A 500279-nucleotide genomic window follows, 5' to 3' on the forward strand; every position below is an offset into this window, starting at 1 on the left:
GGGATCATTTTTGTGGTCCTCCTCTGGATGCACTCCAACAGCTCCATGTCTGTCCTGTACTGAGGACTCCACATCTGGATGCAGTACTCCAGGTAATGTGTCACAGCGCAGAGCAGAAGGGCAGGATCACCTCCCTCACCCTGCTGGCCACGCTGCTCTGGATGCAGCCCAGGATACGGTCAGCTTTGGAAATGCTTCTTCTCATTACACTCCAATACACTCATTACACACAAAAGGAGTGAGGAGAATCCTAAGTGCTGGTGAATGCATCAGGCATGGTCACTGGTGATCTTGAACTTCAGGGGAGGCTCAGAAGCTAGGTGCAGACCTACTCAGGATATCTCACGTGTGCTAGGACACACCATTCTAGCTTATACAGCCACGCGAAGTGCCAGGGCAGAAAGGTGCTTCTCATTGACATTTCTGGATGTCTTTTAGCATGGGTTACATCACTTATATCCTATTGCTCATTGTGTTTGTGTGCTGTGAGCTGCTCAATGCCATTGCTTAAAGCAGTCCCAGGGGACTTGTCAGCAAGATACAGCTTTGGCAGTGCATCAGGCCCTCACACAGGAGGCTGGTGGTGGGAAGCACTGCTGCTAAGCAGTAATTAACTCATGCTTCTATTGCTCTTCTTCCTTCTTGCCTTCTGAGCAAACAGCACAGAGTGAGCTGGCCCTTCCTTAGGACAGGCTTTTATGAATAATGGATCTCAAAACGTTCTTCAAAGCCAAATGTTTGGTCATTGAACACAGAAAAAGAAACAGGAGGGCACAAAAGATATTTTCAGAGAAGCTTTGAAAAATGGATGAAGGAGCAGCAAAGCAAAAAAATGTGTGGGTATCTTCCAAGTGACAAGAGCACAAAAAAGTCCTTTCAAAGCCACTATAAATATATTTTTTTCATGCTACGGTTAGCAAGGCACTGATTTTGCCTTGAAGTCCAGAGCAACAGGCTGGAGGACTGGAAGACACTTTAGGTGGGTGTGGGGAACTCTGAAGTTCTGGAAAAGGCATGGTGATAAGATGTGAAATGATCGATGCTTAGTCCAGCTGGGCTGTGTCATCTTAACTGCCCTCAGGCTTCCCGTCAGACATTATGTCTGAAGTGGACTTTCTGCCATAGAGTAAAGAACAATATAGGAAAATTTTGTTGTTGTTGTTATTGTTACTGCTTTGAAAGTTCTTGATATATTTCCCTGTACTTGCTCCAAGGCAGCAAATGGTGCACTAAGCAAGCAGCTTCATTATTCCCCTGCATTACTGCCAACAGAGTTGCTGTATCGCTCATCAGTATGTTTAGGAGTTGCTGTCTGCTTGTTTCACCATGTCTTTTCCTCCTTAACATGGTTTGCAGCTGTACCACAGCCTGGGGAACTTGGGCTGAAGAAGCTGATGCAATCCCAACCTTCTTTGGGCTTCTACAGTGCAAGACTCTGAACTTTTCCTATTGTCATGAAATTGATCAACACAGAAATGTTTTATCCAAATTTCTCCTTTTATCTTCCTGGTTAGGAATGATACCTGGTTCTTTTTGTCTTCACCAAGGCACTGTAATGTATACACTGAAGCACTTGGTTGGATGCTGCTCACTAAACTGCACATCATAGTCATTAGGATTAGGCTTTCTGGAGTGTTTAAACTCAGCTGTCAATGGAAAGAGGTAAATGACAATGAAATCCTCCAGAGGGAGTTGTTATACATGGAAGTCTATGTAGTTAGTCTATGTAATTAACATGAGTTAGGTGCATGTGACCTTTTCTGATAGCCTTAAATCCATTCATTTTTCTCAGTTTGAATGTCTGGGAAATCTAGGGACTAGCACAGAAAGGGATACCTCATTGCACTCAGACACAGGCATACAGCAGTTTAAATGAACTAAATCCTCCCCTGAAAAATCAGATCCTTGGCTGTCCAGCTGAGATATACACTGCAAACATTTACATATAGAGAACTCAGGTCTGCTAAGAGCCAAGATAAAAATAAAACTCTATGCAATTTGGACAGATAGTTCTTTCCTAGTAAACACCATCACCTCCAGTAAGTAGCTACTCCTTCCCAAACATGACTGTGTTCTCCAGCACCTGAATTTGCCCTCAACTTGTAGCACTGTGTTCAGCATATATTTTTGTCTCGAGTTTTTTTTTTTGTGAACACAGAGGCTGAAAGCTAATGAGTTTGCAGGGGAACATTGTAGGATACTGAACAGGCTTCTGTGCAACAATTTGCATAAACATTGCAGTTTAATAATGGCCAACACTGCAAGTAGGAAAAGTCTTTAAAGACCTACTGAGCCAATATTTGACTCCTAATTCCTCCATCAAAAAGAAGCTACTGATTAACGCAGGGGCAAGCTAGTATCCTAAATGATTCTTAAAGCTCAATTGACTCTATCATTAGATGTTTTTAAAATACTTTCAGGCCACTATTAGATGTAGAATACTCCCAACACCTATAGTCTTTTTAATTACCTGCAGTCGCCACTAAAAGTAGTCACCACACAGCTCATCCATTCCCTCTGTGCTTCCTACTGATCCACTTAGGAACTCTGCCATCAGGCAGTCAAAGGAAGGGTTATCTTTAATGAGAGTCCTGCAGAATAATGGGCAGCTCTTTTCCCTAAATGTCATTTGTATAATATAAATCAATTGAAATGCTAATAAAAGGACAAGAACCTCACATACTGTGGGATGAAGCTCTGGCACAGAACAGGTCTTTTAATAGTTAACATTTAGCATGGAATCTCTTCAATGTTTCTCAGTCAGCTCTTTGTGTAGGACAAGTCTGCATTGAGGTGTGTTGAGTACATGGATAATGTCCAAGGTCAGCCAGTGCTGTCTTCTGGTGTCCAGCTTCTGGGAACTGGGTGCAGAAGCTACCAACAAAGCCAGGTGGGGAAGTTGCAATGAACTCCGTACAAACTGTATGATAAGTGGTGTGTGTGATTTCTGTTTTATGTAAGGATTGGCAAAATCAGATTTAACCCATTAATTGTGGCATCATGGGTCTAACTCAGCTGCCCACAGAGAGGCATCCGTGATGTTTTAGGTGTCAGAGGCGTTCTAGAGTGATAGTAGATAAGACAATTTGCACATTTCTCAGCTGGGAGACAAGAGGGATGCAGAGGGACATCTCCAATGGCATTGGCATACAATTGGGCTGAGCATATGTGCTCCATTGTCTGCAGTGGGATCTTGGGCACTCAGCTCACACAAGATACCTGTAAATATGTGCACTCAAATAGGTATTCTGAGGGCAAGCCAAATCCCACCTTTTTTTTCTTGACGACAGAGCACTGAAATGGGTGGAGTTCTGGGTCCGCATTGATCTCTGCATAGGAACAGAAGAGCTATGAGTGCCAAACCAAGATTTCCAAATTCCAGCCTTATTCTGTACCTTTAGCCTCCCTGCAAACCCCAGCTTCTTCCAGATGTACTCCATTGCATGGGTCAGCACAGCCCCTATTTTCAGTGCGGCGTGAGTCTGTGGGGTCCCTTTGCCCCTTGTCAGGGAGTTAGGCCAAACTGAGCTGAACCATGGCTGTACTCAAATGAAGTTATGCACTTATACGTACCTATGGTCCTTACTGATACAGGCAATTGGTTGTTGTGTTTGATTATATGCATGTACCTTTTTCCATATACAGCTGAAAGTCGGTTCCAAACATTCCAGCACAGTTTCGGCTGCACAGTGCGTTTCCTCAGTTTCATGACTGTATTCACAAAAATAATGAGCCAACACTATTCTCTGTTATAGTTTCTGATACATTTCCAGCTCAGAGCTTCTCTCCTTACAATGTCCTTCTAGACACAGTTCTGTATTAGCTCTTTCCACAGACTCACTTGGCTGTTACCTACATCCATGGATGAATGCTGTATATACCCTGGACAGAGATACTCTGTAATCTTTACCTCTGATGTCTTCATGTTGATGCCATTTTCAAAGATAGCAATGTAGCTGTTAGCTAATCAGGACTCAGTAAGTCTGATCCGCATGTGCTCTACAGCCAATTTATATCACTCTGCCAGAGCAGAAGTACTTTAGAGTGAGTACAAATGTGGTCTGAGCTGATTTTAATGCCCCATTACATCACCAGAGCATTCCAAAGTGGCCAAAACATAAATGAAATTCAGGACCTCTATCACAGAGGGAAATGATCCAGTAAAAAGATGAATCTTTTGTGCACAAAATAGTAAAAGCAGTGATCGCGGAGACAAATCTCATTGGGGCCTCCTGTCTGAAACCTACAGAGCTGGCTGAGGAGCAGACTGTGGAAGGGAAATAAAACCAAAGCACAAGACACGCCTCATGTGGCGATGCCTTTTACCCAGAGAATGAAGCACAGCTATGGTGTCCCATCTCCTCATGCGTGTCAGATGAAGTGTTCCCAAAGGGGTCTGGATCTCTTTAGAAGATGCTTCTTTATTCCCTCTCTTATTTTTATTTTTTTAATTTTTAAAACAGTAATAGATTTGAAGCAGAGGAAAATGTAAAGCAATCTAAGGGAAGAGGGTCGATATCATTCAAAGTAAGAGATTTTTTTGTAATTTTATATCTCAAAGGTCAGTGGCTGCTGTTTCTTTTTATCCCCAAAGGGTAACATTGCTGTATCCAGCGGTGCCCTGGCTTTGTCAAAATCAGAGGAGATCTGTGAACTGTGTGATGACCGTAGCTAATTATTCAGAGAGTGGTAACATAAAATGCTGTGGCATTGGCACTGAAGTAGAATAATTCTAATAATGTAACCGATCCTTGAGCATGCACCCAAACAAGGCAGCCTGTATGCTGAGGAAATTAGCTTTTCATCTCAACCCTATAATGAAATTCAGTTTCTGTCACCAAGAGTGAAGAAATAACAGCTGTTCCTTCCTCTTTTTGTTGTCCAAAATTCAACATGTTGAGGTAAATAAAAAGTGCATTTCCTATCAGTTCGAAATCTGATAATACCAAAGGTAAAGAACCTGAGGTTAACTTGGACCTTTCTTCCCAAAGGCTTGCCAATGGCAAGCATAGTTTTCAGAGCTTTAATTTATTTTTTTTTTTAGAGACAATGTTTAAATAAATTCTGAGAAAGACTGAAAATGCACTTCATAAAAGAGGAGGAGATTCTTTTGGCATCCCTTGACTGTACCTGCTTTTTCACAGATTTATTGTTCCACTGTTTCTTTATGATGCACCATTCATGGTTGCTGCCTTTAAATGTGCATAGATGCATTGTAAGATTCTGGTTTTCTTGGTCCGTAATTCTAACTATCAGTGTAAACTAAATTTGTTTGCCTGCTTATAATCACATGAGCTGTGGAGGTCTTGACATTTGGAAGGAAGAGAACATTAGCGAATGCTATTTAGCCAACCTTTCAAGTTTTAGACATGTTGGAGTGTTATGGATGCAAAATGCTCAGCAAATAATATCACGGATGAAGGAAAGGTCTGATTTAGTATTTTTATTTTATCCTTAAACTGAAGTAACTGCTTTTAAACTGTATAAATTGGAAAATGGTAACAAATGAGTTATTATCATGTATCACTACTGAATTCTCACAAAAGGAGTTGAATATATGAGTATGATTTTTTTTTCTTATTTTTTTATTTTTCAATGAATAGGAAAGCATGGGAAAGTAGTTCTCAAAATTTAGGAGCTGCCAACAGGAGGCATTCACTGGAGCCTTCCCCCCAGGGCCACTTACTCACACTTTGCTCAGCTCAATGAAGACCAAAGTATTCAGTTTTACCACTTTCTGGTTATTTGCTGGTCCATCTGAAAGAAAACTGATTTTCTCACTTCATCAGCCACGCTGTGAGATGGATTAACACAGTGCTTTTCATGTGAAATCAAAGGTAACAGTATTAAATGCACTTGATAGCTCTAAACTCTTTCAGTGTACTTTTGGAATGCCTCTAACCGACGTGCTTGATTGACTGCTCTGACATGTTTGTATGAATGTCAGACACAGCTTCACAAAAACATGTATCAAAATCAAAGTTATCACTTGAATTAAAGCACAGACATCACACTTTTCCTCACAGATAAATAATATTAAACTTTTGTTGCTATTTTCTCTCATGAAAGTTGTGATATTATAGCTTCTGGCTTCCTATTCATTGAAGTGTACAGTGTTACTAGCTGATACCAGAATAATATTTTTTTAGTTTTTCCTCAGTTTACTTCAGTAATGTATGATGATATACATAGGAAATAGCAATTCTGTGGTGAGTGGGAGGACAGAGGTCTAAATCTAGAGTAAATAATAAAAAATACAGGATGTATTTACAAAACTTTAACCATGCTAGTTATATTGACATTTCAAACCAATTCTAACATTGTCCTATGTCAACACCTTTATTTTCCTCTGTTTCTTACCCTGAGCTGTAGGTGTATGTATTTCCTCTTACCCTGGTGGATGGAACTACTGCTCAGCAAGCACTTGGTATTGCCTGAGGTGAGTGAGCTTTGGATTCTTGAGCCAGGCAAGGCAGATTCCTGTCTACCTTTCCCCCAACAAACCATAACATCTTCATCACCTGGATTTTTTTCCTCTGAAGAGCCACTTAATTGTGATCTCAAGTGAATGCTCAAGTTAATGCTGTGCAGGAAGTGCAAGAATTCGCTTTGCACTTCTCTGTCTGAACCACATCAAGTCCAGATCTTGGATTTTGAGCACCTTGTTCAGTAGGACTTGCTTATCTGCACTGTCTGTAGACAGTGTATATCTGGGGGGAAAGGGAAGAGGCCAGGACATCCATCCCCAGCTATTTTGCTTCTCTTCCAGGTGGCCCTGTGGCTCACCACAGTGCTATAGCCACTAGACCCCTAAGGCAGCTCCTGTAGCAGTCTCCTGCTTCTTACAGTGATGTTCTTTCTTCTGAACTAACCTGTCTTGCTTTAATTGTCCCCTTTCAGGTACTTGCCAGCCACAGCACAGCTTTTGAAGCTGAACAAGCAACTTTGCCAGCTCAGATAGCAATCCTGGTCACACATCAGCAGAGTTGATTCCAAGGGCATGGGAAGGGGATCAAGGCTTTAAACCTCACTGCATGCTGTTGTGAGCTTGTTTTTTTCACATGAGAACACAGAGGGGTGCTGACCATGACTATCCTTCCCTCTCCCACTCAACAGAATGTAGTCTGACAGCTGTGGGAATCAAGAATGAAAAACAGATCATTTTTCCTAAACTCTAATGTTGCAAAAGATGGCCTAGTCTATGTTTTACACCGGGAAAGGAAGTATTGAATGACAGCCATTAAAGTTCCTGGACCTTAATTCTGCAAAAAGAGGACAAATATAGAATCATAGAATCATAGAATCACCAAGGTTGGAAAAGACCTAAAAGATCATCCAGTCCAACTGTTCACCTATTCCCAACAGCTCCCACTAAACCATGTCCCTCAACACAACATCCAGTCTTTCCTTGAACACCCCCAGGGTCGGTGACTCCACCACCTCCCTGGGCAGTCCATTCCAGTGCCTGACCACCCTTTCTGAAAAGTAATACTTCCTAATGTCCAGCCTGAATCTCCCCTGGCGTAGCTTGAAACCATTCCCCCTGGTCCTATCACTAATGACACAAGAGAAGAGGCCGACCCCCAGCTCACTACAACCTCCCTTCAGGAAGTTATAGAGAGCAATGAGGTCTCCCCTGAGCCTCCTCTTCTCCAGGCTGAACATTCCCAGCTCCTTCAGCCTCTCCTCATATGGCCTGTGTTCCAGACCCCTCACCAGCTTTGTTGCCCTCCTTTGAACACGTTCCAGGGCCTCAATATCTTTCTTGCAGTGAGGGGCCCAAAACTGGACACAGTACTCGAGGTGCAGCCTCACTAGTGCTGAATATAGGGGAACAATCACCTCTCTGCTCCTGCTTGCAACGCTGTTTCTGATGCCAGCCAGGATGCCATTGGCCTTCTTGGCCACCTGGGCACACTGTCGGCTCATGTTCAGCCGAGCATCAATCAATACCCCCAGGTCCATTTCCTCTACGCAGTCCTCCAGCCACACCGCCCCAAGCCTGTAGTGCTGCCAGGCGTTGTTGTGGCCAAAGTTCAGGACCCGGCATTTGGCCTTGTTGAAACTCATCCCATTGGCTTCAGCCCAGCTCTCCAGCCTGTCCAGATCCCTCTGTAGGGCCTCGCTACCCCCAGGCAGATCCACACTTCCAGCCAATTTGGTGTCATCTGCGAATTTACTGAAGGTGCATATATGCAAATATGTTTTCACCATTAACCATGCCAGGATATTTGAGGTTCTGTTGCATATCTCTGCTCTTAGCTTGGGAAATAATTGAAAACTGCTATCTGTAGCTATGATCATTGCCAACCTGGAGGCCAAATGTGTTTGATTCTATACAGAGTCTACAGTGATATACGGATGTGCTTTTTCTCCTCATTTATCCCTCCCAGCTGTGCTATTTTATATGTTCAAAATCTTCTTTCATGAATTTAATCTTATTCTGGGAGACACCAAATCATTTCCAAGAGGGCACTTAATTTCATTAGCTTTACTGAAAACCTAAGCACAGCTTGAGCACCTAAGTAGAAAAATTAAATTACCAGATGTAAGTCACAGGAGGGAAATGCCCTGATACCCGCTCTACAGGCTGCATACTCTTAAAACTCATCACTCTGGCAACTGAAGCTATAGCCCCACTGTCACGGACCAAAACTTTGTACATAAAGGAGCTTGACGTGGTGACTGACTGCTGTAGTAGTTTATGTGTGTTAGGAGAACTGGGTATTACTGAAAGGAAAAGGGCTATCAAAGCGTACTCATATGGCCCTGTTTTATTGAGCAGTTTTGCTCAATAAACAAATTTATTGAACATTTGAACATTTTTCCTATCTGGAGTATATTTTGTCACATTTCGTCTAGAAGGTGCTCCAAAAGCTGTGGCCTTTGCATGTGTTCGTTTTCTTTGTGAGATGCTGACAATCCTGATGTTGAAATATTTGCTTCTGGATATAACTGAAACAACTGGGTGCTATTTGTCCTCTGAATAACATTAACAGTCAGCTATATACATGCAAGTTTCAAGAAATTTTATATGAATTACATGCATTTCAATTTTATAAATATTTAAATGATGCATCATTTTGCTTTGCACTAGCTGGTAGAAATTCATCCCCAAGTTCTTGTAATTCAAAGAAAATAAGTTCTTTCTGAATCTACGAAGCAGTAGTGGTTGACATCCACAACACCTCAGCTGAAAACAAATGAAACAGTCTGACATTGCATCAGTTACAAAATTAAAAACCTTACTCAATAAACCTTACATGAAAAAATAATAAAATCTTCTCACAGATGCTTCTCTGCTTTCAACATTATTGCTTAATTTTCACCCACAAATTGCTGACATTCATCAGTTACTCAAGTAAAATGTGTTTACACAAGCGGAATAGATTCTTGGATGGGTAATATAAGATTTGCATATAAATAGAGGATATAACATGGAAAGTGTTGTGTGGCTACTGAAGGAGATGGGAGTAAACTAACCTGGTAGAAAGGAAGGTAAGATATAGAAAAATAGTAAACATCATGTTGTTTCTAGTATTTTGTCAGTATTTTAAGCAGTATAAGGAGGTCTAATTGTGGGACCATTCAGTGTAATCTTATGCTAGGCAGGATGGTAACTAGTTATAAAATTACCATTCATGTGACGAACCGTGCACTCAGCCATGAATTTAAAGGGAGTTGAAAGGATAAGTCCCCATCCGTCCAAAGGGAATCAAAGGAAACGTGTCTGATTCTTCTCCAGTGGGCTGATTTCTGTATTTCAGTGAAAAATTTCACAAAAAAAATATGTTGGATTTTTGTCCTTTGGGTCTTCTGGGTTGGTTTGTCACATTTAATGATCAAAACTCTTAATAAAAGGAGAATCATCAGAAATGACAACAGGATGGCAGTAGTTAAACGCAGGCTTAATCTTTTAAAATATGAAGTCTAATTAGTAGTAATATATTCTTGAAGATAAATTGCACCAAGCATTTTGCATACCAAAGTACGGGAAAATATCAATCTACCCATTAAAGGTTTCCATAGATGATAACTCCGTGTAGTAGCAGGCCACATTACAGGAGCAGCCCCTCAGGATAGATCCGGCCATTCTGGGGCTCCTGTCCTGATGTCCCACACCACAACCACAAATGCATGTGGTCAGCAAAGAGGGGTGGTGGTAGCCGAGAGCTGAGGATGCAGAGGTGAACCCTGGATACCTTTATGGATCTGTGTGTCGTAAAGAGCAGAGATATCTGAGTGCAGCCGCCTCACATGAATTATTTCTACCTTTGACTGAAAGAAGTGAACCAAACAGACTGCTTCAGGTTCAGAAACAGTTTGCTCAGAGTATGAAATAAAGGATGCGCTGTGATAGTCTTCATATTATATCTATTCTGTATGCATTCTAGATGTCAGAAAAAATAATCTTGTCTGTTGTAATGCATTTAACATAAACCAGACAATGCTATATAACACTTTTAAAAGGCATAAGTGCAAGAGCTAAGGATTATTACTGTAATGAATGTCTTATTTTTTTCACAAAAGACATATAGCACACAGTTATAAAACAATATCCTGAAAGGCAAACAGCAATCATTAATTTGATGGCAACAAATAAATAATGAATGGCCACTTTGGAAGCTTTCAAAGCCTTTTTTCTTTGAGAAGTGTTACTTGTTCCTTGATTTATTACTTCTTTATCCCAAGACACACGAGTCTCTTTGCAGATCTGAGTAGGGTGATTAGCAGCAGAGGGTGATGGAGAGGAAGTGGAAGAGGAGGCTGAAATGCAACAGCTCTACTTGAAGAAGTAAAGCGTGTTCATTGTCAGGATTTTCCCAGTGCTGTCGGGTCCCTGCACTTGGGAAGGAAGCACAGTGCCATAGCAGCCCTGATGGTGAATTCCCCATCTGTGAGGTGTCTTTTTGAGCACTTGGAAAAGGGTGGACGGGCAGAATTTCCCTACAGGTGGTGGCACCCATCTCGATAGGTGGGGCGATGGGGCATGCAGGATGTACTTCATTTGCCACCTGGAAAAAGGGAAGTGACATCTGTCACTGGTGAGATCAGGAGTAATTGCCAGCCTGGCTTGTAATTGTGAATATTTTGTTCTCTCTTTCATCTGATTCCCATAAATTTCAGTCCATGATGTTGATTCCCTGGCCACTTCCATATATCCTTCAAGGATGCCTTGGCAGAAACTGGGCTATAGACACGAGGAACATGATTAAGGAGTCTGAGATTCTTATATAAAATAAAAGGGAACCAGAGTGGAAAACACCCTTTTTGTTCTGCGTAGTTCTTTATGTCCTTTTACGAAGGATCAAACTCTCCCCCCATTAGATCATCAAGACTCTTTAAACACATCTTTCTTTTCAGTTCCTTTTTTAGTGAAGACCCAGCACAAGGCTGCAAAGAGAACTAAATTTTAGGAGTGTGGGACTGCTCACCATAGAGCACTGAGTTGCCACAGGGTATTGGGTGATGCTGACAGCACACGGTGCCACGTTGGATCCAGTGCCCAGCAATAGCATCCCACCTGATCCATGCCATTCAGGGAAAGTGGCCCTACGTGACATTGTCTAGGAGATGGTGTGGGCTTAATGTCAACTGGAGTTATTGATGGGTACTTGTGCCTCAGAGCGCTGATTTAGCATTATGGTTAACATTTAAGAGTCGAACAGAATTAGTGGTAACTCAGATAGCAGGCAGGAAAAGTCAAGTTCAGATTCACAAAAAACATTTCTGTCAGTTGTTTGGGACCTAATATGGAGGATGAACTCCAGGATGTGCTCCCCAGCTAAGTGGGCCTTTCCCTTTCTTCCCAATGATGTTCTTATTCTGTGGTGACACTCAAAGAATTTTCATTTGAGGGTACATGGGGACCTTTAGAGTGACTCGATTGATTCAGATATTCTCATTTTTTTCTCAGGTCTTCCTATCCTTAAAACTGATATATTAATAATTATCTGATACGAGAAAATCTGTTAAATAATCCTCAGGCACAAGTTTACAATGCTTTTAAATTCAAAGAGAAACTAGCCCCATCATTTCCCAGAGCTTGTAATCTATGTTCCACTAATTTACACAGTGTTTGAATTATACATTAGCTCCTGTTCCTCCTGCTGCAGAGCACATGGTGCATTAGCTTTTCCCTTTCAGCCGCTGGCCCCTGGAAGTCAGGGTGAGGTTCTTATATGGGACTCCCATGGGCTGGCTGGAGTGGTGACCTCTCTGTTCCTGCTGCTTTCAGCTCCACTCAGACAACTGGAACCAAAGCAGTATTTCTGTACAAAGAGTTTTCTTTTTTCCTTTATTTTTTTTTCCCCTTAGGCTGGTTTGTGCTGTTCTCACATAGTAAGCTAAGTAAGCAAAGAGGAAGAGGCGTGTCTGTGCCCATCTCATCCAACAGGGACTGCTTCATATAATCACAGAATGGCCTGGGTTGAAAAGGACCTCAAAGATCATCAAGTTTCAATCCTCCATCCTCTCCTCCCCCCCCTGCTGTGGTCCTGGGTAAGTCTCCCACTTTTGTCAGTGCAAAACAACCAGCACCTTAGCAAGGCAAGGTGCCCCATCCCAAAAGAGGTGCCTCAAAAGATGGGTACCCACTGCTGGGCACTGGGTACTGGTACTGGTGCTGCTTCCAGAGGTTTAAAGGCCTATTACCTTTCTGCAGGCACTACATTCTCCCCACCTCTTGCAGGTAACTCTGCTTGCCCTCAGCAGCGCCTGCAGAAATACAGCCATGGGAACAGCAGGTTGTGTGCAAAAAGAAGTGGGAAATCACAGCCTAACAGAGAGATGTCATAAATCCTGACAGACACTAAGCAGGGCTTCAGGCAAGCTTAAAGGGCCTTTTTTGGTCTTCTGTGGATTGATGGTGTGACTTGTATTTGGACCATTGGTATGGTTCCCCTTAAAAAAATAAATTAGTGTTAGTTAATGTCTGATCTGTAAGTACTTGCACTTTTATGTATATTTCTGGGTCCAAGTGTATATATATCGTATATACGCTCACAACTTTGCACATTTGTTGTGCTGGAAAAGCTCTGAATATATGAATATGAACATATATACATGTATGAATATATCATTGCAGATCTTATTAAGGTATTTTGGTTCTTATTTTTTTTAATCCAGAAAATGTTTAATTTTAACCAGAAAAAAGAGGTTCCACACTGAGACATTTTCCTATGGCTGTGTTTGTATACATACGCATTCTCTTGGCAGAAGTATTAGTCTTAATTTTATATTATTTGAAACAGTCATGTTTTATTTTATTCATTTGTAATAATTTGTGTTCATATTTTCTGCTGACTATGGAGGTTTTTTAATTTCTTTTTTTTATTGCTAAAAATCAAGCCTCTTCTAGTGTTTTCAATCAACTGAATGTGGGAAAGAGACATTAACTTTGCTCAAAAGCAAAATATTTCTATAATGCATCCTGTATATCTTCTTAACTGGTGACAGAGAAAATCGTGCCAACAACTTCAACTGGTGTAAGAACTTCTTCAGACCTTCAGTAACTTTTGTTCTCTGAGATCCTGACCAATGCTCAGCTTGCTGCTCTTCTCAGCTGCAGTTCTCCTCTGAGAAGGAGAATTTTGTAATGTTCACTTCTTTTGATTATTTTCAGGTTATTTTTCTCTTCAGACAGTTTCTGTTCTCTCTTCTGATTCTTATCAACAGATTTCATTAGCACACCTTGCATTCTTTACTTTCACAGAAGAGTATTAGTGATATTAAAATGATAGGTGAAGTAGAGAAGTGCAAAATATCGGCCTGTCTTCGTGTTACGAAGGTGCAGGTAAGAACTTTGTGACAGTAGTTATTTGCACTTCTGGGGTCTAATGTGTCCATAGTTTTGTGTCACAAGAAAATAGATGCTTGCTGAAGCAGTGACTGTCTCTTCAAGCTCTAGTTGCATCTATAGCAGAAAACCAAACCAGTCACCTTCATTTATATGGCTTCTTTCCCTGTGTGTTCTTCAATATCTGGTAATGTGACTGAGCTCATCCTATAGCTTTTCCATTAACTGATTGGAATTTACTCCCTCCATCACCTTGGCAGCTTGCATGAAATTAATGGGATTTAATAACTTTGAGATTTTTCACGTCTTGGTAAAATTTGAGTGGAAATAGCTAATGTTGAAAAGATATAGAGGCAGAAAGTTGTACATGGGTGAGACAGTCAAGACTTTAGCAAGACACTATCAGCTCCACTTCCATAGTGAGTCAGGAACGTTTATCTGTAAAACTCACTTTCTTGTACCTTTGTTGCTATCAATTCTAGTAGGAAGAAAGCAATTCCCATTTCATCCTACTTGCCTCTGCTCATTAGGGAATTAATAGAATCTATTAATAGATTAATAGAGACTGAAGAAGTAGAATTCTGCAGGATTGAGATTTTGAAATTAAAATTATATAGGGTATATTTCTTCACTTCCCTTAGGAAAGAGATTTATCTTGATCATAGCAATAACACAGGGCCCTGCTCCGCAGTCACTGTGAAAATGAGGGTCCCCTGCTCTTGTGAATACTGTGTCACAGCTGGGCTTTATTTTTTCTTATGTCCTTGCAGAGCTGTTCCATACCTCAAAATATCAAACCTATTTCTGGCCCAGTCACATATTTCTTCCCAAACACTGTTAGGAAGAAAATTGCTTCTGACCACAAATTTGTTATGTGAAGAGATGATGGGATGGGCTGTTGTGACAGAAGCATCACACCACATGGAAATACACATGAAAATATCTGAATTCACCTAAACCTCTAATTGTATAAAACACAATTACTGGTATGCAACTGGATCTTTGTGATGAAAACAACAACTTTAAGAGGTCATAGGGATTAAGTAACATTTTTGTCTAGACTGGGGATATTGTGATGACTTCTTCTAGGATTCTTAGTTACCTGAATGAGTAAAAATTGTCTGATGCCAAAAACTTTCAGTTCCATCAACAAAAGGGGATTGAGTAACAAAAGTAATATGTCAGATAACCATTGTAAGCCAGTGACATCTAATAGCTTTCAACAGCAGCAAAATAGTCCAATACCCATTGCCAGTAGGATGGGTGAATTAGAGTTGTTTTGCACTCATCCAGTTCTCCAACTATCATTTTTATTTGTTTTAGTTGAATAAGATGTTTCTTCATTGTCTCATAGATCTCACCTGCCTTTTTTGTCATCTAGATTTGTTCCTAATGGTTCAGATTTTGGCAAGCCTTCAAAGGCCCTTGCATTAATTGTACCTACCATGGTGTTACTGCAGAGGAAAACTCTTATGTCTGCACCAGAGGAAAATTCCTCTTATGTCTGCTGGGTCTGTTTGTGCAATGAACTGAGAATCCAACAACAATCTGAAGGTGTAGATCAGGCTTTCAACTTGCTGCGATAACTGAGGACAGAAAGGGATGCTGAGCTTGTTCTACTTCATGTATCAACTGGCAGTTTCCCTGTAAAATGTTTTCCCTGGTCCAATTTCATAGAATCATAGAATCATAGAATCACTAAGGTTGGAAAAGACCTAAAAGATCACCCAGTCCAACCGTTCACCTATTCCCAATAGCTCCTACTAAACCATGTCCCTCAACGCAACATCCAGTCTTTCCTTGAACACCCCCAGGCTCGGTGATTCCACCACCTCCCTGGGCAGTCCATTCCAGTGCCTGACCACCCTTTCTGAAAAGTAATACTTCCTCATGTCCAGCCTGAATTTCCCCTGGCGTAGCTTGAAACCATTCCCCCTGGTCCTATCCCTAATGACACGAGAGAAGAGGCTGACCCCCAGCTCACTACAACCTCCCTTCAGGAAGTTATAGAGAGCAATAAGGTCTCCCCTGAGCCTCCTCTTCTCCAGGCTGAACATTCCCAGCTCCTTCAGCCTCTCCTCATATGGCCTGTGTTCCAGACCCCTCACCAGCTTCGTTGCCCTTCTTTGAACACGTTCCAGGGCCTCAATATCTTTCTTGCAGTGAGGGGCCCAAAACTGGACACAGTACTCGAGGTGCGGCCTCACGAGTGCTGAATATAGGGGAACAATCACCTCTCTGCTCCTGCTTGCAACACTGTTTCTGATGCAAGCCAGGATGCCATTGGCCTTCTTGGCCACCTGGGCACACTGTCGGCTCATGTTCAGCCGAGCATCAATCAATACCCCCAGGTCCATTTCCTCTACGCAGTCCTCCAGCCACACCGCCCCAAGCCTGTAGCGTCGCCTGGGGTTGTTGTGGCCGAAGTGCAGGACCCGGCATTTGGCCTTGTTGAAACTCATTCCATTGGCTCCAGCCCAGCTCTCCAGCCTGTCCAGATCCCTCTGTAGGGCCTCGCTACCCCCAGGCAGATCCACACTTCCAGCCAATTTAGTGTCATCTGCGAATTTACTGAGGGTGCACTCGATGCCCTCATCGAGGTCATCAATAAAGATATTGAAGAGGACAGGCCCCAGCACCGACCCCTGCGGAACACCACTCACAACCGGTCGCCAGCTGGATTTGACTCCATTCACCACCACTCTCTGTGCCCGGCCCTCCAGCCAGCTCCTTACCCAGCCAAGAGTGTACCCATCCAAGCCCCGGGCTGCCAGCTTCTGCAGGAGAATGCTGTGGGAGACAGTGTCAAAGGCTTTGCTGAAGTCTAGGTAGACCACATCAATTTCTCTTTGACAAATTGACTTCTGTGGACCCGTTTTACAAATATACCAATCACAAGTAGTAATTCCAATTCATACTGAGACAGCTTCGTTTTGGATGGAAGTTCGTTGCAATTTGTTTTGAATGAGTTCATTGCAATCAATACTTTCAGTATGAACTCACAGGGAAAATTCAGTCTACATGCAGTAGGCAAGGCTTTTTGTGTCCAGACTTTTCTCACACTTCAAGAAGGGAAATATCTATGGCATATTTTTTGCTTATCAGTTAAAGGTTATTTCTGTCAGTTGTAATGGTTAATCATGAAGTTCAGGTGACTCCTACAGAGTTACTGGAAATTATGCTAAAAACTAGTATGTGGAATTACAGATGTTTTGAATTTCTGGATAATCACATAATTTAAAAATACTTTTAATTTATTGTAATAGTTCTTAGTGTCCTTTCTGTTGCATGGAATTCTTTAACCAGAACTAAGTGTGCTTGCAAATAGTGTGAGCCTATTAAAGCAACTGGCAGAGCAAACTGCCCTCTATTATTTCTATAAAGTGCAAAACAGAACATTCTCTTTCCTGCTTGTAGGATTAATAATCACATTACATTATTTTCACAATATTTTTTCTAATCCATATGTGATGAACAACTCTCTATTTCCAAGGTCTATTGCCATTTTCATCTTTGATTAGCCAGAGAGAGAATAAAGTCTCTGTGCTCAGTTTTATCTACATCTGGACATAACTCAGGTACTTCTTGTTTGCCTAATAAACCTTTTTAAGTTATCTGTCTGATTTTTGCTGTTTAAATTTTCACTTTTGGTCATATATAACCCGAGAAAAGTACTGTCTCTTTTCTTCTTTCATTTTCTAAAATGCATGCAAAAATTTATGTTGACTGAAGCTACACTTTCTGATCAAAGCTGTTATTCATTTGTTGATTATTCCCTTTATTTAAACTTCCATGGAACTTCCTTTTTCATATGGCACAGAATTCTTGCTGTAGGAAGCATTAACTGATGCATGAATTAGACAACTTGGGGATTGCTATGTGATACATAGCTAAGAAGATTGTGGGAGGCACTGTTGGATTTCCAGTTTGATGACTATCCTGTGTACAAGCTCCAATGCAATAACTTTTTACACCTAATGGTTTCAAGGCATGAGCCTCTGCTTCAGCCTGAAAGCTCCAATCTATTTCCTGCAGGTGGGCAGAGCATCATTAGGAACATTCAGATGCTGAAGCTTTGCCAACCCTTTTTCTGAATATTAAGGGTGGGGTTGGTCCAGCAAAACGCAGGCATCTGCAGTGCAGACTGCCAATCAGACTCTTAGTCAAGGAGCAGGCACTTGGAGATGGTGATCCGTCTCATCAGAAAATGGGCATCCAGACTATCTTAGGGAACTATGCTGTGTTAAGGTCACTCCTTAGAGAGATCCTCTGCTTATTGATAGAAGTACCCAAAGCCCCAGAACTGGTAGTCCTCTGCCTTCATTTTATTCTCTGCAGTACTCCCTTCAGCAATTTGACCGTGTGAGTACAGCACCACCATACCCTAACAAATATTTCCTACATTTCCAAATATTCCAAGCCTCACATTAAAAAAAAAATAAAAAAATAAAAAAAATTAGTGTGCTAATCAAGAAGTAACTGCTTTCTCCAGGTTTCACAGTTTAAAATCACTGCTACTTTGCAGATGCTGTAAATTTTTATCTGCTGGGTCACAGCCTTTTTATGTTAATTGTACTGGAAAAAGTAATTGTCCACTAAAAGTTATTCTCCAGATAGCGTTTATTTATTTCACCTACCATCTAATTATCATTAAAAATTCTCCCTTTTTCCCCAAGGCAAGGTTTCCAGCCAAGAGAGCATACTCAAGCAACTTTCCACTTTTATGAGTAACATAAAATGATCAAATACCATCCAGTATAATCTTTTGTGCAGGCAGTTAGATTTTTTTTTTTTTTTAATGGTTTTAAAGGCAGACTATGAGAGACCAGATACTCTGGCAAAAACAGGTGTTATTCTCAAAGAATATTCACAGTCCTTGATTTATCTTTAACATTTTTTGTGAGTCAATTTAAATAAATGAAAAATAGTGTTCTATACCTTTCCAGCTGACAAGCAAGGTAGGAGCTAATTTTCTTCACAGAATAGTTATTGGAGTCTGGAGTGATTAATTAGTGAATGAATATTCACCATAAATTCACTGAAAGTCATACTTTACGCAGACACAGCTCACTGGCAGGTAGTAGCCAAATTATGATGAGTTATGAGAAAAAATAGCCAAAGTGGATTTTGAGCCATATCCTGAACTGTGATTCAGATGTTGGAGTTTAGCCAGATAACACTTTTTGCATCTCGACAGAGAGAAAAGCCAGTTGGACCATGGTGAAGACAACAGTCATTCTCTGTTACATTGCTAGAGTGTGTATATGCATCCAGACCTTTGTCTGTCATTGGCATGTGAGGTTAAGAGGCAGACTTTAGGCTGATTCAGTTCAACTCTGCCTTTTATATGGAATATATATAAAAGATAGTTGGGGAAATTTCTTGGAAGATATCACCATGTTATCAGTTTGTCTGTTGGGCAAAAAGTATATCTGAAGTTTGTTCAGCTTTAAATATCCATAGCTTGTGTTAAATCTGTCCTTTAGCAAAGAAAGTCATAGGACTCTGATTCTCAGATATTTCCAGAGACCTGGGAGCCAACAATTGCCAGTGAAGAGCAAAAAAGGAATTAGCACTGTGCAGACATAACATCCATCCTGGGCCTATGAACTTGTTGGTAGCTGTAGAAGCGTGAGAGGAAAGCATCTGGATCCCTGATATTGGGTGGCTGAGGAATACACTATGGGTGTATTCCTTCCTTTAACAGAGAGTAATTCAGCTCTGTTTCTTGCTTGTCTTTGCTAATCAGGTGAGAAAGTGATGAAATCACAACTGCTGGGTTAGGATGTGCTTAACGTGAGTGATGTGGTCTGATGAGCCACTTGGGGACTTGGCTGGTGCTTTATGTACTCATGAGTTCACTGGGCCCCTGATGATTTTTTTTACTGCAGAATGCTGTAATATAAATAAATGTATGCTTAACCAGTGGAGTGAGGTATTCCAAATGCCCTGTGAAACATATGACCACAGAGAAATAAATATTAAAATGATATAATCTGTGCTGTAAAATGACAGATCAATGGACTGATTCTTTGGTACTCTCCCAGATATCTCCAAGGTCTGTTAGATATATTGTCCTGATAGGTCAAGAAAGGGGCAAATTGGAAGGGGATGGCAAGCTGTTACCTATTAAAGCTCTGTCTCAAAGGTCAGTAGTCAAGAGTACTGCTTTTATCTCCTGACTTTTTGTGGTATATCATAGCTAATGGCCAGAACCTAAGGCCTCACAAAACAAAAGTATGAAAATCACTTGAAAGACAATGCAGTCATCAGTCATAGCCAACACGGTTTCATGAGGGAAAAGTCCTAGTTGACCAAGGGAAACCAACTGGCGTAATCATTTTGGATTTCATATTTCAATACTGTTTCTCATAGTATCCTTCTGAACAAAATAGCCAGAATACAGCTGAACAAAAACAGAATGTGATGGGTGAACAACTGGCTGATAAGCTGGGCTCAGAGAGTTATATAGTAAATGGGGTTACATCAGGCTGGCAGCTAGTCACTAGTGGGGTTCCACAGAGCTCAGTTTTGGGTCCAGTTCTCTTTAATGTTTTCACGAATTACTTAGGTCTGGAACTTGAAGGTATACTAAGTTTGCGGGCTATACTAAATTAGAAGAAGCTGCTGACTCCCTCAAGGGTAGAGAGGCCTTTCAGAGAGATGTTGACAGGTTATTATGCTGGGCAATCACCAACCACATGGAATTTAACAAGAGCAAGTACTGGATTCTGCACCTGGGAAGCTATGTCTATATACTTGGAGATGCTGATATGGCCCCACCTCAAGCATAGCTTGTGCAATACAATATAGTAAGGACATAAAACTTCTGTGAGTATGTGAAAAGTGGTAATGGGCTTCCATAGTCTCAGTCTAGACTAAGGGAGAACAGTAAGGCAATCTGGCACTTAAAAAAAACAATTATAAAACCACAGATTTTTGATAAATTACCTATAGATTTCCCAGAGTATGAATTACAGTTTTATCACATGGTTTTTAAACTCTAGCACAAGACAAAGGATATTGTGCAGAGAGCAGAGTACAACAAATGCATCGAATCAGTTGCCAATTATCTAATTAGAAAACATAATTGTGGATGGAAATTTGGAGAATCAAGGTATAGTTGGCATTTACATATGGGACAGTTGGCACATCCCTATGAGTATTTATTTCAGATGGGAATCATGTTGGACATGTTTCTTGGCATGATAGGTGTCCTTGTGTACTTTCAGATAAAATGGTTCTGGTCAGACAAGTACAAAGTAAAGGTGGCCAGCATGAAACAGATGTGTTAACATGAATGAGGCTTTCCTTTACTTCTATCCACTTGAGACTGGAGAGAGACAATACTTGTTGAAACTTCAGGTTCTCCTACCTGCAGCCCAACTGGATAAACCAGATAAACCAGCCTTAAGTGATATTTGAGTCTCTCTTCTGACTTGAGAAAGCCCAGACAACTATTTTTGACCAGAAACAATCTTTTAGAAAGCTCAGTTAAAAGGCAAAAGGCCCACTCATATATCTTTTCCACAAGTAAAGATTGCTGAAGGAAATAGTGTCTATAGCTTTTTTTGTTTACAGTACATGGCTGTATAATTATTTCTTACCTTTCCGATCCATAACTTGACAACCTACATCCAAAATTTACTGAAAACTAGAACTGTGCACCTATGCATAGGTTGCCAAAGAGCCATTCAACAGTACTGAGTCAATAATAAGCCCTCTGGCAGCTGCCCTGGGTCAACTGTATTAGTCCAGCTGAAAATCCTTAAAGCTCCTTCATAGTATGGGTGAATTTCAGTGTTCTGACCATAACTGGGATTTAAAAGCAAGCAAACAAATCAAATCAAAACAATAGAAAACAACTTTAAATCTTACAAATACAAATATCTATATTCTTTCTTACATTGAAAGGTCTCAGTGAAATAAACAAAGTTGATAGCAATTTCAACGCATTTTAGAAGGACTGTGGAAATTATCCTAAAAGCCTAGAGAAGTCAAGTGATACTAATGTAGATAATTACAACATAAAGTAGATATTTAATATCCTTGAGTTGATGTTTTTAAGCCATGTGTGTAGAAGATTTCAGTTCTTTCCTGAATATTCAGTTCACACTCCAGCAGAGCACAAAGGCTCTAAACAGGACAGTGCTCATTGTGAGGGTATTTATGAGCTCTTTAAAAGGCATAGGAAGACTGTAATTTTCTAATATGTATGCTAAGATATTTTTCTGTTTTTTTTTTCTCTCCTAACAGTACTTTGTTCTCTTTAGCACACTGGTGAATTTATCTAGTTCAGTTTTTAAAGCCCATAAAACCCTTTAAAACTTTCTTCTTTTGTCCTGCTCTCCTGCTTTCCAGAAAGTGAACAACAGCTGCCTATTGCATAAAGTCACAATTTGTAGAGAGCTTCAGACCAAATTCTACTGATCACAGATAAACACAAACGGTACTTCATGTATTTAAACGTTAGAAATGACTAATACCATCAGGCTGTTGATTTTTTTTCCTAAGTCAATGAATCTTATTTACTGGGTGAGGGCTTTGGAGTTCCACAATTTGGAACTTCTCAGAGATTGCCTCTAGCTCTGCAAGGTAAAGTGATAGAAATATAGAAGCAATGTCAAAGCTTTGGATTTCATTTTTTATCTGGGTTTTCACATTTGCATAGAGAGTAGCTTTCTGTGCTTCATATTTCATTATTTGCTTCTGGGGTTACTCAAAGATGTGAGGTTTTTTCTGATTCAGCAATAGGGTGCTCAGTGCTTCCCAAGATTTGCTGTATGGGAAGGTATGACTTCTTTGTGAACAGGCTCAGCAGTGCTTGGAACTCCACTGCAAAGGAACTGCTACAAGGGAAGCAAGCAGGATATTTCATGGACATCAGGTACTACCAAAAAGAGGATTATTTCCTGGGTTTCATCCCCCATGCAGCACCTCTATATTACTGGCTCCAAACATCAGTTGGCTGAGGAGGGAATGTACTAAAACCTTTGCCTTCCTAATTCTGATTCAAATCAAAAGTCCACACCTCGGAGCTTTGCAAGCATAAAAAACCTGAGAAACATGGAAGAAGGAAGGAAAATACTATCATCTCTTCTTCCAGCTCCCCAGGACAGGTTTTTGTTGCCATTTTGGCTGATCTGACAAGGTGGCTGTGGTTTCTCCAGCCTCGAAGGACCACATCTCCACTGCTGGGAGATGACAGGCTCGTCCTGCTGAAATACATCCTCATCAGAAGGCTGCTTTGTCACTAGCTCTTAAGCTTTATGCAGAACATATTTCTTTGGACAAGGTTTCCTAACATAACCTTGACAGCTGGCTGACCATCTCTTGTGCTTTCAGAAAGTCTTATGCAACAAAGATACCATCCCTTGCAAAGTAACAGCTTTTTTGCCTTTGGTCATAAAATATTAAAACAGTGTCCAGATGTGATGGTGATAAAAACCTTTAACAAACAAACAAAAAACAATACGTTCTCCCTGATGATTTTTGGTGGTGGATTTTCTTTTATTTATATTGTTCTAATCTCTATCTGAACCTTACTGTCTGACTTATTCTGAACTATTTCATCAGAAATAAGCATAAAATAATTATGATGAATGTTACGATTAACAGCTATAGGAAAAATATTGCCTTTTAAGAGAAGATGAATGTTCTGCAGACCAAGATATGTGACATTCAACCGCTTGTCCTTTGAACAAATCTAAAGATGCCACAAATAATATCTTAATACCACTATAAGTAAAAAGGCAATGATTTTGTATGAGAAAGTAAATTTCTAAAGGGTAAGCTCCAAACAAGAAAAGCCACATGTCATGTTGAGGTCAAATGAGAAGTAAAGATACACAGTCTAGAGCACAAGTCTTATGAGGGGTGGCTGAGCGAATGGGGATTCTTTAGTCTGGGGAAGACTCAGTAGAGACCTTGTTGCTCCCTACAATTACCTGAAAGGAGGTTGTAGCAGGTGGGGGTTGGCCTTCCAGGTAACAGAAGATGAGAGGTAATGGCCACAAGCTGCACCAGGAGAGGTTTAGATTGGATATTAGGAAAAATTTATTATCCAGAGGAGTGATTGGACACCAGAACAGGCTGCCCAGGGAGGCACTGTAATCCCCATCCCTGCAAGTGTTTAAGAAATGTGTAAATGTGATGCTTAGGGACATGATTTAGTGGGCAATATTGGTGGTAGATGGACTGTTGGACTAGATGATCTTAGAGGTCTTTTCCAACCTCGTTGATTCTATTATTCTACAATAAAGAAGAAAGGATTGGTTACAGGGGGCTGAATCAATTGTGAAACTGATTTCCTGTCTGTGTATAGGAAGTGAAACTCTCAACTTTCAGGATGTACATTGCAATTGCATCTGCTGCTGACCAGTCTGTGTGTCCACGGGGTTATTCTCTGAAAGTTACTGTCGCTTTTCCTTGTCTGTTATTTAAAAAAGAAAACGTGTATGCAGATGTGTTTCCATTTCCCATAGGTGACACAGAAAGGATGAAGAAACAGAAGGCATGGTTTTCTAGCCATTTTTGTAGTCATTTTTTATCTCAGGAGCAGCCCTGCTCCCTAAAACTACCCGGATCCCTTCTGCACCCTGGAGGCAGCTCCCACTAGAGCTGTGTGCCAGTGCTGGCTGTCCTCACGGTTCTTTTCCCCCAGCATCCTCCCACTGCTGATGCCCACAGGGAGGAACCTCAGCGCACAGAGCTGTAGGAACACACCTGACAAAAACATGCTCTGGAGCAACTCAACTGGAATCAACTAAAGAGAGCCAGAGGCCAGAAATAGGAAAAAAACGTGAATCCATTTTTTAAACCTTGCAAAAGATGGGTAAGACACACAGAAACCCATCTTTATACTACTCAAGCTCGCAGTTGCTCTCCATTTCCCATTCTTCCTTACTCTTCCTGAATTTTTTATATCTGGGGGCTAGATTTGCTTTCCTCTATCTTGCTTTGAGTTTCGCCTTCGTCTTTGTGAATTAAAACCTACATACAAGGTTGGAGACAGGCAGAAAGGTATTATCTTTTCAGTCCTTTCTACAAGCTATTTTCTCTCCTGTTTTTCAGTGCTTGGGGCATTTTCTCCCCACTGCGTTCGTCCTCATGTTGGTGTTCTGCTGAATGTGGTCCCTAACGTTCAGCATCCTGCAGGAGTGCTCACCAACGCTTGCATTTCTTTCAGGAAGCTCAGCCTTGATTTTTTTCTTCCTCTAATTAATGTCAGAAATATTGTATTGTCATGCACCCTTTATCCCAGCATTTCTCTAATTAGCTCACCACGTTATTCAGTGTGCGCTTGAGACTGCTCAGTGCTAATGAGCCTGTCAGTCACAATCTTCAAAGACTGTATCTTCAGAGAAGCAGGAGATGGAAAGGACCTATTAGAGACAGTTAGTTCCTGCCTCAGAAAGCAAGAGTCCTTCGGGGCTGGTTTTACAGCTTGTCGAACTGGCAATGCTGCTTTTGGGCTTTGAGGGTGGCATATGCGCTTTTTTCAGCACAGCACTTTGGTCAAGGCAAACCTTGCATAGCAAAATGTAAAGTTACCACCATGTGTCAAAGGCTGTGTGGAAGGATTATGCCTAGTTTGCAAATACTCTGCATGCTGGTCTTATTTTCACTGTGGAACTATGCTGAAACCGCATTTTATGTAAATCAAATCCTTTCTGAGTTGGCTGAGGTAGGGGCATCCCCTTAGATGGCAGTCCAATAACCAGTGAATACTGCACCTCACACAAGATGTTTGTAAACCATCCACATTGAAGTTAGGATGTTACAACAGGCCTGCTTCCACCACCTGGGCCACTTCTTTGGTTCAGATCTACCTCATGCACATCTCCTGGGTCAGATCCATCACATAATAGCTGGTTCTAACCCTCACTGAGCCACAGCTCCATAGAGCCATCTTTTGCTTCCCCAACAAATCTTTCTGTCTTATCTTAATGTTTTGGAAACTCCAGCACTTGGAAGGGTGGCTGGGTGGCTTCTGCACCTTCCTCACCCCATCACTGCACTATCCATGCTCAGAGCCCTTTGTCTGGGCTGCTGATCTCACTGCTTGCTATATGTGTGGTTGCACTGATGTGTGTGGATACGTGTGGCTAAGCCGAGTTGGCAAGGCGGAACTACAATAATTAGAGCTAAAATTTAGCAGCAGCATTTCATGACAAGGGCCTATTTCCATGCATCAGGTGATTTGACTGCATAGATATTTCACACAAACTACAAGTGCTTCTTGCTTTTTTCATCCCCTTCTGTCCTTGTAGTACGTTCATGATAGATGAGAAAAGCAAGGTCTTTACAGAAACTTGTTCCAGTGGGATTGTTTAGGGGAGCTGCTTGGATTCACTCCTGTGCTTGAGGCAAAAGCTTCAGTGCACCGGAGAGTGCAGGGAAATCTCTACCCCACCTCACATGTGGAAGAGCTTCAGGGGTGGGTTCCTTGGCCTGCCTTGGAGGGGTAACTACTGAAGTTGCATTGCCTGAGTTACATCAACACCCACCAAATCTTCCAACGGCATTCTAAAACACCTGTGTGACTCCTCTTCCACTTCTCACAGCAGTCATTAAACAGAACTCACTCTCCTTCTATCAGGCAGTGATGCTCTTCAAACATTTTTTTCTTCTCCAGTCCATGAGACACACCCATTCTGTGTGTCCACTAGGTCCTTCAGCCCTTAGTTCTCATGGAGACTTGGAGAACACAGCTGCAGAGCATCTTAGAGACAGGAGCCTCCCATTGTGAATAGATCCTGACAGATCCCAATACCCCAGCAAGACCACAGCAACCTCCCCACACATCTTATTCTCTCCTGTGGGCAGTCATCTGTGCTCTGTCTTATGCCTACACACCAGCTTTCCCTCTGCAGACTAAACAATCCCTACTCATTTAGAATTACAGTCATAGAATTGTTAAAGTTGAAAAGACCAGTGAGATCAAGTCCAAAATCATCAGCCCATGCCTGTGACCCCACCACTGCCCTGGACAGCCTGTTCCAATACCTCACCCCTCTTTATGAAAATAGATGTTTCCTAATACCCAATCTGAACCTCCTCTGGTGCAAATTAAGGCCGTTACTTCCCATCCTATCGCTATTTACTCAGAAGAGGCCAACACCCACCATGCCACAGCCTCCTATCAGGCAGTTCTAGAGAGCAAGAATGTCTCCCCCAAGCCTCTTCTTCTCTAGAAGATTTGTCCTTATTGGCCATATCTCCCCTGACTTTCCCTGGCCACTTTATTTGCTTTCTTCAGCACCAAACATTGGTCACAATTCCAGAGCCAACATTTCATAGGTGAGAGCAGCAGACAATTCCCTGCCTCATTCGCAGGCTATTTGCTTTCTTTTCTTTTAAAAATCATGCCATTTCAGTCCCATATTCAACTACAAACTGTAACACCACCAGTCTTCTGCCAAATGCTCTTTGCAGTGGGACATGTCTTTCTAAGGAATCTCAGCAAACCTGTAAGAGTCAAATTCACCTGGCTTTCTTCTAAGTACTCCCACAGTAATTGCTTGTTACAAAATCTTTCTGCAGGAATTCTTCAGGAATTGCCTGTCACTCTGCTGCCCTCTCACCCAGGCTCAGCATTGTCCATCTCTGCCTTTTGCAGTCTCCAATGAGCTACTTCTCACTCAGCTCCCCTTGGCCCTGTGCATGCAGCAACTGCCATGTCCTAAGGTACATCTTGCCCTCTGTCACAGCTATGAAATGATTAGTCAATTGATTGCAGTTAACCTTTTTACTAAGGGAAGCAAAAAAAGCCATTTAGCACTGATGCAGGCAAAAAGCATTAAGTATAATCAGTTAATAGCTTTCCTTCTCTACCGATAATGGATTACACATTTCCTGTTTATCTGCTTATTACTGCTGTTCCTACCAAAGCTAACATGAAATTATGCTATGACCGGAGATAGAAAGTACCACACTTCATGCCTATTTTTTCCTGATTCCCCTTTTCATATTTAGGCTTTCACTCAGCAATCATTTCTCATTTCTTTCTGTGTGCCCCCTTGACTCTGAATCAATGAGAAGCTTGGTAATTAGCCAACCTCACCTCTTACTAAGCTTCTTATTTCTCCTCCCCTCTGGGACAGTTGGCAGGTATGCACTTTAGAGTATCTCTGTAAAGAAACAGACGTATTCCATTCTCAGTCTGATTACCACCCATGAGACCTTACTGCTCAGCTGCCCCAGTCTACTGAAATTTGCTTCCTCAAAATCCACTTTATCTTGTTCCCTCTCCTGATGTGAGTCAATTCCTTTGTGGTGTGACCTCTAGCATCCTGTCCCCTCAACTGGCTTGAAACAAAGGAGAGCCTCTGTAACTACCTTCTGTATTAAAAGTAGGTCCTGTGGATTTCACAACTTGCATGTCTGTGCTTCACTGTATCTCTTTGGGATTTTCTACATTCTGTCTCTTTTCAGCTTAAAATTTTGCTTTTTATCCTTGCCAACCAATTTCTCATTCATCTCAAGCCTTGCTGCTGAACCTTTAGTTAATTCACATACTCAAGTTGCCCATGATTAGATGTAATTAGTCCTGAAAAATTCATGCTCAAGCAACGAATCGAATTGGAAGCAGTACAGTGACTGTGATTGAAGTGGTTGTTAAATGTTTCGTGAGCAAGGTCACAGTCAGTCGCTGCTTGTCCTCATCAATAGATACAGACAGGACCTCTCCTTTGTGGTTTATGTGATAGGGTTATTCAATTCCCAGAGCTGGCTCACAGCTTGGAAGAACATAACAGAAGGGCATGCTCAAATCTTTCTGTAGCTTTCAGTAACTCAGAGAGGAGTGTGCTTGTGTAGCTATTTACCCTTTTGTGTAATGTGTAGCTGTTGGTGAAGAAGAGGAAAACAAGGTCCTGTTTTCATGAACCATGAAAGTTTCCAGGCACTACAGTAGTGCCTGCAGTCCATCTGACCACACCTGAAGAACGAGTTGCTTCAAAGGGAAACCCAGACCTTAGGTTGCCTTTAACCTGGCATCAACTAGGCTGTCCCTTTAGCAGCAGAATTGCTCAGCTTGGTAGATCCCAGACACCAGAAGCACGCTTCTGGCTTCAGGCTTCCTCCACAGAGTCTCAGTAGGCGTTGGTTGATTGGAAGTAATCAAATTCTGCTCAGTGCCTTGTAGGAGGGCTCTCCCAATGGACTGCTGTCCACAGCCAACAGATAAAGAAGGCCCTCCCTGAAACATTTCTGTTTTTACTAAATGTCCAGCAAGTATAGCAGTCATCTGGACTATTACATTTTTCATGTGATTTTATGCAGGGCCAGCAGGACACAGATCTATGCCAATCAGCAGCAACCACATACAGCAACAGGAACAGAAGCAGAAAGTAATATTAGAAAAAGCAAAGAAAAGTACAATAACCTCAGCTTGCTCCTTCTGAGCTCAGACTCACAGTTTGAGAGTCACTGGTTGTAACACAGTTTTTTATTTGTATTTATATATATATATACTTGAGGATGAGGCAGAGAGAGAGAGAGATAAGAAGGTGCAACGTAATGGCATTTCATAAAGTAAATATGCTGCATGACCTTGACAGTTATCTCTTACCAAAAGACCTTAGTAGAGCCTACTTGAAGATTACAGAAGCTCTGATTTCTGGCATACCATGTAGCCCTCCTTATTAAATGCCCAGCACCAAGGACATTAAAAGCTAAATTTCAAACGTGGACTGCAAAAGAGAAAATCACTGAGTGCTTTCCACACTTTTCAGAAAAAAACATCGGGCGTGTTGGGATGAGCTCTGGTTTTGCATCCCCATAAGTGTAATCTGAATGCACTGCCAAAGCTGGGTTTTGTCTTCAGCTTTAGCTGGAGCAGCAGTGTTTCAGCTCACTGCATGCCTACTCCCACAGGAATATTGAAGAATAAACAACTCAAGCCATTAGGAAGCAATAAACTTACTTCCAGTAACTCTACATGCTGTGGTAAGCTGACCCACCTTCCCACCAGTGCATTAGTCCTGAATGCAGAGGGGGCTGCGAGGCTGAGGGAGAGAGCAGGGGGCTGGGGGGGAAATGAGCTGCAATGTAACCCCAGTGCTGCTCACTTCCCACCCCACCGCAGAAAGGCTGCCTGTGCCATCACTGACAGGCTGCTTAAGCTCTTTGCACTTTGGTTCTCTGCTGGAAATACAGCTAATGTGATTTCCCTGAATTGCAGGAGGGAGTTTTGCTGCTAATTAAATGGAAGCGTATGAGGCTCACAGGTATTGCAATACCAAGGCCACTATTAGTACTTTCAGAGAATGACAGACACAGCAAACATGGTGAGAAATATGTCTGAAAGCCACAAAATAGATTTTTTTGCAATTAGGAGCTGTCCACCAATACAGTGCATTTTTTTTTCCCTCTGTGCTTCTGTCTTCTCTGAAGTTTCCTAGCTGAAGTCTTTTTCCCATACAGCATGTGAGCAGATAATATTATTATTCCCAAGTGGAAGAAACCTTATGAATTTGAAAGCATAAAAATCCATGGAGAGTGTTTCCTTCAAAGCCTTATTCACCACTTCAATCCTTCCTTTGAGCTCAGACTGAACCAACAATATCTAAACTATAAATTCATAGAAAACCACTTATCTGGCCTATGGCATAACATAGCTACAGAGTTTGTGAAGCATTCATTAAACAATTAATAGTACTCTTAAATAATAATAATAAAGAATTAAAAATATAAATTTATTTTGAATTCTGCTCTACCATTATACATCCTTTCATATCCCAGACTCACAAAGTTACGTTGCACTGCTGTTGTATTCAGTTGGAATTTGATGAATTCCTATACTCTGCTGGGTATTTGTGATATAAGTGGAAGAAAAGGGAATGAAATTGATGCTTTTGGTGATGCAGATTCTAGAAAATCAGAGCATTACCTATAGTTTATGCTACCACTGTTTTTGGTTTTTCTTTACATTTCCATTTGTTCTTCTATAGCCAAGTAAAATCTTTCTAATTCCTCTCCAGCTACTGACTGGCCATCCAATGTCCCATTTCTTCAGAAGTGAGCATTTTTCTAAGCCTATTTTTCTTTCCTTAGCTGACAGTGAAACTCCAAAACCCATTCATGTCCCTTCTGCCACTCATTGGCCTTCTTGTTGGCAGCCGTTCACGTGCACGTTAACAGAAGGCCCAAAGCACAGCTCAATAAAAAGGTGTGCTTCTCCCTGCAAGATCCCTCTGATAGTGGCCTGCAGTATCTACACAGGGATAGAAGATCTTTGTTTTCATCTGCTGACCTTTAATCACTTATAGCCTTCCAATAGAACTGCTTCCTCCCTAATGCCCAGCAAGGCAATGAATAAAGGAACTGCTTAATTGAAAGAGATAAAGAAAGCTTCCTCTGGTGGCTTCTTTTGCACATCCATCTTCTAAACAGGAAATGCTGTGGAGTGGGAACCATGTTGCCGTTGGATTTTTTATGAGCAATCATAAGGATCTGTCCAACAATTGGAATCATGTCTCATCATATTGATCATAAATGCTTCCCAAATCATCAGTGTTTTTCCTTTTTTTTTCCTAATTAAAAATTCAACCATCTTTTTTTAATGACTGATTCATAACTGTCAGTTTCAGGAACTACATTTTTTGGTTTTCTCCGCCAAACCGCTATCATTTATCCTTCCAGCTCTCAACACCTCCCGCGTTTGTCCAGCCCGTTACTGTTGGCCAATTCCCACCATCTGCAGCAACCACAACAAACAGACTTGTTTGCACTTTCCCTTCTGCTTGAAAATTACATGACCTACAAATACCGCGGACAAAGAACTATTCCTGTCTCAGCCATGGAAATCCATGCCAGCTCACTGAAAACCAAGGAACACTTTTTTTCAGCAGTGCAATAAAGCTCTCCAGGATAATAATTTGTCCTTCCTTCCTTTTTGTATGTTACGCAAGAGGAACACAAAATGCAGTCTGTAGGTGTGCAGTTTTTATACATTGTGTGCAGCAGAAGGATGTAGCTAATGATCACAGTGAGGTAAAAAATGGAAATTAAAGATTCAGTTACATTTGTTCAGCAGTATTAAAAAAATTAGAAGGTGGACAAAAGTCTATTTAATAGTATTACTCCATAAATGTTTAAACCAAAGACTTTTTTTTTTTTTTTTTTTTTTTTTTTGCTAAATCAGGCTGCTTAAGGTCACAAAACATTTCTGTGGTAATGTTCCTGTAATAAAACGAGCAGACCTTTGAAAAATAAAGTCTCATGCTGACAGCTTCAAATATGGAAACATGGGGCTTCCAAGTATCTGAATATTTGAAATTAGTTGTAGAGGACGCAGAAATTATGGGTCAGATCAAGATTCTGGACTGCCACCTGTGTGCCAGTGCCCTACCCTTATCTTGCAAACCCCATTTTACATGGATCAATACCTGGCTTCAGCAGCCATCTCTTTCCTTGAGCAGCATGGCTCTGTATTTCTGATTTGGTCCATCAGAGCCAGATGCAAAACTAGGATTAGGGTTTGGATTCAGATCTGTCTCCCACAGTTTGCACAACTGTTTTTTTTTCAGTTTGGATACAAATAACAGCTACATTTCTGCTCTCCTTTTAGGTAAACTCCCCTTCGTACCAGGATTAACTTCCAACAGATAGTGTTAGAGACATGGCCTTGGGCAGCAGTTTGCATTTCTCAGAGAAATCCTGAGGAGCTAAATTTTCACTGAAAGTCTGAAGAATTTTCCAAGGCAAAGCAGCTTATTTTCTTCCCTATAACCAGAATGTTCATTCTTTGAAAATATATTCATCAGGTTCTCAATATATAGTAAACTATGCAGCTCTCCTGAAGGAGCTAGTCAATTATAGAGACTCAAGTGTCCCCTGAAATACAAATACAACTTCAGTAATAGCATCATATTCTATCAAGCTCTTGCAGTCCATTCTAGTTACTAGTTACTAGTTAAAGACTTTAAATTTGTTAAGACAGACCACCTCCTGGGGCTTTGCAAAGCATTGATTACATAAAGCAAAAATTTGAAAATGCATCCCAAATGTTCTATTCCTGATCAGGGAGTATGAATTGCAAGTGTCTGAGCATCTATTGCTTCTCTTGCCTTCAGGAGCACACAGCACTTTTCAGATTTGAATTATTCACAGATATTTGAGTTTAGAAATGTTGGTTGTCTTTCAATTGATACTCAACAAATGACTACCAGTAAAACTAAGTTTACAAATAGAGATTTTCAGATTGCACCAATTTAGACTGTCAGCGATAAGATAGCAAGACATTACATTAACCAAAGCAGAATTGCATCCATTATGTTAAAAATGCATGTAGGGTACAGAGTTCATCCTTATTCCAATGGCATCTCAGCTGGTTTGTATCCCAGCTGAGAACTGATGGAATAATTGAGTCTTTCTTTTCCTAGCCTATTCTCGAAGAGCTGACTGGGTCACACCTTTTGCTAGTGGAATTTTACCTGTAAGATGTAGACTTGGCATGATGCTGTCTATTGCTTTTGTTTGACATGAGACTTTGACAAGAAAAATCTTGCTACAAAAGCAATGCAGTGTGCTACCAATAACTGAATTTCTAAAGCTCAAATTTAAAGTTAAATTTTGATACTTGTTCATCCCAACAAAGCTATTCACTCACACTCTTTATTTCCCTCATTTTATTAAATTATTTTACAATTTTTTTAGCATACTCATCAGTGATCATTTAAAAAGCTACATTCTCTTCAGAATTCTGCTCCCCTTTAAATCTGCATTGTTTGGAAATGTTTGCCTTTTCTTTAAATTCCTATTCAGAGGAAGGAGCCCAAAATCAATACCTGTACTGCAAGCACAATATCCCTGCAGTCTCCAACTTCCCTGTTTTCATTTCTACTGCTGGGCTGCAATAACCCTTCCTGCAATTGACTGAATGCTAAATATCCCAGCATTTCTGTGGGTTAAAACTGAGACTCTCATCTCACAGTTTTGGCCCTTAAAATGTTCTTTCTTTCCCTTGAGAAAAGCTAAGCAAAAAAGTTATTTTAAAAGTACCAGCCATAGCAACTACCTGAAACTTCTGCTGGTAACCAAAAAGAAGGTGGATGCTGATGTAAAAATAGAGCACAAAGAACAAAAGCTTTGTCAGAAAACTGTGGCAAGAGTTGTGCTAAATAAACTAGATCTGTTCTTCCTAGCTTGTGCCTGAAGCAGGTTGTATGATTAAAATGCCTCCAAATTTCATCTCCATTCTGCTATCTTTACTCATAATGCCAGCACCTATTGTCAGGCTGCAAACTCAAAGCACAAGCAGAGCTGAAATTTTGGCTGCATGTCCTACTTATCTTCCCCTCACTGTATCTCACTTTAAAGAATCATGACAGTTAAAGGAGTAAATAAGCTTAAGTTCATTAATTAGGCTAAGGTGCGAAAAGAAATGTAACTGTCAGAGCCTTCTGGATTTGCAGTGCTTACTGGAAGAAGGGGCTGCCGTGGTGAAGGTTTGACATCTTAGGGCATCTCTAAATTGAGCAAATTGCATTTATAGAGGTTGCTGTGGATTTAAGCACCTGAGAAGTTGTCCTAGAGATGTCCTGAAGGCCTTCCTATGCAAATAAGTTATTACTATATTTTAATATTATATATTATTATTATTATAGCCATTAGCAACGGCAGTATTTCTCAAGCACCATGCACTTCTTACCAGGATTCTGAATCAGAACAAAAATACATCTGTATTATTAAATGTTACTGCAAAACAAAAGGTGGGAAGAAACCTGACATTTGCAGCTTGGTTCTCTGTACGTTGCAAGCTGAGGGCAGGGTTTAGTTACTGTGTTAGAAATGGCCTTATTTTCAGGACTGATGGCGAGGTACAGCTTCTTGTGATTCCCATACCCAGAATACCTGCAAACACAGCACCTTTTATTTTAGTGTCTCTGAATGGGTTTAACAACCCACTTTATTCAGCTGTGTCTGAAGGTTTTGGCTCTCCTAATGGCAAAGCAGAGCAGAGCTATAACAAATCCTCTTTCTCTTTCTTTATCAAGCACAGAGAGGCATTTTGATCCCTCCTATGAAGGGCTGTGCTGAAGGATTGTTACTGGAGCTGGAGGCAGCTCTTCTGCTGTAAGACATCATGTATCACATCACTGGGCAACTAAACCTCTTAAATACAGAGAGGAAAAGGCACATAGGAGCCAGAGCATTCCTGGTCACTGAGTCATGCAGCTCCTGCCATAAAGAGAGCAGAAGAAAACGTCCTGCTGTGGTTCCCTCTGTCATAGCAGCTGCCTCCCTGCAGAATGAGTGACAGATACCTTTATAAATTCTGCACATCATCAGGAGTTCTCAGAAGACATGAAAATCTAGAGAGTGTAATTATATTCACATTGCTAACGAGAACAAACCAGGAACCAGGCTTGAGCAGGCCTGACTGACCACACTGCTTAATTATTAGTTCATTCCCTACTGGCTTTTGGGCCACTTTACTCAGTTCTATACTAGGTAAAATTAGGACTAAACAAGCTCCTCAAAGACATGGATGTGGCTGTACCAAGTTTGTCTCCATATATCCCTAACAGTCCTCTAATGCTATCCCTCCTTCCTATGCACACTCAAGCACTCTCATATGCTCTTCTGCCCCATGCCAAGCTATGCAAAGCACATCTGCATTTGCAAGCTGTAGAGACAATATTTTTGTGACCTGCAACAACAGTGCAATGTAGTCTGAAATGGAAAAAAAAATGTATAAGGGAATATAATCATGTATTAAAGTCATAGGGCATTGCACAGGTCCTAGAAAACCTTAATGCTGAAGTTCAATACACAGTGACTGTATCCAGCTCTTCTCTGCTTTGTGGTGAGCCCCTATGACATGGACATGGGCCAGTTGATTCCCTTTGGCCTTGGAACCACTGCTCTATTTCCTGTCTCTCTTCCACTTTGCAGTGTAGACCTAAATCATGAGACTCTGGGAAAGCCTCCAAAGGAAATGACCTGCCAGGTTCAACCACTGCCCATGGTTTTCACAAGACTCTGCACTTTAAAAAATTGGAAATTGTTACACTTTTCAGTTACATGGAATGAGTAAGAGCATTCCACATATAAATTCTCAAGTTGGAAGACTAACAAATAAATAACACCAGACCCTTCCCTCTCGTGAAGCCAAGGAGACCATGAGCAGGAGTCCAGTCTTACAGTTTCTTTCCTATGACACCAAAATGGCTTTTTCTAGAAAATATAAGTACAGCAAGCAAACCTAGAGACATTTCTGTTTTTACAAGAACTCTGTAGATATTCAAAATGGACTTAAAATACATAAAATACACCAGCAAGCCCTGAGAAGACCCCATTCCTGCGCTCAGCATCTTGTTGATGCTCAACAGTTTCAGTCTTTTGAGTTTCAGACTGCAGTGGGCATCACAAGACACTGTAAGTAGTGCAGTGCAGACACATCATATGAGAGAGGACTGATGACAAAGGCTCTGCAATGAGAATGCCAACACAACCTACATTGGCTGCTAAGGCAAACAGAAACAATTTCCTGTGAGTAGTAACCTGGACAGGGATTTAACCTGTATTATGATAAGTCCCATATCTTCTCAGCAAGTTCCTGAATAATTCAGTGCTCTGCTTCTTTCTGGCATTTCACTTAAGATATTCAGCTTTTGTGGGTTACGGATATCAGAAACTCAGATTTCATTTCAAAGATGTTACATTCTTTTCTGAAATGAAAATGAATGAGAAACCAAACAAGTATATCTGAAGGATCTTTTCTGAGTGCGTGTTAATGCTGTATTTATAGGACTCCCACGGGCAGCTGCATGTGACTCAGAGAGATGCACAGATGTTCACTTTGAGAGCAAAGTAAAGAATAAAGGTACTGAGTAGCAGATTTCCTTTGTATGCACAAGGTCTTTTACTTTTTGTTAGCAAGCATTCATTTTTTTTCACGTTTAGACCTGTTGATTGATGCTGGTGTCCCACAGATGCCAAAGGAAAAAGTGAAATAGCTTCCAGTCAGTGTCTGTTTCTCTGTGGATTGATTAGAGATGTGTATTGGGATGCACATACAATTATTAATACAGAAAATCATAAAGCAGATTTCCAAGGGAAGAGAAGAGCAGCACTTCAGCTCAGCTGGTGAGCCAACAAAACAGACAGCAGGCACCCACCCAGCAGGTCAGCTTTCCTCATCAAAGCATTCAGGAGCAGCAGCAACCTGTTTTTCAGAAGCAATTAAGCAGTATCCAAAATGTGTCTCAATCAGAAAAACACCTTTTGATTTCAGAGCAGTGAGAATCACCTGGCTGTTCTCAGCCTTTCTTTTGTTGCTTGCTTTCTTCTGCTGAATGACAGCTCAGCTGGTTTCAAAGACCAAAGAGAAGCAGAGAGGGAAGGTGCGGTGTCAGCAATTAGAGAGCAAGGATTTTGAGTTTATAACTCCCAAGAGGCGGGGAACAAGAGATAAAGAAACACTTCAGAGCGCAGTGAGAAATCCATCAGACACAGATTTTGCTTCAAGTCCTGCACTGAGTTGGCAAGTATTCTCAAACACACTAGCTGTAGGCCACAGCTATTCTGTATGCTGTTTGATGGAAACCACTACAGGAGAGCATGGAAGTGGATGGTACCCATATTTCTACAGGATAACAGAAGGCAAAACTCAGAAACATATATATGTGCATAAATATGCACATATATACATAGAAATAACACAGCTCTGATTTTAAAAGCTTTTCTCCAGGAGCAGAAAGACTCAGTGGAAGAGTTAAAACCTTACAGATTCATTGGGCATGAAAACCTGTCCTTATCTCATTGATTCTGAGATTATTTCTGATTCCAAGTAAAATGAAAAAAAAAAAAATCATTCAATTTCAACACATAGTCAGAAAATACAAGTTTCAATCTGTGTCTTCACAATGGAGAAGGGGAGAAGGAAGCAAATGACAAAAACAGCAGGCTGTGATGCTTTCTGGAGATGGAAAGTTGAAATCTGTCCCCAGTAGACATACATCAAATTTCTCCTACCAGACATCATCCATGTGATAGCCTGTACAAAATGGCAGTATCCTGCAAGTGGGTGCAGGTGGGATTCTCAGGGTGTCTAGGATCCTCAAAGAGGACATTTGCTTTGGCTTGAGGATCCCTTCATACTTGGTGCTGAGAAAATCCCAAATCTTCACAGCACAGCAATACAGGTGCACACAGTGTGATGTGAGCAAGAGTCCTGTAAATCTTTCTCAAAACCCTTTCCTGACCTCTTTATAAGACATCAAGGTGAATTTTATTAGAACAGGCTGCCCAGGGAGGTGGTGGAGTCGCCGTTCCTGGAAGCATTCGAGGAACATGTAGATGTGGCACTGAGGAGCATGGTCAGTCGACGTGGTGGGGATGGGCTGATGACTGGCTTAGGGGATCTTAGTGGTCTTTTCCAACCTTAATAATTCTATGATTCTATGATTTCAAGGCTTCTTCCCCCAGCAGTCTGTAATCAGCCACACGTACATAATGGCAAATTTTCAGATTTACTGAAACAGTTGTTGAGCTCAGGGAAATCCCAAGTGGAGACATGCCTCTGCCAGAGCAATCTATCAGAGTAATGAATCCCAAGACCTCGTTCTTACACTGTTTTCTCCAGCTATCTGAGCTCTGATGTAAATTTGCCTTGCAACAGTCATAGGCTGATGAAGATGAATTTATTTTGAAATACAGAATTCTAGTTTAGTAAACAATAAGTAAGTATTTTTTTCCCCAACATCACATTTGTTTGGTTCATTTCTGCTTTTCCTGGAAGTGTTCCTTGAATGACAACACGAAAGGCCATATTCAGCCTTCAGTCAAAGCTGTGACTGTTGGAAGTGCAAACTGACATCTACAGAGCAGATTTGTTCGGTTTATCTGACACTGTTGAGCCCAGTCCTTTTCATGCCTCTTGATAAGCAAACTCCAGCTAGGGCTGCAGCCAGCTCTGCTCTTTGAACAGAAAAATGCTACTTAGTAAGAAGACAACTGCTACATCAGCTCTTCTCTGCTCATGGGCCTTACTATCATTGTATCTTCAGTTTTAAATGATTACCTAAATTCTTCTTCTGTGCTCATCCCTCCCACAAATATCCAATGGGCAAAGTTTTATATATTATTGACAGAGCAAAAAATAAAAATCAAAGAACCAGAACAAGAAAATAATTACTAATTGCAACCTTAAATGCTGTCAGCTCTGCCCTGTGAGTGATGGACAGCCCTGCTCACAGCAGCAGTCAGGCGGCTGCTGAGTGACAAAGTCACATTTAGCTCATTTGCTGTAAGTGTGAGTCAGTTTTGAAAGATTTATTGAAAAAATTATATCAGCTGAGACGTGGAAGTAAAACAAGGATATGACTGCCAGTTTCACTGCTGATTACTGCCTTCAGCATCTCAGTAATGGATCTGTGGGGTCATACTTAGGGCCGACTGCTGAGGATGTAAAGAAGCAGAAGAGCAGCAGCAGTGGAAACCCCATAAGCTGGCAGCAACAGTCACAGCCACTCCCCAGCATCTGAGGTGCATGAGCAGCCTCAGGACATGGTTGTGGAAGAGGCTTTGCCCCATCACCCTGCCCATGGGGTTCACTAGCTCTGGAGGCTCACAGAGGTCCAAATTCCAGGTAGACACAGGGATGGAAGTGCTAGTGGATGGAATAAGTGTCTAGCACTGGCTACTGGAGGGATCTGTACTGGGTGTGAGTATACACGTGTTTGTATTCCACAGAGAACTTCTGTGGTGTCCTCCATGCCTTTCAGGGCAGATGCTCCAGAAAGGCAGCTCCTACAGTTTCACTGAGCTCTGAGCCTCTGACAAGACCATTTAATGTTCTGTTTATGCAGCTGCAGGTGCATGGTCATCTCAAGGCAGCATGCTTAAACATGCACACAAACATACATACATACACAGAGAAGGACTTCTTCCATCTGTCCAGCTTACAGTGTGTCAGCAGACTTTGTGGTTTACTCCTGATTTTTCTTTATAATACACCGTTACATATTCTTGTGCTAAGTAGTACATTTTTACTTAGTAACTAGAAACAGCAGATCAAAACAACACTTCCAAATATTCCTTTGATTTTCGAAACAAATGGATTTTAACTTCCCTCACTGATTTGCCTTCTAGCAATCTTTTGATGACAAGTTTATATGCAGGATGATTAACAACACAATTTGTTTTGGACCACTTACAGAATTCAAGAGTTTAGTCATCAAAAGTTTCGAGCTGAACTGAAAAAGTCTGATTGAAAGAGTTGCAGTCAAGTCACTTCCATCGTGGAAAGGTACTAAATCACACATGCAAAGCCATCCCAATTCGGAAAGGCACTTACGCTGAATGAAAAGTTTGATACAATCGCTTCTTCTGTCAATGGTAGAAACATACAGGACAATTAAGCTTCCAACCACCATAACTCAGAATTCAAATGGCTTCTTCAATGAACCTTCTTAAGAATGAATTATTCCTGAACATTATTTGCATAAATTATTGAGTGAATAATTATGAATGGCAATTACACCTGGAAGAGTTAAGCTTTGTTGGCGGAGAAATCCTGAGCAAAAACCCTACTCAAGAATAAACAGTGAAATTAAATTATTAAAAAATTACTGATCTTAAATATAATTAGCAAATTAGCAACAACAGAAGCAAATTGTGCACATATATATCATGTACATATAAAACAGATGGGATGAGAGCACATAAGTATCCATTTTGTTTTGCCTTAGTGAGCAAACGTAATTTGAACAGTTCTATTTAGAAAGCCAAAAGAATAAATACAAACATTTTATTTATAGGGATCAGTTCCTCATCTGGCCAAAATAATAGTATTTTAAAGGCAGGCCTTGAAGATATTATACTTTCTTAATTTGCTTACTCTTTAGAAAATTTGTCTTTCACCATCGTAATATTTGTGACATTTATCCTGAAGATTTATTACTTTTCAGTTGCCTGTGTGAGGATTTGAAAGATCTCTGTATCACAGAAATTACCAGCTGCAGAAGTTATTTTATTGGATTTTTTTCACTGAATCAAGGCCAGTAGAGTCTTCTTGGAGAATAAAACATTTCTTCAGGGCAATAAAGCTTTTATTTTTTGACGCAGCAAAACTCTGGCTGCCTCTGATCATCTCACAAACATGTGGAACACAAAACCTTTACAACAAAGGCACAAGAGATGGAGTAAATGGAAATTATTTGTTCGTTACAGACCATGTGGTTTCATTAAATAATAGGCTTGGCAGGGAGCTGGACCTCACAAATACCTTTTTCATCTCTCCATCTCTATTGCTTCCAAGCTAATCCGTCCCACATGTCAGTATAAACTCATGGGACCGGTGATCTAGGTAAAAAATAAGAACTCCCCTTCGAGTTTCAATCTTAATGATGAGTTAAATGTTTATAAATAGTTTTGCTTTGCAGAGTCCATTTAGAGAGTAAATTGGCAGATACTTGAAGCCCCAAGGAGTAGAAGGGTGGGACAACCGGGTCCTCGGGTAGCTACAAGCACACAGACTTGGTGGATGATATCTGTTCATGGACAGCAGTTGCTCAAGGGACTCATTCTGCTTTGGGCTTATGGGCGTGCTTCAGAAAAGATCAGCAATTTCTCAGAAAAACAAAATGGCTATGGAAGAATTCCCCGAGAGGTCTGAGTCAGACAGAAACTAAAGAGCAGATTGAAGTGGAAAATCCTCCAAGATTATTATTATACTGCCCATGTGAATAGAAGACACAAATGATTTGATTACTGACCCTCTCATATTCCCTCATTAAGAAATGACAGATGGACTTAGACACCCCTGGAAGATCACCAATATTGCTATTCCACAGAGAGAAGACCAAATAAAACACATTCTCTGACACTTTGGAAGGCTAGTTAGAAGATTTATGACCTCCATTAAGTATAAAGTTTGCATGGCTTTAAAATGAGTGGTTGCTTCATTAGTATGCAGAACAATTTTATAAAGTATATTTTCATCGTGGCACCAGCAATGAAGAAAATCTCCACTGGGAGCAGCCCTTCTTCCTAAGATAAATGCAATATGTGGCTGAAGTGTTGCAGTTTGGTTAAGACTTGGCCTGTCTGAAGAAGACTGTTCTAATTTTGGTCTGAGAACTAAGCTCTCAGAACTTAGTTGATGAGACACTTGATGCTAATAGGAGACATTCAGCAACATCTCTGCTACAACTCAAAGCCCAACAGCCCCTCCTGCATCTTCAAGACACTTTTCCATCAGTGTGTGGTCCACGAAGGACTGTTTCAGTGCTGTGTCCGTATCTGGTGGGATGACTTTATAGAGAATTCCTCCCTATAGAGGAGAGCTGAGATCTGACAAAATCTTGGTTAAATATCTGTCTGTCTGTGTGGTTTGATAGAGACTTTTTTTTTTTAATGCTAGCATTTCTATATTGAAAGGAATGAGAAAGTTCTGTGACAGTTTTTGGTTCTCATTATACATTTGTTCTTGATTATTTTATTTATGTGCTGATGACAGTATGGGAGAGGAGTGGTGAGGAGCTTGCCATAAACAGGCAACTGCCGTTACAAACATGAAACTCTAAAGATAGATGAGCCACTGGAAACTTCTCAAAAAAAAAAGAAAAAATTAAAAAAAGGAAAGAAAACATACATAATTCACCAACTTTGGGAGATGCAGTGCCATACAGCTTCAGGATACATCTTACAGTCCTACAAGCTGACAGCTTGTTCCATGCATGCTCCAGTTCTTGATATTGGCAGAAATCTACAGGAGGCTGATACATTTGAATGAAGCACTTATGGATCACCAAAACACCACTGCAGGTTTAGAGTGAAATATGAGAGCTGCTCCAAAAGTAATGCCTCCCATTTTATTATGTTGGCCTGTGTTATCAGAGACAGATGTTAGTCGTATGGCTGTAGAGGTAGAACCTTCCCACCAGTATCCCATCACATTTTGTTGCTGTGTGGCAGATGGCAACAGAGGGTCAGTCTGACAGAATGGCATCTGACATGGGAGTGCACATTAAGAAAAGGTGCCACTAAATTGCTCCGTGCAGCAAAAATGGTACCCATTGACATTCATTGATACTTTCTGGATGTTTGTGGAGCCCAAACAGTGGATGTGAGCACAGTGAGACGTTGGGTGGTCTGTTTCAGCAGTGATGATAGCAACATGAAACTCAAGCCACATTCCAGACAGCCATCACAGCTGTCACCTCCAGTGGTGCAGATTTTTATACAAGAGCAGCATACAGGCTCTTGTACATCATCTGCAAACATGCATAGTTAATGATGATGACTATTGTTGAAAAACAGTGTTTTGTAGCTGAGAATGACACTATCAAATAGTGTTATTGTGCTCTTTAGATCTCTTGCAGTTTCCATGGAAATAAGTAAGAGACATTACTTTCAGAGCAACCTATGTAGATTAAGTTCATCACTTAGCCAAGAAAGAAAGGTAGCAGTGACTCAGGCAGAGAAAAAATTTTTAGGAGAAGTTTGAGAAACCTAACTGGTACAGCAGCATGTATCTTTGGGCAGAAAAACAGCCCAGAAGTGTTTCTAAGGACAGAGAAGCAGTGAAATGCTGGATATAAAGAAACATAAACATAAAATCTTGCAGCAAAGATGGACATCAGGATGGGCGTTGCCGTTGTCAGAAGAAAGATTCTGAGTGAAGAAGCTCGTTTTCATTTTCTTACTGTTATATTTTCAGAAATGAAAAGTACAGCAATAACAGAGTAAAATTGTACAAGGTGAACAAGTCAGATACTGCATACTTTTCAGTTAGGCAGTGCTACATACCGGGGCTTGTTTGAGTTCTATAGAAGTAATCTCTTTGCAAAGACTGGTAATAAGGAATGACTTGGCTATTTGGACCAGCTGCATTTCTGAAGCCACATGGGAGCCAGTAAATTAAAAGATTCAGTGAATAAGTGCATGCACCATAAAGTTGTGGTTGAATTTGGACAAGTACTACACATCATCCGCAATGACAAAGCGACATATAACATCTAACTAACAAGAAGACAGCTTGTTAATGGATAAGCTTGCCATAAGTAATACAGTGCTAATGACAGCACTGAGAGCAACTAGATCAAAAGCAACAGATGGTGGAAGAGATTGTGAGTAGAGCAGCTTTACCAGTGAGAGATGACATCAAAGTACTAGGTGTGGATGAGTCATGGCTTCCTCTCTCCACAACCTGTATCAAAGGTCAGTGTAGCAGCTTCTGTTGCATGAAGATTTTCTCACAACGTTAGTAAATGAAAAAGAAGACTTTACACAGATTGTGTCTTGCCTTAAGAAATTCCTCAGTTGTTCCACTCTGGTTGATAAGATTAAGTCTTTTTTTCTAAGACACTGGGTAGTCATGTACAGAAAAAAAAGTCTCAAGGCAAGGTTAACTAGAATTTGATATGAAATCATTAATGATTAATGTGGATCTTATTTAAATGCTAAGTAGATTAAGATATTTTCTTATTAACTAACAGAAGGGACTGGTAGGCCTTTACATCAATAAACTGTGACCAAAAACCAAGGTGTTATGCTATCAGTAGCATCTGTCACTATATTGAATCCTATATTCTAACTATTTTAGATATTAATTTTGTATGATCAGAACTGCATCGTGGAAGTGTTTAGACTCCATATAAATGTAACTGTGTAAGAAATACGTACAGTTAGTTCAGATGTAAATGTTTTCCTTAGCCGTTTGAATTTGATTTGAGGCAGGTATGGTATCAGCTGAGGAGACAAAATCAGATTAGAAATATATTACTGCATAATGGGATAATTGTGTAATCTTTTCCATTTCCTAGAGTCATGAAAAGCAAGCAAGTAAAACAATTTATATCAAGTTATTGGCTCTGTCAAGACTGCCATGTCAGGGAACGCATTAGACTTCCCACACCAGCAGTTCAGCAAGATGACAATATAAGAATAACATACAGAGCAAATAGTCTTGCCTGAATGCTTACCTGCTTAGAGCTAACATTTTCAATTACATTACAGCAGTACTTCTAGGCCAAGTTGTGCTAAATAGTCTGATCCTCATGATGTCCTTTTAAACGGCATCAACATAGGTTAATTTTAAATTATTATCTCTGCTGAAACAAAACATAGTTGCCATTATTAACATGTTGCATCAGGCACTGAATGCCACGTGAACACTGGTCCTACCAAACAGTGCTGAAGCATACAACCAAGATCTGTATTGCAAAAGCAAAACCAAAGCAAACCAAAACAAAACAAAATCACACATTGGAATACATTGTGTTCAAAACATTATTTAATTGTTGCAAAATGTTTCTGTGATGGAGATTGGTGAGAAATACTAAGTCACTGCAAAAGTAATGCCTTTTTGCTATTACACAAAAAGCTGAAAATGTCTTTGTGACATGAATCCACTGGGATTAATTCAAAGAGTCTGGGCTGACAACAAATGCAGAAGGGAATTTGTCACTGGGAAAGTGACTCATTCCCCACGACCCAAAACTTTTCTGTAGCTCAGAAAAGCAACCATGTCTTTCCCTGACATCACTGAATGCACCTACTAGGGCACAGGCGTCTACAAGCAAGAGATCTTTACAAGCTAGAACTGATGTGATGTAGAGGAAGATTGTGTTGTTTGAATTTGATTTGAGTGAAGATTTAGAGGAAGAGGGAAGGAATTTTGTAGTTAATGTCATGCATGTTGTGGAAAAGAAAGTGAGAAGGGCAAGATCTGAATACAAGAAAATGAGTATTTCTGGATTTATTTGTCATCTGGATACTTCCAGAGGGTGATTCATTTTGTCCTAAAAGAGTTATCTAAAACAGACCTCATGAAATGTGCCCCATAAATTTCTCTTTCCCTGATGCTGCATGGGAAGCTGAAGACATCAAGCTCGGCTGTAGATAACTATACTGTAGCCATCTAATGAGAGAACATTCTCATTCCTGCCTTAAAATATTTTGCATCATCATCAAAGGAAAACATTGCATTATTTGTTTGTGATACTTTGTGAGAAGACATTCTCTTACTGATATTAAGATTTGACTTTGACTGAGAAGTATTTAAAGTTTTGGTATTGCTATAATTTTCATTAGTTGTCAAAAGGGAGTTTTCCATCATTTAGAGCATAATTACTACAAGCTACAGTTTGTGGTCCCTGAAAAGGCTTCTGTTCTAAATGTTTGCCAAGTTAGGTAATGCCAATTCTGGAAATTAAAAAAAAAAATGTGCTTTTGCACTGAAAGACCTTCTAATAGTGTGCAAGAATCTCTGGACCTCCTCCAGCAGCTCTGCATCTTTCCTGGGAGGCCACAGGCTTGGACACAGTACTCCATGTGGGGCCTCAGAAGCACAAAGAGGTAACTTGCACTAAATGTACGAGTTTTGTAAGGTATTTGAGGACCAGAGAAAATGTTTTACAGTGAGAAACCTGGAAAGATCAGACCATTTAATGTGTCACAGATAGAGTAACTGATGATTTTCTCTCTTTGTCTGGGCACATTCACAGGGAGAAAAGTCTGGGTACTCAGGGGTTTTAAAATCTAGTGAAGAAAAGCATGGTCAGAAGAGTTAATAGACGTACTGGAAGCTGATGCTATACACATATTGGTGAGAAATTACAGACTTATGTTTAAAAGTAAGGACTATTCCTCACTGCAATGGATAGCCAAGAAAGGAGTAAGATCCTCCACTTCTTGCTGTTTTCAAATTCAGTGTAGATAACTATTCTGACAGACATACTTCAGTCAGGTCTTTTCATACATGGATGGCTCATGAAATGCAATAGCTTATGAGATAGGCTAGGTCCAATGACGCAGAACTCTTTCTTGTCCTTGTATGTTATGAGTGTAGGAAGTTACTCATTTGTGCAAAGCTGCAGCATATTATTTCTACAAGGCAAGATTAACCTACCCCTCATATAGCCTTCTAGAACCCCATTCAGATAGGGTAAGTTAGAGAGAAATTTTCCAATTTTCTCTCAAGAATATTGTATTTATCTAAGATCAAGCCATAACTTCAAATTTTCTGCCTCCTTGCTGCTTATTATTTATTGAAAAATGCTTCATAGAACTTTTTATTAGGATATTATCTCCTAGCCCTAAAAGATAGCCAGGTATCATTGCCTCACTTTATGGTTCAATAAATGCAGAGAGATGAGCTGTCACTTACATTAGGGCTGGGAATGAGCTGGGAATCTCTAATATGGATGACTCAAGTCCTGTTTACCAACTCAGCTGTGCTACAGCAGTATAACAGCAGACCCATACTGCCAGCCTTCCTTTCTGTGATTGTCTGTGTTCTTCCAGAAAATATTGGACTTCTCATCCTCAGCATCTTTCTGCTGCCTACTAACAACAGTAGATGTCAAGTATCCCTTTAGCATAAGGCACAGGTTAGTAAATACAATCAATTTTGCATTTCACCAGGTAGAGACTCGTGCTGCTGGTGGTTCTCGTGGTGCCCCTTCGAAATTGTCATTGTTTCTACTCATCACAATTTCTTTTTTTTCAGGCTTTTCCTTTTAAATATTTTATATAATTCCTATAGAAAGAAAGAAGTTTTAGTGTAACTTGTGTAAGATATGATGGAATATGGTTGTTCCAAGCATCATTTACAGAGACAGTAACTGCTTGTATTTCAAGCATCTAGGCATGACGGGGAATATGCACTGTTGTACGGGTCCTTGAGCTGATGCATGCTGGCCAAGAGCCATCTCTGACAGCACCATCCCCTGTACTGATCAGCTCTTGGTGCAGATGAGCCCAGAGCCCAGTGTGCGGGCTTGTGCTCTGTGCATGGTGCATGTCCCTGGCTTTAGCATTCACAGCAGCCTGCTTCCATTCAGCTGATCTGCAGACTCAAATTACCTCAGTGGAAAAAATGATGTAAATCTTAACTCCTAAGCCTGAGAGATGTGGGTGTGCAACCAGGCTGATGTGTAAGCAGGTGTGTCACCATGCACACAGAGGTCACACAGCGGTCCAAAACACCTCCCGGAGCAGATCCAAAGAAGATGCACAAATATTTCCAGTTCTGAGATAGAAAAATGTCTTCAGTGAGCTGAAATAATTAAATTGGAATCATGTTCTGTCCTCAGATTTGGAAGAATCAGCAAAAAAAGTTGTAAAAAGCTATGACCAGTGGAGTTCCTATACCTTCTTTGGGGTAGTCCACCCCTTTACTGCAGCATTTTTTATCAGTCTCAGGCTAGAGATAGAATTCCAAAAAGCAAATGAACAAGGAGAGATAAGAATAAATGTGCCCTCCACAAGAAGTACAAAACAGAACTGGGAAAAAACCAAAAAGCCTCTTTGTCTGAAGCAGCCACCTGCATTTTTCCATGCTGATAATCCACCCCAGCAGGAAACACTTCGATATGAATCACAACTGTCAGTCTTTTGGTTGATGCTTCTGTGTCTGTTCCCCTCCAAGGGCTAAGGAGGGATTTAGAGATTTGCAAGCTGCAGAAAATGACCTGCTCAGCATGAATGATGCCAACAGACAGTCCTGTAAGTGCTCAATTTCCTCATCTCCTGTCGGGTTTGGTAAGAGCTAGGACTTTTCCCTGTGGCATCTAATTTGGCCAAAGCACATCCAAGTAAAGAACACTGTGAAACCACCAGTGTTCAGATGACTACTGCTAGTCCTGCTCCTCCTTTCATCCCAGTTGACAGCAACTTGGCACTGAGTTCACTTTTGTCAGGGAGGATCACAATGCAAATGATCATTATCTTTAGCAACATTCATAAAGAATAAAAGAATATCAATATTCATTTGATATACCAGTATCATCCAATGTAAGAAAGGTTTCTAGCAACAGGTCATCGCAGAAGCTGTCTCCAAGTGCATACTAAAGGAGCAAAAGTGAGATGTGATCCAGTATGCTGATGGTCCTTGGCACTGTTGAGAGAGCACCAGCACAGATGGGTAGGTGAACGGCTACAGATGGGACCATGGTGGTCTCAATTCCAGAGCAGGGACTGCAGAATGGGAAAACTACAGCTACAAAAGAAAGCTCTGAAGACACAAATGTGGAGTGCTCCAGGGGAATTCTGCCATGGGGCATGGATGCATTCAGTGGCCTGAGCCAGCTCTGTGGGCTGTGCTACCACATCCACCAACAGGTGGCTGGCAGATGAAGGCTGTGTGGGAATGTGTGTAGGCAGTCACATCTCCTCCATCCAGCGTGAGCAAAGCCCAGGAGGTGGCCTGAAAATGTACCCAAGAACTTGATTCTGTGAGGAAAAAAAGCAATTCCTGTGAACTTCAGGCGCTTCACATTTGGCAGCTGTAACTATGTAGTGACATTACCAAATGTTTGCCTTATAAAAATGTGAGAGCATCCTCAAGGGTTCCAGAGGAAGCAGACATTGAGATTTGTACTAGGAATTTTTAATGATTAGTTTCTATTCATTTCTATATAGGTCATGCCCCCAAATGTCAATACTGTGATATTTTTATTGTTTCTTTCAGCCACCTAAGCACTGTTTGGTGCTTGGTTTACTCTCTTTGTTTTCTCTCTGAAGGTCACTGGTACTGCCCAAATCAAAGCAAAGCACCTCACTTTATCATAGAGTGAGTTCAGCAGCAGTGCTGCTGCCCAGCAACAGTGTGACATAATTACATACAATATTACACAACAATGAGCTTATCAGTTAGCAGGGCCTTGAGCATCTCAGGCATAAACTACTTACTGTGGCCCACACCTGGCATGGAACTCAGGAACTCAGACCTACTAGGATATGTTCCAGCTAATAGAACAAGTTTGGTGGGCATGTTATATTGCTAACTACTGTGGTCACAGCCTTCTCTTTTAACTGTCATTTTCAAGTCTTTCCAAACAAATTCAAAGAGCAAACCAAACTCCAAATTGCAAATTGACCCTCAGCTTCTTTGCTGGTGGAGACACAGAGGGCAGCATTATTAGGTGGGGGTCAACCAGAAGATCTGCCCTAATGTGCACTGCTGATATCAGACCCAGCTGTCTGATTAGCTTTAACTAATAGGTTTACACTGAACCTAGAAATAGCATTGTGCAATTTCCCCTGGAAAAAAAAAATGAAGGAAAACACTCAAGTACTGACAATGGATGACTCAATATGATTAGTGATTCATAAATATTTTAAATATCAGTCATCCTCGATGAGGCAAAACTGCCTCTGGGTCTGCTTTTGTATGACTTGGTGAGTTACTCTGAGACAAAGGGAAAGGCTTTCTCCCCTGTATAAGCAGCAACTGCAGGAGATGCTTCTGAAGTACTTATTTATGGGGATTGAAAGGATCAGTGATGAGCTGGTTCTGCAAAAATCCCAGGGGCTGCTACGCTGTATAATGGGAGAAGGAAGAAATTGCAAGTGAGATCAGTCTTGGAGTCATCTTATGCTGTGCAGAGAAGAGAAGTACTGTGGTTTCTGTGAAACGAGTGGCTAACTCTGAGCACTATAAATTTATCACTACTACTAATTATCAGGAATCAAGATAGAAAAAAAGGCCTCTGCCTAATACAATTGTTACTGGCATCATCCAGAATGAAAAGCTGAGCCGCTATCTTTGCCATGTACTTCAAAATTTGAACTAGCTTTTCATATCACAGATGAAATTTTCATATTCAGTATGTGAATCTTTCTTTTCTGCTGGTCAATTCACTTATTTTCTTCTCTCATTTTCATTTGCAAATTCCTTGGATTTAAACAGACTTTTTAGATCATGTTAATAGTCTATCTTAGAAGTCAGCTCTTTACTTCAGACCTCCGGGCACTTCACAGGATCCTTGATCCATTTTGCAGAAACACACTGAGCACGGGCAGTATTTGTGGTTGTACAAGACAGGACCAGGAGATGGACAAGACTGGAGGATGAATTGAGCAAACTCCTACTCATGCATGCTCAAAATGCGACTTGTTAGATCTATCATTGGTTTAATATTTCAGGGTAACAAGCATGGAAATTGCTCCCATCTTGTTTTAGTTGGATACTCAATTTAGTGGAGGCAATCCATAGGCACTGGAGAGAAATAGGAAGCTGTAGCAGGTGATAAAATGAATTTCTCTCTGTAGCTATCTTGTGAGACTCATTCAGGAGATTAGGCCAGATGCAACATCTTTTAACAGCACAGCTTGGATGAGGTGAATCCTATCTTTTTAATTTCCTAAAACATCTTCTGTTCTAAGGTCCCCAGGTTTCTCACTCTAAGATCTTAAGATCTTGGAATTTACATCTCTTAAGATGTAAACCGAAGATGTTGCTTCTGGTGCTTCCAGTACCATCATCTTCAGATAGGAAGCAGATTCCTGTCAGATGTGTAGAAAGCCTATGCAAATATATTCATGGTAATAATGTAGAAAAATTCTGACTTCTCCTTATGCCTTCTGCTGCACACGGAGACTAAGCCACATATCATGTCTTGGAAATTCTTAGCTGTGATGCATGGATATCAGCAGCAGATTTGTCATTTCCTAAAATGGAAGAAAGAATAAGTTTTTACGGAGTGGAGGTATTCAACTCTTTTACATATCCCATTAATTTCAGAAAGTTCTTGCATGACAGGTGAAGGAATATAGTAAATTAAATAACTGAATAACATATATTGAGCGACATTCTTATTTCTTTCCCTCCTTATGCACTGTGAAGAATCTTGTCTATTTCTGTGTTAACTAATTTGAAGCGGTGAGTGGGAGTATATTGGTGTCCTGTACTCAGTCTTGCATGTGGTAGTCCTTAAATTGAAAACAGTGTCTAAAAAGCATTTTAGATTTGTATATTCAATTCACTCCTTCCTGTAACATGAGAAGTTTAGTAAAAGCTTGAGCAATGTGCTCTGGTTTTCCATAAGATGACTGGAACAAGCAAACAGGTGCGTAGGTAACTGAGTAGATGAGTGTTTCACCAAGATCTAAAATGTGCTTATTTGTACAGTCTTGCAAAGATAAGGCTATACAATGTCTTGATTTGTCTTTTTAAAGCCACTAGAAAGATTTTAATATTTACATATGGGGTTAGGTCAGAGGCTTTACAAGACCATTTGGTATCATAAGCTTTGGTGTTGTAAAACCTTAAAAAATGCTAGCTGGGAACAAAAGCACATCATGAGTAGAAAAAATTTGGCATTGTCTACAGTAATTTGGCTTACCTACAGTAATTCTATAGCAGTGTAGAAAGTGTTCAAAAACTTGCAGCTGTCAATCTGAAGGTAAAAGAGTTGCTTGTGAATCCCTTCTGAAAATGATGGCTAAACTCTTTCTGTAAATATTATCCCTCCTCATCCAAACATAGTTTAAAGACCTGCCAATGAGCCCTGCTTGCTCTTCCCCAAGGACCCTCTTCCCTCTTTGAGACAGGACAAACTCATGTGATACCTGCAAGCTTGGTGCTTTGTGGTCCACTCCTTTGTAAAAACACAAATTTTTGGTCATGGCACCAGCCTCAAAGCCAAGTGTTTATAGACAGGATCCTTCTCTTTCTCTCACAGTCTTTATTCACTATAGACAGTTGAGAAAAGAAGATAATAAAAGGAGTCTGGGCCTTGGGCAGAAAGAGTAAGTGTCAGTGCTGTGTGCTGTCACAAAACATTTCCTCAATACAAGAACCATAATACTGTTCTTTATTAGTTCAGAAGTGAGATCATCACCTTTATCATTTGACTGCTTCATTATTCAGCTAGAATCTCCCCTTGACACCATAAAATATCACCAGTCAAGAAAAAAATTGCACATCTTCTGCAGTTCGTATTGTTCAGAGAGGTCTCATTTCTTGCTCTGAAAAAATGACCAGAAATGGCCATTTTAGCCTCTCATTTTTCTTGGTACTGTCAGGTACAACAGAACTTTAGCAAAGTGAATGCCCAGTTCATATACAGAGTCTAAGAGCCATGGATTATCCAGTCTGTACTAACGGCAGAATTTGGCAGCATGTGGCCACATGGCCCACCAACAGTTGAAAAGACTGACATGGGAGCGAGGATAGCACATGTCTGAGTTGTAGCAGTTTGACACAAGTGGAGAACCTATAATTTCTAGCAGAAAGCAGTGATCCTGATTCTCCTTTGGTTTGCACTGTCTCACACTGTTCTGCGATGGAAAGATTGAACAGTGTTCAAAGGGAGAGTTTAACCCTGTTCATTTATGGTTTGGTAATATCAGCCCTTAGAACCCAGACTGATCTGGGAAGTCTTGGAAAGAACGTCTAATCCCTGTCACTGTCCATGATCAAGTCATCTGTCTCAATCTCACTCTTTCACTTTCTGTCTTCTCAGACTAATAGGGAACTAACACATCTTATGTACAGTGACTTTCCCCATTCTGTCCTCCTTTCTTTGGGCTTATGTTTCCTCCCTCCCTTGTTTCTCTTTCAAGTTTTGTATTTTCTAATTGGTGCAAAGCTTGGAAAGAAAGTTGTGATTTTTCCATTAGAACTAAATTAGGTGAAAAAACTAATGATTTTTTAGGCACACAAGTAGTTCCCCAGATCTGCAGCAGAAACAGTACACTTAAATTGGAGCTGGGGAGCAATAGTACAGCTTGTAACTATTATGTTTGTTCTGGATACAGACACTTCAAGCAAATAGGCTGCCTACACCTGTTGAGCAGAGCAAAATGTTAGCAAGGGGAGAGATGATAAAATCATTAACATTTGTGAGACAGCAGAAGAGACAAGTATTTTCCTTCAGTAGTATAATCATGATTTAACATGAGAAGGGGTGTGGGAAAACTACTGTGCTGCAAAACTGCTAGTTCTTCTGAGTCCGTGTCCCTCCTCTGTTAGAATTACCCCCTTTGATTCCAGCCTCAAAGAATCCTAGAATCATAGAATCCTAGAAAGGTCTGGGTTGAAAAGAACCACAAAGATCATCCAGTTTCAACCCCCCTGCTATGTGCAGGGTCACCAACCACCAGACCAGGCTGCCCAGAGCCACATCCAGCCTGGCCTTGAATGCCTCCAGGGATGGGGCATCCACAGCCTCCTTGGGCAACCTGTTCCAGTGCCTCACCACCCTCTGCGTGAAAAACTTCCTCCTGATATCTAACCTAAACCTCCCCTGTCTCAGTTTAAAACCATTCCCCCTTGTCCTATCGCTGTCCATCCCCACGCCTTGAAAGTTTGTAGATCTCTCCTAAAACTTGAACATAACAGTAAGAGAGGGATAGATTATTCTGCAATAAATCATTGTAGCTTTTGTGGTGATTCTTGTGCTCATATGCCCACATTCATTAACTTATAGTATCATGAGGATTATCTTTTGTATTTACATCATAATAAATTCATACTTTCAGTTCTTTTCAGAATATATTAGTTATTGTACCATGTCACACCACCTCATCATGGAAGAATGTTAAGAACACATAATATACTCTATAAAAGTCCACAGCTTTCAATCTTTGTTGACATAGGTTCTTCCTCAAGTGGAGAAAGTTTCTATATCTTTAAAAGCTCTCAGTGGATGTCTCTACCTCGAATTCTTCATATTTCCTTTTGAATTCTTTAAACTTGTTACTTTCATGTAATCTTTTTATAATCTTGTTCCACAGTCTCACTGCACATTTGGTGAGAAATCCTCCCTTTTTGTCAGTTCTCTAGGTTCAAAATCCAACACATTAATGATAGACTTGACAGCTACTGGACTTTCTCCTGATTACCTCCCACCTCCATTCATGTCAGCTGTGGGGCTTTGGCTGTGACAACATCCATCAGCTTGCTATAAGAGATCTGTGCTGTAAATCCGGTGGACGCTTCCCAACAAGGACACCACACCAACAAGCTGTGTGAATGCTCAGATTAACTTAAAAATGCTGCCACACCAAAATGAGGAGAAGGCCTTTCAGTTTGCTGCAACCAGGTTGCTGAAGTTAGAAATGAAGGAATTATTGCATTGCAATCTCTCTTCATTGACTTCAGAGTATCAGTGCCTCCTGCAGACAGCGACTTGGAATCCCTGGGTGTCATTATGACACAGTAGTTAATGATTCATTTCCCTCATTATTTTTCTTACCCATGTTGTGCTTTTTCCTTCCTTCCATCATGACTTTTCATTCCCTTTTACTCTTCCATTTGTCTCTCAGAGCCACTGCTTCTCATTATCCTTTTGTAATTCCATTGTACAGTCTAACCACCATCTCTATTTCTCTTAACCCTAAACTGAAAAATGAGCCTGGCAGACGTTACAACATGTTCAAAGACTAGCAGCAATGATGAAAGGTGTTTAGAGTGATGAGTAAGTAAAGAAGCACAGATTATTAACCTAAAGGAGGAACATAAGAAGCAGGTTTGGTGCATGAAAGAATATGCAATATAAAGAAGAAAATTAGATTCTCCTATTGCCTTCTCTCCAGGGACCATCCATGAAACTCAAAGGGAGAAGTAATTTTTAAACATACAATTAGCCCTGGGAAGTATTGCCTCAGATATAACCGAGGAAAGAACTTTGCAGTATCTTACAAAGAAATTGGACAATTGAAAGAGATACAGGTAGTGGGAAATCCACAATCCTCAACAATCCAGAAACACTTATGTGAGTTGGTGGAGGTGAAGGAGTGGGTAGAAATTATACGAAAAGGTAAGTATCCAATTATCTAGCACTGTGGTTTGGCCTCTTAGATCAAAGCCTGACTACTATGAAGGAAAATCTAGTGGGCCAGCAAGGTGTCTGCCCCAATTTAATGTAGCTGTTCCAACACATTATGTGAATTTTTGAATGCCTTTTTATCACACACATTGGACCCATAGAATCCCCTATTTATTCTGAACCAATGGATGTGGAAAGGGAAAGATAGGCTGTAAGAGAACAAACCAAAAGCAGGATTTTGTGTAAAAATTTATGGTTGGCTTCTGTCTCTACCTCTGATGACAGCCTGCATTCAGGGTGACTGTACAGTGCAAACAGGTTATTAGGTAATTGCAAAGGCAGGTGCTTATATCTGAATTGCAGGCAGAACCACTCTCTTGGGTGACTTAACACAGAGGTCTTCACACCACAAGATCTCCTACTTAGTTAAAGTGAAAATGTCAATTTCACTAATAATTCATTTTCAAAACAGTTAATTAAGCAGTAGCACATTCTGAGGCATTTATTAATGTTTAATAAAGCATGGCACAAAGCTGAAGAATTTTGGTTCTTATGTGCTCTTGGTTACCTTTCTAATTCTCCAGCTTATCCTGGATCTGCTTTTTTTTTTTTGCTGCAGACTTCAGTGCAACATTTAAATTATTTAAACCCAAGACCACGATTGAGTTGTAAAGCTTTGAGCATACACATATATTTTATGAAAAGTACACACTTGTGCTTCAGCTGCAAAAACCTGAGACCAGTTGGTTTCTTTGCCCCAGAATGAATCCTAGCCCAGCAAGCTTTAATTGGATCTCTGTGGGAGGCAGTTTGTTGAACTTCTCACTCTTCCTGATTTATTTACACGGTGTATATATGAACTGGAAAAGAGAGTTTCTGATTCCAACTCATGAATGAAAGTCTTCTAAAACCATAAAAAGGAAATTAAAAATTAAGTGGTTTTGTTCTGATTACCCACATATAAACTTCTGAAGCTCGGGAGGGAATTGGTGTTGCTAGTTGTAACATGTGAGGTGATTCAAAATTTCAAGTCAGTAGGCACAGAAGAAGAGTGTATCATCTGGAGGATGGCTTTTATTTTTCAGACTGAATTGGATGGCAGGTAACACCTCTGGTAATACAGTTTCCTATAGAAAACTTTCAGCAGGTCATGTTTCTGCCCAGGGAGGTTGTGGATGCCCTGTCCTTGGACGTGTTTAAGGCCAGGTTGGACAGGGTCCTGGGCAACCTGATCTGAATGTGGATGTTTGGTGGCCCTGCTAGGCAGGGGGGTTGGAACTACATGATCCTTGGGGTCCCTTCCAACCCGGGTGATTCTGTGATTCTGTGTGTGATTCTGTTTCCCATTTGTCTCTCTCTTTGCAGAATTCAAGTTATTAGGTGATCATTTCTCATCTCTAGGAGACCTGAAAGCTGCAGATCAATATTGCAAGTGAGTGATTAGTAGATATTAAGCATTGGGGTTTGCAATTATCTAATCCAAAGGTGAGAGAAAGCAATTGGAAGCAAATGGCTGCAAAAATAGTTAGATCAGATAATTCTTATAATGTGAAGTATACATAATTGCCAAGAAATGTTAAATGGCAGAAAGTATTAAGCACGCATTTCAGACATTGCAGACGATCAGATTCATAAAATCAGATGCTACTCTGATTGAAACTACTGACAAAAGATAGAGGTGAAAAGCAATGGATTCATAAACCTGCAAGTTAAATATTTCTATTCTGTCACCATGATTAGCATCCAAATATATGTGCCCCAGTAGGCTAAATCCTTGTACCAGTTTTCATACCATTCTTCACTTATGGGTAACTCTGTTACCTGGATGGTTTTGGCATGGATGACTTCACGGTTTTGTTTGTTGCATTGGTGCTGATAGCAGGTAAAATATGGAGAGAAAGCAAGGATCATATTTAAGTTCTCTGCTAACTTCCAACGGAGGAAAAAGAGCGTTTTGGAGACTGAATAGTCTTCTGCATTGCATGTAAACTTGCAGGTTTCCTGCCACAGGAAGACTATGTGAAAGACAGGAACTAAATGCCAGTGTCAAATAAGGCAGTTACCCAAGCACCTGAAATTACTCCAAAAGAAGTATCCTATTTTGGAGGTGAAAAAGCAGTTCTCTAATTAATGTTATTGATTCCCCATATGAACAGAACACTGAGCCAAATTTTTAATTGCATTCTGTTAATTTAAACCAGAAAATATTGACTGACAGACGAGCTCCTTTTGCTGAGGCACGGCACAGGGCAGGGCTGTGAGCTCTCCTCTAGAAGGGAAACAAATCACCACCATTCTCCATGCCATAGTTCTTTAGCAGACCACTGCTCACTTCAGTCTGCAGGAGCAGAGTGTGTCACTAGGGCTAAGAGTCAGCAAAATTCCTGCTTAAACACATTTCTGGAGACTGGTCCAGCTAAATTCTGAGCTCATCGCTTACTTCTAGTAGTATCTACTGGTTACAAGATATGTAACCACAAGATCTTGGTGGAATTGAAAGGAAAATAAATGATGGGGATTTGAGTCATGAAAGAAATACAGAAGTCGCCAACATGAAGAGAAAGGGAACATTATTTTAAGAGGCATACAGTAATGAACAGTACATAGTCTTCAAAAAAATGATTAACAAACACTTTAGGTCTGGACACCAGGATCATTATATCATACGTGTGCAAACTCATAGGAACAATAACATTGTCTAGTAGAGTAATGGTATAGGAGAACTGTAGGAAATGAAATGTAATGCAATGAAATGAAATAAAATGAAATGAAATGAATCTGAATCCAGAAAAATCAACTGAAGATTTTTTCCAAAACATCATCATACATCCAATCTTTTGATGTTTTCAGCTAGAAATATTTTAATTTAGATACCAAGTTTTACTTTTCAGAGCCTACTTACAGATGTCCTGCTATTCAGTCTCAGACCTTTCAGCACAAGGGCAGCCAACATTAAAGATAAACCACGCTTATACTAACACGCAGCTAAAATCTTGTTAAACATCATAAAAGAAAAAAGGACCAGGAAATACACTTCTGTGCCCTGTGGGTTTAAACTGCTCTGTCAATATCCATACACACTGTGATAGCTGTTGGGAGTTGTAGCAGCTCATGTCAGAATTTGCTATTCAGATCAAAGATTTGCATTTCCATTTCCAGATCCTGCCAGCTTGCATGAACTGCAGCTGGCTGTAGCTTCTCAGGCCTGTTGGACCCCAGGTGCTCTTCTGCCCCAGAATCATAGAATCACAGAATCAATTAGGTTTGAAAAGACCATTAAGGTGATCATGTCCAACCATCCACCTAACATTACAGTTGAGGGGGAATTTTTATTTCTGCTTCTAAAGTAATACTTTAAGTAATAATGGAAAATCTTTCTGCTACAACTAGCCACAGCTTTATAGCTCTAAAGTTACATTTAATGACACTGGAATGCCACCAGTGAGAGAACTAAAAAACCAAAATGGTCTCCATAAATCTGCATGGGATGAAAGGACATAAATTCTACTAGTAGCTAAGAATTTTAAAATTCACAGTAGAACAGTTTGTGTGCACAGCTTTGCTGTAATCATTCAGCATTCCTCTCCTCTTGCCATGTTTGAACCTTGCTGCCCCACAGCCCATGAGCTGTGCGTGCACAAAAAAAATTATCTGTGGATCAGATCAACCTCAGCAGAGACAGAGAAGGCATCCTGTTCATAGTGTCTTGGGATGGTCTTCCACTGCGTAGGGTTTTATTAACTGGGTATAACTTCTGTATAGGTTTAAATTTGCTATCCTGCTCATCCTTCCTCCATATTTCTCATCTTGATATACATCCCTTTTATTCACTAGAGGGGCTATAATGAGAATTAAGGAATTAAAGGATTTGTGATACATAAAAACAAACTGCAGTGAATCCGCAAATTGTGCTGCCATTCTTAACATGCCCCTAAGGTGAAAAAAAAGCTGAAGCTTTTATGCTTGTATATCTTCCTTGTGATTTGCTGATGACACCAAGATGAGCAGTGCAGTTGATACAGCAGAAGGAAGAGATGCCATCCAGAGGCACCTTGACAAACTCAAAACCTTTGTGAGGTTGAACAAAGCAAAGTGCAAGGTTTTGAATTTGGGTCTAGGTAATCTCAGATATGTATTCAAACTTGGGGAAGAACTTTTTGAGAATAGCTTTGCTGAGAAGGACTTAGGCGTTCTGGTTGACTAAAAGCTTAACATGAGCCAGCAGTGTGTGCTTGCAGCTCAGAAGGCCAATGATATCTTGGATTCCATCAGAAGGGAGGTGGCCAGCAGGGAGAGAGAGGTGATGGTCCCCTTCTATTCTGCCCAAGTGAGGCCCCATCTGGAGTACTGTGTTCAGTTCTGGGAACACCAATGCAGGAAAGATGTGGAGCTTTTGGAGAGGGTCCAGAGGAGGGCCATGAAGACAATGCAAGGGATGGAGCACCTCTCCTGTGAAGACAGGCTGAAGGAACTGAGCTTGTTCAGCCTGGAAAAAAGAAGGTGGGGGTAGACCTCAATGTGGCCTTTCAATATTTAAGGGGAGATTATCAACATGAGGGAAATAAAATTCTTACACAGGAAGATAGTGATAGGAAAGGGAGAATGGTTTTAAACTAAAGGGAGATTTGGATTAGATGTTAATGGAAGGCTTTTACTGAAAGGATGCTGGGATAGATTGCCCAGAGAGATTATAAATGCCCTATCCCTGGAGGTGTTTAAGGCCAGGTTGGATGGGGCTCTGGGCAATCTGATCTACTACTTGATGAAGAGACTGAGGGGTGACCTCATTAATGTTTATAAATATGTAAAAGCTGATTGTTAGGAGCATGGATGTAGGCTCTCAGTGACATCCGGTGATATGACAAGTAGCAATGGGTGCAAAATGGAACATGGGAGGTTGCACATAAAATACTTCTTCATGGTGAGGGTGACAGAACACTGGAACAAGCTGCCCAGAAAGGTTGTGGGATCTCCTTCTCTGGGGACATTCAAAACCTGCCTGGATGTGTTTCTGTGTGACCTAATCTAGGTGTTCTTGCTCTGGAAGGAAGGGGGGGGGTGTTGGAATTTGGTGATCCTTGAGGTCCATTCCAATTCAAGGCATTCTATAATTCTACAATATCAGAATACAACAGACCTGCTGCAACAGTGATGCTGCTTCTTGGTATAAGAAACCCAAACTATTGGTGGATGATCTTTACTAGGTTTTGGGCAGTAAAATATACCTTTATTCAGCTTATATCAGCTTATATATAAATAACTTTGACAAATACTTTCCGGGTTCCTGGTGAGCTACTACTATAAAATGAAATTAAAAACAATAGTATCAATTGAACTACTTTTGAGTGGAGTATGAATTCAAACTGTCTCTAATGTGCTTTGTGGAGTTACCTTGGATATAGAATCCAGCCCACTGTCTCTGGTGGAAAGTAACATCTTAATTGGAATTTTTCAGTGGGTATAATTACTTCAGGATCTTCAGTGACATTTCATATGACACTTCAGTTATGTAGTAGTATTTAGTAGTATAATTCCTAGTTAGTTCCCTGTGCCACCCTCTGTGAAACTACAAGCTAAAGAAATACTCTAGCAGAAGCACATTTCAGTGAGAAAATATCTTGTCAGCAAGACTCATTTTGAACCTCATTCCCAGCAGTAGGAGATGTGTGGGCTTTGTCTACTCACGGAGAGGAGTTGACAACAGCTCAAACAAGCAACAAAAACAAACACGCAAGCAGAAATCTGAAAATGCTGGTGAATTATTTTTGTGTTACATTCACTCATAGCTGCTTATTGGAATCTGGGACTTTCTTCATCTTTCTGGAAACAAAAGGCTGATTTGAAGCTGAAATGCTGTTCTCCAGCAGCCCTGGCACTGTGGCACACACCAATCCCAGTGGCACACGCTTAGGTCTGAGCTGCCCTATGACACAGGTAATACAGAACTGCTCCCTGTACGGCCACCAACAGCTTCAGACCTGACAGTGCAAGCAGGGCTGGATCTGGTAATTTACAGCAGCAGCCTTTATGTCTGTAGGTCTGTCTCATCTAACTAGCCCAGGCACCGGCATCAGAGCTGAAGCTCTGCAGATTTGGCACTGACTTGGTGCTAACCTTTCCATGCAGGTGGGTTTCCATCCCTGCTGGTGTCCCTGCCTGTGCAGGAAGAAAGCTAAGAGTTTGCTATGAAGGCAGAAGGCGCTGCATGGGGCATGGCCTCACAGCCAGAAGCTGAGCTCCCCCAAGCAGCGGTCTGCTATCAAGTCTGTTTACTGGCTCTAATAGATTCCAGCTATGCCTTTTAATTTTCATGCTGAATTAATTACCTGCCCATCCACACAGATGGCTTCAGAATAAAAATTTAGCACATGTCCTCGTCTTTCATTTAAAGTTCCTTTCATACCAACTCAGTGGCTGGCAAGATCCCATATAACAATCCTTGACAGTTAAGACTCTGGTTAGAGAAGCTGAATTGGAAAAATTGATCCTGAAGCTGTCCTCCAAACACAGCATCTCAAGGTTACAGCCAACCTGTGCATATGGAGCAGCACGGAGGGCATGAAGCCCAGCTCCCCAGGTAGTGCTCCTCTGTCACGCTCATGTGCAGCCAGGAAGATGGATGAAAAACACATGCTGCATAATATTTGGAAAACCTTTCTTCTTTGAAATATTTCACTCCATCCTTCATTTCATCCTTCTAGTTTCATGATAGAAAGCGGTTCACTTTTTTTTTTGTTAAAGCATCTGTGATATTTCATTAAAAAATTGGCAATGTGAGGTCCTGACTTTCTTACAAAAATAAATCCATTTTATATAGTCTAGAAAGTGTACTGGCTTTGCTGCTTTAGCTCTCACTGCTAACCTTAAGTACATGAAGGCTGTAAAGTGCTTCAAGTGTGCAGCAGGCATTCTCTGGCTTCAGAGAGGGACTGCCTTTCTGTGCAGAAATCACATGAGATCCATTCAGACAGGTTCCCGTTCAATATTAATGGCACCCTCTCTCTTTGTATGTTATAAAAAAATCAATTTGGTCACTTGAGGGATGGGAAATCATTTTTATTCATTCAAGCTATTTATGGACCTAAGTCCCTCATGCTCTAATGGAAAAATATTCCTACCATTATTAGAGTTACAGAGACACAGGTACTGAAAGAGTACTGTATACTTTGTTCACATCTTCTTTGCAATGAAGGAACATGAGTGAACCCTTGATTTGAGCCTTTATACCTACAAAGGCAGTGCTCTCCTGCAAGTGGAAAATGGACTTCTCTTTAATCTCGCAAATGACAACTTTACATATTTTTTTAATGAGAAGAAATGTCATCTTTGCTTTTCATCCAATAACTGATGTTTTCAATTCACGTCAAGACAGACAAAGCTCCAGGAGTGATGACTTTGGCAGTAGTTAATTCTTCATAGGTTTCTGATAATACTGTCTTCACTGACTGAGAAAGGGTATTTCTTCTAAAAGAAATTCTCTTCTGAAATATGCAACAAATAGTTGGAAGCATTTCTGCTGGTCTAATATCTTGTACATATATTTAAAAATTTGTCTCTTTTAATACATTCTAAGAAGACACAAAAGTTTGTTCAGGTTTAACATCTTGAGATTTGAGAATATACTGAGGAGGACAAAGGACCAAGAGAAGACTCAGGGTTCAGGCCTCGAATATAAAGTTTTAAAATGGCTGAAGTACTGAAAGGCACACTGTCATCCATGAAGAGGGAGATGAACCAAGAGAAAGAGATGGGAGAAGGCATTTGTTTTTATATGAGAAAAGAAATGATGAGTCAGAGGTGAAGAGTCACAAGAAGTCTACTCCAGCTGGCAGAAACTCCAAAGAAGGCAGGTTTTCTCTTCACAGTAATGAGCTTGTTTGATGGGAATGAGAAGAAAACAGTGCAAAGTCAATAATCAACCCAGAAAGAAGAGGGAGAAGAAAAAAGATGATATAACTTCATGAGGGAACACCAAAAAATACAAGGTTTCTTTGACTGTATGGCATTCTGTACGTGTACTGAAGACAGTCGTAAGGGAAAGACTTGTAAAGACCTTGCAAGGGAACTTGCAATAGGAGGTGGCAGAAAGAGCAATGGCTCAGCACAGAAAAAGTTTAGACAGTATGTAGAAAAGAAAATGGCTTCGCTCACAGTAGGAGAATTTGTCACAGAGAGCGATGTTTCACTTGTGTTGCACACCCACGGAGAAGCTGTAGACGTAGAGTACCTGGGTCAACTTCCAATTGGAGATGAGAGTGCTGACTTGATTCCTGGATTGCTTCACATGTACCTAACTTGGAGCAGGACTGACAAATTCAGCCCAAGGAAAGAATCATAGAATCATAGAACCATAGGATTGCTCAGGTTGGAAAAGATCTGAAAGATCATCAAACCTACCCATACTATCCTAACTCTAACAACACTCCACTAACTCATACCCCTGAGCACCACATCCAAACAGTTTTTAAACTCATCCAAGGATGGTGATTCAATTGTCTCCCTGGGGAGCCTATTCCAGTGCTTAACAACCCTTTCAGCTAAGAAGTGCTCAGACCTTGAAGCACTGTGCCTCTGCAACAAGCCCAGCTCAAGAAATCATGTTGCTTAGAAGAATTTTCCTCCTTCTTTGTAAAGAAAAAGAGCTCTGGCTGCTAACCACACTCAGCTCCCCAAAAGGAATCCACATCAGAAAACAACACAAGCCATAGGGGTTTTTCCCAGACTAAATACTCAAATGACAAATGTCTAGACTGCACAGAACAGTTCTATATCTGCTGCCTCTCATCACAGAACTTGCCTCTTAATTCCTTCTATCTCCCTTGTGGTTTGAGTTCAAAGCTTTCCTGAGCTTTGCAAAAGCAAAGACAGAAAGAGCAAACCAGAGTGCATACCTCATCAGTACAGACTATTCTCTCTGAGATCACACATTCACACAGCAAAGTGAAAATTAGTTTCAGAATCAATGTTTGATTAACTCTACCAAGCAGACTAGCTCAGCATCAAATAAGAAATTCAGCGTAATAGATTTTTTTTTGTCCCAGAAATGACCAACTGTAACAGCTCATTTTCCAGAGTGCTACAGAAGAAAATGTACTTCCATGTTTCAATTCATTTCACCCTTACCTCAAAATGCAATGAATTTAAAATTATGTGAATGCAATCTCATTTTAGTTGTACATCAGAAAGGGCATAAGATGAAAACTACTTTTGTCCTTCACACAACTGGAATTTTTTAAATTGTTTCTGAGGGAAAACCATCCCTAACAGCGAGGACCAAAGAACCTGCTATACAATGCATCTGCCTCATATGTATTAGCTGTTTGTATCCTAACTGAACGGACCTCTGAATGGGTTTGTGCTGTATACTCATTTAATCAAGATAGAGCTAGAATTTTTGTGCTTCATCTAATTGGCACTGTCAGATGTAGAGCCTCAAATGTGTGCTTTACTGATATTCATTATTAAAGAAATGCATTTGTTTTACTTGCCCTTGAATCTGTTATTTCTGAAGATCAAGAGACCATGCTTTGCACATTTGAAGACAGAAGATGGTTAATAGCATTTAACATGTCTAAATGGTATGATTCACCAAGCAAAGTTCCTGTAACTAGCTCAGAGTGTGACTTGTGTATTATAAAGTGATATAACCAGCAGTGTCTCCAGTTCATCAGTGAAGCAATTATACTAGAGAGCTGATAAGCTGCAGAACTAATGCAGGTTATTTTCTCCAGGATTTCTGTGTTTGGGTTGATTAATGCTGATGACTGAAAAGGTGTCAGCAGTTGCATACAAACCTCATCAAGAATGGCAGCAAGCACTCCCCTCTCTCTCACACGCACTCTCTCCATCTCTGTACATATTATTTAGATGAACACTGCAGCTTTTCTCACGGACAGGGTACCTAGTTTTCCTCTCAACCTAGTCATCTATTTTAATAAAACCTATGGGAGATCACCACAGAATTGAGATGGTTTCCTTCAGGTATATTAGTTGAGCTTGGCCAACCACAAGAGCTGCCAGCATCCACATAAACTGCATGAAACATCATTTCTGCGGGAAATCACAAATGATATTGAGGAGCTCACAGGGTTTTGAGCCAGGAAGACCTTGCAAGGAAACCCAAGGACAGGCCATTTGCTGGCTGGTAGATAAAGGCAAGAGGGAATGACATTCACCTGTCAACAGCACAGGCTGTGGTCAAGAATAATGTTGTGGCCATTCTCTTCCTAAAGTTCCACTCTCTGTGGCGATTAAATGTTACACTTTTCTCAACTCTATGATTAAATGCTCTAGCTGAGAAATTAAAATACAAAAAAAAAAAAAAAAAACCCTCAAACTTAATAAAACTCACTCCTTGGGGGGATATGTAATTATGCAGAAATGAAGAGAACATAACTTAAACACTTTGCATTTTCGCTTGGACCCAAGGCCAGATTTTCATTGTCATTTCAGCATCAGAACACTTTCAAGAATCTTGTAAAAAAAATCATGATTTTTTTTTTCCTAAATAACATCAAAAAGTTTTAGTTAAGCCACTTTCAATAGAACTATATAATGCTCCTTAAGAGATTAAGAAAACGTAGTTCTGCATGGAATATTTTTCTCTCATTGCAAATCAATTACTCCAGCAGTACACTCCAGGGGCCATGCTCACGTGAGATAACACTCTTGGGTCACTGGCACTCGCTTCATCAACTAACTTTTATATTTGAGTTATCTCAGCATAACGTGCAATTTCTAGAATATTTATGGCTCAGTTCTCACTCACATTTTACATCCAGATCCTCCTCTCGGACATCAAGGTTTGAATCTGAAAGCCTTACATCGTGTACAAATACAAGAGCACAGCCTAGGCAACTCCAAGGCCAACACCCAGCTTTAGGTAGCCCAAGCACTAGCACAAAGCCAGCCTAACCAAGTTGGTGTTGTCTTCCTCCAAAGCATCCCGACTCAGTTAACTGCACAGCACAGCTTAGACGTAACATAAAATGTTTATTATTATATTTGGTAGTTTATATAGATCAAATCTGCTGCTGGAAATCTACTGATTTTCTGGAAGTTACACAGATTTACACTAGTGATGACTAAGGAAAACAGTATATATATTTGAAGTACAGCTTAATTAACAATTTTGTTTTTAAGGACACTGTCATTTATGGTTCTGAAGCTGTAGAAAAAGTGCCTTAATAAACTGTATTAATTGCAACATGATATGTGCCAGTATTATAGAAACACAAACATGAAAGTCGAAGGATCACATTTCTACCTATTAGTGGTATTTTCAGTGATTGCATACCTACTTATCCAGGCAGAACAGTCACATGCTAACTATTTTTGTAACCTAATCACTTACATTGTTTTTGAGGTTTTAGGGTGTGGTGGGAACAATGGCCAAGATGGTAGCGTCATAGACTGTTTGCGCACAACGTAGCAGCAATTCAGGATTTATTAAGATTTTGGTGGAAGATCACAGGGCTAGAGTATTTGATTCTTAGTAGTATTTAATCAGCGTTTAATCACTTGCTGTTTTAGCACAACGATTCAATGGAATTTACTACAACCAAATACAGTGACATAAAGACTCTAGAACGACAAGGTTCACCTCAATTCATATGCAGGGCATTCTGAGAGTTCTCTAAACTCAATCACATGCACAAAGACCTTCCCTGCTTTGCGAATTACTCACCCCTCTATTTGTCTAATGGTGAGGCATCCCTTTAAAAATACAGACACTTGTGCAGAGTTCTTTACTCCCTCTCCCAACACCAAAAAACTGGAAAAACATATATGTTTATATAAATTTTAAACTGAAATTCAAGGATATCAGACCACAAATCTATTTTCTTCCTAGCAGCTTTTCAGTAGAAAATACCATCATTCAATACACACTTTGACTACGTGATATCAAACTGAGAAGAGTTTTTGGATTTTTGATGAATGGATGATGTCTCCACAGTACAAGTTTCTTCACTCATGAAAGCCTCAAAAAATCCATTCCTTCACCTGAGAGGAGTACCCATAATATATGTAGTACCCACACAGGTAGGTGTGTGTGAGAAGAATCGGAGATCTGGGAGATATAATGGATTGGAGCCCTTTCTTTAGGTCAGTATCCATATCATCTATCTGCTAGTGATATCGCAAACACATGACTTCCTATTCTATTCCTACAATAGGTTTCACCACATAATTCAGCAAGAACTAACTTCTGACCTCATGCCCTATGGACATTAAAGAGAAAGGATTTCAGGCTTTTCTGATACTCTTTTTTTCTACTTTTTGTATTGATTGGAGAAGACATTTTTACTCTAGCATTACATATTTTGAGCTGTGCTCTGGCATAGGAGGTAAGTTCTTGTAGAACTCTGCTGAGCTAAGGAAAATCCTGTTTAATCTGACACTGGCACAGGAACTGCCAGCAGCTGAGGAAGGAAGTAATTCTGAGTCCAGCAATACTGAATTCACAGCATAACGGAAAACAGAAGTAGCACTGCATAGGTGATGCCTCACAGAGCTGTTGGAACGCTCAAGAGATTCACTTGCTTTCTGGGGGAATAATTATGTTAGCTTCTCAAGAAGCATAAGCAAGGATCTGAGCTATGAGTGTAAAGAGAAATGGGTCATTGTTAACCAGTTGCAGACGGCTGCTAAGATTCTCAGGAGGCAGAGTTATAAAAATAAGAGAAAGTTCAGAGGCAGAAACTGAAGAATCCCATACAGGTTTTGGAAGTGATAGCAAAGAGTGGAAGGATAGTAAAGCTGTGGAAGGATAAGGGGTATCCAAGTTACCCAATAGAAAAGACTCAGCAGTGCAGAGCTTTTTAATCTTAGGTCCAAAATACAAGATATGATAGACACAAAAACAGGTGACATAAGCACAGCTGAAAGACAGAAGGTACCTTTAAATAATAACTGAGTGGTAGCGTTTATTCAGTGTCCTGTCAGCTTGGTCAGTGGAAAAAAAATGTATATATTTATGGGACCACTGTTATTTGTATTTTTTGTTTCTTTTTATTTTGTTTATTGTCTATTTCATAGTCTTCTTGCATGTCTGTCTTTCTTTTCCCTTTTCTCTCATCTGTCTATTTTTCCTGCAGCTATTATGTCATCATTACTACCTGCAAAACCAACGAAATGATGAATGGAAATGTTTCTGAGTTTAGCAGACATGTTAAAGACTAGGTGTGAAAGTTGAACTTCCTGATCATGGAGCCTGGCTGAAGAAAACACAACGTTTTGCTTTACTCCTGGGAAACCAGCTTGTCACGTTCTTGCTGAAAGCATTACTTACATGCACAAGATTACTCCAGAGGCATGAATCGGCTTATCGTACAATACTGCTGGAATTCATTTCCTCTCAAAGGACCTTGCTATTCTACAGATTATCTGTTTTTACCATGTTACCAAAAGCTGCAATTTACTGCTGCTTACCATGAGGACAGGACAGAGCCTGCATGCTTGTGGTTAACATACTGCCAATGAGCCCCTGGGCTTTGAAACCTGGTCTCCATAAGGGATGCCTGCTTCTGTTAACAAAAATTGTAATAATACTGGGCTAAGAAAAATCAGATGAGTTGATAGCCATGCGGTTTTTGCATTAGCTGATAATAAACACAAAATTTAAACTTGGTTCATTTGCCTGGAAGCTTCAAGTCACTTGATAAAAATCCAATTAAAGGATGAGTAGTGAGTTTAAATGTAATGAAAAGGCAAAGGAGGGGCTTTGCTACTTCACTCCTCCTGGGAATACAGATAAGAATATGCTCCTTGCCTGTTCAAATCAGATTAAAATCCAAGGAGATGCTTCCTGTAAAATCCCAAAGCCAATGAATTAATCACTGGCCAGTATGTATTAGGTCAGTTATGCAGACGAATGGACAGACTTCAAAGTGTCCCAAAGTCACTACACAGTAGTTCACATTTTCGATTATCAAACAAGAGAACACATTTGTCTTTTTCATCTGTGATGACACACAGCAGTAAATGCAAAATAATTCTGAAGGATTCTGTTATGAAAGTGGACGGTACAGTGCCTCAGTCTGACTGATGGAAGAGCCTTAGTATATAAAATGTGGGCATGGCTTTTGTTTTATTTTTGCTTGAAAACTCTAACCTCTTTACAGCTTCAAAATAAATGAAAGTAGAATTCAGATTTGAATACACAAATTTAAAATTAATTTACCTACTGCAGCAAATTCTACTTAGACAGGATGATAATCTTTAATCATCAGATAAGGAAAATGCCCTTGTGTAAAACAGATTAGGAAGAGGGAAAGAATAAAGGACTTTTGAAGTAAATTAAACTGTAGACTTTTGGGTTATAAAAACATACAAAAGAAACCAGGATTGTATATTAGGAAATGTATAGCATGCAATCTTTTAGTTAAAATTAAGCCACCTTAAATTAAGAAAATCAGATCATTCCGTTGTTGCTTCATTCCCAAAGGAGTTATAACAAACTGGCTTCTCTTCTTGAGTGACCGATGAAAAGCAATATAGATAGAGCATATATGTAGCAAAATGTTTCATTAATGATATTTTCCCACTAATAAACTAGTGATTTTCTGATTTTACCTAGCATTAATCAATCATTAATCGAACTATTTCAGTTGACTGATGGCTATAAATTTTATTTAAAGAAAAGGGAATGGGAGAAGCCTCTATTTCTGAAGAAAAAAAAAAAAGGAAAGGCTTCTTAAAATGAGTAAATACAGAATACTGATTTTTGAACACTAGCATGCTAAAAAAAAAAAAAAAGAAAGCAAAATATCATAATGTATTATAGAAGAAGCTTCGCATGAGCCTTTCAAAAAATGAGCTGTATCTCTTACAAAATTAAATAAATCTCAGTGCTTCTCAGCTGCTCAGAAAGGAAATTCAGCAGCACATCTTTCTCAGCTGCACGTGCTGAGATAAAAACAATTCAGAAAGGCTGCTACACAATGATGGAAGAACTCCCAATCTTTGCTGCATTATGGTCAGAAAACTTTGAAAATCCAAATCTGAGGCCATACTGTGTGTTACATTCTGATCTCTGCTCCAGCCCGTGGAAGAGATGGCCTCACACTGGTAACTGCCAAGCCATCCTGCCAAATGCAGAGGGTAATGGAACCCCTTCCCTGTGTGAAGCACATACATTGCTCTCTGGTTAATGTAACTGGGGAAATCTGCAAGGATATCCTAATGTCTGATCAGTGTCTCTGGGCTGTACCACAGGACCGTGAATATGATTCACCATGGACTATGGCTTACTGCCATCTGCTAGCACTAAAGACAATGGAAAATGGAAAAAGGAAAAGGAAGAGGAAAATCAAGAGTTTTCAGATGCCTTCCCATCGTTCCTTCTCTAGCAATTCTCATTTACTATCTGTAAGCTGGCTACTTGCCCTCCAACTCCATCTCTGCCACAAGGAAATCTGGCAGTACATCACACTTAAAAAGACTGCATATGTAAGGGAAGGAAAACTATTGCTCTGTGTGAGCAATAAGGGTAAAATAGAGGTATAATTTCATGAAATTGAATAAAATATGAAATGTCTTTGCAAAATACCCTTCCTGTCATTGGGCTGGTTGATCTACGAATAGGAACATCTCATAAATATAGGACTTTTTCTACTCTCAATTGTATGAGAGGACAATTATTGCAAGAGCACCCATTAACTGAAACTGCTTGATAGATAGTTTCAGGAACATGTCATAGTGAAGAGCTGATCTGGAAACCGATTAGAGCAGCCATTCAGTCACACAGATGTCACACACAGCTCACTCTTTGGGCTAAACTGAGCAGTCAGGTGCCCTAGGGCTCTTCAGACTGTCCTGCTCTGATGAACAACTCACCACTAGCTGTTATTTTCAGAGACTGGAAAATCAATGGCAAGTCTCTTCTCCAAGAACACTCTGCAAAGCCTCTTCCTCACCATGATGCTTGTTCCTACCCAGGCAGGGCAGAGTGACAACACAGGACTGAAGCCAGGTTTTTATGGTCTGGGTGTGAATATCACTGGCTTCTCAAAGACCTCTTGAAAACCTCCACCCTTAGAAAGGGACGTTACATGATTTGAAGAAGCCTTCCAGGATCTAGTGATGTCTAAGTGAGATTGCATTTGACTGCTTTCTACTCCAGTTAGTATCTGAGTGTCCACACTGCCTACTCCCTAAATATTGGTTTGCACATGTGCTTGACTCTGATATGCATGTATTTATTCTCCTACCAGGGAAAGTAAAGAAAAAAGCTACATCACATACTGAAAAGAAATATGGACTCTGGTTGGCTGGCTCCTAAATATTTCCCACTTGACCCTAGGGCCTTGTACAGACTTTCTTGGCCTCTCACGAATCCTTGCACTGTCCAGGAACTAGTGATAGTACAGCTAGATATATTAATTTTATACCACTGAGATGCATCCTCCTACAGGAGATCACAAAGTAAGGTAGTGATAAATGGTGTTGGCAAACATGGGTGTGTTCTCCAGCCCTGCAGCAAAGTGGACATACTCTTTCAGCATATTTTCTTTATATACTCCCTCTCCATCATCCAGGAGGAGTAAAGCTCCATTTCGGCCCACTACTCTTGCAGGAAGGCTGTTCCAGAATTTCACTTCCACAATGGCTAGAATTCTTCTAATTTCACTCTTCTTAGCTTCAAGAGCTTTTTCCCCCCTAATGGTCATATAATAATAAATATTGTATCTATATACATTTTAAGCATTCCATGGGATAAATTAGCAAGGCACTTTTACTTCCCTTCCACAATTTAGATTCATCAGAAAGGACCACATCCTAAAAGCTTTTTCTTATTCTGTAAAAGAATTGCATATAGATGAGACAAATGTAGCACTAAACATATGGAAAGTACCTATCCTATATCTTTTAAGATCAAATTTACCTTTTCCATTTCAAAATACTTGTCATACATAACAAGAATGGAGATGGAAATAAGCAGGTTTTTCAAACAGTAGTCATCATACTTCCTGATCACTAGCAATGCCCAGTGCCAGCCTGTGTTCATTTTCAGTCGATCATTCAACATTTTCCTGGCTTGGTTAAACAAAAATCCTCATATTGAAAGACAAGGGCTCTTTGGGGTACCATGAAACTAGTGATAACATCACTAACACTGCCTAGCAGGCAAGAACTGGGCAGCGCCATCTGAGAGAGCCTGGGGAACTAGAGAACAGAGAAACATCAGAGGACAGCTACATACCAGAAAGTAAGATCCTCTGAACAGCAAAGATTGTACACCTCTTTCAGTAATTTTATTTCATGTACTTACTAGTGCACTCTCTTTTCAGTGACCACAAAAAGAATCAGCATTTCTAAAGCTTTTTATGATCACAGCAACTATTCCTCTCTTAAAAGTTGTATTAGATAATTACAAATGCTGCTCCACTTTCATGTGCTTTGAATTCACCTCTGTTACAGGCATTCATTTTGTTCAATATTGAATTCACTGTCCTTCCCACATGTCAGCCCTAAAGCAGGCTGTCAGAGGTTTAAGTGAATGACTTCAGAGAATTAATTATAGTGTTTAGACCCAATGCCACTGAACAGGAAACCATTCAAAAAGCTGTTGCAGAAATGTCAAAGAAATGTATGTAAGAAAAAAAAACAAAACAAAAAAACATTACCTGTGAACCCTTCTCTAAATTACTAATGCTGCTCTGAACTCGCTGTTCCTCCTTGTCTTGCTCACAGATCAGGGTCATAAGGTTCCTCTAAAGCAGAAGAACGGCTCTTCCACTGTATGGGACATCCAGTCTGGGTTAGAGAGAAGTGAGTTCAAATGATGCTCTGTTTCTGACTACTTGCATCAATCTGAGCCAATTTCCCAGAGTGGGATTCAGTTATAGAGTCAAGCCCTAACTTTCATCTCTGCAGTGCAAGTAGCTGTGTGAGAGCCAGTGCAATTCCAGACAGTGGAGATCTGCTTGGTATCCATCATGGACTCCAGAGAACGAGATTGCTGAGCATGTTGAGATGTCTGTAGCAGGGTGAGACAAATGGCCTCCACGCTCTGTTAGCTGTTTCCACTTCACTCCTACTGAACATCATAGGAGTGTGGATAGTCACTTCACATGAAGGCAGTCACAATGCAGAAACCTAAATTTAGGTGTCTAAATCTGGAGCCAAGTTAGACCTTACTGCCAGGTCAACAAGGCATCAACATGGTTTAATAAATTCACTCAGCTGAGATTGGTTTTGTAAATGTAAAAACTGAAGTAATGACAGTTTCCTGGCACCTGAGGACATTAGTGACCATAAAACTGGAAAAAAAATCATTTCAGTAATGGAAATAGGAAAGAAAATGGGTTGCACAGTATCTGTGAGGTGGTCATCAAGAGAATAGAACCTAGCTAGTCATAGGGGTGCACAATGGGAGAATGAAATCAGTTGAAACAACAAAGGCTTAAAGTGGATTTATGGAGAAACTTTGCCACCAAGGGGACAATCAAGCAGTGGAACAGGTTATCCAGGCAGACTGTGCCGTCTCTGTCCTCAGAGATTTTCAAAACCAGGTGGAACAAAGATCTGGGCATCCAGCTACGCTCTCATGAGAAACCCAGCTTTGAGCTGATTGCGTAAGAGACCTCTTGAGCTACCTTTCCACCTAAATAATCTTAGAGTATGATAAACTCTTCCCAGTTTGATACAGGGAAAATTGCTTTATCTACTTTCTCCTTTCCTGCAGTTTCCTCTTTTCCAAAACATGTAAAGAGAAAATGTAACCAACTTAGAAAAACAGAGATGGAAAAAAATTAAATAATGGGCTCCATTGATATTTCCTAGAAAGCACATCCAAGAGTTCTTTGGACTATCATTTACAGAAAAACATTTCACTTGACAAAACCTGGATGATGTAATTTATCACTACTGCCAGCACAGAAAAGTGAGGAGCCAGGTGCTACATATTTAGGTTTATTGAAAGGCAGCTTTCATTCTTCATCCACACAGTGCACAGAAACAAACCACCTCCTTTTTCACTACGATTTCATGTTAACATTTCTTTCCATTTTATGCTCCTGATCTCTAGGATGATTAAGGAGAAGCCTCTGTCAGATGTGCTTGCTTAGCCACCATAATTTCATTATTAATATTATTTCATTTGGATTATTTGGTGTACAAGTACAACAGGGTCAAGTCCCTATGGCTAATGTTCATTTCAGCTATATAGCTGTTCTGTTGCTTGGGGCTATTTGCAAATGTATCAAAGACAGCATGAACACGCAGAACAGTGCTGAGCCACATAACCATGGGAGCATGAACTGGCTTTCATTCTGTGGTCTAGTATCAGTGGCATTTCCAAGCTATATTTTAACAGGTGCCAGCATGAACAGAAATATTCAACTGGTCAGTTAGCAAGCCCTCAATCTAGATCATGATGTGGTACAAGCAGTAGTTAGAAAAATATATATTTACTCATATACTGGGACAACGTAAGGAGAAAATAATGTCATACGTGAGTTCTACTCTACTAGTTCTACAGCTCTTTCACAAAAAGCGTATTATGGTTTGGGAAGGTTGATAATTGGATTTTATTTTTTTCCCTTTTGTGAAACAGATTTGTTTTTTATTTTTATTGTGGGTTATGGAGTTATCTTGCCTTTTCCACTCCTGAGACAGCTGTACCTCAACCTGTGTTGCTCTTGATTGATATTTACCTGCCTGACTTGCTCTTAAAATCCTCCATAAACAATCCCACCAGTATGATCTACTGCTCCATGCACAGCAGTCCAGCTAAACAGTTCTTTTCTTGAGACGGAACTGAGAATTGTGCTGCTGTAATGCAAGCCTATTATTCCAAATTGCCCCTGTAATTTTTCCTGTCTTATTACTATCCAAAGGCCAGAAATATACATTCCTCTGCATCTGCTGTGCTTTCCCCAGACCCTTTCAGATCCTCTTTTACCACCCTAGGTAACACATAGGGACTGAATTCATACCTCCCAGCCTGTCACTGCCGGCCCTTGTCTGAAATTCATCTCTTCCCCAGCAGACATTCTGTATTACCCAGCTTCACTGCCCCTGCCTGGGTGCAAAAAGCGTGTGCCCTAAACAAAGCATGTCCTCCGCTCAGACCACTTCTTCAGCTTGGCAGGACCATTGGAACAATGAGGCAATGTCCTAGACAATCTGCTCCCTTCTCACCTACACTTTCATAAGTGCGCTCTCTACTTCATCTCACTCATTAGTAAAAGTGATTTTCCATTAACGACTATGCATTTGGATGACTGCCTGAGGTAACCACCCTCTGAGTACAATTTCACATGACCCCATTCAGCAGTTTCATTATACCCAGGTTTTCCTCACTAATGTGCGTGTCATCACAGACAAAAGCTCTACCAAAATCAACAGAAAATGACAACTTTACTTTTTCTTTACACACAACACCCATCTAGGAGGACATCAGGCAGATGTGATATGTTTATGTGCTACCTGACAATGGTAGTTGTCATTTACCTTAGTGATAGTCTATCTGATTAGAAATTATTTGATTTTGAATGTTATTGCTTCCTCTGCTGTGTTTCTGGGACAAAAACAGCACTTCCTTTCTTTCTTCCGTTTTCCTCTCAAGGAGCCCTACATTTGTCTTTTAGAGTTTTCTGAAACTTTACCTGCCCTCCACTTCTCTGAGGGGATTGCTATTGCTTCTCTTTCAGCATTACATCTAATCTATCAGAGCCAGACTTCCCAAATTTTCATCGCCGACAACAGCTAACAATACAGGCACTCTTTCAGTGAAGGCTAAAACAGAAAAAGCATTTAACACTTTCACCTTCCCAACATCACTAATGAGCAGATAGCTTTTCCATTCCATTGGGTGCCCTCAGAGATGTTATCACGTTCATACGCTTACTACTAATGCATTTGTTTTCATATATTGTAGACAATGTTGTACCTGCTAATTACTCTGAAAAAAGAATCCAAATGTCTTAAGATTACCTTCATAGGTGATAAAAATTGATAGAGAAGAGCAGAAGGCAGACATTTTAAGTTTCAAGACTTCAATTTATCGACCACCCACACAGAAAACCTAATTTCAGAGGAAAAGTGCTGAGCCTTTGGGCTCCCATTTGTCATAATTACTGTGAAAAACTGAAGAGGCTAAACCTACCCTAGAAGGGATGGACTGAATTCAGGAGCTTGGAGCATGTAAACCAGCAACAGCTGGTTCCTCTGCCCCACAGCTTTAATTCAGAGATGCTCCAGGGCAAGGCATCCCAGTACCGCAGGTTGGAAACAGCCTCTTTTCATCCTACTCTTTTCCTCAACAATTACTTGCAGAAATCAGATAACGTTGGCATCCAGCCCAAACAAGTTGAAGGGTTTAACTTCATATATCTTCCACCTCCTTATTCGTCTGATTGTGTAAGCAGTTTTGAAAGCTCTGCCACACATGAGTAAGGGTTTCTGTAAAGCAGAAGGGTAGATTACAGAGCTTATTTAACGAGATTCCATCCTCTCCACACTCATCCCTTTGAGCACTTCAAATCCTACAAAGAATTTCATTCTCTGCAAGATCCAAGCGACAACTTCTCCTCTTTGCACCTCGTCCTTCACATGTTGGTAGCTGCCTCCGTTCTTAACCACAACCCTTTTCCAACCAGGTGTCACCAGTTCCAAATGCCTTCACAGTTACACTAAGCCCTGTCTCACTTTGGGAAAGATGGGATAGCAAAATCAGATTATTTTAACACCAAACCAGAAATAAATCTGAATTACCACTACAAGCTGGGGGATGAAAGGATTGAGTGCAACCCTGCCAAAAAAAGACCTGGGGGTACTGGTGGATGGAAAGCAGCCCATAAAGACAACCATATCCTGGACTGCATCCAAAGCAGCGTGGCCAGCAGGGTGAGGGAGTGATCCTGCCCCTCTGCTCTGTGCTGGTGAGACCTCACATGCAGTACTGAGTCCTGATGTAGAGTCCTCAATACAGGACAGACATGGAGCTGTTGGAGAGCATCCAGAGGAGGATCACAAAAATGATCCAAGGGATGGAACACCTCTTCTATGAGGACAGGCTGAGAGAGCTGGGACTGTTCAGCCTGGAGAAGATGAGGCTGCAATATAACATGATAGCCACCTGTCAGTATCTAAGGGGGAACTACAGAAAAGGAGACAGACTCTTTAGTGGGGTCTGTGGTGACAGAACCAGGGGAAATAGTTTCAGGCTTAAAAAGGATATATTTAGGTTAAATATAAGAAAGAAGTCTTTTACAGTGAGGGTGCTGAAACTCTGGAACAGCTTGCCCACAGATACTGTGGATGCCCTGTCCCTGGAGACCTTCAGGGAGAGGCTGGATCAGGTACTGAGCAACCTGATCTAACTATGGATGTCCTTGTTCATTGCAGGGGAATCGGACTAGGTCACTTTCAAGGTCACTCCCAACTCTAAGGATTCTACAATCCTATGATTCTACTAGCACACAAGTTTTCCTTCTGAATGAAAAATTTTTCTTGTTCTTACCAGACATTAACTGACATGGCAGTCGCGAACTATCACTGCTTTCATGATTGCAGACAGAGAAACTGCAAGGAATACAGACTAAACCAGCTGCAGAAATCTGCACATCCTTCCTGAGAGCAAGCCTAGGAGTTCTGACATTCCCATCCACTTCAACAGGAATAAAGAGGAGGTCAACACTGAGTGTCCTTGATAAATCTGATCCTAGTCTGCTGCCTCAAAGAAGTATAAACCTAACACACTACTCTAAGTCAGTAAATATTACATTTGTTTCTACGAAGATATAAACATAACATTTTAAAAAACAGTTGTGCCAAATTTCAGGAAAAATAAAGAAACTAAACAAAAATTCCTGAAATGTAAGTCATACCAACATGGACTTGAAGCTGTTTCCTATTAAACACATGGTAAAACAAAGATTATAAACACTGCTGCTGCTAATGTGATCAACACATCTGGTGCAATATTCAGTCTTTTCCAGAAATGGAAATCAAACTAGAATTATTAATGATGTAGAGGCAATATGTAAAAGTGCAGAATCCTGGGGTGAACAGAACAGCCATTTCTTGTTAGGTTACTGCTGAGACATTTCTACAGCTCCGTTTTCTGTGGAATTTTGAGTACATGTGTTTATATTGTCATTTCAAAATGAAAATGATTTTTAAAAGTATTTCAAATTGCTTCCATAACTAAGGTCAATCTTCACAGCATCTGGTAAAACAGTAGCTGACCAAAAACATACAGTATGAGTCCACCTTAGAAGGTGCTAGCAATTGATTTCAGCACATTTGCTTTCCTGCAAACCTTCACTGAGTTTTCACAACACCATGTTACTGCTTACAGCACCTAACAACACTTTCTGCCACACTAATAAGATTTTCCTAAATAGCACAAAAGAAACATTGCCATAATTTACAACAGCGTATCACCACAGTAGCAGCTGCAATCAGCTAAAATAAATTAGGGGTGGGTGAATCAATCGGCTTTGGAGCACAGTTCAAAACAAAAACAATATGTGTAGCGAGCTCTGGTGAAATGTAAACACCAAACCTGACACTGTTCTAAATCCCAAGCCCTCAGTGCAGAGCTGACAGCTGGCAGACCACAACTCAGCTCAGAATTTCAGGTAAGAAAAAGTACTTGCAGGCAATCCCTAAATATTTCCCTCAGAGCTCATCCTGTGCGTGTGAATTTTCAGAATACCTAAATAATTCAGGTGTGTAAGTCTCTCAAAGTCAAGAAGACATAGGCTTCTGGGTAATCAGACACTTCTGAAAACCTGCACCTTGGTCTGGGTCATTCCACTGGAGCCACTCACATCTAATGAGAAAGCTCAGTCTTAGCACATTTTATTTTTAACGATTATGAATACCTCTGAGGAAGTTAGTTTTATTTTTTTCTGGGTTACTAAAGTCAAAACTAAGAAATGACTGTCCATCATAGTAGTGGATTACACAATGGATGGAAAGGATATGAAAAGTTATGACCACAGGCTGGCAGCCCGTGGCTTGGACAGGTACGCTCTTGGCTGGAAAGGGAACTGGCTGGAAGTCCGGGCCCAGAGAGTGGTGGTGAATGGAGCTAAACCCAGCTGGCAACCTGTCGTGAATGGTGAACATCCCAGGGGCGGTGCTGGGGCCTGTCCTCTTCAATATCTTTATTGATGACCTGGATGAGGGCATTGAGTGCACGCTCAGTAAATTCGCAGATGACACCAAATTGGCTGGAAGTGTCGGTCTGCCTGGGGGTAGCGAGGCCCTACAGAGGCATCTGGACAGGCTGGAGAGCTGGGCTGGAGCCAATGGGATGAGGTTCAACAAGGCCAAATGCCGGGTCCTGAACTTTGGCCACAACAACCCCAGGCGACGCTACAGGCTTGGGGCGGTGTGGCTGGAAGACTGCATAGAGGAAATGGACCTGGGGGTATTGATTGATGCTCGGCTGAACATGAGCCAGGTGGCCAAGAAGGCCAATGGCATCCTGGCTTGCATCAGAAACTGTGTTGCCAGCAGGAAAAGGGAAGTGATTGTCCCCCTGTTCTCAGCTCTAGTGAGGCTGCACCTCAAGTACTGTGTTCAGATTTGGGCCCCTCACTGCAAGAAAGACATTGAGGCCCTGGAGTGGGTTCAGAGAAGGGCAACAAAGCTGGTGAGGGGTCTGGAGCACAGGGCTTATGAGGAGCGGCTGAAGGAGCTGGGAATGTTCAGTCTGGAGAAGAGGAGGCTCAGGGGAGACCTCATTGCTCTCTATAACTGCCTGAAGGGAGGTTGTAGTGAGCTGGGGGTCGGCCTCTTCTCTCGTGTCATTAGGGATAGGACCAGAGGGAATGGCTTCAAGCTGCACCAGGGGAGATTTAGGCTGGACATTAGGAAATACTGCTTTTCTGAAAGAGTGGTCAGGCAGTGGAATGGGCTGCCCAGGGAGGTGGTGGAGACACCAACGCTGGGGGTGTTCAAGGAATGTTTGGATTTTGTGTTCAGAGACATGGTTTAGTGAGTACTATTGGTGGGTGGTTGGACTGGATGATCTTGAAAGTCTTTTCCAACCTTGGTGATTCGGTGATTCTGTGAATATTTCTGTTATCAGTTATGATGGAGATGGCTGTAACAGAGCTGAAAGCCACAGTTGGCAGAAGATCTCACATTGAAGCACTGTGCAGCAGCTCAAAATTAACAGAGGGTACTAGCTGCTAGCACACAGATAACCAAGAACTCTCAAACCAACAGGAGAGTGTTTGTGTGCACAGGTGTATACAAGCTCCACAAACATCACAACAGTGGAGAATTTTTACCATTAAAATAGTGTTTCTATCCATTCCCCACTTCACATTTCCAAGGATCAGGCTACTAGATTGCAGAAGGCACGTGTCAACTAGATTTGATTAGGAGAAGCCTGCTTTCCCAGTCTTTTTTTTTTTTTTTTTTTGGCATTCTTATCCTTTTGATTAGCACTTATGGAAGAGAAATACTACTGACATATTAAATGATATGCAATTATTTAAGGCTATATACTTCTGGAACGTATGGTAGCAAAGCAGCATATCTGCGATTCAAAGCCAAGCAACAACTGTTAGACCTCTGGCCTGATCCGGGCTCTCCTGAACGTATTCCAAGCAGTGCTACACATCCCATATATTCAATTCTGTGAAGACTGCTTACTGTTCAAGCTTAACTCTTATTTGGACTGTATCTCTCTTCCACCAGATCTCAGAAACAGGCATTACCATTTGCTCAGCCTTGGATGTTCTGACCATGGGCAGCCTGAGTGCAGTTTTTCACCATTTTTCCTCAGTGTGCACAAGCATCTCCAATATAATGTATATATACTTAAAAAACAAACAAACAAAAGAACAACCAAACAACCAAACAAAAAACTAAAAACCCCCCACACAGCATAGAAACATACTAAAAGGCAGAAGCTCTGTTTGAATACCAGTAGTTCAGGAGATCAGGAAACCACTCCATCTCTTTACATAATGTTGCTCTTGTTGTTGACTACTATTCCAATTGATGTTTAGGTATAAAATCATAGGCCAAAACAGGCTACTCTTAAATTAAATTTTCTTATTTCATTTGCACATCCTGTGAGATAACAAGAGGACTGAGGTGGGACTGTCCTGGAGGCCACCAGCCTTGAGTGAGGCTTCAATTAGATGATTCCCAACTCTGTCATCACCAGCTATGAGTCCTTTCCCCTCAGAGCCCTCAGAGACACAAGAGGCCTCAGCAAAATCTGAACAGGAAAGATGTCCCTGCATACCTGAAGCTTTGCTATTTCCTTCACCTGCCCAATTTGGACTGCTACCTACACAAGCTGCCTGTTCCACTTTACCTTAACTCCTCAAAATTTACAACAAAAAAGAAGAGTTAAGAAGGCCCAACCATGTTTGAACATCCAAGCACCACTGAGGTAGGTGTTCCTAGAAGCAAAATAGGGCCTGAAATCCACACCACCAACTCTGAAATGTAAAGGAATATCTTGAAGAGGTTAAAATCCTTTAGTGACATTGACCTTAGATGGAAACAGATGGTGATATTTAATACTGGCATAATCAATGCAATTAGTATATATTAGCAGCACTTCTCAGCGTAGAAGACATCTGGACAACTCCTGCCTAAATGATGGCTTTGGTAACTTGCCAGGAGGCAGATCGGCTGCCTTTGGTTTGTATACACTGGGAAAAAAAAAAATGGTGAATCAGCTTCCATTACAAGTAGGCTTCAGGAGGAATCATATCTTCAGTAGTGCTTTAGCTGCCAGCAATTAAAATATTAATTTAGAAATCACTCTCCTCAGTCTTACAGTGCAATAACTTAGAACACATACAGCATACAGGAGATATGACAAGGGTTGCATCCTATCCTCTGATGCCTTTGCTTAAGAGGATATTCAGAAACTGGAGGGGAATGCTATAAACACACAACCTAGAAATATTTTTTTTCCTACGGAAAGCATAGAAACTTCAGTTAATTTTGTTTAGAAGGAAATAAAAAAGCGATAATTTAATCGTTGTGGTTACATCCTCACATGGGAAGAAAATGCAGTTAGTGAAGAGCTTTTTAACCAAGCTGGAAAAGGGAAAAACCAAAGGATGCAAAATTGAAGTCAGCTACAAATAAGTTATAAACAGAAAGTTTATAATTGCAAGGGTGACTTAGCAACCATCAAACATAGTTAAAGACACAAAAATTCATCAGAAAATCTGGTAATCTCTCTTGGCTTAAAAATCTTTGCATCTGTGCAGAGAAGTGTCAAATAAAGCCTCTATATTCTCTTTAAGATATAGGCATATATATTGAGGAAGGCCTCTGATATTGTACTAAGCTTTTATTGCCAAAGCTCTGCACTGCAATTGGCTATCTCATTAATTGTTGCCTGCAACTTCCTTAACACAGTGCTCATCTCAAATGATACACATTTTTTTTATGGAGGAAGTATAACATGAGACTGTTCACACAGAGTAACTTAAGACTACAGAGAACAGAACTACTCCTCAAGCAAATAAAAAACTGTCTGCTAAGGAGGACTATACAAAGTGTTTCATAATCAAAGAGAGAATTAATACAAATTAAGCAAAAAAGTGATCATATTAGGGGTCCACTGAATAAAAGGTAAAACAGGATTTAATCTCCTCCACAATGGAATCAGCCAAATGGAAATCAACTACTTATTTTTGTCCAAGAATTTGCTAACAAGTACTGGAGCTTTAATAAGCTTGTTCACTTGGCTTTCTGCATTGAAGAGTAGAACTTTTCTTTAGCATAGAGACATTAAAGGAATTGTGCCTTTTACCAACTAACGAAGTGTTCTGGATCAGCATCCATTTTATTAATGGTCTTTGAGAAATCACAGAATAGTTTGGGGGTGGAAGGGACACTTAAAGGTCACCAAGTCCAACTCCCTGCAATGAACAGGGACACCTACAGCTCAGTCAGGGTGCTCAGAGCCCTGTCCAGCCTGACCTCCAGTATAACCAAGGACGGGGCATCCACCACATCTCTGGGCAACCTGCGCCACTGCCTCACCACCCTTACTGTAAAAAATTTCCTTATGTCCAATCGAAGTCTCCCCTTTTAGGTTGAAACCATCTATCCTTCTCCTATCACAACCCTGCTAAAGAGTCTGTCCCCTTCTTATAGCCCACTTTCTATATTGAAAGGCCACTCTCAGGTCTCCTGGGAGCCTTCTCTTCTCCAGGCCGAACAGTCCCAGATCTCTCACCGTGTCCTTGTAGAAGAGGTGTTCCATCCCTTGGATCATTTTCATGCCCCTCCTCTGAACATACTCTACCAGGTCCATGTCTCTCCTGTACTGAGGACTGCACATCTGGACACAGTACTCCAGATGAGGTCTCATAGCACAGAGAGGCAGGATCACCTCCCTCAACCTACTGGCCACACTGCTTTTGATGCTGCCAGGATACAGCTGGCTTTCTGGGCTGCAAAGGCACATTGCTGGCTTATGTCTAGCTTCCAATCTACCTGTAGTTCCAGGTCCTTTCTGGCAGGGCTGCGCTTCATCCTTAGATTCCCCAGATTGCACTGATAGTGGGGATTGCCCCGACTCAGTTTAAGGCCTTGCACTTGGTGTAGTGCTCTGTTCAGCACTAGTGCATCAGTCCTGCATGAGGGAATTATTTCTTTGCTTGGGTCTGGGCCAGAAACCCTGCACAGCATTACCCTCATAGCAAAAGAGCCTCTGCAGAGCTACGTCCTTGTATCACATCATTTGAAAGTTGTGAACAGTCACTGGCTGAAGATAAAAACACAGAGGAAGGAGTACAATGTTCAGCTAGAAGATGCACAGCCATACATGTAAAACAGTTTGTTCATGGGTTCTCAAGTACTTGCTGAAGATACACATGCAAATGAACTTTTTCTCCTTTCCTTCACATGTCTACTGAAGAAAGTTGCTACTATTACAGCCAGAACAGAACATTTCATCTAGCCAGTGCCCATGTTAGCCCTTCATGCATCTATGCACATGAAAACTGGCTCAGCAACCATCTTAAAATACACCTGTGCAGATATCTACAAAAGCTCAAAAAGAACAAGGAAGCTGGGCTCAGTCACAGCCTATAAGTGTAACTGACCAAGGAGGAAACAATTCCATGTGACTCAGAACTTAACACTGATAAATTCTGTATTTAACAATACCAATAATTCAACGCTCATTGATGACTCGTCTGGATGCAAGCTTTTCATTGACTGCCAGTGCACCTCCTGCCCTCTTATTTAGAGGCTGAAGCTGAGAATGAATACGTTTTAGAAATAGCTGCAGACAAAGTATGAAGTATAGATTTGGGTGGGTGAGCAGAATGTGAAAGTAAAACCCTACTGAAGAACAGAAGAATGAAAATATGACTAAGATCAGGGGAAAAATAGACACCACAGACTGGTCAATAACTACATTACTGTCCAAAATACCAATTCTCCATCTGGCTAGATTACCTTGAAAGAAAAATTGACACTGAAGTTTTCAATGAGAAAGAGGAGCTTATTCTAACTTAAAGATTGTCATTAATTTTCTCTTTCCTTTTGCTAAATGAGAGGAATCTCACAAGAATTCCCTTTTTTTTTTTTCTTTTTTTCTTCTCCTTCATAAACCACACAAGTTCTGTCATATTACAAGTGATTCATCTGCCCAGCTTGCAATATAATGAGATACTCCTCTATCAGGAGGAGTATCAACAGATACTCCTGCTTCAACAGAACACATACCTGCCATGATCACAAACAGTTTCCATCATATTTTCCCCCTCTCTGCAGTAGGTTTGATATTGAAGTTTACATCAACTATCCTGGTTTGTATAGCCAGGAAAAACAGATCTAGCTCAAAGTGTTGGATAAAGTAGTGGGGGGGGGGGGGGGGGGGGGAAAGTCAAACTCCAGAGTACACAATTCTGAAAAAAAAATATATATATATAATATAATATATATTTTTCCCCTCCAGGCATCCCTGAAGCACTACATGAGAGTTAGACAACCTGGCTGAGTCTACACTGCAGCTTCAATAAATTCTTGTTCCGTTTAATGGAAAATAATGACGCTGTTGTTACAGTGGTTTTGCATGCTGCTACTCTGTCCCCAAAAATACACACAAACGAGTCCGAGATCGAAGTGCCCTCTCGAGCTCTGAGCCAGCATCCTTTTGGGAAGCATTTAAGGGTGAGGGCCCCTCATACCACGGAACAAGGACGTTGGTGCCCTCTCCTGGCTGCATTCATTGGACACCATCAGCACGCAGCATCGGTGGCCTTTTTTACTCTAAATGAATTTACTGCTTGCTTCTGCACAATGCAAAGAGGTCAGATTCTCTTTCTACCTGGCTAACCCCGAGAATGCCTTTATGTGGCTCTTCAGTAATAAAGGAGAAAAGATATGCTAGGGCATTGGGGCAGGTATACTGTTCTTAAGTACGGGTAATGTGGGAGAACTAGTTCTGCCACCTCAATGTCTCACTGTATCAGAGAGAACAGCATCTCTGCTATGGCTGCTCTTCTGCAGTGCCACCCATTTTGCTAAATTTCTAACCTCCTTACGAGGGGCGAAGAATGAAATGGAAGATGATTTGGGTTTGAGAGGCATGACAGTCCAGTTTCTGCCTAATACTGTTAGGGCTTACAGTGTTTTATAGTAAGCAGCTCACTGATTAGAACCAAATGCCTAATCTGTTGATGCCTAATGAATAATACTGTGGGCTCTCTTTCCCATTTTTTTTTTCCAAGTTGTTATGCATCAACACAAAAACAATAATAAACAAACAGAAAAAGCATCTTGGCTGCAGATGGTGGAGAGAGAAGAGTTATTTCTTGCCAAAACTCACTGCTGTGTAAGCCTGTTCTTCCTGCACTTCTCTCCAGTAATGCTCCTCTGCGTTGAAATAGAGCCTGAACATCTGAAGAGCTGAAAACGTGCTTACAGTTTATCTATGTATTTACTGGTATTAGCAATAGGGACACTTGGTCATCCTGGGCATGTTGCTAAGACAAAAGACATGCAGACAGCAAGCACAAGCACTCAACACAACCACCTACACAGCCTGTTGGCTCATACTGGCTATTCTGTACTACTCCAAACCTGCTAGCTGTAAGCACCATGGAAACAAGCCAAATGGAGATAGACATTTGGCCAGGAAACAGTCCTTGATCAGACCACCATTATTTCCCAGTACCAGCACAGCACAGAACCCCAGGAAACAGAGCCATGATTTTGGATTTCTTCACAGAGATTAAGGCCATCTTGACCAAATGGTCTTTCTTGTTGTGGCTTTGTTTGGACACAAGTTAATTCAATAAGAATTAGGCATGTACTTCAGGACTAATTCAATCATATGCACTGTATTTTTCTATGGGCTGTCCTGGAAGTTTTTCCTGTGCTAATTCTCTTAAATGTTTGCACTGTTGCCATATAAACTAACAAATCTCAAGCAGAGCACTGAATAGGTATAACTGGCTATATTAGGAACTCATCACACAGACTTTTCACAGAGCTTTGTATATTTTTGTATTAAGTGGATCCACTCTGAACAAGCACCCAAGAGAAAGTCCAAACCATACAAGAATCATAAATAAAACAAGAGCTAAAAAAAAATTAAAAAATTAAAAAAAAAAAAAAAAAGGAAGGATACTGTTGATTGTCTGATGCAGTGGAAAAATACACTTATGCACTATAATCAGCACAACACCTAATAAAGTCTTTAAAACATTGCACTTCCTAGGGCTCTAGGATAAGAGGCAGTGGCTTTAAGTTAAACCAGGGGAGATTCAGGTTGGATATTAAGAAATGTATCTTCTTGGAAAGAGGGGTGAGGCATTGGACGAGGCTGCCCAGGGAGGTGGTGGAGTTCCTGGATGTGTTCAAGAACCACAGAGATGTAGCACTGGGGGACGTGGTCAGTGGACATGGTGGTGATGGTGGTGGGCTGGTGGTTGGACTAGATGAACTTAGAGGTCTCGTCCAACCTTAATGATTCTATTATTCAAATTCTGAGTGATACAGGATGGGTTTTTGTTTCCTCTGGCTCATATCTACCTAGTAGAGTCTGCACAGCACTTCAGAATAAGATGATCTCCATATGGGGAAGCTTAGGAAAACTGCAAGAAAAAAAAAAACCTTAATTCCAGGAAACAATCAGTGATGCTGCTGGCTCCTTTCTCATCCTTAAAACCAGACACAGAACCTGTTTCAAGATCAATGGCAAACTAAGCACCAACCACAGTTATCAGAGCTAATTCTAGTCATTCGTGGAGCTGACAAGTAGGTATGCACACAGAGCAATCACACAGCCAGATTTCCCAGCAATGCAGACATCTTTCAGTCATGAATTAACAGATTAACTGTCCTGACCACAGTTAAATCATTCTCCTAATTACCCAATTACCCCTCAGACGTCCTTAACTCACTTCAAAGAAAAAGAAAATAGGACAGACTCTAGTTGTTAAAACTGTACCTTCCCACAGAGCATGATTTGAACTCAGTTTGTTCATATTAATCTTAAGAGAACAGCGGGTTCAGTAACGATACCAGCTACAAAGAACAGCTTTCAGTGGCAACTCATGGATACCAAACTCGGCTGCAACATTTAATTTTCTGACCTACAGCTCATAACTACAAGGAAGAATCTGGACCAAGGAGCCATGGTGTATAAGGGTCCTTTGAAAGGGACAGCACTGTAGCATGGAAACGGCTAGAACTGACTAGGGAGCTTCTTGTTAGAAAGTTAATAAAGAGCTCTTCTACTAATCATCAGGAGCCAAAAGTAAAGTCTTTAACATTTCAATTTTAGCCCACCTCACTTTGGATGACTGAGTGATCATTCAAAGCTCCTTGAATGTGCTCAGATTGCTGCCATTTTTACTCCCAGCCCAATACATTTTAAATTGGGTGGGGGGGGGGGGAAGAGACTGTGGCCTGCGTGGAAGTCAGTGTTCATCTCTGCAGTACTTATGCTGAGACTCCAGGAGGACTGAGCTCCTTTGCAGTGAAGTTAGTTGAGCAAGATCAAGCCTGACAATTCTGAAGCTGCAACAGCTTAAGCATTTCCTGAGCAAAGAAAATGAGATCTTATTTGTGACTGCTATTAGCCAACAAATAGGATAGTCAAAAACTGTCTTCTTCTGTTTAATGTTGATTCCCCATTATTTCTTTAAAGGATACTGCTGTAACTGAAGCGAAGAAGTCTGGCTCTGTTTGTTTCAAACCTAACACACAGCTGTGATCTTCACAGGTCTGTTTTTTGCATCACAGAAGTATTGCATCAACACAGACTTTCTTTTTGGGTTACTTTTATCTCCCTCCTTATGAGTACAGATTTCTGTACACTTGTTCATGATATGTTTTAAGCATTATTAAATGTTTTGCATTTGTATTTAAGTATTATTATTATATATATATTATTATACACATATATTTAATTATTACTAAAGCAGCATTATGCCACCTTCATCACCATGGGATGCCCAGCAGAAACAGCTATTATGCTTTTCTTAAACACAAGCTTCAGAGGAGAGGCAGGACAGGGTTAAATGCTATGACATACATGAATGAAAGGAGACAGCATCCAGCTTTCACCTTAGAAGGCTCACTTGTACAAGAATAAGAACTGTACCTGCTCTGAGCCAGGTAAATTCAAAGCTAAAAAAACTGAAAATAGAACAAGAACCTTCAAAATGACACTGTTAGCCTCACATCACAGGTGATAATGGAGATCAGTTTCTTCTGTCCCACAAATTCCCCATACCTCATACACACACTACGTAATTATGGGATTCTTCACCTCAACTACCTTTTGCTGTTTGTTTTTAATAATTTGCCTCCTTTAGCCTTTCAATAAAAACAAAAATAAATTAAAAATGGAAGCATTTCAGCTACTAACGCAGCTGCAAAAGCATCACAAAAAAAATATCAAAAAAGCCAATGAGGTACAGCACAGTGTGTTTCAGAGATCACAGTATGTTTTATCTTGTTTTAATCAGATAATTAAATATTCAGGGAAATCAAATGCAATTATGGTACCTTTCCTGTAACTACATAAAATCTGAAAAGAAAAACCAAAGGAAAGCGTGGCCTCTAGGAAGGCACCACATGGTAAAACATTCAGATAAATCACATGGGAAATTCAGCTCTGTTGCACTAGATGCACCAAATCTGTTGGGCCACGAAGACATGAATGTGGTAACAGAATTCATAAGATCAAAACTCACCTCTTCCTCATTGTTATGCTGATACGACTGTATGAATACCTGCAAACTGCTAGAGCACTAGGAAAACAATTTCACACTTGAGGCATTCATTAGTGCTTCCAAAATACTCAGCACTATAGCATTTGCAATTCAGTAAGCCCCAGTACCTCACAAGGGGAGTAAGGCTTATTAACACGGGGTTCCAGGATAGTTCATATTCAGCCTGAAACACCATTAAAAAGCCAGTTCTCATAGCTGGTAGACTTTAAAAGACTATTCAGTACACTTATTTTTCCATTATGAAACAATGAATCAAAGAACTTTCCACTCCATGCTGTAGCTAGACATCACTGCCTCTGGTCATTGTTCTCAGCCACCTACTTTGAAGGATTTGCCTGAATGCATAGGTGTAGTTCATAGCCCACCTTTAAGACATTCATTCACCCATAAGTTGTGAAATTTACTGCAGTAAAACAGTTGATAGTCTTAACTCCCATCATAAAGCACGTACCAGAGACATAAGTAAGGGATACCTGGTCACATCTGCCATTCAATGAGATGCATGCACTTGACTGGAAAGCATTTGCAGTGAACCTAAAAACTGCATAGGGCAGGCTGAAAACTGAATGCTCCCCTGCCTTGCAGGTTATTTTGAGTAAATTAGTTATTACCCTGTTTTGGAGACATACAATGGTCTGCAGCCCTAGCAGGATTCATGAGCCTACACATGGAGGAGGCAGGAGAAAATTTTTGTGTTCCTACCAAAGGAAGGGAAGCACTTCAAGCTAAAAGCTTCATGACACAGACACTGGTATGATCAGGTTTTATAAAGCAATAGGCTTGTTACCTAGTAATTAAACTAAGTGCAGGACTTCTGTTGAACTGCATGTTAATGACAAGCATTAAACATATTCTTGCTATGACACATAATGCCCTGTTCAGATTATGTTTTCATAGAAGGAATAAGCCTTGAGTACTATTACAGTATTTTGTTAGTTTGTTTTTCTTTTAAAACATTAAGAGAATTCTCCAGCCAAGCTGCTCTTTTAACTAGCCTTATCAATTACTTGCTTTTCTACTACTTGGAAGAGAAGTTATGCTTTAAAAGTATGCAAGATAAGTGCCTTCTTTGGTGCTCTTGCTTTTAGGGTGGGGCGTTCATTACATACTCCTGTGTGAAGAGCTGAGGGGTACAACACAGTGCAGGAGCTCAGGATGAGATAGTTAAGAACTTGGAAGGAAAGCTTCCCACCCACTGCCTCCCCCTTCTGCTAAAGTCACAGCTTCCCTTTCATTCATTGCCCCAGAGGAAATGCTGCTTTACTGCACTGTAATGGGAATTGAATTTTCACTTGAGCATTGACAGTCATCAATATTCACAGACTTGTTTTTGCATCCACACACAAGTTGCAGAAAGTAGGTTCTGTTCATGGGCACATCAGCTTGTCTTAGATGAAAGAGTCAACAGTATGGGATTGGAGGATTATCACTTGATCCATTGCAGCTCAATTAAAGGCCCATCCCAGTGATTTTGTAAGAAAACCTTCCCATGCACCATTACTGCATATATTAACTGGAATCAGAAGACTCAGAGAAAGTGTAATAAGACATTTATTAAAAGTGCTGTCAATTATATTAAGAGCTATAGTCAAATATCCTTTTTTTAAAAAGGCATCTAATTAAAAAAAAATACTAGCTAAAAACTGTTCTCATCACCGTGGTTACAGGCACATGACCTGCAGTGCTCTATGAGATGTTAGACCATAGCTTTGTTCATCGAGACAAAATAAACCTAAGTCCAGGATCCACCTTCTCTAGTGTAGAGGAAGAACTGCTGGGGGCTCCAAAAGAGATACCTGCAGGTACCTGGAATAGAAATGCAACCAATGAAACTACTAGCCTAGCTGACAAATGTAAATATACTTTAAGGGTCCGTCTGATGAAGCACAGTAGGAAAGAAGCTATCATGCAGTACTGCAATAGAACTGGGATCCACTATATTTGTATATCTATGAGTTAACTACTTTCCTGTACAGAAGTGTTTTTCCCCTCAAGATGCTGAGGAAGGCTCCAATGTCAGCAACAAAAGCTGTCCAGTATAAGAAATTAATGAACTATAAGAATTACAACCAAAGTTGCTCAACCAGAATCATCCTGTGCCTACAACCTTCAAGTAAGGAAATGCTAGCTTCTTGGTTACTTACTTAGACTGTTTATACTTCTCCTTAATTGCTTGCAGTTGGCAATGTGGAGCATCAAGGCATGTCTTATGCAGGTCAGTCAGGCAAGGCACAATCTCACTTAATGAATATCCAGTGAATGCAGCAAGTGTTTCTGGCTGGTAAGAGAGGAAAAAAAAAAGTTTTTCTACTTTAGGTAAGATGCATTTTCTATATAAGCAGGAACTATTTTCATTATGTCAGTTCTCACTCCAGATTTCTGAAAAGGATTCAAGTGCATCCTGCCATCAGTTTTACTATGAGTCTTGCTTGATGTCAGGTCTGAGAAGAATCTCCTTCTGCTCTAAATATACTGCACTCATTATGTTTCTTCTGGATTCTGCTTCCTGCTAAAGCACAGATACCTGACAGGCCTATCAAGATTTGTATTACAGCTGCCACTCAGTGTAGTCACATTCAGTTCTCCCTTCCCCTCCCAAAAAGCCCCTGAATTCTATCTAGGGAAGAAGCTTGAGACTACCTACTGACAAGGCCTGCGGTGCACACTTGACACAAGTGAAGACAAAGAGGTCCTTCCTATTGCAGGGAGATGGCAAGATAATTCAGATTAATTTAACATTTGTTAATTACGTAGACTCATTAGCTTGGGAAGAGCTGCTCATCGTTGCATTTCAGCCTTTACAATAACATGATTTGAAGCCACTCCTACCTCTCAGCAGTTCTCCAGTTATAAAGAGCTGGAGCTAAACATCAGAATGCAGTTATTCTTACCCAGAATGACCTGTTCACTGTATAGTTTGCTAGACAGTAGGCTGCTGCAGCAGTTTGTGAAGGAAGGTACTTCAGAAAAGGATCCGCTTCAAGGAGACTCAGCTCTGCAAGATACTTAAAAAAACAAAGCACAAGTCTTTCAAACAGAGTGGCTCTATCAGGTAGAACCATGCCAATATACTGAGCAGTTCAATTGGTCGGTGGTCCTCAGTTCTACGTAAGAAACATGAGTTACACATCTGGTGGGTAGTATTCCAGTTCTGTTGATCTTACAGAACTTCCAACATTGTCCAGCAGGATTTTGCTCATGTAGATGAACCTCACTTAGAGACCTGAGCTAAATGAGCACCTAAGAAACAAATCTGGGCTGTTTGAATAAGCACTGTACAAATCTTACACTCTTTGATCTAAGCAGCAAGTCAGAGCTTTTGTTATAAGCTTGACTGACACCATTTTGAAGTACTGTTTCCCCAGGCAGTCCTGTGGGAATATGCTGTGTCACTGTGCAGCAACATGACGAATCATCATGTCCAGGTCAGGCTTCCTATACACACACAGCTGAAGAATGGACTCCTACCACCTTGCTGCCAAGATAGTCTGGTTGACCAGACAGACAGTCTAAGCTCAGTATTCCCAGACATCTATCCAGAAATAATGAAGCACAAAAGCCTGCATTCTGATGGTAGTAGCCTACAAAGCAGCTACTTTAAGAGAATGGTAATTCATACCCTTGCAAAATTCTCTGTCCTGAAACAGACTCCATGCCTGTGAATGTACTGAAGTAGGAACTGGTTGATGGTTGGCACTGTGAGGTCAAAAGCCAAGACCTTGAGAAGCAGGTGTTCCATTCTTAGCAACTGCCTCTTTGTGTATGTATCGTCTGTTATATACACAAACTCATCTGCTTCTGGTGGGTAGATTTCTTCATATTTCCTGGAAAAAAAAAAAAGAAAAAAAAAAAGAAAAAAATAGAAAAAATGTCAGCTTAAAAGCTAGAGTAACAGAACTTTCTGCTGGGCCCATCTCCAGGTGAGCATGTGACATTTGTAAGACTGGCTTAGAGGTCTTATTCTAATATTTCTCCAGTATAGGAGAGACTTGAAGATCAAATTGGTGGGAAGGCAAAGATACTTCTAAGTCATCAGCCTAGACAGGCATACACACATATTAGCATGCTTGACTAATAGGAAAACTCCTGAGGAGAAAGTTTCAGTAACATCACGCACTCCAGACAAAAACCCATGCACTCCTAGGCTTTGCTTGATACCCTGTCTATTTAAAGCAGTTTAAGCTTAATTGCAGATTGCAACTTTTAATCTACTGTGAGCTAGTGGCTTAACACAGCATTGTTTTTGCTTCTGGTGTTACAAAGTTCTCCCTCTACAGTTCCCTCAATAAAGAATATTAAATGCCTAATTTTGCAAGTGCTAAGGAGCACTTGTCAAGAAGCTAATCACAGAATCATAGACTCCTCAGAGTTAGAAGGGACCTTTAAAGATCATCTAGTTCAATTTCCTTGCAATAAGCAGGGACACGCACAGCTAGATCAGGTTGCCCAGGGCCTGATCCAGCCTTACCTTGAAAGCCTGCAGGGATGAGGCACCATCTTAGGACAGCATGAAAAGCTACCTACCACTGCAAGCTTAAAGTCCTTCAAATTAAGTTAAAAGAAAGTCCAAAATTAAGTTTTGCTCACTAAGATTTCATGAGATAAACACTCACGCAGCCAGAAGAATTGCCGCTGTTCCTACAAGCTGCAGCTTCCCTCTGAGAACAGACATACAAGAGAGGAACCTGTCCAGGTAGTTCACCGCCAAGTACAGTGTCTCTGTTCGAAGTTTATACTCTTCCCCTACTTCCACCAGCCAGTCTACTAAGATGGCACGCATTTCTGTTGTGATATCTGGTTGCTTCCTCATGTAGTAGGGCTTGGGCCTGTATTTCACCTGTTTGGAAAGAGAACTTAAAGATCAGAATGCTTACCCCAAAGACAACCACTGATGGCTGAACTGACTGACTTTTTTTTAATATTTGTGCCTGAAGAAGCATGAGTAGCTTCACTATCAGTAGCTAGTTTGGGAGTAACTCTAATTAGAGTTCACCAGTATCTCTAGAAAGACTGAAGAGACATGCTACTACCGTGTTAGTAGCATAAGAGCAAAGGATGTTCCCTGAACTGGGAAGTCCAGCGTTTGCTATTAAACATATTCAGAGGGACCTGAGAATGACTTTAAATACATCAGATTTCTCCTACCCTCTTACTGGAAGACTGCACTTCACTGCTTTGATATTTAAAAAAATAAATAAATTAAAAATCTACTACAGCAGAACAGCCAGCGAGGTCCAATTCAACTGCATTAGTATTTTGCAATAATCTTCTCACATCCCATTTCCAGGATGTGGAGCGATGCCTGAAATAACTTATCACTGTCTAGAAGATTCCTAAGAACTGATCTCCAGTGATGGCTTTAACTCTATTCAGTGACAGCCCAGAGTTACTGTGTGGCACCCTATCAGACTCTGCAGTATTGCAGCCTATCAGGAAGATCCCACACATCTTTGCATTTGTTAGAAGACACTCACTTCAGCTTCTCGGAGGTACTGATGAATGTCTTCTGCATACTCTCCCACAGTCATTAGAGTTATAGGATCTCCCATCTGATCCTCAGGCTGGCACCGGAAGGATGTGTCCACTAGCATGGGAGATCCTAACATGAAAGAGAAGCCAGAAAGACATTTAGTCTCTTCACCATCTCTGGCCATTTCTAGCATAGAAGTGTTGTGCATCACACTGATTCAATTAAAGTTATCATGAAGTAGTAATTATTTTAAGATAAACTACTCACTAGCTCACTGCCAGCATGATTCATAACCACATTACAAGCACCTGTGATACTATATGAACATTAACAGGAGTTACCTGTACTCAGATCCAACAGTAGGTGAATACTGGATGTCATTGCACTAGTATCCAGTTCACACAGGCTTGATTCCAGTTCTTCATCCTCTTGGCAGCTGTGGTTTTCTTTCTCTTCTGGTTCATCAATGTAGATAGTAAAGTCCTGTTTTGATGTAGTACTGACCACACAGTTGGATACTTCATCTTTTCCAGCTGGAGGGAAGGTATTCTCAGAGCCAGATAAGCGTCTGGTAATAGCAGTATTCTGAAACAGAACACATCGTAATCTTGAGGCAAGACAACTCAAAAGGAAAACAACAGTATCATTTGTTTTAGTATCATTGTTTTAGAAAAGCATATCACTTTCTTTAGTTAATGGCAAATAAATACAAGTTTGCTGGGAAAGTCAGCAGCTACAGCTGGTGCTTAGGAAGTACTGCTTGCTGCTGCAACAGAGACCTTACAGGAGGTGACAGGCAGTAGAAATCAGTAACCAAGAGAGCAGACTCACTCCCACAGAAAATAAGGTAAGGACACTGCCTGGCTCCATCCGGCTGGCATGGAGCAGGTGCTACAGCAAGTCATGACGATGAAAGGAAGCATTCAGGTGCTGCCACAGACTTAAAAGCAAAAAAGCATTTTGAGTTACAAAGCAACTTTGAACTTCTGAACTTAAGCACCACAATCCATGAGACTTCAACTTACGATACAATCCTCCCCATCATCTACTGCTGACTGAGCTACGGGCTTCACATCGCCAAAACCAAGCAGTCCGCAGGCACACACAGCCGAGCAACGTCCTGTAAGCCAGTACAGAGCTGCTTTCTCTCAGCCAGCCCCAGGACGAGTCCAGAAGGTAAAAGCTTGGGGAAAACCTCGCAAAGTCTCCCTTTCCTTCCAGGGGAACACGGCCGGCACGGCATTCCTCGATTCTACGGCTCAGAGAGGCTCTCCGAGGCTTACCTGGGCGCCGGGCCGCTGCTGCCCGTTCTCCACCAGTACTCCCAGCACAGTCCGCCCGCCGCAGGGCGCAGCGGGGAGAGACTCCCGCCGCCCCGCCTGGCTCGTCTCCCCCCTGCGGCGCATCGCCACCAGTTCGGCACCTTCCGGAGGAAGAAAATAAAAAAAAAACACTTTTTTTTTAAAAAATTGCAAATTAAAAACTGAACATAAAGTACCCACTTACGGAGCCCCGCACCTGCCTCAGAGGTCGCGACAGAGCCTGCCGCCCTGCTCCTCCCAGCGCCCAGCCGCTCACCGCAGCCACCCGCCGCTCCCTATATAGGCGGCGGCCTATGGGCGCGGCGGCGGCTGTTGGCCGTGGCCAGTTGGAGGCCGGGGCCGCAAGCACTCGTGCCGCCGCCGCCGCCGCCGCCGCCGCCGCCGCCGCCGCCGCCGCCGCCGCCGCCGCCGCCGCCGCCGCCGCCGCCGCCCTGGTAACCCAAGCGGCCTCGAGTCGCTGTGGAGACCCCGCCGGGGCCGGGCAGGCCGAGCAGGGGCCGACGCGGGCCGAGCCGGGCGCGGGGCGGGGCGGGGAACTGCAAGCCCGCCCCGCGCCCTGTCCGCTGGGGCCGGTGGCGGTCTGAGCCGCCTCAGCCCCGCGGCGGGTGGCGGCCAGCGGCGGTTTCTCGGTTTTTGAACCCCGAAGGACCCGTTAGATAGGGCAAAAGCAGAGTGGTTTTAAGGCAGAAATACGAATAACGGGATGAGTTTGTCCCAGAGATAAGTTGTTTGTAGTGAGAGGGGAAGCTAGAGGGATTGGCAAAAGCAAGAGGGATGTGTGGGAAGTGGGAGCGGGCAGAAGGAGCGAAGACCAAACAAGATACAGGCAATGCTGAGAATAATAACAAGAGATCCGCGATTACAAGGCAAACAGAAAGGCCAGGGAAGGGCTAGCGTGTTTCAAACAGCACTGAGCCCACAGAAGCGTTCTGTGTCTTCTGGCTTTGGTTTCCATTGAAGAGGTCAGCAGTGGTGAGGATGCTACCCCTAGAAAGACCATATAAAGGTCTCTAAATAATGAGCAACCCAGTGTGAAGGAAGCAGGTCGTTTTTGCCTGGTGCTGTTAGAGGACTTGGGCAGATCTGCTCCATCTCTTTGTGAGCTCTGGCAGGTTACCAAGTTATAAGAGGAATGTCACGAGGTGCCCGTCTCAAAAGGAGACAGCAGAGTGAGTCAGGAATCAAGAGAGGCTACCATGAGTTCGCATTAGAGTTCTGTGAACGAATAATTAATCACTAAGAACTAAACATTTAGAATGTATGACAGTGACAACAGCTTTACAGATGAGGTCCAAAGAATTTGACTCTCCATCTTTGATAAAAGAAAATGAGGGAGGGAAAAAAAAGGTTTTATTTGCCTGATCTAGTGGTTGTCAATCCTGCCCATGGCAGAGGGGGTTGAAACTAGTTGATCTTTGAGGTCCTTTTCAACCCAGGCCATTCTATGATTATTTGGATTTGACTCTCATGACACTGTATCTGATGAAGTCTAAGAGGACTACTGCAAAACTGGTGTGAAGCTGTAGATGGGAGCAGCTCTCAGCTGTACAGAATGGACACTCAGAGCTGTGTGAGAGAAATTAAGCTGCAGTGTATCCAGGATCATCGAGGATTTTCATCAGTGATACAGATAATAACACAGAGCACTTATAATGAAGTTGTGGATTACAGCACTGATGGTGCTGAGAAGGGCTGTGGATATGATAGGGAACAAGACTTGGTTTCAGAAAGAAACTTAACAAACTGGAAGAATGTCCTACTAGAAAAGTGGGATGCTCCTGAGGAAAGATGACTGCAAGGCTATAGAGAGTGTCTGCTGCAGTGTGCAGGATGGGGACCCACTGGATAGGCAGTAGCTCAAAGAAGCAGCACAGAGTTTTAAGCGAACCTCCAGTGGATAATGAGTCACCATGTTGATGGCTGTCTAGTGTAAACAAGCAGGAATATGTCTTGAGTGGCACATGAGCCCTCTGAAAGTCCGTAGAGAGTACAAAAGGAATTAACCTTTTCATTTCCAATGGCAAGAGCAAGCAGCAGAAGGGCTTTACACCATGAAGTTTAGGTTAGGCATCATAACTGTGATGCCCCAGAAGAGATAGAATGGGAAGTCTGTGGGATTTCCCCTTTTGCAGATCTGTGAGATCAAGTCAGAGGTTGTCGTCAGGAGCATCTCTGCTTTGAGAGATGTTCTCCAAGATAATTAAAATGAAGGAGCTCAGATAAAAATTTTGCATCCATCAAGCAAAGCCTTATGCCAAATCTGTTTTTCACAGTTCTTGTCATCCAAGCTGTATTAAGGTCTATGTTTTTTTCTTCCCTCATTTCTGATGTTTTTTAAATTGACTTCCCTTTCCCTTTTCTTTCCTTTCCATTGACTCCCCTCCCCTCCCCTCTCGTCTCTCTTCCCCAAATGAATTTACTGTATGAATTAAATGATACATCTCAAGATGAAAAACGTCACTTGTGTTTGTAATGTTGACAGTGAAACATTACTTTCTCTTTTTGACAGAAGGAGCTCCGTGTCTTTGCAGTGGCAGGGTTACAAGCAGGTATCATGATAGAGCTGTCACTGCTACGGGCATGGGCAAGTAAAGGTCAGATATGGTACGTCTGTCTCCTCGTTCCTTCATGTCATCTTCTTGTGTAAACCCCAGGTCTTCACTCTGGGACACTTATTTAAGCAGTTCCATGCAAAGTATTAATTTCTGGAAAAATAAAAAACAGCCTAGCTGCTGGCCTTAGAAATTAAGTATTCTGCTTAAGCACAACTTTAAATACTCTTTATCTCATTTGTTTAGATGAGATTGCTAAAAATATATATTAAAATCTATGCTAGAAAATGTGTAGGACTTTATTGTAGTCTAAGAAAGTGGATGTTAATTAAAAACCATTTTTGAATGTGTAAATATTCCACATGTTAATTAAAATTTTCAGTTTTTATAACATTTTTAAACAAAGGGCTTCTGAAATGTGTGCATTTTATGGCTGGAGGGGAAAAAAGTGCAGTCGTGCCTTTTGGCAATAAAGGAAGACAAAAGAGGATTTTTTCCATCAAAGCAAAACTTTTTGCTCACTTTACAGTTTAGCAATGCTATTCTAATTCAGAAGAATCAGAGCTCTGATTTCAGTCTCTAATTGTATTCAAAGTAGCTGATGCTATTCTTCTGACCTTAAATCAATACTGGCTGGTGGTTGCAAAATCCTCTTTGTGAAGAATGAAAATTATATGCACCAAAGTAAAATATTAAAATTTAAACATTAAGGGAATGATGTAGGAGACTCATTCCATCCAGCATCAGGGAGGTAGCAATGCAGGTACCACCTCTTTCAGCACAAAGTCCGTATTTGCGCTGATCTGGGTGGCTGCACATACAGCTTGTCCTCTGGTAACGTGCTCTGCAGGTCCAGTGAACAGGCGATGGTAGCACACCTTGTGAGCAGGTCCCACTTGGTGCTGGCGACAGCACCAACTGCATGGCCTTGCCTTTATCTGGGAGAGCAGCAACAAGTTGTCACATGTTGTTCAACTGTAGAAATGATGAATACAGGTTTTTGTCTTCTAAGAAAATTCTGTAAAATAAATCTAAACCAAAATGTCAGCAAAACTTTCTACAGATGGGTTCTACAGCACATGAGCTGTCACACTGAGCAGAGAGGTCTGGCTGGTGCTTCCTGCACCACTCAGGGTTCCCAGCATCCAGAAGGACATAAGATTACTTTTTCTTTCTAGCATTATCTCCACTAAACAGTAAATGAAGCAATAGCTCCTGAAATTTAAATGCCTTTCCTACTGGAATCACAATTACCCTAGCCCCAGTGTCTTGTACTCCAGGGGCATCAGCAGAATGATCTGAAGCTGACCCCAAAAATGCACCTGAATCAGATAGCACAGACAGGTGACAAATGCAGCCTCAAACATTGTGAGCTTTGGGGCTGCCTCACAGCAGACAGGGGCTGCTGCCCATAGCTTTGTGGCAGCGTAGGTTGCCCAGCAGCATTGCAGTTACTGTTCTCCCCAGAAGGACACAACAGTGAGGACTTTTGATATCAAAACAATCATAAAATTAAACTTCTGTTAAACTATACCTCCTCTTAGTGCTCCATGTGTAGGGAAAATACTGAACTTAAAATCAAACATTCTTTCTGTCCTTACTGTATCCTCTACAAGCTTTGCTGTACCTAGAAACAGCAAACAGCATACTTCAGTGCTGTGCATGTTTTAAATGAATGTCCTTCACACAGCATTAATATCTCAAACCTGCTTTTCATTTCAGAACAACACAGAAGAACACTCATAACTTTGGCAGAACCTTGAAATGGCTCTGCATAATTTGGGAACAAACTCTTTGGGATTGTTCAAGACTCTCTGCTCAGTAACTACCTGACTGCAATCCATAGGCTTTTCCACCTGAGCTTACTGAAGTGCATGCTAAAATGCCTTGCTGTATGCTAGGTGCTTTCTTTATCAGACCCCTAACTTATGGTTCCCGTATTCACAGCATCTGTTACTCAGCTGCTTCTGACAGCTGCTGTTAATCTCTGCTCAGACACTGACCATTGAAAACTTTCAGAGGAGTTGATGTTTTGACTCGATGATCCTATGGAAGCTGCCTTTTTAGCTCCGTTTCTCAGGGTGCAGACAAGTTGCAGCACCTGGACATTAAAAGATTAAAATTCATTATTTGATGCTATTGCTTTTACTTGCTCTTGTTAGTAAATCAAACAGAGATTGCAGGCGTTTAAACAGATGAGTTTTGTACACATGATTGGTGATACTTAGATGAGAATCAACTACCTGGAACAAAAACAGAGGGAAAAATACAGCAGCAGTAATTATAGAACGTAGTATCTTTGTTGTTCTGAAAGTTAGGTGCAGTGGTCAACATGATCAACAGAGTGCTGCGAAGACAAGAGCTGAGCCCACAGCTTTGTGTTGGATGTTGATAAGGTAGTGACTTTTCTATGACTATTCATATGCTAAGATGTATGCTGCATAACTTTGTTGCAGCTAAACTAAAGGATGAGAACAGAAATGGTCACAGGATTTGAAAACTTTTTTGTAGTTTTACAAAATAATGATATGGCATTATGACTTATAATACGAAGAAACAAACACCAAATCTTTTTGTTCTTAAATGTTAGCAATTTTACTTTTTGCTGTTACAGGCAGGAATCATTTTCTGTTGAAGGCAGGAATAATCTCTGAACAAAAGCAATGCATGTTTTTTTTTGCAGGAACAACCAGAATGACAACTCTTTATCTGAATTAGTCATGAAAAACAAGTTGTTTTCCAGCTAGCTCTGCAGAACAAATTTCTGCTTTGCTTGAGGCTGGCAATGGTTTTACCTGAACTGGCTTGTCCTCTGAACGCTATGCCTCACATACTCAGTATATTATACTTCACACTACCCTGCAAGTGGTGGAGAGAGGCACGGGTGCTCAGAGAGTGGATTATCAGAGCCATTGCCTGGTGGTTTTGTGTCCCTGATGCCTGTTTCCCCTAGAAGTCTGTGATAAGATTCTCCAGGAGTGTTGAATGAACTCCTTAGATATCAGCGTTGAGTTGAATAACCTGTGAAGCAAACTGGCTGTATGTATGGAACAGAGCTGGAGCATTGCAGCCTTGCTTTTTTCGGACTAAACAACAATACAACTATATGCCTGCTTGCAACAACACCTAGTTCATCACAAGCTGTGGGTCAGGATTGTTAGCCCTTTGGCCAGGAGAGTGTGAGAGGAAACAGAAGCAGCCAAACTCCTTCATTACTTGGAGAGTTCCCCAGCCTTTTTCTCCAGCTTATGAATTTTAATTAGAATGTTGTATGGTTTCTCCACAGTGTAAGATAAGTTGGCCCTTGATTATCCAAGTAAGTTAGTTAATGATGCTTGCTCATTGCAATTAAACTTTCCCATTGCAATTATCTGGATTCTGCTTTGTCTATAATTAATTTCTGCTCATAAATGCAGCACGTTGCTAACAAATGTCTGTAGAAGATGTATGGTTCAGCAGTGCTCTGGTAGGTACACAGCAGCTACTGTGTAGTGTAGTTGAGTTCACACATTCTTAATGCTTACTGCATGCTTTGTTGTGTTAAATGACAGCCATTTTTCTTCCCTGCAGTCAAGAACAGAGATTAAAACTCTAGATACCAATCTGATCTCACAGGTCACAGCTTGTCTGTGTAACCTATTTTATGTTATAACTAATGGCAGTAAGAGGTCTTTTATCAGCCTTGTTTATTTATGCCCATGGCTCACAATGATGATTTACAGAGCACCTGTAACTGCAAGTATATACCTCTCATGAAAATGCAGTATGTAGCTGGAAAAAATGACCTTGTGGGAGGGAGAGATATTCAATGCCTAAGATGAATAAAAGTAATACTAAGAATGGGAAAATCCAATACTAAATAGAAAGCAAATCCTTTTATTTTCCTGTTCTAATTACCCCCTCTAATGCTTATAAAGGAGGGGAAAATCCAGCATATCTAATTCGCTTTGTTTAAAATCTGAGCAGAACTGTTCAAATTGTCATCTGTGCTCTTTGCCTTGCTGACATGAATTCTAACTGCATCTTAGGAAGCCAAAGAGCCTTGAAACCATAGAGTTGGAATTTCCAAATTGAATTTATGGTGAACAAGAGCTTGTGAGATATATAATTTATAAAACACGGTTGATGACTTCAGTAGATAAAACCAGTGTCAGGAAAAAAGAGATAATATAGCAGAAATGATTCAAAAAATAAAAGTGCCGTTTGTTTTTGTTTTTTAAAAAGCCTTACAAGAAGAGATTTAAGTATCTCAACATCTGATTAAGAAGAATACTGAAAGGTGGCAGGATTGGAACAGTACTCCAAGGAAAGAAGATGCCAAACCTGAAAGACACACTTACTCTAGCAGACACTGTGATAAATAGATCCAATGTCAGGTACCTCAGAACAGCCAGATTCCACTTAGACACACAAGTGTTTGTAACAATGACATTGATTAGCCCTTCCAGCAATCCCCTGGGGAACAGGATATCTTTGGACATGTCCAGCATATCTCTACTTAAGACATACATTGTCTGAAAGATATATCTATTACCTGACTGTATACTGGAGCAATGGGGAAAAGCCTGTGATACACAAATCAATAGAAAGCTCAGTGAGATGACTTGACAGGCCCTGTGGCCTATGAGATCAGTGCTACTCTTGTCTGACAGTCATTTCCTGTAGAGCTGTATTTGGGCTATAGCAACTCTGACAAGATACCCCCAGAAGCTTTCTCCTATGTGTTTTTGCTTGCCCAGCTCCCTGTGTGGGAAGCAGGGCTTTTCCCCCCAGAAAATACAGTAAAAGAACTACAAACCTTTTCATCACTTCTTGTCTAGAGTCAAGTGCTTGCTGCCACGTTCCTCTGTCCTCTGGCTGCTGGCTTCTCCATGCTGTCATTGTTCCCTACTTTCCACTCGGAATCCAACCATGTCTTGATCTCTGATAGTGATAAGCATCTGCAGGGTGCCTCGAACACAATCTTTGCTTCTCATCCCCTCTTGAGAAGAGACATCTGAGAGGTGAAGGAAATGTAGCCATTTTAGAAGTTTTTATCTGTAAAACAGCCCAAGCCTGGAAATATGCGTGTGTCAACTAGGATAAAAAGTAGTTTCTACTCATCTCCATCTTACAGGAAGGATAGCACTGTGGTACTGATAAGATAGAAACAAATACCCTTTCTCAAGCTAGTATATACTGTCAGATAGTACTTACAGAACTGCTTAACTTACTGAATTCAGATTTCCTGTCAGTGCCTAGCATTTGGTTTTTTGCCTAGTCTCAAGAGAGTAGAGAGCTCTTACCCTTTCACTAGCTTTTCAGGGTTTCAGATCTCAGTTTTGGGCGACAGTACGTAAAAACACTTTAAGGCCACTAAAAATTTTCCTGGTGATCCTTTTCCCTTGTATATTTGGGCACTGGTGACAGTTCTATGTCATTGACTAGAGACAATCTAGATCCAGTCCGGATCACTGCTGAGCATCATTAATATGTGTAAACATTTCAGGAGGACTGAGGCTTCTCAGCACCGGGCTGGAAATGCCCAGAAAGGTTTCTCCTTCCTGTACTGATATTTTGAGAGGCTGATTAGTATTTAGTTACTCTACTGGTTATCTCCGTACCTGATTCTCTTCTCATGTCTATTTACATGACACAAGAAACTCTCTTTTGGCTGTGGGAGACTTTCAGCTCGTTTATATAAGCATAACATCCCAAGGAAGGAGATCCTCTTTTCACTAAATGCTTTTTCTTGATTGCTTCATCAGAAGTGGATTAACAAAACACTCCTAATCTGGAGAAAGTGAGAGAATTGAAACAGAATTCTGAGCTTGCTGGAATTATAATTTATATGAGCTTATAACTTTCTGAAGCATCATCTTAGTCTGAGACACAGTTTCTTGCATGTAAAAAATAATAAGCAAAACTTCATTTCAGAACTTGTAAAAATAATTTCAAATATTGGTGGTAGGTGGATGGTTGGAATCCATAGAATCCAACCTTGGTGATTCTATGATTCTGTGATAAATACGTTTTTCGTTCAGTGGCTTCAATTGGATGACCTTCTTTTGGAAAAACAGTTGAGGATTTAAAATACAAGGCTGTTAAAAGAAGTTGAAAATAAGCAATATTTATCATATCTGAGTAGCTATAAGGATGACATTCCCAGAAGACCTGTGGTTTCTCTAGTTGCATAGCCTACCTCAGGCATGGAGCATCACTTTATTTTTCAGAAAAATACAAAACTCCTTTTATGTGCAGATTGTGTGAGCACAGAAAGTGCTACATCCTCATTATATTCCACATTTCTGGCCTTGGTAGATGTCAGTAGCACATACATCAGAGGCAATTTTCTTGCAGTCTAGGTATGGAGAATAACATTTGTTTTGCTTGAAAATGTATCTTCTCTTGAAGGTAAATTAGAAATTGATATTCTCTTGCAAGAGAAGGACATAGCTCGTTTCAAACTGGGATCTTACACTGAGGATCCGCATCAACGTCAGGAGGCACTTTTCTCCCTCCATTGGCTCCTTGCGGTCTCAGCAAGTTATGCAAAATGAACGCAATCTTTTATGGGTATTTTATAACTAGAAGCATATTATGACCTACTTTTTTTCAAAGTCTAAACTCTCAGTCTACAGTATCTGATGGCAATAAGTAGTGTATACACTGTAATTAGCAATAATACTATTATCAGTTTCCTATGTGTGGACAATGTTTTGATTTAATTTCTGCTTATGTTATCTCATTTTTCTTTGGTTCCTGCTGGAGTCAGTTCAAGGTTTTCATACTCTTTATACATTTTTACGTATCAAACATTATTGCTGCTTTCTTCTGTAATGTAGAAGGACACGAATGGCTCACCCTGTTTGCCCAAAGCAGCCAGTGTCATCACAGAATCACAGAATCACAGAATCACAAGGTTGGAAATGACCTGCAAGATCATCTAGTCCAATCTGCCTACCATTCCTATTAGTACCACAAGCTACTAAACCATCTCTCGTAGCTCCTCATCCAGGCGCCTCTTGAACACTGCCAGGGACGGCGACTCCACCACCTCCCTGGGCAGCCATTCCAATGCCTGACCACTCTCTGAGAGAAAAAGTTTCTCCTAATGTCCAACCTAAACCTCCTCTGGTACAACTTCTGGCCATTTCCTCGGGTCCTACTATTTGCCTGGGAGAAGAGGCCAGACCCTTTTGCACCACAACCTCCTTTCAGGAAGTTGTAGAGAGTAATGAGGTCTCCCCTGAGCCTCCTCTTCTCCAGACTGAACAATCCCAGCTCCCTCAGCTGCTCCTCATAAGACTTGTGCTCCAGACCCCTCACCAGTTTCGTTGCCCTTCTCTGGACACGTTCCGGGGCTTCAATGTCTTTATTGTAGTGAGGGGCCCAAAACTGAACACAGTACTCGAGGTGCGGCCTCACCAGTGCTGAGTAGAGAGTAGAGAGTCATTTAGCACTGGATTTTAGCACTGCCAAAGATAGCAATATATTTTTTTCTTCTAATGCTTGATTGGTGGAGTCACCGTCCCTGGCAGTGTTCAAGAGGCGCCTGGATGAGGAGCTATGAGATGTGGTTTAGTGCTTGTGGTACTAATAGGAATGGGAGGGTGGTTGGACTGGATGATCTTGCAGGTCGTTTCCAACCTTGTGATTCTGTGATTCTGTGGTTAATGAAGTCAGGTTGTTACAAATAGAATAAAGAAATATATTTTTTTCACATATACAGTGCCACCCAAGGCTATTGCATCATCCTGAGAAATGCCAGTCGTGCAGGGAGCACAATTAAATATTCCCCATTTTTGTTTATTGTCATTAAAAGCTATACTCAAGATGTGCTCAGCCACAAGAAAATAAAATGCCTCCCAAAGCATTAATTACAGATTTTACTGAAAGCATACAGAAGGATCGAGGTGTAACAAAGCAAACAAGCCCTGTTCCCTCACCCCAGGAGAAGGAAGGAGAAGTGAATGCCAGTGACAGGGAGCCTGGTTGCTTTTGATGAGAAGGGAAATGCAGATCTCCCAATTAACAGTGCAGTTAAAGAAGGGTAAGCAGCTTGTTGCCAAACATAACCACAGGGAAAATTGTAGCTACTTTAATCAAGAATTATTTACCCAGTCAATAAAACCAGACTGAAAAAAATTGACATAAGGGAAATATGCCCTGAATAACAGTGTTTTGAGAAGAGGGGGTTACCAAGGAACATTACCACTGACAAGTGGCTTATGGTTGGTTCAAATGCTTTCTCAGTCCCCAAGTGCATGGGATGATGCAGGTGATGCTGGGCTAAAGGTGTCTTGAGTTGTGTGTGTCTGATGGTTAGATCTCCTATCTGGGAAATAAGAGGAAGACAAAAGATAATGTCTGTAGACTGTGATGATCCAAAGGAAACTGCCAGCCCAGAAACTCCCTGCTTATTGATCAGACAGCTTTCAGGGTGTTGCATTTTGTGATGAATTCCAGAAGATTTGGGTCTTCTTCACCTAGCCATAACCAGAGACAAAAGGAGTTTTCTTATTTTCTCCAGCATTTACTGGGTTTACTTTATTAAAGAAGTAATAAGCCTTTGTCACAGCCTTGATGGCATTTTCCAGAGACCACCCAAAAGAAAGAAAATCACCTCTAGAAATCTCAATTCAAAAGTGATTTGGCATGCATCAGTAAGCAAAATGACACTATATATGCCTTGGCTGACATTTTCAATACCAGAAAATGTCCCATAGCTACCTGGCTTGCCCTAATCTTTTCAGAGCTGAGCAGTTTACAAGTCAGTGCCAAGTCCAGTTCTGTGTACACTTATAAACTATTGATAATGGTCATGTTTAAAATGGGTTTGATTTTTTTTTTCCCCCTGTCCTCGTTAGATTACCCAGGATGTCTGCCACAGCCTTGCATAGCATTCTCAGCATCGCATAATGGCAGAGGTGGGAAGGGACATGTGGGTCCATCTCGATGTTCTCATGTCTTGGTAGCACACAGGTGACAAAATGTGATCAGAACAAAGAAATGGGTACATATTTAATTAATACTGCATATTGTTGTTCCGGGTATCACCTAAAATCTTCATGCATATAAATGACTCTTTCAGTAATGCAAATGTATTGAATCTTAGAGCTGTACTGAGCCAGCTACAGGCAATACATGATCAGATTTTCTCACTCTTTGGCACTCCTTGAGATGAGCAGGGCTCTGATAAGGAGGAAGCAGTTGTGTGAGTCAGGCTACCAGGCTGAATAAGAATTTTCAAGACTTGGACTGACATAGCATAGCTTTAAGCTCTAAAAGTGCCTTTTTGTTTAGCTTTGATGTAATCTTCTCAAGCTCTGCTAATAACAAGAAAGCCTGCCAATGTTTTCTTCCATGATTGCAGCCAAAAATAACACATAGCATAGAAGTGCATCTGCAACTGAAACAGTTTTCAGCTTTAGGAACTCTAAGTGCCTGTGTCCACGCCGAAGTCACTTGTGTAGTTACTCAGTCTGTTTTTCCTTTGTGGACACAAAGGGTCCGTTTCCAAGTGCATTCCCACTGAGGAAGACACTTAGGATGCAGCTTGTGCACACCCACAAGGTGTGAGTCACTGTGCTGACAGATCCTCATTTCTCTCTTTTTTTCACAGGCTCGGCAACTAAATTAAGTTACACAAATGCAAATAAGCAGTGAATCCAGCAAGATCTGACTGACCTCATTTTCTCATCTGCATGACCATGAAGTGAAAGCAACTTACAGAAATTACTAGATTCATGGTTGGGAAAAAAACCCCAGTGAAGGTAAACAACAGGTGTGACCCAGCTGGAAAACCCACCTTTAAGTTCCTACATATATCCTTGATGATTTTCACAATAGAACTGGATGGTGAGTGTCCCAGGCACTGAGGCAGTGACAGAGCAATTAAAATGTGTTTGCCCTAAGGCTGTCCACAGAAGGGCTGGCTGCCAAAAGTGTCTGCTTAACAGGGTGAGGGAATACAGAGCAACCTTATCCTATTAAACATTTGGCTACGGACCCTTACCATGCTGTGCTGCATTCCTTCAGCACGGGAGAAGCTTTGACCTCCAGGAGAAATGGGAGGAACCTGGGATCTGCATAAAACCATAGGAATGGCTGGCAGAAAAACAGGTGTTCTGTTACTGCTAGGTAAGCTTTTCATGGAGCAAACACTGTATGAGAGGGCTTTAACCTTGTACAACTCACACAGCCTTTAGTTGGAGCACAGTGGGAAAGACACCTGCCTGCAGCAGCTATTTGTCTTGTCGGTAAGCACCTCCCTCAAATCAGAACAGTTTCAGTTGTCTCCTAGAAGTGTATCATTTTGTTGAGTGATAAATGGAACTATGAAATATTGCCTGTAATCAACACCCTTTATTGCAAAGCTCATTAAATTCCTGACAAGTCTAGAGTTGACAGCACTTTAATTTTGCTTTATTGCCTCATTTTATCTCACCAATTTCTTTCTCTGATTTACTGTTAATAATGAAAGACAGCAGAAATGCACTGTCTTTTAGAATCTGAAAAATAAGTATTCTTCCTTTAAAAAAATCCCTGATTTAGGCCATAGGAACAGTGAGTATTAGACAATGCAAGCATTGAGAAGGTGATTAAACTTTAATAAAACTGTCAACTGAAATAAACCAATCTCCTTACAAAACATTCTGCTTGCCAGGTGCTGGATTTTTGCTGTTAAAGAATTCTCTTTCAACCGTCTGTTTCAGTGTGCAGCAGACTAATGTTGTGACTGCCAAGTCACAATTTGGTTTTGTGCATGATCTGTTGAGTCTTGGTAACAAAAAAGACTGCTAAAATAACACATTTGGAACGCACCACAGCAACTACAATATAGAATGAATGCACTAACATGTAATGAATGGCAGCAAAGTTATTCCTATCTCTGACTGCCCCAGGAAGCCTTTGGAGCCTGGTCTCTGCTCAGTGCCTTCACAGACGGGTCTGATTCTCCAGCCATGTGGTCTCTGCCCAAAATGTTTGCTACCAGTCTGATTTGGCAGATTCTTCCATCTTTTTTTTTTTTTTTTGGCATTTGCATGTGATTATCCAAACTCCAGGGCAGTGAGAAATCAAACACATATATCCACACATAAAATCGATAGCCCCTATAAACACCTGCAACAACCTTTTACTGAAGTTCAGCACAGATCTGTCCAGTAAGCACTAAAAATCACTCTTTATTAGTGCATTCATAATTTCTAGCTGATTTGCTCTGCAGTGCCTGTGGCAGCTATACTGCAGAGCTGCAGGTGAACTAACACACAGCCATTTGCAAAGGACCCTTTCCAGCAATGCTGCCTCATGTAGAATCAGAATATGACTGAGGTAGGAATAGACCACTAAGATCATATACTCCAATCACCAGCCCATCCCCACCATGCCCACTAACCACGTCCTTCAGCGCCACATCTTGAACACCTCCAGGGACGGTGATTCCACTCCTGGGCAGCCTGTTCCAGTAAGTGCCATCTGTGTGATCACATGCCGAACTTCCCTGGATGTTCTCCAGTGTCCTCTTGAAAGGAAATCAGACTAAGTTGAGCGTCTTGAAAGCTGGGATGCTCCCAGGAGACTCTTGTTTCTGTTAATGAGAACATCATCTCACAAGGTTTTGCTTTGCAGAGTGCCTTGGCTGCACAACCACCATTTCATTGGTGAAAGAGAAGAGGGGGACCTCATACAATCAGGAAACCACCACACCCAGGTATCCTGGAGTTAAACAAGGCAGCTGGCTTTTGGAAAGACTTCTTGTCTTCTAACCTCTTTCTTGCCTCTTGGTTGTTCCTACTGCTTGCAACTTGCTTTAAATGGCATTGCAAGGCTCTTGGGTGGAGGCTGAATGTTTCTGTGTGTTTGTATTAGGCCAGAGCCTTGTTCAAATTTGTATTTCAGGTCCCTGTACTGCTTGGACTAGCAATATGTATGTGTATATGTGCATAAGACAGCTCTTTTGATAGGGCAGCATTAATTTCCCCTGTAAAATTCTCGTTCAAAACAAATATCACTAAAATATGCAGAAGTAACAGGTCACATGGCTGTCAGCAGTGCTTGCATTTTCCATTTTCCCATACGTTCTCAGTGCTTGTGACACAATGTGTGAATTTACACAAAGCTTTAATTAGTACTGAGTGGCGAGAGCTGGGAAGCTTTATTAAAAACACCCCTTTACAGTTTTATGTGGAGCCTCCTAAAGATAATGAGATGAAGTTTGCATTTTTCTTCCTCTGCTCTTGACTTTGCAGCAATTCTGCCAACGTATATGGCAGAATATGTACCTTGTACAGCCTTTTCTGTAGAAGCACTGCAAAGATCATAATAAGAAAAATAAGCTGCACTATACTTAAGGAAAAAGAATTTTGTTTTTTCTACTTTTGGCAATGGCTTTGAGAAGAGTGTAGTTTGAAATAAAGCGAGGTGGCTTGTTGGCAATTGAAAGTAATAACTGAATGAGACACAGATCAGTGGAAGTATTAAGATGTTAAGAAAAATCAGCCCACTTAGACAGCTAAAGATGAAGGACTGCCGTAACTGTGTGATAACTAAATGGCACATTCAAACCTGGATAATGGATGGTGCTTATAAACTTCTTTTCTTATTATTTATACTCAAACAGTGCTAAAAGCACCTACAGATCTGAAATAATTGGTCCTAATTTTCCCTGATGCAACTTGATTATAATTGGTCTGTCATTTCTGACGTTACTTAATTTAATCCATGATAAAGAAATCGCAGCAGGGATCCAGCCTCCTACTGATACATGTGGAAGAAAAGAGTGCTCACAGATTATGAATAAGGAGAAATCATGACATTTTCAGGGAACAAAAAATCACTGCCTTGCCACTGTAGCAAGAGCCATATTAACTGCCTTGCCTTGGCTTCAGCTGAATGTACTGCCAAAGAGTCTCACCAAGGGGTTATCAGTGAGCTCCATTACCCCACCCTTACAGTGATAAAACCCCAAGGTTTTTTATCTGCTTCATGGTGGTGCAGGTTAGGATTGGGCCAATACTGGGCCAGATTTCTCACAAAAAGGGCAGCTGGGGTGAGGGAAAGGGTCTGCACCAGAGGGCGGTAGGCATGGAACAGCCTGCCCAGGGCTGTGGGCACGGCCCTGAGCTGCCAGAGTTCAGGGAGTGTTTGGAGAACGCTTTCAAACCTAGAGTTTGGATTTTGGGTGGTGCTGTGTGAAGCCAGGAGTTGGACTCAATGATCCTTCTGGGTCCCTCCCAGCTTTTCTGATACTGTGATTCTATCTTTTCAGGCCAAAATAATAATAAAAAGGAAAACCAACCAGCCAAATAACAACAACAACAAAAGAGCACCAAAACCAACCAGGAAAGCAAGAGGAGATACTGATACTGAAACATGCATTTTCAAAGGTTTGCACTTATTTTATCTTTCACCTAATTAATTATTTTGCTTGAGGACTTATTTTAGGACCATTGTAAAGCTTGGTTAATGACAGCCTCCTTCACAAATTTGTCACTGCTGGTGTTGATATTGCTTAATCAATGAGTGTTCCAAAGATGGAAGGAAACTTCATGTATTTTCCCTGAGTAAGATGATGGAAATCTTACCTGGCCTCTGTGCCCTCATCATTACATCTCCAGAGCACTAGTCAGGGCAGACCTTTGTGAGAATATCTTCTAGTAGAAAAATTAAAGAGTAAATGGACCACAACATTGGCAAACATAATCATATCAGTTTTTGAGCAGAGTGAAAAATACCTTTATAGAAAACATACTTTAGGCTTCTGATCAGAATTAACATACACCTTAATTTCTGTACATAGTCACAGCATGGTGGGGGTTGGACCTCTGGAGGTCACCTGGGCCAACCCCTGCTAAAGCAGGGACACTCAGAGCAGATAGACCAGGAGCACATCCAAATGGAGATTCTGGTGTGCAGCTCACAGGAGTCAGGCTTTTTTTGTCCACCATTTGACACTGTTTATCTTCCCACAGAGTGATGTATGTTTTTCATAGAAATATATGTGAGTCACTGGAAAAAGTAATTTTTTTTCTGCAAATCCTTACTGCTAGCTTGCAGAAGGAGGAAGCAAACTGTCCTGGCATCACATTCCCATCCTGCTCTGGCTCATAACCCAGAGCCTGATGCACAAAGCGTTCTCTCAAACTGACTTTTGCTGGTTTGAAGGAAGATGCAGGATGTCATCTGTCCCTTGCGTGTTTTTATCACTGTTGGAACAAAGATTTTTATTCCTTTTATCTCCCTTTGATGAGCAACAGAAGACAAACCAGAGGAAGTGAAGGTTCAAAGCAAGACTGAATCACATAGCCAAAGAACCAAAGTATCTTTTCAAGGCATTGTTCATATACCTGTTGGTCAGTATAAATTTTGGCCTTGCTGCTTTAAGATCCAAAGCATTAATCTGGTCCTCCAGCCACAGACTCTTTTGCAATAGATGATTTGTGATGGAGCAGCACAGTGGCAACTGCCGCACGTTGCTGGGTCACAAAGCTGATGCAGCACTGCTGCTGTGATGTGCAGCCACACCAACCGGGGCTGGTGCACGCATCGACTTGTACAAACTCATAGATAGCAAAAGCAAACACACAGGAGGCCACTCTCTTCCACTGGTAACAGTTTGTGTAAGCAGACTAATAAAAGACTGTTTATCAAGAGATGTCTTCTCCATACATCTATTGACATTTGTTTATTGAACAGCGCAGAATATTTATGTGCAGCTTCCAACTGATACTGGCCTCAGAAGGGAAGAACAGATGAGTGATGTGTGCTGCTTCCTTACTGGCTGCTTCCAAAGCAGAAACCATGTGTTTGTCCAGCTTTAATTAGAAATCAGAAAAGTGACAGGGTTTGTTTTCAGTTCCAAGAGCACGAGACACTATTTCTTTGAATGAATTTAATTTATTAACACTTGAATTGTTTGTAAAAAGATCTATATCAGGAGTAGTGAGGTATTATTAATGATTTTCTGGCTTAGAATTTGCTTGAAGGGCAGACAAGCAAATTCAAGGTGATTGCAATGTGCAATTTAAGCTGTAATGCAGTCTCCTAATAAGAGCTTATATCTGCTTAGTGCAATGATGACTGCTGAGAAAGATAATACACATTCAGAAACTAAAGCAATGGAAAAAGATGGTATCGTGTCACATTATTCAGTATTATTTTGCCTTTCAGTAGTATTATGCCTTTTTTCTAAAGGAACCAAAATAGGAAAAACAAAACGCAAATAAGCAGGGTTTCAAAATCACTTTTGACAACGATAATAAAATATTTCTACAGAACATTTCATTCAGTAGAGCTTCTCACCCAGAGGTTTTTAGTTCATTGCAGGCACTAGACAAAGGAATTGCAGAAACTCTTCCATTTCTGAGGCAGAACCCCTAGCAACCCTAAAGGAAAAAATCAAGGACACAGACCTTCCCGTCCATGCCTGTAGTCTCTTCAAGCCCTGCTCACTGCTCCCATGCCAGCTGTACCCAGGGGAGCCAGGGAAAAGAGAGGCAGGCTGCAGACAGCTCCTGAGGTGCGGTCCCAGAACAGCAGCAGACAAACCTATGGACAGCTCTTCCATTCTAAGTTCTTGGCCATGAGGACACCAGATAGTTTTGGAAATGTTGTTGGCAGCAAAATACCTGCTCTGAAAGACCACTGTGCCAGGTCCACCTCACTGCTAGCATAAGCACACTGAAAGCAACAGAGCCAAAGCCACAACTGGTTCCTTGGGCAATATTTATTCTACAGAGACAGGGTAGATGAAGGATTTGACAGAGGACAGATTCTCCCTTAAAACTGAAGAAATTTGTGCATGTTTATTTTTTTTTAATACAATACATGCTAGTGCACTTTGCAACCATCTTACAAGTGTGTCACATTGGAGACATTCTCCTGCGGCAGTTCCAGCTCTAAAGGAGTTAGAAAGAAGGATCAGCACATCTACAACAAAGTAAACAAATTGAAAAAAAACTTAACTAGTTGTGAGACGTGTCTAAAGCTTCTGCAAGACTGAGGACATCCTCACTCTTCAGGTTCCTGAAAGCCTGGGGATCCTCATTCTATTTCCTTTTGTGTCCCTCACTCAAGACCTGCTTTGGAGGAATTAATGTGAGGCTACAGCCTGGTGGCTTTGCACACCTTTAATCTGGAGGTTGCAGTCACTTTGGTTTTGCAGTGCTCCATTCTTTTCACTTCACAAACATCTGGCAACTGATGTAAGAGCAACAAAAGAATTGGGAAAGTGGTGTGGGAATATCTTACTGATTCTATGAAATGTATTCAGTAATATTACTAAAATATTTTATTCACTATGACACTGTATTTTGTAAGCAAAATGCTACAAGCATATTTGCACAAAATGAAACCATTGCTTATGAGTTAATGTTTAAACAGGATATATCATAATTAGCTAGATTTTTCTGAAATAATGACAAAATTAGTCTGAGAAACTTCAGAATCATCTTTGCTTTGATGCACATATTTCCAGCATAATTGACCAAAATGATTTAATTATACTAATTAACACAAAGTGCTAACTTTAGATTGGCTAAGATGGACATAAATGCTTTTCGCCCTAGCCTTATTAATTTTATGATCCTTCCATTATTACACTGAGCTTGGAAAGTTACCATCCTTTACAGCTGGAAAGAGCATGTAGGCACTAGACTGAAAAGGGCTTTTCTCCCCTCCAGAGGCATTACATTAGCACAGAATTGCTGTTGCCTTGCCCAAATACTGCAACATTCTGGCTATCAGTGAACTATTAGAAGATTTTAGTTTAGCATACCTGTATTACAGAATCACAGAATCACAGAATCACAGAATCACCCGGGTTGGAAGGGACCCCAAGGATCATGTAGTTCCAACCCCCCTGCCTAGCAGGGCCACCAAACATACACATTCAGATCAGGTTGCCCAGGACCCCGTCCAACCTGGCCTTGAACACGTCCAAGGACGGGGCATCCACAACCTCCCTGGGCAGCCCGTTCCAGGGCCTAACCACTCTCCTAGTAAAGAACTTCCCCCTAACATCCAACCTAAATCTTCCCTCCTTCAACTTGGATCCATTTCCCCTAGTCCTGCTGTTGTCAGCCCTTTTGAAGAGTTTACTCCCCTCCTGGGTGTAGGTTCCCTTCAGGTATTGATAGGCTGCAATGAGGTCACCCCGCAGCCTTCTCTTCTCCAGGCTGAACAAGCCCAACTCCCTCAGCCTGTCCTCATAGGGGAGGTGCTCCAGCCCCCTGATCATCTTAGTCGCCCTCCTCTGGACCCTTTCCAAAATCTCTATGTCTTTCTTGTACTGAGGGCTCCACACCTGGACACAGTACTCCAGGTGGGGCCTCACAAGAGCCGAGTAGAGAGGGACAATCACCTTCCTGTCCCTGCTGACCACCCCTCTCCTGATGGAGCCCAGGATCCCATTTGCCTTTCGAGCTGCCAGAGCGCACTGCTGGCTCATATTCAGTCTCTCGTCCATCAGGACCCCCAGGTCCTTCTCTGCCGAGCTGCTCTCAAGGACCACTCCTCCCAGCCTGTACAGGTGCCTGGGGTTCTTCCGGCCCAAATGCAAAACCCTGCACTTTGCCGTGTTGAACCTCATCAGGTTCACCCGAGCCCAGCCCTCCAGCCTGTCGAGGTCCCTCTGAATGGCATCCCTTCCTTCCACCGTATCAACCGCACCACTCAGCTTGGTGTCGTCAGCAAACTTGCTGAGGGTGCACTCAATTCCCTCATCGATGTCATTAATAAAGATGTTAAAGAGCACCGGTCCCAAGACAGACCCTTGGGGGACACCACTTGTTACCGGCCTCCACCTGGACATAGAGCCATTGACCACCACCCTCTGTCTGTGGCCTTTCAACCAATTGCTTATCCATCGGGTCGTCCACCCATCAAATCCACTTCCCTCCAATTTGGAGATGAGGATGTGGTGGGGGACCATGTCAAAGGCCTTGCTCAGGTCCAGGTAAATGACATTGGTCGCCTTCCCTTCGTCCACCAATGCCGTCACTCCATCATAGAAGGCCACAAGATTAGTTAGGCACGACCTTCCTTTGGTGAAGCCAAAGGAAGCCATTGTACCACTCCAGCCATGTATTTTCTGATAGTTCCTTTCTAAGTGTGGAATCAGCCTGCCAACTCATTTGTATTACCTTCTTCCTTTTGGCTGTCAGCCTCTGAAGGTTTGGTTCAGGTCTCTTTATTTTTGTCACAGTGAAGTCATGCCTTAATACACCACTATTTCATAGAATCATAAGATTAACCAACTCCTCCAAGATTATCCAATCCAACCATCCACCTACCATCACTATTTCCCCACTAAACCATGTCCCTCAGCACAACATCTAAACATGTCTTGAACACCTCCAGGGGCAGTGACTCAGTCACCTCCCCAGGCAGCCCATTCCAGTGCCTGACCACTCTTTTGGACAAGAAATTTTTCCTGATGTCCAACATGAATCTCCCCTGATGCAACTTGAGGCCATTCTCTCTAGTCCAGTTGCTGGTTATGTGGGAGAAGAAGATGACTCCCAACTCTCCACAGCCACCCTTCAGGTAATTGTAGAGAGCAATGAGGTCTCCCCTGAGCCTCCACTTCTCCAGACTGAACAATCCCAGTTCCCTCAGCTGTTCCTCATAAGACTTGTGCTCCAGAATCCTCACCAGCTTCACTGCCCTTCTCTGGACACGCTCCAGGTCCTCGATGACTTTCTTGTATTGAGGGGCCCAAAACTGAACATGGTTTTCATGGAGCAGCCTCACCAGTGCTGAGTAGAGAGGGATGATCACTTCCCTGCTCCTGCTGCCAACACTAATTCTGATACCAGCCAGGATGCCCTTGGCTGTCTTGGCCACCTAGGCATATTAACTCTATTTAATATAGAATATAGAATGAAGTCTATTCTATATAGAATAAAGTCTAGGATCATCAGTGTGTCTTGGCATCAGTTGCAGTTATACAGGTCAGGGTAATCAGTGCTGGCTAATAAGTGAGCAGAATCTGGAAGGTTACAGGTGGCATGAACGGTCTGAGAAAGGCACATTCTGCCTGTTTGCATAGAGAAATACACTACTTGCCTTACCTGCCACTTAATAGGAGTTTATCTGTATTGAATGTCCTTGAAGCAGCTACATTGTGCATAGCCCCAGAGGCACTGTTGCTAAATTTTGTGGTTCTTAATCAGAATAAAAGTATCTGATTTAGTTAAGGTAACTTCTGTAAAATGTCCTCTCTCAGTGCAGATGGAAAACACTGACAATGAAGTGCAAAATAATTCATTCACTTGGCCATATGTCCAAACTTCTTGAGAAGCATTTTAGATAAAGAGTTTTGTGCTTTTTTTTTTTTTTTTTACATATAAGGATAGGATTAGAAAAGTGAATGACCACATGGAATTGTATTTGGTGAGGAACATGCAAGGCAACAAGAGGGGCTTCTGCAGATATATCAGCATCACAGAGAAGATGAGGGACTTTGATAGGCTGAAGCAATGGGACAACAAGAATCTCCTTTACCTCAGCAAAAGGAAATCCAAAGTCCTGCACTTGGGTAAGGATAAACCTATGCATCAATGCAGCCACAAATGGAATACAAGAAATTCTTTTTAAGCACGAAAATAAAGCTTTTTTTGTTGTTGCTAGGGTAATTAAACACTGGAGCAGGACACGCAATTGGGTTGTGCAGTCTCCATCCTTGGAGATATTCATAACCACACTGAACGTGGCGCTGAGCAACAGCTCTAGCTGGCCCTGCTCTTAGCAGGGGGCTTGCATTAGACATTCTCCAGAGGTCCCTTCCAATCTCAGCAATACTGTGAATCTGTGATAATTTCCAACATAAGGTAACTGTAGACTTCTAGTACAGAACTTCCTGATAGTATGAGTTCTTATTTGACTGTTATCTGGAGACATATCAAGTATTCCTTGCTATTCATTTACCTACAATCAAGTGTCCTATACACTAGTTTAAAGCAAATGATTAATCACTCAGGGTCAGAAGCTACTTATTCAAAAGCTTGTCAACTCAAGCAGAGAGGTGGCAGACTTACTTCAGCCAGAAAAATGTAAGCTGTGGAGAAACTGGATCTGTGAACTTGAATGAGACAGACAAAAATCATCAGTCAGCAGATGGACATCACCACTTTCTTATTCTGTTGATGTTTACTTATTATTTTGACAAGAGTATCATTTGTTATTACTGATAAAAAAGCAATTGGCCCTTATTTAATGCAAGAATAGTTTTTTAACTGCTTCCAAGTAATACTGCAGGAGCAGAGCTTTGACACCCCATCCCGAAATGAAGATTGTCACTACCTGAGTTACACAGCTGTTTACAGAAGGATGGTTCAGTTTGAATTAAATGGTACTTATGTGAATCAGAGGAAAAATCTGAAGATCCATGGTGACTTTGGAGACAAGATGGGACTGGAGGATTTGGTGAATCAGGCCTAAAACAACATGGAAGAGGGGAAGGTCATATACGAATATTAACTCCTTCCAAATGATTTTGACAGTTCTATCCAGAAGGGAATATTAAAGATAGGGCAAATGTTGACAATACTGAAGAATTCTTTTCTTCCAAAAGAAAAAAAGCTGAGGTTGAAGGTTCTGATACAAGAAATCAAGAGAGATGGTGGGAGGTGATGTAAGTTCACTTATCCTATGTGTTTCACATTAGACTAAGCAAAGAACTAGAGGTTGTCTCACCTTGGATATACATAATCCAGTTAATACAGAATTCAGTTCAATAGAACTTAACTCAAATTTAGGTTTAATTTGGAATGTTAATTTCAGTCCAAAATCGTTTTTTACACTCACTGTTCTCACACCTGTCAGTTAAAATTGTCCCTGCATGGACAATTTCATTTTAAAATGCTTCAGATAAAACAAGAAAACTGCATAAACCACTTACTTACCCATCCTTGAAACCTAGAGAACGACACTCTGCTCTTGAACATCTGTATTTTACTCTGTTGGCTTTTGAAAATGTTGATAAAATGTATGCAGTAGACACAAACAAGTTCCACTTGAGTAAATATGTATTGAATATGTAGTGAACTAAAAATGTTTTACATGTAAAAACAAGTTGGAGAGAATTAATGTCTTCAAATATATGTTTTATTTAAATTATAACTAAGTAATCATTTGAACACTCCAAGATGGAACACGGCATATTGTGAGGAAAGCTAATTCAGCTTTCACTGCTACAGCTGACCTTGTGTGGAGATGTCATTTTCCTGGATGATGTAAACCACCATTTTACAAGTGCTTGTCTTTCATTTTGCACAGAAGCATACCTTTCTCACTACACCTTAGTTTTGCAGACCCGCTAGTCTCAGTAAAGAATGTTGTCCCAGCCACATTGCCTGTGTAAGCTTACAAAGAAAGGAATCTACTACACACAACAGAAATAGCTTAGAGAGTGCATATGAGATTGTTAGCATGTTGGCCAGCAAGTTGTTTTAAGAAATTCCTGCACTCCCCACCCCTCTCATTCCCTCTTCAGTGCTGCAGCTGATGAGCCCATGAGATGTACAGATGTGACTGTGATGGTAACCTAGCATACAGTGCTTAAGTAGTGCTAACAACCTATCAGATCAAAGGAATGGCTCTTCACTGGTTGCTCTGTTGGTAGATTTTAAAACAAGGATGGTTTGTCTATTAGGTTACAGCCACTCTGTATTCCACTGGTATGCAGACAGCACAACTCCCTGAGCTTTCAAAGAGTGAAATAAGTATTAGTTCATGTGACTTCCAAGAAAGTGGAAGGGTATTTTTGTCCTACAAGTACAGATTTCAAACAAGATTAATTCCCTAATAGCACATGTTAAGAACTATTGAGAACTATGCACATAAAAATCTATGTTGACTCATCAACAGGCTCCCCCTGATCAAGTGGCCTGTAGTAGACAACTACAGAAAAGTTACATCTTAGAGAAATAAAGAAAATTCAGAAAGCTCTTAGTCTATTGATTAGCAAGCAATGCAGTCAGAATTGGGCTGTAAGAGTACAATTATTGAAAATAAATTTAATGGTGCCTTTGTGTTAGTAAAATTCTTCTTTAGAACTCAACATTATCATTTTAAATAGATATGTCCATAGTATCACAGAATCATAGAATCCAGAATGGCTTGGATTGGAATGGACCCCAAGGATAATCAAGGTCCAAACCTCTTGCAACAGACAGGGCCACCAACTTCCTGATCTGTTACTACACCAAGTTGCCCAGGGTCCCATCCAACCTGATCTTTAACATCTCCTCTTGTATACCTCCAATATAAACTTCATTGTTATGCAGAAATACTAAAAATATGTTTAAAGAAGACATAAAGCATACCAGCAGCACAGAGCTCCACTTGGGTAACTTACTGTTTTAAGAAGCAAACTGAACTAGGTCTGGTACCCAAAAAAGCCTGAATATAAGTGTAAATATCTCTACATGCTATTGTATGCAGTGTAGACAACCCTGAGCATCACCTGATTTTCAGTGCAGTATTATTTGATTTCAAGCTGGCTTCTCTGCATACCACATAGCCTGCTTTGCTTTCTGCAGTTTAGTCTACACGCTAAAGATAAGAAAGTACAAAGAGCAGCAGAAAAGGTTTTATCAATGGTCCCTCCAAGGACATTTCAGTTTCAAACTGAAATTCATAAATAATTGAACTATGATAGCAGTGCTAAACTCAGTCCTGCTTCAATGCTGATGCCACAGCAACAGCTTAGCAGAAAAGGCAACGTATCTACAGGTTTGAGTGTGGCTCTGAACAGTTCTGTAGTTTTCTAGAACTACCCATCTGTATTCCCTGCTGCCTTTAGTCTCCACACAGAAGGCAAGTCTTTCCACTGAGTGAGCTTTTCCTTTGTTCTCTCTGTCTACACAACCCTTAGCACACAAAGGTCACAGGCAGGGTGATTTTAGGAAATACCATCTCACTAGTAAATGAATATATAATTTTACATACACACAGAGAGAACTTCTAAGCAGTTAGCAGTGAAATCAGTCAAAATGTTAATGTGAGCAACCGCCTACAGGGCTAAGTAAAGAATCAGTAAATCTGTCCATGCACCAGTCAACACTCTCAAGATTAAATAACTCAAGAATGCATTTAATCTAGCTCCTAGAGAATCTTCTGAGGGATTAGAAAAGTACTCAGAGTACTCCAGAGTACTCAGCTTCCAAGATGTTCCCTCAAATGACTTAAATGACCTAGAGATGTCACTGGTCATTTAGACAACATCTTACATCCAACAGTAAATATCCCATAAAGCCACATAGCACAGATGACTGTTCCTCTCATGACAGAGAGGCATTAGTCCAGCACAACTCCATGTGCATAAACTCAGCAACATAAACAGCACATCTCCTTCATATGAGCTACTTAGTTCCTGCCATAGCTCATCATACATACAACCAAAGCCATTACCTTTCTCCACCCCACATAAATCCCACAACCACTCCACCAAAAAAAAAACCCCAAAAGTCCACTTTTTCCAAAGTGATGGTCTCAATATGGAAAGATCCCATATAATATCTGCAACCAGTGCCTGATTCACACCGTAGAATCATAGAATCATAGAATCGCAAGGTTGGAAATGACCTGCAAGAACATCTAGTCCAACCTGCCTACCATTACCATTGTTACCACAAACCAAACCATATCTCGTAGCTCCTCATCCAGACACCTCTTGAACACTGCCAGGAACAGCAACTCCACCACCTCCCTGGGCAACCACTCCAGTGCCTGACCACCCTCTGAGAGAAAAAGTTCTTCCTTATGCCTAACCTAAACCTCCTCTGGTACAACTTGTGGCCATTTTCTCGGGTCCTGTTCATTGCCAGGGAGAAGAGGCCAAACCCCTCCTCACCACAACCTCCCTTCAGGAGGTTGTAGAGTGCAATGAGGTCTCCCCTGAGCCTCCTCTTCTCCAGACTGAACAATCCCAGCTCCTTCAGCCGCTCCTCATAAGACTTGTGCTCCAGACCCCTCACCAGTTTCGTTGCCCTTCTCTGGACACGCTCCAGGACCTCAGTATCTTCTTTGTAGTGAGGGGCCCAAAACTGAACACAGTACTCGAGGTGCGGCCTCTCCAGAGCTGAGTACAGGGGGATGATCACCTCCCTGCTCCTGCTGGCCACACTACTTCTAATGCAGGCACACTATTTCTAATGCAGGCCAGGATGCCGTTGGCCCTCTTGGCCACCTGGGCACACTGCCGGCTCATGTTCAGCTGAGCATCAACCAACACCCCCAGGCCCCTTTCCTCTTCACACTCATCCAGCCACTCATCCCCAAGCCTATAACGCTGCATGAGATTATTGTGGCCAAAGTGCAGGACCCAGCACTTGGCCTTATTGAACCTCATCCCATTCACCTCAGCCCAGTGATCCAGCTTATCTAGATCCCTCTGCAAGGCCTCCCTACCCTCAGGCAGATCGACACCACCTCCCAACTTGGTGTCATCTGCAAACATACTGATGATACACTCAATCCCCTCATCTAGGTCATCAATGAAGATATTAAACAAGATGGGCCCCAGTATCGGCCCCTGGGGGACACCACTTGAAACGGGTCTCCAGCTGGAATAGGAAGTCAGTAGGGGAAGGTCAACTGGAGAAAGCAGCACAGCTGTTGACCTGCCCTTCCTTACCCCATTTAGATGAATACACAGCCCTGCATCACCTTTTACACCATCTTTTGTACAACGGGTATATATATATATATATAAATTAAATGTAAAAAAAATTAAAAATCTGACTGAGGTGGGATTTACTAATATACAAAACATTTACCATGCTGCATAAAATTCACAGCCCAAATATGCTTTGTATCCTTCTTACTCATACCCATACCTCCTCATCTCACTTCTCCATGCTTTTTTGCCTCACAGCTTCTTGCAATTCTGATCTTCAGCTGAGTCCATGCAAACCCTTTCACTTACAAAACATTAGGCAACCAAAGCTGCACATAACTGCAATTAATAGTAGGCTTATTTGTAAACGAGCCTTTGGGATACTGGAAATGCCACAAAAAGCTGACAGGACCACATGGAGCTAGCCTACAGCAAAAAGCTTGCACTGCAAGCCTCAGTGAGCCAGAGGGAAGAACTTCCCTGCTCCATACCTTCCCAAGCTCACCTGCACATGGGCTGACATTAGCACAGGAAAGCTTGGGTTACAGGCTCAGTCGCCTGGACTGGACAAATAAACATCTGCACAGGAGGGAGAAAAATGGGATAATGTCCTGAAAGGTGTCCTTGTGAAGGACTTTGTGGCTGTCCATAAATATGTTGTTGAAGAAATCCTTTTTATGTTTCTGAAAGGAATAAAATGTCTGTATCACCAAAACAAGCACCTTGTTGCATTTCATGATACCGCCATTAATGTACATTTCCCTCTAGCACAGTCTGAAGAAATTCCTTGTGATTTGAAACTGAATCTCTTTCCCTATTCACTATGTTTACAAATCAGCCTATCATCATAGAGAAGTTCAATAGCATGTGCATTTTATATTCAATTACATTTGTACATTTACATTCAATTGCCTTTTTAATCAGATGAATGAGGTTTGGAAGGTTTTCTACTGAAAAGAAAAGTATACAAGACAATAATTCAACATAAGAGCCAAGGCCTGATGAATCAACAGCAAAGATTTTTTTAAATATTTTTTTCATAAACATAACCTCAAATTTAAAGGAAATTAAATATATATATATATATAAGGATGCTTTTACTTTATTTTGATTTATTGAAATATTTACAGAATTCTCAGATTAGAAGAACCATATAATATCAACCTGTCTTGAAAAATGTACACATAAGATAAAAAAAAGAGTGAAGCAATACATTTCATACTCATTATCACTACAGCCAAATTAAGTACCATTGATTTGGACACTTAAACCTGGTGGTCAGACTTTCATATCTATCAGGTGGTCAGGTATTCTTATGCAGCACGTCTCAAAACAGGAGCACGTCATTTATTTGTTACAGAGCAGATAGGTTTTTCTGAGCATCTGCGAAAGAAGATTGCTTTTCTCAAAGCAATGTGAATACTGCCATCTAGCGATTCAATAACAGTATATCCTTAGTCCGGCCCTGTTAATCGTAGTTCTTGAGTTTTGGTTTGGAACGGTTTGGAATAGGGATAAAAAATTCCAGTTGCAGTTCTGTTAACTGAAAAAGGTACAGGCACCATTCATTGTTAGAGTAAAAATACAAAATTATAAAATTCTATTTTGACAGCAAACTGAAAAGAAGAACAAGGGGGAATGGTCTTGAACTGAGACAGGAGGTTTAGGTTAGATATTAGGAGGAAGTTTTTCACACAGAGGGTGGTGATGCACTGGAACAGGTTGCCCAAGGAGGCTGTGGATGCCCCATCCCTGGAGGCATTCAAGGCCAGGCTGGATGTGGCTCTGGGCAGCCTGGTCTGCTGGTTGGTGACCCTGCACATAGCAGGGGGGTTGAAATGAGATGATCCTTGTGGTCCTTTTCAACCCAGGCCATTCTATGATTCTATGATTCCACAAACAAGCCAAAGCTTCAAATTGCTGCACCAGAAAGTGAACAAGCTATTCATAGAATTGTAGAATCACAGAATGGTTTGGGTTGGAAGGGATCTTTAAGATCATGTAGTTCCAAACCCCTGCTATAGGCAGGGACACCTCCCTCTAGACCAGGTTGCTCACAGTCCCATCCAGCCTGGCCTTACATGCTTCCAGGGAGGGGGCATCCATAACCTCTCTGGGCAACCTGTGCCAGTGTCTCACCACCCTCACAGTAAAGAATTTCTGCCTAATATCTAGTCGAAATCTATCCCTCATGAATGACTTATTTTACAAATGTGAGATATTATTTTGCAAAGGCATATACATGAGTTTAGTTGAATGAGGCAACTAATAAATATAATTTAAAACCTACACATTAGTAAATTGGATTTCAGATTCTCTTTCCAGCCTGAGATTAATCTACAAAGGATCAGGATTTCTACAGAACACTTTATCCAACAAATATTTTTATTATTATTCCATGGAATGTTTGGACACTGTTTATACAGAGTATCAATTGAGCACTCATCTTTCAAACTTCCCTGTTTGAGTTATGCCTTTGACCAAATGGAAAATGACACTTTTGGATGCATATCCCTGCATACTCAAGATTTTAACCCAGCAAGCTCAATACCTCTTTGGGTAATTGAAAGTTGGAGACACGTGCTCAGGGCCTGCCCAGAGAGAGAGTGGGCCACGGATGGCTGAGCACAAAGACTTGAAACTTCTAGAGTTGATTTGCACAGCACATTTCTACATGCCATATAGACCAGAATACACAAAGTAGTGCAACACCAGATTGTTGTTTGAGATTACTCAACGGATATCTAGATTCTTTCTGGCTAAGCTCCTGCACATCGATTTGAGGTGTTTGTTTGTATTTCAAAGCTTGTGATTCCTTCGACCTTCCTCCGTAGGGTGAGGAAAGCTGGTTTCATAACATGGCATATGTTACCTAGTTAAACTATCAATCTCACTTCTTAGTATGAAGGTAAGTTTGAGCAAAGCTATCCACTTCCCTCCTGAGGGAGAAAAAGCCCACATACACTAGCATGCACACAGTGGGACTCCAACTAGAGGCTAAATCTACCCAAAGACAGACAAATCTTAAATATAAAAGCCAGGAAATCTACATAAACAGGTAGAGTTACATAAACATAGCTGGAGTTTCCTACATCCTTACCAAACTTTAAACACAAAATGACATATACCCCTGCACAGGACTACTTCATAGATTTGTCTGGTCCAAAAACTGATCAACACTAGATTCATCAAAGGAAAATGCAAAAACATACATGTTGCAACTTATGGAATAACAGCCCTCAGATCCTTAATTCAAGCAACAGAAGATTTGCCTCGTTTTCAATCTGTGAAGGGTTAAGACAACATGAGGCACAGACAGAACTGCCACGTGCAGGGCTCCAGACTGCTTCACTGAAATCATTAGGAAAGCAGATGTTCCCCCATGTCTTCTGTACCAAAATCCTGGTGACAGTTGTTCCGACATGTGGTATATCACAAGGCCCTAATTCTGCCAATATTTTTGGAAAAGTGTACTTTGAAGTGTAGTGCTTTTGTACACATACAGACACACACACAGAGCTGACTGAAAGTTCCAGCTTCCTGTTAAAAGATGAAGAGACTACATACCCTAAAATGACTAAGTCGATTTATCACAGATGCTGAACCACTCAGCCATTAAGATGCAATAGCAAAAGCAATGCTTCCTATCACTAGAGCTATATTTATTTTTCAGTTTTACACATCACTGCTTGATGGTGGTGTGAGCTACAAAAATCTTGAAGACAAACAAGGAGTTATCTTTCACTTTGCCAGAAAAATTAATTTATGGCGATGTGAAAACAGCATGTGGACATCTGTTTTTCCTAAATATCAAGAGCAATAAGAAAATGTTTTATTATGGGTACAATGTGAGAAATGCTGCTTCCTAATTCTGCATTTTTAGTTTTATGTGTGGCCGCTCACTCTAAAATCAAACAATCAAACAACTGAATACATTGCATAATTCATAATTAAATACTTAAGTAAAATTTCACTCCCAGACTTGTGAAGCGTAAATTTCTTTCTTATTTTATTTTATTTTATTCCATATCAGCAGCATATTTTGCACCTTTGGTGTGGGAAAGAAAAAAGGAAATACATTTTAGCTACTTTCTGCAGTCTGACATATGTCACATCATTCTTCCAATTCTGGAAAACATAGAGCTGCTATCTCACAAAGCTATTCCAAGTGCTACACAGGGGCATGACAGAATAATACATTAGAATTTTAATTTATTTTTCCTTTGAACAAGCAGCATATCAATATTGTCAGCAACGTGTGAGTAACCAGAGTACCATGCTGTAATCTGCCACAGCAGGCTCAAGGTTAGCTATATGCTACTCAAGAGAAAAGCTTTGTTTCTGCTAGTCTTTAGAGAGCCAGACATTTTCCTGGTAAGCTTTTCTGACCATTGTTGCCAACTTACTTTTGTACTGCTGAATTAACAAACTGAATTATCAGTCAAACTGAAGCTAGTCTGTCCTCTGTCTGCCTAGTTCTAATATACGAGGGTCTTCATTGCAGCAGACTGCAGCAGCACAGCCTCCAAGGGTGCTCTCACAGCTCAGGCTTGACTTAGGGACAATGCTTGCAGCATCTCTGATGGCATGAACATGAACTAAGTTTTCTGTGCTTACTCTGTGAGTATCCTCATTCAAGAATACTGCAGATTTAGGCAGATAACATTTCATGGTTGCACACTTGCTCACAGGGAAGGGCAATGAAAATTCACACTCGAGATGGCTGGCAAATGGTTAAATGCATTTTGCAGCTGATATCTGGATCTTTATGTTGTTGGTTTTTTTTTTCCAAAAGGGTTGGGCCTCCTCCCTTCCTGGGCCATACTGATAACAGCCAGGTTAATCCAGTGCCCTCTGGGCCATGTGGAGTTTCAGATGAGCTCTCCTTCGTAGCCAGCTGCCCTTTCCAGATGTTTATGCTCATCTACTCTCTGGGTTGCAATGTGTATTACCTCCACTTGTAGTTCAAGCCTATCAACACTGTACATTCACGCTGAGGATGGTTCTTGCACCTTAACAAATTCTGTTTCAATCTGAGGTCAGTAGCTGTATCATTTTAAAGGCTGTAACATTTCCTTTGTCTGAAAGCTGTTATTGCCTTTGCTTTGCTTTGCTGGAGGACAAACTGTCTACTAATGACTTTGGGTTTGAAGGCAGGAAAAAAGCTGATTAACATAGATAAGATTTTCTATTTTTCTACCACTTTTTTTTTTACTATTATAAATCATACAGTGATTATACAGCTTCAGTGTGCTTTCATCAGTGTTTTGGGGGCTGCTGACTATAAGCACTCTGCACAGCGTGGTTACCATCCGATGTTTAACCATGTCTCTGTCATACTGGCACTTGGTGTAAGGCAGTGGAGTTGGTTTGTAAACCAGCAAGTGGTTTTGGAGAATCCTTGCATATTCTATTCACAGCCTCACAACCCCCACATTTGCTAACTTTCACAGGTTGTTTTGGCATCCCACAATGACTTTACTGTTGGAATGAGGTTTTAAATAACTTGGACATAATTACACGCTCATATGCATAGACACATAAGCATACATGTTGCCTAGCTCACATGAAACATTTATGTATTATTAAAACAGAAAAAAGTGAGATTTGGGAAACTGATTTTTGTGGAAGTGTATAAGCAAGCACACTGTGGCTGTTTTGTTTAAAATCACTGAAGATACAGCTTGCCACAAATCAGCTTACCATTTGCAAATGAGGATGAAGACTGTCACCAGAATAAACACACCATCAAATTTTTGCAGATTCACGTCAGGCAGGAGCAGCTTATTTCTACAGCAACAGGTGAGGTTCAGCCCTGTATCTATGCAAATCCTGACTTAAAAGCAGAAGTGCAGGTGCTCGCATCTGCTTCCTGCAGATATAATTTGCTTTGTGATAAGTGTCTGATACGGCAGAGCAGCATCTGCACAGATGGAGACTTTGCCACAATGGATGTGCCTGCATGTTTCTGATAACTGAGAACGTGCATCCAGGTGGCCTCCATGTGCATCTGCTCTGCTGTATCTGGGGAGGGGCAGGTGTGGGTTAGGAAAAGGTTCTGCACCAGAGGGTGGTGGGCATGGAACAGGCTGCCCAGCACAGTGGGTATGGCCCTGAGCTGCCAACTTTCAAGAAGCATTTGGACACTGTTCTCAGATATAGGGCTTCAATTTTGAGTGGTATGTGGAGCCAGGTGTTGAACACAATAATCCTTGTGGATCTCTTCCATCTTGAGATGTTCTATGATTCTGTGATTCTATAAAAGAGACTATTTATGCCTGTTTCTAGAAAATGCTGAACTAGTGAAAATGCTAAGTTCTCTCTACTGACTGAGACAAATGCTAAATAATATTTTTTCTCTTTAGGAGGAATCCTTTCAAGAGATCTATATAAACTGCTTGCAGCTTATGCTCTTACAGGTATAAAAAAAACAAGCTCATTACTTACACCTTATTGAGACTGACCTGTGTTTCAGCTGTCTTTCAACTGATTTATTTATTTCTATTTTCTGAGTAAACCATGTATTAAAGAAATAACCAAACGGAAGTAGGAGAATTTTGAGATGAAGAATTATACACTGTTCTTACACTTCCCTAGAAGCCCACTTGCGTCCACTACTTTGATAGTTTTTTTCTATCTGGAGGCGAGACCAGTTTTCACTTCACTGAATCACAGAAAAAAAGATCAGGCTTGAAGGGATCTCTGAAGGTCGTCTAATCCGGCACTCTGCTCAAAGCACAGCCAGCACACCAGGCTGCTCAGAGTCTTGTCCATCTGAGCTGCTAAGATCACAGCCTGCATGGGCAAACTGCCAATGTCTGAACACTTGCAAGGTTAAAAAAAAAGAAAGCCTATACTGACTTGTAGCATTGCTTGAATAAAAAATCTCAGTGTCACCTGGAATCATAGAATAGAATCATGGAATCATTAAGGTTTGAAAAGACCTCTAAGATCATCAAGTCCAACCACTGACCCATTACTACCATGCACACTAAGCCATGTCCCTCAGTGCCACATCTACCCTTTTCACAGAATTCCTGGATCATTTTTGCACTGGAAACTGCAATGTGTGACACATTTCTAGAGACAACCCAGACCTAAATGAGGCTGAGAAGTAAATTCCTCATCCAGGACTGGGGTCATGGTCACCAGCTAGATGGGGCTGCACCTGCTAAACTCATATGTTTTGTGGTCCTGAGCATGCCAAAGATTGACTCACACTCAGCATAGCCAATTATAAGTAGGCACAGCCTTCTGACAGCAATTTACAGTCTCAAAGTACCTCTGGAAGCGCCAGCATAGGGAGAACCTTGCACTAGTGCACACATGGAATCACAGAATTGTAGGGATGAAAGGGATCTCGAGTCCAACTCCCTGCTAAAGCAGGTTCCCTTACAATAGGTTGAGCAGGAAAGCATCTAGAAGGGTCTTGAATATCTCCAGAGAAGGAGACTCCAAAGCCTCTCTGGGCAGTTTGTTCCAGTGCTCTGTCACACTAAAGGTAAAAAAGTTCTTTGTCATGTTCAGATATAACTTCTCGTGTTCCAATTTCTGCCCACTGTCCTTTGTCCTGTTGCTGCATGCCACTGAAAAGAGCCCAGCCCCACGCACATGGCTCCTGCACTTTAGATATTTATAAACAGTGATGAGATCCCCTCTAAGCTTTCTCTTCTCCAGGCTCAACAGACTCAAAATACTCATCCTTCCTCATACAGGAGATGCTCCAGGCTCTTCATCTTTGTGGCCCTCTGCTGGCTTGTCTCTAGGATATCCCAGTCTTTCATGAACTGAGGAGCCCAGAACGGGACACAGCACTCCAGATGTGGCTTTACAAAGGCAGAGCAGAGCGGAGGATCGCCTCCCTCGACCTGTAGGCCGCGCTGTTTGTGTCGCACCTGAGGGTTGCATTGGCCACAAGGGCACACTGCTGGCCATTACCGATCCGCTGCCCACCAGAAGGGCACCCCTGCTAGACTCAACTAGGCCTGAGATCTTCCGTGCGTAAGTCCAGCTGCGCAGGACTTTTAACACGATGGTCAGTGACGCACAAATAACGAGCTGCCGGCTTATATTCAGAAACAACAGCCGCAGTTTCACTGAGATTTGTGGTGTCGTGGAGATGCAGCAAGCACGCACTGCGCCCCACCCCGCAGACAAGAGCGGCTCCCCGCCGGTGACAGTCAGCCCAGGCGGGGCGCGGGACGCGGGGCACAGCCCGGGCGAGGCCCCGCCCCGAGCCGAGGGAGGAGCGGCCGCTGCCGCCTGACCCTGCAGGCCGCGGCGGGGGCTCGCCGGGTGAAGTCGGCTGGGTTACGCGCGGCCGAGAGGTTGGATCCTTTCGGAGAGGCTCGGCGGGTTGTGGTGAGGAGGCTCGTTCGGCTGGGAGCGGCGGGAGGGCGGCGGTGGAGGTCGCGGTGGTCACGGTGGTGCCGCACGGCGCTGCGGGCTGAGCCGGGCTGGGAGCCGGTGCCGCTCGGAGGGAGCGAGGCCGGTTCGTTCCGGGTTAAAGTGTCGCCGAGAAGCAGTTATCCTGTCAGCGGCTCGGTACGGAAGTGAGGGATCCTTTAAGAAAATTCCCTGCTCCGCGGGTTCTGCCTGCTTTGAGAGGGTCGGGTCGGGCTTGGGTCGTTTCTATCTGCTGGGGAGAAATCTGTCGGTGATGACGGGGAGCTGGTAGGCCTGCTCGTAATTAAAAGTGCTAAATAGCAGTCTTGCGTAACTGCAGGTCTGGTTGGAATCGTTTCCCTTTCCCGGAGAACACGAGGTAGTTTCGGTGCCTTTGTACGCGGTCCGCTGTGTGACACCACTGCCAGCTGTCCCGCCGTGCGTTCGCTTTCCGTTCCAGAGGCGTGCCGGGTTGGCACTTGCGAGCTGGCAGCTCTGCCCTGACACCCTGCGATGGAAGCTCGGGCCGCGCACGGCGTCGAGGAGAAAGTTGGTTTATGAGGAGAAAAGAGGGCTTGAGACAGTCGTGCTGAGGCGTGCGGGATGCTGGGGGTGGGTGCTGCCAGCGTGAGACGTGTGCTGGAATATCCGACGGTGGGAGTTCTCTGAAGTCCTCAGTAATTATAAGAGAGTAGGAGTTACCATGTCTGGCTTTCCTATTATCCAGCCCTAAGTGCTTAAATATCAGCTGTAGGCCACTGCTTAATGAAAAATTTAAGCACTACTCCAAAGGAGACTAATTTAAATATGCTAGAAGGAAAAAAAAAAAAGAAGGTGAAGTCAAGCAGCTGGTACCTACTGTATGAACTTGAATCCTTTATAACATCTGTGTTAGATCAGTATGGTCTCAAAAGTTAGTAAAGCCTTAATTGCTTTTTATAGATTAAGGTTTAAATAATTCTGTTGCATTGTAGTTCTCCTTCACCATCTTCATCTTTGAAATCAGTGGCTGACATATCAGAAGAACTCTGGATTAAGGGGTAGGTTTTGTTCTCCCATAGCCCCACCTACAAGTTTTGAATACAGGGAGCTGGAAAGCGTGTTCTACCTCTGTCAGTCAGGATATTTAATCCCCTTAATAAGCATTAGGAGTCATGTTTACCTTTTCACAGTTGAAACCACAACCAAACTGCGGGTTTCTAAACTTTTTTTTTTTTTAATGAAGAGGAGCTTGGTTCATTAGAGGAAGGATGGTCTGCCAGATAGCAGAGGTGTTAGCTTACAATATCAAATGGAACCCACATTGCCCCACTGCCCTTTAGCCTCCCTCAGCCAAGTCTCTTGGCACCAAAGAGTGTATCTGTAATGATGTGTGGAAAAGGGCTGAGGAATGAGTCAAGTGCTGGTTTGATCTGTGATTATCTACAGTGCCCGTTAGCTCTTTTCTTAGCTCCTTTTTTGGATCAGCTTTCTCAAAGACAAGTTCCTGAGAGTCTTACTGAGCACTAGGAGGACATCTGGGCCAATTTGTACATCCAGTCACTGGGCCAAAGCTTCAATTGCATCTTGCATCAGTGCTCTTGCATTTAGCAATATGCACTTGGCCATTTGTTCTAGCTTTAAAACGTAGGAAATAACGATGTACAGAAATAGTTTACAATATAATGGGCACTTAGGTACTGTATTAAGATCGTGCACTGAAAAAGATAATGAAGACTGATATTCCTTGCATATGATTGAGAAACTACTTAAATGTTTGATTTCAGGGAAAGTTTCCTCTTGTGTTCTAAGGGAGCCACCCAGCTAGCTTATTTACTTCAGTATACCCACCACTATTTTGTATCAATTTCAGTTCATTCTTATTTATTAAATTCATTCCTTTGGGCTGACTTTTAGTTATCCTCTAACTGTGGATTTAAAACCAACTTATTTTGGTTTTAAAATCAACTGTGAATTGCTTCCTCTGTTTCTAAGCGCATTGCCACGCCAATGAATAGTTTGGCACTGACTGCTCTACACGCAGCACAAATTTGGGATGTTTCAGACAATCAGAGATGAGTTAACAATGCTCCCACTCTTCTGAGTTGCTAAGCCTGTTTTTGTGTCTCTGTCACACATGGCCATGCAGTGCTGCCTTGTGTGCACTGGTTCTGCTGACATCTCAGTTTCCTGACGCATCTTTTATTTGGGGTTAATAAAGATTGAGCTTTAGCAAGAACAGTGCTGTTGACAGTGCAGTGAGCATATGGAGTGGTACTTACTGTTGCTCACTGTTAAGCAGAAATGCAGCTGTTAGTTTTGGATTTTATTTGATATCTCTTCTTGTTTTACACTAACAATTGTTAGGAAAATTATTTACAATCTGGATAGTATCTTTGCCTTAGCTGCCCCCAACAAAACCAAAGCGAAACACATGAGGCAAAGCAGGTGATGGTGCTGTGGTGAGTAGTTACTGCCCTAAGCAGGGACTTCATACAGGATTAAATTCAGAGACACTAGAAATGTCAAAATACTAAATATTGCTCATAAAGAAGTAAACTGTGATGTTGGCTTAAACTTTGGCCTTCTTTCTTGCTCTTTTAAGTCTTTTCTGTTTCAGAAGTTTCAAATAATTTTTGGATCAGAGTTCTTCACTGTTAAGCTGCTTTTCACCTTTATACCCTCCTTAAAAGAAAAATGGATTTTCAGTAAATGCAAGATGATGTTGTCTAGGAGTCCCTAGGTTTTTTTTGCTAGCAGATTACTTGACATGTGTATCTTTAATTACTCCATATACTTGGTTAATGTCCATAATTCTTTATTATGAGGAAACTTAGTGCACTTTCTATGAGTGCCGTAGGGACAAAAGAATGGTTCTCCTATACCATAAAATCTTGACCATAGTGTATAGTCTTTCAAATAAGAATAAAGCTGTGTCTGCCACGATGTTCGCTCTTTCTGGTTACTTCCTAGTTGTTTGCTGTTGTGTTGGTCAGGAGCATGCTCTGAGCTTCTAATCTTAGTGGTTATTAACTGCGTAATTTTTCTTATGCCAGCATTGTTCTTCAGCCTAAATCAAGGATACCAAACATATTGGCAGCAGGTCAGTCAGCCAAAGAATGTCCTTCAGCCATAAGTTCATTTTTCTGCTGTGGGATGTGAAATGGGCAGCAGGGCTGGTGACTGGAGTGGCTTTGTGATCTGTTCCACCAGGGCTGCCTTCTCCAGCCATCCCTTCTGGTCCTAACCACATGCCTGCTGCTGCTGGCCTGGAATGCTCATAGCTCGTGTTCTGCATGCAGTAGGATTGTGTCGCATCATGCAGGAACAGGTGCAGTATGGGCTACGTGACGCTTCTGTCATCTGACTGCAGATGCATCACTCACACAAATGCCATCTGCTTTTTGATAATAAAGGATGTGGGAGTAGAGTACAGCATTCAGTCTTTGCTTCTAAAATGTTCTTCACTTCTGAAGTTAGTCTGCTTTTACTGGAGAAGCAGAAAGATATTTATTTCCTGTGCTTTACTGCAGTGGCATAAACAAAGAAGAGCTGGTGTTCCAGGGTCTCAATGAAAGCCTGAATTTCCATAGTTCTTTTCTTCCTTCCTGACTTACTTTATTTCATCCAGTATATTTATAGAGGCTAATCCAATCTCTTAGCCTTTGTTTTATTGGCTTGATGAGCCAAACTTATTTCCCAGGAGAGAGGGAATTGGTGCACCAGAAATTTCAGTAACCTTCCTTCCTCTTTTTGCTCTGGTGCAGCTTTATTAAATGTGGGTCAGCACTGTGTGGGGAGTCTCACCTGTGCTTACTTGTACAGTGGTATTAATGATACAGTGTGTAATAGAAATGTTCTTATTTTTGCCCTACTGATTTTTTACTTGCCTTTTTCATGGCCATGCTTTTTGTAGCTTGCTGTCATTGTGGCTGACAAGCATCTCTAGATTTTTCTCCATTCTTCTACCCAGCTTATAGCAGACAACTGTTTTGTTTGTTTGTTTTCTCCCTGAAGATATCCTCTCTTAAAATGATAAGAAAAAGTTAGCAAGTATTGAATATTAAAAAAAAAAAGTGTAGACTGTTGATAAGTAATATCCTTTTTTTGTTGCTGCCCTCTATTTTAGTATCATAACCCACACTGAATGTCAGCGGCTTTCAGTGCCATCAGCAAAAACTTTCAATGGAGTTTTTTTACATTGTGTGCTGAAAATGCTATCTTAGTCCAAGAACAACTTGTATTTGCTGCGTTTAGCCAAGTTCAATTAAAACAATGGATTTACACATTTTGAAGTTCAAATGAACCCACTGGATTATTTCCTGCTCTCTAATTGTTCATGTATTCCTCAAACAGCCTAATGTGTGCATTCCAAAATGAAAATAGAACCCACAGCCTTTTGTACATTCAGGGTTTTGTCACCTGGGGAGAAAGGAAGGGAAACGTTGGCCTTCCTTCTCTCATTGTAAACACTGTGAAGAAAAATAAATAATTCTCTGTTTTCGTACTGTAAAGCAAAGCTTTAACTTTAACTTCCCAGTTCCATTGGAGTGTTGATGTTAGTTGGAAAAGATTTAACATAATTTGTTTAAATCTGAGTGCTTTCCCTTTAGTCATTTAAGTAAAAATGTACTGAGTTTGCAAGTTCAGCCTTTGTTTAAATAGACAAACTGTTAACATTTTTTTTAATGTCATAGGGATTTTTGGGGGGGAAACTTTGAGAGGAAGGGCAGATTTATTTATTTTACTCCACTGTTTGGTACTGATCTTAATATTTTTTTTAAGATAGTATGCTTAATGTCAGGAATGGCTGTGTTCTTGTGTTGCTTCTTAAGAAATAAATGTTTGGTGTAATTACAGGTGATGGTTACTGAGTTAAATTCTTTGCTGACTGGGAGTCATACATTCTAAAGGTTAATAGGAGATAACTGAAACATCAGAATTTGTACCAAGCAACTTGATAGCTTTCTGGTAATACAGTATGATCACCTTTAGAGAGGTTGCTTCATTATAATGTAAACTTTGTTTGGCTTAATCTGTGAATACTCTTACTAACTTGTATTCCAGTGTGCAGCAATGGAACAACTGCGGGATCCAGTTATGCAAGAAGATGCAAATATTAAAGCTATTAATGAGGAGTACACAAAAGCCTTTATTTTTATCAATAAAGGACTACATGCAGATGAACTGGGTCAGAAGGAAGAGGCAAGAAGTTACTACAGGCAAGGACTTGACCACTTGCTCCGAGGAGTTAGTATTCCATCACAGGATCCTGCATGTGTGGGACCCCAGTGGGAGTCTGCCAGGCAAATGCAGCAGAAGATGAAGGAGACCCTCCAGAATGTGCGCACTCGACTTGATATTCTAGAACAAAACACTCCACCTGTAGGAGGAAGCCCTGCTGCAATGGATGCCCTTGCTGGAGTGCCCAAGTTGTATCCACACATTCCTTCCACAGAAAAGCCAGAAAGGCCCCCCCCACCTAATGCTCTGTTTGTACCAAGTCAGCCACCTGCAGCAGATGAAAGTGTTGCAGCTGCAAGCCAGGGGCAGCTTCCATCTATGAGCCCATCATCTGCAAAACCTCTGTGTCTGCCAAACGAAGCACCTCCTGCCTATACTCCTCAAGCTACCGATGGCCATTTTACTGTGTCGTATGGCACAGACTCAGGGGAGTTTTCTTCTGTCAGTGAGGACTACTACAGAAAGTGTGCTCAGCCACCTCCCCTTCAAAACCTGGGAGTGGATGCAGATGAGCTGATCTTGATTCCCCAAGGTGTGCAGATATTCTTTGTGACTCCTGATGGGCAGGTCAGTGCTCCTTCGTATCCTGGATATCTGCGCATTGTGAAGTTCTTGGATACAGATAGTGAGATGGCCCAGAATCGTCCACCTGCGTTTCTTCAGGTAACAGGAAAATCATTTTCTTTAATTACATGTATATGTCCAAGTTTTAAACAACAATCTTCTTATGTTCTTGCTTTTCTAAGTCTTTGTGATGATATGAGGGATTTAATCGCCATTGGAAAAGATTATTTTCTGCTTTTCTGAGAACACGTCCTTAGTGTCTTCCCAAGTTTCTTGAGTGCTTACTGCTCTGATGAATTCTGTTTTCTAAAGGAATTGCAGAATCATAGGGGTTGGAAGGGACCTCCAGAGATCATCGAGTCCAACTCCCCTGCCAAAGCAGGTTCCCTACACCATGTTGCACAAGTAGGTGTCCAGCTGGGTCTTGAACACCTCTAGAGAAGGTGACTCTACAACCTCCCTGGGCAGCCTGTTCCAGCGCTCCATCACCTCACCGTAAAGAAGTTCTTGTGCACGTTTGTGCAGAACTTCCTATGCTTCTGAATTGGTTGATGTTTCTTTTTCATTTCATAAAACCAAATTCCCCTTCCTCACATTGAGAAGAAATGTTGATTCCTATGTTGTAACATTTAAACTTTCAGTATAAAACAGATTCATGTAGTACCCAATTAGTTGCAACTAGTGATAAGGTATTGTGGTCAAATTAGAGAATCTGAATGAAGGACTTCAGAACCTGTGTTAGTCTGTGAACCACAAATGAAAAAGATGCATTATTTGGATATACTTTTTTTTTTGCTGCTCACTTCTTGTGGGCACGTTCTGTAATGTACATTGTATTTCTGATCCACTTTCCAACTTGGGGTCTCCCTGATGGAGAGGGACCTCTTTGATGGAACTGTCTCAACAATGAAGGAGAAACTTTGGTAAACAAAAAAAAAACTATTCCTGTTTCTGGTTCTACTGGTTAGGAATCTTTAGCAGGCCAGTGATAGTCATATATTCTCTTTATCAATCATGTAGACCTGTTCTGAGATCAATAGAAAGTAAGAGGCACTGAGTCCTGATTTATTTGGCCGTGCACTTCATCTCCTTCTGCAACTAGGCCTTAAGACTAGGCTTCAGTTAAGAAGCTGCCAGCCTGAATTATGATCTTGTGGAAATCAATATTTTCTCTGTCAGAACTAACCAAGACTGTCATCTCTACAGTCATGATAGACTTGGTTTTGTATTTTTTTCCCCTAGATATCTAAGGCTCTTTTTCTTACTAAACTGTATGGAAAATCAACTTTCTAGTGCTAATCAGAGCATTCTCCCTATCTTCTCTTTTTAAAAAGGTCCTTTAATTCCTTCACGTGTATATCTTTTCCAGGTTTGTGACTGGTTGTATCCTCTAATGTGCAACCAGTCTCCTGTTCTGTGCTGCAATACGGGAGTCTACATGTTCCCTGACATGATGTCCCAGATACCAGGATCCTATGTGGGAGTAGTGTTGTCTTCAGAACTTCCAGCAGCTGACAGAGAGCTTTTTGAGGATCTGTTAAAGCAGATGTCTGACCTTCGACTCCAGGTAAATTCCCCAGCTGCCTTTCCTTAACCAACAATGAAAGGTGGAAATGGTAATATGTCTGCCAGTTTACACTTAGTTTGTGTCTTATTGGCAAGCTCACCAGTGAGAAATAAAGTAGCCAAGATTTAAGGGTACCTAGTAATGAAACTGTAGGCTCTGTGAGATAAGGTATCGAAATTTTTAAAGTAATGCATCATAAGCACAGAGAAGAATTGGAAATCACTCTGGATACTTTCACTATTTTTCCTAAAGAAAAACATAGGCCCCAGAAGAAAATTTTCAGGAGAAAGTGTTTTTTTTTTTTTTCCTGTGGATGTACATGCACACAGTCTAAGTGTAGTTTGGACCAGACAGCATTCAGGGAATATTGTTCACAAATGCAATTAATGTTCAAAAACATTAAGCAGCTTCAAAGACAACCTGTGAAAATACTGAGTACCTCAAAAATCTGCCTTCAAATGGAATCGCAAAATAGGTTTGTCTGATACCTCATTGCAGTAAGATTTTAACAGACACAATAGAAAAAAACCCACATAGTCTATCAAAGATGCAGTAAGATACAGTGACTGGAAACAAAGTGAGTTAAGAGTTACTGTAAGAGTGCTGGAACACCATATTAGGAAGAATGGTAATCAATAATCACTCAGTAGTTCACAGCAAGATAATAACCTGTTTGTGGAAGATACCATCTTACTGAGTCACCAAGACTTGAATGCAGTGATGATGAAGAACCATACTGCAGCATGTCATGTGGGTGCAATTCTGTTAGAAATCCTGTTGAGTTCAGCAGGGAATTGTACTAGCACAGAAGGCCACTGCTTTTTACTTGAAAGGAAAAAGTACTATAGAACTGTGTGATGTTTCACTGCTGGACTTAGTGGCTAAATTTGTAGTCTTTCCTGCATAGAAGTAGTTCCAATTGGATTTCAGTCTAGTCCCTTTATTGTCTTAATTGTTAATATTCCCTGATATGATATCACAGGTGCCAGGATCCCATGAGAGAGTAGGGTTACCATCAGAGCTCCCAGCAACAGAGAGAGCGCATTTTGAAGATAAATTAAAACAGATGTCTGGCCACAAAGTCCAGGTAAATGCCAGGACAGTGATTCTAAAATTTCATAGCAACAAAAGGAAAGTTATCACTTAAGAACACCTTAAAACTGCTGAGATTCCAGGCCTGTTTGACCACAGCAATGTGTCCTCCCATGGTGTGTCCTGTGGGTTTGTTTGTTTGTTTGTATGTTACTTCTTAAGAGTAGGTTCAATTACTGCAGACTGTCCTGCTTTGCAAATCAGTTGCAGATTTCTGGATTTTTTAATAACTTTGATATAGCACTTGGATATAACTTCCTTTTGGCAAATTATTTTGAAGCCTAATCTGCTGGCTATTTTATGTATGTTTTGCATAGTGGTCACAAGGATCTAACTAGCAACTTATGCTTAATGTGACTGTAGCATAGAATCTTAGACAAACCGTTTCTACACTTTAGCAAAGCCTGTAGAAGAGTCTTTTAGCTTTTTTTCCTCATGGTGACCCAGACTGTGGCAAAGAAATTATACCTGGAGCATACCTTGGTTTTGGTTTGTTTCTTTCAATAGGCTTAAGGGTTTTCTTTAATTGTAGATATGTATTAAGGTTATTTTTCTTGCCCCGCACTCATTGTGTTTTGGTCATCTGGTAAGGGCATTTCTTGAAAATGAGGATTTCAGACTGTGATCAAGCAGTAATTGATGAAATTCTGCAAGTCAGTTATACTTTGTTAATCTTTTGGGACTTAATCCAGTCGTTCTTGTTGGTTCTTTACTGTAACAGTCTTTGTGCTCAGTGTTACATCTTCCTAACACTTCCGATGAATGTAAGAATTCCATGCAATATCGAATACTATTCCATATTGTGTGTTCTATTCTGTTCATAGGTTTCATCTGTGAATATTTTCATGTAGGCTCTTTCAGACAGAACAAAATTATTTTCTATCCCTCACTAATAAGCATTATTTTCAATCTCTGAAATATTTGCTGTTCTTTTATTTTTACTTTTTTACCCTTTTCTAAAAACAGATTCCGAACCAAAACCCAAATCCATTACATTGTTTTTCTGCCTTCTCTAGTTAAAGTTCAGTTATACATTGTGAACTGTGCAATGTTACACTTTTTAGAAGCACTAAGCAGACTGTGGTGGTGATTGCTACCTTTGAATGATTAATGTCTACTCAAGAAACTCTAGAGCTTGACATGAAATTGCACAGAACCTATCTGCACAACTTTAAGTGTGGAGCAGTTATCATGCACAGCTTGACATGTTCCTTGGCTGTGCCAGTCTGCAAAAAGCATCAACAGCACAGGGAATGAATAATGTCCTTTATTTTTGGATATGAGGGGAAAGGATGGGGTGCAAATGACAACAGCTGCATTCTTTTAGTGCAGCTGGATTCTCTGAGCAAAGACTGCAGTTCCCATACTGGATAACAGGAGAGTTGACTTCTCTTTGAGGAGATAAGAATGATAAACGGATCAGTGCTTTATCGCTGGTTAACTTGTGCTGTAGGTTATGCTACTTAGTTGACCACATGGCCTTATTAGCAAGCTAATCTTCTTTTAACTGTATAAAGAAAGTGTACAGTGAGCAAAAAGCAATTGAATTTGGAGGAATACACAGAACTGGCTTTTTTTGATAATGGATATCTTGGGAGTGGTTTCTAAGATACTTATTTTTGCTTGTTAGCCTCCTGAAGCCTCCAGTGATGTGGTTAATTTGCCTCAGACTGTACATATCCAACCGCATCCTGAAGGGGAAAGTCAGAAAGAATTGCCAGAATGGAGTGAGAAAGTTGCCCGTGGAATCTTGTCAGGTACTACTGTAATAGGAGGGTTACATTAAATACAAACCTCTGCAAGTCAAACAATATTTTATCTAACTGTGTGCTAGAAGCTGAGTAGTCAGAAATGATTGTTCACTAGCTCCATTTCTAATAACATGAAGGATACGTTGGTGTGCCTTATGAAAACAGAGAGTTTGAATCCCCTGTCAACATTCTTGCTCATTGGACATGGGTTGGACTCCTAATTTGACTATATAAATTAGCTGTAGTCACATGTGACTCAAACCACTGTGATACCACAATTCTACTCTTGTTTAAGCAGTTATATTAAAGGAGATATCTGTTGTGGCTTCTGCTCATAAACAGTTTTTTTTTCCTCTGAGAAGCTTTGGAATACACAAGTGAGAAAAGATTGGAGTGAATATGAATCTGTTAGAAGGGCAGGGAGGTTAGGTTGTACGTTTTCAGAATGTTAACAGCATTGAGATGATCACTTCTATCACTTTTGACCCTGCCGGGACCTGGATATTCAAGAAAAAAAAAAAAGCCAACTGAAAAAAAAAACCCACCACAAACAATTGAGTTTCTGTATTATGCTGACATTTGGGCAAAGAATGGCTGTACTAGACTTAAATAAAATGAACTGCTAAAGTGTAGGTGGTGTAGGAGCAGAGTTCATTGCAGGAATTCATGCTGGCACAGTCAGGAAAGAATATAATTGCAGAATGTAATTGGGAATGTTTCTAAGATTGGTGTTGGAGAAGCAGAGGAGGGAAAGCTGTAGGAATTCTAGTCTCTAAAACTCCACGTGTTTTAAGAAAAACAATTTTTGCCCTGAAGGTGCATCTTGGGTAAGCTGGGGCCTCGTAAAAGGAGCAGAATTTACTGGGAAAGCTATTCACAAAGGAGCTTCTAAACTGCGAGAACACATTCAGCCAGAAGAAAAACCTCTGGAAGTCAACCCAACTGTAGCAAAGGGGCTTCATGTAGCGAAACAGGCTACTGGAGGAGCTGTGAAAGTCAGCCAGTTCTTAGGTAAGATGCTCTGTCTCATAGCGTATTGTATTTTTGCCTTAGAGTAAGTATTTTGTGAAATGAGAGCTGGTTTGTTTAGCCAGGGAGTTTGAGGAAGGACAGATCTGATAAAATTTGGAGATTGGTTGTTTGTACCTGGTTATCTTCTATGTCAGGGATGTGCTTTAGGAATTTTTTATATTGTATGGCCTTGGTGCATCTTTTTCTTGACTAAAGTAATAATCCAGATAGCAGAGCATTTCTCTGATTTGAAGTTTCATGTGTTTATATACATATTTAAAGTTCTAAACAGTTCAGAAAGTTCTCTCTTTTTTCCTGCATTAATCACCACATATTTTAAAAGCTATATTGTCACTGACTATTAACTTATATTTTATCAGTACAGAATGTGTATGCACATTTGTCGATACATGCAGTTGCAAAACTTGTCTGTTAGACTATGTGTAGACTTCCAAATAGTAATCACTTGGTGTTCAGAGGAGCTTGGGAATCATAGGAGCTCTCAGTAACTTCATTGTTATTTCATTCTGTTATGTATTAGTGTTGATGTGTAGTGTATAGCGATTCATCTGAGTTTGAAAGTAAACTGTGCTGGATGATACCTGATTACTTCGAAGAGTTGGAATGATTCTAAGTATTCTCCAGAAGATGAGAAAGGAAAGAAAGACATTTTGTTCTCCATTTACGAGTTGGGGATAACTAAGCAATGGAAGCACTTTTTTGAAATTAGAGTGTGTGACAAATACCTATTTATTTTCTAGTGCTGCTACATCAGTCCTACTTGATTGTTAGGAAATTGAGCTGAGCAGAATCTGAAAACAAGTTTTGCTTCTATATCAGTTCAGTTACTTAAGCATGGATTTAAGTTTCTCTTCAGAATAAGCATATTTAAATAGAAGTGACGTTCAGAACTTCAGTGAAGCATACTTTTGATTTAGGAGTAAAGACTCTTAAATATATTCTGTGTTCTAACTAAGTAATCTCCATACAATTCTTCTATATCAGTTGAGGGAGTGTGTTCAATAGCAAGCTGTGTTGGAAAGGAGCTGGCTCCTCATGTCAAGAAACATGGCAGCAAATTAGTTCCAGAATCCCTTAAGAAAGACAAAGATGGCAAATCTGCTCTTGATGGTGCTCTGGTGGTAGCAGCAAGTGGAGTTCAAGGTAACAAAAATTCCTTCTGCTTTTTTAAATTGCATTCTTTTCAGTGCTGTGAACTCAATTAAGCTCTTCATTTTTACAGGGTTTGCAACAGTGTGGCAAGGTTTAGAAAGTGCAGCTAAATGCATTGCTAAAAGTGTTTCAACTGAGACTGTAAAAACTGTGAAACACAAGTAAGTTACATTTTTTGATGGCTTTCATCTTCTACAGCATGTTGTCATCGTGAATGAACACTAGCAAAAAAAAAGTTGATGAAAGTGAAGGAAAGCTACAAAATACTCTAATTATACAGCTTATGATAAGCTGCTAAGTGCACAGTAATGAGCATCTCCTGTGAGTAAAAATATGAAATGAATGAGTGCTTCTGGTTAAATATGTATTCTCTTCTAGAACTATTACAGATTCTGGCAGCGTTAAGAAATAATGTTCAGATTTATATTGTTCTACAGTGTGTCTTTATGGAAGACAAAAAGCAGCCATTTTAAACGTCTCAAATGTGATCTTGAGTTTCTATAACATCTGGACCTCAAAGAATGAAAGAACTTCAACCAAAAGCAGGTTATATTAAAGCAATGAAGTACAAAAGGAAAAGTATGTAAGGAAGTCTAAGGCATAAATGGCAATAATAAAATGAAACCAAGTAGGCTGGACTTGGAAAATATATGTGTTCAAAAAGGGTGGTGTGATTTGTGTTACTAAGATGATGCAAAGAACTAAGCTGATAAGTGTTAGTACTGAATGATGCTTTGGAGCATAAGGGAAGACAGTGAAATACCTGCAACATGTATAAAATGCACTCCCTCCAAAAAGATGTGCAGTAGGTGTCGTTGTATATGGAGAGTAAGCAGAAGCATGTAGGTTGAGTGGTGACAGTGATAAGGAGAGCAAATGAGATGCTGAAAAAGATTGCTGGAAGTGCATCCAGGCTGCTAGCAGAGAGTAAACAGCAGGAGACAGTGCTGGGTTGGTTGGCAATTGGGGTTCTGTCCTGATGCATTTCAAATGGGTTAGATGGCAAGCTAACAGTGGTGCTTTCTCCCTAATATTTGTTTTCAGTAGAGCTGTCAGGAGGTATTTTATTGGTGCTTTTTCACATAAATTCACACTGTTTTCTTTTGATATAAAAATAGGAAATACGGAGATCAGCAGACAACAACCACTAACTGAAAGACAAAAAGTAATTACAGGTTATTACAGTACGACTCAAAATACTTGATAATTGAGGATTTCCTCTATGTTTAGACTATCCCATTAAATAATTGCATTACAATTCTACATATCTCTTGTGCACTGGTTTTTGTATCAATGAGAGAAAGGCATAATTCCATTCTGAGTACTTTGATGAACTAACTAAATTCCCCTTAATGGAAATGGAAAGCTAAAGGAGCACTATTGTAGTCTCTCTTAAGTCAACAAAAAACTCAGCTAAAATTTAGTTGCATTGCCTTTGCTGATGGAAGAGATGTTTATAATATGAGCATGATAACCAGAAGTGGGGGAAAATGTAGTTTCAGAAGTAACAGCTCTGCAAAAGTACCTGGCTACTGATCTGATGGGTTTTTGCAGTAGTGTGAACATCTTCAGTGTATGTATCTCCCCAGCTTTTTTCTTTTGTACAAGCAATGCAATTCAAACAGGCAAAGGTAAAAATCAATTATCAAATATTTAAGAAATGATTTGTGTTGGATAACCTATAGTCTTAACAAAGTAAAACCCCCTACTTTAGTGATATTACAGAAAAAAATGGTTTATGATATTCCTGAAGTGAAAATAACTAATTAAAAAAAAAAAAAAAAAAAAAAAAAGCAAACTGACAAATAGTGCTCCTTTGCTGTGACATTAATTCTGGGATCTGCAAATCAGACAGTGATGATTCAAGGAATAATCAGAGAATTAAAAACAGGAACAAAACAAAACTGCTGATTCTTGTAATTGTTTTGTTGTTGGCTCCACCATTATACCACGGCTGCTGTTCTGATAACATGACAGATTTTTTTTTTTGGCTCCTCTGATACTCTGTGCTTCACTTTGGCCTTGTTTTGAGGTCCTCTGAGAATCCCTGGTCATAAAAAGCAGAGGGAAAAGTAACTCCACTAACTGCTGAGATTCTAATGTTGCAAGAAATACTTCCCTTTGGCCTGGATTATCTGCTTACAGTGCTGACTCGAGAAATGTCTGGCTACTAGGAAAAGCTGGAGCTTTTTAGTTAGAAGGACGGAAGCATAGTGGTGTCTTCAAAGAAAAATCTACATGCTGGAAGAGCAGCCTTTGCTGAAATGATTTAGTAATTTGTCATTTCAATCCTTACACATTTGCCTGTCTGCTTATTCTTCGTATGTATTTAATTCTTGTTAATTTTGTATTCTTTGTATGTGTTTAATTCTTGCTTTCAGAAGAATAATGGTGAAGAGAAAAATACTAAGTATGCATTTACAAATCTGTTGTCTTTCTTAAAAGGTATGGAGATGATGCTGGCAGCGCTACTGACAACGCTATGAGCTCTGCAATCAATGTTGGTGTTACAGCATTTAACATTGACCATATTGGTATCAAATCTATTGTGAAGAAAACTGCAAAGGAAACTGGCCATGCTGTATTAGATGAATATAAAGTACTGGATAAGGAGAAAAAGGATAAAAAATGAAAACAACAAAGTATTTCTCAAAGCCTTATATGAAATTTCGTCTTTAGAAGTAACCACACTGCTAATCTGTGTTTTAATGCAAATCATACTGTGCTCTTCAAGCAACTGTTACTTAATTTGCCATGGGAAAATACAGAGTGGGCATTCTTAGAAGGAGAAATGAAAGTATCCTTAATTTCTCGTTCTTTATTGATGCAGGATATGAGTTTTCAGTGAATCAACTTGCCTCTGTAAGCACTTTCTCAAAACATAATACTGCATAAGGGATTAATACAGAAATGTTATTATAAATGTTTTTGTAATACACTATATTTGTAAAGAAGGTGGTGATACTGAACAAATAGGATTTCTAATTCTGATAGAAATAAGGTTACTAGTTTGTTGTTTTTTTTTTTTTAATATTCTTAAGTTAATTTCACTACAGCAAACTTTGGTATTTAATATGGACCTAAATAAGTGTTGTGTCTCATTCTTTCCTTTGTAGAGAATTCCTCTTCTCAGCTACTAAGCAGCTAGTCTTATCCAAATTTCATTTTTAGAAGAAATAAAAGATGAGCCTCAGGTAACTAGATAGTCATTTCTTTTAAAACTTTCTTTTTTCCCTCAGCATATGAGCAAACCAAAGATTTTAAGTATTTATTCTAATAGCTCTAGCATTTACAGCTCTAGAAAAATGTATTTTCCAGGAGAGTCCATAAGGAATATTTAAAGATTCTATGAAATTGAGATTTTTATATAGAGACAATGTCTGTTTTTGCATAAATGAGCATATTTTTCTTTAAAAAAATTCTACTGAGATCACTGGAAACTTCTATGCATTCTGTACTTTTCACCAGTCCAGAAAGATTCAGAGTACCTGATGGAAGGCATTAGGTATTTGTTTCAGCAGGTAGTTCTAACTCTCAGCATCTTTATTCTACTGAATTCCTGGTTGCACAAGGGACATCTCCAAAGCATTTCTACTTAGGAGATGTGTGTGGAATAGAATAGATACTTTCATATAGCTTTTTCATTTGGTTCCTCGTGTAACTTACTCCTGTTTGAAATGTAGAACTCTTGAGCTGCTTTTCTACTGCTACTTATTTAAAGGTTCATTATTGAGTTTTAAAGCTGCTATACGTTCTAATCATGGCTGGACCTGCAGCAAACAGAATGCCATGAATTTACAACTTGTCTCCATTTAAATAGTTGGAAAAAATAACTATAAATGGTTGTCAGCAAATTATCACAGTTATAAAAAGAACATCTGTTAGAATTGTAATAAGTGCCCATTTTGTGATGGGTACTGTAGGTGTGCACTTGGGATGGGAAAAAAAGTGAAGCAAAGGAACTAACCACTTGAAGTGTAACTTTGATTTATGGAAATAAAAATAAAATTGGTCAAATGGTGCTGGGCCTTATGATGTGAAGTTACTGTGAGGTGACTGGGGGGAAAAAAAGGACTTCTGAAGTAGTTAAAAAAAAAAACAACAAAACAAAACAAAAAAACAAAAACAAAACAAAAAAAAAAAAAAAACAGTCTAGGAGTATGCCTACAATAGAAATATGCTCACCAATTAGAGTTTAAAATATTTCAAACTAAAAAAGGCCCATCAGAAGCACATCATAACAATTTCTGTTACTATGGTCTATCACTTGCCAGCAAATGTAACTATTTTAAGGCAAATACAGATTTTGTACTAGCCAAAAGGATCTTTGTTGTCGTCAATCAGTTTTGCAACAGAGATGTTTGCATCTTCCTTCTCTCTGTCATTTGGGTTTCATATAGTACTTGCCCTTTAGTTCCATTGATGGAACCAATTATTAAAACCAACTCACTGTATTAAAACTAGCAGTTAAAAGTGAACTGTTACTGTCTTCAGGAGACCGACTTGTAGCACACATTACTACAAAGTTTTGTTACTCTCATTACTCAGTTTGTTGTGCTGTTGAACTTATCCAGCTTCAGCTGTCTCTACTTAGGCCCTGACAAGGTTTTTACTTTGGCCATCTTTTGATATATGGCAATCCTTGTAGTACTCTCCCTCATGCTGTTTACTGAGTGCACTGCAACTGGATTTTCTGATGCACTGTTGTTTCCAAATTCATTTATTCAAAACTTTTCTGCTACAGTATTGCTCTCAAATCCTGTATTGAGAAGATGACTCTTGGTGAGTATCTCTGTTATTCCAAGTTACTGCAGCCTCTGGCATCTTCACCATTCTGTAGGTATAAACTACTGTTAAGCCCTCAGCTAAATCTGTAATCTTTCAAAAAGAGTTGGCAAACCTATCTTTCAGTAAAACATGCTGATGAGGCTTAGTTATTCAGATCACCATAGAGTGGTGTAGGTTGGAAGGGACCTCCAGTGGTCTGTACTCCAACCTCCTGCTGGTTCAGTTGAGCAGATCACATCAGCTCACATTTTGCATATCTTCAAGGCTGAAATTCACAAACTCTACATAACCTTTTACTACACTTGATCATGCTAAAAGTAAATATTTCTCCCTTGGATTGAATCAAAACTTTCTCATGTGCACTTATGCTGCTATTCATGCTTACATTTCAGAAGAGTCTGGATGCTCACTCTTCTCTAAACTTCTTTAAGGAAGCTGTTGACAGCACCAGGATCTACTCATACCTCCTCTTCTTCAGGCTGAAAATAGATCATGGCTGCCACCCCTTAACAGCCTCTAGGATTTGTTTGGGAACCCAAAGCTAAGCACTCCACATGCAGTCCTGTGAAAGCTGAAAAGAACAGAATGGCCTCACCTAGTTTGCTGGCTACGTTCTTGATGGTGCAGCCCAGGTAGCAGTTGGCTGCCCTTTGCTGGAAGAATTATCAGTTGCTTGTTAGCAGCTTGTTTGCCATGAACTGTTGTGTCTTTTCCTGTGAATCTGCATTTTGGTCAATGCCGCTAAATTGCACTTTGTAGGACTCTGAATTTGGTTCTTGGTGGATTTCACTTGGTTTCTTACAGCAGTTTGTCTCTTCAGCCCTCTCTGAATAGAAGCCTCCTTCACAGTGACTGCTCTCTTCAATTTGTTAATCATCAGCAAACTTGCTGTGAGTGTGCTCTGGCCTGTATTCCAGGTTGTAATAAAGAGTTAAGTGGTACTGGCCGATGGTGGAGCTAGCTTTCTACCAACATTATTTCCCAGTTACCCAATCCATCCAATCTCATCAATTTGTCCATAAGGGTTTTAGGGGAGATTATGTCAAAGGCCTTTGTAAAGTCAAAATATACCACAGTCTCCCTTGTTTCCCCTTTTCTACACAGCCAGTCACATCATCATACCTTAATATATTGGTGCTATTGAAATAACTAAATTTAATTCTCTGTCAAAATTAATTTTTTGTAATCCAAATGTTTACCTTCACCAATTGGTCTACCTTGTTTTTAAGCAACCCTTGCCATCTATTGCCTTCACATAATCTGAAGATATGTCTTTAATTATTTTTTTTAACCACATCATGTTGTGACCAAATTTTATAACTTTTCTTATAGTCTCTGAAAATTTTAGACTGAAAAGTCTGAAAACAAGTAAAATACATTTGTAGCTATCTGTATATATCTTTATCTGGAATAAAAAAAATGGAGGAAAGTCCCATGTGCTGCATAGTCACTACTGTTCTTGAAGTAACTGGTAATAATCTTGATGGTTTGAAGTTTCGACCTACTGGCACATGATCTTGGTCCACAAGATATTTTTGATGTGATCTCACTCCAGCTCCCAAACCATCTGGTGAAGCACATATTTAGACTTGCTGTCCTTTGCCAACCCAGCCAAGCAACGAGGTCTGGGCTCATCCTCACATGCACTCCATGACCCAGTTTCTGAGATCTCACCTAGTTAGGGCACATGTTAATCCCTGAGCGGAGGGTGGGACTGAAAGCTTCCTAGAGAGGAGGCCAAAGAAGTGTCTCCTGGGGCAGATGGTACGTGGTGGCCAGGTTACATCTTCAGAGACTTTCTTGTGATTCTGTGGCTCTTTCTGAGCTGTCCACATACAGCCTCTAGTTTGACAACTATTCTGTAAGCTGGTTACATTCTTGAAGATGTTCTTGAAATAGCTCATAGCAGGCAATTTTGCATTCAATTCATAAATCAAATGATAATTCACTGATTAGATAATAGTACCAGTTCTAAGTACAAACTGTCAAAAATCACATGTCCTAATATATACCAGACACATTTAAATGACTTTTTTTGTCTTTATGATAAGGTTTCATACTCTCTATCCTATTGTCGTACCCTCATGCATTAGATCATAGTGGATCGCTAATCCAGCAGCAATCAGCCTGCCTCTTGGCTCTTCGCCTCCTGGTTTTCTGCTGAGTTAATTAGCAAATGGAATTGGCTCAAAGAGAAGATTGACAGCTTCCAGAACTGGCATAAGGTAAACAGCAGACATGTGCAGCTAAACATGAGGATCAGGACCCTGCCATTTCTGTATCAGCAAGAAAACAGACTGGCCCATCCCAATGTCACCAGTCTTAGAGCCAAAATTCACATAATTGCAGAGCTGACTTTTGGATGCCAATGCTGGTTTTGGCTACATTAAAGTAACCATAAAACGTAACTCTTTTGAAACTTGGGAAGCAGTGTGTCTTTCCTAGCAAGCTGGAGGGCTGTTACATAAGGCTTGCTGCTCGCACGACAGAAGCAAATGACAAACTAGAGCTTTTCTTGATTTCATAGTGTGCCAGTAAGGCAAAATTACAGCCCATCTTCCTGAATAAGGGCAGAGATCATCTCTCCAGTCAGCACTGGCCCCGTTTCACACTGTCTCTTGCTTTTCTGAGCAGACGGTGGACCATTTCAGGTCACTAACCACCTGAAATTTCGGGGCTTTATGAATTCTATGGGCTTGTTAAGTAGTCACTTGAATGTAAGAGCTGCCACTGAAGCAGCCAGAGAAAGCGACAGGGAGACAGAGGCGCCGCCATGCAGCACTAAGCTGTGCCATTAACGCAGTCGGCCTCGTGAAGCTTCGCCTTTACAAAACGGAGAAGAGAGCTTGGACCGCGGCCGCCGCGCAGCCAGGGCAGGGCGCGCCTCGCCGCTCCCTCAGGCGGCCGCCAGACACACAGCGGCCGTTCTGCGGTCCCCGGCGGGCCGGTGGCGCCATGGGGGAGCGCGGCGATTCCGAAGGGCTGGAGATGGAGCTGGGGCGGGAGAGGAGGAGGCAGTGAGTGACGGGAGTGGGGCCGAAGGAGTGGTCCCGGGGGGGGAGGCGGGAAAATGGCGGGTGGTGCTGCCTCAGGGGCACCTGGCGGGAGGTCCCGCAGTGCGCTCTGCACTTGTGGGGATCGAAGAGCGCTTTGGGGACTGGGAGAGTGTGGTGGAAATCTGGGATTGCGGGGGGAAGTGGCGAGCTGTAGCAGGTCAGGGGACTGGCGAGAGCAGCCTGAGGAGGTGGGTGAATAATTTCAGCCAGAATGAAGCTGGCAGTGAACGGGCAGGGGAATGGGGATGGGAGAGGAGCTGGTGTGGGATAAGGACGGGTTTGTGGTACAGAAAAAGGCTTGGAGGAGTGATGCCTTGTTGGTGGGGAGAAGGGAATGAGTGATGAGATTATGGCAATACACGTTTCTTCCCAGTGGAATAAAGCTGGAAAGCCAGATTTGACTGTCAGTAACCATTCACGAGACATCTTCCTAGCGTAGTTCTGCAGAGATGGCAGTGTGTGACTGTTTTAAGAGGCAAATGTTTCAGGGATCCAACTAAATAGCTTGGTATTAACAGTGTTGATGTAAATGTTCCATTGTGTGGAATTTTAGGGATTTTTTTTTTTTTTTTTTAACATTTCTGCCTTTTGAGTGCTAATAAACCAAAAGTTAAAATACCAGAAGCTCCTTGAGGTGCTGCCTTAATTCAGACCCTTTCTGTACGGTTTTCAAACATTCAGTTCCATGTCTATTTTTCCCCAGGACAGTGTTTATTTCAGTCTCCAAGCTGACGGTTCTCTGCAATTGTACTTTATGAAATGTTTATCTGCTAGCAGGAAGAGGAAGCTAAGGTTTATCATAGAGTCAGTATGGTTGGGCATCTGTGCTCAGAACAGCACACAAAGGAGCTCGGTCACGCTTGTACCTGTGTGTGAGCAAAGGTCCTTTTAATGAATCTCCAGAGTGGTGAGTAGTGCATCAGTGTAAGACAGAAGTTATCCAAAGCAAACACCGACTCTTATTTACCAGGCTCACCATTTTGTTATTGGTGCTCAAATAAAAAGCTGGCTGGTATTGACTTTGTTTCACTGCTGTGATTTATTATTGTTTTAACTAATGAAAATCTGGGTATTTTATGCACCTGAAGTTCTTGCTGATATCCCTGAGAACATTCTGCAACCATGGCCTGAAGCCCAGGTCACACAAAGATGTGTCTTCTGTGCTGATCGAACAAAAAATAAACGTATTTAACAAAAGTCTCCGTTTCTATAGCATGACAGAAACACAGTGGAAAGCCTGCTGCTCCTGGTGGATTCTGCAGCTATGTCCCATGTTTATCTTGTGCATACAAGCAGGCAGTACCATTATTGTATTGTTATTTATTCAACTGTTGGCAACCAGGATTGTTAGAAGTCAACATCTGAAACAGGCGCCTGTGTTGTCAGTGAATACAGAAGGCTTTAAGGTGTGATTCATCTGACCTACTTTGGTTGGCTGCTTTAGGAGGAGATGACTCACACCCTGAGAAGTTTTCTCTCCAATGGGTGTAAAGAAAGCTGAGGATGACTGCTTGCAGATAGATGTTGCCATTCCTAAGTGCAGTCTCACCCATGTCATCCTTTTGCTGGCTTATTTGGTTATTGTTCCACTCAGACAGTTTGGTAACAGCCCTCCTACCACTCTCATTTAAGAAGGGATTTTTACTTCAAGGAGTAAATTGAATCATCTGTGTCAGTGAGGGGTCTTTACCTAAGAACCTGCTGATTCTCAGTGATTGTGGATATAATACTGTGAAAGGCTTTAATGAAAGTCAGTAGCTTAACCTGACACTGACTTACTGTAATCGAGATTAGCACAGGTTCTTTTTGGGAACTGCCATGACAAATGTTCGTAAGCTAGAGAGAAAACAGAGTACTGCATTATACTTCTTAATAGACAGAGGTCTTTAGGCTCTGTGTGCATGCATGTCAGCTCACTCTGTCAATTTACTGATGTCAGTGGAGTTGCATGTGAAAATTCCACTTTGAGATTTCAGCTTTTGTGGCTTTCCAGACAACGAGAGTTGCAGGATTTGCCCAGCACACTGCTGAGTGACAGTGCCTGGAGCTTTTAGTGCTATATATACTCTTGCCTGTGGTGTCTTTTGTAATGTATAGTACCATTTGCTTTGTTCAGAGATTCTGAAGGCACCTGTGTATTTTGTCTTCTACAGGAATCAGTAAAGGCCTGCCTCGTAGCAGGGCTGGAGCTCTAGAACTAATGATTTGCCTTAAGCTTCACCTGTAATGTAGCACTAGTCTCTCTCCAGTAAACAAAATGGCTTCAGGCAGTCTTTTGCCTATTATGTGCTCTAGATGCTGAGATCTGGATAGCAAAAGGTGCAGGAAAATGGTTTTCATCCTAAGTGGCTGTCACTGTCAAGCAAAACAACACCTGCAAACTGTCTTAACAGGAACATCAGCAAATTTTTGTCTGTATTTTCAATCACAGTCTTCTTATCTGTACTGCAACTTTTTTCTCCTTCACAAGAAGCTTCCTGATCTTGTTTAGTGAATGTGGATGTCATTAAGTCTGATTGTTGATTAACTTTGGGGCTTTGAGGGTTTATGGGATTTCTTCTGTGACGACTATCATTTGTCCAATGATACGGGAAAAGATCATGCCTGGTTTTTAATAACTGTGAGGCTATTGGTAAAATCACACCAGCGTCAGTGTCCCTTTAAGTACAGCCCAGGGCTGTGGGCAAGCAGCTGCACAGAGCTGTTTTACATTCACAGTAACAGACCAGTGGTTTGGCCTGTTGTTTCCTGTCACAATTAGAAATAGCTCCATAAATGCCAAGTATTCTCAATACAGTAGTAAGCTGAAGTATTTACCAACTTGGTCAAGCTGATTTATTTCTACACTCCTCTGTCAATACGGAGAGTGTAGTTTACTACATATACACCGAATAAGCACCCTGCCTACTTTCTAGTTGCTATTGGAATACTAAATATTTACTATTAATTATTTTTTTTTATGAGAATGGTTTTCATTTCCAAATGAAAAAAAAGATTTTTCTCAGCAATTACAGCCTGATACCTCACGATGTGTCATTTCAGTATACATTTTAGTCAGGAAGGGATATAAATTGGAAGTTGGTTAGCAGCTTTGCTAGTGATGCACAAAGAAGAATAAAATCTAACGTGCTGTAAGAGATGTTATGTGTAGTCTTGAAAAGCTGAAAATACCGTGTTTGAAGGACTCATTCTAACCATGCTATTCATCAGCACACAATATTTTCTTTAAGAGGAATATTAATTTAATTTGGAAATAGCTCATCTCTATTTATATCTCTGCCGGTGTCCAATTTCAGCTGTTATTTCCTTCCCAAAATGCCATTTTAACACTTGCCTTCATCACAATTTCCTCTTTTACAAGCACTGAGAGGCTGATAGAAATCTGCTGTAAGTAAATATTATCTACTTGTGTTGAAAATATGCCAGTGATATAATAAGATTTTGTCTTCCTTCTTAGCTACCTGCCTCTGCCATTTGGAGTGGGAACAAATTAGCAGCAATGATCAGATTTCCTCCAGTTTTCCTGGATCTAAACTTTTTGACTCATGTGCTTCAACTGTATCTTTGGTGAGACTTTCACCACAACCTTTTTTGTCCCCACTATGCTACCTATATTTTCATTATTTCTTTGACTCTGTCTCCCCTCCCTAATTTAAAGTTGGTACGGAAGAACAGCATTAGATCAAAGAGAGACTGGAAGACCCAGTTGTCTCTGGTCATGGAAGATTTCTGTCTAATTGTGACTCTGCATGTTTCTTGCACTTACCTGAATGACCTTTTATTACTCTTCTGCTTATTTTATTTTCTTTGAACTTCTGTACCGTTTCAGTTTTTCTTTCCCTCTCTCTCCCCATTGCAGGCATCTCCAATCATGATTGGTCTGCTTCTGTTTCTGTAACTTTAGGTTGAAACTGATGTTCCAAGCTATGGAAAATAAAATTCTGCTGAGTGTGATCATGGGATGAGCAACAGGTGATACTATTCTGATGACAGAGCTGATGTCTGAAACTTTATTTCTAATAGAGCTAACTATTTCTTGAAGAACACTTCTCATGAATGTATTCAGAATAGGAAGATGTACATTGATGTGAAAGCTTCCCTTAAAAAACACACCAATAAATAGGACAAACAAGGGTTTTATGAACCAATTATGTTGTAATGAACCATACTAAGATTTAAAATACATCTCTCTTATTTCAAAAATGACTTACATATTTGTATTGTAGACCATATTCCAATTTACAGAGTTGTGTTCTCAGTTCTTTTGAAAGATCTCAAGTTGGTCTTTGAAAAATGGATGCGTTCAAGAGCCTTGGTTGGTTTAGGAAATCTTCCAAAAAAACTGATATGAAATAATCACAAACTGCTTTTGTAATGTGTTTTGCTACATTTTGTTTGGAGCTGAGTTGAAAATATATTTGATTTAGTGTTTTTTTGTGTGTTTTTTTGTTTTTTTTTGTTTTGTTTTGTTTTTAATAATTAGATTAATGCAAAGCCTTTTCATTGACTTTTCTAAATACCACAGGCAAATGCTTGAAAATTCAATATCTGAATTGAGAAGAACAGTAACGGAACTGGAGAAAAAGCTTAGTGGTGTTGAAGATGAAGGTAAGTGAATTGCAACAGTCTTACTAATTGAATAGGAAACACAGCAAATTATTTTTTCTTTTGGTAGGACTTACAGTTTTCATTTTGGAATATTAGTTTTCCCTTTCCAAAAATGACTGTTATAGATGTGAAATGTGAAAAATTAAGGACCTTCAATATGAAATGAAAGATGTGAAATTATGGACTACTAAATGCTGCATGTTAGCTTTTTTTTCTGTTAGCTATTAAAGATATAACGGATGACATGAGTTCATAGAGATAGTCAGTTAATATTCTGGCCACAGTAAGCCTTGTGGTAAAAAGAATCCCTTGATCTATATTTTCAAGCTCTTTTGTAATTCAAATGAATACTTCCTTAGTATGAGGAATACTAACTGGAGACCTTCTCAGTCTTCTGAAAAAAAAAAAAAGTAAGAACTGCTTGAAAAAAACAGAAGTTGACTTCTACTTGAAATAGCATGGAATAATCTGGGAAACAGAATAACCCTGTACTTGTTTTTAAGGTAATGAGTGGAAAACCAGATATGAGATGCAAGTAGAATTGAACAGACAGCTGCAAAGGCAAATTAATATTCTTAAAGACAAGGTGGAGCTTATTCATGGAAATCCAACAGGTAGAAATGGGCATTCATAATTGTTTTTCAATAAAATTAGTGATTCTATGTTGAATGAAGTCAATGAGTTGCACCTTCTGCTTATTTGTAGATAAACTGGCCATTGTTCGCATCTTTGATCAAATGCCTGTGGTGAGTACAGTGGAATTTAGTTGCTTCAGCTTCAAAACCACAGAAGAAATTACATTAAATTAAATTGATTGTACAATTTTTTTTTATGTTATTGTTCCTTAACAAACAGTATCTGTGGTCCTGTCGAGAAACCAAAGCAAACAGTCCCACTTAGTTTTCCAATTGTTTCAGTTAGGCAATTGGTTATGAATTTATAAGGCATAGAACATAATAATGAAGTGGGAATAAAAGACCTAAATGTTGGGAATAATCATGGAGTAGATTTTTTGACAGAGTAAAGATTCTACATCACCCTCAGTGAGGTGTATGAGATGGAGTAGCTAGACTGGTGCTGTCAATAACTGAAAAAATGTAAAAGCTTGATCACAAAATGATGGAATCTCTTAGGCTGGAAGGGACTGCTTTGTGATTTTTTAGTCCAGCACCCCTGCTCAAGGCAGGTCAGCTGCAACAGGTTGCTTGGCATCATGGCCAGTGAGATTTTGAGTGTCTCCATAGACAGAACCTTCTCAATTTCTCTGGGCAACGTGTTTCTGTGTTTGAACAATAAAAAAGTGTTCTCTTGGCTTAGATGGAATTTCACGTGTTTTAGATTGTTCCCATTACCTCTTGTCCTGTCACTGAGTACCTCTAAAAGTAGCCTGGCTCCCTTTCCTTCCTCCCATCCCATCAGGTATTTATACACATGGGTAAGACCCCCCGAGCCTTCTTTTCTCCACACTGAACAACCCCATCTCTCTCAGCCTCCCCTGCACATACCAGAGCATGGAGTTTTCCTCACCAGCAGGAAGACTTTACATTTTTGCTTAATTGAACTCCACGAGGTTCTCTTCAGTGCAGTTCTTCAGTGTATCCAGCACTACTCACAGTTTTGTAGCATAAGTGACAATAAATATGAACAATTGCTGTTACTTTTTGTGTAATACAGTCCCAGGAAAATTCCTCATTGTATAGTAAGTACTCAATTTTTGCAGCACAGGACAAATTGGATTTTAATGTTTTTTTTAAGGTTGTATTACTTAATATGCTTTTATTTCACCAGCTGCGTTTCAACAAAGCATGAAACAACTTCTTATGCATTTACACAAGTAGAAGTGCCTCCATCTGACTCCCATGCTTCAGATTCTGAAGATTAATGGGAGTTCACTGAGCCTGGAGGAGTCTGCATGCTGTGTTAGTGGGAATTATTACCCATTTTAAGCAGAGTGTGAATAATTGATTGCTTATTCTGATTTAATTCATGGCTTTCAGACAGTAAATATTCTTCTTAGGTTTAGTACTGCCCTAGACTCCATGATGTTCTTCAGATGGCTGGATATATATATATTTTTTTCAAACAGCCAATTAAAGCAATGAAGAAAATCCTTCCCATCCCATTTGCCTGTTTCAAGGACTTGGTTTAAAAATACAAGTGGAATGATTTTTGAAAAGGAGTCTTGAGCACAGGACATGGGGCTAGAAAATTTACAGCAGTCTGCTTCAGACAAGGTTATTCCCATCAGCCTGTAAAGCATGCACTGGCATGCACAATGGCAATATTAAAAGTGTTTATTTCCATCACATTTCCAATGTTCTCTTCACCAATCCAACTACACCTTTGCCAGGCACCTGGAGAGCCATTACCAGTTAGATAATCTGTGAGCTTTATCAGCAGCTGTGCTGCACCAATCCAGTACATTTCTAATCCTTACTAAATTCTGCTTTGCCTCCTCACCTATGGGCTGTCATTCTGTGAGATTTGATTACTGCTCCTGTAAATGAAAGAATGGCAGTGGAACAGTGAGATTCATTCTGCCAAAAGGAGCCTAGGAAACAATTTGGAGTGTCCTACACTTACTCAGTGACACCTAGGGAGGTCTGGAGCCCATGTGCCATGCCATAGATTTTTATGCTGCTGTTTTTCATCCTTCCAGTTTAGTGTGAATACATTTGTCTGTTATCCAAGAGTGGAAAAAAATGCTTTGAAATTTAGAAAAAGCTTCATTTTGGCTTGTTTTGATTGGCAGGAGATGGAAGGAAAAAGAAAATGGATGTGTTTTGGGGACTTTGCTGTCCTTTTTTCACTGAAACTATCAGGAAAGTCCATGTGTTTTTACAGTTACCCTTGTAGAAATGCAGAGCTCCATTTTCTTTTCAATTTTGGCAGATAAAACATCTGTAAAAAATACACAGATCAGTTTGTGGTGTGTAAGCATAAAGATTTATCCAAATCATTTTTATGTTTTTGGGAATTGTTCAGAGGAGCATTGGGGAATATTTAGCTTCCCTGCAGATGAGAATAAAGAACAGATGTGGTGAGTGGGTGTAGAAAAGCAGAGATCAGTCGATCATCAATCTACATTCACTCAGAGTAAAAATGCTGAGAGTGTATATATAAAAATCATGTGTGTACATTAAATAAGAAGTACACTATGATATTTAGTCCTCAGCTTGCTGTTGCATATGAAGTGAAAGGATAGCAAGGTGATTCTTCTAGCAAGACGATACCATTTCAAGAGTATAGCAACAACAGACACTAAGCAATGTGCTTTGAAAATGAAATAGCATTTGCAAGTCCTTTTAACCTATGTTCCCAAAGAAGTTAGTTACACAGTTTGAGTTATTAGAGGCACCTCTAATAATTCTTAATTTCATTACCAGTTTCAGCCATGTTTAACAGAGGAGCTATCTCAAAGGCATTAAGGATATTAATGTCATTTAGGGTCTTACGTAGTCAATAGAAGGAGAAAAGCATATCCGTAGAGTGATTTGTCTCATTTAGAGATAGGTAGGATAAAACATTTTCTTGATTTCAAGCACAACAGGGAAAATAAAGATTAGTCATCAGGGACTCTGGCAGTGAGCGAGCTATAAAAAACTGAAAGAGAAGAATACAAATGCAAATTCTGGGGCGATGAAGAAGGAAGCACAAGGATTTTCAGTGTGCATAAATTGCAATAATTGTTGCAGATGGCTTGCACTGTTTTCACTTCAGAATTAGAATGTTACTGATGAATGATTCCTTGCTGTTAAAAACACCCCTAAATCATTTAAAAATACAGTTATTGTTCTTGCTGTATTCCTTTTATTTTATTTCAAAAATATCATGAAGTACACATGTCACAGGACAGTAAATGTGGATCCATTACCTTCAACACACAAATTAGAATAGCCAGGATTTAGAAAACCATTTTTGTGTACTGAGAGTTGATTAAAAATAATCTAAATGGTGACAAGCACAGGGGAGTTGCAACACTGAAAACTGGTTTAGTCAGTAATTTCCTTTATATCCCAATGAATAATACAAATGTCATACACCACTTCAGGAATAATTGCAGAAAGAATGCCTTCTCTCCAAAGCTTAACACGGTGTGAATTTTGTTTACCCCTCTTAAACATATTAAGCATTCATTTGTTCACATTTTGTCATTAAGTGTGTTTTGGTGAAACGCGCGTTGTCTGCTGGATTCCTCCATAAGTAGGAGGAAAGTGATTTTATTCTCTCTCACCGTTTCTGCTAGAGAGGATCCCTGGATAGCAGCTTTAGTATGCTAATACCGAAAGCATACTACAGAATCAGTTCAGAAGAGCACACTCCTGATAGCATTGCCTTAGCAACGCTCTAGTTAAAATTAGCCAAGGAACGAAGGTTTCTGTGATAAATCACTGTTTTCAGGACTGCCCAGCACCATAGCTGAGAAAATTCTCACCATTGCAGCCAGATACTTCCTTTAAAGCACTGCCTTTCTGAGACCAGAGTGACTGCGTGCAGCAATCCTAGCAGATCAACCTCAGGGTTTTTCCTATATAAAAACCATAAGCAGAATGTGTGACAGTGTCACACTGGAGAGGGTGTTGGCAACCTAACAGGAGAGGCATCCAGTGTTTATGAAAACACAAAGAAGCTGTACCACAGTAGGTGTTGTTAACTGCCTATGGGGAACATCATCACTTCCTAATGGCACAGGAAACAATTGACAATTGTTGACAATTCTTTCAACAAGTCAGTGTTAAATGAATCTTGTTGCTCTTGCTGGATTACATCACCCATAGCTCTGTGACAAACAGGTCTGATATCTGGTCTTTATTGTCAAGATTGGAAGTATTTCGGAGAAAGTCTTGCATTCTGTCTCATAGCGCTGAGCTGCGTCCTGCCTCCTGCCAGACTCCTTTCATCTGACTTAGGCCAAGTGTTTTGGATGTCTCCAAGAGACCTTTTTGACTCACAGTCCTTTCCTTTCTTTTTCACGTTGGCTTTAGTTGTTCCTCCTGGCAGCCTTGCACAAACCAGCAGACTGTTTCTCACAAATCACTTTGTGGGTTCCCAGAGGCAGAATGCACTTTGTATTTCAAAGAAAACAATCAGGGAAAAACTTGCAGTGGACTGACATTATTAGCTGGCCATTCTCCAGACTGCTGCCTGTTCAGGAATTTCAGGAATTGCTTAGCACTTGTCTGGGACCCTTGGATTTCTCCCAAGAAAGATTTGTAATGAATTTCAAGGCCTTTCCCAAGCCTCACAGGAGAGATAAGTAGTAAAACATTTTGGATTCAACATCATCTTTTGTTTTAAATGTGAAGTACAGCGATGGAGGTCTGGGTTTTAACTTCCTCCTCCCACTTTGGCAGATGATAAAACAATGTTGTGGGCATCGATAGAAGGATTTGGGTAGCACTGCCCTACACCTCTTTAGCTGAAGGAACTGGATTTTTCCAACAGATCTCTGGACAAATTTCCTTAACCTGGTTCATGACAATATGTGATGCAAACAGGACTCTCTATTCTCAAATGTTATCTGTGATTCTGTGATTCATGCATTTCAACTGTTTCGAATACAAAGAGCATGCTAACCACAAGGGGGCACTTGGCATTTAAACAAATGCAGTGATTTTTTCTTCACCGGCACTGAAGCCTTTACAGCATCTATTGCATGCACATCGATTGCATATTTTACATAGGGATGTGCTGTGCTAGGTAATTTTTAATGTATCTTTTTCAGTAACTGCTACGAAATATGGTTGAGTATAATGATATTAACTTAAAAATCAATTTCAGTTACAGTAAAGCTAAAGATGTGACGTTGCTTTTTGCTCTTGGTGAGCTTAAAATTTATTTAAAGATTCAGCTAAATCACCTGCTGATCCTCAACTGCTAGTGTTGGAAGGAGGGGAGTTCATTCACTGTGCAAAAATTAATTTGATTTAAAATGTTAAATACAGTGAATTGCAGTCATCTTCTGTGCTTTTGTTGGTGGTGCTTTTCCTGCAAAACTGACAGATGTATTCCTTCTGTTCTAATTTATGGAGAAAAATTAGAGGATTAAAGCTGAAGCAAATTGCCATATAGATCAATAGTCTGCATGAGCTCTGATGAAAGCAAATTTCAGCCTCTTGATGATGTCACGTATTTGTCACCTTGTCTGTTGTAGAGTGATTGATAGAAACTGTCACCTCTGTTGCCACTGGTAGCAGGGCAAGGAAAAATCCAGAATGAGAATAACTCATGTGGGTGGCTTTAAAATTCAGCTGCAATTCCCTTCTCTATAAATTCATTTTCTGGCAAGTGCTGAGCAAAATATGTAACTTCAGACGAATGAAAAGAAAATTATGTGAAAAAAAGAACTGTAGAATTGATGTTCTCTTTGTAAAACTCTGGGCTCTTGCCACTGCTGGACACAAAACTTAATGTATCATTGCCCTGAGAGTGAATCTTGCTAAGCCTTGCAACATTCCATTACATAAAGAAAGTATTCAGTTAAAATCTCAGTGTGTCTTTTGGCTTACCAGCTTGCTGAGACTGGCTTGACATGGGCAACTTAATGAAAACTAAGAATCTTAAATTCAGGTTAAATCCCTTAGTCAGCTTATGTCTCCTTTTTTAGGAGTACCTTGTCCAGCTATTGAAGGCTTAGTAGAAGAACCTGCTATAAATCTGACCTAGACAATATTTCAGTATCCAGCTAAACTGATACTATTAACAAATTCAATTGGCCTCTAAAAATCGTTTTCAGAATTTATCTAACTGGCTCATCTTGAAGTCTTGTTGACAGTTTCTCCTGCGAAATTGCTGCATTGCTTGAAGGACTCCTGTTTCTCTCAAGCTCTCACTGGTTCTTGCTTTGTGTAAAGGCTTTTTGAGCTCCTACAAGTCAGGGTTACTATATGTTTTAAGCCATTTACTTGTGTTATTTTCTTCTTTTAAGCACCAAGCTGATTGTGTAACTATGAACATCAATAATTGAATCTCTTTCAGTGAATTTTTTCTCTGCTTGCTTCCCACAGCATTCAGTAAAGGCAAACTTAGTCCTTAATGGTTTTGGCTAAGCTCATATGCTGGTGTTTCCCACTTCTGGATTTGTATTGCTGTTCAGCAAGACTTCAGTTATAGAAGGTCTCAGCTAGTTCTTCAGTTATTGCTTTGACAGTAGGGTGAGAGGTAACTTATAACCAGTCTTTACTAACAGGGGTCTCTGGGACCTCTCTGAAGTTTTACCACTGAGAATTTTCTCATTCTGTTTTTGAAATTGCCTTCTGTAATCTATGGGAAGTTGGAGAATTTTGTTAGTTGAGTAGGAACATCTGTCTGGCAAGAATTCCTATTCTGAGCTCTGCAGCATCTGTTAGGTGCCTGGACCCAGAAGCAGAAATCAGAAACTGAGTTTGCTGCATGAATTTCCTAGGTATTCCTAGATTGGAATTCACAACAGAATGTATAATAGAGATGGAAAACCATTGGGAAATTGGTGAGAAAGGTACAAAGAATTGTCTGAAATCCAGAAGTATCCTTTCCAGAAGTATACATGATCTGGCATCAATTGTGACTTCTTCTTTCTCCATCCCTTTAAATTTTGTTTTCTTGACTGATGAGCAGCCTGACCTCAAGAATTATTTCAGCATTAGTAAGTAAGGGCAATCTCAAGATACATTATTCTATGAATTGAAGCTCTTACAGTGTCAGAGGACTGAAATGTAAGTCTGAAATAAAATTTGTTAGTTAATTTTTAGTTTGTTTGGCAGAAGAAATTGTATTTCTAGTATAATATGGGTAGAATATGCATATCAGGTTGTGCTTCATCAGGGCACAACCAGAGCCACCGTGACTGCTGGAAAACTTCGCTTTGAGGCTCTGTAAGGGCTTTCAGCAGAAAATTAAGCAGGTTGATTAAGCATGTTCTTGTGGAAAACCAAAGAAGCAAAAGTTCAGATGCCTACCTAAGTTTTACAACAAAAACAAGTGTGAAGAATGTAAGATTCTGCATAATTCACTGTAGGATGTTAAATTTTGCTTGAAGTGTAATTTAGACACTAGTCTCTTTCTGATTTTTTAAAATTAATTAATTAATTTATTCATTTAATTTTGATTTTTGGATTTTTTCCCAATCTATAAATTGGGAGTGATTTCAATTTCTTGTTTCTCTGGAGGCACACAGATGATAATTTATTATCATATTATCAACTTATTTCTGTCTGCTTGCTCATCAAAAGTGGTGATGTACTATGCAGTTCATTTGCTTACAGCTGGATATCATCCTTGATCCAGAGCTGAGTGCCCAGACATCTGCACAAGACCAGCTGCACTGGCAGCAAAATACAGACAATACTTCTGAAAAGGTTAAAGGGAAATAATAACAATAATTTATAAAAAGATCTAAAAGTGGTCTGCTGAAGAGGTGAAAGAACTTAAAGAAATTAGACCAATACCATCACTGGGGATATAACTGATTGCTCTGTTGTGACTAACAGCTGCAACACCAAGACTTGCTGTATTTAGTAACTTACGGACAGTCTTGAGGGTAAATAAGTAGTGCAGTGTAGAATTACATAGAAGAAATCTTGAGAACAGCATGAATTTTTGTTTTTGCTGTTTTTCAGCTTACTATGGTGGCACAAAATATGTTGTGCAAAAATATGTTGTCATATGATTGTGGTCTTTAATGTAGTCAGGTCAGAAGGCAAAAAAATTAGAAACCTTTTTATCTGACTTTTTTAATACTGTACAGACACTGGTGTAGTGAAAGAACACATGATCCTGGTGGAATTTGGCTAAATCCTTAATCTGTGGTTTACTCGTTTACTTTCTGTCCTTGAATTGGAGAATATTAACTGTATTGAATATAGGAGCCTTCTGTATTAGGACAAAGGTTTCATCTGCATCCAAGATACTTCAGCTTTAATTAGGAAAAAAAACAAAAACTCAATTCTTTTCATGTCTCCAGTGTGTCTGTTATAACAGATTAAAGATAGTAACAGTACAGTCATGTGTGAAACATTCTTGAAAGATATAGCTTTTCTTTCTCTCTTCCCTCCCTCCCTCCCTCCCTCCCTCCCTCCCTCCCTCCCTCCCTCCCTCCCTCCCTCCCTCCCTCCCTCCCTCCCTTCCTTCCTTCCTTCCTTCCTTCCTTCCTTCCTTCCTTCCTTCCTTCCTTCCTTCCTTCCTTCCTTCCTTCCTTCCTTCCTTCCTTCCTTCCTTCCTTCCTTCCTTCCTCCCTCCCTCCCTCCCTCCCTCCCTCCCTCCCTCCCTGCCTCCCTCCCTTCCCTCCCTTCCCTCTATAGCCCTAGGCTATACACAAGTACTGGTTTTCTGGATCTGATATTTATAAGATGTTTGCAACTCTGGCCATTGAGGGGGGTTGGAATTAGGTGATCTTTGAGGTCCCTTCCCAACCATTCTATCATCAGTAAGGAAAAATTACAGGGGGAGTAGCTAATATTTGGAGAGATTCATATTATCTTTCTTTCAATGTTTAATGCATAGGAATCTGGTTAATAGAGTTATAAAATCAGTTACTTTGGAAAAGACCTCTATGGCACTGCCAAGTCAATCACTAACCTTGTACCTAAGCTTTACACCTACATGTCTTTTAAAGACCTCCAGGAATGGTGACTCAACTGCTTCCCTCGGTAGCCAGCTCTAATGCCTCTCAACCCTGTCATGAAGAGTATTTTTTATCTGATATTCAACCTAAGTTTCCCCTGCTGCAACTTGAGACCGTTTCTTCCTGTCCTCTTACACGTTGCTTGGAAGAAGTGGCTCATATTCAGCCAACTATTGGCCAGTACCTCAGGTTCTTTCCCACTGGGCAGATTTCCAGCTATTCTATTCCAAGTTTGTAGCTTTGCCTGGGCTTACAGTCACTGAGAAAAATTAACTGATATTGCTAAGACAGTGGTCAGATGGTACTGAAAGGATTCAGTTATTCTAGCTAAGAAGATGCTTAATTTAAAAATCAAAACTAAAATCCTGAAACAGATACTTCTTTTATTCAGAGGGCCTAAGCAGACAAATGGAAAAAGCCTCACTAGACTGAAGTGGTGGGATAACAAATATTAAAGATACAAACTTTGCAGAAGTGATCAAAACAGATAGATGTTGTGCGTAGCAGATAGAAGGGACTTACATGCTTTAAAGTTCTTTCTTTATCATCTGCTTGGATGAAATCACCTTGAGGAAGGATAAAAAAAAAAGTTAACACAATAATATTGGGTATTTTTTCTTGTTTGTATGTACTGTTTACCCCTTAGCTAGATCTTTGTTTCCTACTACAGGCAGTGGAAACCTTGTCAATACTGTGTGCTGAGTGTATAGATTCATATCTAAATTCATCTCAGTAGGCATCGTTGGTAGAACACTTATGTAAACGGAGACTTGCAGACATTTCAGTGCAGAATAGCCTACTGCTGCTCCAGAAGTATGTGTGTCCTGTACCCCATGTGAGGTGTCTGTCATGTACAGATGTCTTAGACACCCTGGAGCATTTCAGATGGCAGCTGAATTGAACCCTCTGTATCTGTTCAGCTGAATGACTGTATGCATCATTGATGGCATTGAGTGTGACTCTTAGTAGGGGCTTAGTTCACACGTGGACACTCAAATGGAGATATTCTCACCTCAGAGTGAATCCCATCCATACTGTCAAATATTTGAATGATTGTAATGTTTGAATGGATATGAATTTGAATGTAACATTATTAGATGATTACTGCTAATATTTCTGAAATATTAATTTATTAAAAGTCATTCATGATAGGCAAACCTGTTGACTTTCTGTGATGAGGTAATAGTTTTTGTTGTCAGGATAAGTACAGTAATTCTGTATATAACTTCTGATAAAGATACCGTGTCACAAGGGAAACAGCTGATAGTTTGTAGAGAATGAAAGCTAGTGGATTTGTTGAAGTGGGAAATAGCTGGCAAATGAAATGTAAGAATAGGAGATTGCTGGGAAAGTACAAGCAGAGTTCTTCCAGGACCAAGTTTAGAACTAATCTTAATGTGATACGCGTAACCTTTATACACAGCGTAGAAATAGATGATGGCATTTTCTCCTTACACTGATTACATAATAAAATAGAGATGTGGATGTTGTCTACAAAAGAATTACACTGAAGACGAGATTATTAAAAATGGCATGAAAATATAATAGTATAGTCCAAAGTATTGAGGAAGAAGTAAATGAATTTTGTTATGAATTGAGAGCTGATCACCTGGAATCTGGATATTCTGTTTGATCCCATGTTGACTGTGAGCCATCACCATGCAGCTGTGAAAGAGCTTTACTGACACTGGTCAAGGCAATGTGATAGCTTCTGGAGTACTTCATGCTCCAGTATGGTTCTGCTCTCCAGCTGTGAGAATGGGCTCCAGGTGGGTTATAAACGGGCTACCATGACAGTTAGATGAAAGGACAGCCTACTGTGTGAGAGACCATTGCTAAAAGCTCAGTTTGTTTATCCTAGTAAAATAAATGTTGAAATAAGACATTCCTGGCTTCTGTATGTAACACAAGGGAGGAAGAAGGGCACAAGGGAACACAAGGGAAGAATTATATCTTAAATATAATCACAATAACAAACAGGTCAAAACTGACCTTGAATAACTGAGGCAGGGAATTAGAACAAATTGTTGTTAGAGTCTCCAAATAAGAATGTATCTATTGGGCAGAGAGGATCAATTTCTGAAAGAGATTATGAGAAGCAGTTTCCTCTAGTACGTGGGTGTGTGTTCTGATTGCACCGCGGAGAACTGGCCAGTGCTGGTAACCAAAAATGGACTCTGCCATGGTTACTCTATCTCAGCTCACTTATGCACAAAGTAAATGGCTTCACATATAAGACAGATTGCCCCCAAATACTGCATTTTAGCCAAAATCTTAGGCGTTGCCAGTGACACCCAACATGCCTCATTAGAAGTCCAGCAGCTCCCTTTCCAAGTGGTTTGAAAATGGATGTGCAGGTGGGATCTGAAATCTTCTTCCTACAAAAAAAAAGCAGCAGTAAGAGTGAATTTTGTTTAGAAGTAAGGAGCAGGTCTGTCTGGTCACAACAAAGTGACTTTGCTTATCTAACAAGGCACACAAGTATGGAAGACTGTATTTATCTTATTAACACAGTGGAAATGTGTAGTTCACAACTGATACTTCTAGCATATGGTTAACTGCTTTTGTCTCTGTGGTGTGCCAGCCTGAACCTTGTAAACAAAAAGTGCACGAGAAGCAAACAGAGTGACAAACACAGCAGTGCCTGAAGAGTAAGTAATGTGGTAGTGATGTCTTTGTTCAGAATGGAAATATTTCTTTTATTTACTGTAACCACAGGGCTCCTTAAAGGAGGTTCTTGAACAACTAAAAGAAGAGAAGAAAAGACTCCAGAATCAGCTAAAAGATTATGAACTTAGACTGGAACAAGAGGCAAAGGTTTGTAAATCACTGTATGCATCTGGTCTATAAAAGCTGTTACGCTGTCTGACAGACAGACAAGGTGTGTAGGACACACAATGTAATAGTTTGCTTAATGGTATTCTGTGCTATTTATTTTAACATAGGCTTACCACAAAGCTAATGATGAGCGGCGCATGTACCTTTCAGAGATTTTGCAGGTAAGAAAAAAACCTGTGTGACTTGATAGGAGCTGGAGCAACTGGCCTGCATTAGAAATAGTGTGCCTGTATTAGAAATAGTGTGCCTGCATTAAAAATAGTGTGGCCAGCAGGAGCAGGGAGGTAATAGTCCCCCTGTACTCAGCTCTGGTGAGGCCGCACCTTGAGTATTGTGTTCAGTTTTGGGCCCCTCACTGCAAGAAAGACATTGAGGCCCTGGAACGTGTCCAGAGAAGGGCAACGAAACTGGTGAGGGGTCTGGAGCACAAGTCTTATGTGGAGTGGCTGAGGGAGCTGGGATTGTTTAGTCTGGAGAAGAGGAGGCTCAAGGGAGACCTCACTGCACTTTACAACTTCTTGAAGGGAGGTTGTGGTGCAAAAGGGTCTGGCCTCTTCTCCCAGGCTAATAGTAGGACCTGAGGAAATGGCCAGAAGTTGTACCAGAGGAGGTTTAGGTTGGACATTAGGAGAAACTTTTTCTCTCAGAGGGTGGTCAGGCACTGGAATGGCTGCCCAGGGAGGTGGTGGAGTCGCCGTCCCTGGCAGTGTTCAAGAGGCGCCTGGATGAGGAGCTACGAGATTTGGTTTAGTAGCTTGTGGTACTAATAGGAATGGGAGGGTGGCTGGACTAGATGATCTTGCAAGTTGTTTCCAACCTTGTGATTCTATGATTCTATGATTCTATCTCTCTTGTGAGGAACACAGAGAGACCTAGCACTGCTTAGCCTGGGGAAGCAAAGACTGGAAGAGGATCTTGTCAGTGCTTACAAATATCTGAAGGATGAGAGTCAAGTGGATGGGTTCTTCTCAGGCTCTTCTCAGCAGTGTGCAGTGACAGAAAAAGAGCAGTGGCCAAAAACTGGAACATAGGAAGTTCCATGCAACGTGAGGAAAAAATTCTTTACTTTGATAGTGACAAAGAACTAGAACAGGCTGGTTTTGTATCGATTGGAATTTCATTGCTCACAAAGATAGTACCCTAAACTGAGAAAGCTGAAGCAGTTTTGTGATACTTGCTTGCCCATCTGGTAGTGGCAAGACTACTGTGCTGCAGTTCAATGTTTCAGCTGAAAAGAGCAGAACCGAATTATTAGTGACATTGACACCTTAAGAAAATTCCTCCTTTTCATGTTTCCCCCTTCTTATCTTTTAAAGACAAGGTAGCCAGCCAGCTCAGATTGACAATACAATTAAATTTACAAGATAAGGGAGAAGGTACTTTGTTTTTATGAACTCAGAGGCTAAATGTTATTACTGCAAATTATGTAACACATAAAAGTTGATAGTATAAACTGCGGGGAACCTGTAAAGATTTCTAGTACTTCCTGTTGTGAAAGAACTCTTGATTCGTGAATAATGAAAAAGTAATAGCTTAGTGTGATACTCAAGAATGATTGTCACGTACTCGATGTCATATGTAAGTGGAGTGAAAGGCTGTAATTAGCAGTGTTTCCATGTGTTTGCTCAGTGGGCAAGTGATGTCGATCATTTCTGCTTTGGGAAATCTGAAGGAATTTCTCAAGCTAGCTTCCCAGCATTAAAGCCATAAATAACCCAGAAAATGTGAATAATAACTGTTAGTATCTTTATACTAAACACTGAACCTGGGAACTGTTGGAGGAAGAAGATAGGAGATTAAAAAATGATTTCATTACTATACATGGTAGCAGGAGGAATAGCTATGTTTGGTTGCCTAGAAAAGCTCTTAAACCTGCATGAAACATTGTTTGAAGTGAGGTGTATGCACTGGCACATTGTTTAAGCAGGACACTGAGAACTGGTGTATATTATGTTTTCAGTAATCAGTTGCATTATTTCAGAATAATTTGGGGGCAAAATAATCATTTTTTGATTAATCTGCCAATCTCCAATTTTGTGACTGCCAATTGTCTGAAGTAATTGAAGAGGGATCCTCTGTAATCTACGGAGGTAGAAGGATGTTTAAGGTGCAGACCATCACACTTGTTTTAGATGAAGTGGATTGCCTAGGCACTTTCCTGTCTGTATAACTGAGTTATAGGGAGAGCCTTGTGAGCGGTTTAGATTGGACATCTGTCTTTTACATTGGTCATCTGAACAGGTTAGTCATTCTCATCATGGATGCAAAATAATTATTGGCTCATCTGGTTCTTTCTGACCCCTCACTGCCATGACCTTGATTTCGTTGTGGCTCTTACATTATTTTCAAATCAACATAGCTTTGCACTCCTTGTTAACAATTCATTTTGTCATCAGAGACAAAAGCAAATACACATTCAGCCTAGCTTTTTTTCAGTTGTGTGCAAATCTCACCGTTTGAGTCTGCTGTAATGCTGGCAGCAGTACAGTTAGAAGGATAACAGTGTACCACAAGACGTTGTTATCTTGTGACTGCATTATATTCCAGTAACTCACACTTGATTACAGAAAATGGACATAATGTCTTGTTAGGCCTTCTTTCCTCATTATTTTAAATGTTTTTCTTTAGCTCACAGCAAAAATAAACAAAAAAAAAAACAGAAATACAATGGAAGTTTTACTGGTATGTGCTAAAAATTTGCAGATGCTGAAAGCTTTTGCTTTCTTTCTGCTGTGTTTTTCCTGCAGCCTTCAGCAGAAACAAGAGAGAAGTGCTTCTGAGCACCGGTTTCTTTTATTTATCTTTTTATTATCATTGGTTTTTCTACTGTTTTTGTTGTTGTTTTTTTTTAAGTACATGTGTTATCTGAGTGCTTTTCTTGTTTGAGTTGGCTGAATCCATAAGCATATAGTCCAGTTAAACTTATATATTTTTTAAAAGTTGAATACTTCACAAATCGTAGAGTTCAGGCTAGAGGCAGTGCTGTTCTGCGGTGTGTTCTGGTTTGCTTTTTTTATGCTTTATTCCAGTCTGAAAAAACATTGGTTTGTGATTTGGATTCCACAAATACCAAAGCACTTTCTGGTAGTATTCAGAAATTTGTTAGAGGAGTTGGCAAGGATGAACAATTGCACATCTTCACAAAAACCATTCTCTCAGGCCAGACTTTTACCACAAACTTTTAGTAACGTAGAACAGGCTGATTTGTGACTGGGGTCTCTTTGCAGAAAAAGATCACTATAATAGACAGGACCAGCTGAAAAGCTGCTTGTGCAGCTCGGGCTCAGTTCAGTTAGGATGAGCCTGAAGTAAACTGTGCCAGCAGTAACAGTGCTATGGACAGTAATCTTATATACTGACAGTCTATATTCATATAAATAAAAAGCAACTCTGAAGGCAGTCAAGACTTGGTTGTTATCTCTGGAACAGGTTGCCCAAGGAGGTTGTGGATGCCCCCATCCCTGCAGGCATTCAAGGCCAGGCTGGATGTGGCTCTGGGCAGCCTGGTCTGGTGGTTGGTGACCCTGCACATAGCAGGGGGTTGAAACTCGGTGATCTTTGTGGTCCTTTTCAACCCAGGCCATTCTGTGATTCTATGATTCTGTGATCTTGTCACAGGAGCACTGCTCAGAAAGGTGATAAATGATACTAGCCACTATCTTCACTGGAGTTCCTTGAGTAAAAAAAACAATCTTCTCTTCAAGAAATTAAACCTGTGCACATCCCATTCTTATTTATGCAAAGCACTCTAGAAAAACTACTTCAGTTATAGCTGGGTTTACTATGACCGGGTAAGGAATACTTGGCTAACACATTGTACAGCTAGAAGCACAGTAGAAATCATTGTCTTATAAGCAAGACATTTCTTTTTGGAGCTGGATCTTCTTTTTCTCACAAGGGCAGGATGTTTTCAAGTGTTTTGCAAAATGTAAAGTTTAATTTAGCCAGACTTTAAGTCTTCTGTAGGTTACTCCAATGCCTACTTCTAGGTCTTTGCTGTCCTGGTGAATGTGCTGTATTGCATGTCATGATTATCCTGTAATTATTGCATGTTTCTGATGGATCTCTTTAAAGACGTTGAGAAAAGTCCATTTTCTTACATTAGACACCCAAGTGTGACACATCAGCCAGACAAGCCCTACACCTGCTGCATTTTCTGTTTTTCAGTCCATGGCATAGCTGACCCTTTGAAAAGTAGTGCTAGTAAAGGCATCTGGATAAGCAAACGTGCTGGGTGAGGAGGGAGCACTGCAAACTAAGGAACAGCAGAAGCAACTGGTTTGATCCTGCCCAAATTCTGCTAAATGCAATTCCAAGGGTAATAGCTATTACCCTTGGAATAGCTATTTTTTATGTCCAGAATTCTAGTCATGATCTCCAAAGCATGCAGAGATTTCCATGCCATGAAACTTTAAAAAGTAGTTCTTGTTCTTAATTAACACTTTAATCATTCAAAAGTACAGCTAAGTTACTATTATTTTGTTTTTGTATGCCAGTCAGAAAAGTGTGTTTCAAACATGGTGGTTCTTCATTGGGAATACACAGTGCGACCTGCTAATTTTAAGTGATATAGTCTCTGATTATCCAACATAATAAGTAGTGATATTTGGTCTGTCAAGGAATGTTGGCATGTGCTCAGTTCCCAAAATCAATAAGACATTGGCATAATAGGTGCTTGAAGTTCTTTGTGGCAGTAAAACCATAATTGGTCAAAATCAGTTTGGAGGAAGCTTACTTCATTAACTGTGATCATATAAGGATTTAATTTTATTTTTATTTATTATTTATTTATTTATTGTAAAATCTCTGCTGCTGCAGACCTCAGCTATGCTTAAAACTGTTGAAAAGCAAAGAACAGATGCTCTGACAAGCAAGGGAGAAAAGCACACACTGAGGTATGTTTTTGTTTATATTTCTTCTTTTTCTGCTTTACTTTTTAACTAAATATGGTTTTTTGAATAGTACAACTCTCTGTTCATGTTAAATATAACTAAACACAATCCTATGATAACATACTATTCTTAACATCATTTTTGATACTGCTTTTCAATCAGTTTTGCTTAACGCTAAGCATGTGGCATGATTGGAAATACACGTGCTTTAAGCAGCCTTTTTGAAATCTACCATCTCTCTTCTCCCATCTCAACCTGTGTTGTTAAAAAGGATCTTCTTTTCTTCTGTTTTACTGTGGAGTTGGAGCCCCTTTGGTCCATTAAGAGTAATTCATTTAAATAATTGCTTAGCTTGATACTTTTTAGCGAGTAGAGATTGTAAGGATTGTAAGAATGATAATGTGAGTGACTTTAGATCACAGAGTCACTGAATATCCCGAGTTGGAAGGGACCCATTGAGTCCAACTCCTAGCTGGCAACACAGAAACTCTTCATTGTTCAACATAGTTCTGTTTAATTACATGGGTTAGAAATTTAAATGTGACAAGAGCCCACCTGTTCTGAACTACAGAGAAATAAAATTAATTTGTGATTGTAGTGCTTGTGAGATTGCTTGAAATTGGAGATGTATTTTTTAACTGAAACAAAAACATAAGTAATATAATGTAGAAAGAATACAGGGAGTCACACAAAATTTGGGTTGAACCCAATATCCTGCCTCCAGTTGCAATAAGTAGATGCCTACAAAAGGGCAGGCAGATAAAATGTTTGCTTTTGGAACTCTCCCAAGTATTTGGAGACTTCCTGAGCTGATATAGTTTCTGTGTGCTCAGTATCTCACAATAAATACTCTTCCATGAATCCACTTACCTATATTATTAATGTTAGCATCCATAATATGTACTAGGAACATCTACAAACATAATGAGTAATTTATAAACAGGAAATGTGTACACATATTTGCTTACCTGCTTTATCCTTACACTCCATGTAAGCATCAAATAACAGGATTTCAAAAACTGGAATGCTCCAGAGGAGGATTTTAATAGGGTATGAATTAATGTCTCTAACTGAAGTTTCCCAATACAGAAAAAGTGCATCGTATTTTCTCCCCATGTTCCATTATGGAGAGGGTATGAGGGAGTAGTATGGTGGTGTGTAGCTGCACTTACACCACTTGTCTCACAGAATAGGTATTGTAACAAAATACCCCTTTCTACCAACTTCACCTCAAAGGAATTTTTCTTTTAGTTGTCCTTAGTAGCAAAGGACCTGATTCTCAAAGCATTGGCTTTGATAACCAGCATCTTACAATTTTCACCTCAGATTTTGGTCTTGGTAGACAACATAGAGCTAAGAATGAAACTCGGGTATCGTTTGTATTTTAAATACTAAGTACAGGCAGATGTCCCTCAATCATGACGAACTTATCACAGCCACTGTTTTGTTACGTCCTTTGAATTATGTTTTGATTTACTACCTGAAAGTTGTTCATTCCAGCTGACATTAATGAAAACAATTTCACTGAAGTTAAGAGAATACCTGTGCAATGAAAATCAATTGTTGTTGAGAATGATTTGATTTTTTTTCTGTCCAGGATTGTTCTGTTAGCCTTTCAAAAACCACCTGCAGTAACTGGATTTGAAACCATACTATAAAACAATGCTTAACGTTTGTTTTAACCTTAGGTACAGATACAGGAAGATTACCCATCTATTAAAAAAACGCTGTAACATTTTTGTGTCATAATTACGAACAGTAACTTTTGTTGCATTCCTGTTCCTGGTTATCTAAACACAGAGGACAAGTTCAGTAGAGATCCTTTTCTGTGTTATTTCACAGGGCACCAAAAAAATAGGCTAGCTGACAGCTGGGGAAAAAAAAAAGAAGCACGGATGTCTTGATGACTCGTGTCTCTGATGTAGTCTGAGGAGCCAATTTAATGTCATTCTGAGCCGTCACTGCTGTACTGAGACACATAGCAGGGCTTATTAGCAGTTTCAGCACTGCACTGGCTGCAACTACCTAGTTATTAGTTTGCATCTGGCGTAGGTCCAGCTGTGTGCAGAATTCCACACAGACATACGCTGTCTGCTTGGTCCAATTCTGCAGTGGTTCTTTGATTGTAAGTAATCTGAATTCGAATGACCAGTTGGTTACTTCACAAACTGAGGCCTATGGTTCTGATCATCCAAGTTCTGGATGGATGCAGCTCCATTTTCCTGTGGGACCAGCTCTCCCTTCATGTGGATCTCAAGAAGACTAAGGAGTCTTAGGGAGAGCTTTGCTGGCTGTTTGCCCAGAGATTTGAAGCTTGTGCAGATCATGTCATCACAACTCCTACCACATAACAGAACATTTCTCTGGCTGTCATGAATGTAAAGATGACTTTGTGACATATTTTCCTTCAGAATGCTTATTATTTGAGAGAGACGCTGAAACCCTTCAGGCAATTAGGGCAACATACAGTGCTGTCTGCCTGGTGCATTGATGAACAGGGAGAGAAACAAAGATACTTTGTTAAGTGTAGAGATGCTGCTTGATGGTAAGAATGAGCTTTCCAGTTTGTGGAATCACCATTTCCCCCCTGGAGATTTGTTTACATTCTCACTGACTTCTCTTAGATCAGATGAGAACAGCTCCAGTAGGCTTCATGTAGGTGGTGTGTGCATCCATGATGAGTACCACTTCAGTAGTCTGCTAACAGCATTTCATATGTAAGATCTCCAGAGAATGATCAACAGACTGACACACCTGCTGAGAGCTGAAACTGTGCCTCCATGGAATGGTTTTCCATTCCTTGTCCAGGATTATGTAACTGAGGAAGATGTCTCATTAGCTTTCTCTGTGTGCAAATGTTTAGTATTCTGTTCTTTGAATGCCATCAATTAGATAATAGGAAGTAGTCAGGAATCATAAGATGAGGATTGTTTTAGAATGCAGAATAATTAAATGCTCTTCTAGCCCTCCAAACTGGAAATATACTTCTTTTTCCTCTCAGGGTTATTAATTCACCATAATAATCAGTTATGTTAATATAAAAAGCATGCAAATTTTTAGCTTACAGGAAATGTGACATTTGATGACTAACTTCATCCATTTTATTTCAGAGGGAGATGCAGCGTTCCGCAGCGTCTGAAGATTGTTAATCCCCAAAAAGGAACAATTAAAAAGACTGCAGGAGTGATGCAGCTTCCAAAACTAAAATCCTGATTTAATATACCTTTTTTCTTTAACTGAAAATTTCTGAATTGAAAATGAATGTGTATATGCTTTATTACACCAAACACAGACCAGCACATCTTCTTGGCAGCAGTAGTGTAAGTTCCTCTTTGCCTGATGGAATTGTTCTTGTAGTTGCCATTTTTTGTTCTGGTGATCTCTGACTCTTTTCGTGCTAGTTCTTATCAGTGATTCTAGTATCTGGGAGCTGGGATCTTTGGAGAACACTTAGTCAATCTGGTGGAACAGGTAGTACTGTTGAGTCAGTATGATTTTTGACATCTCAGTCAAGGAAAAACGAATGCAGAGTGATATAACCTGAAATGTAATCTCTCTACCCAAAAAGTAAATCTCTGCAGTAATTCCGTCCAAGAGCATCTGGTATAGCAGCTAAGAAAATATCCAAGTAGTCTGATGTTGGTACAGCTAACTGTGCCTTTCATTTGACCAGCACATAGTCAGTGCCTTACAATAGAGTTCCTTTCCAACATAAAGTTATTCTTTTTTCCATTACTCCAGCAGAGGGACAAAACACCTCCAGCTTTTTAAAAAGTTGGCTTGCTGTAAAACCTTTTGTTTGCATATTTTAGAAGCATTCTGTCATGTGTAGCTATTACAGGCACTAGTTACAGAAAGAAATGAAAGAAAAAGTCAGCGTTTTTAATCAAGATGCTTTAGAACATGTCTTGTGAGGGGGGATTGTTGCTTTTAAGCATTACATACACATTACATTTCCTGATATTGGTATGTTGCTATTTGCAGTTTGAATTCTCCCGTGGATGTTTTTATGGGTTCCATAAAATTCTTTATGTATTGTTCAGTGGTGCTGATCCATATATATTTATGGCCCAAAATAGTACCAGTCTTTAAAATAATCTCTTCAGTGAACAGTAGGACTACTTTGTCTTTTCATTCTTAAGAGTGCAATTGTTGTAGTTTCATTACCTACAGCATTTTAGTCATTAAACTTTCACAGAATTCTTTTAAGTAGCAACAGAAAAAATGTTTTGGTAATGAAGCTTCAAGCTTCTGGGTTACATCATAAAAGCTCTTGGCAAAGCAAATATGATTGATTGACTGCCCTTTATTATTTTTAAGAGCATCCCTAGCTCTTTGCAGAATCTGGTAAAGCTTTTTTGCCTCTTTAAGAGCAGTACAAATAGTTCCTTATTACTGGCAGCATTAAAGCGAGGCTGTAATTAAACTCTTACAAAAAGATCAATGATGCCATTATAAGATCCAGGGAAAGAAGACCTGCAGTATTGTACAGCATACTCTGTATGCAGAACTTGTTTTTCTCTTACATAGTATGAGATTTATTACAGTTATTTCTAATGTTACTCTGATGCACGTGGTATAATTCTGTCCTAAGCAGGCTGGTCTGCACAGCACAGCTGATGAGGGTTCCTGTTCCTGTTTTTACATGGAAAGTTTCCAGATTTTATTTGTCACTGGGGAGAGAGAGAAAAAATCACCATAATGGTTCTGTTGGCACAAAAGACAAGGACATCTGCAGTAGCAAAGAATATCCAGTTCTTGGATTCATGCAGCAGACATTACTGCTGCCTCTAAATCAAATGTTAGTCAATGCAGTTGACTGTAGTCCTTGTAACACTTCACAGGAATTGGAAACTTTGCACCAGGATGACACAACAGCAATTGTTCACAGCTGGGGTGTTAATTGCTTACCTCATGGGTAGTTCTTGCTGAGATAACAATTCTGATGCTTAAAAAGAGGCATTTGTTGATATCATTGGTGCAATAATGACCTGAGGAGAGGAGCAGACTGTGTCTTCTTAGTCCCTATTTCAGCATGCCAGGAGCAAGATCAGGATTTGAAACTCAGCAGTATGGTAATTAAGCCCTGAAACATGTGTTTCACCGTTCTAATTATGTGTCCAGCTGTAGCATTTGCTTTGCAAAGTGGTTATAGTTCTCTTTACTGTAGAAATTACTTGGCACTTCATTTCCCTCCTGTCTTTCTGAAAATAAGGGCAGGCTGATGACTTTGATGAGTAGAGTTTCTTTGCAACAGCAGGAAGTGTTGTGTTGTATCTTTGGACCTGAATAAAATGGACCTGAATAAAATGTTTACACTGTTGTTTGTTTGTTTGTTTTCTAAGAGCTTTTGGAAACTATGTAGGAGCTTTTAGGTAGTTGTTTTGGATTTTGGAGGTGGGCTTTTGTTTTGAAATACCTGGATTTATCCTTCATGGACTTTTCTCATTATTATGCTGTACTGTGAAATGGTTCATGTTTGCACTTGTAACAATAAACAGTTCTGTATCTTTACGCAGTATCTTCTATGTGAAAGATTTCAGCATGTTTTGGAGTCATTAATCCTTCAATGCACAGTATGTACCATTATTCTCATTTTAGGCCTAGGAAATTGAATCTGGAGTAAACAAGAGTCTAGAGAAGTCTATTTTTTTTCCCGTTTTCCTGACAGGGTCACCTTTGTCAGTTTTGCTAAGCCACTGTAAGGTTAGTTTTATCTCTGTGCAATGCGTTCTAAACAATGGATGAATCTGAATACAGAAATGGAAAATTGAATTGCTGATAGCTGTGGTCAGTGAGTGAATGGAGCTGAATGTCAGAGGAAGATAATCCTCCGACATTAGAGGTGAAGGCTTTAATCTGGCCAAACTTTTTGCTGCAGTACAGATTGTAATTGGAATTTGGACCTCATGGTTGTAGTGTGTCTATAATCGATGGACCAAGAAATTTGATCTCCTAACTCTAGGGACTTGAGAGCACACTTCCCTTACGTGGTTGCTCCTTATGTGTAACTCCACTGATTTCAGCAAGCTGTGACTTTGAAGTAACTGTGGCATTTGAAGTGTTGAAGCCTACTGTTGCTGGAAAATATGAATTAAAAAAACAAATGCTGGTATGCAAACATTATTTCCCAAACAGCCATTCAAATTTAATTCTCATGATGTACATGGTAGTAAACCATGATTTTTGTTTGCAGTAAATCAGTATAGCAGCCTGGTCTTCTTTTATGGCAGAATCAAAGTGTTTACTGGATAGACATTGAACATGTGGCTAAGTATTAAGTAATTAGGCAGCATAACCACAGACTCCAGAGAACTTGGGTGATGAGTTTCCTCATACTCAGGGTATCATTAACAGTAAAAGAGTGTTTTATTGCTTAAATACTTTGTTTAAGGAGTTCCTCATATAGATAACTGAGTAGATGGTGCAGTTCACAGCTTCCCTGATTCCTATGATACTTCATTTCCTCTGGTAATATCTACTGGTAATTTCTACTGGTACAGACGAGATGCATTACTTCTTAATGCATTTCCAGTAGTGGAAGATGCCACACAGATGTTATTAGGAATGTGAGATGGACGCAACAACTAACCAATAAATAAATAATGAAATGAACCCCGATGCTTTTAAACTTCTGCTCTTACCGCCAGACCGGTGTCAAACATAAACAGTGATTTGAAATAACTGGTTGGAAGCAAAGTAAACGACACGAATGAAAATCACGTCTAATTGCAACAGTTTTATCTCTTCACAAGCAAGTGTCATACGAATGGCAGACATCTCTGGATTAGATAATGAGGCTTTTCAAAGGTGGCAGTATGTTATAGTTTAATCCTTTCATCCAAGGATACAAACATCTTATGTGGTTCCTTACACGTTACAGCCTGGAACCCAGTTCTTCTGGACTACATTTGTCTGTCCTGTAAACAACTAAGAACCAAACAGCTCAAACGAGTATCTCCTCTCTACAGGAGCAGCATGCAGATGGAAACAGGCTTTCTACATGCTTCTTTGTGCGCATTGATGCATCACTCCTCAGAAGAGGCTCGCTCAGGCCACCCTGTCCTTTCAGGACTGAGAGAGAACGCAGTACTGACTCGATGCAGACGCTATATGCACCTAGGTAGGGGATGCTAATCAGCTGCTTGTGCTTTTGGGGTATCTGGGCAGTTTGTAGTAGAGATAGAGCTGGGCTCCCAGGTGCAGGTGCGGTTTCTTCTCCTTTTGTATCCACAATTGCTCTGGTGCCATGGTCTTGTCTGCATTTGAGAATCTCCACTACCCCATCAGGATTTGGGGAAGCATAACCTCTCTTATTGTAAGCAAAGAGTAAGTTCAAATCCACTTGGTGAGACTGAATGTGTACAAGACAATGGGGCTGGACAGCATGCATCCCAGTGTTCTGAAGTTGCTGGCTGATATAGTAGTCAAGCCACCCTCCATCATATTCAAAAAGTCAGAGCTGTCAGGTGAAGTCCTTGGTGACTGGAAAAAGGGAAACATCATGTCTATGTTTAAGAAAAGGAGAAAGGAAAATCTAGGAAACTACAGACCAGTGAGGCTCACATCTGAGCTTGATAAGATCATAGAGAAGATACTCTTGGGAACTATGCAATATGAGGTGATCAGTGACAGGCAGCACAGCTTCACCAAGGGTAGATCATGCCTGACCAATGTGGTGGCCTTCTACAGTAGAGTGATGGCATCAGTAGACAAAGGAAGAGCAACTGATGTCATCTACCTGGACTTGTCCAAGGCCTTTGATGTGGTCCCACATCTCAATCTTTTCTCTGAATTGGAAAGATACCAGTTTCAAGCGTGAACTGTTAATTGGATAAGGAATTGGGTGAATGGTCACAGCCAGAGGCTTGCGGTCAATGACTCTCTACCTAAGTGAAGGCCAGTGATAAGTCATGTCCCCGAGCATCTGTCTAGGGGCTGGTGCTCCTCAACATCTTTATCAGTGACATAGATGATGGGATGACTGACTTAGTAATGGATTGGTTTTTATATGGTCTAGTAGTGATAGGACAAGGCCAAATGGCTTTAAACTAAAATGGGAGATTCAGATTGGCTATTAGGAGGGAAGTCTTTATTCAGAGGATGGTGAGGCACTGGCACAGGCTACCCAGAGAAGCTGTGGATGCCCCATCCCTGGAGGCAGTGGATGGGGCCCAGGGCAGTATGATTTGGTGGGTGGCAACCATCCCACAGTAGGGAGTTGGAAGTGGGTGGGCTTTAAGGTTCTAACCTAAGCCTTTCTGTGTTTTCCAACCCAAGCTTTTCTTTTTTGTGAGTTAATATCAGTGGGTTCCTTAGTGCAGTCTTTATCTTGCAGATGAAAATGAACTTAATTTCCAGGCTGGTAGAGTTCCTACACACTGGGTCCCACGTAATTTTTTCATCCCTTTTATTTTTGTCTGGTTCTAGACAACCTTGCTTCAGCATCCCAACTCTGCAGTGAGCAGGGTAGTATGTTTCTGGTGCTGAGAAGTGATGTGAAGATAAATATACCAGTGGTGAAAGCAAGCTCAGTGGTAAAAATGCAGTGAGCCTAGACAAGCCTAACCTAACTCAAATGGGTGTTTTCTTTTATCTTACAATGAAGAAGGATGATATGTCAGCCATGTTGGTGCAGACTCTCAACAGCTGTAGCTGCCACGTCTGATTGAAAATAATTACTGGTGAATATCCATGTCATTATTCTCCAGGGAGCACAACCCAGCAGTGCCACTCCAGTTTTTGAGGGAAAAACTCAACGATGGAAAGAGGACTCTCCTGTCAGGTGTGGCTGGGCGCACTCTTTGTTTCCCACTGCCCTGCACCACAGCACCAGCTGCCTCCTGCAGCGATCCAAGCCCTCTCACAGACACATATCTCTTGGAGAATCTGCTCAGGAATGATGTGGTTTGACTGAGCGCTGTAGGCTGGGGAGCAGAGAAGTCATGCACAGCTGAAGAGTTATTCTGGGGAGATGGATGAAGCAACAAGGGAGTGCCCCTTGACTCATTGCATGCTGGTTAGGAATGGAATACTGATATGTTCTGAAAAAAAGAGAAGAAGGAAATACAAACTTGGGAATTGTGTGACCCAGCCCAGTGCTTAGAAGTCAAACATCTGCGTCTGAGCTAATCCCTGTATGCTCCATGTGTAGACAATGGAAAGAAATAGAAATCTTGAGAGAGAAGTTTCTCATGTTCTAACAGTGGAGATTAAGATGGATCAGAGGGCCCATGAATTTCTCTCCACATACTAGAAAGAAAATCTAGAATAGCAAATTCACAATAAGCTGCATGATGTAGGTTGAATCCTGTTGAAAACATTTTTCTTGGTCTGGCTGGGGATAGTGACAGTAGAGTATTTGAGCTAAAAAGAAATACTGAGCTGCGATGTGACTCTCCTTAGGGTTGATCTTTTCAGCTCACAACAGGTCCTGTTCTTCAAACCCTGTATTTACAGTGTGAGGTGATCTATTCTCAAGTTACATTGGCACTTACAAGGACAAATTACCTCATTTTTTTCTTTCTTTTGAAGAGATTTGGCAAGCTCTGTGTTCTTTGGAAATGAAAACAACAAACATGCGCATTATTCTAAAAAGCCCCTGTAAAGTGTATGGAACCCCAGGACACAGGTAGGGAAGTACAGCCCATAGATCAATGAGCTACAGACCTCAGAAGAAATGTGATGCAATCATTTGGTAGGAATCGATAACGTAGAGATCAATATTTTTTTGTGTGTTCCTGTCTCTTAAAAAGCTGAGCTAGGAATTTACTAATGACGAGTGAGATTATTGGCTGGGCAAAGTTGTTCTTGAAGGATTAAAATAGTTTGCAAGTCCTGCCAGGCCTGCAATGGCTGGCAGCATAACTTCATTAGTATAATATACTTCTGGGCCAAGGAAAATTTGTCCAAATACACTTAAAGTGTTTGGATGAAATCATCTGCCATCAGAAGTCATTTATTTCTTCCTTAGGCTGAGCCTTTCGTCTCTCATTGGCACACGAGCAGAAGAGACAAATGCCACTCCTGTGCTGTCAGATACAAAATCACAGAATGGTTGAAGTTGGCAGGGACTTCTGGAGGCCACCTGTCCCAACCCTACCACAGCAGGGTACTCAAGGCCACAGCCAGGCAGCTCTGGGAGATCCCCAAGGAGGAGCCTCTGGGCAGCCTGTGCTGGTGCTCCATCTTCCATACAGTGTGGAAGTGTTCCCAGTGTTGAGAGAGAATCTCCTGTGCTCCACTTTGTGCCCAGCATCTCTGGTCCTGGCCCTGGAGAGAGCCCCACAGCACTGGGGACCCAGCGACCAGCACTGCCTCAGTAGAGGAGGACTCCAGCTGCTACCTGTCCTGTCAGATTTGCTCTTGTTGATAACAATGGCACAAATAACAGCTCCCTAAAATGCAGGAGTGATTTACTTTAAGCACTTCAGCACCTGCTGTTACTCATTAAGGGATTACCATGCCCCAGATTATTACTGGCTGCCCAACGCCGATGATTTCAGCACACAGCACATTCCTACCATTTCCCTTCTAATGGATGCTTGCCCCTGTGTTCTGTGCTATCTGCAGCATGTGATTTCCGACCATAACATTTCACAGTACCACAAACTGATTCCTTCATCCTGTCACATTAAAGCTGGTCACCTGCAAGCCTGAGTCACAGGAGAGCTCAGCTGTTCTGTGCTGCTCTGGTGGCTTCCTGGCACCATCTGTTGCCTGATGCCAGCGCTGGTCACTGCCGTGCCCTGCTGAAACTGCTTTCCTCCCCTGGCCTAACCAGCAAAGCATTTACCAGAAATGCCTTGAATTGTACTGTTTAATACAGCTGTGTGGACTGTGGTCTGGTCAAGGAATGAACATCAAGGAACAGCAGTAAGTGCCCACAGCATTTACCAAGGATGAAACAAGGAGACGTCTGTGCCTGAAAACCTGAGCATTGGGAAAAGAACACACGGATGCTTCAGAGGACAGACAGCATCCTGCTTGCTTCCCAGCCAAAGCTCTGGTGATGTGCAAAATAACATCAGGAAAAAAAAAGGGGAAAAAAAAAAAAGAAGGAAAAAAACCAACAGCAGAAGTAGAGGAGAGAAGCAATGTAAATAAAATTAAAAGTGACTGCAATTGAAAAACTGCCTTTCACATCTTCTGGGCTGGTTTGTGTAACTGCACCCTGTATTAGTATTGTGAAAAGCTATCTAAACAATAGATTTATGCCATGGAAGAAGAAACAGATCCATAAAAGCTTCAGCATGAGTTATTTTAAGGGAAAATGGGGCATTTTTATAAAAACATTGTGGTATTAAACTCAATGTAAAGTTCAGTTTAAAACAAGCACAAGTGACAAAGCAGGGGAGAGAGGGGGAAACTTACCCTATAAAACCCTTTGAAAGGTTTACTTAAGAAATACCTTTGAGGAACTATTTTAAACCTGGAAGAGTGCTCAGAGGCAAGGAAGATCCTTCTGCTATGGAAGAAAAGAGGCTCTCTGAGGGCATTGTGTATTTTCTCAGAAAGACCAAGCCAGCAAGATTAATGGACTGGTTGAATTTTTACTTAAAGAAAGTAGAGAGTGCCAGTGTCCTCCAGTAAATCTGTAAGATTTTGGTGTTCCTTTTGAGAGGCAGTGTAAGCACGGTCTGATATACTTGCCCAATGTGTCTGTGCAAGGAATGTCCAGCAGCTTCCTGTGGGTTACCAGAGAGGTATCCAGAGGCAGTAGTACATAATATGCTGGTAAGTTTTGCAGTGAGCCAGATTTTCAAAGGACTTCATGGATTAGTCTCAAAGAGGACCTAAATCATACAGGGATTGAAAGTTAAATACCAGAATGGGACTTTGTGGTGCTGAATCTGCTTCTCGTGTCCTCTGTACAGTGATTTGGAAAAGTCAGAAATGAGAGGATGAGATTTGCAGCACTTGAACGCTGACTGGGGAAAAGCTGAAAGCAGCCAGGCAGTAGTCCAGTTATTGGGATTGTGTCCAGGAATGGTGGAGAACTCCCTTCAAATCTGCTTAATCTTCCAAATCAAGCGGGCAAGTTATTTGTGGGGAGAGCTCCACTTTCAGTTACTGACCACTTTGTTATGAGATGCAGCTTAACCAGCAATTCTTCGCTGTACTCCTTTTCCAATCCCACAAAAGCCTACAAACATTTCAGTATTTGGCTGATTTCTTGTTAACGGAGTTATCTGCAATGCAGAAATAAATCCATGCTGATGTCATCACCTGTACCATTGCCACGTACATGCTTTCTGCAGCTATCTAGAATTCCGTGGGGTTTTACACAGGATGCACTGCTAGAATGTTTCAACAGAATAGGAAGGGAGGTTAAATAGTACCTTATGTTATGAGATATATCTGTACAGAAGAAATATGAGAGTAATCATAGTCTAGTGGAATGAAAAGGTCTCCTTAATAAGGAACGTCACAGAGGATTTGTTGTAACCTTTTCACCCTCTCTGTGGCCAATCAGTGTTTCTAACATGTATGCCCTGGGAGTGATGCTCTATCCACAATCATTCTCTCTCTTTGTTGCAATGCAGCATTTGTTTAAATGGAACAGGTCGGTCTCCCTGTTCTGCTTTTTCACCAACCTTAAACACGACTTAAAGAGTCTGAAGTTGCAATTTTGATGATTTTATTAAGTGATAGCAAAATTATTCTGTCTGTGAGCCAATCAGGTGTGACTCTGTTCTGCCTCTGTGAGGCTCCACCTGGAGTACTGCATCCAGGCCTGGGGAGCCCAGTACAGGAGGGATGAGGAGCTGTTAGAGTGTGTTCAAAGGAGGGCCACAAAGATGATCAGAGGGCTGGAGCACCTCTCAAATGAAGAAAGGCTGAGAGAGTTGGGCTTGTTTAGCTTGGAGGATGCTCCAGGGAGACCTCCTTGCTGCCTTCCAGTACTTGAAGGGGGCTAATAAGCGGGTGGGAGTGATTTTTTACCTGGTCTAATAGTGATAAGACAATGGGAAATTACTTTAAAATAAGGAAGGGAGATTTAGGTTAGACGCTAGGAATAACTTCTTTACTCAGACGGCAGTGAGGCACTGGCACAGGCTGCTCAGAGAAGCTGTGGGTGCCCCGTTTCTGGAGGTTTTTGGATGGGGCCCTGTGCAGCCTGAGCTGGTGACTGGCAACTCTGCCCACAGAAGGCGGTTGGAACTCAGTGATCTTTAATGTACCTTCCAACCTAAGCCATTCTATGATCCTATGATTCTGTGATTTTTAAACTAAGACTATGATGACATTGAAGGTGCCAGTATTAAAGTTGAATGCTGAAGTTACTTTCATGCAACTGTCTCTTCACAGGTTATTCACAAAGCTATAAAATGCAGGTGGATTCTGAGAAAAGCAACTTGATATTTCTCTTAGAAAAGATTGGAAATCAAAGTCAGCCTGAAAAGCATGTGTCATGTCTAGGACTGCAACTTTCCTATAGTAAGAAGAATATTATCTATTGAAAAGCAAAGGAAGCACGGTACTAAATGTTGGTGTTCACTGTTGTAAAATATGTATTTTGCTTTTTTAAAAAATATATGAAAAAAAAAAGCTATGGAAAATACTTTATGCCAAAGATTATTAATGGCTTTTTATTATTTGTATTCTACTTACGAGTCTTGGTTTTGTCTGAATTTTCAGGGGAAAGGCACCATTTCAGGTGCTGAAAGCAATGTTTTCAGTACTAGGAATACTGGTTTTGTTTCCTACAGCTATTGCCACCAGTGGTAACAACATTCCCAGTGGGAGTGCACATTCAGGATGCTGACCCACATGAAGGAGACTTGCACAGCATGGGAAAACTTGAGGCTAGCATATGACAAAACCACAAAGATCTGCAATACTTGTAATGTCATTCTTGTGTGGTTGCTATCTAACCAAAAGAGGATTCTTGGGTTAATAATATGAGGATTTTCTCCTATTACAATGATGAGTGGTCAGTGGAAGCTGCAGAAAAGCTGCACAGCACCGAGCAACATCCCATTCATCTGGCCTGAGCTCTGGGGAAAGCATTTTTGAAAGGAGAAATTGCTCAGCTAAAAATAGATGATTACTTTTAAATTTGCCTTTTAAACACCATGAAGTAATCAAATTAGCTCCTTTGATTGGGAAAAAGGCTCATAAACCTACACAGCAAGGTGTGCTGATGAATGAGCAGGAGAGAGTTGGGCAGAAAGTTAGGTAGAGACCAAGCCTGGTTTCCTTAGATAAGGCACTGGGTGAACACTGAGCATCCCTTGCCATATCCTCTGAAGTCATCCTGTAAGTTTTGGCCTGGCCTAGGTGCCCGTAATTCATATGTGAAACAGCCAGTTATAGCAGCAATGCTTGGCAGCTCCACTGAGGCTCTTAACCTTGAAGGCTTCATTTTACTTCAATATTCTGAATTGGGAATGCTATTATAATTAGAACACTAGACTGTGGGAGATAACGATGGTGTGGTGACTCAATTTCTCACTTGTCTGTGGGATAACAACTGTTTCCTGTGGGTGTTGCAGGAACTGTAGCTCTGTCATGTCTTAGAGGTGTCTCCATCTCCAAGTGACAGGCATCACTGGTGAATGCCTGCAGATGAGTCAGTGCCTTCCAACTCAGGCAGATGAAACAAGAAAATTGAATGAGCGGTGGAAACTGTGTGTGCCTACAGACTTTGTACACCAAAGAAGTGAGGCTATTGGACTTTATTGTCTGGTCACCCTGCAGGATGCAAACCCCAAGTTCTTTACAATGAATTCCTGTGGGATGTTAGGCTATGGGCTGTTTCTGCAGCACGGCAGAGCCCTGATCTCGTTGTCAAAGGAATTTCTATTAGTATAGGCCAAATGGGTTTCACAGAGTGAGAGAAACAGTGGTAAGTTGATCAGTATTCTTCATTCTCCCTTCCTGAAGATTAGATCTCTTTTGTGTAGGCAGAAATGAGAAGAACAGGCCAATCCACCTTTGCAGTCAGAAAGAAGGGCAGTGACGTGTGGAAATACTTGCAATCTTCTTCAGCGCACTATGGGCATGATTTTGTATAAATGGCATTGGAATCTGTTGTGTTCAGACATCCAACTGTCAGAAGAAAGGGATCCTCTATCTTCCTTTTTTACTGACATCAGAACTGAACAAAATATGCTGTTCTGTCTTAGCTGAAATGGATATGGAACATCCAATAAGACTGAATTACTGCCAAAACAGTTTTGAATGAGAGAGATGAGCCTGGATGAAACTGTTGGCTGCACTGGGATTATTCTCAGTTCCTCTTATTGACCTGCTCACCTCTTTGGAAGGAAGAAGATGAGATGTTCTGTACAGACTTCAGATTTCACCCAGACAGATGCAGTGACAGAAGCCTGTTCTTGTTGCAATGTGAGGCAAACATTAAACATTAAAAGAAAGAATATTTCTATGTTAAAAGTGATGGCAAGCAAATGGAAAGCGATAATAATAACTTGTAAAGTGACTTCACTTTTTAAGTGGCTCTCCATTTGAACCTTTAAAAGAAGAGTTTATGCCTTATAGCTGAACTATAGCTTATTTCAGTTTAAATTCTGCAGGCTTCTCAGTCTAAGCAAGAGGTCCACCCACAAGAAACAGCTTGCAGGCTCAGACCTTTCTCTGGAAGAGTTAGCTGACTTCTGTCAGTCAGCTTGCCTGTGTATTTTTCCCCTTCTCTCTTCTTTATATAGCAATAGCTAGTTGAAAATTTATTTCCATGGGAGTGGGGAGGTGGTAGGGATAATGAAATGAATTCATAAACCGAGTTGTGCACGATGAAATGCATCTCTTGATTCTTACGTGGATCAGCCATTCACATGAGGTGTATGGTGGCAGAGTTCACAGTTAATGACAGTAAAATGGATTTTGACATTTAAAGGTCAAGCAGCACCAACATGCATTGAGAGAGCGTGACCAAAACAAAAATGAGGCACAGAAGTGCCTCAGAAAGAGAATTTAGGAAAACGAAGCTTGCTGTTTTCCTTCTCAAGTGGTTTTGAAACTCAGTAAGGAAAGTTTCACTTGACATGTACTATGAAATGAAGTTCTAAAAGGGACTTATATGCACAAGTTACCTGCTGAAATATGGCTAAAGCTCCTGTCTGTTAGAAGTCAAATAGCCACAGCAAAGCAAATGCAACAAGAAAGAGTTCTATGGCACAGCTGTGCTATTGCTGCCTTCTGCATCCTTCTTTAAAGACATGGGAACTCACCTTACCTGTGGTACAAAGCTTCCTCCATCTCCTTCCTTCTCTCTGGTCCTTTGAAATTTTTGGTTTTTTTTTTTGTTGTTGTTTGTTTGTTTGTTTTTCATCTGATGTAAGCTTGTAGTTTTAGAACAACACAGTTATTAAACAAGGAGAACCCAATGAGCTGTAAGGGGCTGTTATTCAGCTTATCACTCACTGAATTGTGCTGGTAGAGGATTGGTATGCACGTAATGCTGTCATTTGCACATCAGAGAAATGAAACATTTTCTTCTGAGCTCTTGTTGATACAGGGCTTTCATAATAGCCCCAGTCAGAGCAAAGCCTTTCGGAAGAAATGTAAACATTTTTCTAAATTTGCTCTGTTACATAACAACTGAAAGGTGAAACCAGCTTTCCCCTCATTCCAGAACAAAAATAGACCAAAAGTACAAATGGGAGATTAAACTTCTCTTGAAATCCATTTGTGGTTAACACAGGAGGTTTTCAAACTTCCTGCTGTCTGCATGAATGTGCCTGTAAGGTACTGCTTAACAATTATAAGAAAGGAGGAGACAGAAAGAAGGAGCTGCAGGAAAGAAGGGGACAGAATCTTTAGCAGGGTCTGTTGAGACAGGATGAGGGGAAATGGATTCAAACTAAAAGAAGAGATTAGATTGGTTATAAAGCAGAAGTTTTTCCCAATAAGGGTGGTGAGTCACTGGCACAGGTTGCCCAGAGAGATGGTAGATGCCCCATCCCTGCAGACACCCGAAGTCAGGCTGTATGGGGCTCTGAGCACCTGATGGAGCTGTAGGTGTCCCTGTTTGTTGCAGGAGTTGGACCAGATGGCCTTTAAAGGTCCCTTTCAACTCAAACAGTTCTATGGTTCTATGTCAATATCTGCTTTCCCACAGCCCCCTGCTCACCTGAGAGTCTGCCTTTGACAAAGACTGTTCATGTGGGTCTTTATGCTGGATTATAAAAGGTTGACATTTATCTGGATGCAAACAAAATTGGCATAACCTTAATGATTACACACTCTTTCTCTCCCTACTTCTGGAAGGACAGAAAGCAAGGCTTGTCTTCTTTCAAGACATTTACATATTTCCAGCAAAGAGTTAGGAAGAATTATATCCCTGTGAGCAAAATACCATTACTATCCACTGCCTTGTAACCCACCATTGTTGGTTTGAAACTTGACCATGGCAGGGAAAGAGGCAATGCACCTTGAATAACTTCCAGTGTGTAAGACTTGTAGAAAAGAATTATCACAGGGAAAGATCTCTGAGTGATCAATTAGAATTTGTCTCTGCGTTATGGAGCATGGAAAATGAGAGATAAAGTATTTTCAGTTTTCAAATCTGTTTTCAAAATCTTTATAAGTTAATTTGACTTGAAAAATGAGATCAAGCTGGGGACTAGGAGAAGTAATAGAAAATGTATGGAAATGAAGTAAAATTTTCCCTACGTACTCCTCTGCTATGGTACAGAGCCATTGCACACGAACTGACACAGGACTGTGTTCCTTGGAAAGACCTTGCACTGCTTTTCTCCTAATGTGAGCAGCCAAGATGGTGAGTGCTGGTGTTAATGCATTAAGCAACCACTCCCGTACAGCTTCCTTTCAAGGGGAGCATACATTCTCCTAATTATTTTAATTGGAGAACAAATTAAGTTATTAGCATAAGCAGTTGTTTGATCTGCAGCAAATAGAAGGGGAAATTATGTTATAGTCACTCTTCAGACTTATTCTATGAGATGTATTCAAGATTGGATTTCTAGGGTACTCTGAGCTCCCTCTAGGATGCTTACAATACTGTACACCCTGCCTAAAAAAAGTACTTCCCTGTGATAAAATGATTTCTTCTGTCATATTTACACTGCATAAACCTTTGAAAGCAACAGAAAGTCTTATAAGAGGCACCTACGTCTGAGCATGTGTCAGCACCAGCCCCTGTCACAGCAGAGTGTTCCCTTCAGGACCAGCATCTCAGTCATTCGTCTTCGCTGATGAGCGTGAATACACTGTGTGCACACAGCCTGCGCAAGAAGATGATCTTGGCTGATGTGCAACTTGTTCCTTGTCAGGAGAAGTTGTTTCTAAGTCTTATAACACATTGGTCCTGGTCTTCTGCCTGCCGTTTGTGCAACTACAGATGCCATTCCATTATGAAAGCACCAGGTACAGGTGGATCCCTCTCAGATGATTTCTGAGTCTAAGCTCCTTGGCATCTTGCTATGAGTAACCTGGAGGCTGTTCCATGAGTAGCTCTGACAGTCATGAATTTACGTGTGCGTGGAGCTTTCTCTCCAGGAAGCCAGGCCAGACTTCTGCCTCAGGGTCATATACCATTCTGTACTTAAATGGAGCTTATAATCAAGAGAGAGACAGAATTATACGGTCTGATAGTGATAGGACAAAGAGGAATGGTTTAAACTAAAAGAGGAGAGATTTAGATTATGTGTTAGGGGGAACATTTTCACTCAGAGGGCGGTGAGGCACAAGCACTGCTGCCCGGAGAAGCTGTGGGTGCCCCATCCCTGGAGGTGCTTGGGTTGGATGGGGCCCTGGCAGCTTGAGCTGGTAGAGGCAGCCCTGCCCATGGCTAGGCTTTGAACTTGATGTTTATCCCTCATTCCAGCTGCCAAAGGAGCTATTTGCCAACACAAGAGGCAGTATGAGGTAGCGTCAATGTCCTAGACAAGGAAATGCAGGTAGTTTGCAGCGTTACTTCATGAGACTTAAACCTGATCTGACTTAGGTGACCTTTAGCGTTTCATTCATGAACAAGCAGGTATAATCAAATGTAAAGATGCTTTGAGCGCTGGTCTATGCTGTCAGTTGTCCTGAGGATCTTTCTGAGGCCCTTGGCAGAGCTGTTTTAGAGGCAGCGGATGGCTGTCGTGCTTTCTTTACTTGAGTGTCGATCATCCCTTCCTTGTCAGCTCAGGCAGCCTGCAGCCAACTCCCTGCGAACAAAGAGGAGTTGCAGTTAAAAAGACCACGAGTTGCTCTTTCACAGAATCACAGATCACAGAATCACAGAATCACCCGGGTTGGAAGGGACCTCAAGGATCATGTAGTTCCAACCCCCCTGCCTGGCAGGGCCACCAAACATACACATTTAGATCAGGTTGCCCAGGACCCCGTCCAACCTGGCCTTGAACACGTCCAAGGATGGGGCATCCACAACCTCCCTGGGCAGCCCGTTCCAGGGCCTAACCACTCTCCTAGTAAAGAACTTCCCCCTAACATCCAACCTAAATCTTCCCTCCTTCAACTTGGATCCATTTCCCCTAGTCCTGCTGTTGTCAGCCCTTTTGAAGAGTTTACTCCCCTCCTGGGTGTAGGTTCCCTTCAGGTATTGATAGGCTGCAATGAGGTCACCCCGCAGCCTTCTCTTCTCCAGGCTGAACAAGCCCAACTCCCTCAGCCTGTCCTCATAGGGGAGGTGCTCCAGCCCCCTGATCATCTTAGTCGCCCTCCTCTGGACCCTTTCCAAAATCTCTATGTCTTTCTTGTACTGAGGGCTCCACACCTGGACACAGTACTCCAGGTGGAGCCTCACAAGAGCCGAGTAGAGAGGGACAATCACCTCCCTGTCCCTGCTGACCACCCCTCTCCTGATGGAGCCCAGGATCCCATTTGCCTTTTGAGCTGCCAGAGCGCACTGCTGGCTCATATTCAGTCTCTCGTCCATCAGGACCCCCAGGTCCTTCTCTGCCGAGCTGCTCTCAAGGACCACTCCTCCCAGCCTGTACAGGTGCCTGGGGTTCTTCCGGCCCAAATGCAAAACCTTGCACTTTGCCGTGTTGAACCTCATCAGGTTCACCCGAGCCCAGCCCTCCAGCCTGTCGAGGTCCCTCTGAATGGCATCCCTTCCTTCCACCGTATCAACCGCACCACTCAGCTTGGTGTCGTCAGCAAACTTGCTGAGGGTGCACTCAATTCCCTCATCGAGGTCATTAATAAAGATGTTAAAGAGCACCGGTCCCAAGACAGACCCTTGGGGGACACCACTTGTTACCGGCCTCCACCTGGACATAGAGCCATTGACCACCACCCTCTGTCTGCGGCCTTTCAACCAATTGCTTATCCATCGGGTCGTCCACCCATCAAATCCACTTCCCTCCAATTTGGAGATGAGGATGTGGTGGGGGACCATGTCAAAGGCCTTGCTCAGGTCCAGGTAAATGACATCGGTCGCCTTCCCTTCGTCCACCAATGCCGTCACTCCATCATAGAAGGCCACAAGATTAGTTAGGCATGACCTTCCTTTGGTGAAGCCGTGCTGGCTGTCTCGGATCACATGCTCGTTCTTTATGTGACCGAGCATGTTGTCCAGGAGGATCTGTTCCATGATCTTCCCAGGCACGGAGGTGAGACTCACCGGCCTGTAGTTCCCCGGGTCCTCCCTGCTCCCCTTCTTGTATATGGGAGTGACGTGACCCTTCCTCCAGTCGTCCGGGACCTCACCTGACAGCCACGACTTCTCAAATATGATGGAGAGCGGCTCGGCAACCACCTCAGCCAGCTCCTTCAGGACCCTGGGATGCACACCATCCGGCCCCATAGACTTGTATTCATTCAGTCTAAGGAGGCACTCTCGGACTTGCTCTGCCCTTACAGTGGGGAGGGATTTACCTCCTTGGTCCCCACATCGAGGTTTGGGGATGCAGGGCTCAGGGACGTGAAAAAGACTAGAATCCTGGCCACCAGTGAAGACCGAGGTGAAGAACTCATTCAGCACCTCAGCTTTCTCTTCATCTGTTGAAGCCAGTTCTCCTTTTAAATTTACCAAAGTAGGTACGCCCGTTTTGGCCTGTCTCTTCTGGGCAATGTACCTGTAGAAGGTTTTCTTATTGTTTTTCACGTCCCTTGCCAAGTTCAGTTCTGCCTGCGCCTTGGCTTCCCTGATCCCACGTCTGCAAGTCCGGACGGCATTCCTGTACTCTTCCCAGGTGACACAGCCTTGTTTCCAGAGCTTGTACACCCCTTTCTTCGCCCTCAGTTCTCTCAGCAGGTCCTTGCTGAGCCATGCCGGTTTCCTACCTCGCCTGCCCACTTTCTTATTCAGCGGAATGGAGACCTCTTGTGCTTCCAGGAGGGCATCTTTGAAGAGCTGCCAGCTCTCCTCAACATCCATGTCTTTGAGGGCAGCGCGCCAGGGGATCTTGGCCAGCAATCCATTGAGTAGCTTGAAGTCTGCTCTTCTGAAGTTCAGTGTCCTGGTCCTGCTCTTTGCCAGGCTCACATCGCTTGAGATCACAAACTCAACCAGGGCGTGGTCGCTGGAGCCCAGGCAGCCTCCAACCTTGACGCCTTTGATGATCTCCTCGGCGTTGGTGAGCAGCAGGTCCAGCAACGCTTCACCTCTGGTCAGTCTGTCCAATACCTGAACCAGAAAGCTATCATCAATGGATTCCAAGAGTCTTCTGGAGCTCTTGCAGCTCGCCGTGTGGTTTTCCCAGCAGATGTCCGGATGGTTGAAGTCCCCCACCAGGACAAGAGCCCGTGAGCCAGACATCTCACGCATCTGGAGCAAGAAAGCCTCATCAACAGCCTCTTTCCTTTGGTGGTGGGCAAGTGCATGTTGCTGTGATCTTGTTCTTTATGTCACAATTTCACTCTCCTCAATGAGCATCTGAACTTCAGCCCTCACTCCTGCTTGTCAGGTTTCAATCTCAGGATGCAGAAGTACTAAGCAGAATCTTATTTCTCCATATTTGTAAGTTGAGCCTTACTAAGACAAGATTTCATGACTGAAAGAACTGCATGATCACAAGATGACACAATCATCAAGAAAATGCCAACATCTGAATGCTCAGGGTTTGTTTCTTCTTTGTTGAGTCTGTAAGCAGATATGCATCATAAGCATCATTGGGGTTGGATGTGGAGTCAGTGTTTGTTTCAGAATATGGAGGGAATGCTACTTCCCACTGCCACAAAGCCTGCTTGCACTCAAAGGTGGCTGTTTTCCTGGTCTGAATCTGGCTTCCAACTCTTGCTAGGTTTCTGCTGCAATGTGAGTCAGAAAGGAGAAAGACTGCTTGAGATACGCATCTTGAAAGAGTGGAATAATAAAAATATGGAAGAAAAAACTGTTTGAGCGTGTACAAGAAGAGGAGAAATGTTCTGGATCAATGGCATTAATGGGCTGTGAAATTTCCAGCTGTCAGGCTTTAATGACCAACACTACAGACACCAAACAAGGAAGATATCTGTTCAGCATTTTGCCATCTGGTAAACTTTTGTGACTAAATCCTGTTATGTTAACATTCATAAAATGTTACTTTGGGAAGCTCCGAGAGGCTTAGAAAGACTTAGAATTTTATTTATTTAGCTTTCCCATATTCAGTAAATAATCCAATTTGTCAGCAAATATAGGATGTGATCAGTCCTCAGATTGGGAGAATAGTCTTAAAATTCCCTCTCAAGACCAGAAAGATAGCAAGTTCGTTCCTAGGATTTGATTCAATATTGAGGCAAGTGCATTTTGTACTGATGAAATTTTCCTGTCACCTTTGACTGCGGAGGAAACTCAGTGGTGTGCCTAAAGTTAATGTTCGTATGTCTGTGTAAGGATATGTGGAATGAAGAGGACTGTGGAAGATAAAAGATATTGGGGTGGTATAGGCTGTGTAGATAGCTGGCAAGTAAGGACATCTTTTCTGTGGAGATATCTGATTAATGGCTACTCAGCATGAAAGACGAGGGTAAGAGAGATGAGAAGAAGTAAACCACACCTAGATACACAAACCCTAAGGAGCAGGAGATAACAGAAGTGGTTCCACAGACTGGAGAGCTGAGATCATTGGCTGAGGAGCCACTGGAAGAGCAATGGAAAGCCCAGAGGAGGAACAATCGGGGCTTTGTAACTGATAGGCAGTGGTGAGGAACAAGCTTACTATGGGTCTCGTGGGAAAGAATAGACTTATTTGGGGGTATCTGCTTCTCTTTTTGCTGCCAGCAGTTCGTGTCATTTGGAAATGCCTCACTGGTGTCTCTCAGGGACCTTCATTCTCCCTTTGCTCTCCTCAGAGAATATTTCCTCTCACTGAGCTTTAAAGGGTTTTATATCTTTCCCCACTTAACATTTTGAAGCACCGTACCACACACGGTTTGAACCATATTCATATGCATATACTGATAATTTATCAGGGCAAAGCAAATACTACAATTTGCTGAAGTAAATCTTCAGATTTTCATAAAAATATATCACCTTAAATGTGTAGCTAATCTGGGTGGGGTAAAATACTACCTACTTTATTTTAGTCAGCTTACACATGGCATTTCCAACCTAAAGAAATGTAGACCAAGAGACAGATGAAAAATCATATTGATTTTTTCTCAAAGCAACGGCAACCAGGTGCCTGAATTTCTGAAGTGTAAATTACCATTCATACAACTGGTTTTTAGTGGAGGTTGTTTTACATTAAGGAGCTCAGATCCTGTCTTTCTGTGCTTTTTAATGTACTGAGAGAGAATGAAGTGTGTGGGTTTCCATCACCTCGATTACCCTTGCTGTCAGCAGGAGAAACTGCTGAAGGTAATAATAGTGATAATAAGATTATTTCCTCTTTTTTTTTTTCTCTTTTTTTTTTTTCTTTTTTTTTCTCAGGCAGAGCTTTGCCGATTTGCAGAGGAATGAAATTTATGCTGATAAGAAGATTAAAGACTTTTTAGAGTGCCATCACTTGTGGCCCACGAAGAACTCACTCACAGGCAATATATTCTACTGGCAATAACTGCAAAATGTGAATTAAAATACTGGTAACATCTTGTCTTCCTGGAGTAATTTTAGCTACCCGTGCCTACAAAACATAAGTAAAACTCTAAGTATCAGAAGGTAAAACAGACATCAGGCTTATAAATAAGAATGTCTTCGTCCAGTATGAAAATGCCAGATCTGAGAAGCTTGAAGTTTCAAAAAAGAATTGAGAAGGTTTGGTCAGTCCTGCGTTTCCCTATAAAATAAAATAACTTCACATTACTGCCATGCCAGAGCAACATGTAGTGCCTGAAGATAAACTAAAGAAATGCATCGGAGCTGCAGAACTTTTAATAGTTGAGGATACTTCTCACATGGAGAGCACCATGAGTTATTTTCTGTTCTTCTATTTACTGGATTCACCAGTACATTACATCATGGGAGTAGAACAGCCCTGAAAGTTTGCAATACTTTCAAGAACCATCTGAATGAAAAGTTGCTTTCATTGCTTTTATTTTCATTTTTATTTGAATCTATGAAATCTTCAGTTCATTCGGGGTTTAATGTAAATGAACTCAGGGATTTAGAAGAACCTCAGGAATCTCATGATGTTCAACAAAAGCCAGTACAAACTCCAGCCTCTGGAACACAAAATTCCATGCACCAACTCAGACTCTGGACAGCATCTGCGAAGCAGATTTGCAGAGAACAATACTGAGGTCCTGGTGGAGATCAGGTTGCACCCTTAGATCAATGAAAACCAACAGCTTTCCTAGGCAGCATCAGCCAACCTGTCCAGGGAAGCAATTCTTCCACTGAACGTGGGTGGCACTTGTGAGACCAAATCTAGAGTACTGTTGGAGTTTTGGGCTCCTCAGTACAAGAAGGATGTGGACGTGCCAAACCCAGAGAAAATTCCTGTAAAGGAATTCATTGCACTTTCTGTATCCTGAACGTCAGTGTGGAATTCAGATGTCCATAACACCTTGTACAAGCATACCTGGTTCTCATTCAGAAGGGTTTTCTAGCTGTTGGGTTTGGACTTTTTGGAAAACCCAGTGGTCTACCCAGTTTCATTTATCTTGAAGTAACCCTACTACAAAGCTCACACAATCACCACATGCCATCCCAGACCAAATTCAGAATTGCTTTCCAGTGTCAATTTGTGGTACAGCGGTAATCTTGTTACTGTTCTCCAGTACTCCTTCAGTTCTAACAGCTACTGTCCTGTTTCTGCTCTGGGCTTCTAACCTAGACTTTGATTTCTCTAAATCAGGATACCTTTTGATTGCAAAAGATATTTGATTATAATGAAGCAGACCACCTAGGCTTTTATTTCCCCTCTTCCTCTAACTGCTGAAGACTTTCACACTCCAGTTATGCATGTAAAGACTGACATCTCCACGAGCTAATCAGAATATGCATAAAGAGACAGAGACGATTTTCTTCCCTTTACAAATGTTTGAGTGACACAGTCACACTGGGGAATTTTACTGTAGGAAACAGAGAAGAGTACCTGGAGAAGTAGTTCCTTTCTCAAACTGAAATATTATAATAATTATATTCTTTTAAAAAATAATCAAAAGAAATTCCTGCTGCTGTTGAGTGAAGTCAGCTATTAATTACTTACATTTTCTCCTTTATCCAGCTATGCTTTCTACATTATTAAAAATTCCTTCCCATCCAACAAGGAGGCTGTATTCCAGTTGAGTTTGGGTCTCCTAGAGTGAAAGGATTTTTTGTTATTGCTTGTTCTTAGTCATCTCCTGCTGAGACCCTGTCGTCTGGTCAAAAGAGAACGAATTTGCAAGAGGTCTCCAGCAGCAGAAAAGCCTCTGAAGCTTTGCTTTAAAATAATGCATATAACATAGTGGAAAACAGCAGACTTCACAGTGCCAGAACCCAATAAATGGTTCAACACACTGAGCCCAGTATTGATTTGAAACAACTTCATACCGTCCTTGTGCATGGCCAAAGAGGCTAACACAATTAACTGATGAAAGTGTATGGAATGTTGCAAATCACACTAAGTTAATGACTGACGATTATTTGGTTAGACTTCAGCTTGCTGTAGCAAAATCTCACGTGTTTCGTCCGAGAACACTGTGAAATGCCTAAGAGCAATCAGGTAGAGAAAATGACTTAGTAATCAAGTGAAGAATTTTGGGGAAAACACATTTCCTAACTAGTTTGACTTTGCAAAAAGTCAAAAGACTTTTGCAAAACTAAAGACTTTGCAAAAACTAGCTCGTGGGCTGTCAGTCTGATGTGAGAAATTTGCAGCTTCATGCATAGGCTGATGTCGATTCACTAAAATGGAATATGAAAGTAGTCTACAAATATATACAGCACTGCCACAATCGAATTCTGTGGAAATCAGCATGTAAGCTGGAAAAGCACAGAAGGCAATCTGGTTGGAACACAGGATGGAAAGCTCCAAACATTACGTGCATTTCAAAATCAGTTCAATTAAAGTCATGAACACAGTTGGATGGACACAGATTCCATGCCTTTATTTATTTATAAGGTATATAACCAATGCAATATATGACAACAGCAGTCAAAGAAGCAACGTGGGAGTCTCACATACACAGCATGCATATGCATCTATCATGTTCCAAAGTGTATGGTTTAGGTATAGATTTAGTAAATCTATGCCTTATGACATTTTGTTGTTTTTTTTTATTTTTTATTTTTATCTTTTCTTGCTGCAATATTATAGTCAAAGATATCAAGGTTTAGTTTGATGTCTCCTACAGGGAGTCCCTATCAGAAAACAATATTAGGAGGATGATCTAAAAAGCCACTTGCGAATCAGCTGCCAACCTGAGATAACAGAAAGGACGTGTTCTCTATTACCTCACATATTACTGAGTGAGCAGTTTTATTCAAACGAAAATGTTTTTTGTCCCATTCATTTTGTATTAGCTTCTTGAACGCCGCTGAGAACTTGTCCTCCTTCACAAGGCCTTTTCCATACTTTCCATTCTCTTTCACACAATTTCGTACCATCCTTGTGCATGGCTGAAGTGGGAAGTATGGTTTATGTGGAGGAAATGCTATAAACAATTACCGTTATGCTGCAAGATTTACTAAAATATCAAAATTTTGGCAACTAACCTGTTACATGAAATATTATTTTTTTAATTGGTCTGTACAGCAAAAGCATTTGGAATGCCCAAATGTTTTCCAAATGTTAATTAGTTGTCACATTATTTTTCTGTCCCTGTTAGATCATAAGCTCCATGGTGTGTGTTACAGAGCCAGACACGTTCAGGGTACTCAACGAAAGCAGCAGGGCAAATTCAGACTGATGAAGCTCAGCTGGGCTGTTGTATGTGGCTCAGTACATTTTACTGTCCAAAGCTTAAAGTATCTCATTTAAAAATGCTACTCTTCATTTTTTTAAGAGACCTTGCTTTTCAAAGGTGAAAATTTTCTTCCTGTGGGGATCTCATGAACATAGATCTGAGTTATTGGGAAACAACGCCAAGCTTTTGAAAGGAAAGCTACAGTGGAGTTTGCACCATTGCTGTTTTATTGCAGTTCTGAAACAGTCTGAAATATGGCTCTTTTGCTGGTGTCACATCTAGTTACAAGGTTAGACATACAATGTAAATGTTATTACTCAATTTTCTTCCTAAACTTCCTGATTTTGAGACTACAGCAGCCCCTGAAAGTATTCAATAACCCAATAGAGAAACCTTCATGTTATTGTCTGGTCAAATTATATTCAAATAGCATCAATATTCAACTTTTCAGGTTGTTTATCAAATTCAGTGAAAGCACAGCCTCACTTATTGTAGGTTTAATCTTCAGAAACCACAGTATTCAAACAGTTGATAATAGCATGGCAGTTCACAGGGTGCTACTTGATGTGTAATCATTTGTACCTTAAAACTGGAAATTCTGTAAATATTGTTCACTACAAATATTGCTCAATTAAGTTGAATTTTTTTTTAGATTTCTACTAGAACAAATCAATTAACTCCTGAAATTTTCCCCAATATGTAGCATACTATATCCATCAATTTTAGTTGCTAACATAAATAGTTTTAGTCCTCTCACAGCTGCTGAAGATTTCTGGTGTAGCTGGAGCAGAGCTGTGCTTTATGAAAAAAATGTTTTTTATTCTCTGAGGGACCTTGTTCTGCTAAGGTAATCAACTGGACAACAAGAGCTTATAATAGGAAAGAAATTCTCTGCATCTTTGAAATATGTCAACTATGCTTGTTCTGTATGGACTTGATTCAGAAAACTTTCACCTAGTTATAATCCTTATTATACAAGGAGGCCCAGCTTTAATAAGATCAGTTATATTATGCCAGAAAACATTAATGTATATGTGTTTCTGAGCCTGAGGGATAATTAATTTGGGGAAAGCCATTGAATGAAATGATATTAAAAGTCAGCCATAGCCCTTGATAACAAGAGATGGAAAAAATAATTTTAAATACATTTATTTTAAATACTAGAGACACTGTAAAACCTTTGGAATCTGTATGGCAGGAGTTGAATGTCTGAGGAAATAAGTAATGAGCAATGAGATTCATGTTGTCGTTTTTAACAACTGACTAGTTTATATTTTTACAGAGTTATTAGACTAAAATTAATAGCTGGAGAATAATGTATTTATAATCTACTCTCAAAAAGCACTTCAGAACTATCAGATATCTTGGCCTCCCAGCTGTCTTCTGGGTCTTGGCTCCTCTATCAATACTTTCCATGGTAGTTCAGACAGAAGAATTTACACTGAAATATTTGGATCCCAACAAAATCGAGGTGCCATTCTGGGGATCATTCAGTCCAGGAAAAGTTTTCCAAAGATGAGTGTGCTCCATTTTTAACTCCTGCATTACATTCCTGCAGCCCACTCTCAGAAGGCTTTACAGCCTAAAGGAACATACATGTTTCCCTGGCCAGGTACTACATGCTTCCTGATTCACACTGTGAAAATATTTATCTTGAGAGAGTGAAACATGAGGAGTGAAGTTCCTTGTATTTTTCAGGGATGTTCAACTTGAAAACATGCAACATACTACAAATTAATGATGTTTCCAAACAACAGGACACCATACAGGACCTTGAGGAAATCCAGGGCTAGGCAGCAGCATGGATGCAGCCAACCTGTTTGGAAGGAGAAAGCCCCAGACACTGAGAACATGAGCTGTTCTGCATCATGTGGCACAAGGCAAGGAGGGCCCCTGGAGTGAATACATTTAGCAGTGAAGGTACAGCCAAAGATACAAAGATTTACCACTTACTCAAGCTGACCAATGGCCAAACTCACAGCTGTGTTAGCAGCAGCAAACTAAACCATCAGAACTTTCACTCAGGCTCCTGGCTCCAGCATGTACACATGCATGCATTGTTCCTATCCTTATTTCATGCAATATATATATATATATTTTAATCTGAGGCATCCAAACACATCAGTGTATATCATTCCACATTAACATTCAGAGAAGTCTATATAGCTAACTTTGGCTCCTGCTTCAGTGAATGCGCTGAGTCCCAAATTGTATCCAGAGTTTAAGTGAGCAAAACCACTTTGTACAGACCTTCTGTGCTGTGCCTTCTGAAGAAAAGTGTCTGCAGTCCAATGACCTGGAAGACCAAAAGTAAGCTCTTGGAGTACATCAGATCTCTTCATAATAAAATGGATGCCTTGTTGACCTGGGGAAAAAGTGTCCAGCCATAAACCATGTTCTGTTAAATCCATCCTCAGCTTTCATTCACATGCCAAAGTTCTACTGCTCCTGCAACCTTTGAAATGATAAAGGTTTTTGCCTCTGTTAACAATGTACTGAATTAGGTTGAGATTCTTTAGCCCAAATGTGTAAACCTAAGATGAACAGTTAAACACAGGTTTTCAAACTTGGCTGTGCTTTAGTGAAGCTGAGTTCATAGAATCATAGAAGAATCACAGAATCATAAAATGGAGTTCATTCACGAGAGCTGTTCTCACAGCTTTGAGGAGATGTAATCTTTCCTATATAATTACATTTGAATTCATTCCCTAGCCTTTTCCTTTAAAATATTAGACATGCACAGTATTATGTGTTATTTCTAAAATAAAATTCCATGAATACTGAAGGAAGAGATTTCACAGAGTATTTAAGTTTATTGATTGCTTTCAGATTATGTGCAGATGTTAGTTAGCACATGCATAATCTTGGTTTGCTTCGTAAGAGTTGCATTACCTGACCCATATCACTCAGCCTAGGTCACCCACACTCATCTCTCTTTAGTATCATCCCTTACGTGGGAATTGGACTCAATGATCTCTTGAGGCCCTTTCCAAACCCTTCAATTCTGTGATTCTGTGATATCATCCCTTTGGTATTTTTCCTCTATTTGTCTTTTAGAGATTTAGAAATTGCTTCTTCATTTTTTTAAGAGAACAACAACAACAAAAAAACCAACCTATTCACAGAATCACAGAACCATGGAGTGGCTTGGGTTGGAAGGGACCTCAAGGATCATGAATCTCCAACCCCCTGCCACATGCAGGGCCACCAACCTCCCCATTTAATACCAGACCAGGCTGCCCAGGGCCCCATCCAACCTGGCCTTGAACACCTCCAGGGACGGGGCATCCACAACCTCTCTGGGCAGCCTGTTCCAGCACCTCACCACTCTCTCTGTAATGAACTATTCATGATGCATAAGTCTCACCTGAGTACTCACAAGCTTGAAACTTCAACATCCGTATTTACTGATGAAGATGCTTCTAAAAAGAATTGAGTTGAATGTTTTTATAAGCATAATTTTATGATCAGCATATCATATCAGTGGCAAAATTAATTTGCAGGTGCTCTCAGCTCTTTTTGCTGCTGCAGTCAAGATAAAATATGAAGTATCAAAACATATCTTCTCACCTCTCTTTCAAAATCAGCCTAAGAAAGAAAACAACCAGAAAATTCAAAGAGACAGAAGAATCCTGCACTGACGTGTTGCACCTGGTTGGCAGAAGTAAGAGATCAGATTAGATAGTGCCTAAGGACCTAGAGGTGCAGTAGGGTGATGGACAAACTGGAGGATTAAGGCTTTCTGAGGGTATAGGATAGAACCTAAGCTGAGCACGTGCTGCCCACTACTGCTAAAAATGCACCTGGTATCACAGTTCTGCATGGAGCCCTGTAGGAGCTGCATTACCAGAAAGGAAATGGATTTGCCTTCCACTGAATGCAGCTATGCTAAAAACTTAGCATCTTGTCTCCACAGCATTCCCCAAGCATTTGCTAAGGAGAGGCAGATTTGCAGATATACCCTTTTTTCCCCATTACTATACAGTACAAATTTCCACAGGCTACTGGTCTAATTAACAACTAATGACAGTTTCTAATTGTTTGTACAGCAGAATAGTTAAATTTCTAAATGTGTTCATACTCTATACGTAATCTAATAATTGCAAGATTAAACTCTTGATTATAATCTAAATTGGTGCTAACTAAAAAAAGGGGCATCTTACACCCAGTGGCTCAATATTTTCTCCATCAACATTGAAGGGTTATTTGTGCACCACCTGTGTTACAGCCACCTGTAAAAGGCCACCACCTGACCTTCTCTCTATGCACTGTGCTGATTCATGAAACAAATGGCAGACTTTTCTTTAACAGCACTAAGATAGGCAGGACATGTGTGCCAGCGCTGCACAGATCACACCATGACAAGTGTTTTCAAATGAAAGGCCTAGAAACCAATGAGCTGCACCTCTCAAAGAGCAGGTGTGTGGTAGGCATTAAAGGTCTAAGCCTGGATTTCTGAGAACTAGGTTTATGAGTGTTTGGGATAGGATAAGTTCCCTTTAAGAGCACTGACATACATTTCTGATTTTCTAAAAACAAGGCAATTAGATTTCCTGCAGATTAGCTCATTCCTATATGCCAGGAAAAAAAATATAGATATAGATATAGATAGTTATAAAAGATTTAGGTAAAAAAGGACAGAGAAGGCAGGATACATAATACAAGAGGGCCTATGCAGTCTAAAAATTTACCCTCATCTAATTCTGCCATCTGTCTCACGTGGGTATATGAGTATGTACATATCCTTTTCCTGTTTGTCTCTGATTACCACTGATTCTCCTCAAAGAATATCATCTTATATCTGGCTTGTAGGCATGCCTTGTCCTTCCTCTTAGTTACACAACCAATCTCCCCCTCAGCTTTCCTCCCAGAAGCCTGTTTCTCAGATTCTTCCTCTCAGTTCCCACGTGGCAATCATCCCCCTCTGCCATATTAATGTGCAGTCCTTCAATTCTCTGAATATACACTCACCCAGCTTTTCTTAAACTCAGGAACATATCCCGTCTGCTTTTGTTCTGCTGGGTGAGAATATGCTGGAAATCCAACTAAAGAAAGCTGTACATTCTTACTACAAAGAAAAATTAATAAATCAGCCGCATTGTTTTTAGAGGGTGTCCCCACAAATGCTTGCTTTGCTTACAGCTTGGAAGATGTACCACACTTCACTGTTTTCCATCAGCACACTGGAATACAAGTGAAGCTGACCAAACACGGGCAGCAATTAGAGCCCTTTAAAACCTTTAATAATAACTGTTATTTTATCTTGCACATTAACTGTAAGAACATTTGATAGATGACCTATATGGGAGTATTCCCACTAATAACACCAGTGACTTTGTACGTGCACATTGTCATTAGACAGCCATAATACTATATAATATGCAGCACCTTTTTTGAAGGTCTGTATTTGCCTTCCTTCTTTTTTTTACCCAGCTTGGTGCTTGCTTTATCCTTTCTCATCCAGAAATTTTGTGTCTCCTGCCTATTCTCAGAATGAAAAATATGAACACAAACTCAGCAGGGAGCTCAGGAAAATCTCTGTTACATCTTCTTTCCTGCAGGTTTTTTTTGTGGTTTCTCACACAGAACAGAAAAGCTGATGAATCTAGGGCAAATCTTCTGGCTTTGCACTATATAGTATGTGTCAGTGGGGAAACAGAAGGACTTCAGCTGGGCTGACAGTACCCCCAGAAACAATGAGGCAGTATCTATTTAATGACAAAGGAGGAAGAGGCATTTTTTACCCCAGGTGCTCAAGTATCTCTTGCTATGGAGTTCTGACTTAGCTTGCTCTGGCACACTTCAGCTCTCTCAGAAATACAACTACCAACTTCTATCACTGTTATTTTTTCCTGTAACTCTGCTAAAAGCAGATATTTCTCTCTGAGTATGTTTTTCAATACTATTCACGCACCTGAAAAGTAATTATTCTCAAGTATTATTCTTCAATTATTATTATTATTATTGTTATTATTATCATTGTTATTGTTATTATTATTGCTTTCTTTCTAATCTACCTGCTTTTGTTATGCAATACAGCGTAACCTAAGAAGACAAGCTTTCCTGCTGAGACTACAGATGTCTGGGGAATATGCTGGGCTGCAGAAGAAAGAAGGAGCAAACCACGTCTATCAGCTTCCTCCTCGACATCTTCACTCTCCGTAGCTCAGACTGGACACAAGAAAAGAGAGCTCAAATACTGAACTCAAGTTTTGAATTTGCTCTCTATAACTGCCTGAAGAGAGGTTGTAGTGAGCTGGGGGTCGGCTTCTTCTCTCATGTAACTGGTGATAGGAGGAGAGGGAATGGCTTCAAGCTGTGCCAGGGAAGATTTAGGCTGGACGTTAGGAAATACTGCTTTTCTGAGAGAGTGGTCAGGCAGTGGAATGGGCTGCCCAGGGAGGTGGTGGAGTCACCGAGCCTGGGGGTGTTCAAAGAACATTTGAACGTTGTGTTGAGGGACATGGTTTAGTGAGAGCGATTGGTGATGGGTGGATGGTTGGACTGGATGATCTTGAAGGTCTTTTCCAACTTTGGTGATTTTGTGATTCTGTGAATTCTTTAAAATGCCAAGAAATTCAGCAGCGAAGAGGAGAGAAATTAGTGGAGCTGGGGTGTTTTCAACCAGGTTGGGGACAGAGTTGAGCAGCTCGTTCACCATCAGACTTTAAAGGATCAGGTGCTACTGACTGAACTCTGTGCATTCTGCTGCTCTGAGAACAGTGTTTGCAGCATGCAAACTGCATGGGAACTTTCTGCACCTTATGATACATTGGTTTTAATCACTTTTAAATTATTAGTGACTTTCAGCTAGCTAAGTAATTATCATGCTATCATGCAATTAATTTATCATTTTTCCCTTTACAGATCTAGGAGAGTTTTACTCAAAAATGAAAGAAAAATAAAGCATCTAAGACCTTTACTAGGAATGCAAATTTAAGTCAATGTTTGCTGATACTTTTATTTTGCCTCTGAGACTTATTTTTTTTTCCATGCGCCTTTTTTGTTCTTGGAAATATATTTAAATGGGAATACTGTCAGCTCAACTGAAATGACAAGTGGTAAAAAGGTAATTCCTCAATAGCTGCTATCCACCTGATTCTGTTGAGTATCAACCTATGTAATCCTCAAAAACATGATGCTGAACCTGGAATTAATACTCCTTGTAACATTTTAAATGGTAATCTAATAATTCAGAAGTCCATAGTATGTAAGTACTTAAAAATAAAGAAAACTTTGTTTTTGAGAGATCATCTAACAAACTTTACATTGCTTCAGTTTTCAATAAAAGCCTTTAGACTTCTGCCAGACAGCAGTGGAAATCTATGGTGACTTCAAGAGGGTTGCTAGAGCAGAGGAAATATTTACATACTAGCTTTAAAAGGATAGCATCTGAAACTAATACATAACACAGGATACTGAGGTTGCATGTTTCTCACTGCTATGTGTAAGAAATAATGATTTATATTAAATTACTTGCCATCTTAAAGTGATTGAGCCTCATGTTTCCTGCAGGATGTAGTACTTTTAAAGTGGGACAAACAATTATCTCTTATATAATAAACCATCTGCATGGATGTACTTTGTCACTCGGTTTCATTTGATATTACCCAGAAAAGAAAGAATGTGGTTAAGCAAGATTTATCAAGCAAAGATGCCATAATCAGCTAAAAATCCATCTATAACATCCTGGTTAGTTGCTAAGCCTTTGAAGGGGGCTTGAATAGAACTGAAATGTGATGCTGCATAACTCGGGTTGACATGGCAACGCTTGTAGCACAGAAATGCTCAGCTTTATTAGCAACTTCATTTTAATTCCTTCCCCTTTTCATGCACTCCCCCCAGTTGCTGAGGTAAATTTATCTTAAGAGTCTCTGATTGCAACTCATAAATATTTGGCACAACGAAGATGGCGCGCTAGTCTTTTATTTTGCAGGCAGCAGAATAGTAACAGGTCTATGAGATGAATCCCTAACAGCATTTTTTAATGACCGTGTTAAATTTAGTGCTGTTCTGAGAGAGATTATGTGCATGGGATGCCTGCTATATTAGGACTGATCTGGCAGTACTTTGCCAGAGGAAACAGGCAGTAAAGAAGAAATGTGCTCAGTTTAGCGACTCTAACAAACATATATGCTGCTAAGGGTCAACAAGCAGAGCCATAGGCTCCGAAGGCTCCTGCTGAGCAGGCAACACCAAAAGGGCCTGTGAATAGACTGAGAGAATGATAGCAGGGCAAAAAAGGAGCTTATGAGACAGAGGGAGCAAGAACAAAACTGAGGCATGAGGAGAACTTCTGGGATATTTCAGTAAAACTGCTGCTTCGTGGATGGCCATGACAAAACTGTAGGGCTTTAGGTAATACAAACACATTTTAGATCATTTTAAAGTAATTCTCCCTAAAAGCTTTGTTCCTTCTGCAAAGTAAGCCATACTTTGCTTTTAAGAAGCATTCAAATCTTCATACTTTCCTTAATTATCTTTTTCTTCTGTGCGTGAGAGAGCACTGCAGACTGGTCTATGGTGTGGGATGTGTCTGGCACCTCATGGCATGTGCTTGAGAGGAGGAGGAAGGGAGGGATTGCAGAGGTAGGGCAGCATCTCAGGAACATGAGGAAAGCAATGTGCTGTGCTGCATGAATGCATGAGCTATGGGCAGAGCTAAAGAGGAGAGGAGGATTCGTTTCAGTACATGACACTTGACAGGTCTACTGCATACAGAATCCCAAAGACAAACCAATTCAACCAGTCTCTTGGGTAAATTTTGGATGATGAAAGTCTCAATTCTGAGACTGCTTGAGGGATAGGAGAACTGCAAGGCTCCAAAGAAGATAAATAAAGGCAGACTTGAACGAAACTAATAATAATAATAAAAAAAATCTGCTGAAGATTTCTATGTAACCATATCAGTCGCTCTTCAAACTCCAAAATAACTTACCACTTGAAAAAACAAGGTGCTAACATCACTGCAGCAGTGTTAAGGAGTGAGAAATGAGTGTTTAAGTTTGTCACCTTGCCTTACAGGGGAACCTCGATTTACTGTGGAAATCCTGACATCAGTGTGAAAGATCTCTGAAAAAGGAGTTCTATTCAAGGACTAGACTTGAAAAGAAACTTGACATATGAAAGAACAGAGAAGATCTTTCTCTTCTCTGATACCTGTGCAACTAACAAGATTGAAAATGGTTGAAACTGCCTTAGACAAGTCCTTCCGAGCCCATGCTAGCTCTGCATCTGTTTAACCTCTGAGTCCTTCCACAGTGGCAATTCAGAGAACAAAAAATCCCAGGCATTTGTGCCATTTGACAATTGGGTTTTCTGATGTTCAGATCATTCTAAATATAATAACCCTGGAAAAAATTAAACAGAGGAAACAAGACATGAATACAGTTTGGAGGCAGTCTCCTCTAGGCTTTTATCAACCAAAAGGGAAGAATGAGAAGGGAGATCTTAATGTCACTATCTAGAGCCATACCATCAATTCATTCTTACCTTTAAACAATGCCGTTTATCCACATGGATAAGCATTACCAAAGCTTCACAAGCTCAGCCATTCATACTTAAGGTTACTTTCCTTAAAGATATAAAGAGATGTAACTCCATAAGGTCTATATAAAACCATGTGAAACAGCTGCTCATAAATTTTGAAGGGATTTGTTACACTAAACTTTCCTATGCTAAACCGAAATTAATGAGTTCTTCAAAACACAAGACTCTGAATTCCACTTTCATGGCAAATTAAGTTTTGCTTTGTTACATCTAAGAGCGTGTGGATTAACTTTCTTAATACGACTTTCCTCCCTATCAACAATGGTTTGAATGTAATCTTAAGATTTACATTTGAGTTCTTTCTGGATATTAACAGTAACAGGTTCTTATTATAAAAACTCATGTTTGAATCTCTATAGAAATGTATTTCATCTGACTGCACTTATGCTTTGAAAATGTAACCACATGGACAGGCGGAAAAACAGCTATTTAGTGATACAAAACTGCGACCTTGTTCTCTTGGCACCATTAGTTCTCCCACAGAATCATTGCTACTGCATGGACAGGAAAGGCCCTATTTCTCACCAGGTGATTGAGCTCTCAATCCCCAAAGTTTTAAAATTACAAAAGACTTCTGTCTGCCGCAGCCCAGAGCTCTTGCCTCGATTTTTCTAAAGAGTAATGCTAAGCAGCAGATCTTGAAGATATTCAGTTCTGAATCGTCCAAGATCACTGTCATTTAAAAGCTTTTAAAGACAACTGGAGAGCTTTCGAGATCAAGATTTTAATGTACTTTGGTGTAATCCCAGCTTGGTGTGGTAGAGCTGCAGGTATCCAGAACTATCTAGAAGTGAAGCGTGTTGGGCAGATTTCAAGTTGTACTTCGACATCTAAAGCCTGAGTACAGTTTTAGGCATTTATGTTCTTTCTTTGGAAGAAGGGGAGAAGGCTGTCAATCATGATTACTTACCTTCTCTGTTTATTCAAAGATGAATCTTTAGTTAAACATCCTGGAATCAGCTCTACTGGGTGTTGTGCTTAGCAGGCAGTGGCTGAGTGGAAGGACCACCCATAAAGGCGCCTCTTCCGACCGTATAATGACCAGGATCCCTCCATAGCTGCACGAGGAAAGAAATGGCAGCTCAGCTGAAGCAACACCCCTAATCTATTAGTGAAAAACAGGGGAGAGAATGGCATTCAAAACCTCACCCAGCCAGGAAATATTTTGTTTTATAAAAACGGTATTTGTAAAAAATGCCTCCTAATCCTAACCTGTCTGATTTATTGTTCAAATGCTAGGCTTCCACATATGTTGTTCTTTGGTCATTCCAAAAGATCTATGTACATTTTGTGCATTTATACTCATAAAACATCCCAGGTTTCACTCCTAATGAAGAAGTTCCTGTATTCTCAGAGCACATGAATACTACTGAGACTGGGGTTTACTGTGAATGTACATATCCTAAATTATTAAAAATGCTTCTGCCAAATGTGAGCAGTCAGCAAAGAATATCAATTTGCTTTAATTAGATTGAACTAAAGCCCAGCAAAAATTCAAATCCTGCACATCAGAACTATTCCAATTCAGCTTCTTGGCAACGCAGATAGGAGATTATAGTACGATTATAGTAGCAGTTTACTTAGATAATTATCTTGCTTTACTACATGACGATGCAGCATGTTGTGGAGATGTATGGAGCTGTTTCACAGGTAGGACTTGGTCTGCCACCTGAATAGTCAGTTTCTACTGGTAATCCCAGATGACAAGGTTTTAGGTTCAACCTGTTAACCAATACAGGCAAGCAAATAAAATCAGATAGGCAGCTTTTTAAACATGCTCTTTATAACATCTGAAATATCTTAATAATGTCTGAAAGAAAAAAGATAGGAGACAAAATTGTGACAAACCGTACTGCAGGACTTCTGTTGACATAATTAAATATCCATATATTATCAAAAAACCAAAATTTTCTATGACAAAAGGAAATAATGTCACATCCAAGACAGATTCGCTTTGGAGTGGAATCCATTTCCAATGGACATACAGGTATAAATAACTTTAAGAATGTCTTACACAATTACCAGCATGTAATTCCATCTGTTGTATGCTAACCAAGTTTAGACCTGATCTGTAATCTGCTTTAAAAGGATGAATTTCTTGATAAAATTAGTTACTGGCAGAATAAACAAGATAAAAGGTCTTTAACTGTGAATGATTTTACTAGAAACAAAAAATTGAATTGTGTAGTGAGAGAGGATATCATCTTTTGTTCTAAATGTCCTTACTGAAGAGGAAATCCAGAAGGACAGAAAATATAGTATAAGCCTTTTATTGACTCATTCAACAAACACGATAAATCAGCAATGAGGAACTTTACAGTCAGACATACTAATGAGGGGAATTAAAAATACACACTATTGTGAATGAAATAAATACTAGCAATGTCACAGGTTTGGTATTAGAACCAGTTGAAATTGCCAAAACCAGTGCAGAACAAACAGAAGTATTCAGTGGACATTTCTGCATAACATAATCACATTCTTGTTATGAACGTGGCAGTCTTTGTAATATGCACCTGCTTTATAACACGTAAATAACTCCTAATGCATTTCTACTTTAAGTCTGAAAACAATTTATTAGTGGAGTGCCTGAGCAATTAATGTTGTGTTAAAGAAAATAAAGAATATTAAGGAAGTATTAAAAATGCGCTCAGAGCTAAGGTTGTGCTAGCATTTAAATTACATGAAAAATAGTTTGCAGAATAAAATTCCATCTATCCCGGAATCAGTAGCAGGTAAGATAACTGAAGTCCTGATATGCGATGTAATCAATACAAATAATGATTGTGTAATTAGTGCCAATGAGCATATCAAATTTGTTAGCCTTCTGGGTGAGAGCCTATGATTGATATGATTGATAGAGGTAACTGCATTGACATACATCCACAGAAGCAACAGACGCTCAGCAGCTCATCAATCTAATTAAGTGATTAGTGTTACACAAAATCAGTGTAATAGATAATAATTAATTAAAAACCAGCTGAAGGATAGGTCTCCAAAAGTGACTATAAACAGCAAATACTTCTCCCTTGGGTAAATCACGAGCAGTTCGTAGAGCTCTGATCTTTTTCAAGAGATTTCTTCCCAAAATATCTCTGGACTCTCAAGGATCGCGCTGCCCACCCCAGAACGCTTGGAAAGCTGTCCAGTGCTGTTCCAGCTGCTTGGGTCCCTGCTGGGAGCTGGCACAGGCTGGTTGCTGACAGAACACATCACCACGTCAGCACCAGCTCTCAGCCTGCGTCGGCATCCCGAGAGCCAGGTGCCACTCTGACATGAAGTAGAATGATTTCCAAACACACCCTTGGCACTCTTGCCTTGGGGAATCAAGCCCCATATATTGAAAAATGATGTCCTCTACTACTACATAAATTTATGAGTGATCTGAAGGAATATTTAACAGCACGACTAGTGAAATTGCAGATGACTTAAAATGCATAGAGCACTAAATAATGCAAAGAAAAAACACTTTTTCTATAGGGAATTTGACATCCTTTAGTAAGCCAGGATTATTTGAACATGCTTTTTGAGACAGCTGTATGAAAGGTCATTCAGAAGGAACAAAGAATGTAGGTCACGTTTAGAAGTCTGGAGACCGTGTCTTGGAAAGCAGTGGCTCTAACTAGGATTTAGGGGTCACAGTGGTTAGCCAGATAAGAGACGTTCCCAGAACAATGTTCCAAGGCAGTTGGCACAGACTGAAGAGATAGACACATTGGGTGGTGACATAACTGTATCCAATTCCACTGTATCCAATTCCTTCAAAGCAGTGCTTAAAAGTTAGAAATGCTCAGAAGAGTCCTGCTAGAATGCCATGGGATCTGAAAAACCCCACTGTTAACAAAGACAGAGATAGGAAGTCCAAGTTCCTAACTCTATCCAAACGAAGGTTAAGAAGACAATTCCACGTTAGAAAAACAGCACGTTTATTTAACGGAATGACAGTGTGACTGTTGAAACAATCTGTGTCATCTTTGCTTCTGTTTACGATTGCATCGTTCTGTGTAAGCTGTAGGCAAAAACAAGAAACAAAAAGGAGAAGCATCTCTCAAAGTTCTTTGAAACACAAAACACACTAAGAATGTGCAATGGAGGGAAGCAGACCATGAGGTGTTGTATTGTGTCTTTGCGTTAAACATAACACTGCACATAGATGAAATACAACACATTTTAATTGCCTGTTAGATTTATACGTCAGTATTTATTTATACTGAGTTCTTTTATTTTAACCTTTGCATACTTTTCAAAACTTATTTTAATGTGTAATGTAATCAGAGTGAGGATCTTTCTTGAACATCTGTGAAGTATTTTGCACACTTAGGTTAGGCATAAATAATACATGTCAGAGAGAAGTAAACACCAACGGGATAAATAAATGATGTACGTGAGCACAGGGCACAATAGCTGGAAGTAATGAAGTGAAACATAAGAAATTTTCCATTAACCTGATTGTCAGAAAAAAAATAAAATCTTGTAATTGGAGGAATTCCACTTAGAAGAGATGTCTCCTTTGGGAAGCAGAAGCCCCATTACCTGCAACAGTGTCAGACAAATCAGCACTGAACAGTGTTAAAGAACAGCCTATTGTCAGGACCCTGACAGTCTTTTCCATCAGTAATCTTTGCAATCTCCTGTTTCTTCTTATCATTTAAGACCACCATGAATATTTTATCTGATTGTTGACCTACAAAAGCAGTGGTTTTAAGGATATAATTTTAATGTGAGATTACCAGAATACTTAAAAAAATATTTTCCAATCAAATACACTAACGTTTACCAGTATCGCTGAACCTGTTACATTGAAACACAAATCAAGAGAGTTTCAGGACAATAGACAAAAAGCAATATAGCTGGTGAAATATGCAGCATGGAGGTGCTCAGCTATTGGGAACTTGGGTCTGAAAAACGACCTCAGTCATTTTAGTTAAGTGTCCTAGTGCCCCATGGGCTGTGTGGGGAGGATCAAGTGCCAGGATGCACAAAAACAAAGCAAGGTGGTAGGAGAGTGCTGAGGACAGAGCTGTACGATCAGTTCTGAATCGCTTTGGTGTGCAGGAATTTTTCAAGTAAAGGTGTTTCTGAGGGTTTCAGGTACTCATCTATCTTTCAAAAACAGACAGAGAGACAGAGCACCAATGAGTTTTTCTCCATCAGGAAATCTCCTGTCTCCCAAGAGCCTGACTATTGTTCTGGGGGAACTTGGAAGAAGAGGAATGCTCCATTGTCTGCTTCTTTTGAGCCTTTACAGTTTTTTATAGGCTGAAGGTGGCGTTTGACCCAAAGAGAAAGGTGAAGTGGGAGCCTCTGTTGTGATCAAAGACCTTCAGTGGGAGCAGGGCACCTGGGCTGATTACCCATCCACTGATTTTTTTCTGGATTTATGGATATAAGACACAGCAAATGTCTCCAATACAGCCACACAAAGCCATCTTTTGTCCTTCCCAACCGAGTGCCATAACCACTAGGTTGCAGACTAATTCCCTCTCTCTGGTCTAATGCATTTTTAATTCTTTCAGAGTGCAAAGCAGCTTGAACAGAAGGGACAGACAGTGTTTTGTTTCCTTTCACGTCCCCCTGGACTATGTGTTGTTTACCTGGCAAGCAAAAGAGAGTTAAATTGCGTAGAGGAAAGCAAACCAGGCCCTTCACCTTGAGAATGTTTTAACCTGGGAGGGTCAGACTGGATGTTAGGAAAAGGCTCCTCACCAGAGTAGTGGGCAAGGAACAGGCTCCACAGGGCAGTGGTCATGGCCTCCAGCTGGCAGAGTTCAAGGAGTTTGGACAGCACTGTCAGAAATACAGCTTAATTTTTAGGTAGCCTTGTGTGGAATCAGGTACTGGACACCATGAGCCTTGCAGGTCCCTTCCAGCTCAGGATATTCTATAAGACTATTCAATACGAACATCAAGAATACTCAAGTCTTTGTGGGGAAAGCATCAATTATAACTGCTCATCCAAAACTGAATTTCTCTGTGAGCTGGTTTCATGTACGTGGTCCAAGACCTGAGGGGATCAGGCATAAGGGACACTCAGTCAGATGAAGTCTAAGACACCGTTGGGCAAAAACATCCTCTGGGAAACTTAAGCATAGGAACTGCAGGATCTGCAGAGGTGCATCACCTCTGGGATCAGCCAGCAAAGACGCGAATAGCGCGAGGAAGCCTGGCTCCAATGTTAGTGCCCAAAGTCCGCACCGATCCGCACTGGAGCACACAGGTCCTGGTCGCAGGGCTCCAGTGAGTGCGTGGGCTCTCAGCACTTTGGGATCAGGCAAACCTTCCGGAGGTGCCCATGAGGGGACACGGCTCTCACTCTTCGAGCTCCCCGGGCACAAATCACCTCAGATCGGGCGTGTAAGCAAGCGCCTCAGCGAGGCCCGTCCAGCCCCGCAGCGCCCGGGGAAGGGAGGGAGGGAGGGATTGAGAGAGAGGGGGAGAGGACGGCGGTGCCGCCCTCTGGAGAGAGCGCCGGGAGAGGCTGGTGTGAAGAGCCGCATTTCAATGAGGGCCGGGCTAATGCAAATCACTGCAATCGGCAGCAGCAGCAGAAAGGCGAAGCAGCTGCAGCCCGGGCTCCCCAGCAGCGCTCTCCAGCCGGGGGAGGCGTAACAAAGGCATCCGAGCCGCTTTCTGCGGCAGCTCCTGCGATCGCAGCCGGGTGGTCGCCGGGGGGGGGGGGGAGCTGCCGCCCCTCAGCCGCTTCCCAGCTCGGCCCGCCGCCGCCGCCGCCTTCCCAGCTCGCCCCGCCGGCAGCTCCGAGGGAGAGAGGCTCTCGTCGGGCTGCGGACAGCAGGTAAGGGCCGGGGGCTGCGGCGGGGCGGCCGTCGGGGCGCGGCCGTCGGTCGGGCGCCCGCCGCGGCGCGGTGCACCTGTGCCCATTGTGTGGGGCGGCGGCCTCCGCTCGTTGCGGCGGGGCTCTCGGCTTCGCGGGCGGCGGCGCTGGGGAGCGCGGCAGGTGCTGCCCGGCGCTGGGGCGGCGCGGCCGGCGGCGGTTGTGTCAGCGGGGGCTGACGTTGCGGCAGGGCTGGGTGTTCCGTGCCTCTCACGAGGCTTCCTCAGCGCGTTTCACACGCGTTTCCCCAGCGCTGCGGGGCATCTGTATTTGTTCAGCTGCTACCGCTTGCGTCCGTGTGTATCTGCTTGTATGTATCTTCCTTTTTGCGGTCGCTCTCTCCTCGACTTTGAGGGGATGGTTGGCGGGTCCCCGGTCGGTCACACCGGAGCGTGATGTGCGTTCCGCCGTGTGACACCACAGATGGGAGCTCCCACACCTGCATTGGGTGCCGCTTTGGCTCAGTGCTGGACACGGCGGTGTGCTCGGGTGTGTCCCTGTGTTCCCGTACAGCCGTCTGTCTGTACGCGTGTGTGTGCGAGCACAGCGCCGAGACATCGGAGCCGATTATTTAGAATTTCTTTGTCTGCTCCGACCTTGTGGCTTGCGCACGCTTTGCCGTAATTAGCAGCGCCGAGTCGTTCCAGGAGCACGATTTCTGTTCTAAAGGACGTAATTGGGAATTACAGCCATTATCGATTAAAGCATAAGCGTGCCGAAGGAAGGGCAGCGGCTCACACTTCTCTCCCTCATGCCGCCTCATGATTCGAGCTGAGAGCCTTTTGAAAAGCCATATCTTGGTGTAACTTATTTTTCCTTCTATTTTGTGCGTGTGTGAGACGAACTGAGCAAATGAAACAGCAGCCCTAAGGAAAATCCGTTTCTCCTATCATTGCCGTTGCTTCCCAGATACAGGTTTTGAATTGTGAGTTCTGAGATAGTGTCCGTCTGACTAACAGCTTCTTGCTGCCATTAAAAATGGGATAAAACAACCTAAAAACGTCATAGCATGTAGTCACAATCCTAAGTTGTGGCCATTAAATCATATTTAGTATTTAACTCAGGGAACTGTCAATGGGATGTCAATGAAATTCCTTGTCCTGTGAGTTGGACTGGTGCTTATGTACTGATGAGGGGAATTATTTTCCTGCCTATATATATATATATATATATATATATATATTCATATTTATATCGGTATGGTTTTGTGTTTGTGCGTATATGTACATGTATGTATATATATGCACATACACCACACAGTAAATTTTTTCACGTGCACATTTGATGTACATGCATGCATACATATAGTGTGTGTATGTGTGTATATACAAACATGCACTATTGGCAGCTTTAAAAGTGTTGCAAGTATAAATCTTGCCCTTGTACACGAGCACGTGATGCAGTGTGTATGTAGCAGGGTGAGTGATAAGCTGTCCCCAGCCAGGGTAAGTGATTTTCAAGACCCTGTGCTCACAGTGGTTGCTTTAGGTGCTGGCTCTGGTCGAGCACGTGAACAGCTCAGAGAAGCTGTGGAGCACATTCCCTACAGTTTTTCAGCAACAAAGTCCAGCTCTATGATCCCTGTTTTAGTGCAAGCTTGTGTAAGCTTAGAGCATCTGTAGTTCTTTGTGTTTTCTCTTACTGTTTGCTCTTACTGCTTTGCAGCAGGTCTGGATGTTACTTTTTTTAAAGGACATACAATTATGAGTGGTTTAAACAAAGCTTGGGCTTGCAGGTTGGTTTTTTTTTTTTGTTTTCTTTTTACTGGAAATCAGTGAGAGAGACCACTTTTAAATTAGGTCTGTGTATCTGCGCAATAAAACTTAGTGTGCTTTGCTGTTCTACAGGGAACTGCAAATTTAGGTGACTCAAATAAAAGTGTTTCTAACCTAATAATATACTGGTTGTTCTAAATTTTGTTCATACTTAAATATGATTTATGAAGCAATCTATGTGATTTATGTGCAATTTATAGTATATAGTCTTGTATCGCTCATAAAAAAAGAAAGCAAATAAATGCCTCCTTGATTTAACTTCTGAAAGAGTAAACTTGCCTTTATGTGAACTTATATTGAACAATTGGGCCGATTTTGGCCAGAACAGAGAGCACTTTGCCACTGTCAAGCATGGGTGATGCTAATTGCTAGTTTGCTCATCAACACTGAATTTATCACTCCAGTGATAGTCTTCTTGGCAAAAGAAGCTGTTGCCAGCCAGCAACTTGAATACTAGTGTTAGGACTTACACAATATTTTCAAGAAGTATTGTTAAGCAGAGAAGCAGCTTGTCCTTTGAATAATACTAGCTGGGTGACTCCTTCTTTACCTTCTTTCTTTTATTATTACTTTTTTCTTTATTTCATGATGTTTGAGCATTTCTGTTGGTTCGGAGTATGCGAAATGTTTGTACAAAGACCACTGAAATTGTCTTTACTTGTATATCCCTTAGATGGTGGTTGGAATGAGCAAAAACGTTTTAACAGTGGGCTTGACCCACCAAGTCATATTACTAGTATTGATAGTTCTGATTCTAATCACCAACCTGCCACATCAGTTCCTCTGAGGAGCTCTTACTTGTTGCCAAGCACTGGGCAATTACTGTGTTTTGAAGTGACACCTTTTGAGATCATGGGTGGAACAAACAATATAGTGGGGTCGAATGGTCTAGAAGGCAGAGTGGACTCAAATATCACCTGAATATACGATGAGGAAAAGGTAGAAAGCTGACCCATTTGTTCTTTCCCAGTAGCTCCTCTTTGTCACCTCATTTTCACAGCCCTTACTGAATAAACTTTTATGCTTGTGTATGCCTAGCAATTGGTTTCCCGAGTGGTGTTTCTGTGGCATATAAAAGCATAACTTATAAACTGGTTTTTATGGCACGTCAGGAGGGCTGTAAAATGAACATGTGAATGTAGCATGGCTTCATTCAAGCATTTTTCTCAGTCTGGGAAGTAGTCATCTGTATCTGTCTTGTATATAACATGATGTATGAAGGTGAGCTCCCGTAAGATGTGTAAGTTGTCCAACCTCTTTACTTGTATATCCCTTAGATTGAACTTCGAGATGTCGTTTGGGAGAGATATGGAGCTGGAGCATTTTGATGAGCGTGATAAAGCGCAGCGGTATGGCCGAGGGTCCCGGGTAAATGGTTTGCCCAGCCCTACCCACAGTGCCCACTGCAGCTTTTATCGAACCCGTACCCTACAGACCCTGAGTTCCGAGAAGAAAGCCAAGAAAGTTCGTTTCTATCGTAACGGAGACCGGTATTTCAAAGGGATTGTATATGCCATCTCCCCCGACCGCTTTAGATCTTTCGAAGCTCTGCTGGCTGATCTGACCCGAACTCTGTCTGACAATGTGAATCTGCCCCAGGGAGTGAGAACAATCTACACAATCGATGGCTCCAAAAAGATTTCCTCCTTGGACCAGCTAGTAGAAGGTGAGTGATAAGAATTGGAATTGTAAGGTTTCGCTTGAGTCAGTGTTTGTCTAATCTGTTAAGTCTTCTGCAAGTAGGTGATGGAGAAAGGATCTGATGGAGAAAGGATCTTCAGTTTTGTAACTAGGACTGTGCATTTTTTACATTGTGCTTTGAAATATACTTGCCTTGCTACTTATTTCTCTCTTGTTGGAAATGTGTAAGCAGCTTTCCCTTTGTTTTTTTGTTTTTTTTTTTTTAGCTTGCTGTTTATAGCCATAGATCTTGAAGGCCACATCTGCTCCTTCTTCTGAACTTGCACCTTGAAAAATAGCTACGAGAATTTAGTTGTACATGACAAGGTCCATGGTTCCCACTTCTATAAGTTCTGTCAGCGGATATTTTCACCCTTACAGTAAAGTCAACTCTCTAACTTTTCTCTACAAATGAATATGTGGTAAATAAAGTTCCCTTCAGTCATGGTGTGGACAACCTTTTAGAGACTAATGTTGTAGCTGTGGTTTAGCAGGTGTGGATGATTTAAATAGAGGGAAACAGGACAGGAGGGAAAAGTTCTTTTTTTGTTTTTTTGTTTTCTTTCCTGGTCCATTGATGTCTTAAGTGCTTCTGGCTCGCAGTGGATTTTTTTTCATGTTTGTAGACAGTATCTCTTAGTATAAAACATGAAGATGTGGAAGGCCTGAAAGCATTTAACTGGTGTGTAGGCATAATTGAGCTGATGTTTTTATCAGTAAAGTCAAAAGTGCAGGTTCTTGCTGTGTTCAAAGCAAATAAAGGCCAAATAACTGCGGTTTTCTTGTTGCTTCTGGATTGCCTTGGCCTCAGGGTGCCTTGGGCAAACTTTAAAGCTAGTGCATGGACATACAGCTGCTGGGGAGCCAATTTAGAGTTGGAACAGAGTTTGTAATTTCTTCACTATTTTCATCTTTCTCATAGAATGAGAGAACTTGCAGTGTCAGGATGTAATGAAAGGATCAGAAGGACACAAATTTGTGAAGGGAAGAAGAAAGGGGTAATGCTGAATAAGGTTGCCATCAAAGGAGCAGATCTTCTGGGTAGTGTTCAGTTACTGTTTGGTTGCATTCTTTAGATATCTTAGCAGAGGAAAGCTTCTTAAGCAGAAGTTTTGAGATGAGGGTATACTTGATAATCCTCCCTTCCTAAAAAGCAGAGTAGGGAACAACATGAAGATGATCAAGCGGAAAGCTGGAATATGGGATTGCCTATGTGAGTGAGGGATTTTTGAGTTTGGGACCACAGTTTTAGCAAAATTGAAAGGAAACCAGTCTTAAGATCCATGTTATGAATTCCAGGGCAGAGTTAGAAATGTATTTGTGAGGTTGGTATCTAATTGGTGGAAAAAATCAATTGCTGGAAGGAAAGACTGATGTTAATCAACATCTGTTTAAAAATAGTATTTGTGTACTGTGCTTATTTGATTCATTTGCTCATCAAGAAGCAAGTATCATTAATGTTAATGTGGATTTGTACTCTGGTGCCAGTCATAACCAGCTGTTTCAAAAGAAAGAACTGAATTGTGAAATTAATTCAGCAAGTCATTGAGAGCAGCCCTTCCAAGAAGGACTTAGGGGTCCTGGTGGATGAAGAACTCAACATGAACCAGCAGTGCACACTTGCAGCCTGGAAGGCCAAGAGTTATCCTGGGCTGCATCAAAAGAAGGGCAGCCTGCAGAGTGAGGGAGATGATTGTCCCTCTGTACTCTGCCTTTTTGTGGCCCCATCTGGAGTGCTGCGTATCCAGGTCAGGGCCTGCTGGCACAAGAAAGATGTGGTGCTTTTGGAGAGGGTCTGGTGGAGAGCCACAAAGATGATCAGAGGGCTGGAGTACCTCCCCTATGAAGGCAGGCTGAGGGAGCTGGGCTTGTTCAGCTTGGAAAGGAGAAGACTCTGGGGAGACCTCATTGTGGCCCTCCAACTCTTGAAGGGAGCTTATAAACAGGAAGAGATCGTCTTTTTTACATGGTCTGATTGTAATAGGACAAGGATGAATGGTTTTAGACAAAACAGGAGAGATACAGATTATATGGTAGGGGAAAATTTTTCACTGAAGAGAGTGGTGAGTTACTGGCACAGGCTGCCCGGTGAAGCTGTGGATGCCCCAACCCTGGAGGTGTTCAAGGCCAGGTTGGATGGGGCCCTGGGCAACCTGATCTAGTGCCTGATTTAGTGGTTGGCAACCCTGTGTGTGGCGGAGGCATTGGAACTCGATGGTCTTTGGCCCTTCCAACCCAAGCCATTCTATGATTTTATGAGCCTATAAAATTGGTTTATTTTGGCATCCTAGAGAATTATACTGTTAGTTATAAATCAGTCAAAATGAATAATGGTACCAATTAAGTTTCATTTTAAAGAAGGGCTTTGGTATTCCTTTGCTCTGTGGGACTTATTCATTGTAAAAACAAGGAATTACATCCTCTCTTCCTTTGCATAGTTCGTGTTGGACAGTCTTATTGTGCTGTTGACACTGGAATTTACAGAGTTAATTTTTGCATGTGAGTGATGAGCTGTATCTGTATTCCATCTGAAATAGAGCTTCATGTCTGTTTGCATGGAAGTGTAAGATGGTTTATTTTGTTCTGATTCCCTCATAAAGCTATACCTTATAGCACAGGTTCACATATTAGCTTGGTGGTGGTTTTTATGGAAGCTACTTCCAATCTACCGTATAAATTTATTAGTTTGGCTAGTCTGGTAAAGCATTAATTAGCTTGAAGCTGTACTTTGTGTTTAAATAGCTGGAAAATTGCTTAATTTTTTCTTCCTCTTGTCAAATGAAATTTGTGCTCAAACTATTCAGATGTTGCTTTCTTCATGATGAGGCTATTCTCTTACTATATGAATTAATTTCATGAGAGTGCTAGGAATTTAAATACCAATCTTTATTTCTTGATGTATTTTAGTGGGTACTGAGTTGGTGTTAGCACTGTAGGGTAAATATGTGAAGTCTTGATTTGGAGATTGACATTTATGCCTGTGAGACAGATACTCTACTTTTACCTTTACCTACCTATGGGAGGGTGAACAAAGAGAAGCTCCTAGGGAGAACAAGTCAGCAGCCACTGCCTCTCATCCTGGAGCTAAATCTATAGAACTGCATGAAGGATGATCCCAAAGGAGCCAAGACTGTGTAAAGGAGCTGTATTGCTTCAGTGGTATTTAGTTCAGTCCTGCATACAACTCTGAAGCGGTAGGAGAATGCACTAGTGCTGTATGTTATTCTGAGGTGCATGGACATATCCAACTTTTACTTAAACTAATGACTCTCCGAAGTCTTTTTGTGTGTGTTTGAGCTCTGTTGGACTTTGATTACAAGGGATATCTACTGTTGTAAAAAGTTTTGCGTGCTCTGCAGCTTCTCTTGCCTTAGATGAGGTGAAGAATGTGGACTTAAGGTTTAAACACTAAGGTAAACATTAGGATTAAAATGGATTTAGTTTAACTTCTTTTTGTAAGACCTGATGTTCAGGGCTCTTACCTTTACAAAATGGTTTCAGAATGTAAAATGACTTCACTCTTTAGGTATAGTAAGCAATCAGAGCATGGAAAAACAATAGAATCTAAGCTGCTTTTAAGGCTGAATGGTGTAGCTGAAAACAAAGTCTAAGGGAAAGACTGAATTCCTTTGCTTTTCCAGAAGTGTATTGTCCTGAAAGCTGCAAATGGAGGTGCACTGATGGTTCTTTCCCCACGAAATTACCACTGAAGAAGGTAATAAGAACAGTAATAGATGAGTATGAGCAGGATACATTTGAAACATAGAGTATTACTTACAGTTTTTACTCTTGGGGTCCTCCTTTGTGGAACAAAGACCACAGAATCAATCCATAGCTAGAACTGCATCCCTTTCTCATTAATTTTAATTATAATGTTACCTCAGAGCCTTGGGTATGAACCAGAATCAATTGTTTGAAGTTTCCACAATACCTACCACAAAAGATGAAGCCTGCAGCAGAGCACTGGCAAAGACTCACCAAAAAGCCTCAAACCACAAGATTAACTGAGAGAGTACAGGGAAACAATAATGTCACATGCCAATATTGGGTGTGCTGCCAAACTATTGTAAAGATTTGCATGAGTTATGTGCCCTTCTTGCATAGATGTAATTATAAAAATAATTTCAAGTGATAATCTGAAAAACAAAAATGACTGTGTCTTGAAGGTTTATCTTGTGGCTGTGATCCTAATTGAAGGAACAGTTTGAAAGAGCACAAATGTACCTGGTTGGAGATCTGGTAATGGCTGTCACTGGCTGAAGATTCTTAGAAGTTAGAAATCTCAGTGGAGTGGCAGAGAAGGTGATGAATGATGTAAGGTTTGAGGGAAAGGCCCTGGCAGGTAGAGGAGGCAGGCAGTTTGCTTTGATGCTTCAAATGCAGCTTTCCAGCTTCCTGTGGAGGGTTCAAAAAGCAGCATTTCCTAGCTGAGGTAGCTGGCAATGGGAGACTTCCTGACTACTTAGGATGTAAGTCTTGTAGCTTTCATTGTTACCTCATTTCTCACATCTCTGCTTTCTGCTCTTATGGCTGTTGCTGCTGCCACCTCATTAACTCTGCTGCCTGCTTCCAGCAGTGCTGGTGAGAAGCCCAGCCTGGTCATTCTGTAGGAGCTGACTGACCTGATCTGCAATGCACTCCGGAGCTAATCCTCTTTCCTCTTTGCCTGCCTTAGTGGCTGGGAATGAAAGGTTCATGTGCATAGACAGTCAAAATAATAATAGTGAATTATCTTTACATGTTTGTAGAGCTGAATTTATGTGGACATTTGTTTGTAAGATTGCATTTATATTGGATATTTGCCATAGACTTGATCCAGGGCTATCAAAATGGGCAAAACTTGGACTGGATCCTGTGGTAGAAATGTCTTCAATCCTTACATTGTTTAATAAACAAACAGCTGAATAATCCTGTTCTGGAAATGATAGAGGGTTATTTTGGCACTATTTGATTATTTTATTTCATGAATTTGGGAAGGTTAGTCTGTTAGTCAGTTGATCCACATTATGTCTTCCTAAACAAATTATTGGAGGAATTGGTCATTTTTTTGGAATATGTACAAGACTTATTTTGATTGTGGCAAGACTGAGGAAATGGGAGGGAGGAGGGGGGGCAAAATGGGATGGAAATATGTCTTTATTTTTTCCTTTAGATCACAAAGAGGAAAAAAAAAGATTTTTTTCTTGATGCCAGACTGAGCAAAAATACCTGTGTGCCAAAAAAGTCCCTCGAAAAATCTGAGGAGACCTGATCTAAAGTTTCTTGGTGTGTCTGATTGGTAGGTGAACATGGGCAGATGAGGTGTATTTCCTATCGATGCCCCGTCTCATTTGCAGTGTTGCATTTTTTCAGATACTGAAGAAAGACAAGGCAGCACTAATATAGTTTAAGTAGGTTATTGCTCTATGAACTAACACATCTGGGAGCATCTAGTAGTAATTTATTTGGTTCAGGTCATCTTCCTTGTGCAGTCTGCTCTTCGTGATGGGGGGTAGTGTGAATTCCTTGTCACATCTCCTGAGAGATTCTTCCTGTCTTTTGCTTATACAGAACCAAGGAGATGAAAGTGAAGAAGTACTTGTTGTGCTCTGTGCTGGGGGTACTGGTCCCCTTCCCTGTTCTCTTAAACTGTCCTCCAGTCCACTGGGAAACACACTGCAGTGAATGACTGCTGCGTTAAGCATCTTCACTGGGATGTCTCACTGCCAAAGAGTGCAATTGCTGCAGTTTGCCCTACTGGTTGTCTTGTGCATGAACTTTCTTTTCATAGAATGGCCTGGGTTGAAAAGGACCACAATGATCATTGAGTTTCAACCCCCTGCTATGTGCAGGGTCATCAACCACCAGACCAGGCTGCCCAGAGCCACATCCAGCCTGGCCTTGAATGCCTCCAGTGATGGGGCATCCACAGCCTCCTTGGGCAACCTGTTCCAGTGCGTCACCACCCTCTGTGAGGAAAAACTTCCTCCTAATATCTAACCTAAACCTCCCCTATCTCAGTTTAAAACCATTCCCCCTTGTCTTATCACTATCCACCCTCATAAACAGCTGTTCCCTCTCCTGTTTATGTATTCCCCCTTCAAATATTGGAAGGCCACGATGAGGTCTCCCTGAAGCCTTCTCTTTTCCAAGTCAAACAAATCTAATTCCTTACAAGCCCAATTCCTATTCATAGTTTTTGCTTTTTTAAAGGAATCAAGAAGATATTCAGTAAATTGACAGTCATGCTGTCTAATGAATGGAAAGTATTCTTCTCTGATTCCGTGATTCTGTTGCTTCTCCAGGGTTTTCACCTATGACCTACTGGCTTTTGTATGAAGCCATTTTAGGCTGGGTTGCCTTTAGTGCAGGAAAGCACCGTGACTCATTCTTTTTAAGATATATTGGCTTGGTCTTTCTCCAGTTTGCTAATATTCTCGTTACCAGAAAACAAATTAACTGCTAATGTCCAAATACAAAAGAGAGGATCAAACACTTGTATCTGTGCTTACAGAGTGATTCAATGTCTCTTCTTCAGCCACCTTGTGTCCGTTATTTGTATGTGTAATACATGTGTGTTTATGCATACATACATATGGTTTTATTACATGAAGCACACGAGGAAGTTCTTTTGTGACCTATGAGAATATCCTTCAGTGTTTAATGGCTCTAGTGGTTCAATTGCAGTGAGGCTGTTGCCTGTAGCAACAGTAGCTAAAGGTTACAAAAAAAAATTTAAAATAAATAAATGCATTATCAATTGATTAGTTTTTGTCTTCTCTTAACTACAGCAAGCCTGCTTTCTTCCAGGCTCCAGTTCAGGTTGTTGAATCACAGACCTCCCAGGCTTCACATTGCAGCACCTGGGACAAACTTTGGAGGAAGCACAGTAAATGCACAGATTGGCTTTATTGGACTGGTGCCCACTAGGAAACTTCTTTGCAGACTTCTCTTCTTTAGGTAACTATGAAGAGAGGATGAAAACTAAGGTGGAGGCTTTTTGTGCTTTATATTGATGTTTCCTCTATATGTAAGCAGCATGAATGCTGAAGGATTATTCTAGATACCGAAATTTCTTGCTCCCATCAACATGGGTCCCAACATCAGGAAATTTAAGCTTGTAATTAAGTGTTCAAGAGTATTCAAAATTTGCTGATTATCACCTTAAACCATAATTTCATCAATTTGAGATGAGATACTTTTTAGGACTGTGGGTTATTTCCTATTCAGTTTGTGTTCTGTCAGATTTTACCCTTAGGAACACCCACAAATGACAGCTGCAGTCCCAGGCCAACTTACTACAAGTTTTCTTATGCTTCAGACAGTCTTGGAGGCTTAAGCAATCTTAAATTGCAACATGATGGGAAAGGTCTCATTTTTTTTTTTTTCTTGTATAAGATAGCTGTTACTACTGATATTTAATCTTACAATGATTTGGATACTCAATCTCTAAGACATTCTGCATCTAAACTTGAGCTTCTTCAAGTGAAAAAGATATTTTTCCCTTGGGTGCAGATATCTTAGTGGTGTAATATAGCTTGGTTGGAAATGAAGAAGGGGAAAACAGTCTGATGTTAAAACAATCCCACAGCTTCAATGAGTACTTTATGATCATTTACACAAAATTAGTTTTGTAGCTAAGAGCTGACATGCTGTTATACATTACAAAGAAGCCTGCTAACCTTGACATAAAGAAGATATTAGAAGTCATGTGGAATGCTGTCCTTTCAAGAAAGTGAGCCAAAAGTGCCTCTCAAGAAAATGAAAATTTTTTGAAGATCTATGATTTTTGGCCAAGCATTTTATACAGCAGTTACTATCATATTGAGGACAGTCCTATTCATATCATAGTAGGATCCTTTAACTCTTTTCCTGTACAAAATATTATTGTTTTATAAAATCAATAATTTGTAAAGATAAGAAGTCGTTGTGGATGAATTCTGTCCTTGCAGTAAGGAGTAGCCAGTGCTGAAAATATTGGACTGGGACTTGGATAAAAGAGCATGTCTTGTTTGATTGCTGCTGGATCATTAGTGCTGCTAAGCCTTTTTGTTCTGCTGTTAGCAGATGTGTATCATTTTCTGTCATGGTTAGAAGGGGCTTACCTTTGTCTTAGGGTTAGTGTAAGCACTCTGTCTTAGATTCCTTTCTTAACACTTAAGATGTTTCTGCAGAGTGCAGATAAAGTTGAAGTTAAACACTGACTAGCAAACATTGGAATGTTTCTTCTCCCATTCTGCTTTTTGTACTCTGCTTTAAAAGAGCACTAAAAGAAAAACAAAAATCTTCTTGCTTGATCTTATGCTGTCATTGCATTTATCTTTTCTGCTCAGTAGTCCATCTTCACATGTTTCTCCGAGTTCCTTGGTCTTTTCTTGGAGTCCTTCAGCTAGCTTTCTGGTAATCACTGTGCAGCATGCTATTACAGTTTTACCTTTGAGCATCATGCCAACTCTGCTAGTACAAAGCTGGGAGCTCTTTTGCATCCTGCAATATTAGGAAGGTTCCCCTTCATGTTCGCTTCCCAGTGTTAAGTGTGTAATTTTACATATGTTCTGGCATTCTTTGTATTGATGTGCGCTGCACTGTCTGGGGAGTTGAGGGCCCTGAAATCTTTTGGCAACTACAACAAAAACTAAGTTCTTCTTGGCAATAATTAAACAGTGAATCCTCGTTACTTAGGGTAAGGATCCTTCAAAAATCACAGAATCACAGAATGGCCAGGGTTGGAAGGGGCCTCAAGGATCATGGATCTCCAACCCCCCTGCCACATGCAGGGCCACCAACCTCCCCATTTAATATTAGACCAGGCTGCCCAGAGCTCCATCTGGCCTTGAATGCCTCTAGGGATGGAGCATCCACAACCTCTCTGGGCAGCCTGTTCCAGCACATCACCACTCATAGTAGAGAAAAGTCTGTTTTCTGGTGTGTAGAGGGGCTTTGTTTCTTCTGTGCTGTTTGGCATTGGAGGCACATCTCACATCTCATTACATTTGTTTTTTTTTTTTTTTTTTGGATACCTTGGGATAAGCTGCAAACATAAATATCTTTTCTGAACTATTGAACTCAGAAGAAATGAAACATCTCAGATGTTTCTGTGGTATTGTCCAGAATAGGATTTTGCTTTATCTGTAATCCAGTTTAACTACATGTTGCCAGGAGGTGTGGTCTTGCTTGTTCTAATGTTGTTTAATGTGGCTTTTTTGTTGTTGCAGTTTTTTTTTCTGGAGGGTGTGCAGGATCAGTTTGTTGCAGTGTTAAAGTATTGTCTTTGTTATGTGCCATCAAATCAATAAGCTGGTCCAACTTACCTAGTGCATCTGGCACTGCAGTCTCTCGGACAAGCACAAGGGAGAGGTTGGAAGCACGCAAATAGGTGCCTTTTTCACAACAGCCTGCAGCTGAAATGGATTAAGGAATAAAGATGTGCTGCTGCTGTTTCTGGGGAACCATCGTGTAGCCAGAAAATGTGCGTGTGGGAATGCTGAAAATACTTCATTGTAGATAATTTTCCAATAGAAATCTGAACTATAACCAAGTTTTTTCCTTAAACTATGGTTTTCTTTAAGCTGTGGTTCCCACTGTGTTGGGAGGGGAGCTCTGTAATTCCTCTTCCTTCTTTTTCCCCTTTATAATACCTTGAGTCAACAGAATAATATAACAAGATTTGAGTACACATATTCTAGTTTTATGTTACTTAAAGCTTCAAATAATCAAATGTGAAAAATTTCCTGTGATGTTTTCACCAACCTTTTACTGAAAGTAATGTATAACCTGTAGTTTTGGGTAACGTTGCATACTATTTCCTCTGAAGTTTCTGGGGCATGCTGTTTTGCTTGGAAGCATGAGGGCTGGTGGACTACTGTGAAAATGGACTGGAGCTGGACAGATGGTTAGATATGAACACTGTTTATTGATGGTAGCAGTCCCCACTTCTGGTAGTGCTTTCTAAAGAGAAAACCACTACTTTCAAGCAATTCATGACAGCATTTTCTTTAATGATCAGCTGATGAGTGTCCTGTAGAAGATACCTTAGAAGATACCTTAGTCTGTAGCAGCTGAAATCAATCAATGCCTTACAGACTGTAGATCAGGAATTATAACAATAAATGTTTAATAATTGAGAAAATTTTTTTTTTTTCTTCCTGTTTTTTTTTTTCTCCCTCCAATCTGACTTGCTGGTCTGGCACTTTTGTTTCTGCAGGGGAAAGCTATGTGTGCGGTTCAATAGAGCCCTTCAAGAAGCTGGAGTACACGAAGAATGTAAACCCAAACTGGTCAGTGAATGTTAAGACAACTTCTACTTCTCGTTCAGTGCCGTCTCTTGCCACTGCTAAAGGAGGTACTCCAGATACAAAAGAAAATAAGGATTTCATTAGGCCTAAACTAGTCACTATCATTAGAAGTGGAGTGAAACCACGGAAGGCAGTCCGGATTCTGCTTAACAAGAAGACAGCACATTCATTTGAACAGGTTCTTACTGATATAACTGATGCCATCAAGCTTGATTCGGGAGTCGTTAAGCGCTTGTATACACTAGATGGAAAACAGGTAAGAATTTTCCTCATAATCATTCTCAACATAAAGAAAAGGCAATTTTCCAAGAGGAACATAATAGTATTTAAGTAGAAAATTACCTTTCTCTGGAGTGATCTGGAATCAAGTCTTCTACTGTTTATTGTGTAAGATCTGTGATCAGTTCAAGAACATACCATAAAGCATTTATTGGCCTCAATGATGGTCTTGCTGTTTATGATATAGCTCTAAATCTGTCATTCAAAAGTATGATGTGGTTTAGGCTATGCATTCTGCAAGTTTGGGATGAAGGATGTTGTTTTAAAGAATTTTGTTTTGTTAACTTTCAGTTTTCAGTCACTATATTTGCCTTTCCATAAGCTGTACATTCGATAAGCAAGGAGACACATTCCATCATGCTACATTCAGACCTACTGCTTTCCAGAATGGCCAAATTGAATCTCTCTTTAACAGAGAGAAAGCTGAAAAGCTTACAAAATGTGAGATTTTTCCCTTTCACAGGAAGTGAGATAGGGTTAAGCACGGTGCCCATTTCTGTTAAGGACTCTCGTGTAGGTAACATGTTCAATGAAATACCTTCAAGCTGTGTCTCTGCTGACTAATTAAATTGTGCTGTGGTATGGTGAGATTTTTTGAGAGGCTGCTTATTGAACTCAGGATGGAAGAGATGAGGAAAAACAATATTAAACTCTAATCCTACTTCTTTTTGTCTTTCACTTTATTTGTAATTTATCTACGAACATTTATTAATTATAGCAAAACTGGAGAAGCGGTTAACGTGATGAAGGACAAGACTAATTTCAGCATGACCTGAATTGATTTAGAGCAGTGGTGACTCTAGAGAAATAAGGAAGATACTTAAATTTTCAAATGTAACCTTTTAATCTGAAGACACGATATAGGTATAGAATGTGGGCAGAGTGAGCAAATGGGCTCACTAAGGAACTGCTACGGAAACTGAGGTATTTCTACTTCAACTGCTTACAGATTATCTGTGAATAATTGAGCCTAGATACAGCTAACAGTGTAGCTATCAGCAGATGTCTTGCAAAACAAGCTTGATTCAGGTAAATACTCTGCCAGCAGATCCAGTGGTGAGCTTCACATGTGTATGGCTACTGGGGTCAATATGCAGGCATAGCTCTGGAAACAGGTACAGCGGTGCCTTCTGATCTGAGAGATGCTGGTTAGTGGACAAGCTGCTTATTCAGAGCGCTGGTTCAAATCAGAGCCAAGTCTGGACTGACCAGAAATCCCTTCCATCTGCTGTTTTATACTGGTAACCTCTGACACCATTTACAGACAGTTGTTCTGTTCTTGATGACTGCATACATGCTTTTAATAATCCCATTACTGTGGCTTCTCTGGGAACTCAGACCTGGGGCAAAATATTTACTTGGGGCGAAGGTAAAATGTGTTTCAGAGGAAGCTCTCAACTTATGTTGAGATGCAACTGTCTTGTTGATATGGCTGTCACGTATTCCAGACTCTCCTGTATGATTGTACTTAAAATCAGGAAGTACTTTTACATCTGTTTCACAGCTCTAATTGCTAGAAATAGATAGTACTGTTCTGTTACTGGGCAGGTTTTCCTGACATACACGTTGTCGGAGTTGAATACTTTTTCAAGTCCAGGGATTTGAGCTGAGTTTAAATCAGCAGTATATACTGGGGCACTTGCTTCCTACCTCACAGCCTAAACCCCAGCCTCAAACAGGGCGTTGATTAGCTACCTTTCAGCCTGAAACATCAGTGCCTAACTGCTCTACCCAGAGGCAGGTGTCTGCACAGTTCTTCCCTTTCCGTCATGCTCAAATTGTATCGTTTGCTGCCTGCTGCATTAGTAGGGGCAGGGTCTCTCAAAGGGAGTGTGCATCACTGTGATGTAGTGGAAACTTTGTTCCCTGAGTGTGCAAAGCAGCTTTGCTGGCAGAAATGGAAATCAATGACCTGTGCCAGTGGGAGCAGCCTGTTGCTCCCCCTGTGCAGGGAAGCCATTGATTTCTTGTGCTGTTGGGCAATTGCTGCTCCATTTTTCTCTGCCAAAAGCCTCGTCTCCCAGATGGTGCTGGAGGCCCATGATGATGGATTTCTTTATTGCTAAACTCAAGCTATGAATGATTACTGGGAGGAAATCCATAGTAAATCCTATTTTTTTTTTTTTTTTTTTTTTTCCAGTCATGTTCATCGTAGTGAACTTCTCTTGTAACTCTTGTTGGGGGCATGGAAGTTTCTGGGAAACCTTGGGTTGAGTGGTTAAATCTAGCAAATCTGTGATTAAATATTTCAACACTAACTTAAAAAGCAAGGAAATCTTAAAGCTGTGAGCCAGGAGAAGTAATTTACTGTAAGGATAAGAGGGTAAAGCTCTCCTAGGATTATTTGTTCAGAATGTAACTTGGAGGGAAGGCTGTTCTCTTCAGTATCCTCTTGTGAATTATTTTATGAGACTAACAGTGGAATTGCCCAGCAATGCCTAGAAGTGGAGTAAGTCCCATGTGTCATCTGTGCAGGTGGGCCCTGGGGTGTGCATTCAGTTGTTGGGCAACATCACAGTGGCACCATGATACCTCAGACTAATCAGAAGAAAGTGGTAGGAATAGAGGATGTAAATGACTACGTGAGTCAGTTGGCCCATATTGCTGTTGAGTATTGAGGAGAATCATAGAATATCCTGTGTTGGAAAGAACCCATAAGGGTCACTGACTTCAGCTCCTGGCTCTACGTAGGGCCACCCAAAAGTCAGGCCATAATTGAGCTTGAATGCTTTCGCTCCCACTGTCAGGTTGGTTGTGATGTTTTGATTTGTATCTCTAAAATTTTGCTCTGTTAAAAGAAGTTTAAGTCGTGGCCTGTGAAATTTGACAGAGGTGGTGCTTGGACATTCGGTACGTGAACCAAGTTGCTGGTGTAAATGTGATAGGAAGGAGGCTCTTCTGGGTGCTCTGATTGCTTTTTCCACCAAAACAAAATTACTCCTTGATTTTGGAAAGTTTTGTAAGTTTCGGCATGCTTCGTGCCTTGTTTGGTTGTTCCTGAGTGCTGAGGAATTGATCAAATAGGTGTGCTGTAATTGCCCTTTCCATTTTTAATGCTGGAGAAGCAGGATTTTCATGCAATTAAATTTTGTTTAAAACGTATTTCTCTATTGAAAACTTACAGCTCAAGTCCAACTTTATTTTGACCTCAAGGTTCCTGAAAATTTTAGAATATAGTTTAATTTTCAGAAAAGGAGCACAAGGGCACAACTGTAATCTGATCACATCTAATCATCAGTGGCTGGCATTTAGTAGACCCTCCTACTTAAATTATTAATGGCTTCTCAGAGAAGTAAAAGTTTTGTGCATACGCTATTTTAGAAACAGTACAATTTCTAATGGGTATAATTTATTTAGTATTTACTTTTACAAAGAACTTTTGCTGTTTGTGCTCTAAAAGAAGAGAGAGAATCAGTTCATTGTAGGATGCTGAGAGTTTTGAAGAAGTCTATGGGACTTTCAGAAGTGTTGAACAGCCTTATGAGCTCAGACCAAAATTAAAACCAATCCAGGAGGAGGTCTTGAAATTTTCTTCTTGCCAACTTTGCTGTGTAAGGAAAACAAAAATAGAATGAGTGGGTTTAATGCTGCCTATAGGAATTCAGATCATGAGGCTGTGCTCTTACCGTATTACTCATATTTTAGATTAAAAGGCTGTTTAAGTACATTAAAAAAGGCATTGTAAGTGTTGACTCTTAATGTTCTCATGTGCTTGTGCAGGCAAGGAATACTTTCTCATAGCCAAAATGTGCCTTGCTTTCCTGTAACTGCATTGTGTCTATTTGATTTACATGGAAGTGATCTGCCCTTGGAGATGGAGCCAAGTTGGTGTGTTGTAAGCTGAGTTCTCTGGCTTCTGTATAATGATGCACTTCTAGAATAAAACCAAATGGGAGAATGTTAATGAAGGTCACACCTTGCAGCCATATGAGATTGTGCCTTTTTTTTCGTTTGTTTTAAGGAGTGCTGTAGTGTGTATTTGTGCAGGCTATTTACAGTTTACATGTTTAGACAAAGGCTGAATAAAAGCAGTTTATCACCTTGTCAATCTCCCATCTGCTTCTGGAGATCAAATACCTGCAGTGAGATGGGACCCTCTCGTTTGGACAGGTGGTTTGTTTAGCTTAACTAGATGCAGTTATGCAGATTATTTTTCAGTGTATGCATTATTCAATGGATTTGACTCCAGGAAGGCAAGTGGTCAGTGGCAAAAACAGGAGAGTGAAAGTCATTCTGTGGTTTTTAAAAAGAAAGAAATAAAAAAAACAACCGTTAGTATGTTCAAATTACATTACATTTACAAATAGGAAATGTATCTACTGGTACTTGAGGACACAGGTTATAGAAGTGTGTGCAAGTCAGAGGCGTAGGCTGGAATGGGAAGTGAGTCCATCAGTAGCTTTTGCCTTAATCTGTTAAAATAGTCATATAAAAAATTGTGACTACAAGTAGTGTTACAGTGCTGGAATGCTAGAGGCTTCTTTATTTAGTATAACATGTTGATTTTGATTTCTTTTCTTTTGGAACCCTGCTGCAAGGGGAGTTTCTTGTGATACAAACGATTTTCTACAGAATTCTGTCTGTGACAGCATCTAATGTCTTAGTTTTTAGTAAAGAAGCAGTACTAATGCTTGAAGAAAATGATTTCTCAAGAAAAAGAAAATGACTGCGTCTACAGCTAAACTGAGCCTGTCCTTTTTTATTGTTTTATTCTAAACAAGTAGAACATGTTCAATGATAATGTTTATATTCTACAGTAAATTCTTGGTTGAATCTGTCCTTTTTGTAAAATGGATTAAAGATCTCAAGTGTCTTTTTCTAGACTTGAATTGTCCCTGATACACAAAAGCCTACGTAAATTAAGGTAGCTATCAGTCATGGGAGGGACATATTCTCTACTTAGTGTTCATGTACTGCATGTTACGGAAAAATCTAGACAAAAATGAGTATTAAACAAAACAAAATTTAGTCATAGCAGATGTTTTGTGTGAGCTCAGTAATTTTCATTCCATTCCTAGTATAGAATAGACACTTCATTCTAAGGGTGACGAGTTTTGCATGTTATTTTACTCACTCTTCAGTTGGTGTGTGCAACTCAAAATTATTCCTCTTTTGAAAGATGTGGGCAATAAGTGCAATTTTATCTTCTGTATGGCACCTCTCAAGTGCACAAACCAACTCCTTGCTTTTGTCAGAGGCTTGCAGCTTCCACCAGTCAGAGTAGTGTTGATTGACTGGGAGAACCACGCTGAGTTCTCTGCAAGATGTAGCTGTGCGGATGCTGATTAACAGGAGAAAAATATGAAAGAAGATGGCATCTGCAAATCTCACAAGTGTTTTATCAGGGAAGTAACAGCTAGGGAAACTTGCCCTTATGTTTTTGAAGAGGTACATTAATATTGCACTACCACCTGCAATGTTCCAGGTGGGGAGCTGAAACCTGTTGTGCTGAGGCTGTTTATACAAGCTGCTCTTTCTGAAAGGGATTCTAATATGAACACCAGAGGATAAACCTTGGAAATACCCACGCTGCCTCATTTTGGACGTGAAATTTAGGGCACTATCAGAGAGATGCTAATGCACTGTTGTGTTATGTAGCTGTGAAAGATGCTTTCCAAGAGCAAAGAGTGTCTTTCCAGCTTTTGATAAACCACACTTTCCCTCCTTCCTGCTTGTATTTAATTAACACCTTTTTTTTATTTCTCTGGGAGATAAATCATTCCTGGCTTTGCCCTTTTGAAATTGATTGGGGGGAGGGATGTGTTGAGAAAAATAGCCATCATTCAGTAGGGAAAAAGCCCACAGATGCCTCTTGCAGACATGATAAACTGAAAAATAAAAGCAAAATTCACTGACTGGAACTTATCCATCTCAGCAGGTGGTGATTCTCGGATCTTGAATGATTTCCTTCATTCCTGTTGAGAAAAATGGATTTGCCTTGAAAAAGAGACCTTAATAAGAAAAGAATCAAAACCTGGTTCAAAATTGAACAAGGACATGCTAGGATAGGCAGTTTGCTGGCAATTGAAGTTACCTTGGTGTTAAAGGAGAGCTGTGATAAGTCCTTGATCCCGTGTCACTCTGAGTAGGCTGGTTTGATGTCGCATTATGACGTTGACGAACAGTTTTAATTGTTAACCAAACAAAGCCTTCTGTAAAGGAGTGGACAGAAACACATTCCTAATTGAAAACACTGTGTGTTCATTTGTCTAGTTTTGGTTCCTGGTAAACTGAGATGGGCGACGATGCTGCTCTGTTTCTAAAAGCCCTCTCACAATGGGGGTTTCCAGGGTTGCTGACTGGCATCCTGTATGTTCTGTGAGCTGGCTTTGAAAATTGAGAAAATCCTGTCTTCTGCAAACTTTAGATTGGCTTTCATGCTATGTAGAAGAGAGAAACTCTTTATTAAATGAATAAGACTGAAAGCTTGCATATCGGCTTCAGTATGTTTTAAATAGCATGTAAGTTGATCTTACTTATAAAGGCATCCAGCTATTAGAGCATTCGTGTTCAGAAGCATTACTTGTTTTTTGGAAGAGTCATTTTTCATCTCATAAAAGTGGGGTATCTTGTCTTTCCTCACACAGTGCTTCAGTGGGAAGGAGATTGTCCAGTTAATCTGAATTCACATTACTGGAACAAAATAAGTGCTTTTTTCCTCCATAGCTGACCTTTGCTTCTCTTCTTTAAGTGTGCAGTGTAACTAAGAAGAGCTTCTTATCAATTCAAATTCTGATTTGTGTTTTGCTGACTTGTAAGGCATAGGAGAAAAGCAAAGGGAAGCCATCTATAGATATACAGTTATAACTGTACAGTTTTATTGGTGGTGGATTTACCTGTGGGTTTTCTTTCTTTAATTTTACTTATTTGTTTTGTTGAAAAAGGAATTTGAAAACCACTTGTAAATTTCTGTGATGTATGGATAGTTGTGGACACAGGAATGAGGGTAGTGGTGGTGAATGAAAGGTTTCTACTGCCCAGGAACACATGGTCCTCAGGCTGTTCTTTGTCAGCAGCTGAAATCTTTCATGTAATGCTTTGAAATAATGCTCGTCCTAAACTTTGCCTCTTCCACTCTCCAGTCCCATTAGGATGCTGTATTTCCTGGCTTCCACCGAATGAGCTGAGCTCAGTGGTTTGAAGACTTCATGGTGGATGTTTCAAATGGTTGAATCCGCTGGAATGATTCCGTTTTCAGTCCCTGAAGCTGTTATTGTTTACAGTTCCTTTTTTCATTGGCATGGATAAGCATTTTTCCTTTGAAGTGGTATTTTGGACTAAAACTGTATGAAAGGGTAATGAATCTTGGGTTTACTTTTTTTTTTTTTTTTTTTTTTTTTTTTTCCCTGCTCCTTCTAAAACCAGTTTTTATAAGGGAATTAAAAAACTAAAAAAGAAAAGGAAGTTTTCTCAAATTTTTCTGTAGTACAGATTTCTTAGAAATTGAAGTGTCTTATTCATAGCAAAAATTCTTTGTGCTCTGCACAGCGCACTAGAATTTCAGTATTTGCTTATTAAGCTATACATTTGAGTGTAATTCTCTTCCTGGAATTGTTAGGTTGGTACTTCTTACACTGACAATTGGAAATCTCAGCTACTTATCATTTGACAGAGTTAAGTTATTAAAACTAAAGGCTGATAACTTTTTGTAGTCATGTGCAGGGTTGAACACCTACTTACATGAGGCTTAGCAGAAATGCATCCTTGATTATTTACATATTTCCACTTAAATTTGTCTTTGGCACATTTTTGCTAAGCTGTTCTGAAAGACAATAAAATGAGTTCACAGTAAACTGTGAATGGTCCTAACTTATTTTCAATACTTTCCTCCTCCTTTAGGCATTTTGTTATCTCTTGCAGAGAGTGGGAGGAAACACAAATCTCTTCAGGTATTCAAACTATTTCAGCAGGAATTGCCTCTACTATTGTTTTTTTGTGTGAAGGGTAAGTGTAGGGCACTGACAGACTTCTGAGGTGCTCATCAAATTCAAGATGGATCCAGATCTCTCTGTTACGAATGTTGCTGTATATAGAAGTTTGAGATAGAATTGTAGTTCTCTAAATTTGTGTCTGAGGACTGTGCTGTGAGCAGAAGTGGGGTGGAGATTTAGAGGGTCTTAAAGATGACAAGTACATTAAGTGCTATTAAATCAGTTAAGAATCATCTATTCTTTTTCTCCCTCCATTCCCCTTTAAGCTCGGTGTTAATTTGTTCAATCTTGTAGGAAGTATTGGAGTAATCTCTTCTGAATCTATGTTTCCACTGCCATGCCCGAGTTCATGGGGGCAGAATGTTCAGACTCAATCAGATTTAGGAGCTAATACAATTACCAGTAGGTTAAAACATTTCCATTGTATTGCGTGAAGACAGCAGTTGTCTGAAAACAGCTTAACTTTCTATAAATAAGTCACCCCCAATGAGGCTGTCTTTGTGATGTCACACACCATTAACCTTTGGCAAGGATTGCAAGATGACATGTTTTGTTCGGAGATTTTTACCAAATATTTTCCATTACTCTTTTCCTCTCATGAACTTCTGAAATAAGTCGGAGCACCTGCTACAAGATGTTTGTTCTTGAGAAAGCTGCTGAGGGGAAAATTGTGATTCTTCAATAGGATTGAACTCTTGAAGTCACAGACAGAAGAGCAAATAAATCTTGGGAGGCTTGAGGCATGCAGGACAGAGTTATGGTACTTTACACATAAATAAAAATGAGAACAGATGGGTAGGAAATTGACAGAGATAAGTTTAACTTTAGAAAGCAAGCAGCAAAGCTTTAGAGGGCTTTGAAGTCAGAGTTTGATGTTACTGGAAATAAAACTTGTGTTAAGTAGTTAAGGCTGATTGCCTTTCCTGCATCAGTTGTTCTGGTGGATTTGGTTTTCTATTAAACATTGAATCTCAGAAACTTCTTCTATGTAAAACTCCTCTGAGCTTTAACAGCTTAAAACTGTAGGAGACATTTTCTCATTGTGTGAATGGAGAATGAAATCTCAGTTTGAACTGGTTTTAATTATCTTTTTGGCTTGGTTTAAGCAATAATTTTCCCAAGCTTACAGAAGGTAGGGGAAGATTGGGTGCATCTAATGGAATAGCAAGGATAGAATGCCTTTGATTAAAAGTGGGGGAAGACATTTATTGCCCAAAATGCACATGGTGACTTTTTAAATAGAACATTTGCTTAACCTTCTGCTGTTTCTCTATGCATATGTTACAGTCGGAACGATTAACGCAGTGGAAGGGTAATACAGGAATGTAACAGCAAAAGAATCAGCGTGGGTAAGATGATATTTCACAGGAAAAGTAAAGGTGCTCACCTATCTTTGAAGATCTAGGCTTATAGAAAACACTTCATAAGGGAGGGATCTCTAACTAGAGATCCTTCCAGAGTGGCAGTCAGCACTTCAATGGGGTCTAAGAGAGGTGCAGCCAGGCTCCACCCCTTCTGCTCACACAGCTGAATTGCCTTCACCTGTGCTCCCAGGGCTGACTGATCCTTTCCCAGGTGATCAGTCAGTGGTTCAGGCCATAATTCAACAGTTCCCATACAGCATAAAATCAGTGTTTGCATCTTACACTCAAGTAGAATCTGAGTTACCGATAATGCAATGTACAGAGAGTTCAAGTGTCACGCTTACATGCTCTTTGCAGAGGAAATAGCTGAGAAAGAGGTGAATGCAATGTACTGCGGGAAATGATGCTGGCATAATAGATACTGATAACAAGGAACTCTGCTCGCATGAGAACAAACGCATGTATGCTGTAATGCTGTCCTCATGCTTAAGAACAAAGAGGATAACAATACAGAAGCTCACAGTTATGAAGAGTCTGTATGTTTCATTGTTGATTCTGATATGAGGTAACCTACTTCTGTGTTGCTGTAGCTATGTGAGCATGAACAAGGTCACTGCACCAGTGTGGATGTGATGAAGGTACTAAGGTTTACAGCTGGGTAACAGTTGGCTTTGGGGTCCATGCCCTTGGATCAAAAAAATTAATCTATTTCCTCTTGCTATCTGAAATGATATTATGTGTTGTCTAATACCATATTTTTGCTTCATAAAAATACCTCCTATGCTCTAATGAATTCAGTTTCCTAAATAAGCCTGAAAAAGAAGAAAATGTATAAGCTTTAAGGGAAAAGAAAATATTCAGATGTTTCAGTTCCTGAACCAGATCACATCTGTTCTGGGGCAGGTTGAGGAGCTTTTCAAATACTCTGGAGGAATCTGTTTTAAATAGAGTATGATTTTTGGGAATTGGGAACAAAGAGTGCCATCAGTGTAAGATTTAACAAAGTGAAAATCTGGTGGATAATGTAGGAAAGATAATCAAGTAGTCTATCAGAAATATAGGAGCAAAAACTAGATAAGAGTACAGCAAGCATAATATGTGAAGGCTTTTAATACAAGAAGTAGTGAAAACTTCATTGCCATGAGAGAGCAGAAAAATGTATGTGGGAGAATGAAGTAAGGAGTGTTTAGTGGCTGTGCTGTTGATTAGAATCTCTGTGAAAGCAGTTGTTGACATTGCTTGCTTTCTTCACCTGAAACAGGCAAACTGAAATTTGTGTGCCTTACTTACATGCAGACAGTTGGACTAGTACTAGCATTTGCTGTCCTCGGTATGGTAAGCAGAGAGTGAGGGATGTGTACAGAAGGAGAAGGGAGGACTGAATGTCATGTGGTGCCTCTGTAGGAAGAGGAATGCTTTGTTTCCTCTCTTACAGGCAAATAACTGAGAGGACTGCTGATGTAATAGTCTGGTGCTCAGAATTAGGAGCTGTATTGCAGCTTTACTGATTGAAGTTCTTCACCAGTGCCTCCAATAACTCTCCTTAAAAGCTCTCCACTGGACAGGGGAGGCTATCCCTTTGCCCTTAGTTTCAACCTGAGTCATCTTGTTCTGGTGCTGCAGAGAAACAAGAATGCTAGGATGTTACACAGTCGTTGGGCTTACTGTGACCATACACGTATATTTACTCTTTATATGTGTACGTCGCATATGTATGTGTACACTTACATATTTTAAGCAGCCTGTCACAATTTAGCATTATCCTGCAATCCTGAAATGACAGGCAGCCTTACAAAAAAGGGTGCAGGTAGAGTTTTTTTTGTATCTCACATCAATGATAGTCTCTGTATTTCTGTTCTTTGGGACTCGCTGTGAGGGTGTTACCAACTTTTTTTTTTTTTTTTTTTTTTTTTTTTTTTAAATATTCTGAATTACTTTTGATTATTCCCTGGAAATAAGTTGTCTTTTTCAGCTTGTCATATATAGCTGAAACAGGTTGATTTTTTTTTTTTTTTTTTTGAGATGTACTGAGTATGTTTAGAAAAGACACAACTTCTGCTGTCAAGTTAGGTAGAAAGTGAAGGATAACTAGGATGGGAGGCTTATGCAAAGTCAGACCAAGGCATTTTTGGCTTTAGTATGATATATATTTTTCATTTTTGTTGAGGCTGATCTCAGTCACTTTGAAATGGAGAGAGGAGAAGATGATTATTTAAAAGTGAGCATGAAGGTGAGTGTGGGCAGAGATAATACCTTCATGAGTGCAGATATGGACAGAAGTTGAGGAAACAACATAAAGTTACCATGGACTGATGCTGATACATGAGAATCATGACTCTAGAGACAGTGCAGATGGAACAACAGAAAGGGGTGTTTGTAGAAAGCAGCACAAAATGCTCACTCACTCTGTTTATACAGGAGGTCAGGAGAAGAAACTGATTTACCACCTCGTGAAACTTAACAGAACTGTGGGAGTAGAACAGGAGCTGGTAGGCACTGCAGAGGGAAAAGAAGCTGTCCTGTGGCAAATTCCAAATAATGTAACCCAAAGAGGCACAAGAGCACTCTAAAGCTTGGAAAAGTAGCGTTCCTTTGTTTCCAGGTTGTAACAAGTAATTTAAGTCTTCTGCCATCTATACGTGTTATGATGTACCCCAGTATTTATGCTAGATTTATGCAAGTCTAAAAAAGCATCAACTGTAGACATTTCTCAAGAGTTACTTTGGCAAAGCTCTTTCTAACAGAAAACTTAGCAAATGAAGGATTTGTGGCCTCAGTAGCCTAACTTTTTGCTTTGTTTCCATATGACTTTAAAATCCTCTTCTGTAGGCTTCTTGATCTCAGACTTTCATTTTTTTTCAGACTGGATTTAAAGGCCATGAATAATGACATTCTGAGTCAAGTGGCTGATTCTAACAAGTGTGTAGTATTGTGATGCAGCCTGCAGTAAAGTAATGAACAAAATTAATCATGGATGTGGGTGGTTTTTTTTTGTTTTTTTTTTTTTGGTGTGTGTGTGTGGTGTTTTCATTCATAAAACTTAAAGGTCTCTGAAGACTGTCTTCAAACACGTTATTTTGTCTAGATTAAAGCTATTTAACAGCACTGCAAAACAATTGGTCCAACTGGGCTTTTTTCTAGTTTTTTTTTTCCTTGCTATAAGTGGACGATGTCTAGTGAGGGTTGGAAGGGCAACAGCAGAATGTATGTTTGTGTGTTCTTTGAGGTGATTTTTCCTTCCCCCAGTAAATGTAATTTCCTGAGCAAAGTTATGATCAATTTATTTCTAAGAGAGATTATTACTATTTAATGGCCGTGTGGAATTCAGATTTCATTTCTTCAGGGATACCTGCATGAAGGAACTGGGGCTGTTTAGTCTGGAGAAAAGGAGGCTGAGGGGAGACCTTGTTGCTCTCTTCCAATAACTGAAAGTGAGAGCGGGGTTGGTCTCTTCTCACTGGTGATATGTGACAGAATGAGGGGAAATGGCCTCAAGTTGTGCCAGGGTAAGTTTAGGTTGGATATCAGGAAAAAAATCATTTGCAGAAAGAGTTGTTAAGCACTGGCATAGGCTGCCCAGGGAGGTGGTTGAGCCACCATCCCTGGATGTGTTTAAAAACCATTTGGATGTGGTGCTCAGGGACATGATTTAGCAGAGGGTTGTTAGAGTTAGGGTAGGACGGTTAGGTTGTGTTTGGACTTGATGATCTTTAAGGTCTTTTCCAACCTGAGTGATTCTATGATTCTGTGATTCTAAATCTCCACTATTCAGTAGTTTGACCATTGGGGAATGGCAGGCCAGAACTGTTCCGTGTGCCTGTGTGTGCATACACTTGCACTCCAGTTTTCATAGCACTTCTTCCCTCAAAAACAGATAAGAAGTTAGGGATCTGCTGTTTTTATTGGTTTGCTTGTTTGTTTCTGCTGTTGACTGTGAGCCAGTACTTGGCATTCTGCTCCATGTTATTTCTCCAGGTAGTGATTTCCCACTACCTTTCTCTGTTAGCATGGCTCAGATTTCCCTCAGCGTGGGGAGGTTTGGTTCTGCTGGAAACCAGCATCAAGCAAGGCCCGTTTGGACTTCTCCTCTATTTCTTGTGAAGGCAGCTGTTGTAGTTTTCAGTTATGAGGTAGCTTGAGAGGAAATGTTTAGTAGGAAGTTGGGGATAATCTGTCCCTAATCTTGCTCTGCCATGTGTATATGCAAACAACTTGCCACTTGCTTTTAGATATTTGTAAAAATCTTTTTGAGCTACACAAAAAAAATTATTACCAACAGAATCACAGAATCACAGAATCACCCGGGTTGGAAGGGACCCCAAGGATCATGTAGTTCCAAACCCCCAACAGAGTCATTTTAGGAACAGTGCTGATCTTTTGATCTGTGGGAGTATTTAAGAGAGGTGTGGGTGTGACTGTTAGGGATGTGGGTTAGTAGTGGATTTACAGTGTTAGAAGAATGGTTGGACTTGATCTTAGAGGTCTTTTCCCACCTTAATGGTTCTATGAAATCGTGCAACTGCTGTGTGTGTGTGTGTATGTTTATATTGCTTTTCCTTTTATATTTCACAATAACTGTTTGATGCGCAGCACTTCTCTGGAGCAGCTGCTTTCCTTTAGCTTTGGTGAGTGTTACACACCTGAGAACCTTGCAGATCATCACCAAATTTTAGTGAGAATACCAGCCCAGTTTTCACAGTTCACTGAGTTGTTGAGAATGAATACGCTTGTGTGAATAATTTTGCTCATTTACAGAAAGTCTGAAGAGGAGACTGGTGGTTTTACTCTTGCGAGTTCTTTTGAACTTACTGATGTGTTCAGTTTCAGACTACTTTCCCAAGGAAATAAAGCCAGAGACAATTTATTTCAGGCCCTGCCTAATACATTTTGAACCTATTGGTCTGCTGAAGTCAAGCTTGAAAGAGCAGTCACAATTTAGAAGCAATTGCAATTACTTCATGGAATTTTATGGCTGAGTCAGCCTCAGATGGACACCCTCAGTGCTGCAGACTTACTGTCCTTTTACAGAGGTAAGGCAGACAGAAATCTTCTCATTTCTGTTGTTTTTGGCAGTAACCAGCTGGTGTTATAAGCACAGTAGGTACAGACCAGCCAGTCAGCACACAGATGTTTCGCAATTAGCCATGACTACTCTCTCTTGCTCTCTGGAAGTGTCACAGTGACTTGGAAGGGAATTACAGTAAATGCAGCATGAGGAGAGTACTTCCTGCACCCATCAGTGGGGAACCTGCCATCAGTGGTCTGGTCTCTGCACAAATGTCATTAGGCTCTCCCACTCCTGTCTTTGTATTTCAGGTATATCATAGCAAATAGTTAAGCTGCTTGGCTAGGCAGCTGAATGCATTAGTTTTTCTACTTGAAAACAGGACTTGGTTTCTATTTTGTCATCTTCTGTTGGCGAATGCAGAATGTGGTTGTTGGTGTTTGTTTGGTGTTTTTTTTTTTCCCCTTCACTGGTAAAATTTCCTTGCACATGCTCTCCACACATGCACATTTGCAAAAAGAAAATGCATTCAGGAGATGCATTTCTCTGGCATGTATCCTTAACTACTGAAGAAGATAAAACATGTTCTACTAATAAATAAGAAATGTGAATGAACATTCCTTGACACAGTTCTTCTGTGTTCTCACTATGTGAACACTTGTTTTGCCCTGCTAGCAAATATTCTGGGCACACCCCTAGCCAGTTGTTCTGTACCTTTTTCCCCTAATGCTCCTCTTCCCTGAAGGAATAACGCTGCCTGAAATGGGAAGAGTTCATCTTCAGCTGTGGTGTGAATCTTCGGGTATATTTGACAGAATGAACCGAAAGGAGAGAAGGACTACTTTCTTGTGATGTGATGAAATGACAGCTGTCTGTAAAGCCAGTTTTACTAATTTTTCCCTACTATGTTTTTACAGCAGGAATTCTGTAGGAAGTAATGCAGAACGTACCCACCCTATTTAGGCTTGCCTTTACAGTTGCTTTGTTTTAGAGTTTTTATAAATTAGTCTTTTCTGTTTCCGTGGCAACTCGCTTGTCTGCATTGGTTGCCAAGGAACAGCTCGTGCTGCACAAAGGACAGGGGCACTCTACCCAGTGACTTCATTCTTGGCGCTAATAGACAGAGGGGAGCGTAAGCTTGGTGTTCTTTGGAGTATGGTCTTCTTATTGACTGCTAGAAGGAGAACTTTATTATTTCTATATTTTCCTTTTAAGTGTGATTAAGGTGTTGGCTTCTCTTTCTGAGTCATTGCAAGTCTCCTGTTCTGCACAACAATGAGACTCCTATGGTCTGTAGTAATTGCATATGCATAGCACATTGGAAAATGCATGTTTTTTGGGATGGTTTAATACACTATACAATAAATTGTGTGATTCTCCAGTTAAAAAATTGATTTTTTATTTTTTATTTTTTTTTACAATGTAAGATTCCCAGTTGTGTGGATTTGTTGAGAGCAACTAATGTTCTCATTAGGTAGAATTAGAAGCAAGTGCTGTGAAGAACACTTCTGAACATGTGGCTCTGTGGAACACTAAAAAGTATTTTTCTTATTTGACCTCTCGGATAACTACAATCTGGATTCCCATCTGATCTTTCTTTTAAGAAGCACAAACTGACACCTGTCATCAGTCCATCAGTTTTCTAAAATGGGTGTGGATAGAATGAGCATATTGTGAGTCAGAATTCTGCGTTAGTGTAACATTTTATTTTGGAGGCTGTCTTGCAACCATCACTGGTATGGTTGTGAATTTGAGTATATGGACCCAAAGTAGCTAAGCAATTTCTTTGGGCTTTTCCAAACTAGTATTTTTGAAGGAGGGAATTCATTTGCCTTGTGATTCTCTAAGTGATAATCAAGTCTTCAAACAGTGCAAGAATTTTGTTTTTAATTAATACTTGCACAAAATGTTGCATAGTGCAGACATATTAATAAATCTACTTCTGTGAAAATAAAAGGATGAGAGAATTTGGTTCTTCCTTAGGGGCTAATGTAGGCACACAAATGGGGTCTTTTAATCTTAGCATAGAATCTGTGGCTCAGATCTGTTAATGCTGGTTTTATCTGCTCTTGCTGGTTCTCCAATGAAGTGCCATTGCATTTCAGTGTCACATAAGTGCTATTCAACAGTGTTTTTGAGTCAGTTAGCACTGGGAATATCTGCAGAGAGGGTGAAGTGAATCTCGTGTAAACCAGTAGTTTGTTGCATGCAGAAATGCAGATACTCCTTTGTAGTAGAAAAGCTATTGCACAGTTCTGTGCCCACAGGTGTGTTGGAAAAGGCCAAGAATAGTTATTTTTTTCCTGTAGATAAAATGCCAAGAGGAATCTGCCATCACAACGTGGCTTTCAGGGTACAGGGAGAAGCTGAATTACTGGAAATTTGCTAGCATTTGGGCAAAAAGTTGGATTACCTGGAGCCACGTTACTTTTGCAGGCACTGAGCAGGGGCTAGCCTTAGGATAACTATGGCCAAAAAAACACTTTCTACTTCTTGGTCTGTTTATTAAAAGCCCTTTGTTACCCTGTACTAGCCCGACTTACATGAAGTGACGTGCCTGCAGGCTAGCTCAGGATTTGACTTGCCTTGGATTAGTTTAGAAACGCTTTGACCTGAGATAACTGGAGTTCAGTCTCAAGCCAGTCACTGAGCGGTGTTCTCAGCTTGATGGCTGATTGAGTGGAGTGCAGATTTATCTCTGTCTGTTATGAATTTTATTAATGAATTTATTATTTTTTGGCCTTACTATAAAAGAAGTGCACAAACTTTTCCTCTGTAGCAATAAAAAGAAGGTGTTTGCTAGTGAGGATATTCATAAGGAAAGCAATAGTGCAGTTGTCTTTGATAAACCTTCTGGAAATCCCTGAACAATAACTTGATTTGAAATCATGTTTGATAACCTAGATACTAAATTTCAAATATTGTATTGCACCTTAAGCAAACCAACTGCATTTTTCAAGTTGGGAATAAAGCAGTGGGTACAGCGTTGGTATTTCACAGTGTGAAAACAGAAAACCCCCAGTCCCATTTTTGCACCAAATTTGCTGTAATCTGCAAGTTTTGAACAAGGAAGACAAGGTGTAGGAGAATAAAGGAAAAATTTACCTGTTTTAATTAACGCCATAAATAGCAGCCTATCCTTTGTACTTTCTCTCTTTCGGATACTATATTCCATGATATAGGCCTTACAATGTTCTTTAAAAACCATTTGGAGATTATTAAAAGGGGAACATTGAATTTTCTTTCTATATAATGCACTTAAAATAATTTTCAATTGCCCAAATAGCTTTACAAGTCACTCGAGGCATGATTTACTTAAAAATTATATGAATCAATTATATACAAAAAACATACTTAATGTAAAAGTTATAGCACAGGCTGATAAAAGCAAAGTAACTAGATTAAGTCTTTAACCTGAACTTGTCCTTTTGAACCAGCTGCAGGGTAGAGCACAGGCTGTAGGCTGAGAGTAGATACTTTGAACTGTACCAATATTATAATCTCTGAAGAGAAAGGTCAATTTGAAAGCCTGTGGTCATGGTCTAAATATTTATTAAATAAAAAAATATGTATTATAAAAAACAGGTGGGAGAAAAGGACACTGGAATATTAGTGATTGTTATTTTCTCTGTTACTATTAGGGTTTTATCTAAATGGGATCAGTCATTCAAATAGTGTAGATTCTGGTCAAACTGGAGGGCTTTTTTCCTTTCCTCTTATATAAGAGACTTTAAAATCCAGATCTGATACTGCAAATCCACACCAGTGTTTTACCTAAAGTACACCTTCTCCATTCCATCTCCCTTTTTCTCTGACCCTGCCGAGATCGAACAAGCTGGCAAATATCAGTTTCTCGATGTCCTTATTTTTGATGCTTTGATTAGGACTTGAATTGGGAAACTCTTAATTGCCCAGTTTGGTGTGGCTGTGATGAGATGGCATTAGTCTGCAGCTTCCTTGCATTGCTTGATATGTTGACAGTGGCAGGGTTGCTTGTGCCTGTGGCTTGGCAGGTATCAGCGGAAAGGCTACATTAGTTAGCCCTGTAATGTGTATTCTTCCCAGCTTTTGGTGCCATCAGAGTACTACGCTTGTTTAGATCGTGGGTGGAGGAGTATTTGTGTTTAACAGTACAAGTTCCTAATAGTTCAGTCTCATAGGAGAGTAGATGAGTTTTGCTTTTAATGTTTCTGCACCGCCTAATGTAGCTTACTGAAACACATCCCACTCCGAGCTGAAAATTAGCCTCTTTTTGTGCTGCCTTCAAAGTATCTGGAAAAGAGGAAGAGATGCTAATTTTAACCATGATTACTTCACAGAACATCTTAAAATTAATGAAACTGAAATTTAGATACAAGAGGGTACCACTATGCTGGAGCTTGGCTGTGAGAGAAAGCTCTTTAGCATGCTTGTATTTCCATAAGAAATGAGTTCAGCTGACCAACCTCTTCGAGTAGATTTCCTTGAAAGCGTAATTCAGACAATTGTTAGCACAGAACTGAGACCTTTCTGTAACCTCACTAAGAATCAGCAGGTGACCGGAATTTTTACTTACAGTTGTCAGTAGTTGCTGTGTAAATGGACTGGTAGAATGGTTTGATTTAAGCAAGATCTTGAAGAGCATCCAGTTCCAAGCCCTCTGCCATAGGCAGGGCCAGCTCCCGCTTGGCTGGGCTGCCGCAGCCCCTCGCAGCCTGGCCTTGAATGCCTCCAGGGCTGGGGCGTTCCGTTTCCCTGGGCAGCCTGTTCAGTGCCTCCCCTTGCTCATTGTGAAGAATTTCTTTCTAAGTTCTAGTCTAAATCTTTGAGTTTTAAGTCATTATCCCTTGTTCTATCATTACGCTGATAAGTAGTCACTCTCCAAGTCCCTCTTCCGTAAAATATCCTAAGTGGAAAGGACCCAATTGGCTCCACACAGTACCACTCACAATTTCAACCCTATGTTTGATAGCATTGTGCAAACACTTTTTGAGCTCTGACAGCTTGGGGCCGTGCCACTGCCCTTCCTGCAAAATTCTGAAGCAAGAATCCTTGCTTGATCTTCTGCACTTTTGCTTTGTCTTCTGCCTTCTTCAGAACTGCTTTAATTTTGGGGAAAATGTTTGGTGTTTTTTGATTCATTTTATTTATTTATTTATTCTGCTCTTCTCTATTTTTAATAATTGCACGTAGAGGAGTGTTGGCTGTGCTGTTCTAAAATGTCACAAATATACTTCATTATCATACTTCTTCTACCTATTCGTCATTTTCCTGCAGTCTTGCACAGTTTTGGTTGTATGAAGCTCTTCTGCTGAGCAACAGATAAATCTGGATGCAGGGTAAGGAACAGGAAGAGATGAAGTTGTTTTGTTATCAAACTTGGGCAGGTTGGGCCTTTTGGTCTTTCCTTTATATCCAGAGGTCTTGAGAGCTTTGTCTCATTAGTCATGGCAAGCTACAGCTAGTGGTGGTGACATTTGACATATGTCCCTGAAGAGAATGTCATTTCCAAGATTCAAAGCTAGTTTAAGTGTAGTCTAGATCACTTATCTGGATTTATTAAAATGCATGTATTGGGAAAAGCTCCAGTTTAGGGTATCGCATTGATACTGCTTTGTTTAATCACCCAAGATAGAATTTCTGGATGGCCCACATACCAGCTGCTCTGGCGGACAGAGCAGCAGATGTTACTTATGTGTTTTTTTTCTTTTTTTTTTCTTTACTTTGAAATAGAGAAAAGAGGGGTCACAGCAATTGTGATACTTCAGAAGTACTTCTTTCATTCAAATATGCACAAGCTTCAGTATATTTTCACTGCTGTGGTGAGAGCCATCCTTAAATTTTTAAACGAAGTTTTATTTCTAACAGATCATTTCAAGGAAAAACTTGTAGGCAATTTGTATTTCAGTCAGAATGTTTTGTTTTCTCATTCACCCTGTTTCTTAAATTGATGCCTTTTTAATTATATTGTCAGATCTGGGAAGGAACCTGGCCTGATGCTCCATGACTGTTTGGTGATGTGTAGCAGCAGAAAGGCAGTCCCATGGGCTGTGCTGGGCAGCCTTCCCAGGTGTGCCTGCTCGCTACAGGCAGCTGTAGGGAGTTCTGGGGAGGGATGAGTTTCTAATTCTTTTCACTGTTGGGAAATGACAGCAGTGGAAGCACTGCATTGGCTCGGGCCAGGAAGTCTGGTTTTGAAGGGTAGAGAATAGCAGAATGTTTTGAGCAAGCTGAATGTTCATTGGCAAAGTGTCTGCCATTGCCTCTAGTGTGCAAGTTGGTAGTGCTTTGAAGGCAAAGAATGCATTGCTTCAGTGAGTCCAAGTACATGAGTTATGTGTATGTCTTTGGTGTTTGGATTGGATTTTTTTTGTTTTACTTATGGTTTCTTGCTTGCTGATATTAGAAAGGAGTGTCCTTTTAATCTGATTCTTTGAACGTTAATCAGAATATCAACATTTCATCCATCAGTTGTTTTTACTTAGATAAGATCTCTTTAGAATCATCCAGTCTTGATTTGCTTGCATCTATGTAGCAAACCATAATGCTTCTCTTGATGGCTTTCTTTGATCACTGTACAACATTCCAAAAAATCCCTTGTGAATCATTGTTTGGCAGGTATATGGTGAACTGCAGGATCTAACTGAACGCCGACAGCTTTTCCACATCCTGCTGATCTTGGCATTGTGTAGAACAGTGGTTATATCTTGTACTTACAACTTTCAAATGTTTTTGTCCTACCTTGGACAAGCTTTTAATCTTGGTTTTGGGCTAACGGTCAGAAAAAATATTTGGTTTGCAAAAAGTGTCTGTTCATTGCATGGACACATAATGTCTTTTGTTATACTGCTTCTAAGAAGCAATTCCAGAACCAGAAGCTGTTTATTTTAGCATGGCTACTTGCTCAGACTTCAGAGTAGTAACTCTGTCAGTCTCTCTATCACAAGCACTTGAAAATGAAAGAGCAAATGATGACAGTCTGTGTGCTTATTTTAAAATTCCCAAAATGAAGCTTCACTTCCTTCCCCCATCACCTCCTGCCTTTTTTTCCCTCACTCAATGCTCTTTCAGCTGGGAATAGTTAGCAGTTCTGTGGTACTTTGCGCTATATGCTGAAATTGAAGTTGAGCAAGTATTGTATAATTGCTAGAAACCAGAATTGGGCACTTTAGGTAAATTACAAAATATTTCATCATTCCTGAATAGAATTGTATATTAGTAGTCTCCTTGGGAAGGAGTTAGGTTCCCCCATTTTCAAGTCAGGATTATGATACGGAAAAAAAGTATTCTGCACATGCAGTGCAAAGATGCCACACTTTGAAGCAATTGTGAGAATTTTTCTTTTTCTTTTATCTCCTAAGTTAATCCTTAATTCCCAGAATCTCTCTAAAGCTTTGTTCTTGAGCAACAAAGTTTATCTTCAGGCAGAAGCTACTGGAGATTGCAGAGGTCTTTGAACTGGTAAATTTAGGATATACCAGAAGCCAGTACCAATGAGACAGTGCAGTGTTTCCAAACAGTTTTGCTGGCAAATGCAGGAGAGAGAAAAGACCTCTAGTTACTGACTTCTAAGCAAGTAAGTAGGATTCACTGTTGTGAAGCAGCTTGGAATTTGTGAGACTTTTGCTTTTACTTTTTAGGATCACCTTAACATTCTTGACAAGATTGTGAAGCTGTTCATGTGTATTTAGCGGCTTGTGGCTTGTATTAATCCAAAAGCCATATTAGTTGCTTAACAGCATAGTTAACCATCTAGATACATTTTTTTTTTTAAGCTGTCTGCCAAAAGAATCATGAGCTTTGCTGGGATGAATCTTTTAAACTTGTCTCTGATGATCAAGTTTCAAAGCCTGCGCTGAGACAAGTAGTGCTGGATTGAAAGTGGTGTGTATAAGCAAAACCAGACAGATTTTGGAATTGCATGCAGTATTTTTTCAGGGTCGACTTCAGAGCAAAAAGTAGGCAAGCATAGGGTCTGAAAGTCTGAAAAGAAATGGTCAAATAGTTGTTTCAGTGATCTGTATGAAGGCTCCATCTTCACAGAAGCAGCTGAGGAAAATCACTAAGAAAACAGGCTGACGGTGGAGTTCCATTTCAATTCCTTATTCTGATTGGAGTATCCTGAAATAACAAAGGTCTGTCCATCATGTATCATTTTTGTAATAGAAGCAGAGGATGCTGCTAACTTTCTGTTTATCATATTGACTGTAACACGTGATGTCTAATCATAGCAGCAATCTTGAAAATAGAAATACAATCTTCAGAAAATAATTTGTAGGACTGAGCAGCAGAAGCTCCTTGATCTGAAGGGATCTGAGTTAGACACTGGACTTGTCACAGCTTCCCATTCGTCCTTATCCAGCAATGTTCTGAATAAAGTGAAGTCTTCTGTCCTGAGTTCAGAGTCTCAGTTCTGCTGCTTACCACCTTTTCTCCACAGCTTCAGGGCTCTTTAATATAACCTCTCAGTATAACACATTCATATAAAAATAGAGAACATATAAAAGTACGTGGTGTACAGAACACTTCATGTCAAAGCATGTTTAAACTGTATATATGTCTGAGCTTCTGCACTGGTACCCATTTTTGGTTTATTGTAGATACATTATCATTTTAATTTCTGTTTAAAAATAGATGTGATTTCTAGGAGCTCTACTACATACTACTAAAAGACTGCATACACAGACAGAAGCCTATCTCCCTTTTGATTTTTAACCCTTCTGTAACTTTATCGACCTTCAATCCTCTACCAAAGCCTTTTCAAACAGGTTACTTCAGTTAAGTGTTGGTTACCACTCTCATTTGGTAGTTCTGGAGCAGGAAATGGTTATCACATTTCTCCCTTCATGCCATCCTTGTGGCCCTTCATTGTATTTTTGTTTTACTGCTAATCTGCAGTTAGGCACTTTCTTATTTCTCTCTGTCTGTGAGCAGCTGTGGTTGTTGTTGGAAATGCAGTTGAGATTTGCTTGGTTTTGAAACTCAGGTTAATTTTTAAGATGCTTATGATCATTGATATATCAAGATGGGATTTAGTTTTTTATTATTACCGGCTCTAGCAAGTGTGTTATAATTAACATGTTTCCTCCAGATCCAATCTCCAGAACTTGGCTATTGATGCACAACAGCATCCTAGAAAGCAGTTTCCTGTTTGGCTCAGATTCTGTCAGCAGCGCTGCCAAAAGATGCGTTTGTGTTTCCCTTTGCCTCTCCTGTGCCAGCAGCAGGACTTGGAGGTGATTGAGCAGGATCCCATTAATCCCAGTACAACCCAGGGGATGGGGAGAATGTGCTACAGAGGTGGGAGGGTAGGATGTGATTAGCCACATGACAGCAGCACTAGTGTGGCTTGGCTGCAGTTGCTGGTGAAACCACATCCCAGCAAAGAACTGCTGGATATATTTGAGTGATGTGCATTTCAGAAAGCCTGCAGCTTGGTCACATTCAAGGTGGTTTTCACAAGAATTTCAAAAGTCATGAACTTTACTGTAGCTTCCCAACCAAGAGGCAAGTCTGTGCTCCAGATTGCAAAATTAAAGCAAGTTCTTATTGAAATAAAAGTTGAAAGATTTTTGATGTGAAGAAATCTGTTTTTGTCAGAGCAGCAGTTAGTGAAGTCTTCTCATGTCAGGGTTATGTGAGAGTGTTAGATGGCACGGAAAGCTTTACTCCAGATACATCCCACCTTGCCAGATTTTGGTGAAGGATATTTCCATTTTTAGAAGTGGATTAACATCGTTGTTTTGTATAAAAAGGGAAGGAAGATGATAAGGGGAGGGTAGAGTTCTGGTAAGATGTAATAATTGCTCGCTTAGCCTTGCTGATGAAGGCTCCTTCACCACCGCTCTTCAGTTTCTGTTCTTGTATTGAGGTTGAGGATACTGTCAGCTGGGAAAGGGACGTGCTTCCAACTTTATTCCCTTCTGATGTGAGATCTGAGGGGGAAGTTCCCATGTGACTGGTAATGCTCAGCATACAGTGAGGTCATGTGTTTCTTGCTTTTTATAAAAGTTGCATGGTTTCTTTTCATCAATCTTAAAAAAAACCAAACAAACGAAAAAAAAACCACCAAAAAAAACCCTAAACACTGGGCTTATTAATTGTTTTCCCTCTTTGTGCCTCAGGGGAGAGAACTTCAATGTAGAGATGACTGAAGCAAATAAAGGTTATTCAGCAACCTCTGTTTGATAACAAAGTGCTCATTTCAGCCTAAAATTAAGATGATGTGGAGGCAAAACTTTGTACTATAGTAGCAAATAACATTATTTTTAGAAGATGATGTTTTGACAGCAGCAAAGTTGCATGAAGATGGGCATGGTTATGATGCTGTCTCTAGATAAAACAGTATTTAAGTGATGAACAAGGAAGAAATTTCTTTTATGGCTTCACAAAAGTCCCTTGTGGAAAGTTCTTAACTGACGTGCATTTAATGGTTCTTAAAGCTCAGGGAGTTTGCAGCCCATTGGAATAATTCTTTTTGCTTATTCAGGAAAGCAAATGCCTGCCCTTGGGCCTCAGAGCTGGCCGATGGCAAGATCAGCATGTTATGCTTCACATCACAAGCAACTGTAGGCATACACAGTCAGGGATGCACATGAACAGTTGCTTTCATTGCTTACTCTTTATCCCACTTGATAGCTCTTGTCTGTTACTGCATGTATTGAGATTTTAAGGCTGTACAGAGTTCATGTAAAAATGATTTCTCTGCAGATAACAAAGGACAGAAATTAATTGTGCATTGCTGCTTGGGATAAAAGCAGTGTAGAATGTGCATGTGTTAATTATGAAATACTTCAAATACTATAGACTTTTCTCCCCTGAAGAGAGTGACAGTATCTGCTAGCATCAGTTTTATTCAGATGCTTTGCTTTTCCCAGGAGTAGAAAAGGCCATTTGGTTTTCTTGTTTTATTTTTAAACTTGATGTGTTTTAAAGAATCGGGCTTAATGTCTCTGCTAGGATGTTTCGCTTTGACGGCAAGAATGCTAGAATCATCGGATGTCTTGGATTGGAAGGGACCTCAGAGATCATCTAGTTCCAACCCCCTTGTCACATGTAGGGTTGCCAACCACCAGATCAAACTGCCCAGGAACCCATTGAGCCTGGCCTTGAATGCCTCCAGGGATGGAGCATCCACAGCTTCTCTGGGCAGCCTGTTACAATGCCTCACCACCCTCTGAATGAAGAATTTCTTCCTAACGTATAGTGTGAACCTCCTCTCTTTCAGTTTAACTCTGTTTCCCCTTGTCCTTTCTACCTGCTTAAAAAGTTGCTCATCCTCCTGCTTGTAAGCTCCTTTCAAGTACTGGAAGACTGCAATGAGGTCTCTCCAGAGCTTCTCTTTTCCGGACTGAACAAGCCCAGTTCTTGAGCCTGTCTTTGTAGGAGAGATGCTCCAGCCCTCTGGTCATCTTTATGGCCCTCTGGATCCTCTTCAAAAGCTCCACATCTTTCCTGTACTGGGGGCCCCAGACCTGGATGTACAGTGCCACATTGCTCCATATGGGGCCTTAGGAGGGCAGAGTAGAGAGGGGGACAATCACTGCCCTCTCCTTGCTGGCCAGTCTTCTTTTGATGCAGCCCAAAATACCATCAGCCCTCTGGGCTGCCAGTGGTATTTTTGTTCATAAGATTAAGAGTGATTAAAAAGTCATGGAAGCATTTGTCTTTCAGTTTTATGGAAGCAACAGTTATTTTAAGTGGATTTGTTTTTGCTCTAGCTTGAAATTAGGAAGTGACAAAAAGAGCAGCCATCTTTCTGTCGTTGATGTCTTGGACTGAAACAAAGCAACCACTGACAACTTTTCAGTCCCTACAGCCAGGCTTGACTGTACATAATGATTTATGTACATAATAATAATACATAATGATACATAATGATACATAATGATGTACATAATGACACCTTGATACATAATGAAGGTGAGTTCCTTTGCAGCCCCCACTCTAAGGAATAATTTCTATATTCTTTTTTCTCTGTTTACAATAAATATCATACAGAGCATATACGTGAAACAATTGAAACCTCTGATTCTGTGTCAGGTTTGAGCGAGGCCAATGATTTTAAGTATTGTGGAATAAGTAGGGGTAAGTAGGCACTGTGAAGTACATGAAGTACACAGTGCATTTGCATAAGACCTGTTTCCTTACATGATTAGATTGTTTGTGATGCCTTGAAAAAATCCAGATTCAAGTTTGTGTGGCCATACTGCCATCGCTTTTGAAAAGGAGAGAATTCTATACTGCCAAGAAGCATGACCTTACCATGGTTTTGATATTACAGAATCCCCAGGTTTCTGTCATCAGATTAGTTATTTACCTCTGAAAATATTTTGCATGTTCTGATGTTTGTGGCCCAAAGCTTGCTTTACCGCATGTCTTGGTGTCTTTGAGATTCAGATCTGAAAATAAAAAATCTTTGTGCATTAAGAGGACTAGCTGGCAAAACAAGGGAATGAAATGGCCAGAGCATCCCTAGGAGTCTTGGCAGCAAAGGATACAGTCTCATATAGCTGACTCTGTGTGTCTGGAGATGCAGTCACAAGATAGTGACAAGACGAGGGAATGGTTTTAAACTAAGTTGGAGGTTCAGGTTAGATATTAGGAGGAAGTTTTTCACCCAGAGGGTGGTGACGCACTGGAACAGGTTGCCCAAGGAGGTTGTGGATGCCCCATCCCTGGAGGCATTCAAGGCCAGGCTGGATGTGGCTCTGGGCAGCCTGGTCTGGTGGTTGGTGACCCTGCACATAGCAGGGGTTGAAACTGGATGAGCACTGTGGTCCTTTTCAACCCAGGCCATTCTGTGATTCTATGACAGGAACTCTAACATAGAGTTTTTCAGTACGCTCATTTCTCAGCACAGTTTTCCTGGTGCCAATAAAGGAAATGCTGTAGTGGGGCCCAAATAGTGAGAATTCTGCTGTTGTTTTTTTGCCCTTTGCAAACTTCAGTCTTCCTCTAGAGTATGGTGAATGGAGAAATTTTATTTTTAGGTTCTAGGTAGTCCATGTATGTCCAAAGCTAGAATGTGGATGGAGGCATGAGAGCATGATGATGTTGCTTGCTGCTGAGCTCAGGCAATTGCACTGCTTATGCATAAAAAATGAATTGAAGGAATCAGCATTTACCAAGATCTACACTGGTGTTGAGTAATTCTTCAGGTGAATTTTGTGAACTGCTACTTTGTTACTGCTTTGTGCTGATCTGCTTCTGTGCAAAACCATTTCTCCTTTAAGCAGAAACTCCTGCTGTAAGCTACAGTGGAACAGCTGTGACAGGCCAGCTCAGATGGCAGTGGCAGTTCTCAGTGTCTGTTTTGCCTGTGTACCAGCTGGTAGAAGGCTGGTGCATCTGCTCATCGCATTAGCAGCTGCCCTTTTGGGTCAGAAGCTTTTTTTTATACGGAGCACTAGTGACTGCAGCCATTGTGGAGATCACACATTGCTGTTCTAATTTTTAAATAAGACACAGCATTCTTGCTAACATATAGTGATTTTGCTATGTCCACTACTGGATTTCTGTAGCACTGAGGCATAGCCTTGAGCAAAACACGCAGGGTGTCAGAATGTGGATGCTGTAACACAGGTTTGTACTCTGGAACCTCAGCAAGCACTGGGAATGTGCTAAAACTAACTTTGACATTTGATTGGTGTTCTTTGTTTCCGGCCTAACACCTAGCTGTACCACCTGTAGCCATGGACAAGACAAAAAGTACTGTTCATGGAAAGGACTTAGTTTAGGTGCTTTTAGACTTTCTACATTCTGGAAAGAATTGAAAACTCGATCAGAGGTGGGAAAGGGTGGTGTTGTCTACCATATCAGTGAGTGGAGAGAAACTATCCTTTGAATTAAGACAGAAATGTAGGCACAAAAAAAAAATATATTACAGTGAAAGCATTTTTTCAGTGGTTTTGAGAAATGAATGAGAAAAATGGTCAGTAAATGGTGAAACAATGACATTCAGAAATAGTGGAACAACAGAGGAATTGAGAGAAACTTTCTTGTAGATTGACTCCAGCGTACACTGGAAGTTAGAGCTGTCAGACTCCTCGGTGGTGACATTGGTGTGAGACAAGGAAAAAGTGAAACAAGCATTAAGAGCAAAAGATAGAAGCTGGGTTTTGTTGGACCATTTAGATAAGAGTATAGAGCTGGAATAAGCTGGATGCCTGTTGAATGACTGAGTCTTTCTGAGGATGTTGGAGAAGACAGTGCATCTTCTATTTTTTAGAATAGGATTACTTTTTTGCCTGATGCTTGTAAGGATCCAGAAGCACCAGCCTTCATCAAGAAAGGAACATCTCTGTTTTAATTGAAGATCATTTTCCTCTCTTGTGATTAGGCTGACCTTCTTCCATTGCAAAGATAGTTAAAGTCTAGTGAGCTGTCTTACCTGTGGTGACAACCATTTGTTGAAGAGGGGCTGTTCCACACTGGCTTCTCTGGACACACAGCAATAGATCCATGTCTCTCCTGTAGTGAGGACTCCACATGTGGATGCACTACTTCAGGTGACGTCTCACCATCACAGAGCAGAGGGGCAGGATCACTCCTCACCCTGCTGATCACACTGGCTTGCCGTACCTTAGCAATGATCACTGGAGCGATTTCGCATTGTGAGAAAAAGTCTGTTGAGAAGTCTTGTTCTCTTCTGACTCTCTCTTCTTTCTTACCTCACTGGCACAATTCTTTGTAATGTCAGAATTGCTACCTTTCTTTGGTGATTTCTGCAGTGTTCTAAAACACAGGCTGGTGTCTAGATACCTTTGATTTAAAAGCAGAAAAATCGTGGATGCGATTCTGAATTTATTCTTCTGTGTGGGGCTGAGCTTATTTTATTAAGGTGAAATTACTGATTTGGAGGGAAAGCATGACTGGTGGACATTAGCAAACTCATTCAGTTACATTTTACTTCATTTCCTCTTTCTAAATGGAAAGGTAATTCGGTCATGAATATTTTCATGTTTTCAGACATGCATTTTTATGTGCTTCATTATTTATGATGGTTATAATGACTTGGAATTTTGATAAAACTACATATTCATTTATTCCTCAAAAGTGATTAATACTAATCTGAATTTGTCTTCCAGGATCACTGAGAGGTCTGAGGAGAATGGTAACAGGAGCTAAGGTAGCCTGTGTCTTGAAGTGAGATTCATTGGCTGTACTCACTGTGTTTGTAGCCTAGTCTCATCTGTTAAAGCAAATCGTCGAGAGAATTTAATAGTTGGTTAAAAGAAAGAGGCATTTCTAAGGTGCAACTTGTGCTCTTTTGTAAGATGAGATCAATTAGACCTGTGAGAGAACTGTCACTCTTTAAAATGGATCTTGAGCTAAGCAGAGCATGCATAGATATCTGCATCATGGAAAGTTACAGCCAGGGAGGAGCATCACCATTGTGCAGGAAGACGCACCAGGCAGACTGGGCATATAGTAAAAGCTAGGGGAAGGTTGGGACTTCCCATTATCTGGGGTTCACCCCCTTCCATCCCCAATCAATAGAGTGATAGAGCTATCTGGAGGATCACTTATCTGAGAAGGATATTGGTTTTCAGTTTGAAAATTTATTTTTTAAACCTCAGTTGGCAACGATGGAGTTATGTAACAGCAATTTCAGCACACCCACAACGGGAGAACGGTGACACAGTTACACTGTGAGAAGAGCAAACTGAGGGTGCTGTTTGCTCAGGAAATTTAAACAAAATGGGCTGTTCGGAGGTGTTTAATTGCAGTGTTGGCAGCTCTAATTTTTCTGTCCTTAATTTTGTGGTAGTCATTGTCTGTCTTGAAAATGTGGCTTCAGAACTGGCACAGCTTTGTGTGAGAATCTGGATTGCTTTTTTTAGTTCTAAGTTGCTAGATGTTCTGGTTATGAAGAAATTCAGCACATTATCCACATGCTGTTTTTCTTAGCCATTAAAGATGCTCCATTTGCTTTTCACCTTAGGAATTTTAGGGCTACGTTTTTGGATTTGGGGCACTTGGAGCTGACAGTGTTGTGAGTACAAAATGGTTTAACTGCTTCAGCAGAAGTAAGCTGGATAGTGTAATTTTTTTCTGCTATATACAGAACACCTTTACTACAGGCTTCTAACTAGATCACTCAAAAATGAGCATAACAAATTAGAATGCAGATTAGGAATGACTTGTTTTTTTTCTTTTACCACACGCACACACACACACACACACGTGCACGCACACAAAAGCTGGAATAGTTTTATCTTTTACTGGAAAAATGGTAGCTAGCAGGGATTGTAAATTATTTCAGTTCACTTTCAATTTTTATTTACTGTGTCTGTATGTTTCTCAAAAGATTGATTGGCAACAAGATAATGAGATTTCCTGGTCCTTTTTCTGGCCTGTGAGAATCTAATTACATTTGTTAACCTGCAATAAAAAGGCAGTTGTCAGAATGCAGGACGTGTTGGTGTAATTACTTTCTTTGATTGTATCTGACACGAAAATGCATGCAGACAGATCAATATAACAATCCCTATTAAATGTTTCTCTTTGGTAAAGATTTAGGGAGTGATGCTAATAGAAATGCTCTTCTGAAACTATTTTCTGAAGTCTCAGTGAAGGAGCCAAAGGTAGGGAGGAGAAATCTTATAAGGGCCAAGCAATGCACTGTTTTTGAATAGTAAGGATGAGAGAAAGTACTCAGTTACCCCAGCGTTTCTGAAGAAAATCTATGGAAGCTGTCCTTCAGAATGTTCTGAGTGTCAGTCTACTCTCCAGAGTATCTGAGGCTTAAGTGCCATTGAATTAATAATTATTGCCTTTGGCTCTATTAGAGAATTATGCCCACGGGTCAAAAAATCATCTTTTCCTTGATCTTCTCAAAATTGGCCAAGTGTTTATTTGAAATTGAGGAGAGGAGCTGGGTTAGCCTTCTCTAGTGCTCATGGGAAGCATTCTGATACTGCGGCAAGAATGCATGGAAACTGGATGTGAGACTTCAACAGAGTAAAAAGTGATGTTATTTTGTAAGAAAATGGTTTCATTCCAGGCTGTCACACCTGTGTATTTAAGGAGCACTAAGAAGTTTGTCTATGCAGTTTAGCATTCTGGCATCAAGGTGTGTGCATGTTGGCCCAGGATTCCTTCAAGTGATGGAGAGGACAAGGTACTCATGCCACTGAGTTGTCATTGCACCTTCTGGATCCTTATGTGGGCAGGCATGTGGTTAGTCTACACTTGGTTAGTGGCCAGTTTCTTCACCCTTTCTCATCTCTGTGTTCATTTTCTCATCTCTGTGTTCATTTTAGATTTTTTCTTCTCTTGTTTAAGATACCTTGCAGTGCTACTCATAAATGTTCTGCAGCCTTGTTGGCCTTCTAATCTAGGTGTCACCAGTGCCTGCCATTCTTATATACCCCCTTCTGCTGTTTTTGTTTTTTCTTCTTTCTCCTGGTGTTACATTGCTCAAACGCTACCATTTATTCTCCATTCATACCAATCTTAATACTTCTATTGCATTTCTTTACAGGGGCTCCCAAGCGTCTCATACTGTTACCATCACTGTTGTGAATCTGTTCAATGTATTCTCTGTAATGCCTTTATCTTCAGAGTGTTCCTTTACTACTCTGATCATGAATTGCCTCACCGAGTTTCTGGCAGTCTTCCTGTTCCTGATGTGTTTCAGGAAAGACTCCTCATTAGTCTTTGCTGGTTGTTGATCAGATTGGTGGTTGTTGTTGTTTTGCATGACTTGCTGTGTTTTTACATCTAATTTGCCAGAGCTTATGGTGTATTTATTGAGCTATTTTTCTATTTGGGCTTTGCTGCAACCTTTTTGAGGATAACATCACTCCTGCACTGCTGCTTTAACCATTCTGGTGTCCTCTTATTCTTTCTCAGGTTCTACTTAATAGGAAACATACACCAACCTTGTCTTTCTGGTCTTATCATCTTTAGCCATCTCCACAGCACTTGTAAGGATTTAAGTTCTTTATCTGATGCTTTTGAATTCTCTTAACAAGCTTCCTTGCTTCTAGTGTTTGCGCTCTGAAGCTGGGTGCAGCTAGAGACTAATTTTTCATCTTCCCTGCTCCTGCTCTGAAAATACTGCACTATTGCATGCAGAACTAGTTTGAAGTCTTATGAAGAGCCACTATATTTAGGACCATATCAAGGGCTGCATTTTCTTTTATAGGATTCCTACACAACTTCTATGTGAAAGTCACTGATTTAATGCAAAGAAAAAAAGTCGCTTATATCCTGATATGGTGGGGTGTTTGCAGTCTACATTGAAATGAAGTAAGTGAGCTGAAATCTCCCATTATGATACTCCATTTTTGTTGTACCACCTAAAGTTGTTCAGACTGGGAGATTGTAAAGACCCTTCCATTCCCTTCCTACTTCAGCCTGTTTCAGTCTATTTTAGGAATCTAGTTCATGGGGACTCTGCTGTAGGTGTGGGAATGGTACATTACTATTCATTAATGTAACAGGTTCCCTAGAGATGTGATGAATGTACTGTCCCTGGAGACATTCAAGGTCAGGCTGCACCAGGCTCTGAGCAGTCTGGTCCAGGTGTAGGTGTTGCTGTTCATTGTAGGGGAGTTGAACCAGATGACTTTTTATGGTCCTTTGCAATTCTTAGAATTCTATGATTCTGTAAGAGGGAACAGAACGTGTTTGTATACTGAAGTTGTATTTTATAGGGCTGAGATTTAAAGAGAAACAAGTACAGCTAAGAGGAAAAGAATGTTCTTTCGTGTTTTAAATATGCCTTTACTTAAGTCACTAGGCAATGCTGAAAGCATTGAATGGTGAAATGAATAAAATAAAAATAATGCTAGTTTTCTTAGGCTATGTAAGGTAAGCTGTGTTTTGTCTGTGTGTGTTCCAAAAGTCCAAGGCATCAAACTTTACTGTTCCAGCAAATTTTAGTAAATAGCGTTACAACATGCATAGTCTAGCAGAATTTGGGAGCTTATGGTGAGTAACCTTTTGATAAACAAAAGATGGAGGTCTGTATTTGCTTTTAACTAATAGGGAGGAATTGAGTGGAAGAGGATGGTGAGTTGGATGAAAGTGGCTATTAAGAAGCGGCCTAAAAAGCATACTTCAGAAAATCAAAGAGATTTTTTGCAAGTTTGAAGACAGAAGCTCAAGAGATGTTTCTTAAAGAAATGCTGGAAGGGCACAAGTACAAGATGTTTCTTTGAGAAGAACAGATAGCCATAATTGCCACTACCTAAATAGAAATTATTCATTAGTCTGAAACTGAAGGAGCAAGGCAAAAATGAGATACTAGGTCAGCCTTTGAATACATCATAGAGTAGTACTGAAGTAGGGAGGCATTGTTAGGAGGACTAGGTACAAAATGACACAGCTGGGAAAGCAGCAACAAGAACATATTCTGTAAATACATTAAAATGACTGAGGAAAGAAATGATTAAGGAGAAAGGCTAGGAAGTTACCAATAGATTTTGCTGGAGGTTGCTTTTGTTTTACTCATCAGCATTAATTGATCGGATAGCCATGAGGACTAATTTCAGCACACACTGTAGAAAACATGGGCAGAGATGAAGGCTTAGTATTCTTTCCTCAGTAATTCTAAGAGACATTGGAAATTCAGGCAGTTGAGTAAAAAGGGTTGATGCTATTAGAAACCATGTATAAAAATGGTCTAAAAGTAATTCAAATTCTGGAAAACTGAAAATGGTCAAACATTGCATCCATTTCTAAAGGGAGTGGGGGCAGGACACATAGTACAGGACTACACACTAGGCAGATAAATTCCTGGAAAAGTACTGGAACAAACAATGTATTTGGAAGATGGTGAGGTGGTAAGCAAGTTTCAACATAGATTTGTCAAAGGCGAGTCATCTTGAATCAGTTTATCTCCTTCTGTGACAGAGCAACATGCCTGCTGGATATGGGAGACGATGATTTGATGCGTGTTGACTGTAGGAAAGCTTTCAGAACTTCCCTAAAACTCTTGTGCAAGGTAGAAAAATACCATCTAGTTGAAATTTTAACAAAGTACATTTATAACCAAGGTCAGTATATGGAATCATAGAATCCTTAGAGTTGAAAGGGACCTCTGAAGGCCATCCAGTCCAATTCTCCTGTGATGAACAGGGACACCACAGCTAGATCATGCTGCCCAGGGCCTTATCCAGACTTACCTTGAAAGTCTCCAGGGACAGAGCATCAACCCCAATACCAGATAACCTGTTCCAGTGCTTCACCACCCTTACTTGTAAAAAATTTTTTCCTTATATCTAACCTAAATCTGCCCTCCTTGAGTTTGAAGCCATTTCCCATTGTTCTGTCACCACAGATCCTGCTAAAGAGTCTGTCCTCTTCAGGTAACCTCAGAGCCTTCTCCATACTGCACAGCCCCAGCTCTCTCAGCCTGTCCTCCTAGGCAACGTGTTCCATTCCATGGATCATTTTTGTGGCCCTCCTCTGGACACACAGCAATAGATCCACGTCTCTCCTGTAGTGAGGACTCCACATGTGGATGCACTACTTCAGGTGACGTCTCACCAGCACAGAGCAGAGGGGCAGGATCACTCCCTCACCCTGCTGATCACACTGCTTTTCAATCACAGAAATCACAGAATTGTAGGGGTTGGAAGGGACCTCCTGAGATCATCGAGTCCAACCCCCTGCCAAAGCAGGTTCCCTACACCAGGTAGCACAGGTAGGCATCCAGGCAGGTCTTGAACATCTCCAGAGAAGGAGACTCCACCACCTCCCTGGGCAGCCTGTTCCAGTGCTCCGTCACCTCACTGTAAAGAAGTTCTTGCGCATGTTTGTGCGGAACTTCCTATGCTGCAGTTTCCGGCTGTTTCCCCTTGTCCTGTCTCCACTCACCACTGAAAAGAGTCCGGCCTCGCCATTCTGCCCCCCACACCTTAGATATTTATAGACCTGGATCAGGTCCCCTCTCAGTCTCCTTTGATGCAGTCCAGGATATGGTTGTTTTTCTGAGCTGTGAGGGCACTTTTTTTTGCTGGCTCACATCCAACTTGCCATCCACCAGTACCCCCAAACCCTTCTTGGTGGGGCTGTGCTCTGTTTGTCATCCCCCAGCTTGTACTAATGGTGAAGGTTGCCACGGCATAGGTGCAGGACATTGCACTTAGTTCTGTTGAACATCCTGAGGTTCACCTGGGCCCACTGCCTGAGCCTGCCTAGGTCTCTCTGGATGGCATTCCATCCCTCCAGACACCATGACTGCACAGCACAGCTTAGTGTCATCTGCAAATTTGCTGAGAGTGCACTCAATTCCATTGTCGATGTCATTGATGAAGATGTTAAAGAGTACTGATCTCAATACTGTCTCCTGAGGGACACTACTTGTCAATGATCTTCAATCTGATCGTTCTGCTTTTGACTGCCACTCTTTGGGTACAGTCTCACAACCAGTTCATCATCCATCAAACAGTCCACCTGTCAAATTGATATCTTTTCAATTTGAAGAGAAGGACATTAAGGGGGACTGTGTCACAGGCCTTACTGAAGTCCTGATGGATCACGTCTTTCCTTGGTTTGGGTTTGAATCTCATTTGCTGCATGTCATGAAGGCACACAAAGCCAGCAACTGTGTGTGATCATTCTAGTGACACTTGGTTTTTCTAGCTTTTAGTTGTGCAGTCCAACGTTGTTAAGTGTGAGTGGGATTTTTTATTTTTGATTTTCTTTTTTTTAGTGCTTGGTATTTCGTTTTTAACAGATCTGGTTGTAGTGGTATAGGATCCAGTGTAGATCACTGCTGTCAACATGTGACAGGTCAGCAAAATGTTGAACAGTTTAATATTCAGTTGTTCTCTGTGTTACTGCATTTTCAATATCAGAACATACTTAAGGAACCATTGCATAATTTGTATTTTATTGCTTGTCGTTTTACAAGACAGTTGATTGTGCATGTTGGTTAGACTATTTCAATGTATGTGAACTGATAGCTGAACACAGTCTTATTCAGATATGTGTTGAGCTGGTGTATCTTCAGAACGAAGTCTCCATTTCAGTCTCACTCCTTGCAGAAGAAGGAATTTTCCAAGATCTTGTAAAAGTGGGTAATTTATATCTTCATTGTGCCATTTAGCCCAGAGAATCTTAGAGAACACGTAGAAATGCGAAGAGTATAGGATTTACAGATCACTGTGATAGCATCCTTGTCTGAGGAAAAATTGAGAGTAGCACAGAGCACTGCTGGGTGGCTGTATTGAAAAAATAAAATCTGTTTCTTCTTTACCCCATACATGTCAGCCAGTTTTGGCCATGAGCTGTGCAGCAAGAAACTGAATATAATAGCTTGGAGGGAGGGATGAAGTCCACAGATTGCAGAAGGCTCAGGAGTGACTGCAGTCACAGCTGTGTGCTTGTTCTCTTGAATATTTCTCTGTGAACTTCTCCTGGGCTTTACTAACAAAGGCTTCTGGCACGTCTGCAAGGTAGTCTGGAGTGTGACTGCAATTTTCTGTGTACGCTGAGCTAGCTAGGAGCCAGGTGAAGATTGTTCTCTAGCCACAACAGCGCAGCTTTTGAGCACCCTTTGCCACAGCCATCACTTTTCTTCCTTCCCAGACTGCCTTTGGTGCAAGGAGGTAGTGGACCGAAAGAATCTCTATCCCAAGCAAAGGTGGTTCAGTGAGTGTGGTAGAGGAAGTCACACAGTCTCTATTGGAATAGAGAGGGAGAATAAGAAATTCTTGCATATTAAACAGCCCTATTCTGTTCCTCATCTCCCTAAGCTCATCTCTCCACAAACTTTCTAATGGTTAAATGCTAAGCTTGACTTGTTCATGCAGATTGTGTATGAAGGCATTTTAATGAGCCTGTCGGCTGAGTGGCCTCTGACAAAACAAGCTGTCACTATTCTCGTAGGGTAGCTTTGTAGATTGTCCTGCAATAAACAACAGTCTAACAGAAGAGGATAGTGCTTGAGTCAATTACGTAGCTCAATTTTGTCAGCTGCCATATGGTATTTGCAGTCCTTAAATTGGTTTAAAACATAGATCTCCTGCTGTGCTGATAGCTAAATCTGATTATTCAATGATCTGGCTTTTCCAGTAGGATACCAGAATTAAACTGGGCAGCATATTTATGTTATATATTATACCAGCGCATCCTTTAATGAGGAATTTGTGAAACCAGCTTTGTGGATTAGAGTGCTGGAGGTGAGGTTTGACTGTACCAATGTGCCTGGTGTTTATAGGGAGGAGGTAATGAAAGGTCTTACGTGCTACCCTAGATTTTACTACAGCTTTGCTCTGAAGCAGCGCATATGTGCTTACTAAGCAGTGTAGAGAAAGTCTAAGCCTCACTGCAGCAATAGGAGGAAAATTATGTGCTGCAGTATTTGTACTGCAAGGTTTGGTTTTTCTGCACAGTTCATAAAGAAGATGACTAAGTTCAGTTCTAGTCTCAAAAATTTGCAGACAGATATGAAAACAACACGTTTGCATTTTAAAAGGTACTTCTAACTCTTGCCTCTGTTATTATGTTGTCTTTCCAGTTAAAAATTCATTGAAACTGCATTAATCTTTTCCTTTTTCTTGTGCGTGGTAGATATTAGCTGATGTTATTTGTACCTTAGAGATGGGGAATATAACACATTCAGTAGCGCAGTCTGGATCCAGGCTTTGCCTGAAGACCCTTTTCTTACATTTGCAAGTCACCTTGAGTAAAATCAGCTATCTGGAGCATAAACAGATGTATTATACTGGGGGCCCAGATCCCCAGTGCTGTCTGTGCTGCCAGTTGAACAGAATAAAATGCATATGATTCTTTCAGCCTCTTTCTGAATGAATCTAATGCTTGTGATGCTGTGATTTGCAGATATTAGGTGCATGAAAGAAGGAGGCAGAAGATGGAGGAAGCCAATATGGATACTTTTTTGTATCTGAAAGTTCTTTGTATGCCCAATAATTCCAAATTACCTTTGCTGTTTCATCAAATTATTTTTTGAGTTAGCCTTGGTTAATGATGGTCAACACTGAGTTCAGACTGAGCGTGTAAGCATTATGGCATTTATTCTCTGCAGTGTTTCAAGCTCTTTTAGAAAGTAAGCTAGGAAGCAATTGCTTCTTTTCCAAAGTTTGTTGTGCTTTTGTGTGTTAACACTGATAGGTTGTGGCTGTATCTGTTCTCATTGCATCTCTCCAGTTTGGAGAGACAGACACCTACTTTAATTTCATCAGTGTGCATGAATTGCAAACTAAATCTTATGGACGTTAAAGAATGGGATCTGAGAAGTGCTCTCAGTGTTGGTTGCAGCTCGTTTTCTTAGCAGGTATTCCAACAACATGACTCTCTATTCTAACGTGAAGAAAATGTGAAGAAAATAGATGGACATGTTACAGGGGAAGAAGGGGAGGAGATGGGGTAAGAAATAAGTTTCCTCCCAGATTTAGAACTTTACAAAACCCAGGAAATACTCTGATTACGATATGAATGAAACTTACCCTACCAGAGGTTTTAAAAAGAAAGGGAGAGAGGATGGATGGATGGATGGATGGATGGATGGATGGATGGATGGATGGATGGATGGATGGATGGAGGAAAAACTGATAGCATACCCAATGGGGCATTTGCCTGAGGTGTCTTTCTCGAGTAAGGTGTCTGCTGTGCCCAAGTGATGCCAAGGGTGGCTTGCCACATTTCTGATGTGCCCTCTTGCATGCCCGTTAGAGACTCAGCACAGAAGACTTGTTCACTGTACATGAACAGAAAAAATTGTTGGTCACCAAGGCACCTTTCCTGGTCGGGAGTTTGTTAGTGTACACAACGCTACTGTAGGGAACCTAAACAGGATCAGTGGGGCTACCTGTCATTTATTTACACGTCATTCATAGCTGCCTATGGGGTTTGACCTGTTAAAATGGCCACTTTCTTCCAAAGAGTTTGAGAATGACTCAAATATTGAGAAGGAGAAAGAGGTTAGCCAAGATTTTGGGACTAACCTAACCATTTTCAAAGCAAACTGAGCAGAGATCAATGAACAAGATGATCTGTGATTCACTGAATATTGAAGTCCTTCAGAACTTTATCTTGCTCTACCTTGTTTTGCTTTTTTCTTTTTTCCCCCCTAAAAATGTGTTGCAGAGGATCTAAGAACTACTCATGAAGTTGCCATTATAGTCTTAATATAAAAACAATCTGTTAACTGCTAATAAAAATATAAGCAACGTTTAAAGACAAAAGGAGATTTGCTCACAGAAGGACTAGCATATCTGTACTGTAGTTACAACTGTGAAACAACTTTATATCGATTTGTCAGCCTAGAAGCCAACAATTTGCATTTTCAAAAGATGTATATTAGATATCATGCCTTCAAATGTCCAATTTCCCATTTCTATTGTTTGTAGTTTGGTAGAAATAACATTCAAAAGGTGTTTGTTTCCTGAAAATGGGCGGGGAAGAAGGTATTAGTTACTCCCAAGTCTGTTCACATTATTTTAATCTCTCTGAATACTGTTCACTGTAGCTGGTAATGCACTCAGTTATTCATATTCTGTTGGTGCATTTGCATAAGTATTTTATGTTAGGGATTTGTGTAGCAACACTGTAATAATGTAATGCACTTTCAAGTCCCAGATTGCCACGTCATGCTTTACGGGATTGATGTTAAAGACAATAAACCAAACTAAATAAGCTAAATTAGTTTGGTATTAGTTCTTTCAATTCAGTTCTTATTTAGAAGATTTATTTCTTCAGCTAATACCAAAATGGTTACAGACTACTTTTATTTCTATGCCGGAATTTATTTTTAATCGCCTGTTTATGGATATGCTGTGCCTGGGAATGGCCTCCAATTCCTTACAGCTTTCTGGACATTTCAACTGGAATAATTAGGTTACATTTTTTGAAGCTGACATTCCAGTTTCAGGCAGGAGTGCAAGATGTGCCCAGTCTGCCATTGTTCTTTCTGCCCCCTCAGCCCAATTACTGGGCATACACAACTTGTAATGGATTTGAAGAAACTGAGAGCCTCTGAAGAATATTTCTTTTGAAACCTTTTGAGGGCCAAGTGTTGTCCAAAGTCCTCCAGAGACCCTCATTTATTTATAAACCATGTCAAAAGGAGGCCCTGCAGGGATCTGGGCCATTCTCGCTGCTATGAGGAACAGGGCATGTTGCACGGCCCACTTCTGTTTGCATGATACAAAGCATCAGGTTTTCTTTCCAGTCAGTGTGATGTACTTTTGTAGCAGCTGTTTATCCTAATCCTGTCCAGTCCAGGCAGATCTTTTTCTTTCATCACTTGCGTCTATAAGGAAACAAAAACTAGAACCTCAGTACCCCAAATGTCCTAATTTACTTTGCAGCAATTCTGCTTTCTGTGCGCCCTGTCCTAAAACTGGACATACCTGTTTAGAGCTTTCAAGTTGTAGAGGGGTTCTGCTTTTGTTTAATGCCATTGTGTCAAGTCCTCGCTCAACATATTCACTCCCAGGGATGTTAATGAACGATAGTCTGAGCTGATAGGGCTTCTCTTATGTCCTAGAGCAACTGGTTAAATATTCAGGATTTCCTGATTGCTTTCAGTATATTGGCTTTAGTGCTTACATCGAATTATTTTAGTATTCCTGTCAAAAGGAAGCAAAATTGCATAAAAGTAAAATGGAGTGCCTGGATGATAGAATGTGAGTCAGACACATCTGGTGGAGATAGCTATTTTGCTGCAGCCAGCGTTTGCCACCAGTCTTGTCTGTTCTGTGGGTTCTGATACAACCAGGCAGGTCTGGCTGGCCAAGCATGACTGCCTCAAAAAGGCCAAAAACAGCCTCCGTAGAGCTTGGATTTGGGATCTGCACCCCACTGAACTCATCAGGACATGTGTAATTTTGGAAACTGAACTTCATCTGCAGCAGGTTCTATTGTGCTGCTGTTGTTATTGAAAATAAATAGATATTGACATAGCCTTCTTGGATTCAAAGTAAATCAGAAGGAAGGAGCTAAGAAATACTGTTCACTGTATGGAAGTTTTTGTCCTACTTTTGATGCCTTCAGTTTCAAGGGTAAGTTAACATAATCTGTTTTGTGTATTGTAGTGGATGTTTCACAACAGATAACGATTGCTCTGACTTGAAGTAGGACTGGAGCATTTTAGCTGCTTGTCTACACATCTGCCTTTTGGCCATTGCATTTTGCTTAAAATAGCCTGTCACAGGGTGAAACGAGTTACCATGTCTGAGTGTTTCCAAGTCCTGGCAGTCTTTCTCAGTGCATCGTAAAGATGCTTATCCATTAAATCTACCTAATTTTCCCCTCAAACACCATGAATAAAGGGTCTTGCTCACTTTCATTTCCTTGTGTTGGCATGACAAACTCCCAGGTTGCATTGTTCTGTATGATATTACCATGCTAACTTCAATTTTCCTTCTCTCTCATATTTTGTGTTTGCTTGTTAAGCCTCACATTTAAAACATTAATCCAGCTAACAGTGACCACTCAAGAAAGTAATAATTCATGCCTGATAGGAATTAACCATCCAAAAGGATTTGATGCTGGGAGGACTTGCAAGCTGTAGCTTCTTTATCTTTGGATCCTATGTGAAATATGGTTTGAGGTGACTCAGTACTTGGTTCTGTTCCTGTCTGAGTCAGTTCTTAAAATGTGCATTAAAAGACTGTGGTAATATTGCCACAACCTTTTTATTTCATATTTACAATGTGCACTGCCAGCTACGTAAACAGCAATATAGAGATGAAAAATTAATACACCAATAGATCTCTCACTTTATTCAATGAAAAGTTCACATTATGTCACAGTGCAAGTATTCTGTAATACATAAGTGTATTGGCTTTATTTATGTATACGTAAATGTAAAGACTTTGATGTAATTTACCATTTATCATTGACAAACTTTTGCATATCTATCTGCAGGTGAAGAGGGAACTCACTGTAACAGTAACAGTTGTCAAAAAGAAATCTACAGGATTCTTAAAGCTCAGTTGCTGCCCTGTTTCATAATTTGTCTTGTATAGGCTAGCTGGGAAGGATGGGTTCTGCTCTGGTAATGTAACATGACAGTATGGATTTTAGTCTCCTAAACAATCCTAATTAGCTTGAGACAATTATCTGAAGTGTGCATGCAGGCAAGTTTATACTCTTTCCTTCCTGAAACAACTTTATTGAGAGTTACCAATTTGTTCTTGGAAATCAGCGTAGGATTTTCATTTGTTTATTTTGTGTTAATATTTTTTTTATAACCTCAGCTTCAGGAGTAGGTCGTAGCCAACCATGTTTGCTTTTTCCAAACTGCGAACCTGCAAGTCCTTCCCACACCCAGATCTGCATGCACACATATGCGAAAATCAAAGGGCATAATCTGGTAGAAGTTCTGCTGTCATTATAACATGTACAAGATGGTGACAGTTTTGGCTTAAGCACATTTTTCCAACAGGCAGCGTCTGGCTTTTAGTGTTAAAAGTAAATTTGTGAAAAAAATTCAGTCTATTCATAGTGTGTTAGCATAAGTCTGTTTCTTAGGGGTGATTGTCTTTTAGGCACTGTCTGGAATGATTCATTATTAATTCATTATTAATGGTAAACATCTTGCGTCTGTTGGTAAATCCATTGTTTTAATTGTAAAAATGAATCAATCGTAACAGCTTTCTATTTATAGTGTGCTCAGGTCAATCAGCCCAAACAAAAATATATGTGGTATTGGCTGGGAATAATAGATCTCTTGCTTTGAACAGTGATAGGGAGATGAAGCAATGGAGTTGTTAGGGCTGATCAGATTACTTATATATGCAATTATTTAATTATAAAGCTTCTCTATCATAAGAATCAGGTAAATTATTAATTCAGGAATGAGATGGAAAATAGACAAGCGAGCTATGTATTTTGGAGGACGTTGTTTCATATTCTGTCCTTATTCCTCTTGTTTTGGAGGGGGAAAATGTCTTATGCAACGAAAAAGCAGGTTCTGTTGCTTTTTGCTTTCCAATGCTTGCTAGTTTCAGAAACCAAGAGGAGAACAGTGCCTTCTTCAGGTTATGGTTCTGAGTCTCTTTATTTTGACCTTCCTTAAACATTGTGTGATCGTGATTTTTGCGAAGAGTCGCAGAATATCGCAAGTTGGACCCTTAAGGATCATTAACCGGTTCCTGGCTCCACAAAGGACCATCTAAAAATCAGAACGTATTTCTGAGGGCATTGTCCAAAGGTTGTTACATGCATGCAGAGTTGCCTCATCCCAGGTGTGAAATCTGGCATTTGCTCTTATGAAATTTCATGCACTTAGTGACTGCCAAGGCTGCTTGCCTTTGTTAAATTAGGCAGTTGAAGCAAAAAGTGAGTAAAGGAAGCGCAAGTCAAATAATTCTGTTCATGAGAAATAAGTATAATGTCAACAATGGTGAATATTTCACTTACATCTCAGTTTAAGTCAGGTAGAAAAAAAAAGCCATTCATTATGGCTGCTACTTCGGGTTACGCTGCAAAATGGGTGGGGAAAAAATGGAAGGGGGAGAAGGTTGCTATATGGATCATGTACCTAAGTGTCTAATGGCACCTAAAATACCAGTGATTAATTTATGTTAAGCTTTGGAGAAAAAATATCTTCTGTTAGTACCTCCAGAATTCTCTATGGGCTTGCTGTAAGCTGTATTACCTTGCCGTTAGTAAAACTGGAGACTGTCTCTTGTTCTTTCTCTCCTCATTCATCTTTTCTTAGACTTCTGCCAGAAATTGAACTGCAAATGCATTTTTCAGTTTGCTAGCGGATTTTAAAAAGCTGCCTTTTCTGTCTGCTTTTGATTTTAGAAAGAAGTCAGTCCTTGAGATATCTTAGATAAATTCTTGAGGGGAAAAAAAAAAATGCATTATACAGAGCGTTTCACTATGAGCCAACATTTTGATACCTGCCTGTTGTCAGCCCCTTGCCTTGCTTACACAAAAGAACAACAAATGAATTTGTGATGTTATGAATGCTGAACATTGCAGACTTAATGTTGAGGGCTGAGTGTTTCCAGTTTGTCAGTGGATCGGAACTCTTTAGTTGGAAGAAGGAGGGAAGGGGCTGAAAATCAATTTGAAGTGCTGTGAGATAGAGGAGTATGAAGAGATGAAGGTGCCCCACAGGGCACCAAGAGATTTCCTTGGCCTTGAGTACAGCAATATATGGGCTAGAAAGTTAGGGTTGTCCATGTTAACTGGCTTTCTAAACAAACAGTGGCGTGTGTTATGCTTTGCAGAGTGAAACAGCTTCATTACAGAGTTAAGTGCTGTTGCTCTGAATGCTTTGACCTCATGATAAAAGCACTTTACTGAGGAAGGGAAATACTTCCTTGAACCCTTAGAATATTGCCTGTCCATTGCTTTTGAGTAAAAAAGAAGTATTCTTTTTTTCTTTCTCCTTCTACCTTATGGAAGGGCTTCAGATTGCTTGGAGCAGAGCATTTTAGATTGGCAGAGGTCCTATTTGGGGTACATCCGTCCTTCCCCTTATTCTTTGCTTTCTTGCTAATTGCTCAGATACTCCATTGAGGGCAATTAGATGTTTTAGATCCTGTTCCTGAGAGATCTGATGAAGTACTGTAGAGACCTCATGGACAGCATCTAATCTGGAAGATAAACGCCTGTCTCATTTGTCTTGGCCAAGGTTTTACCACTCTTGAGCATCCCTGAGGTTAACTGTATGCATAGTTCCTACCTATGTACCTTGAGCTTTCTTCTTGCATGCAGTTTTCACTCCCTTTGTCATGTCAATAATTTTTTGTTTCCTTGATCCTTAGATACACAATCATCAAAAAAGTACCAACATCAAACCTGGCAAATTCTAAAATTTTGGGAGCACAGGAAAGGAATCTGTAACCAAAGTATTTTTGTGAGTTGCCAGTGCTGTGCTTATGGACCCAGCAACAACATACAAGTGTGCAGCTGCTGCTGGCCAGTTCAGTACCTGAAAAAATAAATAGTTGTGGCCAGGCAGCACAGATTTAGGAGTGTTTCTGTCCACAAAAGTCTGAAATATTTTTCTGTACTATAATTACACTATGATTTTACAGTTCTCTACTTCCTCCATGCAGATTTTCAGCAGAGATTTGGAGCAGAAGTATTATGGTTGTTACTAACATCCCAGATTTGGTAAACAGCCAATATAGACATAGTGAGCAATGAAGGCCATGAAAATATATTGGATTTTATCTATTCCCCTCTGTAGTATCTGACCTTTATTAGATTCATATCTTTAGTAACTACAGCACTGAAATAATGTGTTTTGGGCCCAGTGTTACTTACACTGAAGTTCAAGTTTGAATACTTCCTTGTGGAAGGAACTGCAAGCCTGTTTTTCAAGCATTGATTAGATCCCACAGATTCATCCCATACTATTATACTATTTATCCAGCTGTGTTCCAGTACCTGTATACCTGGCTCAGCTTTGCTGAAAAAAAAATGCTATCTAGTCCCAGTTCAGGATTGATAAATATGTGTGCTGCCCTTTGGAGCTCTTTGGAACTGGGTAGTTTCACTGAGCTCCATTCTTTCCCTTCCCAGATCTGCTATGCAGAGGAGTATCAGCAGACACCTGTCTTCTCATCAGTCCTGAAAATAAAGAAAGAAGAGACACACCCACCCATAGTCTTGAATTTCCTATATACTCCTCTTCCCCATATTCTGTAACCAAAAAGTTCATCATCTCTGTCCACTTCCAAATTAGGATCTGCTACTGTAGGGTCAGAAGTGGTGAAGGTGGTCAGTCAGTGAATAGTCTTCACTGGTGAGAACTTGAACCATTTGTTTAGTGTGGAGTATTGTGCATCACTGCAGGAGTAGCTCCACCAGGACCTCAAATGGCAACACCTACAAGAGGCTGCAGGTCTGCTCATTCCATGAAATGTTCCATGAACATTTACATGAAAAATCTGAACATTTTGCCTGGAAACGGGACTGCAAAATTACACAGCAGTGTATTGTAAATGATGCTAAAGACATAAGTGTTTCATGTTAGATTTTTCCTCGTGTTATGAATTCAAATAGTGTTCTTCTCTGAAAGATGCAGTGAAATAATCATCAGGGCGATAATTTCACAGTAAAAATTAGGTATTTCCTCTTTTATGTTTTTGCTTTGGTTGTAAAGCTTCTGAGCACAAGTTGCAATGTGTATTTCCCTGTGCAAACATTTGCCAGTGGGGCACAATGAATGTGTTAATGCAGTTTATATGCCTCCATTCAAAGCTGTGCTGTGCAAGTGTTGCAATTCTTGCAGTAGCGCTCATTTGAAGGGCTCAGGAATGGGACAGAGCTCAATGCTGACTGCCAGACATCTGTTGGCTCTCTGAACCTTGAGAAAGGATGAGCACTGTGGGTCCCAGAGTGCAAGCACACTGTCTGCTCAGTCTGCCTCTGCTCGTGGGATGGCATCCAATAAAATTTTTTGTGTTATTTCCAAGTTCTCAGCTCATCTTGTGGATCTGTAAGCTTTGTACCCACCCGTAACTTTGGCTAGAGTGAAAAATTAAGTAAAACTAAGGTACTGTTACCCTTATGTCTGAGGGGTGGTACTTTTTAATTTGTGTCTCTAGAACCAAGTTGTAACGTTTTGTCTGCTGTTAGCATTGCTGCAGAGCTGGAATGCCTATCACATAGTTGCTACTGCCACTGAAGGACTGGCTACTGCATATGTAGCAGCTTCCAAGCCATTTGTTTGCTGCAGTGCATTGTATGCTGGTTAAACGTAAGTTGCTTGGTCTTCATTCCCTAAACAAACTCATATTTTTGCCTGTGAAGATGTGACTGAGGCTGATGTGCTGACTCTCCTTGCATTTCTACTTCTGATCTTAAATAGACAAGCTCAATAGAAACTATTTTCCTGTCTTGAATTTCTCACACGGTATGTTTTAAAATACACGCTTAATCTTGTAACCTTCCTTTCTGTGTCACTGGAGGTATTTCTTTTTCCAAAGCCAAGATCCATTAGTTATATGTCCAGCAGGCTGTGAAAAGATGTTATTGCTTTAAAACTTCATTGGCTTTTCACTTGGAAATGAGATGACAGCATCAGTACCATGCTTTGTTGGGCTCATGATTAGGCAGGGCTACAAATGCAGTGGAACACTTAGTGAAGTGGTAGCTAGTAAAAGAAGGATAAAAGCAGGAAGTAGAACCCTTTAGAGGTTATTCAGTGATACTATTTTCTCCTACACTGCGGAGATATCACTTCCTACATGTGAAACTTCTTAATATGAAAAAGGCAGATGTGGCTACATGGAGGGTGGTTAAGATGTTTTAAGGTGCTTCAATCAAAATCTAGCAGGCAGAGAAGTAAGGGAAACAGAACAGTTATGCAGTTGATGTTTGGCTTTCAATATCTGACTGCCAGACATCTGAGGGATATATGCTTGTACATTAAATAAACAAAAATCCAACAATGAATTAATTAGATAACGAAGTCTGGATGCAGATGTGTAAATTCATTGCATGTGCTGAAAATGAATGTTTTGCCAAGGAAACAGCAACGTGGATTGAAGTTTTGTTTGTTGCAGCTACCTGCTGTGTCTCATTTGAAAAGGCCTGTAGGTAGTCAGGCTTCCCTGGGTGACTGTCTTTGAAGAGCTGCTTTCATTTGATGTTTGGAGGTGGAGGAGAATGCCTGTAGACCAGTTGTTGGGGTTTAACCCTGCAGCTGGCTCAGCACCACAGTCATTCACTCCCTCCCCCTTCCCAGTGGGATGAGGGAGAGAATAAAAAAAACCAACAAAGTAGAACTCATGCATTGAGATAAAACTATTTAATAAGATAGAGAAAAGGAAAAGAATAATAGTTGTTACATACTTTCATACCTATATGTATATGTATGTCAAAAGTGATGCACAAGCAATTGCACACTACCTCCCACCAATGCCTACCTAGCTCCCCAGTAAGCATTAAGTGCCTCACCCCCTTAGAACTCCTCCTGCATGATGTCATATGGTTTGGAATATCCATTTGGCCAATTTCAGTCAGCTGTCCTAGATCTGTTCCCTCCCAGCTCCTTTGGGCCCTTTGCTGAGAATGGCCTTGGTTCTGTAAAACACTGTTTAGCAGCAACTATAAACACTGGTGTGTTATCAGTGTTGTTTTTCTCCTAGAACCAAAGCATAACATCATACCAGACACTCTGAAGAAAACAATGCTGTCCAGCTGTAACTAAGATACCATTATTATATGAACATATTAAAAACTCAGTGGCCTATTCTGACTATTACTATTTTAATAAGAACCAGCTATATCTGTATTTTACTGGTTCCTTATCAGTTAAAAGTTCTGAGGCATTAATACACAATAAACTTGAGATGCTGAACATGATACAACAGTGTCAACCCTACATAAATTGCAAACAGAATATTTTCCTTATGTTCCAGCAGGCAAAAGCAGGTACAAAGGTAGAATAGAATAAAGGAAGAGGTGATTCATTCATTTTTCCTAATACTTCCTCTCTAAAGGTCAGTTTCTAGTCTAAGCTAATTGTTTAGAGATCAGCAGATATTTCCACAGGGCAATTTGGTTCTTCTTGAAGTAGGCTATTATGACTGATGCAATTGCCCTTTCATGTTTGTTGTCTTACATTGACTACATTCTATCTTAACAGCTGGCTTAGATGTAGATTTGGCATATCTGAAGTCAAACTGAAACCTGCCTTGACTTGTGTGATAAATTTGTTTCTAAAATCACGTGGTAATCCTTAAGCTTCTGCCTATTCTCTAAAAACAATCCTTATCTCCCCCACCAAACAGCAACAACAGTCTCCCACCCTGTCCTGTAAGGTCTTACACAAGGTGAAAATATTAAGCAGATCTTAAAATGTACGCTTGTACTGTTGTTTGAGCTCAGTGCAACAGTGAGCAGTCGGTCTTATTTCTATCTCTTTATTTGAAGATCAGATTTTTGTTTTGCTTAGGGATAGGAAGGGGAGAACAAAGCATCTGTCTGTGCAGTGAATGCCATTGTGAAGAACTTCAAACAAACAATAGAAGTACATGTGCCTCTTTACCAGCCAGTCTTTGGTTTGGTTCACTACATGCTCTGAAGTCATTTTTTGTTAGTCACGATCTTCAGCTTCATCCAGGAATTTTAGCTTCCTTATTGTTCCTGAAAGACACAGATGATAATGTGGCTAAAAACACGTAATGAAGAGCTGCAAAACTGGTACTCAGATTGATGCCCAGACTCAGAGACTGAGCAGTTTACCTGTGGTGCCAGCACACTCTTAGTTCCTTCTGATGCTACGGAGAAATTTCCTTATTCCCACCAAGCCAACTCACTTACTAGTTGTTTATAAAATAACATTTGGCATGAAAAAAACATTTGGCATTTCAGAGTCTGTTACCTACCCAACCACACCATCTCTTTTCCTTTGTGGAGTCCAAAACTTGGAGCCTATGTCACTGCCGTATTAAGCTGAATAGTTCACCTGCACCAGCTGCGTAACCTCTGGGTATGCATTCATGAGACAAAGCAGTTATGTGTTAGGATGCCATCTTACAGCAACCTCCCCAGCACTGGAACCTTTCTGAAAAGGTCTCATCCGTACTATGCACACAGTTAAGAGGGCAGATCGTGAATTCCCCAAACAGGTCTTTTATATCTGCCTTGCTTGTGGCAAAAGACCATCTGGAGGCTAATACAAAGGTACCAGGAAATTGCTTCTTAAAGCTTGTCAGCTCAATATGAATAATTGCAGGAAGAGCTTTAGATTGAAAGGTCTGGAGGTGAATTTGCTCTGATGCTGCTACATCCCTTGAGGTAGACTGCAGCCATGCTGGAGGCCAGGAAAGAAAAAAGAAAGCTCATACAAAATCAGTTATCATGATCCAGTCATCCAGCTTCATCATAGATCAGAAAGTGTTCAGAAAATAATAATAAAAATGCCAGTATGTTGAAGGATTGATTATGAACCGTGCCAATTATGCACAATACTATTTTGGCACATAAGGTGAATGTTTGGAACGTGGTAGGAAATAAACAGTGAATTAAACTAGAAAAAGAATTTTCAGAGAGTATTTGAAGGTAGAGCTAGTACTAAGGAGAGGAACGGGGAGCTGCATCCCAAGAGTAATACTGAGAATTAAAGTGAGGGGCTCTGTTGGATGTGTGGGACATCCTGCGTCATCTAAGCCTTAAGAAAGGGGATGAGCTGGAAGCAAGCTCCAAGCATTAAGTTCTTAACCTTTTTTCTCTGCTTCTCAAGTGCTTTGGGTGAGAACAAACATTATTGATTTGGAAAGAAGTTGCCATATTGAACTGTTTAATCAACCACCACTGGCACAGATTCCTCCAAGAGCAGCAGAGGTGCAAGGTAGTAAAGATGTGAAGAAAAGAAATTGTGTTTGAGGAGTGTATTGACAGGACATAGAGAACCCTGCTCCATTGCTGTAGAAATTAGCGCGTTCTGTTGCTGTGACTTCACCTGAACATAGAATTCCTAGCAGCAATAAGCAAAAGAACATGAATTTGTGTTGCTGTGAACTGTTACAGTATCCACGCTGATACTGGTGGTGTCATGGCCTGTTGGTTATTTTGTCCTGAGGTGTTCAGTGTCCCATTGTGACTGCAGACTGTCTCTCATTATATTTTTGTATCTTCATGTGCTTTTAGAAATGATTCTCCCACATTTTTGTATTATAGACTGTTTTAAAGCAACAGTGTGTACCAGGCATAGATTAAAATCAGAGCTGCGTCATTAGAGTTCTTACAACATTTTTTTAAACTACCCTGCATCAGGATGAAACTTAATACAATTTTGAGCCTCTGCAAACACTTTAGCACACAAACTTCTCTTTCTAGCATTATGGCATTTTCATAGACAAGCAGAGGAACTCAGTCTGAGATCTGTTCTCTTCCTCGAATCAGATTTGGTCATCTGCCCCCAGGACACACTGACCACTGTGCTATCAGATACACTTGAAGTAGGCATAAGCGATCCCTCTCCTGTATTCCTCCCTCCTGTATCCCTCACCCTGTGGCAGGGGGGTTGGAGATTCGTGATTCTTGAGGTCCCTTCCAACCCTGTGATTCTGTGATTCTGTATCTCATATCTCTTACATGCTAATGTGTGACTCTGCAGTCCCTATTCAAATTCTCTTTTTCTGTGTTTGATGTATTACAGGTAATTAAAAATATGTAATACTGTGAGAATTTTATATCAGTCGAAGTAATTATTCTTCACAAATTAGTCCTGCATGTCAGTGCTTGTGTATATAACATTGTCCCCATATTGAAATAAACCACAATGGTATTTCAAATTTGACTTCTTTGGCAGTGTGGTAAGTTTTGAACTGTAATCTGAGCTCATTTCATTTTTATTGATGACAACTGTACAATTTCTAGAGTTAAATGAGGAAGACCAAGAACCTGCCAAGGTTTTTTGCATGCTGAAAAGTTGAAATAGTTTCTCTCAGCAGCTGTCATTTGGATCTATTGTGCACACACATCTTGAACAACAATCTGCAGTACTGAAAAGTGCAAGTTGAAGACTGTGATCTTTAACATCTTCATCGATGACATCGATGCTGTGATTGAGTGCACCCTCAGCAAGTTTGTGATTGACACCAAACTGTGTGGTGCAGTTGAAACGCCTGAGGGATGGAATACCATCCAGAGAGGCCTAGATAGGCTGAGCTGTGGGTCCAGGTGAACCTCATGAGGTTCGACAAAACCAAGTGCAAGGTTTTGAACCTGAGTCGTGGCAACCTCCACCATCAGTACGAGCTGGGGAATGTAAAAATGGAGCCCGGCCCTGCCAAAAAGGGTTTGGGGGTACTGGTGGATGGGAAGCTGAACGTGAGCCAGCAGTGTGCCCTTGCAGCCCAGAAAGCCAACTGTGCTGGTGAAACCTCCCCTGGAGTACTGTGTCCAGATGTGGAGTTCTCAGTACAGGAGAGACAAGCATGTCCAGAATGCCACAAAAATGATCCGAGGGATGGAACACCTCCCCTGCAAAGACAGATTGAGAGAGCTGGAGCTGCCTGGAGAAGCAAAGGCTCTGGGAAGACCTGAGAGCAGCCTTTCAGTATCTAAAGGAGGGCTATAAGAAAGAAGGGGACATTCTGTAGCAACATCTGTTGTGTCAGGATAAGAAGAAATTGTTTCAAACTTAAAGAGGGAAAAATTGGTTTGGATGTAAGGAAGAGGGTTTTTTTACAATAATGGGAGTGAGGCAGAGGAATAGTCTGCCTAGGGAGGTGGTGGATGCTTCATCCTTGAAGACGTTCAAAGTCAGGCCTGATGGTGCTCTGAGCAACCTGACCTAGCTGCAGGTGTCCCTGTTCATTGTAAAGGAGTTGGACTAGTCCTTCCCAGCTCAGAGTTCTGTGATTTTGTGACTATAGCCACATCTTTCACATCTGAGGAACACGGAAACCATGTTTGTAAGGTTTTATTCTCTTCTAGGTATCTGAGTGCTAAACTATTAGATGTCAGAAATCCAGGGCTGTATTTCCTTCTAATTCTACTCCCCCTCTACTAAAAACCCTCACCTCAAAATGCCATAAAAGTGTAAGTGGCAGAAGTATCTTCTTGGGTGGAACCTTCTGTTTTTGCATCTATCTGGACAAAATATATATTGACAGAATTATTTAGCTCCACTTCCTGTAATAATGTAGAGATTGAAAAATGGTGCAGTTGTTTAATGTTGGGAACAATTCTGAAGCTGCTGACTAACATGTCTTCTCTCCTTATTACATTTTGAGCAATTTGGTTTCCAAGGCAACTGCTCATGTCAGCATACAGATGCTCTTAAAGCTCTATTGAAGACATTTCTCAACTAATACTTAATGACGAAACAAAAAGAAATATTTTTTATCCTCCTTTCCAATATCTGCAGGGAATACAGGATGCCCTGTAAATAAATAGCATGTCGCTTCAATACAGAGACTTTCTAGAAAGGAGAGATTGGGACAAATAACTAAATTAGACGTGGTATTTATTGTATTTTGGTTTGATCTCTCTTTTACTGTATTTTTCAGTCAAATAAGGCACTTTCTGACATAATTTGGTCTGCTGTTTTGCAAGAGTAAGATTATCTCGGAACTGTTGAGCTGACAAGATGTTGCTGCAGTGGCTTCAGTTCACAACTGCAATGCAGTACAAAATAATTACTATCTTCAGTGTATTGTGAATAGGTAGGGATACTTTGTCTATGATAGAATGCAGTGGTTACCTGTTAAAGACAAATGAGTGGAAATTTTCCAGTGGTTCAGAGATTGAAAGATCAGAAAAGTCTTTTCTGGTCATCTGCCCTGATCTTCCATGGAAAGGAGCCCAAATGGGTTTACTGTTCTCATCTTGGCTTCCATACTTGTAGCTATTTTTGAAGAGCATCTGCTGTAGCACCAACACTGATTTTTAAAAAATCCACACTGACTGAAAAATACATTATAAACACCATAACCCATGGTAGTCTTAATATTTTCCTTTCTTGAAAAATTTGCTATGTAGTTTGGCGTGAACTTATTCAATACTAGCTTCCAGTAACTTGTCTTGATTAGCTCTTTGTCAGCTAGATGGAAATTCTTACATAATTAAGTTTCAGTTTCCTGTGTAGCTGCTTAGTCTGTAGTCCTTTTTGTGTGCTCCTTGACAAGATAGATGGCTAGATGTCCCTGCATACAATAGTAGAGCCATGTGTCTGATAATCCAGTTGTTCCAATGGGTTCTCTGAGCTCTCCAACTCACTGCCATTGTGCTGAACATTATCTGAGCAGGCAGTGTTCCAAGAACACCCAGCACAAATCAAGCATCATCTCTGTACCATTGCTTGAGATCCCCTACTTTGTACAACCCAATGTTCTGTTTGCTCTTCTTGGTCTTAGCATTACACCAGGCACTATGTTTACCAGTTCACCCACTGGAAGTCGTGCTTATTTTAAGGCAACTATTTCCACGTTAAAAAAATCCCAAATTAATTTGACAAGACCTGTTCTCCATATAGCTGTCCCAGTTATCATGCCTTACATCTCCCTCTTTTAATTGCTTGAACATCATATCAACTACTGACTTATTTTACCAGAACACAGCATCTGATTGACAAGACTTTTAATTCTCCAGATAACCCCTATTCAGGTCCCATGAATATTGGACCTGGACCATTTTCCCAGTTGTTCTGGATGATTATTGCTTTACAGAACCTTATTCAGCTCCTTTTATAGGTCTTCATTGTGAAGTATCCCAGAGTTTACTGATTCAAAGCCCTTACAGGACCAACTGTTGTTTATGCTAATAACATCCTATGCACCGTGTATGCTGTTTCAAATCACTTAACTTGTTAACTGCTTCTTCCTTTTTGTTTCCCTTTTGCATTCTTTTTGCTTTGACTGTAAGGAGGCATCTCAAGGAAATTCACTTGGCCATTCCTCCAATCTGAGGGTTCCAGCTCTGAGGATTCTATGTTCTGAAGTGCTATATAAGAGAATTCTAGACTTATTTGCCACGTTTGTTACCAATGATAACTTCATTAATGTGTTGCTGTGATTCAGTGCCGTCTTCTAAAAAAAACAGCTAGCTTCAGGATGCTTCTAAAGATGAGTACATTCTAGCTTGTCAAAGGCTATGAAGCCATTTTCTCAGCAAAAAAAAAGCCACCCAACAACTGGATGCCATTTTTCTTTGAAGGCACATGTTAGATTTGGAGGGACTAGTATTCTGGGTTCAGACAAGACAGAGAAAGTTACACAGAGAAAAACCTCTCTAGTTCCCTTGCACAGGACATAGATGGATGTACAGAACTGGGAATGGCACCATCATTGTGAATGTAGAAGTAATTCTTTTAGAGCTATTTGAATGCTTTTGGATTGAGTCAAAATACACACAATATGGCTACAGAATCATCATCATAACTGAAAGCTCTCTGGATTAGTACTGCAGGTCTGTGTTAATTCTTTACACTTCTTGATATCCTTGTCAGCTGCGGTGAACACTGTTTTGACTTAGCCCTGCTGCAGCTTTCTACAGCTTTCTTTTTCTGTGTTCTTCTAAAAATCTCAAAATCTTATCCTGACAAAAAGTGTCAGCATACATAGTTTGTAGAGACAGAAGGAGGGCTGCAGTTTGTAGAAGCCTTGCTTGCAGACTTCACATTAGATTGACTAGTTTAGCAGCCACCCAGTGCAGCTCAATACCAAGGAAGAGGGGTTAGTGATGCCAGACCCAAGTTGTGCAATAGTCCATAATGCAGTATCTTTTATACATCAACCCACTGCAGCCCTTTTTCTGTTTTGAAAGAAAGTACGTATTTCTGTCACTTCTTTATCCTCGTCTGGGGAACTCAGTGAGGGAACTCTGCATTATTTTTTTCTAGGTTTTATTTCCTGCATATGAGATTATCTTTTTAGCCTCGAGAACTGCCACAGTTGCTTCTCTTAAATGATGTGTATGGCTGCACTGTGAGTCACTTGGGAGGCTGCAGTAGTTGTCCATTTTGAGACAGTAGTGTGTTATGAAGCTGTAAGAGTCTTCCATTTCATCTGGTCTGTTTTTCTGACTGTGGACTGCTGAAGTAGTGAATCCATGGCAGACTGTCGGGTTTTCAAATATGTGAAAGATAAAGGGATAAAATGCATTTAAATCTGTGAAGGATGTGGGTGGGTTTTTGGTTTTTTTTTTGGTTGTCTGTTTGTTTTTTAGGCTTTTTTCCTTGTTTAGTTTTGTTTTAAACTTCATCCCATAATACCTGTTTTGCACTAGTCGTCACTGTTGACTCTCTTAGAAAAAGCATAATTCGAGACTACCAGAAATAACAGACTGGTTCTAGCTAGTATAGTTTGTACCATATATTGCCTTTCTAAGACGCCTTTCTAGGAGGTAAACGTTTTGAAATTGATTTTGAAAGGTGCTACTAGGGGGTAATTAGTAGTGGAAGTTCCAAGTAAAATGTAAGTTTCAATTATTCAAGCTTCTTGTAGGAGGCAAAGCTGTGTTCTGCAGGAAGAGGGACGGTTGTGTTGGTAATGAGTATTTTTTGAAAGAATGAATAAAAATAGAAAAAAAAATGCTTTACAAATTTGCATTCACTGAATTTTGTAGCATTTGAAAGAAATAAAGGCTTTATGTACTGATGTTTTATTTAAATGCAAGCTTTGTCTTTGATCCTAAAAATGCAGGCACTCTTACAAAATGATTTCAGTAGAGAAAGGGGGAGATACAAAGCATTAATTAGAGATATAAATAGAATATAGAACTCAGAACAGTTAATTTGAAAAAGAGTCTTGCCTTAAAACTTTCCAAAATTGCTGGAAACCAGTGAGTGAGAGGGTCCTTTGACTACCAACAACAGAACAGAACACAGAGAGAGAAAGATCAAAAAAGGAAGACAAAGCTCGGGGCACATGCTGAAGATTCTGTGCAGAAATGCTGTCAAGCTTTTGGTGGCAGCAAACAAACAACAGGGAAACAAGTCAACTAGAAGTAGTGGCTTTAATATGGGTTGGGGTAGCACAGTAATCCAAGCTTTCACCTCTGTGACATTGCTGTGTGCAGAGGATTTGTCTCTTGAGATGGAGTGTTCTTAAGGAATGGATGTTAGACTAATGAAGGCTAAAACAGTTTAGTTTGGATTCCAGAAGTCAGAAGTTCAGACAAGGCCAAAATTAAATTGAAGCTAAGCCTGGAGTATGGATGGCTTCAAGACTCTAAAGATCTTTAGGCTATGGGGTCACTAATCAGAGGTTCTGTACCAACAACTGTGTTGAGGAAAATAGATTGTTTTCACTTTAGAGTTGTTTCTCTACCAACACCTCTGGAACTATAAAGAATATTAGTAGGAAATGAAAATAAAAACCTTTCAAAATAAAATTATTGACATTTGCACTGATTAAAGAAAGAAAATTAACAATTCCTGGTTAATTTCCCATCTGCCTCTATTTTCTGTTCATCTTTTCACTGTTTCATGATTTTCTTCAACAGAAACATCATCCTCCACATCTTCTGATAGGTTCCAGTGCTTCTGCAGATTTTGTGAATGTAGGATAAACCTTCTCAGGGCTGTTAGCCAAATAAAAATCACATTTATTTATTTTTTAATATAGCCTTAATAAGTTGTGTATCAAAGTGTAGCTTGTGTACTCTGTACATAAGTTGACTTCTTTTTAGTACAAAGCTGATTATTAATATTCTTCAATTTATGGATGCATGTGGATTGGTTTTGAGATAGGTGAAAACTTAGGCTTCATGCGTGCTTTGACACATCCTGGTGTTCGTTTTAGAAACGTGTGAAGTATATTTACTAAGCTATTGTTGATCTAGCAGGCTTCACTCTTTGATCTTCCACAGTTTGTGCACTGCTTGAAGCAGGGTTCTTGTTCTGTAGAGCACTGACGAAACCCATAGCAAACCTTTTTGATTTGAAGAAAAATAGCAGCATGAGTCTAGGGTTTCTTTGGTTTTCAGTTTGTCTCACCCATAACCAGATTAAGAAATATTTCCTATAAAAAAAGTATTTGCCTCAAGAAAGTAACGCTGTTGATGAAGTGCTGGACTGGGCACAGTATGGGAAGCTTCTAGTCATATACTTCCTTAACAAATCAGTTCATCTTTCTTTCTGTTTACTAAGTGACACAGTATGTATTTAAAACGTAAGCTTTAAAGATGGGAATTCTGCTCTGTATATTCCTATCAATTTAAAACATTATCATAGTTTAAAAGAAACCAATGCATTTCTAGTTTAGTGCAGTTCTAGCATTGAGTGTTGTTATTTTTTTTATTGGCCTTTTCTTTAGTATGAGCTTGCCATTCTGAGCTGATACCTGAAGTTGATGTTCTGAGCAATATGCAGGAATATTGCTCTCCAACCAGATTCCATTTACATTATGTGCAATGGAGGTAGATTATTTAAGACTACTTTTTGTAGCGCTCAGTTCAGCTTTTCTCTAAAGTTTGCAACCCAGAACTTTTCAACTTATATCTTAGGTTGTGCAAACGTTGTGATCTGTGTTCACAGTGCCAGTTTTCCTGGATGTTGTTAAGGCTGTTTGCTGAAGCTGTTCTTTCTTGCCATCCCAAGGCAGTCTGCAAATCTACACTTCAGACGATTTTTTGTCTTTGCTCTCTCTGGAATGGAAATAAAATCACAATTACAAGTAGTTAACAGATAGCTGCTTTTGAATTTCATTGTCTCTAGAGTTAAAAATCTTCTGTAACTTTTCTTAATGTGTAAAAATCCAGAGTGAAATGAACACTGGGATGACGCCATGACAGCTGATGTGCATCCTAGTCTCAGGCCAGTCTGTTCACTCACTTCACTGGTGCTGTCATCAATGCCTGTATTTATAGGCTTTTCTCCTGCCTGAAACTGTGATGAGCTCAGCTGTCACATTCAAATACACGGGGTGAGTAAATCTGCATGTTAAGGAAGCATTCAGAAATATTGGGAACCCATCTTTTGACTGCCACGTTGTTCTTATATTGCTGGGTCTGGCTAGCTGAGTTAACCTGCCTCGTTCTGTTTATTGTACTGGTGAAGAAGATCCAAACAAAATGTCGTTTCTTCTTTGTATGACTTTCCTTCCTCTGGAACAAAAATAAACGGTACAGGATAATGTGTGTTAGTTAGGTAAATGCAGTTCTTCATCTGGTTAGATTTACCTCTCTTCCCAATTTCCTTAATCTCTTCAGTTTCTATCTCCAGACAGAAGTATTTGCGACCTCCACTTTTTATCCATAAGATAGTTAATTATGACCTAGCATTTAAGAACTAGGAACGTGACTAGAAAGATTGCTTGCCTACATGATTGCAGAAAGGTCTTCAAATGTATTCCAGCTTAATGTGAATGCTTTGCAAATAGGTTCTGTGTGCACATAACCAATTGCTTGGCATACAGCGGTAGCTTAGGGATATGATGTTGGAGCCTGGCTTGATTTCAACTAATGCATTATTATCTTGGATCATGCTGATGTGCCAATTGTCTCACATTCCAAGTGACAGCAGCTAAATTCTTTCAAAACACAAGGAAGATGCTCTAATGCAATTGAATTTTTCTATGCAATTCCAGCACTCAGATTTTAGTAATTTGCGGATATCAATGAACTGATGAGAAATACACATTTAATTTCAGGACTTTCTTAAAACCAAATTAAATCTAATCTTCCTGTAAATTCCCGTAGGATCACATGACCCATTGCAGCAGAGGCACCTTTGGTAACCATCTAGAAATTGAGAGGCAAGATTCAGTGTTGCTACGTTCTTCTCTGAGGTCTCATTGGATACAAAATATATTCAGATCATCTTATGCCTCACAAATAGATCACTGCATACCTAACCAAGTATGTCAGCTGAGATAGAATAAAAATTTCAACCTCAAACATACATTTACAAATGACAACTGTTCCAAGAAGTGAAGACATTTTGCACTGTGCATTGGCTGTGCAAAGTGTGCTGGCTACTTACGCCATCTGTGTGCTTCATAAAGGTCAATTGGAATTTGGCATACTATGTGTTGACTTCAAGACTAATTTCACCGGTGGCAAATGGGTATTTAATCCTTTCCTTTTTCCTCTGAAAATACTGTTAGTATTTGAACTTATTCACAGTGACAGAACTGTAATTTTTGCAGATAAATGCAAGTAATGTGCTAAATAGGAAAAAAGTTGGTTAAAGTGGGAAAGGCAGTTGCCATTCTGTGGTACCGGTGAATCTGTACTGTCAGAGACCTTCCTCACTGTGAATGCTGAGGAGATAATGTGGTTCTGAGTAAGTCAAAACAGTGAGTTTTGCTAGATACAGAAGGAAGATTTCCTTGTGATAAAGGAATGCTCTCTGGCAGTTCTTCCAGCAAGATTTTCATGCAATGTTTATACGTGTGAGTAAAGATTTTTCAGAAAATGGTTGTTTCAGATAGGAAAATAGTTCTTCAGCTTCTGTCACAGAGACAATTAATATACATCAGAGTGCAGTTGGCAGAACTTCAGAATAATTACCAACGTTTAATTTATTTTCTGCTTCGCATCATCTACTATTCTCCTTCTTCAAGAGGTTACAGCATAGTCTGGCAATAAAACTGCCTTCTGTGTGCATACAACTTTCAGGTACTTCCCAGATTCTCCTTTGAGTCAGATGCAAAATGAATGTATTTGTGTCCAGTTGTTCTCAAGTGGGCTAATTCTCTCTTTATTGAAGTTTATTTGTGGGCTAAAAAATACTTGAAAAACTTAGGCAAGCAATTTTTTTCCTGAAAAATTTAGGTGATCCTTTAAATTTTTTCTAAGGTGCTACTAATTTTAACCCTGTTTCACTTGAGTAACCACTTTTACTTTTCTTATGGTACCATGGATATCCCAAGCCCTACCAGATGTCAGTGAGAATGTACTGTCAGTTCTTGAGGATATAGACTACAGCCTCTCCCTGCTATGCAAGGTGTTAAAATCCTGTATCTGCTTAACACTTTTTCTGAGGTGCTTTCCCATAGCTATGTATACAGAACAAGACTTTTCTTGGCCTCTCATGCAGAATTAGAGATGAAGGTAACAAATAGGGTATGTACAGATATGACCTGAGGTGAAATGAAGAATTTGTGTAGAAAAAAAGCTCTCAGCTTTGCATCACTATGACTTCATAAGTAATGACAGATTTTCTTTTAAAGCTGGCCTAAAAATTCAGGTCTTGCAATGACAGTGGCATGGAGTGATAAACCTGTATTTCTTTAAGAAACCCGCAGCTTGCAGGGCTTTAGCTGTTGTAAAATTCTTCACAGAACTATTTAAGCATCTCTGGAGGCAAGAGTGCATCTATAAAACAGCTTTTTCAGCAAGAGCACTGAGGAAACAGCCAACAGAGGGCAGTGCTGTAGAGAGATCAGGTGGCATTATGTTGCCCTGCCTCAAGACTGAAATACAAAAATGACTTTGAAGCAGTACGCCGTAAGAAAAGCATACTAAGTCCATCAAGTATCTAAAGCTTTTCTTGGCAGGGAAGTCAGCTACCAGGGAGAGAAGTTCTCAACTTCTCTGAACCTCTGAGGTAATTGAGTCCTGCAGGGACAAGTATGGCATGAGTTGACATTAACAGCTGGAAGTGATGGCTGTGGTAAAGCCCAGTGGGAGGGTTCCTTGTCACTCTGATGGTGATGCCTAGGACACTTACTACAACTCCCTTTTCCTCCTTGGTTGTTTCAGAAACAATAAATGTTTCTTTCATGCTGCTATTATTGTGAATGGCTTATGAGCTTTCTCTTCATGTGGAGACTGTAGCCCTTTCTTTCAGTGCAAAATGAGAACAATTCAAGCCTTGTTCCTTGAGAAATCATCTTTACAAAACCCTGGGTACATGCAAAACGTGAGCTTCCTGTTGGCTGCAATGGCTTTGTATCTCACTGGAACTCATGCCGTTTCTTTATGGCCTTGCCTCACAAGAAGACTTATTTGCTCCATTTTGACTAGTATATGTGCTCCTGGCTAAGATGAAAAGCTGTTGTGCTGTTACCTGATACCAAATCTAGCTACCTGGTGTTTATCTAAGTAACCCTTAGAAAACAAATACTACTATAGTGATTCCTCATTTTAATAAGCCATTGGAATATTTCTAAGCTTTTCTATCTGCTAAAGAAAAAAAAGATGAAATGCCAATCCATTTTTGTCTCTTATGTGGCCCATTTTACAAGCATTTCTGTTGTTTACAAACACTGCACTCCTTGATACAATAAACCGTTATAAGGATACTAAGAATACAGTGATGTGTATGGGATAGGTAGGGACAAGAAGAGGCCACTTGGCATTTGGCAGAAGTAATTTCAGTGGATATCAAGAGGCAAAACCAAGAGCATAATAGATGTAGAGATGAGGATAGGAATTTCAAGATTGAACATGATCAGCAAATGCTCCCTGCCTGTCAGCTTAGAGGAGGACAGAAGGCGGAGTGGTAGCTACAGAAGCAGGAAAAAAAACAGGATATCTGACTTCATCTTCCTTAGCAAATTTTGCCTCTCTGGAATGCCTGTTTCAAATCTTAAAAACAAAATCTTCTTTTCACCTAGGCGTAGTTTTCACATTGCGCCCTGTCTAAACAACTGCTTTGACGGAGATCCTCGTGAGGCTGCTCCGTCCTGGAGCCATCAGCCTTGGAACAGGCAGGCAGTGCGAGCTGGTGCTTTCATTTCTCTGTTCCTTGTTTAGATCAATGCAGTACTTCAACTATTAGAAGAGAATCTAATAGATTCTCACAACTTTCTCATTCTTTCCTTTCAATTAAACAGTCGGACAACTTTTTTTAACCTCTACCTTGGTTAAATTTTTCCTCAGCAAAAGAGCATTTCGGTTGAATTTTGTACATCATCTATTTTCCTTTCAGAATTAACCATCGAATATCCTGCGTTGGAAGGGACCCACAAGGATCATGAAGTCTGATCCCCGGCTCCACACAAAATTCAAACCCTATGCCTGAGAGCACTGTCTAAACACTCCTTGAGCTCTGACACTCGTGGCCGTGCCCACAGCCCTGGGCAGGCTGTTCCATGCCCACCGCCCTCTGGCGCAGACCCTTTCCCTCACCCCCAGCCGCCCTCCCCTGACGCAGCTCCATGCCATTCCCTGTCGCTGTCACACAGAGCAGAGCTCAGCGCTGCCCCTCCGCTCCCTGTGAGGAGCTGCAGCTGCCATCAGGCCTCCCATCAGCTCCTCTGCTCTGGGCTGAGCACAACAGGGGCCTCAGCTGCTTTCACCCCGCCTTCCCTCCCCCCCCAAAAAAAAGCATTCCCAAATTTCTTCATAAATACACTGTCATTCAGTTTTTAAATCTTAAAGGTGGGAGTAAGTGAAGTGGATATGAGTAGATAAAATTGGTAGCAGCTAGTTGTAGTAAATCAGCTAGATTGAAGAAATGCAGGATATAATCTGTATTTCATCATATGTGGAGAGATGCAGTAAAACGGTAGCCTGAAAAAGCTTTTCAAAAATTACGTTTATTTTTCTGCGCATTCAGTGTACTCTGCCAGATCTGAATGTTTCTATGTTAATGTTTGAGGTACATCATTATTGGGAAATGTGCCCTGTGTCAGCCACATTACTTGTAAGCAGTAAATCAGCTTATCTTCCAACAAATTAAATCTGACAGCTGGCCTTTCATCAGTGCCTATCAAATGAACATGTCAGACTGTTCAACTCATTAACCTCCTGCTTAAGTAAGAATCCAGTCTGGATTTCATATGAGGTGAGGTCACGATAGCCTTTTAGCATCAATCTTTTTAAGGGAGTTCCTAAGGGCACTTCTCCTAGAAAGAAAGATTTTAAATCATCTTCCTTGCATTCAACTCAAATCCTTTGTAGGGAACCTACATTGGTGGTAATGACAACAGAGAAGTGCAAGCAAATGACTGTGGAAAGGTGTGTTTCTTGTTGGCTGGATCTGTGGCTGTAGCATTATGGTTTATGCTATAAAATGAGAAGTTGAAAATAAATTATTTTGGAAGCCAATCTGCAGCCACTGAGCACAGAGCACCTTCAGGTTGTAGTGATTTAGTCTACAAAACCTTTTATCTAGATACTGAATCTGGGTTATGGATCAATTGCCTCCTTCCCGTCCATGTATGGATGCATGGTCATAACTTCTGTGAAAGTGAAAAAAAAAAGCTGTAAGCACAAAGGAACTTGTTTCTGAGGAATAGTTTGGTTGTTAAGAGTTTTCAGCTGAACAGTGTTGCATGTGGATCAGTCATGACTGACTTCAACTTGCTGACTTTTGTACAATATGCAATATTAGTCTTCTCCCAAAACATTTGTAGACTAAAATGAAACACATATTGATGAGATAAAAAAGTGAAATATAGACAGAGCTGCCAAGACTTTCAGTTTGAAGGTAGAACTTGAACAACTGACTTGTGTCTCATACTCCCTTGGAATCCTGTTCACTGTGTTGTGGCTTTTCTTTGACCCTTTTTGCTTTTGATTAACTCAGCCTTTATCACAGGAATGAGGTCCAATGTGTGAGAACATGCCTGGGAGGCCTACAGGTAAGTCTGGGTAATATGCAGGTGAACTTCTGAAGAGTAGATGTGAATGCAGTAAAACACTTCCTTTATTCCTGGCAGAAGACTTGTGTTAGTTACCACAAGTAAATAAAATGTCATTGGCCCAAAAACAGAGATAAGCATAAGTTACAAATAAAAATAAACAATTTGCAAGAATTTAAACTTTGGGAATTTTGCCTCCAAATCATGCATTTTAAAAATCTTTATTTATTTGCAAATTATGGCTCATAACTAAGTAGGTTAAGGCTATTTTATTTTATTTTGGTTATGGCAATGATATTTCTTGTACATTAAATACTTGATATGAATAAGTTTTCTTACCTCCTCTAAATTAGGATTTTTTTTTCAAGGTTCATTTTTGTAGAGCTGTATATGTCAGCCAAGAAACGATGATCTGAGTTACATTTAGGTAGTTGGAATGGTAGCTGGATAAGTAAGGGAGCATCATGGTAAGAAAAGCCTGTAACAAATAAGATGAGAAACGTGTGTTTAGGAGCAAGATGAGATTCATAATAAACTTCCAGAAGGTTCTGTGCTAAGGCCTGTCTAGATTTTCATGCTCATAGTTAACTGGGAAGAGGGATCAGTGTTGAGTTGGCAAAATGTTCTCTATTCAGAAAGTTACTACTAAAGCTGCTTGTTGTACAGACATTTTTAGAGGACATGGAAAAAGAATGGAAACTTCTTCCAAGATTAAAACTTGTTATTGTGGAGAGAGTGGAGCTCTCTAAAGGTCTCTAGAGTCATAAATAACGTGAAAGATAATGGGAAAGATAAATAGTAAATTAGTATTCACTGTTCCTCATCTCATGAGTAAAAAGTGACAGACATACAGTAGAACTTTGAAGCAGTTTTTGAATTTAATTCAGAAGCAAAAAATACTGTGAAATCTATGTGTCAAATTCAGAAAGAGACTGGTCACACTCATGAAGATAAGTTTCATCATGGCCTTCATCATGAAGTGTGCACCAGCGTGTTTTAGGTCTATTAGTCAGGAAGCTTGTATGGATATTTCTAGAGACAGAGAGGATATTACAAGGGAAGAACATATTTAAAGAGAAGCCATGTCCTGGGGATTGGAGGACCCAGGGACTTTCTCATTCCCAATTCCTTAGAACTGATTCCTCCTGCCTGCATCCAAAAGGTGTAACCCTCCACTAGCTGCTGCTACTCATTAGGTCCATCTGGTGGCAGGCCATAGGGTCAGCTCCCTTCGTGGCCGTTTCTCCATCAGCTGACATCCCAACCACTTGTCCTGTTTGCTGCTCAGCCCAGCCAGAAGTTTGCTAAGTGGTCATGTGCAGCACGTGCATCAGGCAGAGCATATGTACGCAGAAGTAACAGGGATAGACATTAGGAAGAAGATGGGATAAGCTGTGCTGGTCAGGTGCAGGGCTCATTCAGATGAGCATACTGGTTTTCTGCCTGCTGGCACCCCCATGCCCTTTTAATCCCTCTTTTTGGCCTTTTCCCCATGCTTGTTCTTTCCCTGACTTCCCTGATGTCTCTTTGTGTTGTACCTGTCACAAGTAAACAACCATCCTCAACTGGTACCAATGGGATTGGTACCTGTCCTGCTATAGTCACAGCAAATTTGTTACTTCTTGTACTGTTATCTAAGTCATTGTGGCCTTGCTGATAAGGCTGAGTTGTCCTGCTGCATTTGCTGGACAGTATTTCCTGAAAGGTCAGCTCTGCTTATCTATGAAGTTTGGTCATTGCTTCCCTTAAGTGCCTGTCAGTTCTGGCCATTCCTCCAAGTTAATGTAACTTTGTCAGCTTCTCACACTGTCACTTGTACATCCAGCAGTTTCTCATGATCTGTTCAGTTAAATAAATCTCATCAGGGTCCAGTCATCTGCCTGCGTACCTTAACAAATCACCAAAAGCATTTTCTGTTCTTACTGCTTTTTCCTCAGACACTACTGGCTGCTGTCAGAGATGATCGTGGTTGGTTAGCTGCATCTTCTGGCAGACACTGTCTGTTCTGTCATCTGTGTTGTACAAGAAGTGTGTCAGCTTCTTCCCTTGTGTGTTATTCACATTCTTGTACCTCTTGTACCCCAAATTATCTGTCATCCTGAAACAACAAGCTCTTAGATTATATTTCAGGCATGCTTATGACTGTAATATCCAGGCCAGTGTGTATCCCTGTTATTTAAGATAAAGACATTCTTTAAAAGTCCTGAAAATTCCAGCATGAACATTATCTTTTTTATCTGTGTACCTTTACAGCTGATCAAAAAACCCACAGTATGGTGGTCCATAAGTGGCCTTTGTACATCAAAATCAGTATTATCTAGAGAGCTTACCTAAAGACTCAGAAAAGTGACGGAGTCTTTAAATTATTTATGTCAATACAAGAAGTTACCTGCACAGGGCTCATGCTTCTAGACTGGTTTTCTGTGACTTTGAAGATGCTCTTACCTGTACTGGTAGAAGAAGGTAAATTCATCAGGTTTTGGCACATGAACAGGGAGAAGGGTATTGGCTCTTCCAGATTTGGGGAATTGCATCAGCTTTTGTGTGTGTGCTGGGAGAAAAATATTTGAAAGGGCTCTGCAGAGGTCATTGACTCAACCTCTCTTTTCCAAGTCAGGAACAGCTCTTAGCATGTGTTTATCTGAAACCTCATCTGTCAACAGATTCTGCATCTTCTCTGTGGGATCTATTCCAGTACCTTACTGTTCTTGTTGTCAAGTGATTTTTGTCTTTTTTTCTCCTGAAGATTAACCTAAATCTTCCTTGCTTGTAATAAAATTTCTTCCTATCTGAGCTACATATATTTTCCAGTGCAGTACTCCCTTCAAATACAAATGCTTTTGACTAAGCCATTTTTCCCTCCAGACTAAACAGCTCTGGTTTGCTCAGTTATTCTCATGTCATGTTTTATACATTTTTCATCGCTTCTTGTATTTCTTATCCTTAAGACATCTCCTGGCACTGGAGTTCTGTTGTCTGTAACACTAACTTGTTTGTAGTCTTCCTGGACTGCTCTTTGGTCTGACCTAACTAGCACACTCCCATGTTGGAAACACGTTCGATCTGCTTGTATAGATATCACTTCAGGGTCCTGAGAAGCACTGAAGGATGAGTAGAGATCCTCAAAATGTGATTTGCAAGGCATTTCCTACATATTATACCTGTCCCTGTTCCTCATAAATCTCAGCAGCAACAACTTAATTATATTTATTTTTAGGTCACTGACAGAAAAATAAAAAATGCTGTTAAACATCATCAAACTCACTGCTAGTCCCTGTGGAACCCTGCTGGAAATGCTGCCTTTTCAAGGTGATTTCCCAAGTGCAGTCATTGTTTAAGAAATGTTTTGCAGTTTAGCTTAATCCTGTTATTATGGGCTTTACTGATACTAAATAGCACTATTTTATTTTATTTTTTTTTAAAGAAAAGAATAGAATGTCATTCAGTAACTCAGATGTCTCATTCAGGATGGTCTATTGTGTTTATGTAGTTACCTTCATCAACCAAAATTGTTATTCCATCAGAAATAACGATTAAACAAGTTTAGTAGAACAGAAATAATAGTAAGAACAGGTTTACTTGACAAGATAAGATTCTAGAGTACTGCACTGACCGACACTAATTATATTCTTATCTTCTATTCTTTATTTCCTGAATGCATTATTTATCTCAAGATTTATGTTAGGCTAACTAATGTAGATCTGCCACTGTTATCTGAAATGACTTTTGTTTTTTTATTGGTACCCTTCCAGTCTTTAATAAAAAACTTTAATAGCTAAAGATTTATATATCAACAAGATCACTGAAACTTAGTCTGATCTGTTCTGGACTTCTGGATGCTGCTTGCTCTGCTCTTCTGATTTTAAAAGGTTGTAGTAGATACTTTCTGATACCATCTTCAGTTATGAGGGGAATGGAACGTAATCCATCATTACTTGATATGCTAACTCTTCTTGCATTTCTCAAATGCAAGATAGACAAGTGTTTTCTCCGTATTATTAAGAACTATTTCATCCTGATCCGCAGAGAACCTACACTATTGTTTTTGTTCTTAATTTGCTTGAATATTTTCATTATTCTAAGTTATTGGAGGTGAGAATCCATCTCTTCTGCCCTTCTCTTACTAATTACATGACTTTCGCAGCTTTGTCCTACTCTTTATTTCTTTTCTATTTGTGTGATTACAGTTATTTTAATCTACTTTTGTTTAATCACCAAACCACAAATGCCTTTTAGCCCATATTATCTTACTTGGCCAAGCCTCAGGTTTTGGACAACTAATGAATGGTTGTAATATTATTTCCTATTGATTATGCCTATAATTTTAAAAGAAATGTTATGAAGTCATATGTAGAAAACATCATGTTCTGGAACTGCAAATTCTTGTTCATTCATTTCAAACTTGTTTCTGTTCACCAGTAGTCTTCAGATTGTGATTATTATTTAAATACAACACATACAACACATAGTCAACACAGACAACACATAAAGACAACAAATATTGTCATTTAACTGTTCTTTATCCCAAAGACAAATTTAGCATTCAGTAAATATATTTGTAGAATATTTGGTGCTCTGTTTTACTTTTTAAGTGAATTGTACTTTGGTTTTGTGAAAAGCCAGACATGCAATTCCAGTCTTGGTGTCTGAAAGTGAAAGCTCGGTCACTGTGCAGTAGTGGAAAATAGTATTGCTCATTCTAGTGGAAGGGAAGAGAAGAAAATGGCAACTGAGATAAAGTCTGATCCTATCCTGATCTCTGGGGAGGAAGTGTTTGGGTGACTGCTGAGGCAGATGGGCAAAGGGGCAAATGAGGCTGAGATGCACTAAAATGTCAGATGTAGATGGAAAGGTCTTAGAGCAGCTACTTTTAGCATTTTAAATGCTCCTCTAGGAGGAATATTGTGTAAAGAAGGGAGTAGAGGATGGAAATGCCTGCAGTTTTATTTCTTCATGCTACTCACATTTTTAGATCTGCCTTTCTGTATGGAAGTGGCATTTCAATAAATATTTATTTATTTAAGTATTCAGTAGGGTTCATCAGAAACTCGAATAAAGAATGCAATCAGATTACATTAAAAATACTACGCTTATAGCATCCTTTATGCTTGGACTTTTTTTCTCTGATGGAAGAGAGCTTTGATCTTAGAACTGAGATGTGTCTAAAATGCAATTAAAAAAGAGTATGAAGAAAATTGGCTCACTTGTCTCAAGGTATAGATGATTGGGAGCCTCACAACAGACTTCTCCATCTCAGTATAAAGTAGCAGATGCGTAAGAGTCTTGTCCTGTTGTCAGCGATCCAAGATTCTTGTGTGTGGAAGCAATCAGGCATCTGTGTGCCTTCTCTCCAAGGCACTTGCTGGCAGGCTAAAGGTGTGCAAAACTGCGACTCTTCTCCTTCAGATGACTGCATGAGGTGATCGCCTTGAAAAGTGGGACTTACATGGCACAGTTTAACAAGGCAACCATTTGAAAACCAGTGAATGAGTGCTCTAGTCCTCCAAAGGGCCGTGAAGGTGAAGGAGGAGTCCTTTGGGAGTGGAAGGACACGGAACAGCCATCTGCTGCAGTGTCACTCCTGAGTGCTGCTCCATGGGTCTTTCCGCATGAACTGTGATGGGGTGCGTCTGTCCTTCACAGGCACTTCCTCAGCACCCTGTAGGAACTGTGGAAGGGCAAAGAGTTGTCAGTACTGAAATAGCTCAGCATGCTTTCACACATCAAAGCTGATATACGGTTAGCTCAAATGTGAGCAATCGCTGTTCTTGGGCTGTGTTCTGCTAGTGTTCTGACAGCTGTGCTCCTGGCAGACAAAAGGACCAACTGTACCCATGGGTGCACCAGGCCCAGCACTGCCAGCCGGCAGGAGAAAGGATTGGCCCCTCTGCTCTTTGCTGTATGGCCTCACCTTGAGCACTGTGTGCTACAATATAAGGATATGAAACTATTGGACTGCCTCCAGAGGTGGGCAACAGATGGGGAATGATCTAGAGGGCGAGACACATGAGAAGCGGCTGAGATCCCTTGGTTTGCTCAGCTGACGGGAGGCCTGATGGCGGCTGCTTCTCCTCACAGGGAGCGGAGGGCAGCGCTGAGCTCTGCTCTGTGTGACAGCGGCAGGGAACCAGGGAACGGCGTGGAGCTGCGTCAGAGGAGGGCGGCTGGGGGTGAGGGAAAGGGTCTGAGCCAGAGGGCGGTGGGCATGGCACTAAGATTGCCAGATCTCTCAGGCCTAGCGTTTGAATTTTGGGTGGTCCTGTGTGGAGCCAGGAGTTGGACTCAATGATCTTTGTGGGTCCCTTCCAGCTCAGGATATCTTGTTGATATCTTTGATTCTACAACAGTGGGTTATGGATAGTTTCTGCTCCCTGCCTCTGTCAGATGCACAGTCATTATCTGGGAGAATAAAATCAGCAACTATAGGCATTTTGAATTTATCACTTTACATGTATGTACTTATGTGTAGGAGAGCTCAGTTGTCTTCCACATCGTGCTTTATTAACACTACTGCGGTTATAGGGACAGGGAGGTGGAGTGGAACATTTTCATGATCAGTGAAATCCATCCAAATACAACTGACTCCATCCTCATCCAGCTTTACTGTGGCATGAAAATTAAAACTGATAGATGGTTTCCATTTTACTCTACTTTCTCCTAAAGGGTACGTTTCTGAATATAGTATCATGGTATGTTTGTGAGCCTGTGTCTTTCTGCTGCGGTCAAAGGAACACAGTGTAGAGATTTTCACACTTGCTTTAAGTGAACAGACTGATGTTGGAAGGAGTTTATCTTCAGCAGCATGAGGCTCACTGTGTGCCCTCCAGATTCCCAGAAGTGGCTGTTAGCAGGGGTTGGGCATGGCCCCACTGGCTCCAGCACATACATCATGCTGCTTTCTAACACTGTTTCCTAGCAGTTGCTTTTCATTTTATTGTTATCACATTTGGCAGAAATAAAGAAGTAACAAAATTCTTTTGAAGCAAAAGAAAGAACATACAAAAATTAAAATGCTAAGTTCACATTCAGAATCAACCTTTTAGCTTATGCTTTATTATGTGAAAATAATGTCACACCTTTCTCAGTACATCAAGAAGTAGCAGGAAGCGGAACTAATAATGAAGCTGAAAAGCATAAGAAATTCCAATTGCATGTGTTCTGTTCTGTTCTAGATTGTCTCTTGAGCTATTTTAAACCTCATTACAACACGAAAATTACCTTGCATAACAGCATGCACTGTAAGAGCATAAAGAGTTAGTAGAAAATGGCAGTCAAATTCCATCACAACCAGCATTGCTGTTTTTAGGCCAGCTGAGTGCTACTTCTCACAGGTTTTCTATGGTTGCAGTGTGATTACTATCATTGTGATAGGAGAAGTGAAATTCCTTTTGGCACTGCTTGAAGCTAGTTTAAAATGCTCCAACTGAACTGTGCAGTGAATTTGAGAAGGATTTCATGTTAGGTCATTAGACTTAGTCCAAGTTTAACTTATAGTAATTTCTATCTCATTATATTGCTTTCTAGAAGAAGCAAAGTCTTCAGAAGAAATAGAGCTTTTGTTCCTAATACTCTTTTTAGGAAGCATTTTCTGTCACTTGGTGTTTGATGAATATAGAGGAAGACCTAGAAGTATTGAGACACATAAGCAATTTCAGAACTGAAAGCCATTCCTGTAAGATAGATTAGATGTTAGGATACATTCTTCACTCACAGAGTGGTGAGGCATCAGAACAGGTTGCTGTGGATGCTTCGTCCCTTGAGTGTGATCAGAGTGAGGCTCGACGAGGCTTTGGCCAATCTGGTCTAGTGAGAAATGTCCATGCCCACAGAGTGATTGGATCTGGACGGTCTTTAAGGTCCTTTCCAATCAAAACCGTTCTATGATTCTTTGAAGATAGAGGAGTCAGCTCAGCATTGGCATTTCTCTCCAGAAGTTTCCAGCTCCCTGCCTTTTTCAGTGAACAGCAACTGTGTGTAGACTGGAAGGTTTGGAAGCTTGTTTTGTAATCCAACAGTACAGGGAAGATGAAGGCACTGTTAAAAGATAAGTCTTAAGAAGGATTAGGTGTTTTTTGTTTTTAGGGCTAGATTTCAACAGAATTAAAAGACGCCTGGGAATTTGTCTTTGTGCTTTCTAAAGTGGAAGAGGAGACTAGATTGGGGCCATTTAAAAGTGAGGGCACTTACAATTAAAGCATTTTTTTTTTTAGACAGGCTGTATCCATCTGTAAGGAATTACCCCCTGAAGATGAAGTTCTGAAAAATGCAGTCCCTTGATTGTGGATTGTGGTGGGTTCCTTAGCTAGCACCTGTCTCAGTCCTTTCCAGAGATGTGTTGTCTGGCTGCCACTACAAATACAAATACAGGTCGGGCAGAGAATGGCTTGAGAGCAGCCCTGAGGAGAAGGATTTGGGGATGTCGATTGATGAAAGGCTCAACATGACCGACAATGTGCTCTTGAAGGCCAGAAAGCCAACTGTGTCCTGGATTGCATCAGGAGAAGTGTGACCAGCAGGTCGAGGGAAATGATTCTGCCCCTCTACTCTGAGATCTCCCGTGAGATCCCATCTGGAGCACTGTGTTCAGTTCTGGGCTTCAGGGTACAAAAAAGACAGGGATCTTCTGGAAGGAGTCCAGCAGAGGGCCAGAAAGATGATAAAACATCTCTCCTATGGTGAAAGGCTGGGGAACCTGGGTCTGTTCAGCCTTGATAAAAGAAGACTGAGAGGTTATCTTATTAATATTTATAAATATCCTAAGTGTGGGTGTCTGAGGGACATGGACAACCTCTTTTCAGCAGTCTGTGGGGACAGGACAAGGAAATGGCCATAAACTGGAGCATAGGAAGTTCTGCACCCAGGGCGGTTTGGATTCTCCTTCTCTGGAGATATTCAAGACCCGTCTGGATGCCTACCTGTGCAGCCTGCTGTAGGGGGCCTACTTTGCAGGGGGGCTGGACTCAATGATCTCTGGAGTTCCCTTCCAACCCCTACAGTTCTGTGATTCTGTGAGTCTCCTTTGGTCAGCAGACAAATTCCCTTTTCTCACCGCATTTCCAGAACAGCCATCTAGCGCTTGAGAAAAAATAACATGACAAAGCATGTGGTACTCCACAGAAATTGCATCTGTCCTTCAGGTCACTTGCTTGACCATTTTTTGCCCTATCAAATAAAAGAACAAGTTCTGACACCATGTCTTGTGCTCTGTTGTGGTACTTTTTTCTTTTTTTTTTTTTTATGCCCTGGTTTTGATTCCATCAGAGGCTGTTTCTGGTGGCTTGGTTCAATGGCCTGTCTTTGTGATCTTGAAGACTTGGAATTGGTGGGATCTGATAAGGACAAGCGTTTCAGCCATGCTTATGTGGTGCAGGACCTGATTACTTTTTCTATGGGGCTGCGTTCAAAGTGTTTAAGCTTTGAAGCCACAGAAAAATACTAGGCTTTATAAAACAAGAAATTCTTTGTATGCTATATTTCAATTTTCAGTAAATCATGAATTAATAGAATAATCAATGAGTTACTCAACATATGGAGCACATAGTTCTGTTAATGTAGAGAAAGTATTAAGATATAGTTACTACTCTGTCTCAGACAAATGAACACATAATATTCTTTCATCCACTGTTCTTTGTGTCTTTAAACTCATGGTGGCTTACATCAGAAGAGTAGTCTGCAAATGTTAGTTAAGAAAATGGGACAGAACTGTCCCCCTATTTCAAAATAAAATCTTCTGACATCATGGTAACATTCAAAAAAAGACAAGCTCTTGCTTTCTTTAGCCAACCATGAGCTCATAAACCACTTCTGACGCTAAGATCCAGATGAGTAATCACTGGAAAAAGCTACTAAAGCTGAAGTCCTCATGCAGAAGGATCTTGGCCTTAGAAAGATTTTTCTGCTTTTACATGATGGTCTTTCAGCCTTTGTCCCTTACTGCATCACTCCTTGATGTTCTTGCTCCTGTCCTTCCCCCCATCCAGACTGTGCACCTGCACCTCTGTGCTCCAGGCAGTGGCACAAACTGCAACTCTCTGATGCTTGCTCAGGTTAGCTATGCCATTTTAGCAGCATCCCTTTATGAACCTCTTTGAAATCTCTGCGCTACAGAATGAACTGGCAAATACCTAGGGAAAATAGAAGGAGGAAACTTCTCTTTGTCACAGGTTCCTATTCTCTCTGGCAGAGGAAAAGGGGAAGATGAGAAGCAAGGGATCTGTACACCATACATTTAAATGGCTGCAGGCAAGACTGAACCTCTGACAGTGCAAGGCAGTTGCTGGAAGGCAGCGAACAGTAGGATAGCACATCTGCTTTGAGCTTGAGAACTGACTGTGTATCTGGCAAGGAGCTGGGAACCAGATATAGCAGAGAGAGGGAGAAATAAGGACTTATTTTTGGTGAAGGAAAAATACTATGTAAAGGAAATGAAATCATAGAGACTGTAGATTCTGCATGTTGAGCTTGAGTGATTGGAGCCTTGATTGCTTATCAGGACATCATTTGCAATACAAAGATGAAAAATGAAGGAAAAATATGTCATTTCTTGTGACATTACCTGTGATTTGGTGATGACATCACCTTCAGTAAGTTACACTACTAATTCTGCTTCTATGCCTCTCCTCCTCCTGGTCCTTTGGCTGCAGTGAACAGCCTCCTGGGCAGTAATTTCTCCTGCTGAGCTGCTCCAGTCTGTACAAGCACTTTTTGTTGTACAAAAGCAGTTGTCCTGGGTCATCAAGGGAGAAGGAGTTGTTCCTTTTCTGCCCTCAAGGTGATACACCATATTTCTGCTAATTCTGAGTGGTTAAGCACTGAATCTAGGCTTTCAGTGTAGCATGGATACTTGTTTGAACTCGTTACTGTGGGCTCCATCACCCATCCCTGTTCTCTTGTGCCCCATGATATACCTGACTTCAGAACATGGCCAGCTTTTTCTCCAGGCTGGGCAATCAGAACTGGAATTTTGTTGTAAGAAAGAAGCAGTGACTGTGGTATTCTGGTGCTTTTACAGACATCCAATGGATGACCTCTCTGTGACCATAGCTTGTAAGTTTTCCTTCCACTGTGCTTGGAAAAAGATTAGAATTTAAATTGTGCTTCTGCATTTTAAATATTGAACAGTGTGAAATGTTATTAGAACATGTTAGATAGGCATCCTTTTTCTTGGAGGTGCATATTTCGTCTTTGTTTAAAATAAAATTGCCTGAATGTATTAAATAGGCTTTTTTCCTTCACCATGCTGTGTGCTATGCCAGGTCTTACTGCTATTAATAGCTCATATACCATTACATTCATTTGTTGGAACCAATATTTGATTAATACTCATAAAGTCACTGCATTTATGTTGGCAGGTGTTATCCCTGTATTACAGCGGGAACCAAACCATTTAAAGATGAAATTATGGTGTTTCAAATACCCTCTGATTCTGAATAGCCAGAATGGTGTGTCTGTGTCCTGGCTCCCAACTATGCAGCCCTTTTTAACAATCTTTTTAATAGTGTGGTTTCATTGTGTTCACCAGGCTTTGCTGTGATACCACTATCTTTCCCTGCAGTCTACCTCGATTCAATGCATAGCTATTTTCCCAGCGAATGAAGAAGGTTCCTATAGATAATAGCTTTCTTCATTATCCTCTTCCAAAGGACACATGCTCAGGGGATGAGGTAGTGTATGATCATATAATTAAAGACTATGTATAATGTCCATCCCCCAGTAGGGGACTATTAGGAGCACGGCAGCCACAGCCTCCAGCTCCCAGTTCTGATGCCGCAGTAACATCTCGTGGCTGCAGCAGCAATTGCATGTGCAAAAAAATGGTCTTTTCAGGTTCTCGTGCTGCTGAGCTGGGAGGGGCACATCGTAGCTCATACTGCTTTGTGCTTTATGGTGGTAGAAATTGCCTTGTCAAGGTAGAGGTATAGAAAACATTATTCAGTTTTAATAAACTTCTGCAGTAATGCACGCACACCTTGAAATTTGAGCAAATTGGAGTTCTCAGAGGCAGAGACATTAAGTTTTCCTTTGTGATATAGCAGTCCCCGCTCCAAAGAATGAAAGGACTAAATCTTCCACATAGCACACTTGCGAGTTGTTTGAGTTTTATCATAGCTGGTTGATAACAGCTGAACAGCTGCTGCTGAGGCTTTCCCTGCTGTTTTCTGGGACTGACGCTGGTGTGAAAAATGTCAAGTGATTTTGGGTCTCAACATGGTAATCAGAGATGATCGTGTGGAAGATATATAATCTGTACATAGTGCAGTCAGCACCACATATTGCATAAATTCTCCTTTCTGCAGAGAAAATGACATTAGGAAAATCAGGTTTCATGAAACAAAAATAAAATCTTTCAGAAGAGTAGTAGGCATTTAAGGTTTGCTTGTTCTGATTTGTGGCTCGTGATCAAGAAGATTTGAAAATGATTATATGTGCATCCTGAAAATGCATAGCAAGCTGTTTACCACTGAAGCTGCCTTGCAGCTTGGTTGCAAAACTGACAAAAAGCTGTCATCAGAAGCTGTGTACTTGGCCCCATTTATGCCTGATAAGTATGGAGCGTGTGGATGAGGGCTTGTGATTGCACTCGTTGCACTTGGGCTTCACACTCTGGCTCTCCATGGGGCTTCTCCTTCCTGGAGACGATGGGAGGGTTTTGAGACTGGTCCTTACAGGTGCTTTGGGAGTAAGTGTCGTTCGTAGATAGCCCCAGCCTGCCCATCCTGTTCTCAGCTTTGCCCTCGGTTTCCAAGTGAGTGATCTCTGTCAGAAGGTTGTGGGGGCATCAACAGAAAAACTCACATGAGGAAGGAAAGTAGAAAAACAGATAAGGAGCAGTTTTATTATCACCAGATAGAAATGCCTGTTCTGTAAACCAGCATTTCCTACTGTCTTGCAGAGCCACGTTCCATGGAGAAGTGCTGCGTATCATCAAGCATGCTTAGCTGACATGGGGAGAAAAGCTTTTTTCTTCCTGTGCAGTGTGACTTAAGTCAATATTTTCTGTTTTCTGCCTTAATCAGCATAACAAAATAAAATGTACCGTGGACTTCAGTTAGTTCCTAATAGGAAAAGGGATAGCAGTATAAACTTGTTTTTGAAGATCATATACTCTTTAATATCATGAAATTGAACAAAGGCCAAATAGTTTTCATTGATAAACCTTTTATATCTTATTCTGAGTTTACCGCAGGAGATTTAGGTTCTTCAGAACCTAATTAGCTTCCTTTTCTATGCTACATTTTTTACTCCCCAAAGTCATGGTTTTTTGTGATGTATAGAAATGTGTGTCTGTGCTGTAACACACTGATAAAACTGAACCAAATCATCTGGTGGCTTTTGGAAGGTCAGACTGAAATTGAGCTTGGAGCAGAACCTAGAATAGTGCACTCCTAGGCTTAAGGGTTAAACCTGTGCTGACTAAATGCAATACAGGAATGAATCTTTACTCCCCATTAGGACTCAGTGCATTAATTAGTCTATTAAGGCTACTCATCAGCCCTTCCTTTATGTCAGTTTCTAGTCTTGGACTTTAGGATGGATTTTCAAACTTTGCTGTTACTTCAGCATGGTAAGTTGGATAAATGCATGGCTTTTTGTTTTCCCACAGACATTATCTGAAATTGCTGTAAGGTATTTGAAACACATAGGACAGTGTTATTCAGTCAGATGGGAGCTGCTGATTTCACAGGCTCTAATATATTGTGGATGGCAGCATCTAATTGCAACTAATACAGAATAAATGGTCAGACAGCAAGGCTTCTGCACTGAGTGAAGCAGCATGGCCACAGAGATTTTTCTGCTGAACGATCGTGTTTCCTCACTTCTTATTGGACTCAGGCTGTCTTGTGTTGTTTGCTTAAGGAGTTATTTCTCCATATCCAGTTTGGAAATGCAAGGGCTGTAGGAGGTAGGTACACAGTGACAAGTTTGTGAAATTACATGAGAAGTGAAAGTTAAACAGGGATTTGCAAACCTAGCCGTTAATAAGAACACATCATCTTTCAAAAGGTAATGTGTGCTCTACAACTGATGTTCATGGTAGTCATTTTAGCTCCAGAAAGGATCATCACCAAAAGTGTCTTTTGTCTGCTCATCTGTGACAGTTACAAAAAAGGTACACAGTGACACTGGGTCTGGAACACCTTGTTCCATCCTGAAATTTCTTGTTTTTCTTATCAAGGGAAAAGAACACATGCGTTTCTCCATCAGTTTTCTGGCTGAATGCTGGACTGCGTTGTGGTAAAGGGTTTCCATTTGTTGTCTATCTGCCTGTTGCTTTTATTTCCTGAGAAAGTTACAGTTTGTGCTTGTGAGAACATGCTGTAGTGTTCATTATGGATCTGTGCTCGGAGACAAATGAAGAGCATGATGAAGAGAGAACATTTCACATTTTCTGCCAAATAAGAAAGGAGTTTGGTCTGAAAATCCATTTTCTGACAGCCCATGTCCCAAATGTCTCACTTAAAACCTGAGGCAGTTCCAGATCTTAAGTACTGTGAATTACAATAATGAATAGATTAAATCGCAGCATCTATTTTGTATTTAGAGTGGAAAAACTCCCTAAATTAAATGTTGTGCATCAAATTGTCAGAGGTTGAAATAGCTTGCAGTCATTACCTCCTCTTCCCCATCCCCATCTGCAGCAAAAAATGAGCATGACAAGTTGGTGTTTCTGCAGAAAAGGTCATTTGATAGAAGTGCTGCTCCACACGAAGAAACCTGCATAGGAAGAGCTCACTGTTTTGTCTAGACCCCATATTTCTTGACATGAATAAGAGTTGGCCTTTATTGCTTGCTGTATCTCATCCCTGTGTTATGCTTGGATAAAACATCATCTGTGAGATAGGAAGAGACTTTCTGGAGATGGCTGCTTATTCAGTGGAGCGTGTAGTCTCTCCTGCTTCATGGCAGTCTGAGGAAGTAGATAAAATAACAGTAGTATGAAAATGGCATGTAGTTTTAGTGGAACAAATGAGCTGCTTGCTCATTGTTCACTTCATGCGTAACAAAATAATCTCTGTTCATCCTTTCTTGTTACCCTTTGACCTCTTGTCACTCTAGTATTAAGCCTATTAGGGGAATGAAATGGGTTCTGTAAACTCAGGTCACTTCTTAATGGACAGTAATTCAAATGATGAGACATGTAATTGGTTATAACTTACTCTAATTGACGTGCTTTTCCCAGGACAACTCCTGTGCTCAGACAGCAGGAGCGTGGACATTATTAACCAGGGCAAGTGTGAAGGACGTCCCACTTACACACGTCCTGTTTTGGTTCCCTGGATCAGATGCACGATAACTTTCATCCAGACAAAAGTAGTTCAGGTCATGTACATATAAACATCTTCAGTGTCAAAAATGGGGAGAAATTCCTCCCTACCATGATTTCATTAAATTTGATTGCTGATACCAGCAATGACAGCTAACAAGCAGCCAGTAGAAATGAGGTGACACTGCTGCAGTGCATGTGTGTCTGCTGCATCTTCTTCTAAGGAGACTAGTCTTAACCCAGCATTAAAAACATATTCTATTAAAAATATTCTTTGAATTAGCATGGATTTGAAATCCTCATGTGCATGGACAAAAGAAGATATCTTTGAGAAGTTGCTATTTCTAGTAATTACCTGCATTTGTTTTTCTCCTTCTAGGCCAGGACTTAAGGCTTAAAAAATGTCTTCAGGTGAAGGAATGCACCAGTACTGTATAGAATCATGGAATCATAGAATCACCAACGTTGGAAAAGACCTAAAAGATCATCCAGTCCAACCGTTCACCTATTCCCAACAGCTCCCACTAAACCATGTCCCTCAACACAACATCCAGCCTCTCCTTGAACACCCCCAGGGTCGGTGACTCCACCACCTCCCTGGGCAGTCCATTCCAGTGCCTGACCACCCTTTCTGAAAAGTAATACTTCCTCATGTCCAGCCTGAATCTCCCCTGCCGTAGCTTGAAACCATTCCCCCTGGTCCTATCACTAATGACACGAGAGAAGAGGCCAACCCCCAGCTCACTGCAACCTCCCTTCAGGAAGTTATAGAGAGCAATGAGGTCTCCCCTGAGCCTCCTCTTCTCCAGGCTGAACATTCCCAGCTCCTTCAGCCTCTCCTCATATGGCCTGTGTTCCAGACCCCTCACCAGCTTTGTTGCCCTCCTTTGAACACGTTCCAGGGCCTCAATGTCTTTCTTGCAGTGAGGGGCCCAAAACTGGACACAGTACTTGAGCTGCAGCCTCACCAGTGCTGAGTACAGGGGAATGTTAATGTAATGGCAATCTTAAAACTGCACTTCCTTTAATTTAGTTAAATTTAGAAGAATAGATTTGCCTCTAAGCCGAATAGGCAAACACAGACATTTATTCTTACATAGTGGAAAGCTCATAAACTTTAAGTTCCTTTTTTAAAAATAGCTGCAGTAACTGTGAAGATTTTTGGTTATGAGAACACTGAAAGCGTTTTTCTCCCTTTTGCTTAGATTTTCTCAAAGCTGTAATAACATGTCAGATAAAAGGAAGGCATTTTCTTAATGAGAATCAGGTTCTGGTTTCATAGTCTAGAGCAGTCCAAAAATACCAAATTATACAGGTTCTTATTAAGAAGGTCAAAGTTTCAAGGATACGTTTGTGTCTGATCCCGAGTTTCTGAAAAGCACCTCATGTTTTTATGGTGTACAAAAAAAAGAAGAAAAAAAAAAAAGAAGTTGAAAATGTAATCTACTGCTTTTTCCTTTGGAAAGTCCCTTGCCTGCCTGAATATCTAAGATAGATGTTAATTCACATCCTTTCTGTATGCATGCTATTAATTGAGGGGAAAAATTCTGTAGGCCTTTAGGACAGCTTTTAGAATTGTTATTTTAATTCCAGGGAGTTTTGTTCATTTCGTATGGTAACAAATGCACTCCTGGACTGCACGCACAGATTCTAATCTGCTGTAATGCTCTGGGTTTCAGCCATTTCCTTACTGCAAATGAATAATGAATAAGCTGTGGTTTGAAAGCTAATGGTTCAAGATGAAATCAGAAGCTCATTGCAACAGGGATGATATTCATTTGTCATCTCCATGGAAACATTTATTTGTCAGACTGCAGCTGAGACTGCAACGAGAAAGTAAGCAGTTGTTGGAATGGAGGGTTGTGCTGAGAAGCAGATTTAACAAATGATGGAATTACACAGGAATACAGCATTATTATTATTAAATAAATATTTTATAACATTTTTGCAAAATTGAAAAATACCAACAAAATGAAGGAAAAAATGCATAGCTATTCTGGAAAATCTCATTCTCACCTGTTGTGGTTAGGGTGCCAAAAGCACAGAATAATTTCAGGGCTACAGAGTTGCGTGGCTTCCCTGCATCCAAAACGGTTGCATGGCCCCTTGCATACAGTGTGCCAACCATAAAAGTAACTGATTTTGCAGTTAGTGCTGTTAGCAAGAGAAAGAATGGCTTCAGGGAAGAAACAGAGGGAGTCCTTTCCAACATGTGTATGATGTGGTTCCACTTCCTGAAGCAGGGAAGAAGCGTTCAGAACTGGCAGTACCTTGGCCAGGACTGCCATGTACCCCTGGGGCAGGAGATTCAGGAGGGGACGGAGCCCTTTCTAGAGCTGGACTGAAATTTCCACAAACAGATGAGTTCCAAATACCACTCTACACACAGAGAAATGAAGATGGTTGAACTTCTGCAATTGAGGGGAATCAAGACAGGCAGCTCTGCAGTTTGATGTCCAGGTAACGATGGTGAGGAATTTGGTCACAGGGCACAGGCAAAACTGAGAGGAATTGCTGAAGGTGAGTATTGCCTCCTTTAATTCATGGGCTGGCTCATGTTTAGCTGAGTGTGCACCAACACTCCCAGGTCCACCTCTTCCATATGGTCTTCCAGCCTCTCTGTCCTTAGCCTGTAGCATTGCCTGGGGTTGCTGTGGCCAAAGTTGAGGACCTGGCAGTTGGTCTTGTTGAACTTCATCCCAATGGCTTCAGCCCACTGATTCAGCCTATCCAGATACCTCTGAAGGGCCTGTCTTCCACCAGGCAGATCGAAACTACCTCCCAGCTTGGTGTCATCTGCAGACTCAGTGATAGTGCACTCAGTGCCCTCATCCAGATCATCAGTGCAGATATTGAACGGGACAGGCCCCAGTACTGACCATTGGGGAACACCGCTCATGAGCAGTCGCCAACTGGATTTAACTCCATTCACCAACACTTTCTGGGGAGAACACAGTGGGAAACAGTGTCAAAGGCTTTGCTGAAGTCTAGGTAGACTATGTCAGACTATGCCTTTTCCTCATCACAGAAGGAGATCAGGTTGGTCAAGCAGGACCTGCCTCTCACAAACCCATGCTGGCTGGGCCTGATCGCCTGGCAAGCCTCCAATCCTCTGGGACCACTCTGGTTGACCATGAATGCTGATAGATGGTGAAAAGCAGCTTGGTAATCATCTCCACCAGCTTCCTCAGCACCATTGGGTGGATCCCATCCAGCCCCATGGACTTCTGACAGTCCAGGTGTAGTAGTAGCTCTCTGACTGTTTCCAACTGAGTTGGAAGTTGGTTTACTCTGCTCCCCAGTCAAGACTTCCAGGTAAGGAGTAGAGTATCCCGGTGATAACTAGTCTGACTATTAAAGACAGATGTAAAGAAGGCATTGAGAACTTCAGCCTTTCCTTATCCTCAGTGGTCATGTCTCCCACTTCATCCAGTAAAGGATCGAGATTCTCCTTAGCCCTCCTCTTACTGTTAATATATTTGTAAAAATACTTTTGTTTTCTTTTTCCCATTGGCCAGGCTGAATTCAAGCTGGGCTTTTGCCTTTCTGATTTTCTCTCTGCACATCCTAACCATCGATGAGAAATTTCAGCTTGCTTTTGCAGAATGTTTACTGTGTATGTGGCAGTTCTGCAAACGAAGCATACTGAATATTTGCTTCCAGCAAGTTGACAGTCCTGACATAGGGAAACGTATTTCTGTTGACACAAACGGTTCCATTTACTGCTTACAATTGTGCACCTGCATGGATATTCCCTGCCTGTAGAAGTTCCCTGCATCTGGTGCAGTGCCTCAGTCCTGCTGGGACCCGACCTTGGTTCTGACTGTGAGGTGGGAGGTGTACACTGCCCCAGAGCAAAACCCAGAGCACGAGGTGAGCAGAGAGATGATGGGATGGGAATGAGGCAGCGGACGTGAAAGAGAAAGAGAGTGCTGGCAGGAGAGAGTGAAGTGAAGGGAAAAATAGGGGAACGTGTGAAAAGCAAATCTCACACTGCAAGAACTGCTTGATTGCTCATAGGCAAGCATAGCTTTAAGAAAAACTAGTTCACGCATCTGAAATGTCAGAGTTGTTTCCTCCTGGGCAGATGCAATAGATTTCTCACCCTTAAGAACTCAGAAAAAAGTAAAACAGAAGCCCAGCAGACCATCAAATCCCTCCCGAGGCCCGGGGGCCCGGCCCGCCTTCAGCAGAACGCGGTGCGCGGCGCGGCGGCGCCCCCTGGCGGCATATGGGAGCGTCGCCCGCGCGATGCGCTCCGCGGGGCGCCTCTTAAGATGGCTCCCGTCCGCCTCCAGGTTGTCAGGTGCAGGGTGTGTGTGTGCACCTGCGGGATGTGGCGCTGCAGTACGCTGCTGGCAGATGAGCATGGAAGTTCATCTAACACAAACGGCTAGCTTTGTGAATCTACTGACAGAAAGGGAAGCTTTGTCTTCATAACAAAGAGGGCTGGTTTTTGAGGTGAAGCCAAGCATGCTGAGTGCTGGAAGTCAGCATGGCGTAACTGAGACTCAGTGAAGATGATTGGCGCAACTTGAGATGGACAGTGAGCTGTTTAAACCTCATTCAAAACCAGTATTAATTTCCCTGAATATTCATAGTACATTCAGAGCTAACACAAGGCATGCAGACAGCTCTTTTTCAAGAGTGCTTTCATTTTGAGGCAGTCAGCTACGCAGCTCAGTGAGGTAGACAGTTTTTGCCCAAGGGATATTTTAAAAGATGCTCTGGTTAGTAGCTTTATGTTCTTTTAAGCCTTCAAGCTGGTTGGTTCAAGTCACTGTGCCATTCAAAACTCAGATGTTCCAATATGATGTCAGTGTCTTCTCTGCGATTTTTGGGGCACCTGAAAGCAATGAATACTGCACTTGGGTGATCACATTTCTGCTTGCACAGGCATATTCAAATGCAATCCAGACAATCTTCAAGTACTAATTGAGATCTTAGGAATCTCCATTTTCCTCCAGTTTCCTCCTCTCCTGCAGTAACTGGCATGTTCAAGAAGTTCTGAGACAAATGGAGATGCCAAGTTTGGATATTTACAAAGGTTGACTAGTAAGGCAGGTTTTATGGGGAGCAGCTGATGGTATGGGGGTTGTTTAGTCTGCAGAAGAAGAGGCTCAGGAGAGACCTTATTCACTCTTTTTAGATGATTTCTATGACAAGTAACTGCTACAAAACAAACTTGGTTAAGTGAGTCTTTCATCTGTTTGTTTGTTCATCACATTGGGAAAAAATGTAATTATTAGATAAAGCAAAACAAATGCACTTGTAAGATGCTGCTTAACGGACTTTGGAAAGAATAACTATGCAGAGTGTGCTTAAACTATTACGCACTTTACAGTGCTCTGCAAGAATAGCTGTGAAGCTCTCATTTCTCTGTTCATCATCATTTTCTTTCAGAGTTTTCTCATAAGCAATGTAAAGAATTGCAAGTCACAGTTACTGCAGAATCTCTTCAGATGGCAAGGCAGCTTGTATTTTTACTGAGGCATTACCTGCACTTGCTGAAAGCAATTAATAACACTTCCAAATTAATGAAGTCAGTCTGAATAATAGGAACCTTGCTTATCTCCTGTCATGTGCCTAATGTTTGTGAGTATTGTTCAAGGACTCCTTGAAGAGTCCCAGGACTAGGACTGGCTCATAATTGCTTCCATCCCCATGCAAGTGTGTCACTATCTGTGGACTGCATAGTTCATTCCTTGCTGCTTTTGCCTGACCTGATAAATATGTATATGTATTTCTTTTTAATTCTGCACAAAGGATCCACCTTCAACTGTCATCATGTCCACAGCTTCATCTTTGTTGCCAAGTGGTTAAAATGCTTACCTTTTTCCCTCTTTTGAACTGTCAGCTTAGTTCTTTCATTTTCTGGTTTAAGAAAAAGAAAAAAAGTCACCACCAAACAACAAGAACAAGAAATAACGCAAGGAGAGAGGTTTGAGCAGTGACCTTTTGCAGAAGAGAATGACCAGTTTGGACAAACCTTCATCCGTTTGGGTTTTTTCACATATATTTTTTTTCTCTGTAGGCCAGCCATTTTCTGATTCATTATGCTAGCAGGTTCAATTTGTAGTGTAAGGTCTTTAGAGTTGTTGATAATCATATATATTTAATGTGTGAAGAAACATGTATGAGCCTTAGTTGCTTGAGTTGCTTATGGAGCCAAGTGCTTACTTTCCGAGGGTCACCCGTTATGCTGAAGAAAAGCATCAATGGGTAAAAAGGAAATTCAGAAACACAGTAGGACATTATCACAGCTGATACTGTGTTTGGTGCAAATTTCCTTTCCCAGCATGGTTTTCTGCTGTTATATCTTGCTCTCTGACATGCGTAACTATCAGCTTCCTGCATTGCAAATGCAATAAGCTCTTGTACGTTTTTTTAGCCTGACTTCTTTCATATTTCTTTATCACATCATTTTCCAAAAGATATAGCACCTCAGAGGCAAATGCTTTTGAGCAGAGCATTGAGTTTGAGTTCATAATAGTTAGTGGAATCGTAACACAGATGATATAAGTCAAGAGAGAAAAAATTGTAAAGCTGTGCAAAGATAGCCAGTGCTGAAGGATTTGCTGAAATTCCTGGGCCTCCAGTTCAACAAGAATTTGTTTGGAGCTTCAGTGCTTGGCCCCAGACTGCTTGTTGCTTGTTTTTTTTCCTTTTTTTGGTAATTTTTTTTTTTTCAGTCAGTTCTTCAAATGTATGCTCAAGTGTATGCAAGTGCATCAGATGAATACGGTTAGTCAACAAGAACCAAAACACTTCCAGATTTATTTGACATTTATTACATCTCCACATTTTTCTTCCAAGCTGCGAGTACAGCTTGAAATGAGTCACCCTAAAGGTGGGCAGGTGAGGATGAACTTTCTTCTAATTAAACATGAATGCACCAATCACTGTGTGCTTGTGGAATGTATAAATATGTAGCTCTAAGGTCAATAGCGAATGCAGGAGCATTGTGTGATAGCCAAATATTTGCCTTTATAGTTTCTTAGACAACAAATAGATTGTAGACTATGTTGATACCAGTACCAGCATCGCTGATAATTTAAACAACTCAGAATATCCATTCTTAATAAAAGCGTTTCAGTTTACAGCTGAAATTAAATATCTTCAAAAAGACTTTCAAGCAAAATAGAAGGGTTTCTGAAGAAGTTGTTTTCTGTGTCACTGTGCTAAAACTTTCTGATGTGCTTGAAGAAGCTCTTCTTGATCCTCTGACTCCTACTGCTATGTTTATTTATTCCTTGTTTTGCTGACCTGGTTTTGTTTTAAACTTTAACTGACTCTGCAAGTTTTTGTTCAGCTACCTCTTGGCAGGTTCCTTTTTAATTCTCCAGGCTTTGAGTAGTCACTCGTGGCTCTTATCCTTTCAGAACTCTCCTCCAAGTGTCAGACTGTTTTTCTGTGTTTCTTTGATTCCGGCTATAACCTGATAACTCATGGATTTGTATGCTGCTGATTTTTTTACTTGCTCAATTTTGTAGTGTTCCAGAACTTGCTGCACTAAAAGACTCGTAGAATAAGCAATAACCCACGTTGCAGTAAGAAGTATTTATGTGATCATTTTCAGCATGCTCCAGAAATTTCACTGTAATGACCAGCCTGTCTCAGTAGTAAATGACCATATGGCAAGGCAACTGAGAGCTAGACTTCAAATTTCAGATTTTTGTGATTATTACCCTAAACTCTTTAACACTGTGTGTTTTTTAAGTTATATTCCTTCTGCTATAGATTCTTTACCTTTGAAGTTCTGTCTTAAGGAAAGAAAACCCAATGATAGTGACTTTGCAGTTAGAATCATTCCACCAGATTCCATTTATGGATTGTGTGTGTAGACCATCTTTATGCTGATTAGTAATTTTTCGGAAGGATGCAGTCTCCTTCATGGAAATGCTTTAGTTTATAGCATTTGTTAGTGAGGCAAGTTATCTGATTAATCCCCTAAGAAATGCTCTTGAGGAAGTATTTCATTTGAGCTGTGGCTTTGTATGGTATATATTTAGCATAGTAATTTTTAATTTACATAGTCTTCGTCCATCTTGTTAAATCTGTTGTAATAATGGCCACTATTGCCAAATAGTAAAAGAATGATGGTGATCAGATAGCGTGCATCTGAATTTCTCTTTAGAGTGCACGTTAGATTTCTTGTCCATACTCTGCCTTTGAAAGAAAGAGAAGCTCTCAATTTTTACTTTTCTTCAGCATAAAGAACTTTAATAGTTGAATCGTATGATCTGCTTATTGAAAGGATTACTATTATTGTTCAGCCCAACTGACCCTCTGGAATTTGAGAAAGGTGTTTAGCCCTTCAAAGTTTTACATTTTCTGCTGTTTTATTGCCCTTATCGTTACATGAAATGCTACATTATCAGCATACTTGTGTTGGTTTTGTACTGGTTCCAGATGCAGTGTGCAGTGACTTGTTGAAACCTTGACATCTGTTTTCTCTTTTCTTCCTTTTTTTTTAGAAGTCAACCATGTCGCTCTTTTTCAGAGCCTTAACATAGCATGTGTATCTAGCCAAAAGGCATCAGACATCTCAGTTATGTTCCAGACAGTTTGTGATGGACTGATGTCCCATACGCCTTTTATTAATGATCGTGCTTGAAAGAAATGCAGTTTACAGCATTATCAGTGGAGTCCACCATTAGTCAAGAAGCTAACATTAGAACATTGTCACGGACATTAAGGTGATGCCTGCATTGTAGCTCATGGATTCTGAAATTAAAACATTTTCAAAGGAGGAAAAATAAATCTCCCATTTCAAGACAGATGCCTATATATTATTGCACAGTCCATCTGCCGCTTGACTCACTGGTTGAAATCTGGTTTGCTGCAGGCACCAGACATGATAGATTCACTTGAGATATTAGTAGCTTTTACATATTCCTTGTTTCTGTCTGCTTCTGCAGGGTTCTCTCTCTTTTTCTTTCATGAGAACAATAAAACCAAAAATATTCCCCTGTTTGACAAAGGCAGGCTGGGAGGCAGATTGCTCTGAATCCAAAGATCAGTCAGAACTAAAGTACATCTTCTGGTTTTGGGTGGCTTTCCAGAAACTGCCTTCTTGAATGCCAACAGGTGGGCTTGATGATATGGTAGTTTCTGAGCCTTTGATAGTAGTAAGAAGACTCCAACCTTTTCATGCATCACTCGGTGATGTATATAATAAAATATCTGTTACAGAGGGATTTGCAGTATCTAAAATGAAATTACAAATAGAAGATTTCCATATGGACTTGGGTCCAGAGCAATCTCCAGAAAAGTGGTGTCTCCCAGTCTCCAACAAAGGACATGTGGTCTCCCAGCTTATCACAAAGCAATTGCAGCTTGCTGCCACAGTTCCCAGCAGGGAAGGTAGAGAGCAGCATCTGGCCAGCCAGGCAGGCAGGAATCAGCTTAGAGAATCCTGCAGAGCGCTTCACAAAAATAAGCAGACCTCAATTATACAGAAAATAATACAGTGGACCTTGGTGAAGAAAAAAAACATATCACTTCAGCTCTAAGCGTGAATTCAAGAAGTCATACTTGCTGCACAGTTTGTATTTGATAGCTCTCCTATTTGAAAATGGAATTAACAGTATTGTACACTTTAAGGTAAAATGATTAGAGAACCTTTGGTTACAAGTTTCCATTGATTTCAAGGAGAAATTCTAATCATGAGACTTTACTGGCCTGCAAATATTTGGAAAAAGCAGGTTTTGGACAAAATTGGCCACATGCACCTTATTTTTGAAATTTATGAATAAAATCCAAGTTTGCAATATTTGAGAAAAAATACATTAGGACTACTTTATAAATTTCAGCTCCACTAATTGCTTTATGAAGAAATGAGCCTACATAATCCATTCATTAAATATAACAAGAGTGACTGAGTACAATTTCTTCTAGTACTGGGGAAGCTTACCCTGAAAACTATTTTTATCTGTAGTTCAAAAAGACATCCCTTCCTCTCTGAAAACCTGTAATTACAATTCCTGGAAATTGGCACCTGACTGAATTTTTCATTTGAATGAATTCATTTCACCCCATTTGTGTGTGCCCCCTCACAACCAGATCTGAGCAACTTTCAGGATAGGATTTTTATTTTATTTTATTTTATTTTATTTTATTTTATTTAGAAACTTTGTATGCAGACGTGGGAATCTCATCCAGTGCTCTGCTGTTGTTTGCAAATGTAGCAAAGCTGTGGATGTTCAGTTTTGCATGTATATGGCACAGTATTATAAAGAGTAACACTTTACAGTCTAATGAAGAACAGCATTTTCACTTCTAGCGTGATTAAGCGATGACTGAGATGCCACTCAGCATTTCTACTGCATGACCTTCAAATTGTAGGCTGCTCATTCATAAGAGGTTTTGTCATACATAGTTTATGTGGACCCCAGGCTCTCAAGTCTCACTGCATTGTGAGGATGAATGTAGTGACAAGTGCTTGAGATAGTCTGAGAGACAGCTCTGAAACTCTTAATTCCTGGGTCTTTAACAAGCTAATTCAGTAATAATCACAAAATAAAGTAAATAGCTCACAGGGGCATGATTTTACATTTATATTTTTCAGGACAAGACAGCTATTATGTTCGTTTAGATTGTTTCTCTTATTATAGACATTCTGAAATTCACTTTTTAACAGAATTCCACAGTGTTGTGTGTCATACTAACATGTTTTTCCTGGTAAGAACTTACGCTATGTCTGCTCCTGGTTTATTTATCTGGTCTTATAAACTATATTAGTTCTTCTGACAAGGCTTTTTCAAGCACTTAAGTCAAGCATAATTCTGTTTTGTTTTGTTTTGTTTTATTTTGTTTTTAAGCAATCACAGCATAGAATACTGCTAACTTTCTGATTATTAGGAGTACACTATTTACTCATAAAATTGTTGCCATGTGTTCGGGCAAAAATGCACGAAGGCTGTCTGAGTCTTACAGAGAGCAATGTCCCGCACTGTGTGTGTCTGACCACTAAATGGTAGTGTTGTGTTGCTGCTGAAAGAGAAAAGAGTATGAGTATGGCAGGGGAAAAAAATAATGAAAACAACCAACCCACCAACAAGCCTTAATCCAGGTATGGATGAGCTCTGCCATTGAAGTTTCAACTATTTTTCCATTGGCCCATTGGTTGCACCTTTTGCTTTTAAGTCAGATTTCAGTGCTAATTGATGCTGATTTATTTGAAATGAGCATGAATGGTTTTCCCTCTCCACGGCTTTTGGAGCTCTATTGTGCTGTCTGAAATTTCAATCACAAACACGTTGATTAATTTTGTGATTGTCATGGGATTAACAGGACATTATCTTGTGCTGATGAGCAGGATTCAGTTTCTGTTATTGCTAATGGTTGATGTAGCCAAGTGATCAGTTATTTAGGAGAAATGCTTAGTCGGTGTGTATATATGAGTTTTATGAGCAAGATTGTCTGTACTCTGGGACTGTGACATTGCCTTTAGTTGTGATGTAGAAATACGCATTGCGTATTTGACAGGGAAGAAAAATGCTTGGGAGTGTGTTTGTGACACACAGATGGACACATCCTGCTTCCTAATCCAGCTGGCAGATAATATAGGAAAGCTGCTTTTGCTTTGCTTTCTACTCTAGCAGCTGGTGACTCTTGTCTGCCACAAAATTTTGCAGGCCACCTGCAGGACTCCCAAAGAGTAGGATGCAGCTCTGGATTCAGAACTTGGTGCAAATATCTGTATTTTGTTGACTCTGAGATTTGGGATGAAGCATTATGAGTCCATTTGTACACTGTAGTTACTGCTTGGTAATTATTTTCTGTGGTTTGCTACATATTTTACAGCTGTTCAAGGAGCAGCCAATGCTGCAAAGTAATTTCAATTAAAGTATAGGATATACCTGGCTGGGAATGCAACTCTGTTTTGTAGAAAATGCCAAGTAGTTCATCCTGAGGCTCCCAAAGACGCAGAATTAAGACTTAACCATTAAAAATTCCTTAATTTTTATTTATTTATTAATTTATTTATTTGTGTTGATTTCAAGTTATGTAGCCCTGAGTATAAATTGTGGGATATGGGAAGATCATGAAACAGATCATCCTGGATGACATGCTTGACCACATGAGGGATGGACATGTCATCCGTGACAGTCAGCACGACTTCACCAAAGGAAGGTCATGCCTAACTAATCTTGTGGCCTTCTATGATGGAGTGACGGCATCGGTGGATAAGGAAAAGGCGACCGATGTCATTTACCTGGACCTGAGCAAGGCCTTTGACATGGTCCCCCACCACATCCTCATCTCCAAATTGGAGGGATGTGGATTTGATGGGTGGACCACTCGATGCATAAGAAACTGGTTGAAAGGCTGCAGACAGAGGGTAGCCATCAATGGCTCTATGTCCAGGTGGAAGCTGGTAACAAGCGGTGTCCCCCAGGGTTCTGTGTTGGGACTGGTGCTCTTCAACATCTTTATCAATGACATTGATGTAGGAATTGAGTGCACCCTCAGCAAGTTCACTGATGACACCAAGCTGAGCGGTGCGGCCGACACGGTTGAAAGAAGGGATGACATTCAGAGAGACCTCGAGAGGCTAGAAAGGTGGGCCCGGGTGAACCTGATGAGGTTCAACATGGCAAAGTGCAAAGTTTTGCACTTGGGCTGGAGGAATCCCAGGCATCCATACAGGCTGGAAGGAGGGGTCTTTGAAAGCAGCCCTGTGGAGAAGGACCTGGGGATCCTGATAGATAAAAAACTTAATACAAGCCAACAGTGTGCTCTTGCGGCTCGGAGGGCAAATGGTATCCTGGGCTCCATCGAAAGAGGGGTGGCCAGCAGGGACAGGGAGGTGATTGCCCCCCTCTACTCTGCTCTTGTGAGGCCCCATCTGGAATAATGTGTCCAAGTGTGGAGCCCGCAGTACAAGAAAGACAGGGAGCTGTTGGAGAGGGTCCAGAGGAAGGGCACTAAGATGATCAGGGGACTGGAGCACCTCCCCTATGAGGACAGGCTGAGGGAGCTGGGCTTATTCAGCCTGGAGAAAAGAAAGCTGTGGGGTGACCTCATTGCAGCCTTTCAGTACCTAAAGGGAGCCTACAGAGGGGAGGGGAATCAACTCTTTGAAAGGGCTGATAACAGCAGGACGAGGGGAAATGGTTTTAAGTTGAGGGAGGGGAGATTTAGGTTGGACATCAGGGGGAAATTCTTTACCCAGAGAGTGGTGAGGTGCTGGAACAGGCTGCCCAGAGAGGTTGTGGATGCCCCGTCCTTGGAGGTGTTCAAGGCCAGGTTGGATGGGGCCCTGGGCAGCCTGGTCTAGTATTAAATGGGGAGGTTGGTGGCCCTGCATGTGGCAGGGGGTTGGAGATTCATGATCCTTGAGGTCCCTTCCAACCCTGGCCATTCTGTGATTCTGTGATTCTGTGATAAGCATCCATATAAATAAGTACTGGAGTGTTGTTTTCTTCTCTGCTGTTGTCCTTCATAAGTTTAGCTAAGGTAAGCTCTTGTAGGCAGTAGTGTCTCTGCAGCACACAAACCTTGGGTTGTGACTAAATAGTGGCATCTGTCAGCTACATGTGGAATGGAAGTACCCAAAAACAAAGATGAGCTAGTTTCACAGAATTACAGAACGGCTTGGGTTGGAAGAGACCTCAAGGATCATGAATCTCCAGCCCCCGTGCCACAAGCAGGGCCACCAACCTCCACATTTAATACTAGACCAGGCTGCCCTGGTTCCCATCCAAGCTGGCCTTGAACACCTCCAGGGATGGGGCATCCACAACCTCTCTGGGCAGCCTGTTTCAGCACCTCATCACTCTGTAAAGAACTTCCCTCTGACATCCAACCTAAGCCTTCCCTCCTTTAACTTAAAGCCATTTTCCCCTTGTCCTGCCGTTGTCTACCCTTTCAAAGAGTTGACTTCCCTCCTGTTTATAGGCTCCCTTTGGCAACCAAAGAAATCAATTATAAAATACATTAAATCATGAAAATTAGTTGTTTGTCATACATGACAAGCAATTTAAAAACTGTACAGGTTCCAGTTTCCCCATACAAAGTTGTGTATGATAGTCACTCTCAAAATTGATAAAGAAGGAATAGAAGAGGCTCTGAGAACAAAAGCATAACTGATTAGGTCTTTCAGACAACAGCCTTTCACATGTTTATTTTAGAGAAAGTCAAATCACACATGGCAAAAAAATTACTTGGAAAGATTTGGTATGACTGCCTTGCAACTTAAGGCGGGGATTTCTTTAGTGGTAATAAATAATTCAGTCAACTTTTCACCAGCTGTACTAATGATGCTGTTGTACTTAGGGACAAATTCTTTGGTTAAGACTAATTTCTCAGAGAAAATTAGAACATAGAGGAACTGGGGAAACTCCATTAAGAGTTCTGTCAGCTTGAACCTGCCATGTACTCAGGTTTTCCAGGGGCAAAAGCTCGTGCTTCATTGATCTTCAAATGTTAGAACGTCAGTTGAAGTTAGTAAACGTGTTTGTTCACTTCTCATAACTGTAAAATGTGAAATACTCCCCTGAAACACCTTCTCTTATGAACTCGAATGGTACGAGGCAAGGATTGGGTGATTGAAGGAAAAGAGGTATGCTAAGGTTTCAGTAATAGAGATGGTTTTAGATACAGGGTTATGAAGGCAAAACAGCATCCTAAATTTAGGATGTAAACTGAACGAGGAACACACTAGCACTGTGGATTTAGGAAGTGGTTATAGTTTTGCAACTGACTTGGCTGGCTCTGAAGTTGAAAAGATAGAATTGTAGACATTCCTGATGAATTGTTAAACCAAGGATATAAAACGCTTTTTAGATAGTAAAATAAACTACTCTAGAAATGCGAGAGTGAAAGACAATAAGAAATTGAAACTGCAGGGTAATGCATTGATTTCTGTCTTCACAAGGTGCTGAGTAATTAAATATGATGCTGTTAAACCAGAAAGGAGATTTCCACCGAACATGGTGTGGCTCTGGTAAATTGGAATTACATTTAGAATGAGGAAAAAAGTATTTCAGGAAGAAACAGTGGTTACGTTTACAAATGCTATCCTAAGTGGAATGATGGAGAGATTTGAATGAACCATGTAAAGATTATGAAGTTGTCGGCTGTAGAGGGTGCTAAAGAGAGGGATGTGGGAAGAAGATGATGTTACGATGTCAGAGAGGATTATAGCAGGAGTAATAGAATGGAAAGGGTGCGCTCAAAGAGCTCGTGTAGGGAACATAAGAGATTTTCCTCTTTCCCATGTAAGCGTGTGTCACCTTGCTTGGCGTTAGCTACTTGGTGCCACTGTGCGTTGGTGCAGATGTCAAAGTGCCGTAACATCTGAGGAGGAGTAATTTTTGTGTGTGGATCGAGTCGTGTTCTCACTGTTCTTATTCTGTCTCCCATGAAGCGACTGTGGCAGATAGAGTTTGAGCTGTCTTGTGGTTCCCACTGAGAAACTCCTAATGAAACTTTGAGTATCAGTGCTTCTTCACATTGCATAGACCCATGAGTTGGAAATGTCCCCTACTGCCCTCAAATCCCATAACAAATGAACTTGTTTTCCTCTAACAAAGAAACTGTTCAATTCTCACCTGTCCTTTCAGGCCCAAGTAGTTGCAGTGCATAAGAACTGCCAAGTTTGCCTTTGTTTCTGTTATCTTTCTTTGAACTTTGGAGAATTAATTTAGAAATATGTTCATTGAGGAGAAGGTTATGCCACAACAGCAAAACCTGGAATCTTAACTTAAATAGATTTTCTTTTACACTGCATCATTTAGTGTCACATAGGAGAGCAGAACAGAAGACAGTAAGATTAGGGCCTAAAGCATAGTTTAGAAGGCCTTCTCATGAGACAGCCTTACTGACCAATACAGTAATACCTATTTTAAGTGAGGAAAATAAATAACTCTGTTCCTACTAATTTATTTGGCAAATCTTATCTGAATGAAAATCCTAAATTGCATGTGGTACAAAATAAATACTGATGCATATAGAAATTTTTAGAGTAAATTCACAGTATGTTTTCAAGAATTAAATGATTTAGAGCAACCATTCTGTTTGACACAAAAGGAGTAAACAGAAGAGAGATCAGCCCTCAGCAGGTGCTGATACACACGCACAGGAGGGAGGGCTTCCCTGGGTCTGGGGATGCTGGTTTGCTTTCCTCAGCTCCTTGCTAGTGAGCTGTTGCTGCTGAGTTTGAGTCTGAAAGTGTTTCTAACTGCTGGTTATGGCGCTGTCATGTATTCACCTGGTGGGGAGGAGTGAAACGGGCTATTTCAAGAGCCATTTCTCTGATATATGCTTCACAAGCCAGTTGTAAAGGCAGTGTTGCTGTGTAACTTCAGCCAACTTGAACCTCTATGGTAACATCTCCTCTTCATTTACAGAGGGCACTCTTGTAATGAGAATCTCATGATAAAATGCTCTCCTCCTCTGAAAAGCTCTCACAGCTTGATGATGCAGTTGTCACCATGGAGATTTCATTCCAGTGAAAAAGAATGAATTCAGTGCTGTTCAGCTTCAGAAATGTGTAGCAGATACCTCCTGGTGCTGCTGGCTAAACCACCACCTGAGGAGAGAACTTGGATCAGAAAGTAGAATAGGAAGCACACCTATGCCAATGATAAATTTTATTTTTGTAGGTGACCGGATCTCTAGAAGTGCCATGTGCATAACGGCAGATAATGTAAAAGGGCGTGAATAACAGCCTCAGAGCCTGAGCCAGCCAGAAGAAAATAGATTGGCCTTGAATTAAGGGAAAACGTGAAGTGTAAAGCTCTGTGGATTTCTGTTGAGGCCTAATACTTTCACTTTAGAAATGAGATTGTTTTTCTACAGTCGCATAGTCTACAAAGGACAGAGCAGGCTGAGGTGCCTCCAACATATACATATTAGAGATTAAAAAAAAAAAGATTGATATCAAATGGATGTAGAAACAGCCAGGATTTTTCTTCCTCCTGAAGGCCTGATTGTTATGTTTGGACTTGTAGTTTCACGGTAATGGCCTAAAAAGTTATGACACCAATGCTGAAGGATAGATTTCCAATTCTTCTGAAACCACTGAATCTTTTTGAATGACTCGTGCTTGCTTTACTGGTCTTTCTGCAGCATCGTCTGCTAAGGGACGATCTATACAGTAAAGAATGCGTTATGAAGCTGAAAAAAGCATTCAGAAATACACTGTGAAAAGTAACTCTATACTGTCCAGGAGATAAATGTAATATTAAAGAAGGTTTTTTGATCCTGTAATTTTCTTAGGATTATGAATTTAAACAAAACTGTTCTGTCTTTTCCTGTGCAGTAAATTTGTGTGAATTTATAAGCTCTCAGGAAAATCCATAACTGTCAAAGGGTTGCCAGAGGTGGACGATGCTGAAGTAAGTTCAGGATCTAATCTGAGATGTTCCCCCAAGAAGAGATTGACAAGCAGTGGGGAAATTGATAGCAAAATAAAATAAAACAATAAAATAATTCAGAGGTGGCAATAGTTGGAAAAAATAATTTGGTTGAGGAGGAAGATAGAGAGAAAACACGTACATTTAAATCTTAAGCAGGAGCTTTGCATTATTGAAAAAAAAAACAACAGAAAACAAAACATAAAAGAACAGAATTATAATGAATTTCTTTTGAAGTAAAGGGTCTTGCTTAAGATTTAAGCATTGTGTCTGAGTGGACCAAAAGTGTCAGGAAGATGAACAAAAAATATCACCCCAAACCCTGTGTAATAAAATATAAAACCGTTCAGCAGATCAATGAGTCAGAGTCCTGAAATCATGAGTCATTCAAACACTAAGGTTTTTCCAAGGATAATTTTTTTTAATGTCTTCATCACTGGAAGGGGAATGAAAATCAAACTGAATCTCTGAAATGAGATTATTTCAGGTCCACAAAGGTGCTTTAAAATCTGTGTAGAACTTCCTAGCTGACTGACAACAGGAGGACATTTGCCACTGCCTCTCTGAATTCTCCCACGCTGGAATTTCTTTCCACATGAGCTTTTTTCTCTGTCCCCCTCTGAGAACGTCTTGCTGCCCACATCTCATCTTATGTTCACTTTCCTTCCTTTCTGCCTTATGTTTTCCTTTTGCCATCCTTCGTTCATTTCTTTCCAGAAGACTCCTATACCCCCTTTCTGAGTTCTGCTTGTATCGTTCTGTATCTTTTCTTTCTTGTTCTCTTCATTTCTTTGTCCTTAATTTTCTTCCCAACCCTTCATCGACGATATTGCCTTAGGGCGCCCCAGCTTGAGATTTTCTCATTGCTCATCCGAAACAGCTTTCAGAGTCTAATTAAGCTGTTGTTATAACAAGGAGACAAACACACAAAACACCCCCTTACCCCCTTGCCCTCCCAAAAGGCAACATATGAAAATCATAATAAAAGCATTAGAGTTACTAATGGTGGTGGTGGTATGCTGTTGCTCGTGCTGTGAGCTATTCGTGAATGCAGAGGAACTTTTGAGTATCGGATTCTTTTTTACTAAAAATTTTCACTTGGTATAAACTTGATACGTGGTCAACTTTAGAACAATAGGAAAGAATTCAAATGGCTGTGACAGAGAGGACACACGCAAAGAATTTTCTTCTATTTTTTTTGTGTGTGAATACTAAAACATGAATTCAAGAGGTCCCTGTCCTTGCTATATCCAAAATTCAGCAACTTTAAGAAGTGATTTCGTCTGTAGTTTTCATGCTTCTAGAAAATGGGTTGAATCCTTCCCTTTTCTCCTTCCCTCCTTCACCTCTTCTTCCTTTCCCTTGCTTCCCTTTCCCACTCATTTCCCTAAATTTCTCCATATTCCTCTCCCTTTCTCTGTAATTCCTCCAAAGCATGCTAACTGCTCTTTTTCTCCTGCAGTGTGAGACCAAAATCAGCTAAGTCCTCTACAAGCTGCTGTTCTTTACTCTTGGGTTATCTCTGCTCCAATATGTATAGCACAATTTCTTGCATCTTTCTGTAGGTAGCAAAAAGAGGATTTTCACAATAACATTTCCAACTTCAAAGAGGTAAATATGAATACCTTAAATACTTCAGGCTAATTAAAGGATGAGAAAATGTTCTGTAACAGCTGGAAGATTTCTCATTGGTTCCAAGCACTCTCCTGTTCTGGGGAAAGAGGAAAAAAAAACAAAAAAAGAAGAAGAAAAAGTGCATGAAAATTTAGACAGGCCTGTGTTGCAATACAAGTGCAGAGCCCAGGCTGTTTGATTCCTCTTGTCTCCTCTGGTTTTCTAGTGAAAGCACCAGACTAATGTCTGAGCTGCAAAATCATGTTGGATTCTTCCCACATTTACCCCCTGATAGGGCATACAGAATTCCTAAGTTTTAAGTTGTTTACTAGGACAAGGAAGATGGTGATTTGAGAGAGGGATCCAGGCTTCAGCCCGTAAAACTTTCTCAGGTAAGCGCAGCAATTAAAATTTCTTCTGCCTCCCTCCTGTTTTGCAGCTGGTGTGTACTGCTCAGCTAGTCTTTCTGATATGACTTGCATCTTGCCCAATGCCTATTTTAGTGACCAGTATTCTTCGTGGCTGTTGACTTCTGTCTTGTCACTTGAAGGATTGTAGTGCCTGAGACTTCTTGTTCTCTGGTATTTCACTGTTAGCAATGCTTTCTACTAGAGAGATGCCAGCAGGTTGTTTGTGTACAACTGTCACTACACAGCACTAATAGTGTGAGGGAAACATCTGTTTTTCAGTTTCATTTTACTGAAGTTACATGTCTGACTGCTCCTGCACACTTTGTTTTCCTCACTGTGAGAATCATCCTGCTGGAATATGGAAGAAAAAAAAAGATCTTTACATAAAAGGAGAAGGATTATGTGACTTGGAAACAACAGAAATGTTTGGGGAGGCTTTTGTAATATGCTTCTTAAAACACTGGCTAATATGAAAGCTGATCACGTGCAACAGAGCACACTGACCTCTAGAGCACTGTCATGGTTCAAAACAGGTGATGCAAATCCTTGATCTTCTTAACTGTAACTTTTGAGGAGCTGTGATTTTCAGAAGTGAAAACAGGTAATAAAAAGCAGGTCCTGCTGCTTACTTTGATGGCTGAGTGTGAATAGAAAGTACTTGCAGATTTCTGGTGAAAAAGCCTGAAGGTGTGTGCTTATGCATTTGTTTGGTATCTTCTGAAAAAGCCCTGCAGTGTAACCTGCAAGGAGCTGGAGAGCAGAGCAGGCCAGAGATGTTGTGACAGAAAGGATAGAAAATGGCTGCAGATGAGGCAGCAGACAGTTATGTACAGGAATTTTAATTCCCAAATGAATAAAGTATGTTGAGTCAAGAAGAATGATAAACTTTAAGAAGTAAAGTTTGAGTGCATCCTGAGAAAGACGGAGGTGGGCAAGAATGCCAGGGGGCCTCTATGGTTCAACAAGGACTTGTTTTTGCACAAAAAGAAATTCTGTAGGGAGTGGAAGCAGGAAGGGGCTACCTGGGAGGAATGCAAAAAAGTTGTCCAAGCATCCAGGAATCAGGTTAGGAAAGCTAAAACCCAGATAGAATTACATCTAGCCAGGCACATAAGGAGGATCAAGAAGAAATTCTACAGGAAATTCTACAGTTACAAAAGGAAGACTAGGGGAGATATGGGCCCTCTGTGAAAGGAAACCGGAGACTTAGTCATAAGGGATACAGAGAAAGCTGAGATGCTCAGTGATTTATTTGCCTCTTTGCAAAGGCTCTAACCAAACCGCCCAGGTTGCAGAAAGCAAAAGTAAGAACTGGGAGAAGGAAGTTCTGCCCTCTGTAAGTGAGATCAGATTTGAGACTATGTAAAGAACCTTAAGGTGCACAAGTCTGTGGGACCCAACAAGATCCATCCGTGAGTTCTGAGGGAACTGGTGGAAGAAGTTGCCAAGCTGCTGTTCATCATATTTGAAAGATCATGGCAGTCTGGTATAGTTCCCTCTGACTGGAAAAGGGGAAACTTTCTTTTCAATATGCCTCTGTGCCTGGCACAACCACGGAGCAGATCCTCCTGAGGACCCTACTAAGGCACATGGAAAATAAAGATGAAGTGACTGGTGGTAACCAACATGGCTTCACCAAGGGCAAATCATGCCTGACAAACTTAGTGGCCTTTTATAATAGAATTACAGAGTCAGCGCATAAAGGAAGAGTAACAATGTCATCCACCTGAACTTGACACTGTAACACATGACATCCTAGTTGCCAAATTGGAGAAGAATGGCTGTGGTGGATGAACCACTCACTGGATAAGGAATTGCCCAGATGGTTGCACTCAAAGAGTTGCAGTCAACAACACAATATCCAAATTGGAGACTGGTGATGATTAATGTTCCTTAGAGATTGGTGCTGGGTCTGTTGCTCTTTAACATCTTTATAAGTGGCAAGGATAGGGATCGAGTGCACCCTCAGCAAGTTTGCAGACAAAATGGAGTGGTGCAGTTGACACTTTAGAGGGAAGGGATGCCATCCAGAGGGACCTGGACAGGCTTGAAAGGTGGGCCCATGTCAACCTCATGAAGTTCAGAAAGGTCAAGTGCAAGGATTTGAAGCTGGATTGGGACAGTCACAAGCACAGATAAAGGCTGGGTAGAGAATGGCTTGAGAGCAGCCCTCAGGAGAAGGATTTGGGGTTGTTTGATGAAGGATTCAACATGAGCTGGCAATGGGCACTGGCAGCCCAGAAGGCCAACTGTGTCCTGGGTGGCATCAAGAGAAGCATGACCAGCAGGTTGAGGGAGGTGATTCTGCCCTTCTGCTCTTGTGAGATCTCACCTGGAGTATTACGTCCATTTCTGGGAACCCCAACAGAAGAGGGACCTTATAGTCCCTACTAGCCTACTAGTACCTGAAGAGGGCTAGGGAGGTACTTTTTATAACTGTGTATAGTAGCAGGATAAGGGGAAACAGTTTTAAACTTGAAGTGGATAGATTTAGACTAGGTATTAGGACAACATTCTTTGTGAGGATGGGGAGACACTGGAACAGATTGCCCAGAGAAGCTGTGGGTGCTCCCTCTCTGGAAGAATTCAAGGCCAGGCTGGATGGGGCTGTGAGCAGCCTGGTCTGGAGGGAGATGTCCCTGCCTATAGCAGGGGTTGGAACTGAATGCTTTTAAGGGTCCCTTCCAACCTAAGCCATTCTATTATAAAATAAAACAAACAAGTATATTTAAGTATAAATTATTTTTCTGCTGAGCTAATTTTATTTTCTTAGTTGCATACGAATTGCACTGATTAAACCCTAGATGCTTTAAGTGTTAATCTGCGTAGATTTCAGTACATGCATTTTAATGTCTTGTTTTTACTTGAATGAAACCTTCTGAACAGAGTATTTTTTTAGTTTTGTTTTTTTTTAAAATCCATACAATTTCCAAATAAGTATTTTTAATTCATGCTAAAATAGCTCAACATTTTGGGCTACTTATTGTTTGTTCAGTTCTAGTGCTCTGCTTAGTGTAAAAACAAATGTAAAGATCATTGCTCCCTATAAGCGTGTCAAACTTGGGATGCAAACAGGAAATTGTAGGATTTTTATTGTCATTTTGAAAATTAGTGGCTTTGTGCATGTGGGAGAGGTGGTAATTTCAGAGGAACTTGATTGAAGGGAAGAGATGTTTGAAACTTGGTGGGTGTATGGGGTAGGAAGACAGGCAGGATATGTCTTGTGGACAAAAAAAAATGAAGATGGGAACTAAGTGAGTATATAAAAAGGTTGCTGAGGCTGATACACTAATAGAACAGAAACTGAGTAGGAACATGGGAAAAAGATCCATGAAATATTTACATATTTGATGTTAGTGTTCAAATACCATATGGTGTGTACAGAAGAATGTTGGTAGGGACAGGGCTGGTGGACCTGCATTTAAAATGATGTGCGCTGCTTAAGAACGAACAATTTTGAGAATACTTTTCCCTCTTCTCTGGCATTTATTTCAGCTAGTTCTGCTCTTGATTTTCTCATTTTTCAGCTGCTATTTCTCTATTTCTCTACCGTTAAAATAGTTCTAATGACAAGTCTTACTCTGCTAGCAAGTCACAATATGTATTACTATTTTTCTTTGTTAAGATTTTCCTAGCATTCAGATTCATAGCTGCTGTAGATGCCAGAGCCTCCTGACATATGTCTGGGAAGCATGATGTGAATTTTATAGCCCCTCCATTACCCGTGGCTGGAGGTTGGGAAGTGGTGATGGTGTGTGTTTTGTTTTCATGCTGAAGTCTGCAGAAGCCTGTCTGGCCTCATTAGCTAATTCTTTCACTTCTGTTTTTGTAGGCTTCAAATACTGACTTTGTCTTTGCTTTCAATGAGGGGGGCGAACTGCTTCAGCTGGACTGTTCTCAGATATTTTGACAATTTTGTAAATGCTTCATGTGTGAATTTCCTGTCTGTGTGCTCTTGACATGAAACTGAAATTTATCTGTTCAAACATTAGCGTACTATTTAATTGCAAGACATTATAACATCGCATCCATGTAAGCAAACATAACCTTTTAAAATTGTCTTGTAAAAGAGGAACAGTACGTAATACTGTTTACAAAGTACATTTGGTTTTTTAAAAGTAGTCGGATGTCTAAGGCATTTTTTAAATTCTTCAAAACTGTATCACTGAGTCCATAGTCAGATTAGTGGAAAGCTACTGATTATTCTTTAAAGAACAACAGTAAAATAGTCATATAAATAGAAATACTAAACTTTTAAACAGTACCTTGCGAAGTATTGTAAGAAAATCTCACGCAGGAACATAAAACTGCACCAACCTAACCCTGGTTATTCACATTTGGGAGCGGAAAAGGATGACCCTTTTACTCAATTCCAGCTCACCTGATTGTTCAGATTGGTGCCAATGAAGAAAAATTGCACTGACTGCTGACGGAGATGAGGAATGTTTGACGGAGGCTCAGTTCACCCATATGAGTTTCATTCCTTGTCAGCAAGATTTTGCAGAAATAATTACATATTGCATCCAAAACCGTTACCTATATTCGTGGCTGTCAGCGAGCAGAAATGCGGTCGCATAAGGAAATCGATTATCCGCTAACAGCTGAATGGGACCTTATGCGTAATCAGAAGGCATTTACCTCATACCCATTGATGCACCATGTAATAAATGTGACGTTAGGGCTTTTTGTCTTATCTCTCTCTTCCTGCATGTCCATAAAAGTGTTTCTCACTTGTAACAGATGGTCAGAGCACAGCTTTGAAATTTATCTGCAGATGAAACCCTGTTGATTCCATTAAAAGTGAAGAGTTTTCATGCAGATGGAGACAAGGAGGGATTTATTGTTTTTACAACTCCAGTGATGAGATGTTTCATACAATGCCTTCCTTTCCTTTTTGCTTACAGGTGATGTGCCTTCAGGATTTCTTTGGTGATGATGACATTTTTATTGCATGTGGACCGGAAAAGTTCCGTTACCAGGATGATTTCTTGCTGGATGAAAGTGGTAAGAGAATGTATCTTAAAAACTTTTACAACCAGAGTAAAAGTGCTTTTTGTATCATGCTAACTAAGCCAAAATTGAATCACATATTTTGATTTCATAAAGATAACAAATATTTTTTTTCTTTGAATTCCAAATACTTGAAAATAAGAGGTAACTGAAAGCAACTTTAAAGCTACCGAAGCTGCTCATGCAACATAAAGGAAATACTAATTCCTGTACTAACTCCTATTTCACAAAGTCTTTCTCACTATTTTTGTATTTACTGTACTTCGTCACAGTTGCTCAACTCACAGTTCTAATATTTGAGATTTAGGTAGTGCTTCACAGGTAGTGTATGAAAGATAAATGTAATTAGCAAATGTAGATGAAGACATCTGAGAAATTCTGGGAATTCTGCGTTTCTCAGAGACTGGCTGTAAGAATGACTCGTTTGATATACATAATCCTTTAAGTAAAATAGACTTTATTTGCAGCTAACTTTGTTATAAACACTATTCATAAGTTATGAATGGCAATAGTAAGAAAAGAAAATCTAAGCTTTTTGCGTTTGAAAACAAACAGCTGCCATTTAACTTGAGTTTATTTTTTGTATAGAACAAGACCCAGAAAAGGTTTCAATTTCCCTGTTCTTTCTCAGGCTTGAGAAAGTCTGTAACGAACTGTTACCAAATTCTCTCTCTTTTTTTTTTTTTACGAAATATCAAAGGCTTCAAAGAAAAGTTGACTTGAATCAGAAAAAAGATTGTTATAACAGTAGCTGCTTCATAGCCATCCTGCCTGGAGGTGGAAGGCTACACGGTTTGGCTGCATCCAAACAAATGTTCCATTAACTGGTGTAGGAGCGAAAGAAGCCAGCTTGTGCACACCTCGTGTTTGAGCATATAGTGCCTGAAAAAGCAGGTATCTTTGCTACTGAAGGGAAGGACATTTTTTATCAGTCACAGGCAGAAGCAGACACACGTCTCATATTTCTCTGGGTGAGTCCTAGAGAACTTTACAATAAAGACAAAACAAATAGTGCACCAGGTTTGCTCTTTAAAATAATGAAATTGCTGTTTCTTCTAATGTAAGTAAATCAGAAAGTAGAAATGAAAGGATAACATCAGCTGTCTTTAGGACAGGATTTAGAAATGTAAGGGGGACATACTTGTGCATTGGGGGTTTTCTAGGTGGGAATGTGGCCAGCACTACGGTTTTTGCCTTACAGAAGTGGAGAGCTATGTGTTAGACTACATGGTCTGGATTCAGTTGTATCTCCTACCTAAAAGATGGCACTTGTGACTGCCCAGTGGCTCCTCACTGCATCCTGTGGCAGCTTTTTCCAAAGCTGACTCAAGAAGTACTGATAACAGATTTGTCTGAATCAAGTAACTTGTTCTTTTTTGGAGGTACAGTGTCAAAGTACAGTCATATCCTGACTCTGCTTAGTCTTTGTTTCACATATCATTATCTCTTTCAGTAAGCAGTATCTTTTTCTGGAAAATTTCCGCTTCAACTCACATTATGCTGAACTGAAAGAAAAAAAAATAGCTGAAAGTATTGATTGGAAGTAGAACTTCAGCAACGTGTTCTGGTGTTTGCTTTTCTAGTGAACATCAACTGTTTTGACCACTGGAGCTAAGAAGGAGAAGAAAATAAGACTGTTTCTGATTTCTTTGCAAAGTGCACATCACTGTTGCTCCGTGTTTTTGGGAAATTTTGGAATCAAGACAATTTGTTTAGGTTGCTTGCCATTAATAGCTGGTGTATCAACTAGTATGTATCTATTCGGTCTTTCCTGAGATAGGTGCAAGATTTGAACAGAGAATAAAAAAAGCAACGAGTTCTTAGCTTGTTTTACTTGGCAAATGAAGACTGTGTGATCACAGTGCATGTATGTATGTTCTTCATACACAGTATGTGTGTTCCTAATACACAGTTAACCTGACAACACTGAAATTATTACTGAGTGCTGTCTGACAGTGTAGGACAGGGAAAGCCTCTCTGATTCTCTGAAATGCTCTTGTTTCTGTATCTGCATCCCTCCAGAGTTTACCATTTTCAGCTGGGTGATGACAATAACAGTTGTGGTGTTGCAGCATAAGGAGTAAGGAAAAGCAAAATTTGAAAGTGTAAAGAAAGGGACAGAAAATAAATAAATAATCAAGGTGCTCTGGGCTCTTGGGTCAGAGGGAATTACTTTCATTCAGGAAGAATGCCCTATTTCTATAGTTTAGGTTCAGAGCTCCTGATAATAGTGGCGGGGTTTGTTGAAATTGGAAAATCAATCTGCCTACACTGGGATTAATCTTAGGTAAAACTAAGTAACTTACACTGAGAGAAGCAGCTGAGCCCATCCCAGCAGGTTCCTTGCTTGGTAAATAACATGTAGACCTATTGACACAGTAGGTGATAAATGTTTGATTGATTCAGTTGAAGGTAAGGGTTTAAAACAGTTTGAATGAATTATGCTACAGAAATGTCTGGTTTGCTTTTGAAAATGGCATCACCATGCCTGGTATGATTCTTATTATCTACATTGTATTTCTTAAAAGTTGTGGAACCAGCTTTTAGAATTGTACTCCAACAGGAAGGAAAACAACAATGAACTCATCAGTCTGCATCATACTTAGGCATCTTTCTATATCCTGCTTCCAGCACAAGACAGCACCTACTGAAAGTGATAGAATCAGGAATTCAGAAGAACTAGCCTAGAAGTGAGTCAGTTGTCCTGTCTAGAATGGAATTAACATGACCTGTTTCTTTTGTGACAGACACTTGTCAAGTGTGCCCCTTAAAATCTTCTGATAATGGGGATTCTGTAACCTCCGCAGAATTTCTGTTCCAGTATTGAACTCTCCTAGATTTTTTCTCAGCTGTCTCACCAGAGATTCCCTTGCTCTAAAAGAAGCCCATTGCTGCTTCTCTTATCTGCTGTGAACATGGAAAACAGATGATTGCTTTTTTCGTAGGAAATGTCTGTGGACTGTTATAAGCGCCATCAATTTTTTCTTCAAGTTGAACAATTAGTTCTGCCTTTCATTGGTTTGAAACCTGTCCTTCTTCAGCATGCTCCTTCTTTATATCATCTCTCTTCTCTGTTTTATGTATTTTTTAGGAAGAGGCATTGCATATCTCTGGCAGTTAAGAAAAGTAAGTTAATTAGAGATCCGTCAAAGAGCAAAATAAGCAGTCAGCACTATATATTACAGTTTCTCATCTCTTTCTTGATGTACAGATGGTTTTCGTATTAAGCACACTGCTTATCACATGAAGTACAGAATCAATAGACACCACCTCTGTCATAATTCCTAGCAGTCATCTCCACTTCTGACCTAACTGATAGATTGGATGGTCGCATACACTTCCATGAAGAGAAGTACAGATAAGGCATGAAAATGCGTGAGAATGACCACAGCATTAAGAAGTAAATATTCCTTTTTTGTCAAACAACCAGCGATGATTTTCTTTTCATAGGAAGGTTTTGTGGGAAGTGTAAGCACAGAAAAATTTTATTAATGAAGCACACCATTACATCAGCCAGCCTGTAAGGGAAAAAATTCCATGGTGTAGAATGTGGCAGCGACTGCTTCAGGCATTGTTAGCTTGCAGCGCTGGAAACTTTCCCAGAAATCCTAGGCTTTCTTTAACTGGTGGTGGTTTAGTTTTCTAAGAAGAAAAGAAGTTAGAGGATGCTTTTCTATAACCCTCAGCTTCATGTTGTCAGAGATTAGGATTTAAGAACTATACTCAAGAAAATATATGCAATCAGCTATTATTTAGGCACCTAAGTAGGATCTGGCAATGTAAGTAACCCAAGAGATTGCCCCTAAATGAAAACATCTTGGTTTATACAGAGGTTTCTTTCATAGCACTATAAAAATGCAACAGTTTTTGGCAATATCAAAATTAAATTTAAAAAAATGCTTTATTTTTGTGTTTAGTTAATGTTGGCTGTGTGCCTTCTGCGACTTAAGATTGCAGTTTATCTCCTAAGTGTGACAGAATTCATCACCTTGGAGATGCATCATGCAAAAAAGCTTCAATCTAGACTGACCAAAGCCAGTATCTGCCTCCAAACAGAACGTAACCAACATAAAATGACTGGGTGTAGAAAAAGCTTCAGATCCCTTGTCAAGAACACATGTTATGTCTATGGAAACAATGACGAAAATGACTCTTTTCTAGGGGAAAATTAGGACTGGAATCTTTGAAACCTAATTTCACTCTGACTTTGCTGGCCTGTGTTCGTCCTCAGCTCAGCATACTGGTGCCAGCAGTTTTACTGCATCGTCTTGCCAGAAGCAGACGGCTTGCCAGGAAAATCTGAGTCCTGTGATGTCCGCACACGTGTGTGTGCTGGGAGGCATGCACACGCATCTCATTCAGTAACTGCGGTTAGGGTCAGGAGTATCATGTTTATCCCTGTTAATAACTGTCAGGTTTCTGTAACCTTCATTACTCTGTCCTTCCTAAAGGGGGGAGAAAGGGGAAATTGGTTGTAGGATTTATAGGACAAAGACTGATGTGTTAAGCAGCTTTTGGCTGGACTTAGGAGAGGAGGGTATGCTGGCTGACTTACTCTGCCCTCATCAAAAAGTCGTGCTTTGGCAATTGGAAAATAATGGTGGGTTCTAGGGACTTTGAGATACAACTTTGCTTTCAACAGAGGCATAAATATAAAGTGTTCCAGCACAGTGTGATATTTTCAAATGTCATCAACTGCTGGGCCTTAGAGACATACTCTGTGTATGAGGCAGAAACAAAGGCAGGAAGGGACTAGTCCTCTGGTTGTATATTCCACTTACGCTAATTGTTCAGAGCGGGCAGAGTGAAAACAGCTTGCTTTCCCATGGATCTGCATCCAGTGCCTCCTTTACTCTCCTACTTCAAGATCCCCAGTGTCATCCCCCCACTATCATCACGTCTTAGCACAGTACCCTCAGCTCCTTCCCACTTGGTTCGTCCCTGCTTATCTTCATCCCCTCACCCTTCTCACTGCAGGGACATTAGTGGGGCATTCCTTTAATCCAGCAGGCTGACAGTTGTGAAGTTTTAACAAAACTGATAGAACTCTGCTGTCACTGAGATCACTGCAACTACTGCTATGTCGAACTCATAGAACTGTAGAATCGTAGAATGGCTTGGGTTGAAAAGGACCACAATGATCATCGAGTTTCAAGCCTCCTGCAATGTGCAGGGTCTCCAGCCACCAGACCAGGCTGCCCAGAGCCACATCCAGCCTGACCTTGAATGCCTCCAGGGATGGACCATCCACAACCTCCTTGGGCAACCTGTTCCAGTGCGTCGCACCATCTGTGGAAAACTTCCTCCTAATACGCAACCTAAACTTCCCCTGGCTCAGTTCAAAACCATTCCTCCTTATCCTATCAGTATCCATCCTTGTAAACAGCTGATCCCCTTCCTGTGTATACACTCCCTTCAAGTACTGTAGGGCCACAATGAGGTCTCCCCGGAGCATCTTCTCCAAGCTAAACAAGCCCAGTTCCCTCAACCCTTCCTCATAGGAGAGGTGCTCCGGCCCTCTGATCATCTTAGTGGCCCTCCTCTGGACCTGCTCCAAGAGCTCCATATCCTTCCTGTACTGGGGGCCCCTGGTAGATGGGGCCTCACAAGAGGACAATCACCTCCCTCTCCCTGCTGGCCACCCCTTTTTTAATACAGCCCTGAACACATTTGATCTTCCAGGCTGCAAGCGCACACTGCTGGCTCATGTCCAGCTTCTCATCCTCCAGAACCCCTAAGTCCTTCTCTTCAGGGCTGCTCTCAAGGAGATCTTTCCTCAGTATATATAAATACCTGGGATTGTCCCGACCCAAGTGCAGCACCCTGCACTTGGACTTGTTGAAACTCATTAGGTTTTCATAGGCCCATTTTTCTATCCTGTCTAGGTCCCTCTGGATGGCTTCCCTTCCTTCCAATGTATCGACTGCACTGCTCAGCTTGCTGTCATCCACAAACTTGCTGAGGGTGCACTTGATGCCACCGTCTATGTTGTTGATGACAATGTTGAAGAGCACTGGTCCCTAGACCACCCCTGAGGGACACCGCTTGTGACCAGCCCCCACACTGACACAGAACCATTGATCACAACCCTAACTCTCTAGAAAGTGTCTGATATTACTGAGTTGGTTGTGGAGAAATGCCAGGCTCTGTACAGACGGGCAGTGATCACAGTAGACTTGTTTGCCAGGGGAACCACGCTAGAATACAAATCTCCTGTATGCATTTTCCTGGTGAGTGGCTCAAATCTGGTTATGGAAAGTGCGTGGCCATATGGTAGTATGAGCCTGACTTGTTTGTTTCTCTTGGGTTAAACTTACCTGCAGTTGCAACATTTCCTTAAAAACAGAATGCTAATGTGCAGTTAAATACCGAGAACCAGCTGTTAGCGTAATCATGAGATAGTTGTTAGCATCACATAGGGTTCCACTAAAGAAAATCTTTCATAATTCTTTTGTTGAATGAACTGTTCACATGGAAAATACATTCACAGAAAGTTGTTCTTTTTTTCTGTTTTTTTTTTTCCAACACAAGATTTCCTTTTTAACATATGACTTTTTTTTTATAGACATGTTCTTGATTATGCAAGCTCATTTCTTTATGTGCTGTCTGCAAGCTTTGAATATTCTCTACTCTTTCTTACAGGTCTACTTATTTAGGTCATTGCTTCTCACCTTTCTGCCTTTGCATATCTTGGAGGGAAGGTTTGGTCTTCTAAACCATGCATCTTTGCTGCCCACTGACAGATTTGTAAACAGGAACAAAGACATCCCAGCTTTCAAGATTACATAAATGCTTTTCAGTACAGGCTTATGCTGTGGTCTTTCTTTCTTCTTTCCCTACCTCCTCACCAGCCGTGTTTTTGCAGAGCTGTCATCTTTCAGCATTTTCTTATGAAAAAGTTGCCTGTATGTATAACGAGGAAAAATCGTGATCGCTTGAAACAGTAACTCATTGAAAAAGCCTGACTCTTGGAGCAGTTGAGTCTAGTTCACTCCCCTCACCGAACCAAATGTTCCTCAATATGTTTTTTGCAATATTGGCTTTCTCTGGCACCTGTTAAAAATAGCATGAATGAGACACCATCAGTAAATCAAAACTGATGGAAATTCCTGTTTCATTTGCATTAAGAAATTGGAGTGTGCATATCTTCATTTATCAAATACAATGTTTATTTTTAATATTAAAATATTACAAATTATGGACCCGAAAATACAAAGCTTTTCTCAGTAACAGATTTGTAATTAGATTGCATTTTTAGTGGGAAGATTATAGTATAAAATTTAAGCCTGTTTTAAGTAAAAGAAAAAAAATTTTGATCTCAGTATTATCTAAATATATTTGAGATTTTACTCATCATAGGCATTGTTAATAATAACAGAGTAGACAGAATGTGCATATTTTTACTGATGTTTTATACTGTGATATTTTTACTTTTTCGTTTTATTTTTTGTGTCATAATTTCTTGAACTGAATCTTCCTAGGGACTATTTAGATTAATCAGATTAGTTCAGATGAGATTTTTCTTACAACATATTTTAAGATAGTTTCCCAAAATATAAATATTTCAGCTGTATATCCAAATACTAAGAGAGCTGTTCCAATTTTATTTTTTTTTTTTCCAATTTTATAAGGCAGACTTTCAGTGCTGGGTGAGTAACATAGAAATTCAGTAGGCATAACAGGATAGATCTTCATATTACCTTGTTAGCATTTGAGCTTTTAATTTGACTGCATGATATCTCCATTTTCACAGAAGTAACTTTTCTTTTTTTTTTACAGCCTTTGGGCATAGTTCACAGATTTTAAAATGCTCCATTCAGTGTATCTTGAGAAGATGATAGCTTCCAAATATGCCATGGTGGTTTAACCATGCAGGTAGCTCAGCACCATGCAGCCGTTTGCTCATTGCCCCCACAGTGCCATGGTGGAGAGAATTGGAATGAAGGTAAAACTCGTGGGTTGAGATAAAGACAATTTAATAGGCCAGAACAGGAAGGAAAATAAGAATAATGATAAAAGAGTACACAAAACAAGTGATGTGCAATGCAGTTGCTCACCACATGCTCCCCAGTGTCAAGCCAGCCTCCCCACTGGCTAACTCCCCCAGTGTTATTGCTCAGCATGGTGCCATATGGTATGGGATATCTCTTTGGACAGTCTGTGTCAACTGATCTGGTTGTCTCTTTCCAGCTTCTTGTGCACCCCCTGCTCCTCTCTGGCAGGGCAGCGTGAGGATCTGAAACATCCTTGACTTAATTCTGCAGTGTGTCATCAACGTTATTCTCATCCTAAATCCAAAACAAGATATTCAAGAGAAAATTAACTCTATTCCAGCTGAAACTAGAATATATTCCAGCTTCTTTTGAAAATGCTGTTTAAGAGAGATGTCTTATATTTTGCTTTTCCTGTTCCAGTAGATAGGGAAGCAACAGAAGATGGCTGTATGTAGTTCTTCCCCAAGGTTGTTAACTTTAGTGACAAGCATAAAGGAGTTTAATTTCAGCATTGTTTAGGAATACCTTTCCTAGTTGTTTAGCTATGTACTTCTCATCTTGTTTTGGTGTAATGGAATATAAAGTACTAGTTATCTTGGCAAGTATGCTTTTATTTTTCACTGCTTGTGGGTCCTTTACAGTGCAAGAAGCTATTAGAAACCGATCTGTTTCTGAAAAGATGTGCCCTGTAGTCCTGATCTAGGAGATCCTTTGTATAATCAGCATAGTTCTGTTTTCTCTAGTTATTATGAGTTGGTATGAGATATCTTTGTGATGAACAGCAGCTCCTGCAGTATCAGTGCTTCATTATTCAGTCTGAGAACCTGACTGAAATATGCCATCCACTGAACTGTCCTAGAATGTGCCCTGGAGAGATGCCTGTTTATTGGATAGTATTGATTGTGCCAGAGGGATTTTATATTGAGACTCTACTCATTGTTGATGAAGTTGGTCTGAGTTATTAAAATTTGGCAACTATAATTTTCTATTACTCATACTAGATACAGGCCCTATGCCCAGAGTGCTGTCCTGTCTTCACTTTTTTAATAAAGCCAGGAGTGTCCACAGCTCCTTTTGTACTGGCAAAACCTTTTGAAAAGAGATGATTTAAAATCTGTAGTTCATTAGCTTTGAGAAAGCAGAAGCCTTCAGAAGACATCTAAGGAAAATGAATTCATCCTTAATATTTAGTAGAAGATTTTTCTAAAAAAAAAATCATTTCAAACCCCAGTACAGCATCTAAAAGAGAACCAAAAACAACCTGGATGCATTTCAAAGTGGTAAAATTGGAACCAGCACATCAGTGGTAGGTATTCATATTTATATATGCATACATGTGTAATCACAGAATCACAGAATCACAGAATTGTAGGGGTTGGAAGGGACCTCCAGAGATCATCATGTCCAACCCCCCTGCCAAAGCAGGTTCCCTACAGCAGGTCGCACAGGTAGGCATCCAGGCAGGTCTTGAACATCTCCAGAGAAGGAGACTCCACCACCTCCCTGGGCAGCCTGTTCCAGTGCTCCGTCACCCTCACTGTAATAAGGTTCTGGATATGAGAACATCAGTCTATTCAAGTATTAAGAGTTTAACTAATCTAGTAGAAGGCCTCTATATAATGCTGGTGTTGGTCTGCGTTGCCAAAATAATTTTTTACCAGATATACTCGAATACTGCCTCCATGCTGCTATTTTCAAAATGCAACCTACAGCAATTTCCCATTTAAAAAACTCCAAGCGCTACCTTGACAGTTCAGGTTACTTCTGTGAACATCACCTTCGAATAAACTTTATTCTTAGCGTAGCTCGCTGCAGGAGGATTGTATGCTAATATTATGCATGAAGTAATATAAGGCTGACTAATCATTAGGAAGTCTTACGTTGCCATGGAACTGAACACCCGTAGGTGGTAGGTCATGGAGCTGCTTTTTGAATTCTTCTATTCTTCAGTCAGAGCTTTTTTAAAATTTTGTTCTGAAGGCATTATTACTCTTGTTTTTTTTTCTTTTGGAAGACTGTCCTCTAGGGACTTACAATGTATTGAAGGGAGCTAACCTGAGAGCTCTTTCTCTTAACTGAACGACCTGGGTCAAGAAAAGTTTTCTGAAGGTGGCTAATTATTACTAAGTGGAGGGTGGTTAAAACACAGAAACTGGAATTGCTTTTTTTTCTTTTTTTCCTGTTACTTTGAAATAGGAAGGAGAAATTTTTCACTGTTAAGACTGTTGTGCATAAAGGAGAAGGCAACTTACAGAACAAGGCTGCTTCTGATAAAGATGCAGTGTTAAGGAAGAAAAATTTCTGCAGGAGAGCAGTGAAGCTGTATTAAAAAATATTCCTATGACTTAGGATGCTCTTTTTGTTTTAACAACCTCAACAGCCTGTAGAATAGGTGACATGAGAAACTGTAATAGAGTAATTTTTTTAGTGATAGTTGCTGTTATTGCAGGGCTGGAAGGCAGCATATATATTTTTCTGCTTAAAAAAAAGATGGACTGGGGGAATACAGCCTAAGGAGCCTAACTCTGGAATAAAATAAGTTGCCTGAAATGATCCATGAGCATTTAATAATGAGGACAAACCTACACAAATAAAACTGAATTTATTTTTTTAAAATCTTTTTGCAAAAGATAGTTCTTCTCATGGGAGTCTTTTGGGTTTGAGACTGGATGCAGACAGCTCCATAGTTTTTACCAGAGGGAGAAATACTGATGTATTCTGAGATGCTTCACGTTTCGTAGATGCAGATTAGAGACAAGTCCTGCTAATACTAACTAGGAACATTTATTCTGCCCTATGAGGAAAGGCTGGGGGACCTGGGTCTGTTCAGCCTTGAGAAAGAAGACTGAGAGGGCATCTCATTAATGTTTATAAGCGCCTTAAGCGTGGGAGTCGAAGAGACATGGCCAACCTCTTTTCAGCGGTGTGTGGTGATGGGACAAGGGGAAACTGCCATAAATCGGAGCATAGGAAGTTCCACACAAATGTGTGTAAGAACTTCACAGTAAATGTGTGTTCACAGTGAGGATGATGGAGCACTGGACAGGCTGCCCAGGGAGTTTGTGGAGACTCTTTCTCTGGAGATATTCAAGACCCGCCTGGACGCCTACCTGTGGCATATGCTGCAGGGGGCCTGCTTTGCAGGGGGGTTGACTCAATGATCTCTGGAGGTCCCCTCCAGCCTCTACAGTTCTGTGATTCTGTAATTCCATTTGTCAAAACTTCATAGATCTGTACAGTGAACCTATAAACCACAATGTCTTTCTAGATTAAAGCTGTTTATAAAAAAAGATGTAGGGAACAGCTGTCCTGGAGCATTAGATATTGTGATCATGTATCGATTTCATTTATGTTGAATAGAAAAGAAAATCGAACAATCCAGCAACTAAGGCCTTTTTAAAAATGATTTAATGTGAGGATAGTGTAAAAAATCAAGAGGATTAATCAGTGAAGCTCATGGTGCTTTCAGAGACTGAGGACCTGCCCATACAGGAGATTTAGAATTGCTCTAAATTAGAGACTGTCTTAGGTTTGTTCCTGTCTGTCTGGAGTGCAAAATCTGTTGTTAAGGATCCAGCTACAAATGGCAGAAAATAACGAGTCAGTAAAGAAATCTGTTCCAAAATCTATGCTTGAGAATGTACACATAATAACTCGTGCCCAAATTGTGCTGATTTTGATCTTGTGAAAGAAATAGAATTTGATAAAACTTTTTAGCCATGTGGGAGATTAAAAAACCAAAATGAACCGAAGGGATAATATAGTTAGGTAATGACGGTTCTGCTATTTCAATATTTTGGCTCTGTATTTGGGGGAAAAAAAATGAATTATATCATTTGAGGGAAGCACCTGTCAAAGGAGAGTATTTGGAGAAAGGAAAATTGCAGTCCCAGGAGAGAGTATAGAGCTTATGTCAGCCGCACAACATATTGTGCTGTGCAGGTAATACGTGTTAGTGCTGAAGACACAAAAAAATGATGTGCTGTTAAGATACCTAGTAACAGAATCTGAACGCTCTGTACCCTCCTTTGAAGCAAAATAAATTGATATTAATACAGATTGCCTGTCATTTCTTTACTAATCTAACTTCACATACTCAAGAAAAATAGAGTCTGTGCTTTCAGATAGTTTGTTCATAAAGTTGATGTCCTCACCTATATTTTAGAGCATTCCTCTGAACAATGTCTGAAATACACTGTGATATACAAAATGAAAAATATTTTTGTAGCCAGTTTCCAGCCCCACTGCATTTTCTGTCTGCAAATACTTAAAATTTCTCAGAAGAGAAAGACAACACTGGGACTTCACACACCTAAGTAAGTGTTACAGTGTTAGCAGATGTTTTTAGTAAAGCTCCATTTTCCAGCTATCCCTCTGCTAGCTCAGTGCCAGCATGATTAAACCTGTTTACTTTACTTTTATCTAAATAATCAATACAAAATGTAATTGCCTGAACCAGCTAGCATTCAAGGAGAACCCATTAATATTAGAGGGAAAAGCTGCCTAGGGATGTTTGAATTAGAGCCAGTCCTGGAGTTGGTGTTGTTTCTGAACTTGGGAAGCTGATTTCTGGCTTTTCTGATGGTAGCCAAATCAATGTTGTGGTGAGTCCTGAAGGCAGCAGCGCCATCACGGAGGTACAGCAAACTGGAGTGTGGGTGGGCTGGCAGCTGTGTGTGCCCGGTGATGGCAGGCAGGCAGGCTTTGTTGTCCCTGTCACAGCACATGTCAGTGTGTGAAGCAGATGTGCGCAGGTGTGAATGCGCTTTTAGTGCCGGCGTCTAAAAGCGGTTTGCTTTAAAGAGTGCAGTGCTTAATTGTTCTGAGCATCAGCATTTAGTCTGTGAAAACAGAATGCTGAGAAGCTCTGCATTTAACTGAATCTCTAGTTTTGCCTTTTTTTTTCTCTTGGCCGTTTGTAGACACTTTAGGCAACAGCTGATTTGATATTTGTCTTATTTCACAGCTGAGTAATTTTTTATGCATGAAAATTTGATTAAAACTTTCAAAGCTGTAGGCATGCCTTTTGTTTTCTTACGGGTATGCTAATAATGTTGCTGTTTTAAATAGCTGTTAGGATACCAGGTGGTTTTATTCCTTCAGACCACATCACTTTATGGTGTTATTGTTTAAAAATTACTGCCTAATAACTTGCAGTACTCTTATTGCAGGCAGATTTGAGGCAGTATTCTGAACTCCTTGAGGCACATTAAGTAAGTTTATTTAGTGCAAGAGAGAGAGAGTTTAACTTTCTTTAAAACCAAAACTGCTGCAGCGGACACTTATATAACATGTATATTAGTGGAGCAAAAATGTGGCTATTATAACACCTCTCCATTTTTCAGCAACGTTTTGAGAATTTCATGTCTTTTTCCCTACATATTACAAGCAATCTACACTACTTATGTGTTCCTACTAGCCAAAACCAAATTCAAACCAGTTACCCAGGTGTAATTTAGAATAATTGATTTCTTTATATGAGCGTGTGATTGGGATTGGTGAGTTGGACTTTTCATAGTGAGGATGGAAAAAATGGTGTGAAAAGAATCTGTACCTTTTTTTCTATCCCGTGTGATATAACACACTATTTTAAGTGGATTGGATGATGTTTACTTAAGAACAAGATGAGTGGAAAACCTACAAGAAATGCAGGGTAAGCATGAAATAGTAGTTTCATGGTGAGTACCATAGGTGCACAGGAAGATAGTTCTGAATATCCAACATTTTTGACAGGGTTCCAGGGTACCCGATATTCTTGCCATGTGCAGATCTATAATTAGTCTAAAACCCCATGCACTGATTGAGCTATGGTAGGTATCAAAACGAATGACTTCCTACTCAGTTAAAATAGTCTACTTCTCACTGGCACTAGGCCATATTTTTCGCCTCCAAAACAAGTGCTCTGATATTTTACATACAGGAACGCAGGAGGCATGAAACTGAAGAGATGAGAATTGAGAAGGTACATACGTCTGCACGCTTGTAAGCAAGGATGCATATACCTGAGCAGGAAAAGCACTCCTGATCGTCTCCCTGCTTCCTTGGTTTGTTTGCGGCACCTCTATCCACCATCTATGAAAAAAACCATCTAGACACTAAACCTTAAGTGTCATCTGTTAAAATTTAATTATCTAACTGCTAGGAAGAGGATACAAGATGTTCTCGTGTGTGCACTTGCTTACTTGTTCTGTCCCCATTGGCTGTCATGGGCAAGTCCCACGTCGCTTTGTCACACAGCTAAGCCACCCTGGCTTACCTTCCTGAATCCACTTCAAGAGGGAAGGGACCTTGAACTTTGGAAATGAAGATCCAGCCATAGGAGGCTTCAGACTTTCTCACATTCATAAGCCAAAATACCTGTAGCTCCTTAATTGCACCAGTACTTCAGTTTTCTTCTTGTATGTATCTTTGTCTGTATTATCAATAAACCTGTAGTCATTCTACAGGCATTAACTATAAAATGATCATCTTCTATTAGTACAGTGCCTGTTTTTCAGTGGTAGTGTCTAAGAGACAAACAGAATTAAGGGTTACTTTTACTTAATAAACTGATAAAACAATTTCTGTCATGCTATGTGAAGTAAATATTTTTCATTAAGTTCTTAAAAGTGTTTCTAGAATTCTGTGATCTTTATTTTATGTTTCTCTGTGAGTCAGACTGCTTTGTTAGCAGTTCTTTGTGAGTCTGTTTTCAATTTTAAGTAATTTCTGTTGCAAGAAACAAATTAAGTAGAAAACTGTAATTTGTGTACTTAAGAACGACGATCTTTCAAACTGTATAATCATGCCTTGTCCAGTAACAGTGTTACAACAGCATTTATTTAGATGTTCCTGCAGTCTAATGGGGCACTGGTATTTAAAAAAAAAAAAAAAAAAAAAAAAAAAGCAAAAATATGTTACAGATAATTTGAAGAAATGTGTGCTCAAGCATTGAGAAAACAAAATACCAAAACCTAACGGCAATACTGTACTTTTATTTACACTTACTTCATAGTAATTGAGTGTACAACTTACTCATCTTCCCATTTATGCCTGGAGTTTCTGGACTTTAGGTCAGATTGAAAGATGTAGTTTGCATTTAGATTTTTGAGCTTTTGTGGCACTAGTAACATGTAGCCTTACCAGATATAATACAGTTCTTGCTCCATTGCTCTTTGGTAACTGGTCTGAGGAGTGAAGAATCTTTGGAAAGGATCAAAGGCTTTGCTGTTCAATGATAGAGGTTAGAATTTTATAAAATGATTGAAGAGTTGGTGACGAGCAGATCCTTTATTACAGGAGCCACAGTTACTCAAGAGTTGCGTTGCTGAGATTTTTACATGCTACTGTTTCTCTGGACTGCAAGACTATGCTAGAAAGTTCTCAGTTTCAAATGACTCAAGAATTTGTGAAGAATGTGCTTTTTTGTCATCTTAATCCTATTAATGCATCCTCAGTTAAGCATAACCTTTACAACCCGAGTTTGATTCTAGATTAAGTCAAAGTGGTTCACTCTTGCAGAGATAGTGGTTTAGTTTTCTAGATAAAATAAGAAGTTCCTTGATACTGTAGATTTTTGCTGTTTTATCCTGCTTTGTTTTGCAATCCCTGGATTTTTATTGCATTGGTCTGTAATACAAATTGTGCTGCATTGTGATTTAGCAGCTTTCATCTTTAGTGAAGTATGATATTGAGTACTTCCTCTTTCTGCTTTTATGATGTTATTCTTTCTGACTCTGAATTTGATCCCAGTGCTCATTACGTATTTGAACTCCTTACAGATGACAGACGTACTGATAGAGACACAGGTCTAGAGAAAGAATTGCTTGTAATACTGAGGTTGTTCAGTGGGACTTCTTTGAGTTGTGTAATGTCAGGGTAGCTGGAGTATGTGAATATAGTACAGAACAGGAATCTTTGTGAGTTCAGGTGGGATGTTCAGACCATGACAAATCCTTAAAGCCTGAAATTGTGCTAGATTAATTCTTTCAAGATCTTCTAAAAGAAACAACAGGATATGAAAGACCATAGAGAAACCTTGCAGATTATTGTTTGTCAGAGTCTCCTTCACACCATTATTTATTAAGAATGAATTCAGAATGAATTCATGGTGCTGGAAATAGATAGGTCTTGCTGAAACTGTAGACCCAATTAAGAAGGTTCGGTTGTTATTTCCCTTAAAATTCCTTAGGACAAAAGTCCCATGTTTTTCTTTTGTTTGTCTGTGGCTAGCATTTTAGATTGCTGGAATCAATTACAGTGAACTAGTAAACATTTGGACAAATAAGTCAAATGTAATTCTTGGATACACGTAATGTCCCATTACAGTATACAGTATACTGACATGGCAACTGTTCACGTGCTGAGAATTGGGAGAAGGGAGAAAAAAGAAATCTTCATCCTAAAGCACAGCTTTTAAAAGTGTGATTTCATTCTTCCTATGGCAGGACTCACTTGCTATGCATTTATCATTTGAAGTAGTATTGCTGTCAGGTCTCCCACTCTGGATGTGTTTAAACCCCAGAATAGTTTGTGCATTAGAAGTGCCTAACTAGGCAGAATATGTGACCGTCACCATTGCAATTGCAGCTGAAGTTGGCCTAATTTTCTTTGGAGTTGCCTGTGATCTGCAAACCCAGTAATGAAGAAAGAAGAAATGGAATGAATTGTAACAGTAATATATGTCTCCTGGGTATTTCAAAGCCACAGAGCTCTAATTAAAATCTCAGACTTAAATATCTGATCCTTGGGGGTATGAAACAGTGCATGGGTTAGCTAGAAGCTGTAACTTCACAGAGAAGCAGTGGCAAAATAAAAACAAAATTGTCTGGGGCTGGTTAACTTGGATGCTAGTAGAATTTTTTTTTTTTTTAATAGGTTTGAAGACTCATTTATTTTTTCAACACTTGCATATATTATTTGTGCTATTTTCGTAGATACTTCAGCTGTAATATGCAAAGAGATTAATTAGCAAATGTGGTGTGGCAATTCCAAATGTGCTTTATGCACAGTTTTCAAGCTGACCCTTCTTTGGCTCACCTCTTCAGAGGGTAAAGCTTCCTATGGCTGGATCTTCATTTCCAAAGTTCAAGGTCCCTTCACTCTTGAAGTGGATTCAGGAAGGTAAGCCAGGGTGGCTTACCTGTGTGACAAAGTGACATGGGACTTGCCCATGACAGCCGCATTGCCTAGGAATGCTAGTGAGAAGCTGTTAAAGCATGCTGCTAAAGATATTTTGTACTTATATTTTCTAACGTGTCTTTCACCTTCCAAGTATCTCCAAATGAAGCTGCTGGTGCTCTTGTTTTCCTCTAACTTCATGTTGTAACCAGCTGAGTGGCAGTGTGCCGTCTGTGATAGAGAAGACAAAAATAGAAACAGTGTGAAAATAGCTAAAATAGATTGTGATATACAGCAGATACAGTGTAAGGAAAGATCTAAAAGTTACCTTCTGGACAGATGTGCGCGTGTGTGTTGCACACAAATGAGAACAAAACTGTAATGGCCAGTGTACAGATTCTGTCTTTCAGGGATTTTATTCCCACTTCCTCATTTCAGAGTTTCAGTTTTATTATGGTTTTTATCTCAGAAGTAGTTTCTTTCATTATTGTTTGTTACCTGGTAAAATATTTCTATTTCTAAACATCTATATGGTATAAGCACACTTAAAAATGCATATAAACGTTTCTACCAAAGCCTCTTGCAATGATACTTGAAAATATTAGATTGATAAGAATTATTTTGAAAATTCAGAAGTTAAGGTGCTTTTGAAATACATTTTTCTTCACTGTGTTCTGCTTCCCTCATGGTTTCAGTATGACTGCTTCTTCCTTCCTCTGATATTGCTAACAGCGCTGAAAGTGCAAGATGCCGAGCATCCAGCTCTGCTTTCTGTGCCTGCAGTATCAGTAGCCTCTGGCTATCAAGAAGGGTAACTGAAAAGATACGTTTCCCTCATACATCTCTGGCTGAAAGATATTGAGTGCTGGCTGGGCAGCGTGCCACAGCACCCATGCATTCCATGGGTAGAAGCTGTAGAGGTGTGTTCTCCAGGGTGTAGGCAGGATCTTCATAAACCATCGCTGTAAGATCCGGAGCCTTCTGAAGTCTTTTATTCACATAAATATTCACTTCTAAAGGTGTGAATTTTGTACAGACTTTTTCTTTTCTGAATAGATGTGTAAATCACACGCACAAAAAAGTTTTTATGGAATCAGGTGTTTTCAGGTCTGTTCTATCCCTGTTTTCTCAGACTTCTTTCATCCTGACAAATTATAATAAACTTTTTCCTAAACTTCTCTAAGATTTGAGAATCAGTTGAGGACTTGCGAATTGAGTAAATCACCCTGGGAACAGGCAGCCAACATGGAATTTCAATCCACAAAGTTGGTTTTCATGGTATTTTATAAGCAACTGGTAAACAACATTTTATAATGAGGTATCAAGCAGCTTCAACTGTAACGTTCAATTGAATGTTTGGTTGAAGTGAACTGTAATGTTTCACTTAATGTAATCCCAATAATGTGTTTTGCAGTAGAAAGGAGGGCTGATGGTGTGCTTTAGGCAGCATTATACACGTGAGTTACAGAGAAACAAAAGTTCCTGGTACCAAATATCTTTTAAATGTGGCAGTGTTGTAAATATGAGTCACAGAGTGGAATAATTTAGTGTTTCTTTGTGCATTTCTTGACATGCACTTCAGTAGATGTACAAAAAAAATAAATTGCCATTTTCTTTAAAAAATGTAGATTAAGTAATGCTACTAATTACAGCAGCAAAAACAACAACAATGCATGTTTACACTGAGGTATCTGTTCAGCTTAGTGTCTAGAGAGTAATGCAGCTGTGCCAGGTAGGATTTCTCATGCAAATAATAGCCTGGGGATCTAAGTCCTCACAAGTATCAGGTGCTCGTGGATGTCTGAATATATAAATTGTCAAAGCAAAAATAATAAAATTCAATAGAATTTATTGAACATCACTTATGGTAAAAGAAAAAAAAATGAAGGTTTCAAAGAATGCTTAACGTGTTATCGAGATCTAGGAATATGAGCTAATTTTGATAAAAACAAAAATCTGTTGTATTAAAGCATTTTATCTTTTATGACTTTAATGATGTTTGATGTTTGAACTGTTCAAGAAAAGGTAATTTTAAAAGCAAGTGACACAACACTCAAAAGCATTTAGAAGGTCTAGAAGTAAGAAGATAATTTAGAGTATTGCAGATCATGTTATTAAATCTGAAGCTTGAAATAGAAGTCAATCCTTTTAAGTCAATCTTTAAACTGAAAAAGTAAGTTGCATCTATCCTTCTGAACTTCTCTTTAGTGCCCCTTCTTCTCATAATGCAGGCATTTGAAACAATACTGATGTTAACAATGATGATGAATGGAAACTTTTCTGATGTATTGTGACTGCTAACTGTAGAACTCAGTGAGTACCTGTGGTGATCTTGCATATTCAAAGTAATGCCAAAAGCAGTTGGTAATGCTATAATAATAATGGCCTGGAGCATCTCCCCTATGAGGAAAGGCTGAGTGAACTGGGTCTGTTCAGCCTTGAGAAGAGGAGACTGAGAGGGGACCTGATCCAGGTCTATAAATATCTAAGGTGTGGGGGGCAGAATGGCGAGGCCGGACTCTTTTCAGTGGTGAGTGGAGACAGGACAAGGGGAAACGGCTGGAAACTGCAGCATAGGAAGTTCCGCACAAATGTGTGCAAGAACTTCTTTACAGTGAGGTGACGGAGCACTGGAACAGGCTGCCCAGGGAGGTGGTGGAGTCTCCTTCTCTGGAGATGTTCAAGACCTGCCTGGATGCCTACCTGTGCGACCTACTGTAGGGAACCTGCTTTGGCAGGGGGGTTGGACTCGATGATCTCTGGAGGTCCCTTCCAACCCCTACAATTCTGTGATTCTGTGATTCTGTGATTCTGTGATTCTGTAATAACAAGAACTGTAGTAGAAAATTTTGCGCTTTCAGTCTTTGTCCTGATTTCAGTTGGGACAAAGTAGTTCTTTTCTTTGTCGTTTCTGATATGATGCTATGTTTTATCTTTAGGAGAAAAACAATGTTGATAACAGACCAGTGTTTTAGTTGATGCTGAGTAGTGCTGCACAGAGACAAGGACATTGCAGTTTCTCAGCTTCTTGTATTGTCCTGCCAGTGAAGGAGCTGACCTAAACTGGCTGAAAGGGTATTCCATACTATTATGACATTGTATGAAAATAATATAAAACTGAGGGGGAATTGGCTGGGGAGGCAGCCACAGCTCGGGGACTGTCTGGGCATTGGTTGTGAGTGGTGAGCAATTGTGCTGCGCATCGCTTATTTTGAATAATTATCATTACTTCAACCCACAAATTCTACTTTATTGGGTTATTCTTACTCTCTCCCTCATTCCACTGGCGGTGGGGGAAGGAAGTGAGTGAACAACTGTGTGGAGCTGAGCCACCCCTACTGTGTTAAACTGTCGCAGCCTTCTGAATGGGAACTTGGATTACCCAGGATTGGTGTTTGTCCTTCACTATGCACTTAGAATCATAGAATCATAGAATCACCAAGGTTGGAAAAGACCTAAGAGATCATCCAGTCCAACTGTTCACCTATTCCCAATAGCTCCCACTAAACCATGTCCCTCAGCACAACATCCAGTTTTTCCTTGAACACCCCCAGGCTCGGTGACTCCACCACCTCCCTGGGCAGTCCATTCCAGTGCCTGACCACTTCTCCTTTGCCAGGGCAGCACCTTTCTTACATCTGTCTCTAGATTCTTTCCCTCATACAGTCTTCTCAGATGTTCAATTTGTGATCATTTCTGTGTACTTCAGCTCATGTTTCCAGCCCATCAAATACGATTTCTCAGTTTGTCCATTCGTATCAGGATCACAGTCTTTGCTGTATTCTTTTCCTTGATCCTTTTTGGGTTTTGCACTGTTGATCACATATTCCACCGTGATATCTTTGCAGTTAACCCATACATTATTGTTTCCCAGTTTCTCTTCCTACTCCTTCACTGCCTTGGTGTATCATTAAAACCAAACCAAACCAAACCCCCACATACTTCCAGGCGCAAGAGGATAGAGGTGACAGACAGAATAAGCCTCCAGAAGTGATGAGATGATGGTAGACAGTGATCTTGTTTCTGGCTGCACAGTGCAGTTAAGGACATTCTGGAATGCTGTAATGAAGCCAAAGTTTCTGTGTCCTGTAAATTTCTTGGGAATGACATTTCTTATGTAAACTTCGCTTTGAAATGTTACTAATCTTTGAACCAAAATTATACCAACCAAATTTTATTCCCCTTGCTTCTTACAGATGAAAGCTATTTTTTTGGAAATAATTGTGACCTTTTGATGTACTTACCCAAATGGGAGAAACCCTATTGCATTGAGGTCTTTCAAGTAATTTTTTTTTTTCATCTTTTGTGCTTTAACTTTGGCAGTCTTTGGAGTGAGCCCCTGAATTCTCTATTTAAGCTGGTAGTACTGTAAAAAAAAAATAATAATAATAAAACAAAACACCCAAACACCCAATAAACAGAAGCTTAATTACAAGCTTGGAACATTCAAGGAAGGCAGTTACTTAAGCATTCACTCATCCCCATTAAATAAGATGTACATGGAAATTTCTTTTTCGTATGTTAAGAGAAAAAAATAAACCTTCATAATTAAAAAAGTCTATCACTACAGACATATGTATAATGATTTATTTAAGGAAATTGAGGAAAAAGTGGATCTCTAGATAGCAGCTTTTTTTTTCACTTCTAAGAAATAAGTATAATCTAAGAGCATCCTAAGTGAGTATAGTATGTCACAGTCCTTCAGTTGCAACTCAATTAAAATGATGTGCAAGTTGAGAATGTGCACGGAAGTGCATACATTGAACACCGAAATATATAACTCTGCTTTTCATGCAGACTTGTTCTAACGAAGGTGAATTTTGACCAGTAATCTTAGAGAAGAATTACCCAGCTTGGGCAAGTCAAGCTTCACTTCTTAATCCAGCTCATGCAGTTCCTGAGCTGAGTTTCAGAATGTGAATCTAGGCCCAACATTTGATAACAGCTTAAAGCCATTGATTAATATTCTTAGTTGAAAAAGTGAAAACAGGTAAGATTGTTTCCCTTTGTTGCTTAGTAAATGGTAGAAGAAAGCCAGAGAAGTTAAGTGAAACATAAGGCTTTTGCTTTATGTAGGTGTTCTCCCCACCTATAGTACCAATACAGCATGATCACCACATATTTTCCCACCCCCTACGTGCATAAAGAGAAAAATAGCTTTCGCCTGTGATATAAAATTAATCGTGTGGAGATTAGCTGTACACTGCTATGCTGCAATTCTGTTGCTTCCATAGGGATTTATTTTCCATTTCAGATTGCTAAGGCAGCCATAAAATATTTAGAGTCCTACGTATATAGAAATCCTTTGTTAGATACAATTGCATCCAGATATAGAAGATCTGCAGTTAGCTTTGGGGACTGGATCTTTGAGATTTGGGATGAGGGAAGGGAGAGATGCCACAACATTAACATGTAAAATAAATTCTGTAGGATTTTTTCATATTGCTTAAAGTAACCTAAAGATTAAAATGAAATTAATTGCTCGTTTGTTACAGTGTAAAGCAAGATGTTCTATTAAACCAAGAATGTAGAGTTCTGTTAACCTAAAAATCTTCTTCAAGTCAAACTGGGAAACAATGTACATTCCCTGTATAATTTCTCCAGGTTTTATTAGTTCCTTTATTCTCTTTGAGGGACAATTTAAGGAATAACAACAAAAAAAGTAGTCTGTATCCTCTTGAGATGCATGAACATGTGGAAAGTTGTGCAGAAAAAGACACAAAAATAAAACACCTAATTCTTCTTTGTGCCTTTGAATTACAGTTCATCTACAAAAGCCGTGAAGAAAGGCTTTCTCATGGAAAGGGAGAATTTCTTCCCTCATTCATCCCTCCCTGTTTACCTGAGATTTTTTCTTTTTTTCCCTTCCCTATTTGAGGGAAAAAGCAGAGAATGTATAGTATGTGAGGGACGGAGGAACCCCAAGCTGCCATGACAATTATCCTTCAGCTTACTTCATTAAGACTGCCACAATTGGTAGAACAAACCCATTGGTGATGGGTTTAAATTTCTGTCCCCACGAAACACAGGTTTCAGTTCAGTTCCTTGGTGTTTTCCTGTCCTCCCTCCCGTATACTCACCTCTCCATTTGAGAAAATTTAAATGTTTCCTGTGAATTTTCTTCAAATAAAGGATCTATGGTTTAATCTGGTAATACCCAGATGTTCCACTTGGACTTGAGGGGAGGAAAATGGAAGAGGAAGCAAGAATCAGAAACAGTAAAACTTTCATAGATGCCAGTTTAGTTCTTCAGTATTTTAACAATGGAGCATGCGCACACCATGTGCTGTAAACATATGCATTGCATTAGGTAAAATTCAATACATTTCATTCAAACACATATAAATATCAGAGGGAATCCAGTGAAGAGCTGTGGTTGCAGAAAAAAAAAAAAATATGGAGAGGAAAAGAAAGGTTCTGAATAATTCAGTGTGTGACAATTTGGTTGGTATACATTGTAGTATACGTGTATACGTGTAGTACTGAAAGAGCAAACAGGTTTGTAATCCAATTAGGAAACAGAGAAAAAAAAAAGTAGCAATAGCTATGAATGTATTTGTTAAATTACTCTTCATAATTAAGGGATGTGTAATACCTGACTGACATGAGGCTTCTCTCAAGTTACTTAATACAGTGGTCGTGCCAGTGTAAGATTGGGAATTATGTTAGTGTTTACATTTGGCCTGTTTGCACATTCAATATTACAAAAGTTCTGAGCAGTTGTTTGGAACAGTTTGCTATTTGTTGATGTTTAATCCTTTTTCATAAAATTATTCAATTATACTAACAATCAATTGAAGTAGAACGTATCAGTCGGTGTATGTGTGTGTATGTAACCATATCAAGAATAATTGTCAGGATGGTAGGGATTGTTTCAGCTGCCTAATTCAATACAGGAAGTCAGAGAGATCATAAATCATGAAACAAATTATCTTTTATCTTAAAGGAGAGTGAAAACACTGCTGTTAGATTTGTGTGGATGGACTTATGCCTTGTACCTAAATGCTCTGAAAGCAAGTTAGTCAAACAGTTTTCAAACTAGATGTATTTCAATTTTCAGGTCAATGCTAACTACATCACATGGACTTTTTAGGATTCTTTCATCGTTTCTTGTGATCAGGAGTCTCACTGAATGTGCAGAAGAATTTAAGACACTGGACAATCAGTTTTTTAATTCTAAATTATTTGCTTGGCTGGTAGACTTCAGGTTTGGATACACAAGCAAGTTCAGTAGCTTGAAAAGCAATCGCACATCAGCTGAGCTGTAGTAATTGTCCATGTGCACATAATTGAATCTTCCTTTATTGTAGGCTCAGCTAAGCCACGTTGCATTTACTCACTTTTACCATGGATATATGCACATAATTGCTGTGACTCAGCTGACACTCAGTAAGTTGGTAAGCTGCAGTAACCTGATCATCATCTTCTTGAGCCTTTTTTTTTTTTCATATTTCTGTTTTAAACTGATGTCAGGGAATTTTTCATTTCTTTTCCTTTTCAAAAGTTCCATTTATTTTATTTTGTTTGTTATGAGTGTGGATCCACTTTTTTGTGGTTGACTTGGCCAGGTTCTGCACATTTTACTTCTGGAACCCCAAAGCAAAGGGGGGTTACAAAGACCTGTGTCCACAGCTGCAACTTAGGCTTCTGTCAAAAGAGAAGTCAAAACTTTCCTCCTCCACCAGAGAGGCAGAGAGCGAGAATACTCATCAACAAGCTCAGCACAGACAAGCACTTTGGAGCCATGAAACAATCTCCTGCCCACATGGGAGTCTGCAGGAAAGGGTGGGAGGTTGACGGCTTTTTGGATCTGGCCCCATTTCATCTTAATCTGCACTGGCTCCTGATCTTTTCAAAGTCTCCCCATTGTGCGTGTGATTTCTGCTAAACATGCAGAGAAATTTTTAAGATCAAGACCATATGATATAGCAAGATTAATCTACCCTTTGGCCTTCACCTCTCCCTCCCACTGGGGGAGAGGTTTGGTTCTGCTAATTTGTCATGTTACTTTTTTTTCCCTGCCATCATTTTTTATCCTCCTCATGGTTCACCTAAATTGGGGATTTTGGTCCAAACACTCTCAGCATATAATGAAGATAAATAGGATTCTTCGTGTCCGCTACATGAATTGTTAAGACATTATTGTTTATTTCACCCAATTTTAATGTGGAGAATTTGTAACTCATTTGTAGAATATAAGTGTTTTTTCACTTTTACTATGTATTGTGGCTGAGTGAATCCCTGTAGGTCTGTGAAGCAGATGTGTTAGCACAGCAGCCACTATAACGGCTTCATTCTTTCCCTCATCTTCTGCAACGCAGTCAAGTTTCGAATTGTTATGATATGCGGTAATTAAATATGAATAAATAAAATATTACCAGATAATGAAGCTGCAATCCTCTCTGTCATGTTAAATCATTGATGAGGTGCCTGTGAGTAGGAACTGTGGCTGATGATGTCTTCTGCCTCAAAGTCTGTGATTAGTTTTGGGAGCAATTGTGTAAATTTTTCCATCATCTTTGCATCAATAGTCACAAAAAAAAAGGCTCAGTAAAATGTGTATGGATCATTTTATCCTCCTGCTTGGTCAATTAATTCCTTTCATGTCTCCTGACACCTGAGTAATAATTGGAAGTGGACCAATTTGCTGATAATAACTGTGTAATTCAACGGTTAGACTTCGGAATGAAATTTTCAAGCTTGTTAAAATACAGAATTAGATTTGGGAGAAGAAATGCAGAGAAACCTGTCTTTATCTATGTTTTTAATATTTAACCTATAAAATATAAATCTCAGTGAAGGAATCAAATAATGATCGTAACAAAAATCTTTGCATTCGTCCATTTCAAAGCAGGGCAGATGTTTATCTTGATATTGTAGATCCTACAAACCCTGCTCTTCTGGAAATAAAGTATGCATTCAGTACTTATACTCTCCTGAAATCTTCTCTTGTTCCCATAATAGCTTTGAACTTCTATACCTATGAATAACCGAGACTTACTTCGTTTCAGCCTCTAGAGATAGGCATTTTGATGACATTCTTCTCACCAGTGAGGTTCCTCATTTTAGCCTTGTAAGCTATACAGTATCCTCTTCAAGCAAGAAGGTAATTTACATTTGGGGTTGGTTATGCTTGAAACCCAAACTTGAAACTGCTTGTGGGGCTGGAATTTACTGCACTTCTTCAGCTGTTTCAGTTGGTCACTTCAGACATATTTCAGTCTATCTGGCATTCCTTGAGGGGACTTTAAGCCATAACTGCTGCAGAAACAGCATTTCCCAGTTGCAGTCTGTGGGGTGATGGGTTGAGACTAGGCAATTAGTACTTGAGGGCTTGGTTTGCCCTTGTGGTTTATCATTGCACTTGCATCAGTTTATAAGAGTTGTGTCTTCTAACATTTCCTCGCTGTTAGAATTACTTTTCCTTAGAGAAATGTCTCTGGTTCTCTGCTTTTATATTACTGATGAATTGTACTTTCTGTCACATAAAGGTAGTGTGGTAGATAATAAGTAAGAAAGAAATTGGACTGGAACTGATTGTTTTTCTTCAGTACCATCACAGAATTCCCTTTGTTTAATGTTAGAGATGTCCAAGTGAGTTTTAAATAAACCCTCCTGCCATTGAGCAGTTTGCTGCAGCAGCACAGAACTGTACATATGCTAATTTACCCTTCTGAGCTCCATTTTCCTGTAGCTAGGTTGCTACCAGTTCTCAGTTAAGCCCAAGGAAATGATATCTCCAGATCTCTAAGCTGCAGTCACAGAGTAAACAGGCCTCATTAGAAAATCCCATTTGTTCAGAGCATTCTTCCAGTGTAGGAAAACAAGCCTGATCTACACAACAGGGTGTTGGCAACCAGAATTACCTTTTATCTCCACAGGTTTGCATGCAGGCACATGTAAACAGGGAGTAAGCAAACAAAGCCCAGCTTGTGGCACCTAAATAGAACCACATGCTGCAAACCTCGGCCAGCAGTGCAGCTGTCAGCAAAGCTTCAGCGCGCACGCATCCCAGGAGCGATGTCAGCAGCTGTGAGCCCCACAACACTTCTGGCAGTGATGGTTTCCAGTTTAGGCCTGGCCATGCTTTACATCTCTTGCCCATCTGTTTGTTTTGCATTGTGTTACATCATCCCAATTGCAATAGTTAAACTATAAAATCATCGGGGAATCATACAGAGGAGAAAACTGGTTTTTGCAGATCGCCCCAGGGAGGGCTTTCTATTCATAGGACGTGGTGTCAGAGAAAGTGCAGAGGCTTTTTTGTGGAAGAAACAGACATATGGGAAGCTGGGACTGACACTGGCAAAACCACGGTGATGTTGGGAGCAAATAAGAAAGTTACTGCAAAGATATTTGGCCCTCACTTTTTCTGCATTTTGGTTATCAAGCAGCTTCATGATGTTCTGCAAAAGCTTCTTGGGATCCAGACATTGGTGGAATGGAAACTGAGAAATTCAAGCATTGAATTTTTTTGCTTCCATTACTTCCTAATTCAATGTTTGGAACTCTGAACAAGATCGACATCCATGTTCTTGAGTTAGTTTGCAAGATAGAAGTCAAATTTTGTCTTTGAATAGCTAAGAGGAAGATAGAAAGATTTCCTGCGAATAAATCTGATCTTTAATTTAACTTTTGGTTTCAGCTTGTTTGGAATTCTTTGTTAGGGGCTTTTGGTTTTGAAAATATTAATATGAAAATAGAATGTTGGAATGTCTTTTCAGAAAATTGAGTGCCTTTTTGAGAATATTTATAGAAAATAAGTTATTAAACATTGGCTTAGCATCAGGTCTTTACTGTTAGCTGTTCCTTATCTGTTCAGAAACAGCTTCTGACTGTTGCATCTCTTCCAAGACTAGGAACACTCTTAAATATTGAATAATCCCAGACTTCTAAATACATATTTCAGAGAAGTAAGACTTTAAATAACAACCTTATCTGAGAAATTGTGAATGATTCATAAAGAATAACATAGAAAAACTTGCTGAATTAATTATTTTTTCATCTTTCATAGTTGTGAAATGACTTCGACAGAGAAGCAGCCCAGAATTTTGCCAACCCATATGACAACTCTCTTCAAATACTAAGGAGAATTTTATTTTTATTTTTAAAAACTTAGCTCTGCTTTATACATATATATTTAGTTAATGGAAAAGATGCAGAGCTGGAGATTTTTTTTCAACCTCACTTTGTAGAACAGAAAATCAAAGGGGTCTAAGATTCAAAAAATGAGACACAATCCACTGAAATACTATATAGTATCATGAGTGCCATCTGTGATTTTCCAAAGTATAGTGTAAAGCAGTGCTTCTAACCTAGCCTAATGGATATAAATGTAGTCCTCTTAATAAGTAGTTAGCATTTTCCATGGCCACCCTTGCCTACTCACTGCATGTTGATTATTTAAGCATCAGCTGCATAATAAGTTGCAATCCTTCCTCTAAATATTTACAGTCAAGACTGCTTCAGAAGATGGTGTGGGCTAACATGTCTTGGTTGGCTTTATTTTGTTACTTTTTGACAGCTTCTCCTGAACTGGGCTAGCATTTGTGGTTTTGTTTGGTTTTGGTTTTTTTTGTGGCTTTTTTTTTTTTTTTTAAATATATATTTGGAGATGCCTGTTTAAGCAAAACCTAGTGTTTCTGGAGCAGATTGAGTTGTGGAAGATGTAGACAGACAGCTCCAGCATCACATCAGGTAGGTCTGTTCCATGAGAGTAAAAAAAGATGTAATCCATGAAGTCACGAAGACACTGTTTCTCACAGTAATAACTTCCATCATATTGTTGGTTTGGAATGAGTGGCTATACATCTTAATGGGATGACAGGATATTGGCCAACAAGATTCTGAATTGTCTATGAAGGAAAAAATGCATTTTGGGGGATATCCATTCTGCTAATGCCCTGCTGAGATAGACAAAGCTAATCAGTCTGTCTTTTCAATAAACGATTTATCTCTCAATAGTTGCCCCACTCAGGAAATTTTACTGACTTTAATTCATCCATTAAGCAAGCACTTTTCTAAAATGTTCTTGGACTTGCATTCAGTTTTATGTTAGAATGCTTCTCTTCCTTTTTCTTATCTTTCAGCTAAGACCAGATAGAAGTGCTGACAGTGAAGAACCTTCACAGTACCTTAGATGAGTCATACAAGGAAGGCTTAATCAAAAGAACTATAGAAGAGACCTGAGAGGTCCCAAGGGAGAACTTGCTGTACCCAAATTGACTTTGCAGGTTTCTGGCTAACCTGTTTGCGCTGTTGTAGTTAGGGAAATTCAACAAGTCCTCTATGTGATTTACTCCAATATCCTTTATCCTCCAATACTTCTTTATCCTTGCAGTTAAAAACATGTTTCCTCATGTCCCGATAAATCAGCCTTCTTTTTTGTCCTACTTGTGATACAGCCACTAAGTAGGAAATTGATTCTTTTCCTGGCAATCTCCTGCATACCACTGGCTGCAATTTTTATCCTATCATTGATATTATGAGTTTATGATCCCATTTATATTACTTATCTTTCACTGGTTATGTGTCCCAAAATTGTGCTCTTTCTTGGTGTTTTCTGAACTCTGTTTATAAATGGAAGCACAGAAGTTTATTTGTTGTGTTACCTTACACTTTAGCAGTCCTGAGGAAAGCAGAATAGTTCAGGTGTTTTCTATACAGTGCTCCTGTTTGTGTCAGCAGGATGATGTTGTTTGCTTCAGATTCAGCATGTGACCCACTTACCTCCCTCTTAGCAGAACTGTTGCCTAGCATTTACACATGCAGTGAGTTGGCTTCTGCCTTGTTTCTGTTGCTTATTTTCCTGGCTGTGGTGCTTTGGACTTGTTCTGTTTTGCTGTTTGTTAGTTTTTTTTATCACATCCTCAGTTAACAGGATTCACACTTGTAGTTTTACCCATGGTGATGCCATCTCCAAATTTAAAATGCTTACTAAATTATTAAGAAAAGTACTGATATAGTACCAGGCTCAGAAACAAGACCCTCAGCTCGTTGTCATAGTAGGAGAGTAGGAACTATAGGTAACTATCTGCCTTTGTTTTCTAATGCTCAAATGCAATTTCTGTTGATGATAATTTGCCTAACTTGGGATTTAGATTTCAAAATCCTGGTGAAAAAGACAAAGCCTCCTGTGCTCCAGTTTGTTCCTATTTTCCCCTGCCTTAACACTGGGCACTACTGAAAAGAACCTGGTTAGAATCATAGAATGGCCTGGGTTGAAAAGGACAACAATGATCATCTAGTTTCAACCCCCCTGCAATGTGCAGGGTCACCAACCACCAGACCAGGCTGCCCAGAGCCACATCCAGCCTGGCCTTGAATGCCTCCAGGGATGGGGCATCCACAGCCTCCTTGGGCAACCTGTTCCAGTGCATCACCACCCTCTGGGTGAAAAACTTCCTCCTGATATCTAACCTAAACCTCCCCTGTCTCAGTTTAAAACTGTTCCTCCTTGTCCTTGTCCTATCACTATCCACCCATGTAAACAGTCATTCTCTCTCCTTTTTATACAATCCCTTCAAATATTAGAAGACCACAATGAGGTCTCCCCGGAGCCTTCTCTTCTCCAAGCTAAACAAGCCCAATTCCCTCAACCTTTCCTCATAGGAGAGGTGGTTCCATCCTTACTGCGTGCTCGTTTCAGTTACTGTTTTCTGAAAACTCAAGTTAGGCTGACTGTCCTGCAATTTGTAGTTTACTGCTTTGTCCCATTTTTAAAGATAAGCAATTGCTTTGGATTTTTCTAGTCTCTTGGAAGTTCACCTGCTCTTCACAATTCTGAAAAAATAATGTTTTCTGACTTAAAGATTGTCCCTAGATGGTCTTCATGTCTAGCTAATTTGCAGATGTTATCAAAGGAGTCTCTCTAACCTGTTCTGCTTGTAGCATTCTAATCCCTCTGTTGGTAAAGTTGCAATATCCATATAATTGCAGTTAGTCTTTATAATGAAAATCGAAACAAACAAGCAAAAAAGAACTGCAGTTCTCGTATTAGTCTATTGTGGTGGTTAATGTTTCTTGTATATCCTCTTTTTGTGCAAGGCTCCTTCCCAATACAACCAATTACCTGTGTAAATGCTATGGGTTTATGCTTAACCTTTCTGACAGCAATCTTTATCCCAGTACAGTGTGCTTTATTTTTTGAGTTAAAAAGGCTTTAAACTTCATCCTGCATGATTAACTTATTAGACAATAGTGCATTGTAAATTTTCATATTTATACAAAAAAAGTTTCAAAAGCAGAAGTAGGATGTTCTCTTTAAATACATGTTGTTTGCTACAACCACAAATCAGTTTTCAGGTATATTCTGTAACTTAAGAAACTTGGCTAAAATGTGTAAAATTTGGCCATTTTGAATGAATGTTTCTCAGTTATATATTTAGTTGATACTTTCTATGTGAAGCCAGTGTTTGCAAAGGAGGACTTTTTACTTTCTATCTGTGAAAGAGATAAAAGCTTGTAAACTTCCAAAAGAGTCACTTGAGTTGGAAGATGATTTAGAAGAAGTGATACTCTTCAGACAGGAGATAGCAGTACCAAAAACCTAAGATATGTTAAACTGCAACATCATCACTTCTATTATGTTGGAATATATAAAAAAAAATGTTGGAATGCCTGTATGCTTTATGCTTAGAAAGATGTTAATATTTACCATATGGACTGGATAGGAGGCCTGTTTATTCTCAGAGTAAAGAACAAAATGATTTTAATAGATAATATGATAAATATTACTTCTTTGTACTGAGATGGAAAACAATCCATTGATCTTGCTGAACAGAAAAACTGAGAGAATGAATTTGTACCATCCTCTCATTTCATTGGCAGTTGTGCGAATGCCAAGAAAACACCATCCAAATTGTGCAGACGAAGTAAGGCACTCTAATGATGGATGTTTCCCCTGACTTCACCAGAGGTATTTGAGGGGTAAATGATACCTGCTGTTAGAGTATATATCCAATAAATATACTTTCGTCATAGAGAGAGATAGACAGTCATGAGCAAAGACAGCACATCTTTCTCTGATGAAGAATATATTGAAAGAAATATTTTGCATTCAGTTGCTGTTGTAATGCAGTTGTACTATCTTAACGATTTCTAGTTAAAACTAACTTCTTAATATTCTGATCAGTGCACACAGTGTGGTATGCCAGAGAGGATTCTGAATGCAGGGGCAAAATAAGGAGCATTTTAATCAGCATTGAAACAGCTTGAGTGAAGTAAGATTAACAAGCAATGGTAATTAAAATCTCTGGAAGTGAACTAGAGTATGTGGCAAGACGTGCAAGGCATACATGTTAAAGATTACATGTGTGCTAGAGATGTATTTTAGCTGGTGGCAAATAAATTCCCTATTTCAACTCAGTCTTAGAATCATAGAATCATAGAATTGCTAGGGTTGGAAAAGGCCTTAAGGATCATCAAGTCCAACCACAACCTAATCATCCTACCCTAAACCTAACAACCCTCAATCATGTCCCTGAGCAATACATCCAAACAGGTTTTAAACACATCCAGGGATGGTGACTCAACCATCTGCCTGGGGAGCCTATTCCAGTGCTTTACAACCGTTTCTGTAAAGAATTTTTTCCTGATATCCAACCTAAACTTACCCTCGCTCAACTTGAGGCCATTTCCCCTTGTCCTGTCACCTGTCATAAGTGAGAAGAGACCTACTCCACTGTCACTGTAAGCACCTTTCAGAGTCATTGCTAATAACCTCACTTCAGCACATAAGCAAACTTTGTGTCATGTTCCTACTAAACCACTCTCAGGGAGGAATCCACTGAAATAAGTAAATAATAGAGTAGGAAGATAAAATCTATTTGCAGCAAGATCACAGAATACAGAAAAAAAATGATGTTACCATGTGCATTTAGTAAAAGAGCCCATACAAAGCTTATAATTAGGATATGTTCACCAGTTCTCAAACTCTGTAATTTATATCTGGTCATTTCATGAATAAAATTTATACTTTAAAACGTACAGGTTCCTAACTCATACAAATCAATGTGTTCCAATTACTTTGGAAGGACTGTAGAGTGAATGGTTGATGCCTGTGCATGATATTTTTAGCTGTCTAATTCTGAATGAGTTCCATCCTGCCAACAGCATCTTTTAGTTATGCACACAGGAGCATGTTTGAAGATAAAGTAGGAAATTCTTGAAGTGTTATGGTTATACGTAAAATCAGTTTCCCTTTTTAAGAATACTTTCTGGATGACTTCACAGAATTGAGAAACAAATAAGAACATTGAAAAATAGGAAATTTGACAGCATTAAATATCAGTGATATTACATGTTATTCTACTCAGATTCACAAATACCTTCACTATTTCTAACCTAGCAACCATTTTTTTGAGAAGTACAAGCATCTCAATACATGCTTAGGTTGAGTGAAGCTACTTGGCTTCCTAACAGCTTGGAAGTTACTGTATGAAAATTTTTCTTTGTCAGTGAACGCTTATCCTAGTTTCAGAATTGGGGAACACCCTTTCACATTAAAGAAAATTCAGCATTTGCATATTTTATATCCCAATAAAAGCATGTTTCTCAGGGATAAATAAAGAAAGCTAGGTATTTATTGCTACAAAAATTTGTCACTTTTTAAATAGTCAGGGATCCTAATCCTCATAATGAGCAGAAGAGTGGTTAGAAATCAGATCAAAAGATAGGATGTCACAAAAAATGAGTATTTACAGTAGCAGATAGCTTAATGGATGGGATAAAGCTTTAGGATTTTGTATTCTGCTCAAACTTCACTGTCCATCTACATCAGAAACACACTGAATGGGAAGACATGCAGAACAAAATTGAAGTCGACACAACCATGAAAACAGAAGATTAGAAATTACTTAAACCCTAGCACAACTCCTTATATCCTTTTCCTTTCTGGAAGCTGGTTGATAGTTACCCTTATGAACATTTTGTAATTGCAAGCCATAGCTGCCTCTGATTCATCAGTAGGGTTGGGTGAACTGCATTATATATCAGTGCCGCTAGAGAGGATGATGCTATTTCCCTTTTGCTGTAGAGAGTGAAATTTAGTGCTGCAAATAGAAGATTACTGGTTTTAATTGAAGGCATAAATGCAGCAAAAAAGTAAAATCTTATTAGCTGCATTACCAATTAGATACATGGAACAAATCACTCAATATTAAAAACAAAAATATGGAGTAATGATCTACTGATTGGCCTGAGGACATGGATAGTGAGGCTGACATTGTTCAGCAGTGGTAAAAGGTACCAGCCTAAGGCTTACAGTAAAGTGGCTTACCAACAAGCATGGACATCCTTGATCCTCCTCGCTTGCTTATCTGTAGGATACAGCTGTCGCTGAAGCAAGTTAAATGTTCTCATCCTAAAGAACCAGATTGGCAAGGATACCAAAGAAAAAATATCTGTTCTTTACACACAGACCTCAAAGAAGACAAAATGCAACAGAGAGTGGTATTTTAACCCAGAAAAGAAGCTCAAGAAGTTCATGCAGTGAACTTCTGAGTAGCTGAATCTCTTGGTAATTTTTGGTAATTCTTGGTAATTGGTAACTTTTCACAACCTTTTCTAGAAAAAAGTTAAATTTGTTCGTTTTCTCACGTATTTATTGTGGATTAGTTATTCTCTGCTGCTTTCTTGCCATTGTAAAATTTAATGAACACATAAGCTAATTAAGCATTTTGGAAGTGGAACATCGCAGAGTTGGAGGTTGGAGGTATTATGATTCTGCGCATTAGCATCCCATGGTTACCATATGCTAACCTTTTATGCATTTGACAATAGAAAGAAGCAGGGGCACACAAGTATGTTGGGCTTCCTCCTTGCACCAATTGGCACATTCGGTGGCATCACTGTGCAATCTCAGGCACTTTCCATTCTTTATCTTGGCCCTGAGGTGTCTCAGTCACGTCAAGTAGTAGCCATGGGGTATTTCCATTTTTTTCTCAACCTTATTGTTAAAAATCCATTAAATGCCCCAGACACCCATGGTAGTATGCCTGTTAGAGAGGCATTGCAGTGTGTTATGTTGTTAGTCTCAGTGCTGATTTTCTGTGTTAACCTCTCCTACTTTGTCACTCTCTCTGTAGTTATACAATAGAAGATCTTATTGCAGGATGTTCTGGCTGAAGAAACATTCTTATTTATCTGATATACTGAGTTGGAAAGCAATAAAGTCTGTGATCGGACCTTGAAATTGACCTTCTTTTGCTTCATGTTACCATGGATATCATCATTTTGTTGCTTTAATTTTCATCACTAGTGATAGGAAGGACTGGGGCTTTATGAAATGTTTCTTTCCTCACTGAACATACTATAGAAAAATATTGTGTATTCTTCACTGAGCATGCCCACATGTGTGAGAAAGAGCATAATTCTCATCTGTCTGGATCTATTTCTGGTAGTTTTGGCATCAAAAGAAATTCAGGGAAAAAAATCCATTTCATGGCTTGCCAAGCACCTATTGTACAGTTATCAGAGTTATCAGATGAAGAGAAGAGAGTATTTATTTCTTTGCCAGTGTAAATACTGAATAGAAAATGTGGTTTTAGAAACAATGCACTTTTGTTTTGTTTTCTCTTCTTTATGTATAGATGTCTTAGAAGAGGCAAGCCATGGTTGTGTCCTTACTGAATGAGGTTTTTGCCTGCAGTAAAATTTAATTCTCCGAACTTAATGTGACAATATCATTGCAGACATAAATTGTTTGTGGGAGCTCAGACCTTTCTGCAGCAAGCAGCAGAGTAACATTTTATCCAACAAACAAAGGTTTTCCAGGTCTGTCTCTAGATGACTTTTGAATGTCTCCAAGGGTGGAGATTTTGCTATGTCTCCGGGCTTCTTCCAGTGGAAAAGAGCACTGGATGAGGCTTCTTCCAGTGCTTATGCGTCCTCAAAGTAAACAAAATCATAGGGAACCTTCTGTGTTCCAGTTTGGGCTCAGTGACAAAATGTCTCTGTCTTTCCATTTACACACATCTTCGTTTCCCACTTTATTATTTACTTCACATTTCTGAACAGGCTGGGTCCAAGTAAGGGCTATCCTGAATATTGATTGAGACACGATTTTGTTTGTTGGACAGAAACATAACTTAGATGTGCATTTAGACACCTCTTCTGACCACCTTCTGTCTATTCCTTTCCAATAACGTGACTGGGAATGCACCTTTGAATGCAGAATCTTGTCTCTAACCTCTTTCCAACTCCGGGTGGTTATAAGGTATTCAAAATATAAGTAGGTATTAATAATTGCAATGAGATGAAAGATAAAGTGCAGCCTGTAGCATGAATTGCAAGCGAAGAACGCAGATACCATGTTCTTCATATGGTGAAAGTAAACAAAAGCCTCATGTACAGTAAAGTGTATTACATTAAGTAGATGGCTATTTTCCTCATGGACTCTTAAGGTTTTTTTACTAAGCAAGTGAATATAGTCTGATGGTTTTCGTTTGGCTAGATGACGTTATTTTAGCCTTTTTGCTCAGTGACCCCTAAAATATTCAATTACCTTCCTGACTGATTCCTGTGAATAGGGACATACACTAGAATAGCATCATAATTTTACAAAATCAAAGAAGTTGACTGTTAGATGTTTTGGCATTTTAGGTCTTTGTTAACAAGGTAAAGAACCTGTTTGCATTTGAAATGTATAGACAATTTCTGAAGCACCCATTTGTGCAAGTACATCATGTAAGTTTTCTGATGTAGTTGCCTACTTGAGTCTATCTGAAAGCTTTCATCTGTTTCTTCCTGTTTTCAGTTGATAATCAACTCATACAACAGAGTAGACATTTTCCTCCATTTCCAGTCGTCACTTGATATGTAATGAGATTAGCAATGAATGAATCACATAAAATGTCAACAGAAAGAAATTAACTACTACTACTAGTCATTAGGAACCTGGAAGAGTTTGGGAAGAAAAGCTTCTTTGGGAAGACTAGGGCTTTTCTATGGTCCTCTGCTCTCAGATGTGCTGGACATTCCTTCAGTAATGCATCAGTTCTTGTTTCCATCTTCTTCAACAGCTTGACGACAGACAAGCAGTTAGGGCGGCCAAGAGAAATACACTTCATGACATCATTCACTGGTGGAGATATTTAAGTTAATTAGTTATGCTCAATTTTATTTCTTTGTACTCTAATCTGTCTAAACTATGTTACAGGCTTCACTGATCGTCTGTGGAGACTAAATAATGTGCAGGCTTGCACATAGTATTTTCTTACTAGGGAGAAAAAAAAATTGTGTTTATTTCTCTTAACCTATTTTGAGAAACTTAACCATGGGAAGAAAATGGGGAACAGGTCTGATACAGAAATAAATGTCTATTTATTTATGTTTAAACAAGTGAAGTATACTGACATTTTGAGGTGAATGCAGTATAAACATTGCTGCAGACTTCTAATTGTATACTGGCTAAGAAGTGGAATATTTTTTTCGGTCCTGACTGTATAATTTGTCTAGTGATTAATTTAGTATCCATTATGACTGCAAGACATCAGCTTTATGCACACCGAGTTCTTTCATCCTCAGGCCAAGAACCATTTTGCAGGCGTAATGCAAGAATGCCTACAGAGCTGTGTGGGTGTATATAAACCCTAACCTGAACATCTTGCAGTGTTCTCAAGTGGGAGGGTAATTTCGCCTCTTCACTGATTTTACTGATGTCTCTTATGAGCAAGTAGTGCCATTTCCCTCAACCTTTGATGAATTGCGTGTGCTATACAATGTGGGCTGTTGCTCACCAGAGGATTAAGCAGGAGCAACAAACCTGCTTCACTTTCTTCAAACCTTTCATGAGTGACAGACACCTGCGTCATCTTGCACAGTCTTAACATTTTGATATATAAAAGCAGCCTTCCAGTTCTTCCAGAGGTTACTACTAGGCTGACAAAAATGCTTACACTGCAACTAAATCATTTTTAAAAAAAAACAACTGCATTATTTGTGCTGAAATCTTCAAAAGCGAATAAATTTTATGTGTTGTCTCGGCACTCTTAAATTAAGCTGTTCTAAGTACCTGCAGTAACCATGGTATCTGAAAGTCTGGATTACCGCAGCAGTTCTTTGTCTGAAAAGTGGTACATACTGTACTTGGATTTTAATGGAGCCATTTGTACAGATTTTATACTTTCCCGTAAAACTCCTCAAGATGAATGGAAACAAGCGTGGGCTAAATGTTTGTGCTTTTCATGCTCTTTCTGTTTCAGAATCTTGCTGGCTTTCTTAATTGCTAACTTATGTAATTTCTTTGTCTTTTAGAATGTCGAGTGGTGAAATCTACTTCTTATACCAAAATAGCTTCAAGTTCACGAAGGAGCACCACCAAGAGCCCAGGTCCATCCCGACGCAGCAAGTCTCCTGCTTCTACCAGCTCAGGTAAAGCAAGCAAGAATTTCTTCTTAAAAGCAACAAGCAGTTTATTTCAGTGCAATTGGCAGTATGCTAAAATACAATATTTCTGTAAAATATATATGTAAAACAGTTGATAGTAAAAATTGACTTACTGTCAATTGCACATGAGAAGAAATGTCTTCTGATATAAAAGAATTCTTTACTACTTTATAGATTATTCTCCAGCATTTCTCTTCATTTTCCTTCACTGTTCTTCCGTGATTTTGTTTCTTGTAGATAAAGACTGACAGAAAGAAGTATTCCTTCTACTAAGAACTGAATAAACAGTTCAGAAAGTAGTCTAGTCACTCAGTGTAGTGCCTGTGTCTGTACATGGCAGATTTCAGGGGTTTTTTTGCATTTTGTTTCTGAGGGAGATACAAGTCAGCAGTGAGGAAAGAATAGGCTAAAGATATTAAGCATATTGAGAAAGAGGAGAAGGACAAAGACAGAATGTAAATGCAGAGATGTGTAAATTTGAGAAAAAAGATTGCTGAGGAAGAAGCAAGTCAGAGTTGGCTGAACAAGCCAGTGGTACAGATTGGAGGAGGATGAACAAAAGCTTTAATAAGTTGTAATTCTGCCTGGAGGGACTTAATTGTCCTCTCCCAGTAAGCATCCTATAACTAGTTCCTCCTTGCAGCTTTTTCGAAGCAAATAAGTAAAAGAAGAACATTAGATAATTTATCTGTATTGGGGCCAGCACAAATCCTAACTCATAAGTACAAATAATACTTGGTACGGGCCAGTTGAGTAGACCCAGTCCAGCGGTTGCAGCACTGCTTGTGAATATGGATTTTGTAAGAGGCAAACATTAGAGCTGTGTGAAAGTCACCTCACTCTTTCTTGCTTTAAGTATTCTGCCTACAGGGAGGCAAACATCATACTGGAACCTTTTTGTTACCTGCATCCTGCACCATAATATCCTTAGGGGGAAGGAAGGTGGCAGTCAGAACTGTCCAGGTGCTAAGGAGCTCCTAGATGCTTTCAAAGAGGGGAGGTGTGAATCAAGTGGAACCATATTTTTCACAAGAGTAGACTAAGAAAAAAAGTGTTCTTGATCAGGGAAGGAGGAAAGTGGGGGTAACACAATGAAAGACAGAGGCGTAGATCTGTGTGTGGGAGGGCTGGGAGGCACTGTGCCTCCCACTGTCTTAGGAACATTTGAAATAGAGAAGCCTGAAGAGAGGTGATGGAAAGAAGTATCAGTTGTGAGGAAGAAGCACACAGACTAACTCTTTCTGAAACATACTTCAAGTTATTTTATTTGTAACTCAATGGAACAAAATTAAATTAAAATTTAGCAAAAGAGGTTCTACTTGGTCCGTGGATATTACAGATGTTTTTTTCCCCCAATATTTTTTTATTTGTGAGTACAGGTTATGAACACTGACCTATGTATGTTCATTTTTATATGGAAAAACAGTCCTACTCTGCATAAAAATGTTTCTGCCATGAGACTAGCAATATTTTTTCCATGGTGAGTGCATGATCCCATTCTGGTTTTGACCATGTGTTAAATAGTAATGTTTTTACTTAAATATACTTGGGAAGTGTAGATGAATAAACTTTAAATCTCCTACAGAGAAAAAAAACAAAAACAAAAACATAAACATTAAAAAAAATCAGTGTATTTATTTTAAATACACAGTTTGATGTTAGACGTTGCAGTAAAAGAACAATGGAAAGAAAGCACAGACACTTGGGTAATAAGCAAAAAACAAAATTCTCCTGTGAAGTGGAGATGTCATACAGATTTCACTGTTCTGCCATCCAATAGGCCTAAAAATAGTGCCTGTTTATTGGAATTACATATATGTAACAGCAGCAGAATATAACAATATCTGTCAAGAGCATATATGAACAGATAATTTTTTTCCACGTTCTTTACATTAAATATCTCACTATTAGACACCCATAAATGACCATTAATGAGGGCATTGAGTGCACGGTGAGGGCTTGAGTGCACCCTCAGTAAGTTTGCGGATGACACCAAGTTGGTTGGAAGTGTGGATCTGCCTGGGGGTAGCGAGGCCATACAGAGGGACCTGGACAGGCTGGAGAGCTGGGCTGAAGCCAATGGGATGAGGTTCAACAAGGCCAAATGCCGGGTCCTGCACTTCGGCCACAACAACCCCAGGCGATGCTACAGGCTTGGGGCGGTGTGGCTGGAGGACTGCGTAGAGGAAATGGACCTGGGGGTATTGATTGATGCTTGGCCGAACATGAGCCAGGTGGCCAAGAAGGCCAATGGCATCCTGGCTTGCATCAGAAACTGTGTTGCCAGCAGGAAAAGGGAAGTGATTGTCCCCCTGTTCTCGGCTCTAGTGAGGCTGCACCTCAAGTACTGTGTTCAGATTTGGGCCCCTCACTGCAAGAAAGACATTGAGGCCCTGGAGTGGGTTCAGAGAAGGGCAACAAAGCTGGTGAGGGGTCTGGAGCACAGGGCTTATGAGGAGCGGCTGAAGGAGCTGGGAATGTTCAGTCTGGAGAAGAGGAGGCTCAGGGGAGACCTCATTGCTCTCTATAACTGCCTGAAGGGAGGTTGTAGTGAGCTGGGGGTCGGCCTCTTCTCTCGTGTCATTAGGGATAGGACCAGAGGGAATGGCTTCAAGCTGCACCAGGGGAGATTTAGGCTGGACATTAGGAAATACTGCTTTTCTGAAAGAGTGGTCAGGCATGGAATGGGCTGCCCAGGGAGGTGGTGGAGTCACCGACCCTGGAGTTGTTCAAGGAACGTTTGGATGTTGTGTTGAAGTTTAGTGAGAGCGATTGGTGATGTGTGGATGGTTGGACTGGATGATTTTGTGGGTCTTTTCCAACCTTGGTGATTCTGCGATTCTGTGATTCTGTGACCAGCACATAAAACATAAATTTACACTTTTGCTGTCAGGTTGTTACTGCCAAGTTTATATATGTGTCTTTTACTCTGTGCTTTTAAACTGCTTTTAGTTCATCTTTTAATGACTGTCTTAGATTTTTTTCTCATTAGGTATTAGTATAAGAAGTAGTAGAGAATAACTCAGCTGGTCTGGTCATAGGCTATATATATATATTCCAAAAGAAAGGCATATTGTTTTCACAGAATCATAGAATCATAGAATGGGTTGAAAAGCATCATAATTATCATCTAGTTTCAACTCCCCCCTGCTATGTGCAGGGTCTCCAACTTTGTTAAGGCTTGTATCGTAAAAGACAGAAAGTTGAGAAAAGTAGTGATACAGGGTGGGCAGAAAGCATTATCAATTGTATCATTAAATTGTACTCTCAAAAAAAAAGGCTGTGAGCTATATACAGAGAAATGAGTAGCTAATTAGGAAGAATCTGATTCCTCTTCGTTGATTCTTGCTTCTCTCATGGAAGTTGAAACATTGTTGCCAAGGAAAAGGATCAGATGCCTGGTTCTGTCATCAATTCTTGCCTTTATTGGGATAATCCAAATTCTAAAATGATGGGAAACCATCGAGTTACCCTTAATTCTCCGGTATATACATCTTTAGTATGTTATGCTTTTTAATGTAGGCAGACTTTTTTTTTCCTTCCAGCACAGAATAGCTAATAGGAATTCATAATTTTTGAAGATAACAAAGGCACCGTTTTGGGTTCATTTGCACATTGTGACTGAAGTGATGAGTGAGGCTGGGAAATGTAGACAGACTACTTTGGTTTAAGCACTTGAGTATCGTTCTTAGGAACTGTTCCCCTGCTTGTTGTGGAGTTGTAAATGATGTGAACTTAGCCTGACTTTGGCTTGAACCAAATGCAGTGAAGTCCATGAGGAATTTGTTCTGAGCAAACAGTGTCATGGAGTGATGAAGTTGCCCATGTTTGTCTCAGTGGTTTCTTAAAGTGCTCACAGAAACTGAAGGGGGTTGTGATTTGGTTGTCTTTAATGTACATATCTCAGTTTCACATCTGTAATTTAGAGAGTAACTTTTTATCATAACTGACGATTTGAAGATCAATTCAGTAATGTTTACAGATGACTCTTGGAGAAAATCCTGCTTGAAGGGCCTAATGTGTAGAGCCCCCGATTTCAATCTCACCTTGGTGGTCCCTGGCTGTCTGCAGAAGCAGACAAAGGATGCTGAGTCCCTTCTCCTCAGTGAGCCCCTTGTTGAGAACCATCAAGTAGTGAGCCTGAAAGCCTCATGCTGAACAGGACATGAGAACAACAAGGAAAATGCTGGCCCACAGGTTCAGGGACACCCAGCCCTGGCAGAGTGGAGAGAAAGGATAGAGCTGCAAGTGCAGAGCAGGCTGCAGGTTTGCAAAGAAAGACACTTAGTGATGCCTGAGTCTGTGCCAGGACTTAGTGCGATGCAGGTTCAAATTTGCAATTGAGAGCAAAGGAGAACAGACTCATCTGTAAGGGAATGGGAGATGCACTCCTTACCCTTTCTTGACATCAACCTAAAATGAGTGAAAAAAACGTGTCTGCTTTTACACCATTGATTGACATATTTAAGAGAACTGTGAACCTTTCAATAAATGATGTTCACCTTTCTTTCAGTCTTGCTTTTTCCCTTTCGTTTTTAAACATGATATGCTTACAATGCTTATGTTTTCCTGTTAGCCTCTCTGGCTTCTGAGAGCAGTTGAAACCTCTGTATCTGTAAAAACACAGAAGACTTTATTTCTTAAAAGAGTACATGCAAGCCTTTAAGATATGTGGTAAGGGTTGACTTCATTATTATGTGTTCTGTTTGTTTTTCTGTTTACGTCTGACAGTGTTTCAAAACAGTACCACAAGCCAGAAATCTCACTGCAGTAGGACTGCTTTATGTTTTTGTACAAATGCATTTGAGGTATTGTCTGTTTCAAAATACTTTCAGTCTGAATTGCAAAATGAAGCAGGGAATAAAGAAGGGAACAGCAGCATCAACTCACAAGCAGGCAGAATGCTGAAGTCTACTTCCACGTGCAACAGATAACCCTGCCTCTACTTGCTTGTCCTGGTATCTTCTCAAAGTCTGTAAAACACTTTTATGGTTTTTTTGTTGGCATCAAATATTACTCAGGAAAGGATGTCATGAAAGAGATGTTGAATTTCAGAGATACCAGGTATCAGCTCATTGCCAGTGACTGCAAAGTGTAAACATCTGACAGCAATTCAGTAGCTGTTGGCTTCCGTCCAGCTACTAATTAGCACCACTGGTGGCAGCCTCAGTGCAGGTGTAGAGGTAAGAGATTCAAAGAAAGCAATGCTTTCTTCTTCACAATCATTATTTTTAATCATATCAAGAGCAGCATGAGCTGGAATTATTGTATCCTTAGTCCATTAAATTAAATGAAAGTTACTGCATTCAGATGAATTCTAGCCACTAAAATACAAACTATAGTTTTAGGACTTGCAATGACTTTTCAATTTGAGCACCTCCTTCAGAATTTCTTCTTTTTCACTTTTCATCCCCTGTATGCTTTCTCCTTTTACCCTCAAACTATTACCTAAAATATTTCAAATTGCTCAAATCTTATTTGTAACAGTGACTCAAGTGTGGTACTAAGAAGAGTTATTTCAAGAATTTGATTATTTTGTGAGACAAGTGTTTACTACAAGAGTAACTTGCATTATACATATCTATTCCAATTGACAGAAGGAATGTTTATGAAGAACATCTCAAGTAGGCTGTATTAACAAGGGCAGGATAAGTGTTTTTTATGAAAACTGCATCTGGGCAAAGGCTTTGTGAAGTTACACATCAAACTAAAGCTGATCAAAACTGTAGATGTTCCCTAGAGGAAAAAAAAAGTGTTCCAGGATGTAGAAATTGGATCGTACTGAAAGCTTCCCCAGAGCAGATGCTTACACTTTACTTTCCTCAGCTATTAAAAAAAAAAAAAAAAAAAAAAAAGTAGATGTGTTCCTTTGTAAGAAGATATGTTTCCATTTAGTTTGATTGTTCATCTGTAGGCTGTTACCCAGAAACAACCCTTCTTCAGCCACCTGACTCAAGAAGGTCTTTTGGATCCCAAAGGAAAGAACATGACATGTCATATTTTCTTTGGTGGGGTCACATGTGTTTATTCACACTATTACAGATACTCAGCTGACAGATTTTGTAATGAATATGCTGAAACAAAACTTTCCTGATGCCAGGAGTACAAACCCATGGGAGTAATGGAGTCATCCTACGAACCCAGGGATTTCCAGATGATTTATTCTTTGATCCTGGCTTCCTTTTAATTTTTCATTTATGCTATTGGTATTTGATGCTAATCATTAAAAATACATATTATTTTCATTTTATAGCTTATAATAAGAATCAAGAGTAAGTAAGGGGAGTAGATATAGTTAGTCCCTCTTACAGGATGAAAAAGTTAAATGATAATAAAGAAACATCCTTGAAGTTGGTATTCCATTCACGTGGACTGAGAGAATCATAGTCTTTCCAATGAGGCAAAATAGTTAAAAAGAGAGATTTTGCTTAGATCTGACATACATGTAGGTGCTGTCTAAATTAAGCACTACTTAATTTACTACTTAGCTACGTTCTGAGGCTACAGGAAAGTTATTGGGTTCCAGGGAACTATGTTTTCAAGGATGGCTTTTGTCATCTGAGGTCTTGGGTAAGTCTGCCGTGTCCATGTATGCTTGGTGCTTGCACCTTGGATGTTACTGACTTTGGCTGTGGCAGCAGTGCCATTGTTGTGATCAACCTAAGGAGAGCAGTGTGCCCTGCATGTTGAGGACCTGCCGAGCCTCTTGTGTGGGCATTTTGTAATTCTGCTGACATTTCTCATCTATTGATGAACTGAAAACTTCTTTACAGAAATTTTAGTTCTGGTCTGCTATGGGAGAGGGAGATTCTTTTTGTATCATCATGGCCTTCTGACATAAACTCTAGGAAAGACTGAATGTACAAGGGTCGCTTTAGCACCAGTTATAAAAATGCAGAACTGGTTATTTTGTATTTATTCCAGTTAGTTTACCACTTAGGTAAAACCTGAAAACCTTGTCTTTGCTGAGGAGTGATAATAAGGCTACTTGCTTAATGCGGCGCTATGGACAATCTCTTCCTTCTGCAATGAAGATAAAAATTACAAGTTGTATACAAATAGAATACAGAACAGAAAGAATTAAATGCCAAGGTTTTGTTCCCTAAATACCTTGTAATTACATAATCTTCTTGAAAGAAAGCTTTGTTTTGAAATGAACAGTGACAAACTACAGGAGTAACTGAGGCAAAGTCAAGTAGTTACCTGGCATCACCACCTTCTAGCATACACATATGACATGCACGTGTTGTAACTTCTGTAAATTATTTTTTCAGTTTGGACTGTTGCTCAGCTTAGTCATGAATGCTTTGTGGTTACCAAACAGCCTTCACCACTCTTACTCTCCTTTTTCCTCTTCTCACACACACTTCTGTGTTTGGCAAACCACTTTCATAAACACAGTAATCTCAATGTATTTTATAGTCTACAAATACTAACACATTAATAGGCAATTTTATGGGATAGTATGATTTTAATATAATGCAGTGGCAATGGCAGCTTGTCAGACTGGCACTTGATAGCTTAATTCAGCTTCTCTCACTTTTTGTTTTCATTACTTAATAAAAAAATACACTGTCAAGATGGCTTATTTATTGGAATACCATCATGATACTTTTTATTTACAGCATTTCCACCAGTTTATAAATATCTTCATATGAAAACCATTTTTCCATTTATCTCAGTAGATATTAATCCAGCTTCAATGTTCTATTTTGTAGATTTCTTTCTATGTCTGTGGGTATCCAAATCCTGCAAAAAACAAGTGAAAAGACAGGTTGCTGGCCTGCTATCAAGAGATGACAGTAAGCAGAGGAGTTCACAACTGCTGAGACTGTGCATATGTTTTTTCAGAGCAGCCACAATAATTTCATTATTATTATTTTAGCTTTCTAGTATGTACTTCACCTGTGAAATTTTAAATGAATAAATCTTTTTCATGAGACAATGGGAAGGCAGTGTGGTGGGCTGATGTCTCTGACCCCTGCCTTTTCATGAATAAAAGTGACAAGAAACCTCTTCCCTCACTCAAGAACATGATTAATCACAACAGTGATTTACCAATTTCATATGTTTTTATCTACATCATGGTTCCCAGTAGGAATGTACTGTATCAGTCAGTCAGTGAGAAATGCAGTGCAGATACTGGACAGGAATGCAGTTTCAGACCAGAAAGCATTCAACCTAGAAATAGAGTTTTGGGCAGTTCAGAAATACAGAAATGTTACAAATTTTATTCACGTTTGTTCCCATGTTATCTGATCATAAGCTGCATATGTGAGAAAGATGTCGTGATTGTAAATGGAGCTAAGGAAGGTGGTCACAATCAGTCCTACCTCCTCTTGCTCCACCGTACAGAATATCAACTCAATTTGCGAATTCAGTGTAATGATTTGTAAGAAACCAGAATGGTTTATAGCCAGCTATATGAATAAATAAAATCCCTGCAGTAGAGGAATTATAAGAAGTTACCATTTCTTCCTTGTTGTGATTCTCTTTTAAGCAGTAACTTAATTAGGAGTAATAGAAATGTATATCTCCACATGCATTGAGCACCCAGAAGATAGACAACATGATGTATGCTGAGAGTTCATTCTGTCAGAACTCGAAGCCTAAGTAGAAGAATGTCTGGGATAACATGAGTTATGTCTGTGTTAATGCAGAAGCATATAAAGAGCTGGAAATAGATTCTACATCACCCAAATCCCGTTTTGGGTTGACTCTAATGTAGAACCTATGTGGCCTTCAGACATCAGAATTTACTTAACGGAGTTTCGTGCTTGATATAAAATCCACCCAAATTGGTAGATGGAGAGAATTTTGCTTAGTCTTCAGTAGAGTTCAATCCTCTAAGTGCTCAAGTTTGGATTCATCTTGCCTTACTTTAGAAGTCTACACTGCAGTGGATACTTCTAGTGCACGGCTCACCAGATGTTTCATATCCCCAGAGCTAGTTGTCAGTTCTAGAGTTTACTAAACAGCTTTTCACAGGAAGTCCTTATATGTTCACAAAAACCCTGATGTGCTTTTTATGTATTCTGTATCTTTGTATTGTGAACATGGGGATGAAAGTGAGCACATTCAGATCTCCTGAAGACTCAGTTTGTTAACTGTCCTCTTGATTTCACACGTTACTGACATCTAACACCACCACAACAGCTTTCATCATTTTCATTTAAAAAATATACTCTTGAGGAAAACATTGGAGCTTAGCCTCCAATGGCTAGCCTCCAATAGCACTCTGGATAATCTGGTGATGGCAAGTGAGTGATTTTTAGAGTTTTTAGAGTTCATAATATTTTGTTATTTCATCTAAAGTACATACTCACCAACACGGTACGTGTAGGAAATGCACTGAGTCAAATGCAGCATTGCATCTATTTGTTTGGTTTCAGTTGGTAGCCTCAAGTCTTTCTCTTTGAGGCAAAAAATAAAAATAAAAAAAGGACAGTAGTAATGGAAAATAACTAATTGGGAAGGGGAAGGAATGGGAACTTGTGCCTGGTGTTAATGTAGTTTATTAAAGTATATCTGTTGTCTTAAATTTTCTCTAAAATAGTAATTAAGCCTAAGAAAATCTGCTGGGTTTAAAGAGAAGGCAGAGCAGAAGTCTTACTACTGAGCAGTCTTGATATCTAGCTCTCTCTGAACTGCAGTAGTTTAATATTAGTTTTTTAAATAATAACAGATTTGTTTAGAAGAAACGCTTCGAAACTTCAAAAGTTTGTGACTCCAAAAAGCTCTTTTTTGATGTCTTCCTGTATCCCTTTTCATAATTGTTTGCAGAAGTCCTGATAATAACTTCAGTTTTAGTTATAGTCTGTGCTATTGGCCAGAGCTACGTGTGTTTTTCTTGCCGAAGTGACCTTCAGTGAATGTGTCCATCCATATGGATGTACTCCCCCACACATGCTTTGGACAAATTTGAATCAGTGCTGATATATACAAACCATTGTCCTCTGTGCAAAGAGAGTTTGTAGCCTAGATGAGTGCAACGGTTTGCTATAAAAGCATTCTATGTAAATGCAGTTGCTATTTCTTATTGTTCATATGCTTATACAAAGAAAATGCATCTTTATCTTAAACAGTGCCTTGCACAAAATGATGTTGAGATCCAATCGCTTATAGCACTTAATCGCTATTTAGTAGTTGTGATTTATCACTCAGCATGCTGTATTTTATTGATCCACGTAGTGTAGAAGGTATGGCTGTTCTTCTTCATAATATATGGGCCCAGTGTTATCCCGTGAGAGCAACGTATTATGTAAAAAGCAAGAAAAAAGCCATTTAAAATACCTACTGTATTATCCAAAGGAATTAGTATTTGCTAGATTGCCAGTCAGCCAAGGTTTTACAAGAGTTATTGTCATTTTGATTTCCAGATGAGTCATTTGGTATGTTGCCCCCAAAGGCACCTCGTTATGATTCAGTACACAGCATATAAAATTGCTCAGGCTTTCGGGGCTCCATGGCAAGCGAGTGGGGGTTGTGGTGGCTCAGCGTTGTGAAGCAGCAGCTTTATGCTTAATTGACACCTTTGATGTAGCCCTAAGACAGCACCTGCACCTCCCACTGCTGCTCTGAAGACGTCAGCCTTACGCACAAAAGGCTTCTGCTTATGAATCCTGCATCGCGTTCAGCTCACTCTGTGAGCAGCCCCAGCTATCCTTAACTAATCCTGTCGCTTCTCAGTTTTGCTTCAGCTTGGCTTAGCACAGAGCAGGAATTTTGCTGCTTGCTGTTGTCAGGTTAAACTGTCAGATTTTGTCCATGCTAGAACTCATAGAAGGTAAGTCAAATGCCTTGCTGATATCCTACTATGTAAATATTCTCCAAAGATTCAGAATCTGTGAGTCGAATTGTTGGTTCTTTTTTTCCTGATGCTGATAGCTTTGGACTGTGATATAACAGCTGCTTGTTTAGAGAATATTTACAGAGATGTGTGATGCATACTTGTTAGTGTTTCTACCACTGCTTCAGTGTGAACATTATTGATAGTGATTAGTTTGTAGTAGAATTCTGTCCTCTGCTGGTATTGTTTTGTTTTTTTTAATGGATAATGTCACATGCATGAAAAGATACTTCTACAGTTATAAGCACTGGCATGTCTGAAGGAACCTATTTATTTGAGAAAGTGATGGTGTGATGTACATTAGACTTGAGATATTACATCAAATTTATTTGCACCTAGAAAGCCCTTCTGAGTTGAGTCTGAGGTGGTATTTGGGTCAGATTGTAATGCAAAAAATCTCTTCAAATGGCTGAAGGACATCTAACAGTTGATTTGTTCTTTAAAGCAGAACTGCTTTTTGTTCCTGATGGGTTGTACTTGAAGCTCTAACTAAACAAAATGAAAAAGTTTAAATGCAGTAAACACCTGCTAAAGTTAACAAAGCATATTGCTCTCCATTGCTTTCAAGTGCAGGAACAATATTGCTGAAGAAAATATGATAGTGTTCTCAAGTCATTGACTAAACAGCCTTTTCAGATTCATTATTTGCTTGCACTCTGTATGAAAAATGGCTTCATGAGTCAAAACTCTGAGGAAACATTTATTTTGTGAATTACCTTATTTTATGTATAAAACATGGGGGAAAAAAAAGCTAAGCTGTTAAAAAAAGAGTGAGAGGGAATGATATATCTTCATTTAACTATTTGTTTTCTTTTAATAATGCTTTGTATTTATTTTCTCAATTTGATGTCATTTTAGTGAATGGAACCCCTGGTAGCCAACTTTCTACTCCCCGTTCTGGGAAGTCTCCAAGCCCATCTCCCACCAGCCCTGGAAGCCTACGGAAACAGAGGGTAAGGAAATAAGGAAACTGATTTCTGAGAGTGGCCAGCACAGCCATTCTCATATAGCATTCTCCCCACCTTGTGTTTAGAGGCATAGGGTGGAAGAGCCTGGCTTACAGTCCTTGTGTTTGTGCAACACTCCTAAGCGGGATACAACTGTTGTGTGTCTGTCCAAATGAGTATGTTAGGGTTTGGTTTATCCTCAAGAGAAAATAGGGGATATCTTGCTCCTTTTTTTCACAAAACTTTTTGTTTGTTTTTAATATCTTTTTTGAAACACTTCACAACTGAAAGGAAATACTCGTGTTGTGAAAGACCTTTTTTTCTTCTAAATATATCACTTGCATTATGTCACTTGCAAAACCTACAGACAGCTTTGATTTTGAAACAAGGTAGAAGAATGCACTGTGGAATTTAGCTGTGGGTTAGCTGTGATAAAGAGCCTTGTGCAGTAAAGATATTATGAGTACCAAGGCAGCACAGGATTCACCAATCACTTTAATGGACCAGAGTTGTTAGCAGCTGTAGCTTCCCACTACTGTTTTGCATTGTACAGAGAATCTACAGCATACCTAAACATGCAGAATTATGGTAGTATGTATTTTACTGCTGTGGTGACCTGACAGAATATTACTTGTTCAACCCAAAAGACTCCATATGCTGATTTAATTATTGGTATTTGTTCAGAAGCAATGGGACAGATGTCTCTTTATCTTCTGCTATTTTCTAAACTGTGATCTGTTCTCAATGAAGGCTTCCCTAAGGCAGTGCTCTATTTCTCAAGCTTCTGTTTATAAACACAGTTTGAACACATGACTTTTTATGCCTTTCCAGTTTTTAAGCGAAGATTATTTGTTTCTCTCTAAGTAAGTTATTACATACACAATAGACACTGCTTTACCTTAGGAGGCTTAGGCAGACCTGATTTCCTGAGCACCCAGAGCAGGAGTAGCTGAAGGCATGGCACGGCTTCCTTCTGGCCTGTGTACCCTTCTTTCTGTTCCGTGGATACCAGGAACTGAGGGATTGCGCCTGTTGATGTCTTATCTCAGGCTACAGTACTGCTGTGGATTTCTGCCATGACTTCCTTATAGGTTTGGAAGCTGACTTGAAAGTACTCTGTGGTCTTGCAGTGTAGAGATAGCTGGTGGGAGCAGCTTGAAACCACAAGGTAGTTGTATGTTTCCTGGTGCAGAGTAAAGATGCAGGTTGCAGATGGGTAAGTCGGTACTGAATTCTCAAATACAGTTTCTTATGTGCCCATTTGCTCCTAATCTCATGGCTTGTAAATGAATTATTAATAAGTCATTGAAGAGGGAACAAAGTTCTAAATGAATTACACATTAGTGAAGTAAGGTTATCTTTTAAGATGGATGGTATCAGTGTACAGTGGATTTGCATCTGCTGTGAGACTGTCTCTTTTCATTAGTAACTTTCCAGAGCTTACTTCCCACTACTGATGCTTTCTCCACTGAAAAAAAGGTTTTTCTTTTAACATTTGTGGATGTGTGAGTGGGAACCATGTGGTCTGCACCATCAGTCACATGGTGCATTTTTCCACAAAGTTTCTGACTTTCAGATGTGAAGAGTGAGGCAAATAGGCTTCTTTTTATGCATGTTCCCTATATGAAAGTGTAATAGGATCAGTATTATGAATGCAGAGGGCTGTGTAGTGGTAACATAATCACATTACTAAGTGAATAGAAAGCAAGTACTGAAATAGATTACAGGAGAGAGAGGATATTGTTAAAGAGTTGAATTATCTTCTCAGGTGTTCATATCAGTCCCAATGACCTCAGTAGGGGGTCTTTTCTTAGCTTTGCTTCTCTGACTGTATTCTACACCAAGAAATGATAGATGCAGAAACATGAAATAACAGTCATGTAAAAATACATTTGTGTAGTATTTAGTTTACAAAAGAAAGTACTGAGGAGATAAGGGGTGGAAACTTCACACTTGCTCCAAGAATTTACACCTGCTCCTTTCATGTTTACCTCGTGAAGTGAATGAGCTGGAATTCCAATGCAAAACCATCTGAGTGTGTCATTAAGGGTCATGATGTGTATTGCAATGACTAAATCAGCTATATGAAAAACAGTGCTCACTGATCTAAATTTTCCTTAGCAGTCTAAATAGAATTCTGTTTTGTTTTAGTGCCGTCTTTTGCATGTACCTGTTAGAGTTTTCTTCAGTGGACATGTTATTTTTTGTACAATATTGTCAGAAGTGAAGTTTGAACCCAGGGCATTTTGCTCTGTCTTCAACCACAGGGCTGACTAGTCGGTTGCAGCAGCAAATCTGTTCCCTGGGAAGTTAACAAAGTCTTGGTATCTTAGAAAAGGAGACTGATTTCACTGCCTTTCTTACCCCCAGTTTTGGGAAGTGAGGTTTTACTGTCCCATGCCCAAAAGAAGAGCGTTGGCTGCTAGACCTATGTTCTGGGGTTAAATTTTATGGTGAGGTTTCTGGGTTTCCCTCTCAACATGAAGTTTGAGAGAACTGCTTGTTTAGAACTGAAATAAGGTGCTGAGGCCTGGGAATGCCAGCTCAGCTCTGTGATTTGTTTTCTCTCCTTATGTGGTTTGAGTCAGTTTGAATGCGGTGCCCTAATGCATGGACCGTAGGGGCTGTTTACTCCAGCACAGTCTGATTTTCTTTGGTGTAAGCAGTAAATCAGCTCTTTGGCATCCCCATCCAAGTATTGCAAGGGAGTTGTAGCCTTGGCACTTCAGAATGCTCAGGGCTCTGGGCAGGCTGCCAGCGTTTTTCCTGGGAAATACAGGTGAGAGGAAGGAAGTCATGCTTTTGAATCCAGAGGGATGACATTGAAATAACTCTGTATACTGAGGGTTTGCTCCCTATGAATAGGAAAAACCTTCAGAAACAGTAGAGATGGTAGAATTTTCTAAAGGAAATATTCCTTTTAATTATGAAATGCATTAGGCAACTTAAAGTAAGGATCACTCCTCTTACTGGTGTTTCGTCATTCAGCCTTTAAAGAAGTAAATTCTGGCCTTTGACACAAGGCTTTCCATTGCTGTAAATTAGGCCAAGAATGCTGCTGTGATACGTGTGCTATGATCTTGAAAATGGTAGTCTTGTACCCCTACTGATAAAACGTTAGACCCTCAAAAGCCAGAACACAGAATATATAGTTTCTTGCTTTCTCACCTGCATATGGTTGAGTTGTTTCCATAAATTCAGAAGTCAGTGAAAGTTGTGTTTATAATCTCTGTTGAAATTCAGTCTATATTCGATGAAGGCAAGATTTGAAAGATTAATATAATAGAAGGACTTGAAAGCGAACCAGGGATCACGTTAACTTTTATGTTTTTCAGCGTCTTAGTATTTAAACTTGCACCCTACAAACTATTGTATTGCAGTTTAATTCTTTATTTTTAATAAGGAATTAAGATTCTTGGTCTTAAATGATTATGTATTCAGTGGTGTATTTGTCAAGAGGATGAAAATATCTCCAATTCAGATTTATAACAGTTAAAGTAGAAACAGTTACTGTGATGACCACAGTATATAGTTTCTGCCTCGGCAAACTATGCTTAATGGCAAAGACTAAGAAACAATGACATGACAATCACAGCAAAAAATACACACAATAGCAGTCCCCTCCCCATTTTATTTAATTTACTTTTTTAATAGTGTATGAGACTGCTTTTCCAGCGTCTTGCAATCAGTGTTAGAATTTGAACCAGGGTGGACAGGTTTTAGATTTTGTATCTGATTTTACAGTTGTTTGCCATCACTTTAAACATTTGTTCTACAACGTACAGAATAAAAAACAAAAAATAGATTTAAGGTACCTCTTGCCTAATTGGTGAAGTTGAATGTTAAGTATATGAAGATTCTTTTCAGTTTTGTGTATCCAGGAAATCGCACTAATTCAGCAAGTTTTGCCTTTTTATTTCTATATTCAAAGTAATAAATGGATGTTCCTCATATTTCTTAGAAGTACAGCTCTTCAACAAACTACAGGCAAGAAAAGTTCTTGTAGAAAGGAAATCTTTAAAATGCTTCTAGTATTTAAAGCTATTTGGAAGGGCAGGAGGTACGATCCTGACATCTTGTGCACAGTGTTTCTTGAAAACATCTATGTAGTTATGAAAGGAAACACAAAAATATTCCCCAGGTATTAAAAGTCAGTTTTACACATGACTTCTTTGTAAATTCTGAATACATTCTTTTTTGGTTTTTTGTATTCAGAGGATTGAGCAGTCACTTAAAAGATGTCATTCTTTTGTTTGTCTTGTTGCCATCAAATGAATTTTTTTTTCTTTTTCTGTACTGTATCTTAGAAACTCCAGAACTGTATGTGCAGAAAAGAACTTTTAGTCGTTAACTGGTTTAGAATGGGCTTGTCTGTTTGAAAGTCTTTTTTTTTTCCTAGATTGTTCAACCAAAAGTAGAAATTTATTTAAGTCTTGATTTTCTAAAGCATGTAGCAGTCTGACATGGCTTACTGTATGTACATGTGCCCATACAGAACAAGCATTTTGGGGAACTAAAACTCATTCAAGGGAATTAAAATCCCCTTTATGTCATGCATAGATCTGCACAGGTCATGCAGGGACTTGTAAACTGGAAATTTGTAAAGAATTAACTCTAGGTAGCTTTTGTTTCATAGCATAGCTTTTATATTATTATTTTTTCCCTCTCAGTTTTCTTCCCAGGATTAAGAAGGAACGAAGCCCCTAAGGCTGGCTCCATCATCTTTCCCATTCCGATGCATTCTTGTATCTTGCAGGTCTTCCCAATGTTTTATCTTGCATTCATTTTGTTATGGTTTGTAAACACATTCTGTGTGTGAAGGATCCCCAGAAACGTCTAAAGGTAGCAGTGTGGCTGTTCTGGGGAGGCAGAGAACTGACAGCCACATGGCTGCTCCACCTCTCCACCTCACCAGCTAGGCTGAATTCACCCTAAAACAGTACTACTGTAGCCCATACTGCCTTGTGTTCAACCTTCTCTTCCGTTCTGTGCTATTGTGTGCCTCACAGAAGCTTTATATGCTATGTAGGTTGAATAGGGTGATGCTTCATCCCCTGGCACCTCCAGAGTTTGAGGATAATCTGATCAGTCAGAGGATGCTCAAAGTGGGTGTTGGAAAACTGAAGTGGATCCGTACACTCAGACTCTGCTGTCATGAGCTGGTTGCTTGGCTACCATCAGAAAGAGCCAGTGACTGGGGGATTTCATATGCTGTCTTTTTACTCACACACCCCAAAATGTGAAAGAGATCCTACTGGTGGTAATGGGCAGTGTTCAGCGCTATATTTGGAGCTCAAATGCTGCTGGAGCCATGCTGTATGGCCAGTGGGTGTCAAGTTTTGATTACTTTGTAATAGAAAGTAAGCATTTGTTTTCCTAGCACTTTGAAAAAACAGCAAAAAGGGAAATAGAGCCTATTTGGGAAAAAAAAAAAAGAAAGGTTAAATTCGTACTGCCAGATTTTCAAAGGATTACGAGACTCTTTAGGAAAGTCAAATATTGCTTCAATAGTGTTTAGTAGGAAAAAATCAAGGGAAAAAAGAATTGCCTCTTAGAATCTTTTGTACATTAAAAATCCAGCCATCTATTTGTTGCTTGAAAATTAACTTTGTGAAAATAAGAAAAAAAAAAAACTGATTATATGGAAAATGTGTATTTTATGTTAAACAAGATCTTCTGGTCCACAGTATCAAAAAGATTGTAAAACAGTTACAGTGCAACAAATCAAGCACAATAAACAAATCTATACTGCACTTCATCTTACAGGACCTGTATCGCCCACTCTCCTCGGATGATTTGGATTCAGTAGGAGACTCAGTGTAAAAGAGAAAATGGAACAATGTTTATGGTTTGTGATTTGGTGAAGGTTTAACATTTTTAAAGAGAATAGCTGCTAATTTACAGTGATAGTGAATCACACAAAAGAGTTTTGCATATTTAATATTAAAAACGTCGGGCCAAATTAATTCTAGTATGCGGGGGTATTTTTGGCTTTACCACTGCATTTTAATGCAAGAATTTGTAATGAATGAGCCATTGAATGTGTCCATCAAATAGAAAACAGCATTATGCACACTGTAAGCAGTGAAGATTGTATAAGGTGAATATAACGCACAAATCCGTAGTGGGCACATTTATGAATAGCACTCTTTTTAGCATCTGAGGTACTGATTATATGTTCTGTTTTTAACATAGGTAACTTTATTCGTTTTGATATGAACAGCTAACAAACGCTTTGCTTTTACCAGTGAGTGGGTAAAATGCAGAAAAGAGAAAGCTGCCACATTAAGCTGCTTGTACCACACTCTCTGTTCTCAATGCAAACATTTGGAACACTTCAATCTCATTCCTTTCCAAGTTTAGTCTTTTTGGCTATGTGAAAAGAAGGGGAAGAAATCCTTTGTGCCCACAGAACAGAAAGTAGATGCTTTCAAAGCAGTGTTGAAGCAGTGTAAAGTGGTCACAGGCAATGTGAATGTTTTCCCTTACAAGGGCTGCTAATGCTGATCATCCTGCTGTTGCAAGTAAACGTGGACACGTTTCTAAAGAGGAAATCTGTGGGCCAACAGGTTACCAGCGCAGTGTGACACACATGATGACACCTTTTGGTAAAGCACATTTTGCCTGAGAAACTACTGATTATTTTCACTTATGTTAAGGACAAGAACATTTTCTGTCCTTCATTTGCTGCAGTAAGACGTTGATGTCATTTTAAAATGAAAGCATACAGAAATTGTGGTACTGTAAATCATCCTCCTATCGACCTCATTTCTCTGTTTGCATCATTTCTAGAGGTGGTCATTTTGTACAGCATGAATATGCAAAACTCCTTTAGTGTTAAAGTAGGTCATGCATTATAACCAGATGCTTAACAAATATCTACTAATTTTATTTGTTTTCTGCTGCTTTATCGTGAGATATTTAGTCAGCTACTTTCGTTTACATAATAGCAATATTTCTCATTGTATGTTGCATATTAACATTAGTATTTATCTGTTGTACTTAAGCCTAAAGTGTAGTGATGACACACTTTTACTGTTTTACACATTTCCTTTTAGTACCTTAATTACCAATGATTTAAGAATTAGAAATTAGTGTTATTTTGGTCCTCAGCAAAAATCTATAGAGATTATATTTTTGATCTACTTAGCGATGATTTAATATATTTTGAAAGCAGGAAAATGTACTTATTGGAATAAAGTGGTTAGCTGCCACATGCCAACTTTTAAATACAGTGAAATAGCAAAATTCAGCATCTGGGAAATGTTGGCATGTGACATTGTGGCTTCACTGTATCATTATCCGTCTTCTTTACGGAGAACATTTACAAAAAATAAATGAAAGGGCAGCAGAATACAAAACTTACCTTCTCTGTTTTCAGTACTTGGTTCCAGTATCACCTGGAGAGACAGTCATTGCTCTGGTAGGTTTGCTGAAGCAGTTAGATCATTCCATTTTGAAATGCATATTTTGCCATTCCTGCTTCAGAGTTCAGATTTAAAACCAGCAATAGGAACAGTCTCCCTCACATACTCCGACATAGGGCTGTCCTGTTCTCCTGAAAACATTCACAGCTGTGAAGTTACTTGCATTTTTTGCCTGTTATGAGGGAATGTCTTAGTGAAATGTATTACTTCATCCCAAGAAACCTGCATAGTGTTGAGGTGCATTGGGATCAGCTTCCAAAAGCTCGAAGAACTCCTCTAGACTGAACAAAATACTTACTGACTTCTTGCAAATTGCTTTTTCCTGGAAAGAAAATAAATTCCAGGAATTTTATTTTTCCTCTCCTCTTCCTTATAGACTACTGCTGCTCAAGGCAGTTTATTAAGAATGTTTGTTCTGCTTAAAGAGCCCAGATTGCCAGCAAATGGGAATGGCGTGGCTTTGCCTAGCTGTGGAAAAGAAAAATGGGCCTTATATCAGTAATTGTTATCGTAGCAAGTTTTCCATCAGGACTCTTGCAAAGACTACACTAGTCCATTGCATTTAATCATTTCAACATATGACTTGTATTAAGGGGCTATTCAGGGGCAATACATATCATTAATATTTCATTTAAGGAATGAAAGTCCCATAGAGATTGAAAAGGTACACTGTTTATAGGCTTTGAGATCCCTTTTGTGTGGAATGTAATTCCCATTATACATGAGCAGAAATGAAATGTTTCTTTTGAGCAAGACCAGGAGGTTTCAGTTTATTGGTGAAACTGAAATTGTTTCATGATGCTGTAGTTCTGCTTGCAGCAGCACAGGTTTTAGTTTGTCCCTAGATTTTATCAGCTGCATTAAATAAAAGAATAGCTCAAGTAACTTTATAGTGTTTGAACCTTATAGTTCTCTGTACGCTGCATTATTTGTGCCTACTATCAGGTGATTATGATGTAGCTAAAGAGCCTTGTATAGCTTGTGAATGCTTTGCTTCCCTTTGAGCTTTTTGAATACTTGTGATTATTTCCCTAATGCTTTCTGCAACTTTCTGGATTATTTGTAACCTCTTTTCTTTCTCTTTTATGCAACAAACAGTTCATATGTGAAGCACAGAATGTGTGTGTGTACATGTACATCTGTGCACACACACACAGATACGTAGACTAACGGCTTTCAAGTTGATGCACAGTTATGTCATGTTTGTGACTTGTTTGAATTAATGTTTGGGGAAAATATATGATGGGAAGTTGTTCATCTGGTGGGAATCGCTTCAGCTCTGTCGAAGGCGATGGAGCTGTACCGATCTGTCCACGCTGAGCAGTTCCCCTTAGGAATTCTCAACAATGTTAAGAGATCTCATGTACAAACAAGGGCTTGGTTCCGCTCTGTTTTGAGCTGATGGCAAAAACGTGATGCACTTCAAGGTGGGAAGGATAAGAACTTATGCACAAAGTATATACACACAGACAAAACATTAATCATGAAGTTGAAATGGCATTATTTGGACAAGGTCAGACCTTTGTCTCCTTGTGAGCTGCACTGTTCTGCAGTGTAATTAAGTGTACAATATTATTTGCTTTTTGTTGCTGTTGTTGAAATCAGTGAAATGGTTAACATTCACTATCCACTGTGAAAATTGCTTTTCAATTTCTAAAATAATTCAGGGACAGCGCATTATATTTGGTTATTTTCCCTTAAAGCCATTTTCACAGTCTGTAACATGAAAACTCTGAGGAATTAAAATTGTGAATATGAATGTGTATTGTAAGAAGGGATACATCATATTAAATCTCCTTGAAAAACACATAGGTTGAGATTTTTGGGGGCTTAAAAACTGAAATAAAAAATATTGTTTGCCTTTGCAGCTTTGTATTTCACCCAGCAATGTGAACTTTATGTAGTTCGGTATGTTACGGAAAATGTTTTTGGACTCTAAAAGTTAAAATGAATTAGCAGTCATAGAGAAGAGAACATCTGATCAACCCAAATTGCTAGTTCTGTCAAAAGTTGTAGATGGACAAAAAATTGTTGTGGTGCTAAATTACCTCATCACCTGATGAATGCTTGGATTAATGTTGTCTGTGCTATCTTGTATCCAGTTCGTGGTTTGCAGCCTACTGCAAGATTGCTCTTAGTTTAATCTTCACTTTCAGTTCATCCGTTAGTGATGGCATGAGATCTTGCACCTCTTGAATGATAAAGAGAAAAATAACCTTATGTTACTCAGCCAGCAGTGGTTTTACAGTGGATGAAAGCAAGCAATGATTATTGCACTCTTCTGAAATGAGTGGGATGCCTCCCGGGCAAATGCCTCTGTTCAACAACTGTCATTCTGAGCTGTGTTTGCCATAGTGAGCCACCTTTGGGCTGGCTTCTTTTGCCTGTTTGACAGTGCACCTGATTTTTTGGGTGCCCTATCTCCCCACCGAAGTCAGTGGCTATGTAGATACATGGGTTGTGTACGCACAGTTTATAGAAGGGTTAAAAACACACACAGTGCACGCATACACATTTGTATGGATTTTAAGTGTCTGTATTCCTGCATGTTCATTATATTCAAATTTGCTTAAATTAACCCTCAACAGTAAAGTATGGAAAAAAGATATATTGTTTTCAGCGTGTACTTGTTGTCTGATGTTATATGAGGTAAATAGTTTGTGGTTTGCCCTGCAATACAGTGTTTTGGGATTTGAGCTGTAGTGAAAGAGGAGCTACCAATGTTTGTGCTAAGGTCTCTTTGTTTTGTTAGTTGCACTATGATCTTGTAAATACTGGCACATTTCCAACATAAGCTTAAGATTTTACAAAGTTATGCCTACAATTATTTTTTTTAAGAAAAGTGCTTGGATATTTGCTTTTGAAAATATACCATTTTTTTGTATTGATGTGATGCAGGAAACCAAAAAGATAGCTGTTGATTTATCAGCAAGAAAAAAAAAAAAAAAGGTAAAACTTGCAAAAATAAATGCGGATGAATGTTTTATTTCATATAATAACAGCAGAAAAAAGTCACCTTCACTTTTGTGCCATTGTTTCATCATACTGTGTTGTACTTGTGTTTCATATTTGACCATGTCATCCCGGTTGCAATTGGTTGTTTCGCTAGATTTAACATTACTGTAGATTATTGTAAGTGATGTAATAAATATATTTAAAAAATACACTCTGCTCAGTGAGTTTATTTTGGAAACATGATTAACAGGCTTTAAAAAAAGGCTTACCCTTGGTTTTGCACGTTCATATTGGATTGGCGTTGCCCATCTGACAGTTCAAATAGTCTAAGCATATGGGATTCATGCATTCTGATGGGTTCCTTTTAATGGTAGACACATTTGGTGCTTTTTTAAATAACAAACTCTGGGCCCTGGCATGTAGATGTAAGAGATCCTTCAAGGAAGAAATTTTTTTTAGTGGGTCTTTTGGAGACAGTAAATGTATCTGCTTTGAATTGTGTATGGGTAAGTTTGCGTGAATGTGGTGGGGTTAGGTTTGAAGTATTAAGTGGGAAACCAGCATACTGTATCCAAAACAGGGCACCAGCTCCTGCTGACAGCTGAGCTGTATGAGCACTCCTCTAAGTAATACAAAAATAGGCCTGTAAAAAGCTAAGAGTACTGAAACACACTCACTGTGATTAATATAAGTTCCTTGCTTTGTTGATGCAGCTTCCCACTCTTTAAAATATATATACTTACATGTTTATATATATATATATATTCATTTATTTAAAATGTTAATAAATTTTGTTTGGTGGGGGCAGTGGAAGAGATCTTACAATTTCTGACACGTTGTCCTGCCAATCTGCCAATGACATCCAGACACTCTCCGTGAGGGATCTGTGGGCCCAATACAAATTCTACTTCTGAAACCCTCCTGCTTACTATTAAATAAGTCTGCCAAAAAAGTCATACAGACACAGAAAGGAAAAAGCGCCATAGAAGGGAGGAATACTGGAAGCAAACAAGTTTCTGTCTTATCAAGTAACAGTTAAGAATATCAGGAGAGTTTTCAGAATATGCTTCAGTTACCAAAAAAAAGAAAAGAAAAAAGTGGTGATTGTGCTGTGTCCTTGATTAAGTGCAAAAAAATAAGAACCTCCTTTTGACTGCGATTTGAATTTTTGTAGTATTTTCAAGTGGGAAATTGTACCTATGTAGAGCTTTAGAAAGGGAAAAAGTAATCCTTCACATTGCACTGCAGCACACGGAACTTTCATATTAACGACAGTATGGACTCAAGAATTCTGGATCAACTTCCAATACCTGAATATGATACATACCTTGTTTTTAGATCATCTTTTTTTTTTTTTCTTGAGAATACCAAAGCTTGAGCGAGCCTACAGTCTGAATTACAGCTTCACTTTGAAAGCAGCTGTTAGGAACTATCAGAGGTTAGATGCAAGTTTACCTCCAAATACCAAATAGAGAACTCCTGGTCCCTCAATCCCTTGAAGAAGAGAAACGAGCTCATGAGTGATTATTAATTTGGCTGTTCACATTTATTGCTTTTGCAAGCTGCGTAAATCCTGAATTGCATAAGTGAAAAAGTTATCATTTTCCTATGTAAGATCTCTTTTAAATCAACTGTCTATCAGTACAGTGCCGGATATAGAACTGTGGATAAGTAGCAAATTAGTGTATATTTTTTAAATGTTCCTTTCCAGATGAAGCAGTTCACAAATTAATGTGGATCTTGTGTGTCAGTTTAGTGCAGCATCTCAATTTGCAAAGAAAACCGTTTCGTCATTTTTCTTACTATATAAGGAATTCCATTGGCTTCTCATCTTTCAGCAAGAAGATTGAGGATTTGATGTTTCTCCACGAAGAATTTTTTTTGCTAGCCCTGCAGTGATTACATGAAAACTTTTTTCCCCCTCTCAACTGGCTGGCCAAAAAATGTAAGCAATTAAACAAAGGAAAATCAGAAACATTTTTTGCTGGGTAGAGTTGGGAGATGCTAGAATTTCATTGTAACCCTTTCCTTCTCCTTGAATCAACCAGTAAAAAAAACTGAGTTTGTCTCTCAAAATTTATATCCGGATGTTTTTCTGCACCAACTTAACTCTGTTTAATCTTTTGTATTCTGGGGAGGTACTGGTTTGTTGTGTTACTTTTTGCTTACCACAGCTGCATATTACAGGAATGTGGGTAGTCTAAAGTCCTACCTGCTCTGTACTGCTGTCTTTATTTTACTGTTAGCCATGATGATCTTAGGCTAAGGAGCTGCCTGTGTCAGGAATTCATGACAGCTGCCTTGCAAAGTCTATTGATAACCTGACTGAACACTAGGATGGGTTCCAAAAGAGGTGAGCTTGGTTGCTCAGCTGCTTTTTGTTTTTTTGTCTTTGATTTTATTTATCCTTACTGATTTGAACTTTTAGCTTAAGCATACTGACACACATGGCTTTTTCTCTTCCCAGGTTTTTTTAATTCTATAGAGTTCTTGGGAATAGGGAAAAACTTAGGAAGCGCTGTTTAAACACATCAATAATTCCCTTAGCCTGGGCCTCATTCCTGAATGTAGACATTTTTTACTAATTTTAATCTTCATTAATGTCATTACTAAAAGAGCATAACTCTGCATGAGTTCCAAATGAAGCTTTACACCTGTGTGAATTTCTGTTACTCACATTTCATCCAGATGCTTCCTTCGTGCCGTGAAAATACAAAGGAATCTATTGTTGGGAGAGCTTGTAGGCTCCATATGTGCTAATAAAGGTTTTGAGAGGTTTGGAAAATATAATGCAGTGTTTGGTTTTTAAGATTCAGGAATCTGAATTGCATAATCAAACTTCCTTAGGCATGCTTGTTTAAGTTTCCTTTTGTAATTGCTGATTCTGATAGTCCACAAGAATGATTCCTGCTGTTGAGCTGAAATGTGGTTTTGAGATTAATTTAGGACAAAGGTGAGTATGGGGAGAGAAAAATTGCAATAACATTTATTTTACTGCCTTTTTTCATGGATTTAGCACAGTTTCCACTGAGATACAAGCTATTCACAAAACAGTTGCTAAATAAATCTCCCAGGGAGACATGGATGAAACTCTAGAGCTCTAATGTTTCCATTCACATCAATGAGATGTGTGGTGTGTTGGCCATCTGTTATATAAACCCGAATAGGATCTGAAATCCTTACACCAAAGACCTGATTTTTTTATGCCATCGCTTTTATGGAGGTGTGCCATAAAACTGAGCATGTGCTGGCAACCTGTGCAAATGCACCCCTTTAAATCTGTGTAAAAGCGATGACATTTCAAGCACCTCAGCATGTCTTAAAATTAAAACAGCTAATTGCATTAAGGTCTGTGTGTTGAAGAGATTATACCATTGCCTAGAGTTTGTTTTTTCCCCCCATCTGTAATATCCCTAATGGGGTCCACAGCTGTGAGAGCAGCAGCATGTACGACAGACTGCCGCACGATTGGCAAGCCAACTGGAAGGAACACCAAGACCCACAAGGATTGCTGGACCCGGAGGGCTTTCAGCTTGTGAGAACAACGAGCTAATTAAAGTCTAAATAAACGAAATGTCCTTCTAGCTTAAGTAAAGATAAATAAATAAGTGCCTTTGTGTTGTTCCAGGGGGCTGAATAAAGACTAAAATACTTGTGTGTCACGTATACCTCTCAACGTCTCTTTTAATTGTGAAAGGTCCACGAGTACACTGCTGAGTGTATGCAAATGTACAGTTCATGCTTTCTTTTCATCTGTTGTTTTAATAGGAGGGGTTCAGCAAAGGTAATAAAATATATGCTTTCTGTATGTTTTTCACTTAGTTTAAAAATGAAGTTTCAGAAACCCAGTGTGTATATTTATGTGCTGCCTTAGCTGCTGTGCCCTTGCTATGGGTGGGCTGTGCTGCTCACACACTTGTGCTTGCACACAGCTCCCACTAAAGGTGCTGTGTGCTTTGTTTGCAGACCAGTGGTAGAGTGCATGCACTCAGTTCTGTCATTTTAGCATACCCACCCTAATGGAGTGATGCAAACATAGCATCAATAACAATTAAAAAAAAAAGAAAAAGGAATAGGGGTATACTTAAGAACTGATCTCATACTGATGATTTATTTTCTTTAAATTTTCCTTGAACGCATGTTTGCTAAATGTGGGCTAAGCACATATTTAGGAAGCTATAGCTAAGATACCTCGAAGTGTGTTTAATTATTTCATTTGTGTATAGGCCATTAAGAGTGTTTGTTGCAAGCACAACACTTGCTGAAGTGCTCTGCTGAAATGGGCGCTAGAAGGAATCTCAATGCAGAAGGACTGCAGTTGCAATTCTCAGCTAAACCAGAGCGTGAGGATCCTTGAGAAATTAGGTCCCCAAATAGAAATCTGGCTCTCTGTAGGTGCCTGTTCTGGGAAAATGTGGCCACCAAGTTATGTCCAGGTTTTAACATCTCCCATTCTTATAAAACAGAACATTGGATATGAGAATCTGTAAGGAAACATCAAATTGCCAAAGAAAGCTGCAGAGGGGTAGAGGCAGCAGTGCTGAACCTAACATCGACTGGAAAATGTGATTTCACCATTTAAAATGCAGAATCTGAATAGAATGCTTTGAGAATCTTTTGTGTGGTACCCTTTAAATGTCAAGTTTCATTCCTGATTGTGTATGCAACAAATACTGAACATTGTAATTCCTTTAGGAAAATGCTGTGGAGTGGAAAAAAGAAGTAAGAAATTGGATGTCTGGTCTATGAAAGCAAACTGAAACAGCAAAATGAGTAGAAAAAACATGTTTCTTCTGCTAATTTTACAAGCAGGAGTGTAAAGTAAACAATTCTCTGTGATTACGTGTATAGAAACAATGAAGTTCGAGTGTGACTTCTCCAAATCTGAGAGTTCATAGCATTTTCCTGCTTCCTTGATCCTCATCTGCTCATTTATTCAAAAATGAACCAGAGGTAAGTTGTAACTGAGATGTGTGGTGGAATTTAACGCAGGAATATCACAGACGTAAACATGTCCTAATCATGAGACGAGGGCTGCTGTGTCTTAGTGAACTGCATAAAACCAGTCTGTTGTCAGGAGGAAGCAGAAGTAGTCCAAAAAGTGATTAATGCAATTTTTGATTCCAGTCAAAGGTCAGAAGAAGTGCTTGGATGGATGAAAAGAAGGAGCTGGGCTTGATTAAAAGTTAAAAAAAAAAAAAAAGAAAAAAAAGAAAAACAGGCCAAGAATCTTTTAGTAGATGGGCTGCGCAAGCTCTGAGGATTACTTAGTGAAAAATAGGCTGAGTCCAGCCTTTGTCTAAATCATCTGACCTTAATCTAGTGCGGGAGAAATTAGAAGTAAGTCTTTTCAAATGATCTCAGCACACTGGCCAGCTTCTAGCACTGCTAACTCATTCACCCTGGCTCTGTGCTCTGCAAATTACTCAGCTGCTGCAGTTAGTTGTTCTTGCCGCAGTTGTCTGCTGTGCTCTGCAACAGCTTATGGAATGGGTCTGAAGGAGCTGTGTTACGTTTGTAAAGTGGATTGACACTCTGATTTGGGCATTTAGATACCCTGCAAACCTAGACGCTGTTCTGTGGCGTTAGCTGCATGTGGTACAGGCTACGGTTTGTGTAATAGAGTGCAGTGCTCTGTAATCTTTCAGCACACAAACTGTGTGAACCCAAGAAAGTTTTAGCCTTGGAAATCCCCTAAATATTTCTAACTCAATTTGCAACACAAGCACCTAAGAAATGCTTCTTTTTTCTTTAGCTTTAAAGGACTGTGGTAATATTTGTGATTGTTATGCAGTACAGGGTAAAAATTAGGGTTACATCAAGTCCATCTTGTGTCTGTGTATAGTTTCATCCATCCAGATATGTGATGAAGCAGTCTTCCTGAGTTACATAGCTAGATGTTGTAGTAACTGATGGACGGAAAGAGCTTCCCTCGTGTGATGCTGCCTGCTGTTTTTCTGTCATCCAGCCGGGGGGTCGAGATCACCTGGAGGCAGAAGAGACCTTCCTCCCCCCATTAGTTGTATAGCAAACTTAGACACTCAGTGCACAAAGGCTTAACACCAACACGCAGACTCATGCCTCAAGATGACTATATCCAATCACTTTATTTTCAGAAAATCAAACATTATAATATATATTACATTTTATTTTATATATATAATATATAATATATTTTATTTTCTCCATAAATTTTTGTAATGATTTTTCCTTTCTAGAACACGATTAGAGAGGACTTCAGCAGAAAGGGATTTGCAAAATGAGAAATTGTTCCTGTAAAAAAAAGCCAGCTTCAGTTGAAACAGATGTTTGTTCTTTGGTGCTTGCTAGGTTAATGATTGCTGATAAAACACTTCCCTGCCTGCAGAGGGCACACAGCTCCTCAGTTTTCCCCACAAAAAAATGTGTGTAGAGTAGGGAGAATCTGACGATCAACACAAAAGCATTGCCACACAGAATGAATTGGGGAGGCCTACACTTCAATGGGGCACCAAAGTGTAATTTCAGTGGAAAAACTGGACAAATATCTGCATATCACTCTGCAAAAGTGAATGGATACTTTACATACAGAACACCTGGGACACGCTGTGGGTATCGGTGCTCCTTAACAATCATTTGTTTTCATTTGTGTCTCTCCATTTCCAGAGCTCCCAACACAGTGGCTCCTCTACCTCATTAGCATCCACCAAAGTTTGCAGCTCTATGGATGAAAATGATGGACCTGCAGAAGGTAACATTTGAAGGCTGACATTTCAAAGCAGTCAATGTAGTGATAACAGCAGCTGTGTAGGAAATGAGTCATCCTTCCTGCCGGAGAAAGTGGGAGCATCACAGGCTGGATGACTCCCAGTTAGGAGGCTTGTCAGCCTTGACAGCAGTTCAGGTTCACTCCAGACCACATCTGATCTGAACATCCCTGTTCAGAGGTGTTTCTGGTACAGGATACTCTAGTTCTGCAGGTGACACAGTGCTGACTGGCTTCTTTCACTTTGCTTTTGTCTCATCTGTCATTGTTCTAAAGAGCATATGGTGATCCTGGGCCTTTGCTGAGCAATGGCCGGTCCCTTAGAGCTTTGACCAAGCTGGATGAGGCACAGTGGATGCTCTAGTATTGCCAGTTCACATGCACTTACAAGTGTGTATGGTGTTGTCTGACAGTAAGTCTTCATACTGCCTGTGAGCAAACTCAGCCCCCGTATGACATTCACTTTTAGTACTAAACTGGAACAAACAACAGAAAAATACATAGTTAAAAGGCTTCAGGAATGTAAATTCAAGTCACATTTCTGAGTTGTTTTTTTTTTTTTTGTACATTGTGGTATTTATATAGTAGCTTGTATCAGCTGCAATTTACTGCCAGCTTTTAGAGGCATGTTAGGTATTTGTAACACGCTATTTCAAATACATTTTAAAATAATAGTACATGAATGAGCACTAAAACACATGAAACTACAAACTTTTCTTATGCTCAGGCACTGTGTAATGCAATTTTACCTAAACATCTGGTGCCCAGGTTGCATGTGAGGTAGTATTATTGAGAACATTTGTTTAAAACCTAAATATTTAATATTGGGGGAGGGGAAGAACTAGCACTTAGCACATGAGGAGTTTTATGGATGTCTCAGTTTACAGGATGTAATAAAATAAGTGCTTGAGTGTTGGACTTCTTTGGTACATATATTTAATCATGCTGTGTCAAGGAGTTCCAAACCTTTTTGGAGGCTGGTCTGCGCTTGTGCAGTTCACAGAGGCCTTTTCATAATTAAAAAAATACAATTTTGGTTTTGTCCTGGGGGCATGGGGAATGGTAAACTATGTAACATTGGAATGGTGGTATGTTTGAGCCCCCAGAAGTCTTATTTTTCCTTACTGTATCTGTGTGAAACCTGTTGAGTATATACAATGTCAGCAGCATGGTTTCACTGTACAGTAAGTGAGATACTGACTCTGAATGGTTTCCAGGCTCCTAAACTGTAGCCTTAAAACGTATGTTATGTGCAACATCTGTGTTTCCTTCACTAACAATAAAAATGTACTAATGATTCTTTCAGAAGTGTTGGAGGAAGGTTTCCAGGTTCCAGCATCGATAGCAGAACGATATAAAGTTGGAAGGACTATAGGAGATGGAAATTTTGCTATTGTGAAGGAGTGTATAGAAAGGTGAGAAGGATAATTTGCTTATTACTGTAAAAGCAATCATTAATGTCATGCCTTTTCTAGATCATGTCTTTATTCGTAGAATATAGGACGTGTGGAATAAGGTAATGTCTCAATACCAGATGGAAAAACGAGACTAATGCTCTCTCATGTGAAAACAGAGTGAGTCCAAGGACAATCTATAAATTCAAATTTTTGTGGGTTTTGTGTTTTTTTTTTCAACTGCACACAACATAATTTTACCAGTTCTTTGTGTTATATTTTTCCTGCTTCACTGAAATAACATCTTTTCTTGCACAATATCTTTGCAACTTGCCATTTGTGGTAGGCCAGTGAAAAAATTACATGTAGGAGCATTCTGTAAAGATGTTAGGAAGCTTTGTGTGCTATTTAGTGGCTATGGAAAGCACAAAAAGATGGCTTCAGAATCATCTACTCTGACATCTGATGTTGAAGAGTAACCTCTTCCATGTCTTTCTTTGGTAGAATGTGCATCTAATCTCCTTGTTTTGTAGTGAGGTCAACATCTAATTTCTTCAGTGCTCTTCAGTTAGAAGGGGAGTACAGTTGCCCTGAAGACAAACAGACTAATTTTAAACATCCACGCTAAGTTAGAGAAGTCACAAGACTCTTCTAATGTCTGTGTTGCTGAAGGTGGCCAGGTTGACCATCTCAGGTGTCAGATACTAAATTTGTTCAGATGAATCTTGCCCACTGTCTTTGAACTGAGTCAAACCACCATTTCGAGTCTAAAAAAAAGAAGAGAACAAAAGACAGAACTGCAGGTGCTTCTTGATGGTATTGTTAAACAAATAGATAACTTGGGGTTAAAAAGCCAGAAAATAGACGTACCTGAAGCGATTTTAAGATTATTCATGTTAGATGGTAGCAGTGTAGAAAAAAACAAACAAACGAAAAAAAAAACCAAAAAACCATCCACCCACAAAACGACTGGAGCTGGAAATGTCTGAAAGAAAGAACAATAGAGATGTTGAGTTCTGATAATAAAATTCCATGAATGAAATGTTATGTCCTCTATTATCATATCCTAGACTTACAGAAGTCTGTAACCTCTCCTTTGGGCTAGATGAAAAACCTTTTGCCACAAATGTGATTTTAATCCTAGAGAGTAAGTCAAGGATAGACCTTATGGCAGATGATGATAAATTACCTTGGCTTGGAAAAGACAGATCCCAGTCTGTATATGAAAGTGTCTAGCTAGTTGGAGATTGTTAAGGTAGCTCTCTGGGGAGAAGGAAGAGTATCATCCCACAGTGTGCTTGTGGGACTAGCCAAGACTCTTGTGAGGCTTTTAGAGCTCTTTCAGAGTGTGATCCTGGAGGAGCTGCTTGTGCAGATAGCCATAACTACTCATATCAAACTCCAGGGTCTGAGGGCGGAGCTGGAGAACTAACATGGAAACCTGAGGGAAGCAGGGCAAAACAGTATGAAAGCAAGAAAGCACAGTACAGCCTTATGGATTGAAAAAGAGGCATGGGTGAAAATGTATCATTAAGAAAAGAGAAAAAGGCAAAATAAAAATAAAGTACTGACTGAGAGAATGAGTTTGCATGATGGAGTAGTGCTTTGTGGCTTTGATACAGCTGAAAATGTTGATTGTGCTGAGGCAGTTCAAATGGTCTAGTGTGCCTCACCACCATTTCTCAAGTTGAGAGAAGAGATGAACAATACTAAACACAGGTCCCACTACAGTTAAAAATAACATTAACATGCCCCTCACTGCAAGAAAGATATTGAGGCCCTGGAACGTGTTCAAAGGAGGGCAACAAAGCTGGTGAGGGGTCTGGAACACAGGCCATATGAGGAGAGGCTGAAGGAGCTGGGAATGTTCAGCCTGGAGAAGAGGAGGCTCAGGGGAGACCTCATTGCTCTCTATAACTTCCTGAAGGGAGGTTGTAGTGAGCTGGGGGTCGGCCTCTTCTCTTGTGTCATTAGGGATAGGACCAGAGGGAATGGCTTCAAGCTACGGCAGGGGAGATTCAGGCTGGACATCAGGAAATATTACTTTTCAGAAAGAGTGGTCAGGCACTGGAATGGACTGCCCAGGGAGGTGGTGGAGTCACCGAGCCTGGGGGTGTTCAAGGAAAGACTGGATGTTGTGTTGAGGGACATGGTTTAGTGGGAGCTACTGGGAATAGGTGAACGGTTGGACTGGATGATCTTGAAGGTCTTTTCCAACCTTGGTGATTCTATGATTCCATGATTCTAATTATAATGTCCTGGAGAGCTAAAAGGAAAGCTGTTCCCTGTCCTCCTGTGTATCGTCCAAGTCCCTGGAGTATCCAGTAACATGATATATCTAGTGGGTGTATGTTAAACTAGCCCAATTACTCAAATAAATAGTGCAGTTCCCAAATAAATACTCTTATTGTCTCCAAGCCATACCATTCTACAGTTTGCATATATATCAGAGAGATACAATTCTGAAAGAGCTTGAAAGTCAAAGCAAAATAGATTTCTGTTAGTTTTCACTTCTAAAGCAGAATACACTTGCTTGTGTGGAAGGTGAAATTCAAGGCTCAGAGAATAAATTAAAGTGTGTGTAAAACAATTTCAAAAGCATTCTTCACAGTCTTTCTAAGCAACAAACACCTCAGTTCAAAATCTGATTTGCCCATCACTTGTAGAACCATAACTGATGGGGTGATACTTGGGACAGAGGTCTTTTCCACTTTTTGCTGTTGTACAGTTCCTGTGTGCATTAGACTTCAAAGGAATAGCACTGCGAGGTGTTAAGCAAGTACGAATGAGTCTTGTTATACATCTCCACTGATCCCATGGATGTGCCTTATCCATAGCTGTGTGAGCTGGTTGGCCATTCCACCCCTTGAAATGCATACAAAGGCATTTTCTTCCTGCCGTGAACGATTCAAACAGAAATCAAAAATGATCTTCAAAATATTGTGTCGATTTCTGCGTGCCGTTCCACGCATTCTTTATGGTCCTGGATGTGCACACACATACACCATCATAAATAATGCACTCACAAAAGTAACGAAGATAGATTTTTGCTTCTCGCACAATGGATCTCTCTGTGAACTTTGAGCCTTTCAGCAAAAGGCTGAAGCACTGGGGAGTGTGCCCCAGAGCCTTTCTAAGAACTGTAGGCCCAATGCTACACACTGTGCTAATGCTGTGCTTCCAGACTCTAGTCCAGTGGTAACGTGTTTTGTGCTTCATGTGCACTTTTTTATTGTTCAGCTTAAGTAATAGGTGAGAGGTGATATGATACGCCCATTTCACTTGGCTTTCTGGCACTGCCATGCATGTTTTTTGGCAGATCTGTAAGTTATGGAGGTTCCTGGGCTGCTGACAGCCTGTGGCTCTGCAGCTTTTAGGGGAAAGGATTTGCATTATCTTCACTTTAATTTTATTTTTACTAAAACAGAGAGCAGTCAGAGTTGTCAACTGCTCATTATATATCTGCTCCATCGTATGCGCAATTTGTCCTGTGGTGTTTTCATATGTGTTCATTTTTAACTTTCAGATACTTCCAAATTCTGACATTTCCTCACTAGCTCATATTTCTCAGTGTTTGTGAGTACATGTAGTCTCTGATGGCCAACAAAAACCATCAATTTCCTTTCTCATGACAGAAAGGAAGCATTCCTAGGGCAACCAAGGAGTTTGAAAGACACTCCTACTGAAAGAGAGCGTATTTTATCTGAATTTGGACAGCAGATATCTTAATTTCTAATATAACTTCTGCTACCTCCTTTCATTGCCCAGAAATAGTGCAGATAGCTCTGTGTGTCCTTTTCTCTGAGTTGGTGTGTAGCCACCAAGCACCAACACATGGAATTAAGACCTCTAGTAGGGAAGTACAAAAGTTTTATTTTTTCTTTGCTCAAACCATGTTGTATTCCTTTTCCAAGGAACAGCAGCATCCACTGTGATTCTTTTTGCACTCATTTAATTGGCGTCTCAGTCTATAGACTGTCTTTGCTCTCCCGCTGACCTCAAAACTTGAATATCTAGCTACCATACGTTTGTTTTTTTATGCTCTTTGCTACTGTCTTCATGGCCCTTAGTGCCTACATCACCGCCAGAAGATACCTCCATGTTTAAATATGGCAATGAAAATGCCCAGTCATTTTGGTAATGCAATACTTCCAGCCAGAACTCATTTTGCCTGTCCTGGCTGACAAGCTGTGCACAGTTTCATACCTATTCAATTCTCCATTTAAATTCCATATCAGTTTAATGAATTAATTATCAATTTAACCTTTTTTTTTTTTTTTAATTAAAAAGTTATGGAATCAGGGAATGGTTTTGATTGGAAAGTACCTTACAAATCATCCAATTCCACTCCCCTTCCCATGGGCAGGGACAGTACCCACCAGAGCAGATTTTCCAAAGTCCCATCCAGCCTGGCCTTAAACACCTCCAGAGATGGAGCATTCACAGCTTCTCTAGGCAGTCTGTGCCAGTGCCTCATCGCCCTTGTAATGAAGAATTTCTTCCTAATATCTAATCTAAATCTCCTCTCTTTTAGTTTAAAGCCACTAACCTTTGCTTTATCATTGTACTCCTTGATAAATATCATCTCTTAATCTTGGGAGGTCATTTTTTAATTTATGTTTTGGTCCAAACATGCATCTAAGTGCAATGTAAATAGACTTATGCAAACTGTTTTGACTTTTATTACAAAAGGGTTTCAGTGACAGCTTTTCCCCATATTGCCCATTCTTCATTTAACCTCATAGTAAAACTAGATCTTGCGAACAGAACTTCTTGTTTTCAAACTTACAGCCTTACATTAGGTTTGTAACTTGATAAAGAAATGAAAATTGATTCTATGAACTTGTCTATAAGCTTCATTTTCTATGCTAGTATTCTATAATAAATATGCATGTAATAGCAATAAATATTACAAAGTTTCCAAAAAATACCACCCAAAAGGAAATTGGATCTTAATCTGAATCAATTCTCTATAATGACTTATTGTCACCAGAACCTTTCATATTCTGTTTCATTAACATCATATTTAACTCTGCTAGATAACAAATTTACTGAATACATTATTGCAAGGATTTTTATCTTAGCAGTTATGAGTGCAGATGTACAAGGTGAAAAATCAAGTCTTTTCTGCACTCATATGTTTTGCTTAATGGAGAACCAAACCTTCCGTTTTTGAGAAGGCTGAGATCTCTAAATAATATCAAGTTTTATACAAAACTGCAGAAGAAAGATGAGAAACCACTGTAAAATGAAAAAATGAAGATTTTGCTTCAAAATATTGAAATGTCTATATGTCAAAAAAAAATCAAATCTGAGCTTCATTTTTTGATAAAACAACTACTTGAACAAAATTCTAGCCTCGGCCTAGTGATGATTAATAATGTGCTCAAATGATGGATAAAAGCTTGACTTTGAAAAATATGCAGTGATTGAACATCACTTTTTTTTCTTTTCTCTTTCCTCAGATCAACCGGTAGGGAGTATGCTCTGAAGATAATCAAAAAAAGTAAATGCAGAGGAAAAGTAAGTGAAAATTTTGAATGAGACCAAAACTTTTTTTTTTTTTTTTTTTTTTTTCAAGAAACATTTTATGAGAGATTGGTTTGGGAAACTGTTCATATTTATCTTCTTCCTGGCAAGAGTTACAATCTTCTTGGCTCAATCCTTTGCCAGCCAGCCATCTTGAGACCCTTGGAGTATCAGTATTAAAAACTTGAAGGTGCCTTTCAAGATGCATGTGTTGATTTAATTTGATTGGTTGTGCCTGGGTACACTCACTCCTCTCACTCTTGACCTCTGTAATTATGTCTGCTACCTTTCTTAATCCCAGATACTACAGAAAACAGCAGAATAATAATACTAATTGTAAAAACGCTGGTCAGTATCAGTGGGCTAATCAAACTGATGCCAGCTTTATAAAAAATGAATTTATTACATTTTAGAATTTTATAACAAAAAATTACCTGAAAAAATGCAATCATATTACTAGCGGAATGCTTTTGCATTGGAGAAGAAGATTTAAAAGCTTCCGTGCTTCCTTTTTTCTGTGTCAGAAATGTCTTTTCTTGTGTTTCATTTTCTGTATTCTTAGTTCTTTTTTTAGTTATCACACTGATGATGTTCCTAGATTAGTCTCTTCTGTATTGCCAGAGGCACTATCAATAATCATTCTAAACAAACCCTGAAGAACCCTCACAGGTCCCAGTGTTCTTTGCATTTTCCACTGTACATGGAAGTGAAAAGTTTTCCCACCAATCTGTAGTCATTGAAAATTTCTTTTGTGTGGCAGGAGCACATGATCCAGAATGAGGTGTCCATTTTAAGACGAGTCAAGCATCCCAATATTGTACTTCTGATTGAGGAGATGGACATGCCAACTGAGTTATACCTTGTCATGGAACTTGTAAAGGTGAGTGTTTTGGAGTTAAACTGCTTGCTAAAGATTGTCTTAACCTTATTCAGAAATTGTACTGGTACTAAAGCTTAGTCAGAATCATAGCACTGTGTCATGATGCTTATAATGCATGGGTCTCATCCAGTGCCCTACTGAAAGATGTGTAACCCACAGTCAAATTTTTTTACAGCTTTGAAATACGTACACATCTACCTTTCTGTCATGCTCAGAAATGCCCTATTGGAAATGACCAGTTTTACTTACTCCTCCAAAAGTACTCTCTTTTAAAAGTTTCTCTTAAGCAAAAGGCATCTTCCATGAAATGAACTGAAAGTACCCCCACTCTGATAAGATGTAAACATCAAAAATACTATATTATTTGATAAAAGAGTTTAATTTTATGAACCTATGCTAAATATAGACAATATTACTTGACTGTTTTCTCCACTGATTTATATTAACATATTGTCAGGTTTCCATCCTTGATAATAACCTAAATTTCAGCTGCAGGAAGTGGGGGAAGTGAAGGAGAAAACCTATTTAAAGCATGACTGTTCTGAAAAGTAAATGCAGCATTTTATATTTGGAGCCCTATTTATTTCTTCATTGTAACTCCCAGATTTTATTTATTCAAACTAGATTTTGAAACTTCATCCAGGTCATCTCTTGCCCTTATACTGTCAAAAACACAATGTATGAGGTCTGAATTTAGCTCTCGGTTCTGATACTAATACACCAGTATGTCACTGTGCATAAAAGGTGGTGAAATACTTTTGAGTAAATTATCCAAATAAGATCAGAAAATCATGGAGGACATGTTGTCCTCCATGCTTATTTTAACAGAATACACCTGCTTTTCACATTCATAATGGAAGTAGCAATCCTTCCTTCCTTAGCTATTTGAGAAGGAAATCTTTCTAGCATCCACTTCTCCTGTGTCTTGATCAGCAAGTTGTCCTGGGACAATCTTTCAGGCCCGCACCTGGGAAATCTACTGATTTAAGTGTTTAAGGAAAGCATTGCAATAAGGAAGCCCTTGCTGTGCAGCAGCATTTGTGTGCAGATCTGGTGTCTAAGTATGCTCAACGCTTGAGAGCAAGGCAGGTACTATGAACCCTGGGACCTGGATCACTTCCATTTGAATTAAAGGCATGATCACCTTCTGTAGTCATCCTCTGTATCTATGGTGAGAAATAGGCATTAACAGAGATGGTGAGAGATTTTGGAAAGCAGGGCTGCTCTCTGCAGTGCTTTGCACTGGTTGCAGGTGGGATGCTCTTAATGTAGGCCCCTCACTGCGAGGTTTGGTAGGATGATCCCAAGTCCAAGTGTTACTTCAAGAACTTCTTGAGTAGGAGAGAAAGGAGAATTAAACATATTTTGTTCAGTCTCTTCTCTCTTGTGGTGTCTGGCAGCAGCAGTGACACTGCCAGGTTTCCAGTGCAGCATTGCACTTACCTGCTCTCTGTAAAGCTGCTGTGCTGCCAGGCAAGGGGCCATCAGGCATGGCCATGGATGGATGTCCGCAGATAATTTCTATTTTTGCAACAGGCTGAGAAAGCTTGTTATCCATAGAAAGCTCTGGTTACACTCCATCCTCCTGGGTGCTCAGGAGGTGGCCGTGTTGTCCTCATGGGTTTGAGCCTGGCTAAGGTCTGCTTGTCTGGAGAGGTGCTGTGGAGCTTGCAGCCCAGCTAACCCTGCTGTCAACTGCCTCCAAGCTCTGAGGAAGCACACTGGGATGTGCTGGTGACAAGGAATGAATGGGGTACTCAGCGTCTCTGTTTAGTCTCTGTTGGAGAGGTTAAAACCTACCAAAAAAGCAAAATGCTTACACTCTTACACTGTGAAAGCCACTATGCAGCCATTCCCAGAAGAATTTTCCCACCTTCTCCATATGCACAGCCCTCTAAAGCAGTTGTGAGTGCAGTGCAAAATAGCACAGCTGGCATTAACCATCACTATTTTGATCATAATTACTGCTCTTTGTTATGGTAAGTGAGCTCACTGAGATCCATGCTACTGCATATTTTTACCAGTGTTCAAGACATCTTGCATCTTCGAGGGTACCTCGAGTACTCTTGCACAATGTTGTAATCTAGTGTAGCCATCGCTTCAGTCTCTATCAATCAATCTTTCATCTTGGCCCCATGAGGTGTGCTAAGAAGTAAAAGCTGTGCCTTGTCTAACATGCCAAGACTTAAGCACATAGCCGGTTTTATGGGTGCAACCTGCTGTGCTATTCATGCTTGAAAAATGTTCAAACTGTATCCCCAGCGAATTTTTAATCAAAGTCCTACTCAGCTTAATAAGAGAGGAAGAGACCAAAAACTCTTTCAAAACGATTACTGTAAAAAAATCATACAAAGAAAACTATCAGTTATTTTCTGGAAAAATCTGTTTTCTTGCACTCTTTGTTTTTTGCTCTTCAGGGTTGCTGAAAATAGTAAGATATCTGTAGTCTTAGATATGCAGTAGAAGGGCTTTGTACACATTATATAGTTTTTGCATCCTAGAGAGCATTGTTCTCATGCTCTTTACTTTTATGTGGAATAATAGAAGAAATCGAGAAGAAATATCCTACTCCTGGGAAGTTTGCTTTCTATGAAGCAAACATCTATTCCTTAATATTTAATTGGGGAAAAAAGCCGTGCTGTATTCCACGGGCAACAGGGAAGGTATTTCTGGGAAGACATTAATTGTTAATTCACCAATTGCTGACTGTTACCATTTCATAGTGTGCACTGTTAGAACTGATTAACCATCTGTTATTGACTGACTTTTGAAGAGCTGAGTTTAAATCAAACTCACAGACAGGAAAGAAATTCAAGGAGAAAAGGCTTGATACTGCAGAGCACGGTTTCGGTTAATGCCACCCTGTATTAATTGGTAGTAACATGCTTGACATAAGTGACTGCTGCAAATACCGCCCTCGCTTCGTGGCAGTTAGAGCATTCATTGCTTTGTAAAGTGTAAGAAAAAGCACTTCATAAATACAAATATAAACACATTGCAAATGGTGCTTGTAAAAGGAAGCAAAGTCCTGGCTTCTGGCACGCTGCCTCTTTACACAGCGAAACAAAATTGTTATTCAAACCTAACAGGGGTTTGGCCAATTTAACAAGCAAGATTTATTACAGAGTTTCCTTTACTGCTCCAGGATATGATTTCACTTTTGCAGAAAAGAAAAAAAGAGATAGATTATATCATTTACATAACAAGGTAATAAATAAATAATTGGTTACTGTACTTCCAAGTACACTTCCTCATGTGCACAGATGATAAAAACTGCATTCAGATGTGCTGGTCTGATTTCACTCCTGAACACAGGATTTAAGACTGAAATGTCAGCCTGAGCTCACCCCTTGTGCCTGAATAAATGATAGGGACCCGCTGTGTGAATCAGCTAAGCAGAACCTTGCAGGGTAAAGTGCTCTTCAGGGACGGGGAAGTCTGAAAAACATTCCGCCTGATACAGCTGTCAGCTGTGTTAACTCTTTCCAGGATGTCACTTCTCTCTTAACTGCAGAGAGTCTCACAGGCTAACTATACCTTCTTTTCTTTCCAGACTACCTGGTGAGAAACTTCACTTGCTGGAGAAAATGATTCTGCTTCAGATTAGCTTGGCTGCCTATGTACTCTGCATCTTCTCTTATCTGGAGTTTGAGTTCTCCTTGCACATGAACATTTGTTCTTTTTCTTCTGACTTCACAATGAAATCTTCCCTTCTCTTTCTAAGTTTCAGCTTCTTTCCTTCTTGTCCTTCACATCTCAGCTCAGACTGTTTTCTTTGTTTTGAGACAGATCCTTTGCTGATGTTATGAACACTTCTCCTGAGCATCTGGAACATATTAGATAAGACCAAAGATCTGTCTAATCCACGACCTCATGTTAAAAAGCAGCTGGTACAGGGGCTTCACAGGAAGGAGCGTAGGGAAGATAGATTATTTATCCCACATATTTTGCCACATGCTGATATCTAATACTTAGGGATCAGGTAATGCCATAGTATTGTACTTTTGCCAAATATTTGGCCTTTCTCTCTAATCTTGTATCTGGTTTAACTTGCCTTTTTCTTCCTCCTTTTCCTTCACACTATGTACCTTGATGTATCTTCATCAGTCACCAGCCAGAGCAGGAGGTTCTGATGCAGTCCAGATTTGACAGTCTTTGGCTGCAAGCACTTTCCAAAGCTGGAGTTTGGCATCTGCGGTGGGAATAAACCCACCCTGGCAGTCTTCAGCTGCATCTCAACAATGCTGATTTTTCAGTAGTTTTAATTTTTTGTTTTGTGTTGTACTTAAAACTAATGGCTGTTTTCTCAGGTTCAAGCCTTTAGTGGTTGCCTTTTCCTACCTTTTTCTTCGTAGCCTTGATTTCTGGAAATATTATTTTCATTTCTCCTTGTTCCTTATTTCTCTGAGTGAAAGCAATGCTTTAGTAACCTGCAGCTGAGCCTTAAAAAAGCCACCAAATATCTCGAGGTTGATGATAAAATCATGAGAGTTGGCAAAAGCTGTGACTTTTCCATTGCCCTCAAAAAGTCCCTTCCATTTCTTCACAGTGCAGTTTTCTGTGGTGTATTTTTTCTCCTGATGTTGTGACTGCAGCAGCATTTTTTGCATTCTTTTTGCAGAATTATCCATTCCCTATTCTTGTTGTTGTTTCCTTTATGGTGCTGCTTTGGTTTTGGCCAAAGGCCAGAAATGAGTAATGCGTCTCAAAAGATATTTGTTTTTTCCTCTGTTCCATCACACTTCCACCTTAATCTCTACTTTAAAACTATTTTTTTTCAGTCTTTCTCCAAACACTCACACATTCCTATTCCTGCTTGCCATCTCAGCCCTGACAGAGTCATCCAACTGCAATGGCTGCCTCAAGTCCTGCTTTGTGGACTTCCACTTAATATTCCTTCATTTCTTCTTTTTCTCATTTTTCTTTCATCAGCAGTAACTTTCAGCTGAATTAGACAGCATGTCGACCTGGAAATGGTACAAGTTGCCATCTATATTTATAGCTAAGGTGAACTATTGATGTAAATCCTAAAATGTCTTACAGTATAATTTTGCCATATATACTGGCAGGTAGCTGATCTGAGTGTTATTCAGAGTTTCTTCATCTTTCTGGGGCTTAGTCAGGCTTTACACAAAAATGTGGTGTCAGCCTGTTTGTAATTATAATAAAAATGGCAAGAGCTGGTATGCAGCATCATGACAGGCAGGTATGTAGGCATGCCAGAAATTTGCAACAGGGACCCAGAATAAAAAGGTTGGCAAGCACTGAACATGTTACAGGAGCAGCATCAGGTGGGAACAGTTTGCAGTGGAGACTCCAGCCCCATGGCTGTCCAACTGAGCGGTGGCAAATGGTACTGAATTAGCGATACGTTCAGCTGCCGCCATGGGAGGTGTCATTACATTGCGTAAAGCAAGAAAACTGCTTCTCCTCCTTCTCCTCAACAAATAATACTCACTGACGTTCCCTCAATTTTTTTTTTTTCAGTCATTACACAAATAATGTTACTTATATGCTGTGGTCATTTTGCTCCAGGGAGGAGATCTTTTTGATGCTATTACTTCCACCAACAAATACACAGAGCGGGATGCCAGTGGGATGCTTTACAATCTGGCCAGTGCCATCAAATATCTTCACAGCCTGAACATCGTTCACAGGGATATCAAGCCGGAGAACCTCTTGGTGAGTGAAAATTCAGCTTTCAGTATTGTTGATAACTTAGAAGTGTGTGAGAGTCGGTCTGCATTTTTCTCTCCTTCCAGATATGCCCCAAGTTTATTTCAGGCTTTTAAGTCATTTAGTTTTAATCTTAGCATTGTAAAGCTCTCCTAAGATTAACAACTAACACAAAAAAGCCCCTAACATCAGTTGGTATGTCTAGACTGTTCCCCAGGACGCAGCAACAGGATGATTTTAGTGATCACTAGAAGTGAACTTTTAGTGAGCTGCTGTGTAATCTCAGACTTCACATAAATACAAAGGAGTGGTGTCCCCGATAGACCACTCTGTATGTCTGCAGCTGCTTAAGCAATTAGCAGCAGCTCAGTTTTACCAAGATTGTATAAATGTTGTGCCCAAATCATGTGCTATGTCAGAGCAGAACCAGGATGACACTTCTAAATCCTTCTCTGCCAAATAATCCTATAGAACACTATAGACATTTCTTTGAGTTTTCCTTTTTCTCACTGAATCTATATGAGCGTTATCCACTGAAGACAATGAAAACAATGCCCTGATGGCTAGTCCTCCTGAGTTTTTGTTTTCTTGAATGCAGAAGTTGTGTTCTCAAGCTGATTTCATTTCATTTCTTCCAATGAATTAATTTCTCTTAATTACGTCTGGCATGTTCCAGTAGGAAGATATCCCAATTCTTCTACAAGCATAGAACAATGTTAACAAGACCTAGAATGTCAGTTCCCTCATCCCTGTGCTGTCTGCCGTGTGTTTAGCACTGCTCGAGGCTGAGAAGGTTTTATGGGAAAGCTGACTCAGGTAGATCTTGACAGAATTCCAGGGAATTGGATTTTTATAGTTGAGGCTCGTCTAGCAGTAGATACCTCCATAGCTCTGGCTGAGGAAGTAGTCTGGCCTAATTTTGCAGAAACTGCTAAAAACTTGTGCAGAAATCTAGTTAGAAACCAGTGATTGATACTCCTTTAGCAGCCCTTGGTGTTCACAGGTGGCTGCATGCAGAGGTTATGGCAGTCACACGTCAGCATTCATTAACACTTTGACAAGGGAGGTGCAGTAATGTCTTGGTGCAGGGGATTGTCTTGAGATGTCTCTAAATTCCTGGCAGCAGCAGAATGAAACTTATGGGAATGAGAAGAAAGTTGACAGGAGGTGGGGACAACAAAGAGAGAATAAAATCTTCCAGCCCAGCCATCTCTGGAAATGCCCACTACCGTGGATAATCATGTTGTTTTCCACTGTAGCCAAATTGCTTACGAGGATTTTTCCTGTGTGGTATGTATGCATAGGTACTACATTGCAATTGATACTGTGCAGTGAGTGTGCAGTACTTCACTCTTTACAACGTCATAACCATAACAGCCAGCATTTGACTAACAAATTTTCTAAGGTTTATCACGTCTTTGAAAGAAATGAATTGTTTTGGAAGACAGCTTTTGAGCCAGGGTTAGTTGGGTTCTGACTCTGTCTCTGGCATTGGCTGCCCATGGGCTTATGTATTTCTTAGGCCCTACTTTGACCTTCTTACCTGCTACATGGGGTGGTACTTCTTGTATCACCAGTCTGCCATTGGAGTTATTTTCTTGGAATTTATAAAATGCTTATAAGCTGGCCTAACAATCAGTGTCCAAGATTTTAGGGTATGCTGGTTATCTGTGATTTTTTACCAACATGCACATTTTTATTCTCTGGAGGGTGCCTTCCATGCTTTAATTGGAACATTTTTCATAATTGCTGCTATTTAGCACGTTTATTTTGTCAAGTCATGGGGATGTCTTTATAGCCATATAATAAACCCTAGAGAACAACTTCTCTGACTGTTGCCATCTGCAGTGATCACAAGAGCAGCTTAGAAAATACTGACAGTCTTTATAGTAATAGGATACATATGGTGGTACACAATTATGTGTGGCTGCATTCAATTAGTGTTGTACAATTACACAGTTTTACTGCTTAGTTAAAACAGTGAAAGCACTACATAGAGGGTAATTTGCACTAATTCCCATTTCTTTAATTGCCCTTTGGTATTTAAATGCAGTAGAACATATATAGCGTTTGTTCTGAATAACACAAGCATTAAATTATCTTTCACATTCCTTGACTGGCAAGGAACATACCACAGCTTTAAGATGGAATCCTTTTTATATGGAGTTATAACAGGGTAAGCAAAAGTTACTTTGTTTGGTTTTACAAGTCAAGTGAAGTAGCTTTCCAAGGAAAGTAGTTCCTGAAGACAGGTGGAGCAAAGTACAAGAAAATGCACAGTACCAAACTTCCTCCATTGGTAAATATTGCCAAACAAGCCTTTTCCATAAATAATTTCTGGTATATATAAGGTTCAGACTGTTAATGGAGGAACCTTACAGATGATCAGTAGGTCAGCACAACTCAGAGCATGAATTACAATAGGATATGCTAATTAGACTGAATTCAGCTCTTAATGTTCTAAGTGAACACTTTACATTTTTCAGCAAGTGAATATTTAAAGCTCTAGTCTCTAGCCTTTAATTAAAACTGTTGTTGAAATTAGATTTATTACAGCCATTTCAAGGAGCACTTTCTTTAGTTTCAGGAACCAGATGTATTTAACAATCTGTGTTTTTAATAAAACCATAATTGCTTTTCTTTTTTTTTCTCCAAGCCCATCTTTCTTCTGGTTTAGCAGCGAAGAAATATGAATCTATATCAAAATGTTGGTCCTTTTAAAGATTCAGTTTTATTGTTGAAAATAACATAAATAAAAGAATTCTGTGCATTCTAAATGTCAACTTGTGACTGTATTGTATGGTAGTGGTGATTCAGGACAGAGGGGGAGTTCCTCTCGAACCCACAAATGACGAACAGTAACAAAGGAGATGCTTAGCTATGGGATTTTATTTTATTTTATAATAGAGTCAAGTATTTCATTTTTGCACTAAGTGAACCATTCAAGGGTCCATTGCAGAAAGCACTGAATTACTTAAGAAAATTTTGCTCTGCAAAAACTTGCAGACAAGTTTGATATTTGATGCAGGACTGACTGAGATGGGTATTAAGGGTGATGTTGTTTTTGATCGTGAAGTGTGATATATTCTCATTTTCTCAGGCATTACTGGTGATTGTTTTCATGGTATCACTGGGCAAGCCAGACTGTATGGAGCTTTAATTTGGATTGCAAAATAATAACGTGATGTATCTATGCTTTAAGAAGCACTCCCAAGACCCTTTCCACTTTCTAAGGTGTGATGGTAAATAGCATTAACATGCATCATAGACAGTTTCAAAACAGGCAGCAAAAACCCAAAGTAATAGTCGGGTTAAAGACAGATTCATAGTGCAGTGTGTAATTTAGATTAGTTTCAGTCTGGTTTAAGCATTTTCTGCATGTTTTCAGTGTTTGTAGGTTTGTGTTTGTTCTTTTGCATTGTGCTAGATTTTCAAATGTGTATTTTTTAATGAAGTTTCTAGCTTTTCTTGTTTCTTAATCGCCCTTCACACCCATGCAAACCCCCAAAATATCATGTTCTCTGAAGACCACGTGTGTTTTAAGGGCAGATTTTTAGGTGTTCTCATTATCAGCCCAGCGTATGTCCGCTGATGATGGTGGGAACACATACTGCTGGGAGACTGGTGTTAGGCCGTCATGCAAGGAGAGGACTGTTGCGGGTGTGCATCTGTTGTTACTATCAGTTGTGTTGTTGATCACTGTTGTGTTATCTAAAAACATGAAATCCCCATGTGAGCCTTTAAACTCTTTATAGGTAAGACTCAAAAACTCAAAATACCTGCACTATTGGTATTGGTATTGGTATTGGTATTGGAATTGGCTATCAGTGGGAACACTTTGGCTGGAAGGTCAGACCTTTGCTTTTGTACTTTTGTTTTTAATGAGAGGTAATACATCCTTTGTTAGCTAGGTAGCAAGGTGAGTCTTCCCCAAACATTGTAGAAAATTGTCCTATTTGTCTGAATTTTCAAAACTTTCTGCTGAGTGTGTTGCGTGCAAGGAAGAAAATGAAGACTGCAAATTAAAAGGAATTTTTCAGGCAGTTAATAAATCATATAGTAGTTCCCTTGGTAGAACTCTTTTAAACATTTGAATTTTGTTCCTGATTTAGGTATATGAACACCAAGATGGAAGCAAGTCCCTGAAGTTAGGGGACTTTGGCCTAGCAACCATTGTGGATGGACCTCTATACACTGTCTGTGGGACCCCAACATATGTAGCTCCAGAAATCATTGCTGAAACTGGGTAAATTGATTCTAGTGAGAATTCATTGTTCTGTTTGCAGTAGAATGTGTTCTCGACATTGTACCAGGTATGAGTTCTTGCAGCTAGGATTTCTATGATGCTTTTGCTTGGATGTGATGCTGTATCATACCGCATAGGACATCTCAGTCAGAAGGGACCTCTGGAAGCTATCTTGCCAAAACCAGTTCAAAGCAGTGTTGAATTTGTAATTATAGCAGGTTGCTTTGTTGTTAGCCTCAAACTTCTCAGCATTAAGTTACTAACTAGCCAATTGCACATACTATAGAATTAATTCTCATACTAACTCCAGAGATTATTAGATACTGTTTACTTAATTTTATTTTGTTGTCAAACACTGTCCTTTTCTTTGTTCCATCAATAAATATCTGCTGGTTTGAGCAGCCTGTGGCCATCTTTTCATCACTGTAGGCTTTCTGTTGGTAGAGGTCACTGTCTAGTTAAGCATATTGTCTTCTGGACATTTACAAATTCTTATCTGATATAGTTTTAAGATGTAAATGAAAAACAAAAGAAAGGAAAGCAAAATTAGAATAGGTCAGTAGATAGAATATAGCGAAAGAGCAGGTAAAAATATGTAAGAACTTGTTAACAATCCATAGAATCATAGAACCGTAGCACTGTAGAACTGTAGAACTGTGTAGAATCATAGAATCATAGAATGGCGTGGATTGAAAAGGACCGCAATGATCATCTGGTTTCAACCCCCCTGCTATGTGCAGGGTCACCAACCAGCAGACCAGGCTGCCCAGAGCCACATCCAGCCTGGCCTTGAATGCCTCCAGGGATGGGGCATCCACAGCCTCCTTGGGCAACCTGTTCCAGTGCATCACCACCCTCTGTGTGAAGAACTTCCTCCTAATATCTAATCTAAACCTCAGTCTCAGTTTAAAATGATTCTGAAAATGTTTTCTCTGTTCTTGTACTGTAGTTCCTGGACATCAGATTTCTCTAACCATATCTCTCACACTTATAGGTATGGCTTGAAGGTGGACATCTGGGCAGCGGGCGTGATTACTTATATCCTGCTCTGTGGTTTTCCTCCATTCCGTGGGTATGGAATGATCCCTTCAACCATCCTTGCTCTGTGAATCGGTCCCTGTGCTGCTTCTGCATTAAACAAGTTTTCTGCTTATAGGGTTTGGTTTTTCCCATGCTGTGCATAGTGATTTTCACAAATCCCATAAATGTTTGTGACTTCACTCTGTCTTGTGTTTGTTTATTTTAGTTTAAACTTAATTATGTTACAAAGCAAGGTCCTCCACTATGGGTTCTGGGTGTCTTTGCCTGATGTTTAAAATACATAGTGAAATAAAAATCTTTCATGGACAAAATGCAGCTTATTTTGTGATTTGTAAAAGATTGATAAAATGTAAACCACTTAATGGCATGCCAGATCTTTTCTCCCCCTCAGAGCAATTGCAAAGTGGTTGACCGTCCTAAAAAGTGCGAAATGAGCTTTGTTTTATTGACCTCAGCATTCACATCTGTGCCTGCATGCTTAGGAAGAATAAACAGCTTCCTAAAGCACGCTAAGGAACATCCAATTAAAAGCAGTTTCAAGAACCTTCTTAAAACCAGCTCTGGAAATAATGCCTTTGTGGGTTTTGTTGTTTTTGTTTTTTATTTTCCAGAAGTGGAGATGACCAAGAAGTACTTTTTGATCAGATTTTGATGGGACAGGTGGATTTTCCATCTCCATATTGGGACAATGTTTCTGACTCTGCAAAGGTAGGTTTATGTCGCTAATGGCACTGCTTCTCCAGTATTCTTCCCAATGCTTGAGATAATAATGACTGTTGTCCTTTCAGCATGCTGTATTTGACATCTCTTATACATCTCCTGCTACATCTGTAAATTCTTCTGTGCTACCAAGAATGAATTGTCATTTGATTGCTGTCTGTTAGTTTAGGAGGTCCTGCAATGGACCCTACCTCTTTATGATGTTTCATACAGCAGAGACACCAGCACCCTTTACTGACCAAGAAATAATTATGAGTAAGTTGGTTGCATCTGTCCTCCTTAGGTTGGAAGTTCCCTGGGACTGTGTATGCATTTATGATATGGACGAGGTTCCAACTTGGAGCCTTTGAATATGATAAAATAATGTTACAGGGAAGCTATTTTCCCTTATTAATGCCATTAAATGATGTATCTGTCATTTCTTTCTGTCAGTGAACCAGGCCAAGCATTGTCTGTAACTCATTGTTGTCAGCATGGTATGAAATACGGACTTCTTCTGTCCACCGGTTCATGGGTAGCCTCTTGACACAAGACAGGGAAGTATTAGAGCTTGGTATGTGCTAAAGCAGGTACAACACTTAACAGATACAGATCCTGATGGATCTGGGGAAACAGTTTCCCTCACAGACTTTCTAGGGATCAGAAATTTACTACAGTGACATACAAATACACATAGAGAAATACAGTACATATGTACATTAAAAAATAACCACAAATAAAAACTATTTGGTTTTTGGTCAACACGTAGTTACCTGCTCAGTTTCCCTAATACATGAGTGTTCTGCAAGTTTGCTTCTAAAGTCTGTAAGACAAATCCAGAAAAGAAGTGTCTTCCTATTTCTTTCAGTGTGTTTAATGCAAAACATTTTGAAATTTGGAAGTGAATGTAAGTAATGAAGTAGCATTCTAAGTTCTGAATCTCAATTCTTCAGTGCTAGTAACATCTTTCTTTTGTGGATGTGTGCATGGTGATCAGTCTGGTATTCTAGTTTGTTAATTAATGAAATTCAGTCATAGAGTTGGAAGTCCCCTAGCTAGTCCATGTAATTGTTTTGTAGCAGCCTTTATTGCATATCTGCAGAATGAGAAGGACCTCTGGAGGTCACCCAGCCCAGCCCCTACTCAAGCAGGGACAACCAGAGCAGGGTGGGTGCCCAGGACCGTATCCAGGGCCATCAATAATGAGAATTGTGCAAGTCTTTTGCCAATAGTGTTTTCCTTTGAAACTTCTTCTTCCAAATAGTTCATACTGAATTTTCTATTTTGAAAAATTAATCTATTCATTTAACTTCTTCTCCTTGTTGCTAAAAATTATTCATTTTGGTCTTTGGTGATAACCCTTTGTTTGCAGTTATGCTGCAGTCCTATTTTCTGTGCACCCCATTCAGTGTTGGAATTATGTGTTCATTTGCATGCTAGTTGAAAACTAGGTAATGGCATAGGAAATCAGAGCCTGAAAAAATAATGTATTACCGTGTTACATTAAATATCTTCTATGTCATTTATACAAGATCTTAAAATTCTAAATCTGCTGGCTTTTTTTCCTACAGAGGAATTGACATTTTCTTAATGGGAAGCTAACCTAATTTCAGGCAACCATCTGTTTTGTATATTATGTATTAAATGCTTTTCTTTTATACAGTGGCTACAGAACTGTAACTCAGAACTTTCTTCTTGCTTTTCAAGGTACTGTTAGATACTGATTTAAAAGTTCAGCTTGAAGTTCAGAAGTTCATAGTTAATACATGTTAATACATTTCTGAAGTTGGTATTTCATTCCATCTTTGAGCACTCTTCTATAATCAGCTGAAGAGTACTTCAGTGAATTAAATCCATGGCTTTGTTCTTCAAAAACTGTGTTTGACCCAGTGTTCCATTTCTCAGGAGCTTATCACAATGATGCTTCAAGTAGATGTAGATCTGCGATTCTCAGCCTTGCAAGTTCTTGAACATCCATGGGTTAATGTAAGTATTTTTCAGGCTTATAGATGCTGTCTGTAATTTTCCACCTTTGAGCTCCTCTTTGTCACATCCTTTCTATGCCCTTTTGGAGCCATCATGTTACAAAAAATACCACACATTTAACTGGAAATGAGCTAGGTTACAAGCTGCTGTGGTATATCGTGTATCATGGAGTATTCACTGTTTTATGCATGCTCAGCCTCCCTCTTCTCTGAAATATTTTGGGTCAGGTTTTCAGCATATCTCAACCACACTTGACAAATTTACACCTCTAACAATCAGCTTGTGGGTTCAGAGGCACATTTTGCTTTCCTGAAATGAAATGGACTCAAAAATCTGACAGTCGTGATTAAGAGCTATTGAAATATAGTCAATGGTGTTAAGCCCACTTGATCCAGCATGAAACAGGGAAACCTTTAGCATCATGTTTAACTTCTGACATTGAAATATACACGTATTTATGTGCAGCCATATCTGTTTAATCTGAGTTACCATGAAATAGCTATTTATGCATCCTGGCTTATCTCGTAGTGACTGGACATTTGCCATAAAAGTGATAATCAGTGAAGTGGTATATGGATAAATCTGGCAGAGAATAAAGAGATTTGTCTCTAATTCATATTGAGACAGGGACCCTACTTAATATTTGCTAATTATTTCAGACTATTTAATATGTCTTAAAATATTTGGTTGGGAAGAAAAATAAAAATCAGAGAAAGTCCAGAGTCAAATTCAGGAAAGAAGATTGAAGAAGGCAGAAATACAAGTGGGACTGGGAGAGGAAAAAAAAGAAAAAAAAGAAGGAAGAAATAGTGTTTCATTTTCCTTTCTTAAAGTTCTGTGCAGTTCTCACTAGAATAATATTTTGTCCTGTTAACAGATTCCCTGAGCTGCTGTATCCAAACGATTTATTGCAATGAAAGATTATTCTAATAATTCACAGATACAGTAACCTCAGAGGCTAATCTTTTTTCTTGAGAAGTGTCCTCCACGTAGCCTACAATAGTGGCGGTCACTGAAGTGTTTATATTCGTTAGTCCTGGAGGCTACCTGCTTGACCAAACCATTTAAAATGACTTTTATTATAAATGATATTATCTGGCAGACCACTTCTGCTGTGTACAAAGAGCAGAAGGATCTACGATAGTGTGTGATGAAAATCTTTTCATTTTAAAGATGACATTCAAGCAGCTGAAATATTAATTTTCCTTGGTGTCAGGTTCTGTCCTTGGACATGGTGTTCTGTCACAGTTTATAATGACTTTTGGTAACTGAAGTGTCTCTATCTCCACGGGAGAATGGTGGATGGGGATTTCTGTCTTGCTGTTCAGGAAGAGACGGGAGGTGGTCAGAACCTGCAGAGAGGCCAGGTCACCCGCTGTGTCAGTCTGCATACTTCTGCTGAGGCTGTTGAGGAGTCTTTTATTTATACAACATGAGGATCTGGCCACCAATTTTCCTTTTTGTGAGCTTTGTGCTCTCTCCAGATGCTTTGTTTTTGTTTTTGTTTTTGCTTCAGTTATACAACAGTGTATCTTAGGAAGTGATTTCAGCAAGGTGCATCAAGAAGTGCCATTTTTTGTGACTGTGGTGTGCAGATGATGGTGTGCTCCCTGTGCTTCCTAATGGTTTCAGCAAGGGGGACTGGGAAGAAGGGTAAGGAGCAAGTGGCTGAAGTCTTCCAGAACTGCAGAGCTCCTGTAGCCAACCCCACGTTCTCACTACCAAAGCATCCTGATGAATTCCTGGGTTTCTGTGCAGTGAGTTACATGTGGATCCCTTTGCCAGAGGTGCCTTGGAGACCAAGTATAAATGGATTCAAAAGAGAGGTTGATACATTTTTGGAAGGTGATCCCATTGGTGCTTGTTAAATGCTGCAGTCTGGATAAAATTTCTGGGTCACAAAGCTCTTAAATACTTGGTTGGCAGAAACTGAAAGATATACCAAGGAAAATTCAAGTTCTACTTGCCTTCCTTAACTGTGTTTTTTTGTGAACAGTGATTTTGGTGCACTAATCATGAAATACTGTGTATAAGGAGGGCACATAGAACTGGAAGCTGGATAGTCTCAATCACCTTTGGTTTTGCTCTGCTGCACATCTTGCAGTTTTATGCTGATTCTTTGCAATCAAACCCTGTAGCTGTTCCATCCACCAGTAACTGAAGCAGGTATTCTAGGATAGTTCTGTCCAACTTACAAGAGGTCTCTTCTGTCCAAGTGTTGCTCTTAGGAACTGAGATGAGTCAATATTTTGTCTTCACTCATGATAGCTGGTGACACAGATCAAAACCTCTTTTGAATTCTCGTATGGATTCTGCAGATATATTTTTCTAGAAGGAAAAGGGCTAGCACTGGGACCAGTTCTGGAAAGTGTTTGAGCACATTCCGAAGGTTGCTCCTATTTCAGTGCATGCCACATGGAAATGCTTAGTGTTAGGAATAAAATTAACTACATAGATGGCATTAAAGTCCTAGTTCGCTTCAGGAGAATTAAAAACATGACTGAGTTGAAACAGGTGCTTAAATGCTTTTATGAAAAAGGACACTTCCCTCAGAGGGTCTGAAAAGTATGTGGCAAGGGAAGGCTTCTTGCATGCAGAGGCAGAAGGATGTACTGGTGTCACATCCAGCCTCTCATTCCAGTACCATCTCTTGGCCAGTTGTGGGCATCACACAGCCTACCTGTGATGCATGTGTCCTAATTGCCTGGGCAATTTTCTGCAACATTCTTACAATATTGTCTCCTTTCCAGAGGGCAAAAGGCACCTGGAGTTTCCATCTAACACATAAAACTTCCCTAGTTAACCTGTTGAAATAGTTCTTTAAGGACTTTATTTTTCCTTTTCTTATTTTGGTTCTCTTCACACAGAGGTAAAGTTGCAAATAAAGCACTGGATAGAGCAACTGGATTGAAAAGCAGGCATATGTTTTCTTTGACAATTCCAAGAAACCTTTTCTCTCTTTGATCAAACCTTTGATAGAAGTGTTCTAACTGCTTACACCGTATAAAAGCATTTTGTAGATTGTAAATAACCGTTCCACTTTATAGCTGCTTACTATGTGATTACTTGGTAAATTGCTGAGATTCCTGGAATGTACTTTGACAGTTTCAATAGGAGCCAACACTCATTTCAGTTTCAGTTTTTGCTATAAAAATAGCAGGAATCCTCTTGGAAACTGCAAAACTTTTTATGGTCAGTGTCAGGCCAGCTAAGCAGTTCCTATGTCAATAATATCCCAGCTGTTTTCAATTCAAAAAAACAAAACCTGAAAAGATGTTGGCTCCTTGCCACTGCCACAGATGGAGATCTTGAATTCAAAATGCAATTCAGCAGCAGTTCTTTGCCCCCTCAATTTAGTTTGTTTGAATTTGTCTCTCAAATGCAGTACACTTAGACCTGGAAACAAATCCATCAGTTTATACTTCCCATACTGGGACCCCAGCTCTTTCTTTTACCTGATGGAATTCTGTGCAAAACCTAAGAATTGTAAGGGTGGCTGGAAGCTTGAGATCTGATGTTTTAAACATTGGTAACACTATATAACCTGCAGTACAGCAGTGGCAAGTTATGGGACACACCTACTCTGTTTTTGATGTCTAAATATTTTCTAATTTATTTTGTACACTGAATATTGAGCACTGAATATGAAAGGTATGGACTGAATTCTGTAAGCCCTTCTCTGTTAAAATAATCAATATGAAATGTGCTGTGCTGTTACTGGAGGAGGAAGGTGGCACACAATAGCCTAAGAAGAATTAGAGAAACTGTAGCCTTTGTATGTATCCTTAACCAGGTCTGCCTTAGAGATTTCAATGTAAAAGAAATGAATAACCAAGCAGTAAATAGTAACAAGCTTAACATTTGTAAGAAATTTTATTTAAAATGCTGTTTCTTATTCAGCAGCTGCTGTACCTTTTGGTCACATCCTAGGGCACTAACCGGAGAAAAATCTCCTTGCAATCCTTGAAGGAAACAGAGTCAAAAAGCTTTTCCTGCACTTTTATTTGCTCTACTTTTCTGCTTTTATTTCCTGCACTTTTATTTGCTCTACTTTTCTGCTTTTATTTATATAATGACCTCTTCATCTGATGCATTCAGACCTGGAAAGAAAACCTCTTGTGACCAGCTTGAGGAATGCATCTGAGTGTGTCGGGCAGTGGGAGTCCTGAACACTGTTTAGTCTTTTTTTTTTTTCTTTGGGTGACAGTGTCTCCTGCATATAAAACAGTGCAAATACGGTAAGAATGTTTGTTAATGACTCAAATGATGCCAATATAGTCCATTTGTTTTTTTTATTTATTTTCTTAATTCTTGCAAATAGAGATTTTGCATAGTCTGATGAAAAAAATAATCTGAAGAACCCAGGCAGTTAAGAGCATCCAGGTGAAAACTCAAATTCTGGACCAGACTTTAGAAGCTGCCAGAGGATTTTGGCTGCTCAGCTTCTCAGGACAGCACTTCTTTCAGATCATCAGCAGTTCCACGTTCTCAAAAATTCACGACCCTTTGAAGTTCCCAGAACTGAGCAACAAAAATCACAAGTCATCTTTAATAGCTCTTGTCCTGACTGCTACAGCTAAGATGAAATTCTGTGGTCCTAATCCACTACAATAAGTAGTTCATGTAGCTGGAGGTTAAGACAGGGGAAGGAGCACTGCTAACCTCCCTGGGGGCTGGCATCCTTCCCATCACAGCAACCTGATGAAATTCTAGTCAGGAATGTTTAGCCTGTTCTCTAGTTCTACAATTCACTCTGCTGATTCTCTGAATCTGATGTGTTATTTGGTTGCTTTTTCTTACTTTCTGCCTTTTGAAACTGCAGAGCAGCTTTTTTTTATATGTAGTTAAACAGCTGTCATCTCTCACACTCAATATCTATCCATTATATTATTGCTGGCTGAAGTGACTCCGGGAGCCAGCTAATATATACTAGCTTGTTTACAAAGTGCTTTGGAATAAAGATCTCTGGTAGACATTGGGTGGCACCTGCATTAGCTGAACAATTTAATAATGGTAGAATAATTCCTGTGCATACCTATGCTATCTCTTAAACTGAGCTGAAGTTTTCTTCTGAAAACTGGATCCCAGAGTATGTATCTCTGACTCGTTGCCACTGGAACAGTGGGTGTGGTGCTTCACAAATAAAATATTACCCCAGTCTTGGTAACTGTTGTCTTCACTGTAATTTAGGCTTTTGACAAGACAACATGAAACCTTGGCAGGCTTTCATTGTCCAGAAAGCCAAGAGAATGATTTTTTCTTTTCCCTCCAATGAAAAAAAAGATCACTTTATAGGCTTTCTTCTGGGAAAGGCAAGGTCGGTGGAAAGCAGGTTATTTTTAGGGCTCATATGCACCAAGCCAAAACTCCCCAGTGCTGGACAATTATCAGCTACTGGGTTGCATTGTTTTGTTTTGCAGCTGTGTGCACTTGACCATATTTCTCCAGCTGAAACATTTTGTTAAGAGGTGAGTGAGGGATCTCTAAACACAAACTCCCCAAACTAAATAAATTACAAACGCAAACCAACCTCCCTAAAGTTCCCATGTGCTCACAGGGATGGTGATTTACTGCAGTGATTGTGTAACTCTTTAAGAGCACTTAGAGTCGCTGTAGAGGCAGAAAAAAGAAGTCTGAAATCTCTCTGTGTTCTGATCTTGTCTCTCATTTCTATGTACCTTGGTAGAATTGTGCTTTAAGTGGACTTTCAAGAATTTTCTAAGCTGCTGATAGCTGCATATATGAAGCAGTAGTGGAGGGATATCAGATCCATGGATGGATATCAGATCCATGGATGGGCAGACACCTGATATCCTGCATATTCTGCATATTGTTGCCTGAAATCCTTATTCTGCTTCCTGGAGTTCTCATCAGCCATGGCTTTTTCAGCTGCCACTCCTGCTGGTTCCCTCTTTCCTGCTCAATCAGTCACACAGGCCTCGTCTGCCATTTCTAAAAAGCTCCTTCTTTGGGCTTCAATTCAACCTGCTGACTTGGGCAAACTGCAGACTCCTTTCTTTTTTCTAGGGTTGTGCTTCCATGTGGAGGACAGCAGATGGGTATTCCAGGAGCAGGAGCTCTCAGCTGTTGTCTAGGAGCATGGTGCCCAGCTTCTGGGCTAGGTCCCTCACGCAGCTGATGCACACGGCAGCAGAACATGGCAGCCTCAGCTTGGCCCTGTAGCCCTCTGCTCACTTTTCCCTCATTTTTGCTCAAGTTGATAAAATGTGTGTTTTGGCAAGGAAAACAAGGCCACCACAGCTGGCTTCAGCCCTGCCCCACTTTTCTGCCTGTGCAGGAAGATGCATACTAGATGCCCTAAACCAACCCATGGTGTGGGTCATGCCTCAGTGGTACATCCTGATGTTCATGAAGGCCTGGACTCACTTGCACCACAGGCCTGGGCTAGGGCATGTCTCAGTTTCCTCTCTGCCTGTATTGCCTCTCCCTGGGGCTCACTGAGCCACAGCTGGAGCTCTCACCCAACCCACAGTCCCTCAGCACGTCACCTTGATGGCTGCTAAAATAATTCCCATGTGCACTTAGGCTGTGGCTGGCTGGGGATGCCATAGGCAGAGCTTAGAAAGTGCCTTGTCTCAAGCTAGATTTTGACAAATAACCGGTGCATGCTTGTATCAAACTTTCTCAAGATTTAAAGTCTTCCCCTCACATTGCTACAGTAAATCTTCCTTTTTTTCTTGTATTAAGAGGTAGAATTTAGTCAAATCGCTCCTGAACTTGGTATTTCACAGGGCTTCTGGAAATCATAGAATCACAGAATCATTAAGGTTGGAAAAGACCTCTAAGATCACCTATGCCAACTGTCCACCTCCCACCAGTATTGCCCACTAACCATGTCCCTCAGTGCCACATATCCACGTTTCTTGAAGTCTTCCAGGACCAATAACTCCATGACCTCCCTGGGCAGTCTGTTCCAATGCCTCACCACTCTTTCTGTGAGAAATTCTTCCTAATGTTCCTTGTCTGAGGTTCGATTTTGACAAATCCCCAGTGCGTGCCGATATCAAGCTCTCTCAAGATTTAAAATATTCCCTTCACATAGTTACAGAATTTTTTCCTTCTTTTCATGTATCAAAAGACTGAATTTAAGTCAAATCACAGCACTTCTGAGCTTGATGTTTCACAGGGCATTAAGAAATCTTTCTTTGTGTCCCACCAAGCCAGAAACTTCTGGTTTCTGTAATCTCTTGGGTTCTTTCTGTGTTTAAGTTCACTATCTTTAAACACATTTGAGGAGTAAACAGAAGAATGAACAGGCCTGAGCTTATCATGCTTTGATGCACCTACGAGTAACCAGTCAGTGGTAGTCAAAGCCTAGTAGAAAGAATAATAAAATATTTAATGATCATTATTAATTTGATTTACCTAAAGCTTGTGAGAAAGATGTTTTGTAAAGAAGAGACAGGCTGGTTTGTTACATAACAGGATGCTCATCCTGTAAATACTTTACATTGATCTGAGACAATGACTGACTCAATATTTTTATAACATTTCTTTTCTGTATTGGGAGGTGCTGTCAGAATCACCTGACAATTCCTTTATTTTGCCTTTTCTCTCTGAAGTTTTGTTTTACTTTGTTTCTTCACAGGACGATGGCCTTCCAGAGAACGAACATCAGCTATCAGTAGCTGGGAAGATAAAGAAGCATTTCAACACAGGCCCTAAACCGAACAGCACAGCAGCTGGAGTTTCTGTCATAGCAGTAAGCATCTGAAATACACAGCTGAAACACTTAAATATGTGCCCTCAAGACTGTGTGTGTTTAGGGCATGCCACCAAAAGAAACCAGAGAGGATCAGTTTAGGTAGCTCTAACTATTAATATAAACATAATTTGGTATTCTGCCACTGATTCTCCTTGTGAGTCACATTGTTATTTAATAGCCCTAGGAGATACAACAGTATGCACACTTTCACATTTTGTCAGAAGGTTGTTGTACCTAACATTGATGCATGCAGATTCAGTATTTGAACTATGGGACCATGGCATTTTACTTGGCAGCAGAATCATCACATGGATTGAGGCAGCACAGAAGTTGTAGCAGGACAGCAGCACTTTACAATGAATGGAAATTACTTCAAAACTGTAACAGCGAACCCATATGGCAACCTTAGCTTCTCTTCTTTGAAGACATCAAAGAGAGCTATAATGACTCACTTCTTGCTGAAAAATGCTACCTTTGGAGTTGATTCTAGTCTAGCCACTGCATATTTAGCTGAGCATCAACACAGTACTGTTCCATGCCAAAACTACATGCAGATTGCAGGCTGCTTCCCTCCAGACAGAAGGACATAATTGGATAGAGAGTTAATAGAGCTCCTTGCTGCCTTCTGTCACACACTGCAGCTGCAGTTTGGATGTTCCAGGTTATAATGTGTTGGAGCTTCTGAAGCTAAGCTGACCAAACATTTGCCCAGCTTTACTGAAGTTTTGATGGCATCCTCAGCATAGCATACATCACATATGTTTGTATTTTTTGTCTAGAGATAAACATGTGCATTAGAGATATATGCACACAGAATATATTCAGTGTTTTACAAGATTATTCATACTAATACCATTAAATAGTGCACATCCTTTACATTTTTGATACATCTGCCTGTGTCTGTAAGCTTTTCTTTATTACTCATGGCAATGTCAATGCTCCAAACGGTCACTAAAAATAAGTGACACATTAAGCATAACCATTCCCATATCAAATTACTCAGTGTTCATTCCCAGCTTCCATGAATTGCAGGTGGTGTGAGTGCACATGTACACTTTCTTGTACTGTTTCCACTTTCATGTTTCTCAGCTCAGCCCCTCCAGTGGTGAGTTAAATCAGCATGAAGTAAACTTAGTTCAGCGCATGCAATCTGGCTCACAGGTGTGAACTGTTTGTACAGCAGAATGGGTACTCTCTCAAAGTTACTTGGTATAAGTACTTAAAATTTCAAGCTGTGCCTCTCTCATATTTTTCTTTACTCTTTCCAACCCTAAATTTCCTCAACATGGAAGCAAGTTGTTCCTCATGCTTTTCTTGGATTTTCTCGGTCATCAGCTAACATAGTCAGCTTTTTTATTATTATTTTCATTTTTAAGCAATAATACTGCAACAGCTCTCCCACAACTAAAACATCACATACCCATTGCTCATCTGAACTGCAGGTATGTTCTGTATAGACTAGCTGAAACCTTGTTCCTTTCGAATGGACTGCCAGCACGCTTGTCCATGAGAATTACTGCTCAGACCCTCCATGCTAATGACTTCAAAGCTTAGAAGCAAGAAACGATGCCTCTGTCCTCATCCATTTGTCGCCTACTTTATTTGTTTAGTTGCCCCACAATTGTCTTTTATTTTGTTTCTTTGCCCCAATTGCTCTGCTAAGGAATTGTTTACAGAAGTTTGATAGCTGAGTAATGCAAAACGCACTGTAGTGAATCTTGCCACTGCAAAGCATTATAAATCAGAAAAATAGTGTTTGCTAATTTATATTTTAATGGCTTTTATTTCTTTTTTAGTGTTTGGAAATTTAACAAATTATTTTAAATCATCATCTCTATGGGTGAACATGATACTCTAGCATGATGAATCCTGCAGCTTGGCCTATAAAGCAGAAATATTTTGAGTATTTTTACCAAATACAGAATGTGGTTTGATTAGGTTGTGTCAACTACTTTCTAAAATGTTGAAAGAGATGGGGAAGGGTAGACCTTTTTAGTGTTTTGTTAGTGAAGCAAAGCTAGATGATTATAAGAATAAATCACATTTATTTTCTACAAAGCTAATTCAATTAGTTAGGCAAAAGCAAAACAACAAAACCTTTAATTGCTGTTTCTGTTGTTTGAAAATGTATGTAATACACATTTGACATGCATGTCACTAGGGCTTTACATTTGGGAATCTACCTTTTAACTGTGCAATATCAAATATCATGAAAGTAAATCTTATTAACTAAGCCTGCTCTACATTTCGAATTTTCAAGCATATACAGATGCTGCAACGTACTGTTCAGCTCTAAAAACTTTCACTAAGTATATTTTCTACAAAAATATTGTTTTATTGTGCCTGCCTATATGTTTATTGTAACTTTTCAAGAGAGTGCTTGTGTATATAATATATAGAGGCAATCTATATATTATGTAACACATCTGTGTCTGTGTGTTTGTGAAAATGTGTTAATATGTGCATATATTTACATAGATTACTGAACAGTTACAAGTGTTAGCATTATTTTGAGTTTTTATACCTCTATTTGTGTACAGAGATAGCTAATCTGTGGTACTTAGTTCTAAATTTGTCCTCACACTGATATAATGCTACATACAAAGCCTGTTTTCCTTTGTGTTAAGAAGTAACACACCTCAGAGATCTCAAGCAGTATTTATCACATGCACCAATTAAAACTCGAACATGAAAACTAAGTTCATACTGATCTGATATGAAAATTATACTCGTAAGGATCTGTTTGTGGTCAGCTTTCTGAAGAGAAAGTGAAGCCATATGTGTTTTACATACATATACTCTGGTTACTGCTTTCTTCAGCAGCATCCAAGTACATTGTATGGCCTCCTTTTGCTCAGGTTTATGTTTGCCCTGTTGATGTAGTAATCCTCAGTAAAAGTTATCTCTGACTGCTCAGGGCAGTCTCATCAACTTCTCACACATGTGTCCAGACTTTAAGCTTTTCCCCATTTGAAAGGATTTGTCAGGGTGGACACTACTAGGATGAACGTGCTGTGCATGCCTAGCAAAGTTCCTCTGCTGGTGGAACAGGAGATGATTTCTCAAACAAAATTACGGGCAAAAAGATTTTTTCTGTTCATACATTAATCATTAAAAGTTCTGCCAGCATAACTATGCCAGTTGGGGAAAAAAATCCCTTAAACCAACATAGCTTTGCCAGCAAAATTTTAATTGGAAAGCCAGCTTTCAGAACAGCAATATAGTTAACAAATCCCTGAAAACCACTGCTTGCTGATGGGAGGGTGTATGGGAGAAAGATCACTGTAGTTACCCTATTCTTGCTGTAAGCATTAACGTCTGGTCAGTGTGGAATACAGGCTGCCAGGCATGCTCCCCTTTGGTCTGTGTCAGAACTACCACGTTACCACCAATTGTGTGCCAGAAGGATTGCAGGATCAGGTTTCTCCTACAGCTTTCCAATAGGAATAGTCTTTTCTAGATCTATGACGGTGTTTATAAAGACACTGTGGTAAAAATGTAAAAATGGGCCTTTACTAAATAGCCTTTTAGAAAATTGAGGATAAAATTGCTTGTTCAATTCGCCAAGGATGTTATCCCACATTTCCCAAGCAATATCCTGTGACTGGACACTCTCGGTTTTAATGGAGGTGTCTAAAGCAGTCGAGAGCCAAAATTATTTTTTAAGAGCACTTCTGCAATCTAGAGGTGTGCCATTAACTCTGTATATTAACTAAGCTTCGTTCAGTTTGTGTTCCTGTCTGAATTGTTAAAGCTTTGCCTGTATGTTGTCACTTCTGTGCTTGTATTTTGGCCATCATTAAGGCAGAGGAAAAAATAACTGATAATGTGGCGTTAAGGTTGTTTGAGGTCTCTGTCTTGGCAATGGGAATAAATTCCATCTGGAGACTCAAAGGAATGGAGTAGGACAGAAAAGAGCTGTCTGGGAAGTCGGTGCAGCTCTCAGCCAACCCAGGGCTCTTGCATCTGCCGAGGGGAGGGCAGCAGTGGGTCAGTGCTGTGCCTGCTGCTGAGCATCAAGCAAAATGAAACCTTGCAGATGGCATTCTTAGCAGGGGGATTTCTTGGCTGATGTGGAAGAGAAGCCAAGTCCGGCCTGTTAGTTTTGCTTGGCTTAGAGATGAACCTGTGACTTGAATGTCACTTCCTATTGTTTGTTTGTGTTGTTTTGGGCTCATTCTGTATCCCTGTTTTGTTTTTTGTTTTTTTTTTCTCTGGAATAATTTCCACACTGACTAAACTGTTCGAGCTCTTCCCAGACAGCTAACTCCCCCGGTCTCGCCTATCTTTTTAGCCATTGGATTTTAGAGCGGTCATTTAGATCTGCTTTTCAAGCCAAGTCCCTTTTGTGCATTCTGTAGGCAGTATGCCATGCAGCCAGTAGATGGCAATAGCAGACCAGCGTAGGTAAGCAGACAGAAAATAAACCGCAGCTACAGGGTTCTGATGTTTTTAAACAGGAAACGTCCTTTAACTCATTCTAAATAAGATGAAACAGGCATTGTTTTAACAAAAAGGATTTAATTATCAAATTCAACATTCGCAATATAGTCATCAAGAAAAAATTACCAATATCTCCTTGCTACCCTTTGAGGAGTTGGTAACCAGAAATGTGTCAAACTGCTTTCCTGAATTTAGAATCAGAAACTGTTACCAGCGTGGAAATACATGCCACGCTCTTAGGGGAGCACAAAATGACCTTTTCTCTTCATGGGGCAAAACATGAAAAGCATCGCAGCTCCCTGTTTCAAAGTGGGCAACGTCTCTCTCAAGACATTTCCCCTAAAATCCCATTTAACTCTGCTAAATGATGCCTCGGCCGAATGCCGTGCAGCACAGGAGGGTCAGAGAAAACAGCCTCTTTTCTTTGTTCCCATGCACATTATTCTGCTAGCGATAAACCAAACTTCAGAGACCTCTACTCCCAAAATAATATCAGAATCACACTTTTCTGGACACGACGTTAAGTTCATTTCCATTTTGACTTTAATTGGTGCAATTTTGAACCTAATAGTTCCGTACTGTTATCTTTTTGAGCATGAGGTGTAAGCTGGAATGACAAACAATGCTATTCATGGCTCCGAGGAGCCCTCTCCAAGGTTAACGCATTTTTAGAAATGAATTACTGTGATTGATGGGGTATCAAAACCTGATTCTTTTCATCTTTGCACATTCCATGATTATGAAGCACTCTAATTTAAGCCTGGTGCAGTCTGTCTAGCCCGCTCCCTGTGATGGTTGCACTGCATTTTTGTAAATTATTAAGCCACTCCATTTAATTGCAAAAGATAATTTTCCATTACTGTTATGTGCAACTCAAAAGGGGCACTTCTGTCTTCGGAGGTAACGAGATATTGGTCAGACTTTTACATGAGTGCATTATGCATTAAGTAACCTATTTTGCAAACTCCGTTTTAGCCTGAATAAATTGGCTTCTGATTTAGGAGGACAGGCTCTAGAGTTAGTGTTTTTTCCTTTTCTTTCTTTACTTTTTTCTTTCTCTTTCTAGCGCTAGCTGTAGGATGTTAGCTAAGTGCCTTCTGAACGCAGTAACTGTTACACTAAGCAGGGACGCTTGCTCTGGAGTCTGAGTTCTTTAGCCTAATGCTGATCCACTGAGTTGCCCCATTTCTCTCTGCTCAGCTGGACCACGGGTTTACCATCAAGAGATCAGGGTCTTTGGACTACTACCAACAACCAGGAATGTATTGGATAAGGTATGCGCTGGTGCAGCTCCCACAGTCAGTGTTTCCATGGCAACGTGCTGGCAGTCTCCATTCACCAGTTCCTCCAGTGGATAAACATGCTTTTTGATTTGTTCTCCGGTCCATATGCTGCTTTATCGGTTTCGTTTGAATCCTGATTGAGATGCCACACCCCCTCATTCCCTCTCCTCACCCATCCCTCACACCCACATCGCCAGCTTTCTCTCCATTGCACATGCTCAGTACCAATTCCCTCCTAGTTAAAAGGACAGTGTATATAGACAACCCTGATATGCTGAAGTGTGCACCCCTATTGCATCTGCTTCCCCACTTCTAAGCACCAGGAGCAGCAACAGGCTCTCAGCATATATCCTCCTCCTTCCCCACGGAGACGTGGGGCTATATACTGTCATTTTAAACCCACCGAACACAAATCTTACCTTAGATGGAACAATGCATTTACAGAGCAGAGCACTTAGAAACTCTCCCAAGTTCAATGAAATACAATGCATTGTATGTGCTGGTAAGCTTGTGTTTCTAATGATGCATTCTTTCTATTTTGTTTTTTAAAACCTTTCCGATGCCTATTTCTTTTTCTTTCAGTTGTTTTTTGTTTGTTTTTTTAAATATTGCATGAGTCTTCCGAATATATTTTTCCTCATTGTGTAACTGTGCCAGGGTTGTGTGAGCTGGCTTATCCCGAATGGGGACGGGGGGCTCGGGGTGGGGGGCTGTGCTGGAGCGGGGCGAGGAGGGTCCTGTTCCCATAGCCCACCCCAGGCCCACACCTCCTCCATCAATCAGAGCTCTGCCGTTCCCATCCAGTGGTTATTCGCTGGCTTCTTTCCTCGTTATTACTCACAAGAGCTGGGTTTTGATAGCTAACGAGATTTTTATAAGTTTCTTGTGTTTTCTAATGCTGCCTTTAAAGACTCATCTGTGAGGTATTCGGAGAAAAAAACAGCGAATCAACCACATTTGAGAAACAGCAGAGATGGTCGCTGCGAGTGTTCCCAGTGCGGCAGAATCCCGCCCTCGGATCATTTCACTGCCTGCATGGGTCGGTTGGACTGCAGCACGGTTTCCTTCAAACCTAGCAGTTCACTGAGCACACACTGAGGATTAAGGAGATTGTGATATGGATGTTCTGGGGAAAGAAAGAAAATCCTACTTTTCAACCAAGAAGTGGAAAAGTAGTTCCTATCCATCAGTTAAATTTGGGCTAGCAGGAACTGAGAAATGTTTCCCCTCCAAGCATATAGCAGTGCCTGTAATTCTAACCCATGGCACTTGTGTTCATGGCCATAAACCTACAGCAACCTGCAAAACATAAATAGCAAAACCATGCTTTGTCTGTTTGTCCCTTGGCATCACACTTTGCTGCCTCTCGTCCTGTAGCAGCAGACAGAGGAGGCAGCAGCACAGCAGCTGCACAGTGTGGGTTTTCCCTGCAGAAGGGGTCCTGAGTGCCCCTCTCTAGATAGGTATTGGTGAGAGTATTGGGAGTACTTTCCTCTTCCTAAGGAAGGATGGCATTCTGTGTCAAGCAGGACTTTGTTGGACAGCTGTGGATTTAATGCCTCCTCTGTAAAACAGAGGAAAACACAGCAGCTTTATCACTGATCTGTCCTCCAAGAGGTTAACTGCTGCTATGATCAGCTTAAAAGGATAAAATCCTTTTATTTTCTTGCTTTGCTACTTTAAACACCCCTCAAAAAAGAAGAGAAAAAAAAAAAAGAAAAGAAAAAAACTTCTTAAAGATCCGTCTTCAGAGGAAGCAGAGAACCAGAAGTGGGGAAGTCTCTTCTCAGATTGGCCTTGACTCAGTTTAATTGCTTGGCCCAGATTTTGAAACAAACCATATGTATGTTTGGGAGGTAAAGGGAAAAGACTCCGATTCTGCAACGTGGTAAATAAATAAATGCTTATATATGTATTAAGAAAATATAAAGCCATTTGACTAAAGCAGTAGTAATGGCTGCCATCAGCATGCAAACTGACATCCCTGAATAATGGGCTGGAGCAGATGGGCGATAATCTCCCTTATTCATACATAAACTGCTCTGTTTTCCAGCTGGGGGCAGTAACAACAATGTTTATAATTAGTGCTTTCTAAACAGTGCACCTAGTGTGCAAAGCCAAATTGGGAGAGCAGGGCTCATAGGCGTAATTAGGAAATGCTACAACAGGAGTAGCTCGGAACAAGCCCTGTTCTGTATCTGTTCCTTTTCATCTCCAAGAAACCAGCAACCGCTGCAGTGACCAGCATTGTAGTATAAATAAAACCATTTTGGTTTAACAATTGTTTACTTTTTAGGGGTAACTGCAAGCACAAATGTAGAGCATATGAAAGGTTCATCAACTCCCATCTATAAAACAGTTAATTTGTCACAGGCCCGTGAAAATTAACCTGAATTCACAAGTATGGAGAAAAATGAAAGCAGGTCCGAGGAAAATGTAATTCTTCCTTTGTTAGTATTAAAATATTCATTTCTTTCCCACTCCTTTGATCATCCCTAGTTCCTAGCAAGTCTTCTAAAATATGTTCTTAAAAGGCACTCTTTCCTCCTTCAGTCAACCAGAAAACCTTTTCCTTTCTCAGCTTAAAAGACTTTTTCCTATTCAAAGTGCCTCTAAATCCTAATATTCCAACTGCTCGTTTTACATCCTGCTTTATTCCCTGTCAGGAAGGCAAAATGTTCAAGTGTTTTTAAGTGATGGGACTTTCTGAAGGTAGTAAAATTTAACAAACATTGTGGCCAGTAGTAGTTGTAGCCAGTATGAGATACACCTAGAAAACCTTTCAATACAAAGAACACAAAAAATATAAGGGCCAAATCAGTAAATTCATTCAGACTCAAAGATGATAGAATAGGCTGAGGTGTTTATTCTTGATAGCCAGGAAAGGCAGCTTTGGGGTGTTGGCTAATGCCAGTGCTGCATTCCCGTGTTCATTCATCCCAAATTACCAATGTAAAGTCAAAGACAGCAAGTATTTATTACTCCCTTCTCATCTCTGAGCAGAGGAATTATGTTTGGGATTTCTTTTTTTCCTTTCAAGTCCGCCCATTTGCTAATAGATCACTTTTTAAAAGGATTACAAGCCATGCATTTAACTTTGATAATTTTCCTTCTATTGGAATTTAGCAACAGTGTCTACAAAAAATCCACATGGAAAGTATGGCACCTGATTGTCCTTTTGAAATATCTAGATTTCCTTTCTTACGAGGAACTTTTCTTTAAAATCTACTTAACAGAGACTTTTAACACTTCATGTAGCTCAGACTTTTTGGCCTTTTTGTGTCTAAAATAGAATGTCAAAGGTGAAAGTATTTCAAGCCTAACTTCCCCTTAGCCCCAGGTGTTGCAGCGTCCTGAACACAGCCTTCTTCAGCTGCCTTACTAGTTCCTACCAGTGGCAGCATTTTGAAGGCCATACTTTGAATAACTCACCAACATTTTCTTTCACCCTGCCTGTGTTTCCTTATCAGTTCAGGTTTATGTCGGAATCTTAATGTTTTAATCTGTTACTGACAAAATGACCTAAATTTTCTGCCTTGTCTGGGCTGCTTGTAAATATCAAGGGAACACCAGTGCGGGTGTACCTAATGTGAAGTATTAGTATAAAATGTGAGTATATAAAAGACTTTTATATATTATTTTTAATATATCCACATACACTATATAAAACCTAAGAGAGCAAAATAAAACTCAGGAAAGTCAAAGTATGGGAAAGTCATTAATAATTTTATCTATGTAATGACAGTAGCAAGGAGACCGGTTACATTCTGTGTGTAATGAAGCCATCAATCCTGTAGATGTGAATTCATAAAATACTGGATTTTTAAAATACAGTTCTCACTGTCCCATTTTGAAAAGTATCTGAGTAGCTCGTTTGAAAATCCCTCATTCCAGTCTGTTCTTGGTTCCTAATTCCAGATACTTTGCATCTGTCAAGTTACTTACACCTGTCTCGAGTGGATACAATACACTTTCAAGTCAAAAGTTAAAAGCAAATGTCTTGACAGTGGGCAGAGTAGTTGGGATTAGGCTTGCTGTCTCTAAAGTGCCATTTTTAATGCAGTAAAACCCTCTGTAAACTTAATACTAGTGAAAACAGACAAACATCTAAACTCCTTTAAAAGCTCTTCTCCTGATCTGTGACTAAGAAAACCACAACTGATTTACAAACTAGAAATAAAATTCACCCATGCAAACAACTTGGCCCTAGGTCTCTTCCACGTGTAATTGAAACCAGCTGAGGAATCGTGTCTCCAAAAAGGGGGAATGTCAAAGAGTAAACACGAACTTAAATATAGCAATATGAATTCAGCAGTTATATGTGTGGGATACTTATCATGGTATTCACTCACCACTACAGTAAGAAGCATACATCAAATTGATTTGGTTTTCTTTCTTTTTTCTTTTCATGTAAGCAAAATTCCATGCCAGAGGTTACATGGTGCACTGAAGCACCGGCCTTTTGCATTTGGAGGTTTAAGTTCAAATCCACTCGACGGATTTGTCCCCTCGATGTGGTCATTTGCACGTCTCCAAATCACCATGTAACTTGACTTAGTTATGGCTTGTGCCTGAGGGGCTACAAATAAATGCGTCTTTCACTCCTGGGCTGAGGTGCATTGCGAAGTTTGAAGCACTCTCCAAGAAGTGTCTGGAATCATGAATCTATCGTACATGTATGGATGTATATACATATATATATATATATATATATATATATATATATGTACATATATATAACCAAGAAGCCAATGGAAAACAATAGAAAAAAGGCATACTGAAAGGCTGCCTGGCGTGGCCTTGTGCCTTTGCATTGTAAAAGTTGCTGCTATCACTTAATGGTCATTTTTACAGCAGGGAAATCTGCCGTTACATATCTCAGTATATGGAGGTCGCTAGCCAAAAGCTCAAGGAAATAGGGTAAAATTATCCAGGCGTGAACATTTAAATACATGCACACACCTACGTGTGTATAGAAGAATGCGCTGGAAGATAAAGACCAATGTTGCAATACATATGTCCATTTAATTTCACTCGCTAACAAAGCATCACAAAAATTGCAGACAAATTGCAAATATGTTCGTGCAGAATGAAAGCAAGTGAAGGGAATGGTTCTCAGATTAATGCATGAACAGCTGCATCCCCAGTTCCGTCTCCTAGCCTTTATGAATAATGTATGGGCTAAGAGGCAAAATGCAACAATAATGTTCTTTTATTAATGAAATGAATGTATATCTATATTTGGTGGCCAGCAGTAAATTAAGACAAGTGAAAAGAAAAACAATCACTGCTTGCGTCCATAAAAAGCAGTTGCTTCAGTAATTACTGATCTGACAGAAAATATCATCCCGCAACTAAAATAAGGTGCCTTCCTCTGCAAATCCCACACGTATATCAAAGCAGATGCCGTTTTTGAATGTCTGTCCATAAACACGGACTTCAACCTTTTCCAAGAAGAAAAGAATTTGCATGGCTCAGGAGTCCTGCAACATCTTGAGTTAGAGGTCAGGAAAAAGATGCTCCCAATGGTAAAATCCTGGAAAAGCACTAGCTGTCCCACAGTATTTAGATGAGAGTAGCGATGATTTTAAAATGACACCATTTTACTTCAAATAAAATGCATTAAAAAAAAAAAAAAAAGAAAGAAAGAAAAAAAAAGGAAAATAGCCTGTTAACCATTTGGTACTGGGTGTCAGGATTACTAAATGTTGATGCAAAATACATTAGTGCTTAATGAAGTGCTTCAGACCCATCAGCACCAAACTATTAAAGGCAATCCACTTATCTGCTCCTGGATAAGAAGCTCTACATTTCCTCATATGGATTGTAAGAGGACAGCTGCATAGCTCAAATAAGAACACTACACTAACATTTTAGTTGCCATTACTATCATATAGTGCTCAAAGTTCTCACTCTCTCACCTCAAGCTGGGAGAAAAAATGTCAAAATGTGATAATGAAAATCTGGGCTTCACAACCCTGTGAAGCATAAGTGCACTTCAGATCCTCTTATTATTTATTGAAAGAGGAGCTTAAAGAAGAAATGCCCTGAAAATCCGTAATGGACCAATTCATGCCCTGGCGAGCCATCCAACAGTGAATAGTACATGAAATAATAAATCATTTAAATCAAGGCAATACATATAAGAGGTCTTTGTTACAAAAATAGCAATAATAGTGAAAATGCTGATTTTTTGAATGTGCCACATGGACAACAGGGTACAGGAGGTGAGAGCTGCATTATAAAACACATGCAGTCAGTACGCCAGCGTATATTGCATCTTCCCTGCATTGCAATGCACTGGTCTTTCATATTTTAACATTTTCAGAGGCAAAAAGTAACTGACATCATCAGATGAAAAACCACCTTTGTGCCAAATGCCAAATGCTATATAGTATGGTAGCATAACAAATGCCAGAAGTGCAAAATGTCACCATAACATTGGGTGGAACAAACCCTATCCTGCAAGTCCAGAGGGAACAGTAACTGCTCTGTGCATGTCCAGGACTGACCCCGTTCTGTGGTTCTGACGTGTGAAACCCTAAATGTTAGAAACCCTAAATGTTAGAATATGGTCTACGTAGTTTTGCTTTCACCTGATCAATAGTCCCTTCTTTGGCTCAGTGACCTCATACATCTTTATTTGATAAGCTTGTTGGGTGAGGAAGGCTCTGAATGTCTCGCATACCAGGAGAGGGAACACATAATGCCATGGAGTCTGCAGGCATGGATGGCCTTCTGGATAAAGGCCAGTCTGTCTCAAAAATATCACAGGGAATTTCTGAAGAGTTAAGCAACCAGAAATGCTTGGTACTACAAACTGTAGCGTATAGGTGCTGGATTAGATGGAACGATCAGGGATTTTCACTTGCTTTTGGTTATTGAGGAAAGAAGTGCCTTTACATATATTTAGACAAATAGCCTCCAAAGCTTCCTTAATGATAGCAGAAAAGCAGCATCTTGGGTTTTACTTTTGAAGACATCTTTAAAATAATGTCTTGGTATTTAATTGTCTAACTAGTCTTGCAGTTTAATGATTGTGTCCTTTAAAAAAAAAAGAAACATCCCAGGCTAAACTTTAAAAAGAACCTTTTATTCAAGAGTATTCACTTTTCTGTAACTTTATTCTAATTTTAATTAGTCCTAATTACTTCTAATTTCAAATGCTTTCACTTTTTACATATACATTTACCATTTTCCTATACCAGACTTTAAAACTAAATTTTGAATTCAATACAACTATTTTCTATTTGTTTGACCAGAAATGTTTAACCTTCTTGGAGGAGAGTATCCGTTACCGCAGCATGATGTGATGTGGCTTAAACTTTAAATAAATGCTTATTTCCTGTAAGCATAAAAAAATCTTTTAAATGGAAATCTGTATTTTATAGAATGGTAATATATGCCATTCTTTTCAATTTTCACACAGTATGTGGTATATTCACTGTGTGTAAATGATCTAGGTATTCTGCTGTTTCACATTAAAAAAATAATCAAAAACTGAATTGGTTCAAGGCCGAGAAACATTAAAGACATTGAAAATACTAATGAGTGCTCTTATCCAAGAGATTAGCAGTAAACAAAGAAATTTTCAGCAGATTGTAAGTGTTGCATTTTTTAGCAATTATTTAAAATAGAGGGATGAACTTAGGAAAGGTAACTATTTTACCCCCTCAAAGTAGTGCTGTGTAGGTTCTGGACTCAGAAATAGTTCAGCAATTTAGCCTAACTAAATCCATTTGCTCTAGTAGTTCTGTACTCTCGTCCATCTTTCTGTCTCTATTACATCATTATTGAATGCTGATTGCATTATTTTAGAGCATGGATGGCTATAATGCTATTCTGCACCTGTATGATGGATTTCTTTTTCATTTTGATTTCAAGAGTATATTGGCTAGAAATGCATCTCTGCTCCCCTATGAGGCCCAAAGTATAACTGGTACATTTTCTAGAGAAATCAGTCATGTATATCTCAAGAGAAAACAATAAATCCTTCAAAGCAGAATAACCTTTTGGTTACATTCTTTTAGACTGAAATTTTCATGCTAGGGAAGAGAATTTACAAGGAGTTAAACCTATTCAATTCTCAACATTATCCTTTCCTCCAGTGTAATTACCAAATGACCATTTGTGTTTTGTGGGTAATCTCATCTGCCTTTTCCCTTTTTTTACCTTTTTCCCCAAAAACACGGGCCATGTTTCAAGAAGATAGCCCTGCCTCAGAAAGCAGTTAACTATGTGTCAAAACGCTCTTACTGAATCAAGGCCATCCTGTTGAACTTGTATTAGTGACTTCAGGAAAACAGAAAAAAAAAACACCCCTAGTTTGAAATCATTGGCCAGGCTTGGACTGCCCTTACTGGGTTGCAGCTTCACCTTGTGAATGTGACAGACAAAGCAGAAGGGATGTGATTTGAAGTTACAGCCATCGTATTAAGAACCACACTCTCAACAAGTGGCAGAAACTAATCAAAAAATTAGAGCCTATCAAATAAACATTCTGTCTCCTCTTTTTCTGGATCCCCCCATTCATATCTGAATTCTTGATAAAGTCTGATGACTATTTAATTTGATAGATCCTGGTTAACGGGAGGAGGCAGGATAAACAGGCTAAATGGATTCTTCCACCAGAGCTCTTCAGCGTTCTTCCTAAGAACATCCATTGAGTAGCATGAGGAGGTGTGAAAGAGCTGGTCTAGCTCCCCTCAGTGTTTGTTTTTCCTCTCTTGTCTGACAACTTCATCCCAATCCATCTCTGATAGCCAATTGCACTGACTTGAACATGGGTGAGTGTGTATCAACCTTCATTAGGTCAAATCAAAGACAAACATACATCTCTGCCTCACCTATAGAAATAGATTTATACTTAGAGAAGGGTGGGGGGAAGGTCAGTTGGTATTTGGCTTGAAACTTGAATCTACTAAAATATGAAATTAATAGCATCCAGAAGTAGAACATATGGCATCCATATATATGGTACTGTATCTGCTTGATGATGTCAGACTACCTCTTAAGGTTTGGGAAATGCACTTTTTAAAGTGTTTAGCCATGTTGTGGGCTAAACCTTTCAGACTTGACTGAAACAGAACAGGTTTAATTTGGTCTGAACACTTATTATCCCTGGTATTTGCGGGCCACATAAAAACTCATGGTTTTCATTAGCTTTGCATTTCACACACAGCCTAATTTCATTTATTCTCATTTTATGCCCCTGCCAGACCACCGCTCTTGATAAGGAGAGGCAGGTTTTCCGACGAAGACGCAACCAGGATGTGAGGGGACGTTACAAGGCACAGCAGGCTCCACCTGAACTCAACTCCGAATCGGAAGACTATTCACCAAGTTCATCCGAGACTGTTCGCTCACCTAACTCACCCTTTTAATAAAACACTTTTACTCAAAAGTCTTGGCTTTAACCCTTTGAGACCCTGAAAATCCTTCAGACCCGTGTGAGGTGATCACATCCAATCTGTCCAGCACTAACCGCTGAGATAGTGGAATAGAAAAAGGTGCTTACAGAACCTTTGTAAGAATTATTTCCTAATTAATTGAAATACTTGTTCTCTGTTTAGATTGTAACTTGCTGCTAATATTATCCTCAAAGGGTTAAGGCTATTTTGCTTTTTTTATTTCAAGATAGAAGCAGTGAATGTTTTCATCAGTGGTTAGGAACTGCAGTATGTAATTTTAGCACATGTTAACCCTCTGAGTAAAGAATCAACTTAAATCTTGACAGCCCACATTAGGGCTTTATTCTGGCTTTTTTGCTTTTATACGCACATACCTTTTATAGTACCCTAAAGTTCCTTGCTAGCTTTGGGCCAAAATAGTACCAAACACACTATCGCTTAGGGGCTACAAATATGGGCTTTAAAAACAAAAATATAGTGAAACAAATAGTATCTTCCACAGCAGCTCATTCTAAACTTGCATTATGCTTCCGTAGAAAATGACTGTTGCTGGAGGATATTATGCAGGATCAAAATTAAGTTTAAGCAGGAATCAAAATTAAGTTTAAGTTTAAGTTGGGAAATTAAGTTTAGGGCAGCCTTAGAGTTTACAGCAGATGACATGATGATGGCCATGGAGGGTTGCTTCCCTATCGTTTTTGCCAATGACAACACAGAGTCTTGGGAAGTGGCTTGAGAACACATTCTGTCATGTAAAGTAAGTAGTGATGTAGTTGAGAAGGTCCTGTTTAAAAAGTGTACAGACATCCTTCCATTCAGCATGACCTGGTTATCCCATAGATAGCCACAGCTAATACTGTGGTGAAATTTAAATATTAAAATTGAGAATTACCCTTAAAACAGCTAGAGTATTTCTGAATTGGGGAAAATAAAGTCATTTAATATATATGTAAAGCCTAACCTGTATTAGTGAAAGTTTTTGTCTTAGAGTGGAGAAACTAAAAATAACTCACATTTCTATTTGTAATATTCAATAAAATGGGCATTTACACAGAATATACATATTTTTGGTTTGTTAAAACCTCAACAAGCATTGCAGCATTTTCTTTAACCATTATTGTAAAGTTGAATTCCACAGAGATATTGTACTTTGTAGACTTTTGCTTCAAATGTTGTAATTTGAAAGAAAGAAAGTGATTATAAATTCACTCAAAATTTCACTAGAATAGAAAATGCAGCTTCCAGAATCCTATTCTAAAATGAAAGATAACGTTATTAAAGTTATACTTTCACTTTTTACCCATATAAAATCAACAATATTTGATGCTTTCCCATCTAAATACAAAATTTTGTCATGGTGTTTTTAAAAAGTCATAAAAATGTGGTTTTCTCTGTCTTCCCCCCTCTTTTTTCTCTCTTTCATTGTCTCTTTGTATTTAGTATCATACAAATGGAAATATCAGTATGCTGCCCAAAAAGATGTGCAGACTTTGCTGATCTTGCTGGGAAGTATAAATAAAGTTTGGAGGAACAGGGCAAGTTGCCCACAGTGCAGTTTCTGTTCTGAGTTGTGTTTGCCCATGCAGCTATCACTACAAGTAGTTGTGGCACTGAATGTGTACCTGCACCTTGTTGAATCTGGTGTAATGTTCTACTGCGTTTCTAGGTGGAAGTATCAGGTGAACCACATTTTAAGAAACACTGGAATTGTTCCCCATCTTTTAAAATGCATCTTTCATTGTTTCAGTCGTAAAAAAATTTATATATTAAAAGCTTTGAAGATTTTGAATATAGGATTTTCATCTTGTGAATTTTCACACAAATGGTACAAATATTTCATACACAGCAATTAGCTTCAGCCAGTGTTAAACTAGAAGTGAGACATTTAGTCTAAGTTAGATCTCCTGACTTTCTTGGTAGTACAGAAATGAGCATTTTCAGGTTTGATTCATCTCATCTCTTGTGGCACACATTTTAGGAAGGACTCATGTTTTGATACATCTATTGATCTCACTTTTTTGACTGTAGAAGGAACCATTGGTAGGAGCTCACATCAGACACCAAACTCAAGATTATTAAGTTTAATAGAACAAATTTCACTTTAGGAGCCTGATTTCTGAATATACATCCATATGCATATTGTGCATATGCATGGCCTCAGTCACTCTAACTGGAACTCAAGTTATTAACCTAGGTGAATCAAGTAGGTGTCTTGCAGGAGAATTCCACAGAGGCAAGAATTGAAAGGATAAAGGAACTGCCATGCGAAAGTCCTCAAGTTTGAGGATTTGGGAAGGCTGCATATGGGAAAGGACTCATCCTTGACCATGCTTATCCAATCCTAGAGTCCCTGTGAAGTCCCTTGCTACACAGAACACACTGTCATCACTGTCACTGTGATGTCAATGGCTGTATTTTAATAACATTTGGGTAGGGCAGATATTTTTTGTTCATGGCACCAAACGCTCAGCCAAAATAAATTCTCTCTTGTGCCACTTACTTACCTACATCAAATTATAGCAGATAAGGATCTGGCACATGTTTTGCCTGCATCGCCCTTCCCACATTGTAGTACTGCCATCCCTTCAGAATAGATGCAACTCAACCGTGTAAATGCAAGGCATACACTTGGTAACAAGAAAGTGTCCATTAATACCACATGCTTTTTGACTGTTGGGAAAATTTGGCAGCCTTAAAGCAAAGGCCAATGGCTATTCTTCTTAATTAGAGAGGGGGGTCAGAAGAAAAAATATATATATACATTTCAACTTTAGCATGAAAAATATTACTCAAAACCCACCTGGGAGTTTCCTATCACCTTTGCCTTGCTTTAGAATACAGGCTTATCATTAAAATAAGATGTTTGGCTCCTTCATCTTACACCATCTTGCACTACTTAAATTGTATGTGAAAATAATCCTAGATCCTGAAATCACTACTCATCCCCAGCATCTTACGTGTTTCTGATTTTTGGCTTATGTTTTATGAACATAACTATAAAAACATTTAAGTTATTTTTAGGTCTGTAACATATTGAGTTTCAAATTGCTGATAGCCTCTTTGTAGGTTTCAAGGAAAAGTATCTGAATCTGAAAACTGTTTTAAAATGAGTTTCCATGGTGGTTTTGAATATATTCACATTTTTAAACATAACCATATACGTGTATGTATATGTTTGGCTTTGTGGAAATAATTTTTCAGGCTTGCACGTTAGCATCTGCCCCATTTCTTTTCTAATGTCTGAATTCCTGGGAGCAAGTAAGAACAGACTACGTGCCCCCAGAATACTTGAAACACCATTTAAAAAAAGGAATCAAAGACAACAGACTATTTCTAATGTGATGATCTGAGAGAGCATATAGCACACCACATTCATTTTACTGTAGTACATACTGATCTTCCTGACCTCTTTCTTCATTTTCCTTTTGAATCAATGTAAGGCATTGCTAAAAATAATTTTTTAAGTGCTTACTATGAATACAAGGCCACTTTCTTCCTGCCAAGCCAATGTAGTCAGCTGAGACGGATGGCCATCGTGGTAGGCCCCATCTATCACCAAGGAGAAAGGGAGAAGCTTTTCCACAGAGCAATTCAAGTCATCTAATATCTGGTCTCCAGAGGTGCCTGTTGGGCTGATCTTAGTATTTACAGAATAGAACAGGGTCACTTCCAGCTTAATTCCTCTCAATTAAGCGTAAGTGGGGATAACACGATCTCCAACCTAAGTGCAATATTCTAGTGAGCTTGCATGTGGTAAGCAAACTTTGATGTGAAAATGTAGCGATGGGTAGGTGATAGGTGATAGCACAGTTAAATGGTCCTGAGATGGGTTTCATCTCATCTAGATGCATCCATCTAAGAGTTACGTATCTAATCTAAGGCAATTATCTCAGCTTCCCTTATAGTTGCCGGAGACTGGCTTCTCTAGTGTACAGTTACAATTCTAGGATGGAAGAATCTCTTACTTGGTGAAGTGGCTAGCTCAAATATATTTAGAACGTGATTCATTCAGTCGCAACACATAAATTAATATTTCTGTCAGTTATAATTTTCATAGAATTAATGTACAAAAAATCCAGAGTACTACACCTATACTCAGAGGGTTAACAGAAAAGCACAAGGCATGCTGATTACATTGGTGTATCCAAACTGCTTTGCTTTTTTAGCCAGTGTTTGCAGATTTTTTCAGAGAATTCTTGAAAATTTTCAAGTTTGAAATAATTTCAGTGTTGTTGTTTAAGGAATTTCTATAACCAAATTAATCTTATTTTTAGCTTAACTTATCACAGGAATAATATGTATCATTGATGCAGTGTAAGTCTGTAGTTATCAATTTTATTAATTCCACAAGTGATTCCAGAAATCTCTTTTTTAAGTACTTACTATAGTGCTTACAATGGTGGCATAGGTGACTGAGACTGTCGTTCTTATTGGTAAGCAAACAATATTGTAATTTCAAGGAAGTCCTAAGAATCGGCTTTTCCGTTTGGTAGTGTACTAGTTAGGGGAAAACCTATCTCATGAACATGCATTGTGTAAATCATCTTTGTAGATGAAGATCGTTCATATTAATGAACACATTCTTTTTCCTTGACATTGTAGCAGAAACTGTTTACTTGTTAATGAACAACCAATACATTTATTTGCTTCAGACTGTTAGAGGGGAAAGTGAGATTCCAGTCATTGACAATGTTATCGCTTTACAGTAGCCCTCATCTAATTTAAATGTGGTGCATACTACAATAAGCAGGGCCAAACCTGTGAATAAACTCCTGAAAAAGCCTGGTGGGTCTTTATTCAGTTGGATGCTTGCATACAGCGCTGTGTGACAGCAGGAAGGCTTTCAAGAATTGTTGAAATGAAAGTGATATATCCACAAATAAGAGCTAAATTACAATCCTTTCCCTATGGGGCATATATGTTTAAAAAGAATTAAAAAAAAAAAAAAAAAAGAAAGAAAAATTGGCTTAGAGGTTTGCAGCAGTACTATATTACTACAGGGCAAGTACATTAAATCATTGTTATTTGCTAGCCTGGGGTGTATGTTAGAAAATGGCATCTTTTTTATTTAGTTTAGACTGTGAGCAGGGAGAGCTTTCCTGATATTGTTGCAGTGCCTGCCAGTGCTGCCACGGCTAAGGCTGTGTTAGTATTTCCATTATAACCTCTTATTCTCAAAGGTTTTTAATTTGATCGTAAAAATTGGCTTCGGGCAGAAACTTGGCATACAATTTTTCAGCTCAGAATGGTTCTTTTCCTAAAATATGAGGGAAATCGGCTTGACCCCATTGACATTTATATCCTAACTGCACACAAACATTCCCACGCAGACACCAGTCGGAGCGCCTTAAACAAAGGCCGATTTATGCAGCCGATTACAAACGTGGTTCATTTCCAAGCATATCTCGCAGGCCTTAACTACAAAGCTGACAGCTCAGAACTTTTGGGCATTTTGAAATGCAGGGAGAAAACTCGGTTATCAAGAGCAAAAATGTTCCACATGTGGGACGGTTTTATTCCAACGTGACGAGCATTTAAAGTCAGCAGGGTAGTGGGACTGCATATGCATCCCATGGAGACTTGTGTAATTCCTGAAGCCCATGGTGTAAGGCATTCTGTGTAGCAAAAGTGAATTGACTGCATTTCTCTGTAACCTTGGGAGAGGAAGCACTTCGTCCTGTGCTTGAGAGCAGCACCATGGACAAAGCTGGTGTGCCACCAGATAGAAGTGTCTGGAGAGAAGAGCCAAAGGAGCATGTTTTCTCTTAAGGGAAAAAAAATAATTGTCTGAATAAGGATTGAAAACTCTCACTGAATGAGAAAGGTATTCAAAGCATCTTGGAAAGCAGAAATATGGAATCATTTGAAAACTAGGAAAGTGCAAAAAGCCACTTAGTATAATGAATCCCTGCGCAGAGCCAATGGGCTGCTAATCCGAAGCAAATTTACAGCTACAAACAGGCATAATTAATATACAAATCAAGAACACTCAGCAGCAGCTGGAATTGAAATCCTAGATCTTTTAGCAAACATAATGCAGACCTCTTCCTTGTAGATTCACTAAATGAGACCGTGTGTGGCTGTTTGAAGTTTTGTTGCATAGGGGCTGCTGGAGAAATTAGGTGTCCAAAAAGCAACTGTAAATTATTATTATTATTATTTTTAATACAGATCCCACAGCATGCTTCTCCCGTAACGGTTCCTTTTTGGAAATAACAGCTTTCAAAAACTGATGTCTATGGATTTTATACTTGTCTGCATATATACCTGGATAGCCCATGCCAAACACCTTCAATAAAAATGGAGTTGCCATAAAGAGGCTGCGCTTTGTATTACCTGCAGATTTCTGTGGCTGTGGTAAGGGAAAGGGATGCCTTCCTAACCCTCCCTAATGACTGACTTGGAGGGGCTGTCAGGGTTTGGCCATTTTTTTGACATTCACCTGCTCAGGTACCAGGGACATACAAAATGATCTATCCACATCTCCAACACTCCTGCACATTCTGTCATGACACAAGTGAATGTCAGGACGGATAAAATTATTGCTTGTGCTAAATGACCGAGCTGGGGGAAAAAGCATGTGGATAGAAATGAACCATGATGAATTTAGACTGGCATTTGGAAGATGGCTTCCGATTAACTGATCAAACAGATTTTTGAGCATTTTTTTCTGATAGGAGTGTTGGAGTCAGGAAACACCAATTAATTTTCAAGTGGAACTTGGTCTGTGTATGAGAAACTTTCTTCTTGAGGTGTTTCTGATATAACCTAGAGCGTGTTTCCTATTGTAAGAAGAGCTTGGACTCAGAAACCCAGAAGAAATCTTGTATTTCTACATTCCTAACAGGTTGTAGGTAAAGCTAGTGATGAGAGTTATTCATACAATATTAATTACAAGTGCCTGGAGAAAAAAGAGTGGTGGTAAAAAAGAAGCCGAGCTCACTTGTCCAGGGCTACTCTCAAGATGATCTGAAAGTACTGTTACATCTGTTACTACTACTGCTACCTCCATTGCCATTCAGATGTAATGAATTCTTTTTACCTGGGTATCTCCCCATTAGGAGCCAGCAATGTTCATCTTCAGCATCTGCTAACAAGAGAACTGCCCTATATGAAGTCATCTTTGAATAACAGCACTTCTTCATTTTTTATTTTAATTTTTTTTTATCAGGATGCCAACAGCTATTGGGTGTCTGTGATATAGTGAGATTCTGAGGTTTGATAGGAATGTCCCTTCCAACACAAGCGGTTCTATGATGATTCTTTGACAAATGAAAAAGAGGATGGTTTGGAAGATATAGATGAAATTGATTGAATGTAAAATGGAATTGCTGGTGCTGCATCTTAGAAAGGGGAGTGAAAGGTTTTTTTTCTTTTCAGCAAATCCAGAAAAAGCAAATAAGCCTTTAAGACACAGACTGAATTCCTGACGAATGGGTGTCTCAGCTTGGTGTAGTCTTCGTGAAATTCTTTGTTAAGTTACTTCATCGTAATTGGGAGTTAAAACTTAAGGCGGGGATCATCAGACCTTGACGACTTCTGTCACTGGTGGTTCAGGGATGGGAGGAATCAAACTGATGTTAAAAACAGAAGTGGTTCAGGGAAGGCATTGCCAGAGAGAAAGGAGGAGGGGGACTCCCAGGTAATTCCCAGAGGCCAATTTATCACTTGCCATTTGTGCTGATCTTCTCTGTCTTATCTGAGGGGAAAAAAATTACTCAAGCTGGTCCAAGGTTAAAGACATACCAGCTATAACTTATTTTTTATTTTATTAAGGAATTAATAACAACCTCTTATATTCTGCCTGAAAGAAAATTGTTAAAGGATTAGTTGAGTGTGAAATTAAATAGCACTTTTCTCATGCATGCTAAAAAGCTATCTACAGAACTTGTGCTTTTGAACAAGTTTTGGAGTGATTTTGATTTAGAAAAAAATCCATTTCTATGATAAAATAAGGGATTTTTGAATTGAAGTGTGGTTTGAGTGACATAGATGAATCTTTAGTTTTCCAGTATATTAATTACGTGTTCTCTAAAAGATATGTATTGCTGCAAAATTCAATGGGGAAACCAAAGGGCATTTTTCAAGTCCAGCCATTTATGCTAATACATGCAAATGAGCAAGAATGGGATCCGACATTGTCGCCTTATGTGCTGAGTTTTTAAGAGGGCGCTTAATTTTATGTAAAATATTTGCTCTAAAATGGTAATAAAAACCAGAAAATGACAAATCACTTAATACTTCAGCTATAGTCTCAACTTCTAATGAGCTCATGTTTCTTGAGCAGAGAAGCACCACAATGTATTTCAATTCAGTCACAATCAAGCCGCTCAGGACTTACGTCCGGCTGCATTCCTGAGGGGCTGTGCATGGGCTTTAAAAAATTAGTCATGCGGCCACATCCCAGTGATCCCACATCAACATCTGAGAAGCCATCTGAGCCTTGATAAGCATGATTTTAAAAAAAAAAAAAAAAAAAGGGAAAAGGAGAAAGAGAGGGAAAAGGAGCAACTACTCAAAAAATTAGCACATCGTGTGTTGATTTCCCAGCACAGGAGGTGAGCTTGGGTAAGCATATGGAAATCAAATATAGTTGTGGACTGACAGCTTTTGTGCCTGGTGCCCTTCAACACTATAGGTTTCCAGTTCTCAAGTGAAATGTGAGTGCTGTTTTACAGTGGAGCCCTGCTAAATTCCACTACTGACTGGAAGACTCATTGTAAGTGGCTGGATTTGGGGAATTAGCAGGTGGATGAAGAAATACAATAATTAAAAAACAACAACAACAACAAAAAAAACAGAGGATAATGTATTGCATAGTGTATTTTTTCATTTGGTCTGACAGTTGATTTAATTTCATACTTCATACATTATCAGCAAATGCTGGACTGTAAAAGCTACAAATATAAGTCTGAGTAATATGAGACCTCACCGGAGCTCTCTGATATTTCTTGTTGAAAGACAGAAAAAGTGCTATTTTGTCTCTCTTGATAAAAGCATGTATTTTATCCTCCTTTCATTTACAAGTCAGTGGCTATTATTAAGCAGATGGTTCTTGAAGGAAGAGATGACTGCAAAACTGGGGACTTGCAGTCAATTGCTCTAGAAGATGGATATGCATGTTCATCAGGATCACAAACTGACCACAGGGTTATAGGCAAGCAGTAGTGCAATTTCCCTTTTGGGCTTTGTCTATCCAAGGAGTGTCATGCCTCTTCTCAGCAGCGCAAGGTTTTGTCATGGTGAAATGAGGGCAAGGGTTCTTTGACTGCCCTCATAAAACTTCAGCACCTTTAAATGGAGCAGTCCCCTCTTTCCTACCCTATCCCATACATTTGCAACCCCTCTAGGTCACTCATTTCTTTCTCCCTCCTGCGTTATGCAGTGAAACCTGTACATTCGTGCAGTAAAACCCAACAGGGAAACTGCTCTCGAGGATAGATGAGTTTAACCCACTTTTATTACCTGGCTTTGCTCATTGCTACAGTACACCAGCATACAGAATCATAGAATTATAGAATCATTAAGGTTGGAAAAGACCACTAAGTCCAACCATTAACTCTCCACCACTATGTCCATGCAAGGAACCTACAATGACAACTGCTGAGAGAGTTAGGATTGCTTTCAGCAGCAGTGGAGTTTCAAGTGCAGACGAAGGTGAGGGGCAAGGCCCAAAAGCTGTTGTGTTTATTGAGTTCCAGTTTCACACTTACTTTTTGTTCTTCCAAAGCATTTTTTTTTAATTTTGAATGCAATAAGAGAGTGGGGTGATCTTGTGAGTAAAACATTGCAGTAATAAGAGGAAGGATTCAGAGCAAGTTGGCATGTGATTATTTTTCTTTCTTTCTCTTTCTTTTTACAAGGTTGAAAACCACCTATAAGATCATCTAGTCCAACCGTCTCCTCATCACCATTGCCACCACTAGTACTAAACCATATCATGCAAAACGTCATCCAGACGCCTCTTGAACACTGCCAGGGATGGCAACTCCACCACCTCTCTGGGCAGCCATTCCAGTGCCTGACTACTCTCTGAGAGAAAAAGTTCTTCCTTATGTCTAAAATTTATTTATATTTAAACATTTCATATGTTCAGCAAAACTGAGAATATGTGGTGCCTCTGTGCCTTAGGCTGCTTGCTTTCCAAAGGGCTATAATGGAAGATCATAGTATCATAGAACCATAGGATTGTAGAATGACTTGGGCTGGAAGGGACCTTAAAGGTCATCTATATTCCCAACACCCTACCACGGGCAGGGCTGCCCCACATGCACCAACTCAGGCTGCCCAGGACCCCATCCAGCCTGCCCTTGAACACTTCCAGGGATGGGACATTCACAACCTCTCTGGGCAGCCATGCCAGTGCCTCAACAGCCCCTTAGTGAAAAGCTTCCCCCTGACATCTAATCTAAATCTCTCCTCCTTCAGGTTAAAATCATTCACCCTTATCCTATCACTATGTGTAAAAAATTGGTTTCCCATGCAGATTCCGTCTTGCAACCACCTGCCCCCAGGTGACAAACCAGATGTCTTCCCTAATTTGTTTCCACTCAATGGGCAATGTGTCAAAAGGTAGTTACTAGAAACCCAGAGCCTGCACACCACTCTAGTTATAGCCCTGCTGCTGCAGAGCTGTGCTGGCTAGGCAGAGATTTCCATTGAAGTGGTGTAGGAGGGTTTAATTTTATTGTTAATGTTGGATTCACAGTGCTGTCACCATCGTTTTGAGGTGTCCGGCCAACACAAAGTGTCTCCAGTGATAAGTAGCTGTTAGCAAACAGGATGAAGGAATGCTCTGCTCTTCCAGCCTTCTGTATCCATTCCAAAGCTGCTACTGAGCACAGAGCCAGCACAGGCTGTGCCTCAGTCAGGTGGTGTGGGTTTGCCCAAATCTGAGCTGAGAGACACATCTGTCCTTCTCTGCACTCTGATACAGAAAGCCACCAAACACAACAATTCTGCAGGGCACTGGAGAATGCAGCTACTCTGTGCGTTGCCTCTGTCCTGGCCCTTAGCATGTGCCAGGCATGCAGTCGCATACAGGTGCCTGCAGACTACTAGCAGATCAGCAGTCAGTGGTCATCACTAAATGCTCGCTGGAAAGTAGAGGGATTTGGGGTTTTTAAGGTTTCATTTTTGTTTTTCTTAGTGGGAGGCAGGTTCAAAAGTCAAACTTACCTCCTGTTGTTTGTTTCTGTTATGTTCAGGGAAATGAAAATTGGAAATAACAACAAAAACAGGTTAACAGCATTACATCAAAGTACAGTTCAGATCTCATGTTTCTCCTCTTTGGGTAACAAGAGGATAGGGAAAATAGGATCTAGATTGTGTCCAGCTGCTCATCCTGAAATGTAGACATAGTGCACACCAGGCAGATAAATCACCTTGTTAATTCTCCTTTTATTTCCCTTCATACACCATAGAGTTTGGTATTTTTTAGTGAACAATTGCCACACAGTCAAACTATGGTGGCACAGTGTTCCTTGATATCTCCCAGGCAGCCATCTCTTTATGTCAACTCTAGGTAGGAGACACAAAACTCTCAGGTAGCAAATTTAATGACTGGCATTGCAATTAGAAAGTTAAGATTTTAGCATGCAGAGTTGCATGTTTTCAGGGGTTGTAAGATATTTGCTCAAAAATGTTGATATGTGTGCATCTCGGTAGATGCTGAACTTTGAAACAGATCCAGTTTAATTATGCAATGTAGAGAAAAAAAGACATCTCTGGTGCTAGACTTCACAAATCACCTGCACAGAGAGAAATCAATTTATTCTCTTCTGTTAGGCCTGTGAAAAGATAAATCCACTGACCCTGAAAATAGATCTCTTTTTATTCGTGGCTACATCCGTAATCCTCCCTTCTTAATAGCTGAAAAGAAAGTCATAATTAATATGCCACCAGAGAGTTTTCATTATTTCTTCAGAATTACCTCTTAATTTACTAGATTAGCCTGATTAAGTAATGAATTTGTCAGTTCCAGTTTCTTTCTTAAGAATATGAAATATCTCATTTTTGACCAGGAAACACTGAATTAAACTGCAACCATGGAGGCGTCTTGGTCTAGATTCTTTTTCATGCTGTAAAAAATTCTCTAAGAACCATTTCCCCTCTGTGGACCTAATCCCTATTCTCCTGGCCTCCTGCAGAATTCTTTGAACAAGGAGGAGAAAATGTTGATATTTTTCCAGTAGGGTTCAAATTTTCTACGTATCAGTGAAGAAAGACTACCATCCTTTGTGCATAACAGAGAAGTTTAGTATTGCTTCTGTGCTTTACTTTTCGCTTTAATGTTTTTTTTGTTACTGTGAAAATACCCCTGGGTGCTTTATTTCCTTCTAAGTGTGTCTGTAACAGATCAGATGGGGACATCCTACTCTCTTCACATCAGAAGAAACTACTCTTTCTCATAAAACAGACCAGTTAAGTAGCATTAATGTGCTCAGTAGCCTCATTTGTGTAAAATACGCACTGGTTGCCATTAAAATGTCAACCTTTTACCCCTTGTGGCAGCTATATTTGGAAGGGAGACTTGCAGGCTCCTGCCTGCAACTTCAGGTTGATGGCTTCATAATTGCCATAGGTGGGTATTTTCTAAGACCTCTGGAAGAATTTAGTGCATGGTGGTGTGCCTGTATGTGAGCAGCCAGACATTGCCTGCAGGAGACAGAGAAACCCAGAAAGGGGCTGAAAACTCATCAGCCTTAGGATGGAGATGAGCGTAGATGTATATATACATGAAACGCTAGGTGGAGAGAGCCAAACCACAAATAACCACGTCGCACTGAAATTCCTGGAGATCGGCAGTTCACAAATCAAAAGAACATACCAAGCAAAGAGTGATGAGCTAAAAAGGAGAGCACAAAAGCGTGACACACCGCCAGCCCAGCACAGGTTCCTAGCCTGTGGGATTTCAGTGGCTCACGGTCTGAGAGGCTGAGCAGTGTAGGAGCACGCAGAGAGTTTCAGGTGGAATGTGGTGTTTTACACTCAATTTACTGGACCTGTGCAGTTTCTTTCAGGGCTAAGGAAGAGGTGACCGTTGCTATTGCTTTAACCTGCTGTCTGCAGCTCTGATGTGGAGCAAGTCCTGACGTGCAGCAAAAGGGGGGAGAATAGTACAAGTAAAGCTCTAATCTCCTTGAGATTGTGCATCCAGAAATTCTCCAACTTGCCCAAATCCCAGCACCAACTCAACACAAAATTTTACCTTGCAGCAAAGTTACCAGAACTCTCCAAATAAACCATGGGAAAAAAGCCACCAGTCTGAATGGATGCGATGGACAAGAGACAATTTTTAGCTTTTGTGTTAAGCTGTTTGGCTGGGCGCTGGTGCACAGCAGAGAGGCAGCCAGCACTCACCTCATTGGGAGCTCTCCCTGGAGATGCTTCCCAACTCCAAAGACGACCACAATGGAGAAAGTGCTGAAAATGACAAGGAGTAGACATGGCCCATGTTTAGAGCGATGGAGAGGGCACATGGAGGAGCAAAATGGACTGGGAAGAGTTTGCTGTACGCAAAAAGCCATCGTGTTGGTTGAAGCTGTGGCTAAAAGAAGGGATCTGTCTTACAAAGACCTAATAGAGCAGGAGAGGTGCATTAACACATCCTTTTTATTATTTATTTCATTATTATTACGTTTATTATTTATTTTCAAGCCCCAGGGCTTTCTTTTCCATTGCAGAGGTTGGGTGCAGCTGCCGAAATGAGGGAGAGGAGAAGAATGTGGTTTTCCTCTTTTTCTGAAACATTAAGGAAATCAAGCAGATGCAAAACTTTGAAGGTCCATTCATAGAATCATATGGCTTATGTTCAAAGGGACCTTAAACCCCATTTATTTCCATTCCCCTGCTGTGGGCAGGGCTGCCACCCACCAGCTCGGGCTGCCCAGGGCTCCATCCAACGTGACCTGGAGCATCTACAGGGCTCCTGCACCCACAGAGCTGTCAGCGTACCACTGCTTACCTACATTTGCAGCAGGGGAAACAACAATTGTTGGGGTACCAGAATGTCATTAATTAAATCTTACCTCTGTTCCTCTCTCTCAGTCCCACAGTCACCACCCCACTCCTCATCCACTCCTCCCTCCACGTCTGAATCTGTTGGCAGGTTTCCACCAGTTTGGCAGAATTCTCCAAAATAATTAAGTACCTACAAGCATTGTGACAATCAGCAGCTCAGCAGCTGAGAGAAGCCCAAATTAGCTGATCCCATGCCAGAGGAAGGTCAATGGGAGCCAGCAGTGCTCCTGCCTGAAGGACCAGCGTGGTGGTCACATCTGGACACTTTTCTGGAAGCAGTGCTGCCCTGGGGTGGCTAGAGACACAGCTGGAAAACTGGCTTCATGCTGCTTTGGGCAGCGATGAGCAATAAGCCAGACTTTCAGGAAGCAGCTCTTGCAGCTTAGCTGTCACCTTTTCTTGCAGCTGGAGGAGTTCATCTCAATGTCCTGCAATAAAGCCTCAAGAGGCAACAGCTCATTCATCTTCTTTTTCCTTTTCTTCTACCTCTGCTTTGTTCCTTACTTTAAAGGGATGCACTTATCCTTGAAGAGAAATGTCCTTTTGCCCTCCACACACGCATACATATATATATACTTTTAAAATTTTTATTTTATTTTATTTTGCCTTGATGCACTGAATTTAGAGATGAGAATGGCAGTTTCAGTGCTTCCTGTCCTTGGTTCAATAGTATCATCTTGATCTTTACAAATGTTCTGAAGTGTCATGACATGGATTTAGCTTTCATTGAAATAAACCTCTTCAACACTGGTCTCCTGTGGATATTCTTGGAATAAAATGATCCTTTATTTAATAATTTTTATTTTCTTTTCAGAATACAAATGGACTTTATAGCTACTTTTCCTTAGAAGTCACTATTCAGCCCTTACAAATAAAAGGAAAAATCTGGTGGAACAAAACCTACCAAAACATGTTATACATCCTTAGCATTATTCTTTTTAAAAATGCACACAGGCCAGCCATGCTAGTGGCACTGCCTTGCAGGCCTATGTGAACATCTCCTTGGCTAACGCTCATCAATCTTGGGAGCGAAACCAAGCGACACACTGCGAAAAGCTGACCCTGCTGCTTGTCCCCATGCCATATGGCAGCAGAAGCTGGCACTGTTTTCTGGCACATGCACCAGAAATCTCTTTCACCCCAGCCTACTGCTGTTTGCAAACAGAATGCTTCACTCCTACCAGTACGGCTGTGCGTGCATCCACTGTCAATACTGTAACCTTGAAGTACTGGGGCACAGCACACACCGTCTGAGGACAGACACATCGCATCATTTGGTGTTTGATGTGGTTTAATTCACTGGAAATGAGTAAGAGGAATTCTCTGTGGGTTTTTTTTGTTTGTTTGTTTGCTTGTTTGTTTGTTTTAATAGGAAAAATCACATCTCTGTCTCATTTGGGCCACTGGCATTATCAGGGTGAATCCACTCCATACAGAAATGCTGTGTGTCTCTTGATGCTGTTTGGTTCCAGTGTTACATTCTCTGATAACTGTATCTTGAACTATTTCCCTTGGCAGCCTGCACTGTAACCCAATAACCTTCTGAGTTGGATATCCTTTCCTGACATCCAGCTTAAATCTCTTTTTCCTTAAATTCAAGTTCATGCCTGTTTCCCTTCCTGCTAAGCCCTCAGTTTATAGTCTGAGTCATTCTACTTGAGGTTTCTTCTCATTCTTTACTTCGTTTGTTCTGCTAACTTAAGCAGCATGTTTCTCCTTTGTTCATCTACGAGAATTTACAACTGAAGATACTCTGTTATCCTTGCCATTTGTTTGCTCACCTCATCTATCTAACTGATTGTGTGATGCAATGTATGGGACATAAAAGATTCAGAACTTCAAAAGCAAATTCTTGAATATTAATGATGCACTTTTAAAAAAAATCTCCATTAGACCCACTGCCAGTGTCTACATCTCTGAAAAGTTTCCTTCCAGTAGGTGACCATCCACGTCAGTTTAGCACTGATCACGCTACTCTGATGGCTCTTAGTTTAAAGGGTTTTATTGTTTGTTTCTACTGCATAGTATTACACAGAAAATATGTGGAGTTTTTCTTTCTGTTCCTCTTCTTTCTTTGTTTCTAATTACCCTTTTCATCAGTTGGTAGTTTAATTAGGTAACACCTGTTCTTCTAACTGAGCAAATTCTCCTTTTTGGAAGAATGATTCAACAGGTACTGAACACAGACTGGGGAGCGTTTGAGTCTGCTTAGAGCTGCATAAACTGCCATTGTCTTTCACATTTCTGTCCTTTTTTTTTCATCCCTATTTAAAGTGTGAATAGGTCTGCATGCCTAATCTGAAGCAGTGGACAAAATCTGCTTTGGCCTCTAATCCACCCTAAGCAGAGGATTGCTTTCCTGCAATAATATTCTTTATCACAAATAGACCTGCAATCCTTGTCTTGTGATCTTCTTGCAACTGAGCAGAGCACACATTTCCATCTCATAATTAAATGAAGATGTCAACAAAATACATCCTTGTTACAATTGGAAGAAAAATGACTAAAAGTAGTCCAGTTTCTGCTCAAAATTAAACAAATAGCCGCTGGATCCAGTTCTTCTTTCTACTAAACCCATGAGCACATATAAAGCTCAGAATACAGCAATTCATTTTCCCATTCTCATTTGCCTTTCTAGTATCCATGCAGAGCATGTGATACCCTTCATCTTTCAGTGTAGCATTTGGGATTCCCCAAACCCATTGCTGCCTCATCATCACCGGCTGCCATCTTGCCTGGGTCCAGTCAGAAGATGAGTAATGAATTATACACAGCCTGTGTGCTGCAATCTTGCATGTTTGAGTACAAAATGATAGGGAACATAGGGTTCAGTGGAAGATGTGTTCCTCACTGAGCCACACAACAAACTGTCAAAGAAAAGGAAGGGCTGAGTTCATACCTCATTAAACAGGATCCTTTACCAGATAGTTAAGACCAACAGACCCCTACTGCAACACGCCTTAACATATTCATAAATTGTTAACATAACTACTAATATGCTGTAACAAATAACTGGTAAAGCACAAAAGCATACTATTACATTTCTATGGTTCTGAAGGAGCCTTTATTCTGCTTACATTTCTTACTGGGATGATTGCCTACTTAGGCACAAAAAAAAAGATTGAGGGGTGAAAAATGAAGCCTGTCTTTACCCTTTAGTGGGTTTCAACGGGGCTATAAAAACTGAGCTCTTCATTCAAAAAGAAGGCATTGGCGAAGGCAGAAACTCTAACTCTCATCTCCTTAGAAGGTGAACAGCAAATCCACTGCATAATGGGATGAGGGAACTTTATCATGTTACCTTAGTATTAGCAGATAAAGCATATATTACCTTCTATAAACATTTGTGACTGCACGGTTTGTTTTGAACATTATGAATAAATGCATGTTTGTGAATTTGCTTAGCCTGTTCTGTGTGACGTGCCTCACTGACCCAGGCTGCAAGTCTTCAGTCAGCAGACAGCATCTCTCCCATCTCAGCAACAGAACAGCAAACACAGGCCCTGAGCACATGATCCCTCCCTCATGCATGTTCTCCATTGCATCCAAAGCATCCAGCAGGTCGGGCCTGTTTGAAGTGCATGAGCCACACGGGGACATACCACTGGGGTCTGGAAAGGCAGAAATACCTCCATGGTTCTGCATCCAAGCCCAGGGCCTTCAGCTCAGGAAAGACATGGAGCTGTTGGAATGGGTCTAGAGGAGGGCCACGAAGATGATCAAAGGGCTGGAGTACCTCTCCTACAAAGACAGGCTGAGGGAGTTAAGCTTGCCTGGAGAAGGCTTCATGGAGACCCCCAGTATCTAAAGAGGTCTACAGGAAAGCTGGAGAGGGACTCTTGGTCAGGAATTGTAGTGATAGAATAAGGGGTAATGGTTTTAAACTAAAAGAAGATAGATTAAGTCTACATGTTCAGAAGGAATCCTTCACCATGAGGAAGTGGAACAGGTTGCCACAGAGAAACTGAGCATGTCCCATCCCTATAAGTGTTCAAGGCCAGGCTAGATGGGGCTCTGGGCAATATGATCCAATGGGGGGCATCCCTGACCATTGTAGGAGGGTTGAAACTGGACAGTCTTCAAGGTCCCTTCAAATCTAAAAGATTCTATGATTCTATGTGTAGGGTATCTGTCTAAGGGAGAAAAAGGCCCACAGGAGGCCAGGGAATGAGGAATAATGCACAGTTAAGGTCAACCATGTAAAGCGAGTCATCACTTGCACCTGTATGACCTGCTCAGATGTAGACATCTATAAGATGAGTGTTACTGGGGAATAATACCTTCCTATTTTTCTGTTCTGGTCCTGCTGTACCATTTATCTCCTGAGAACCCCTATGAAATTCACACAATGCCTTCCCAGTGACAGAATTCCTTGGCATCTCTTGCTGTTGGTCATTAAGGACTCAGTGCACAGTTAGATGGAGCCTATTCAAGCTACCAGTGCCTGAAAAAGCTTTGCATTTTAGCAGGTGTAAGGTGTTGCATGCACAAATAATCAACATCTTTCTGTGACTGGCACTGATAATTTTGAAACTAACAGAGATGTTAACAAGAATGTACTGAACATTGAGTCAGCCAGTATTTTGAAGGCACAGTATGAGAAATTTGTGTATTTCAATGAAAATCTCCAGAACATATAACATTTCCTAAAAGTTTTGATACATAATTGCTCAGCTGCTTCCACTATCTCTCCAGCCTCTGCTTTCCCTTTGCTGGGGCAAAAACTGAAATAAATAAATAAATAAACAAACTAAAAACTCATAGATGTCTCAGTTCTGCAATTGCAATTGAGATCTCCAGTGAGGAAGGGAGTAGTGAAGGAGCAGTGGGAACTGCTGGCTGCCTCAGCCCAAGGTGTGTGATGCAGGGAGCTAACTGTGAGCACCCAGGTCCCTTAAATAAAAGCAAATGAGATTCTTTGAGAGAAGCAGTGCTGAAAGAAAGGCTATAGGAACAGATACAATTCACCACATCGAGAAGTGCCATGGATGGAGAATGGGGTGATAAGCAGGTGGAACATCTACTTTTCCTGCTCTCCCTGAAACTAGGCATACACAAAAACAAAGAGAGATGCAGGAAGAAATAGAGCTTTTTGGGGATCAGGGAACAAGATGATGTCTGGTAGAAGAGTGAGGCAATGGGAAAAAAGTGCAGCAATGCCATGAAACTTCTGATAGGAATGGTGGTCATGGCCATGCTCTGGTTACAAAGGCAAGGGAGGTCCTGAATCTGCTTCTGAAGCCAACCCTTCCTGCCTGCACTTCTGACTAGGTGAATACAGGCTCCAACATCTTCGCACTGACAGGAAAAGTGCATTGAATAAGCACGGTGTAAGTTAGCATGAAACTGCATATATGAGGAAGAAACTTCAAGCTACTTCCTTAAACAACTTGGCTGGTACTTCATCCTTTCCTATGTTATACTTTAAACTGTAACTGCAGAGATTGGCTCAATTCAGAAATGGTGTGTGGAGCTTGAAATTGTATTTCTGCATGGAGGATGCCTCTCTCCTATCACTGTAGATACACAAGTCCATAGTGTTTTGTTGGGACAGCTTGCAGAAGCAGCCAGTTTGGTAAGTATAGCAAAGAGCTTTATTTGCCTTACAAGTTGATGACAGCAGCATACTGGAGCCAGACAAAATGCTTTCCACTACTGAGTGCTTCCAAGAGACTGAAAAGCTTTCAAAAGCTGAAGAGCCAGGCTTTAGTCACAGCTGGAGTAAGGTAATTAACTGCTTTCCCAAATAATACTATTCTAAGTGCTTGGATCAGGCAAACAGAAATAACAAGGCTGTGCGGATAAGTCTCCCTTTTCCCCTGACTTTTCCTCAGGACTTATTTTCAGTCATCTTAGTGAGTTTCCTTCCTGCAGGTGGAGTTGTGAACAAGAATGGGAAAACCCCAAACACCATCTGCCACACCAGGTAGCAGTGCTTTTGTGGTATTACTGTAACTCATTGCAGAAAAGTAAAGAAAATACATTTTCTGGTCATCTTTTCCATACTTATATTGGATACTATTTCCTGAATGCTGATAGCAGAAGAGTTTGGTTCAGACATAAATGAGATGTCTAAACTTAAGGGGGTTAGAAATGCTTTCGGGGAAAGGAGAGCCTCTGGACCTAAGGAATATCACAAAAGCAGGGGAATATTGCCTTCAGAAGATATATTGACTTGTGACAAGAATCGGATTATGGGCCGATACGAACGCTAAAGCTGAAATATGAAGCTACTTGTTTCAGTTACAGTTTTAAACTTTGAGCATGCACTCCTTCATGACTGAGACACAAACTGAAATACATCTGGTTTAGTGCAAGGCTGAGGTTTCCAAAGGCATTTTCTTCACATAAACTTTTGCTTTTGCTTTTTGTTTTCTGAAGGGGAAGATTAAATTTCAAATTTTGCAGTTCTTAGGATTTTAGGATCGAAAATAATCTGAAAACAACAGCAGATTTTTATTTATTTATTTATTTATTTGTAGATTTAGGTTTATTAACCTTTATTCCTTAACATCTAAAAAAAATAAAAATAAAATAGAAAGGTTCCATAAGGAAAAAACAGTTTCAGCAGTTTCTGGTTAACACTGGCAGACTTTTGTGATGGCTGATTATTTTTTTGTATAGAAATTGGACAAAACTCCTTTTCATGATGTCATGCTTCGCACCTAGATTAACCAGAGTGGTTTTAGCTACATTTAATTCAGTTTCTGGTTTGTTCAGCTCAGAAGCACTACAAAAACAAAACGCCATAAGGGGCATGACCCCTGTAGAAAGACAAACATAGCAAGGTCTTGCACTAATAGCTGTTAAACACTACTGCTGAGTTCAATATTGCTCTAACAAATTCCCTAAACTTTTCCAGTCCTTAATGATTAGAAAGTAGAGAAAAAGGATTCTATTCACTACACCTGTTGTTTCTCTGCAAGCTACATATACTTATATATGAGAGTGTACTTATACACACATATTATTTATATATGTGCTATATATAAGTATAATATGTTTGTCTTTCTACTTGAGTAAATTGGGAAATCTCTCTGAGTAAAACTTAAAAAATGGCTACAGAAATTCATGTTAGTGGGCAGGAGAGGTTCCCAATTAGTACAGTACAGATTTTGGAACTGGAAAAGAAAACATCTTGTGTGTTTAATACTTGCAAAGTGTTGTGAGGCTTTAACTAAATTCTTACTTCCAGCAAGAGAGCAATCATCTACTTACCCTTTCCAGTCATTTTTTGTGCTGACTAGTCCAATGATACACAGAAAAAGGAGCTGAGTTTTGACTTTTCAAGTTTTCTGATGGCTTCCTTTCAGCCAAACATGGCTTTGTCGTGATTCTGGGTTAACAATGACTTTTCATGAAAACCCACTCCTTTGGCATTAAGTGATTTTTTTCTCCAAGGAGGTTTAGTGATTGCATACCAAAAAAGTGTGTAGCCTTACCCAGCATGTATTATATTGTAAACTAAATAATGTTATTTTCTGCTGATGACAGACTTGTATTCTCCACTAAGACTGTGGAGCCTACTAGAAAATATAATTGGACTGAGAGCAGACATCTGTTAATCATATAGTAGAATATGATTCTCCTGATGGGGGCTACATTAACTAAACAAATAACGTCGGTGTAGTAGGCTTCTTTTTCCCAACTATTTCACAGGCTCCATACCTAAAAATCCTCTAAAATGAATGCTCCAAACCTAGAGAATCCTCCACAATGAACTGGAAGCTTTTGCCATTGCTGTAAAGCAGTGCACAGAAGCAGCAAACACAAATCAGGACTTCGCTGCAGTAGATGTTATGAAAAAGAACAGAAAGTTCACGAGTAAATTCTGAAAAAGCCAGAGGTAAACATGAAATGAACATTTTATTGTGAGCATATTAGAATCCCTGAGCAGGAGGTAGTAGCTATGAATGAGATATTTCTGCCTACCATGTGACAATTTGCTCATTATTTCTTGTATTATTTCTTATTATTTCTTGTATTTCTTTCACACAGCTGCTGCCATCCCATCTCTTCCCTGCCCCATCCTCCTGCTGTATTTTTTGAGACAGGATTCTAGATATAAAAGATATGAACTTGCACTCCTTTGTTTTATTTTTTGTTCCATACTGCTGTCACAATGTTCTTCAAGGTGCAATAAGACAAATCAGCTAAGGTTAATCACTGATACATTCTGAGAGATGAAGTAAGGTTGGCATTGGGAGAAAAGTAGAAAACCTCACTACATCAGCATACAGAGAGTGGAAAGTTACAGCAGATTCTACCTGAATGCAAAGAGATGGAAATCACTATGCTGCTGGGGGATAAAAGTCATATGTAATTAAGGGCTGGGGAAATAATTTGAAGAAGGAGAAATTAGGAACTGTACGTTTGCATGCGTGCATGCCAAGGCTCTGTATGTACCCTGTTATGATGGGTAGATCAACCTCTGATTTAAAAACTTGTATTTATTTCCAAAATTTCTGAATACCTTCTCTTTTACTAATATCAGGTGTGGGGGGCATCATCTGTTGTTACAGTACTGCTAAGCCATAATTGACAAATACAAGACGAATTCAGCAAAGGTTGCTTTGGTTTCATTTTTGGTACTTGCCTTTGAAAACACAGTAAAATTACGTTAATACAGCTTTTCCTCAGTTTTATCTTTGAATCTCTATAAAGGCACAATAAACACACAGTGTTACGGTACCCAGCACATCTCTGTTTTCTATTTCAGCAAGTTAAGCAGCAGTTCCTGTCTCCTCTATCTAATATCAGAAGATGTAGTAATGTTGTCGGAAACTTGGAGATCAGATGAGGAATTCTCTCTTGCCAAAACACCTGGCTTTGATGGAGTCCCAGCAGGCTTATGTAAAGATTTTTCACAGTTGCTTTGGCATCTGATAGGGAATAAGTTCAGTAACTCTAGAGAAAGTGGCTGTTTGCCATGCAAGAATTTAGTATTTGAGCTAAATCTAATAAATGCCCAGAATGTGATGGTTACTTCCTGATTTCACTGAATAATGTAGATGTAAAGATTTTTATCAACAATACTGGCCACTAGCCTTCAAGACACTATCAGAAAATCAATTCACCAAGATGAGATTGGTTATGTTCACCTCAGACATGTGTTCTGTAATGTCAGACACTTAATTAATATAACCCAGGTCTCCTGTAGATTTAATCTCCTCTCCGTCTGTGCCTCATCTCCTCTGTTGCTAAAGAAATATTTGGCAGTGAATTTCTATCTATAACTTTATTTTCCTTTTCAGTTCCAGAGCTGTGTTTTGATACCTGCGGAGTTTGTAATATTCTGAGCCTACAAGAAGGAATCAAGAAAACGTACTGAAGACCAGCCTGGCTTTAGAAGATTATATTGCATAATCTCTGCCCTGGCCTTTTCCTGTAAAATTTGACTCAACAGTTAAAACAATTAATGCTAGAGTGAGAGTTATAGCTTCTTCATTCTGTTTTAATTGTTTTTTTTTAATAAACCAACACTTGCATAAAACTTTTATCATCTGTTACTCACTCTAAACTTTCAAAAGGCTAAGATAGAGAAAGATATACTTTTAAAAAATTAATTGCTTCTAACACAGTGGAGGCGTGGAGCAGCTGACTCAACCCCCTGATCATTTTTTGTACGTTTAAAAATGTCATAAAGTCATTTATGCACAGTCCCCAAGAGTATCTGGGTCTTAAATGAAGTTTTAATTAGTCATACGCCTTCCTGAATTCTCAATTAGCTCAGCAAAGACACCTGGGTACTATTGTGGGAATATAATTATGACTTCTACCCAATGTGCAAAAGCAGGGTGAAAAAACAACCTCAGCAATTTTTTTAGAAGAGAGTTGATAATAATAATTCTTGAGATATTATAATGCAATCTACATAAATCAGTAGTTATTTTAGAATGAAAGTGGCACTCTATAATACATTTAGTTCAGATTATCTCATCAGGGAGGGGAGTAGTCATGACAGACATTCAGAAAGGAATAATGTAAACAGTAAACTGTTTAGTGCAGAAAAGAGAAAAGAGCTTTAAAATCTGTTAAGCAGCAACTGATAATACACACAAAAATTGTGAAAGCTCCATTTTGTACCCATCATCACAGTACACAGAGAAGAGTTCACTCAAGGAAATTGAAAGGCAATACATTTTAAATGGATATAAGCAATCTTATTTCAAAATCTGCAGCTATTCTACAAGGTGAGAAATACCTGGAGAGCGTGCATCAACCGTGTAACCATACGTACTTCTAAAATACAGTAGGAAGCTTCTAAATAAATGCCTGAAATTCTCTAGGAGATATCTTTAGTACAATTTTGAAGATGTATGTTCCTGTATATTCCAAAACATAAGCCATTTTTGCAATGCTGGCAGGCAGAAATGAATGTCGTCAGCATGTCACTAAGTGAGGCTGTGACCAGTCTGCAGAAAACTTCTTGCATCTTTCTTGACGGATACGACCCTACCATGCTACAATCCACCAAATAATCTCCTTAAAATCTTTCTAAGCCCCATCTGTCTTGAGAAAACAGTTGGATACTTGGCGAGTCAAGGAGTTTGGTAAAATGAGGGGAGTCACACCATTGACTCTAGTGTTTACTAGGACTGACTATAGGGAGTATGCATGCTGTAATTATTAGAGAAAGATTTACTGTTAGAAATATTTGAAAGCATTAGCTGGTGTTATCAAAAGCATATCATTATGCATCTTTACAAACTTTTTATTTCCAAACCTCGTGAAACTGATTGACTCTTTCTCTGTTGTCTCCAGATGTTGACAGCAGTTCAACATTACCTGGATCCCAACTTTTTTGTTCAGATGATGCCCTCCTACCTTTTCTGCACTGTTTATTTGATCCTGCTTTCATTTAGCTAGAAAGGAAGGGCTGCAAACTGATTAAGAAACTTGGCAATCATAATTAGAGAGCAGGGTTTGCTGCCGTTGGATTTGCCATAGCTGTAAAACAGAAGTACAGAATACAGCTGTCTATTAATTAGAAATCCTTGCAGGAAGTACTCTACACCTGTTCACTGTAGTGTTTACTAGTTTCCAAGCTGTTTATAGTAGTATTATAAGGAATTGTGTTTGATGCTGTAAACCCCTTGAAAACCAGCAATTCTGATTGTTTTGAGGATTGCTTTTTCTACTTGTCTGATTTCAGTAGAGATGCGACTCATTTTGCATGGGAAGTGACTGTTGGTGCATGAGAGCTACTGAGGAGGATTCTTTGATCTCAGACTTTTATCCTGTCTTTTAATCTCATTGTGTCTTAGTTTGTCTTCTTTGTTGGCTTGACAGCAGAATTTGCATGCCTCTCCATATTTTTACTGAGTCAGTGAGGTTTAAATAATGCTACTGGTTCTGTTTGAACAAGCAGCACCCATACACAGTACTCAACCCCAAACTATTGTCTTAGCCAAAGCCATTCCATTGTGAGATGCTTACTAAACTGACAGCAATAGTGATGCATAATTAGTGCATCACCTTGTTGGCCTTTCTGGAATGGCAGACTGGAGCAGTTTACTGGGAGCATAAGTAACTGATTATTTGATAAGTCATCTTGGAGACTGGGAAAAAGGAAGAGATTCATCATGTAATTGCGGGATTTAATTGAGGTGAGGAATGTAGAAGTCTAGACTTGCTGCTAATCAATAGAAATTCTTTCAGGGAGACATAATGGTTATGGACATAAAGACAAACGTGAACATAAAGACTGTGCTTTATAAATACAGGCTGGGTTATAATGAAGAATAAAAATCCTTTAAGACAACAAAATCACAGGTACCTGTTAGTATTTAGAGAGCTGCAGGAGTGACTCTACACTATTAGGCAATGAGAAGTCAAATGGAAAGCAGTCTTAGCTGAAAACGAAATCAAACAAATTTCCTGCATCTGTGTTTCCTGTGGAAGGTGCTATTCCTGTGGGAAATCAGGCAGCCTAAAGAGAGATTGCAGTCTCTCAGAAGGAAGTTATGAAGCAACTTGAGAAAGACAAATGCAGTGAATTAGCAGGAGCAGATGGTATTAATCTGAGGAATCTCAAAGAAATAAACTGTGAAATAGCAAAGATACTGATGAGGTTCTTCCATGTACAGTGATTGTTTTTGGGAGGTTCAAAAGCACTTAATTAAATTCATTTGAATTTTTGTCCTCAGCAGAGGAGGGCTTGTGTTGGAACTAATTGTGAATGGGATTCCTCATGATTTCTGAGTTGGGATGACCATCAAGGTGCAGGATGTGAAGAAGCCTAATTCAGTTGGCTTAGAGCACTGTGGCTGCTCAGTGGAAAATATTTAGTACTCTAACTTTCTGTAGACAGACAAAGGAAATAGGGAAAACCCGATTCCCAAGTTAAGTCATGGGAAAAGATTTGCAATGAATGGCTGTTTGTTATTGACAAGATGTCAGTAGTGAACAGGGAGTTGAATAAATCTGCAGAAATATGTAATTGTTGGAACTAAAAATTATAAAGAATCGGAAAATATTCTAAACTGATTTGCATATGTGTATGTGGGCTGAGAAACAAGATGTCAGATAACATAAAAATCAAGTAAATAAGGGTTAGGAAGTACATCCAGTATAAATAACGTATCTCCTCATAGTGTTGGTGAATAAGCTTCATGGAGGAAAAATTGAAAACCTTAAATTTAGCAACTTCTTGTATGGAAAACATCAGATGAACATCACACAATACTATACAGTAAATAAGAGTGAGAATGAGAAGGGAAAAGGCTTTATTATTCTGGTTTTTCACATAGGCGTTTCCCAAGAGCAGGAAAGAAAGAAGTGTGAAGAGTTTCAGAAATTACTTTCATTAACTTGTAACAGTGGCAAGGTAGTTATAAACTGGTATTTACAAATGATATCAATGTGGTTGTATTCTCTAAGTGTTTGGCTGTGATGTAAAAAGGAAATGTTTCATTTTGTGTAACATTTATTTTGTTGTGCACTACTTCAGATTATAAATTTTTATGAGGCTGCATACAGAAAATAGGAAGAAGGATTAGGTATCTGAAAGACTCATAGAAAAAATAATCTAGGATTTTCTTTTTCTTTTTTCTTTTTTTTTCTTTTAGGAATTGAGAAGAGAAAGGGATGTGGCTACTGAAACAAAAATGGAGCGGGATCTAGGGGGAAAGAAAATTGCTGAAGCCATAAGGTCTACTTTTGGACTGGGCTCCTGATATGCATTTGTTTGGTAAAAGCTGCTCCAATAATGGAGGAAGTACTCCAGCCAGAAAGCAGTGGGTTTAGCAAGATTTGGAAGAGGCTTTACAGAGAGGCAATATCATCTTCCAGAAATATGGAAGTTACTCTGCTAGCTGAGGGGAGCTGAGGGGTAAAACATGGCCAAAGGGAAGAGTTTTCCTAGTGAAGGGAAATTAATGTCCTGAAGAATCTCATATAGAATAGTAAGAGTGTAGGCAATGAAGGAAAAAGAGCGAGCAGCTACAGCAGAAAAAGAATATAGCATCGTACATCATCTGAGGCTGGGATATAAGGAAGAAAACATATTATCCAGGTAAGTCTGAGACAAAGAGATGATAAGAGAGAATGCTTTGAGGACAGACAGAAAACCGTTAGAGAAGAATATAAAATTTGCTTCAACAAAAACAATAAAGGTTTTTATGAATCAAATGATGACTCAATACTGGGAGATGCTAGGCCTGCACTAAATAGACACAGGCAACAGAAGGGTGTGCTATGTGGATGCACGTGGCACTGGAAAGCATTCTGGAATAAAACACCTTGAAATGAGGACCAGTGGTAATCTCAAATTTTCGTTGAAATATTGGAAATATAATGACTAGTGTTGGCAAAAACATTCAAGGAAGTGGAAATTTCACTGATTCTCAGAAGAATCTTCCTGTACCATAGAGGTGTAGGGGTGTAGGGTGAAAGTCTGACAAAACTATGAAGATGGTACGCAGCTTTAATTTTCTAGAAAAGCTTTGTCATACTGATCATATTTGTAGATGGAAAACATTCCTGTAGACTTGTCTTAAATAATTATATTTCTCTCCTTTGTGGTTTCAGATAACAAAACTAGAAATGCGATCTTTGGATCAGAAAAGCAAACTCAGCAGACACTTTTATAGTTTCTATACTTATATTCAGTATGTACAGATATGAAAATCAAGTAAATGGGAAAAAATATAGAGAACTTCTGCTCTTGCAAGTGCAAACAGATTATAGAAGGATAAGAGAAATAAGTTATAATAGCTACATTGCCTAGATTGGCTGTTGACAAGTGCATACATTTTAAAAAGACAGATGTAAAAGTGAAGTTAGAAGGGTAGATTGCATGTGACAATGTGGTATATTGTGAACATACAAGAAAGGACAGTACGAATGAAGTTAGAGTCCAAATCATGCCGGTCAAGGTGCCATCAAAATGGGTGTTTGTTGCAGTACTACTAAGACTCTTCTAGTCATTCTGTAAGTCTGATCACACAGTCCACTGCTTTTTGTTCAAAGCTCACAAAAAATGATACATGATCTTTCTGACTCTCTTGGCTTGACTTTTCATATCCTTTTTCTCCCAGAATCCTTCCTCCCTGGCTTTACTGAGAAGTTTTGTATTCATTCTTCCTTTGAGAACGTTGGGTGTTCTGTTGGTTATCATGGTCTTTCAGTGCAGTCCCATGGCTATGTAGTTGCAAGGACAGGTTCTTATATTTCTTGGTTTCTGAGCTTTTCAAAGCAGTTCTGGTATGTACATTACCCAGCACAGCAGAATCCTGCCCCACAACATTTAGGTTGTTCAGAAATGCCTGAAACTTGCATAAGCTCATACATGAAATTCTAAATTGGGAATGTTTGGACTTCATTCTTGTGTGCAGTCCAACAGCATACCACAAACCTGAGAGGGAAAATCAAATAAAGTGATGATAGCTACTTCCTTATGGCTTCAGAGACGACATGCAACCAAAAATGTGAACAGCTTAATTTTGTGAGTTCCTGAAATCTTTATCCTAAAGCTAGAGATGGTGAAACATTTGAAATGCTGCATCCTGTTCCTTTTAATAAGACTTTCTAAATCACTTTGGGTCATGTCCATGCTATAAAGAGGCTTTCCTTCTTGAAATTGTACAACTGTTCACATACTTGGTCTGACTGATTTATCTGCTTTCTTCTAATATAACTTAATTTTCCAGATAAAAAACTACAATCCTGCATTTCTATGATGTCAGCATCTTCTGCAATAGATTAGTAAAATGCATCTGATTGCATTTTTGCTATAAATTTTTGCTTGATTAGTGGATTTAAAATATCCTTTGACCCAGCAGCTGTGAGGCTAGAGAAAGGAGGAAATGCAACCCTACTTCTGCTGCTCCAGGGGGACTGTGAGATAGCATGCTGAATCCACCAGCAGGATGCTCAGTGCTTTAGCTAATCCAGCTTGCTTATAGTCCCACCCTCAAAATGCACTGCTTTTTCCAGATACATGCTGTACCTGCAGGAAGAGGGAAGCCTAACCATCACTAAGAGAAACCTCTACAATCAGGCAATATATCCTCCTGTGCAAAGTCAGAGTTCTTGCTTTTAATGCGTGCACTCTGCCTGTCAGGAATTGCCAGATCAATAGCCAGTGGATCTTCCCTTATCCCCTTGCATTGCAGTGGAGCTTGGTTAACTACAACTACAACTTGATAAAATCTTAATCTACTCTGTAGTGTCTGAAACATGTAGATTTTTAGGTAGATTTGTGGGTCTGGCTACCTTAGCTGGACATTTTGATCAGTGCAGACGCTAGGCTGAGCTATCCTCTCCCTGTTTATCATCACAAAGTTAACATACAGTGCAGGGGTCTGTTAGGGATGTGAAATCTCCTTCTGCAGTAAATGGCGGTGTTTCCAGAAGGGGTGTTTTTTTATGTGGAAGTTAAGACTGCCTCGTCTACACCGAGCTCAGACAGAAATAATCAGTTTAATGTGAGTATGTACCATCATGTGGTCAAGCTTTAGGTGAGAGCAGATTTACACAGAGAAATCAAAAGGAAATGGCAGGAGCCGTCTCTTGTTGGATTCTGTGACAATAAGTGGTGACACAATGGAGAGCTGCCAGCTCTAATCTCCAGTCTATTCTTCCTTCTCAGAAAATGCTCTTTCATTTAGACAATATTAGTTTCCAAGGCACCCTTCTGCATCTGTTAAATATTGCTTTATTTTTTTGTTTTTAATGGGGAATATATGTAAGCAAATGACCCATATTTTAATGAGTTTAAATTCATTGTAAATTATATTCAATGTCGAGATTTAGAAAGCCAAACCTTACACATGGGTGGTAAGAAACCAAAGGATTTAGGTGGTGAAGATGGATAAACACCTCAGTTCTACAAATACTCGAGGATATATATGTGAGGAAGGATAGAAAATTGCGTTTTGGATATGTCAAAAGGGACCTAAAGAGGAAAAGAAAAGAGCAGAAAACTGTGGTTGCTGAGAAAATTTTTGACAGGGTATTTGGCTGAGGAGCAATTTCCCAGGGGAAAGGTCCTCCGAGCAAACAAAGCCAGGCCAGACAAAGAGCTATAAAAAGTTCAGAATTATGTGCTGAGATAGAATGGCTGTAATTGCATTGGTTTTCTTGTTTGTTTTTCTTTCTCTCGGCTCTTGGAATGGGTGTTCCCAGGGAGTGTGAGCTGATGCTGGCAGGGGCAAGGACCCAGCATTGTCATCCACATGTCACTGGCAGTGCTACTCATTCAGCAGCACAAAAGACAGTGAGGGGAAGCAATTTTTAAATTGCTGGTAGGAGATTTTGTATGTGTGTGTGGAGGAAAGAGGTACAGACCTGCAAGACAGCTCTTCGCGGAGGGGTTCATGCATGGGGCTAATGCAGACAAGGGGCTGTCATCTGCTTGTGCGCTGTGCACAGTAGGAATGGCAATAGGTCATGTCTTCTGCACACGGTCTTGCAGGGGAGATTTAATTTATGCATTTGGATGCTCTAATATGATACTGCTCAATGTGGTATCTGAGCACGTTTTGGATGCCTTCAGCTTCTGGAGCTGTGACATTCACAAAGAAAGTGAGACAAGTGGAACTTGGGCAGGGTTTGCTAGGGAAGACTTTCCAAAATTAGATTCTTCCCCTGCCTCACATCTCACCCCACCCCCGTGCATTTTTGTAGGGTTTTCGTTCTGAATCCAAATGCGCACCAGAGAAAAGAAGCAATGAGATCTCGGGGTCAAAGAGTGAACTCTGCTTGTTGCAACATCTGTTCTTGCTTATGCAGGGAAGTTACTTGGGTGTAAGGAAGAAAAATCAAAAGAAGTACTTAGAAAATGATCGTGAAATGCTGGAGGAAATAATTTCTTGTTCCTGTCAGCTCTCCCCTCCCCCACGGCCCTGCCCTTTTGGAATCCTTAGTACATTTTTGACTGCAGAGCGAGAAGTGGATTTGAAGAGACTGTAACCAAATGGAAATTGGCAAATGAAGGATAAAAGAATTTTAGCAAAAGAAGAAGAGATCTTATGTTTAATAGAAAAAAAATTAAGCTTCCCTCTTCAGAAGATTTCCTTTGCCCATCCAGCTGAAGACACGGCATACAATTTTTATAACGAGCTGCAACTTTATTAGTACAGAAAACAAAATAAATGGGACAGACACATCTGTGCAGTTCCAGGTGTAATTAGGTCTTATGTCCCTCTCTGATTCTCACGGTCTGCTTTATGCCTGCCTGCCCAAGCCTCTGCCCAAGTGTGGGATGGTCATGGTACCACTGGTCCCAGCGCTGCCCACCAAATGCTAAGTTTCAGGTCCAAACGCTGAATTTTGGAGCAAAGACAGAGCTGGCAAAAAAAAAAAAACCAAAAAAAACCCAAAAAAAAACGTGACCCTGTCTCTGGGAAAGCTAAGATTAATGAAGAGAGCAAGTCAGCACAGTAGCCAGTGATTAGATGGCAAAACAGAGAGTTATCTGAAATGTAGCTGCCAGGAAAACATCCAGCAACCATCTTTCTGACACGGCAGTCGCTGTCAGGTGTCTTGACATCAAACACTTGCCTGTTAAAGGGCCGCTTAAAGGGCAGGACACATCTTCTTCATTCTTGTTGCTAGGAAGAGATACAAAGTAGAATGGTTTTACCATGCTTTCAGATATGAAGAAGCTGCATTCTTCAATCAAAATTGAGTAGTTTTATGTCCAGAAATTTGTGTTGCATCTGTATTTTCCATCAGAGTTTCATGCTTTGCCATTGATTTCACCGGAACCAGACCGGTCTGTTTTAAGGTTTTCAAACTTTTGCTTTACCTTTCAAGTGCAGTATCTTCACATGTGCACATGCAAGTACTTGGTGTTTTAATTCAGACAGGCTGGCTCGGTTTAGTTTATGACCTATGCCAGAATGAGCAGAAAATTTCTCTTTTACTAAATCAACCACTGTCTGCACTACCCTCATGATTGCTATAATCATCATTTGGTTTCTTTTACAACTGAAGGTTTTACTTCATTTAAAAAAATTCCAATGAGTCTGACTTATGTTACCTCAAACAGTTTTATAAGAAAGAAGGACTTAGGATAAGACTCTCATAGCTGATTTGTTAACTGTTTGGTGGTGTTGCACTCTCTGAGCCAGTTTGTCAGACCAGAGCCAGCCTGCAGCGTCTGGGTGCTCTGTTTCTGAATTTTACTTTGTTCCTTTCCTGATCCTGTTGCAGAAGTGCTGAGCTGTTGCCCTTACTCAATGTTCTGCTTGAAGCTTAATGCCCCTCTGTCAAAGTGGAGATGGCCTGTGTGTCCTGAAGCCTATCTCTTCACAGCTTTGAAGTAGTCTAATGAAAGATAGTGCATCTCTCCAGTAGCACATGACAACACACAGGTGGCTTAATGACATCCTTCAGCTGTGCAGTAGCCCTTCAGAGTACTACACATGATACACTCTTTTATGTAGGATCTCCTTTCTGTCTTCCTTTATCTTCTTAGGAGAAGTGGAGACCACGCTTCTTAGAAAAATACTGCATTAAGATGGGATTGCAGGCTGATGTTCCCTACCAGTTGCTGCCATTACCTTTCTGTCATTCCTAAGATTTATTTTATTGTTATGTTTCTGTCCCCCAGTCTGCAAGCATCATTTACGCCTTTTACAAGGTAACTGATGTGCAGGATTTCTAATATCTGGCAAAGGCAAGAATACCTACGCTTTAGCACTTCCACATGCACTGCTCAGGCATTTGCTATAGCACTCCCCAGCCAAGCCTCTGCTGTGCCAGCCTTCACAGTCCTAGGACTTGGCTTTTCTGCGTGCAAACATTGTGTTGAAAACATCCGGCCAGCAAAGCCAGAAACAGCAGTGGGCAGATTTCCTCAGTTCTGCCTTACAAAAATCTGCATAGCCCATTAACAACAAATGTGCCCCGTTTCCACTTTGTATGTTCCAAATAACATCTGCTCTGCTAGCTTCTCAGGAAGAGATCAGTAGCAGGAGTTTAATCCAAATAATACCAGTGATGTGTGGGAAGAAACGGAAAGAGCACAAGTTACGCATAGCGTCACATAACCAAAAACTGCTTTCCACTAGCAGCAACAAATCCCCACTCATATGACATGTGCTGTGAAGGTCCAAGACTGTGTGGCTCTGCTAAGAGTCTTCCTGGGGAGCCTGAGCCTTCAAGAGTCTGGAGGGTGGTCGCCTGGTTCACTTGTACTGATCAGCCCCAAGTATAATTGGATGTTTCTATAGGGAGAAATGAAAAGGGCAGGCTGAGAGAGCTGGGGCTGTTTAGTCTGGAGATTTTTAGGCTCCAAGGTGAGCTGAGAGAGGCCTTTCAGTATCTAAAGGGGAACTGCAAGAAAGAAGGGGACAGATATTCTTGCATGGTCTGTGATGATAGGACAGGAGGAAATGGTTTTAAACTAAAACAGGAGAGATTTAGACTCAATATAAGGAAAAAGATTTTTACAGTAAGGATGGTGAAGCACAGAGTAGTGGTGGATGCCCCATTCCTGGAGACACTGATCAGGCCGAACAGGGCTCTGAGCACGTGACAGAGCTGTAAGCTCCCTGTTCACTGCAGGGAAATTGGACCAGATGGCCTTTAAGGACCCCTCCAACTCAAATAATTGTATGATTCTATGACTGAGTGGAGTTTGTGGGATTTGCAGGCTGGGTTTTGATTCCGCATTACCGTGGGCTGAGAGGTTCGAGAACTGCCGTTGCTTACTTGTCTAAGTGCCCTCAAGTAAAAGCAAAGTGGGAAATAAAAAGCTCTTCACCAAAGAGCTGTTCCTGTATCTGCAAAAGCCTGGGTTAAAATGCATTGGTCTAATTTGCTGGTGCAATATATCTTAATAATCATGATCCAATAGACATGACTAGGAATTAGCTAGACTTATAATTATGTGCAGATGCACACCAGTGCAGACACAAACCACTTCCTGAGTGCTGGGATGTCTCAAGAAGGAGAGGAAGCAGTGGTGGGAAGCCTGTGTTGGTAAGGCTGGAGGTGAGAAGGCGCTGGTACCTGCTGCCATTGTGTTGCTCCCTGTAAGGCCTCTAACTCAGCATGGCTATATCCCCTTCCACTTCCGGGCATATTTTCATCACAGCTGTCAGGAAGGAGTGCAGAGCTTTCTTTTGGGCCATTTTCTCAATGGATAAGTTTTTTTTTCTATTATGATTTTTTTCTCCATCTCGAGGAACAGTCTCTCTTAGCATCACTGTTCTGGTTTAACTCCCCCAACTTTGCACTGTATGGTTAATTCCATTCCATAGTGGACCACTGTAAATTTTGTATATTTGATGTATTGGCATAAGTAGAAAATAAATGCAGTATCTTGAACATTACGGAGATTTGGGGTTATCTTTTTTACTTTCCTGTGGAATAAGAGCAGAATGGCAGGGAATCACAGGTAATGATCCCACTCTTTACTGATGTGTTCATCACTGTATCTGTTGCTCTCCTTCAAACTCTTCTGTGAACAAAGTTTGGGATTTGAGAAGAGAGAATTAATATATTCCACAGTTCACTGCTGCTCTTCGAATGATTTCTGTAAATTAAGAGATGCTGTTGTCCTTCCCCAGTGAGTCTCCCTTTTCAAGTCCCTTGGTACATGTGTTTATCCAGCTTGCATGAAGGCTGAAGTATATGACAAAGAAAAATAAATGATTTTCAGTGTTTTACTCGACTAATGCAAAGTTAAACAGAATGCAGAGACAGGTATTAGGAACAAGGGGATGATATTTGAAATCTCTTTAGTTTATGAGTCTTCTTTAATGTAAAACAGAGAGAGCAAGCTTGAGTTTTACCATAGTAACTTGTCTGATCTATGTCTGTCTATAAAACCAGCCCAACAATATATGTTGTGATAACACCAAATATTTCTAGCTGTAATATTTATCTTTTTGTAATGGCATGGTGGCAATCTCCTTATACCTATTTCTATCTTGGTCTTGCTCATTTGGAAGTGAATAATATCCTGGGTTCATGTTAATGTGTTTTTTAACTCTCAATTCACAAATAAACCTTGCGGTCAGATGTGGAGAAAGAAAAGAGAGGAAAACCAATGGGAAGACCAGTGTTGGAAATTCCAATATGCTTTTCCATAAAAATGGATAAGTATCCATTTTACTACTGGTGTAGTAGTGCATTCAGCATTTAGTGTGGATAATTAAACAGCAGCTTCAACCAGCTGAATGCTCATCTGACATTTAGAAAAGTCCTATTTCAGTGCAGTAGTACTTCCTATGCAGAAATTTTTCCAGATGCTGCTAATACGGTGATGATCCACATTGCATGACCTTTTGCGCTGGCTAACCATCAAAAATAAACCAATAACACAAAATGAAAGCACAGTGAGGTAACTGATGGGTGTTTGAACCTGAGACACAGACTAGAAGAGGGTGTGACAAGTAAAACCACGGCCTCGGTATAGCAGCAGGTGGAAAATCATGTAACCCACAAATCACACCATGCAGAGGCCACACAGTGGGGTAAACTCACTGTCTGAGCTCTGACCAGCTGCCTGCATGTCTTGGGATGGGAGCTGGCCCCAGGCTGCAGGCTGGCAGTGCTCTGTGATGGCTGAGTGAGCTGCAGCTCAACCCTAAGTGACAAACACGCAGGGAGTGGCACTGAGAGATGTACAGGAAGAGCTATTTTTATGCAGTTCTCATGGGCACAGTCAGGCTGAAGTGTTGTTGCCACAAGATATAACAGCTGAGTGGACTCCCTGAAGAGCTGTGGGTGCTGCAGATAGAAGACAATAGCTCTCCAGGTGCAGTCTGCAGTCTGAGACCCCTGAGAACCACATAAGGACAGGTAATGACATGGGGCTTTCATTTTGGTTCAAGAGCATCTGCCTGAAGTTCCTGTGACCTGTCACTTGCTCAAGCTGTATTTCTGACATCGTTTCCCTTAATCCCCTTTGTCACACTCACTGAGCTTCCCACTGGGTCTCCTGGGCACAGGTTTTGCTAAACTACGTTTCTTTTGTCTCTGTAGTGCTGTTGCTGTAAAGCAGCATTTTATTTCTATAAAAAATATTTTCATTCCCTTTTCTTCCGTGCACAAAAATTCAGTTCCATCTGCCATCTAAAATTACAGGTAGTTCCAGGAATTTTAATTTATTCAAGTGCTCAATGGCCACCACTAACCTTAGTTCTCTTATTGTCAAAACAATAACTCAAGCCATTGTGTGAATCTTCTAATCAGATACTGATGTTTTTAAAATCCTGGAAAACAGGACTTGAGGGGAACTCAAGAAACTGAGCTCTCCAGATCCATCTCCCAGGATCATGTAGAGTGAAGTAACCTCTATGTGTCTCCAGTTTCAAGGCTCAAGCAGCACATGGATGCTTGAGATTTTGTTCCTTTTGCTGGGGTGGCCACCAGAAAGTGAGCAACACCATTTGCAGTGGATTTTCTACAGCCAGTGCCTAGAGAGGGGAACTGTTCCAGAACAGACCAAAGGCACAGCCATATGCTGCTAGACCCTCACAGCATCTGCTAGAAGTTGTTGGTCATAATTATCATGTTGTCTGACTTGCTAGGCATAGTTCATTCCAATTCCAACAAAGTCTTGCTGATGTTGTATGGTCCTGATCCCCTCCTGGTATTTTTGGATCTTGTCAGTGTTGCTGATTATAAAATATATATATACTGCACTATTGCTACACTTCTCTTTGTTTCCAGTGTTAAATGGATCAGTCAAGCAAAAGTTGCTGACAGTGGAACCAAACCCATGTCTCCAGATGTTTGACATTTGGAAGCTTTATTTATGAATTATTAATTCTTAGCAGCTATCCTTGTTTGTGTAGGGTAGCACACCACTGGAATCACTTCAGTAATCTATATAATGAACAATTTTGTCCTGTAGGACTTTGCTCTGGAGTAATGTTATCACAGTGAGATGCATAGTTTGTCCCTTCATCTCATCACAGAAAAGAGAGATAAATGTGAGATTGGAGAGAGGGAAACAAACTGTACTAATTAGTCTTGCACCTGAAATACCTGTGGTACTTTAAGAGAAAGGAGAGGAATTTTTACCTCATCTTGGGTCTTGGTGAATCTGGGTTCAGTGAGTGAAAGTGGAATTGAGTTTTGACCATTTGGGTGCCTTCCAATTTGGGATTTTCTTTGATTTTATGAAGGCCTTTGTCTTTGTTGACTGTTTACACTATGTCAGTGTCCCTAACCCCTGCCTCATTTAGTATATGTTATGGTCCCACCTTCAGAGAAAGCTGGTTGGCAGGCACATCCTGCCTGAATAAATCAGATTGAATGGAATTCCTCTGGTACAACGTTCAAGTCCACAATACAGACCTTATTTTTCTCTGCTACTGTGAATGGATGCTAAGGAGAAGTGAATCCCACAGGGTTGGTCTTGTTCGGACAGTGACGGTGCTGGAATAGGTTCCTTTGGGATGTATATGGGCTGATAGAACATGTGGAGGGTTGGACTCTGGACATTTATATTGCATTCAGACATACCAGGAAATGTACTAATTATCAGATATAATCAAATCCCAAAATGAGATTGAAGATTGAAGACTTACATACAATCTCATTTCTTCAATGGCATATGTGCATAATTATGGCCTGGAGATCTGTCCCTTGGATACATAACCATCTACCTAGGATTATCAACAGTTTCTTGAGGCTAGTATTTCAGTAAAGGCAGACATTTATAGAAATTGGATTACTTGTCAACTTCACTTGTTGCAAGATTGTACCCAGAGAGTAGTAGTCAGGGGCTCAATGTTTGGATGGAGATCAGAGACAAGTAAGGACCCTCAGGAGCATGTGTTAGGACCAATGTTCTTTAATACCTTCATCAGTGACACTGACAGTGGGATTGAGTGCACTCTCAGCAAGTTTGTGGATGATACCAAGCTGTGTGGTGCAGACCACACACCTGAGGGACAGAATGGCATTCAGAGAGCCTAGACAGGCTCAAGCAGAGGGTCTGAGTGAACCTCATGAGGTTTAGCCTAAGTGCACTGGGTCACAGCAATTCCCACCATCAGTACAAGCTGGGGGAGGTAAGGATGGAGCACAGCCATAGTGAAAAAGACCTAGGAGTTCTGATGAAAGGCAAGCTGGACATGAGCTAACAGTGTGCCCTCACAGCCCAGAAAGCCAATTGTATCCTGGGCTGCATCAAAAGCAGTGTGGTCAGCAGGGCAAAAGTGGTGATCCTGCTGCTCTGCTCTGTGTTGGTGAAAACAACTCTGTTGGAGTACTGCATCCAGATGTGTAATCTTTAGTACAGGAGAGACATGGACCTGTTGAAGCATGTCCACAGGAGGGCCATAAAAATGATCCGAGGGCTGGAACACCCCCCTGTGAGGACAGGCTGAGAGCTGGGGCTGTTCAGCCTGGACAAGAGAAGGTTCCGGGGAGATCTGAGAGTGGCTTTTCAGTATCTAAAGGGGGTTATAGGAAAGAAGGAGAGAGACACTTTTGCAAGCTCTGTTGTGATATGGCAGGAGGATATGATATCAAACTAAAACAGGAGAGATTTCAGTTGGATATAACAAAGTTTTTTACAATAAGGGTGGTGAGGCACTGGCACAGTTTTCCCAGATATGCCCCATCTCTAGATGCATTCAAGATCAGGCTGGATGTGGCTCTGAGCACCCTGATCTACCAATAGGTATTCCTGTTCATTGAAGGGGAGTTTGGCTAGGTGACTTTTAGGGTCTCTTTCAACTGAAACAGTTATATGACTCTATGATTCTTTTGTTTATACAAACTACCTGCTCTAAATATGCGTTCTTAAAGGCTAACAAGAAATCCAAGTCTAGAATTCATGCTGATTCATGCTAGAAATGGATAAATGACTCTTCTTTGGGAATCCACCATTTTGGTTTGATACTGTATTTGAGCATTTCATGGGAGCTTGTGTCAACAGCAGAGGGGAAAATGGGGGTGAAAGATCCTAATAGTTAGAGGGAAAATGTCTTAGGCTGGAACTTAGTGTATCAGTGTAACTCCTACTGTGTTTCTGAAAGATGCTGCAAAGTAAATCAATTTACTGATGCTTGTAACTCGCTACTTCTTTGAGTCTAAAAGAGCTCTCAGCGAAGTACTCCAAAATAAAATAGACTAAGAGTTCCAAGATTCATTGCTGTCAAAGCTGCCTCATGATAGAGCCCCAAACTGGAAACTTGAAGAAGTCTATGAAAATAAAATTGGAGCTTGACTTATAATGATTGTTCACTCAAGAGCACTCGTATTTGTTGTATGAACAAAAATGTTCACAAGGCAGCCATTCTCCACTCCTTGTTTTCTTCTTGTCTCCTTTCTCTTTTGGGAGTTTGTAAACTCAGAGCAGTTCTACATGGAGTAGTAAGAGGTTTCCTCAGTGTTCCCATTGCAAAGTATGCAGTGGCCATCTCGTGCTCCTGGTGCATTAGAAACTCCTTTTTTGCTGATCAGAAGCCTTGAAATATTCACATTAAGAACTGGGTCACTGATAATCTGTGTGTTTCAATGGCTTGGGAGTATGAAGCCCCAAATGATAAAGCAGGGTATTTTATCCTGAACTTCTGCTGTGTGTAATGGGAAGGATCTCCATTTGCTTACTCAACAAATTTCCCTATGCAGAAAAAATAGCAGCATTTTAACAGTGTGCGTTGGAAACAGTTCATGTATATTATATCACTTCTGTCATGTAAAGATTAGATCTGTGGTTGAGTCTATGACCAAATATTGAGATATAATGAAGAATGCAATATGGAAAAAATGTTTGACCCATTTAATAAAAAAAAGTGAGATCTGGATCTCACTGTGTAAGTCCAGTATCTGCGACTGCCTAGAGCAAAGAGGCAGGAAAGGGAAAGCATTCATGTGGAATGTGGATGAAAATAATTCAAGAAGGATTACTGTAAATACTGTAGAAAAGTGTTGGTGAAAACAGATTAAATTCCTATTATAGACAGGTCCCAAATGTTGTAACACTAACGCATAAAATGCAGGGAAGAAATAAATTATTTTGATTTAATATCCTTGCATATATGTTAGGAAGATGTATTTCCGCTGTCATAGAATCTTCAGCAGTTTTCAGAACAAATAGAGAAGTTGTTCTCAAAGTCTTCTTTAAGGGATGGCAAAAATTCTTTGCAAATGAGGCTACGCAGCTTCTTTCCATCAGAAAAGTACATAAGTTATTTTTCAGAATGAGACAGACATCTGTTTTTTTAAGTTCCACAAAGCTGTTGTGCTATAGACTTCATATTTTTATATATTTCCCTTTATATTTCATATCTATAAAGATTTGTATGTCTATATAATTTTGTATTAGCAAGGGGACAAAATCCAATATTAAGAAAAGTATGCCTTCTTTTTTTACCATTTAATAAAAACTGTAAAATCTGTAAAATCCTTTTTGCCCACACAATTGCTTTTGATTTTATTTTTTGTGGAAACAATTTATTTCGTTGCAGTACCTTAATTATTTCATGTAAACAAAGGAATTGACTTACAGTCTTAGTATGTACTTTTGGTAAGGAAATGATAGAATCAAGTAGAATTACTAGGTTCCTTATTTGAAGACTTACAGATGCTGTTTGCTGCGTGGGACTGCAGATTTTCTTTATTTTTAAGAGAAAGAAAATGTTTCTGAATGGAGAACTTTCTTACAGAAGCATTGTAGATGCATTTTGTTAGTGATTTTGGGGTACTCTCACCAGCAAATCCATCACCCTGAGGCAATACCATGAGATACTGGATAATTCCTGAGTACACACAAGTGCCGCCAAGCGCAATGGAACTTTTGTTTCTGGAGCCATTTCAGCCACAGTTGAGCATTTGCTATGTGAAAGCAAAACACGATTGCATCAACTCTTGTTTTTCATTTTATTTTCGTAATCTTGAATACAGTGCACATTCTTCTATATATTTCTTTTTTTTTTTTTTTGCTTTCTCTGTATGTGTTCCTCCACATGTAATTTTAAAATGAAAACATATGACTTATGGCCTAACTCTGTCCATTTACTCAGCTGCACCTATTTATTCAATTTAAATTGGAAGGCGAGTTTACCAATTTTCAAAAATAAATCCAGGGCCAGCGCAGAGTATTGTGTAAACAAAAGTCTAATTTCATTTCTACTTCTTAAAAAAATAGGAAGAAAAATGTGTAGGGAAACTTTTATGAATGATCTTTCTGCTTCATAAAAGGAAAATATAGAGAGTGTGCTAGTTTTTTTTTTTTTAACTTGGATTCTTCCTCTTTGAAGACCGCAAGAAAATTAAGAATCCTTGAATCAAATTCAAGAGTTCAAATTAATAGCTTCTGGCAAACTGTCAACTGATATTAACTTTATCATTCAACACAATGTCAGTTAGAAAAGCTTCAAGATAAGGCATTTGAATGTCAGAATACTGATTAACAAATTAAATGAATTCCACTTTAACTTTCAGCCCAGCATGGTGGACCAGGACACCTGACTTACTAATCTTTGACTTTCGGGTAAGTATTAATGACTGCAGCTTGGACTCAGACCATCATAAGACAGATGAAGACAGCACGGCAGATAGCTTAACTGCTGTTTTCTGGAAACTATTTTGTTATTGCCTGGCCACTTTAGATCTCATTAATGCTAATACTGGAGTAGGCTCATGAAACACAATCCTAATCTATGTTTCATGTTGACTGAATTTTCTTGGAAGCAGAGGTTGTTAAATATTTATATGTTAGCACTTAGTGTCACTAAGCTCCGTAGGCCTGTCTTGCTCTGTTCTGTAAAATATTTAGTTTGTGCGATCTTTCTCCTAAGGTGCTGTACATGTGACAAAAAGCAGTAGCCCATGGTCATTAGCATATGCTTTTTCCCATATTAAATCTACAAATTTTATGTTTTGCAAGCAAATAGAAGCAAGTTTTGTTTATGCTATTGTTAAGCTGGCATTGTTTCATTGGAATCATCATAATGAGATTTGCAGTTTCCCCAGGGATTTGTTTTTGTTTAGATAAAAATATCTGTTTGCAAATTTGAGATCCTTCAGGATTTCAGGTGTGCCATGAATTCAGATCTCTAGCTATACTTAAGGCTTTTGTTCTGGCATATGAATAATTGAGTGCACAAAAGCAAGTGACCCCATTTCATAGTCAGCACTGGTTTGTGCTTAGAACACAAACATTACCTGTTTTTGAAATAATAACACGTGGAAATGCTTAAATACCATTCTGAGGTCCAAACACATTTGTTTACAAAACACCATTCTCAACTTCTGTTTATTTCAGGACGCAAGAATATCCCCATCAGCTTCATCTCTGTAAGGGATTATCTTGTCATTGAGGCAGGTATCATATTATGGCAGGGCAATTTGGAGAGGACATTCATCTTGGGATGAATCTTGAGGTGGGATTCCTCATGACAGTTTAAGATGTCTCCACTAGATCTGCTCATCCTAATCTGTATAGACAAAAGAGAGAAACAGGCATTTTATAGCAGTGCATCTCCATTTTAAGTGTTTACTGTAGAGTGAGAGGAGCTGTACTCTGGAAACTCTTATCTCCTTTGTCAGTAGAGGGATCCAAGGATGACTGCCTCAGCTGGGGATGTCCATATCATGCAACAGTTGTGCAAATGGAACCACATCCAAGCACCTTTCCAGTTCTTGCCCCCTCACCAGTTCCAAGGACCCTAGATCCCAGTCTTTTCTTCCCATTCACTTCTTCCTTAATTGAGAAGTTGCTGAAAGCAACAGAAACTTGCAGTTTTTAAGTAGATACTTCCTGCTATTCAGATTTGTGTCTTGCATATCTGGTAAACAAGATCTGCTTTTTCATCTGTGACAAAAATGCTAGTATTGCTATTTGCTGTATGTTGTAGTTTAATACAGCAGGTGGCTCAACATCACACAGTTGCTCTCTCACTCCACCCCTTCCCGGTGGGATGGGTAAGAGAATCAGGGAAAAATGTAGAACTCGTGGGTCAAGATAAAACTACATACTAAAATAAAGAAGAGGAAAACAACAATAGTTATAACTGTATATATGTGAATGTAAATAACAGGTGATACACAAGCATTTGCTCACCACCTCTGGACTGATGCCCAGCTCACTCCCCAGGCAGCAGAACAGCCTGAGATGAACTCCCACCCCTTCAAAACTCCTTTCGTATGATGTCATGTGATATGGAATATCCCTTCAGCCAGTTTAAGTCAGATGTCCTCATTCTGTTCTCTCCCAGCTCCTCGGGCCTTTTGCTGAGAATGGCTTTGGCTCTGTACAGCACTGCTTGGCAGCAACTACAAACATCACTATGCTATCAACATTGTTTTTCACCTAAAAACAAAACAGAGCATCATGTCAGACACTGTGAAGAAAATTTCATTCCAGCTGAAACTAAGACACTGTGGAACTTTGCTTTCAGGAATTTGTGGCTGAAATGCTGTTCCTTTCTAAGTTTTATCCCTTCTCCTTTTCCAGGGAGAGCAACATGTGCTGCTGGGGCCACGACAGCTGATTACTCCTGTAATGATGATCTTTATTCTCAGTAAGGCCTTTGCAGACATGTGGTTCCAGCCTATCGCATCACTTTGATAGGAGTCGCATTGTGCTCTTTTGACCCTTTGACCACTGTTCAGTAGAAATTCATTCCTATGCTTCCCCCAAGAAATGTATACACCTCCTCAGACATGTTTCAACCTTGTACAACACTAAAATATATTTGAAATCTCTTTTGCTCATTCAGAAATTATTGCCAAACTGTGCTTTTGCAGAACATCCCAACCAAGAATGTCAGAACATTTTACAGATATGAAGCCACACAGGAAAAGGAAATATCACAGTCACAAGATGGGCAATGATGGAAAAGGCTTCAGGAACTGCCATATCTCACACAGCAGTACCATGCTGGCATACAGTACATACTGCATTATATTCTTTTTGATGTCTACTCTTTGCCTTAACCACAGCAGCCCACAGCAGCACATTCCTCTCTCCTTTCTGAGAATTGATTTATCACCATAAAGATGGTTTATTATACAGCCTCGTGTTGTAAATCTTTCCTGCTCTAAGGGCTGATAGAAGTCTGGCACCGTAGTGAGTTCCTGCTAATTTACTCTCTGGATATCAGGTATGCTGCTGATGTGAGAATGAGCTTCCTGGGAAGTCTCTCTAAACACAGAAATGTGAGAATCAAAGAACTCGATTCTGCTGGGATTTTTACCATTAATCAGGATTCTGAATGGTTTTGCAATCCTTTGTTTCCTTCGTCTCAATTTTATCCAAATCTCAATTTTCATAGGGAAACCTTTATTTTTAAATAAATAAATAAGTAAAACACAATAGAAAACAAAGAACCAAGCAATCACCATGGGGCATTGCCTCGGCAGGACTGCTTGTTCAACATAGTAATTCAGAGCCAGTGTCCTTTAAAAATGTGTGCAGCTTCAGTTTTATTAAATACAATTTGTCTTAATGCAGGCAATAATCAAGACTGCATTTATCTGTGAGAGAAGGAGGAGGGCTGGGAAGGAAAAGGATGCCACATGCCACTTAAGATTTCTGCAGCCTTATGAATTTATTTAGGGATTTGAAAGGGGTATTTCAGTCACCACAGGAATTGCTTGCCAGTGCAAGCAAGACTTAACTCATAAGTAGTCAGGTGCTGTAGAGTGCTTTACAGTTCTTACATTGGAAGTGTCCCTTTTCAGAGCAGTGCCAGCATTCAGAAGTGACATAGTAATGTGAAGGATGACTATTGGAGGCTGTGTGAATGGCAGTCATAAATGTAACCATGCTTGTGTTAGCACTAAGTAGGCTGTTTTTGGTGAGGTTCACCCCAGTCTGAGAAGATTAGAGATGCAAATGAAAAGGGCAGTGTTTGTTTCCTCCCTGCTATCTGAAAGGACACCTTTATAAAAAGGCAATGGATTAAAGTTCAGCTCCAGAAAAGCTGAGATGAAAGTATTAGGATCAGTGAAGTATCTTGTCCACAACATTTTGTGAAATAGTTGTTCTTAGTAGGTTTCTTGTAGATCCTGCCAATGCAGCTTGTTAGCAGGCAGCACCAGACTTACTGTCTCTGTCCACTTGTGTGTGGCTCAGAAATACAAACCTAAGCAAAGGAACATGGGCATTTTCATACTTAATTATCACCACTCACTGTACTAAGTGAGAAAGCCTCAAGCTGATAAAGATTCAATAGATCCGATTGCAGAAGGTTGTGCACAGAATAATATGTTAAAACGAATGTGCCTGGAAAGGGATTTTGGAAAAAATTCCTGTAAAACTTGTTAGGATTAACTTAATATTTGAGAAGGAAGATGTGTCTCTCAACTCCTCTAGAATCCATAACCAGCATAATCAGCTAAGAGCTGCAGTGGAAGCAGCAAATAGGACTTGCAGTTGCTGCTATAGTAGAAGTGGCCCTTCTGTCACCCTCTAATTTCACAAGGGAAGATTTTCCCTCCTCTGTAAGAGCTTGTGCATGTTCTGGGTCTCTAGAAGGAGGAGATTTTTTGTAAAAACATTGCTCAAATAGCCTTCTTCTCCCTGTTTCATCTGAAGCTCGGTGTGATTTCTACTTTGCTCCTGCCTGATCCTGGAAGTCCAGATCACATTATGCTGCCCTGTAAAATAAAGAATAGGAAAGCAGCCCTAGGTTGTGAAGTGCTTAGGAAGAAGATATTTGGCAGGCAGTCACTCAAGTGGAGGAGTGCAGCCTTGGAAAGGGTCAAGAAATTTTTGGGGCAACAGGGTTGGAAGGTGATTTTCTCAAAATGAGAGCTGCAATAGAATCTGATGAAGTGCTTGTGGAAATCCAAGGACTTCGTATGGTGTCTGTTCTCTGCAATCTCTACATACACCATTTGTTTCTGGATGTCAGTTTTAAAGTCAGGAGTAACTTTGTGGGGTCATCTCTCAGTTTCTTTAGTTGTAGAGTAATAGAATCAAGATTGGAAAAGATTTCCAAGATCACCTAGTCCAACCATCCAGCTACCACCAATATTTCCCCACTAAACCATGTCCCTCCATACAACATCTAAACGTTTCTTGAACACCTCCCAGGACAGTGACTCCACCACCTCCCTGGGCAGCCTCAAACCCTTCCCAGAAGTTGAATATTAGCCTCCAACACTCTTGGTTGGAGGAAATCTGTAAAATTTCATTTAGCTTGATTCCTTTCTGCTGGTGCTTTCCCCTTGAGAGTTACAGTGTACTCGAAGCAAGATTTCACTAATAATGCTCTGAAACAGATCTGTTTCTTTAGATAATACAGAAAGCAATGAAGAGGAACGGGAAACAGGGATTCATCTACTTCCGTCTTCCTGACAGTTCATTAAAGCTTTAGTCTGCTTCCATTCAGGATTACTGATCTGCTCTAATTATTTCATTTGAGGGAACTTCAGGTAAGAACTCTCTTCTGAGTCCAGAAGCTGTCAGCTAAGCCCCTTTAATTTTGTTGGGTTTCTTGGGAACCTCTTTGCTCAGGAGATATTACTTAGAGTTGAGAAGGGTCTTCTATTTCTCTACATCAGCCTTTGTTTTTGAAGAATTTTATCAACATTTCCAGCTTTTTCTTCCCTTTTTGATTCTCATATAGCAAGAAACTAACATTCTGCTATTTTTTTGCATGAAGTAGGATTTAAGAATGAATTGAAAGTTAAGAAGCTCAGCAGTGTTTGGAGGAAAGCACTTGGAGTACCTTGGCATTGGAAAAGTAAATTCTGAGAGCTTCAATATCTACAAGTTAGAAAGTGGCAGTGATAATGGCAGGAGTGTAAATACTGATGGACCTGCCTGAAGAATAACAGAAGCACTGAAGAGAATGTTTAGAGTTCAGTCAAGTTTGCTCTGGAGTATCTTACCACAGAATCTCAGCAGATCTCAGTGACTTGAAATCCTCTGTTTTTCTTCTGGAGCTTTTGTTTACTGGACAATTTTCTTCATAAGAGATCATGGTGCTTGGTTGTTCTTTTTTAAATTTATTAATTTCTAAGAAGGCATAGGATGTTTTTCACATTTACGGTTTTTCTTTGCATATGAAGCAACAGCTTTCAGAAACCAAAAGTTCACTGACTTTTAGAGAAGTGATATTGTTTATTAGTTTTTTTTAACAGTGAACTAGGTTCAGACTTAAAATGTAGATATAGATTAGTAATTGTCCCTCTAGTTAATCCTTATTTCAGAAATGTTTTGATCCAAAAATAAAAGAAAGAACTGTCACAGATGATTTCCTGAAAAAAGCACCACTGTTTTGTGTGATTGTCATGGAGTTATGGGCATTCATTTACTGTATTCTATTTTGCAGGAGCCTTGTTATCTGACTACACGTGGTTCTGGGCAGTCTGGTCTAGTGGTTGGTGACCCTGCACATAGCAGGGGGGATTGAAACTAGATGATCATTATGGCTCTTCTCAACCCAGGCCATTCTATGAGTCTATGATTCTATGATTCTATGATTCCATGATTCTATGATTCTATGATTCTATGATTCTATGATTCTGTGATGGTGGCTATAACTCCTTCAAATGAGTGTTACCAATTTACTTCATTTTCAGCATCAGCTTAGAAATGCTTGTTGCCCACTGCTACCACTGGAAATACGCTTACTTCCCATAGTCTGTGCAATTATATATATATATATATATATATATATATATATATATATATAATGAAAATAAGAAGTTTGAAGAACGAAACTCGTCAAATGAATGTGCAAGTTGTGTTATTTTTTAGTATTCCATCCAAGTTCTTGCTCAACACTGTTTTTTCCTTTCCTGCCAGTCTCCATTCCCTTTGACGTTACATATGTATGTCACGAGCCCTGCCCAACAGCACTAAGAACTGCTAATTCCTGATGATCTGAGGGCAGACAGAGGGGGCATCTGCTGTATGTCGCAGCTTTTTTTGGATGCCTGGTGATAATGCTGATACAGATACTTTGATCTTTAAGCAGTTTGACTTCATGGAAGATATTCTGACCGTGTGGATGTCTAAATAACTTCCTTCAGCTCATAAATCCAAATAATTCTCATGCTCTCCTACTGGCTTTATGATCTTCTAAATTATATGGTCTCAAGTATTTTTCAACTGTTCCACATTTCTGGCCAAGTCTTTGGAGATGGTGAAAGCTGAGCCTTTAGTGTCCTGTTTTTATTGCAGGAAGGACACAGGCAGATTTTGGAGTCCTGGGCAGATGAAGATGGTTTTCACCTGCTTTGTTCTTGGGCAGATATTTGTCATGATTATCATCCATTCTTCTTTTATTCTTTTATTAAAAACCTCCCCTTCACACAGCAGCCATTTTTGCAGCCCACTGGAGCTCTCACTGATGTTTTTCTGTAGTTGATTTGAATGAAAGACAGGCCTTCTAGCTTCTGTGCTTTAGGTGCTTTTTTTTTTTTTTTTTTTTTTTTTTTTTTGTTACCACTGGAATGCAATAAAAGCCTCTTCTTGAACACTTTTTATGAAAGGTGAAGTCGTTCCATGCCTATGTGTGTGCAGGGATATGTGATCAGTACTGTCCTGGGAGACAGACCCTGCTCAGTCTTCCTCAAAGCAGTCTTGACATTAAAAAACTGCTCTGAATTAAGGCTCCCTCACGTCCTAGATCAGTACCTTAAACACATAGGTCTTCCTTTCTCTGTTGAAATCTCAGTTTGAAAATACATTTCTACCATATCCCTCGTTTCTCTGAAGGACTGTTAATTGCAGAATTTTGACAAACATGTTCTGATAAAGCAGAAGAGGAAGGAGGAGGAGAAAGATATTCACATTCATCACTCCTACTTTTCTGAGTTTCCCTGATTACTGAGTCCTTGTTGTCACTTTCAGATGAAATAGCGGTTTTAGCCTGATTTTCTACGTAGAATGTCTCCAAGTAGGACTATGTCATTGTATCGTGCATCAGCAGGTTAAAATTTCCTGGGTACAGTGGCTTTCACTGTTTTCCTCTTTTCCTACATTTTTCCATTGCCAGCAATAGTATGTTGCAGCCAGAGGGAAACAAAGAGCCATTGCTTTCAGAGTGCTCTCCTGATTGGGATATATATTGATAGTTTGTGCTAAGAAGAAGGGTTTATGAGTGCCTCTGGCAACTAGTGGTGTGAACTGCACACCTATAAATTCTAAGTTGGCAATATCAAACAAAAAATATTCCTCAGCTGTAGCCTGGGGTAACAGGGAGTGGGAAAAGCCAAGCTGCACTACTAATCCATAACCACAGAGATGACCTCCATTCCAAAGCAAACACTACATTAAATTTTAAAAGCTGTCCAGCTCAATATATGTAATAAAATGTCAGTAGTATAACTCAAAACAACCTTAGAAACTGTGATATACTGCATTTGGTCACTTTATGCACGTCTGTACTGGCATTAGCTAAGAACAGTAGTCATCAGCATTCAGGAATGCAGATCTGCTTTGGTATAATGTTTGCTAATTGCTAGGTGGCACTTACACGATAACATATACATACTAAATCTACAGAATTTAGTTTCATTCAAAACAACATGAAGAAACATTTGTGAATTTCAACATAATTATTGTAGATTTTACAATGTAATAGCTGAGAGAAGAATCTGACTTCAGAGAGTTGGCAACCATTGTACCGAGAAGTGATAAACCTATTACGCACTCAGTGAATATCCTCCCATCTGTTGACAAAATAAAATTATAGAAAATGTTGGACTGAAATCAGATGTTTTTAATAACCAGTTTTTGTTTCCCTCCCCAACAATAAAATAGATTCAGGATAGCAAATAAAGTGTAAAATGCACAACAGTTTACACAAGACAATTTTTACAGTTTCATGGGAGATTTTAAAATGTTCTGTGTGGAGCTTCTCTGTGTATTTCAGGCAGTTGTCTGTACCATACAAGCACTCCTGCTTGTAATGAATTTCATTTTGCATGAATCTATTTAACTCACCTCACTTAGCTAAATAATTTAACAAATTAATTTTACTCTGTCTCTAACTGTTTGCTGCATCTGTGTTCCATAGCTGAGGAGTAGAGAATGGGATGGTGTCGGAGGTGTTTCATTAGCCAATTGAGTTTGAGAGGCACAATATATACATAGACAGAATATAGAAAAAGTGTAATTGTCTGACTTTGTATTATGTCAGTGCTGAAGGTTTGATTTTTATCCCTCTATATTCTTCCTATGTTAAAAGAGAAGAACCATTTCTGTGGACGCAAAAAATACTCTCCATTCTGTTAAACAAACAAACAAACAACATACAATTAAATTAAAATATTGAGCTGTCACCAATTACACTTGTTCAAGCACGCTCCTGAAATACTGCCGCAAACTCTTGGGATTTTTTTTGGCTGCTCATGGTGTCTGGAAGATATTTAGTTGCCCGATCCCCATTCTTTTACATTTTTTATGAGCATGTGCTGAACTCCTTTTTCATTACCTTCAAGCAAGGTTTGGTAAATTTTCTTCTTACTCCTGTAGCCACCATCTTGTTTGTAGTTTAGTTTGCCATACCCCATGTAAGGGATTCCTTACTGCCAGTAGGTAAAATGAAATAATCCATAATTCAAACCAGGTGCAGTAAAAATTCAAATCCACTTTTCCATTTACAACATGCTAACAGTAATCACAGTTACAACTGCTTGGAAAGAAACACGAGGGAAAGAAAAATCACACCCAAACTTCTGTCACAAAGGCCCAATCAGAAAAGCACTTCTTGACTTGCAGTAGATGTTTCCCTGATCTATTTCTTTGCACACAGCCTGCCTTCAGACTTCAGTCACCAGAGATGACCTGTCCTCAGCACTGCATGCCAGGTTTCATTGCTCATCCCTTTCCTGGGGTCCTTTGTGTTCCTCCCCTCCTCCAGCTCCTGCTTCTCTACACGTTACCTCTTTCTATCTTGTTTGTGGAACACCTATAATATATGCCAAAGAGGGTGTGATCAGACAGTGCAGCTAAGCTTTAATCCATCCAGATAACTGCTCCAGCCAAAAATGAAAACAGTGGGGAACAAAAAGGGGGAGAAGTTATCCCTTTTCAGCCTGATCCTGATCCACATTTTGACTTGTTTCCTTGTAGGTGAGAGAAGCCATGGCAGCATGGCAGGGAGAGACTGGACTGAAGGATGAGCAGGGCTTGGATGTCCAGCATTGGTTTGAAATGCCCTAACTAAAGCCTGGATTTATTGATGTGTGGTTTTACATCTGAGCCAGTCATCATAGGGTCCTTCTGTTACCAGTGGAGAGGAATAAGCAGGCATTACCAAAGGAAGATTTCTCTCATTAGATATCTTAGATAAGGTAGATATCTAAACAGTTCAAATGATTTACTCTTCAAAATGCCACATGTATTTATGTTTATACATTTCCACTGACAAAAAACAGGTATCCTGGGATGACTGGTACACATTTGGCTATCTGAGCTTAAACAGCTGAAGTGCTGGGTGAAATAAATCCTGGGCTTAGTGAGTGCTGAGAATGTCCCCCACACTGGATTTGAAATCCATCTACATGCCAGTAAATAACTAAATGACATAGATACACATACAGGCTCCTTACTAGGACTAACCTCAGTGACAATGTTTATTAGGGGACATACTAGTTTAGAATTGGGAAGCTTTGAGTCTTAGTTGTCAGGAAATGCCTTTACAGGATGCTGCACTTCAAATGCTAATGAATCAGATATATTAATACAGGGGTCACACCAGTCTTTGTTAGAAATTCACACACTGCCTAACTCTCTTTTCCCATGGAAGATACAAAGAAAACTATGATAAATTAAGTGTCAAGAGTGATATACAGATAAATGTTGCTAAGACGTGAGTTTCTCGGAGTCTAATCAAGCCTGTAAGCCAGTATATCTCTTTAATCTAGATTTAGTAGTGGTACAGTCAATTTAAAATATCTTCTACCTGTCATTCTTTTTTTTTTTTTTTTTTAACAAGATCTGTGGGATTAAAATATTTTTTCATATATTTGAAATAATTTTATAATTTCAAAAAGCATTTTCTTACAATTAACTCTTAGAAGAGTATGGTTTTCTACTGTAAATATCTCTAAGCATCGGTGTCTTGTGCAATCAGTGTCTGGAGCTCCCTCAGCCTCCGCATTCTCCATTACACATTGATTGTCTGTGTACTGGATAGATAAGGAAAAGTGAACTTGTTAACGAAATCAAGGAATACATCTAGTCTCTTCTTAATTCAGGCATGGACTTTCTGAGAGGCACTTAGTCTAATATTACCCATGTCACTTGCTACTTATCAGCAGGAACTGGTGTGATGGTGGGCTCTCCAGCTCCATGCCGTGGTTACAGTGGCTGGTTTCTGAATATAGAAAGTTCACTCAGGTGATTCACTCAGGGTTTTATGACAGCTGTATTCCTATTTTTTTCCCTGATTTCACAGCAGTCTCCCTAGATAAGGCTTTGAAAGACAGAGGTAATAGGGTGCTTGTCAGCAACATGGCTTTGCTTGTTAAGAAGCTGGGGCATTCATTTTACACAGGCAATGGTGGTGCTGCTCCTAGTAGCTTGCATCCAGATATCCCTACTTCAGGAAAAAAATAACAGCAGCACCATGTATGATTTCTGCAGGGTGGCTGGGCTCCTCTGCTTTGAAAAGAGAATGATACAGTGCTTTTAGCAAAGCTTTGGAAAGCTGTGGTGGGATGAGTTATCACTTCTCATTTTACTATGGGAAAATAGGGTGCCTTTTTCAAACTTTGAAACTTGTT

The 500279-nt window shown here is 40.1% G+C and overlaps 4 protein-coding genes across 24 annotated transcripts; 3 read left to right on the forward strand and 1 right to left on the reverse strand.

Annotated features, from left to right (window-relative positions):
• Window positions 1-91052: 91052 nt before the first annotated feature.
• CCNA1 (cyclin A1) lies at window positions 91053-96673 on the reverse strand. Of its 2 annotated transcripts, none has more exons than XM_048948672.1 (9): window positions 96512-96673; window positions 96273-96412; window positions 95331-95574; window positions 94994-95118; window positions 94133-94356; window positions 93139-93343; window positions 92411-92524; window positions 91664-91797; window positions 91053-91325 (listed from the first exon to the last, which is right to left on the reverse strand). In XM_048948672.1, exons 2-9 carry the CDS (start codon window positions 96393-96395, stop codon window positions 91274-91276), a joined length of 1221 nt encoding a protein of 406 aa, XP_048804629.1. In that variant the 5' UTR covers window positions 96396-96412; window positions 96512-96673; the 3' UTR covers window positions 91053-91273. The 2 variants fall into 2 exon arrangements, with proteins under 2 accessions (XP_048804629.1, XP_048804636.1); XM_048948679.1 differs by having other exon boundaries at window positions 96508-96673.
• Window positions 96674-131669: 34996 nt separating this feature from the next.
• SPART (spartin) lies at window positions 131670-148254 on the forward strand. 11 transcript variants are annotated; one of them, XM_048948591.1, is made up of 12 exons: window positions 131670-131828; window positions 132193-132231; window positions 132313-132401; window positions 132827-132892; window positions 136899-137738; window positions 139009-139206; window positions 140189-140293; window positions 141929-142055; window positions 142866-143060; window positions 144066-144224; window positions 144304-144394; window positions 146679-148254. In XM_048948591.1, the coding sequence occupies exons 5-12, from the start codon at window positions 136908-136910 to the stop codon at window positions 146863-146865; spliced, it is 1893 nt and encodes a 630-aa protein (XP_048804548.1). In that variant the 5' UTR covers window positions 131670-131828; window positions 132193-132231; window positions 132313-132401; window positions 132827-132892; window positions 136899-136907; the 3' UTR covers window positions 146866-148254. The 11 variants fall into 11 exon arrangements, with proteins under 11 accessions (XP_048804548.1, XP_048804531.1, XP_048804523.1 ...); XM_048948574.1 differs by having other exon boundaries at window positions 132193-132464; XM_048948566.1 differs by having other exon boundaries at window positions 132193-132446.
• A 3256-nt stretch (window positions 148255-151510) lies between these two features.
• CCDC169 (coiled-coil domain containing 169) lies at window positions 151511-184083 on the forward strand. 6 transcript variants are annotated; one of them, XR_007377754.1, is made up of 10 exons: window positions 151513-152038; window positions 156603-156685; window positions 157189-157299; window positions 157391-157431; window positions 169005-169103; window positions 169232-169285; window positions 173943-174019; window positions 177127-179091; window positions 180988-181139; window positions 182728-184083. XR_007377754.1 is itself a non-coding variant. In XM_048948767.1 (10 exons), the coding sequence occupies exons 3-10, from the start codon at window positions 156039-156041 to the stop codon at window positions 177227-177229; spliced, it is 579 nt and encodes a 192-aa protein (XP_048804724.1). In that variant the 5' UTR covers window positions 151514-152038; window positions 155535-155644; window positions 155982-156038; the 3' UTR covers window positions 177230-179666. The 6 variants fall into 6 exon arrangements, 4 of the variants coding, with proteins under 4 accessions (XP_048804731.1, XP_048804700.1, XP_048804724.1 ...); XM_048948767.1 differs by lacking the exons at window positions 180988-181139; window positions 182728-184083 and adding exons at window positions 155535-155644; window positions 155982-156049 and having other exon boundaries at window positions 151514-152038; window positions 177127-179666; XM_048948759.1 differs by lacking the exons at window positions 180988-181139; window positions 182728-184083 and adding exons at window positions 155535-155644; window positions 155937-156049 and having other exon boundaries at window positions 151515-152038; window positions 177127-179665.
• A 33145-nt stretch (window positions 184084-217228) lies between these two features.
• DCLK1 (doublecortin like kinase 1) lies at window positions 217229-450500 on the forward strand. Of its 5 annotated transcripts, XM_048948495.1 has the most exons (18): window positions 217229-217550; window positions 220642-221030; window positions 231228-231574; window positions 335322-335421; window positions 373776-373892; window positions 385615-385709; window positions 402731-402815; window positions 404137-404245; window positions 409690-409747; window positions 410514-410633; window positions 416169-416315; window positions 420422-420555; window positions 421550-421627; window positions 422208-422304; window positions 424201-424281; window positions 431891-432004; window positions 437651-437724; window positions 446952-447119. In XM_048948495.1, the coding sequence occupies exons 2-18, from the start codon at window positions 220655-220657 to the stop codon at window positions 447007-447009; spliced, it is 2190 nt and encodes a 729-aa protein (XP_048804452.1). In that variant the 5' UTR covers window positions 217229-217550; window positions 220642-220654; the 3' UTR covers window positions 447010-447119. The 5 variants fall into 5 exon arrangements, with proteins under 5 accessions (XP_048804452.1, XP_048804442.1, XP_048804482.1 ...); XM_048948485.1 differs by lacking the exon at window positions 437651-437724 and having other exon boundaries at window positions 217230-217550; window positions 446952-450500; XM_048948515.1 differs by lacking the exons at window positions 217229-217550; window positions 220642-221030; window positions 231228-231574; window positions 335322-335421; window positions 373776-373892 and adding an exon at window positions 384510-384693.
• The last annotated feature ends 49779 nt before the right edge of the window (window positions 450501-500279 follow it).

Source organism: Lagopus muta, chromosome 1 (genome assembly GCF_023343835.1).
Source record: "Lagopus muta isolate bLagMut1 chromosome 1, bLagMut1 primary, whole genome shotgun sequence".
Taxonomy (NCBI): domain Eukaryota; kingdom Metazoa; phylum Chordata; class Aves; order Galliformes; family Phasianidae; genus Lagopus; species Lagopus muta.

What these genes read in the sequence shown, in the direction of transcription:
- CCNA1 (XM_048948672.1), bottom strand. Translation starts at nt 96,395, where the DNA reads ATGCGCCGCAGGGGGGAGACGAGCCAGGCGGGGCGGCGGGAGTCTCTC. An exon ending in AGTACCTCCGAGAAGCTGAA is followed by an intron (nt 94,357 to 94,993) that starts GTGAGTGTCTTC and finishes CTTTCCAAACAG; the next exon opens with GTGAAATACAGGCCCAAGCC. An exon ending in GAGAAGTATAAACAGTCTAA is followed by an intron (nt 91,326 to 91,663) that starts GTAAGTAACCAA and finishes TTTCTATTCCAG; the next exon opens with GTACCTGCAGGTATCTCTTT.
- SPART (XM_048948537.1), top strand. Translation starts at nt 135,106, where the DNA reads ATGCTCATAGCTCGTGTTCTGCATGCAGTAGGATTGTGTCGCATCATG. An exon ending in TGTCTGACCTTCGACTCCAG is followed by an intron (nt 139,207 to 140,188) that starts GTAAATTCCCCA and finishes ATGATATCACAG; the next exon opens with GTGCCAGGATCCCATGAGAG. An exon ending in AGCAGCAAGTGGAGTTCAAG is followed by an intron (nt 144,225 to 144,303) that starts GTAACAAAAATT and finishes TCATTTTTACAG; the next exon opens with GGTTTGCAACAGTGTGGCAA.
- CCDC169 (XM_048948743.1), top strand. Translation starts at nt 151,977, where the DNA reads ATGGGGGAGCGCGGCGATTCCGAAGGGCTGGAGATGGAGCTGGGGCGG. An exon ending in GGGCGGGAGAGGAGGAGGCA is followed by an intron (nt 152,039 to 156,602) that starts GTGAGTGACGGG and finishes TAAATACCACAG; the next exon opens with GCAAATGCTTGAAAATTCAA. An exon ending in TCTTTGATCAAATGCCTGTG is followed by an intron (nt 157,432 to 169,004) that starts GTGAGTACAGTG and finishes CTGTAACCACAG; the next exon opens with GGCTCCTTAAAGGAGGTTCT.
- DCLK1 (XM_048948485.1), top strand. Translation starts at nt 220,655, where the DNA reads ATGTCGTTTGGGAGAGATATGGAGCTGGAGCATTTTGATGAGCGTGAT. An exon ending in GAAATCATTGCTGAAACTGG is followed by an intron (nt 420,556 to 421,549) that starts GTAAATTGATTC and finishes TCACACTTATAG; the next exon opens with GTATGGCTTGAAGGTGGACA. An exon ending in ATGTTTCTGACTCTGCAAAG is followed by an intron (nt 422,305 to 424,200) that starts GTAGGTTTATGT and finishes TCCATTTCTCAG; the next exon opens with GAGCTTATCACAATGATGCT.